This window comes from Desmodus rotundus, chromosome 5 (assembly GCF_022682495.2).
Source record: "Desmodus rotundus isolate HL8 chromosome 5, HLdesRot8A.1, whole genome shotgun sequence".
NCBI classification, from domain to species: domain Eukaryota; kingdom Metazoa; phylum Chordata; class Mammalia; order Chiroptera; family Phyllostomidae; genus Desmodus; species Desmodus rotundus.
The window spans coordinates 154,804,057-155,380,772 of NC_071391.1; the positions used below are offsets into that span (position 1 = coordinate 154,804,057).

The window sequence follows — 576,716 nt, forward strand, 5'->3', positions numbered from 1 at the left end:
AGATTTACAACCCATGGACATGAACCAAGGGTGGGGAATGCTGGTGGGAAAGGGGTACAGGCGGAGAGGGATAAAGGGGAGAAAAAAATAGGACAACTGTAATAGCATAATCAAGAAAACATACTTAAAAAAAAGAGGGAGGCACGACGATTAAATTCAGGAAAAGGAGACGGATGGTGAAGCGGAGGCTGGAGCAATGGGCTTTGAGGGTGGAGGCAGGGCCATGGGCCAAGGAGTGAGGGTAGCTTCTAGAAGATGCAAAAGGCAAGGGAACAGATTCTTCCCCAGAACTCCAGCAGGAACAGGGGCCTCTTGACACCTGTTTTGTAGCTCATTAGGCTCTTTAGACTTCCGACCGCCAGCGCGACAATGGGCTTGTGTTACCCTAAGCCACCTTTTACAGCAGCAGCAGCAGGGACTCCCTTCAGCTCCCACTGCGCACCAGCCGGGGCCGGGGGGCGGGACGTGAGGGCAGTCTGCACAAGCGGGCGTCTCAGAGCCTCTGCTCTGTGGGTCCCGGTCAGTTCTGCGCTTGTGCCACGGAGGGTTCACACCATAACTGAAAGAACTTTTCCCCCTATCCCTGCTCTTTGTGACCTTCTTACACACACGTCCCCAGGGTCCCCTTTTCTTGTGGTATGGCTCAAAAGAGAGAACAGAGTCTTTGGGGACGAGCCTGCTGTCACTCACTGGAGGCCGTCTCGTTACTGGGCTTGGGTCTGGGGAGGCTGGGGAGAGCTTGTCCCTTCCCGGCTTGGCCGCCCTGCAGCGGGAGCCGCGGGGTGTAGGAGGTGGGGGGCTGGGCGGCCAGCTCCTCACAGAGCAGGTCGTTCTTTGCGTTTTGACCCTCCTACCCAGGTCACCTGCTTCGTTTACTTTTCAGAGGCCTTAGGCAATTGCTTCGTGTCTTTGGTCCAGGACTTTTCGTTGTAATCAGCGGTAGAGACGGTCTACTCAGTCTTAACCAGAACCAGATGTTTATTTCTTCATTACTTTATATAAAAATGTCCTGGTCGCCCCCCTCTATTTGTCTGAAGGCATTATCTGTTTTTTATTAACTTTCGTGTTTTTTTTTCTAGTGTAGTGTACGTTTCCAAATGGATTTTCTCTAATTCTTTCCTGAATTATTTCACGTCCTTTGTGAGTTTTGAAAATTCTGGTTTATACTGTTCTTTCATTCTTCTATTTTGTGTCCTTTGGTAGGTTACGGTTTTCATGTATTTTGCAGACAAATCTTCTGGAAGGCTGTTATCGCCCATAGGGGTCAGCCTCTTTTTCAAGTTTTTCCTTTTACTATATTTGTTTGGGACTTCCCCTCAATCCTCCATTGCTCATTTTCTGTGACATTCCTTTTCTTGCTTTAGAAGGAAGCCTGAATTTCATGTCTCCAGGGCGCTCTCCTCTGTTGTTTTCGTGGAGCCTTTGAATGCATGGCTGCCTATGTCCTGAAATGTCCTGACTCTGCTCCCCTCGCCTGCTTCATTCTGGGTCTCTCTGCTGTCCCCGTGCTGTTCAGCTTAGATTCTGTCCCTACAAGTTTGGTCTTAGTGGGGGGCTGGGGTCCTGGAAGGGGGGTTTCGGCTGGTTTGTTTTGAGAATTCGCACGACAACTCGCACTTCCCCCAGAACCCCCCACACTCACCTGGGAGCTGGAGTCCTCAAGAACACTCAGCGTCAGGGGTTCTCCTCCACCGGGCCCCCGCCTGTCCCCCAGCTTCCCTGTGAGGACCTGCAGCATTCTCAGTGCCACCAGCTGCTGATGACACTCCTCTGCTTTCCTCCTCACACGTGTACCACACAGGGTCAGGTGTGTGCATGGCGTGCTCCTACCCACTTGGGACTTGGAGTTCTGGAGACGCTTCGTTATATGGACGTTATCTGTGAGTCTTTGACTTTTTCAGCCTGATTGCTCTGTTTTTAATGGGCAATTCAGGAAGGTTAAAAACACTGCCATCCTCCACCTCAGTTGCTTTGATGAAAGTTGTGTTCTTCCGCTAAGAGGGGGGGCTTCTGGGTAGGAAATTCGGGGGGAGACGTGAAGGTTTAGAACACTCACTGATGGGAGTGGAAAGGGTCCTCTCCAGGAACAGGAGAGAATAAGGTACCCAGGGGAGAGAGGGGACCCTGTATTAATAGTGGGGCCAGCCTTTGAGAATGTGGGGGTACCTTGCAGGTCCAGCCCCAAGGGAAGCCTCAGAGGAGGTTGATATCAAGGTTACAATTAGGATCGCAGGTTTGCCTTGTTGGCTGCATCGAAGGGCTGGTGTGCTACAGGTGGTTGAGACAGATTTCGGTAGAGGAATTCCATTTGTGGGTGTGAGTGTCAGTGAGATAAGAGTGGGGCTGGTAAACTGGCAGAGGCTGGAAAGGACCCGGGGGCTGAGTGTCCCTCCTGAAGGGAAAGAGCAAATACAGTGTGTGTATGTGTGTGGGGGTGGGGTGGCGGGGGGGGGTGGGGAGGTCATGTGAACGTCCTGGCCAGAGACTTGTCAGGCGTGGTTTCATGTTCCCTATACGTTATTAAATGCTTTGGGATTTCCAGCTTCTCAGCAAATAGTCCATCAGAGAACATTACTCTAAGATCGTGTGTTGTCATAGGGTCTTAAGAGCCCCAAGTAAAACCAAAGGCTTAGGACGCTTTGGGACGAGTTTTCATAAAAAACACACGATTAGCCCAAGTCTCGTGTTTGTAGCCAGCTGCACTCTCACTGCGGCAACAGAGCAAAATTAATTTCGATGTGAGATGGCATTATTTCTAAATATCGTATATGGTTACTTTCCTTAGAGCGTAGCGTTCCTCGAGAAAGTGTTGGAAATTAATTACAAAGTTCTATTTTAGCACTTCAATGAATGCAAAGTATTTTAACAAGACTTTGCAAACAGATGTTTTTTAAAAAAGAAGTGTGACAATCTACAAGTGACATCACACTTCATGGTTACTGAAATAGTGGTTATTCGTGGTAGGAAGTCTCGCACTCACATACTTAAAGGAAACAGTAGTTTACCGTAGTTTAATAAAGACATTTCTCTAATAAGATTGTTTACAATGGAGTTTGTAGCAAAGGAAGAAATAAATGCTTGTCACACTACAAAAAAAATTAGTTTCCCATCTTTGGAATGTTTCTTTATACTAATTTCCATATAGTTTGAATGTATATTTGTACCAAAACAAAACAGCAAAAGATCTTCTATTAAAAATCTTTTTTTCCCCTCCACACAGTCAAGATTTTATATCTGGAATCAATGAAGTTTTGTCTCACCATTAACACAAATATTAAATAGAATATTTTTACATTTTATTATGGTGTTTTCATTAAAATACTGGAATCAGTGTGAAAGTTTTTGAATTTTGAATATTGACGGGACAGTGACTGGTCTCTCTGCTCTTTGGGGGAGGTGACTTGTTCAGAAGGTTGTCATGTCATTCAAAATTTAAATAAAGTGCCAAATGCCCAAGGACCTTTCCAGACCGTGTCCGCTCACACCTTTGCAACGATCGCTGGGTGTGTGTGTTAACCCCAGCGTTTCCCAAATTTATTTAATCTTAAGGCCTTGTACACGAATGTTTATTGCAGCATTACTCCTAATAGTTACAATGTGGAAGTAACCCAATGCCTATGAACCGATGAGTGGATATTCACGGCGCATCCATTTTTATATGTATCCACTTTATACACCTGTTCGGTGAAATACTACTTGGCCAGAAAAGGAAGGAAGTGCTGATACATGCTACCACCTAGATGAATCTCGAGAGCAGCATGCTAAGGGAAAGAAGCCAGAGCCACAAGCCCACACACACCGGGTAATGCCATTTACACGAAATGTCTGTAACAGGCAAGTCCTCACAGACACGAAGTAGACCCAAGGTGGCCATGTGCTGGGGACGGGGGTGGAGGGTGCTGCTCATGCGCGCAGGTGGCTTTCGGAGATGGTGACAGTGCCCTGGAATTAGGGAGTGGTGGGTGATGGCCGCCCAACTCCGTGAACGTACGAAAACCCACCGAACTGCACACTTTAAAACCGTGAACTTTATCCTATGTGAATTATATGTCAATAAAGCTGTTATTAAAAAGAACCCTAAGCAAGAGGCAGTGGCGACAACCTGGGTAGGAAGTGAGTGACACGGGCTGAAATAAGGCAGCGAAAGGCAGAGAACAGAGGGGGTGAGCTGACCAGCCTCGAGCACAGGGTTTTACTAACGGGGATGCAAAGTCCAGGGCCAAGGCCCTCAGGAGGAAGGGCTGCGACAGCTTCCCGGGGGCACGGGTGTGCAGCGCGCGGTGGCCGGCTCCCCCAGGATGAAGGAAGTCTGTGCGCACAGTAAATTCTTTAGGCATCTATAGGCTGCAGGGTCGGCCAACGCAGTGAGCAAAGCTGGGCCTTGCCCTTCCCCTTGCCGTAGCCGAAAATACTCTACGCTGCCAGTAGAGTTTGGGCGATCCGTCCCCGCTTCTCAGGGTGAGCGGCTCTGGGGTCCCAGAGGGAAGATCCCGGCCCCGGCCAGCAGGCGGCGTAGTCTGCTCGCCCAGCACGCGCCACTCGCCGGCTGTGTCCTCACCTCTCAGGAGGAAAGACACCCGAGCGACCCGCCAAATGCTAGGGGGCTGCGGAGCACAAGGATTATACATTAGGGGAGGTTTGGGAACACAGGTTTTTGGATGATCTTATTTCTGGTATCTGTGGAAAAGTCAGCGTTCTTGGAGTTGGGTCCTTCTTTAAGTTTGTTCCTTGGCCTACAGTTTTGTTTTTTTTTTACAGAGAAGTCAATAACTTTTTCATATATTATTAATAAACAAAAACTGTAATGGAGCAAAAAGAGCCCGTTCACAATAGTAACTAACACTGTAAAACAACAGGAGTAAGCTTCAAAAAGAATATGTAACACTGATCTTAAAATAAACTTACTTAGAAGATGTTAATACCTCAAAATGACCTAGAGATTTTTAAAATTACATTTAAAAAATAATTACAGGATGAGACTTGCTGTAGGAAATGTCCAGATGTATCATATTAGTATAAAAAGAGAAAGAGAAGCGATAAGACCAACAGATCGATAGACCAAAAGCAGGTAGGTATCTTTGGAAATGATCGAAGATAAAATTGGCGTCTCAAATAAAAAAGATTCATTAGTAGGAACTCGGGCAATTGGTGTTCTGCGTGTGGGGAAGATGTTAGAGCTTTCTTTGAAATCTTACACAAAAACATTTCAGGATAGTGGATTTAAGAAGTAAACATGAAAAAAATGGTAGGATGAAAGTAAATATGTACAAGAGAATTTTTAACAATATCCTCAGGGTAGAGGAAGCCTTTCTGAAGTGTAAAAGCTCGATTTGACTACATAGTAATTTAAGATTCTCTACAATGAAGGACAAAATTTAAAAGACAAATGATAAATCGGGAGAAAATATTTACCATGTATGTAACTGAGAAGGGTTATTAAGAGTCATAAGATATAAAGAGATCCATTCCATAAATAAAACAACACATAATTAAATAATAATAGGAGATTTACAGATAGAAGTACAGGAGAACAAAAAATATTTTCCATCTGTGATATGAACAAAATTTAAAAGTGCCAATTTCGGTGTTGGGGTGGGTGTAGGGAAATGGATCCCCCCACCCCACTGATTATGGCAGGATGATAAATGCTTTTAGCAGCCATCCCTCACAGCTGGACACGCTCAGTATGCTGGGGAAACACTTTAACCTTCTATCTCCTTGGGGGCCAAGGTCATGATATTCTCTTTGGGGCTGAGAATGGCTCAGCCAGGGCCAGTGTGTTCTCCCCTTTACTCTCCTGGGCCAGGGACTGTGGTCAGCAAGAATGACAGGAACCCCTTAAGAGTTCATTGCACGGTGAAGGCTCCTAGGAGGAGTTTCGAAGGAGGTGGCAATGGTTGGCCTGACACTTTCGAGGACTCTCCTTCCCCCAAGTTTCCTGGGCAGAGCCAAACCTTCCGATGGAGGAGGCCAGTGTGCTGCTGAATCTCTTACCTGGCATTTCAAAAACGGCTTCTAAAGAGGCCTGTGTCTAGCACAGAGCTGACTGTCATATGGCAGAACTCTCCTCATGAGAGCTTTCTGAGGCAGGTCGGGGAGAAGAGCCTCGGTCTTGGAGTCCTAAGAGCTGCGTGGTGTGGGGAGGCTTGGCGAGGCCATGTGACAGTAGCGCAGGCCCCGGTCGTCTCACAGAGCGGGGTCTGAATACTGACGTGCCTTAGACCAGGTCCCCACTTCACCGGCCCCCAGCCCTGTGCAATGGGGCTCACCATCCTCTGCTGGGTTGTAAGAGGATAAATGCGATGATGTATGGGGGACGCTGAGGCACACATGCCCCCAGGATAGCTGTGACTGCAGCAGTCACTTACCTTTTCTGAGACTGTTTCTGTTAAAGGGTGAAGATGCTGCCCTACGCCCTGCGGGGCAATTGAGAAGACGGAAGCACACAGTGTGTGCGGCTGTGGTGTCTGACCGTATGCAGGGTTAATTAGAGAAGCCTGCACAAGGGTCTGGGCCGCTCATTCGGGTTTTGGCCCCCACACTGCGTCCTCATGTTGAACTAGAGTTTCCCTCCTTCCTTCTGTGCTTTTCATCTTGCTTGACCTTCCAAGAACACAGAGACGTGTTGATGTTCATTTTTTCCCCATAAAAATCTCCAGGCACTGAAAGATATAATCCATCCACTCCTAGCCTTTAGGTTAAAAAAAAGAACAATCTTGTTTATTACTGGCATTCCTTTTCTCTTTCTTTAGTAAGAGGGAAGAGAAACGGCCCACAACCCCATCGGTACAACTAATAGTTTATGGCTGTGCACCTGCCATTTTTACATCCATATGTTACACAGCTTCACACACAGATCTCATGGAACCACGGCCATGTGCAGACTGCGTCTTGTGTTCTTCCTCGTCTCACGTTTTCTGCACGGCTGCATGCCTCTAGTGCCCACCTTGCAGAATCGTGAGGATTCTGAGCTTCAGTGAGCAGCATGGTGTCTGACCACAGTGAGTGTCAAGAAATGGGAGCGAGCTGTTCTTCTCCGCCTTCCCCGGAGGTGGTTTTATTCCCTTAGGGACGCCCACAGTGCACTTCCTAGGTCAAGTGCTCCTCAGGCTTTCAACACACTGCACCTGCCACATCGCTTCCTGAAAGGGCCATCCCCGTTTGCAAAGCCCGAGGCACTACTCTAAAGAGTTTCACCTGTGCTCAGCAGGGCTTGAGGTCCCCTCCCAGCCTCTATTTGCAGCTTTGGTAAGCTGATTTAGTAGGTCAAGATGCCACCTCAGTATTTTACGTTTCATTGTTTAATGACCACCAGCGTTGAACTTTTTGTTCAGTGTTTGCTAGTGATGCTTTCTCTTTGCGGGATCTGTTTATGACCTATTTAATGGTTGGAATCACTTCACATTTTCTAATTGAATGACACGAGGTCTTTAGTAAAGATATTAATCCTTTGCCATAGGAAGTGCAAATGTTTTTCCTGACTTATCCTTATTTTGGCTATGAGTTTAGAACAAATTCCTCTTCTCGCCTCCCTCCCTCTCTCCCTCTCTCTCTCTCTCTCTCACACACACACATACACACACACACACACAGAATGAGCCACCCCCTGTTTGTGGTGGTTGCTTGTGAACTTTCTCCCCCTCTGCGCCAGGTCTGATGAGCGTACCTTCAGTCCCACTGGAGAGACTCCCCACGGTCCCAGGGGTCCTGACCCGGGGGGCACTCGTGTCCTTGATGGTGAGATGCAGCTTGTTCACCGCCCTGAGTTGAGTCTAAAGGACACATGCTCTTTCCGGACCCAGAGAGCGTGTCTCACTTGATTTAGGGAAATGAAGTAGCCAAGGAGGGAGCTGACAAAACTACTGCTTGGTATTGATGACAGGTTATAATTTCAACACTTCACAGTTGGAATCTTCTAGACGTCCTCCCTCCTTTCCTCTAGGGCTGACGTCTCTGAAGATATCATTGCAGATATGCTTGGGCAACTGCCTGGCTCCCTCATCACAAGGCCTCAGCCAGCTTCTCTGCACCCCGCTCTCACCGACCCCGCCCCACCCTTCTCAGACCTTTTTCTTGCAAAGAGACACTTGGTCTTGGTCAGATGGGGGGATTAAGAAATGCAGGTAAACCTACCTGTTCCTGCTAATCTAAACTTGTTTCCCTGTAAGAGGCTGTGAAGCCCTGTCTGGTAGCTTGCATTTTCACCTGGGAAGCCTCGCGTTGGGGGTCCTTAGCGAAGTCTGTCTAAGTGACATTTTAGAGAGCAGCCCTGGGAGTGACTGAGGGAGGCAGCGGGGCTGCCTCGTCTGAATCTGAGGGCGGGAGCCACACCCTGTTGTTCGTCCTGGAGGAAGCACGACGTGCTTCTCGGGCTGGGGAGCTGGATTTGCTCCTCAGCCTGACCAAAGGTCCCTGACGCAGGAGTTAGACCAGCGGGAAGCTGACTCGGAAGCCATCAGTCCCACAAGCCTAATAAGAAGAACACTTACACCTAAAGGGCGATTCTTGGGGCCAGTTCCAGACTGTTTGCAAGTCGCTTCAGTGTGGACCTTTACCTGCCCTTTATCCTTGGCTTCCTTTCAGCTCTATCCGTTCCCTTGCTAAGGAGTCTTGTCCTTCCTAATCATCAAATCTGCATGCGGGTCTGTGACGGAGCCCAGACAGCGGAGGTGCAAGGGAGAACAGGCCTGAGCGGGGCTGTCCTCCCTGGGGCGAGGGCGGAGGCCCACGAAGACAGTACGTTGACTTCCAAGTCTAGATCTATAAATATATTTATTATAATATAACAAGAACTTAACAATAAACATATACTATGTACAATACCGTTACAGAGAACCCTGTTTATATCATTCACAGAAATAGCCAGTTTTGCTCCAGTGTGATAGATGAGGAGAGACGCAGAGTCTCGGCGTCACCTGTGCTGAGTCCTGCTGACCGCTAACACCTCCTTTGGAGGCAGCCGCTCACCGACGCTAACGTAGCCCTGCCCCAGGCAGCTAGGAATTTGTGCTCCAGTCCTTGGGTTCACACTTGCACCCTGTTTGACATAAATACGTTAAATGACATACAATGTATGTAGTTTTGTGCTTATTACTTTTTAAAAGAATAAATAATATTAAAAACTGCATAACGAAGCTCGGTATCTCGTCCAAGTGGGAGCCACGCTTGTAAGTGCTAGAACTGGAATTTTTGTGTCATTGAATGCTGAGAGATGGAAGGCGTGTCCTGTCCTTTTCTCCTTGTGAATGTTTTTTTTTTAATCATCAAATGACAGCAAGTTGACTTCTAGATATAAAAATGGTAAATGCGTATTTGGTACCAACTTCCACGAAACAGCGCAGGAGCAGCGGCACCCTTCTTGCCCTGGGATGGAAACTGGTCACCGCGTGAGGTCTGAGGGTCAGAGGACCGGCAGGAAGGCCCCTCGTGCTCGAGCCCCGGTGTCACCTCTGTCCCGCTTCCCTGTCTCAGGACAACGTGCTAAAGAAGAGCGGTTCTGCGCGTGTCCCTCAGGCCTCGGCTGTCATGGCTCGTCTGCGAAGGCTGTCCCCATCCTGAGAGCTCTGGTGGCAGGTGCCTTAATATATAGCTATAAATATCAAAAATAGTCTCCTGTGCTTTGTAGACATTTATCCTCCCTCCCTCCCTCCTTCCCTTCCCGCCTGGCCTGGGTCCTCAGCTTTACCTCATGGAGGGAGCTGGACGGGTGTTTCCTTCTAGAACAGAACCATTTTTTTTGACAATACCCCCAGGAGGCACAGCTTTTATGGCGGCTGTCTGGGAGTTACTTTTTCTAAAAATAAAGCGGGGGCGTTCATTCCCCCCAGGAGAGATCCTTTATTCTGCATGTAGAAAAATCAGAGCAAATGCCCCACTCTGGCACTACCTACAAAGAGCTTTGGGAATTCCCGCATTCTCCCCCTCGTGGCCTCCTCCTCTCGGTACTCAAAAATAGCCTTTTGTTTATCAAGAAAATGCCTTGGAAATCTAAATAATTCATATTGGATAAGAGAAAGCTAGCACAATCATCTTGTCCTTCTCCAGCAAACACATGGTAGAAAAACCTGTGAAGGACAGACAGCTCCCCCAGCTGTCCGCCGGCTGCCCCCGCGGTACGGCCCCGGCCACACCTGGCTCTGCACAGGTGGCTGGACCTCTTCAGCCGCGGTGGGGCCTGGCCACCTCCTAGACCTCGTGCTGCACAGCACTGTCCCTTGTTTTCTCTCGGCCACTGGAAGTGTAGATTGGTTAAAAAGAAAAGTAGGAATCAAAGTGATAAGGACACTTTGATCTTGTTCCAAGAGAGCCTGATGCCTAATATTGTCACAGGAGAACTGACCTAGGGTGGCTTAGGGGTCACGCTTGCTCTGCAGGAAGGAAAAAACAGCTTCTCTCTCCCAGTTGAAAAATATGTGAGACTCTATTGCACCGGGCAGAGTGAGCGCCTCCATTCAGAGCAAGTTCTTGTGCCGGAGCCCCGAGGCCCCGCTTGCGGACGGTCATGGTCACGGTCTCGGAGCGCTACGCCCCGGTTTCCCCAAAGGCAAGGATGATTTTCTACATTCACTGTAGAGAGTATTCGAATGTTTAGCGCAGTGAGTTCCTTGATTGTGTTTGTCGGCCTCTTATTGGTGTTGCTGAAAATTGATCGTTGTGAGAAGCATTGGCCTCACCAGATGCGTCCACAGTCTCGTGTGGGTGACTAGCTGATGTCAGCCGCTTTGAATATATTTCTTTATCACGACGCAGCCGTGTCTGAACACAGGGCAGGGCATGTGGGGGAGGAGGGTCCATGTGTTGGTGGCGGGCTCATAGGCTTCCATATTGCCCAGGGCCGGGCCCTCACTGCTGACAATGCCCCCAGTCGCATAAATCTTGCCATCAAGCACCACGGCACTGTCAGGGAAAGAGGGAAGAGTATTAGATACTGAACTTCCCTCTTGGACCCGGAGATAGACCCTCAGTACCCTGTCTCGTGCGGGCTGCTCCTCCCCTTTTGCAAAAGTCGTATGGGATCTCACTGCTCTTCTCCGCCCTCTGACCCAAGCTGGTGTAAGAAGAAAAATCCCTCCTCCAGAGCCAATCAGAGCTCCAGGCTGTACTACCCTTGGAGCTGTGGGTGACACATTCATACTGGGTGCCCCAGGACCGGCCAGACTGACTAAAGATGGCTGGGAGATGGACAGGCTCTCAGCTGAGTTCACTGAGTCTCCTCTTTTCCTTGTGTCCGTACAGACCCTCCCTACCGCTCAGATCATGCTGGGAACGTGACTCACGGAAGGACAGCAGACGGGACAATAAGTCATCCTTGAGCACCGGCCACTGGGCTGGGGCTTCCCCCCTTGCTGAGGTGCTCAGAGTCAGAGCTTCCCCACTGTGGTTCCTGAACAGTGTGGCAGGTGCTGCTGCCCACCTGTGACTGCCAGGGTGCAGGGTGCTCTCTGCAGGGTTACCCCATGGTCCCTGCACCATACTCACGGGCTTGGTCCTACGTCTCAGTCAGTCCTGTGTGGTCTGCCTGCTGCCCCCGCCTGCATTTCCTCCCTTCCTGCCTTTCAGCCACCCTGCCCCACAGAGCCACGTGTCTAGTCCGGCTTGCTCACACATTTGAGTGAGTGGCCATTTCTTCTTGGCTAGCCCCTGAAACTGGCCAGACACCCTTTGAAAATCTCCACCCATTCCTGCTGTTCTGAGCCTCGAAGAGAACACATTGGTCTAGACTTCTTGGCACACACGGAAGGGCCCAGCCTTCTCGCTTAGTTGCTCCGTACCCCCCGGGCCCCGCACATTCCTTCGTTTGGGGCACATCTTTTCCCTACTTCTCTTGCTAGACCCAGCTTCAACCGCCCCTCAGGCACCAAGTCTTTCTGCACCCACTTTGAATCTCGGACAAGGTCTGGGAGTCCTCCTGACAAGCCCTGCTCCAGCGCCAGCTGTCCGTATGGGTGGAGAGTGTCCTCAGAGGCGCTCTGCACACTGTCACCAGTTACAGTGCATGACACGAGAGTAAGGCAGGAGAACTGGAGAATCCCCTGCTGCCAGGCACTTAGCAGTCGTCCCATCCAACTAACTGCCTGTTTCAGAGACAGAACCTCCTTGGAGAGGGAGAGCTCCTTGTCTAAGGTCACATGACTGGCTAGTAGTGGTGCACAGCTTTTGCAGCTACACTGTACAAACAGTGGGCACTCCAACAGCGCTTCGCACGGAAAAGCCACTTGTCCCATGTAGGGTATGGGCTGGTGCTGCCTCCTGTCTGTGATGGGGCAGGTGGTCCTGGGGGAGAGCTGACCTCACAGCAGCACCCTCACCACCTGCTGAGCGAAGGTGCGGCCTCCAAGGCCCTGGAGCCGGTGGGGGCAGGAAGCCCTTCGCTTTGCTGTGAGGTCCGTGGAAGCCACAGGGCTGGGCTTCTGGGCCAGGGGCTGCCCCTGGGTGCTTTATACTCTGGCACTAATATCCCCACCTGTGGTTGGCGGAGTCGCTGCTCTGGGCCTGGGACTTGCTTTGGCCCATGAGTGGCTGTCACTCTTTGTGCTCCAACTCCTCCGTCCCTCCCCTCCTCCTTTCCAACCTCGGCCGAATGGCTGCAGCTCGCTCACCTGCAGAACTGGCGAGAGTGATTCATGTTCGGGCCCGCCTTAATGTTCCCTTTCTCGGGGTCGTAGATGGTAGTGGCTCTGGCGTAGGCCCCACCCAGGATGAACACAAAGCCGTTGAGGGTGACTGCGGGAGCGTACTTGTTGTCTGTGGGAAGAATGGGCAGGCGGGCCGGCACATCACTTCTCAGCTTTCTCCCCTTTCCTTTCCCTGGGGCCCGCTGGGGGAAGGGAGCTGGAGAGCCCTCCAGTGTTACTGACTGGCCTCAGGACAAGGCCCGCAGCCGGGAGACACTGGGCACATGGTATGGCTTACCCTCTGTTCAGGCAGTGGGATCCGCAGCTGCACCCGGGCTGGGGTTCGCCCCGCCCCCCACCCCCAGACTTGAGTTCACAGAAGCGCTGGGCTGAGCCCACCTTTTGGGCTTGGGTTGGGCTATCGAGATCAAGTGGAACAAGGAGGTAGGGGGGCTGCGCCGGCCCTGGGCGGAGGAGACAGCTGGTCCTCACCAATCATCGGGGACTCGATGAAGCTCCACGTGTTGGTCTGTGGAACGTAAGACTGGAGGACGCCTGCGGCTCTGCCAGCCTCATTCACGCCACCGAACACGTAGATCTTGCCGCCGCACACGGTGGCTGCAGCAGAGTGCACTGCCTTGGGCAGAGGGGCCACCGCCTCCCACTGGTTGGTGATGGTGTCATACCTGCCACCAGAGGAGAAAAAGAGCCCAGGGTGAAAGCAGGGCCCCTCCCAAGGCAGCAGACATTGGGGAGCACCACTGTCTGCTTCCTGCCCTGGGCACTGCTGGCACGAGATCACACAGCTGGGGGCCCTTGGATGAGTCACTCAAGGCCACCTAGTGTCTGGCCCACATTAGCCCTCTTGGCCTTTCTCCTGAACCTGGAGAAGTGATGGACCGTGAGTTCCAGAGCAGACAGGGAAAAACATGAGAACAGGGAGCCGCTGACAGGGAGAAAGGAGTCGGGGTTAAGCAGAAGGGTCAAGGCACTGGGATCTTCGAGTTCTTTCTTCCTGGGGCAGCGAGGGGCTCAGTTCTCAGGGTCTGGGCTGAGTGCTTCTCATGTACCGACCTCACCAGCGCTCCCTCTGGACCTCCCAGCTCGGCCCACCCCCACCCTGTCGGCTGCCTTTCCCAGCGTCCTGAACCCATGGTGGGACCTCGAGTGGGCCGGCCGCACCACCATAGTGGGGTCTCCTGGCCCACCTGCCCCAGGAAGCACACGGGCCCACGTGTTCCCGTGAATAGCCACACCACGGGCACAGTTCATTGACCCAGGAGGACAGCGCTGGGAGGGGAGGAGGGGAGGAGGGGAGGAGGGGACAGCCTCAACTGACCCAGCTGAGCTCGTGCAGACTCAGGATTGGAGGAGAGGCCCAGGCACCTGAAACGGCAGCAGGGCTCGGCTGAATTGAGCCGCAGCTGAATGGCATATGCTGATGGGCGAGGCAGTCAGTGTCTTTTTGGACAGTGTCAGAAGTTCAGGTATCTGTTTTTTCTAAGCCAATAGGGCAGAGACCCAAAGAGCTCCTGCAGAAGGAGCTGGGAGGCAGTGGAAGAGTGTGCGGCTGTTAGTCTTCGGGCTTTGGGTACAATGGCACACACAAATTTCCCGAGAGCTCGGTATTCCAGGTGGCTGATTGCCAAGCCCCAGCCCTCCATAAACTCAATCTGCCAGCTTCCGGCTTGGGAGGGATATGCTAATGACGTGCAAATGACCCCGCAGAGTGAGGCGCACCACTATCATTTACCCAGTAACCACAGCTACTGCGATATATTGCTATGAAGTATTAGACCCAGTTATTTATATAATGACATGACACAGGTTTGTCTATTGCTCTGTTGTGTTAATCTCTAATTACATAATCTGGCTCTATTTCTGTAATACAGTAATGTAATATAATTATAATGCACCATACATCTCATTCATTGTCGAGATAAGAGCAATTTGTACCATTAGTGCTTCCTGGGGAACAAAGCACCCTGGTGTCTGTCCCCGTTACCCTAACCTTCCTGTCACCACGAATTCTCATCATTGCCACCATGTGGCACAGAACTTGACTTGCCCAAAGGGCTCAGCTACGGTCCTTGGGAACGCTGCACCGTCCACCTCACTTGCATGCCCACCTTCCAGGGATCTTCATGTCTGTGTCCAGTCCCTACAAGGACAGGGGACAGACCCCAGAGGGCTGACGAGGGGCTCAGGGCCCCTCACGGCACCCTGTTGTCCTGGGCTGCTCCCCCATCTCCTGGGTCCCAGGGTGGCCTTGTCACTACCATGGAAAGCTGGAACTGACTGCCCCTGGGCCTTGGAGAACTGTCCCAGGCCCAAGGGGAGTGGGACTCATCCCCCTCTTGGCGTACTGGATCCTCAAGCAAATCCCTGTATCTACCAACACGTGTAAGTTTGCAAAATGAGCAATCAGCATTTTAGGAGATTAAAAATAGCTGACAAAAGCAAGACAGGGTGACAGATCCAGCTCCGTTTACTCCCACCTAGAAGACGTCTCTCATTTCCTGTGTTTATTTTGGGGTGACAAACGAGGGGCAGGGGCGCTCCTGGGAGGCGTGGGTGAGCCGGCCACGCAGGGGGTCCTGCCGGAGGCTGTCGGCTCAGGCCTGCCCCAGGCTCAACGGCAGTGTTAGGGTTCTTACACTCACACGTGGATTCCCCATTATCTCCAAATCAGCCTGACAATCATACGTGATGGAGCCGTGTCTGGGCTCCACGTGGGGAGTGAAAAGCTCGTGGTGCACAGACCCAGCCTGTCTCTCTCTGAAGCCGTCTTTGCTGTCACATTTGTCAACTGCCCAATTAGCCACCAAGGGAAAAGTACAAATTGAGGGGTATGTGTGGCTCCATAGGCAACAAGCTGTCACATGGGGAGATGTGCTTTCTGTGGCAGCTGTGACGTGGGCGGGCAGGTGGGCCAGGGTGTGGGAAGGACGTGGGAAAGGGCTCCGGTGATCTGGGCTGGAACTCGGGGCCAACTCATCACCCTCTGGGGCACTGTTTTCCCAAAGGCAGGATGGCGCCAGAGCCTCCGCCCATTCTGCTGCCTCCTCGCCTGCCTACACCTGACTCCCCCGCGTGCTGCCTAATTTTAAATGGCCCAAGGAAGCCAGCCTGGGACCTCCAGCAGAGGGCGGGCTGATCCTCGAGGTTCTGGCCCCACTGGCTTACATCCCCTTCTGGAGAATTCTAGATGGTTGGCCAGATCTGTGTGCAGTGGTCCTCCCCCGTGTCACAGGCAGATTTCTGGGTATGTGCGGGATGAAGGAATTTCCTGGTGTGTAACTGCCCACCTGATGGGACACAACAGTCTAGCTGTCAGCATGGTGTACATTTGGGCCATTGGTGCAGCCTCGCCCTAAATCCCGGTGGGTCTCTGGGCCGCTGCTCGCAGCCCCAGTGCGTTTTGACTGCCAGGCCAGGCCAGCAAGCCCATCCTGTGCCTTCCCACCCCTGGGTCTCATGTCTCCGGCTTGTCTGACACCTGAATGGGCTGTGGGGACAAGAGTGTCCCATGGGCCCTGGCTGGTGTGACTCAATGGATTGAGCACGGGCTGTGAACCAAAGGGTCAGTGGTTGGATTCCCAGGTAGGGCACATGCCTGGGTTTCAGGCCAGGTCCCCAGTAAGGGGCACGTGAGAGGCAACCACACATTGATGTTTCTCTCCCTCTCTTTCTCCCTTCCTTCCCCTCTTAAAAATAAATAAATAAAATATTTTAAAAAAAGGAAAAGAAAAGAGTGTCCCACGGCAGTGACTGGGCAGCTGTCGCCCTCCTACCTCACTCTCCCAGCCCTCTCACTCGGTTGTGTGTGAAGAGCCGGGACTACCACCGTACAAACGTCCAGCCTCTAGGCGTCTCGGCTGGGGGGTGTTGGGAAGGAGGAACAGAGAGACGCTGGCTTTCAGTGAACGTCAGAAGCTGTCCCGGTTATGACTGTGGCCCCATTACCTCTCCACGTGGTCCACGTTGCCTGCCACGCCCAGTCCCCCGAGGGTGTAGATCTTCCCGTCGTAGACAAGGCTGTTGTGCCGGCAGCGGGGGACCGTCATTCTGGAGACGAGGTTCCAGTTATCGAGCAGGGACATGTAGCACCAGACGTCGGCCAGCGTCACCCCCGATTCCATCCCACCTGTAGCAGGATGGGAGGGCCAGAGCGCAGGCAGGTGAGGAAGCGCCCAGTGGCCAGGTGGCCCCGCCCCAGGGTCAGGAGGAGAAGTGTCACTTTCAACGCAGACACTCCTTCCTGGGCCTTGGCCTTTCTCGGCCTGGACATGTGTGGACAGGTCCCCTCGGGAAGCCCGTGCCCAGTCCCCAGCCAGCCCCGAGGGGCCTCACCTGAGAGGTAGATGTTGTCCCCAGCACTCACTACACTGAAGAACTCGCGGTCGTAGAAAGGCAGTGAGGCCAAGGGGTACCACTTGTTGTTCTGTGGGTTCCAGCAGGTGACGGCCACCAGGGAGCGCTGGGTCATCCCCACCATCTGACGGCCCCCGACCAGGACAATGACTTCAGCCACACCTGCAGGGCACAGATGGGCATCCTTGGCACACACCCCGGCACTTCAGCGTCTGTACCTGGTGCCTCTGGAGGACCACCCAGAGTTGGGCTGACCCCTTGACGCCTGCATTTGGGGGGTTCGGACAACATCCCTCAATACCTGCTGAGAGGCGAGGCCGGGTTCGGGGCGTCTGCATCTCCTGGCGGGCGTGGGGCAGCATGTGGTAGCGTTTGGCCTCGTTGACCAGGTCCCGGCATGCTTCTGACGACTTGATCAGCTCCTCGTTGTCCACCACGTTGAGCAGGTAGCTGGGGTGGATGAAGGGGAGGCGGACCACTGCCAGGAGCTCCGCTGCGTACTGTAGGGTCAAGGAGACAGGGAAGCTTCTGAGGTCATGCCGATGGAGCCCCGTCTTGTGGCTCGTATTGGGACTGCGTGACGTGGATAATTCAGTCTGTCTTTGGCTTTGGGAGTACAGCCCCTCCGCTCACCCAGCCTGGACAGAGATACACAGAGCTCCCAGCAGCTAGAGGCGAGGGGAGGGAGCAATGGAGAAATCTGGCCTGCTGCAACTGACCCTAGGGTGGACCACCATTTGTGGGGCTCCTCCTGCTGCGACTGAGCTCCCTGGAGCTCTGGGGTGCCCTCGTTCCTGCAGGGCCCTGATGCTGTCCACTGGACCCTGTGGCCTCCTGGTCAGCGTGGGTCCCCTGCAGGTGGAATGCCAGCCCTGGGGAGTTGTGCTGACTGAGTTCTCATCTCCCATCCCTCCCTTCACCTGTCTGCTGCCTAGGGGAGCAGTTCCTGCCTCCCCATACCCAGGCCTAGGGAAGACGGAGAAGGGGTGGGCCGGAAAGGAGGGGGTGGCCTTACCTGTGCGCGGGAGGCAGGGTCCTTCTTGATCCACTTGATAACGGTCTCGTACACCAGCTCCTCGGCCTTGGTGTTGAGGCTGTCGTTGGAGATGTAGGCGATGAAGTCCTCCTTGGAGATGCCGAGAATCTCCTCCTGGGCTGCCACCTCGGGGAAGATCTGCAGCGCGAAGGCCTTGGCCATGTGGTAGAGCTCGCCGCACTGCATGGCCTCGGCCATGGCCAGCACCCCCAGGCAGTTGCTGGCCGTCAGCTGCTTCTCTGGGGGCGAGAGCACGTGACCACTGACCAGAGGGCCCTGGGAGGGGCACGCCTGTTCCTGTTGCCTGTCACTCTGGAGCCCTCTCTGAGCCCCTGTCCTTGTGACCTGCCTGCAGCGTCCAGTGTCCCCAGAAGCCCATGGCCTGGATTTTTTCCTGCCCCATCTCATGCCTCAGAGCCTGTGTCTGCTCTTGCAAGTCCCAGCAGAAGGCTGTGAGGTGTGGAGCATCCTCACTGCCTGGGGGCCATGGGGTAGAAGGTAGGGGTCACATGCTAGAGGCTTATGGTGTCTTCCACAAGTGTGACGGGCACGTGTGGGGTCACAGACTCCTACTCTAGAGTCATGGGTGCCTAACACTCCACACATGCCCACCCCTATCTCCCAGGGGCCTCTCAGCTTCACGACCCACCCCCCTCCCCGCCGACCTCTGGATGGGGTCCATCTGGACAGCTCTACTGAGATCCCACTAATGGGTATTCTAGCCTAGAATTGCCTGGGTCCCAGGATACTTCGGGATCCTGACTCTGAAGCTGTGGTTCCTGACCCTTCTAGATTGCTCTGCTCCCCCAGGGTCACATCTCAGGCTCCTGGCCTAGGCTCGGCCCCTAGTTCTCTCTCTGCACTTCATGCCCAGGCCATGGATTGTTGGGACTTATCCATACCCCACCCTCTCCCTACTCTCCCCCCCACAGGGCAGCTCCAGACCGTAGGCTACGTGTGTGCCCTGGGCTGGGGGCCTGCTGGAAGCCCTGACACTCAGATTTCCGCCCCGGACTGCAGGTCTCAGTGTCCATGGGACCAGCCCCAGTCCACACATCCAGACCTGGGTGGTCATCTGGTGTGGCGCAGCTCTGACCCACATTCGAGGGAGGGAGTGTGCAGCTGCTTTGTCCAGTGTTGGGAGGACAGGGCTGTGAAGCCAGGCTCATGTCCCTGTGAATGGACCATTCACACAACCCTCGTGGTCCATCCATCCTCACAATACTGGCTGGTCATGGGGAAGCAACGCAGAGGACCCCTCTGCCCGTGCCGGCGAGTGAAGTCTTTGCACTCGGCATTCGGAATTACCATCTTCAAACTGTGTGGTGAACTCCAGTGTCACCTGCAGTGGGGGTGTGCACGCAGCCCTCCCCTCTAAATCCTTGCTGTCTTTGGATTTTCCCCACACCTGCCCTACGCCCCCAGGAGCCAGACGTGCTCCCCGGGCTCACCCAGAAAGGACACGCAGACTTTGCAGAAGGTGTGGAACTGGAACTTGCTGGCCGCCTCCAGCAGGGTCTTGGCGTTGGCCGAGTCGATGACCAGGGAGCCCGTGTACACGAACTCCAGCAGCAGCTCCAGGACGTCCGCCTGCAGGTTGGACAGGACCAGCTCCAGCTTCTCCCGGCCGCTCTGGCTGCCGTCTTGCACCGACCTAGGCACAGAGACCAGGGTGTCCTTGCCTGCCACCCTGGAGCCAGGGTGCCGCCTCCTCACAGGGCTACGTCTCCCTGCACACCTCGGTCACGCCCTTCCCTTTAGGACTCAAGGGACACGGCAATGACACACCTGAACCTAACAACCTGACATGGGATCTGAAAGAGAAGATTCTGACCAGAGACGCCCAAAAAGAACAGAAAACCCTGCTTTCCACTACTTGGCATGTCCATGCAAAAAAGGATGCAAATCAAAAAGCATGAGCTGTGGATGGGGACGAGGACCAGGACTGGCCTCAAAGGGAAACAATACGGTTCAGCCCCGCTACTGGCCCGGCGTCTCCGCCAAACGAGGCCAGCAGGTCCCGGGCCTAGGAGATTCTCCAGCGTGACTGAGGCTCCCAACCGGCTGTGCTCACAGCCAGTCCAGAGACTTCCTTGAATGCCCCAAAGACTGAGGGCCCCAAGCCGTCCCGGAATGCTGACTCCAACCCACCTCTTTCCAAAAACATATTGTTCCCTTTTAGGCATGGAAAGGAAGCCCTTCATGACATTGCTTTGAAACCGAGGACGAGACGAGACAGACGGACAGAATGGTTAGAGCTGGGAGGAGGGGGAGGGGGAACAACCAAGGACTTCCGCCACAGACAGCCAGCAGCCATGACCTGGGACCTGGCCCGGGGCGGGGCCCTCCTGCCACATGGAACACGGGGTCAGAGGTCAGAGTGGCCTGCGTGTAGAGTGTGCGTCGGGCTTGTGAATTGGGGGGAGCGGGGGAGGGACACAGATATATAAGTATGCTTATATCTGGTGTCTACAGAAATACAAAACCATCGCAAAGGCTCCTAAGGCCTGGCAGCCACACCCTAAAGCTGGACCTGGAAGGAAACAGATAAGATGAAGCAAAAACCACACCGAGACAGAAGTGACCAGGAGGAAAAATGCCCGGAGCATCAAGAGTCAGGAGGCAGGTGTCTCAGAGGCGATCGGCAGGCACCCCGTCTTGGCCGCTCTGACCGGCCCTGCTTCTCTCACCGAGCCTGGTTCTGCCCGGGTTGGGTCCAGCCATGGTCCTGGGAAATGACCTCTGCATCCCCCCCACTCCTGAGCGGGCCAGGGGCCAAGGCTCTGGTGCCTGGTCCCTGGGTGCCCCTGTGGCTGACAGTAGGGTGTGCAGGTGTCGGGCGAGTGAGCAGGCTAGCCGGAGATCGAGGCCACTTCTGTGGGAGCAGGGAGCTAGGGGACCTGGATGCCACAGCTGTGTCCCTGATAGGCGGGCAGCCTTGACCTCTCTGGCCCTCAGGCTCCTTTTCTGCAACACAAGACGACTGAACTGGGTGAGGTCTGAAGTCCCAAGGGGGGCTGACATGACAGAGGTTGGATAACGTCCTTTCCACAAGACTCCACTCTGCTCCACAGTACCTGAAATGCCACCACTAGGGCAACACAGATCTGACCTGGCCGGGGGCAGGTGCGGCTGCTACCCTGCTGCCTGGGCGAGGGCCCCTCAGACGGGCTCACTGACCAGGGGCCCGAAGGGCCATTCTGCCTCCCAGCCCTGGGCAGCCCTGGGCCGCAGAGAGGGGAAGGCACTGCTAAACAGAGCCTGGGCAGAGCCCCTTCTCAAACCCACAGATATGTGGTGTGACTTTTAAAGTGACAACACACTCAGCCTGCTGTCGGGGTGCATGTCCATGCTTGGATGACTTGGCTAAATATAAAGAGCTCATTCATTATATGATCACCTAAAATTACAGAAATCCTAAACACCCCAGGCCTCTGGGGCCATCTGGTCAACCTCTTGGTGTAAGTCTTTGTGGCCTCTGCCGTCGCTCCTACCTGCCCTTCTCTGGCCTGTCCTCATGCCCTTCATGCTCTGCAGAGGCCACACTGGGCCACAGCCAGGGCCAGGCAGACGAGGCTGCAGTGGGACTGCTTGCCTCCTCCCAGGGCCCCAGACGCTGCCGTCTGCACCTCTGGCCAGCCCTCCTGTCTCCCACGGGTCCTCAGGGGAGGAGCTCAGACTCGGTGAGCAGTCGAGGTGGGACTTCGGGATGCACCCCCACATTCGAACACACACACATGCTGAAATGCACGTGATCCTGAGAACCCAGAGTCACCAGTGAGGAGGGGAGTCAAGCACAGGGGAGGCCTGTGGAGCCCTTGGCCCCAAGTGAGTGATGAGCAGGACGGGACCAGTGTGGGGAGACTCTTGTCTTGCCCAGAGTCTGAGCCAGGGAGGGGGCTGGGGACAATGTGGTGCCCGTGAGGCTGGGGAGCACAGGGACTGCATGGGGAGGCAGCCAGGGCGTTGGCCGGTGCTGTCCGGTGTCAGACCAGACCACTGTCCCTATGACCTAGAGCTGTGGCTCTGCTCCTCCAGACACCCCAGTGGGGGCACCCATGGAGAGGAGGGGGCCACTGGGTAAAAGATCTGGGGAGAAGCTGGGGGCTGCTGGGACCAGGTGCCAGACGCTGGGAGCTGCGTGGGCACTCTGCTTGGCCGCAGAGGAATACCCGGGGACATGATGGACTCTGTCAGGTGCCTGAGTTCAAGACCTGCAGGAGGTGAGGCCCTGGACAGTGGGACCTCATGCGGCTTGCCTGCACATGTGTGCTTCCCCTCCACATAGATGACTAGGTGCAGCCCAGCCAGCTGTGGGGGCTGAGGGAGGCAGAGGTCGCCCTTTGTCCATGACCGTCAGACTGCCTTGGAACTGAACCTCAGAGCTCCTAGGGCTCCTCCCTCTGAGTGGGGAGACTCTGAGAGGCACTACCACGGATGGGTGGCCCTGGTCACCAGTGGGGGCTGTGTTCTCCATAGATCATCATCTGTCCCTGTCCTAAGCTGGATCTTGGGGTCCAGTGGCCTGTTCTACTCAGCCCCATGGAGCAGCTGAGCTGCTGCTGGGCAGTTGGGGCCATGGCACCACCTCAGTGGGAGGTGGAGCAGGGCAGGAAAGGGCAACGATGGACTTGCCGGGATGGGACTGTGACCCTCACCCTTGGCCATGGACCCATGGGAGTGAGCGGCAGCCCACACAGGGCCCCTGGGCTCCGTCAGAACACTATAACTTCCTGGGGTCACCTTCTCCCAAAAGGGGGTGTGGCCTGGGGAGAGACCAGGGGCTGGGACACAGCAAGCCTGGGTCTACGGTTGAGCCGGGAATGCCTCGTCCCAAGTAGCAGAATGTCTGACATTCTACCGTTAGCAGTTCTGTCACCCGGGATGAGAACTGCCTTCCCCAGCCTTCTGGACCGAGGCCTCCTCGTCTGCCCCTCACCCACCTCAGGGATCAGATGTTTTCAGTTTGCTAGTCAGGTCTGGAAAAATGCAAGGGAACTCTGGGGCAGTGGTGGGTGGGGCACACGCCAATCTCCCTGGGTCCCGAGGACTGTCGCAGCTCATGCAGGCTCTGGCCCACCCATGATGACTTGGCGGAGGCCTGGCTCACCTCATTCTGCCAGCATCTGGACGTGTGAGTCTCTCCTTCTGTTATCTGGTCTTCCAGACACACCTGTCTATTTCACTAGGAACGGGGCAGACTGCCACCCACAAATGCCCGACTTCGCCAGGAAGGAGGGGAGAGGCGTATGACTAGTGTGTTTAAGTCTAGCGGGCGTCCCTACATCCGGGATGTGTGCTCCTCGGGTCCTTTCTGCTTCCCCTGGAGAGGGGGGAGGATGAGAAGCCCAGAGCCCTACGGGGGGTTTGTGAAACCATCTTGGACAAGTCAGCGTGTCCATTCATTTCACTCTCTATGAATGGAGACTCTAGCTCAAATGCGTTGTTGGCTCCAGCCGGCTTTGTGATTTGGGAGGCAGAGGGCCAGGGCGCTGTCCTATTTGGTGTGACGAGGAGGTCTCTCTGGGCCTGCACATTTCCTTGCTCACCCGGACCTGGGAGCGTGTTCAGAAGTGCTGGCAGGGAGGGTGGTGCCTCTGTTGCCTCCAAAGACAAAGAGTCCCCTGTCCCCTCTGATGGGGCCTGCAGCCTGTCGGGCCACTGAGTGCAGCCAATGCCTGCTGTGTCCCCAAATGTCCTCGAGAGCTCCTCAGTACCTGGGAGTAGGCAAAGGGACTTCTCTCCCCCAGGGCCTGCTCACTGGAGTCCAGAGGTAGCTCTGGACTTGGGAGGCTGGACCCCAGGACCCCATTTGGTCTAGCCTGCTCGCGATGTCCTCCCTCCTTCCCAAAGCCTGAGGCTCTCCTCCGCTGAGTCCCACTGGGGTTTCTCTTGTGGCACAGGTGTTACGCAGCGCCAGGCTTCATGCCATCCAACGACAAAGCCACGGCTCCTTCCGCAGGGTTTTCACCCCTGATTGTCACAGGGACTCGACCGGGCTACAAAGGGATGGGGGGTCGGGCCAGCACCCTCAGTGCGGGCTCTGAGCTCCCTGACAGCCACGTGTGCTCTCCTCCAAGGCTTCCTCAGCCTCCAGGCCGGACTCTGGGGGACTTGGCCCCCCTGCAGGTGTGGGAATGAGTGCCTGTGACTTAGGTACCTGTCTCAGGTAGCTACCTGGGGCAGATCCTGTGGCCAGTTATAAGTGTTTCTAATGGATACACATGCACACACATGCGCGCACACACACACTCTCCACATCCCTTTTCCTTGCACGCCTGTCCACAGCGTCAGCCCTGAGAGCTCACTTTCCTTCCTCGCAGCCTTTGTACATGAATGAACACTATACTCTGCTCTCCTCTGGATTAGCCACGGATGGCGAGAGCATGGGCCACAGACTCAGGCTTCTGCACGAATCCCAGATCTGCTGGGCATGTCAACGTCTCTGGGCCTCCGTTTCCTCATCTGTAACTCAGGGATGCTCATGGTCCTGCCCCTCGGCTTAGTGGGCGGATTCCCAGGGTGTCATGAGACATCTCTACAAGCCTCCTGGGGTCTGGTCTTGCCCCCGTCAGAGGAAGATGAGTTGGGACTAAATGGGGGAAGGCTAAGGAGAAGAAGTGTCTGCAGCCTCAGCAAAGGCAAGAACGCATGTGAAGAGAGGACATGTGGACAACGTGGGGGTTGGCCTGGAGCCTGGCCATGGAGAACAGGGCCTCTAGGCAGCTGAGCTGAGGGGAATCTGGCCGCTGGTTGGGAGAGGATGCCCTGGGACCCACTCTCCGGCTCGCAGTCTGATTATTGTGTTCATGAAACATACATCTGACCATGGCACCCCCAAGCCTAAAACAGAGCCCATGATGCTGTGCCTGTCCCTGATGTGGGCCTGTCCCTGTGCAGGCCTCCTTCCCTCCGTGCTCAGCTTGAACTTGGCATTGCAGCAGCAGCGAGTCTGCGAGTCTGCGAGTCTGCTGCTGTCCTTGGCCTCACACTTGCTCCTCTCCCATCTGCCCCACTGTCTTCCTGGCCAGCCCTATTCTTGGTTCAAAACCCACAGCAGACACCACCTCTTCCTGGGGGCCCCCGGGGTGCCCCTCTCCCCCTAGAACTGGCACTTGGCCTGTGAGCCTCTGAATCTCCTTGTCTGCATCTTCCTGACCCTGCTTGTCAGTTTCTCCCCCACTAGACTGGGGACTCTCTGACGGCAGAGCCCCCGTCTTGCCTGGTATTTCATGGGGGACCTGGGACCCAGGAGAGGGCTGCTTGTGTGCTGGGTGAAGGGTAGCGAATGACGTGGTGTCCCTGTGTCTGACCTGTGGCTCCTGGTGAGGTACCCTCCCAGGGGATGGGTTGGTGACCATGTCACCCACCCCAGGCTGGGGGTGGCAAGGACTCTGTTCTGAGCCTCCAGGCCTGGGCGTCCCGGGGCAACCGGGGGTGGGTCACTTGTCCCCAACAGTGTTCACTAAGACCCTCAGGAAGGTAAGGACCAGGGCATTGGCTACCCACTCCCTCTGCCTCCATTCGTGCAGCTGCCTGGGGTTCAGTGGGCAGGGCCCCATCTCTCCCACTGGGCATTCTGGCTGCTACACTTTCAGTCTCCAGGGTCACAGGGTCGAGGAGATGGCAATGATGGCAACGACACCAGCTGCTCCCTGACCTCTCAGAATGTGGAATTCTCCAGGACTTTCTGCGGCCGGAAAGGAAATCCTCCTCAGAGAGTCTGCGCTCCTCCCAACACAGGGAGTTTGCAGCAGCTATCAGCACAGGTGGTGACGGGTGCCCGTGGTGAGGACGAGGGAAATGAAACTTAAAACGGCTACAATTTCACATCTTAATCTTCAAGCGCAGTCGCTCCTCTGGGCTCTGCTTCGGCCTCCTCTCCTTCCTGAGGGGCCCTCCTGTCTCCCCAGACCTCAGGCCTCTCTGGGCTCCATCCACTACACTGCATACCGGGCCTCTCTACTTGCTTGTGCTGCAGGCTGCTGACACGTGACCTGCTGAACACTCAGCTCATGTCTTCCCCCCGCTGCCTTGACCCTGGTCCGTGGATCTGCCCCCAGTGACCTCATCCCTCTCATGTCCTGGCGCCTGTACTTGGGAAGCCTCTCCAGGGTCGGTCCTCCCACCCCCTTACTGTCACCCTGGAAGGAAACCTGGACATCGTTGGGACCAGCCTCCTGTTTTACAAACGAGAAAACCCAAGGCCTGAGAGAGAGGATGTGACGTGACTGGGGTCATGGGGCAAGTGACAGAGTCAGGTGTAGAACCCAGGTCTCCTAGCTCCCAAGGGGGTGTCCTCTCTCCTCCAGTGACTGCCTCTTAGCCCCAGCGCCCATCCTATTCGGTTAGGGTCATGGAGGCACATCCCACATTCTCCCACCTTCAGGTGGGCACCCATTCCCCACAGTTCCTGATGGCCCCTATAAGCCCAGGGGGTCAGGACCTGTCTGCCCATCCCAGCCCAGGTCCCACCCATCTCTGGGAAGGCCATTGCTCCCTCCCCAATGCTCATGACTGTCTCTACCCTCAATTTTTCATTCCTTGCCTAGAACATTTAAGGACATTCCAGAACATTCCACGCAACCCATCCCTTGCCTGGAATGTTGTTTATCCTTCTTTTTGGCCTGTCCAAGAAGCCTGCACTGCTTTGGGTTTCCACCTAGCGCTGCCCTCTTTCTCTGTTGTGTGTGAGAGTTTGGCTTCACATGTAAGGTCTCTGAAGACAGTCAAGGGCTCCTGTGCTCCTCTCGCCCCCATCTTCCTAGCCCAGGGCTGGGCCGCTGCTCAGTACCAACCTGCCCCTGCAGCCTGCCCCCTCTGTGGAGTCCAGCTGGCCTGGAGCAGGGACCAAGGCCCTAGGGTGCCACATCTGCAATTCAGCAGCTAGGCGCCGTCACTGTCAGTTCCAGAATTTGCCAAGAGTGGAAGCAGGAAGACCTCCCTTGACCTGAAGAAGCCGCCAGGCACGTCCCTTCACCCCAGAGCTCAGGCCCCTGACCCCTGGGCTCGGACAGAGAGAACCTAAGCAGTGGGGGTGGGAGACCCAAGCTGTCCATGAGACTGGAAGTCACAAAGAGCCTGCCCCTTTCCGCACGGCCGGGGCCAGCGCGGCTGGGCAGGGCTCTGCACGCCGGGCAGCTCCGCTCTAATGAAAGGACACAACGGAGTGGAAAGGAGGTGCCAGCCAGTGTGCCGTCCTGAAACAAAACACAGTTGCTCTGGGATTAGTCGGCAAGTCCAAACACAGCATTGGGGAGCAAGCGGAGGTCCTGTCCTCCCACGCTGAGCACTGTCCCGGCTCAGCGTCCGCCCCGGAGAGGCTGCAAGGCAAAATGAGCAGCGGCATTAATCTGCGGATGGGTGAGAGAAATAGGAGTGTTGCCCTGGGCTGGCCCCTCGGCCGCTCTCCCTCACTAAGGAGCTGGAAGGTGGCGCCTGACTTCTTTGCGAGGGTATGAAGCAGACATTAAAAAAAATCAACGTAATGGAAAAAAAAAAAAGATGCTCATGCACCATTAAGACTCATTCCGGCAGAACTAGCCGGGGCAGAGGGCGGTGGGGCGGGAGCGGACGCCAAGAGAGACCGTGTTTAGGACACAGCTGGTCTGGGCTGGGACAGCGCCGGCTTGGCTTGGGACACACGTGTGGAGACATGCAGCGGGGATGAGGCTTCGGCTACACATCTCTCCCCGATGCGGGCTGCGAAAAAGCGGCCCCTTGGGCGCCTCGTGCCCCCTGGCAGGGGCTGGTGTGGTCGATGTGCTTTCCTGGCATTAAGTTCACTATCGACAGCAGGGACGATGGTGCCGGGCACCCTGTGCTGGCCCAGTGGTGGCAGTGTGCAGCAGTCCCTCAACATGGAGTCCACAGGCCTCCTAATCTCAGGCAGGGCTTGTGAGCCACTGAGGACGCAGGCTCCTCAGGGTCGGGCAGGAGGGGGTTGGTCTACTGCGGGCAGAGGCCCCTGGTGACCAGCAAGGGCTGCGTGGGGTGGGCGGGGGCAGTGGCTGCTCCACGGCTGCGTGTGAGAGGGTGCTGGGGGCGGGGGGTGGGGGGGCAGAGATGGCTACTGGCTCTGTGACAGGGAGTCACACTCCAGGAACCTGCAAGAGAGGGGAGGAGAAAAGCGACACAAAAGCGTCCTACAAAGGAACAGACCCGACCACAGCTGGAAGGAAGGCAAACCTTTGAATCAGGTCCTTGAAATACAAGCTGCAGGAAGCTAGAACATTTTGGTGGACTTCAAACTCTCTGCCTTCAACAACAATTTTCAGGTCTGTAAAGGCTTTCGCTCTGCGCTGCTGGTTCAACTCCTTCAACATTTCTGCAGAACAGAGAAGACAGACAGGGCCAGGTTCCCATTAAGAGGTTTTTTTTTAAAAATTAAAAAAATTTTTTTTTCAAGAAGTAGAGAAATAGGAAAATATTTGATACTTTCTTGGCAAGACTGGCTCAACACCGACAGTCAAAGGAAGTCACAAACAATGCGTCAACAAGCGGCAACTGGGAGGGGCCACAGAACCGAAGGAACCACAACTTTCAAAAGCAAAACAAAAACAAAAACAAAAACCAAACAAAGAAAACCAAACCCAAACAAAACAAACACAATAAAAATCCAACCCAGAAATTGAAAGGTCCGGGGAAAAGAGTCCCATAGTGACAATTGGAAACACAGAGAATACGTTATCACAGACGACTAAAAACTGCTATATCTCTACGGAACAAGTTCTTCAATGCCAATGAGTGCCGATGTGTTTGATACCAGGTAAAGCATGGCATAGTGATGCAAGATGGGCTGGATATGGTTCGAAGGAATAAAAACCACAGAACCTGCAAAAACAGCATCTCTTCTGTTAGACACTCACAGCCAGGCTGGGGAGAGCTGCTTGGGGAGGGGTCTTCAAAGGGAAGGGTGGAGTGGGGAGCACTTCCTTCCATTTCAGACTTGGGGGCTGCTGGGGGAAGTAAGCCAGGAACAGGGACCCGGCTGTAGTACCTCCTCCCTCATGCCAGCTCATTCAGGACTCCCACCCTCACCTGGGGCTTCAGCAGGGGGTGGAGAGGCTTACAGCCCCAGCAGGTCCCGGGCAGTGGCCTCTGGGCCTTCCCACCCTGCTGCACACCTACCTTTGCCTGTGTCGTGGCCACCTGGGGCTGGCACAGAGAACGCCCCAGGCCCACGGGCTCCGAACCTGAGGTTGTCAGAAGTTTCTCCCAGACCCATCTCCAGGCTCAGACGGGGGAAGGAGGAGAGCCTAACTACTACGCTGCTTAGTTTATATGAACTCTTTCATTTGCAAAAGTTAAGGCCTTTGGAGGACCCCGCTCCCTCAAGCCTCGCCTGCCTGCCTCTAGACAGAGGCCTGCCCTTAGCACTGCTGGTGGCTGGACATCAAAGGCCCAGATCTGGGGACCAGAATGACCCAGACTGTTGTGAGGTGGGTTATGTCATTTGGCAGGTGAATGGGAGAGGGTGGTCTGCAACACTGAGCCCTGCCCGCCAAGTCCCCCAGGGTCACCCCAGCCCTCCAGGTCTACGCTGCACCCTGGCTGGTGTTCTGAAACTGCCCTCCTGTGTGCCCTGCTCCAGCCTGACTACTCCCCTCTGTCCACATGGGCCAAGCAGGTGTCAGCTCCTGCCAAGAGGCCCCGCTGAGACCAGCACTGCTTCCGATACCTGGATGCCCCGGGAGAGGGCCCTGCACTCCCTGAGCCTCTGTTTGTACATCTGTGAAGTGGGCTCGCAGGTCCCTGCTCTGATTCCAGGGGTGGTGAACATCAGACGCTCAGGGACGGGAGGGGCCTGTGGACTCTGCAGCCAGGCAGGCCTGACTCTGCTGAGGACCATGGAAGACGGTGAGGGGGAGTCCTGGAGCACACCCCAGACAGGGGGACTGGGGTGAGTGGGCAATGGCAAATCACTGACCCCCACCATCCCTGCATGGGGCCAGCCTGAAGTGGCAGCGGGTCTGTGAGTTGGGGGACCACTGGCTGAGGTCCCAGGGGGCTGCCCACAGTTGTAGTCAGACCAGCAGCTGGGCATGCGGCCTGAATGGAGGGCGTGGAGGTGCCGGCGGGGCACGTGCAGGGGAGCAAAGGCCTGGGGCGGTGGGGCTGCGAGGGTTGGGCCAGCAGGGTCAGATCTCCAGAACCTTTTGAGGGGATTCACACGAACCTTCTGGGTACCGGGGAGCCGCCAAGGACTCTGCACAGGGAGTGACAACGTTAGATCTGGGTGTCAGACAAGTCCGTGTGACAGCCACGTGACAGGCAGGCTGGGAGTGATGTGTGGAGGCAGGACCCTGCGAGAGCCTGGGCTCTGCCTCCCAGCCGCCGCCTGAGTTTGGGAAGGTCAATCCGTGTCCCAGTTGGCCACGGCCCTGGCATGCAGGATGAGCCCAACGAGCACGTGGTAGGCTCACCGTTACTGCTGACCGTAGTGATGGCTCCGTAATCCAAGAGAGAATGGACAAAGGCCTGAACGCTGAGTCACAGAAGGACAGAGAAAGGTGAGCATGTAGGCAGTGGATGCACGCCACAGCCTTCAGTGCTGGAGGGGACATGGAGGGGGGAGGCGTGAGGGCCACTTCAGGTTTCTGGAGGGACATCGGGAAGGGAGGGGGTGATGAGTTTAGTTTTGGGGTCGGGGCTAGAGCCTGTGGGACACAGGGGTTGGAGGGAGACGTGCAGGGGGGTGCAGGAGGCAGCGGTGGGCACCTGCCGCAGGAGCACGAGGCCTGGGTGCGGAGAGGCTGGGCATGCAGGGAGAGCCTGCAGGGCCAGGCGGGGTTAAGGCTGAGCAGCTGTGCTCACACACCAGCTCTCCAAACAGCTACCAGCCGAATTTACTCCCGAACCATGAGCCAGGTGGGTGATGTCATCTTTTGAGTGAAGCAGTGTGGGGTGGGGAGAGAGGTCTGGGCTGGAATCCCAAAGACCTGGATGCTGGTTCTCATTCCAGTTTTGCCACTAATTGGCTATGTGACCCTGGGCACGTTGCTCCAGCTTTTGGGGCCTCAGTTCCCTCAAGTACCAAGGACATCTGCTCCGCTGCCCCCTGGTTGCCACATTGCCATGAGTGACAGAGGCGGCCCGCGTGCCTGCTGAGTTAACCATGCTCAGGGAGCCAGGAAAGCACAGAGGCACCCACAATGCCACTGCCGCTGGGTCCAGAGCATTCCAGGCGTTTGGGAACATTTCACTTCTGAACCAAGGCCCCAGCGAGGATGACACCCCAGCCCCAGCCCCAGCAGCAGTGCCTCCTTCCAGGGAGTCCGGGAGGATGGGGAGGGGCTCGGAGATCCAGGTCCCGGGAATTGCAGGCGCTGTCTGCTCCCACTCTGAGGAAGTCTGGGTTTAACAGCTGGGCAGGATTATTTGGTTTCAGAAGAATGTTTCAGTTTACGGAAGTGCTCACAGGGGATTCCCTTGCACAGCAGGGTCCCAAACGCATTCCCAATGTTGATCAGTCAGTATGTGCTTACTGCCTGCCCCCTGAGGGCCTGGCCCAAGAGGTGGTGTTTTGGCACTCATGACCCAGTATCCACGGGAGGGAGCCGACACCAGCTCAGGGAGGGCATCAGCTGCCCTCCTGCCCACCCCCTGCCTCGGCAAAGGGCAACCCTTAATGTCATAGGGCCTTGGTGGACTGTGGGCTCCGGGGGAAGCCTTCCCACCAGCCCCCAGTGGTCTGCAGGCCGGGAGCGGAGCCTGACCCGCACTGGGTCATCAGAGTGGACTCCAGCAGCGTCCAGCACCCTGGGGAATTTGGCTGCCTCAGGTTTGTGGAGGAAGGGGGTACCTGGAGACCTGCTGAGCCTCCTGGGCCTCCGCGGGGCTGGGCTCCACCACCCCCAGCCCCCTGCCCATGGGAGAGAAGCCTTGGCCACAGAAGCTGGCCCCTCTCTGTTGGCCGGCATTCTGGTCTTTGAGTGGTCTTTTCCAAGTGTGATGTCCCTCTTGTGTCTGCGAACCACGAGGACACCCTTGCTTGCCCACACAAGCGCTGCCCTCTGCCCTTGGGCTTACCCTCCATAGGGATCCCCCACCCCCTGCCCCATTGACATGTGGGCATAAAGCACAGGCTGAATATGTCCCTAGGCCGACTGCTTGGCTCCTCCCCTCCCCCTCCCACACCGAGTCCACTCTCTTCTGGCCCTGTTCCTGCTGGCACCCTGTCTGGTCCCGCCACCCTCTTTCACCTGAGTCACTGTGGCTGCCTCCAAGGATGTCCCTTTGTTTCTGGCCTGTCCCCCTCCAAGCCACCTCCACACAGCAACCTGGCCATCAGTCCCTACTTAAATAAACCCTTCTAAAAAAAAAAACCCTTCTAGGCTGAGCAGGGAAAGCAAGGCCCCCTCTTCCCTGCCACACTGCAGTTCTCCACTCCAGGGCTGGCCCTTCCTTCACCCTCCACAGAAGCCTCACCTGGGCAGGCTGGCTCCCAGCCTTCACTCATCTCTCCTCCCCTCTGCCCAGATCTTTGCCTCCCTTCTTCTTCTGGCTAATTACCATTTATTCTTCAACACCGGTTAAGGTGTTATTAAGCCTCCCCATCCTCTGCCTCTTCGGCAGCCTCCCCTAGCCCCCGGGCTTACCTTTGGAGCATAGTATGTGCTGTAACAATTAACCTGCCTGCTGCACTTCACGATGTTTTATTTATATTTTTACCTTCAATACTTAGCACAGGGCCTGGCATATATACAGTGTCTGTGGTAGATTGCAGCCCCTCCCACCAAGGGGTGGAGTTCATCCCCCCACCCTTTGAATTTTGACTGGCCCTGTGACTTGCTTTGGACCCTAGAATATGATCGAAAGGACAGCGTGTGAGTGGGAGTCACAGCCTCAGGAGGCTTGGCTGGCTTTTGCTCCTTCTCTTGGGACCCCTGCCACTACCACCACCCAAACAAGCCTGGACTAGTCTGCGGGAGGCTGAGACCTCGTGGAGCAGAGATGAGGCGTCCCAGGTGAGCACTTACCCCAGCCGGTCCCAGCCCCAGTATCCGCTGGGCCCGACCCTCACTGCAGACTGCAGCCACAGCCTAAACGCGTGGTTGTTTTGAGCCACCGCGTCGCAGAGCTGTTTGGCTGCGCAGCCAGAGCCGCTGGCACGGAAAGCATGAATAAAGGGCAGACTCCCGCGCTCAGGGAGCGTTCTGTGTCGGTTTCTCCTTCTCTCGTTCCGGTGGAAGCTAATCATCATTATTACTTTTAACTGTGGTCCATTTTGCCTTCTTAACCGTTTTCACGTGTTCAGTTCAGGAGTTAAGCACATTTCCACTGCTGTGCAATCAGTTTCCAGAAGTATTTTTATCGTGCAAAACCGAAACTCTGTACCCATGAAACCCAACCCCCACCGCCATCCCCCTCTCTCCGCCATTCTATTTTCTGTCTCTCTGAATCCAGCCGCTCCAGGCTCTGCATCACGTCTGCGGAGTCACGCGGTGCTTGTCTTATTGTAACTGGCTGACGTCGCGGAGCATGACATCCTCGCGCCTCGCCCGTGTCGTAGAGTCTGTCACAGTTTCCTCCCTCTTTAAGGCTGAATATTATTCCACTGTAGGCGCGTGACACATTTTCTTTATCCAGTCATCTGTTCGTGGACGCCTGGGGTGCTTCCACCTTTTGGCTAATCTCAACACCCCGTTACAGACATCTCTGGATCCCCCTGATCTCAAACCCCAATGTGAGGGGTTAGGGTAAACCAGCTTCATGAGCCCGGTAGCCAGTGGCCTTGTAGGACACAGGGACACGGGGACGTGGTGGGGGGTCGGCCTGGGCCTGGGTACTTCCTTTAGAGGTGAGTGAGGCTACAAACAGAACCGAGGAAGGAGATGAAGTTGCAGCCAAACTTCTGCATATTTTTCACCAAACGACACGCGTTATTTGTCAGAGACTAATGGGCTCTTTCCAGTCGGGCTGGAAGGGCTGTCGGAGGCAGTAACAAAGAGGAAGCGGTGTCAGGTACGAAAAGGCAGCGGGCTTCAGTGGCTTCTCCGCAGAGAAGTCCATTAAATCAGGGCCCTGAGAAAGGTTGTGTGGCCAAATAATTTTTTTCAGAGCTCAAGTAAGAACCCAGCGAGGTGACAAATGCTCCCAAGTCCCATTGATATTTATGACACGCATTTGATAAAGGACCTCCAAAAATTATAAACTCAGAGCAGTTGTGAAATACACTGAGAAAGCCCAGCAGAGACTGTGTCACACTTGCCCTGAGGAAAACTCATCTGGAAGCAGAGGAGCTTGACGTGTGCGCCCTGTGGGGACAGATGGCGGCTTCTCGGTGGGGACACCGCGGGGCAGGGAGCACGAGGAGCAGACCGGCCTGGAGCTGAATGGTTCCTCCTCCTCCCCCAATTGATGGGATCATACACATCCCCCCCTTCTCCTTTGCTGCACCAGGCTCAGAACCGACTTTGAGGGCCGGCAGGGCTCCAGCTCCCAGATAAGATGGACTCAAACAACCTGTGCACCGTGCAACCAGCCTGGGTCGGGAGGGAGGGTCCCCTACTGGGAAGTCACACCAGCCCCCAGAATTCAGGGTGGGTTGGGGACCAGAGGCAGACATGTTCTTGGTGGTAAGAATAACTTCCCCAAAAGATGGCCCAACAGAACCATCTGAAGTGTTACAGCTGTGTGCAGCTGGATGGAGAGAACACAACATTCAAGCCCCCTCTAACTTCTGGAGACACCAGTGTTAATAAAACAGGGGTGACCCTACAATTTGTATGTCAATCTGTGGCTCTAAAGCGCCATTAAATCCACTGTCTAGGCCCTCCCTGGGAAGGGATTTGCCTAGTCTGTGCAGTTCCAGGGGCTTTGAGGAGCCCTGAATGGTCCTGCTGGGAAAGACTGACTGCCTCCGCACCCCCTTGAGTGCGGGTGCGGCCTGAAGCCCCGGGGCAACCCTGCGGAATAGGAGCCTTCACATGCGGTGGACAGAGGGAGATTCACCCAAACACGCGGATAATTGGTCACCCTCATTGACAGCTCTTGCCGTGTGTCACGGCAGAGTAGGAGTCAGAGAGAATGGTCTTTTGTGTGGAAAGAATGGAGGAGAGCAGGGGACAGAATGTGAGAACTCCAGCACCAGCTCAAGAAAGCTGTCCACAGGGTGGTCACTGCAGAGGTGGGGGCAGACCCCGGGCTGATCGGGGGAGGCCACTGGGCAAACCCAGAGGCTGCAGTTGGAGGGAAGTGCTAGTGGGTTGACACTAGCAGCTGCTCGTCCTTCCTGCCCCCAGTAAAGAAGCTGCCACCTGGCCCCGCCCCCTGCTTAGAGGATGCAGGTCAAGGGGATGCAGGTGCCTCCACGAAGCTGGGTTCTGCCTGCAGCATATTAGAGATATTGTCTCTTTCCATTGGAGGGTGGGCCCTTGGAAGGTGGTGGGTGGTTCTTGGCTGGGGGAATGGAGTCAAGAAGCCAGGACAGAGTTGGGGCTGAGAGAGAGAGAGAGAGAGAGAGAGAGAGAGAGAGAGACAGACAGACACACACACTCATGCACACATGCACAGAGAAACAGAGAGAGAGAGAGAGACACAGGGAGGAGGGGAGGGAGGGGGAGAGAGAGAGAGACAGACAGACCCAAGTTTAGCACCTTGGAGAGCTCCATGTGCCCAGGCTGAAGCCAGGAGGGCTCCAGAGAGGTTAGGGGGCCCTGAATGAAGCTGAGGGGTGGACATCCCCTCTCAGAGGCAGACTCTGAGATCCAGAGTTCTGGAAACTACAGGCCGCTTGTGTCCGTTTGGCCCATTCGTTTGTCCATTAAACAGGAGTTCATCTCCCGTGTGCTGGGCACTGGTGGGGTGCCGGGGACACACGTGAATGATGTTCATGGTCTCGTGGGGGACACACTAACTGTGACGCCAAGTGAGATGAGTTTACTGGGCAGGCCCTGGGCAGAGGGGTGTGGGGGAGGGACGGCTGCCTTGCTCAGCAGAGCACAGGGAAGTCCACAGGGGGGTGGGCTACGGGAACATCGAAGATAAGCAGGAGCTTGCCAGGACGGCTGGGGGGTGAGGTGTGAATGACGGGGACGTGTGTGTGCGTGTTGGAGTGTGTGGCGTGTGTATAAGGGTATGAATGTATGCTGTGTCTGTGGGCACGTATGTAACCATGTGTACAAGCGCATGTGTGTGCTGATTGGGTGGTGTGTGCGTGTGAGCAGCAGGGAGAGGAGCCCCGAAGAAAGGCAGGCCCCTGTCAGACTGTGAAAGAAACGCACCCGCAGGTGGCTTTCTCCCACAGGAGCCTGGGGGACACTGGTGGGTTTTACCGGAGAGAGGGACAGTCAGCTTCGTCTCTTCCACTTTAAGGGGCCGCTCAGAACCAACCCCGTGTCTCTCGTACTTCTCCCCCAGCTCTTGCCCACCATCAGGCACCCCCGTTTCTCCACTGCCCTCTGCTAGTCCACCCCATTCTGGTGCCCCTTCCCCAAATCCCCCAGGCACACAATCAACCAGCCAACCTATGTGCCTGCCGGGTGTCTGCACAGGGTAAGGCACTGGGCTGAGAGCTGGGGAGGAGAGGGGGCTGCAGAGGACAGCACATGAATCAATAGTTCTAAAGGATTTGTAAGAATTAGTGAACCGGAGCTGGGAGTACAATCCGCTCAGTTACCCAGGTAAAGAGGGAAGCGAAACAGAACCCCAGATGCTGGGGCTAATGGCAGCTCGGAGCTCTGCGAAGCCCATCGCAGGTGAGCATTCCCCGACAAGAGGGCTGGGTGAGGGGGAGGAGGAGCGATCCTGGGAGCCCGAGTGTGGGGGGGTGGAAAGGGAGGATAGGGACCCCTCTCTGTCCCACCTGTGCCCCCTACAGCCTCTCAGGAGGAGTGTCTCTCCTTGGCTGTCAGCCGCTGGGTCTGTCTGTGTCCTCCTCTCCCGCCATTCCGGAAAGCCCAGGTGTCATTTTAGATTTTCCTACTGCAAATGGCCTTTAACCATCATGCAAGTAATTGCCACGACTATTCTAGGAAGGTTAGCAAGTCCTGATAGGCAAAAAGAAGAAGACAGAGGGGCTGTGCCCTCCAGGTGATCAGGAGCCACCTGTCAGGTCAGAGGGTTAGCCAGGAGCCCAGGCATCCCACCCAGGGAGCAACTACAGCTGCCAGGGAGGAGCCAGGCCCTGGGCCTGCCCAGGTGGGCCCACCGTCTCCAGGCCCTCACCTACCGCCACTGTGTCCTGCACACCCGCCTGCCCTCACACCAGCCTGTGGAAGGGGCACCCAGGCCCAGTCCCAGGGGGTCCCTGGAAGGGTCAACAGGTGGTCTGTCCTGACATCCTCCATTCCTGTCCCCTTCGACTCTGCCTCCTGCCTTCCAGCTCAGGCCTCTCCCCTGCCAGTCCCTCACTGCTCCATGTGTGATATTTGCTGGCTGAATTCTGTCTCAGGCGAGACTGAGCTCTGGTGGGGTAGAGATGCCACCATTCATTCTGTGTCCCCAGAGCCCAGGGCAGCCTCTGGTACCCACAGGAGGGCTCCCAGGGTGGCCCCCAGGTGCTGGGCTCTGAGCAGCGACAGATGCGTCTGAGGCCCTGATGTAGGAAGGGCAGGCCTGTCTGGGCACACTGGCCATGCTCTGTGACCTCCTGGGTTGATTTTCCGGAAATGGGACCTGCCGTCATTTCAGCGGAGCTGCCGGAGTTGATGATACCCCTCTCCGCCCGGTCACTTCCCTACACCTCCTTAGACTGACAGTCTATTTTTCTTGAGAAGCTGAACCTATTAGACTCCATAATAAAGCCAGAGTACAGTGTTTACAAACTCTCATTGGAAGTCATTACCCAAGCGGAGCCAGGCTGCATGGGTGGGTCCGGGCCTGTGTCTTGGCTGCAGCCCTGGGCTGTAGGGTCCCTCTGCTCCGGGTGGACGTTGTGGCCACCTGCCACTGTGTTCAGAGGCTGACAGAGGGGGGCACGTGAGGCGGGTCTACCGCTTGCATGGACACCAAAGCTGAGAGGCCAAGCCCCTGTCCCCGCCCCCAGGCTGTGTTCAGCACGATCACCCTACCCCCTTGGAGCACGGCTGTGTGCAGGGAGACCAAAGTGACCCAGCTCTTCCGCTTTGTGCCCTCTCGAGCTTTCTTGGCTTGGTGTGCGATTATATGCATAGCAGGGGAGGGTTACTACCCAGGAGAGGGAGGGTGTGGTATGAGCGCAGACGGCCAGTACCCAGGCTGCTCTCCGCACAGCTGTTCCCTTCGTGGGGAACAGTCTCCTCTTCCATGTTCAGGAAACTTCCCTCCTATTCTGTCAGGCTGGGTTCCAATGCCACCCTCTGGCCCCACCGCACTGGGCTCACCCCTTGGACAAGGAGATTTCTCATCCATCAGGCCCTGGGGCTGTGGGCTGCTCCAGGGCAGGGGCCCAGAGCTGAGTGCCCGAGGGGAGGAGGAGGGTGTCTGCTGACGGAGAGAACGGCTGTGACCAAAGGGACAAGAAAACAGAGTTCCCCCAGGACTCAGGGGCGTGGATACACTGTGCTCTGGCCAGGCGTGGGGTCCCTGGCCCTTGGGTCTGCAGTGCCCCTGATGAAACAGAATCTCAGAGAGTTGGAGAGTCGTCATTGGCTTCATCCACTGCCTCCAGCCTGGGGCGGAGAGCTGGGGGAGGCCACTCAGGAGCTGTGTCTGCCACCCTGGGCTGGGCACTCCTGCCCAGCTCTGCCTCGGGGGCAAGTATGGCATCCATTTGGTTGCACAGACCCTTTTAGGAAAGGAAGCCATCTCCAGACCCCCTGGAGCTTCTACAGACCTACTGTGGTGGCCCAGGATGACTCTTTCTTGGGGTGCAGGTTGCCTCTGGTGGGTGGGGGTGAGGAGGTCTCAGTGGGATGGGAGGGTCTGGCTGGGTGCCTACAGCCCTATGTCCAGGGGACTGCACCAAGGCCCTGGGGCAGGCTGGGGAGAAGGGTCCCCCGGTGTAGCTCACCGGGGGCTTGGGAGGGTCTGCAAACCAAGCCATGGGCTTCCACAAGATTCTAGGAATGACCCCATGTGTTCCAGCAAAGTTGGATCTACAAAGGAGTGGGCTGGGCCACCTGCTGCCACCAGAGACGGCCCCCTGAGCTCCCTTCTGCCTTCTGAAGGTCCTTAAACCAACACTTACCCCCTCTGTTAGCCCCTGTGGGCTGTGCCTGTGTCCGCTTAGCAAGACCTGTGTTACCCACCCTGAGCGGCATCTGTTAATATGACGCACCTGCACAATGGGAGTAGGTGGGAGCTTGCCATTCTCTGGTGGGGAGGGGCTGAGGAGGGGAAGCTCCGGGCTTTGGGCACTGCTCAGAAAAGCTCTCAAGAGCAAGCCTGGGTCTGTCTGTCTCCGTGCCCGAATGCCTGGTATAGCTTCTGGCCCCAAACAGGTTTCAGGTAATGCGCAAATGAGGGACAGAAGGAATGAATGAGTAGTTGTTGGATTGGGGAAGGTGTCAGGAATGGGAGGCAATGAGCTGGGTCTCGATGGATGGGATTTGAGCAGAAAGCCTTAGAGAAAGGGCACAGAGGCACAGCAGGAGGGCTGGGAAGGACCAGTGGCTGCAGGGCCTGGGGCAGCAGGTGGGAGGATGGGTGCAGCTGTGGCGGCCAGCAGGGAGAGTGGGACGCTGCAGGGGGGACCCTGGGAATGCTGGGAAACAACCAAACCCCAGGATGCTAGGCATGCCCAGGCCTCCTATGTCCTTCTGTCCCAGGCAGCACCACCCAGGAGGGACAGAGCCTGCAAGCCCTAGTGCTTGGCTCTCTCCCGGCCTGCAGAGAGGAATGCAGGGAGAGGGGCAGGGTGGGCAGGCTCATTCTGGAACACATGGTGTCCCCCTTGCAGGGACACACTTCCCAGGCCCCTGGGCAGTGATGGGGTCATCAGCTTGGAAGTCAGGTGGGAGGAGAAAGGATTGAACTCAGCCAGAACAGAACCTGGGCCCTGCCCTCCTCCAGCGCTCAGTGCTCCGAGGGGCTGATGACTGGAGGCCTCGGTGGATGGAGTTCAGGGTGATGCGGGTGGCGGGGCCAGAAGGAGCAGCAAGTCTGTCTGCACGGATGACACTATACAGCGATGGTGACGATGAAGGGGCGTGGTGACCTTTGACTGAGAGCCCCTTCTGTGCAGTGTGGCCCTGGCACTTCACATCCCTCACTGGCCTTAAGCTTTGAGTGTCTTGTACATACGGGGGAGGGAGGAGAGGTGCCTGGCCTGACGTGGATGCCAAGCTGCTTACCTGACAGGGGCCTGCCCTGTCTATGGCATCGATTCTCAGCCTCGGTCTATGCCTCAGACTCAGCTGGAGGCTTCAAAAATGAAACAAAACAGAACAAAACAACAAACCCTACACTGTGGGCCCAACCCTCAGAGTCTCCGATTCAATAGTATGGGGGTGACCAAGGCACCAGCATTTCTAAAAGCAACCCAGAAAATTTTATTAACGCATAACAAAGTTTGAGAACCTCTGGTCTCATGCCTCAGTGCTGTCATTTCATCTTTTTGTGCTTAGTTCCAAAGTGTCCAGATCTGGGCTCTGAGCTCAAAGAAATTTACTGAAAAAAAAAAAATTAAGGAACAACAGCTTGAGGTGCAAGCAATTTATGCAAATGAATGCAAATAAATACACACTTCCATACATATGTTTATGCAAATATTCTTGTAGTCCTTGCAAATCACTCACCCGCCTGCAAGCAGCTGCCTATGATTTCTTGGTGAGAACCCTGGGCAGGTTGCCCAGGTTAACGACAGGTGGTACCACGACCTCTCAGAACAGACGTCTCTATTAGCAAAGCGTCCCAGAAGTCCCCCAGGGAATGGCTCTCGGAGCCCAGGTCTGTGCCCCCAGACCTCTCCCCAGCTCGCTCAGGCCCCCGGAGCACTCTGCGCCCCAGGCCAGGGAGGGATCAGGATAGCTGCCGGGTGGGGTGGGTGCTCCAAGGCCAGGGATGCTGTGGACAGAGAGAGTGGGGGTCTGGTAACCTTAGGAGGGCAGGTCTGGTTGTCAAGCGCCGGCCTGCCTTTCGCTCTGTGCCTGTCTGGGTGGGCTGGCACGTGGCTGGGCACACGGCCCTATTCTGACAGGGTGCCCCACGTGCGCTGTCTGCTGGGTCAGATCCCACAGCCCATTTACATAAACCCAGTGGGAGACGCTGGATGGGAGAAGAAAACTTTCCCAGTCAAGACGAGCGACTACCTCCCCCACCGCGCACACTTCCTTGGGAACGCTGGTGTGCCTTCTGCACTGGTTTGTTGCCCTTTTCCCATGGCTTGTCCAACCGGCATGGCTGCTGGAACTCTAGGATACCCTTGCGGAGAGTTTCACGAGGGTGGAGTTCTGTTTGTTAGGCATGGCAGGCACTCACTACCTTTTCGTTGGCTGATGAAATAAGTGTTTTCCCCACAACAACCATGCCTCGCTGTCTTCCCCAGCTGTTCTTGGGACTTAGCGCGTCACTTGGGGCAGGGGAGGCATGGTTTTCCCCATAAGGGTGCTCACCTCTGTGAGGTCAGCCACAGACAGAGCCCCCTCCCACAGACTCAGGGCACAGCCCATGTCAGGACAAGCCAGAAGTCAGTTCAGGTATGACTCATGTCTCTGCAAACACCTGCGACAGCGACCTCTCCATCATGCACAAGAATCTGAGCCCCTGGTGACAAGCCACCCATCCAAGCCCGAGCATGCCCTGGATTCCAGTCCGGTGGAGAGAGTTCCACCCTGCCGTGTTGGGAGACAGAGCCTGGCCTTGCTGCCCTCAAAGGTCCCCTTTGTTGTGGCTGGCTCATCTTTTCAAGAGAAACTGAGCTCCCACACCCCAGGAAGTTCTTTGCCGGAGTCCCAGCTGGCTCCAGCTCTGCTACCAGCCTCCCCACAGTGCCACCCAGGCGGGGCAAAGCTCTGCCTCCCTGCTGCCGGTGTCACTCTTGCTGGCTTGAACCAAGCTTCTAAAGGGCAATTCTGTTCTTTAATTACTTCAGGCTGACCCTTCACCTTTTCAGCTTTTCTGGGCTGTTTCGGAGATTCCCTGTGGCTCCAGTCACTCAGCACTGGCTGTGCGATAAGGGACAAGGGAGATAAAGGCATCGCCTTTGGAGGGGAAGGGGAGTACCAGCCCCAGAGCCTCCTCCACGGCTGGTTGGCTGCCAGCCTAGCCAATCAGCCTGGGGATGAGCCTGGGGTCTGTGTCACAGCAGGTTGTCGTCTTGAGTGACCAGCTTGTGTCCGCATGCTGACACCCAGGCAGACCTGACACGGGCAGTTCCAGAGCTTCCCTCCCTCGCTAGAAACCAGCGGAAATGGAGAGAGGTGAAGAGAGGGCCCTTGGGGTTAACTTCTGTGGTCAGCTGGATCCACCAAGCTGAGCCTGTTGGGAAACTTCCATCCCCTTCTCCCTGCGCTGGGGATAGATCTATTGTGAGAACAACTCCCTCGGGACCCAGGATGGGTTACCCAGAATCTAGAGCTGAGAGTCCAGAGACGGGCCAGAGCCCAGAAATGACCTAGAGACCAGAAAAAGCTCAGGATTTAGATCTAGAGCCCAGAACTTGAAAGTTAGGATCTTAAAGCCCCAGCCTGGCCTCGACACAGAAGCTAGATTCCTTATTCAGAAACCTGGAGCTCAGACAACTGGACTGACTCCGGAAAACCCTCTCGGTTGAGTGTGACAAAAGTTCCTTTGCTGCCTGCAGCCCCTGACTGGCACCTGGCAGTGTGCAGAGTATTAATTACGGTCAGAGCTTTTCAACATGCAATAAAAAGCCTTTTAAACTGATCCGAGGGGAGGTGATTAATTCTATTAAGTGGCATTATGGATCTTTCTATCTGTTGCTTTCATAAACATAGTTGTAGGCAGAATGTTTTATTGTGGGCATAAAAATGTCCCACATTACAATGCATAAGCACATATTGATGTTATATTTCTTTACCACGCTGTGCGCCCCAGTCCCCAACCACTCCGAAAAGAAACTACATGTCTTAATAATTTATGCCGCAAGTTTTAACCAGGATTATCAATGGCAGCTTTTGAGCTTTCTCTTTTAGCAACACAATAGATCATAGTAAAAATGCACCGACAAGCGATGTGTCCGTTTGATTTTTTCCACCTGAATCAGCAGCCCAAACTCCAGACACAGCAGTTTAAGGCAAGCAGCACACTGAAGAATTTAAGTCTAAGCATTTAATCTGTTCTTTCCATAAATTTCTGCTGCTTGTGCTTTATAATGATTCTACCAGAGGAAGTTTATTTATATCGCAGATTTTCAGCATCAGCACATTGAGAACACAACAGCTATCGCTCAGTCAATAGCTCACAGCCATGTATAATATCATTCCGGAAATCAAAAGCCCATTTGAAGAAAAGAAGGCTCAGATTAAAGTCACTTTAAGACATCAATAACTTGGAACTGGCTGAAGAGAAGTTATAAATATCCAGCCTGCGCATATGCAAATAAGAGCTGGCAGACGCGCCCCCGCCGCTCTGCCCCCGGAACCTCCCGCGGCCCCTCCCTCCCCGCAGCACGTGTGTCACCAGAGGGGCGGGCCCTAACGTCACTGGGGGCGGGGTCTGCCCTTGGCTTTAAGACTGGCTGCTAGTGGGAACAGCCTGAAAGCTACCCAGATTGCTTACCACGTGCCAAGTGCTGGGCCAAGGGGCTCTTTAATGACCTCTGACGCCCTCGGCCTCCTTTCAGATGACATACCAGGCACATATGCCCAGTAGCCCCTCCCCCATGGCCCTTGGCTGGTGGTGAGGGTGTACTGGGGAGAGAAGGAAAGCACATTGAAAAGACCCCAAACCCACGCGTCCTGACATCCTCTCTGAGATCCACTGATGGCATTATCTCCTTTTGTCCTTAAGACAACCCCAAGGCGTAAGGTCCCCATTTCACAGATGTGGAAAACGAGGCTCAGAGAGAGTAAGGTTCCTGGCCGCAGGGTGGCAGAAACGAGATTTCGATCAAGCTCTGTTTAATTCAAAGCCTTGCTTTTATAATTTTAATTTGCCGAATCTCGTTGCTTCCTGCTTGCGTGAGCCGCCCTGCTCAGGGCAGCGCACCCAGGGGCGGAGGAGCACCATAAGCGGGCAGTGATGCAGACAGAGATGGGGGTGTCAGGGGCCTGGTCGATAAAGCCGGCTCTGGAGGCAAGCTGGGGCGCTGGCTGGGGAGGCCGGCTGGGTGGGATCCCCGGGAGAAGCCTGAGGCTGGGCAGATGGAGCCAGGCAAAACCCAAACATTGGTTTGGGAGCCAGCTGGGTGCCTGGGTTCTGGACTTAAGGTGAGTGAAGGGACTTTAGGTCTTCAGGAAGGAGGGAGCAGGGTGCACCCCTTGGGGTGGCGTGGGACCCAAGGTGGGGCTGGTGAACTCGGTGGCCACAGGCTGGAAGCTGCACTACCCAGGGCAGCCCTAGAACTTGCCAAGATTATATGGCCAAAGCCCCTGAGACCACAACCCCCTCAGTAGACAGACACGTGCTCACTGCCCAGGAGCATGATGTGGTCCCAAACGGGGCAAGGATTCATCAAAAAGCGAGGGACCCATGGCACGTGGGCGATAATAAGATAAAAAGGTTAAACTCTACAAGTGTCTGGACAAGAGAAGAGGTGACAAAGAGCAAGACAACTGAATTAAGTGACACAAAGTCATAGAAGCTGATGACTGAAAGAAGACAACTGTCTCCAGGATGACTTTAGTCTAAAGACGCCCTAACTCTGGGGCCGCCTCTGCGCCCTCCAGGCTGTCCCGTCTCTCTGGGTTCCCACCATCCCTACTCCGTACCCACAGCACCGTGGGGTTTGCACTTGATTGCTTTCGGCTGTAGTCATTCATTCGTATAGTCAGCACATATTTATTGAGCACCTACTATGTTCCAGGCATTGGAGATACAGTAACAAACAAAACAGATTCCAGAGGATGTCTGGTGACCTCTCTGTCTGCTCCCTCTCAAGGGCAGGCGAGGCCTAGCTGGCTCACAAGGGCTGGGTGGCCAGTCACACAGAGAGGCATCCTCTTCCTTGCATTTGGCTGCAATTGGTCCCAGAGCTCCCAGCAAATGGCTTTTTGGAGCTTCAAGTCTCATGACTCATCATCTCTCTGCCCTGCTCCCTAGCCCACAGAGGGGTGCTGATTTTTTTTTTTTTTTTTTGAGATCTTTCCCAGGACAAGGGTCAGTGGGATGGGAGGATCTTTGCTCCAAGTGGGTAAGACCACATGCTTTCAGACAAACAACTGAGCCCTGGGATGGGGTTTAGACATCTATGTTCCCCTGCCCTCTGCCCCAGTGCCAGGAGGGCTCTGCGACAAGCCCAGCTGAGCAGGGCAGAGCGCTGGCCCGCTGATGACTGCAGAGGGAGGCTGTGTGCCCGTGTGCAGGCAGCTGCGCCGGTGTGTGGGCTGGGATACAGTGGGAGCCTCCTCAGGTGGGCCTCGGGGATGTTTGGGATACTCAGACTGTGGGCTTCTCTTTTTTTCACTGACTGACCAGGGCGGAGGCTGGCTGGACGCCTCTGACGGACCCCAGCTCTCGCTCCAGGCCTTGACGCTACCTGTCCCCAGGGGAGGAGCTGGATTCCCAGGGGGCTGGAGCCTCATGGGTTGGGGTCTGGGGAAACAGTTACCTGAGTCCCTCTCCCCTTTCTGCCTGTGAGAACCAGTTCTTGTTGGGACAGAATGTCGCGCCTTCCTGGAAGTCTCTGTCCTTTCCATAACCCTCTGACAGGCACATACATGCTCTGTTCCCTGTAATTCCTCAGGAGGCCCTCTGGTTTCTGCTTGGCAGCTGCAGGGGACCTGGGCATCCTGGCTGGGGACCCTGATGGGTAAACACAGGAAAGCGACTTCATGTGCCTGAGCTGAGGCTTTCTCACCTGGGAAATGGAGGTTAACAGTACCCACCTCAGAGGCTGGCTGTGAGAGTGAAATGTGGTAATACAGGTAACAGCTTAGAGAATGCCTGAAGGCAACATGCTTAATGGGTTCCTTACAGGCCGCTCAAGCTGCACATTGCACAACTCCAGGGGGCGCCACTCAGCTCACAGTTACCACAGATTTCTTTAGTTATTGTGGCAATTTTCTGGTAGGTGGCAGACAAGGGTCTTGAGAAAAGGGTATATTTTAAAATTTCACATCAAGTTACTGAATTGGCCGCGGTGAGGGTGTTCTAAAGCCATTCACAACCAAGTGGGGGAAAAGTGAGGACAGACCATCAAGATTCTCAGACGGGGGAGTGACGTCCGTGCGTGGGCCAGGGGAGTGGAGGATCCCATCTTCCCACTCTGCTCTGTTTCTGGCTGAGGCTGGAGCCTCAGAGTTCTGGCCTGAGAGCCAGGGTCGGGGTGCGGGTGGGGGTGGAGGTGGGAGGGGCTCCAGAAACCCTGGCCTCACTGGCGGGTGGGTGGCCTGGGGCTGAGGCCAGCCTTGCTCCCAGGCCCCCACCTGGCCTGTCCAGACTCTGCTGCCCCGGGCAAGGCCACGAGGCTGCAGCACCAGCTCTGAGAGGCCTAAGTCCCTTTCCTCTGCCTCAGAATGTAACTGTTGGGATTTCCCTCCCCTCCACATTCAATTCTGCTGTGGGCAAGGCAGGCGAACACAAAATAAATAACCAGAAGACCTCTGCGCGCCAGGCTCCCCAGCTCCACTGTGATTCCTGACTAGCTCATAATTCACCTCCCACGTCCACAACGAGGCTGGTCCATAGTGCCCGGGGCAGCCCTCCTCCCCTACGTGTCCAGGGTTGCTCAGCCCAGGGGAAGCTGAGCCCCTAGCTGCTGTCAGTGAAGGGGACATGGTGCCCTGTGCTGGGTATAGGCAGGGGGCTTTCATGGGGAGCCCCAGAGTCACACTGGCCTCCCCAGCCTCTGCTGGTCCAGTCCAATCAGTAACTGGTGGAGGCCAGACCCTGACACCCCCAGACTCAGCAACCTGTGCAGACAGGGACAGCTTCCCCACTCTGGTGACCAGGGGCCGGGGGTGATTTCTGAAAGAGAGGGGCCTTCCTCACAGACCCTTGAAGCGCAGGCTGGGGTTAGGTTAGGCTCTGGTGCCACAGGCTGCAGGGGGCTGGCAGACAGACACCTCACCCCTGTGCTGGCCTTTGTGGGGAAGTGCCAGGCCTTCAGTGGGAGTGAGCAGGGTAGGGGAGGCGAGGTGGTAGGGGGGCAGAGAAAGGGAGACTGTCAGTTGGGTTCTGATGGTGACACACCTCTGCACACCTCCCCAGGGCTCCTTGTACGTCAGTCCAAGTTCTGAGGATCCCTGAGCGCTCCTGGCAGGATGCTGAGAGGCCAGGAGAATAATGCATCTTTAACCTCCCTGCTTCCCTGCCTCCCAGAGCCTTGGGAGCCTGGAAGGCTCCAGAGCCATGATACCCAGGTGCCCAAGCAGCTCAGTGAGGCTGATCCAGTCAGAGCGAGGGCCAACCACTCCTCTGGAGGCCAGCCCTCCGCACTCTGTGGGAGCCCCCGGCCCAGGGGAGATGTTAGCCTGGCCTCCAGCTGTCTGTTAGGCCTCCAGGAGTCCCAAGCTCCCTGCCAGAGAGGACCAGCGAATTTTTTCCTGCTCTGCTGAGCTCCTTCAAAGATATCAACACATGGTTAATCTTCCTTCTGTTCAGAAATGCAGAGTAATTTGCCCGAATGGGGATTTCTGCATATTTATACTAATGTCTGTGTTTAAAGCTTATGAGACAGGGAATTGCTAAGAGATGTCCATTAGCAATATATACAGACTGCAATTATTTCTTTATGGTGTGTGGTTTGACTACAGAATATTTTATTTCAATGGAAGTAGAGGGCTTTGCCTACTGTGTTTTCTCATGTGCCCAAAGAAATCAATAAGAACAGAAAAGAAATGAAAAGAGGCAAGAAAAAAAAGGACTGTGACCTTTTAGGATCTGGGAGCCTTGAATACGCTACATCAGGAACTGCCTTCATCCTTGGAATCTGAATGCGTGCACCCAAATGGGGGGAACTCAGCGCATTGAAGATTGTGGGGGAAAACCTGGGAACATTCCCCAGGATGGAGGCAAAGCCTCAATTCATTAACCTCAAGATGAGCCGGCAGGGGCACCAGGTCAGGGACAAGCAAGAAAGGAAACGGGCTGTCCTCAGGAGACCCCATATCTGACCTCCAGTTCCCCTCTCCACATTTCTACCCCAGGACAGAAGGTAAGAAGAAAAGCAGGTGTTGATCCAAAACAAGATAAGCCTCAAGCCTAGAGGTTCACAGACCAAGGCTTTCTGGAATCTGCATGGATTCTTCTTAAAAAGGAAGCTAGAACTTTTGGGGATGAGTATGCAATAAGAGTGTATGGGTATCGGACTATGATGCAGAACACCTGACATGTGGTGTTACTAATCAATGCTACCTTAATTAAAAAACAACAACAAAACCCCCTTTCCTGGGGAGGGGAGGGGAAGAACAGGTCCCCTTCAGAACCAATGAGCTGAAGCAGGCAGTGTGAAGACAACCCAGAAGAGGAGTTGGGAAGGAGTGGCCGCCAGTGGGTGCCCAGCCAAGGAAATTCCTCCCCCTGACAGTCCCACCTGGAGCTCATCTCAGCTCCACCTCCAGGCCCAACCAGCTTCTCCCTGCTCTCACGTGACTTGCATCTCGGGGCTGCAGCCCTTGTGGCAGCCGACTCCAGCAGGCTGCACACACAGATCAGAGAACCCTGTTGCTCTGGAAGAACGTCTCCATTATCCGCCACTGGGAGAAGCTCATTGAGCCTGCCGTGGTCCCCGGGATGCTGAACTGTCCTCAAGGGCTTTTCAGATAAGAAAGGCCGGATGAGTCGGGTGGAGGAATGCAAATGGGTACCTGCCTTTGTGCAACAGATATGTGCAATGTGGCGCTGGCATTTTCCACTCCTCCTGGGGACCCCAGTGCCTCCTGGCCCTTCCCCTTTGCCTGCTCTCACCTCTCTTGCTCCTGCCAGTAGGTCCTCTGCACAGCCGGAGCATCTGGGCAGCACCATTGGGCCACAGCGTGCCTCCTTCCCGCCAGCGCCCACCATCATGGCCACCAAAAAGCCACTTTCATCTATCTCCCCTGTGACTTCCCTTTAGCTGGAGGCAACGTTCTCTTCTGGCTTCAGAATAGTTCCCTGAAGTCAGTGCTGACTTCTCACTGCCTTCTTGCACAGAAATCTTTTCCAAGAGGCGCTGGGGTCCAGAAGAGGGACAGATGGTCCCTTTCTTTTTATAACATGGCCAGTCTTTGGAAGTGAAGAGCTATAAACACAAGTTTTGCCTTCAGCAGATGCACTGTGGGCACAACAAGCACCATTCTGTGCGCCTCAGCAACTGTGAGCGGGTTAACTGGGGAGGAGGCTGAAATTGGGCAGGGCATCGGTGAGCATTCAGGGGGCCCAGGGGCCATGGTGTGGCGGTCCCCATTCAGCCTGCAGCCAGACCTTGTGTTTCTGCTCAGCTGGTTCCAAGTCCACACTTCCTGGAAACTGTGTCTGCTCACCTTGCCCGAGCCTAGGGACCACCCAGCACCTGGCCCACCTGTGCAGCGGCCATTTCTGAAGGGCTGATGGTCTAGCTGTATTCCTGCACACCTCTCCTGACTCATCCTGAAGTCAGGTCTAAAGGCTGCAAGGTGGGGTGGATTCTCCTCAAGAGATCCATGGTTCAGTTTTACCACTTTCTCCCTTGAGCTATTCATCATGTGGGTGCCCTTGCAAAGGACAAGAATGGCTGGCCAGACATGATATCTGTTGAGCTGAAGGCTGAGTTAGATGTTGGTGGGAAGCTAGTTCCCAGAGCTCTGCCCTGGTGGCCCCTCGTCCATCGGTGACAGAGATGGGAGACATCGATGACTACTTCTAAATGGACATGCTGCTGTTTGGTAGATTTCAAGAATTTCATTCATTTACAAGGGCAGGAGTTCAATGAATAGACCTCATTAACTCCAAAGATGTATCATCTTGCACCGAATTGGCTCTTTCGTAGGATGACTGGCTCCATTGACTTTACTGCATCGGCAATACTTGGTGTAAGGCATGGGAAGTGTAGCTGCAAGACAGAATCTCCAGGGCCGCCCGACTCCCAGGATCCATGAGCTTGTGGTGACCAGTGCCCTCTGTGCAGCTTCCTTGAAGGGCCCCATGTCCCTCCTGGACTTACTTTGGGAATTAAGTCCACTCATCTACCCATCCATCACACAACCTTTTGGAGGAAAGAACCCAAGAATCGCCAATTTATACAGAGAGGTACCAGGCGTATGAGTCTGGGAGACATAGACAGCCGCCGTGGGGCCCGCCCATCGCTGGCCCACACTTAGCCTGTGGGCGGTACAGGTTGCAACCGGGAAGCTTCAAGGCTGGCACTCCCACTCTGCGGCTTCTATCTGGGCCAGCATCTTACCGAAGCCTTGCAGTTCTATCTATGAATCTGCCTCGCAGGGCTGCTGCAGGGATTACATAAGTGCGGAGTGAATATTTAATGAATGTAAAACGCCCACTCCATCCCCTTCCAGAAGGCAAGGCTGCATCTACTAGCATGGCCCACCAGCTTGCCTGGAATGGCGGTCCCGACCCACAGCCTGAGACCACCCCACAGGCCAGCCTCCTGGCGCTGCTGCATGGTGCCCTCACTGCAACAGCCCTGGGGGGGGGGGGGTGCATGCCCACTCCTCTGTTCTTTGTGATGAATGACACTAAATGGGGAATCTTGGTCTCACTGCCCACCCCCCCAAAAAACAACAACAACAACAACAACAACAAAAACCTTTGCCTCATAAAACTGTCATGTGGTCTAAGAAGGTAATGAATGTCTCCATAAAGAAGAGACTGAAAATATGGGAATTATTTTTGGATCCATCAGAATTTCTGAAACCTGCCTGTTCAAATGTCCAAACAGATTGGAAGCCTTCAGAACCAGCACGTGGCGGTTCCTTAACTGTTGTATTTGCAGTTTGGATGGAGAGAAGGCATCCCGGGCCTGCTAACGAGGCCACTGTTTGATTCTTAAAGGTGCTCCGGGTCCTGATGGACCAGCATGGCTGACCACTAAAGGTGTTCATGTTCCCAGGAATGACCTGGGCTCCTTAAATGGGCCTCAACTTACTGAAATAAGCACATTATAAGTGCAGTTTCTGAAAACCACAAATTAAAAACCCAAACAATAAAGAGTCCCCACTGTCCATAGACACCTGGAGGGCAGAGCTCTGCTGGGCAGGGCACACTAAGCAGGCGTCTTTAAGAGAGAGCCCCATCCAGGGGAGGGATGGAGTGAGGTCCCGGGGTATGAGTGAGTTTGTCCTGGTCATCTCTGCCTCTCTGGTCTGGACAAGGTCTCTGCCCGGTCACACCACACCCACAGGGTCAGCACACGCCCGCCCCCCCCCCCCCCCCCCGCCCCCCAGTGTATGCGTGCCTTGTCCCTACTCTTTCTCTGCGGGATGTGCTGCCCTGATCACTGCGCCCCAGGGCAAGGCCTGGAGAGGCCTGTGTTTAGGCTCGGTGCCGCGGGTAGGACACTAGGCCTGTCCAGTCTGCGGGCACAGAGGTGGCTTCCAGGATGAAGAACTCTCAGCAGCACACGAAGTAATCAGAGGGCACTGGGGGAGTGAAGGGTGGTTTCTCAGGGGGTTTTCCAGAGACAGTTTCTAGGGGGTACTGCGATATCTTGGTGATGCCTCTGAACCTCAGTTTCCCCACCTGTAAAATGAAGACGGGTCTCTAAATGACCATTAAGGTTAATATTCACTATAGTGACGTTCACTATAGTGGTGGGGGAGGGGGAGGGAGTGGTGGGAAGGATAGGGAGGGGTTGTTGTTTGGGGGTCAATTCTCACTAACAGAGGGGGAGGGGAGGAGTTGCTTAGGGGGTGGGGTAGGCTGGGCTGAGATGCACCTAACTCAGAGACTCAAAAAGAAATAATTTAAAAAATGCCATGGAAAGGTTGACTTGCAGCAAAGGCCAAACCTAAGGGGTAAAAAGGTGCAGAAGTAAAGGGGGCTCCATAAAAAGGGGTGAGCAATAACCTCGATCCTGATGAGCAAGAGGGGAGAAGACCCCCGAGGAACCCAGGTATGGACAGCAGGACTTCTGTGAGATTTCCTTTCCTTTCTCTTGATTCGAAAGTTGGAGTATGTGTGTGCTTGTGTGTTTTACACAAGTAAGTTGTGATCCTTACAGAAAAGTTAGAATGTCTGCAGTGTGGCACTCAGGACCAAGGAGGTGACAGTCCCCCCTCCCCTAGCCTGTCACCTGGGTGTCCCTTTCAGGGGCACTTTGACAGGCCGAATGAAGCATGACCAGGGAGGACCCCAGTAGGGTAAAGGATGAGCATGTGAGGCCACCGGAGATATTTAGTCTGTAGCAAAGGAAATTCTGCCACCATCATAAATCTGAGGGGCTGTCATGTAGAACAGGGGCCCGCTTCGCCCTGGGTGGCCCCAGAGAGCAGGACTATAGACGTTACAGGAAGGCAGCTCTTGACCTTGGGACAGGATAGACCATCCAGCAATCGATGGCTCCTGCTTAGTGCCCAGGGGTGGAGGGCAGATTCCTGCCTCCACCAGACGGTTTCTGAGCTCCCTCCCGGCATGAAGGTTCCGTGGAAGTAAAGAATTAACCCCGTATACCGATGACTCTGATAAGGGAAAATACAGTCGGTGCTCAGTTCACAGGGAGTGGCGTGAGCAGCGTGTAGGTGAGTGCGGTAAAAATGAGAAGAGCGCACTTACGAAAAGTGCACAAATAACTATAAACCACTGAAAGACCCACGGCCGAGTCACACCTCCTGCCGAGTTGCAACCACATAGGACCTGTGCTGTGGGAGGGGCTACACTTTCCATTTGCCAACTGGACCGAATGGTGTCTTCCTCGGTTTCATATGCTGAAGCCTTAACCCCCTCTAGTGATGGGGCCTTTAAGAGGTTTTTAAAGTTAAACGAGGCCATAAGGGTGGCATTCTGGTCCACTAGGACTGGTGTCCTTATAAGCAGAGGAGGAGACACCGGGAAGCCCTGTGGGGACACACTGAGAAGATGGCTATCTGCAAGCCAAGGAAACAGGCTGCACCAGAAACCAACCCTGATGGCCCCCTGGCCTTGGACTTCCAGCTTCCAGAACTGTGAGAAAATAAACATCTGCTGATAGCGCCCCCAGTCCGCAGTGCTCTGTTATGGCAGCCCTGGCACCCTAATGCGCAGCCCACGGCGTTGGCCCCACAGAAGAGGGTGAAAAACTAATACGCATTTGTCTGGGATGTGTGTGCCCCTGAGATTGAGACCCCAGGGAATGACAATGTTGAGAGACCACTGGGGAGAGGCCGCTGGGGAGAGGCCAGCGAGCTAAGCCAGACAGTCACGGTGCTGAGCTTGGCCACCCAGAGTGGTGCCAGGACAGCAGGAAGTCAGGAAGAGCGTGTTCTTGGTGACGCACTGAAAACCCTTGGACTTCCCTCCCAGGGATGTGTTTTCAAGGAAAAGAGAATTACGCTAAGAAAACAGGCAATGACAACTCTTTCAACAGATAACAACCTTTGGGCCACTTTTTCCTTCAGGCAATTTACACACTGTTTTGTGTTCGTAACCCTTATGCCGGTGTTATTGTCGCCTTTTATAAATCTAGAATAGTGAGTGTGCTCCTGAATGGAACGTAATTTCCACCAAATCGTTTCTCATGAAGCCAGGGCTGCGCCATGTTTTCTGGGGGTGCACTGGCTGGTCTGGGGTACTGCGGGCTCCTGTCCCCACAGGCACTGGCAGCCAGGGGCCTCACTGTTGCCCGGCTCGCCGCCTCTTGAAACTTGTTCCCAAATACTGTGTGATTTCACTTACATGTGGAGCCTAAAAAAGCCCAACACAAATGCACAAACAAACCACAATAAAAAGAGACTTACAGAAACAGAGAACAGACCGACGGTTGCCAGAGGGGAGGAGGGTGAGCGGACTGGGTGAGAAAGGTGAAGGGAGATAAGAGGCACAAACTTCTAGTTGTAACATAAATAAGCCACGGAGATGGGGTCCACGGCCCAGGGAATATAGTCCGTACTATTGTAATAACTCTGCACAGCGACAGTCACCAGACTCAGCGTGGTGATCACCCTGGAAGGCGTACGCCTGTCAGATCACCAGGGTGCACACCTGAAGCTAAGACGCTACTGTGTGTCAACTATACGTTAGTAAAAAAAAATTTTACCCTCCCCCCCAGCTTATTCCCAGACTCAAAACTGGAAAAACCCCCGGGGTCTGCCTGATGGGGCGTGCCTTCCGCAGCAAAGCCAACCCGTGCTGGATTGTTTAAATAGCAATCAGGCATCAGGAAACTCGCCCATCACCTCTGTCACACACGCAGGGAGAGAGGGTTACAAAGACTATCTGAACCCTGGGTGTGCACCCACTTCCCAGTCAGGGGTTAATGCGCCCCCACCCCGCGATTCTTAACCAGATCAGGGCCGCTGAAGTCCAAAGGGGTCTTCACCTTGCAGGACCAGAATGGCCTTGGGGACTGAGAAGATGGACTTTTGCCCAAGAGCATGGATTCCTGATGGCCATCCTGGCTGGGGAGACAAAGGAGGCGGCTGGTAGCCGGGGGCGGGGGGAGGCGGGCAGTCCTGGAAGGGACTGTGTGTGCCGAGGACTCAGAACGGAAGTCTTGGGCCCGGAAGTGTAAGTCAGGAGCTGAACCTCCCTCAAAGCAGGACAGGCCCTGAGAGCCATCTGAGCAGAGGCCCATGTGCGCGCAGCTCTGTGATAAATGAATCTACCGAGGAATTGTTACGCTGTGTCCCTGGCGCTCATCCCAAGCACTCTTCCTTCGGATCGGGCATTTGTAGACTATCTGCCTTCTGCCTGCCTCCTCTCCATCATTTTAACTGCTTTGAGAGGCCCAGTCCCCGCTGACCTCTCTTCTCCAGCCCCTGTAGCGCATGTGGCTGGTGCCCTCTGGCCTCCCCAAGTGGAGCGCAGGCTCCTCTGGGGAGAGCTCTGTCCCTCCCAGTGCCTGGCACGGTGTCTGGAACACTGTGCGCATCACCGCAAGGCCTACGTCCGGCAGGAGCCGAGACCTGTCTGGGGACACAGCCGGCACACCGCCCTGTAGCTTCCACCTGCGAGAAGCCAAGCATGGGTTCTGCACACAGTAGGTACCTAATACTACACACAGTAGTTGCACAAGGAAGGCCTGTAGTATCGCAGGGAGGGCAGTGACATGACTTAGGGCCCCTCAGTGGCCTCTGAGAGTCTGTGGTCTAGAACCTGGCAGTAATCCCTGCTGGCGTCTGCAGGGCCACCACTTCCTGGGACAGTTAGGGCCAGGGCAGCATTTCTGACCTTGAAGGTGCTCAGCAGAGATTTGGGGCCGAAAGCCCATATGCTCTCCTCACTCCATGTGCTCAGCTCAGTGGGGAGAAGGCTGGGGGTCCTGGCTCTGCCTCTGTTCTGCTGAGCAGTGGGGCCCTGAGGGGTGTGCCCAGGCTGGGGTGCGGGGTCACCTCCCGCTCCGAGGAGGACACCATCTCTGGGTGGTCTGGCTGCCTTTGCTGTGTCTCTCTGCTTGCCTGGTTCACTCATCATCAAATGATCTGTTAACAAAACCGTTAAGTCCAGACAACCCTCCAATTAACGATGAACAAACCCCTGGAGGACAGAGCATTGCGGAGGGGCGGAGGCGTTCTGCGGCAGGGCTGGGCAGGCCATCTGGGCGGGCGAGGAGGAAAGACCTCGTGTAGACAGAGGCTCGGACCCCAGAGGCTCTGACACACACACTCCCTCAGGGAGGAGGTGAGAGGGGGTCGGAGCCAGAAAGGGTAACGAGGGGGGGGGGGGCCTGGGGGTTTGGTGCCTGATCTGTGGTCAGGGTTTCTGCCAATCAGATCTGGGAGGTTATTCTGGACAACGTTGTTTTGGAAACAGTGTTTCTTCTCTAGGATTCTTCAGAAATGACTGTGGCGACAGTAATGTCAACAGCTAACACTACTGTGGGCTTTCTATGTGCTGGGCGCTGTGCTGAGACTTTGCACATGTTGTCCAATCCTCTGTGCGTGTCTGTGGGGAGGGCACTGTGGTGTGTCCGCATTACAGATGAGGAGACTGAGGCTTAGAGACACCAGCTTTCGAGCACAAGTTCACTGGGTGAGCAGGGAGTGGAACTTGAACTCCAGCCAAGCAGTTGGGTGCAGAACCTGGGCTCCTGGTTGCCTTCCATGCTGCTGGCCACATGCTCCTAACCATCGCTCTCTGCCTGCAGCCTTGCTTGGTTGGTTGATCTGTCCCGTCTACCGTCTACCGATGTGGCCCCTCCAGTGTCCTTGGCACCCTGCTCTCAAGCTGAGTGTCGCAGGATGCAGAGATCCCCTGCGGGTAGTTAGGAGGAGCCCTCCTGAGACAAGGAGTTCCTGTAATTAGGGGGAAGATCCCAGCAAAAGGCATGTCGTTAGGGCGACAGTGGAGGTCAAAGGTTACAATGGGAGCAGAAAGGCGTGTTTCTTCGGTTTCAGGGTGGGCCCCTGGGGACGAGGTGTTGCAAATATCACGATGTTAATGACGTGAATGCAATCTCCCAAGACTCTGGAAGGCAAACTGGTCTTTGGCTTTGCCACATTGGAGCCCCTAGAGGACCGCGGACACAGAAAGATGGCCCTGGTACCGGGAGTGGAAGTAGTAATAGCAGCCTCGTCCTAGTGGTTACTGTGTGCCAGGCACCATTCGCCAGCTTTATGTGAAATCACTCGCTTCATCATCACAAGTGGAAATGCAGGTTCTCTTATTGTCTCCCGTTGAAAGAGGCAGAAGCTGAGACCGAGTTTCAGATCCCATGCGCTCTGGCCCCAGTGTTTTGGTGGAGGTGTTTGAGTATAGGAGTAGACGGACTTGTGTTCCCAGAGGTGTGGGACAGGTATGGGGGCAGGGGGGGCGGGCTGCAGAATGAAATCCCACACGGAGCACCTGCCTACAAGCCTGGGGCCCCTGAGGACAACCAGCTCACGCAAAGGGAGAGGAGTCACAGAACGGCGCGGGTCACTCCCAGCTCAGTGTGTTGTGCTTTCGTCCATCACTTGCTGTTCAGCGTCCCTCAGAGCCAGGCGCTGGCTGGGAAGCTGGAGGTGGAGTGGGAATTGGACGGAGTTCTTGCAGGCGGGCCCCACCCCTGTGGCTCACAGTCCAGTCGGGAGAATGGCCCAGGAGTAGGTTCTCTGCCAAGGCACAGAGCACAGCTGGGTAGGAGGGAACCTGAGGCGTGCAGTGGCTACAGGGCAGCCTGGGGGCAGAAGGACAGGAGATGAAGGGGGGCAGCTGGCAGGAGTCAGATCCCGGAGCACCAGGTTAGGGGCTGAGCATCTGACCAGGAGTGACAGGACCGACCTGTGTTTTGCAAAGACCGCTCCGGCTGCGTCCTGGGCCTGGAGGTCACCACTGCAGGCCAGGGGAGAGGCCAGTGATCCAGAGGACGCAGGATCTGAGAAATTTTCAGACTCAGTGTCCGGGGGGAAAAGGGTTAGGGTTACAGACAACCGCAAGCTGTGACTTTGAACCCCTGGAAGGATGCGTGATGTCATTTCTGAGAAGGAGACACAGGATGAGCCAGTCTGTGGGAAGATGATTTCAGTCTGGACGTTTCGAGCCCTCTGGGCCAACCAGGTGTGGGCAAACGGCTTTATTGTGAATTCCCAGCTTCTTCCACGATATTTATTGCAAAGGGACCAGGGTGCCCTGGCAGGTCAGAGGGCAAGGGAGGGAGACATGAGGACTATGCTGGTTTCACGGCTGGGGATGGCAGTCCTGAAAGCCTCTGCCAGGGAGCTGACGTATCCCTCTCCCTTTCAGGGAAGGGGATGTGAGTTCCTGTTAAGTGGCTTGATCAGGGGCTGCCAGCTCTGTGAACAAGTTTGGGCTTCTTCCATCTCTTCTGCTCTGGGGACGGGGCCCTGGCTTTCCAACCCTTCACAAGCTTCTTTCCTTTGCTAAACTCTCCCAACCTGGGGCTACCGCCAACAGAACAGCAGTTTTCGGTGTCTATGGTCTCATGAAATCCTCCTCTATGCTGGATGTAGGTAGACGAGGGAAAGGAGGCTCAGCGAGGTTAGGAGACCTGCCCCAGTCCCACAGCGGTTCACTGTGCCTCAAAGTATCTTTGGCAGATCCTGTCGTTGCCAAGCAGGAGACGGCGTGAGGACAGATGGAGCTCTGTGGGGTGGAGGTCCAGGGGCAAGGAGGGGACATTGGGGGATGTGGAACCACAGGAAGGGGCTGTACACGCCCTGCTGCATGTGCCTCGCCCATGGCCCCTCACTCTGGGCCTACAAAACCTAAAGTCAGAACAGACCAGCCTCTCCACTGCAGGTCAACTTGCACTTTGCTTTTTGGTCCAGAATGAGCAGGAGCAGCCTGACCTCTCTCCCCCTGGACACGCAGGTGGAAATACAATAGCTTTCCCGCGGCTCACTACCAGGCCCAGGGCCTGGGGCTTTACAAGGTCTCTAGCTCTGCTCTTAGCTAAGAACAATCCTTTTTGAAAGCAAGGGGGTAGAAAGAATGACATCAGTAACTTGGACCTCAGCTGTCACACTCCGCTGGGCTCACGTGGTGCTGGGACAGTGACCTTAGACTCGAGGGTTTCAAGGGCTGAGATCGGCCACCACCTCTACCCACGGATGAGCTCAGGGGTTCCAATTCAGCGACAAGACGAATGGCTCAGGTGTTTTATAACAGGATACAAATGGAACTAATTCTTTTTTCCTCCCTTATCACTTTGCACGCAGGAAATCTATTTTAATTAGCTTTTAATACACAACCTTAAAAAAATAAGAAATCCCACAGATTTCTCCCGCCCCCACAGGATTCTTAGAAAAGAAAGATTTATCTTGTTTCTTAAGCAAATCTACATGTGCTCAAATGCATTTAAATAACACTCATTAAAGGGAACGGCACACAAGCTGCCTTCTCCAGCCACAGACGAGAGACCGTCGCTTGACCCGCTGCGAATCAAAACGCGTTTCCACACCACCTTTATTTTTCCATTGGTTAAGTTTGAAATCAAAGTCCCAACACCCTTTCTGGGAAGGCAGGCTAACACCCAGAGCCCCAACTGAAATTTTAGCTCATTTGATTGGAAGATAAGTACAGGAAACACAATGTGAAATTTTAAATCAGGGCACTAATGAAGTCTAAAAATACCAGGGGCCCATCTCTCTGGCTGGCAAGACCTGCTCTTCATGGATGGGATTTCTCCATAATTACTCAACCCCGTGAGAGCCCAGGTTGTCACGTCAAGCCGGAGTCGGGGAAGCCGAGGGACTTTAATGAGCTAGATCTCGTGGTGTGCCACGGTGGGTCTTATTATAATGCTGGGCAAGGTTTCGGTCAGTGGACAGGAGAAAAGGAAGGTTTTTTTTTTTTTTTTTTTAAGTGGAGTTCAGACTAGTGTTGATGCCACCATGCAGTGCCTCCTGGTCCCCACTCAGGGCTGGCTGTCTGTCATGTAGGAGTGTGAAATCCACTGGGCTCCGGAGATGTAAAATCCCGAAGGGCAGAATTAAAAGTGACCCAAATCCAAACCCACACGGTCTTGTCGGAAATATGATTCTCACACGGCAAGTTTCAAAGATTTGGTTTCAAAATTCGGTTTCTTATTTGAAAAAATATGCAGTTGTTTGACATTAGATCTGACAGACAAATTATAGCTTTAGCAATAAAGGCTTTTAGGATTAGAAAGGAAAGGAGAAATTACTTAAAAAAACAACCCCAACACACCCACCCAGGCCTGAGTTTGGAGGAGGCATTGGTGTATGCATGTTCCACTGTCTTCCTTCACCCCGAACACGGGGAGATAACTCCGCCCCCGAAGGCCGTGAACAGAGAAGCGAAGGACATGCAATGTCTGGGGCAACAGCCGCCTCTCGCAGACTCTGGAAGTCTGCGCGGGGGTCATCGCTGCCTGGAGCTGGCAGCGGCGGGGTCCTCCCTGGCTCACCAGAAGGGGGGCTGTGGACACCTTCTAGGGACACCCCATCCCTGGCCTCACCTAGTACTGAATGTACCCTTTGGGGCTGGAAGAGGGAGGCCCATCAGGGTCCCTCTTTCGTTTCCCCTACTGCCCATGGGCTTGGACCCACCCACGTCCTCTGGCCCCACAAAGAAGTTACAGTCTGTGTCTCTGCAATGACCGCCACCTTGGGCCAGCGGCCGCCTGTCTCTGCACTGTACCTTCCTGGTCGTAGGGAGTCAGGTGCCTGAATGTGAAGACATGGGCCCATGCCTGGCAGCTTTGGGGAGGCAGCCCCCGGTTCCCTGCTAAACCTCAAATGAGGGACTCCAGTCTGATCTGGGCCAGCTACCTTTTCATGCAGAACAAGTCCTCTTCCTAGCCACATGTCTGAAACCAGGCAGGTCAGCGAGACCTTCCATCAGCCCCAGGAGGCTGTCAGGGTAGGGGCTGTACTCCCTGTGGTGGGGAGGAGGGAGCCCACCCAGCGCCCCAGGCTTTGGCAAGGGCACAGGAGCAGCTGGGGCGCCCAGTGCCCATTGTGTCCGAGTTGGCAACATACAACTGGGAGTAAGTTTTTGTTGTTTTAAAGACAGAGAGAGCTTAACCAAAACAATTCAAACAAAAAATCAATTTAGTCAATTAAAAAAAAAATCTTAAACAAAGTGAGAGTTTACCAGAATTTAGATGTAATTTCCTATAATTTTGTCATTTAAAGCTAGTGCTGATTTCCAAAACAAAGACAGTGAGGGGGGCATTAGATGGGGAAGGAAACCCAGGGAAGATCTAGACCCAGCTTTGTTGTCGGGATGCGGGACGAGGCCTGGAAACCGCCCGAAAGGATGGAGAGAGAGACTGATGAGAGCAGGCGCAGACGGGAATGGCTAGTTTGGAGCAAAGCTCTTCTAGGACCCAGGGCCCCTGAGGCGCCATCTCTAGGGGCTGTAAGTAGGGAGGCTGAGAATCCTGCTCAGAAGCCCACACTTCCTAGGTCCATCTACTCTCCCGTTCAAAGGGGCCTGGACCCCCTGCAGCTGGACTGCCTGCCATGCACCCTCCTGCTGACCTGGCTCTGGGCCTGGCTGCCTTTGCGCCGCCCCCTCACCCCCAGCAGGAGCAGAGCCCCCCTGGCTGGAGCTCCACGGGACACATGTCTGGGGCAGGTGAGCCCCACCAGCCTCACATCAGTGGCCCCTGTTCTTCTTGTTCACTGGACCTCCGCCTCCCCTGGTCCTCCCACCCACTCCTGCATCCTGCTGGACAGACCCCTCAGACAGACGGCAGAGTGGGGCCCGTGGGCTGCGGTCTTGTGCCCTAACCCTCATGGCCAGAACCACTCCCAATGTGCTCTCTCCTCCAGACTCTGTTCTCAAGGGTCTGCCTTGAAAACCGCCCTGGACCCAGGCAGGTGGTGGTGGTAGGGGGAGTGGTTAATGAAGGTGGGGAGTGGAAGTGCTCTTCCAGAGCCTCAACGAGCCACCTGAGTCCTTGAAATAAAAAGCCCATCTGGCCCAGGATGATCTGGGAGAGCCTCCTGGGCCTCAGTGACCACCCTGAGGGGCACCCTCATCCGATATCCCACGGCACGGTGGACGGAGCTTTTCTGGGGAGGGACACGGGCAGTTCATATTCCCACCGTCCTCATGGTGGAAGATGGAGAAGGGCCGAAGGAACTGTTCCATGAGCCCTAAGGGGAACAGATGATTCCTGCTCCTTCTGCACTTGGCCTGGCCTTGGGGTTAAAGGTGAGAATGACCCAGGGCTTGGGCTGGAGGCAAAAGGACCCTGACCTTTGCAGACTCTCCCCTCCCCTCCTCTTCTGCCCACTCACATTGTCCTGCCTTTCCTGTCCTGTCTTCCGCCTACTCCTCCGCTTCCTCTGTCTGAGGCCCGGGGGAGGCCCTAGGGCAGCCTCCGGGTGGGAGTGGGGGCAGGGTGAGGCCAGTAGGGTGCTGCTGGAGAGCACAGGCCACCAGGAACCCCACTCCTGTCCGTGCTCTGTCATGGTGACCATGTGGGGAGGCACAGACGCAGGCACACAGGGAGCAGGTGGCAGCAGGACTTACCTTTGGGGTGCCCAGGGTCGGTGAACTCATACTTCCCCACACCAATGGTCCGCAGCATCTGCAGCCCGTGGGCTGAGTCGGTCGCGGGGGGCCCATTGGTGGCAGGGGCACCGCTGGGGAGAGTGGCAGATGGCTGGGCCGGCGGTGGTGGCGGCAGCAGGGGCCCTGCCATATGACCGTTGCCCACTGTGGTGGGTCCTGGGCGGGCCACCTGTCCCACTCCAGGCAGAGTGGAAACGGCCAGGGGCTGTGGGCTGGCATACAGGGCCTGGGCAGGCATGTTGACCACCACGCTGCTCAGTGGCTGAGAGGGCGGCTGTGGGAGCGAGTAGTGGCCCGGCATCAGTGGGAGCTGGGGCCCCACATGTGGAGGCAGTGAGGGGGTCACCCCAATGACCGGGGCCTGGACGTTCACAGCCGGGCTGAAGGTGGGAGGCTGGGCTACTCCATAGGAGTGTGCGATCAGGGCGGGCTGGCTCCCGGCGGCCACCGTGGTCACCCATGGCCCTGTGCCTGCAAGGGAGATGGAAGAGGTGTCATCTGCCGTTTTCACATTCACTCAACCAACTGCCCCAGGCCCTGGTCTGGGCGCTGGGTCACAGAGGTGGACCAGACGCCTGTGCCCAGGAACGCACAGCATGAGGACCTGTGATTGCGGCAGCATGTGAGCGGTGCCTCAGGAACACGTGCCACGTGGCTGGGAGGACTCAGAGGAGGGGACACAATCTGCCTGGGAGAGGTCGGGAGGCAAGAAAGCAGAGAGAAAAGGGGAGATCTTCGAAGAGATCTGGCTTCAAATCTGGGTTCGGCCACTTACTAGCTAAGAGCCTGGGGCAAGTTGCTTATCTCCTCTGAGCCTCATTCTTCCCAGCTGTTGCCTGGAACCAGCAACACCTACCGCACAGGTCTCCTGGGAAGCACCAATGAGAAAAATGTGTCTGGTATGTGTTAAATGTTCCATAAATGCTGGTATTGTTCCTTCTTTTCTGGCGAATGCAGTCTGAAAAAGGGTGTGCTTTTGGGGGGGGTGGGGCAAGAGTGGCAGAGCCTGGGGCTGGGAGGCAGAGCTGGGGGCTGGGCAGCGTGGGGAGGCCCGAGGGGCTGCTCCCTATGGCCTTGCTGGGGGGCCAGGCGACCTCTGTGTGGCCAGCCCTGGGGGGGACATGAGAAGAACATTTTGCCCCCAAAGGAAATTGTGGTTCAGCGAGGGAGTCCAAGGCTCCCTGAGCCGAGTTGACATTGAGGTGACTCAAGCAGGCTTGAGAGTGACACCGGAAGAAACTGACCATGAGGGCCAAGGCCAGTCTGGGTTGCCTCTGCCCAAGTGAGTGTGGATCTAGGTCTCTGTCACCTGAATGTCACCGTAGTTTTGCTGATGCCTCTGGAGTGGCAGTGTAGGAACTTAGGGTGAGGACCTGAGGAAGGAGAGTGGGGGGGGCCACTCAGGACCCCCAGCCCTAGAGACAGGAAATTGGGGCTGGGAACTTCCTCACTGGAATAAGATTTCAAGGCAGGGGGAAGAACCAAGATGGCAGGGCAACTATCCAACCACCAGAGGGCGCCATCCCTGAGGATTAGTCCAAAGGGCACAGTGGACAGCCAGGCTTGGAGTCAGACCACGCTTTAGCCCTCCTTCTGCCTCCCTAACTGAGTGACCCTAGGCACAAGCCCTCTCCCCAAGGCAGTTTCCTCATCTGCAGCGGGACAGCAATGCCACCAACTGGACAGGGCTGCTGTGAGCATTGAGATGACCCAGAGCAAGACACGGAATCCATGGCACCAAATAGTTCTGATTCTGATAACGAGGGAGGCTGGAGAAAACTAGAAGCTGGCAAATGTCGGGGAAGGAGTTCCAGCAGAAGTGGCTGCTTGGGGGGACTGTCCCCCAGCCTGAAGAAGAGGAGGTGGTATCACTGTGGGCCAGCCTGGTGTCTTAGAGACAGGCACGTCCTCCTAAGCTCAGGGTTCTCCAGGATTAGCCAGGGAGCCCGGAAAAATGCACCAGAGCTTCAGGTGCAGCGGGCGAGATGGGAGGGAACTCTGTGGTGAAGACACTGAGATGCCGTGCCACGGAGATGCCTGATTTATGAGCCGGGAATGGCCCTGAGGGCGCTGGAGACCTAGAGAGAGGTGTCTAATGATGTGAGGCACGCCCTGTTCACCACTGTCATCAATGATTTGGATGACGGATGGAAGACATTGTGACTAAGTCTGCAGGTGACATAATGTTGGGAGGGTCAGGCACAGGTCAGCAATAAAAGCAGGAATCTAAGAGATCCTAAGGGTCAGCAAAAGACATTGACAAGGTCTTGCCCTTGGGTCTCCACACCCAAGGGCCTCCCCAGGTTGAGAGGAGAGGGACAGGGGTCAGAGTAGCCACATGACAGTATTGGGACCTTCCTGCTGAGACAGCATGTGATGTGGCTGCCAGCAGAGCAGAAGGGACATGAGGCTGCGATGATCCCAGCAGAGGGGCTGAAAGAAGGAGGTGCGGGGCAGACCGCACATGGCTTCCTTGTGGTGGGTCACTGGGATTGTCGGTGAGCAGGGCCACTCCTTTGAAGGCGAAGGGACTAGGAACGATGGGCTCTGGGGCGCGGCTGGAGAACGTGGGTGTTTATGCCACAGAAGACTTGGAGCGGGGAGAGTGGGACCCCCAGATATCTGTAGGGCTGTGCTATGGAGGGCTGAGAGGACGGGTCTATGTGTATCCTGAAGGGAGGTCTGGCACCCATGGGGGATAACAGGGAAGGCTTTTGTTGAGGTCACAGCTGTCCAAAGAAGGCCTGGGGTGCTGCAGGAAGGGGTGAGTCAGGCCCCAACCCCATTCCCATGTAACCATTGGCAATGCAGAAGAGCTTCCCGGGAAGGTATGCTTTGAGAAATTCGTTATGAATCAGGGCACTGATGTTTGGTAATAACTAACTATTCAAAATAACCCTAAGCAGGTTCATAGTCACTCTCTCTCCCCTGCTTTCTCCCAAATATTTTCCTGAGTAGCAGAGACAATGCTCACAGCAACCCCCCACCCCCACCCCACTCAGCCCAGTCTGAGGTCTGGGCTGCTGCAGGCTGTGGGGCAGTGCCTGCTGAGGAGCTGGGGCCCAGGGAGGCTCTAACGCCCCTCCCAGCCCAAGCACAGGTCTCTGTCCGTGGGAGGAAGTACACACCTGGGTTGTCGCTCTCCCTCATCTGTTTGGAGGGCGGCTCATCAGTGTCCCAAGGTGTGGACTGATTGATGGGCGTCTGCCCCCACCGGATGCTGGTTGTGAGTCCCTGGGACTGACTGTCCGCTTTGGAGATGCCAGGAGCCTGGGGAGAAGCAGAGCAGGAAGGTGAGAACAGCCTGGCCAGGGTCCTGCCCTGGGATCCATCTGTCCATCCCCCCACCCCCAGCCACCACCTCAGCAGTTCTCCTGCTGCCTGGGCAACGGGGCCAGAGGCAGAGACCTGGCCCAAGTCCAGTCCCAGGGGAAATTGCAGAGCATTTTGGCACAGTAGTGACCTCTGCTAAACTCCAGCCTCCAGGAGCACCCAACGCAGTGCCTCCCTGGCCACCCTCTGTGGCCATTCCCTCCACTGAAGCTATCACAAAGGAAACAGCGTTCTGCCCTGAGATGTGAAGTCCCCCGGCCCCTGGGCCATTAATAAACTGCAACAACATCCGCGGGCGTGTGCTGAGCGCCAACTGTGTACTCAGCCTGTGGGCTCAGCACCACCATATGCCTGGCTCTTTGACATGTGAGTGAACAGCTCTCCAAAGCTCAACTACCAGCCTCGGAGGCCCAATAAGTCCTGCTTCAAAGGGGATGTGGGGAGGGTGGGGACCCAGGCCAGTGGCAGGACAGCTCCCATGCTGCCACCAGGGCGGGAAGGCGGGAAACACCTGCACCAGGCCCCTCGGTTCCTCATTCCTCCTGGAAGGAAGGAGGCGGGCTCCCAGCTCCAGGATCTGACTCTCTAACTTAGATACTTAGAGCAAAGAAAAAATGAACCTCAGGGTGAAACAACCCCTAGGACAGCTCTGGTCTCCCTGAGCCACAGCCTCACGACAGAATATTATGTAATCGTTAAAACTCAGGTTTACTAAGAGTTCTTAACGAGATGGCGAAATGCTCACACTGTAATGTTAACGAGGAAAGCAGGGCATGAAAAGACATAAAAAGAACCTCGCCATGCAAACAATATGCGTGGGAGGGAGAAAGTAAAACGTTAGCAGGGACGCTGTCCTTGGGTGATTACGGGGAACTTTTGTTCTCTGGTCTATACTTTTCTGTGTTTGCCAAATTCCCTTCTATGGTCATGACCATTATTATCACTATAATTACAGAGTGGGGCAAAAGGCGGTTTACAGTTGTTTGTATGGAAAATAATACAATTAATAAATAACAACACAAGAATAAATCCTGTTTCACATACTCATAACTGTAAACCTACTTCTGCCCACCCTGTATAATAATACTTTAAAAAAAATCCAAAAAACATGTTGGGGAGCCCCAGACTGGGATAACCAGGATGTGGCTCCCAGCAGTTCAGCCAGGGCTCAAGTTTGGGGGTGAAGAGCGAGGGGGTGGGGACAGTCACAAAAGGCCAAAGGAACCCCAAGGGGCAGCTGCAGACCTTTCTCGCGGGGGTGGCCTGGTCCTGGTGACCTTTGACAGAAGCTGACCCAGTAATCAGGCTGGTGGGGGGCAGGCAGCGCCCTCTCCTGGGCTTCTCAGACAAGGACACGAAGCAGCGGATGGGGGCGGTGGGCGGGGGGGTAGTTTGTCGGCGGTGGGTACCAGTGGAGGGGGGTTCACACAGATCTGACTGGGGCTTTGATGCCTAAAGCGAGGACAGCCAGCGCCTGCACTGGGGCCTGCTGGGAGCAGCGGAGCCTCGTCCCGTTAGGACCGTAGGCGGCACTGAGCTAATTGCATTAGGCAGCACTTTATCTCTGGCCTGCGTTTCAGATGCTTCGCGTCTGTGAACAGAGCGGGAAACAAAGGGAAAGAGTGGCTCTCCGGAGGAAAGAACAATTCAACAAACAGGATTCCTTATCAGAGGCTCCTGCCCCACTTTTGCGTGGGTGGCAGATGCGAGCCTCGGGTGGGCTGCAGGGGTGGGGATTTGGCCTCGCTCCCCTACAGCCTTCCGGAACTTATGGAGCAATGTTGCGGCTTCTAGAGCGCTCTCTAAATAGCTTTGCGGCGTGCCCCGTCTGCAGCCCCCCTGTATTCCCAGATTCTCGGGGTGCTGGTGTGTTCAGAGTGCTTCCCTGTAATCAGAGGCATCTGAGGGGGAAGAGCCTGTGTCTCATCCAGGGCCCTGATTGGGGTGAGGTCTGAAGGCAGCTCCCTCCTTCGCTGTAAGACCGGCCCCTCCTACCAGTAGGGGGCGCTGCAGCCCCTCTCGGCTACCCGGGATTTCTGGAGGGCCCCCCCGCCCCGGGCAGAGGCAGGTTTGGTTCTCAGGGACCTCCTACAGTCTCATCCCTGCCCTGCTGAATCAGCCTCCAGGGCCCTGCCTGGCACCTTCACAGGGTAGGGGAGGGCTCTGGAAAGTCGGAGGCCCTGGGCCGGGCTCTTACGGACCGACAGCACTGCCGCCAGCAGAGGCGGCTGGGGTCTCCCGCTCGCAGTAGGTCACCGGATTCCGAGCTCTACAACTTCAGGAGGTCCGTTTTTTGCCCTAACGTTGGTTCCAAAACACTCCTGCCAACTCAGTCGTGTGTGCCTTTGTTGGTTAGTTGTTTTTTTCAGTAAACAAGCACTGGGCCTCTGCTGGGAGCCCAGCCCAGCTCTGGGGTCACTTGTTCCAGCCGACTGGAACACCCAGCTACCTACGCAAACAGAAGGAAGCTGGGGTGCAGGAGGCTCTGGGGTGCTGGGGTGACTGGGAGTGGCCACAACTGGTTTGCTGTCTGGCTGTGTCTTTCATGAGTATTACAAGCGCATTCTTACAAGCAAGAAATTTGTTCTGCTGTGAGAAGGAAAACAGAATCTTTTTTTTTTCCTTAGGGAAGATAAATAAAGGCCACTTGTATTCTACCCGGCACAGCAACTTCTGAAGCTATGTGCAACTTGCAGTTCAGGAATTTTTATGTATTTTATTAAAATAACGACTTGAACATTCCGTCCTCTATTCCTTCCAGAAAAAACACAAACATGGGCTGTGTGCTTTGCCGAGGCGCCCGGGTGCCCGGGTGGCAGGGGAACATCCGGGGGTGAGTCAGCCCACCCGACCAGGGCCATCCTCCTGCAGAAGGCTCCAGGTCCACAGTAAACTTGTGCTCCCGGGTTCTGAAGGCTGCTGGGGCACCGTGTGTGGGTCTGCAGCTCCAGCTCCGAGCCCGGCTCCTGTTGAGCCTTTCCCCCACGGCCCAGAGTTCAAAGGCCCAAGACTCCACCAAAGGCTCTCCAGGCCACCCCTGGCCCAAACGCCAGGCCTCCTGGAGTTCTACCTCTCACCAGGGGGGCTGCCTGCCCACAAGAATGCCACAGAAACCAGGCAGAACAACAGCTTGGGCTGGGGGGAGGAAGGTAGGAGGACAAGAGCCTCCCCTTGCCCCCCTGCCCCTGCCACAGGCTGGGACATCAGTGAAGCCACCCAGATATCTGGCCTTTCCCCAGCGTTCCTGGCCATGCTTCTCCTGTGACATGATGGCATTTGGCAGAGAGAGGTAGACGAAGAGAGCCCTCCTCCTGCCTGGCACCTCAAAGTGGCCCTATCTGCCCATCATCCGGCTGAGCAGGCTTCTCTCTGCTTCCCTTTAATGAGATGCTAATGAGATGCATCATTAACGCAGCAGCTTTTAAGCATCGGCTCTTGTAAATTCTCAAAGGTCACATTTTTACAGTGGCTGACAGCATCCCGCTTCTTGCAGCGACTGAAGAACACTAAAGACCCTGGTCCTTAATGGATGAAAAAGTCTCCGAGGCAGCGGCACGGACTGAAGCGCCCGCTGGGCACCAGTCGGGGGCTGGGGAAGCTCCTCCCGCAGCAGGCCTCCGGGCCCCTGGGTTGTGCTCCACCAACCCCGGGCAGAGCCAGTTACATGTTGCCCACAGAGCTGCACCGGGGGCCGGCTGCACGTGTGGGGAGGTGTGCAGGGCGCAGGCCTTGACACTGCTGTCATTTGTACGGTGCTGACAGGGCTGGCAGGGACTGCCTTCCGCCAAGGGTCACTGAGGACAACCAGCCCCACCCTTCTTAGTGACTGAGCCCTTCCTCTCCACGGAGCCCAGAGTCACCCAGGCCTCACCTCCGTGAAATGGGCCAGACAGCGCCTCCCTGCTCACCCTTGGCCAGAAACACAGCTGGACACTGGGGCACTGTGATGGTCAAGGCTCGATTCCCGCCCTTGAGGAGTTTGCACAGGTGGGATGGGACACACCTGCACCGAGGACCCGCAAGGATGACCCAGGCTGGGAGAGCGACCACAGGACCGTGATGCTGTGACATGATGCCAGCTCTGGGCCCCGCCTTTTGAGAGGACTCGCAGCCTCTGCCTTGGTCTCTCAGACCCTCCAGACCAGACCAGTGACCAGAGGCATACCACTGAGTGATTCTAGTCAACACCACGGGTACTCAGGGGGTCCAGCCAAGCCCTCTTGGAGTGTCTGTGCGCAGATTCGTGCGCTATTATACAATGTTGTTTAAAGCCATGAAAAACAAAAGGATACAGAGTCTACGTGTCTATTGCAAAACAGCAAAAGATCAAAAGTCCTTTGTCTGGCGCTCTTGACATATAAACGCCACAGTTTTATATGCATCCCTTTGTGTCCCACCTCCAGGAGAGGGTCGGCGCTCAGGGAGGAGGCAGCATAACTGGAGCAGAGACCGTGATCACATAAATGCAAAACTGAAGTTACTGCGACCTCTCCCCAGGCACAGGCAGCTGGGAGGGGGTGGCAAGTGGCCTTGGATGAAAACAGAGAAGCCATGGTGACCTGGGGCAGACCGCACTCCGAGGTTGATCCACAGCCGGGTTTCTTCTCACGACTCCCTGTGATTTGGGAAAGACAAGCTTTGGTGTGATACCTCCCCCACACCCCCGGCTCCAGATTCTGGGGGCCCCTTCCGATGAAGGACTGCTGATGTGGCCTGAGCCCTGAAGTGGACCTTTGGCATCTTTTCTGGTGGGAGATGGATGCCAGAAAACATGCTCTGCCAGCTTCCCTTGCAGCTACAGCACAGGCGCAGGCACAGGCCTGATGCTCAAACACGCTTGGTGAGATTTCAGTCTGGGAGCTGGGCAACGTGAGGAAACCAGCACGGCTCTGAGCCCACGCTCTGCGGAGGCGGGTGGCAGAGGCAGGTGGATTTGGGAGCGAGCGCAAGGTGGAGGCTCTGGTGTCCCAGCTGAGCATTAGAGGTGAATGCTGTCATTCCCTTTTTCTTCTCATTCTGGAGGGTTCTCAGGTCTCCTCTGAGAACAGCAGGAGCAGGTTCCCACCCAGCTCCTAGCACAAGTGGATACGCTCAGGTGCCTCCAGGCCCTGGGGGATCACATCACAGCGGCTGCCGGCTCCAGGACTGAGTGCAGCTGGGTAGGCCATTCCCTCCATGCAGGGTGGACATGTCACTTCCTTTCCAGCATCCCTTCCACTGCCAGGAACTTACGGTCTTCAGGGTGTCCAGCCCTGCCATGTGGATGGACAGGAGCCCATTTTTAGTGATTCAGACTGGTATGTAGGGACTGAGAGCGGCAGCCTCTGGGTGGGGGGTGGCCCTTGCATGACAAAGGGGAAGCCCCAGGATGGCAATTCTTAAAGGGATGATATTGAGATGGAGGAAGTTCAGGCCTTAGGAGGAGTTGCTTTGGTGTCCAGGTGTTTTAGCTCACAGCTCATGGGTTTACACGCGTAGACTGTCGGCTCTCTAGGGCTGCGGGGCCGTGCCTGAGAGTGCTGCTTCCCAGATCACACAGGCGCAGCCTCGACCTCCTCTGTTGCCCTTAGGGGTTCTCCAATGTAGGGGTTCTCCAACGTGAGTGCTCTTAAGTATCTGGGGGAGGGGGCTGTGAAGAATGCAGGTTTCTGGATCCACCCCAGAGCTTCTGATTCAGAAGGTCTAGGATGGGGGACCCCTAAAGGTGGCTCCCGAACAAGCCTGCCAGGTGTCGCAGGTGGTCCTCATTCAGCAGCACAGTGATGGGCCTGACATCCAAGCTCCCGGGCCACCTGTGCCCTGACAGGGTAACCTCAGAGCTGAAGCTGCCGGGCAGGTCCTGGCTGGGACAGATTTTTGCGTCCTGCTCATGGGGCTCAGAGGCGCCAGCGCTTTGGTCACGCTGTTCCCATGGACTCCTGTTCCCCGGCCTAGGTTCCAAGGGGCCAGCAGGACGTGTTGACAAACACCAAAGCTATAAATCTGGGGCCTCCGGGAAGAACAAATGATATTTATGAGTCTCTCAATTCCCATTTCAGGATGGCTACCAATCTACAAACAAGAGAATAATTGCAGTTAAAGTCCCACCAGGGGTTGGGGGGTGCTCTCTGGAGCCCCCTCCTGCCCTCATTAATGAGGCTGCCCCCTTCGGTCCTCGGGCCCCAGGCCAGTGCCCTCGGTCCCCCTTCGGAGCAGCACCATAACGCACTCTGGGGCCCAATGAAATTTCTAATAATACTAACCAATGATGTGTTAAATTGAGACACTTCTGGCTCGTGTGCCGGAAACTGCATGATGGTTTAAAGGACCCGTGCTTACCTTTCTCTATAAATTTGCTGTTAAATTACTGCTTTCGGAGCGACTTACAGAAAAGTAATTCTTTATTTAAATTTTAATTTCAATCTTGTCATTTTAAATATATATTCAGATTCCAATCATATTACAGAATATGATGATGTCTCTGGAGGGCAAGTGTTCCTGCTGGGAGCTCGGGTGGGGGTGGCGGGAGAGGATGTGTCTTGGGGGTGGGTAAGGGAGCTGTGTAAGGAGGGAGGGACCCCAGGGGACAGGGTGATGAGGACCCCCACGTGCTGGGGTGGGAGAGAGAACTGCAGAGGCCAGCAGTCAGCCTCGAACCTGGGCCTGTGCTCCCAGCCTTTGTGTCTTGCCCTGAGGGTCACCTGCGAATACTTTAAGTCAAAACCACCAACCACTTCCTGTGCTGTCTCTCCCACTGGGTCAGCATAAGGACCCAGCCATAAAGAACTGCCGGGAACAGGTGAGACGGGGCTGCCGGCCTAACAGCTCACACTTACTGAGCGCCTCCTATCCACCCCAGGCACGGGCGCAACGTGGTTTCCTTCTGTGAGGAGTTCTGTGCTCTCGCCTTTGTTGTCCAGGTGATTGTCTTCAGCCTGGAGAAGGGCCGTCCTAGCCAGAGCGCGCCAGACCTGGGGCCCTCACCGCCCTACTTCATCCTGAGACTCTCCACGGTGCTCTGGGAGGGCCGGCGCGTGCCAGGCCCCTCTCTCCAGCCCACTCGGCTGCAGCTGACACTCGACACCCTGTAAACAGGTGTAACCACGTCGAGACAGTGCTCTCCTGTGTGGGTAGCACTCAGTGCCCCTCTCCTGGTGCCCACAAGGGTGCCTGCCACGGACTCCCCTTCCTCCACAGTGTCCCCCTCAACTGGGCATCCTGCTGTGATCCTACCAGCATGGTGGCGCTGAGGAGCCAGATCTCCCCGGGGTTCCATCATGTCCCCCAATCCTTCAGACCCCTAGGCCCCAGGCCGCTGATGTGTTCCGCCAACCCCTGCGGTGTGCTCTTGGCCCTTCCCAGGGGGCCAGTTCTCCAGCCTCAGGCCAGGGCGGCGCCCCTCTCCAGGGCTGGCACTGCACCGCAGGGTTCACCCATCCCCTCCAAGTTCCTCCTATGACCACTGCGGCTGCCGTCTCAGCACGCATCTGCCTTCTCCCCTTCTTCGGTTCCCCTCCACAGGGCTGGGACACCTGCTATTGGACTCCTGTTACCCTTCACCTGTCACCTTTGAACTCTTCCCACCCCAGCACTTCCACGAGAACATGAAATGACCCTTTAAATGACCAGTCCCCTCCTGATGCCAAATCAGTATTATTTCCCCAGCCCGTTTCTCAGATCCCTCACACTGACTTCCTCCCTCATCCCTCTTGAAGCGCCTTCCCTTCCACGTCTATAACAATGCTTTCCTAGCTCTCTCCCTCATCCGTGCCGTTCACTGGCTTTTCTCGCCAGGTCTCCCACGTGGACACTCCCCAGGCTCCTGCCAGGTCCCCCGCGCGCCTCTCTCAGCACCTTCAGGGCCGTATCTTCTCTCACAATAATCTTTCTGACATGAAACACCTGTGCGGCAGCCATTGTCTCTGATGAGACCCAGCTTCCTATAGTATTCTGCAAGTATATTTGCTTTCCGTTTCCCAACTTCAAAGCCTGCATCTTAGAGACATTTTTGCTCAAAGTTCAGCACCGAGGGCTCCCCTCGCACATGTAAAACAGCCGCGTCCGGGGCGGTTTCCGCACCGCGCTCTCTCGCGTGACCTGTCCAGGCCAAAACCTCTCCCAGCGGATGGGCCTCGTGCACAAAAGAAATGATAAATCTGGCAGAACCTTCAACTCAAAGCTTTCAACTTTCCTCTAACAACATTCAACAGAAAACTTCTTAGTCCCATTTCCAAGTAACTTTTCATCCATTACAAAACCCACACAATTTTCAAAGGGGCTTTGAAATAAGATCACCTAGAAAAAAAAAGCCCATCACAAACGGAAGTCTTTGAAAAGAAAGAGGCAGCTTCCCTTTCATTCTGCTGAAAGGTGCAGGGCAGGCCTGGCCCTCAGCAGCTGCCTGTGATGTGCGGGAGCGAGTGGCCCAGACGGACAGGCAAGGGGGAGGGCGGGGGGCACCTGCTTGCCGTGCTGGGGTGGGCCCTTCTTCGACCCCCTTCCATTGGCCCTCACGGCTCCCCCGACGGCCGTGTGCCTTGTAACCTGCTCGGCCTGCGCCCTGCTCACCCCGGCATTCGTGATGAGGCAGCTCCCTCTGGACCAGGGCGACCCACCTTCATTCTGGTTGCCGGAGTGGGCGGGAAGGTAGGCACGGTGAGAGCAGCCCTGTTCACGCCTTTGATGGGACAGCTCCCACATGCCGGCCCTGCAGGCAGGGCCTCTGGGACCACCCCTCAACCTCCCGGCCTCAGAGCCCACGACACACCTGTCCTCCCCAGGGTCAGCTCCAGACGCACAGACACACATCCGACAACAGCCAGTCCTGGGAGCCTTTCGTGCAGACTCATTCTTCACGCGTCTGGTAAGGAAAAGCCCTGTGTGCAGGGCTGCTGAGCTAAGGGGAGGGGGGGAGATATACGTGGGTCCCTCACCGAACACTGTGATGCTCCAGCTTGACCTACAGAGGCCGAGGCTCTGAGTGTCCAATATTAATTTTAAACCAGGCTGTGGAGGCCTTCCTGGAGGTGGCTGCTCGCCACCCCAGGGGAAGCAGTAGGCCCTTTGGAACAGCTCGGTCAGGGGCTGGCCTGGCCCCTCTGCCCCTTGGGGCTGTCCCAGACCCGCCCTCGAGGGCTTTCTAGGATGAACGAAGGCCTCCTTGGGTGCAGGACCCACCCAGAGCCAGAAGAACCCCAAGACTGAGTCCCCCTGACTGTCTGCACTCTCTCAGGGTCCCTTCTTCAGTGAACCCCTACCAGCCCTCCAACCCTCCACCCACCCTTTGAATCGTGGGCCAGAACAGAGCATTTCTGATTTTCATCCCAGACAGGGCCCGCCTGCGCGCGTGGGAACAGTTCTGAGTTCTGAAGCCTCTGCCGAGCGACTGGCGCAGCGACTCTCCGAGTGGGAAGTCGACTGAGCTCGACTCTCACGCCCAGCACGGAGGTGCTGACACAGACGTCTTCAGCGACCTCATTAGAGGCCTAACAAGAGGGAGGATTGTGTCAGGGTCACCCCGAGGTCAGGCAGGACAAAGAAACAAACAACGCAGCACAAGTGTCCCTGTGAGGAGCTCCTCAGACCGGGCGGCACTGCTGAAGGAGCTAAAAGAGTTTCGCTGCCGGGACTTCAAGTTCACCGCAGCGAGTCCAGGCCCGATCATGTGTCTCGGGACTGGAGCCTGGGTTCCAAGGCCCGACAGGCCCGGGAGCTCAGCGGGACTGACAGGCTCTGCCGGGGACTGCTCCAGAAGCACACAACCGGGGCCTCCATTTCCATCTGCCCTGCTCCCCGGCACCCTCTCTCTGCTCGGGCCACGGTGCAGCTCAGCTCCCTTCATTCAGAACTGCGGTGGTTCAAGGGATTCTCTCTAAAGGAAACGGCATCACTGAGCACCAGCTCATCTCTTTAGGCTCCTGAAAGCTTGCTGGGGCAGATGGATTCTATCTAAACTCACTGGAGGTCCAGGAGCAAGAGGGAAAGCAGTGAGATTCCTAGGAGGTGGTGGATGGGGGCGGGAGGCACAGGGGAGTAGCCCTCTTGGGTAGATGGACACACAGACTTTTCTTCCTTGGCAGTGACGCGGGAGGGGTGCGGTTCTGGGTGACCAGGGCTGTGAGGGTTCTGCCCCGCTCGGTGAAAGGGTGGGGCAGCCACTGCTCCAATTCCTGGGGGCATGGGGCTTGGAGCACCGTGGAGGGGGCTGCGGGACTTGCTGCCTGTGGCTGCTTGCTATGGATTCCTGGGCCTGGGGCTGGGGGGTGGGGAGCGTGGCAGACACACCCGCTTCTGCTGCCCCTTCCTTAGCAGAGGCCAGACTGCCTGGGCCAAGGCTTCCCTCCCTTCACCTCCAGGAAGCACCGCCAGCTACCACAGCCCCATCCATTCTGTGCCGGGGCCCGTCACCTTCAGGTGCATCATTCATTCACTCACCCACACTTACCGAGAAGCTAGCCCGTACCGGAGACACAACAATGAATAGCCTCTGGCCCAGGGGAGTGCACAGGCTGATGGAGGAATAGCAATCATAACGGTACCAGCTAATACCTACTGAACCCGCAGACGTGCCAGCTCATAGCCCTCAAGACCCAGGAGCTTTCCGAAGCCAAGGTCTGGGTATCCATCTCCATTCCCCACCGTATCAGTCACCTCGGCCGCTATAACAAAACACCGTACACCGGGTGACATAACAACAGAGATTTATTTCTCACAACCGTTCTGGAAACGAGAAGTCCAAGATCAGGGTTCTGGGTGGGTTCTCAAGAGAAATCTTCCTGGCTGCCTTCTTTTTGTGCCCTCGCATGGCAGAGAGAGAGGGGCGGGGTGGGGAATTCTAGTCTCTCCCTCTTTCATAGTCCTATCCTGGGGTCCCCATCCCCATGACCTCATCCAAACCAAATTGTCTCTCAAAGGACCCATCTCTGAATGCCATCCCGGTGGAGTCAGGGGTTCCACATATGAATTGGGGGACGCAGTGGGTGCTCAGCAAACACTCGCTGAGCTGTGCGGAGACCTATCTGTCTGTCATTTCTCCTCTCCACCTTGTCCCCCAGACCCCGGCGTGGGGTGTTTTAACAGAGGGACACCATAGGCCCGACCAGCATACAGCTGGCTCTCCTGCCAGCCTGCGCTCTAATTTTCTGGTGCTTTGCTGTTTCCCCTCTCACAACATAATCTCCATGATCTCCAGTCTCCCCTGAATGCTGTTGAAAGGCTTGTTGTATTTATCTCCGGGGAATCTGCCGTGGCCCTGTGCAATTTTCCATTGTCATGGTTCCTTTTAATTTCCTCTAAGGCTGTTGGCCACTCTCGTGTTCAGAAATAGCTTGTTCCACTTAATAAAAGCGCTTAAATATGCAGACACGAGAAGTTTCCTTGGCTCACTCCTAAACCTCACAGCAAGGGGAGTGAGTTAAATGCCCTGCCTTGTGTGGTTAGGCTGAGCACACGCCAGGGGGCTTGCGAGGGAGGAAAACTTGGAATGAAAGGCGTGGCAGAGTGGGACCCAAGCGAGAGCTTCTGGAGACCCAGCCGGCCTGGGTGGCCACACATCTGTCCTCCAGCTGACAGTGCATGGGTCTCCCAATGTGCCTCCTCTTCCATAATCATCAGAGCTCTGGCCTGGCAGTTGGAAGGTCTGGGTTCAAGTTCTGCTCCACCTCTAACTAGCCTTGTGACCTTGTACGGGTCATTTCACCTCTCAGCATCCTGCTTCTTTATCTGTAATACCAGTATGATAATTCTTCCAAAGGCTGATTTCAGTGAGGAGCGAAAATCCTCTGCTTCCAGGGCCCCGCACAGAAGCTGGGGCAGAACTGGGGCTCAGCAAATGGCAGTGATTGTTACTAGGAGGGGCCCCAAGAATGCCAGAAGGATGCCACGTTGAAAACAGTCTTGTATATCAGCTCTCTCTGGGTTGCTGGGACCAGAGAGTCCCCCGCTGACTGTTGTTACCAAGGGGGGACAGAAGAGAGGGTCGCAGGCTGGATCCTGCTCCCCACACCATGTCTACGGGGAGCCTCGCTGTTTGGCCATGTGACCAAAGCCAGGGTATCTCAAGCTCCGGTGGCAGCTGATCTGAATTGCAAGTCAAGGTCGTAGAGCCATGTTAAGCCTGTAGTCCTAGTTAGCAGGGGCAGAGTCACAGGGCACCCTTCCTTGGCCTAAATAACAACAGTTAGGAGCCAAGAGTCTAGGGTGACTGCTATTTGGGAGCAGGAAGAGGGAGGCACGAGGCACTGACTCAAAACTCCCAGTAGAACGGCCGCTGAAAGGTCTCCGTGTTGTTGGCTCAGAAAGCCAATTCCAGCCCTGTGGCACTTGGCAGGACACCGGTGCCTCCCGGCCTGAAGCTCAGCTCTGGGGTGGAGGTGGGGGCAGGGAGGGCGTTGAGAATTTCAGGTCCTAAGTGTCCCCAAGAGGGATGTCCCTGGCAGCCACGTGCGGCTCACCCTCAATGCCAAGGACCCCTTGCAAGCATGGCCCCTGGGGGCTCTGCATACCCCCAGGAAGCCTGGCCCCTCAAGCATCTTCCTCTAGGTCCCTGCTGGCGTCACCACCTACACTGCTCAGAGGGGGCGAATTTATAGTCATTTCCCGTCACAGACATAGGCCAAGACTAACTGCTCACTCCATATGCGCTCTATAACCTCTGGCAACACACACACTCACACAGCGCACGCGTGCACACACACGCACTCACCTGCTGACACACGGAGCCCACAGCCCTGCACACACACGCAGAACCCTGCCCCCACAGGGCAGGAGGTGCTGGCAGATGCCCCCGCCTGCCCCGCAGCATCTTCTCTCTTCCACGGCTCTGCAGCAGAGTCCCCCAAGGCCACTGCGAGCTCCCCTCCTAAACCCATTTCCCTGATCCCGCGTCCAGTCTGACCCGTTTCAGTTCTACAATGAGAAAACATCAACAAACACGACGGAGGGAAACAGATGGTAACAATTACAGGCGGCAGAAAGCAGAGCCGTTCCCTTCACAAGGGCAGGCAAACACATCGTCCCCAGGCGGCATGCTGTCCCCAGCCGCTACTGGGCTGTCTGGGGGCAGGGCTCGTGCGCCCATGCCTGCTGTGGGGGAGCAGGCCGGCTCTGGGGGGGCCATGAAGGGCTCCAAGCACCACAGGCAGGCCCACCAGGACCTGGAAGCTGCCGCCTGCTCTCCAGGGAGGGAGGGAGGGAAGGACAGCCATTCCAGCACATTCCAGGCTACCTCTCCACCTCTGACACCATCTGTGGCCCGAGATCCAGGGGAACGGCTGCTTCCCCAGCACCCTGGGCCTGCTGTGGCAGGCTGCCTGGGTCAAATGCCAGTCCTGACCCTTACAAGTGGGGTGCGCTGGGACAAGCTAGTGGACCTCTCGGTGCTGTCACTCCCTCACCCCTCCGACGGAGGTGACTCTGGAGCCTACGCCGGGGATCACACATTAGCATGTGCACAGGGGTGCCGCCTGCGGAAGCTGCCTCCGCACTTCCCAGGCAGAGAGCCGCTTCCTGTGTGGCAGGCACTCAGCCTGGTGAGGCCTGCCCAGCGGAGCATGAGGAGGCAAACCTCAAGCTGTGCCCTGAAGGACGGACGGGGCACTCCAGGCGGGGAAGACATGCACAGAAGTTAGGGCAAGTCCTGCCGTTGGTGTGGGGTGTCTGCAGGCCTGGCAGCAGACATGCAGGTCTAGGGTCCCGAGCCGAGGTGGGCTGTGGTCCATCCCCTGGGACCCCCCTTTGTCCATCCTTTGTGGCTGGAGCAGGACAAGGTCTCTGCCCTCTACTAGAGCAGGTTGGTGAAGGAAATGGGTATAACCTAGAGAGACCAAGTGCTGTGACAGAGGGCGGCACCTACTCCAGCCGAGTGGGTCCGGGAAAGCTTCCTGGAGTAGGAGGAGGCTGAGTCTGGAGTGACAGGAGGCGGGGTGTGGGGGTGCACAGGCAGCACCATGCCTCTGGGGGTCCGAGCAGGGGCTTGAGTCTTACTGGAGCTCCCCAGGCAAGGATTTAAGTCTCTGAGCCTTGCCTGCCTGGTGAGAGTTACCGTCGGCTCCTTCCCAGGCCTGCGAGCCGTGTGGGTCAGGTTTGTCTCAGACGTACCGGCTGGAGAGCCAGCACCCTGATGCGCTCGCCGCAGGGCTGCTGCGACCCTGCCGTTCGGAGGGGACTTTCTCCCACGTGTCCTGTTCTTAGATGCACTTACACACGCAAGCTGTCATGCGGTGTCAACGCTCTCCAGCACTCTGGTGGCCACAGCTGTCCTCATGCTGCGAGGCACTGAATGCCTCTGTCCCCCAGAATGCTTTTGGTTTCAGGAGGTGTGTCCTTGGGGAGGTGGTGAGGTCACGAGGGTGAAGCCCTCATGAAAGGGACCGTGCCCTTATAAGAGGACACGAGAGAGCTTGTGTCCCCTCTCTGCTCTCTGCCATGTGAGGACCCCAGGGGCAGTCGGCAGCCCGGAACAGGGCTCTCCCCAGAATCGGATCGTACCGGTGCCCCAATCAGCCTTCCAGCCCCCAGAACTCTGAGGAGCAAATGTCTGTGGTTGAAAAGCCACCCAGGCCGCGGCGCTGTGCTGAGGCAGCCTGGGCCAACACGCGCCCTCCCACGTGTCCACACACAAGGGTATGAAGAGACACCAGCTGGCACGCACTGTGTGCCCCAAACTCCCCCCTTAGCTCACACCCGGCTCCCTCTCCCGCTGCCTGGGCTCTGCCGACCCTCTAGCCTCCGGGTGTGTGCGGTGGCTGCCCCTATTCCAGGGCCCTGGGTAAGGAGGGCTGCCTTTGCCCATCACGGAGTGATAGATTCTGGACTCCTTCTGGGTGTCGGGAAGCAGCAGGCTGCGGGAGCGCCAGGATGGAGGGAAGGAGGGTGTATTTATTCCTCCTCATCCCCTCACCCTGTCTGTTACTCACAAATTCAGTTCAGGCAGCTCTCTGGCCAGCACCCCCGCAGGGCAGAGGGGCGACTTTCTGTTACATACAGTTTTGGCAGCCCCTATTTTAAATCATACTGATGTCCCTTCCTGTTCTCCTGGGGAGTAGGGGTCAGCATTTTCTGATTCCTGTCAGCCTGCCCACTCCTCTGCCTGAAGGAGTCTGTCCTGCTGGCACCAGGGGCCGGCACACTCTGCTATCTCTCCCTCCGCTGTCTGCCATGCCATCCCAAGCCCCCCCAGGGTCGGGGGCCGGGGGCAGCAGATGCGGAGTCAAGGCTGGGGGCTGTGTGACCTGGTCAAGACCCTTCTCCTCGCTGGCCCCTGCCCCCACCGTGGGTCTCATTTGAAAAACGGGCACTTGGAAGAGAGCGGCAGGTCTCAGCTGTCCCTGCAGTGGAAACATGCGCCTTAGCTGCCGGGCTGACACCATGTGCGACGTCCCAAGGGGGGGATCTGGCATCCCATGCAGGTCTGCCTGCCTGGGTGCTTCTCCTGCAGGGCAGGCAGACACTGGCCTTGATGGATCCCGCCGCCTCTGGGGGCTTGGCTCTCTCGTGGTAAGTGCTGGTGTTTCTTGGGATTCCATAATGTTCTTCTTGTGTCTGCCTCTTCCACACCCGGTGGGACCCTGCTCATGCGTCTAGACTTAATTATTGCTCGAATGCCAGATCTTTGTCCCCTTCAAATGCCTGCTGGACATCTCCACCTGGATGTCCTGCCCGAACCTCAAACTCAGCGTGTACACCCCTGGATTCCCACTCTCCACTCCCCAGGCCAAATCTGCTCCCTCTGCTGTGTGCTATGTCCCCAAGGTGGCTCCATGTGGCTGTTACCAAGGCAAGGAGGGACTCAGCTTTAACAGTCCTGCCCGCCCCCGCCCCCTGCCACCGGCAGCCTCGCTGATGCCACCTCAACACTTCTCTAGCAGCCCTGATCCCCGGACCCCCTTCCACCTGCGCTGCACCTGGCCTTCCTGGCACCTGTGGCATCCACCCTAATCTATTCTTTGTGTTGCAGCTGGTATTTTTCTAAGATGTACATATGACCAGTCACTCTTCCCTCTAAAACCCTCCAGGCCCACAGTCTAAGGGGTCAAGTCCAAACTCCCTCACATGGTTCCCAAAGCCCCGCTGGCTTCCAGGGCGCCATCCCTGGCCACTCAGCCTGGCACTTCATGCTCACTGGGCACCCCCTCGCAAGTTTGCTGCTTCCTATTTCTACACCTTGGCCCGAGTGTGGGCTCCCCTTCACTGAGACTCACTCCCTCTTGTCCTCGAAGACTTAGCATCTCCTCAGGGCAGCCTTCCCTGGACACTGGCCCCAGGTGACACCCGTGTGTGTACATGGGCTGTATTCCCATGGGCTCGTTTGTCTCCCACTAGACCAGGAAGTCCTGGAGGTCGAGACTGAGCCTTATCTCCAGGGTGGGGCTGCCAGCAAGTCCTTGACGCTGTCAGTAGGCTCTGCGACTTCAGGTGGAACGACGGATTGCACGAGGGTGGTGGGCAAAAGGAGTTTACAGTTGTGAGTGCACAGAACAGCTTATTCTGGTCTCATTATCTATTTAGGTGATTGACCACATGAGAGACTGCAAACCCACTTTTGCCCACCCTGTATAACGGAGCCCATCGGTAGCACAGGCCAATCGATAGAAACAAGAGTTAAGTCCCTGAGGAATCTCATCAACATTGTAACTAAAGGACGGTGGACAAAATGACATTGTTCCAGGACTGCTGTCGCTGTGCAGTGAAGGTCTGAGGAGCGGAGTAAGCCTACAGTAGGGAAGTCGCTGCTCAAGGCTCTGAGCAGGTGGAGTGGGGCAGCCCGGGCTTAATGCCGTCGCTGGCTTCCCCGAGACCCTAGAAGTCCCTCCGCCTCTCTCTTCCTGGTGTGTGTCCAGGGCAAAGCGAGTGTCGAGTCCTGTCTAATCAAGCTGTCAGTAGGGAGTCCTGACACCTGGCATTGATTTTTCACCGGAGGGGAGGCGGCTTCCCCTCTTCGCCTCGTGTCCTGGCAGTCAGCTCATATTTTTAGACCTCCCTCTTCCATCCTCACAGATCGTGGCCTTATTCCGGGCCACTGGGACCTGGGTTGTCAGCACTCCTGTCCCTGGGGTGCTCGGATTTCTAGGGGAGCCCCGGTCAAGGCCTGCACGAGCGGACCCGTTTTCCTGACCCATTTCTCCCCATCGCCCTGCCATTCGGAGGCCCCGGGCCCTCGGGGAGCACCTAGGGACTCAAAATATTCCACTGGCCAGGCCGGGACCACGTGCTTACTGACTCTGCAGGAGAAGCTGGCCCTCGCTCTCAGGTCACCTGGAGAAGCCTCCGTGTGTGACGTATCAGGTCCAGAGCCTTCCCTTCTGTGGGGACATCACAGACTATTTCGTTCACATTTTCCTTCCCCTTCTTGTAGCGGGTGAGCAGAGGGGAAGCCAGTGGGTCTGGGGACCGAGGAGCAGGGGCTGTGGCTGGAACCTGCCACGTGCCATCGCGAGGCTGCCCTCCCCTGGCCCGGGAGCTGCAGCTGCCATGGGCGTGTGTCACTGCTCGTTTCCCAGCAGCCACGGGGTGGGTCTAGGGACAGGGCGCAGTCAAGAGGCTGGAGAGCAGAGACCCCCAGATGCAGCGGGAGTGGCCCAGCTGCCGCATGTGCGTCCTTGTGCAGTGCCCTTCTCTGCTCTCCTGAGCCAGACACCTGGGCAAAGGGTCAGGCCCACCTGGAGGGGTAGCTGTGATGGCTAATTGTCTGTGTCAACTTGGCTGGGCCGTGGTGCCCAGATATGTGGTCATACATCATTCTGGATGTTTCAGTGAGTGTGTTTTGAGTGAAATTAACATTTAAATCGTTGAACTTTGAATAAGCAGACTGTCCTCCCTAATGGGGGCGGGCCTCATTCAATCAGTTGAAGGTCTAAAAAGAAAAAAAGATGAACCTGCCTTGAGCAAGAGGGAATTCTGCCAGTAGATGGCTTTGAGCTTGAACTGCAACATGGACGCTTCCCTGGGTGTCTGGCCTGATGACCTGCCCTGCAGATTTTGGATTTGCTATGCTCCATAATCACAAGAGCCAGTTCCTTAAAGTAAGTAGCATGTGTATACACACACACACACACACACACTTATATTGGTGTGTACAGCATCTCCAGTGGAAGCTTGGGCCGGTCCTGGCCTGAAGGCTCCACGTTATAGTGGATGGGCTGCTGTGATGTTCTCAGGAGGTAGAAACGTTTCCGTATCCCAGGCGGTGGCTTTCCAAGGTGCGGAGCCTAGCAGGCCTCCCAAGCTTTCAAAAAATGCAACCCCGGCCATGCCACACCTGTGTCAAGCTCCTCAGGGGCCCTCCACTGTCTCCAGGGCAGAGCTCAAGCCCTGCCATGCAGCCCACCTGTCCCCCGGGCCTGGGCCCAGTCTGGTCTGCAGCCTCCTGCCTCACCACTCTCCTCATACACTCCTGCACCTTCCCTCCCCACCCCCACCCATTCTTTTCTTGTCTGTCTGCTTCAGCATTCACAGTCCTCCCCAGAAGGCTCTGCTGCCACCTCCTTGCTTGTCTAACTGGAACTGAAGCTTCAGTACAGCTGTTACCTCCTCCAGGAAGCCTTCCCTGAATATTCTCTAATCCCAAGTCTGGGCTGTATCTTCCTTCTCTGGGCTGTAATGGGGCTCAAAGCTGATCTTGATCTTGGGTCTGCTTCCTCCTCTAGCTTGTGAGTTCCTCAAGGGCCTGGGCAGGGACGTAGTTGGCATAATAAGTGTTTGCTGAATGAGCGAATGCGAGTACAAATGAAATGCTCACTTCACATGGGGTTTCCCCACTAACACACCCCACTGGGTCACTCAGACTCATGTTCATGCCATTTTTTGTGGCCAGAATACTGTTGTTTGCCAAGACCCTAGAGAAAAAGTGCTGATGGTCTGAAGAGAAAGGATATCAAAATTTATTGTGCACTCAGCATAGAAAGTGCAGAGCTACACCCTTCATTATTTGACTGAATCTACTCCGTATAACAAGGTTCACAGGTGCATCTCAGAGAGGTCACTCAACTTGCTGAAAGATATAATAGCTAACGACGTAGAGTGGAGATATGAAGCTGCATCTGATTAGAAAACCTGTGTGCTTAACCACCGACTCCAGAGACTAGTGTTATTTTTACTCTTGGTCATAGTGCCTACCTAGGTGGGCTATGGGGTCTGGGCCAACTGAAGCCCCCACCCCGTGTGGACTGCATCGACAGACCCTCCATACCCCCGCTGACCGTGGGGTGTGGGTTGCTGGGGAAGACCTCGTCTCTGAGGCACGCACCTCAGCTCCTCTCAGTGGCCAGCCTGAGGTCTGGGCCTGCGGCCCTCCCTGCCCTGCCCACCAGCCCCAGAGCCCCATCACCTGGGTGGAAACAGGCTGGGCTGGAAAAAAGGAGTCAGGACCTCTCTGCTGCTGAGAGCCACCTGGAGGGAGAGGAGAGCTGCTAGAGCCTGTGAGGGGTTTTTCTGTTTTTTCACCAAAGCAGTCCCAAGGGTGTAGGAGGGACTCTTGCAAGGACCTGGGTCTCGATCCCATTAGAAGGGTGCCTGCAGCACTCAGATGATGCTGGGTTTTACTTCCAGGATCTCAGCAGGACCTCACGGCTGGGCCCTGGGCCTACTCCTGGGAGGCCGGGCCAGGCTGGGAGTGGGGGGCATGGAGCTAGGCCTGTGTACCAGGCCGGCTTGGCCTGGGTCCTGTGCTGTTCCAAGGTGCTTCCTGGGTGGGAGGAGCCAGGAGGTACCAGGTGGGAGAGGCCAGGGCTCCTTGCATTCCCTGTCCCTCCTGTTACCTTCTCCTTCTTCCCCCTCACAACACAGTTCTTAGCCTCTGATTTTCTCAGCAGAGAGGTGGGGCCAGAGAGCTTTCTGGAGCCACTGGCCTCATTTTGGACACTTTGGGGATTTGGGAACCCTTTTTTTCTCATAGAGGACACAGCCGATCTGGTCAGGTTATGAATTCAGGTAAGATTTTCTTAATATCATCTGTATTACTCAGGGTTCTCCAGAGAAACAGAGCCAATAGAATCTGTACACAGGGCCCAGCAGAAATGAGGCCTGCTTGAGTGTGGTTGGTAGGGTAATAACATGGGTGTAATAATTTATAGTTTTAATTTGAACCTTTCACCTAAAATGTCATATGGTGTGCTTCATTGTGATACTGTTACGTTATGGAGTTACATGCTTATGATTTTGTAATAAGAGATTTTGTAATAAAAAGGGGGTTTATTTGTGCTAGGCCCTGTGTATAAAGACTATATGATAAGGAATTGGGTTCCAGACGCTGAGAAGTCCCAAGACTAGCGCACCGTTGGCAAGCGGGAAACTGGGGGAAGTTCCAGTCTGAGAGCTGGAAGGCTGGAGGCCCAGGAAGAGCCGATGTTTCCATTTGAGTCCAAAGGCAGGAAAGAACCGACATCCCAGCTCAAACAGCCAGGCAGAAGGATTTCCCTTTTACTCATGGGGGCGTCAGTCAGCCTTTTTATTCTACTCAGGCTTTCCACCTGATGAGATGGTGCCCACCCACGTTGGAAAGCGCAACCTTCCTACTCATCCCACTGATTCCAATGTGAATCGCACGCAGAAACGCCCTCGCAGACACGCAGACTGATGTCTGGCAAAACCCCCAGCCATCCCCTGGCCCAGTCATGTTGACGCATAAAATTAACCAGCACACCAGCTGCTACAACGTCCACAATGCCATCACCTCTTGTAGACAAATCCTGCTGTGGGTAGGGAGAGTCCAGGCAGGACCGGGGTGGGGGTGGGGTGGGGTGGGGAGGGGTGGGGAAGCCGAAACAATAAGAATACTAAGCAGGGCTTGAGATTTCCTTCTATGATGACGGTACTTTTCTCTGGCTCTCCCTTCCAAAAAAGTATGGTCCACTCCCAGGACAGGCAGGGCCTGCCTCTTCTCCATCCCCCAGCAAATGAAAGAAATAATGCCACTTCCCAGCCACATCCACTCTTGTCTCAGCATATGCTCCACACAGCTTTCGTCCTAACTGCTCAACACCCTTGGGTGCCTCTCCTGGCCCAGCCTTCCCAAGCGGCTGCTTTCTGCATTACCCACACCATCAAAATGTTCCACTGGTGGATTCAAGATTCCTAAAAAATAGATTCAAAACACTCTGAATACTTTCATACTGTCTGAAGAAGCAATACATCAGAGAAAAAGCTGTAACCTTTAGTATTGCTGATATTATCCAGACCGAGGGCTGATTAGGAGGGCTGGTTCTCATTCTGCACAGCCGCTGCTGGGGGTGCGCGGCCGCATCCGCCTGCCGTACCGTCTCACAGAAGGGGGCCGCCGGTTTGCGAGCGTTTGCCTGGTGCCCAGTGATAGAGCCTGAAGGAAGAGTCACCGTGCTTGAAGGCAATATTTTCCAAGAAACAGCCTTCCCCGATTAACGTAGCAGCCCTGAAAATAACACTAATGGTTTCTACAGCAATAACAAGTCCTGCGTGGAATGCATTTCGTCTGCTTTTTCCAGTCACAGAGCCCTGAGCGCAGAGCCACGGCTGAGCCTGCGGAGCCAGCTGGGCAGAGGGAAAGCTCAGTGAATGGTTGTGGACGCAGGCTTCACAACGACCAAAAGCCAGCCAGGAGCCCCCGTCCTCCACAAACACAGGGGACCGGTGTGGGGTGGGCCTGAGGCCCATCCAGGCTTCCCTGCCAGGTGACTCCGTCAAGGGTTTGCTGCACCTGCAGCCGGGAAATCAGATGCTTGGACTTGCCAGGTTGTTTACTTGTTTCTTTCTGAAGGTCAATGTTATGGACAATCAAAGCAAGCTGAGGAGACGGGAGGCAGGAAAACGGGATACCCTTCAGACCAGGGAAAGGCTTCGTTTACCTTTGGAAAATGAGAGTATGTTTATAGTTTTACACGGATATTTCTATCTCACCAACTTGCGATTCAGACTGGGCTGGGCCAACCTGCTGTGACCTGGTCGCAGCCCTCACCAGAGAGAAGGCTCAGAAATGGGAACAGACACGAGATGGGAGAGACCCCCCCTGCGGTCCTCCCGCAGCTCTGGAAGTCAGAACAGCTTCAGGCTGTTGTTGGTGCTGTAGGAAGTGCCATTCGACCTTCTGGCTGCCTGCCTTGGTCCGGGCGGGGCTCTGCCGCAAGGGTCCCTGGGAGCAGCACCAGAGCCGTCCAGACCTGGGGAGCATCACGGAATCACCTCTCATGCGCTCTGTGCCCTTGGAGAGGTCACCAGACATCTCTGAACCTGTCTGCTGGTCTACAAAAAGTTCACGGGGTGAGCAAGGATGATGGAGGCCAGACCCCCAGCCCAGGGCCTGGCACGCATTCTGCTCCTCCACAATGATAGCTTGTATTATTCTCATTATTCCAGAAAATGTCTTTGTGAATTGTTTGCTTGGTGATTGAAACTTTGTTCCTTTTTAATAAAATCTTGATTGGAAAAAGGCCTGAAGGCACCTCTGTTTTCTTTATTCAGCGGAACAGGGAGCGTGGTGAGGACAGTATTTAGAGACTTGGCAAATCTCTCACGCTAACGTTCATCGCACGCTTCTCTTTCCTCCTTGCACCTTTCCCTCTCCCCCGGATTTAAGAAAGGTTAGTTTAGGTAAAATGAGAGTTTCGAGACTCCAAGAACCTCCAGAGCCTTCCTGTCCCAGAGCCGAAGAATCAGATGAACGCAGGCTGGGTGTGGATGTTTTGTAGGGCTCCGTAGAACAGAAGCCGGGTGAGAAAAGAAAGGGGCACTGCTCCCTGGGGAGAGGGGTAGTGGGAGAGCCTGGGGACATGCTGCCGCAAGGGGGCTGTGGTGGGAGCAGGCCGGGCTCAGTGGGGGGAGCAGAGAGGTCATTCTCATGGGCCTCAAGGGCACTGACCCTGGGCTCTCTCACAGGGAGGAATTGAGGCCACCAGATCTGGAAGACCAGAGGCCACAGTGAGTGATCCCAGTCCCCAAAAGAGGCGCAGAGGTGGGTCCTGTGGGCCCTGAGCAGGGCAGAAGGTTTGCTAGCTGGGGACAGAAATGAGCAGCGGCTTGTGCTGAACAAGGGGGCAGTGCCATTGCCCTGCTAAAGGCCGGTGCGGCCGAGCCAGTCTGATGGGGCCACTGCATTTTAATGTAAAACCCTCAGCACAGGCCACGTCCACGTGGTACCTCCAACAGGCGTGTGACCACCCAGCTGCGATGCGGAGAGTGCATGCAGGCACCCGGGGTGTGGAGCTGCAGGAATGGAATGAAGGGTTTTCTTCAAGGAGCCGGGGTGGGAGGCTCATGCAAGACGTCCTGTTCGTTCCCACCTTGTGCTGCCCAGGCTCTGGGCCCACCTGCCCACTGGTCAATGGAGCCCCCTGGTAGATGGAGCGGGTTCCACAGAGCCTGGGACCTCCCTGGCACAACACCCTTTTCCACAGGGTCGCTCTCAAGGAGAATGCAGCAGACGTGTGGCTTTGGGCCGTCAAAGTGGCTGCCTCTGAGGGCGTGCTGACTTCAGTGCGCTCTGAAAACTTCCAATGGCTCCAAAATCAAAGGCAGTGTGGGAGAGGGGTAGGTATCTTCCCCGCGCAGGATGCCGCAAATGTTAGCTGCAAACGTGAAGGGCGGAGAGGAGCACTTTGACTTTTCTGCTCACTTTACTCGGGCATTTCAAACCAGGTTCAACTTTGCATACACCCGCCCAGTGTTAGAAAATTTACGCGAAGCCCATGGATTTGGAAGCGCTGGGACTGAGGCTCTGGGGGCACCCGCACCCGGAGTGCTCTGGGGTGTGAGTAAAGGAGCGTGCCTTGGGGGTTGGAGGACCCGAGTGTGGCTCCTTCAGCTTCTCGGAGGGAACCCCAACCCATGTATGAGACTTGCTCTTCCCAACTATGAAATGGGATAACAACACCAGCCTCATTTCAATCATTTGTTCACCAAATATTTATTAAGCTCCTGCCCCAGGTCAGCGTTATGCCAGATACTTGGGAGGTAGACACAGAAAACAAACACACAAAACCCGACAAGGACCCTGTCCCCATCCTCAGGGGTCCGGCAGGATTGAGAAACGAAAACACTGCGAGACGATTTAACGAGCACGCGGTTGTCAGGCAGTGACGGGTGCCGAAGGTCAGGCTCAGGGATACCTGGGCGTGCCTCGGGGAAACTCCGAGGGTCCTGACTTGTCTTCTGGGCCCAGAGATAACCTACGGTGGGGGTGGTGGTGGCGGGGAAGAGTGGGGACCGCTGGAGGTGGCTGCTGTAGAAACTGGGCCACCAGCAGAGCCTGGCGTCAGTTGAAGCGGAAGGCAATGTGAGCCTCTGGAAGGAGACTGAGTTTTCCATCTGCCCAATGGAACAACGATGCCTGTCTTCAGGCTGGCGAGGATGCCACGGATGGCCTGGCGAGGCCTGGCATGCTGCGCCCACATGCGCGGAGTCTCAGCGTGGGTTCCTGTCTGGTTGTCCCGCTTGCAGTTTGCAGAGCGTCTTGAATCTGTCACTGGATGTCTTTTTAACAGTCTAGAGACATTGTTACCCGCCATCTCTTGAACTGCTGCTTGCCCCCCTTTCTCTCTCCGTGCTCTCTGGAATTCCCATTACACCTGCCTTAGCCTTTCACTGTAATCCAGTGTCTCCTACCTCCTGCTTTTGCTGTTTTTGTTCTCTTGTCCCTCCGTACTTAGTGTTGGGTATTTTTTTCTAAGCAGTTTTTTAGTTCACAGGCCTTCCTTTGGTTGCGCATGTTAAACTCATCATTGGGTTCTTCGTTTGGGGTATTGTTTACATTTGGTTCTTTTCAACAGCACAGTTTACGGTTCTCTGCTGAAAGCCCCGGTTTTGTGAACGGCTAGGTCATGATGGGCGTGGTTGAAGTTCGTGTCTGGTGGCTCCGATGTCCCTGGAGCTGCTCTGGGGCTTGGTTTCTATTTTTTGTTGTTTCTACTGATATTTGCTCATGTTCTCTCCTTGTGTTTGGTTATTTTTTTTTATCGTGTGCCAGATTCTGTCTTTGCACATTACTTTTTTTAAAATAATTGAGGCCTAGGTTATGTTCCTTCCAAGATCGCTGGTTGGGCACCTAGGTGCCCAAGCGATCTGAGATCAATTTAATTCAGTTTGAAGAACTGCGGTGATTTGAAGCTGAGAGGGCCCAGCGTGTGGTCCTTCAGAGCCCCAACCCAAAGCAAGTGCTGGGGTCACCGGTTTTTGCTGGCCCTGTGGGGGACTCAGGACTGCAGTCCTGGCCCTGTGGCCCTGCAGCAGCTCGGCTCCCAGCTGTCCCTTCAGAACTGGCAAACCGTCCGAGGGGAAAGCTGGCCCGAGGTGCCGGGCTCAGACCCGTGGGCCTCTGTCCTTCCCCACACCCCCCATCGGATAGTTCTTCATTATGTCGCTAACGTTCCAAGGGCCAGAAGGATTGCTCAGAATTTCCTAGTCTACCATTTGGAACATGGGACTCTCTAGCACTTCTTACCATCTAACATGTTATATATTTTCGTTGCTGATTTTCTTATCGTCTTCCCATTGGCTAGAAGGTAAGCTCCATGAGAGCAGCACGTTTTGTCTGTTTCGTTTACTGTTTTCTCCAGAGCACTTGAAACCGTGCTCGGCACATAGTAGGTGCTGAACACACAGTGGGGGAGTAAATGCACGAATCTACTATCTGACTTCACAGCCACAGGACTTACCCAACAAGCAGGGATGTGCATGTCTGTTTTTGTAAGACCATTTGAGATCCAGAAGTGAGGGGACTTGGGCCAAGTTTCCCTAGTGATTCGGGACAGAGTCGGGACCCAGGGCTTCTGAGTAGCATCTCAGGTACTCGTCCCCACTGCACAGAGCTACTCTCCTGTCCTAGGACCAAGGACGAGGCTGGAGTGGTGACAAGGAGCAATAGGCTCCTCAGGAAGTGGTGAAGCTGAGAATTTCAGGATCAGCCCCACCCAGGTCCCACAGGACAGACGTGGACCGAGGGCCCGAGGGAGGCGGGGCATAGAGGACATGGCTGTGGTTTTAAACTCGCTGTCCCATGCAGGTCGCCTGGTGTAACACCTCCAAAAGCACCAATTTATGAACCTCATTCTGGGAACAAAATGAAGAAAATGTCCATAAAACTGCTCAGAGAGTAGCGAATTGTCCCTAAACATTCCCTCAGATGGGACAAGACAGGGCTCTGTGCCATCAACTGTTCTCAATCGGGGTGCACCGGGTCCCGGGAGGGCAGCCGCAGTCCGGTTTGGAGCGTGGGCCAGGCCATGGCTTAGCAGGCCCAGTGAGGACAGAGGGAGGAGGCCCTCCGCTCCCACTGCCCTGCCCTGGGTATTTCTGAGGCTTGGGAGAAAGGGCTTTGCAGGCAGCAAGAAGGACCCCCTGGGGATGCAGGCTCCCCACTGAGCCCCAAGGGGCTGTCTGGTACATTTGCCACAACACTCATCTGCTCAGCCCACCCTCCTACCTGAGTGACAGACTTCCCATCACCAAGTCACTGGACGTAGTAGTTGGGACCTTGGGCTCTGCAATCAGGCAGGGATCTGGGTTCAAACCCAGGCAGGAGTTTGGTTTACATTGGCCGCTCAGACTAGTGGTGTGTCTTGGGCCCGTTAATTAACTTCTTTGGGTCTTAGTTTCTCACCCCTAAAATGGGGCTCGTGAACCCGACCTCACAGGCTTTGTTCAAAGATTATGCCCAATCCACATGCACAGGGCCCGCTGCTGGGCCTGGCCCGCAGCGTAAGCTCATGGAGTACACGTCCTCGTTATTATCACCTTCCTCCCATTTCTCTCTCCCCCACAGCTATTACCAACGTCCAGGACCCCATCATCACGAATTTCTGCATCCGTATCCACACTGGGGTCCCTGCTTCCTGTTTCATCGAGACACAACGCAGCCAGAGAGAACACTGTGAGGAGCACACCTGGTCACTATTCCGATAAAACCTTCAGTGGCTCCCCACAGCCCTCAGGATGTGGTACAAACCGGCCTCTCCCTCTTGGGTCTGATTGCCGCCCTTCGCACAAAAGGGATCGAGCTACTTTTAGTCTCCCAGAGTACTGAGCTCTTTTCTGTCACTGGGCCTCTTCTATCTGTGTCTCCAACTCATCCCTTAGGCCTCAGCTTGGACCAAACACCACACATAGCTTGCAGTACCTGCCACGGCCATTGCCGGCCACATCACACCCTGTGAAATAGACAAGCCCCTGTTTGCCACCACTCCCAGCCCTAGAGAGTGGGGACATTCCCATCACCACAGCGCCCCCCGCATCCAGCACACTGCCTGGCCTGTATGAGACTCTTACTACATACTTGTCAAATGAACAGGTGACTGATGGATATCGGGGAACAGGTTAACAGAATCACAGACCCACCTCAACTCCCAAAGAATCTTCTGGAACCAGCTCTCATGTGAACGTCCATGTAATTATTCTAGTTCAAGGCTCACTAAAAACCGGTATTTTGTTTCCTAATTGCTTCTCTGCACCTTAATCACATAGTAGTTTTATTGTTATTGTTATCATTATCGTTATTATTAATGGTGATAAATAAAGCAGAGCATAAAAGTATTTCCAGAAAAAAAAAAGGCATGATTTAGAATTTGTAATTACTGTGAGTTGGGGTTTGTCCCGGGCGCCGTGTGCGGGAGCAGAGCGTGGCAGCGCCTCCCCCGACGGGCCTGGTATCTAAACGCTCCACATTGTCATTCCCATCCTGCGGGGCCGCAGCACTTGGAAAACCATCAGTTCTCGAGTTATCTGCTTCCTATCAGCATTGCTTTCTCCAAATGAATGCATTTCAATTAAAGAAAGAATTTACCCGAGTCCACGAGAGGTATGTATTTTGTGAATTATAGTTCTAACTTTGAATAAACACAAAACAACAAACATTTTCTGAGCTCCTGGGATATCCCGGGCACTGAAGGTAAGACAAAGAGGAGAAAGCCGGGCCCTCCCTCCAAGGAGCCTTGCTGGGGAAGAAGAATGTGCAAAAATCCAAACAGCCCCCCGTGATTCGGGGCGCGGGGTGAGACACCGCACAGGCTGTGTGGGAGTCCCTGGCACAGACAACATGCTAGGGGCGTATTTGAGGGACAGCGAAGTGAAAGACTAAACTCCACCGGCAGACCCCACCGTTGCAGTGTTTACAGAGTTTCACTGCCTCTGTACGTGGTAACATCCTCCACGTTGTTTCTGGGCATTGCCTTTGGCTCCCTCATCATACGGGGAGCAGCGATGGATGTTACTGTCTTCGTGAGGACCCCAACGACTGGTAACCTCCAGGCTGCAGCCTCACCGCCCCTCCCTTCTTCCCATGCGGAGCCAGTTCAAGGGCCCTGAGAAAGGGAGGGTGTGTGGGAATCTAAACTGACCAAACAGGTAGGCTGGGGATCGGCACCAGGGCAGAGCCCTGCTCACAGAAGGGCCCTGAAAGAATGAGGTTCCAAGTGTATGTGTTGTATAATTGGATATGATTCGACTTCAGAGGTTCAGTTAAAAATAAGGGTTCCATTTGGTCCAAGACTAAAAACACCGTGGTGAGTCAGTCACGGGTGGTCTCCCCTGCCCACCCCTGCCTCCCTGTGTGCTCCGGGCCGCTGCCTGGCCAGCTCCGAGCCACCAACTGTCAGTAAGTAGAGTGGCACTGTGCTCACCTCTCCTTGGGCATCTGAGGTACAAGGGGACCCTAAACAAATGAGATTGCAGAGACCCCCGCACCACACGGCAGAGCCTGCTGGGGAACAGGCCTCCCGGCCTTCCTGAGCACCTACTGAGTGCAAGGCCCAGCTCTGCAGCGGAAGCATGGCCTCCACTCACGCCACTTCCTGAGTATCAGTAGAATATTCTGGAATCAACCAATCCGTCTCTCTCTTTCCCGTCTTACAAACACACACGCACATGCATGCACTCACACACACTCACGGGTTGACCCTAACCCTCACCCCCGTATACTCTACCCTGTCCTTCAAGAAAAGTTTCCAGTCCCTAAAGATCTGGTGGAATTTCACCAAGCTGAAGTACCCGAGAAGAAGAAGGGTTCAGGGCGACTTTTCTGCTTTTATTACAGTTCCTTTTCCTTCAGGCCCAGAAGCTAGGATACAAGTCAATTTACACGGGTGATTTGATCAGTAAGGATTTACATTTTCTGAGGATATGACTATGATTTACTTTAATCTCAACAAAACTGAGAGAAGATAAAGGGTAAGGGCTTCCTCCATGTGTCCCTCACAAGACAGCTGTCCTTTGGGAAGCAGGGACAACGTTCTACAGAGGGCCTGGTTGTACCCCTCCGGGCCTCCTCTAGGGCCACACTGTCCTCCACATGGTCAAGGACTCACTGCAGGGTCTTAGAGAGTAAGGAGTTCAGGTTGGGCTGGATCAGGCTCTCGCAGGCAGGGTGGGACCCTTAGCTGACAGTCCCGTAAGACCTTCCGGCTTCACCATCAGAGAGGCGTGTCCCTGGGTTCTGCAAATGGCCATGAGGACAACTGCTTCCCGGACTCGGCTGCAGCCCTGGGTGAGGGCAGGGATCCCAAGTCAGGACGGGGACCTCATACCAACAACCAGCCAGAGAACAGAGAGGAGGTGGCATGGGAGAGGAGGGACAGGAGACCGGTGTGAGGAAGTGGAGGGGCGGGGTAGCATTCGTGCATATTTTCAAATTCTCTTGTCTGGTCTCATGCCTGTTCTTGGTCTTCTATACACAGGGTCTGGCAGAAGTAATGCCTGCTTGAGTGTGGTTGGTAGGGTCATAACACGGGTGTTATAATTTACAGGTTTTTAAATAAAGATTTTATTTATTTAGTTTTAGAGAGAGGGGATGGGAAGGAGAAAGAGGGTGAGAAAAACATCAGTGTGTGGTTGCCTCTCACACGCCCCCTACTGGGAACCTGGCCCACAACCCAGGCATGTGCCCTGACTGGGAATCCAACCGGCTACCTTTTGGTTCACAGGCCGGCGCTCAATCTGCTGAGCTATACCAGCCAGGGCAATAATTTATAGTTTTAATTTGAACATTTCACTTAAAATGTCATATGGTGTGCTTGAGTATGATATTGTTATGTTACAGAATTACATGCTTATGATTTTGTAATAAAAGATTTTGTAATAAAAAGGGGCATAATTTGTGCCAGACCCTGTATATGATGAACTCAAATGACCCAAAGTGACTTGGTCTTTCCATGTTGCAAATGGGCACCCAGTGCTCCAGTGGCCTGAGTCCTCGGGGCAAGTTCATTGTCAAAATCAGAAGGAAAAGCCTGCAGAGTCCACCTCCGGGGCTCCAGCTGCTGCCTGGAAGGGACACTGTCTCCCAGGAAATCCGCCACTTTTTCATTATTGCCGATTCTCTGCTCTGCTGACACCCTCCTCCCAGTGGGACCACTTACCAGCTAGCCTTGGAACAAGGGCCTCAGTTAGCAGATGAGAAATGAGTGCCCAGCTGCCCAGCGGTCCAGGGTCGAGACGCCTCGTGCTGGGTGGCAACAGGGGCTCTGCTGGGGCTGCCCCAGCCCCTGGGCACTGAGTCCAGACCCACAGCAAGACTGTCCCCCAGGCACGCAGGACTGTGGTGCTGACTTCACCACGAGTCCAGGTACCTCCTCTGGGCACAGTTCCCCTGGAGGAGATGGGGACAATGTGGGGCGACCAGGGGTGGCCCCACATGACCTGTTCCTGCACTGAGCTCCATGCAGAACCAAGCACAGACTCCTTTCCCCTGCTGACCTCGAATGTAGCTGCAGCAGAGCCTCTGATAAGGAGTCCCTCAGGCTCCATGGGCGGGCAGCTGCTCCCCAAGGCCGGGCAAATGGGAGACAGGCCGGGGGCGAGGGCAGAGCGGGACATGGACTCAAATGTCTTTGATGGCTTTTCCCGACACTGGCCCCAGGGGGAGGGCTTGCTTCCCTGGCTGCACACCCCCTTCTCCCTCTTTCAGAAAGCCTACCAGGGGAGATTTTTTTTCCAAAGGTCTGCCCCTTAGAGCCCTCCTGTAAAAGGGTGGCTGGGAGGGAGACCTCGAGACTTCTGCAGGCATCCCTGATCTTTGGGCTGAGCCGCAGAGCTCAGGGCCAGCAGGAGGCTGCCTGAGGCTCCAACTGCCCAGGGCCAGGCTGACCTCTTGGGGGTACACACCCTGTCCCAACCCCTCAACCCCTCAATGACCAGCCCAGGAAGCTCCTTGATTGCTGGGTGGGGGCAGGAGGGGGCTTTCGTCTGAGGTCCACCTCTGGCTGCCTCTTCTGGCTTGAATGGCCCCAGGCATGCAGAGCAGAGCAGTAGGCACCAGAACCCCACAGGCTAGGCATCCTCCACTGCTCCAGGCCCAGAGGATTCTGCCCAACTTAACCTCTGACCTTGGACTTGCTTTCCTGAGCCCTTACTTGCCTTGGGGGGTGGGGGGTAAACTGCCCTGACCTTGATCTACCCTGAAGAGAGGCACTGTCCTGACTTGTGACCTCACCCCAGATTGTCACCATGAGGCAGGGCACAGGGGACCACTCTTGCCATATTCAGTGTCTCCCTTGCCAATAGGCAAGAGCTGTGACATCTTTTTCTGAGCAACCAGAGGGGTCTGGAATTTCTGGACATTCCGATGTGGCCCAGGCTGGGCAGCCCCCCTCTGCTTTCTGATCTCTTCAAGCTGGGCGGTGGGGGGTGGGCAGCCCCCTTGGGGTGCGGCCAGGCCTGGGTGGCCCCTGAGATTCAGCACCCCCCCCCCCCCGCCACCAAGGTCCTTCTCTCCGACCCCAGAATCAGACCCGTGGGAGAGCAGACAGAGTTCCAACAAGCATCACACTTAGAACAGTGGTCCTTTGGCTGGGAGGAACAGGTGCCAACTTATATGCCACAGCCACAGCTTTCCTGATTCCCCTTTGTGCCACTGACCTTACTCAGGGCCCTAGGCAGGGCGAGAAGAAGGCTCCCTGGGTGGGGCGGATGCGTGGGCTCAGGGTCAGCCTGTGGCTGACCAGGACAGAATGTCTCCAGGAGCCTCTGTGCAGCCGCCCAGCCAGGGCTGTTACTAAGAAAAGCCCAAGGAGAAAGGGCAACACAACACGCCTGCCTCGGACAGGGCCTGGGGTGGGGGCGGGGGGGGGGGGCAGATGACTCAGGAGATGCTCCAGAAGACACGGGGACGATGTCATATCTAATTGTCCAGCACGGCTGTCCCCTTGTTTGTTAGGTGAGGAGGCCCTGTGCTCTGGTCTTCTCCGAAGTCTGCAGAAACTAGGCTTGGCCTAGCAAGCCTCTGGGGCCCTAGAGGGCCAGGGGCATCCTCAGGGGCCCTTCTATTGCCCCCTGCGCCTGGGTGAGTGAGTCTCTCCAGGGCTGTAACTGCCATGGTCACTGGACCCTTCTCCCTCCGCCCTACCTCAGCCTGGTCCTTTGCCCTCCCCTGGGTCAGGGCCCAGGAGCTTTCTTCACTGGGTGACAGGGAAGCAGTAACTGTTCAGGGAGCCCCACGCATGCCCAGCACTGGGGAGGGCTTGGGTGTGCCTCTGGCATGACCTGGGAGAGGTCCGGGCATAAGCAGGTGATGCGCTCGGATAGGGGTGGAAGTGCGAGGCACAACACAGGCAAGTCACCAGGCTAGAACACTCAGCAGTGCGGCGGCTGACCTGAGAACCTAACAGCCAGAGACCCACTGTTTAGTGAGGAGGCGGGTATGGACTGAATGTTTGTGCCCTCCCCCAGTTCGTATGTTGAAATTCTAACTCCTATCGTGATGCTATTAGAAGGTGGGGCCTTTGGGAGGTGATTAGGTCAGGAGGGTGGAGTCCTTCTGAATGGGATTAGTGCCCTTGTGAGAAAGACCCCAGAGAGTCTTCTAGCACTTTCTGCCTTGTAAGGTTACAATAAGAAGTCAGCAGTCTGCAAGATGGGAAAGGGCCCTCATCAGGACCCCACCATGCGGGCACCCTGATCTCAGCTTTCCAGCCCCCAGAAATACGAGAAATAAAATCCTGTTGTTTATAAACCACCCCCAGTCTACATTATTTTTGTTCTGGCAGCCAGAACTAAGACAGAGGTGTCCTCACATTTCCGACAGGGCATCTCAGAGCGACGGGTGCATCCCCCCTACCCCCACTCCAGTGGTCTTGGCTCAAGGAACGTGTTCTTGTTCTAGAACAGAGAAGCTGGAAGGAAATCACAGCTCAGCCCCCAGAGACCCTGGCCTGGCCCTGAATTCTCTGGGGACCGAGGCGGTTCGGAAAGGGTCCGCTCTTATCTGAGGGCAGAGACCCTAGAGGGCCTCATTCACAGGCACAAGTGTGGTGTAATAGGACCCCCCCACCTGCCTGAGCTTTCCCTACGGCAGACCACGGATTGTGGTGGCGTGAATACATACGCCTGTTCCAGTGTGGAAATCGGCTCCCTCACAGCCACGCAAATGGCTTCATCTCATTTACCTGCCGTTAGCACATGATTAATATACATCCACATACCCAGAATGAAGTCCCTGAACTCAGACATTTTACTATCAAGGATGCTTTCCTTCCAACCGAAGCCCATTTAAAAAGTGTGTGAATTTTAGCAGTGGAGCAAATCTCACACCCTCACTGGCTGAGCCCTAGAAGGCATTCACCAGCTCGTCTCCCTTTTGACGAGCTTTCCCTTCAGTTCTCCAGCGTGTGATGTTCACGGGTGACTACAGCACAGAGCAGTGGCCGTGCCCCCGGACTTGGGCTCGCAGAGATCCAGACTGAAATTTCAAACATGCTGAACGTTGGCCAGCTGTAGATGAACTTCGTCCGGCCTTAGTTTTCTTTCTTTAATCTGGAAAACGGGGATAACAATATGGACACACTAGGCTTATTGTGAGGCTTAGCCGAGAAGATGAGAAGTTCTTGGAGCAGGGTCCACACCCTGCAGGCGCTCGAGAACAGACGGCTGCCGTTGTTGCAGCTGTTGCTACGTAGGAACTAAGTAAAGGCGCTCTGACGAGGGGACAAGAAATGATCACAGGTGAAGGGCAGACTCTGGCACGGAGGGTTGGGTGGGGTCAGGTCTTTTTTCACCTCCCGGCCTGATGGATCCCACTTCCTTCTTTCTGGCGGGATTCGCCCATCCAGAGAACATCCCCTTTAAGAAGGGTCGCGCCTGTCTCATGCACGAGTCAGTGGAGGCAATTTCATCCCAACGGCAGCACTGCACCGACAGCCGAGCTGCGGAGGAACAGAGGAGGAGGCCTTCACACGGAGGCCCGGGAGCCCTGCCAGATGGATGTGCATGTCAGCACAGGACCCCGCGGGCAGAGACACTCATTAGGCCAGAGAATGGAGCCGTGACGGCCCAGCGTCCAGGTTGGAAGACCAAGGCCTTTCCGCCTCAGCAGCAGAGGCTTTAAGCCTCTAAGCCTTTTCCTCTGGCTCCACTCCTGTTTTAACAATAATGTGACTTAACACGGGTCAGTCTGAATAACTTTATTCTCCCCTTAGATCTATGCCTATAAAAAGATGCTGTGTTGTCCAGGCTGCCCGTAATTCATTATGCCGGATTCCCTTCCATCTGGAGGCTTATAGAGTTGTTGAAAAGCTGTCACTATAACCTATTGTCATTGCAACCTTTTATGAACCAGCCTACATTTTTATGTCAAAAATTTATCTTAATGGCCTCCCAGCTCTTACCTCCAATTATTTTGGTGTCACCCGCCCACCTCTGGTGCAGGCTGTGTTCCAGCTAATAGGCGGGGACAAATTCCCTCTTCACTCCTAGTCTAGCCCCGCACTTCAAATATAAAGAAGCCTTCCAGCTAGCATGGCATATCTCCTCCAGGGGCACAGATATACGTCCACTGCAGAGTGTGAGCGGGGCCAGGACCTCTGGGGGACACCCTAGGGAAGGCTGTGGAATGAGGAGACCTGGGCAGCCGTGGCTAAATCCAGAGGAGTTTAATGCAAGCAACACGTGGGAGGGAGCCTAAGAGGGAGATGCAACACCTGGTGGCACCTTGCGGAGACACTGGGTCATGACTCCGCGTTTCAGTCACAGGAGGTAATGCACGCATTGCCTGGCCACAACAGAAAACGTTAGAGGACGAAACAAAACAGAACAACCGTGGGCACAATAAGGAGTCAGCACCAGGATCGTCGCTTAGACCTCCTCCTGTTCCCCCTTTCCAGAATCCATACGTGTATTTGTGTACATTTACATGTACACATGCGCGCATGTCAGTACACAAATATTTATATTTTCTCTATGAAGTGCATATGGTATAGGATGGTGGAACATCTATTTTAAACTATTTAAAGCTATTTCACCCCTTCTGCAGTGGACGGTAACTGAAAAGGTGGCCCAAGTCACCGGCATTTCCCACCAAACCTTTGTTCCAGATAGTTCTGGTGGGAAAAGCCCTGGTTTGCTCATTTGTGGGGCTCCCTGGAATTTTCTATGGCTGCCTGTGAGCTACTCAGGGCTGTTGTGTTTCTCCCACTTCACAGACGAGGAAGAGGGGACCCAGACATGCTGAGAGACTTCGGCAGCTGGAGCTCAGCCAGCGTCCTCGGCCCGGGTGGCAGACCATTCTGCACGCGCTCTTTTCCCCTCTTGTTCTCTGATCTCGACCAGCCTAGTGTTCTCTACTCCTCTTGCCCCTGCCTGCACCAGTGTAGCTGCTTAAGTAACGAACGCCTCTGATCTAGGAAAGAATGCCGGGATAGGAATCTGGGGGACCCTTCCCCAGGAAAGCTGGCCTGAGCAATGGCAGCTCCTGGGGGGCTCCATGCCAGGCCTGGCTCCCCCCCCCCCCCCCCCGCCCCGGTGCTTTCTGGGTCTGAAGAAGGCCGCCCCTGTGATCTGGCAGGCACAGGCATTGTGGCTCTTCGGCTGCAAGCCTAGCTTCATGCTGGTCCTTGTGAGCTGTCAGGCTCCCCATGCCAGTGCTGGAAGGAGCACAGCCCAGGGACCTGGCCCAGGGAACATTCTCGATCGTGAGCAAGATGCACTGTGGCCCAGGCCTCCATGGAGCCTTCCCCTGGGCCGCTGTGGGGCCGCTGTGGGTGCTCTGCAGCGTTCTGTTGCAGACCCTGCTGTGCTGTGAGTCTGTGGTCTGTCCTTGGAGAGGGGCCATCCGTTCTCTCTGTGACCGTGTAGTGATGCAGCCATCCATGGCTGTTGGGGTGCTGCACATCGGGGACTGTGGGCACTACCAGGACAGGCTTGTGTGTCTGTGCACAGCAGAGGAGTGAGAATGCCCACGTGCACGCAAGAAGGACAATGCAGGCCACCTGAATCTTCAGTCTGCTTGGGGCAAACACGAGGGTGTTCAACTCTTGCACAGTCTCGGAGTCGGACGAACCTGAGGTCCAAATCTGGGAAGATCACTTACTTTGCAAATGATCTTGGCAAATAACTTCCCTATATCACAGTTTTCTCTTAAAATGGGGTAATAGTACCTGCCCTACAGGATTTGATACAAAAATGTGTGCATGGCACTTACTGGAAGGGAGTAAGACTCATCATGTGTCAATCTTTACTGATGCTCTCGTGACCAACCTCATGTGACTCAGTCCAGTCGTTACTGTCCCTGTGACGTGCCCTGAAGAGCGCCCAGCTGACTTCCTGGTGCCTCTAAGTCCCGCACAGCCCGTTCCCCCAGACTGGGAAGGAGCCTCCGTCCTGGCACCAGGCCCACAGGTGGCCGGGGTCCAGAGGGGCGGCCATCCCAGCCTGAGGTCCTGGGGCTTCCCAGGCAGCGCTGGGGGGGGGGGGAACCTGGAAGGCGCACCTACATGCGAGCCTCCTGTGTCGTCTCTTTAGAGGAACCGACCAGGGCTCCCCGGGTCCGGTCCTGGACTGGCAGCATGTCAGGGCCAGAGCAGACCACACAGACACTCGTCTGAGAGACAGTGGAGGACACACAGTGAGTCTGCGTCAGAGTCTGGAGGAGGACCGGGGCCTTGGACCCCGATTTTGGGTCTGCTTCCCCACGTGAGCTCCCCAAGCCCAAAGTCTCACCCAGGCACTGGAACCCCTGCCTTCTTCTCTGACCCCCACGCAGCCTCATCCTCCCTGTTCTCTTCTGGGTACCATCTGCTCTCACCAGGCAGCTGCTTCTGAGCATCCTGCTTCACTCGGCCTGCCCTTCCCAGGCTCTGTCCACCCACACCCCTCCTCTCCAGCCCTCCCGTATGAGGCTGCCATGCCTGCTGTCGCCAGAAGCCTGGTTACAACTGGCTTCATCTGGTTCCCTGTCTTGATCCTCCCCTAGTTCGGCCCCAGCAGCCAGACTGAGGGTCCCTGAGGGCAGGCGCAGGGCTGAGCGCAGGAAACAACACTCCCATCAGAGGCTCAGACCCATGTGGACACTCAGCCCACAGCCCGGCGCTGAGCACACAGAACTGGCTTTCAGGTGTCAGAGTGGGAGGCACATCTCTCCCAGCTACGGCACCTCAGGCTGGCTCCTCAGTCGCCAGGCTTCCCTTTTTTCCTCCATGGAACAGGGCACGTGGTAAACAAATGCCTAATTGCACCTTTTAAAAGGAACCTGAAAATACCCTTTTAATGCACGGGTCTGCATTTCACCTCCCACAAGCGGGGCCCCCTGTATAAAGCAGCAGGAGATCTGGCTCTGAAAGCTATTCTATTTCCCTTTTCAGTGGGAAAAGACTTCACCATTAACTGCTTGGTTCTGAATGCAGCCCTGAGACCTGAGACACCCTGCCTCCCCAGGCACCTCTCCAGTTGGTACCAGCCTGATAGCACCACTTAAGTTAGTGTGATGGGCAAGAAGGAAGAAAATCTGAAAAATGGGTAAAGTATACACCAGGACGCTCTTAGTTATTAATGTCCTCCTGGGAGAGGCTGTGTCTGAGACGGAGAAAAGAATTTCATCATTCTAGGGGAGAGGTGTCTTTGCTCAGCATCAACACCATCCTGGCTCCCTCATTCAGCGGGGGATGCTCTCCGGAGAGAGATTAAAGGCACGCTAAAGAGGTACATCCCTGCTCTGGCCGGGGACGCCCCCTGGCTCACTGTGGTCCCATGAACATGATCTCACGTCCTGTTATGGGTTATGGAGAAGGACGACTCAGTGTGAGCTTTTTTCTGCCTAAATTTAAGCCATGAGGTGCGCATGGGGAGTGTGGCGGGGCCTCTGATAAATAGCAGCGAGCGCACGTCCAAGCCACTCTGAGCTGCGCTGACAGGAGCATGGATAGGAAACAGGCGCCTTCCTCTCCCCCAGGACACAGCCACCGGGACACGAAGACTTCTGCCTGGGGACCCAGTCTCCTAGGGACTGACTCGCAGCCAGAGCCTAGACGGGAACTCAGGCAACCCCTGCAGAATGAAGCTGGCCCCATTTAAATTTCATATGCTTTTAATCCCTGCTCCTAGCCCTAAGGGATGGGGATGCAGCTGGCTGGCTGGCTGGGTCCGAGCGGAGGGAAGGGGTGGCCGCCCAGGGGAGGCACCAGAGTGCGAAGCTGCTGCCCTGGCTGGTGGGCAAGGGCCTTCTATTACCATAGCACAGCTCAAACCACCACAGGGCCCAGCTTCTCCATGGCAACCCCAAACAGCCTGCTCATTCCAGAGGCGACGCTGGCAGCAAAGTGAACCTGGCCCCGTGGAGTGGTGTCCTCACGACAAAGGCAGGGGAGTGTGGAAATGCTGCCTGATTGACTCTCGCTGCCTTCTGGGAATGCTTCTGGGGGGCGAAGCCCACCCATCGAGGGCCCGGGAGGGCCTTGGAGAGGCAGGGGAGAGCGGAGTACAGACAAGGAAGCTCGGCTAGGGATGGGGACCCTCCCTGCACTGTGCAGGGATCTCATAATTTGCTGACCGCCAGCCTCCCTGAAAGAGATGAGGATCCAGGTGGAAGGGAGGTGAGAGGCACTGTAGAGGGGAGTTCCCCAAGATTCCGCTACTCCAGGGTAGTGGGAATAACTTTCCCGGCTGTGTGCAGGGGACCCTGCCTGTAGGCACCCCTGAGGGCCTCTGCCCTCCAGACAATCAGCATGCTGCTCTGTCTACCAGGGTTCATACAGTCACAGCCACGGCCTGGCCAGTGGCTGCTGCCCTCCACCCTTCCTGCCTTCTCTGTGTCTGCTCCCGTCCACGTGGGTCAAAGTCCCCACCAGCCTTCGCCCAGGCCTGGGTACAGACTTCGGGCTCTGAGGAACAAGGGCCCTGGAGTCAGACCTACTTTGATCTGAATCTGTCTTGGGCCAGTCAGTCACTGTGCAGGCACCTCAGCTTTCTTATCCGTAGAGGACAAACCAAAACACTGGCTTTGAAGGAGATTTGCAGGGAGCAAATGGGATAATATGTATAAAAGCCAGTGACACCTCATGACAGAAGGGGCTCGTTTCTCTCGTTGGCATTCTTCCTTTCCACACCCACGGCCCTCTTCCCTCCCGGCCGGCCAGTGGGGTCCCTCTTTACGGGCACACCTGTATGGGATGACCAAACCTGGGAAAAGCTGTCGCTGGAGGAGGCGCGGAGGAGGAAGTCTACCGGGATGTTCCGAGCACTCCGTCTCTGTTGTGGTAAGCAATGACTTTAATTTACAAAGCAGACGAATACTAAATCTTCATGAAATTAAAAACTATATTATTTATGTGAGCGGAAACGGAAAATGCTCCGGAGCTAGCAGCGATCCTGCTTTGTAGGAAGAACACTAAAATAATTAAAACCGTTCGTGCTTCAGTAATAAATAATGATAATAAATAAATGTCCTGACCTTAAGGGAAAATGTAAAATTAAAACCCATTTGGTATGTAAATTCATTCAGGGCACTCCCAGCCCAAGATGGTGTGGGCTGGAGGAAGCATGCGCTACATGAATTTTGAAAGGAAAATGAAAGAACAACAGACTTGAGTGTGTATCGACTCATTATTCTGCTTTAATTCCATCTAATGCTGTGTGGAGCCTTGAGGCTGGGACATTAATTTCCTGCTTTTTTCTGTTTGCACTAGTTCCTCATGGAGACTGGGAAAAAGAATTTAAGACCTGGAGGCTGAAGCCAGGGGAGGCCAGGAGACAGTAGGAGAGGTGGAGACCTGAAACTTGATTTTGAATGTGTTTACACAAAGATGATGAAAAGAAGCCGGCCACAATGGCCCTGGTCCTGGCCGGGGGTGGGCTCTCCAGGGCTTTCGACACAAATCATCCAGGGGAATGAAATCTCCTTGGTCCCGCATCCAGGTGGGAGCCATTCCAGGACCCACAGAAGCCGGGCAGGAAGTCTGCGGACGGCCCCTGACTTCAGGAAAAGGCCAATCGGTTCCAGATGGTGATGGCGCGCCCCTCCCCCAGCCTGGCCTCCGTGGTGCTGTGACGTGATGCAGGTTCCCCCAAGCCAGCAGCTGCTCAAGGAAGGCCAGGCAGAAACTCCGAAACTTTCAACCACTGCAGTAGGATAAACATATCAACACCTTTGTCGTCGTGCCCCTCCCCCGAGGTCTGCTTCTCATCTCGGTCTTCCATCCCCCTTGGGAGGTGGGCTGGGCAGAGGTGGTTGCTCCACTTGGATGGGGAGGGACACTGGGACACAAGAGCTCAGAGTGAATGAGTGGACAGGGTAGGGACAGGCTCGGAATCCCGCTCCCAGGCTGGTGCTCTGGTGTAACTGGGCATCTCTGAGTGGGGAGGGACGAGGCAGCCAGGAAAGCTTGAGGACAATGGGCACTTGATCAGCAGACCTGCCTCAAGTGCACCGCTGATTTCTCTCACTCCTTCTGTTTCTTAGGGTCCTCCCTTAGAATTCACTGCTTCCAAGCCGCTGCACCCCTCGGTATCAGCAGAGGGAGAATGGTAAGGGAGGCCTTCCCTAGGGGTCGACGCTGTGTGTCAGAGACTGGGTTTTAGGTGCCAAAGGATCAGCAGATGGGGACAGGCTCACTGGACCTCCCTGGTCCTGACCGCATGTTCCCTGAGGGGTCCGACATCCTCCCATTCCATCACCACTGCCCCACAGCCATGGTGGAGAGGCCACCCCATGGGAAAGAGGGACTCACATACTCTGCTCTCAAGGGGACCCGGAATGATCAGCACCCTGGGGGGACGGGCCCTTGGGGAGGGAGAAAGCCCGTGGCTCTGTTCCACCCAGAGTCCCGGTCCATCTTCTGATACAACGCGCCACTTTTCCAGCAAAAAAGGAGGGGAGACATCCAGCCCAAGTCCTTCAGCATCCAAACGGCTCCAGACCATCCAGATTTGTAAACAAAACACTAGGAAAAATGACCGATTTTCTCCACTTTTGAGTCTGAGACATTGGAAGTCACTGACGGGTCAACAAGCCACCAGACCAGGTACCTGATGACTGAGACGTTCTCTCTCCTGCCTGGGTGACTCTGGCTGCCCAGCACTCCAAAGCCCGGGGACCCCTGTCCCACTGGAGATCTGTGGGTGCTGCAGTTTGGTGAGGGCTCTCAGGACCCCCTTCCCTCACGCCTGCTAATCTCTGTGTGACTCCTTGATGGACACAAAGACAAAGAAAACTGCCGCCCCGGCACATCCGCTCTGGAAAGGAGGCTGCCTCTTCCTGCTAGAAAACCCATGGGGCCCCAAAGCAGGGCTGACCTGGGGCCAGACCCGGGCTGCAGCTGCCTGGCAGGGGTCTGAACAGGTCCCTGTGCTCCCCAAGGGCCAGGGGCCTTCTGCCACTTGGAACCTGGGCCCCTTTTTGGGGCGGCTCCCCCACTTGCCCTGCCCCCCCCCTTCAGAATGGGCCTGTGCAGCTGCGCTGGGATAACAGCGACAGCTCCAGGGAGCTAAGTTCAGAGAGGACTAGGCTCAGCTTCCAGGACACCCGGGTCCTCGGGTCAAAGGGACCTGGAGTTTTGGATGGGAAGCGCGTGGGGTCGACATGGGACTCAATCCTTGGGACTAAAGACCCCCACTGCTGCCCACCCCACTGAGCCTCCATCATGCAGCCTCATGCTCTGGGTCACTCACACCTGCCTGGGGCCCAGGCCAAGTGCATTCTGTGACACCCACTGCTGCCACAGGCTGGCCGGGGCCACGGGTGAGGAGGGGCCCCTCCCCAGGAGGCTTCTCGAACTTCTCTCTCCCCACAGCAGCGAGTGAGTGCAGGCTGGCTCAGTAGGTAGGTGCTCAAGAAACGCCCCCTCACTCACCAAACACATATGGACCCCTTCTTGGCCTCCGGCCCAGTGGGCCCCAGAACAGCTCCGAGGCTAAGGTGGACAGGCGCCGAAGGAAGGGGTTTGGGAGCAAGTCAAGAGTCGTTGTTTCTCCATTCGACATTTCTGTGGGACCTGTGTGTGTCGGAGTCGCAAGAGACAGAAAGGAGGGGAAGGCCATTCCAGCTTTCAGGGGTGGGGATGAGGGTGGGGTGGCAGGAAAGACTTCAGAGAGGAGGTGACAGGGTCCTGAGAGAAGAGAGAGAGGTGGTGGGGGCTCCTCAGGAAGAGGAAGGACGAGGGAAAAGGCCGACGTGAACCTGCATGGTGACCTGCACTGCACCCCAGGTGGCAGGTGGGGTGTCAGGGAGAGGAACAGCAGGGGGCAATGGAGTGAGATGGAGGAGCAGCTCCACCCTGCTGTGGAGAGGTCTCGGAGGTGGGAAGACTGGCTGGAGGGGCAGGGATGGGATGCGGGGATGTGGGGATGAGGGGAGACCCATTCGGAAGCTTTGCAGCAGTCCAGGGGAGTCTGGCTGAGGACGCCGGTTGGCACTGTGGCCACCGGGAGAGGAGGGGATAGATGGTGATGAGCCATTGGCTGTGGGGGGTAAGGGGGATGGAGCAGTCAAGGACGGACACCTGGGCTGGACGTGGAGGTCCGAGTCTAGAAATGCAGCAGGAGGCTGCAAGTGGAAGGGTTGCATGAGGTGGGTTGGAAGTGCCCAGGGGCACCCAAGGCTTTGCCCGGGAAGCAGCAGATTGTACAGACTGGGAGCCCGGGAAGAGGGCTGGCCTGAGACTGGAGGGGATGTGGGAGCCTTTGTACTGTGTTCCAGCTCTGCCCGTGCCCCCGCCAGTTCTCTCCCTCTGTGGCAGCCAGAGGGGTCCAGTGCCAGTGCCCCGGGGCGCCGGCCCCTTGCCTACCCTCGCACAGGCCAGGTGCGCTCCTCCCTCAGGCCTTTCCCCCTTCTTGTCCCTCTGCCTCAAATGCCCCTGCCCAGGATCCCCCTGACTTTCTCCAGGTCTTTGGTAAAATGTCATCTAAACAGGCCTTTAAAATCTCAGCAACCCCTACTGTCCACCCTGGCATCGCTGACTTCCTTCTCTGCTCCACTTCTCTGGAGCACTTTTCCCCATTTGACCTTCCTTGTTTCTTTTATCATCTGTCTCCATCCCTTGGCACGTAAGCACCCTCAAGCAGGGGAGTTTGTTTTGATTAGGCACACAGTAGGTGCTAAATAAACGTGTCTACTGAATGAAGAATGAATAGTTACTGTCGTCTGGCTGGGCCTACCCCCACCTCCACTGAATAAAGGACACCTTGGTTCGCTGCTGACTTGGGCTGGTACCCTCTCGGCGAAGCTCTGGATCTGGGAGTTGAAGGCTTCAGGTCCTAGCAAGGCTACTCGGGACCCTCGGTTCCAGTGGCCTGGCCTTCAGAGGCTGCCCCTCCCGTCTAGGGAATGAAGTGCAGCCTCCCCCTCTCTGTGGGTGGTGCTACCAGCACGTGCTCAGCCACCCTAGGGCCTCACAAGGTCTGGAGAGGAGGGCAGAGGCTAGGCACGGCGCCTGGAGTTTGGATGGAATTTATTGCTCTGAAGGCTCCCTGTGTTCTAAGGTCTTGAACAGCAACCCACATACTTGGGCAGCGGCAGATGCAAAAAATAAAACCCCAAACCGACAGGAAATAATCAGGGGAGAGCTGGAAGGGGAGCATGAAATGGACAAAACATATGGGCCAAAGCCTGAACAAACAGCAGGCAGAAGAGCCCGCCCAGCCTTGGGCCTTCCAGAAACACCACAACGTGGGCTGCTGCCTGGGAAGAGACAGAAAATTCCAGAATGTGGGCTTCCTTCAAGGCTGCCTCCCTCACTGGTACCAGGGCAGGTAAAATAGAAGAAGGATCAAATAGAAAAGGTAACAAGAGGCTGGAGGGGCCCAGGGGCCCGGAGGCCAGGCTATGCAGTTAGCTCTGCTGTAGATGCTGCGTGACCTTGGACATGTGCCTTCCCTCCCCAGGCCTCTGTTTTTATGTATACACGACTGGCTCTGCCAGCTGCTCCGGTTCTTGGTGTTTAGGCAGCCTCCTTCAGACAGGGAGCGGGGCTCTCCCGGGGACACCAACTGTGGTCCCTGTACATCGCCACAACACGGCGGGACCCAGAATGGGACCCACAGTTGTCTGGTGCATGGCGTGCGCAGCGGTGCATGGCGGCCTCATTGCCCTGCCCGTCCAACTCTAGCACCCCCTTTTAAGACCATGAGCCCCAATATTTGGCAAGGCTCCTCTGAGAGCTGCTCTGGGTAACAGGGGTTCTGGATTTCGCTTCTGGGCTGTGGTGCACCCAGGTGGCTGCTGGGTGGGCCCTGCTCTGCTCCACTCAAGCTTTCCTCTGAAGCTGAAAGGAAAAGCTCGCTCCCCTGCAGGTCCCAGGGGTGCCCTGTTTGCTGCCCCGGGCTGCGTCCAGCGGGAGTGTCAGGAGTGCTTCGCTGGAGTCCCGGGCCAAGGCTGCTCATCTCGGCCCCCACTTAAAAGGCAACCGGGGTTGACGATGCCCCATTTCCCATCTCTCTGCAGCAGTGTGAAGCGGAGCCGAGCTGAAGAGGGAGGGTGGGCGGGATTCCAGAGTAACCCCCCAAGGCCCAGAGCTCCAGGGCGGCCCCACGTGGCCACCTCTCCTCCCCTGGACACGCCCGGGCTGCCCTATTAATAGACCGGCAGTAGCAGCGCTGCTTCCTTCAGCTTCCATTTCCCTCGCACTGGATCTGGCCGTCCCAGTGGGGACAGCTGCCTTGCAAAACAAACACCAGAATCAATGTTTCCTTCCCCAGGGGAGGTGTAGGGTCTTCCCTTCACGGGCCAGGCCCTCCCTCCATTCCTGCTGGCTGGGTCCAAGGCAAGGGGCACGCGGGCCGCCAGGCCCTTTTCTGCCTCCATTCCGTGATTTGATTACATTAGATGGACAGACATTCATTGACCGCCATCAACATGTCAGCCCCCACTGGCTCCAGGGAGAGAAGGATGCGTAAGACGGGTCCCGAGCCCAGAAGGGCACGTGCGTTGCAGGAGACACATCTAAATGAATTACGGCACGGCATGTAAGTGGGGCAGGCAGCATGGGCCCAGGAGGACCTGGGTCTGAAATCATCCATCCTGGGCACAGCTGGTGCCTGACACAAAGGTGAACCGGACCTGGCACACCGCCTCGGTGCTCACCACCTGAGGGTGCGGGGAAACGGTCTCCCCGCTGTTGGTCGAGGCAGTGCCCCCAAAGCTCACCAGGCCCAGCGGGGGTGCTGGGGGTTGGGGGAGGCAGCTCCTCCTGGGCTGGAGGGTCTCCAGGTCGGGCCCAGCACAATGTCTCTCTGCCCGCCCCCCTGTCTCCTCCAGTCCACCTGCGGAGGCAGCCGGAAGGACGCTGGCCTCAACCCTCAGTGTGTGAAACGTCCTGGGGGAGCTTGCTGCAGACACGGATGTAAGCTGCAGCCCTAGAAATTCAGCATCGGTGGACTTGGGCTGGGGGAGAGGCAGCGTCTAGGAATCTACCTATGACACAGGCAGGGGACAGGCCTGGGCTCCTGGGCAAGGCCAGGGGCCCTCATGTCCCCTCAGCTCCTGCCACTTCACCCTCCACGCCCTGCAGCCTCCTCCCTCTTCCCCTGGCCAGGGAGGCAGCAGTGCGTGAATGCAGCGATGTCCATGGCTCTCTCAGGGCGAGGCAGTGTGGGTGGGGTGGGGGCAGAGGTGGGGACAGAGCTGACCTCAGGCTGCTGGCCCTTTAGGGCTCAAGTCCCCACAGCGCACACCTGCAGGCCCAGGCCTGGCCCTGGGGAGCCGTCCCTGACAGCCACCAGAGGGTCTGCCCCACTCCGGACTTAATAGCCTCAAAGTCAATGGCCCTTGAGTGTGAGGGCACGTTTATCAGGATCCTGGGTCCAAGAAGGATCCGAATTCCACGTTCCCCAAAGATGCAACTACAACCCAGACCAGTACCTGCCCCTCAGGTGCCGGGAGAGATCTGAGGGTGATGGCGGCGGTGGCTCCAGACGCATCAGCAGCCGCGTCCTCCCAAGAAGGCGCGCTCATTTCTGTGTGTTGTTTACCTTGCTGGCCGCCCTGAGCCCCACTGGGCTCCACTGTGGGAAGCGCCCGCCTCAGCCTCACCCCTGAGCCCGCCGGGGCTGGGCCCGGACCTGTATCAAGACGGCCCTCAGCATACACGGCTCACGTGCCTCCAGGCTGAGCTTGCCCCTGCGAGGCCACTGGGCTCACAAACTGCGCCGCCTGGCCCGAGGTGCAGGTATGCCCGAGGGTGGAGGGGTGGAGGGCAGGGGGGGGGCGGGGGGGGGGCTCTTTCAAAGGCAGCCAGTCAGGAGTTTGGGGCACAGAGTGTTTTTCCGTTTTGGGGGGATGGAGGCACTCTGCACACACAGTCTCATTTTCGATCACAGATTGGGAGACTATGTGACTGTTTAGCAAAGGAGAGAGTGGATTGCTCTGTCCCTCCTAAAAACAGCTCCATGATGACAGCCTCTGTCCCCAGAGAGCCTCCGCAGGACCGGTCACAAATATCACAGGGAGTGAGAAACCTGGAGGTGCCACTGTCACCGTGTGCAGGAAAAACCACACAGGAGGGAAAACAGACCCGAAGGCCCAGGAAGGCCTAGGTTGGCGGGGAGTAGCCCCTGGAGCTCTGGCCTGGCAGCTGGTGAGGGGTCCTGAAGCCCCAAGACTCTGCCTCTCGGCCTGCTCCCATGTGGATGGGCGCATCTTTCCACTGGGTGAAGGGAGAGGCCCGGGCACCCTGTGGCCTCTTCCCAACTCAGCTTCCCTCCTGCGGCCCACTCTGTATCTGAGTGGGAGGTGGTGGGAGGCCAGGAGGAAGGGCGGGCCTTGCCACTAGGTCCCCACAAAGGAGACAGGTCAAGTCCAAGTGCACAGTGGGAACTAGCACATTCAGAACTGTCAGGAGTGTCTGTGAAGGCTGACTGGAGTGGGTGGGCTGAAGGTGGGATCTGGGAGACTGGGGGTTGGGGGGGATGTCAGGGTGAGCGGAGGTCAGGAGAGGCCTTTTGGGAACACACTGGCCCAGAAGAGCAGGCTGGAAGCCACATGAGAAGAAGGTTCCGGTGGGGCCGGCATGCAGGCTGTTTCGTCTCCAGCCCCTACATTTTCGGTCAGGAGTTGGTGCCGGGCAGCCCTGAGAAAGGCCACCGGGCTCGAGAACCCTGGACACGGAGCAGCTTCGCCGGCGTGTTTTGGGCTAATGAAGGAGACTAGTGGAGAAGCAGCGCTTCCTTCCCCGGGAGCTGTGATTAAACTCAGAGTATGGGGGACACGTACGGATGGGGAGGACACAGCGCAGGGAGAGTTCTGCCAGCAAACATTCTAAAATATTCATGAAACACGGGACAAGGCCTGACTGTTAACACTGCAACTGGTTCGCTCCAATGGAGTGACAAATGGGCGCCAAGCACTGTCATCTGTCCCTTTGATCTTTCCAGGTCCCGCGGGAGAGCGGAGGGGGTGCGGGCGGCCCGGGGGGGCTGCGGTGGAGGGGCTGGAGCGAGCTCTCTGGGTGGCTCCCATTTCCATGGCAGAGGGCAAGAGAAGAGTGAATTTCTTCAGTACCATAAGGCAAAATAATTGATTCTCCAAGTCTTACTCCATCACAAGTGATTAGTGGGGGGCCTGGGGATTCCACCGCACGGCACTAGCCTCCTTTGTGAAAGGAGCATCGTTACATACACACATCTCAACGAACGGCACAGGCAAAAAGCAAACTGTTAAAAAAAAAAAAAAAAGTAAATTGGCTTTCGAAAGGAAATACAGAGGAGAAGAATAAAACGAAGTCCTGGCTTCCTTGGTTAAGAGTGTCCTCAGAGCCTGCAGACACGCTGGGAGGGAGCCCCAGTGCAAGACGGCGGCGGTAATTTAACGGGGCGTCTAATTAAAAGGAGCGACGCGAGGGGCATTTTCTTCCTACTCTGGGTTTTGCTTCTTTCCGTGCAGGGTTCAAAAGTGTGACAACTCAAGGACAGAGAGTTACGTCCCCCAAACAAGAAGCTGCAGCATCTCGGCTACTAAATTATAAGTTTCTGTATCCTTCCGCACAATCAGTGTTGCTGGGGCTCGCTGTGTGCCAGCTGCTAGGCTAGGAACTGAGGCTGTAAGGGAGAACACTCCTTGTGCCCAAGCAGGGCCCACCTCGGGTCACAGCAGAGCAGAGCACGGCACTGGCAGGGCCGCGGCGGACACCGGGAGAGTCCAGGCAGCTAAAGTACAGCGTGGTGTGCACCCAGGCAACGGAGCCTGCAGCCTCCCGCGGAGGGCAGATCACCAAGCACCAGGCCCTTCTCCCTCCCACCATGCCTGCCAGGTGGACATTCCATGAGTCCATTCTGTTGCCTTAAAAAAAAAGTAAGACTTTCAGGGAGCAGGGGATGGGGGGTGACTGCTGGACAAGACTGGGTCTTCCTTTGGGTAATAAAAATATTCTGGAACTGGAGAGTGGCGAGGGCTATAAAACCTTGTGAACATATGAAATGCCACTGAACTGTACAATTGAAAACGGTGAATTTTAGCCCTGGCTGGTGGGGCTCAGTGGATTGAGTGACGGCCTGTGAACCAAGGGGTTGCCAGTTCGATTCCCAGTGAGGGCACATGCCTGGGTTGTGGGCCAGGTCCCCCACTGGGGGCATGTGAGAGGTAACCACACAATGATGTTTCTCTCTCTCTCTTTCTCTCTCTTTTCCTCTCTCACTAAAAATAAATAAATAAAATCTTAAAAAAAAAGAAAATGGGGGATTTTAGGTTTCTATATATTTTACTCCAATTTTTAAAAAGTCATGTTTTCCAAGGTCTCATTTCATGTCAGCACTGGGTGTTGGGTTAGCTGACAACCTGCAGCAGGGTGGCAGCGTTGAGATAGTGAGGCCTTCCCAGAAGCTGGCCACTCGCTGGCTGCACAGTCCCGGCCCCGCCCTGGACTCAATGTCAGAGTTGGAAGGAGCCCAGCAGGCCACATCATGGCCACCCTCTGCAAGGCCACCACGAACGGCTCCCCACAGCCCATTCTTTGGAGCTGTGCCTGCTCTAACTTTAAACTCTCTCCTGGGGCAGAGCTACTCCATCTCTTGAGAGGAGGCTGCTGTGTCGAAGAAGTTCACTTCTGGGAACGTGGCCTTTGGGCTCCACCGTCCCTTTCCTCTCCCTCCTTAATGTCTCCTGACCCCGTCCTCCTGTTTAGGGGCATCACCATGCCAGAGATCTGGGGAGGCCGCAACGACTGGGGTACTGGGGGGAGAAGAAAGGGAAGAGGTAGGAATGGAGCTCCCTTCACCCTGGCAGAGACCCTGAGCCAGGTCCTTCCCTTGGATTCGAACTTAGCCACCCAGCGCTGAACTCATCGTCTGAATCTCCCTGCTTCCCGTGACTGTGCAAATATTTAGCTTCACCTTCGTCCAGCCGGCAGTCCATCTGTTAACATGCTGGCCAGACTGGGGCCTGATGGCACGGAACTGACCCAGAAGTAGGTATAATCCTCTCTTCTAAATGTGCTTAATACCATCGATAATCTTGTCACATAAATCTCCTGGTTAGCAGTGAGCTGCAGTGATCGCTGCCAGACTCCAAGAATCTTTCAGTAACGGATTCCACCTCCTGTAATCCATCTCCTTTCTTATACCGATTTCAGCTGCCATGTTGCTGAGTGCTTGGGAGAACCGCCCTGACCTTTAAAGGCATCGTTTTTCGGAGCAATCTCTTACAGACTAGGAAAACTGAGCCCATCCATTCTTTTGTTTGGGCTTCCTAAGGGACCCTTGGGGTCCCTCTCCACATCTGTACCCACCGACAGCAGTTTCTTCTGCAGGGCCTGGTGGGTAGCATGGTCATGCCTTCCACTCAATCACCTTGTTTGAGAGTAGCTTTCTACACCAAGGTCTCTCTGTCCCTCACCCCAGCCTCCTTGCCTGAGGACTCCGGTGCTGCAATGTCACCCCAGGCTCGGCGGGACGCGATCAGCCCTGATGGTTCATATGTTCCTCTAAAGAAATTAGACCCAAGTTGTTAAGTCACTTTCAAGACCCAAGTTAATGGTGTGAACACTACCGGGCCGCACCAATACTTCCCAAACGCAGACTCCCTACTCCCGGAGTTTCTGCCCTTCTAAGCCTCAGAAGGCAAATTGGGGAGGAGGGTGTCTTCTTCCAGGAGCATGGGACACGGTTCTGTTTCCAGTCCCCGGTGGCTAAAGAATAAATGTCCTCTGACCAGCACTGCTTCTTGCCCTGGTATGGGCTGTGGGCCGCCAGCAACAGCTGGGTAAACAATTGGGCTGCAGTCTAATTTCATACCCAGACTCAAGGGACAGCTGCAGAAAAGACACAGCCCAGACCCGTTAGACTGACTGGAGCCTGCCTGGGAATCACTCATGCTCTGAAATAGGCCATAAACCTCAGCTCCATTTGCGTACAGTGTCATCTAGGTGGGTGTGTGGATTTAGAGAGGCCTTGTGCCCAAGCAGGGCCCACCTCGGGTCACTGAGACCAGCGACTGCTGGAAATAACACGGTCAGAGTGTGACTTTTGAAGATGTGGAATGTCTAAGACCACAGCTCTGGCAAATTTTTCTCCTTTCAATTACCCTGAGATACAGAGGCGTAGAGAAGGCAGCAAAGAGAATCTTCTTCGGAATTAAAGTCAGTGAGAAGAGGGAGCAGTCAGTGCTTGGTGCTTTGACGTGGCCTGTGTGGTTTTTTGATTTAAAGAATTTCCTTGAAGGCTCTCTGAGTTTGATCAAGAGCCTTTTGCCGGAGGAGGAACCAGCAGAGCCTGTCCATTCCCATTTTCTCACTCCAGCTGAAGAAGAGACCTGATGGAGGCTCCCTCGGAATGGCGGCCCCAGCAAAAGCCTCACCCTGCACCCCCAACCCTGGCTCCCTCTGCAGACAGCAGCACAGGCAGATGGTGTACCGGGCGCCCTCCCATTCCGAGGGGATGCTGCCAGGTTGTGGGAGGGGCCGCAGGTTGTGGGATGCTGCAGTGTCTCGCTTTAATTGCTTGTTGAAAATTTTCCAAATTGGAGGCATGTGTTCCAGGACTCAGGCAGGTGGTCACCAGGAAGCTTGCGGCCACATTTTCTGGCCTCGAGGAGAAAGGTGCGATGGTGTTTCGTCTGAGCACAGCAGAGAGGTCGTGGGCCATCCGCGCTCCTGCACTAACCTCAGAGCATCAGGCCCAGCCCCACTAGGCGGGCCTCCTTTAAGGAGATGCTGGGAAGAGAGCCTTTCATGGAGTGCGGCCCCAACAAATTACCGCAAGCTGAGCGGCTTAAGCGATGGAAAGTTATTCTCTCTCAATTCTGGAGGCCAGAAGTTCAAATTCAAGGTGTCAGCCGGCCACGCTCTCTCTGAAGGCTGTAAGGGAGAACACTTTTTATCTCTTGCAGTTTCTGGTGGCTGCAGGCTTCCCTTGGTTTACGAGAGCATCATTCTGGTCTCTTCCTTCATCTTCACATGGCCATCTTCCCTTTGCCTGGGTGTCAGATTCTCTCTCCTTCCTCCTAAAAGGATACTCATCACTAGACTTAGGGCCCACCCTGATCCAGGACGATCCCATCTTGAGGACCTTACCTTAATCATACCTGAGAAGACCCCATTTCCAAACAAGGCCACATTCAGAGGTTCTGGGCAGACGTAAAACTTGGGGTACACCATTCAAATCACTAGACAGACAGTGCCCTGGGCATACTGTCCTGTCTACCTAACCCTGCTTTCTTAGTGATTCAAGTGTTGAAAGAAGAGATGAGCTGCTTTGGAGGGGCCCACCTGAAGTACAGCTCCAAGCCCTACCTGAGTGGCCGGGGAAGCTGAGGAATCATAGTGACCTCACAAGTAGCCACAGGACAGGGTTGGGCACGAAGCCTAGATCCCCAGTTGGGAGCTGTGTCCTCAGCCCGCGGAGCAGGTGCATGGCTGCATTCTGAGAAGTCCCCTGTGGGGCGGGGCAGTGTCGGGCAGCCGGGGAAGCCGATGCCAGCCCTACAGTACAACGCCTGACTTGTGGGCGCCTTTGGGCCTCCTACTCGCCACCCTCCATCACCACTCCCGGCTCAGTGTCGGCACCTAGAAATGTTAAATAACAATAATAATAATAACACATCTGAGTGTGACGCTTTAATAGCCACTCTGTCATCTCCCCACTTTATTTCCGAGGTTGTAAGAGCTGTGCCCTTCCTGCACAAAACATCAGGGTGCATTTATATTAAAAAATGAAACTAATTAAAATGTTGGAAAACTATAAACCACGCCACCATAAAACAGCAGCAGCCCTATTTTTTCCAGTCTGAGAAGATTTTCTTCCTTCGCTCTGTGGCCTGTCCTGCACTGCAGTCGGGGGGCGCTGGAGGTGGGAGCCTGGAGGCAGGGGTGCGACCTGTGAGCGAGGCCTCTGGTCCCCTGACTTGTGTGGAATCTGTGGAAAGCAAGGCTGGGGCAGCAGGCAGAGGGGCAGACTCGAATGGGGAGGGCTGGAGGGCAGGCTGCCCGTCAGGGCATCAGAACTCGACCCGCTTCTTTAAAGGCAAACGCCAGTGCTTAGACACACAGGGATGCTGTGGCTCCGCGGTGCCCAGCTAGGGATGCGTGCCTGCAGTGGGAGGCCTGCAGGTGGCCACTGTCTGTGACTGCGCAAATCCCCATCACAGACCGGGGTGCCCCTGAGGAGGAGGGCCCTGGGGTTATTCTCCAGTAGGGAAGCTGTCCTCGCGGAAATGCACGTCAAACCGGCTGGGCCAGAAGGGCCTTCTTAGTGAACCAAGTGCGCACAGTTGCTGCACGAATGAATGAATGAGAGGGACCCGTGATGTGCGGAACCCCGGGCAGGTGGGGGTGGGGGTGGGGGTGGGGGCTAGGAGGGGAGGCCGGCCACTCGCACTGAGAGGCCACAGCTTCACTCAAGCGACACCACAGGGCAAGAGCTGTGTGATGCACGCAGAGGAAATGGAAAAGACCAGCAAGATGTGGTTTAAATGCTCAGACTTTGTGCTTTCTCAGACGAGAGTCCATTTCTTTAAGAAAACAGCCCCCAGGGATTTGTCTTTAAGGGAAAACCCATATTTCACACACGTCACCACCGCCCACACTGAGCACTCACTGAGCACCGCCGTTTGCCCTGTGACGGGCTAGGTGTTTTAACTTACAATTTTCCTGATTCATACACAGCTCCTGAACCTTAAATATGCTGGTATCCCCGTTTTACAGACCAAGAGAGTGAGGCCACAGGATGGTTCAGTAACCTGCCAATGCCGTGAGCCCCAGGCTGCCTGTCTTTAAGGCCTGTGTTCTTTCTTGCGCTCTGCTGGGCACGGCGCCACGGGCCCACATGCACGCGCCAACCCGACGTCCCGACGTCAGAGTTGGAGTTTGCAGATGGCATTTGGTGGAAATGTGGGATACAAGGGGGTGGAAATCCACAGGGGAGAGACAAGACTTGGTGAGGTGAGCGGGGATACCTGAGGGCCTTAAGCCCCTTTGTCTTCAGGACAAGTGAGGAGTAACTGCATTTTTTTTTTTTTTTTAAAGCAGAGGTGTGACAAGATCAGATTTGTTTGCAGTGGTGGGAGAAGGCTTGGGGGGGGGCAGACTGGAGACAGGGATGTGGGCGGGGAAGCCCTCTCTGTTCCCCGGTGAGGTTCTGTGGCCTGGACCACGGCCGAGGCAGTGGCACTGGAGGGAAATGGGCAGGCTGGAGAAACATCTGAAGGTGGACCTGATAGCAGGGATGGGACAGTGAGCAGAGGGGACAGTCCTGGGCACTGACACAGCCGGGCAGGTGGAGGACCTGCCTCTGAGCTGGGTGTGCAGGGAGGAAGGAGCAGGTTTGAAGCTGAGGGTATGGAATTCAGTTCTGGGCATGTCACATTTGAGGCTCCTGGCAGCTCTCTAAGTGCAGGCCGCAGGAAGAAGGACTGGGGGTCAGAGCATGGGCTTCGAAGGGAGAAAGGCCTGGATTCAAACCCACTTCTACCACTTGTGAGATACCGCGCTGAGCCCCTTCCCCAGGCCCTGAAACTCAGATTCCTCACATGTAAAACGGGGACAACTGCTGACCCACCGCATGGGGTTGTTGTAAGAAGTGCGATAAAACACAAAAAGCGCTCGGCCTGTGCTTCTGTAAATGATAAGGGAACAAAACGAAACAATAAAAAGCACAACTCTCGCCACAGCCACCAGCACACAGAAGGTGGGCTGCAGCCCGGGCCTGCCCGGGCACGGGCTCCGGACTTGATGCCATCGGATACAGGAGATGATTCCTCGTGTCGTGGGAGCACAGCAGTCGCTCTGCACAACGCCTTGCTCGGGGACCCCTGGGATTAGTGAGGAGCTGCGTGCATTTCAAATTTGCACCTCGTGCACTTGTAGGCTGCTGACTGTTATCACGGAGATGTCCCCGAAGCACGAGGGGCGGTCACGGAGCTTCTCCGCGATGAGAACATACGACTATGGACAAGTGGAATATGATTTTCAACAGTGCACGGCTATTTTTTAAAAATTTTTTTTAGCAAAGCAAGTGCATTTCCATGACTACACCTTCTTCTACCCACAGTTCACTTTGATAGCTCAACACAGATTTCCCGAGCACGTCGCAGGCAGGTGTGAGATGCTGGCAATTCGAAACCGAAGGAGGCAGGGTCTTTTGGTGAAGGCTACTTCCTGAAGGCCATAGTAATAAAAACCGGTCATGCCTGAGGATGATGCACTAGACTCCAGCCACTGGTGTAGACATTTGCATTGTTAATTCACTTAATTCGCGCCCCGCCCTCCCACCTGCCCAGTGAAATAGATGGTATTATTATCCCATTTTACAGAAGAGAAAAGCAGGCTCTGAGAGGGTGAGTCCCTTGCTGAAGGTCACGCAGCTAGAAAGCAGAAGGGTCAGGATTTGAACTTGGGCAGTCTGCATTTGGAGTGTGGGTTTCCAATCCCATCACTCTGTTAGCAAAGGGGTGTATTGAGTACTTATATGCGTGGTGTGCAGCGGGGGTCCCGACCAGGACTGACTAAAGTGATTAGCTAACCCACCGATCATTTCACCATCCCCGTAAAAAAACCCCTGCAAAAACAAAAACCCTTTTATCCCTGATTGTCTCTTAAATGGCAGCCCTTTCTCCTCTCCCTAGTTGCCCCTGGGCATGCCAACCACAGACTTCAGATTTGAAATCCAGGAACAAAACCTCTAATGACAAGGGGGAGTCACTGATTTACCAAAGACCAGCTGCTTCAGATCTGGCCACAAAGTTGACAAGGGTCATAGGAGAATTTCTTCAGCCTCTAGAGCCCCTAGATGGGGCAGGGTCAGCTAGAGAGGGACTTCTGAACAGTCAGAGCCGGGACACAGGGTGAGTGTCCACCGGAGCTGTCCAGCTCTGCACGTGGGGAAAGCCTCAGAGCTCCTTCCCCTACTGTCTTTTCAGACTTTCCTTAGGGACAGCGTCTCCCCTGCTGCAAGCTGAGTTCTCGGCTTTGATAAGACAGGAGAGAAACTGGCCCCAGCCAGGAAGCCCCATTGATCTTTCACAGGCCAGGGGAGGGACCGGGGGTTCGAGCTAAGAGGTGGCCCAGCCAGGATGGCCGAGCAGGACAGAGAAGCCTACCAGAGATGGGTGTTGTGGGGCTAGAGCTTGTTCCGCCAGGGCCAAAGCTGCGGACACAGGACTGGCTGCCTAACCTCGGCTTCATTGGTGCTCAGATCCTTGCCTCCGAGGTGGGCCTGCGTGGCCGTGGGAGGCTGCTGCTGATGGGGAGGTGCGCCAGAGCCCACCTGGGCCCCAGCCACGAAGCCCGAATTCCAGAGACTGGAGGCGGGGGATATAAATATCTAGACTCAGGGAGATTATGCAAGAAAAACCCAGACTCTCGTGTTGGAGGCGGCAGTTACTAATTTCTGCTGGGAGGAAGAGTCTTTCTGGGAGCGTGGTGCTCATTTACAGCTTTGGACCTGCCAGGTGCAGACTGTCCCCATAGCCGTGGGAGCTGCCAGGCCAACAGGGGCCCTGTCAGCCTGGTGAGGGAACTGCTGGGACCTCGAAAATGGATAATCCCAAATTCGAGCACTCATTCCTTCCTCGACTATTTACAAGGAATACGATGTGGTGCAGTAGAATTCCAATTCATAATGCCTTTAGAACACAGTATTCCCAATATTCCCTTATGATCTTGGCAGATGACAAGTTGCCACAATTGCCTTCCCATGAACAGTAATTATGGGGGTCAGTGTATTTTGTCCAGTATCCTCTCATTGGCCCAACATTGTGGGGGAATAAAAATCAGACGGTCGGCCTATGCCTGACCCAGGAGGTGGCATTGTGGAGCATCTCTGCCCCTGGCTGGGCGGAGGCTGCCTTGCTGGACAGACGGTGGCCAAGGCCCTCGAGTGCAGCTGGGGTGAATAGTGGTGGCACGAGTCTCTCCCCTTCCCTGGCTCTTTCCTCAGGATCATGCTCACCTGCAGAGCACCAGGTGCCCCCACCCCACGCAGGCCCATGTCTCCGCATCGAAGCTTCATATAAGGAACAGACAGCCTGTGCCAGCCATGCAAGCCTGGGCCCCGCACAGCCTCGCTGTGGTGAGAGTGAGGTCGGCCATGGCACCTGCTTCGAACAATCCTTGTGGGATGTGGGGGGTTAACCCAGGAAACAGCACGGCGAGCCCTGGCTGGCCGGAGTAAGCACTCCATGAACATCAGCGATGGGTGTGATGATGATGGCGGGGGTGGCGGCAACCCCAAGGACACGCGTCATGGCCAGGGGGACGGGCAGCCCTGAGTTGCTTTCTAAGACAGCTTCTGTGCACATGGGGTTACAGTGCACACGGGGGCCGGAAAGGTCCCCCGCTAGCTGGGAGTACCCTAGCTGCTGGTGAGAGTTACAACCGCTGCTGACACAGCGCGCCTGAGGCTTCCCTCGCAGCCCCGGCTCGTGGGGGCTGGAGAAAATGACCACGGATAAGCTCATCCATGGCTTCAGCTTCCCCCCAAACCCTCCTTCTCAAAGGGTCTTCTCACTGTGCGGGAAGGCTGAGCTCCTACCCATGGAGGTCAGGCTGCTGGGAGTCACCACTGGGAGCCCTCAGTGACACCGACCCCACAATTACCCAGGCGGCCCTCCAGGGGGGCTGGCCTGCCCTCCCGCCCCAACCTCAGGAGCTCTTCCCCCATTCCCATCGATCGGGCCGTGCGGGTCTGCAGCAAGTGCCATCCTCTGGCTGGCCTCCACTGTGACCGCTGTGACTGGCACTCCATTCCTCTTAATAAAGGGAATTACTCGGTGTGTCAGCTCTCCCTGCATTTACAGATATGTTCTCTCCCTTTTGATGGCGGAGCATTTACTTATTTAAATTTCTTTTTGTATTGGGGTAAAATATAAATGACATAAAATTTGCTATTTTCACCATTTTTAAGTGCGCCATGCAGTGACGTTCGTTACAATCGCAGTGTCATGCAACCATCACCATTATCTATGAGCAAAACTTTTCCGGCACCAGTTTTGGTTTTGCAAACAGAGACTCTGCACCTGTTCATAACTCTCCTTCCCCAGCCCTGCACCCCAGCCCTCGGCAACCTCTGATCTCTAAGCCACTATTATACTTTCTGTCTCTGTGAATTAGGGCATTTATTTTTTTTTTAGTGTGCTTTTGCCTTGCTCTTCCACGCAGACTCATAACAACCCAGTGGAGGGGGCGCTGCTGTACACAGCTCACAGGTCAGGAAACTGAGTCTCAGAAAACTCAAGCGTCCTGACTTGAGGTCCTGGCCCAGCCAGTGAAGAGCGGAAATGGGCCTTGTGCCCCCGGTCCCGCCCTCAGCCTAGGGCTTTTCCCTCACCCCAGGCAGCCTCCTCAGATGTGGCTCCTCCCTCCATTCCTGGGGGACCCGCCCCTGATAGGGAGGGGGCTGGAGATGAAGCCCAAAGCCAACAGCAGCCTCTTCTTTTTCTCTATTCCCCCAGCAGTGCCAAGTTGACGGAGAAGGCAGCTGTTCCAACCCTGTGCAAGGCTGAGACTCTACGGCATCTCCACTCCCCAGCCCAGCGTGACTGAGGGACCTTCGACAAGAGGGAGCTGCCCCCTTGAGCTTGGGTACTGCTCCAAGCCCACCCTGAAACATGTGTGGGCTGTGGTGATGGCCTTGACCGCCCTTCCAGGGTGTTGACAGAAGCTGCTCAGGCAGACGCCACGTTCGGCGTCCTGGACCTAAATAAGAAACGCTGAGAAAGAGAGAGAGGCTCTGCCCTTGAGGCTTCACGATCCCCAAGATCCTGCGTCTGACCATAGTCTGCGCCGCCCAGTGGCTTGGCTGTTAGGGCAAAAAGGTCAGCCATTCTGGGAGAAAATGTGGGCTGGACCCTGCCTCCTACACGCGCTGTGCTCCCGACATCCACAGCTGGTCTGGACCGCTGACAGACAAAACTGCTTCTGGGGGCGCCCCCAGGCACCTGTCGAGGAGACGCCACCTGCCCTGGGGGGAGATGTTAGCAGAAAGGTAACTTAGCCAGATGCCTGTTCAACAAATTTTGCGGAGATGGTTCGGGCCCAGTCTGCACAGAGCTACAGGCCTTGAGCCAGGCCGACCAGCGCTGAGCCCCAGCCCTGCTGGGGGCCCCCCCGCGGACGAGTCAGGAGCCTGTCACATCTTGGAGGGGCGGCAGTCGGAGTCACCTCAGAGGGCTAATGCTGGGAAAGTGCTTAGATCAGCGCCTGGAACAAAGTAATCACTACATGAGTGCCTTAAATAAAATAAGCCAATGCAAAAGGCTGCTGAGAGTTACAGGCAAATGAAAGAAAAATCCCCGGGAACAACTAATATTGGAAAGAAAAGGTTCTGAATCCGAATGCTTTGGCGAGATAGGAGTGAGCGCAGGACCCAGGGCAAAGGCCAGGATCCCCCGCACCTGCCCTGCCTGGGTGTGGATGCATCGTGGGCGCCATCAGCAAGCCCCTGCAGGCACCTTCAACCCTGTCATCACGCCACCTGCTGAGGTGACTCATTTTTTGAATTCTGAAGGCTGATCCACCATGTAGGTAGAGATGATATCGAAGGCATCCATCCTAGCCACCCCATCAATAGGGGCCAAATAAATGAATAAATTTATTCCTATGCATCGACTCACTCATTCTGTCCTCACGTACTTACTGAGGACCTCTGTATGGTGGGCATCACATGGAGCTTATTCCCATGAGTTCACTGCCTAGGGACGACATAGGGACAAACAGAAGTTTTATGGGAACAAGAGAAATAATAGCATTTTTCCCACTACAGAGGTAGTAACATTTAGGCTGTTGGTTGCAAAATGAACAGGGACTCCTCTGGGCAGATGAGAGAGAGTGGCAAGCGCAAAGGCCCTGGGGCATAAGAACTCCTCTTATATTTGGGGGATGGTGGCTGAAGATGGTGGCAGGGGTAAGGCTCTCAAATGATCCTACTGTTCGGGGACCCAGTGTGTCGGTGGGTTTCCCTCAGACAGAAACGTGGCTCCGTAGAAACACAGGAGTGTGGCAGTAGTAAGCTGTGTTCTGGTGCGGGTGCTCAGGAAAGCAACAGATAGCAGAATCCCCAGAGGCGGTAGTGGGTGCTGAAGCAAGTGAGTAATAGAGAGGGGTACTCACAAAGGCCACTGAACCTGGTGAGGTCTGGGAGGTGGGAGAAGGCACTGTACTGGAGGGTTTTTTTATTTTTTATTTTTATTATTTTTTTTAAACACAATCAGGAAATGTATTCACTCATGTAACAAGAAGCCCCGAGGCAGGCCGGGATGCAGAGTTAGGGTTCTGGTTCCATATTTCTGGAATTCCCCTGTTATTTCTGTCTCTCCTGTTGGCTTCCTCCTCAGGCTTGTAGCAGGATGGGTATAGCAGCTCAAGGCATGTCCAGAGATGACAGAGTCCGAAGGAAGAAAGATGATTTTTTTCGTGTGAATCTTCTTCAGAATCAAGAAGACCTTTCTTCAAAGCCCCCCAGGCAGGATTACTTTCAGGTTCTATTGGCCAGAATTGGGTCACATGACCCTTCCTGACCAATGATGGATAAGCGGAATGGGGTTACCATGCCCAGTTTACAGTCATTATAATCCCAGTGGGGGCTGGGGGTGGCTTCATCACCAGCTCGGGAGATGGTGGCACCTGAACAGAGCTGAGGTTCTGGGAGGAAGGGGGAAGATGGACGTTGGGTAGACCACCAGCAACACCCACTGCAGACCTCAAAGGTCGCTTTGTCAGCCCTGCCTGGTTCTCTACCTTCTGTGCTGCCACAGCCAGGGCCTCTGACTCACCTGCAGGCTCGGCCATCCCACCTCCCTATTGTTAACCCCCAACCTGCCTGCTCTAGGGCCACTTCTGAGCTGACAAGGGGATTTGTTAGATAGTAGGTCAAAGATCTGGACCACGCTCAGTGCAGCCTGGCCTTGAGTGGGTTTCTTTCAACCTGGGAAGAAGCCGCCCTGGTCCCAGAGGGGCTTCCCCAGGCAACCTCAGGGCAGATGCTGTTATGGAATCACGAAGACGATCGCAGAGGGCTCAGAGCTGTGGCCCAGCACTAACCAGTGTGCCGGGGGAGGCAGGCAAATCCACTCTGGGGGAGGCGGGCCCTGGCCCACACTTTACGGACAACGGGAACAGAGCTGGCCTGGGATGCTCCCGATAGGCCTGGCCATCCATAAAGCTGGGCTTGTGGGTTTGTCCTTTCTGCCCCAGGCTACTCTCAGTCATTTAAATGTGTGTTTTTAAAATAAACAACCCAAATCTGAAAGGATGAGTGATTGGGATACTCTTAACTTTCCCCCTCTCGCCCCTACCCGAGCCTTCTTCACCAGGGGGAGTGTGGCGGGCTCTGATTCCCCACCTGCAGGTGTAAACCAAGTGGGGGAATGTGGCAAGAGAGTGAGACCCTCCACGACTAGCTGGCAGCCCAGCTGGGAGGCTCTTGTTGCCCTGTAGGGACAAAACAAGGCAGGAATTGGGGAGGTGGGGAGAGAGGACAGCCAGCTTAACCCTCAGGAGCAGGTCAAGGGGGGAAGGGCCCTGCGTGAGGACAGAAGTGTTTTCCTTAAGAGACTGTGGCAGCCAGCAGCCAAGGGTTTAAGTCAAGTTTAAGTCTGCGATTAGGGCTTGCCCCTAGCTCCCTCCCCAGGTCCAAGGACCCCTTTCATGGTGCCAGAGTATCCAACAGTTTTCGTCCATCTGTTAGGAAGCAGCAGAGCGGGGGCTGGGAGGGCAGGTCTCCTACCCTGGGAGGAAGTGGTGCAGCAGGAGGTTCTGGATGCACTCGGATACTCAGCAGAGTTCTCAGGGCTCTTGCTTTGCCAGAGGAAAAGGAGGTTCCTTGCCTAAAGAGGCAAATGCACACGCCAAGCCTGGCTGAGGCTACAGCTGGGTCGGTGCATGGAGTTCTCCCACGTCTTCATTCTAGGTCAGCGAATGGGGCGTGGAAGCGGATTGATGGTCCGCTGCCACATCAGCCGAGCTCTGCGGAGACTTCGCAGTGGCTCTTCTTGGTGGCACTATGCTTTGGGAGGACTCATGACAGTCTGGCTGCCTGCGTGACAAAGGCAAGTAAAACAGGGACAGGGGCAGGGCCAGTCTGGGTTTGGAGGAAATTCTCCTCCTTGAAACTAAACCAAATCTGTAAGGGCTGATGGTGAACACAGGACACTGAAGGGCATTAAGCTCTCCTTTTTGTGTTTATTTCCCTGAGTTATTTTTAGCATTACAGATAGTTCCCAGTTAACAAATGGGTTGGGTTCTTAAGGTTCATTTGTAATTGGGTTGTTTAGATTTTGGAACATACTTTCCCTATAAAAAACAATGTTATAAATGATGATGAGATTTGCAGGCGAGTCCTCCAAAGCCTATTAAACCCATAATGTAGCTAAAATACTGTCCTTTTGCAGTGAAAAAAAATTGTTTAATTGCAACATGAGTAATTAAATGAAACAAGGAAAACCATTAAAACTGAATAAGAAGTAGATTTATGTTCATCTTGAATGATGCTGTTTGCAGAAAACTTAATTTAACTTAAGAACAGACCTTTCCAAGGGCTTTGTGGGAACTGCATGGGATTCAGTCTCTTTGGGACAGAGAGCCACCGGGCAGCACCAGAGGGCACCACACCATCTCAGGTCCCTGGGCATCTGCATCACACACCCGGCCGCCTTTCCTGATTTCAGGCTCATCAGAAAGTCTTCTGGGCAGAATTCATTTTCCCAGGTGGATTCTCACCAAGAGAAATTCACTGTTCAACATCCATGGGGTGGTCTCCTTGGCCTGGGTGTTTCATTCTAAATCAGGAGGTTGACACCGGTCCTTGTGAATGTCCTGGGGACAGCAGTGTCCCAGTCCCATCAGCGGAGACAGGGTCAAGTGTTGCAGCCTTCAGGTCTGGGGGCCAATACCAGGCCAGGGGTGGGCTGTCAAGGGGAATGTACCCTTTGAGGTTCTCTAGGGGCTGGCTGCACCCCATCTCCTTGGCAACACAATCCTGGCTGGGTGCCTTCCTTTGGACCTCCCAGGCAGCTCCTGGTGTGGATGGGATGCGTCCAGGCCCAGGTGTGCGGGGTCAGGTGTGTCCCAGATTGCCTACACTGGGCCATGGAGAGGAGAGTAATGGACTTTGTCTCTCCTTTCTGCCTGAGCCATGGAAGCTGGAGGGTAAGGAACTGTGCTTGAGCAAGTGTGCTGGAACCCCGGGGGGCACGTTGCCAAAACGATCACAAACAACGCTTCCCATCCTTCTATGCCTGCCCCTTTGCAATGTGGGGTTGTAGCACTTCCTTCCTATCAGGAGGCAGGGTCTCTTTGGCCACTCTTTGAACCTGGCTTGGCCACGTGACTGCTTCAGCCAATGGGGTTCTAGCAAAAGTGCCTCAAGCAGAGGCCCGGAAAACACTTGTGCTCTGAGCCTTGCCCTCTTGCTGACCTAGGAAGCCTGAGACTACCGTGCGAATGAGCCTGAGCTAGCTGGATAGGAGATGACAGGCCACATGAAGGACAACTGAGATGCCCTGGCCGACAGCCTGCTAAGCACAGGTATGAGTGAGGCCATCCTAGATCAACCACTAGTCACTAGCCACATGCCAGCTGGCAGCTGACCACAGACCAATGAGAGAGCCCAGCGGAGATCAGCTGAGCCAGCCCAGACCAGAGCTGACAGCCAGCCCACAGGACTGAGATGTTTTAAGCCAGGAAGTTTGGAGATGCTTGTTATGCAGCAAAGCTAACATATACACACATCTGGCCCCAGTCAACGACCTCTTCTGATACCTTTCCTTTGAAATCAAGATGATGGCTCACCCATTACAAATACAGGAAAATACATAATGTTCACTCCTCTTTTTGCCCCCTGAATCAGAATTTTAAGTTCGAATCACTTAGGTCTACCCTCCCTAACCTGTAGGCTTTGAAATGGGTGCTTTGGAAGTCATGGCATTTTTGAGATGGGTTTTAAGTCAATGGAGATACAATCCAAGCTGTGGCTGCATCGTAATGTGCAGACAAAAGCCATTAGCCCAGGACGAACACGCACAAGTTGTCTCCCGCGCATTACCAGTGCTTGATAATTTATCACAAGGGAAATCACAGATTCTCATGCATGGAGCAAGAAACAGTCTTCTGGAGAAAGTCACGCACAGTCTGGAAATTCACCACAAATGGGGCTCCAGTGATTCTCCCAGCTGACCCCACTCAGCAGCCTTTGGTTTTCCATGTAAATACGAGAGGAAAGGGGGTCTGCTCCTCACTCTGTATGAAAGCTCCTGTATCCACTCATGGGACCCCAGAGCCACGTGGAGGAGGGGCCTCACACTCATTCCCATGACACCCTCCCACCCCCCAGAAATCCCAGGCCGTCTCCATCAAGAAGAACGCTTCTCCAGAGAATTTAGTGTGCACAGGGGGGACAACATCTCTAGGGTCATCTCTGAGGACAAATATCCACCCTGAAAGCCCGAAATTCCTCAGAAATTTCAAAACTCTGGGCGTTTAGTGCTCTGAGGATGGAGCCTGCAGATTTCACGGCCTCCTGCAGTTTCCTTGAGCCTCCAGCGCAGGCGAAGCTTCTCCGCCCAGCCGAGATTTATTTTCCAGGGCTTAGCGCCCAGGAACGATGGGAATGTTTCAGCATGAGCGCTCCTGACCACAAGGAAAAAAAGCCCCCAATCCATTTCACAGACATCCACCAGGATGCTGCAAAGTCCATTCTTTCAAGAACAGAATTGCATTTTATGAAGCCGTCCGTTTTCTGTTTCATCTGTCAGGCAGGTTTGCTGAGAATAATTTAAATTTCATGCAGCTGCCACTGCGGGGCAGCGCGGCTTCCTTCCCATTCCACAAACAGGGCTGGCCCGGGAGTTGCAGTTTTGCTTTTCAACACCAGCAGACCTCCCCCCTGAGGCCTTGACCCCTTGACCGCCTGGAGCGAGGGCCAGGGGCTGGTGCTGTCCTCGCTCTGAGCCTCGCCTCCAGCCACATTAGTCAGGAGAGGGGACAGTCCAGTGAGCCTCCCTATTGCCCACTAGCACCCACTGCCGGGGGACTCCTTTCTCCCCAAATGGATAGGTACTTGGTCCGACCAGGTCTCTGCTTTATTATTTTTTTAAAATTTTTATTTTTGCTGACTTAACTTTCTAAACTTAACTTTTATTCAGTGCTTAACAAGCAGCTCGTGCTGTTCCAAGCTCTTCCACGCATTAATTTAACCAATCCTCACAATACCTCCACAAGGAAGATACCACTGTCATTTCCTGTTTCACAGACAAACTGAGACTCAGAGATACATTCAGCTCCTAAGCGGCAACGGCAGAATTCTAGCCCCGTTCTGTCTGCCTCGAGAGCCTGAAGGTCTTGCCAGCTGTGCACGCAGGGGCCACATAACCTTTGGCTGGAATTTTCCCACCTCTAACATGAGAGGTAAATACAGCCAGTCCTCGCATGTGATCGGGGATAGATTCCTGGAGACTGCAACTTCAAGCAAATCGATGTGTGACGAAAGCAATGTTACCACAGGCTAATTGTATAAACAAGAGTTAAGTTCCTAAGGCATTTTCTGGTCATAAAAACATCACCAAACTTCTAAATACAGACCTAAAGCACTTCTCACATTGAAACACTGAAATAAATGGGAGCTATATGTACATTTAAGAAGATGAATAAAAACAAGCGAGAGAATTCTTTTCCAACCCACTTATTCCCCTTCAGGGACCCGGGTAACTGGAGCCTCTCCTGGCAGCTGAGGGCACAAGGCGGGACCCACTCTGGACAGGAGCTGCTCCAGCGCTGGTCCACGCGCACACACCCACACTCAAGACAATTTAGACACGCCAGTTCACCCACATGCACGTCTTTGGGGTGTGGGAGGAAACCGGAGTCCCCGGAGAAAACCCAGGCAAACACGGGGAGAACACGCAAACTCCACACAGACAGTGGGCCCAGCTGGGAATTGAGTTTTTCCTTATCAATGTCATAGCGAATTGACGTTGGACAAGTCACTCCAGGACGTGCCATGTGCCCCTTGCTTGTGGGAAGTTGCTGCTTGCTGTCAGCAGGTGCACGAGAGGAGGGAGAAGTCCCCTGACTGTGCTGCGACAGTGGTTTCCATGGTGAACGCAACAGTATGCCAGGCAGCCTGGGGTGGGGATGCAGCCATACCCGGCCCACTCCGTTTGTCACTCAGGAAGGGGCCCTGGCAAGTTCTCTGGGCCCCACTTTCTGACCTCAAAACAGAAGGGCTGGAGGGCATGTTTGCCCTGCCCTGCCCGGGCTCTGGGGACTTGTCTCCTGGAGGCTCACAAGCTGACCCAGGTCCTGAGGAAGCTGTTGGGTGGCCTGAACCCTGAGTGTGCATGAGAGTGGCCTGCGTGCGTGTGCGAGGGCACAGCCTCTGGCCAGACCCTCCCCTGCCTCAGTGGCCTAGGAGTCTGAGCTTGCTCAGTTGGCCTCATCGAAAACCTGCAAGAAATCCTCAGGCCACAGAAAAATGAAGAAACAGAAAAGACGACCTGGGCCCAAAGGTAGCAGTGACAGCAAGAATTGTCGTCACCTCACTAATCAGCTGTGGGGAGAAGACCCAGCCCTGCCCTCCCCTGAGGTCTGGGGCCATTCCCATGGCTTGGCAGAAGCTGCCCGGCACTGGGGATGAACTGGCCACCAGGCCCTCGGGACCACAGGGAGGACGCAGGAAGGGGCAGGCAGTCCGTCCAGTACAGTGGTGGTCTGGCATGCCTCCAACCCCCAGACCATGCCCAGCCCTGGGGCGATGCTGAGGCCTGACTGTGCTGACACTTGTCCCTGGGGAGGTGGGGAGCTTCTGGTCCACACATGGAACTAGACTTTCCACCAAGGACACCAGTACACTCAGACAGCCTTACCGCACTCTGGGGCCGCAGGAACGCCCAGAGAGGAACACACAGCTCTGCTCTTGGCTTCTGTGCAGCTCTCTCCCCAGCCCAGCCCTCCGCCCCCCACAGCAGGGTCTCAGTCCTCTGTACAGGGGGCTTTCCTTTTAGGAGGGGCCCATGGCTGGAAAAGGCTTTACAATCCCTCTACCCATCATCTGGCTTACCAGGCGAGCTGACGCAGTTTCAGCGGGGGGCCTGCGAGAAGCCCTTTTCCTTCTAAGCCCCTCTGCTGCCATGCTACCTTGGTCCCAACACCCCTCTGTGTCACAACGTCACCTTGAGCCCCAGCCACTCAGAAACATGACTTCTTCCCCTGCCTGCTTGGGGCCCAGCTTCTGTGTCTCATCTGAAGACTTTCCCCCTTGGTGAAGCTGGAAACAGTCACCTTTCCTTCCCAGGGTGTGGACCTGGCCCCACAGGTCTCACCTGGGTAAGAGTGACAAGGGTGACGGCAGTGACAACGACACCTACAAAGGACTTGCTATGTGCCTGGCGTGGCTCCGCTCTGAGCACTTCACCTGTGTTTTAACCCACACAACCTTCACAACAGCTCCGGCAGGCGGGTACTGCTGCCAGCTCCCAGTTCATGGAAGTGAGGCCCAGGGAGGTGAGGCAGCTTGTCCGGGGCCAGTCAGCGAGGAAGTGATGGAGTGCAGTTCAAATCCAGGCAGTCTGGCTCCAGCGTCTGTGTTTATCCACTCCACTAAGCTGCCTCTGCCAATAACCTCAACAGGAGAGACAGTCTCAGGTCATTTGGTCACACTGTCCAGGCCACAGATTCATTATATCCCAGCCCGTGAACTCCCTGAGGGCTGGAGCTCGCCCTTGGCTGCTCAGCAGACACTCTGCTTGTTGACCAGGGAAACCACAGATACCTCAGTTCGGCTGCCTGTCGATTGATGTGGTACTCACATGGAGTGAGACAGATACACTGGGGGACAGGCATCTGGGGGGCAGCAGCCAGGCCAGAATGGCAGAAAGGCGTCACAATGTGAACTGAATAACAGTCTCCGGGACAGAAGCCATGGCTGGCTGCTGTCCTGCCTCTAACCCTGCGTGTCCTGTTCTTCTGACCACCCGAAGACGCCAGGGAGAGGCAGGGCCCTTCTTTGCTTGATGGGACAAGCCCCTGCAGATATGAAGCTGGTCTGGAGCTGGTTACTGAGGAGAAGTGTGCCAAGGAGCTGGCTGTGCTCACAGGCATGAACTTTCGCCCCCGCTTCCCACCCTCTCCCCACACCCCCGTCGACCAGGCTGAGCCCGGCCCAGCTGTTGTTTTCTGTCCGAGGCTGGGTTCCTTTCCTTCCATGTGCTGTGGTTTGGGGCCCCGCCAGGCAGGGACGGTGGATATTGAGCTGCCTGGGAGCCAAATAGAAGCTGTGTGGGCAGGCAGCTCCCTGCTGAGGCTCCCACGGCCTGGTCCTCCTCCACTTCCCTAAAAAGACCCCCATCCCTGAGAGGGAAGAAACCACAAAGTGGGCTCCCAGGCCCAGCTGCCCTCTCCCCACCTGCAGCCCCCAGCAGTCAGCTCCAGAATCTGCCCTTCTCCAGATGGCCAGCAGCTGGCCTTGCCTGGTGGCTGCCAGATGTGGTCGGCGGGCAGGCGGTCGTCTGCACTGCGCAGAGGTCACCACGCTGGAGCAGCCCTGGGGGCCGGGGCACAGGGGAGGAGAGTGTTTGGCTAGTCTGGGGGCACTGTGCCCAAATAACCCTCCACCTCCGCTCCCCAACCCAGCACTCCTTCCCTCCCCGCCTCAGTGGGGCGGTGTTTTCATAACGGAAAATAAAATCAATGAGGCCCTGCAGCAAGATGCCAGTGCGCTCCGAGCAGGCCTCCGATAGCTCCATTGTCTCGGCCTCGCAGGGCTCTGTGCCGGCAGCACTCACAGCCATTAATGGGAAGCAGGGCTGAAAGGGAGTTTTGAAAACCACAGAGACAAAGGCGCAGCACCCCTGGGGCGCAGCTTTCCAACGCCACAGGCCCCTCACAATGGCTGCGGTGGGGGCACCTCGCCTTTAACTTCTCTGGCAACTTTTATAGACGCAGGAAAGAAAAGACTAGACATACTTGTGCACACAAACACACACGTGTGTGCACACATATGCACACGCAGGCCCCCCAAAAGGCTCCTGGGAGGCGGCTCTGAATGACTGGCAGAGCCACAGGTGGCTTGTGCAGCCCCTGCTTGGCCAGCCAAGGAGACGGCTGGTGATGAACGGGCTTCTTGCCACCAGCCATGGGCCCCGGGGCTCGGAGAAGCAGGACGGGACCGGCTAAGCCCAAGCCAGGCACGAGCCTTGGTGACATTTTCATTTCCAGTCTCGGTTAGCAACACAGCCTGGTAACTGGGGCCACTCTCGAGGCAGGAGCCACCTCCAGAAGAGACGGAGCGACCTGGAGCTAACACCCCCAAGCCCTACTGCTGGGGCCCAATGCCTGGGTCCCTGACCTTGACCGGCTCTCCCAGACTTGGGGTGTCTCAGTATCCTCAACTGTCGGGTGGGGATGACAAGAGAACTGGTCTCATGGGGTTGTCTGAGGCTTGGAGGGGACCATGGATGCGAGAATTCTCAGCATCCTAAGTAGTAGCTTTATGCCCGTTTATGATTTACTGCTGGTCTGCACCTCTTGCAATCCCAGGTTACTGGTGATCCAGGAGGACTTGCCTGCTCTAAATCCACCAAGTTAGGGATTCTGCATTGCCAACAAACTGTCGTCTACCCCGGCCCTGGGGGCCAACACCGCAGAGCACGCAGCGTCCGGTGTGCGGCTCGAGAGCACTGCAGAGCTAGCCGGCGCCTACTCAGAGAGGACATGAGGTCTTACCTTGGTGGTGACGGCGGAGGCAGAGCTGGCCACGAGGCTGGTGATGGCTTCGCTGCTGCCGGTGGTGCAGGGAGCAGGAGCCGTGGCGGGCGTGGGCAGCCGGGAGGGCACCACTGGCAGTGGCAGGAGGCCGGGCCGGGTGCTGAGGCTGCTGGCTGTGCTGCCACCAGCCCCGGCGGTGGCACTGCAGATGCTGGTGGTCCCATGTGTCCCATTGGCACTCCACTCGCGGCGGTCCCAGCCCACCCGGTAATCTCTTTCAAAGCGGCTGTGGTGCCGCGACATCTCGGTGGGCCGTGGTGGCTCCTCACGGGTAAACAGAGGCCGGACCTGTGGGCACAGAGCGGAGGGGAGGGTGGTTTAGACAAACATCAGCCCTGCTAGGATTCGAGGAGGCAGCAACGCCTGTCACTGCCCACTGAGCACCCTCTCCGTGTGTGACAACGGGCTTTCAAACGTTAGCTCCTTTCCCACGCACAGCAAGCCCACAAAGCACAGATCCTTAGCCCCACGTCACAGATGAGGAATAAAAGATTTGTCCAGGATCACATGGCCTAAGTGTGGTAGACAGGATTCGAACGCAGGCACAGTTTAAAGTGAAGCTTTTCGTTCTACCGCGTCACGCTGCCCTGAATGACACAGGTGTGCACACTGTGATTATGGTTGGGGTTTCATCCTGATGTCCCCACTGTGAAAGCGAGAGCCCGTGGACTCCTCAGGTGATGGCAGCCACATCTACAGTCTCACTCTACAGTGGACGAGGCCCTCCACGTAAATCTCATTGGTCTTTATCGTAGCTTGAGAGCTGGCAGGGGCGGCCTCATCCCCAACATATGGCCTAGGGAGCTCGTTAAGAAGAAGCGATTCCTTTGAGTTCAGAGAACTAGAAGGTGAGAATGTGGCCAGGATCCTGGCCTTCCTGCTGTAGCTCCACATAGGATTCAAGTCGGAAAAGGTGTTAAGCCTCTGGGAATTAAGAGTTCTCTTTCAAAACCCTGTGACGCAACCACTGCCACCAGAGACCCCATGTTCCCAGACCATCTCCCATGTGACTTCTCGGCATATCTGAACATAAGGCCCTCCGTGTTGTCATGGAGACCCAGACACACCAGGATCCTCCGAGGGCCTTCAGCATCATGAGGATTGTGTTTTGCTCAGCATTACAGGGACTGGCCTGGCTCCCTGCCCAGCTGGGCCCGATGTCACACTCAGTCAGGAAAGGTGTAAAGACACAGGAGAGGCTGTCTCAGCCAAAGGGGCCGCAGCAAGGCAGCGGGCAGAGGGTAAGGTGGTACCAGGGCATAGACAGGAGGGTTAGGGCGGCATCGGCCCTGCATGTCACATGCCCAGCCCTGGTCACGGCTCAGGCATGACTTGCTTTTCTTTGACTCTTTTTCACTCTCTGACCCCTGGGGTGAGTTCCTAGAGGCCAGGAATGGCCGCTGGCTCATTTTCCCATCCCGCCCGTCCAGCTCAGCCCTGGGGGTCAGAGCTCTGGGACCCGTGGCTAGAAAAGGGAAGGCCACAAGCACGATCCTACTCTGCTCTTTGCACACCCAGACCTAGCTGTCAACGTCCGGGTCCACAGAGCCAGGGCCTGGTCCAACCCTGGCAACCTGTTATCTGTGTCCCACCTGTGTGGGTGGCCAGGCCCTGGCAGTCACTGCCCCTTCCCTTGGTACTGTGCCCTCTGCCAGGCATATGCAGCAGACCTGAGCTAGGCCTGTTGGGCCACCTGAAGCAGAGCTGACCATGACATCTTCATTTGGACAGTGGGCTCACTCTTTAGTTCATCATTATGCTTCACGGCTTACACAATGCCACACAATTATGTTTTTATCTAATAATAAGAAACACAAATGAATCCCCCCTTAGGCCCTCATTACAGGCTTTTCTTCACAGAGTCATCTACGCTCAGCTCTGGTCCCTTTCCTGCCGGCTCACACTACAACCTACTCCAGAGAGGCTGTGGCCATGCCCCCAGAATCGTTCTCACCTGCATCCTGAAGGTGCAGCTGGTTCAATGCAATGGGATGCTCACGCCCTGGTCCTTCTTCACATCTCCAGCGCAGGGTGTGGTGGAGCCCCTCTCCCTCTAGAAACTTCTCGGTGGTTGCTGTGACCCTCCTCCCTCTCTGCTACTCCTCCTTTGTCTCCTCTGCAGGCTCCTCTTTCTCTGCTTAGCCTCGAGGGTCCATGTGCCTCCTTCTCTCACAATCCATGGTCTCCCTGGGTGACCTCACCAAACTGTCCCCGCTTCAGCGGTGACTCCCTCCCTCTCCTCAGCGCCATAGCCACCATCCTACTGCCTGCAGTGCACCTTTACCTGGCTGTGCCACAGGTACCTAGATGCGGTATGTCCCTAAATTAACTCACAGCTCTTCTGCCTGGCCACTCATTCTCAGGAATTCCTTCTCCCAGGGAAAGCCACCCCACTCCCCCATCTCCGTCCCCATATTTGACAGCAGGGTCTTTGGTCCTCCTGCCAGTTGTTTCCCAAGTCTGCCCCCCTTACCACCTGCACATCCATGACCCCAGTCATTGTCGCCCATGTGGATGACCTCAAGCAGTCTTCCTGACCCCCTCTGGCTCTTTGTACCCATTCCCCACCCAAGGGTCCTCACGGCGTTTTAAAGCCACAAATCTGATCACGATATTTACTCTCCTGCTCTGAGTCCCATCCTTCAGATTAAGGCCCAGGCTCCTCAGGGCGGCCCAGAAGACACGAGGCTCTGGGCTAGCTCCATTTTCTGGCACCGGGTTCACTTTTGTTACCCCAGAGGCGATGCCTGGCCATTCCAAATGCCTTCCAGTTTCTGAAGGTGTCCCTGTCAGCTTTGGGTGTAAGCCCACCTGCTCCTAGGCAGGAATGGCTTCCCACCATTCCCCTGGCTCCATCGTGCTTGGCTGTTATAACTCAGCTTAGGCACTGACACTTCTTGGAGTCTGCATGGCCCTGCCCCTCCCGGGCGGTGGAGACCTCCTCTAACCCCGTAGCACCTGGCGCCCACCTCCATCTCACCAACTATGGCTGTTGTATGTTTGCTTCCTTGAGAAAAAGGAATCATGTCCTTCCGGCTGGCAAGGGTGCAGATGAGGTGGGCAGGTTCTTCCTTGTGCCCATGGGTGGCAGAGGGTGCTTGGGGTCAGGTCAAAGGACATGACTCCTTCTACTCCTTAGCCCCAGTAAAACCTCTGATGCCCATGAAACCTGGCAGCTCGCTGCCTTGAGACCACCCGCTGGACCACATGGTGGCCCCATTGTACTCACAGTCCTAGCAGCCTGCACCTCCCGCCACCCTCACCCCGCCAGTCATCTCTTCAAGTCCCCATTTAAAATGCTAAAAAGAAGATGGAGACTCAGTCAGCTGGAGGCCACACAATCTGGTTTCAGGCTCATGAAGTGTATTCAAAGCAAAGGTCAACCATTTGCATGCCAGGTTTGGGTTGGACTTCGTGCCTCAATTTAATTCTGCCTTTCAGAGGCAATGAATGGGTTGTGTTGCACAGCCTGTCCTTGGTGAGAGAGGTGGCAGTGGAAGTTTCCCTGCTGGGCACGGAGCCACCATGTCCAAAAGGTCCCGAGTGCCCACACGAGTGCCTGGGCTGGTTGTGGGGGAGGCGGCAGGAAATGCTCGATGTGGGAGGTGTCTCAGACGAGACTGGTCAAGCAATTACAGACAAAACATGTAAAAATGCTTCCATGTCAAAGTGGGCACCTTTCCCTGGCAGGCTGCCTGTGAACTGGCAGAGCCTGGCCCCGGGGCCTTCCCCAGAGAGGAAGGGGCTCTGGGCAGCAGCCATTCCTCTGAGTACGTGTGGTTCTTTGAAGTAGCACAGAAATTTACCTAAGGGCCTATTCAAGGTCACCTGAGAAGTCCTTTCTGTAATCTGGACATGGAGATTCAAAGTGTAAAAATACCTTGCAGCCTCATTGCGGATCCAAACTCATTGCAACCTTTGGTAAGTACCGCTGGAGGGAGGGACGGACCATCTTCAATCTTACGGCGAAGCTCCTTCCCGTTGGCTTTTCCCTCGGGCTCACCAAGCGCTCACACGCCTGCAAGCCCAGACTTCAGCCTCCCTCTTTCCTATCTCATCTGTCTTAAGAGCTGAGTGAAGACAGACATGAAGGTTTTAAAGATACTCTATGAATCACTTTGATTAAATAAATCGTTGTTCATATTTTCTTTTGTTTCCCCAAACCTTCTATTAATCCAGTGAACAAATATTTATTAATATTTATTTAGTTGCCACTCACTGTGCTGGACACAGGGACCACTGTAGTCATGCCTGTCCCTTCACGGGAAGGATGGACAGTGACCGAGAATCAGGTGCCCCGTGGTCAGGGCTGTGAGGATGGCAAACGGGATGGGCTGCGTGAGGTGGGTAGGAATGGGTGGCTCAGGGAGGCCCCTCTAAGCAGGTGGCATTTGAACTGAAACCTGGAATGTGAGAACAAGTCAGATTTTTCATTCTTCTTTTCTCTCTTTTTTTTTGCATCTTACAGATTTTCATTTCTAATAAAGTAAATATCAACCTTTAATATCCCACATAAAAGAAGCTTTTAGGGGATCCTTTAATTTTTTTTCCAGAGTAAAATTGTCATGAGACCAAAAAGTGAGAAAGCCACTGTAGTTGATGCCCAGCCGTGATTGGCCCGTTTCTTGCTCTGATCTCATAAGACTCCAAAGTGATGAAAGTATAAATCACTCCCACGTATGCTCCCGGCTGGGCTGAGGTTTTTGGCTGTTAGAGCCCAGGAAGCTGATGTGTGGTGACCTACTGGATTTGGACAAGTTCATTTGTTTTCTCATTTCTCATTGTTATTGTTTTCATTTTCATTTTTTAAAATTTAAAAAAATTAAAAATTTTCTTATTTATATTTTTATTTTGTTTTTAATTTTGTTATTTTCAGTTTTTATTTTTTCTCAATTTTTCTTTTTATTTATTTTGTTATTTTTTATTTTTAATTCTCTTTTCCTCAATTTCTTTTTTTTTAAAGAATTTATTTATTTATTTTTAGAGAGGTGAAGGGAGGGAGATAGAGAGGGAGAGAAACATCAACATGTGGTTGCCTCTCACATGCCCCCAATCGGGATCCCCCACTGGCCTGCAACCCAAGCATGTGCTTTGACTGGGAATCGAACCGGCAACTCTTTGGTTTGCAGACTGGCACTCAATCCACTGAGCCACACCAGCCAGGGCCCTCAATTTCTTCTTTTTATTTTTTTTCCTCATTTTTCTTTTTAATTTAGTTTACTATTTTTATTTTGTTTTTTTAATTTTTTCTAAAAAATTTTTTTTGTTTTTATTTTGAAGTCACCATGTCTATTGACCTTGCAGCCATCTCTGCCAAGGAGGAGTGCTGTATTGGCAATTACATACTACTGAATACCATCGGCACGGGGTCCTTTGCTGAGGTGAGGATGGCCTGGCACATTTTGACCAGCACAGAGGTGGCTATGAAAACCACGAGCCAGTGGGGCTTCTCTGAAGTTTTTCAAGATGTTCATTGTCTTAAGAGCTTAAATCACCCCAAATAATCACCAAATTATTTGTAGTGATTGTCACCTGGGACCAATACTTTCTCTTCAGGGAACACGTGAGTGGAGGGCACTTAGTAGACTATCTCGAGAACCCCTGTCACAGGACCAAGGAGGAAGCCCGAGCCACGTTCCTGCAAATGGTATCAGTGGTACAGTCCTGCCACGGGAGGAGAATCGTGCACCGGGACCTGAAGCCAGAGAACATGCTTCTTGGCAGCGAGCTAAATATCACACTAGCAGACTCTGGCTTCCTTCAGTACAGAATTTTCAGAGCACGAACTGCACACCTTCTGTGGTGTGCTACCGTCTCCTCCATGGCCCCGGAGACCTTGCAGCTCCAACCCTGTGACGGCCCGAAGGTTGGTGTCCGGAGCCTGGGGGTCACTCTCTCCAGGATGGCGATGGGGAAAGTGTCATTTGTGGGGGGAGAACTTTGAGGCGCTGAGCCAGCGTACATGGAATGGGCAGTTCCATGTACCATATGTGATGACTCTAGAATGTCAAAAAGTGTTCAGAAAACTAATGACTATTGGCCCCAGCCAAAGAACAACCCTGGAGGATACAATGAAAGATCCACGGGTCAATACTGGCCAGGCAGGGGACCTGAAGCCATACAGCGAGCTGCCCTGGAGTGACACTGACTCCCAGGTGACAGAAATAATGAAGAACCTTGGGTTTAAGCTTCACAAGATGTAGGCGTCAGTAGCAGAAAGAAAATATAACAGTATTATGGACGCCTATCTGATACAAGACACCACAAAAAAATGAAAGGCCGAGCCGTCAGGGTAGGGCCCTGCCCCTCCCCTCCCTCCAGCAGCTGTCCTTCTGCAACCTAAGGGTTCAGGTGTCAGGGCAGAAAACCCACAAGTCTGCTGGTCCCAACCCAGCTTGAAAGCAAGGATGACCATTCCCGCAGCCAGCCTGGAAACAAGGGTGGCCATTCCCCCAGCCAGGATGGAAGCAAGGATGACTGTTCCCCGACCCAGGCCAAAGTCAAGGACCACCATTCCCCTACCTGGCCTGGAGTCCAGGATGGCTACCCCCAGCCCAGCTCTCCTGCGTGGCTCTGGGGGTAGCCATCCTGGCTACCCCTAGCACCCCTACAGCAGCAGCAGCACCAGGAGCCGTGGTACAGCCCCAGAGGGAACCACCAATGAAAACCACCTCCAAGCTGCACAGCCTGGTGATGGGGCCCAGGACCTCCCTCTGGCCACAGCCAGGGCCTGCAGGGCTTGTCTAGGAGGGTCTTCAGGTTTGTCTTAAAGTTCTTATGCTGTAGGCTGTCCACAAAGAAGGAGCATCTCAAAAGGACAAGAGTCAAGCCAACATAATTTTAAAAGTTATGGATGGCTAGGGCAGGGCCGTAGTTGAAGATGATGGGGAGATCAAGCCGCACTCCCTGCATTTTAAATGCTGAACCTGTGGTGCCGGCCACGTGGTTTAGGAGACGTGCCAGAGGCTGGTGCAAACGGCTTCGGTGAGAGTGTTGCCAGAAATGCAGGCTGTGTGTGAGGTGAGAGGACTTGGTCCACGGACGACGGAGGTGTGCTCTCTGGAAGTGTGCCGCAGCGCTCTCTGCACGGGTATCTGGCATCTCTGTGGCTTCAGAGGCATCTTATCCAAAATACCCGCTGACCTGGGAGGATGGCCTGGAGCCCCCTGGAGGTCAGGAAGAGCAGCTGCCCTCCTTGTGGGTCCACACCTGAGCCCCCACCTGACTGAAACTTCAGAGACTGGACTGCTTTTCCTGGGGCCCTATCTCCTCCCCTGTGCTCCCATGTTTGTGGGGGTTCTTATTAAACTATTTGATTCTCCCAAAACCCTGGGTGGCAGGTATTTAGAATACATGCACACATGAGAAGGAAGAGCTCTGGGGTCTAGAAAATCTGCTGTTCGTGGGTAGAGGCAGCCGTGCTGAGGGCCAGGGGAGAGATGCTTTGGTGCAGGTCTAGGGCTAAATCTGGAAGGTCTCCCAGAAGTGGGCGTTTTATGTGCGAAACTTGGCTCTGGCCTCTCCAGTCCTGCATGGCCAAGCTGTTTCTCCATCACACTTGCTGTCCTTTGCACCATCCTGGGGATGCTTGGATGACCGAGAAGAGGAAAGCGGGGCTGGGCCCTCCCCTGGGGAGGGCAGAACCCCATTTTGCTTGCCTGAAGTCTCAGGCTGGCATAGAACCTCCTAGTTCATAACTGGAGGTCTCACTAGGCAGCCACGCGGGCAGGCATCCGGGTCTCGACTTCTCAGAGCCAGACCCAGATTCAGAGAGATCGGAGCCTGGGCCCCGGACACCACCAAGGAAGCCGGCAGCCTGCTGGTTCCCAGGCCCCTTCTCTGTGCCCCCGCCTGTCCCTCAGGGAGCAGAGATGGGAGCAGAGGACCTCTTCACAGAATCAGAGCCGATGTGACCACGGGGATGAACGAGTCATTACCATGCCTGCCTGGCGGTGAGTGCTTCTGTGAGTGTTTGGCCATCGGTCCCGCTGCCCACCTCTACCCCCAGGCTTCCTCATTCTGAGCCACACATGCCTGCCCCTAAACACACACAGGCACACCCCCAAATCCAGGGATGGGCTCCCCTAGCATCCCAGAAACTCAGCAATGCTGCACTGATCAGCTCAGTCATAACCGTTAAGCCCAACCACCTCACGGCTGAGATGACCCTCAGAAGTGGTGTAGAGGCCACCCTGGGTATGCCCAGTAGCACCCCTGATCCCCATGAGAAAGACAGTTTTTTCCTTTTTCCCCAGGACCCCTCTCTGGGAGAGAGGGAGGGGTCTATTCCTGCAGTGTGCCCCATTCCTGAGAGATGAGGCACAGGGCCCCGTGATGCGCACTGCTCACCAGAAAGGCTGTCCCCCACCCAAGTGGGGCATGCCAGGGCCCCCACACACCTGCTGCACCTTTGGGCTCCCCTGCATCAGCAGTGACCAGAGGTCGGCTTTCCTGCCTGCTGAGCTAAGCCCTCACGCTGGCCAGCACCACCTGGCCCCGGGGCTGCAGGAATGGGGGAGCGACCACCTCTCCCCAGGCTCTTTTGGTTCCCCTTCAGGAGACGCTGGGTTGCTAACTAGCATAAAAACCAAATGACAAAACTGCCTTAGCCCCTGACTTCTTTCTAGCTCCTGTGCCAAACATCCGCCCACGACCTGTGCCTAGAACCTTCACTTCCCTGTCACTCTCCTTTCTCTTTGCTCCTGATATGCAGATAGGAAACATGCTCCAGCTCCGCTCTGCACCCCAGCCTCCCTTTCCTCGGCTTTGCCGCACCCTCTGGATGGGAGCACCCCCTGCTTGGAAGATCCCTACCACCGGGACAGGCCTACAATTCCAAGGCCAACAGCAATTGGGCAGGATCCAGGACGAAGACAAAGGAGACTGTCAATTCTGATGCTGTCGGGAGCCTGAAACACACAGCCATAGACTCCCTGAGACCCCCCTGTCCTAGGTGGGCTCTGTTGCCCAGGGCCACTAGGATAAGAGACTGGGCTGGGAGGAGGCCATCCTCAGCTGAACACCCATGGCTTGGGGATCTCCTGTCAGGAACCCCAGGGCCTGCCATAGATGGGCTTCTCCTGTAGCTCAGGGATGCCCTCATGGATGCAGGCCCAGGCTCACGGAAGGCTTGGGCCACCCAGGGCCTGATGATGGGGAGGGGAATCAGCTGACACCCAGGCTCAGCCCTGGTGCCCGGGCTGTGTCTCCCTCATTCCATCTCCTGGACACTTGCTGGATTACCAGACAGCTGCCCTGCTGCACAGATGTGCCTCCACATGAATAATTCATGAGTAAATAATTAAGAGTTTCATGTGTCACCGTCATTTGTATTGTCCGTGTGGGGCTGCGCCATGGCAGCGCTCTGGAGGCTGGTCACCCCCCGCAGCTGTGGACGTGTCTCGTGTGCGCATGCTGTACCCAGGCTCATGGGTGGCTAATGACCCTTCCCTCGTTCTCATCGTGAAGGCGTGCGGAGGAGTGGGTGCAGGCTGTGAGGGCCCCGAAGGCATCATTAATCCACAGGAAGGTAGGGAGCCTGCGACGCCTGTGGACGGGGAGCTGAGGAATGAGATGCAGCCTGTCCAGCCCCGAACGGAAAACGTATGATTGCCTCATTTGGGGGCGATGCGCCGTCACGCCGGTTGGAACAGCCCGTGCCCATCTTTCTTATTTTCATTTTCCTCTCTGCATCTTTTAGCCTTTCTTCTGGAGCAAAATAATAAACAGCAGCCAGAACACCATCTTGGCAAATGCAACGCAGGAATTCTCTGGGTGGTCCTGGAGATGCCGGCCAGGAGTTGGCCCACGTCATTAGCAGGAGCTGGAGGTTCCCCTCGGAAGTGCCCCTCTGCTTCCTGGGGCTGCTCCAGCTATCACGGACCTCCATTCCCACTGAGCCCTCACTAACCCAGAAGCCTTGCTTTTGGCTGAGGCTGGGGCAGGTGCCAGCCTCCTGCTATAAGAGGCCTTCTCTGACCAGCCCTCTCTGGTTGGAGCTCACACAGGCAGGCCTATGACCCAGCAATAGCATCTTCCACCCCCGCCTCCCTGTGTGAGTTCTGCTCTTGCAAGCATGCTCCCTAAAAACAGGACCTCCCATTTCCTCCATGTAGCTGACTGAGCACAGACTGGGTACCCAGGGCGGGGCTCAGGAAATGCTCCCATATTAAAGTGACAGACCCTTTCCAGCATGAGGCACATGGTAGGCTGGGGCAAGACAGGTGCCCAGTGTGAAAAATTCCAGAAGGCCTCCCTGGCAGGGTCCCCTCTGCGCTTCCAGCCCTGGAAGGGAACCCTCCTTATATTTTGCCTCAGCCATCTTGGCCCGGTCCTGGCCCTAAGGGTGAGGTGCTCCTCAGGGGGCTGCCGGTGTCCAGCACCTCCAGGTGGGCATGAAATGTGCAGGGGTGGGAGCCAGTATAGGTGCCAGCCTGGGCCCAAGGCCTCATTTCAAATCCTTCGGATCAGCTCAGGAGCCAAGGGAGCTCTGAAACAGTCATAGGCTGATGCCAGCCTCTCCCTGTCCCCTCTGTAGGAGGAGCGACCTAAGATGTAGTTTTACTGTTCGTTTCCTTCCTTAAAATACCAAGGCCCCATTGAACTGAACAGTCTGCTCTCAAAGGGCTCTTTCCTTCCACCTCTCCTTGCCCAGCCAAGAGCAACCACTGTCTTCCTGTGACACTCTCCTCCTTCGATGAGCTCCCCTTGTCCCCCCACCTGCCATCACTGGCCATTGCCCTATCAGGCCTCACTCAGAAGGGTCAGTGTGGGGACTGCCCAGTGCAGGCACTGCCCAGTGCAGGCACTGCCCAGTGCAGGCGCCAAGCTGGTGCAGTTCATCCCAGCCCTACTGCTTAGCTTCCAGCAGGTCCCACCAAGACATGCTGCAGCTCCAGGGTGCAATGCAATCAAGCATTCTCCACCAGGCCCTCCAGGCTGGGAGGAGAGGGGGCCAGGGATGTGGTAACTCAGTGACCTCTGACCTCTGCTTCCACTCTCCGAGCAGCATCGGCCTCTGTAACAGGGGCGTCAGCTTCATCTTTAAAAGAAGACAAGCACTGGGGTGGGTTCGAGTTCTTGTGGACAGAGGGAACTGGTCCTGGGGAGGTCCCGAGCCTCGGGCTGGGTGGGTGCTGCTGTGGTGGGCTTCCTCTGCCCAGTTCACCAGCTCATTGCTCTGGAACCACAGCCACGAGAAGGGGTCCCACCCCGTGCTCCACTCTTCTGTCCCAAGCCACCTCCCTGTCCACTTTCTGCCCCACCCCAGCCTAGGGCAGTGGAGCCAAATTCATGTGCCTTTTGGCATCCTATACCAGTGAGAGACTAGACCGAATCCTGTCTGAACCAAAGTGCCAGACAACCTTTGCGATGTCTCCGCAAGTGGGCAGTGTGACCTTCCCTCCCCCAAGGGGCCGGGGGTGGGTGGGAAGCATTAAAATTCACTGCACTGTGCAAAGAATTTAAAAAAAAGAAGAGGAAGACAGGGAACCTACTTTCTTCACTGCCAGCTAAACTACATTTATTTCTGGTCCTCGTCCGCCCAAAGCTTGGGGGAGACACAGAGCAGCAGACCTGAGACCCTACTCAGCAGCGGGCGGAGGCAGGGAGGGAGCCCTGCATTGCAGGTCCTGCAGTGGTCACGGCAACGACAGTGCGGCCTTCTAGGGCCCTGGGTTCCTGCTCCTCACCAGCGAGGTGAGTAAGGGAGCCCCGCACGGGTTGCTCTCCACGACATCCCTGTGCCGTGGGCAGGGATGCCCTGACACATTTCGTAAATGAGCAGCGCAAAGAGGAGAGGATAAAGCTGAGGGCTGGGAGAGGAGCCTCAGTCCCCCACCCACCCATGATGCCAGCTCTACACCACCTGGGTGCTTGTTACAAACGCTGAACCTCAGGCCCTGCCCCCACCGCACTGAGTCGGAGTTTGCATTTGTGACAAGATGCGGGTGGGGTGGAGTGCCTTGGTGGGGATGGGACTCCAGTGCAGGTTACAGTCTGAGATCCAGCCGATAGCAGGACCGGAGTCTGCCCCAGGACCCAGGCATCCCCACGCCCTGTCGGGGGTCCCTGCTGCACTGTGGTCCTCAGGGGACCCTGGGGAGGAGAGGCATTTTTGGGAAAAGCCACATTCCATAATTACAGGGCTTAACATGTGACCTAAAACACCAACGCTTCAAAAACGCTTTTTTGATAACAGGCTTCAGGGAAAAAAGGTATGATTCCTTTTCTGGACACAATCTCCTGCGCACAAAGCAGTCTGCCTGCTTCAGGAAGGGGGGACCCAGTGCCCGATCCAGACGGACAGTAGTAGAAGGGCGAGCCTCCTGTTTCCCTCCCTTCCCAGGCACACCTTTGCTTTGAAATTTCTGGCTGTGGGTTTTGATGGAGTGATATATATATATATTTTTCAAAGAGGCACACATGATTCAGAGACTTTTCTCGTGAGACTAATTGACTAGGCATTTGTGCCGTTGCTACTGGTATAAATCATTATAATGGTGATACTGAAAAATAAAAAAGATATTGGAAATGACAGTTGGCAACATAGTATCAGCACGAATGAGGGAAGAAGAGAGGTGTGTATAAATTAGGGGACGGAGGACACAGGATCGATGAGGCCCCTACGGCGGGCGGATCTGGTTCGATCGCTTCGAGGAGGATTAACCAGGGTTATCGTTATGAGTCGCCACCTTTGCCTCCCCACTCCTTGTTCTTGGTGGCTCCACAGAGAGCGGACACGTTACACTTTGGAGCCTGCCTTCTCACCGTTCTGCAAACACACGGTTGCAGTGTTAGAAGCTAACACAGTGCAGCTACTCCCTTCTCCACGCGGGCCCTCTGCCTCTCGCAGCCCACACCTGATTATTCTGAGTCTTGCAGAATTGACTAACTCAACGAGATCTCTCTGCCCAGTGAATGGTGTTCATCAGTGACCCAAGCTGATGGATGAACCCTACTGGGGGCCAGACCCAGAGCAAGAGTGGCAAAGAAGACAGACGGATGTTAACTCTCTATCTGGCTGCCACAAAAAGGCTCTTGTAATTTGCTTGCTTCTAGACAAGAGTCTATTCAAAAGTCTATTTGGAAACATTAGGGAACGGCCGTCACATGGCAGGCAGATCATACCGCCTATGACAGGATATTATCTTCCTCGGGAGAGACTGCACTGCTCTCTTATTTCCCCGGGTAAGCAACGTCTGGGCTGACGGGCTGCCGAATAGCTCCAAGGTCCGGGGCCATCACAATCCTCGTCCAGAGCGAATGCAGGGTTTGTGGAACGTTCATCAGCACTAGCGGGAGCACACTGCTTTTTGTCTCCACCTCTGGTGGGCTCTGGGAGGGGGGGGGTCCTGTGTATCTGAATCCATCCTCAGGAAACCAGAAGGTAGCTGACTCCCTCTTCCAGATCCACTTCCGGGAGTCAGGACTCTGTGCCCCCAACCCCCGATCCCAAAGCAAACCCCTAGGTGTTCTGCCCTTTCGTGTTTAAATCCGATCAATTTCACTGACTGCCCTGGGGCCCTGTGCAAGACCTTGAAAGCTGGCAAGGATGGCTCCAGCCTTTTCAGGAAGTGGGGCTGCTCAGGAGGGCAACGCACCGTCAGAACACAGAAGAGCAAGCTGGAGCTCAGGGGAGGGAGTGGCCAGTCAGGGCTGGAGCCAGCAGGGTAGGTCAGGGGGCCCTGGAGCCAGGGCAGACCAGCTTCCCGGGGCTCCACTCATTTCAGAGGCTAGACAGAGAGGGCGGCACGTAGGAGACAGAATAAGAGCAGCTCAGCTAAGGTTGGAAATGGGGCTTTGCCCACTAGGCATCTGGTCTGCTGAGCTGCCCACAGATGGGAGCTGCAACACACCTTTCCAACAGACGGGGGCACCACAAAGGCCTTTGCTTTGACACTGGGAGCCCAAGGCCATTCTGGATCAGCAGGGGAAGGGAGGCGTGTTTTGGGCCCCTTGGGAAAGACTTTTGTCCCCTGGTTCTGACCACTGACCCCTTGTTTTGGATGCACTCCTGCTGACCTCTCTACCGAGGCCCGGGCTTGTCTCATACCTTAGGGGCCCCTTGGCCTTTGTTTTGAGAGCTGTTGCCTTATCTTGATGTACTCCCTTCAGATTTTCACTCTCTTTATTGTTTGGCCGTGCTTTTAATTTAATTTAATTAAAAAAACCCACCCAGACCAGAGGGCAGCCTGTTGCGAGGTTGTGTTTTAGCGCCACCCAAGCATGCAAATGAGGCAGCCTCTGTTGACAAGTTCACATCTCCAGTGCAGAACTGGCTGTTTGAACAGCTTGTGCGCAGTAATTGAAACATAGATTTTTTTGTTGCCTATCTGTTTATTTTTAGATTTACCAAGCAGAGACGCTTGGCTCCCAGGCTGCCACTTCCTCCCCTGCTGGACAGCCTGGGACCACTGGCCCTGTGCCCACTGCCAGCACAGATCACCACGCACCCCCTGGGGTCCCGTCCTGGGTTTGTCCCGCACCTGACCTTGGGTTTGGTCTTCACTGTGGCTCCCAGGACCCAAGGCGGGGAAGCTGATGAATGCAGGAGGCCCCCCAGCTGTTTCCTGACTATCAGGTCCCTGATGACCACTCCGTCCACACTGCACGGGCTCTCATGGCGGCTCTGGGGTCAGCAACCTCCTTGGCAACAGTGGTGACCGAGCACAGGGTGTTAGGGCAGCGTTGGAACGGGGTTCCAGACCTGCCATTCCCGAGGCAAGGGGTCTCTGACAGAGGAAGGGCCACCTGGCTCAGAGGAGATTCTTTCAGAAGCAGTTTTCTAGTTGTGCCACTTAAAAAAAATATGGTTACATCAGCCTGGATAGGCGAGTTGAGCTACGAGGGTCATACAGCCCCGATCTCGGTGGCTTACACTACGGAGTGTGCTTTACACTCCTGCTCCCCGCTCCCTGCCAGTCAGCTGGGGCCTGCTCCAGCTGACCCTTCCCCAGGAGCCCTGCTGGGGGAGTGCCCCTCACCTGGCTCTGCACGCTTCCCCCGGAAGGGACACACATCCTTTCTGCTCTCACGTCATCGGTCGAACGAGCCCCACAGCCACGTCTAACTTTAAGCGGGTGGGGAAGTGTGACCTTCTCATGTGCCTAAAAGGAGAAATGACTCTGGGGAAAGGACAGGGAGGAGAGGGTGTGTGTGTATGTGTGTGTGTGTGCACTCGCGTGTGCAGAATGTCCTGGTGGGGCTGGGTTCTCATCCTTTGAACCCCGCAGCATCCCTGAAGCCCTCTGTCTTGGCATCAGTGACATTCACTTGACATTCTATGATTTTTGTCTTTCTGTCCCAGGGGGCTGGCAGCTCCCTGAAGCAGAACCTGCCTCCTCCTCCTCATCTCATTGTTCCCAGGGTCCACCGACGGCTGGGAACATGGCAGGGCCCCCCACCTGATGCTAACTGAATTGAACTGTCCCAACGGCGGGGGTGTGAGCAAGAAGGATGTGACATGCAGAAGCATCCTCAGACTACTTCCTTCTCCCAATGGGGTAATCTCCACCTCCGCCTCCCTCAAGGCCTTCCTCTGTGCCACTTCTTCCTGGAAGCCCTCCTAGGCCACCCAGATAGTAGGGCAAGCCATTTCAGACCTTTCCCAGCACCCAGGACTAACTGCTCTTTTCTCCTTATAGATCTTATGAAATGATAATCATGTAAAGGGATTATTAAATAGGCTGAACTCAGTGGAATAGCAGCAGCAAACAGACATCTTTTGCTCCCACCGCTGCCCTTCAAACTATTCTGTTGCACCCAAACAGCTTCTATCATCATTACCATCGTCATTGTCACTGCCGCTACTACTTCCTCCACCGACGGCCCATGCGGACTGAGCCTCTGCTGAGCCTGGCTCTATGCTAAGGGCTGTCGGCACATCAGCTCTTTTCATCTCAGAATAAACCTATGAAGTGGGCACTTTCATTAAAGCACAGAGAGACTTAAGTAATTTTTAGATTTAAGTGACCTATGTGGCCACACAGCCAGTAACTGGCAAGGTCAACTCTAAAAACAATCTCATCCTTGGCTTCTCATGGCCAAGTCCAATCTTTTATTGGAACTTTGATCTCACATCCAATCTGGAGCTCCCCCCGGGGCCCTGCTCCTGCTGACGCAGGCTCAGCCTCCTGCCATGGGCAGGGTGTGCGGCATTCTCCAGCTCCCACTGCCTCCTCTCCCGCTGCCTGCTGCTTCTGGCTTCCCCGGAGGGGCCAGGAGGGAGGCTGTGGACCGCAAGGCATGACAGAGCCCCAGTGCTGGCTCTGCTGCCTGTGGGTGCTGCCATGGGTTCTTGGTCAGAGTGGCTGGGATGGTCTGGCTGTGCTGAGGGGCTCCTGCAAGGCTCTGGCGACTCTTCCAGATGGCTCACGTCTGGCTCCCCTGTGCGGTGTCCACTCTGGAAGCATGAATGACCGTGGCACTACCTCGACCAGTCAATTCACTTGCAGACTCAGGTGTGGTATTGGTGCCCCCCATCTGCAGAGAACACAGTTGACGCCCTCCCAAGCGCTCCAGTCTCAGGGTAGCGCCAGGCCCCACAGAGGATTGGCCTGAGTTGATGGCAGGTGGGGCATCCCCGGGATGGGAGGGAAGAACCTCAGCTCTCCCTCCTAGGACGATGCTCTTCCCAGGAATGATGTTCCCTACAGTCATCACCAGAGCTCCTAGCTTATGGGCTAGGGAAGGCAGGGACCTGGTCCTGGGGCTACCTAGGCCCCCCTTTTAATCTGGGGAGACTGAGTGCCTTTCATACTCAGCCTTGGGATGTGTCTGAGACTCCAAGACATAGGAACAGTCTAACTGAACATCCTGCTATGGATGAGTCAATCATTCTCCAGCTCAGTTCTCACCTCCTCCAGGAAGCCTTCCTGATGACACCAGATTACTCTGTTGCCTTACCCTTTTGCCCTACTGCAGGGTCTCACATGCCTGATGACATACTGTGCTCTGAAAACACACAGCATTGGCCACTCCCCACTCGCTGCCTGTGTGGGAATCCTATGTACACCCACCAGCCATGTCCTTTGTCCACAGTCACATTTGTGCAGGTCCAGCTGCACAGAGCTCAGTCCCAGGGTCTACTGATGGCAAGGGAGCTGGCACCCGGAGGACAACTGGGGACGACGGGGTGCTGGGAGGCTGTCTGTGGGCCTGATCTCAGCTGCGGCAGCCTGGGGAGGAGGGGTGAAATGGCTGTCTGTCCGGGGCTCTGCCCAGCTCAGTCTGCACACACAAGCAATCCATTTACAGAGGACCAGCCCTCAGCAGGTGCCCAGAACAGGGCTGACACCCCACTGTCTGGGTTCAACAAAGGATGCTGCAGAGGTCGGGGCTTGGATGGGGAGGGAGGAAGGGAGTTCCTGCCTGAGTCAGGAGGACTCGGGTGTCAGATACCAGCCTGGCACCATCAGGATGGACTTCTGGGACCAGAATAAAAGCAGCTCAGTATTGCTCATGCCAGAAGAGAGGACCGGCCTGGCACCCATTCCCTGGCCACCCAGGAAATGACCCAGCCCCAGAAGCAGGGTGTGCTAAGCCCTCTAGGGACTCCCACCTATGGGGGGGACCGCCTGGTGAGTCTCCTCATGAAGTCAGAGACGTGGGCATGAGGTGGGGCCTGCATCACTCTCCACAACCGAGCCCTGCTGTGGGGGCCAGCCTCCTGACTGGGGGACCCCTCAGCTGTGTGGTGCGAGGCTTCCTCACCTGGCCGCAAAGAGACAAAGCGGAGGGGGGGCAAGGAACACCGACTGAGCTCCTGCAGCATGCCTGTCCCTCTGAAAGTCACTGCAACTGTGAGTCGGAGCGCTGCCTGCAGTGCATAGAGGGGGAAACTGAGCCTCAAAGATTAGGTGGCTTGCTCAAGGCCACAAAGGGAGGACGTGGCAGTGCCAGGGGGAAAGTTCTTGCATTTGGCTTTGAGGCCAGTGCTCCTTCCGCATCCCCTCCGGGTCTCATGTCTGGGCTCAAGCTCCCTGATGGCCCCGGCCCTGCAGATCTTTCTCCACAAACTTAACACACTTCTTACAGGTCCAACCCCCTTGACTGACAGCTGCGAGTCACTTCCTAACTCCAACCACTTCCCCCACCCCATCCTGGCCTCCCTGGTCTGAGCTGCTATCCTCTCTCACCTGGGTTTCTGCCCTAGCCTCCGAACTCATCTTCTTCCTTCTCCTCTGGCGCTCGTTCAGCATATTCCCCGCACAGCAGCCAGGGCGATCCTGGCAAAGCCCAAGTCAGGTCCTCTCACTCTTGTGTTCGAGTGTCTGCAATGGCTCCCACAGGGCCCCGAGCAAAAGCCAAACCCTTACAAGACCCACGCGACCCTGCGGCCCACTTTCCCCTCTCGCTTTGCCTCCCCTCCAACAACTGCTCTAGCACACTGGCCTTTGATCAGCTCTTCGAGCACCTTAGGCCCTCTCCTGCCTCAGGACCTTTGCACGTGCTGCGCCTGCTTGCCTGCCCCACTCATCCACAGAGGGCCAGTACTCTCATTTCCTTCAGCTCCCTTCTTAAATGTTACCTTCTCAGTGAGGCTTTCTCTGACCACCTTATTTTAGGATGCCAAGCTCTTTCTCTGCTTTATTTATTTATTTTTTATAGCTCTTATTGCCTTCTTTGAAACCACACAATTTACTTAGATTTCTCGGTCTCCCCCACACTGGAATGTAATTTCTTTCTCGGTCTCCCCCACACTGGAATGTAATTTCTATAAAGGCAGTGTTTAACAGATATGGATTCATTTAAAGCACGTGAGAATCAACCATTATTATGGCCATCTCCATTTTCCAGATGAGGAAACCAAGGGACTGAAAGGTCCAGCAACTTGCCCCGAGTTGCCCACCCAGCCAGCACGTGGCAGAGGCAGGATCCAAGCCCAGGCAGCGCAGCGCTCAGCCGCCACGTGGCCTGCCCCCAGCCCTGCTCACAGCTGTACCTTGGCTCAGACAGGGCCTGGCCTCTGGTGGGCACTCAGGAAGGAAGGAAGGAAGGAAAGAATGAAGGAAGGAAAGCAGGAAGGAAGGAAGGGACGCTGACGTCCCATGTAAGGAGGTTCCTGTGCTGTCTTCTCTCCCTACAGACAGACAGACAGATCCTGGACTGAGGACGCCTACTGCACCCTCCTACGCTGCCCCACCCACCTGGCCACCCTTATCTGATGGGGCAATGTCAGTCAAGGTCAGTTAAGGGAATGCATCTGCCCTGAGTCTTAAAGTGGCTCCTTCTGCCCATGGCCATGGGGAAGGGCCAGCTCAGGCTCATTGGATAACTCATCTCCTCAGAACTGGAGGAGACAGCCTTACGGCACAGCCAGGCTCCCACCCCTGTCTTCTGTCCAGTGTCCCCCACAGAGCCCTGGAGAGTCTGCTGGGTGGGTCTGGGGGTAATATCACAGCGCGGGGTGGGCAGACTTGATGGGCTCCGGCTGCCCCAAGCACCCTCTTCGTAATGCACCGGAGCGCGAGCACTCCCGGGGAGCAGACACATCCACGATGCAACTCCTCCAAGGAAAATTGCTCAGGCAGCCATTTATTAAACACAACTGCTCCCGAGGAGGCCTTTGGGCAGAGGAGACACCAAACAGCTCTGAAGCCCCAGCCATCCCTGAAACCGATGAAGCAGGCTCCTAGGCACTATCTGACTTTTAATCAGCCTGCTCCTTCCCCGTCTGGAAGGTCTAATGAAAAGTTACACTGCGAGGAAACAAGGAAATAAGCAGTTTCAGAGGGGGGGGACATACATTTAATTTCTTGCCTTGGTCTGCTATTTGCATAAGCCTCAAGGGAATGAATAACCAGTAAGAGAAAGAAAAGAAAAATAACAGTTTCTTTGTGTCTCCGGGGCCACGCACTGTGCTTGAAAAACGACAACGCTCTGCCTTTAACCCACACAGGCAGCCTGGGCAGGGCTGTGCTATTGTTGTCTGTGTGGCAAAGGCCACTGGTGCCTCCCATGTCATTGGTCCCCCTCTTTCTTGGGGGATCCAGTGGGAAAACACTCCCCAGGCCCACTTGATTCTAGCTGGAGCCATGTGACTAGGTCTCACCAGTGTGTGTAAGATGTGTGCAAGTGATGTGTGTGCCCCAGGCCTGCATGGGTCCGAGCAGGGCTGCCCTTGCCACCTTCCCTTGCTCCCTGTCCATGGCAGGGGTGGTCGAGGCCCCGACGTCAGAGACACACCGTGGAAGAAGCCTTGGTTCCTATCGGGGTCATAGAGTAGAGGTCCTTCTTGTCAGCCCACGCTGCACTGTGACCTGAGAAGGCTGTGAGCTTCTCTTGGAGGAAGCCACTACATGTGGTCAGCAGCTAGCCTGCTCTGACTAATGCAAACTTGACCTCACAGGTGGGGAAGTGGAGGCTCAGGGAGTTGAAAGTGACTTGCCCCAAGTCACCCAGAGCCTGGGTCCAGCCAAGCGGGACCATGGGAGTGTTCACTAGGCCTGGTTCCCACCCTGCCTCAGGTGTCCTGGAGAGAGGCCGGTGGGGGGGGCATTCTGAGCCCATCCTGCAGGCTCCGCTCCCCAGGGCTGAGCAACACGGAGGCTGATGCCTTGTGGATCCAGGCAGGAAACTGTCCCTCCCCTGCCTCTACCCTGAGGAGAAAAGGCAGGGAGGACAGAGGCACGATGCTGGCTAGCCCAGGACTGTCTTCTTCCAAATGCCCGATTAGCCCTGTGAACAGCGTGTACTGTGCAGAAAAGGTCAACTCCAGAGAGTAGGAACCTCAGCAAATCCCCAAGGAGCCAAACCCTGACAGTGGCCACCCCATCGGAGCGCCTGCGCCCCATGGACACAGAACAAGAGCGGGGCAGAGATGGGGAGGGCCTCCCCCGGCAGACCTGGTGACGGTCAGCAGGCCGATCCCTGTCCGGACGGCCCTCGTCTGCGGGGTGGCCTGAGTGTACAGCTCCCAGACACGCGGCTCTGCGGAGGCTGAAATAAGTCCTCCAGACGCCCCGGGAATTGTGGCTCCTTGATGGACAGGTGCGCAGAAGAAGATGCGATTAAAGAAAGGAAGGGAAGAGCTCTAACTTACTGGGGAAGAAATACAGTTGCCAAAGTCTGAGAGGTTATTTTAAACAAGAGATTAGAGAGATGGGAATGAAAACAGAAGAAAACAAAACCCCACCCCAACCGCAGCTGCCTGGCTGAGCCCTTTAGGCTGGCTGACACCGCTCAAGGCCACTGCCCGGTGGCGGGGAGGGCACTGACAACACTTGCCCACACCCTGGCCACTCCCAGGAGTGCTAATTAGTTCCTGGGATTAATTCTCTCATTCTCCAGACAGTCCCAGCTGCGGGGGTGCTGTGGCCGCTGCCAGAAACAAGAGTCTCTGCGGGGAAGACGCACCTACTGTTTCCCTGGAGCTAGACTTGGGGCCCAAACCCACACATCCTGCCCAAGAAAGAGGTGCCGGCTTAGCTGCCATTGCCAGGAGCACCAGTTCTGTGGATTTTTTGGCTTGGACTTTTTTTTAACGTGTGTTTTTTAATTGTGAGGTGCTTCAGTAAGAATGGTGAACGCAGTGTGTCTGGGACCAGGAATTCTGGGTGAGTTGCTGCTGCAGACGCTGGGACGAACCCTGCGTGGCTGGTCGGCTCCTGTCTTACTGTCCCTCTGAAACAGAAGAGGCACGGAGCTGGGCCAGACATACAGCTGCCAGCCGGCCTTGGCAGCACTCAGCGCTGCACCAGGGCTGCGAGGGGCGGCACAGAGGCACTGGGCAGAGGGCGGATCTCCAGGAGGCCCTGTCTGTCAGGGGTAGACCGGTCCTCAAGGGCATCTCGAACCATCAGACAGGAAGTGTTGCCTCTGGTGGGCATGAGTGTGAGCCCCCTGAGTTCTGGGGCCTGGTTCTCCCCTCTTGTCTTCCCCACAGAACCCCATAGTGTTACCTAGGCATATATGTACCCACCCTTCTGCCCATTCATTCATCCCTGCACTCATCCACCCTCCCACGGATTCAGTGCTCCACCCACTGGTGCATCAACTGTTTGCTGAGCATCTGTGCCGATACTCTGCCAGACATCAGGAAGATTACCCTCAAATGAAGGTGAGAATGCTTCCGAGCGGGATTCAGTATTGAAACCTGTGTTGTCTGTCTGATAGTCACTGCCCCCCTCCTTCGTCTGATAGTAGATTACTTCCCATGTGGAGCCTATTAAGTACGGCTTGCGTGCTTCCAACTCACTACTGGGGTAAGCACGTGACCGGGCCAGGCAAATCAGCGTACTCGATTCTACAGCCATAATTACTGATTCTGGGTTCATGCCCAAACAGACGCAAATGTGATACAGGAACTCAGAAACTAGGCTCTCGCTTCCCTGGGGATCATGACAGTACGGATGCTGAAGCTAGACGGGCCCCTCGCCTTCGTCCCTGGTCACGGGGAGGAAGCTTTCTGCAGAGCAGAGAAGGAAGCCAGCCACTGAGGTGGGAGAGGAGAGGCGGACAAGACTGCGAATATCCTGTGAACTCCTAGGTCTCCCTGTGGCAGAAGCGGTTGCTGAACCTTTCAGGGACAAAAACTAATACATTCCCTTTTTTTGTTGAAATTCGTTTGAGCTGGGTGCCTGTCTGCTGCACTCGAGAGTTCTAATAGACTCCGAAAAGAAACTAAGGAGCGCTGCTTAAGATGAGGTGTGGGTATAAGGAAACTTCCTTGTGTTTCTGTGGGAAACAGGGAGGATTTAGAGAGAAGGGGAGGGAAGGAAAGGTGCTCTAGATGAAGCAGTGGTGTGGACCAGCACTCTCCCACAGGACACCCTGCAATAACGCCAACACTCTATCATCTCTGCTACCCAGTAGGGTAGCCACTAGCCACACGGGGCTACTGAGCTCTCAAAAACTGGCTATTATAATGGAAGAATCAAATTTTAAAGGTTTATGTAATTTTAATTAATTTATTAAATATTGATAATACACCTGGCTGGAGGCTACCACATTGGACAATGCAGGTGTGGACAAAGGCCCTGGGGAGAGAGTGTGAGGCAGAGGAGGGAGCACCCCTGAGGATGGGGCAGACATGAGGCAGGTGGAATAGAGGTGGGGAAGTGGGAGTGGGGACCATTGGGACACCGATGCAAACAGTCCACGGAGGACTGACGAGGGTCTGATCTGCCTGCGGCAGAGAAGACAGGGAGGAGCCAGGAGGGAGACTTTCCAAAGGGGGAAGACACCGGAACTGACTCACAGGGTGGGGGAGGGGGTGACCAGGCACTGAGATGCAGCACGCCAGGCAAATGCCGGACTTTGACTGGGGATCTAGGGAATCACAGGTGGGAGGACATCAGGATGGAGGTCATTTAAAAGGAAGGCAGAGGCTGGAGACACAAGTTTTTGGAGGCATCGGAGTGTAGGGGGTCAGACTGGTCGGGCTGTAGAAAGGTAGAGGCAGGGCCAGGCTCAGATGGGCTGATGCTCCCGCTGAGAGGTTGGAGAAAGAGAGGGCAAGGAGAAGAGACGCATGAAGTAACCAGAAGGAGGCAGGATAGGAGAGGGCAGCATCACCCACATCCACGGGGATTATGAGTGGAAGGCTCATTTTTCCCATATGCGGACAATATTTTTGAGATAACTGAAAGTCCTTTAAATGTCTAACCTTAAACAAGAACAGAACATCTTCGCCATTTTAAAGACAGAATATTCTGAAATATCCTTCATACTCCCGATACACTGAACAGAACTCAACAGAGCAGAGACCCTGGGCTGTGGCCCATCATGCTCAGGCCCAACAGGGCCCCGTGTCCCCTCCCCACCGGGCCCCTGGCTGCAGCACCTCCCAAGCCTGCGCATCGGAATCTGGAGTTTTGTAGTTGCTCCTCCTCTGATTAGCTTCTAGCAAATATTTCCTGCTTCCGTTATCTTCCTGGCCCCTGTCACTCTTGCCAAATTGGGAGCTTGCAAAAATTGCTTTGAGTTTAGAATCCAGGTAATCAATCGTATAACCAATCTGGATTTGTTTAAAACCAAGACAATGATGAATTCAAGCCCGAGGGGTTGGCGATGCAGAAGGAACAAGATTTTGGGTGCGCACCAAGGGCGATCCCTGTTTGTCCTGTCACCTCTCAGAGCTACTTCCTGGCCTCTTCTCAGTCCAGGCTCTGAGAAGGAGAGGTTTCCAGATTAAGAGAGAACTGGTGGAAAGAGCAGAGGCCGGACAATCTTGCCAAGAGGATCTCTTATTCTGAAAGACATCAGCGGCACACGCTGTCACGTCCTCACAAACGGCGAGGACAGAAACGTTCCGCTAGAGTTAGGCAAGCTGCAGCACAGACAGCTCGCGGAGTGACATAGTGCACAAAGCGCCCCTCCCCACGACCAGAGGTCATTTCTCACACTCACCACGCAAAGCCACAGGCACCCCCCTCCCAGCGTCTGGAATGCATTTTCCCGGCACGGGTCCAGCTTCCTGCCTGCCAGTGACGGTGGGGATCCAGGCAGTAAAGAGCTGACAAAGGGTGACAGATAACAACCTTGTTGGGGGTCTAGGCCAACAGCTTTGAGACATCTCGGTAAAGGTGAAACAGAACAAGAATGGAGCCAAATGGATATGATGGAGAATCGGGATTCCAGCTTTGCACCCGAACCATCCGGCCTTCTGGCCAGTGAAGCTGTCTCCGAGCGCCTTTGTTTCTCAGGCTGCCATCCCAGGCCCAGCAGCACCAGCATCACCAGCATCACTGGAGAGCTTGTTAGAGATGCAGAATCCCAGGCCCCGTCCCAGGCTACAGAATCAAAATCTGCATTTGGACAGGTCCTCAGGTGAAGTGGGTTCACTTTGAGAAGTGCTGCCTTACCTAGTTCATAATCTGTTCGTCACCCAGTCCATTACGTTGGTCAAAGGACTCCTGTCCTGGGGGCCCAGAGAAACTGGGGCTCCAGGCCTAGTTCTGCCACTCATATGTGGTGTGAATTTGGCTGTCTTTTCCCCTTTCTGGCCTCCGTTTTCCCAAACGCTAACTGGGGTCCAGCCCAATGGGCTCAACGAAGCGCCCGTGAAATAACCATCAAAGCGAGGTCTGTAGGCGCACTCGGTGCCTTTACAGACCAGAGCCTCCTTTCCCCTCAGGGGACGTCATCGAGGGATTCCAGAAGTGCTTCTGCCTGTTGTGACAGCGACGGCAGGAATCCTGACATCCCCTGGACACATTCTAGAGCCTCCAGCAGCCTAAACACATCAAACCAAGGACTCAGGGAGCATCATTAGAGTCCCGCCTTCAATCCTCGATGGCTGCACAGAGGTGCTGGGGCACTGGCCGACACCTGCCTCTCCATCCCCCCTTCCCCCACAACACGTGGCTTCTTGGAGGTGGTTAAGCCCCAAATGCCAGAATCTCGGCGAAGAGCCATGGACCATTCCTTCCCAAAGACCCAGATGGGGCTTGCTGCTCCCTCTAGACCCTGAGGTTCTGGGCTCTAAATTCTGCCAACAGATGAACCTGGTATATTTTTATCATTCCATCTCTGCATTCCAAGCACTAATGCAGCTGACATACTATTGGTCACGAGTAGTTAAACAGCATGCCGCCTGTTGATCTGCGGGAGGCATCTGTGTGTGTGTGTGTGGAACTGAGTTACATGTAAAGTGTCACAGATTCATGTCCCTGCCCACTGCAGAGATCTACAGCTCAAACCCAACTGAGAAGTTATTCTTCCTTCCTACAGGCTCTCAATGCCCTTCCCTTCACAGTAGCAAGGTGGAGGAGGCAGAGGGTAGAAGCAGACCCTCCCACCCCGAGTTCAGGCTCCCATGGGGGGCAGACAGGCAGCCACCTGATGGCCATGGCTACAGAGGGCCCGCTCGGAACAGATGCCGGAGCAGAGACTGAAACCCAGATTGTAGGAAAGCGATGACCAAGGGTGGGCTGGTGTGGGGTGGGAGCAAAGCCCACCCCCCTGGGCTCCATACCACAAAGAGGATACCGAGTGGGGTTCAGAACAGTCCTTCGCACCACACGTGGGAAGGGTGTGTGTGATTGTGTGTGTGTGTTTTGTGCGTGGGATCTTGTTTTTCACTATTCATTAGGTGGGAGGGAAAAACAGAAGTTTGAGAACGTCGCTCTACGTGTTCACCTGCAGTGGCCGGAGGGTAAACGGTGTACAGTGTCTTCCCCTGCCTGGGTTCAGGCCTTTTCCACAGGTCCTCTCTTTGTTCCTCCCAAGGCCTAAATGCCTCATGGAGAGAGATCAGGGCTCCGCATCCCTGGTTCGTTAGGCAAACAAGAAGGTCGACGGCCCCTTGTGCAATGCTGCTGTGCCAGATGCCCCCCTCTAGGTGTGCCAAGTGTAGCCATGGATTTGAGGTGCTTATGGGGGCAGCATTACAACATTCCAGAGACAAATCCAATCTGGTCCCCGAGGCGGAGGTGGGCGAGAAGGCCTCCTTAAATCCTCCGCTATGTGCCTGTCCTGGGCTCGGCTCCCCGCCGTGACAAGTGCTAGGTGTCACTCTGAATTACTGGCCAAGAACCAACCCACCCTGACAGCCAGACCCCTTCTACAGACTGTGCTTTAATTCCTGCTGCTCGGGGCCCCAGGGGTTCTTGAGGACGGGGTCACCCCAGTTACAATGCTGGGAGTTTCTAGAGCGACAAAGGAAAATTCACCCCTTGGTTGTCAGGTTGAGGCCGCATGCTGCCTGAGCGACTCAAGGTCAAGTTAAATCAGTGGCGTGACTGTGTCTGTCTTGACAAGAGGACCCTGGCTTTCAGGATGGAAACCTGCCACTCTGAAAGGGCTGCACCTGACTGTGAGCAGGGGGTAGGCGGTCAGAGGCCGCCTGCGTTTTTACACTCTGTTTCCAGGGCCGGAGGTCAGATCCTCCGTCAGGCCGCACGTCTATCTGACACCTGAGACAGATGCTGGGATTCAGGGGCAGAAAGCAGGCTGATTAGGCTCTGGGTATGTTTTCTTTCTTTTCTTCAAATTTTTTTACTGTGGTAAAATGCATAGGACACAACACGTACCATTTTAACCATTTTAAGTGTATATTTCAATGGCATTAAGTACACTCACAGTGTTATGTAAATGTTACCAGTATCCATCTCTAGAACTCTTCATCTTCTCCGACGGAAACGAGTCTCATTAAACAATAACCATCCCTCCCTCCCTGCCAGCCTCTGGCCACCACCCTGCGACTTTCTGTCTCTGAGAAACTGTCTGGGTACCTCATGTAAGTGGTACCCTATGATATTTGTCCTTCTGTGTCTAGCTTATTTTATTTAGCATAATGTCTCCAAGGCTCCTCTATGTTGTAGTGCATACCCCCGAGTGTAGTAGTTTCTCCCTTTTGAAGGCCGAATAATACTCCGTTGTACGTCTGTACCACACTTTGTCCATTGGTGCATCGATGGACACTTGGGTTGCTTCTACCTCCCGGCTGCTGTGAACACTGCTGTGCAAATACCCACGGAGGGGGAATCTGGAGGGGGGGCTTGGGGTTTACACTGATGTTAACCCTCCTGCTTGGACTCCCGCTTGTGGCTGAGCAAGGCTGCGGAGCTGACAGTCAGCGCTGGGCAGCTCTTCCGAGGCAGGCGAGGGTGAGGTCCTGGGGGAGAGGGTGGGGAGGCACCTGTGTACCGAGACCGAGCTCAGGGTTGAGGGGATTACCATGCCAGGGCACAGAGGCTGCTCTGTCCCTCTCCTGCCAGAGCAATCCTGCGACATGCCGGCTTTAACCACACTTCCTGATGTCACCTCACCCACAGTGGAGGGAGAAGACAAAAACCAGAGTAGGCCCCTCTGACTGGCTGCAGTTTTTGAACTAACTAACTTTATGGAGGTATAATTTCCATAAAGTAACTACTCAGATCTTAAGTGTACAGTCCGACTAGTTTGGACAATTGTATGCATCCTCAAAATGAAGGCCATGTCCATCAGCCTAGAAATTACTTTCGTGCCAGGCTGTATTTTAGCAACTTCTTCGAGTCCAGCCCGTCCTGTGGCAGCATCAACAGGGTTAGGGGACATGTACAAAGCCGGTTGGGGGTGCGAGGCTGTGAAACCTGGAACACTCAGCTCTGTGCCACCACAAAAGGCACTTTTTTTCCCCTTTCTCATTTTGCAGTAGTTTGCCAAGGGAAGTTCTGAACCACTGGCGCCCCAAACAGACTCTGGGACCTCTGTTTCACTCAGCAATTCAAAACCTAGTCCCTCTACAAGCTTGTCTTGAGCGCCCACTCTGTGCCAGGCATGGGGCTGGGTGCTGCCTTGACAGGTAAAGAAGGGTCCCTACAGGCACAAAACTCAATGTGGCTGCGGAGACACTGAGCAGAACAGAGAGAAGAATGACATCTGGCCTGGAATACACGTTCGCATCTTGCGACGCCGCAAAAGCGTACATCCTTCTTTCTGGCTGAGGCCAACGAAGAAGGCTTTGTGGAGGCAGGGGATCCAGGCTAGCCCTTTAAAGGGTGCACAGGGTTTCAACAGAAGGCAAGAAGAAGAAAATTCCAGGCTGGGAAGACACCATGTGCCAACAAAGGAATGAGACCTAATAAGAACTACCATTTATTGAATGCCTATTGTGCAATAGGCATTGGGCTAGCTGTTCCCATTCAGGATCATGTTTAATAAAAATAAGATAATGATGATGACAAGGACCCTCACAAGCAAAGTCATATGAGGTGTGGTGTGGCTAAGTGACTTGCCAGGTTTACAAAGCAGAGCACCTAAGATTCAGCCCGGGTCTGGATGTTTCTGAAGCCCATGTTGTTCTACTGTTTTACTGTGCTGTGAAAATAAACGTGTGTGGGAAGAAATACACTAGAAGCAAAGCATCACCGGCCGCACAGAGAGGAAGTGGGAGAGGGCCTATGGCAGCCTTGAATGGGGACTTTCTAAAGACCGGGACTGACAGTGGTTCCTCACCTGGCTCAGATGTCAATGAAAAGGGCAGGAGCAATAACAGGCTCACAAAATCTCTGTAAACACTGCATTTTTTTGAATGTCATAGGGAAATCGTCATTTATTCAAAATTAATGGGGGCTAATTAGTAACATCATTTTTTTCCTAAAAGCAGTCATTTATACAAAATGGCCCAAGGCAGGCTCACAGAGGTTGGAAGCACAATTGGTCTGTAACTCGTACAACTGTCCAGAATGGATCTTCTAGAGAGTGTGCTAGCACCAGGAAATTCTGTTCTCTTCATTCCCGTGGATGTCCTCGATTCTTGCTTATACTGTTGGTCCCAAACGGCGGGGGGCACTCAGACTATTACAAATGTTATCTCCCTCTTCTCTTCCTCCCAAACACCCCACCCTATCCAGAGACCAGAGTTATCAGGAGAGGATTCCAGGAGCTCCCTGGCTTTTATCTGCTGGTCAAGGTCAAGGCTCCCAAGAGGCTACACGGAAACTGCACCCATGACCTGGAGTTCCTTGCCACGCATCAGCTGCTTAGTGAACGGGAGAGGCCGCCTATTCTCTGACACCAAATGCCACGAGTCTTGCCTGGCCCGTAGCTTTGAGTCTCCTCAGCATCCCAGCCCAGCCCACCCTAGCCTCTTCCCCCAAATGAGTAAATCACCAGCCTGGAAGGATGCTCTCAAAAAGACAGACATCCCCAGGGATCGGGAGTCCACATTAAACCCGCAGCTCCAAGAATGGCTAACAGGCAGCCACAATCTAAGGCACAGCTTACTTTTACACATACAAACCTGCGCACACATGTGTGTACACACATACCCTATACACACTCGTGTACACACACAGTTTCTCTGCTGCCTTTGGACGGCCTGGCCTGCTGTATGTGTACACCATTCCCCCAAACATCTCCAAACCCTTTTTGCCTGTGGAAGGACTGAGAGCTGCCTGTCAAACAGAGAAGCCACTGGTTGGTAGAAACCTTTTGAACTCCCTGATGACTTGGCCATGTAACCCCTTGTAGTTGTCTGCTTGGGGTCTGAGCTGCAGAGATATGGGGGGAGCTCTCCCCTGTGCCCCCGGATGTCTAGCTGCCAGCTGAGCTCCTCCTCTCTGTCCACGTGCACACACAGCTGGAGAGCTGCCTCCTTTCTTGACAAAAGTTCATCTCTCTCCAGTTGGTAGTCTGGAGCCCGGCCAATACTCTCCTCCCCCCCTCCCTCGACTGGGTTTGCATTTGCAGAGGTCTGCAGCAAGCAGTGAACAGGGAACAGCTCTGCTGCCCCCACCCTTCCCCCCCAGGGAAGGGACCGGAAAACTCTGGGAGCACATCTCCCGCTGCCCCAGGGGGCACATGCTGATCCACACACCACGGGCCTCTTGTGTGAATGAGCTTCCCGCCCCCCCAGGCCTCAGCAACATCTTGTGAGCTCATAACCCCCATGGTCTTAAAAGAAGTCGTTTAGCCTTGAAAGAAAGCCCGATTTAGATTTTAACATAGGGGCCAGGCATAGTCTAACCTTGGAGACCTGCATCCCGCGATGGCCTGCTTGCAGGGGCCTGCTCTTGACCTGGGTGGGAGCAGGAAGCAGAGGCTGTGTGGGCCCACCACCCACTCCGCCAGCTCCCAACCGCCTCCGGGCTGCTGCAAGGGAAGCGCGTTGCAAACGGGGTGCTCTTCCTCCTTGCCAGTGAGCCGTTGCCGGCTCTGTACTCCAGGAGGAGGCCATTACAGGGAGTTAATAGAGTTTTAAATTTGTTTTTAAATTTTATAATGCAATTCATCAAATTCAGTGTCTGAGCACAGCATTCATGTTCAGCTCGGGCAGCATATGTCACAGCGGCCCAGCCTTCCCCACCCTCAACCCCCAAATGAGGAAAGGTTCCCTCTCCAGTGTCACTGCCAGGCATGGCTCCAAAGGGGCGGGAGGAAGGGCAGCAGGGTAGGTTCTGGTCTCAGGATTGTTCTAGAATCAGCCTAATGGAAAGGCTGGTGCCTTATTTGGGGTGCTTTGGGTGCTTTTCATGGAAGGGCAATAGAGGCGGCCCTAGGCCTTAGTCGGCTTGCTGGGATGGCCACCTGGGAGTCCCTGTGACTCGCTTCTTTCAGGCGCGTGTCTGTCATGGTGCCGGACATCACCGGCAATGAGAAAATCTCCACGGCAGAGATGTGGGAAGCAAAAGGTGAGGTCTGCTGATCAGGGACCCGTGTGGGCACATTTCTGCAGTTTTTTACCCAGAAGGATTTCCTTTAAGGATGTGTTTGGCTGAATTTAGGATCATTATTGTAACTTGGGATCAGCTACTGCTGAATTGGAAAGAAGTGAGGTTTATCGGACCTCGGTTTTGCACACACATTCGGGTGGCGGAGCTTGCCGCAGATTGTCCCTGAGTGCAGCCAATCTTGCCTTTTATTAAGCTTTAATAAGTGACTTCAGTTCTAGGGAAAGTTCCGAAATAGACATTGTCGGCAAGTGAAATCCTATTGGTCCCAGAGCAGGTTACAATAAAACAGCTTCCTCCTGGTGACTCTGACAGCAGGGCCTTCAGCTCACCAAAGCCGCAGAGCCTCAAGGAGGAGGGGAGGGTCCCCTTGCCCAGCTCCACTTGCCAGTGGGTGGGTGGCGGGGGCAAACTCTCAGAGCACAGTCACCAGCTCTTGACCCTGCACAACATAGGCCTGACCTTGGCACTGGTCTGCTTTGGAAAAATGGCTGCTCGCAGCTTATGGCAGCCACAAGGTGGCTGCACCTGGCCCCAGCTGTCTGGGCACAAGTCAGGGATTGGCCATCAGGTGGTAATGGCTTTCAGTCACTACTGACTGGCTGCCTTATCTGTGCTGGTGCCAAGGAGAGAGGCTTCAGGCAGTTCGGCTGAGCCCAGAAGCAGCCCCCCTACCTCACTGAGTACCCAGGTGTCAGCCTGAACCTGTGCTGCCAGAGAGGAACAGATCGAAAGTAGAGAGGTAATGCTTCCTAAAACCCATGTGCCCAATTAAATGCCCTGCACTGCTTTTCAACTCTTGGGGGACTTCTGCCCAGCGTGTTGTGCCCTTCCAGAAGGAGCTCAGGGCTCTCATCCCGCATAGCTTCAAACCTCCTGCTTCTGATTTCCCACAAATGGAAACACTCAGGTAGGGTGGAGCAAGCCCCCTGTGTGGCCTTGGCGCTCCTGAGCAGGTTCAGAAACAGATGCTGAGAACTGGGCACAGGTGGGATGTGGGGGATGGGGTGGGGCTGGGATGGAGGGAAGAGCATCTTGAGGTGATGGAAGTCTTTTTTGCATTCAAGGGCTTGCTGGCTTCCAAATTGCTACTTATTGCATTGAAAAATATTCCACACGATGGAAGAACTATTTTCCAAAACAAAATGCTAGTATTCATCAGGAGGCACGGGCTGTGCAGTGCGAACAATTCACTTTCGTTAAGTACCATATGGCCGCTGGTAGGAAAACGCTAACATGTTTCAACAGTACAGCTGGGGTAGGGCTCCTTTATTCACCGTGCAGATGGCTCTAATTGACATGTCTCCTAAAACAGGTCTCCAGAATTTCTGCAGGATCATTAGAGTAATTAGTTATTAAATACCATCACCACTTTTAGAGAGGGGTGTCTGATCCTTAGTAACATTCCGCCACGTTGGAAGTGATGGGTCTCGGAGGGGCACAAGCCGAGAAAAAGGCGTGCTCATTTCGGGGGCAAAGCTGGGGAAGGACAAAGACTGTGCTAATTCCAGAACAGTCCCCTAGAGGGAACTCAGGCAACCTAAGGGCTCTGGACCAGGATTCTAGAGTGGGGTTCCTGTCGTCTTTAGCTGTGTGACCCCACCAGTGTCCCCATCACTCAGCGTCAGCGTGTTCGTCCCTGAAATGGGGGTAAAGAACGTCTGTCTTCCCTGCTGTGCAGAGAAAGGCAAAGAGCTGGAAGCTATAAAGGGATGCAGTCGAACTGGTCTTGTTGCTTATGTTTGAGACGGGATGCTTGTGCCAAGTGAGCCTTTGCTGGGTTGTGGCTGGAGAGCCATCTGCAATGCTGGCTATCCATGTTGTCTCTGGGAGAAGGGGTCTGTGGGAGCCCCCAGTGCGAGGCTGCCAGGCGGAGGCTGGCCCCAGCTAGACTGCATTTCTAGGCAAGAATTATATTCCACCCACAAACTGGCCCTTGAGAGTGATCAGGATATGTAGCAGGAGAGAGCCCCAACATCTGCCCTTCCTTCACTCACAAGTATGCTCACGGCCTCGCATCAGTCTGGGCTTGGGGAGGAGCAAGGGCAGTGGGGGGAGAGGAGGAGGAGGCTGGGAAGGACCATGGCCACAGTTCTTGCTTATGGGTGAAACACCTAAAGGGCTCAGCAAGCCCCACACTGAGGTGTGCGTGGTAGGGGTGAAACCCAGCCATCACATGAGATTTTAAAAAGGGGCTTTCCAGCTGGCATTATAAACTTGGGCCCCAGATCTAGTTAGGGGGGTGGCCTGGCATTGATGCCAAAGAGGAGTGCCTGGTCACAAGGAACAGCTGAGGGTGGGGATCGCACGTGAAGCAGAAGCACTGAGGCCACCCCCCTCACACACCCCAAGGGCCAAGGGGCTGCCCTGCCCCAGTCACCTTGCAGACTCGGCTCCCCTGACCTACCTTGACCTCTTAGAATGCATGCAGGTAGCACTGCGCTGTGTCTGCAGGGAAGAAAAGGGCCTGGGTGGAGGGGGGGGGTGCGTTCACTCCTAGGAATTCTCCCAAAAGGTAAATACTTTTATCCAAAGGGTAATACAAATATAGGAAATGGCCTTCACTTTGAACTCTTTCCCCACTGATCGGCATTATTGGTTTAATTTCACAGTCTCATCAGTTTCCTGCTTTATTGATCGAAAGACTTGGACCCCTTGTAATTTTGTGAGGCTGAAAAGTAAAACTCTTAGCTGAGGGAGTCAAGTTAGGTGGCTCTCAGAGCTCGTGGCCTTGTCCACACTGCTCACCACCTGGGGGCCACGCAACCCGCAGGTGAGCTGACGAGTCACTCTCCTTCCTGACTCATGGACCACGTGGAGGGCGCAGCATCCAGACCCCCCAGGGGCTACAAATTCGCATCAGAAAGGGAGCCAGCCTTGGAAAAAGCCCCTCTTCTGGATGGCACTCGAGCCCAAATCCACCTCGAGTGCCACGGGGCGCCCCAAACTAGCCGGGGGCCCCTTTGCTCAACGCCCCCCGTCAGCAGGGCTCCATCTGTGCGATGGAATTTTTTTTGTCACTTTTTCAAATCAGAATAGAAACAATTTTTAGTCTATAATTATCATTTCTTTTCTCAACAGACAAATGTTTCCTTTTAAATTGTAGGGCAGGAAAAAAAAGCAAAGAACAACATTTTAAACCAAAAAGAAAGACTAAAATTAATTTCCTCCTTACAGAAAAATAAAATACAACAGCTCTACGAAGCCAGGTTTTTCTTTTCCCCAAAGAGCAACAAATGCAACCGTGTATTCATCACCACTACTAATGCCCGTTTTTCAGAAAGCCAGTCCTGGAGGAAAGGTGGTCACAGGGTTTGCAGACCTATCTCTGGAGTCTCCTGGGTGGAGGCTGGGCTGTCCCTGATGTATGAGCTCACTTGGGATGAAGGATCTGAAGCCCTCAGTTCAGGGAGCCAGTGCAGGATGTGAGGTCCTAGGAGTCAGGGTTGAGGCCTGGGGTCTACCAGGTGGCCCTCAGTTTCCTCATCTCTAAAATGGGACTGCTACTCCTTTGACAAGGCTATTGGGTGGGGTCTATGGACCAAACCCTTTGTAACTCTCAAACACCGATCAAATCTTAGTGCTTTTGCTGCACAGTCAAGACTAGCCAGACTCACTGGTAAGGAAGAAAGCCTGGAAGAAAATTTTACCCTTCACGACAGCATGGATGGACCTGGAGGACATTATGCTAAGTGGAAGAAGCCAGTCAGAGAACGACAAATACCATATGATTTCACTCATATGTGGAATCTAATGAACAAACTGAACTAACAAGCAAAATGGGGACAGACTCATAGATGGAGAGCAGGATGACAGCTGGTGGGGAGGTTAGCGGGTAGAGGGATTGAGCAAAAGGGAAAAAGGACTCATGGACATGGACAACAGTGTGGTGATTGCTAGGGGTGGGTATAAGGGGACTAAGTGGTAGTGGGAAAAACACAATAAAAATTTATAAAAATAGAATGACAGAAAGCCCTGCTCAGGTGCTTTGTCTACCAGCAAGCTCCTCTGCCCACCCAGGAAAAAGCAGTCCCTCCCCATCCCAGGCTCTGCTAGCATGCACTGAGTCACCCAAGTGCCAGCCCAGCCCGGGGTGCCAGTACCCAAGATGGCAGGGGCTAAATGAGCCCTCACGAGGGGGTGAGCTGAGGACGACTCCGAGGGAGGGATGGCACATGCCAAGCGTGGAGGAGGAGAAGCAGATCGTGTTTAAGGAGCTGAAAGTAGTTCCACGTGGCTGCGGCAGAGCCTGCTTAGAAGAGGATGTGGAAAGGCTAGAAGGCACATTTCTTCCCGGGGAGGAGGGCCAAAGGTCTTGGAGTCCAAGCTAAGGAGTCTGGTTTCAGAATTGGCCAACAAATGGCTGAGCCTGCTCACCTCTCCTGCTGGACACTCTGTGCCCCTTCCACCCTCCAGCCTCCTCAGCAGGGCAGGGGCACAGCACGTGCCCAAAAGGCGCTCTGCCAGTTCAGTGTGTCGCTGCTGACCCCACTCTGATGCCTCAGCAGAAAGTCCTACAGGACCTCCTCGTCTCCTGCCGCCGCGCTGTCGAATGTCTGACGCCGGGCTCTGGTGGTGGATGGGGACAAAACACACACACAGACGGCACCAGCTGGACCCGGCTGTGTAGCGTTTGCCAGTCTCCATTGTATAAATGTTCCCACTTTGATTTCGAGCTACCAACACGACATCACTGAACATGGAGCTGGGAAGAGATTTCAACAATGGGAGCCACTGGGGAAGCCCCAGTTCGCTGCCTTTGAGGGACCTATGAAGGAGACGTGGAGGGCAGGGCCCAGAAGATGCTGCCCCAAGCTGCTGCTGCTGCTGCTGTGTGTGACCAGGAAGACCCTACACCACCCTGGCAGCGGGGAGCAGAGCTGGCCACCCCATGCCTTGCTCCTCTCTACCTCCCTGCTCTGACTCCAGTGGTTTTAACCCATCAGGTCACATCCAAACACCTCACACAGCACTCAAGGCTTTTCACACCTGACACCACCTCACACTCTTCCCAGTCTCTTCTCCTGCTGTCCCTGCAGAGTCCTGTGTGCCAGCCTCACTGCCTTCTCCAGGTTCCATCACACCTCAGGCCACTTCCAGGCAAGAGCAGCAGCTGATGAGGTTCCCTCTGCCTGGGTTCCTGACCCTCCTTCATTCCCTGACCAAACCCTGCCTGTCTTTCAGGGTTGAGCTCGCGCACTGCCTCCTCTATGCAGATTCCTCTGAACGCCCACAGCTCTATGCATATGTTGGTAATGAACTCCACGGTGCCCACTGGCACGCCCCTGCTTGATTGCACTCGCGGTGTGCCTTCCCGGTAGAACAAAGACTCCGGGACCTTCTGCTCAATGAGTCACCACTGCGTCACTGTGGGCTCCCAAGTCAGGACTCTTCCTGAACTGACTTCACTTTCTGACCTTTGAGAACTTTCTCTCACAGAAGCATTAGTGTCCAACATCTGTGCTTCCAAGGGGAAAGCGACTCACTTGCCAAAGCCAGGCCAGGCCAGAGAGATGGCTCTGGGTTATATCGAGGGAGCTTAGTGGCTGCTCCAGCACAGTGAAACTCTCATGGCAGAACAGGCAGGGCCTGTGGTAAAGACACAGGATCCCTATGATGACACCAAACAGGTGGAAAAAGGCAGCTGGCAGTCCTGTGCACCTGATAGCTTTCTAAAAATAGCTGGTGGGCCCTGGCTCTGCAGGCTACCCTCTGAGTAGGGGCAGGGTCTGGGGCTCCCGGCTGTTTGGCCACTAAGTTTCAGGGGAGTGAGGCAAGTCCTGCCAGCTCTGCGTCTTACCCTGCCTGGGCAGGGCTGAAGCTAAGCCACAGCCTGACGCCCACGTTCAGGGCTGGGGGCCTGGGCCTGGCCCATCACCTCCAGTTCAGCTGTGCCCACTGCCCGGGGGAAGGAACTGTTCCTGGTCTGTGGGTCATGTGAAGGAGGAAGAGAGACCGGGCAGGGGTAGAGGCCAGCAGGCTCCGGGCACCGTTTCTTCTTGGCCAAGGCACCTGGGTACACAGACATCCTCCTCAAACCAAGGCACTGACAGCAGCAGACGGAAATGACATGATCTGAAGCTGTGTGGCAGGAGGAAGCAAGAAAAGAAGAAAGGAATTCTCCAGGCTGAGCCCCAGAAGTCTCCCCTGACCAGTCGAGGGGCTGGGCTCAGGGGCAGGCAGCGGGCAGTGGGCAAAGGGAGAGAGAGTGTCTCTGCCAGGCGCAGGCTGGGCCCTCCCTAGTTCTCAGAGCCCCGGGCTCCTCCGGGGTTCTTCTCCCTCCTCCACGTCCAGACGGAATACTTCACCCCTGGCACCCTGAAGTCGTGCATTCGGCCTCCCTTCCCTGGGACCAGTGCTGCGGCTGTACCTGGGGCCTCTTCTGGCACAGGGAAATCGTTTAAAAACAAATTCTAGTCATTACAAATAACAGTATGTATTCTAACGGGCCAGCAAAATTCTGGAGATCACTAAGTCATCCAGCTGAGAACCAAAGTCTGAGAGGGTTTGAAGAACAAATTACAGGGAGCAAAATTACTTTCCAATACGATCCCTGGGAAATAAAGGTTGTCTCCCTCCTTCCCCCGCTTCCCCGGGAGAATGCCTTTCCAATGCCTTTGCTGAGAGGCAAGGGAAGTGGGAGGCTTTTGTTTTTCCAGAACGTTTTCACACCAAATGTGCCTTCTGTCACTGTGAGGTCCTTCAGAAAGTCTGACTTTTAAACGTGGTTTTCTTATGGCGTCTTGGGAAGGACACACAGCATCACTTACTCTGAAAAAAAGCCATCAGGGCAGCAAGGCCAGGGGACAGGAAGGACCAGAGAGGCCCCCGACAGTGCCCGGCAGGCCCTGGCCCCGGCGCAGGCCCCTGTCCAAAAGACCACAGATACCTGGCGGGCGCGCTTTCCCTCTCTCATGCTGTGCCGAGATCATGTTGCTGACATGCGATGCCTGGGCTGCCAGCCTGCCAGTGGCGAGGCCACCCTGGCACAAGTGCACACACGAGCTACCCACCCGTTAGCCGCGAACATCTATCACCGTGACTCGGCAGTGGCGGAAGCGGCCTGGCTTCTCCCCTGGGCACCTCTTGTGTGCCCCGGGTGGCACAGCATCTCCAGGTTCCCCTCAGAGCACCAGCTTCTGCACGGAGCCACTGGTCCCTGTGTCAGCCCGGGCCTCCTGCCCTCCCAGCTGCCGGCTCAGCGTTCAGTGTGGTGGAAAGAGATGCAGACGAAGAGCCCGGCCGTGGTTTGGGCGGGCTCTGCCACTCCCTCGCCCAGCCCCGGGCAGGTCATCTCCCGGTTCTGGCACCAGCTGCCTCCTCTGAGAACGGGGAATACTTGAGTCAACTTGAGGTGTTGTGGGGAGAAAAACAACCCCAGATGGGGAGGGAACTTGGAAGGGTGAAGCACGCTAGTAAAACAGTCCATTAACCACTACAGCGCAGGGCTGAAGGTGTCCAGGCAAGCCCCCGAAAGAGGCAGAAGCCTTCCTCCATGAATCGTCTCTTTATGAGATAAGTACTTACTTCAAGGTCTGGGTTCCCTCTTGCTAACAGGAGTTGTAGAATCCTTGCCAAGTCCACGCGGGACAAACAGCGAGGAACCACTTGGACGAGAAGCCTGTTGAAATGAGTCTTTGCTGGGGACAAGGTCGGCTGGCAGGCTTGGCCTATAAATCAGCGCTCCCGTCCCAGCTCATTGGCTCTTGCACGAGACGAACTCAGCTCGACTCTGACAGTTCATAGCTCCTGCTCTGGACCCCCCCACACAGTAGGGATTTAGACAATGTGTGTTGAATTGAATAATTACAGAGGCAGCTGGCGATGTGAGGGGGCCAAGCCCTGTCCACTCAAGTTGGAGATTCTCTCCATAGCGCCAAGGCAAGGGGACAAATCCGAATCAGACAGGACTTCAGGCTGTTGCGGGAGTGGCAGTTCATTCGGCTAGCCTTGGCTGAAAGGGATTTCAGGGGGCGGGGAGCAGAGGGAGGTTAGCATTAACATACTTACTGTATTATGTTGCAGTGGTGATAAGACTAAAATTTTAGGATTTTTCTTAATGAGACTCCTGCATTCACTAGTTTTCCTTATCAGCGCTGGCAAGAACCACAGTTTAGCATTTATGTCCTTCGCTTCAGAATGGAGGGAGGATCATAAGAGGGATTCAAAAGCTCTCTCTGGAGAGTACCTAGGCACCCTTTCTGCTCTCCTGTGAACTGTGGGCCCTCTGCCCCCGCCCGCCCCCCACACACTGTGCTCTCACCCACGGGCACCCAGCCTGCCAGCTTTCCCAGCTCCGCGTCTGCTGAACAAAATGCAAATTGAGGCTGGGAAAGGAACCAGTGGAAGTTGAGTGTCAGGCATTTCAGAAGGCCTCCCTCTGCCCTCCCTCTCCGGCCCCAGGCTCCAGAAAGTACCCCACACCCACCATCACCACCTTGAGGGGCAGTTGCAAAGTTCTAACACTCCAGCTCCCTGTGGGGTCAGCTCTTTGGGGACTGTGACCAGGGCAACCACAAAGTCAAGCCTGTACAACAAGTCCTCACACCTGCATGCCCTTGCAGCCGCTGTGGGGCGGGGTTTATGCTGTGGGGAGGGGTTTACGCTCTGGGCAAACTCACTGGAGTGCTGAGGGGATGGCCACAGGTCCCTGTGACCGATGTGCAGCTGGCCTCTAGAGATGGCAGATAACTTGGTGTCATTCAGGATAAAAGCTGACTGTAGGGTCCGGACTTAGGGCTGGGTTTGGGGGAGACCCACCTGCCCCCCAGGGCCTGGGCCTCAGGTTTCTCCCCTTGCAGGCTTGTCCTTTGGAGCAGCCAGCCCTCTCTGTGGGAAGGGCTGCCTCACCTTCCCACCCCACTTGGATGACTATCCAACCTTGCAAAAATGCTTTTTTCCCCCTGCTCAGATTTCCCAAAAGGTAAAAAGTCTCCAGTCTATCCAGAAATAAGGAGCCACCCTTCCCTTCCTCCCCCAAATTGCCACAGGTCAAGAAGCACTCAAACAGAGCCTTAGAACAGGCAAACTGATGGCATCGCAGTGCCAAAGTTCCCGGCTCAGGGGACCGCCCGGGCCTCCTTGTTTATGGCCTAGAAACACTTCCTTTGCACACAATTCTAACATGCAGGTCCACAGCAACAAAGGCAGGGGGCGCTGTTGCTTCAGGCAAGACAACGACCATAGCAAGTTTAATGGATGAGGATGACTGTGAAAAGCAAGAGCAGGCACAGCAACCTTTGGTCATTTAGTCCAGGGTCAAACATCCTAACTTCTCCCATGGGACAGCTGGGCATCAAGGCATCACCGCACAATAAATGATACTCTTAAGGTTGCAAACTGGTTAAGAGTGTGGGCTTTGGAATTCAACAGAGCCTTGTGTCTTGGCTCTGACATTTATCATCTGTGTGTCCTTGAGCAATTGGCTTGACTCATGGAGTTTCCATTTCCTCCTAGGAAATGGGAAGACAAATAGCTGCCACTTCCAGCTGTGGGAGGAGGCTGCCTGCAAAGTGCTCGTCAGACCACACCTGGGTCGTGCAGAGGATGATCCCGTATATCCAACTCGCCGTGGAAGAGGAGAGCGGGTGATTTTCTCAACATGGTTAACATCAAAAGGGCTTTATTGGGGATAGCAGTGATAGGGAGAAGACCCAGAGGAGGAGCTAGAGGAAGTGGGGGAAAGAATGAAGACAGGCACAAATCCCCCATCACCTACAGAACACCCATGGGTTCTAAGGTGCTTGACATATTTTATCTAACTCCATCCCCCTGACTTGGTCGCAGTTATTACAAAACTCCATGTTACAGATGAAGGATCTTACACAGGTGTGAAGACACTTTCCTAAGGTTACCCAGCTCATCAGTGGGATTCAAATATGGATCATCTGAGTCCAAAGCCAGTTTCTTAGCCCCTAGCCCACGCAGGAGGACATGAGGGAAGGCTCGGCAGAAAGTCTAAGGGAGGTCTCTGTAGATGCCAGGGAGGTGGTGGGAGGAGCAGCACCCAGACTGGGTGGGCGGAGGAGCTCCTGCTCACGGCCCCCCACTGGCCCCGATGCCAGCACATGGGCCAGGAGGGCAGGCTGCACCTGTAGCTTCAGTGGCCCAGAGAGAAGGCCCTGGATGCTGAAGCCCCCTTGCAAAGTCTGAGCATCCTGCTGGCGATCTGTGACATGGCTGAGGGGGAAGGAAGCCCACCAGAAAACTTCCAAGACATGATCCTCCCCACAGAGGGTGCCCTGCAGGAGCCCCATTACCTTCCTCTCGCAGGTAGGGCCCAGAGCCTTCTCCAGGGTAGGGAAAGGACTGCCAAAAGGAGGGTCCTCTGGGGGAGCCCCCTACACACCCTCCTTCCTCATGCTCCTCGGCCCAGACGGCTGGCAGGGGACATGGGAACACTCCATCACAAACCCTCCTAACGCTCATCATCTGGATTGTGCATCCAGCAGAGAAAAAGACCTACAGAGAAAACACCGAGGTGAGCGAGAGGGGTCTTTGTGAAATGTGGGCAGTAATCAGAATTTGTATCCAGAGGAAAATGATGATTGTTAAAACCTTATATGCAGCCTGAACTCTAGTTTATGATAATGTAACATTTCCAGCAATAATATTTGGGGAGGAAAAGAGATGAAAATGAACTGAACTTTATTCAGGGATCTCATTACTCAGTATGGTTCCTTTTGCTAAAATATAGAAATATCTATAATGAGAATTTGTATTGTCCTAAGGAAAAGAAATATATGAAAAAGTGACCTGAAAGCACGGGACACTTTCATATGCTGTAATAGAGAAGTTCCTTCCCCCTGAAGAGTTCAGTTGTGTAAACAGCCCATTGAAAGGAAAGACTTGGGCAATCGGTCCCCAGCACCTCCCCCCACCAGTGTGTTCTGCTATTCTCCTGGTCTGGGGACCCGGGAACAGGAGTCCACGTAGTATCCCAGCCTTGACCTCCAGCAAGGACTGGGACATCCCAGTGAGTCCACTCCTTGATTCCAACACAAGCAAACAAGGCGTGCTTTGTTCTCCCTCTCTCCACCGCCCAGCTCCAAGGCTTTGTTTTTGTTGTAAATGGTCAATGAGTCACAGAGGGTCAGACTGAAAGGCTTCTGCAAGCTCCTCACTGTCTAACCTTCCCATTGCACATGTTCGGAAACTGAGGTCCTGGGAGGTACCGGCACATGCCCTGGATCCCATGAGACTGGAGAGGCCAAGCCGAGAAAATTAACCCAGTGCATACCCCATCCTGTACCCTGTTTCAAGGGGGCTGGCCCTGCCTGGGCTGGAGTCTGTCTGATGGAGGCCTTCACCCTCCCCTGGAGGGGCCACGGGTCCCCTTCAAAGAGATGGGAGGCTTTTAGTCCTGTCCTGGTCTCCCTGCATCTCCCTTACCTGGCTTCTCTCCCAGACGGGAGGGCGATACTCAAAGGTGGTTTATGATGACACCCCCTCTGCTGACAGCCGTCAGCCAGGGTGACAGCATAGTCCTGGGCCAAAGCCCGATCCTGCCATGGAACTGGCTTGGGCTGGCTGGGGGCCGCAGCAGCTGTCCAGAAGCCGTGGCCCTGTTGGCCAGCAGGGAGTTCACAGATACTACAGAAGGCATATTCTGGGGCTGAGCGAGCAGGTGAGAATGCCCAGGAGGAGGTGGAGGAGGAGGAGGAGGAGGGGGTGGGGACAGGGGCCCTGGGGTCTCAAAGACTGAGGAGGCCGGAGCTGCAGCTGGCTGGAAGAGGAGTCCTGGACGGAGGAGGGCAGGAGAGTGGACGAGCCAGTTTTCCCAGGGAGGCCCATGCCTGCCTGGCGGCTGCAGCTTCTGCTGGAGCCTCTGGGCACAGGCTGCCATGGAGCCTCAGAACTGCCCAGGGCCTGGAAAGTGCATCTTAGGGCACTGTGTGGAGATGAGCTCCTTCCCCACCCGCTGCACGGCAACAGGGGTCTGCACCAGGCTCTCGGACTGCACACTTTCCCCATGCCCCAGCAGTCACTGGTCAGAAAGGTGAGCACTGCTCCGAGCCCTCAGAGGGGGTGGGACACTTGGATGCTTTGAGACTTGCTCTGGAGTTACAGCTCCCACACCATCCAGAGCCTCTCTTGGGGGACAGATTCATGACATTCATAGGGGTCGGAGAAGAAAGGGGAACAGATATGGGGTGGGTCAGAGCTGGGGGCGACTGAGGAGGGCAGGTGATAGCCCAGGGCCCAGGAACAGGACATGGGTTGGGTGGGTAGCTCTGGGCCAGGCCCAGCGGGGAGTGCAAGCTGAGCACAGACAGTGCCTAATGAGGTGCTAAGAGGTGTCCCAGGCACCTTACAGGCCTGGGTACAGGCCCGCTACTGCTAAGGTGTGGGCACAGCACCCCAGAAGGGGTTGTGCCAGGGACTGGGCCTGGGAGAGGCCACACCAGCATGGAGGAGACACCCACAGGCTCCCTGGAGAAGATGACGTTTGCTTGGGCCTTGGCAGGATTTCTGGGGTTGACTTTCCAGGCCGACAGAATGGCAGACACACAGCCCAAGTCAGGAAAGTGGGTTCCTCACACAGAGGGGCGGGGCGTGAGTGAGCATAGAGCACCTCCTGGAGAAAAGGGGTCAGCCTCCTTCTGCCTGTGGCTCGGAGGCTCGCCCCTCCCCAGGTGGACCCCAATTCTTCTATCTTTTAAGTGAGAAAACTACAGCACAGTGAAAACGCAGTGGACATTTAATATAAAACTTAAAGGGTCAGGGTGACACGAGAAAAGGTGTCCCAGGTCACCTTTCACGTCTCCTCCATTGTAGACCCCGCAGAGGGGCTGCGGGAAGGAGTTTCTGGCCCGCGCCTGGGGTCTGCTCTAGCTCACGGAGCATTGCGGGGAGGTAAGCCCCCAGCCCACTGAACCCGTCTGCTCCACCACAATAATAATAGTATTTACTCTAATTTCCACTTTGGACCTACCCTTTATTCCATATTTCTTATGAGCCACACATTTTCTTATTTACTCCTTGGTGCAACCCTCCGAGTGTGGTATTTGTGTTGTGCCCATTTCATAGATGAGAAAACTGAGGCACAGAGGTGAAAAATGACTCGTCCATGTAGTAGTTGGTCGAGTCAAGATGGGAACATCCCCAGTCTGCAGGAAACCCAAGCACCCACTTCCCCCCTCCACATCACTAACCTCACAAAGCTCAAGGAGAAGAAAGATAAGCACAACTCGGAGGTGTTGCATCCAGTGCTTGTCTAAGGGTGGGAGATGGTCCAGTGCTTGTCTAAGGGTGGGAGATGGCGAGCACACTCAGTCCTAGCTACAGGCCCCTCCCATGCCCATCCAGCCATGTGGCGTGGACTCTCGACACACGAGATGCAGAAGTGGAATCCCACTGGGAGAGAATCGGGAAACACGGGTGTCTGGTATCCACTCTGCGTGTTGAAAAGATGGGAGAAGAATTTGGAGAGGCTGATCATTTCAAATTTTATATTAATTGAGTTTAATATATTTTTTTTCTAAGAAATTGCTTGTGTTTCTAAGTTTAAAGAAAAAAGAAATCTGCAGATGGCAGGCCCCTGAGCTAGAAGAAAGCGACTAAGAAAGGGGACTCCTGGGCCTTGACCTTGGCACTCTGCTCTCTGCTCCCATCTTCCCTGTGAGCCTGTGGCCTCAGCTCTGAGAAGCAGCTGACAAAGGGGCCAGCCCTGAACTCTGTGTGACAGGCAGGGGCACACCAATCACCACGCTGCCCCAGCCCGCTGTGTCCCCTTCCCTAAAGCCCCACTGTCCACCTCAGAGCTATCAGCATAGACGCACATGGGTGGGGAGACTTGGTTCTGTGCCCAGGACAGCACCTCCCCAGCCCAGACCGGATCCCGAGAGCTTTGGAAGCAGGGACTCTGCGCACTAATTCTGCCTGGGCCTCCCCAGGGCCGGACTAGAGCAGCGTCCCTGGGGATTTGCTGATTGGCCAACTGGCCCAAAGGTCCACTTCCCAGGCCCTCTCTTGTGAGCAGCTCAAATTCCAAAAAGTCTGCCAGGAAGTGAGCTGTTTGTGAGTCGGGCTGTACTTCCCTGTGGAGAGAGCCATCATTGGTCATAGGGCTGCCTGGCAAGACCACAGAGGCCAATGTCACAGCCTCACTTGCTGAGCCGCGGCACAAAACCCCAGAGTGCACTGGGGCACTGCCCTGGAAGGCCTGCGGGGTGGGTGGGAGGAGAAAGAGAGGAACAGGTCTGCTTTGTTCCTTCACATTCGTGTGGGTGTGCACGCGGGTGTGAATTAAAGGGAGGCTTGTTGAAATCGACTGATCTGGAAACTGTGACACTTGGCCTTGACAAGTGCAGTTGCTGGGCTGTCTGATCATCTGCTCCCCGGGAGCCCAGGAGGCGGGTGCCATGGCCCCGGGGAACCTGGGTGGCCAGCTCTGTGTGCACTGGGCCTGGGCTCCGACAATCAGACCAGAACTCAAAGCTTGAGAATCGTGCCTGATCATTCACCTCTTCAGTGAAGCATGCCTGACCAGTGCCATCCTCGGCGAGGGGGAAATACCAGCTGACACGTGAGGCCAGGCTTCTGCCACGCTGGTTCCCTCGCTCGCAGACCCTCCTCGGAGGAAACTCTGCTCTGTACGTAGATGCTGCCGGGGCTGGAGCCGCTGAAGCCGAGTCGCTGCCGCGAGCGCTCAGGCCCTCGAAGGAGGCAGGATGGACCGGTGGTGGTGGGCTGTGCACACATGGAGAGGTGTGGTTTCCTCGGGGAGCCGTCTACGAACTTCCTCTAACACAGTTGTGTACAGCTCAGGGCTGGAATGAGCTGTGCCCTCCACGTGCTCTTTGGGCTTTCATGCAAGTTCAATGTAGACCCAGGTTGATGAAATATCTTCTATGGGACAGGTGTGCTGGGTGCTGGGGGCATTAAGACAGATAACACAGGGGATCCTGCCTTTAAGGGGAGGCATTCATAGTTTATCGCAACTGCGACAAGAGTTATCACAGAGCAAAACACAGGGCGCTGTGGGAGCAGAGACGGGGCCTCCAAGCCCAGAGGCACAGTTGGAAAGGGCTTCTGCGAGGAGATGGCGCCTGAGCCATCTTCAAAGGCAGGGAGCCAGGTGAAGAAGGGGTACAGGACATTTTAGGCAGAGAAAACCACCTTTGTAAGGAAAACAGAGGTAGGAAGCTGGAGGGTATATTCAGGAACTGAGAGGGGCTTGGGGTAAATGGAGCAAAACAGGCGAGGGGGGCTGGGGAGGTGAGGTGGCGGGGGGCAGAGACTGAGACATGGTCTCGAGCACCTGCTGGGTCCCAGAGCGTGGGGTCTGGCAGGGGCGTCCAGCTGAGAACAGCTAAGGGCCCCCTAGGGCAGTGATGGCAAGGATGGGGAAGAGGGCCAATGTGGAGAAAATCGTCAGGAAGTAACCTTGATAAGCTCTGGCAGTTGACTGGCTATTGAGTTCATTAATTTCGAGTGCCTCCTGTGTGCCGAGCTAGCAGTGGGGCGGAGGAAAAGAGGTGTCTAGGATGAATGCCTGTTTTTAGGCTTGAGAGACTGGGGGCGGGGGTGGCGGAATTCTACTGAGATCGAGAATATTGGAGGAGGGACAAATCCAGGGACACCTTTGATGGACACAGAAGAACGTGAAGGCTGGGTGAGTCCTTCCCAGGGGAAGTAGGTGGGGAGGACTCCTCCAGGTCGGGGGATCCACAGAAGCAAACACAGCGGGGACAGATGGAACGTGGCTTATTTAAATGGAAAAAAGAAAAGAGCTTGACCCTCTTCACTGAGTTCTAACATTGGAGTTCTGAGAATGGGAACTCACCCACCAAGCCCCCCATGACAACCCCTCTTCCTAACAGTTCCTCAAATAAACCAAGCAAAATCAGCGATTTGTTGACCAAAGATGACTGCGCACCTATGTGGCAGGACGCAGGTGCGGTGGCCAAGCAGCTTCTCTAATTTCACAGAGGCACCAGGAATGTTGCCTTTGGCCACCCTGGGAGCCCTGCGGCCTGCCCTCTTCAGCAAAGCTGAGTAGGCCCCTGTCAGGATGGGTCAGCCAGAGGGAAGAAACTGGCAGGGGTGTCTGCGGTGATCTCCAGGGAAAGCCACCTGCCCACCTTCCTTTGGGGTTGTGGCCGCCCACCTAACCCTTGCTGCACTCCCAGAGGCCACCGAAGGGCTCTCTGATCAGGGGCCCTGTGGCTCCATGCCCCCTCGTCCCCCTGGACTGTGTTCCTCTGCCCAGGTCTCTGGAGGAGTGTGGAGGGTTAGAAGAACCGGAAAAGTGGGAAGCCCAAGGTGCAGCTCCTCGGATGAGAAACAGGTAATTGCATTTCACGTTCCTTGGGGGCTCCCCAACGCTGCTCCCTGGCAGCACAATTACAGATGCCTCCCCCCTTACAAACCCTTCCTATGTGCTGCACAACCGAGTACACTTTCTGCCTGTCCAAATTACAAGAGACCAAAATGCACAAAAGCAATAAACACAGGTTTTAACAGCAATCAGATACCACTTATCGTAAACAATGGTTTTTGTGATTTATTGCGTGTGAAGCAGGTTCAGCATTACTTCTTAGAAGATTTGGTTAGTCTCGTTTTCGAGCAGTGTGGTAGGCAGCCAGCTGACGTCAGAAAAAAATTGTTCAAGCGCAGCAGATTTCAAAAACAGGGCCCATGTGGTGTTAAAATAACAATGATAATAGAAAAATTGGGGTGGCTGTAGGCTGAGATGGAAGTCTCAAGACAGAGCCGCTTGGGGTTTGCAAGTTCCCCGACAAAGCCCACACATCTTCAGTGCATCCCGCGTGTGCCTCACCCTCCCTTCCTGAGGTCCAGCGCTTCTGGCCCCTCCCACTGTCCTCCTGTCCCCCAAGTGATGTGGGAGGGAGGAGGAGACTAGGAACCAGAGTGGGCCAAGGGGCAGTCTGGATGAACAACACCTCAAGCTGCTCAGCTTCCCTGCTTGGGCCTCAGTCAGTGCTGGTCATCAGACACTGGATGAGTGTAGAAAAGTCAAGTTCACACAGCAGGTCTGTACCAAGAGGCAGTGATTATCCAAAAGAAAGCCGTCCCCATTCTGGCGAGAGTGGTCCCTCGTCTCCTGGGCCCTGCCCTGTCCCTTTGCAGGGAAGGCACTGGGGGCACTGCCAAGGACAGAGGCTGGCAGCGGGAGACAGGCTTAGGAAGCAAGGAGGAGGCCCAGACTGGAGCAGTTTTCCAGTATCCTAGGACTCCACGTGGGGCTGTCAGGGAGCTCTGTTTTTGTTAATCGTCTCCAGTGGGGTTCTCTAAGATTGCTTGCCAAAAAAAAAAAAAAAAAAAAAAAAAAAAAAGGATTAGAGAAGTAATCCCCAAATAGGAGTCAGGCAAGTTCTGTCTCTTTGGCCTTTTCCCCCTCTCCATAAATTCAGCATGTCACCATGATTTTAAAGGACAGGCACAGGGAGGAACTCACTCCCAGGCAGCGTGCCAGCGAGGACCTTTGGGAAGAGCCATGCTCCCACGGAGACAGGGGCCCTGTCCTCTTCTCTCATGGGACCATCACATGGGACCAAGGGTGAGTGACAATGGACTACACGAAGCCACCTTGGCTGTACCCCATGGCCAGAGCACAGGGACTGGTTCCAAGGGAAACTGAGGCAGAGTGAATAGTGTCTCACGGGAAGCAGAGCCCCCATTGCATGGGCAGAAAAGTTACTTGGGCAGGGGATTTGCTCCTGGAATCTCCTGGACCTGGAAGAAGCCCCCTCTAACCAACACGCAGCCCCCTCGGGCCTGAAGGAGTGTGGGTCACATGTGTGCGTGCACACACATGCAGCCTGTGGCCGCCCCATGCAGGAAGGCCGTGACCCTGCCGGCGCTGGCCGAGGCCTCACTTCCGCCTGGGAGACGGAGTTCTCTTGCCTTGGCTTGGAGCAGAGAGCAGAAAAATCACTGAGCTCTGCTGATCACAAGAAGGAAAATGGATTTGTTCGTGACTACCCAGTCCCTGGAGAACAGCCGGGATGTCTTGTTTGAAGTAAATCCTCAGAGTATCACCAAGGTGGAAAAACAAATACCGTATTTTGCCGTGTATAATGCACTCCCGTATATACTGTGCTCCCATGTTTTTGGTCCAAACTTCCAGGAAAAAAATCTCTTTTATTTTTTAATTCATTTTTTTATTTATTTATATTCAGAAACAAAACTGATTATTGTATTCTAGGGTATCATTTTTCACATGGATATCGCTATTGCTTTCCAGAGTTTCACTTTTAACATGTAAGCATAAGTAAAAGAATTAAAAACATTTATACAGATATGGAATTAGTACTACCCACATATAATGTGCATCCTTATTTTTCCCTCAAAATCTTGGGCAAAATAGGATGCATTATACACTGCAAAATATGGTATATTGCTTGCTAACATTTATTGCATACTTCTATTCCAGGCACCGTCCTAAATTCCTTTCGTAATTAACTTATTAATGCTCACCACAAAACTATGCCATAGGCATTATTATCCTCCCTAGCTTGCCTAAGAGGAAACCGAGGCACGAGGGAAGAGGGGAGCTTGCCAAGACCACTCAGCCGGGAGGCATGAACACTGCGGTCTCTGCCTGTCCCACGCACATTCCTTTCCAAGGACAGCCCTGACTCATTTCTTTCTGCGTGCTCCCCTGCCGAGTCTTCCTTGGCTGGGATCATTAGGAAGACAGGTGGGACTAATGTCACTTAAAACAATGACATCACAACTCACCTGCTGGCGTCAGAAGTTGCCAGCAGCGCCCAAACCCTACCTGTCTGTTGTTGTCGGCTGAATGTCCCCGCCAGCCACCCACTTCTGTCCTGAGAGATGAAGCCACCAGAGCCACACACCACGCAGAGTGTCCAAACTGTGGGGTCGGCAGCCCCGAGCTAAGCATCAACGTGTCAGGCCCCGACGTCGCATCCCAAGACAGCAAACAGGAATTCCAGAAAAACACAACACAACTTGCTTTCCAATAAAGACAAAACTGACACACTGCTCAGAGATAGTCTCAACACCGAGACAAGTTTTTCCACAATCCCCACGTCTTCCAGCACCCTGCCCTTACAGACGTCTCATCCCTGGCCTGCGATTGTTGTTGTGCGGAGGAAGACTCGAGAAACATCGCCCTCCGGGACTGCTTCCTTAACGCTCCTCACTTTGTGGGCACCCTGTACCTTGCAAGTCACCACGGCGCCCAGGTCTGCGCTGTGTGGTTGGTCACTTGACGATGCACAGCAGTGTTATTTTCTCCGTCTCGAGTAGGTCATTTCTTAGATTAAGGGGCTCCTGGAAGGTAGAGCTGTGTCAGCTGCACGGCCACCCCGGGCCACCCCCACCCTCCCCCTCACCTCCACCCACAGCAGCAGTTTAGAGGGGACCAGAATCACCTGGGGAGCTAATTTAGTTTATTTAAATGCCAAATCCAGAGCCGCACTCCTAGAGATTTTGATCCAGTAGATCTGGCATGTAGCTCAGAAATTCCCATTTTTATTCAAATGTCCTAAATGCTTCTGAGGCTGGCAGTCCGAGGTTCGTGTTTTGGGAAACATGGCTAGCTGGTCTCCAGGACGGCATCGGATGGTCTGAATTGTGTACAACCACCCAAAGTCACACGTTGCAGTTCTAATCCCCTACAACCCAGAATGGAAGCCTGTTTGGAGGAAGGGTCTTCACAGAGGTGATTAAATTAAAGTGAGGTCCGGAGGGTGGACCCGAATCCAATACACCTGGTGTCCTTCTAGGAGGAGGACATGTGTGCCCGGACAGACGCGGAGGGCACAGGTGGGAAGACAGCCATCTACGAACCATGGAGAGAGGCCTGGAACAGATTCTCACACCCTCAGGAGGAACCAGCCCTGTCAACACCTTGATCTTGGGCTTCTAGCCTCAGAATCATGAGAAAATCAAGTGCCCTCGTTTGAGCCCCTCAGTGGGGCTGCTCTGTTTCAGCAGCCCTCGCAAACTAACACAGCATCCATATCAGATATTTTGCAGATACTTTTTTTTTTTTTGGTGCAAACTCATCTTTGCCAAACCTTTGACTGCCCTGACTTCTTCACCGGCTACTCCTACCCCAGGGCAGGGACCTGTCGCCACCAGCAGCCTGTCAGGCCTGGCGGCAGCCTGGCGGCAGGACAGAAGATGGCTGGGAAAGGCATCTTTCACCAGCCCCGCACCTGCCACAGCACCCTCTCCAGGGAGCTCCGGCCTCTCATCACTTCCCCCGCCACTCACTAAGCTGTGCTCTCTGGGGCCAGGTGCCACCCAGCTCAGCCACCTCCTCTGAAATGGTGTGGCTGTCCTCCCCGCCTGCCAAGTAAGCGAGGCATTATTCCCTGGAAGGCCTGGCTGGTGACAAACAGGGGCCCTGTGGGCAGACAGACCCTCAGGAAGGTGCCCCCTTGGCTGGGCCCACCTCTGGTGAAGAGGTGGGCAGACTGGCAGTCCTGTTAGAGGCTCTGCTCACAGTGACAGCCCACTGTCACCCCCACCATGCCTACGGTGACCCCACACAACAGACCCCTTAAAGCTAAGGATGCTGGGATATCAAACCCAGAGACTACAGTAAACTGGAGTGTGCCAGATGAGGGAGTGGCCAGTCCCCAAACCTCAGCAGCCACAGTGGCCACCAGCCCTCTGCCTCCCAGACATCTTGTGTTTCGAGTCATCCCTGGCCACCACGACTACCAAGAAGCCTTTCAGCAGGCAAGGTTTCAACTGGTGGAGCCCTCCTGCCACGGGGCACGCGGCTTTGTGCCAGATAAAGGGCCATTAGGGTGCTCTCAGATCACCTCCTTCTCACTTCCTCCTCTCCTTGATCCTGTCTCCCTGGGGGGTGTGGGTGGCTGTGTGGCCCTTGTGATTAACTCTGCCGGGACTGTAATCTCGGGAAGGAAGGGGATGGAAATCACTTTTGGAATATAAATCAAATAGGATTTCAGTTGAAGTTATTTTACAAGAAATTAATTGACTTGTACCTGCCACAATACACTGATAAGAGTTCACCGCCAGGCCCATCAGGAGTAATGAAAAAACAGTTAATAAAATTGGGCTGTCAAACTCAGCCCACGCTACACCTCCCTGGGGACGTCCCATGGCCCCTGGGTCACGGCGGTGGGGTGGGGGGGGGGGCGGGGAGCACGCCCGTGTGCAGGGGCCAAGCTCCGGCTTTGTGTGTTTTTCTCTCTTGTGTGGGATTATTGGAGTTTTAACGCTGTAAGATTCTTAGGGCTGAGACTTTTTCCTGAGCTGCTCTGTATTTCTATATCGTACTGTGCACATATTAAAGCGCAACCGGAGGAAGGATTCAGGCTAGATAAGAACTTTTTTGCATTCAGTAGTGTGTATTTTTTCATTTGCACGGCCTTCTAAAGAGAGATTTCTCCTCCCTCGTATTGACTGTGAATGACCTTAAGGAGGAAGGAGTGGCAATATTTAATTAAAGCCACCTCCAGCTCTTCCTTTCACTCTCCCAAATCCATGGATGAGAAGAAGTTATAAACTTAAAAAAAAAAACAAACCACACCACATACATGGAAAGATGAGGGAACGTACCGTCTCTACACTGCAATCTAATTCAAGACCCTGGACTTAGCAGCCAGCCCCGCTGCCCGACTCAGCACTTCCCAGCCCGGTGGGTGCCATTGTCGTTTTCATCAGAGATGTGAGTCTTTGGGAGGCAGAGAAAGAAATGATTCCTGGGACTGCACAGTCCTCCTGGACACCCAAAGTGGCTGCTTCCTGTCTTCAGCTCTTCTCTTGATTTTTTCATTAGATTTTAATGGTTACCACAGGCCAAGCACCATTCCAGGCACCCCCAGTCCCCTGAATGGGAAATCGTTTGATCTGCATGAAAGCCCCACGAGGAGATGCCTTCCGTGCATTGAACTGGGCTGCCCCACCAAAGTCACAGGTTGAAGCCCTACCTGGGTGTGACGGTGTTTAGAGGTATGGCCTTTGGGAGGCGATTAGGTTTTGATGAGGTCAGGAGGTGAGGCCTCAGGGAATGGAAGATGGGGTTAGTGTCCTTATAAGAAGAGACGAGGGACAGCCACAGGAGGCTGCCACGTGAGGACACAACGAGGTGGCCATCTGCCTGCAAGCTATGAAGAGAGCTCTAGCCAGGAAATGACCACGCCACCACCTTGATCCCAGATGCCCAGCCTCCAGACCTGTGAGGAAATGAATGTGTCTCGTTTCAGCCGCCTAGTCTGTGGTGTTTTCGTATGGCAGCCTGGGCTGAGGGCTAACGCCACAGGCACCGTTTTTATCATCCCCATTTCATGGATGAGGGAACAGAGGCACAGAGAACTTAAGTGACTTGCCCAAGGTCACACAGTGAGCGGCGGAGCCAGCCCTGGCACCTGCAGCGTAGCCGAGCCTCTGCTTTTATTGCTGCAGGGAAGCTGCCTTTTTTTGTGCCAGGCTGTGCTTTGTGTTAAATGTTCCCACGAAAAGTCATTGTCTCTGGAAGCTGCTTTACTGACTTGCTCGTATTCAGTCCATGGGCCATGGGAATCGAGGGTGGGAGTCCCATATGTGGTCAGGTCCAAGGAAGGCGCTCAGAAGGGACTCACGAGGCACCGTGTCAGGGGTGTGGGTTTCTGCCTGCAAAACAGAGGGACCTACAGCAGGGAGGCTGTGGCAAACTGTCACTTCATGCTTTTCTAGATCCCTGTTCCTCTGCCATCAAACAGTGGGCTCTGATTTCCCTCTTCTTGAGCCCAGGCAGACTCGGGATTCTCTTGTAACTGCCAGAACGGAACAGGAGTGACAAGTTGTGTCTTCTGAGGCTGTCGTCAAAGGCAATGTGGCTTTCACCTGTTGGTTGGGACACCCCTTTCCCTGGCCCTGCGTGTCCATGTAAGAAGTCCATCCCCTCGAGGCCACCATACTGTGAGGAAGCCCAGGCTGAGAGGAGAGGACTGAGCAGGTGTCCCAGCGGATGGCCCCAGCAGGGGTCCACGTTGGTGGCAGCGTCCCTGCCAGACACGGGAGAGAAGCTGCCTCTGAGATGCAGGGTCTGCAGGGGAATCACCCAGCCGAGGTCCTAGATGTTGCAGTGACAAGCTCTCCCCGCTGTGCCCCTGTCTGAAGTCCTGACCCACAGACTCTGAGCAAAATGAAATGGTTATTACACCTCTAGCTTGGGGGTGGTTAATTATAGAGCGACAATGACTGGAACAGATGCCAGGTCAGATGGCCTTGCTGGTGGCTGCCATTCACCACTCCCCGCCCCTGCTTAGCATCAGGCCACAGGGGGCTTGGGCCAGACTCCAAGCTGGGGGGCTGAGAGGAGAAGCCCGACAGACGGGTGGACAGATGGACAACGGACCCACAGACAGCACCACAGGAGTGAATGTACTGCCCCGGATGCATTTCCAAAGGCCAGGCCTCAGTGGGCCTGGCCCCTCGGAACTGCGCACAGAAGTGCGCATCCTGGGTCTCCAGTCTGGGCTTCTTGAATCAAGAGATGGGTAGTCACACTCGTGAGCAGACACTAAAAACTGAGGCTTAAAACATGTCCCCTCTTCCCAGCGGCTCTACAACTTCAGGAAGCTGAGTCCCGGGGGACACCGGGTCCCAGCAAGCGAGCGGGTGCGACTGTCGTCACAGATGTGGAGCGTGAGAGGGAGGATGGGCGTTCCACTGTCACGCAGGCAGCGCAGGCTGGGGCTGGCGCTGCGCCCGTTGGCGCTGGCGATCGGGAATATGTAATCCTATTAGCCGGCGGGTCAGAGAAAACAAACAGCCTTCTGCAGTGGGCACTCCTCCCTCGGGGGGTGTTTCTCCCTCACCTGCGATGTTCCGTAAGTCTTCGCTCCTCTCTAACGTTACAGGACCCTGACTCACCCTGTGCAGAGATTCTCTCTTCAGTGCTGAGTGGGGGAGCCTGGCCCTCACTTTACTAGTGAAGGCAGAGCTGCCCGACAAAGGCACGCAGGGCGATGCCTCTACGTTACACGTGTGGCTGCAGGGTCGGGACGTGAGCCTTCCCATCTCTGCAACTGCACAGATGCAAGCAGCTCCATCTTCTAATGAATGACCTGTTTGCAAGGCCAGCCAGTGGCTCAGCCTGTTGGAAGGCGAACCCCCAGCGGCAGGAAGGGGACTCCATGTGGAATATATGTGGGCAGCTTCCCGCCCCTGTTTGCTCATCATTTTTCTTAAAGAAGAAAAAGAAAGAACTCCGGGGTTTGCCTGCACAATGTGCTGCGTCCCCACAATGGCTGTGAAGCCGGTCCTCACACCTGAGTGCGCACAGCCCCCATGGTCGGCTGGGTGGGGAGGGGAAGCTGACCTAATTAGCGGGGTGGCGAGCTGCCTGGTGTTGGTAGTGACAGACGGCTGGTCCTCTTCAGACACCTCCAGGGCCGGGAGGCTGTTTCTAAACTGGGTCAGGTGTCCTCTAAAGCCCACCCTCCAGGGAGGGGCTGGGAAGGAGCTTCTGATGCAGACACAGCCACACAAACCCACCTGTGTCCCCAGTCACTCCATCCTCTCTTCCAAACCACACACAGTGCTCTGCTCACAAGTGAGGGTGAATGTCTACCACCCTGGAAAATGCTCCTTCCGGCCACCCAAGCTGGCCCAGTGGGAGCGTCATCTGTTCTCTGGACCTGTCTATAGGTGGCTCTGAGGGGGTACGTAGGGGAACTCCCCTTCTGGATAATAGGGCTTCAGGAACAGACTGAGCTGGGGTCCTGAGAGCCTGTTCAGGATGCAGGGAGGAGGCAGGACCCCCAGGCAAGGCAGCACCAAAGCCAGGGTCACCCAGGCATCCCACCAATGTGTTCACTGTCAAGGACAAAAGGGGGAAACTGTGGATGAAGGACAGCCAGGAGAATGGGCTCTGAATGCAGGGGAGAAGCAGCTTAACCCCCGGCCTCAGGCTCCCTGGTGGGAGGCCTTGTCCCATGCATCTGAGAGAGCACTGGCCTCCCCTCCCCGACAGAGCGCACTGGGGAGGAGACAGCCCCACCTGATGCGAAGCAGTCCCTCGGGCAGGGAACACTCAGGCTAGATATCCTGAACAGGGCTCTCAACCTCAGCCTTCCCCTCAGTGCCTGGGCCTCAGTTTCCCCGCTTGCAAAGGCATCTGGCAGCAGAAAGTACGGGACAGTGGTGAACAGCTTACACTTCAAAGGGTGAACTATTTTCAAGTGTAGAGTGTAAAAGGCCAACAGGGCAGAAGACCAAGCATACTAGCTAAAGGGAGGAAAGAAATGAAAGATGTCCATTCTGTGGGACGATGATGGACATAGGACCTTCTGGAAATGACTGCCTCTTGATGGTAGGTTGGCAGATCACAGTGCCCAGGCTGCCCATAGTGGAGGTTGGAGTTGGCTGCCTGGTAGAAGATGAGGATACCGAGACCATCAATGGAGGCTGAGGGGCTTGGGAGGAGGGGCTGGGGGCACACCCATGCACCAGGGCTTCAGACCATAAGCTGGGAGCTGTGGGGAAACAGTGCCCGGCCATGGCTCCCAGGCTTGTGCCCAGAATGTGCTGGTTCGAGGGCAGGCCACCCCCAGGGATCACTAGAACTATGGCCTGATTGTGTGCCCACCCTGCACCAGAACCAGATGAAATCCATTACCCAGTCCCTTCTTCTGGCCCAGCCAGTGCCTCTCTTCTGCTAATTCCAGCTGCAGCAGGAGCTATGACCCCCTTTCCGGGAAGTCCCTGAGCCAGGCTCTACCTCCAGGCCCCCTAGACGGACACCCTTGGACTTGCCCTGGAGCTCCAGAGGGCATGGCTGGCCAGGCTCAGCTTTGCTGCTCCATGGAACACACAGGGCTGAGTCCCTGCCTATAGCCAGAGGACTCTCGCTTCGGGAGCTGGGACAGGGACTGGAGCAGGAGCGCCCAGGGTGCAGCAGGAGTGCCAGTGTAGACATGCCCAAGGCCACTATGTCACACCCCGGTAGCCCCTGTCCAGGCCTTACAGGCCCCTGCTCCAAAGTGCTCAGGCTGGTGGGCTGCCAAAGCACCGACTCTCTGACTGATTTTCTTCCAAATGAGTGAATTTCCCAGGGAACTGACATTTGTCACTTTCAGCACCAAATATTATTTTTTTAAAAAAGATTTGCTTTGGACACTTCTGAAATATACTATGAACTTGTCTGGACATAAACAGAGCATATGGAACATGACATTCTCTTCCCTCTGTGACGTGGAGTTGTCCTAGAGAAGACCTATTACTGTCCTGAGTTGTCACCTGGATAAGCTGTCAGGGTCTCTGGAGGCCCCTCTGGCCCCACGTGAGTGTCCTCGTCCTCGGGAGCCAGAAAGTCTGGGGCACACAAAGGGGGGACGTGGTGGGTGTGAGGGGAGCTGCTGGAAAGCCCGATCCCCTCTGAGACGAACCGCCTACCAGTGAGCCTCGGAGCCACATGGCAGCGTCTCAGGAACACACTGTTCTCTTAGTTAGGGCAGAAATATGTTCGATGCTGATCACGCAGGCCGATGAGCAGGCCTCTCTTCCTCCCTCCCTCTATTCTAGCGCCCTCTGCTCAGAGGGCACAATAGTGTGCAAGAGATCCTGAAATAAGCGCAGAAGGAATGTTGCTGCCCTCCACTGTTCTCGAGGCACTGCCAAGGTCAGAGATCCAGGTGTGCCATTGTGCAGCGGATGAGATTTCAGACAAGCTCCACAGCTGAGCCAGAGGGCTGGGCAACCTCTGAAGAATGTACCCCCGGGCCTGGCTACTACAGCGGCACCCAGGTGCTCAGGAGCCAGGGAGCTGCAGGTGATGTTTTAAATTAAAACATCAAATTCAAATGCATCTTAAAAAACGATCCATTGAGCGGCTGCTTCTGGAGCAGGGGAGTCGACCGGGAAAGGGCGCGAGGACCTTTCTGATGGAAATGTTCATTTTCTCGGTGGGGCGAGGATCACACGGACTGACGGCTGCGTTTGTCAGTCGGTGCATAACCGGTTGAACTGCAGCAGAAGTGACATTGAATTTTATTTAGACAGGACCTTCAGGGTGGGCGTGGTAAGGAATTCTGGGGAAACGAGTTTTGCAGATAAAAATGGTAACAGTTTAACAATCAGGAACATTTGTTTTAGTTTCACTATTTTGAAAGAAAACTAACAATACTGCAATATTCTAAAACTTAAAAAAAAACAAACCAAACAAAAAAATCCAAACTTTTAAAACTCCTTTGCTGACGTAGGCACTTCAACCTGAATACCAAGGACTGGGCTGGATGATGATGGAATTAAACATTTTGTCCTGAATTTACTCTCAGTGTCCACACTGCAGAGCTGTTCCCACTGCTGTCTGAGAGCGGCCTCGCTCTCCACCCTCAGTGAGACTGCCCGGGCTGGGCAGCTCGGTAGGTTGGAGCATCATCTGGATACACCAAGGTTGTGGGTTTGATCCCCGGTCAGGGCACACCCCAGAATCAACCAATGAATGCATAGATAGGTGGAACAACAAATCAATGCTTTTCTCTCTCTTCTCTCCTTCCTCCTCCTCTCTCAAATAAAAAAAATTAATAAAAATTAAAAGAAATTGCCTGCGCTTGTATCACCTCCTTCCCCGTAACCAGCAGTCATCATCACTACAGTGGGTCTCAGTGAGGTTCACTGCAACCCCCATCAGCCCATGCTCTTGCCCTGGAGAAGCTCACAGTCTAGCGAGGGATTGCTAGACCCCAGTCTGGACCAGAAGAGACGCTGGCTCATGTGTCCATACTCAGAAGAGCTGGGGATTTCTGGCTTGAGTCTGGACTGCCAGCCGCCTTGAGTAGCTGTCTCCTGCATCCTGGATCCCCGAGATGACCCAGTTCGTCACTGCGCTGACGGCCCCAAACTACCAGGAAGCAATTTCAGCTAATCAAGACGCTCATCAGCTCTGCAGACTGGGCCACAACTCTTCCAGACAGCACACGCGGGCCGGGAGACGCTCGCGCAGACAAGCAGATGCTATTGCCACTTTTGTTCTCATTAAACAGTAGCATAATCATGATTTATAAAAATATTCAGATCTTGAAAAGCATGTCAAAGTGCAACCTCATCAACTGAACTTGAAAAAGTTTCTTGCTCCGTGTGCATGATTTGAAATCGGATTAAAAATATAGCTTCAAGGAGACGTGGAGTTAGGGAAAGTAATCAGATTTTAAAACTCTTTTCTAGGAAATGGTTAATTATGTTTCCAAGCTCAAAATAGATTTTTTTTTCTAAACCTCGAAATCAACTCCCAAAAGCTTCAAACAGGTTTTTAAATCAGAGAAAATGTGTTAAAAAGTAGTCTCAGAGTCACAGTTGATTGACACATGAAAATCGTGTCGCTGCTGCCAGAATCTTGTCTGTGTCCCTGTCTTTCTGGCCTGGGTGGGATGGGGGTGGGGAGAGGCTGGTGGTGGTCAAAGGGCATCTCTCGGTAGAGAGGATAGAGTTTTTCCCTAACATGGGTCTTGATTTGCTAGAACCACAAACCAGGATCTAATAAAATGATACCAGGTGGCTTGCAAATTCGTAAGGTTTAAACATAGCAAGTATATACCCAAATAACTGGAAATTATAATAAAACTTTCTCCATGACTTCCCATCACTTACCTGCTTCTTTTTCCCATTCCACATCTTTGTTCTAACTATTGAACAGCCCCTGCACTCTTTCCAGACATCTGGAGCCTGCCACTCATTTCAAAACCCAGGTCAAGTTCCTCCTCTTCCAGGAAGCCCTCCTCCTGGACTTAGTGCTTTCTGCACACCAGTGTCTGGCATGCCCGTCCCACCCTGTGTCCTTCCTTGCTAACTCTGTCTAAATATCTTGCTCCTCCCTTCCAGGCCCTGCTAGGAAGAGTCTCTCCTTTAGGACAGAGATGATGTCATTCACTGTCCCCTGCTAGGGGACAGACAGCACAGGGCCCACCATACAGTAGATACCAATAAATGTTTGTGGGTTTATGAAGAGTTCCAAATCAATGAACTACTCCCTCAATGCTAAACCCAGAGCAAATACACTTAAATAAACTATTAAGCCTTGTACTCTAGGAAAAGAAGAAAAAAAAACCCTATTCATTCATTCCTACCCTTCTCAGCCAGAGGGCATGGGCTTTATTTCCAGAGAATGGGCCTCAGAGATTAAGGTTTTAGAGTCCTAAGCAGCCCACAGAGAAAAGATGTATCATAAGCACAAGGAGATTGCCAAGCTATTTCCCTCACCCCTCCACTGTCTCCTAAGAGACCACGCCAGGGTCTGGGAGATTCCGGGCTCTAAGTCCTGTTTCACGGTAAATTCATTCCAGGTTTGCCTCCTCAGGGGCGGGTGGGAATGGGGGCCAACCACATTCTCTAAGGGCTGAAGACCCGTTTCTCTTCTTTCCAGTGCTGACTCACATTTTTATTATCCCATCAGTTACCCCAGAGCCAGGACACTTCACCAAATCACCAAGAATCCAGCCATTGCTTGGGCCCGACAGCCCTGGAGCGAGAAAAGGCATATTCTAGACACTCCTAACTTCAGTGGAATGTGTATCAAATCGCCCCCATCTGCCCAATTCCTACAAGTGGTGGCAGCCAACCCCTCAATTCCCTCTCCAACCCTCCCCCAAAAGGGACAGATGGGGACAACTCTAAACTGTCTATGGAAAAGCTCCACTGCCTTGGGCAGGAGTGAAGCCCGAGCAGCCAGAAATCAAAGGGAAATGGGAACCCGGAAATGACTGCAGTGGGTACGCCAAAAAAAAAAAAAAAATCCAAAAAGTAATAAAGTCTTGCAAAACTGTTTCCTCAGACAGCCAGAGGGAGGAAACTGTGGAACAGCAGACAATGGCTTTGGGAGAATCTGCAGGATCCCCTCCTGTGCCTGCCACAGTCCTCCTCGCCACCAAAGGGGGTGTGCTCAGTCACCAGCACCTCGGTTAGGTTAGCGTGCCCCGGCTGAAGTTCAGGGTGACTTCTCCCTGAGAGCTCTTTAGGCTCTGCCACTTTAAGGTACAGAGGAGGACAAAATCAAAGGCCTCCCCGGGTCTTGAGAGGCCTGGAGCAGCCTCACGCAGGCCCTCCCTCAGGTCTCCTGGGGTCATGCTGCTAATACTGTGGCTACTAGTCAATGAGACCATTTCAGTTAAATTTAATTTAACTTGAATAGAATTAAAAATTCAGTTCCCTGGCCAGCCCCCTGAACCACATGCTAAATGCTTGACTGCAGCAGGCAGCAGAGTGCAGAGTGTCGCTGCCACCGTGGAGAGTTCTGGGGGCAGACAGGACCGGTCGAGGTGGTCCCTGCCCCGTGCCCAGAAAGCAGCGCCGTGGCTGGGTGCTGGCTGGAGCAGAACCAAGTTCCCCTTCTGGTCCACTCCCTCCCTCCCCTGCTTCCTGACCCCAGCCAGCGGGCCTCCCCATGCCCGAAGGTCTGGGGCTGCTGCTTTGCAGAGCACGGGGAGGCCCCAGGCAGCGGTCTCTTGCCTGGCTGGGCACCTGCTCTTATCTGCCACATCCACCTGATGTCAAGGCCCCTCGCTGGCAGTCCAGCCTCCAGCCTGCTTGGCACCGAGGCCGAGGGAGAGATGGAAGCACGGTGTCTACCTGGGACCGCAGAGAAGAAGCTGACTGCTGCCCACGCCCCAGGCCTCCTGACTGAGAGGGAGACCCTTGCCTGCTCTCCAGGTGATGACTTTTACATGAAAACAAACAGACAAACACACAGACAACTGTCATGCCCAGTGTTTGAGTTTGGGAGCCCACAGGCTCTTGGTTTCCCTGCCAGTATATGAGGTCTGTCTAGAAAGTATCCAGCCATATACTATGAAAAACAGACATTTATTGAAGAAGATACAAGATATAAGAAACATTGTACATAGGTCAATGATGCTTCAGTCCCCTTCAAAGGAGGCACCTTGGGACTTCACACAGTTCTCACAATCGCCATCAGCTGCCCCATCATATTTTCCTGAATCTCATGGATGGTGTGAAATCTCTTCCCTTTCAAAGGTAATTTTAGTTTTGGGAAAAGCTAGAAGTCACAGGGCACTGAATCTGGGCTGCAGGGGAGCTGAGTCATCTGGGTGATTTGATGTTTCACCAAAAAACTGGACAAGATGTGATGCATGAACAGGCACGTTGTTGTGATGAAGCTGTCAATCACCAGTTGCCCATAGCCACAGCCTTGTGAATCATCTGAACAGTTTCCATGAAGGAATGTTCAAGCTTAATGTAAAATGCAAATTTGTTGCTCTACTCTCTCAGTCATTTTGAATGTGATGGCCACACAGTACACACGCTCATTCAACGGCATCTACCGCCCCCACTGACTAGTACAGTGAAGTCGTCATTGTTCACACACGCGCACTCCAGTCCACTCTCCCTGGCTGCCACACTATATCGATGTTGTGCGTCCCACTGTCGTTATATTAACAATGGTTGGACTTTTCCAGACAGACCTCATGCAATAAGATCCTAGGATTCTGGCCTGCAATCCTGAGCCAACCATTCCTGCAGTCCTTAGACCAATCTTTGTCCCCCTGGACACTCTCTACCCAGTGCTCAGGTAACACACACTTCTCTTCCAGAATGGTTCCATATGGCTGCGTTCCCTGGGGCCCTGGCAGTCCCCAGTCCTGGCCACAGTCGTGCTGGTAGGGCTCCTGTCACGCGCACACATACACCAGCCTCCTCTCTACCCAGCTGTCATTTTCGCTCTGTGGACCCCCAGGCTGCAAGGTTTTGTAGGAGCCAGTAGAAGATGCTCAGGGGCCTAACAGGCCTTCCCTGACTCCTCCAGGCTTCGTTCCTCTGAGATCCCAGGGCACCTTTCAGCTGGGCTCTGTCTCTCTGGGCCTGGGTGACTTTGGGTGTATTTGCATCACCCTGGCTGAGTCACTGTTTTCTGTGCCCCCACAGGCCTGGGTGACTGGAATGTTTTCAGGGTGTGGGTAGGGTATGGGGGAGCATGCTCACACGTGCCCAGTGAGGTGCTCAGTGCCACTCCACCCCAGGAAACCGTCAACTCTCCTGTGTTTTCTGGGAATTCTGAACCAAGTGAAGGAAGGAGAAATGGAGAGAAAAGAGGGAGGAGAAAGAACCAAATGGACAGTGTGTGCTGGAGAGGCAAAATCACGGAGATCGCCAACAAGGAAAACAGAGTGACTTCCTTCGTGTTTTCAAGTACTGGGTTGGCCAAAAATCCGTTCGGTGTTTTCCATGAAGTGAAAGACACATTTTTCATTTTCCCCAATAACTTTATTGATTTGGATTTCAAGTATGACAGCTGTCTCCCGTGTGTTATAATGTTGATTGTTCTCAATGTCTTGATTTGATCACTATCAGCTTCACCTGGTCTACCCGATCGTGGAGGATCGCCCAGCAAGAAATCTCCAGCACGAAACTTCGCAAACCGCTTTTACAGGTTCGATCAGTCACAGCATCTTCTCCCTACACTGAGTTTCAGTTGTGTTTTTACCTTTCTTGAAATAACAAAGCATAATATGCCGAAAATGTTGTGTATTTTCTTCCATCTTCAATATTAAAATGGCTACCCAATTCACCAATTCTGATATGACCATCGTCACAGTATAATCTACCAAAATTGTTTCGAATGATGTTAACAACTAAGCGCAATTCCAGCCATCTGATGGAAAAAGCCAAATGGTCTTGTCGGCTAACCCAATACCTTGCAGTTGCCACGTGTGAAGACAAAAAAATCAGAAATTTTGTACCCAGAGAAACAGCCCAGTCGGGTAGAGGTGGCTAGGACAGGAGGTTGAGTCATTCCCAAAGGGGTCATAGTTTTGCTTCCCACCCTGGGAGAAACTCAAGGCTCTTATGTGGTGGCAGAAATAATAATACAACCATGACTTAACGTTTCCCAATACACAGAGCCGATTTCACCTGCTTTCGACAGGAATACGATATTTCTGACAATCACAATTCTTCTTGATGCCGGAGTGTTTGGAGGACAAATGTCCCCTGTGCCACACACCCTGACTTGTTTTTAAGGCCTTCCGGTTATGTGAGGCGTTCGCACAGAAATGCAGACTGATGGCATCTAAGGATGCGGAGCCTGAGCACCTGCGTCTTCATGCTGAACCAACTTCCTCCCAGCGCTGCCACGGGAGCCGTGGGGAGAAGGAGCCAAGCGAGAAAAACTCACCATGCAGAGAACTCCTGTCTCGTCAGCCTCCCTGGCCGTCACAGGCAGCTCTGGCCACTTCTGCCGGGCGGGAGGCCGCCGAGGCCTTGCTTCCCAGACAGGCCCCTCTCTGCAGAGTGGAGGTGCTGCTTTTGCCGACTGGAGGCTCCCTGGGAGAAGGTCCTTGTCTTCCAGATGACAGCGAGCTGGGGGCGGGGGACAGGTGTCAAGGCCAGTGCTCTACCTGCAGACCTCTTTTCAAGTTTAAGGGACATTGAAAAGAATTGAGCAAAAACAATAGGTAATTTCAACAGTCTGGCACTAGTCTCGTTCTTAAGTTCAGAGGTAGAATCGTGTGTGTTCATTTTATTGTCAAGTTATGCAACTTATCGAAATGTTGCATGTGTCATTTCAAATACATCTTGTTACCTCAGAAGTCATAGATGGTACCCAGGGACGCCTGATGTCTCAGGATGCAAAATCAAGTTTCTAAGATCGGTCTGGCTCCGGGAACTGTGCTGTCAAACTGTCTTTGCAGGCATGGTGAAGTTCTCTTTGGAATCAAGCATGGTTCTCACTAGCCCTCTGAGGGACACAGGCAGCCAGGTGACAGGTAACTCACTTGAGGTCATGCTGTGGGTGACCGGCTGCAGCCTGGGCTCAGGGAGTAGTGGGCCAGCTGATGAGGCAATAGCTCTAGGATTTGGTTTATAAGTAAAAACAAGCAGAACAGCTGGTGTTGAGTCTGGTGCTAGGATTAGTCTGCAACGCTAATCACAAGAAGTGGAAAAAATTAGGAGGTCCTGCCTGCCAAGCAGGTTTTCAAACGCACGCATGTGCTGCAGTCACGGCAGGATTAGATTCTCCCAGCGACAGTGAGGCCGGTGCCTGCAGCCACAAGCCAGAACCCGGTTCTGACACAGGTGAGAAGGGCTGGCATCCTGCTCGGGGTGCAGACACAGAGGTGATGGTGCGTGGCACAGGCCAGCCCTCCCAAGCTCCTCTGTGATGTCCTGGAGAGAAGCTGGGACCAGAGGGCGGTGGGAGAGAATGTCCCCGATCCCAGTGGGTGCAGCAGAGTTGAACCTCACACTTGTGGCCACCCGGGGTGGAAGGTAATGAGCATCCTCCAGGCTGAAGTGACATGATGTTCCAGACATACACAAAAACCAGGGGAAAGCCTCGACATCAGGAGACACAGCCCCCAAACACCTCTGCGGCAGCACAGTCACCTGCCCCTGGACCAGGTGGCACAACGATGCAGACCGACCTGCCACCTCCTCCACTGCCTGCAGGGCTTCCTACCACCTGCCAGAATGCCACTCCAGGCACAGGCATGCTTCCAGGAGCCCCTCGCCTCTTGATATATTCTCCTTTAAAATGGGTTTTCCTGCCAACAGAGGAGCTGAGGCAGCACTGAAGCCCCAGGTTGTTTGGGGCTGAGGGTGAATGGGGAAGGAGAGATTAGCCCAGAAAAATGAAAGGAGGCCTGGCTGATGTGACTCAGTGGGTTGAGTGCCGGCCTGTGAACCAAAGGGCTGCCAGGTTGAATCCCAGTCAGGGCACATGGCTGGGTTGCCAATCAGGTCCTCAGTGGAGGGTGTGTGAGAGGCACCCACATATTGATGTTTCTCTCCCTCTGTTTCTCTCTCTCTAAAAAAATAAATAAATAAATCTTTTAAAAAAATGAAAGGAGAACTCCAAACCTGCTGTGGACTGATTGTGTCCTGCCTGCCAAAACTCATGTTGAATCCCTAACCCTCAATGTAACTATACTAGTCGATAGAACGTTGATCAGTCTATTTAAGGTTAAATGAGGTCTTAAACCAGGTCCTAAGGGTGGGGCCCTGATCCAGCAGGATTAGTGTCCTGATAAGAAGAGACCCCAGAGAGCCCTCACCCCCTCACCCTCCCTCATTCCTCCTCCACTTGGAAAACAACAGCAAGAAGGCAGCTCTCGGGAAGCCAGGAGGAAAGGTCTCCCCAGAACGTGATTCCGTTGACCCTGGACTTGCAGCCTCCAGAACTGAGACACGAAACGGCTGTTGTTTAAGGGACCCAGTCTGGGGTGTATTGTTATGGCACCCGAGCTGACAAGACAAAAACTAACTTCATATAGAGTAAAGCAAGGTCTGCATGACATGTGGGACAGAAAGACACCCTGATGGCAATGGGGTGTGGCAAGAAGACAGGAGGACCACGAGTAGTGGGCAGAGGACCAAAAAGTGGAAGAGAGAAGTAGGTCACAGGTCACCAGAATCCATGCTGGACTAGATTGGCAGCTGAGTGATCCTCAGCTTCAGAGCCACGATGAGGGTCGCCCACGCCATTGCCAGGGTCTCAGGCCAAAACAAGCCCTATTCTCAGAAGCCTCTCTTCTGGGAGGACTCAGCAGCAGCCTGCACCAAAGTCCCTCCCATCCCACAGCTTGGAAGTGTGCCCCATGGGTATTCCTGACAGAGCGTGTGTCTTTACTGCAGCCCGGCTGGTTTTGTTTCAGCTCAGGCTCCGCGGAGGTGAAAAAAGGGGCTTGGGCTGTGGCCTGCCTGCTCCCAAGCAGCTTTTTCTAAGGTCCCAGGACAGCATTTTCGTGGAGGAGGTGCTGGTACAGATGTTCCCCAACGTCCTTCCCACCCCTCGCAGCATCCCTGAACCCTCGTTCCAGGGTTGCTGTTTGCTTCTCCAAAATGTGAAGCTTTTCAAAAAGACATTCAATTTCCTTTGTTGCTGTTCGGTTTCCATAGTCAATTAAAATCTATCAACGCCCTGAGTGAATGTGTGCGAGGTGAAGAAAGAGCCTCGGCGCAATCTCTCGACATGATCTCTATTACCTTATGTTACTTTAATAGCGAGAGCAATAGTTTGTTATTAATGGAATTAAGCAATTTAGTTCGAGCTTCCCAGAGGTCTTATGAGACAACTATTATAATTTGTATTCTCAGATTTTCTATTGAGTAGATGCCATGTGTTTTACATTACTTGCTAATATTTCGAGAGATAACAGTAGTATATTTAATATCTGGCTTTGTTTAATGATTCTAAGCCTCTTTCGACGTAGGTAAGTGCTGCTGGAATTCTGAGCAGTTGAAATGTCTACATTGCACAAATAATAGTCTCGACTATTATTCAGCCCAATTTCAATTTGCACTTTCCTGTCTCCATCCATCCATCCTCAAGATTTGATCCAAGTGCGTTTTCCACTTTTCTCAACAAAAACAGCCTCCTGTCCCTACGGAGAAGATCAGAAAACGATGTATGTTCTTCGGGTGACCACCCAGACACACACGTGTGTACAAACACACGCATGCACACACACATACACAGCGCCACTCACGACAATTCAGCAATCTGAATAGAGTCATATTTAATCAGAGATTTTAAAAAAGCTTTTTTTTTTGATGGTTGCAAACCCTGTTTTTAGAAGAAATAAATGTATGCACTGCATTATGAAACAGCTTGAGAAAACAAGATCTTACAATGTACACCATCTCTGTATTTAAATAGTTTCATTTCTATTCATGAGCTCCCTGATTAGATACATGGAAAATATCAGTAAAATATGAATAATTCTGACAAATTAATAGCCGATTTTTTTTTAAGAATGAAAATATGTGTAAGCATCTCATCTTCATTAGATAAAGCTGCTATCAGGGGTGCATGCAAATTGTGGCCTGCCTGGCCACAGCACAAATCCCTCTTAAACAGCAAGAAACAAAAGAAAAGGCCAAGGTGAGGGCCTGTCAGAAACCGTGCTGAGCCAACAAGGCCAGTGGGAAAGGGCAGCACTGTTTGCCAGGACAGGGTGGGGCAATTGCCCAGCTGGCTGAGCATGGAGTGTTTTCTACTTCTCATCATTCCTGGGAGGTAGGCAGGGCACAGATGACAGAGGCGTGTCCTTTCAGAGCAGACAAAGACCCCAGAAATCATCTCATCCACCTGCTCCTTACAACTTAGACTAAGCCTTTTGCTGCAGGTGAAGGAGAGAGTGAAGAGACTGGCCCAAGGTGACACACCCACAAAGGAGAGAGGTGGGACTTGAGCTCTGGCTTTGGGGCTTGGAGTCCAATGCCTTTTCTAAGGGCTGCATGGAAACTAAATTGTACCCATCAGACCCCTGAAGGCTGCAGGTGTGCCAGAGCCTGTGGTGGGCAGTGGGGGGGGGGGCGACGGTGAATGAATACAGTCCCTGTCTTTGAGGAGGTGAGACCCGATGGGTGACAAGGGACTGTGAACACAGCCAACGGGACGGGGTGTGACTGGAAGAGGCAAGGAAGGAGCCTTGGCTGTGAGTGAGGAAGACCGGCCCCCGCCCTAGCTCTATCACTTCCTTGGCCTGTGACCAGGAGCCTCAGCCGACTCATCTGTAGAAATGGCAATTTTGACAGCTGGTGAGGGTCTGCTGAACCAAATCAATGAGTCTGACTTGGCTGGATTACTGCAAAGCACTCAAAAGTAGTTGTTCTGATCAGGGTTCTTTGGCTTCCCTGCAGACAGCCCTTCCACACCAGCCCATGCTAATGGGACGGATAGTAGGAGTCCAGAGTTAGGTTTCAGGGGACACCACAGACGGGCAAAAACGAGACCAGCTTCAGGGAGCAGCCCCCCTGAGCTCTGTCTCTCGCCCAGGGCTCTCCTTCTCCAGGGACATCATCTCCCTTTTCCTTCTTTCCCAATCACCTGCCTTTGAGATTCCATCTTGTCATGCACAGAGCCCAGAATAAGCGCCCTTGTCTTGCGTATGTATTACTGTTTGGCCCCAAATGGAACTCGCTCTGGTTCCCTTAGTCCCCATTCCAGAGGAGGAAGATCCTGTTGGCCTCGCTAATTTCTTAAAGTCAGGACACATCCATCCTGTAAGCTGGGGCTGGAAGGGTCTGGTCACATGACCTGCTATCAGCTGCAGGGGTTACAGGCGTGTGCGGATGTTTCCAGAAGGTGGTGTGGGCAAGGTGGCCAGACCCAAGCATGTCTGATACAGAAAGCCCTTGAAGGTTCATTTCCTTTCCTGCACAAAAGGCATGAACTGCATGCCAAGGAGTACAAAGCGGGGAATGGCCAATTCTGCCCTGGGAGGAGGCCCAGGCGGCGGGTCCAGAGAGGACAGAGGGAATGGCTCCGGGTAGGGGGAGCAGCACAGAAAGGCCCGTGGTACAAAGTACCAGCATGTGGCCGTGCACGGCGCTTGTGGCGTGGGGGGATGCGCGTTTCATAGGGCAGGTTCTGGGCTTCACTGTAGACACACTGGAGGGCCTGGCAGTGTGGTCTGCACCCTAGAGAGATCACTCTGGAGGTGTGGGGCTGGAGAGTGACAGGGGACAGGGCTGAGGCCCTCCCAGATTACTGACTCGGGGACTGGGTAGATGGTGTGGCCATTCGTGGAGGTGGGGAGCTCAGGAAGAGGAGTGGGCTGGAGGAAAGATGACCAGTGCTGTGCGGTCACGTGGCAACTAAAGGGCACTCTGGGGAGGGGTTGGGGGACATGCTGGACAGACCCTAGGAGCTGCGAGTTCATGGCTGAGGGACAGGAGGTCAGGACTGGAGGGCTGGAAGACGGAGAAAAGCTTTCAAACCACTACAACAGGGATGAAAGAGGCAGCACCAGGGAGCTATCTGCACGGTGGTGGCAGTGAGGTGACTGACACTTCCCACCTGCCCTTCCTAAGAAGAGCTGGAGGCCACGTAGGACCCTGCCACCACTTTCTCGCAGGACCCAGGCCTCACCTCCACCGTTTCACAAGCAAGCAGGCATAGAGTCCCAGGAAAAACTCGTGCTGAACCCCCAGCCCACGAGTCCCCGCACTAAAGGTCTGTCCTGCTGGGCCTGGGGCTGTCGGAACAGCAGAGCTGGGGGCTGAACTGGCTCATGCACCCACCAGCCCGGAGGTGGGCAGAGCTTGTTAGGGGTAGAGGGAGGGTAAGACACTTCCTGGGCCATCAGGGGCGTCCTCGGGCCCACTAGGGGCAGTGGGCTTCCACAGAGCACAGGGGAAAGCAGCTGGTCTCCCCAGGGGCTAGAGCCCCTGCAGCCTCTTGATAAAAAGGGCAGCCATTTTCATATTAGGGTCTAATAATGTGAGGGAAGGAGGGGTAGGGTGCCACCTGTCTTCCTAGACTGGCACCACTGGCAACTGGCCCAGGCCTGGGACTGCCCTCCCCACCCACCGGGGGCTCCCATGACCCCGCTGCTGGCATGGGGGGCCCCATCCATTTAACTAGCCTTGAGGGGCGTGGGCACATAAGCCAGCATTAATATTGAATGACTGCCACTCTGTTTACTTTTACAAGCCCCAACTTCCCATAAATCCACGTCAGAATCAATCATCTTTTATGGAACATATTAATGGCAATTCCATTATTTAAATTCAATCAATGCTTTTTTTTTTTTTTTTTTTTTTTGTTCCTTTGTGTTGAAGCCAAGTAGTTTGGAGGGGGCTACTGGCCAAACAATGGAAACAAACACTCAAATGACGTGGCTCACATCTCGGGACTTCAGTGAGATAACTGCTTAGGAAAAAGGGATTCAGTTTCTCTCCATTTTTCCTACAGAGCAGGAAGGTTTTGATTCCACTGGCCTTGGTAAAAATAAAGATTCTCCCCCTGCCTTCAGTGCGCCCGGCCTGGGCGCTGCCAGGCGCACTCGGCGTCACTGATTTTTAAACCCAGAGCTTAGCTGTGGTCTACTGTTTTCCAATCAAATTAAAAAAAAAAATTCCCCCCATGAACCCAACTCTTCCAGGAACTGGCTTTGACGGCCTGCAAAATAGCTAATGTTCAGCAGGAGCAATGGGAGTTCTTCTTCCCAGAAGTGACAAGGCACAAAAACAAGACAGAAACCGACGGGTCCAGGAGATCAGGAGGCCGACAGACCCCACCCCCCGAGTGTCTGGGTGGATGAATGCGCGAGGGCTTGAAACCCCCTCCTACCATCAGCTGAGTTGGGCTGGGAAAAGTCCGCTTAAGCTCTGGGATAAAGGGGAATATGAGGAAAAGAACTAGTTTTTCAAACCCAAACGTGGGACCTGGAGTGGGTGAGAATCCTGCTGGTATCTGTCTGAAGGGTCCTCTCTTTCGCCTCCCCACAGAGGTACCTGACACCCCACTCCGCCCTTCAGGAAATAATGTGAGTGTCACCTCCCACAGGAAGCTCCTCAGCATCCTGGCCATCGTCCCTCCTGGCACATCCCTGTGTGGTGCTGATCCAGCCACGTGCCCCTCTCCCTGCTGCGTCCCCCCCGTTCACCCCAGGGGCCACCTCAGTGTCGCACCCAACAGAGGGGCTCTGACCCCACCAACCCCCCCCCCCCTTCTTGGAGCCTGTCTCCTGGGTGGACAGGAAAGCTGTTCTTTGGAGGCTTTAACAGGTGGGGCTTCAACAGGGCAGGTTTCTGAGAAGGCTTCAGCTCAGCAGGAGGGACGAAGGACTTCTGACTCACCCTGCTGTCAGAGGCAGCTGGGGACTAGCTGCTCTCCCTTCCACTCAAAAACAAAACAAGGGAAAATGGGCTTAAATTGCAGCAAGGGAGATTTAGGTCAGATAGCAGAAAAGCCTGCAGGAGCCACCCGGAACGGGGACTCGGGGCTGATGGAATTTCCCTCCCTGGAGGCCTCTGGGACAGCTTTCAAAGCGGGGCTGACAGCGTCCCCAGGGCAGACTGCAGGTCTCCCTGTCAAACATCACTTAGTAGCCCTGTGGCTCCCCTCGCTGGGAGCAGGACGGGAAATCATGGGGGGCTGTCGGAGGTTGTGCCTTCTGTCTGTGACAGCCTGCGGAGAGCCCCTGCTCTCTGCCTCAGGACAAAGGCCCGCTTCTCTCTGTCCTGAAGTCTCCCCCTCGCTAGATGACAGTTTCGTTTGCTGTCAGTCCACCCACAACCTGGCCAGCAGGGCAGTCATGTCCCAGTGGCTTCCTCACATCCGTGCAGAGGCACCGGGGACCTCAGGGAGCAGCAGCCAGAGAGATAGAAAGTAGGGGCCCGTGAAACAAAGCCCTGAACTCCAGGGGTCGTGCCCCCCTGCCCAACTTTTGGGAGTAAACAAGAGGTAGAACTTCTCACATGAGTCAGCAGAAGCCCCAGGCAATTCCAACAGGAGGCGAAGGTCACAGGCACGGCCACACCTGGAGGCCAATCTGAGACCCACCTGTGGCTAATAGAGGGGACTTTCTACCTATGGCTTCATGGAGGCAGCCGCCCCTGCGCCATTTCCTGCCCCTCTCTCCTGCTTTGCGTTTGTGTTGTCTTACGTGAGTCCTTTAGAGTCACAGCTTTCCTTTCTGGAAATCAGTGAGCAGAAAACAAACAGAAGAGAGTCTTCCCACCTTTCCCAGGCTGGGCCCTGGGCACAGCTCCTGCCCCTGTGGGGCCTCACAGGGGACAGGGTTGGAGACCTGGCCCCCATCCACAGCGTGGGGGTAGGGGTGTCTCTGTTCTGGGAACCCTGTAATGGGGGATTGCAGCCAGTTCTGCCAGGAGCTCTGCAAGGCCCAGGAAAGAGGCTCAGTCAGTTCACAGCATCGGTGTGCCGACACGGGACTGGGGTAAAGGAGGGCCCGACAGGGGTGGCATCCCTCTGCCCAGGACAGTGGTGATGCCATCCCTGTCTGCCATCCCTGTCTGCCTTCCCGGTCTGGGAGACCCGGCCCCACACCGAGCAACACGCTGAGGTCATCACGCAAGGGCAGGAGCTGCCCTGGGGTGGAATCTTTCCCCATTTCTGGAAGTAAAGGGGTTCAGGGAGGGGTCTGGGGATGCGTGTCCATCTATGTGGCAGCCTGATCAGCAAGCAGGGCAGGAGCAGTGCCTCCTGGGAGGCACTTCTGTTCCAAGGACGGGAGGAGGTTCCCGCTGTTTCAACCTGTTCGGGGATGCAGCAAGGTGAACCCTGCCCTTGGCCTCTGTGTCTGCCACTCCTGACCTGGGGACCACAGTAGGAGAGGTCAGAGGGAAAAAGGGGCCGCTCCTCAAGCTGGTGCCCGCAGTTATTAAGAAACGAGCATTTCTGGAAACCACTGTGGCTTCCTCCACCACGTGGTCTGGCCGCGGAGGTTTGTGCAACATTCCAGATGTGGGATGATTACAGGGCCCAGCATCCAGCCACTCCGCGTGTTCCTTGCAGCTCCCGAAGGATGGCGCCAGTTGCTGAGAAGTGTGACCAAGGCCCTTTGAGACTCCAGGCCTCGACGAGGCTCGTTGTATGGGTGCTGATGATGTGACCCTACTTTGGAGAATCCAAGAGTGGAGACTCTCAGCAGTGACAGATACCCCGCAGGGGCCCTTCCTGACTGGGAGCCTCTGGGCAGGTCTTTAAAATGGTCCTACGGACAAAGGGTGTGTTGCTGGCCTTGCTGGGGGTGGGAGGCAGTATGGGTGGGAGAGGAGTCTCTCCTGGCAGAGCTAAGCGAAAGGCCAACACGTTCCTCCCAAGTCCATGCCATCTGGGCCAAAGCTCTCTCCCCGAGTTGGAGCTCTTCATAGAGCATGACCAGAACACTGCCCTGGGCCCCCTGGCTAGGAGACGGGCACCAGGCTGTGGGAAGATGGCATGTTCAGGTACAGTGTCCCGAAGACACCCTCTCCTCCCCCCTCCCCTGTGCCCTTGGTGTGGCCTCCCTAACAAGCCTACCCACCCCGCCAACTGGCTGAGCAGCCCCGTGAAGCTGGGGTCCGAGGCCTCTATGAAACCCCATCTGGGCCCCTCCCTTAGTGAGGGGGGCTGGAGGGAAAACTTAGGCCTCTGGGGCCCCCAGTGTAGGTTGGTGGGCACAGGTCACAGGAAACACGGCCAGACAAGCGGCTGAGAGGTTAAAGCTCATAGTGGGAGGAGGTGGGGCATACCGGTTTAGAGTGACAGCTTTCAGGGCTCATGAAACTGAATCCCAGCCCCAAGGCTGGCTGACCTTGGGTCAGACCTTGACCTCTCTGCACCTCACTATACTTCTCTGCAAAGGGGGACAATAACAGTCCCCGCCTCCATAGGCTTGGTCAGCACTCAATACCCATTGTTCTCATTCCAGAGACTAAATCCCATCTGATCCCGGGGAGGGGTGACGGCTCTGGTCATGGGGTTGGGGGGGCAGGGAGGGCTTCTGAGAGGCCAGCCCCAGCCGGCCCTTAAGTATGGGCTGGCACCACAGGTGGGGAGGAGCCACATCATCCCACTGCCCACGGCCGGCCAAGCCTCATGCTAAATGGATTATTGTTTATTGGCGGCTTATCCCATCTCTTGGGTTATGAATTATTTACCAGATAATGACTTCATAATTGTTAATGACAGATGCCCCAAGGACATGCTGACATACCTTCTGAAGCCACAGTGCTAATTGTGGCAAAGTCTCAGAAGCCCCCACGTGGCCACGGCCGGAGAGTCCTTCCTAGGAACACAGCCTGAATGGCCCTTGGGCCTCAATCATGAATCTAAACCCCTCGCGATAGAGATTAACACAGAAAATCCTGAGACGGAAAGAGGGATGAGGACACGTTTCCAGGTCCCAAAGCCAGCCAGCGTCTCTGATGGTCATTCGTCCACTGTCTGGGTTTCGGTTGCTAAAGGAGAAGTCCCCTGCTGACTGAGTGGACTCAGCAGGCAGAGGCCACAGCACCACTGACTGGCATGGTGGGGAGCAGTGGGTGGGCACACCAACCCCCTCTTTGAAGGTGCACACAGCCCTGAAAAGAGTATAAATTAAAGTCCATGGCTCGGCTGGGGTCCTAGCCCCTCACAATAAGTAACAGCAAACCCTTGTCTAGAACTCAGTTTCAAACACGATTCCAGGCACTGAATTCATTGAACTCACTTAATCCTTAAGACCCCCACAGGAGGCAGGTCTTATTATGATCCCTATTTTGCAGAAGAAGAAACCGAGGCATGCGGAGGCTCCATAACAATCTGGAAGTTGCGCAGCTGGTACGGGCAGGGATGGGAGCAGGGCCCAGGCAGGCTGGTTTCACCTGCTGTGCTCTTGGTCACTCTGCTACGCCGCTCACTCCTAACTGGGTCCCGAATGAGTGAGGACAGGAATGCTGTGAGGCCCCTGCGACTGCGGGACACGCATTTCTAAGTGCGGCTTCAACGTGAGATTGAGCACACGGAGACTGTGCATTGGCCAGCAGGGCCCAGGGTGGCCTGTCCTTCTCGTGGACCGTGAACTGTGCCTAGAACAGCAGAAAGGAGAGCCCTGGCCTGGGTGTGTGGTGCCCCCATGGGACAGTGGCCTTGGAAGGACAGAGTCGGTGCGTTGCCCTCCCTGCCTGACAGTTGGTGGCTGTGAGCCATTCTGACAGGTATGGCTGATCCTTGGGCAAACAGGTGAGACAGGTATTAAATGAGATGCTTCCCAGTAAAGCACAGGTGCCAACACTCGTCCCATAAACATTCGAGAGCCTTCTTTGTGCCAAGCTTTGTGGGGGGGTGTGACTGAGACATAGCCCCTGCCCTCAGGGGACTCCCAGCTGTCCCCTAAAGCAGACTAGAGAATTGCCAGGTGCCAGATAAGAGGGCTTTGTGACAGAAGGGAAGTGGAGGGGCTGAGAGACCAGGAGCAGAGCTAGAGGCCATGCAAGCTGACTTTTTCTGTTACCAGTTCCTGTTTGGGGTCGAGCACAAGCTCAGTTCTGCAGAGAGCTCTCCCGCCACCCCACCCCCCCTCCAGGGCTCCCAGTGGCCGGCGATGTGCCTCAAGCACACTGGACAGTGAAAGGACCGCTTGTGACACAAGAAGACCCAAATGGGTGCTGGGGAGAGTAACGGTGACAGGAGCTCCAGGGAGAGAGAATCCCCATGGGTGGGTGGCCTGGGGATGCTTTGCCAGGACGTGGGTGGGGACGGGAGAGTCAGGCTTCGCAGGGCAGGTGCCCAGAGGTGCCTGCACACAAGCAGGGTCAGTCAGGAGCAGGGGGATCTATCTGGGCAGGAACGAGGCTGTGTGTATGCACATGTGTGCGCACGCTGGAGGTGGGGGTCACGGGAGGCACGCTTGGCTAGCTGGCAGGGGCTGGGATTTACTTTATTCCGTGTATAAAGTCGGCGGTGCAGCTCGGTGCGCGCCCATGCAGGACAGCAAAGCACTGGGAGTGCATTTCAGAAAGCCTTGGACTGGTGCTAAATAAATAATTGCACTACTTATTCTGGGATGCAGAGGGAGCAGGCCTCCCCTCCGCGCTAGTGGGAGGGCGAGGCTCTCTGGCTGGCGGGCGGGGACTGCCCTGTGCGCATCCGTTAGCACGAGTCTGGGAGGGGACCCTGGACAGACGCTCTCTGTGTCCTGACTCTCGTTTCCCACTTTCAGCACCTGTCTCTGTACCTGGAGAAGAGGAGCCGGGTTAATTGTTACCTCCCGTTGCTGTTAGTAGGTTGCTTTGTAAAAGCAGAAATATGCTTTTAATGATTTTTTTTGTTGTTGTCGGTGCTACCTTACGAACCAGATGCTTTTATCTAAATGAGTTGCTACAAATCAAAAGGAGAGCAGGGAGGGTTGCTAAGCTGCGAGTGTCTCACGCAGGCCAGCTCCAGTGCGGGGAAGGAGGCTCTGGTCTCCCCCACTCTCCCAGCATCCCCCTCGCTCACAAGTGAGAGTGAAACACGCAGTGGCAGCTGTAATTCCTGAGCCTCTGAGTGCCCCGGATGAGAGGGCTCAGCGAGAGGACTCTGCCTGCCCTGGGGAATTCTGTCCCTGCTCAGCTTGGTACAGGCCGGTGATGGCCCGCGTCTGGCTGCCTCATGGTCTTCAGGCCTCCTGGGTCATGGCGGGTAGAAGGTCAACCCAGTTGTGACTCTTTCAATTTTCTTCCTGGGTGGGGTTGGGATGACACTGAGGCCCAGAGGAATGTCACTTGGTCCCGGGCTTGACCCACTGTAGGTGCTCAATGATGTTCGTGGAAGACAGGCACATGACTGACACTTGCTCAGGGTCTGCAGGCTTCCGTTCAAGGTCTCGCAGTTGACATGCAGGCAGGAGGTGCCTCCGGAGAGGGAAACAGGTGACAAGGACTCTAGTTCCCACCCTGGTTTGAGTGGCCGTGTGACCTTGGGCCAGACAGGGACCTTCTCTGGGCCTCAGGTTGCTGCTTGATCCTTCTGGGCCTCCCTTCTGGACCAAGTACAGAGAATTATGTGGAAACACTTGGCAAACTAAACGCACTAGGTCACAGCAGGAGGTAAAGTAAGTCCCGTGACCTTGCCTTGGCCATTCTGACACATCAGGGTGGGGCAGTGACTGCCAGGGGTGTCCAACCTTCTGGTGTCTCTGGGCCACCCTGGAAGACAAAGAGTTGTCTTGGCCACACATTAAATACATCGCAACGTGTGATCACACGCACACACACACATACACACACAATCTCATAATGTTTTAGGTAAATTTACGATTTTGTGTCGGGCCACATTCACTGCCATCCTGGGCTGTGTGCGGCCCGAGGGCGCAGGCTGGACACCCCTGGCTAGATCATGAGGCTGCCAAAGATTCTCTGAGCTCTGCTGTCTTTTTACGTCTCCAGCCTTTGCACAAGCTGTTCCTATTGCCTGGAACCTTCCTTGCACACACATACACACACCTAGACTCCAATTTCCAGCTTCGAGTCATCTCTTCTTGGAAGCCTGTGGTTTTGACCAGGCTCAGATGTGAGCACCTCATCCCCTCAATGGGAGCTCTGAGTCAGGGACCTTCATTTCCTGGGGTCACTGCTGGGTCCCTAGTGCCTAGAATGATGACTGGCATAGGGTAGCCGCTCCAGAAATATTTGTTGAGTGGATAAGTCGTTCTCCATAGCACTTTGTATAAATTCTTTTTGTTGTGTTTATCACATCTCATAAGAATACACTTACTTGCTGATGTCCCCACTGGTCCGCTAGCTCCTTGGGGATAGGGCTTTTTGTCTGACCTTTTTGGACCCCAAAACTAGAATATACAGTGTGGCTGAAGAAATGAAGGAATGAATGGTGGTAGGTATTCCTCCTGCATACAGCCCAATTACCCCTGGCGCTATCTGTCATGTTATGAGAGAGAGAGAAAATTTAAGCTTACAAGTTCTTTGGGGCAACCTGTGACTATATGAGAGCATTGAAAAGGGACAGATGTCCACAGACTTAAGCACCTCTCAACACCGGACAGATGTCTGCATGGCGCTTTCCCTGAGCAGGACTCTGGCAGGGCCACTGCTAGCTCCTTTGGCATTTTTGCGCAAACTAGAAAGAGGCATCCCTCACTCTGAGCACTCCCAGTGCCCGGCAAAGCTTGCAGAGCGCAGACTGGGTGTCACCCCATGCCCCCCGGCCAGGTGCCCTCCTGAAGGCACAGACTCACAACTGTTCCTGCAGCCCTGGCTGCTGGGGCAGGTGCAATGTAAAGAAGGAGATGGGTCACTTGGAAAATCAAACTTGGCCACAAAAATAAACTCTGAGGTTTGCAGATAAGCTATTTCTAGCACGGGTGCCAAATGAGGTTTTGCAGCTCCAGGGAGATGCCGTGTGAGCTCCACCCCAGTGAAGGGGAGCTGCCCTGTGTGTGTGCTGTTCCCGAACCTCTTTGCTTCCAGAAATGGGGAAAGATTCCACCCCAGGGCAGCTCCTGCCCTTGCGTGATGACCTCATCATGTTGCTCGTTGTGGGGCCGAGTCTCCCAGACTGAGGAAGGCAGACAGGGATGGCATCACCACTGTCCTGGGCAGAGGGACGCCACCCCTGTCAGGCCTCCCTTTACCACAGTCCCGTGTCGGCACACTGATGCTGTGAACTGACTGAGCCTCTTTCCTGGGCCTTGCAGAGCTCCTGGCAGAACTGGCTGCAATCCCCCGCTACAGGGTTCCCAGGACAGGCAGGCACCCCCACCCACTGTGGTTGGAGACTGGGTCTCCAACCCTGTCCCCTGTGAGGCCCCACAGGGGCAGGAGCTGTGCCCAGGGCCCAGCCTGGGAAAGGTGGGAAGACTCTCTTCTGTTTGTTTTCTGCTCACTGATTTCCAGAAAGGAAAGCTGTGACTCTAAAGGACTCACGTAAGACAACACAAATGCAAAGCAGGAGAGAGGGGCAGGAAATGGCGCAGGGGCGGCTGCCTCCATGAAGCCATATGTAGAAGGTCCCCTCTATTAGCCACAGGTGGGTCTCAGATTGGCCTCCAGGTGTGGCCGTGCCTCTGACCTTGGCCTTCTGTGGGAACTGTGTGGGCAGCTTGACCAAATTGCCAATGTCTGGGTCCTGTCTCGAGACTGATGTGCTGTGAGGCCTGGATCTCAGGACTTTTAAAATGCACCTCGGTGACTGAAACATGCAGCCAGGGTGGAGAGACACTGCTCGGAGTTGGAAGAGGCAAGCCGGAATCGGAACTGTCACAACAGGAACCAACAGGCCACTGTGATGGTGGCTCCGGAGAAGACCGCGTCTGTGCTTAAATCAGAGTCCCTTCCCCCAAAGGTCCCAGAGAAGGGGTCACCGCCATGACAAACATTAACTGCTGCAGAGCCCTAAATGTGGGCACATCGATGTGATCTATGGGGAAACCAGACCCTCCAACAGCCTGTCAGGCCCAGGTCCCAGCATTTCAGGGAGGGGTGAGGTGAACAGGGGTGGCAGTGTGATATAGCCAAATACCCAGCTTTTGAATGGCTTGATCCAGAGGGAGATTTCAGAATATCCGAAAGAGCAAATAGCTATACGTTATCCAGAATTTTGTTTTGCAAAATCTCCTTAACTTCCATCCCAATTCCTCACAGCTTAGAGTCCAGGGGTTTGCTAACAGCCCTGAGTTGAGAGTGGAAGTTTTTGGGGTACACGGATGCCCACCCTCACAAGGACAATTGAATTAGAAGATTGGGGAGGGGCGGGGGGGGGACAGGCACCTGTATTTTCAAAGCTCTCCAGGTGACTCCAGGCCGAGCACTGCCGGCCCAGGGAGCACCGTCCTCCCACAGAGACTGCCAGTGTCGTCCTGGGAACAGGACTGCTTCCAAGGTCCCACCTGCTGCACTGCCTGAGACATCACTCCCTCCGTCCCGTGAGCTGTGAACTGAACATCACCGGATCTCAGGCCAAGGACATAAAAGAATCGCCCCATCCTCAAGCTAATGGTCCTGGAAAAAAGGTGAGGATCTAAAGCAAAAGAGATACCAATTCACAGCCAAGGGAGGGTGTGGGTTAGAGTGTCCTGACGACTGCATCGGAGGGAGCAAGGGGGAGGGTTTGGCTTTGGCCAGGCTGAGTGTGAGATGAGACTCAGGGTGGGTAGCTGATCCTCAGGACTCAGCTGAAGAAGTGGTTGGAGCCTCAGGACCATGGTGCCCTCTCAGGGCCAGCCCCTGGGGTAGCCGAGAGACAGTGCTGAGAGGTAGCAGAGGCAAACCTGGGGGCGAAGCCACCTACATTTACAGATGGAGTGGCCAGAAGGATGGAGTGATGCAGCACACCTGAGCCAAGGTAGAGAGGGGCTCAGTTTCTCCATGAAGCCAACCAGATGGTCCATTTGCTGGTCCTGAGGTGGACGGGGCAGGCCAGAGGTCTGAGGACAATGGGAAAGGTGGGGAACAGCTGCAGGGACTGGGCAGAGGATGGACCAGCAATGCCCAAAGGATACCTGGGCAGGGCTGAGGGTTTGGCTGAGGCTCCTGAGCCAGCTGGTGTGGTTGGGAGAGGCAACAAGGACAAAGAACAAGAGGATGACAGAGTGTATGTGCTGGCAGTAGCTGCACGGAAATGTCTGCCCACAGGTCTGTCCTTGGGTGGGAGCCACAGAGGCCAAAGCAGGATGGATGCAAGAGAAAAGGGGGGAGGAGAGACTGGGAGCCAATGAAGCAACACTGTCTGAAGCGACGGAGGAGGAAGGAAAGGACAGGGAGTGTGGCCACGAGGGCACCCCAGGACAGCTTTTGTGGGGTGAGGCTGCCGTGAGTGCGGAAGTCCCAGGCACAGCATGCGGTGTTCTCCAGAGGGACAATTCCAGGTCTCATTAGCTCTGCAGACATTTGCAAAGTGGTCCCAGGACGCACGACTCAGGGGGACAAAAGGCCTGGTGGGGGGACAGTGCTGAGACAGTCACAAGGATGGAGTCTGGGGATAACAACAGGGTGCTCCTCAGCACGGATGGGGACCGGCGTTGTCCCTTCTTCACCTCCAACGCCTAGCTTAATGCCATTCCTGGCTCAGCCTCTGCTTCTGCGCAAACCAGGTCCTCAGCTGCACCTCTTCTCAGCCCCAGCCCAGCCAGGGTCACCCACTCAATGCAGGTGTCAGATGTCACTCCTGTTAGCTGGTTCTGGCACCACGTCCTTGGGGACAAGGGTGATTTTCATCAAATCACTGACGTGTGGAGAACGGCCCTCTGGCCCTCCCTGTCTGCATTTTGGAACAAGACACTCATGGAACCCAGTGATCTGGCCCAGTTTCCACAGGAAAGTGATAGCTGGGGTCACAGTGGCTCGTGGGGCCTTCCTATCTTCTTGGGAATCAATGGGAGTCCTGCACGAGGGGAAAAAATGCAACCCAGCACCAGGCCACGTGCTGTGGTCCTCCCAGGAACGGTGGCGGCTGGGTGCACAGTGATGCATTTACTGAAAGCCCGGGGAGTGGAGGAGGGGAGAATACAGAGATAGTTCAGACGGGATTCCACCCTCCAGGCATTGGCCACGTGGTCAGGAAGACCAACAGGAGTTCAGGTGGGGACACCAGTCGAGAGGCTGCAGAGAAGTGAAGCCATATGAGATGTTTCCTGCCAGGTATGCCCTGTCCCTCCACCACCCAAAAATACATGCATCTCGAAGGCTGGGACGAACAAGAGCCACGCGCCACCCACATCAGCGGCAGAGGGCAGAAGGCTCAAAGAAAGAGCGATCAAACCTATCACTCGCTCGTGTTTTCTCTGTCCCCTTCACCCCCTGCCAGGCTCACAGTGCCCGCCAACTCAAAGGTCTGTCCTAGGAAAGCTGACTTCTGTGCAGATGCTAACTCCGCCCCTGCCCCCTCTCAGAGCTGGGAACGCCACCCCACCAAATCCAGGCTCTGCCGTCCAGTTTTCCAGCTCTCCTCCAACCCGACAGTCACAGAAGCAACCAGAAGAGCTGTCCAGCTGGCCCATAGTGCCATTAGGTGTGTGCCAACAGCCCACAGCTCCCAAGGTCTGAAAGCCATCCGCCCCTGCTGGCCGCCCCCTCTGGGCTCCTGGGTGGCGGCAGCAGGCTGCATTGCACAGGGGACATTTCTTCCATCTCGACAGCCGATCCAGGCTCAGCTGGGTGCCTCCTCCTGCTTCCTGCTGACAAACCACAGCTACCCACACCCCACAGCTGTGTCTTCTGGTCTCTGTGCAAGGGCTCTGGGAGTGGAGGGCCAGCCCAACCCCACTGTCTCTGAGACCAAAGAAAGCTCTCTGGCCAGCCCAGAGTTTGGACATGGCAGGAGCCTTGTTGGTCTGCTGCTCTGGCCTGCTGCAGGAGGAAGCTGGAGAAAAGGCCGTCATCTGGCCCCAGGCGGAGGCCATGAGGCTCCTGGTCAGAGGGCACCAGGGTGTGTGGTGCTAAGAACGCAGCAGACCCGGAGCCCCCGTGGCCTGTGCTTGCCCAGCACCAGGCCTCCTGTGTTACGCAGAGGTGGCTTTGGCCCATGGATTTCAAATAGTTAAAGTGCCCCCAAGCCATGCTGGCCTGGGCCAGCTTAGGCCCAACTGTCGGAATCCCAGTGTCGAGACCCCTACCCGCCCACTCTCATTCTAGGCCCAGCCCCCTGATCTCAGGCAAAGGGAAAGGGGTGAGTGTTGGCAACTCCAGCGCCAGGCTCCCCGGCTTCTGTCGGCACATTCCTGGCCTGCGGGCTGCATGTGAGAGTGGCCTGCAGCTTCTTTCCCATTAGATGTCCCTACGAGGTAGGCCCCGCCCCCAACTCTCCCAGCTGCCTGGTCTTCACAGTCTAGGTTGGAGAATCCTGAATCAACACTTCAGGCCAGATTTCTATAAACTTAATCCAAGAAAATAATCGAATGACTATGCAAAGCTATATGCACAAAAATGTTTGTTATGGTGTTATAATAAAGGAGTAAAAAACTGAAAACAAACTAAATGGCCCTCTTTAGGGCGCTAGTTAAGTAAATCATGTAGATTATTGTACATACATATATATGAAGCCTTGAAAAATGCTATCGATTTGTATTTACTGCCATGAAGAGGTACCTGTGACATACCAGATGTGAAAATAACATGTCACCCAGCAGTACATGTAGTGCGATTCCATCTGTGTGTGTGCATGTATGTACGTGCACGGGGAAAAAGCCCAGGAAGAGACACCAAAATACTTATTTTTTAGGAGTGTAATAATTCATATAATGTTAAGTACTGTCTTTAAAATATTTTTATCGTGAACAAATTATTTTAATGATATTTAATAATGCTATTTTCATCACAAGGAAAGTTAAATTACCAAAAATAGAATTACAGTTTTCAGGAGCTTAAAGGTCACCTAGCTACTACTGGCCACCCCCAGATCCAACCTCCCAGGGACCCCGAGACCCAGGAAAGTGAAGATAAGCTATAACGAGGCTGGCAGCCTGGTCCAGGAGGATCAGGGCCCAGCTGGCTTGGCCAGGCCCTGAGCACCAGTCAGCCCCACATCTGTGGTGCAAATGTCATCCACCAGAAGGGCCAGGGAACAGGCTACATCTGCCTCACTGCCCCTGTGAAATCAGCATTAGAGAACATCACTGGCCGCGCCCGGGTCTGATGCCTTTCGTGTTTCTCAGCCCAGGTGAGCTGAGCAGAGCCCTACCTTGCGCCGTGTGTCCCTGACGGTCTCGGGATTCGTCCCCAGGATGCAAGACCCTCGATGGCCACCAACACTTAGCGCAGCATGGGCATCACCAGGAGGCCAGGCAGTCTGGAAACAGAAGGGAAAAAGGCGGGGAAAAGGTATATCCTCTTTTGCAAAAAGTCCTCTTTGGAATTCCAGTATCTTGGATGGTTGCTACCCTAAGTGGAAGCTTGTCCCAGTCTTGGATTTCTGAGGGTGGATGATCTCACACAGGGCGGGCCCAAGATGGGGGGGGCAAGTGGGCAGCACAGCATCCCCAGGGGCAGGCACTGCTATCCCTCCCCCTCCCCCCAAACACACAGAGCCCTAATCCCCAAGGTAGAGCCATTAACATTGAATAAGGGAGGGAACAATGGCACTGCCTTCCACCTAAACCAAACCAAGAAACTCCAGAGATGGAAATAATAAGGCATTGAAGTCTTTCATCTCAGGCTGAAAAGAGAACAGGACACAAACTCTAGAATTACAAACACAAATCATTAGTTTTTTAGACAATGGGCAAGGAGACCTTGAAAAGGCAAGAGATGGGTTCCCTGGGGAGAATGTTTTTTAAAAAGATATAGATTTAATACCTAGATGGAAGAGGCTATCTATCGTGGGGAAGCAGGGCTACTGCTGCTCCCGCTTTATCACGCGGCCTACGTGAAAGCCATCCCCGCGACAGGAAGCGGCATCCTGCCCCACGAAAACGCACGGCTGTCATTACCTGGGAATCAATGTCTTTTTCTAAACGGAATATATCATTATCAATTGATTTTCCTTTTTCCTCTTAGCACCCCAGAGTCCCAGACAGCAGGGGAAAGCTTTAATGCGATACACGAAGGATCTGGACAGGTAAATAAGTTACCGCAAACTCATGCGCCCTTATGACAGGCTCCTCGCTGGTGACGCGGCTGGCCTTCCTCAGAGCCTCTCACCCTGAGCTTTTTCAGCCACCACTGACAGAGACACACGCCGGCCATATCAAATAGCCATTTTAATAGCTGAAGGTGGCAAAAATATTTTTTTTCCCAAGGATAGCGTGTTCCCTTTACATGAAGAAATAACCTCTGTGGGGGAAGCAAAGGAAGCCAAGGTCACCATTTAGTCTCGACACAGAGCCAAAGTCGTGAGTACATTTCCTCTACCAGGCACATGTGAGATGCATGGATAACGCTATGCTTTTGGCCGCAAAGTATTGACAGTATTGATGATAATCAGAATAAGATGATCGATGTATTTCTGGGAAAGACCTTTGGCAGATACAAGGTGGGGAAGAGAGAGGTCTGGGAGACAGTGGTCAGGCCATTTTTAGATCCTTGAGAAGCTCATTCATTCATTTAACCATCCATTCATTCCACAGGTAATTACTGAGTGCCTGCTATGTGTCACACTGCAGTCGGGGCCCTGGGAATACACGAGTGAACATAACAGGAAAAAAAAAATCCCAGCCTCATGGAGCTCATCTTCCTGAAGGGGTTAGAAATACAGAATAGACACCGAACTTCAGAAGTGAGGGCAAACTGTGGATCATATTAGAAGGCGGTCTGTGCTACTTAGTAGAGGAGAAATGGAGCAGAGAACGAGTGTCGGGGGATCATGGTGAAATTTAGGGGGGTGGTCCGGGTAAGCCGCACGAGAATGTGACATGTGCGCACACACAAAGGCGATCAGGGAGTGGGGCGTGCAGGTACCTGGGGGACAGCATTCTGGGCACAGGGTAGGGTCAGTGCAAATATCCTGGTGGCAGTGTGACTGTGGCCACACAAGGGAGATGCCAGCAGGAGACCAGACTAGAGAGGTGGGTGTCCAGATCATACAGGGCCTCACAGGCCACTGTGAAGGCTATTAGCTAATTAAGAGCTGCAAGATCCTGGCCGCCAAGATTTAGAGGGAGCTCTCATTCTCTTGAGACAGACCTCTCTGAGGCCAATGTCAAGTTCATGTGCTTCCTTTCTCTTTAAGCCAGGTGGCTCAACTCTCCAGGCTGTGTGGGATGAACTTGGCACAGGCCAGACAGCAGCTTCGAGGGAGGCAGGCCACCAGGCTGTCTAACTTGCTCTGATGACAAAGGCCTCCTCCTTCCTCCTTTGCAGTCCCCAGAGGCCACTTCCAGAGGAGATAACTAAAATGAGATTTTGAATAAAAATAAACCTCACGCAAAGCCAAGTTTAGTGGGACTTTTCCCTAACGTGCTTCTGAAAAGATCCTAATAAGAGCTGACACGCTAGATAACAGGCCGTGCTGGATAGCTTCTGTCTCCCCTCCAGGTGTGCTTTCCTCCCTTCTGGGCCTTGCGAGGCTCACCTGACTTGCGTGAAGGGCCTCCCTTGCGATCTGGGTAGGCTCTGGGTTCGGCTCATGCAGGCCCTGGCAGGACATTGGGGATGGGGTCCGGGGCTTTCCCTTCCTGCCTGCGGTGCCTTCCTGGGCTGGCTTTGTCCCTCCACTGAAGGTCGTGGCTGTCTCTGGCTGCCATGGGAGGGCTCCACATAGCTCCCGCTCTGGAATCCAGGAGCAGCTCCCTCCCCTGGCCCTGTAGGCTTAGATCCCTTAATGCCCCCCACGCCCATATGAGCCCTGGGGTGTCACACTGCCTACACCCTTGTGAAGAGTCCTTTCATTGAACTCTCTTCAAATCATACATTAGAATGGGTCTTTTCCTGTCAAGACCCAACACCGGATACGTTCTCAGAGATGGTTGAAAAGCAGGACTTTGGAAACAGAGGTGAATTAGAATTCCAGTGCTTCACCTTACTCTTCTGACATGGCAAAGTTATTTAATTCCTATGAACCTGCCTTTCCCATTCTTAAAACTAGAGAAACGGGTGCATAATCCTCCCCTCGTGCTCAGCACCAACGTCTTAGTACTGGTTCCACTACTCTGGGCCCCAGGGCAAGGTGCAGCCCCCTCATGCTGTCTTTGCCCACCCCAGCCAGAAGCTCCTCCTTTGAGGGGTTTCTAAGTGTCCTCAGCTCACACTGGTGTTAGTTCATAGCTCAATGATTCTGTTTATTTCCTCTTCTTGCACTTCTTCCTTCTACCCAACCTCTACTCCTGGCTGTCAAATCCTGGGCATCCTGAGAACAGACATTATTATCTTAACGTTTAATCTCTGCTCCACTGTGCCCCCTTACATGGTGCTATATAATAGACACTACACTCATTACTCTTTCTTCTTAGGAGGCCTAGAAGCTACATCCAGGTACCTAAACCCCTTCGACTTTCATGAGATGCATGGTATTTCAAGTGATTTTAAATTAAATGACTAGAAACCGGTATCTAGTAATAACTTTGTTCCCAAGTTAACCCTGTAAAAGCTTACGTTTCAAAGATCACGGGCTGGGAAAATGAGTCTCAGGAACAAACCCAGGAGGTCACAGGGAGACAGGTAAGGTTTCCATTTCTGGGTGAGGGGAAGGCACGACTTCAGGACTTGACTTTTGACATCTCTGGTCAAACGGACCCTCTCTGTTCTCAAGCAACCTGAGCGATGCTAACTGAGTTTGACAGAGCATAAAGGCCAATGTGAAAGCAAGACCCTCCAACGAGCTGTTGGGGCTAAGTAGCTGCCTCAACGCTAGGAGTTCTTAAACGTTAAACTCGAAGAGATTTTTGAAAGCCATGCAAAGTCTCAGTCTATAAATAAAAATGGTGCCTGACATGAACCAAATTGATAGCCAAGAGAATTATAAACAAGGGCCCCAGGATTTTTTCACTTCCTTATAAAAGAGACCAATCTGGGGGGGGAGAGAAGCTGCCCTAAGATAGGAGAACCCAATTAGGGACTCTCCTGTTTGACTAGGATCACAGAGCGGCCCTGCCTGGGTCCTGACCACACTACCCAATTACGGCCCCAGCACTGAGTCGCTCACCACCCCTCCACCTGCTGGGAAATGAGGATTCTTTCTTCTTTAGAAGGAAAAAAGCAAATAACCTGCAGGCTGAAAACTGCAGTGAGGGAACCAGCTCCCACCCCGCCCTCTGCAGCAGCCCTGGCACACGGTGCAAGGGTCCGTTCTGAATGTATCCTGCAGGGGCAGCTCTCATTCACACTCTTTCAAGGAGAGAGAGAAACAGGCCATCCGTTAATACTATCAACCATGGGTTCACCAAAGCCTGTGGGCACCTTGCCAAGCCCAAAATAAACTCTCAGGAGGTTTATCCATCAGCTTCATGACAGATCATGGGCCAAGGGGTCTGGAAAGCAGTGCTTTTAACAGGGGAGAAGGAAGACGCAACGACGGAGTAGCTCACGAGAGCCCACCCAGCAATGCAGAAATTTCCTCTTTCCATTAAGGAGCCCGAATTGGCCACTGATGAGATCCATTACTTATTCTCAATGTTAGGAATGCAGTGCTTGGCAAGCTTTGTGTGGGCATGCACTCTGCAAAAAAAATAAATAAATAAAAAATAAAACCAACAAAAAAACTTCAGAGGCCACGACTCCTGGTTGAGATGTAACAGCATTTTCATCCCGTTCCAAGTTCACTAAGCCTAAGTCTTTCAGGTTTTCTCGTTTACCTCTCCTACCCAGTTGGTGAGGTGATTACTGTTATTTCCATTTTACAGATGAAGAAAAGGAAGCTTGTGGGAAATAACAACTGCCCCAAGTTACAGGGCAAATAATGAGGGAAGGAGGTAGAACTGGAAATCCGGATTCGTGTCTCCCATCCCATGCCTTGCTCCAAATTACTGCCCCCCTTGTTCCTGGGCCCCCAGCGACGAGGAGATTGGAGTTGTCTGTGTTCACTCTGGATCACCACCCCCAGTCTGGGATGAATAGAAGTAGAGGTGTCAGCAGAGGTCCTCATTCCAATCAGCTCTGGGTGAGCCCAAACCAACCCTGTGACCCATGGGCTGCTTCTCCCCAACCTCCGCTGCCTGCTCCTCGAAGCCCTCCCCATGTTGGCCTGTGGGGTGGTGATCAGGTTCCCAGGTGTCCCCTCACTGGCGCTGACCTTCCCACAACAGACCGCCCCCCCGCATCTACCCACAAAACCTGTGGGCAGCAAGGCAGCTCGTGGCTTCTCCATTACTATCAACCTTTTTTCATTATCAGCCACCCCCAGGACAACATTTTAATTTAATTTAATTTTTTTCTAATGAAAGGAATCCAGTGCTAAGGAGTACGATTTTGTGGGGTAGGGAGGAGTGTTGGAGGGCCATGAACCGTTTTGTAACCTCTAAGGGCTTTGGCACCCTTCCCCACTCAGGAATCAGTATGCACTTCCCACAATGCGTTAATTGATTGACTTTCCCCAAATCCGCTACTTCTGGACCGTATCTAAGGGCACAGCAGTATCACCTCCCTGTCCTTAACCCTCCAATTCCTCCTCCTCCCTCCAGCCCCCACCACACACAGCACCGTTCAGACCAGTGAGCATCGTGACCTGTCCTCTCCAATCTCCACTAATGCTGTCTGGACCCCGGCCTCCCCACCCCTCCCCTGGACCACAGCAGCAGCCCCCCAAGTGGCCCCTCTGCAGCCAGAGGGGTTGTGGTCATTCCCAGTACGGGTCACCGCACTTCCTGCCCCAAATCCCTCCATGACATGGGCCCCAGAGAATTCAGGCGACCGGACTCTTTCTGGTGTCCTGCACTGTCCTGGCCTCCTGTCCCTCAGACATGCCCAGCTCTCCTCTGTTTCAGTGGCCATGAGCCACCCACACCCCCTCAGCACCCCGTCCCTCCTGCCTCCTCCCCTTTTCCCCCTGATAACTCCTCCCCAGAAGTTCTTCCCTACTCCCTGAGTACAGACACTCGAGAGGCCAATTGCTGGAGAATGTCAAGATAAGGACATGCGTGCCACCCACAGAGGCTTCTTGGTGGCCGTCTCCGGGCTGCTCTCACCTCCTTTGGACAAGGAGACCGGGCCAATGAAGAAAACGCAGGCTGACTGGAACCTGAGTTATGCCAAGACTCTGCCAGAAACCCAGACCGAAACATGCCAGAAAACCCCTGCAACTCAGCACCCCTCTCCAAAAAAAGCCATTTGGTTGTCACACAGCAGAGTCCTCCTCAGCAGTCAAATGAACCAGGACTCGCCCGGTTCAGCCCCCCATGTAGGGTCGTTACAGGCACCCCGCACCCCGGGTACCACAGACTGGCTTCACAGCAGAGCCGGAGCTGGCATGGCCCTTGCATGTTTGGAAGGAAGACTGTAAGGGGCACGGTGGCCCCAACAGCCTGCCAGGCCCATGGGGACACTGAAGTGTCGATAGAGTGTGCAGCAGCTGGCACGTAGTAGATGCTCAGCAAAGCTCTGTTGCAGGAAGGAAAATGCCTGCAAGATGACTCCTTTTTGACAATGTTGCTTCGAACATCTGGAAGTCCACACCACAGTTTCATGAGCGGAATATAAATCACTTAAAAAAAATATCAGACATTGCTTCCAGATTTTGCTCGTACAAGCAGGCCTGTATCCTCCCTTTAAATTGCAATAATTCCTTCCCAGATGTTGCTTCTCCTTCAGACCCATAAATTGAAGGTTTTCATGATGACACTCCCCATTTGCTGGTGCTGTGGGCTCTCTGGAGTGTTTCTGCATTTCCTTTAGAGTGCCATGCGGACCCCGGGAGAGGCAGGGCAGGTGCTGATGTCCCGAATTATGGCCAGCTGCCCATGCTACCGGGCTGGAGAGTGGTGGGTGTCGGTTTCCTTCTCCTTCCTCCTCCCCAGAGCCTTCCAGGTCTCAGTGTGGGGTGGGCATCTGTGGATGCCCCATGTTGGCCAGAGTGACATTGCCCACCTCACCGTCTGACTCAGCTGGGAACAAGGCTCCTGCCTTGGCTCTCCCTGGCACTGCAGGGGCCAGGCCAGAATATTTCAACAGGATTCGTCTAGAGTCTTGGGGACTCAAACGCAACCGGAGGCCCAGAGGTGGGTGAGAACTGTGGAAAGAGGGAGTGGTCTGGGGCCAGGCAGGATGGCTCCCGGCTGTTCTGCAGGGGGCCCATCCCATTAGCTCAGTGGTGTGGCCCCATTTTAGCATCCAGCACAGAGGAAATCAGGCCCAGGCAAAAGAGGACAGTTTCAGCCTTGACCATTCTTCCTCTTCCTCCCTCCTCCCCAACAACTGGCAAACCAAACTCGAGCCTGAGCGAAGATATTGTATGGCTTCCACGCCCTCTTCCCACTCTCCTCTGAACCAAGCCTACAAGGCTTGAAAAAACCCCTTCCTGCCCCACCCAGTAAAAAGCTGTTTTATTTGAATGGATCTGAGCCTGTTCCATATTCTCAGAGAAAAAAAAATTGTGAAAGAAAAGCCTTTGGAGATTACAGTACTTTTTTACCCAGATATGATGAGTTATCCATTTAAAAATAAAGCCCAGACAAGCATGTTTCCCCATACCCAGGCAGAAAGCAGTCATTCCCAGGAATTTCTGTGAGTTCTCTGTTTTTCTTGGCCAATATAGAAACAGCCTAGGAACTGAAAATAGAGTTAGAAGCTAATTCAGTTTTCCTGATCTCTACCAGCATGTGCAGGCAAGCGCCTTGATTGTACCATGGCATCTGGGAAAAAGGACGGAGCCACGGCTACCAACTTCATCGCCTTGCTGCAAACTGACCCAGTAGCCCGAGTCGGGCCAGAGCCCCGGGGAAGTCGATATGAATGCACCAAATCTCTGAGCTTCAGGCTGGCACGGCTCAGTTCCCCGATACAGGCAGGAAACCAAAGGGAAAGGAAGGTGAGTGACAAGCTCAAGGTCATAGAGCTGAGGAGCAGGAGAGCGAGGAAGACAGCACTGGCTTCCTGACCCCTGGCTGCTGTTCTGTCTTTCACCCTATCATCTCCCTGCAACTGAAGATTCCAGGAAAGTCCCTGGGAAGGTTAAACAAGTTATCACAGCCCAGCCTTCCTTCCTGTAGAAAGTCCCCATTTTTTTCTCTCCTCTCCAGCGAGCAGTAAATCAAATATTTCTTGCCGCATTACTTCTCAAGCTCAATGTTTCGAAATCCAAAGACATCTATAAATAATACATACTCATTTATATGTATGTTTAAGAGATAAAAAAAAAAAGCCGTAACAAAAATACCTGTAGATTCTTCTGAATACTAATAACCTCCTCAAAACCCAGTGGAAGCACATGGACAACGGACACAGGTAACCGACCACACAACCGAATTTCCCCCCACCGGTCTGGCCCCCGCCCAGGAAGGGGAGCCTTCTCCCGAACCCACTGCATTCACTGCTTCCCTCCCACGGTCACACTTAGCGGTCTGCTGCTTCTTTTACACGTGGGACTGTGTGTTTCTTTCCTCTTCCATTTTATATGGAACATTTAGCAATGAAGTAACAAATAAAAATACTACATATTATCTAGAATTCATATAAAATTATAGTTGGCATGAACGCAGCTAAAGGTTGATAAAAAGAAACACATAGATTCTTCTTAAAGGCTTATTTATGGTTTATTACACATCACACGCATCTCACTCCATTGAGACAATTTAGAAGTTGATGTGGTTCTCTCTGTCACAAGCCAGCATGGCAAAGGTTCTGTGTCGCGAGAACGCTTTCCTCAGGAAGGTGAGGCACCCACCTTGTCATCACCCCAGGTGACGGAAATGGCACAGAGTCCATCTGCACTCACCTTAATCTTTGAAAGAAGGGGGTTTCTGTACTTTTCCTTTCCCCAAAGGGTGCACTCTCGGCTTTTTCTAGCTACCCCATCCTCCACCCTGCTGGGCGTCTCTGGTCTGCACTCTGACTTAGGAGGAGGCTGGAATGAATGCCATCGGGTCTCAGATGGATGTTCAGGCTGGCTAGGAGCTGGCAGAGTTGGCGCCCGTCCCATCCCACACTCGCAGGCACAAATACAGTGTATAGACAAGAGCGGAGCAGACTTTCTGGGCACATTCGACACCCCAAAATGGAGTCACCATCAGCCATGAACAGTTATGTCAAGAGCTTTGTTAAGACTGAGGTCTTAACAGCGTATAACAGGAACGCCCGTAAGAGGGGCCTGGAATGCCCCAAACCACAAGTGTGGACACTTGGATAAGGACTCCGTCTGGACACTGGTATGAGTGGGACCTCCACCCTGTAAGAACCCAGAGCTCCGACCACCCGGCACTCAAGCTCGGCTGCACCTCGTGTCACACTCGGAGGCCGGCTGGACTTCTACTCCACCAGATGGATGTGTGCTGCCACCTGGCTTGAGACCGATGCCGGCCTCTCCATCTGCGGATGTGCCAGTGACCAGGACTGGGAGCCAGACTCTCACTCTGCTCACTTCTATGGCATAAGCTCTCTCTCTCTCTCTCTCTCTCTGTGCATCCTGCGTGTGACTCTACTGGCTCATTGGGGAGGTCTCCCCTAATGAACCTGGTGTTATAGGAAGACACAGACATGTGCGGCTCCTTTCGGGGACACGTCCTTGCTCACGCACGACTCACAGGATGGCACCTGGCTGCAGATCCGTGAGCGCTGAGTTCACTATGCTAGCAGGACCTGATGGTGGCCAGAGGAGGGGAGCTCCCGGCTGCAGGGGGCTCCATGTCAGGGCTTCATCTAGTTCTGGGAGATGCCAGCGTCTGAAAGGACACATTCAGAGTGTCCAGCGTCCTAGTCTGGCTTTGCCTCCAAAGCGGACCTAAAACATGGACTTGGATGCAAGGATTTTTACTTAGGGGTGGTGAATGGTTGATCCAAGGAAGCAGTGAAAGAACAGGGATTTGGGATAGGACAGGAGACAAGCCAATCAAGGGTGCATTCTTGAGTAGGATGCCGCTGTGGGCAACGGGGGCTTAATCCTGCAGTGGCCCTGCAGGTGAGGAAGGAAGCTGGGGTGTTTATTCATCACTCCTCCCTCTCCTTAGTTGATGGGTGCTTTGGGATACCGATCCCCTGTACCTCCAGCCTGCCGCCTTGGTGGGCTGGGCATCCTCACGTAGAGAGGGGCAGGACGTGGCAGGGGCTGGACACCGGGAGCCTCTGTGACGGCAGGTGGGTGGGGCTCCCCTCAGCACCTGGCCTCTGCCGGGGACTGCAGCCTCGGCACCTGTTTGGGTGCCTTGGTTCCTGGGACCCCGCCTTTGGAGTGAGCCAGAGACACACAGCGCCTGCCACAGTGGCAGACCTTGAGTTTGCTCGCCCCCACAGTACATGCCGTGTCAAATGTGTTCGTAATGGGATCATCTGCTACCTGTCGGCCGCGCAGCAACCATGTATGAAAAATAACACTGAGGAGCAAATTAAGCGATCTGTCTGCCAGCAGCCTGTTGAGATGAGGAAGGGCTGCTGTTGACAAATCTATTAAAATTATATATAAATTATCTAAGAGCACATAGATACATGTTCAGAATGAGGACATTTTTCATGGGCATATTAAATACAGCCCAGATTAAATCATCTTGTCTCCCTTGAATGGGGTAATAATAATTAAGAGAAGAGGTGGGAGAAATAAATCATACCCATTACCTTCCTGATTAAAAAAAAAGTTCAGGATTTTCATTTTTCAGAATGATGATGCCTGAAAACACCGAGACTTCTGAGTGCTGCACCAAAATGAGTCACAGGATGGCGGGGTCCACAGAGGCCCCGGTGCCAGCAGGACGGGAAGGAGGGTGTTGGGAGGCCAGGTGTGTGTCTCTTTGAAGCAGAACCTAGACAAGGGTTTCATGCAAGTAGCTTATTTGGTGCATGATCCCAGAAAGCTCCAGCAGGAGAGTGAAGAAGTGAGGCAGGGAAGCAAAGGAAGCCCACACAGACTTCCCTAAAGGAACAGGTCGCCACTGAGGACACCAGGGACAGTCCCACTGGGGCCTCTGGACCGAGAGGGGCATGTCTCAGAGTCGTCCCACCTGAGGTGTGCGGAAGCCGGCGTACTTGGCATTCCCCCATTCTCATCTGCTGAGAGCTGCTGCCAGGCCATAAACTCCCTGGCACGTCAGGCCCACCCCCACCGGTCAGCAAAGGCTCCAGGGACCCTGGGCTGGGAGGACTCCGGGGAAGCGAGCCTCCAACATGGACAAACACATTGGGCTGGAAACTCATAACATCTGATTACTTGGATGGAATTCAATTTGCCATTTTCAAACGTCTAACCGAAACAGACTACCCCCTACCCCCATGTAATCGCTGAATAATATTATAATCATTTCGCATGGAAATTGCATTATTTCCCTGATGGAAGCATAAGCTTGAAACCTCTCAGGGCTTTACCCGCTACATTACTTTTCAGAGTATAAAGTAGCAGGTTCCAATTATCTGGAAAAAAAAATTTAAAACAGTAACAACACAGTATACAGTGTGATCCAAACGGAGAGAACACACAGTTTCCAGGACAGGCACCTTGATTAGTGACTGCAACTGTTAAACACATTTCAGGTAATACACTGATAATGGACATTAATAGTAGCAATAGTGCTGAACTGCTGGGATATAATCATTTCTGATTATGTTACTACTTCCCTTTGTGAAGCATAGTGCATATTTCCGAACGGCTCTGTGCTCATTAAACTACACAATAGCCCAGCGGCAGGTTGTGGCAGAAAAGTGGCCAAAAGGGGCTCGGAACTCCTGGTGTCTGGCAAGTGGGGAAAGGTGATGGCCAGAGCTATTGAGGGGCCCGGAAGACCCAGCACATCCTCTGGGGTCTGATCCCCGTGGAGACCTGTGCCTATTACATTCACGGCCACTGGCCCCCGACAGGCAGTAAAGCAACGCTCATCTGCACAAGGTAAGAAGCTGTTGGGTTTGAAAGAATTTGGTAAGTTAAACATTTGTATCTATGCCCAAATACATGGCATCTTTCCCCCTCACTTCCCATCATTCCTAAGAAAAAAAAGGGTGTTGCCTTATTTTCAGTCTGTCCAATATATCAATTGATAACTCTACATCAGTAAAAAGACTCGTTTTATAGTGTATTCTCCTACCTAATTCTGTTAACACAGATGTAGTAATTATTCTTGGGGTTATGGCGTCATAATTTCAGAAGTTTTTGTGAGTAACACCTTTCAAGGTCATTTGAAAAAGAAATCCAACGTTGGTTAATTGTTGCAAGAGATTGTGATTATTCGCCTATCTGGAAAACGAAAACAAAAACAAAAACAAAAACTGCCTCAACTTATGAGAGTTGAGGCCCGTGGCTTGGGATGAAATTTTAAAGGAAGGTGTAATCCCCAGACTCAAAAGGTGCCATCTCTTGAAAACTTGGATGGAAATGAGGATCATCTGCTCTGGAAAACTTGTCAAAAGCCACTCTAGTAATAAAAGAATACACTGGGAGTGAAACGCACACAAGAATCAAAACTGCACATGACAGGTATAATGACCTGTAAAATATATACGTGAAAAAAGGAGTTTTTTAAAGTTCATATTTTAATGAAATATTTTAAGTTAACAGTTTCCTCTATAGTCTAAAAAATTTTGTATATTTAGGTTGGCTAAAAAATTCTTTTGGAGACCTTTTCTTTGGGAACACGGGGACCTGCCTTATATTTGGACATGAAGTTAGGTTTTTTTAGCATGGCAGGTGGGCAGTCACCATCCTGGCAAAAGGCCAGCTCCACCCACAAGCCAAAGACACTAGGGACACTACAGGTCTTCGGTCCAAAGATCCCTCTGTTGCGAAGATGCAAAACTGAAGCTCAGAGAACTGTCTGTCCTACCGCGGAACCCTTAAAGGAAGAAGCGAAACCTAGAATAAAGCAGAGGCATAGGAACGTGGCCTCGCCCATGCACACCCCACACGACTGGGGGTGGGGCTGGGGCTGGGGCCGCTCATCTGTCAGCTGGGGATAGTCTGGGGCTGTGCACTCACAGACCATACCCCAACCTCAAGGAGCACACCTGAGCGGGGTAATCCAGCCACCACCTGTGGTGGGTTATGCTGGGGCACTGTGATACTTGCCTGCCCTTTAGGAGGGTTTTCCCACGGGGTCACAGACAAGTTTGCCTTCCCTAAACTCTGCCGGAACCCTGCCACTGCCCCAAACAGGGAGACACATATCTTTAAAAGCGTACATAAAAGTGAAAATGCGTGTCCGATCTTCTTCGCACGAGGGATGAGCACTGCTGAAATGTGCCGGGTGGGATTCATCCCCTGGTCTCCCCTCAGCCTACCACCCTCGGCCTCCCTGAGCTTCAACAATCTCTTCCCGCTCTGGCCTGGAGCAGTCTCTCCCAGTGGCAGGCCCTGGGCTCCTGTCTGTCCTGGGCCAGAGGCCGGCACACCGGCCCACCTTCCTAGTGGGAGGAGGCGTCCCTGTAATGAAATGCTGGGAAGAAGGGTCTGCGTTGGCTAATGATGTGGCTTTGGGCCCTGAGGCCTGCTTGCTAAATTTTACTGGGAAGGCTGCAGGCCTTCGGAGCAGCTGCGGGAACCACGGGAACTCGGGAATGTAAGCTGAGACCCCGTAGAGGCTCGAGTCTCCCTCCAGAGCCCAGATGCAAAGGGGGAGACGGAAAGAACCACCAGGTGGTCTCACGCTTGTTTAGAAGCCCTGTTTCCAGTTGGTCCTGGCTCCCCCACTTACAAGTCATGTGACCCTGAAGCCTCGTGACTTCTCTGCCTCAGTCTCCTCAGCTGTAAGATGGGGTAACAAGAGCCCTTCCTCCTTAGGGTCACTGGGAGGTTAAATGAGGCAATTCAATAAAGTGCCTGACACGTGGTAGATTCTCAATAACGTTAGCTATTACTCTTTGATGTCCTCTGCCACCACAACAATCGCCTAAGACAAGTGTTGGTTTCTTCTCATTTGGGGTCCTTTAAAGGTTTCCCATTGAACAGATGCAAACCCAAATACTTGGTGTGATGTCTACGGTCCCAGCCCTACTCAAGGGACTTCTACCCTTACTGGCCATGCTGCCCCCACTCTGAACTTCTGGAAGCTTCTGAACATGCACCCTGCTCCCTCGTACCTCCACACCTTTCCACAGGTGTTGCTTCCCCCTGTCCTGCCTGGCCCTCGTCTCTGCTTGGCCAGCTCCACTGCACTCGCCCAGGCGCCCTGCCGCTGAGCTCCTGCAGTTACCGTAGGCCTATGCATTTATCGAGGCACTTCTCGTCCTGTTCCCATCTTGGACTGGATCATTCTTTGTTGCGGGGCCAGCCCTGTGCACTGTGAGATGTTTGGCAGCATTCCTGGCCTCCACCCACTAAATGCCAGGAGCATCCCTTCTCTCTCCCACCCCCACAACCAAGAATCTCTCCAGCCATTGCCCAGCATCCCCTAGGAAAGGGAAAAAAGGATGAAATTAGCCCTGGTTGGTAACCACTGCACTAAACTGCTGTAACTTACTCATTTCTGGATCACCGGGACAGGGTCCAGTGCTTGGCAAATAGTAGGTGCTCAGTAAGTGCCTATTGAAAAGTAAAGGAGAAACTAAAATGCACTTAGTGCTCAGAACAGAGTAACTCCCTCTCCCAAGGACGAGATAAGCATGTTGGATCATATAAAAATAAATGAATGAGACACAGAAAGAGTCTAAGTGACTAAAACCGCAGGCATGTTGAACAAATAAGTCTCTCTCATTATTTCAACACCTTAAAGAAAAATTTCAGTGCCTTCCAGCTTCCCCTCTGCCTGCCCGGCTCATCTGTGCTGCATCCCAATCTTCAGAAATTGCCCCCCGCCTCCCCACCTGCACCATCTACTTCCTCAGCTCACTCCTCAGCCCACTGCTCCGTCTCAAGTTCTCCTGCTAGGGTCACCGACCAGCCCCATGCTGTGAAATCCAAGGGCATGTCTCTGCTCTTCCTCTGGCCTGCTCGCCCAGAAGCCTCCAACACTGATGAGCATCCTTTGAAAACGGGGACAATGACCGTGATACTTAACAGCTGGTAGGGCACGGGCACTGAGCAACCACCGTGGACGCACTGACTAGCCCGGGTGGCCACTGGGCATCAGTGGTCAGTCCCGCTGTGCTGTGTGTGCAGGCTCAACTCAAGCCTTGCTGGAAACGCGTTCCTCCCTTAGCTTCTATGACACAGTAACTCCTCTATTTTATTCCCCTGGTTGTTATTTCTCCATCCATGTTGCAGGATGACCCCCCTCTGTCTGGCCATTAAATAGAAGAGCTAGCTCCTTGAGGATTTGCTCCTAGGCCCTCTTCTCTTTCTTTCTCTCTTCTTACTCACTTCTCTTCCCCAGATGATGTAATTCATGCTCAGGGCTTCAATTACCCTCCATGTGCGGCTGACGCCCCCCCCCCATTATCTCCAGCCCCTCCCTCCCTTTCCTCTCAGCCCCAGCGCTGTACATTTCACCTGCTTATCTGACACCTCTAATTTGATGTCTCGAAGGCAACTCACCCTGTCATGCCCCTTCCTCTGACCCAAATACAACAACACAGAGAAACAAGGGCTTCTCCAGTGCTCCCGGCCTCGGTGGACAGCACCACTGACCATCTAATTATACAAACCTGACACCGGTTAAAGCTGATTCAGGGCCCGAGTCAAGCATCAAGGCTCGGGGAAAGCTGTCCTTGACCTGAGACTGGAACACACCCCTGCTTATAGAGCTATGAGAGCAAATCTTCCCTTCGAGTGCCCCTGTTCATAGTTACAATTTGTTTGTGATTACACGGTGAACTTCTGTTGTCCTTGCCTACAGCATAAGCTCCATGTAGACAGAGACCACGTCCACTTGTCTTTACCTCTGTGTTTTTAGTCCAGGGGTCAGCCAACTACGGCCTATGGGCCAAATCTAGCCCCATGCCTGTGTTTGCCACTCAAGTTTTATTGGCAGAGCTACATGCACATGTTTATGTGTTGTCCACAGCTGCTCCTGCCCTGCAAGAGTGGGGGAGTGGCAACAGAGGCAACATGGACCTCAAAGCCTGAAATAGTTTTTCTACAGAAAATGCCTGCCCACCCCTGCTCTCGTCCGGAGCACCAGTGCCAAGAAGGAAGCAGACACGCAATTTGAACTTGCTACATGAATGTGTACATGGGCAAGCTGAATAAACGAGCTTCTGGTGGATGTCTGGGTGTCTGCTGAGTGAGCGCCTCAAGTCCTTTCCAGGGCAACGCCGGCCCCTGCAGACCTGCACGGGAGCCCGTGGGGCAGGCATTCACGAGCTGACCCTCACTCTCTTCCCCAGAAGTGGGAATCCTTGAGTTCTGGGCAAGGAGGGGCTTTCTTCTGCCTGCAGGCCTCTTGCTTCTGGTGCATTGGAACTTGGAAACTCACTGGTCGTCCCACCCCAGCTGGACCCCGGCACAATGCTGTGACGGCCCTAAGGAGGAATAGGGGATTCCAGCGACACCCCCACCTCGGGGACCCTGCGGGCACTGCATGGGTCCAAAGAAGTCTCAACCACACTGTGGGGGTCCTGGATGGGGCAGGCGCTCAGAAACACACCAAAACCCCTGGAGTGACAGCACCACAGGAGAGAAATTCAGGCAGTGAAGGAGACAACCAGTGACCCCGGGCTGCCCCTCCTCCCAGCCAAAGCCTTCAGGACCCTGCAGTTCAAAGCTCAATGCTCCCACCACCCAAAGGAAAAGACAGCCATAGCCACTCCGGCCCCCAGAGGCCTGGCCATTTTCTTGTTCAGAGCCCACTCTGAGGTCACTCATTAGTCACACATCACCCAATACTTGTCCTGTGTTTGTATGAGGGTCACTTTCTTTGTGCTCTGCACTGTCTCAGAGTGGGACCTGCTCCGCCCTCCTCCTGCCTCTGTCACCGCTGTTCCAACTCCATCCCCTGGGGCAGGAAGGCACAGAGCAAGGCACGCAGGAGGGGCTCAGCGAACACCTGGGGAAGGCGAACAGACCCTGGAATGCACTTGATCCAAGCTGCACTGCACCTGACACCGGAGCTGCCCCGGCAGCTTCCTCAGCGGGGAGCAGACCTGGAGTGACCCCGCCTCCCTCCTCCCTCTGCCCAGTGCTGTCTCAGCTGGGCCCCGTCAGCACATTTCACACCAGCCTGGGTGCGTCCACCGTCCAGCCCTGCAGGTTCCTGGACTTCAGGCAGGGTTATTCTAAACCTGCCATCCTGGGAAAATTTCAAAGTCAAGTAGGAGCCACCCTCTTATTATTATTATTATTTTTTTGGTGGGGGAAGCCTCCAGAGTCTTAATATTCATAAATAAGTTGTACAAAATTCCCAAAGCAGTGATAAAGTTGCACGCAGGCTGAAGCGTTAAATACTGCAGGAAGAGAAAACGCCATGTGAGCATTTACACCGGAGCACAAATAGCCAGAATCCTGCAGCGCTGGCGTGGGAGAACACTTCTGGCTCTTCACTTGTGGGTGCTAGACGCACGCGTCACGTGGCTTTACTAGAGAAAGAGTTTCAGGTTTAGTTCTCAGACATTTTGTTCAGGTTCATGGACAAGAGCATGAACACTCCTGAACAAAACCCAGTCACTCCTCCCAGGATTCCAGAACACCCACTTCTACCTGCATTGTCCCAGGTCCCTGGCATAGCTGTATAGACAATCGGCCACTAAAGGGACTGTGCCGGGGGTCCCACGGAGGCGGCTCCCTCTGAACCCTGCCCCTGCCTGGGGGCCTCTCTGTCTCGGCCTCTGCTTTTACAAAAATGGAGAGGATGCTGACTTCTGTCACCATCTGGGAATCTGCTCGGAAGAGGAATCCTTGGGAACGGGCATGGTGGTGGCTCCGTCAGTCTGCCATGGCGGCCATAACAAACTACAACAGGCCGAGTGGCCTAAACAAGCGAGATTTATTGTCTCACAGTTCTGAGGGCTGGAAGTGCGAGACCAAGGTATCAGCAGTTTCGGTTTCTCCCGGGGCCTCTCGCCTTGGCTTGCAGATGGCCTCCTTCTTACCGTGTTCTCGCCTGGTCTTCCCTCCGTGTGTGTGTGCACACGTCCCTGGGTCTCTGAGAGTCTAAATCTTCTCTTTCTATAAGGACCCCAGGCAGACTGGATGAGGGTCCACCTGCCAGACCTCACTTAACCTTAATCACTTCTTTAAAGGTCCTGTTTCCAAACACTGCCGCAAATACTGCTAGGGCTTCGACACACACGTTTTGAGAGGACAAATTCAGTACGTAACAGTGACTAACAAATGAGCCAAAGAGCATGTGTCGCCTTTGCCCTGGTTGAGAGTGTGCTTAACCAGAATGTTCTGGTTTAGGAAACCAGGGGACCACCCCTCTGTGCATGTGTCACCCAATGGCAGACTTGTCTGTCCTCATGGGACGTCGCTGAACAGAAAAGTGAATAAAATACATAACCAGAATATCTTCCATTAACTGGGTTGTCATTCATTTCTTTCTTCCTTCCTTCCTTTTTTTTTTTTTTAATAAAGGGCTTCACTAAAAATAGATTGACAAGTCAACAATGGGAATGATCGTCATGGCAGACCACACCGATAACCAGCCATACCAAGCAAGGCTGTCAACACTTGTAGGTTAGAGCAGGTTCAAGTTGAGAAGCATTGTTTCAGACCTGAGATGGAGCTCTGGACCACAATACATACCGTGTGTGGGCAATTATATATTTATAACATATATAACTTTTTTACAGAGGGTCTCAAGAGGCCATGGGCTATAGAAGTGGTTCCAAGTTTATGGGTAAACGGAAACATTGTTTCTGATTATTTAACAGACTAAAGACAAGTCTACCCAAAGGAACCAGACCCAAGAAGAGAGATTCTTCTGGAGGCATCAAAGGGTAGTATCGTTTCATTCACAGTAAGTTTGTTTCCAGACATTGCAAAGTGATTGAACCCAGGGTGGGGACGTGAGAAAAGAAATAAACGTGCCACCCCCACCCCCATTTCTACAAGTTGTCAAACTTAGGGTGAAACCCCTGGCTTCTATAAGCTAAAGGTTCCGAGAACGGGATGTTGAGCACCGAGGGACAGGCAGCCTGGCTGTTCACCCCAAACTCTACACCTGGCCCTTACCTGGCATGGAGTCTGGTGAGCATTAGGCACCAAGAAACATTTGTTGTATGGAATTTAAGAAAACATTCACTGTGACAGAGATCTGGGAACGGGGAAGACTAGCAAAATGCAGGAAGAGGAAGTTAGCAAACATCACACCCTACAAATTGTGAGAGATTGTGCCGATAAGTAAATCATTATTCCGTTTTTTGATTTGGTTATAAAAAGAAACAGAAAAAGCGGAATACATAGCAGTTTTAAAATGTATAAGCTACATCTTTTCAAAAATAAACCCAGAATTTTGTAAAGAATATACATTAAGTATATGTATATATCAAGGTTTATGTAAAACATCAAGATGATACATTCCATAGACCAATTTAAAACCCGAGGGTTTAAATAAAATCCATCCCACTAAGCATACAAATAAAGCTATTTTCAAAACAATTGCTATATGAAATAAAGAATAAATATACTATAATGCAGTGAATCTCCACCACTCTGTGAAGGGGATGGGAAGGGTAGGGCAGGGGGAGAGGTTGACGCAGGTGGCCAGAGAGAAAGGCTGCCAGCAGAGCAGAGAGGGCCTGGGTGTGGGGTTAAGGATTTTGTACTCTCTCCTCTGGGAAGAGGGAGCCAGGAGCGGTTTCAAAGGAAGAACTGACTCTTCAAATTTGTATTTTCAAAAGATGACTCCCTGGTTATAAGCCCTGAGAGAAGACAGTAGCCATCAGCTGAGATAAACCCAGAAGAGCCGGCACCGAACAGGACTGTGAAGGTGGCCACGTCCTGCTGTGCCAACCTCAGGGCCAGCCAGCGGGCCACGGGCCCCATGCTCCGGGCTCCCTGTCCAGGGTCCAAATGGACCAAATCCCCAACATACAACTTCTCCCCCGGCACCATGCGAAAACATCTTCCTCTTTGAGGAGTAAATGCAGGTCAGGTAGGAAGTGCCGGAGTGTGCCCATTGTTAAGAGTGCGCCTGGGTTTTCTTTGTCAAAGAAAAAAAATGAAGCAAAATACCAAGTCTCTCTTATTTTATGATCTTGCTTTTTCTAAATATTCATATAAGCTGACCTTTTCAAGGCATCGCCTGGAACTGAAAACATGCTGGTAATAAATTGTGTTTCTCTGGCTTAATTGAAGCCGTGTCTTCGCCGTGAGTCAGGGGAGCTGGTTTCCATTTCTCAGGGTGCCCAGAGAAGCAGAACTCAGCGAGGCATCCATCACGGGCTGCCAGGACCTGCAGGGGCACTCTCCCTGCGGTGAGGGTGTGTGTGTGTGTGTGTGTGTGTGTGTGACACCTGCCTCTGCATTTCCTATCCTGGAACCCCCTCAAGGGCTTTCCTGGGAACTGTTAATAACCTAAGGGCATCAGGGACCACAGACACCTTGGCAACCTGGGAAAGCCTGTGGACCCCTTTTCAGAATAATGCTTCTCCATGCAAACAATAAAGCACGCAGGATGATAACAGAAACCAATTGCATGTAAACACAGCAATCAAAATATTCAAAAACAAAATGCCAATATAGTGAGTGTACTTTATTAATGCATTCGGTAACAAAGTCTAGAGTTGTGGTTAAGCTACCATAATTTCAAAAGAGAGGTGCGTGTAAATGATAGTGAAAATGTCTGTGATTCCCACTGGTGACACAGTCACAGGCACTGCTGATGGAACTGTGGTGTTATGCATGCCCCTAAATAGAAGGGAATGATGACTTCTACTTGAAAAATAAAAATATATTTTCCCCATTCATAGTCACAGACCTCCTGTGCCAGACCAAGCATGGAAAGCAATGGGTGCCCCGCCCCCCAAATGTGGATGACACCACTGCAAGGTGGGGGCGCTGTTTCCAACCCTATGTAATCCCCGAGCCTCTCTCCTGACCTTTCTGGGGGTGCTACTGCTCGAACTCTGTGGGACTGCCGTGAAGACATCGTGAGAAGTTCCTTCCTTTTTCTGAAAGGTTAAGACAGAAGTGATAAGTGCAAGAGATTTGGAGCCAGTGAACCCAAGGCCTTGACCTACACCCCTGGTGCCTTGGGCCCAGGGGGCAAGCTCCTTACCTCACAAAGAGGCTTAGGAGACTGATGAGAAAATGCAGCTGCGTGCTTTGCCCACCAGGAAGCGCCATTCCAACCAGGACGGCACTTTGAGGATGACGCTGTCATTCTGTGTTTTAGGTGTGGCTGGTGTGGGCTCGCTCCTGCCTCCACCGTCTGAGCTGTGGGACTTTGAGGCTGTGTTTCTTTTCTGTGCCCCAGTTTCCTTACTGGCCTGGGAGCCTCTCTCCTTCACAGGGCTTTTGTAAGGATGAGATGCGACAGTAACACAGGAGGGCTCAGGACAGGGCCCGGCACACGGCAAGCATTCAGTAAACATTAGCCATCTCCATCATGCGTGGTGGCCCCGGGTCAGGCCGTGATGGTGCCTCACTACACAAATGCTTCTTCCTTCATCCCCAAGTGTCTGAAAGAAGCAAAGGCTTAGCGTAAAGGGCGGGGCCTTTTCCCAGAAACCCCATATGGCAGGGGAGAAAATGCAGTACTTTTTAATAGTGTTTCCAAAATGTCTCAATATGATAAGCCAACAAGATCCTGAAACTTCAGAGAAATCCTGCCTCTCCGTCCTATGCGGGCCACAGCTGCATTTTCCTGTCACCTTATACAGCACGGGTGGCCCTGGGGGCAAAAGACACACAGCTGGATGGGCATGAGGACTAAGTCACGGTCAGGTTCAGTGGGGTGGGGAGTGTCGGCCAGACAAGACACTGGACCCTCATGTCAATAAGAGCATATGGTGGGCATAGATGAGAAACATTTAAAGATTTTACTTTTAGTTAGTTTTTATCAAACGCACCGTCTTGTACAAGGAGACAACATGGTTCTCGTTCTTCAGAAGTTTACAGCCTCTCAGGGGAGACGAGCCCAGACATGGAAAAGACATAAAAACACACAAACAAACTGCGGTCCCAGCATAAACTCGGCAATTACACTGAAAGGCAGCTCTAGTGCTCGGGGGGCGGGGCGTCTGGGGGAGGAGGGGCACCATTTCCCTTGATTGTATCTTGTGACCTTTCTCAATATGTTTGCACCACTTTTACAGTTAATAATATCAATATATGACATCATGTCATATATTATTAGCAGATGCCACATCAGCTACTAAGAGCAAAGGAAGAGTGACTCCTTTCACCAACGAGGGCTGTGATGACCCTTACCCTCTCCCCAGTTGACAATAAAAACATGGAGGCTTCCCATGGGTGGGCGATAGTGTGGGCAGACTGGGTGGATGTCCGCCAGGCAGTCACCCTCGTGGTCGTGGCCCTCCAGGTGGCATTCCCAGAACTATTATATTTTGAACCTGAACCCAAAAGAAGGGCCGCAAGTCTGCCTGGAGAGAAGGGGTGGGGAATGGGAGGCTCTAACCTTGGGGGAGACTTGGCGAGGCACACACAGGGTGCAGCCCCCGTGGGAAGAGCTGTGCAGGGGGCAGTAAGTGTTGGCTTTGGGGACACAAACAGAGAGGCAGCCCCCACCCCAAACAGAGCCTGGAAGGCCTTCAGGGAAGGGCAGGACGAGAAAGAAGGTGAGAACCCCCACTTACTGAGCCCTGTGTCCCAGGCAGGCACAGCTCCAAGCCTTTACCTGTGTTAACTGGTGAACTCTATGGGAGCGAGCAAAGGAACGCTCCTTTTGTCAAGATGGGCAAACTGAGGCACAAAGAGGTTAAGCCCTTTGCCTAAAGCTACACAGCTGGTGGGCTGTGGAGCCAGGATTCAAAGCCAGTCCTCTGCCTTCAAAGACTGAAGTTTAAAATATGTACCTAGTTTCTGCTAAGTGAAAGAATGCATTCACTACAGGCCACATGTTATATGATTCCATTCATTTGATCCATCCAGAACTAGAATGTCTGCAGGGAAAAGATTGTGGTTGCCAGGGGTTCGAGGGAGGTGGGAATGGTGAGTGGCTGCTAAGGGGTATGGGTTTCTTTTTGAGATGCTGAAAATGTTCTAATATTTACAATGGTGATGGTTGCGCATATTTGCGAACATATTAAAAACCACTGAATTGTACATCTTAAGTGGGTGAATTATATCTCATTAAAGCTGTTAATTTATTATTATTATTTTTTTACTTAGTTAAAACTAATCTCTTAAGAAGGAAACCAGAGAATCTTCAACTCTGCTTTGACTGGGGGCCTGTGGCAAGGCAACTCAACTTTGCTTCAAAGGGAAATGGATCCAAATGGAAAAAAAAAAACAAGGGAAAAAAATGCCCTTTTCTTTAGGGCCTCCCAAAATCAGAGCTGCTAATTGAACCCTCACCTGGGGGCGGCCCCTCCTGTTCTGCAGAGATGGGCAACGAGGGATCCAGGCCACACAGGAAACCTTGGCCTTCGCTCTGTCCCTGCAGCACGGCCACTGGACAGCTCTGTCAGGTTATTAAATATGAATTAAGAAAATGTAAGATCTGCCTGCCGAAATCTAAGCTACGGAAAAACAACCCTGACCCTTCACATGATCCTGTGGAGGGGGGTGAACCGTTTCTGCCCAGTGGCACGTCTTGCCCGGGCAGCATGGCCGCGCCACCTGAGAAATCTTGGGAGAGTCGTGCTCTGTCTCAGCGAGACGCCAGATGAAAGCCGGATACAAGGCCGGCGCCTGATGCATGATTAACTCGCTTCATGTTCTTCCCGCCTGTGCAGTGAATCGCAGAGTTGTTTTCCCTGGTATTTGCCACATCGAGGACGGGAGCGTTTTAATTGGCGAGTGAGCAGACGTGCCGCCGGAGATGTCAAAAGACTGTCTTTGTGAAGAAGTGGCTGCGTTTAGGCAGAGGCCCTGCAAGTTAATGGCTGCGTCTCTGAATCAGCCACGGAGCCGGGCTTGAGCACAGAACTGAACCAGCCGAAGGAAAAGATGATTTAGTTCATGCAGAGCCTTCCTGGACAACCCCCCGGGGGCTGGATTCTGCATTAGATTTGACCCTGTGGGCCCTAGAGACTTGGCCCTGCATGCCTTGCAGCCAAGCAGTGCCTTCTGAGGCACACAGGTGGCTGGGCATGTCTGGGGGGCTGATATCGTGCCTAGGTCCCTCAGCGAGGTAGAATGCTTATAGTGATGGCCCCGCCTAATGGCCTTTCTGTATCCATGCCCTTTGCCTTGACTTGGTAGTGCCCTTTGTACTGTGACTTTAAGCATGGGCATGTGACTTGATTTGGAAGAGTACATGCATATTTCCACATTCTCTCCCACTTCTTGGAGACTGCTGTAAGGACAGGCTGGCGAAGCTTACTGGAGGATGAGAGACCAGCCTACCCAGCCAGAGACCTGTGAGCCAGACCCAAGTCCAAGGGAGTCCAGCCAAGATAACAGAGCCACCTAAGGGACTGCAGTTGACCACGCAGGTACAAATGAACCCAACCGAGACTAGAAGGACCAGCCAACCTACAGATTACATATGCAATACCAGATGTTTATTTTGAGTTTTGCGGGGAGGGGGGGTGGCTAGTTGTGCAGCCCTGTGGGGTCAATAGCTACATAATACGTGGTAGATGGAGATCATCACCTCAGCCCCAGAGGGATTCAGAGTCTAGCTCTAGAGGCCCCCTTGTCCTATACAGACACATGGACCTGCTGTAGACCTCCCGAAGGAAGAGTGGAGAAAACATGCTGTGGGGCCAGCGAGCCCTGGCGTGAGCTCATGGGGCAGGAGAGGCAGTTGAACTCACAGAGCTTAGACTCTGGAGCCAGACAGCCTGGCTTCAAATCTGGTTCGACCACTTCCTGTGCCATCTTGGGGAAGTTGCCATGGACTGGCCCCATCAACATCCATTCAACTGATGTGCCTTCCAGCATTTCAAAGTTGAGAACGCTAAAGTGGCGTCCACCCTTGCACCGCCAGGGGTCTAGATGTCTTTTAGGTTCTACCGAGCAGGTGTGCTTGTATGAGACCCAAGAGGGCAAGGAAGGGAAGTGGGTGCCACATGGCAGTCAATTCTGCCATCCTCCTGCCAAGCAGAAGCAAGGAGACTGGTCCCTGGCTTTGTGGGTGTACTGAAAAGCGGAGCACCCTATAGCAGATGCAACTCTGAAGTCCCCAGGGGCGGTGACCCCTTCTGGTTCCTAGACGGTGGCTCAGGTGGGTGTTTCCGAGGTCCATAGTTCCCACAGCGGGGTCCCAATTCCCAGCTTTCCTGACTTTGGACGCAGCAACCTTGGCAGTCTGGTCCCCTGGGGTCACGTTGGGAATCATTCCTGGAGGCTGAGCCTAATCCTGAGCCTCTAATGACTTTAGAAACTCCCAGTCCCTTCTGTTAGGCTCTGTTCGAACAGCCAGAGAGGTTTGTTTTTTGGCGTCTGAACCCTAATGGATACACGTAGCCTCTCTGGGCCTCAGTTTCCTCGTCTGCAAAGAATAATGATATTTCATGCCTCAAAGGGTTGTCACAGGATTTGACTTGATAGTCCATATGAGGTGATTAGAACAGTGCCTGACATAAGGGAAACACTTAAAATCTTCTCATCATTAGATTTCCAGAAACCCGCTAGTGTCAGGGCACCCAGAGTTGACGGATCCTGGGGACTGCCAGACACCCAGTCGCATTTTGCTTTGGGGACCTTGTTCTAGGCTTCATGCATGTCTTGTGGACTTCCCAGGGACCAGGAAGTCCTTGGTATGCTGATTGCGTTTGGATATTTTCAAAGTCGTGGGATCACATACACTCACTCCTTGGGGCATGGGTTAATTCAATGCGCGAGTTATCTTGTCCGTCGCGTGGAGTGAAATTACAGGCCTCTCAAGCCTCTGGTTTTATCCAGGTCCACAATCCCTTATTCCCAGCCTCTTGGACCAGACCTGTTTTTGGAATTCAACATACAAATGCCGTGGATCGCGACACTCCCAGGAACAACACTCCCTAATCATACACACTGCTATTTCTGTAGCCAAGAGGTATGAATGTTCACACTTCATGAGATAAATAAGGACTATAAATGGCCTCATGTCAACTTAGGTCAGGCTCTGCTGTCAAATGACTTCCTGTTTCCAGGGCTTTCCTATTTCAGATGTTTGGAGAGGGGACAGGAGCCTTTGCATAAGGAAGAATGACATGGGAAGTGTGCAGGTGCTGAGACTGAGGGGAACGTGGTCAGGGAGGTCTGAGTTCAGATGATCATCAGTGTTTGCGAGACACTGCAGGCTGATTTGTGGAGAGCAACATTTTGTAGTTTTAAGGATGCTCAACCAAATGTGGCAAGGGCAGGCACCTCCCAAGCAATGACTTCAGCAGAGCTGTTTCCTCTCTTTCAACAGTGAAAAGAACAGGAGGACAAGAAACCAAAGGAAGATGCATCTAGAAGTGGAGAGGGCAGGTGCATCACTACTGTTGGAGGAAAATGATGGAAACCGAGCCCGGGAGGCAGTTGAAGGCCTTGAACCAGTGGTCTCCAGCATCCGGGAACCAGATGATGGTGACCGGAGTCTAATTCAGAGGCTTATTTTATACCTGCAGCTCTGGGCCTCCCTCCGGAGCAGCCTGGTTCCCTCACTCACTGTGTCCCCTGCAGAGCCTGAGCTGTGAGTGCTGGTGCCCAGGCCATCAATCTCGGCACCCCGGCAGGGCAGGGTCCCTGTGCTACCTGACCACACAGGACACTCGGGTCTAGCCTTGGGATTCTGTACACATTCCTGCGATAAAGGTGCAGATGAATATATGAAGCAAGAAAGCAAGGTCAGTTTAGTCACCTTAGGTCCAAGCAGGGCCCAGGGCTGAGGAGGCTGCAGCAAAGAGGCTGTAAAGGGAATGAGGCTGTAAAGGGAATGAGGCCGCCAAGGCTCCCAAGAGACAGTGTGGTCTGTGCACAGGTGTAAAGGGCTGCTGGACCAAAGGAGAAGCACCAGGAGGTGAGAACACAGGGACCGAACAGCGCTGAAGGCCAGCAGAAAGGTCTGCCCCTGCACCACGGGGCAAGGCAGTGTTCCCCCCAGCCTAGGCCACGAAGGCAAAGGTGAGCCAGGGTGCAGACTTGTTCGACCAAGGTGAGCATGGGTGCCTCAAGCTGACTTTGGTTAATGGAACACTTGTCTGAACCTGGACTGGCTTTAAAAATGCTTTTGCCTTTATTCCTCTCTGATCTAAAATGATAAAGTTTAAAGGATGGAAGCTGCTTGACCTGGAAGCAAATGTGTTTTTCTATATTAGGTAAAGCTGTCAAAGGGAAGTGCCTTTGAAAAGTGCAGTAAATGTAGCCTGAAATCAAGTACCGCACACTGTTTACACGTGTCAGCAGTGCGAAGCCATTGGCCTCCTGTGTCCCTTCCCGCCTTCCCTTCTCCTTTGAAAATAGACACCCCTACTCTAAAACAGTTTGCAAAGATGCATTAAAATAGAAAAAAAAGACAAGTAAATAATGTCAGGAAATAAGGATAGACATAGGAAAAGTAAGATAAAACCAGGAGTGAGAGCGTGGTAGCGTGAGTGCTCAACATCGTCCTTGTGTCTCCCGGGGTTTTTCTCAGCACACTCCTCAGCACAGCACATGACCTGTCACTGAAGTGTTCACCGAGAGCCATTCCACAGGGACCCGAAGGGGTACAGATTGGTACCTGATGTCCAACAGTCCAGCATGACCCCGTTAAAGCTTTTAGAGCATCTTCCCCAAGGACTAGAGGGACTGGCTGTCCCCAAGCCCCTCTGTAAGTACTGATGAAGCTGTTGTATGATTTGGGTTGCATGCGGTCTGCTCTGATGTCACTGCAGCCCCATGATATGGACCATAGCTGCTCTGCACTGAAGTCAAGTACTCAGTCATGCACTGTCCCCCGTGGGGCTGGGCTGACTCTAAACTGTGGAAGGACGTGACAAAAACATACTGCCTCTCCACCAAGAGGTGGGTTAAGGTGATCTTCACAAGTCTCAGGGAGTGACAGATGAGTAAACAGAATAGAAACCGGGCGGGTAGACCAAAGTATGGGTGGAAATTTGGATGCCTCTGTGATGAAGAGGCATCCAAAACTTTGGGGGAAAGAGGCAGGGCCTCTTGGAAAACTAGAAAATTGAACCCATATCTCACACTCTTCACTAGAATAAACTCCGAGTGAAATTAAGCATGTACTGTAAGAACATATGGATGAATTCCTCGATAACCTGGGAGAGGAAAGCCTGTCTAATTATGACAAAATCCAGAGGAAATACGAGATTGATAAATTTGTCTACACAGAAATAAAGTAAGACAAATGCATGTTAAAATACATATCAGTAAAGTCAAAAGACAGATGCCCAAACTAAGAAAGAAAAATATTTGCAACTTATATCAGAGGTAGAAGTCTAATCTCTCTTATAGAAAAATCTCAAAATTGAGAAAAAGGCCAAAAGTGACAGAAAAATGGACAAAAAAAAATCTATAGAGTTCATAGAGGAACAAAGGGAAATGGCCCTTAGACCTATGAAACAGTGCTCAACCTTTATCACAATAAGACAAGTGTAAATGAAAACTAAACTGAAATACCATCTCTTACTCATCATATTGGCAAAATCCAAAAGTTCGACAAGTATTTTGTGGTCAAGGCTGTGGAGACCTGGGCATTTGCACATATCGCTGGGAAAATGCAGACCAGCACCATACCCAGAGAGGAGAAGTCAGCAGTAGCTGACAGAATTACATATGCTTTTATCACTTGACCATATGCTAATCCCACTTGAAGACATACATTCGTAGGTTTGAAAAACGCGCTAGCGATGGCACATCACGGCACTGTTGGCGAAAGAAAAGATGGGAGACAACCCAATAGTTCAGCCAGGGACTGGCTGAATCCCCTCTGCTGCGGCCCCACCGTGGGGCAGAGTCACATGCAAGGGAGAGGAGAGCAGCCTTGACAGGCTGATGGTGGGGGTGGGGGGGCACTGCAAGGCTTTGCTGGAAAGTGGGCAAAAAACGTGAGGAGGATATACACGTACACTATGCTGCTCTTGTCTAAGGACGAAGGGGGTAATAGAATAAATTTAAAATCTACTCATTTTCACAAAAAGATGCACTGGAAAGATAAATCAAAAGCTAACAAAATGTTTACCTACGTAGGGGAATGGGGTGAAAAAGACATGTATGGAATCGAGATTTCTAGGAGATTATTTTATTATAAGATTTTGACTTTGAAACCATGAGAATGTTTTACATTTTCTCAAAAACAAAATTAACTTAAAAAGAAAGAGGAGAAACCTTACAATCCAAAACAATGTCAACAAATTAACCTGTTTATCAAATTAATAACATAATCACACAGAGAATGACCTTAGAACACCGTACTCCGTACTTTCCTAATCGAGTATGTTCTAGGGTCAAAAGAAATGCAAAGCAGAACTTCACTGAGTAGTTTTATTGTTAGGAATAAGACTGGGCTGTAAGTTTGAAACTATTTATGTGTATTATGTACAAATAGGTAAACATGTTACTATGTGGGATTCAAAATTTCAGTTTGAGAAGACAGCTGCAAATATTTTTTAAAAACCAAGTTCAGAAAAAAAAAACTTTGAGTATTAAGTTTGAATTGGAAGTATGAATCTAAACACATAATTTATTAAATAAATACATTTCCTGTCTGTACCCGCTAAGAGGCCCTAGGATGAGCTTTCTAGTGCCTAGATCTTGTTTTCAAATTCCACACTAAAGAGGCCCACCGTACTACAGGATTTCTGCAATTTCAATCTGATGTATCAAGAATCCAAGCTCAATCTCACGGCATTAAATGAGGTTCTGAGATAAACTGCTGCTCCCAGATGAACTACATTAGGATGATGGTTGATTTCACCCAAGTCTGTTGTTTTAAGTAACCGATTCAGACGCTAATTTGCATATAGACTTGGCCTACTTACTGCACCTTTACTGCACCTTCTGCTGAACCAGGGCTTTCAATCAAGCCAGCGGCCCCGCTAGCCCGTAGCACGGGGGATTGATTTTCAGACAGTCTTGATATTGGCAATGAGCTTTTGATACACTGGGTGGAAACCAGTTACTTTCTTGTCCGTGGGAATTTGTGTTTGCAGTTTCATTTCTTTGGGAAAATATGCTTAAAATCATTCATCCTCCACTCCCTTCCTTTTGGTGTACAATGCCCCTAGCAATTGCAAGGAATAAACAGACCCAGCTTCTAGTCAGAGAAACGGCACCCAAGTCTGAGGCACATTTGTAATTTATAGCTCCGGGCATGAAAACGTTGACCTAGCAAGACATGGACTTAAACGGTGCCCCAATGGCAAATAGTAAAAATCATTCTCATTTTCTCCATGGCTGCTGAAGCCTGGCTGCATCACCAAAGCATTTTCCAAGTCTACACGTAACCAACTTGACCCCGAGACCCTCAAAATTGTCAAGGCTCCTCTCCCTGCTTCGCATGGCTGCGTGCACACCTGTGGCTTTGTACTGCTAACGACGAGCGCGGTCCAGCAGATCCACACCTGTGACTCATCTCTTCTCTGTGCTGCACTTGGTGCCTAAATCGACAGACTGTGAGGAAAGACTCAGCAACTCTGCTCCTGACACGCAGGCTTCCACAGTGCCGCAGGCATTCACCAAACAGTTGATACCACGTTTAAGGGAGACGACACTGGCTCTCCAAGACGGCTTTGTAACAAACGCTTTCGAGGGACTAAAGGTAAACTCCTTTGATAATGGGAAAAACAAACAGAAGGCTATTTACATCTCTCAAATCCATAGGCATTTACTGAGCATGGACAATGAGCTCAGTGCAGTGCTAGGCACTGTGGGTAATACCAAAGGGATCCAAATACATCCCCCCTGTACGCAGAGCTCAGTCATCTGCAGGAAAGCTGCGCCCGTGGAAGGGACTGAAAGGGACTGCCAGTTAATGAGGGAAACAGCCGTTACAATGGTCATACACTTCATTTTAAGAAGAACTGTAGATATGAAAAGCTCGGGGCAAAAGATCAGAAATAGCAGGAGAACGAGGGTCCTAAAAGCTCGAGAAATGAGCGCTGGCAGCAAACAAGGGAAGAACAGGGAAAAGCAATTGCTTTTCTCAAAAATGTTGTTTTTTTTCTTTTTGAGAGAAGATCCAGAACTAGCTAAGTACAATAGCCTGGGGCTACTCAGTGCCGGGGCCAAGGGTCCCTCGCACTCCACAGGCCTTGAGGCAGGGGTCAACCAGGACAGTCACAGCTATCCATAGCAACAGTCCCACCGCACTATGGTTCCACTACGTTCTGCTTCCTGTGCTTAAAAAGGCAGAGGGTGGTGTTCAATGGCCACTATTTAGAGAGCTTTCTACCCTATAAGAGTCCATTTAAGTTTGGGCACTTAAGTGAATAAACTGAGTGGAATAGAAAATTGGTTTATTTGTAACAGCAGCTCATTTCCCAAACTTGGGAGTTGAGGTTCACGTCTCCTTCACCTTGTCACCCAGAGACGGATTCCCTAGTCCAGTTGATTCCTCCTCACACCCACGAGGATGGTCCCGTTCGGTATTATCAGAGCCACCTGGACACTTGGACTCCCAGTGACCTCCAGCTTCTTCCCAGTCCCTCCAGCTGTAGCCCTCACTTAGCAGACAGCTGTCTAATGTGATGACATCACTCACATGCTCAGACCCCTCCAAATGATACAAAGAGTCCTGGCCAGACCTGGCCAGACCCAGGCGGGGGCAGCATCGCATTGCCCTGGCAACCAAGCTAGCATGGCACTGGATGAAGTCATTGTGCTGAGCACGAGTGAGGGTGATTGACAAAGGAAGAAAGACCTCCTAGCCCCTAGGAGGCTGGAGGACGCAGCCATACTTGTAACATAAAGGTAAGATGACGGCAGGGGGCGGTGCTGTCCTGTCAGTCTAGCCTGGGAAAAGGATAGGATTGGCTGCAGGGGTGGAGTGGGGCGGGGCAGACCCTTCTGGTGTGTGTAGAAGTTAGGCCAGGAGACTTAAACCAAGTGAGCGAGAATTACGTTCTCTTCTCCTGGGACCTACCAGTGTTGATGTGTGGGTTGAAGTGTTTGCGGGTTTGGCTAGGTCGTTGAAGCCTTGTGGCGATGCAGTGCCGGCCCTACATGCAGACCCTGGGAAGGAGCCTGAAGCCTGAGAGCCATCCGCTTAGCAGTCTCGGGCTCCAAACAGCAGGTAAGGATGGAGCAGGATTTCTGGGCATTGTTTTGCCTTTTAGTCTTTTTGGGAACAGATGGGCTTAGTATTTTGCGGAAGGGATAAGCCTGGAGCTGAGGAGTCCCCAGTCCTCCCAAAGTGTGTAACCTTTTAATAAAGACCTCTTTCCTTCCCCACCAGCATTTGTCTTCGGGATTTGCCTGTGGGTGGCAGCAGGCAGCCAAACGCCACTTTTTTCAGTAACACAATCACACAGCTCTAAGGAGCTATATAAACCTCAGATGGCCTCCAAGATCATTCAAAATCCGACCCAGTCTACTTCTCCGGTGTCGTCTCCCAACACCCCTTTGTCTCCCAACACTCCACTGTGTGGCTTCGATGCTCACCGTACATTTTCATGTGTCCACACCATGGGTCACATGGTTCCCTACCCAGGAGGCACCTTGCCTCTCTGCCATGCCCCGTTCTGAAGTCCGCACTCCAACAGCACACGTTTAGGGTGCTTTCACCAATGAATTCGTCCTGCCCTCCTCATCCCTTCATCACTCCTACTTTCTGCCTCACATGAGCCCAGTGCACGGAGGTATGAGCTGATATTTCTATGAGCTGTGTGAGGCTAGGGGGTGGGTCTTGCTTATGGCAACACCATTGGTCTCCTCAACTAGCTCCAGCCCAGATGTACTCCCTGCTTTCCAGACCCTCCCTCAGGCAGGAGGTAAGAGCTCGTTTCCATGGCCGCTCACTACCCTGCACTCCAGGCCCTGACAAGCACAGCCTGCCCACACCACATCATGACAGGACCTTTGCGCTCAGCTCACAGCCAGACCAACAGCCAATGGGCCCAGAGGAGAAGGAGGAGGAAGAGGAGGAGGAGGGTGCAGTCACGTAATCACTCAGCGTAGCCTGTCTCACCCTGGTATGGACAACGATTTACAGCATGTCAAAACACAGCCCCCTACAAAGCCACTTGATCTGACCCAAATATTTGTCCTTTTGTAAAAATGTGTATAAAACTCTAGTAACTGGTTCACCAGAAATAGCTCAGGGAAAGGAACCTCAATCTCTCCTCCTTCCTGTCTAAAGGGCCCTAGCATGAAATCGGGAGGGCTTCAGCCCCCTCTGGGACTACAGTGTATTGACTACCTAGAGTTTTATTAGGGTTGCATTCTTAACTGGTTGCATTCTTCAGCTAAGGGGAGGGCTTGGACAGGCCTTTCTTTCCCACTTAGAGAAAAAAAACAAACCGTGGCTCTGGGCTTTGTCAAAGCATAGAATTCCTGGCTTTGGACCATGAGCCATGGACTTGGCTTTTTAACTTTTATTTTTCATTTTTTTCTTTAAATAATTTTTAATTTTTCAGTTGTAGTTGACATACAATATTATACTGGGTTTTAAAAAGACTCTATACCCTTAAGGAGGGAGGAAACTGAATTCACATTAACGGCTGCATATTCTATCTTTCTACAGGACACTACCATTGTCTAGTAAAACCTGGTGGCATCTGCTCACCTCTGGCCTGTGCCTCCTGTCAGCGCCCTTCTCTTCCCAGCTACTGCAGGGGTGCAGCTCATGCCCACTCCCATATCCCACAGGTGCTTGGGCACCTGGGCAGCACTGCAGGGTGAAGTGTGGGTCTGTGGCCTCTCTGGCCCCTGCCCTGCCCCCACCCAACCCCACACTCCCTCACTGGGGACCGTAGTGCAGCAAAATCCTAAAACAACAGGATCCAGGCAACATCCAAATAGGTCTCTAGCTGCCATAACTCAGGGGTCCTGGTGCCTAAGTAATGAGATTTCCATGTATGCTTTGTAGACTTGCCTTGTCACAGAGCCAACCCTTCTGCTGGTAGAGACCCAGGGCCATCCACCTTCCCGGGGCCGAAGAGACCTTGCAGAGGAGGCAATCCCTGGCAGATCCCAGGGTGCCCTGCACCCTGCTGAAAGGGCAGGAGGTACCCCTGCCATCATCTGGACCCCTCAGGGCTCACAGTAATCAGCAAGGAGGAAGCACCAGGCTTACTCCATTGATTCCTCTCTCTCCCTGCTCCTCACCCAAGGCTCCGTCACCATGTCCTGTGGGTTCCAACTGCAACATAAATCTCAAATCCTTTCCTGTCTCTTCATCCCCCCGCCATGGCCATGTCACATTGTCCCCAAAAGGAAATCTACAAACTGGCTGCAGTCTGTGGGGTCCCAAGTGCTCCGGCCCCACCAACCTCTCCAGGCTCTTCATTGACCAGTTCACCCCAATTCCTCTTCTCTGCCTCCTGCCCATTCTTCAGCCACACCCCCTTCTGCCTCAGGCCCTGTTCTTGCTCAGTCCTGGCTTCCCAGCCCTGGAAGCTTCCTCTGCCTCCCCATCTCCTCCTCCCTCAATCTCTACAACACTTCCCTGTGGATTTTGTACAGCACTTCTCACAATCTGCAGGGATTTAAAACATTTACTTGTTTCTTATTGATGACCCATGTCCCTTCTCTGGAAGTGCAAAGACAGGGACCTCGTTGTCCTGTGTGCCCTATTGTAGCCTCACCCTGTGGCACATAGCAGGAGCTGGGTAAACATCTGACTGAGGGAATAATAAATAAGCTTCGCCATTTAAAAAACACCCAGCGGACTCACTGGAGGTACCTGGGCAGTGCAGAAGGATGTATGTATTGCTCAGAGGGCAAAGTTTGAAAAGAACTGAAATAGTCAACAAAAGAGGTTTATGTAAATCCGTGCTTTGGCACTATTAATTAGTGAGTGCTATTTAACAAAGGTAAGTTCGATCCTCAAGCATTGACATGGGAAGGTTCCCAGGAAACTCTAAGTGTGAACACAGTATGCATACGCATGGTTTCATTTATGGTAAAAAAAACAAAACAAACAAAAACCCCCCACAGCCCCTAAATCAATAAGTAACATATTTATATGCACATAAAAACCTTAAATGAAGGAAAAAGAGGAAAGGATGATCTGGAATTGATACCCATAGTTTCATGCTGTGGTTATCTTTAAGGTGGGTGGTATTATAGGTATTTTCATTCATTTATTTCTTGTTCCTATTTTCTGATTTTAAATAACCAACATGTATGGCTTTTGTAATAAGAAAAAACTAAGGGTACATTTGAAATGTAGAATTGTCTTCCGCCACTCACATTCACAGTCTCACAACTACAGGTGGATGATGGGCTACAGGAGCAGGGCAGCCAAGAGCCTGCCGTGACGGCCTCCGGAGAGGAGGGGGCAGAGGCGGGCCAGGTGGGGCCACAGGGAATAATTATTCTCTCCCCGTTCTGAGTCTGCTTCAGAGAAAACACGCTTGTTAGACAATAAACAGAAGCCTCCAGGCATATTTCCTTCCCACAAAGAAAGACCAGCTGTGGCTTCCTTCCACATTCCTCACCCCCACCCTGAGCTCTGTGCATAGATCACAATATTAGGTCAAGGACATGCCTGCAAACTCTGTGTCCTGAACATGTGTTTTGTGATATAGTCCTTCCTAGAAGCCAGCCTTCCATTCCCACTCGGGTGTCTGATTTGGGCTGTAAGAGCCAAAAGCACCAAGCCTCCTGGACGACCACCAGTCCCACAGGTGGCACCAGCACCGAGAAATAACAGGAGGTCAACACAGGTGACTGTGCTATTTACTCAGCTTTTATTGATGCAGATTCAATCCAAATCCACAGTAACCTAATAACACTAATACTAACCTAATAACAATAATCACTCAGAAACAATCAGTAATAACATCACACAAGAGAATTGGGGAATAACGAACCTGAGTCCCAAGAGTTCAGATCAGGTCCCGTCTGGGAGGCAGCCGGGCTGGGTGGTCAGCATCTTGCAAGACAGAGTCAGAGGGACGCAAGTGCAGCGTAGGTCTTCCTCTTCCCAGGCAGCACATACAGGGCATCTCAAAGTGACTCGCCCTCCGGCTGCGTCAGCCATGGTCTGAAGTCTTCTGCTTTTATGCTTCTCTGGTTGCAAAGTCATGTTGATTGTGCACAATTTCTTATAAACACGTTTTTCTTATTTTGGATACGCACATGTTGCTTTCCTCAGTCCCGATAAGCGCGTGTGGTTTATGCTGCTCCACTGCGCATGCTCTGAGAGGGTGGCGTAACCCTTCAGAGAAGCCCGAGTCGCCTGCCAGGCAGTCTTGTGCGTGCTGAGGGGTAGTATCTTCCCCCGGAGTCACTGCTCTACCACGCATGCTCCAAACATGGCTTCCCGGCCTGCTCTCCACACTCTGGGCACCCGTGAACTCAGCTCGAGGCCCTGGAGAGTCAGAAGGACCCCAAGTGCCTTGGCTCGGGTGACTTCCTTGTAAATGTTTGAAACAGAACCCACACGGGTGCTACAGCGCCTTCGGGCCAGACTTGGCAGTGGCCCCGGCCTGGGGCGGGAGGGAGGAAAGGCTGCCCTACCAGGTCTATTTCAAGTCTGTGTGCTCTCAGTGTGGAGGCGTCTGGGACGTTACTTAAGTAGTAAATGTAAGTCAACTGTAAGGTCAAAAAGCAAATCTATAGTTGTCATGAGTTAATTCAAAATGCAGTTTATAGGGACAGGGCTCTGTGTGGCCTGAGATGATTCTCTTCACCGCTGGGCCTCCACTTCATCATCTACAAAATGACGAGGCTGCGCTACATGTCCTCCAAAGACCTCGCAGGGCCAATGGTCTGTGGCTCTGAGATCTGAGGATCACTCTAGAAGAGCAAAATTCATTCCCAGGTTCTAAACTAGGCCATCAACCACCATAGCACCCATGTTACTGTGCTCAGCAAGGAAGAACTCCCTATGAACAAGTGCAGGCAGGGTGGGCTTCCTGGCGGAGGTGGCAACTGGCTTGTGCTTTGAAGAATGGGTCAGATTTAGCTAACTGGAAGTGGCATTGGGCACTGATGTAATGAGCCAAGGTGTTGTCACTTTAGGATCAGCTGGAGGGTCAGAGAGCCCTCCTTAGGAGGGATTTGACTGTGGGTGATGTTCCTGGTCCTGAGCTGAAGGCAAGTTTTGTGAATCCCAGAGCATCAAGCAGGCAATAGATGTCTTTTAAAGCACACACACCATAGCATGTAGCCACTGAAAGTGATGTTTGGAAGCCACACAGCAGCACAGGGTAATGCTTTCGGAAGGAGCAGGGAAATCAGGACCTAGAACTCGGCTCACACACGGAAGCAGTCAGAGCAGCACCGTGGTTCCAAAGGAGTGGTTCCCCAGGCCAGCAGCCCCTGGGCACGAGTAAGAAATGCAGAGTCTTAGGCCCACACCTACTGAACCATAAGCTCTGGAGGTGGGCCCAGCGATCTGTGTTCTAACCAGACTTCCAGGTGATTTTCATACAGGTGACGTTTTAGAGCCACTGTGCCAGTGGAAGGAGGAGAGGTTCTGAGATCTCAGGACAAGGGTTCAAGTCCCAGCCCTAGCAGCTGAGTGTCCTCAGTGACCCACTCACATGAGTTGGTTTTCTCTTCTGTAAAGTGGGGCCCATTGACTCCTATCCAGAAGGATTCTTGCAAACAGTCAAGTAGTTTATACATGTAGATTGCCCAGTACAGTGCCGAGCATGAAAAAAGCATTGTAAAACGCACATTTGAAAAACCATGAAATGCAAACTTACAAACGACAGTGGTAGCTGTCGGGGAAGTGTTCTTATGACTGATTTCCCTTCCCCTTATCTCTGTGTTCTGAACTTTTGGCCAGGCAGTTAGGTTACTTATAATGCAAAAGAGAAGCATTTATATGGTACAGCGAGAGCCCACGACTGGGGCACTGCTCTGTCCTTCAGGCAGGTGTGGCGAGGCTCAGGGTGCAGATGTAGGTGCCCAGGCCCCAACACCAGCAACCGCAGCACCCTGGGCTGCACAGACGGGACTCACGTGGAGGGGATGAACCTTGAGCTCATCAGTGAACAATCAGAACCCAGCTGAGCACATGTGTACACGTGTGTATGTGTGTGTGCCAATGCAAGTGCAGGCTTGTGTTGGTGAGAGGCAAATGTTCACAATCACAACTCAAAGAACTGGTCATTTGTTCCATGTTCCCTTGTTGTGCCCATGGGGAAACTGAGGCCCACAGAGGAGCAGACATGTGCCCAGGCAAGGTTACGCTTCAAATTAGCAGCAGAGTCGGGAAGACAGCCCAGAGCCCAGCCTCGCTCAAGCCTGGGCTGAGAAAGGGAGAATTATGGATCCCTGGAGAGGTGCCTTAAGGGAGAGAGTGGGGCATTCAGAAAGCAAATGGCAAGGAAGCACTTGGAGGCCCTGCTGGTTCTGCTGGGGGAGCCAAAGCTCTCAGATTATTCCTTGCATCTTGTGAAATATTCAGGGTGTGCTGAGCTCCAGTTAGGCACAAGAGAAGGGCCCTTCCTCCCTCCCGATTCAGGCTTGAGTTCCTGTTTGACACATTTCAGCCACTTGTCCTGAGTGTCCATCACAGCTCAGCCCAGGTACCATAACAATGAGAGAGGGGCATCGGGGGCGGGGGGGCAACAGGGCATCCTCCACGACCCCAAGATAAGTATAACCCACACGCACATTGGCAATGGTGGTTGCACACAGGCAGTCGTGCGGTCATTGTCAGCATGGACAGATAATAGGACACATCCCTCGTAACACGAGACAGGTTAATGTGGTTACAGAATGCCAGGAAGAAGGGATAGAAGTTGGGTAAAACTGGTAAAGTCCTAGGCCCATGTCAGATGCTAAAAGCCTCTGAAACACTTCTGGGGGAACATGGGCCTCAAGCTTCCAAACCCAACAGGCAGGGAACAGAGAAAGACCCAGCAACCTGTTCCAGAGTGACTGCGTCCCCCCACTTGTGCCCCAGCAGACGCCTACAAGCTGCCCTGCGTGGCACCCTAAGGACTCCTGCAGATACAGCCCAGACCCCTGTTCCCTCTGGATGGGCTGCTGTCACGGGTGAGGCCGTGCGGCAGGTGCTGCTATGAATCCGTCAGCGGCGACAGCCTGCCACGCTCCGTCGGGGTGTGACATATTTCAACACTAATCAAGAAGCGAGCTGTGAGCACGCTGATGGCTAATCAAGGCTCCAGCCGGGCACACGCTGGCGTGCTGGTTAATGGCACTCTCTATTAAAATGGAGCCACCCAGGGATAAAGCAGCTACTCCGCCAGGAACCTCTGCGAGCTCGGAGGACGGGCAGACAGACAGCTGGCGGGCTCCCGACAAGGTCTTCCTTAACTACAACATGCCACACGGCTCCTTCGGAGCAGCTTCGCATGTTTAGAAACATGTCACCGGGCTGACATCGAGGACCTCGCGCAGGAGCCGACCAACAGGATTTTATATTTTTATTTTTAAACCTTTCTCAGGAGGTGAATTACTCAGATTAGCCCACAGTAGAACCCCCAGGGACTGCGTTTAGCCAGCCGAGTGTGACACCAGGCGCCATCGGTCCCTCAGAGCCATCTTAATGTCCCCGTCCACAGGTGCTGGGAGGCTGCAGTTTCACTCTGATGACCGGACGGGCGGCGGCGGCAGGTTACAAAGGAATAAACACGCTTACGGACACGCAGCACATGCCTCACGCAGAACGCGGCTACTGTAACACCTAGGACTCTCCCAAAGGCCGTTTCGGCAATACCCGTTTTTCATCAGGACGCCTCCTCACACAGGGCACGGCTGCCCACTGAGACAGACTTTCCCGGCAACTCGGGTGGAAGAGGTCATTCAGTGAAGGGTGACTCCAGACAGACCCATTCGTTTCCCGTGACAACACCCCCCTGTGGGGTTCACCTCCATTTTGGTATCAATACAGAGCACTAAAAAGAGTGGGCCTTGAATGGGCAACGGGATGCAAGCCGCCCTTCTTAGAGGGGCCGAGGCACGACGACGCTGCTGTGTAACTGGCTGGCGCCTCCTCGTGACAGTGCAGGGGACTCTGAGCTCCAGGTAGGACCTCGGGTTTGGGAACCAGAGTAGGGACATGCAGAGGGGCCTCTGGCAGTCCCCAGGCCTGTGAAACCCCTGAGCACAAGGCCTGGGGATCACTACGTAAATCCTTTACTGTCTCAAGTCCCTATTGCTCTGTCAAAGACGGACATCACTTTTCTGGTTAGTAAAGAAAAAGGCCTTGGAAAGAAAGGTTCTTTCTGAGCGACACGCGGGGTCCTTTGCGATGTCTGATTCTACCACCCTTCGTGCCCACCTCATCTCTGCGCCAAGCAACACCGCCCCCACCAGAACCCAGAAGCTCTGAGGACAGCCGTCAGCTGTAACTAGGTCCAGCTGTGCGTCGGGATTTGGCACCGACAGCTGGCAGCCCTGGTCGTGGCCGAGCTGGCCATCGCTCCCAGTGCTGCCTCTGGTTCTCGGGCCACACTTGCAGTGGGATGTGGACAAACTGAAGCTCATCGAGAGACACGTGACCGAGATGCTAGAAGGATGTGAAAAGTGTGTGTGAAGAGCAGGGGGAGGAGGTGTTACTGCTTCGTTGACAGTTCATTTGCAGCAACAGGGAGGGTCTCGTCACTGCACACATGGGAGGGCCCATCTTGCAGACAAGCAGGCCAGGTGTGCTCAGGGCAACCCCAGGGGGCAGAAAGAACTGGAGCTGGAGGGGAAAAGCTGGTGGGGGGGCTTCCCCTCAGTCAGGGGGGCCCTGAAGGAATGAATGGACAGTTGTGCGGGCGGTACGTTCCTGCCCCTGGAGGTGACCGGCAGTTGCTGGGAAGTCACTCGGCAGGGGAGCCCAGGGGAGCTTGTGAGTCAGTGATTCTATAAATAATTGTACCTGGGATTGATACATTTGAGGATGGGCTGTGGCAGGTCAACCAGCTGGAATAGATACAAATAAATGTTCCCGCAGGAGGGGTCAGAAAGGGCCTATGGAGCCCCGACTACAGGAGCACGGTTTCTGCTGTTGCTTAACTTGACCCTCTACCCTCAACATATCCCTTCCTTCCAGTCTCTGCTGTCACCCCTTCCCCCCAAGAGCCTTTCCCCATGACCCCGAGACCATCTCCCAGGGCATGGGGAAGGTGCAGTCATCCTCTGGCATTAGTACCTCTTAAATGGCACGTCGTCTTGAACTAGACCACTCTCGAAGATTCCCTGGAGGAATGCACACATGGGGCCCTCTTGGGCTACCACGAGCCTGCACACAAGCCTCTCCCTCCGTTGGGCCTGACTGGTCCCCTATACACAAAGAGACCAGCTCGGAAGGCCAGTGCCCTGAAGCCCTGCCAGCTCTCCCAAGTGGTGCGCAGAATGAAATCCTGCCTGGCTGCTGGCCTCCTCCCAAGTCATGTGACAGCCAGTTCTTGGAAATGACGTCACCTGCACCCTGTCCACCCCATCTAATCTAAGGCAGGCCGGCAAAGCAGCTTAGCTGGGGATTAGCCTCGGAATGCACCTTGTGGAGCTGATGTTTGGGGAGGCTCATGCTTACTGGTGGCTATAGGAACAGGTCCGGGGTCTGCAGCCCGCCTGGGGTTGCCGCCTCTGAGGGATGCACTTTCACTGGGATGCACGTTGAGGAAAGAACACTAACCAGTGCCCTCGCCTCTGTCTAGCTTTTGGCATCTGCCGTGGGGACAGGCTCTGGTGGGTAAGAGGGGCATTTACCGGGACCCAAGAAGACACGGCAGGCTCCGTGCTGCCTGTGGTTGGTCCCTTCCTATCCTCACCTGCAGCTCCCCTCTCCTCCCCCCCCCCCCCCCGAGAAGTCCCCTACTGGGGCCAGTGTCTCTAGATCAGCATTTCCAATCCCATGTTTGACTAATGAACTCCACTCACAGTGATCTGTAATTTCACGAACCCTCGACAATTATAAAAAATCATTTTATCATTTTTGCATGGCTTACGGCAAAAAAAGATTTTTAGTTAAATATTTTATATGACTATATAATTCAAGGATTATATTAAATAAGCATTAAAAGGCAATTTTTAATAATGTTCATTTTCTACATAAGGACACATTTCAATGTCGTTCCACTTAGCAAGTGATAAGCAACACTTCATTTCCTTGAAATTAATTGTGCAAGGAATTGTTGATTTGTTGACAAATAAAAAAAGGACATTTTGGTCTTGGGGCCAATATATGTTTAAAACCTAATTAAAATTTAATTATGTGTATCAGCTTCAAAAATAGATGAAACTGTTTTTGTGACCTGATCTTTAGAATTTTTGTATTTTGAGCTTAAGAAAAATCAGCTTGTATTATTTTGGGGATGTTCACATGCTATCTATAATAAATGGTAAGATGAAGTGGGATTCAGAGAAATTTATAAGTTCTTCGAAATAATGCATTGCCGGCAATACTTTTTTCCCAGTCAATAGGGGAAAAGCTGGTTAAATTATCTCGGTATTCTTGGCCTCCCCCCCACCCTGTTTCATGCACTAAAACATTTAGATAATGTCTACGTAAGAGCTCGGATGGGACGGTCACAATTCGTGGATCTAACAACAATGACTCTGAGGCATGTTTCCAGAAGTATCGTTCTCAGGCTCCTTGCTAGCTCGGGTGGTTCAACATACATGCTCTTTACGTTTCCTGTCTTTGTCACTTGCTTAGAGCCAAAGCAGTCCACTTTGGCTCTGAATGAAGCCATGTGACAAACGATGAAACGATTCAAAAGCAGACAGAGGTCAGAGTGAACCAAGGTGATAAGCCAGTCGGTGACTGACAAGCATGATTGTCTGATCGACACCAGCCACGTATTCTCACATGACACATGCACACATGTGTGGGCATGCATGCACACACATGTGCACACTCAGAGGTCCCGAAGTTCCACGTTAGGAAAAACTATGTAAATAGGAACTGTAAAAATATGTAATTTAAAGCAGATGCATTTATCATCTTTGACGACAGTGGGCCCCAAGCACTTGATCTAGAGGATCGGCTCTTGGAGGAGGACGGGTGGGGAGTGGGAGTGACAAGGACTGTCCTGCAGGGAGCTGTGCCCGGAGGGGACAGCAAGTCAGGCCTCTGGTGGGGGAAGGATGGAGGCTTCCCAGGAGGTGCCTGAGGAGAGAGCGAAGGACAGGGTGTGTGGGGGGCAGCATGGGCAGATCCCCAGGCAAGGACACCCCCAGGAGGTAAGAGGGTGTGGGGACGCACCTTGGGGATGTGCTATGTGGCTCCCACTGCGGCCCTTTCGAGGGAGCCTGCAGCAAAGCTCCACATTATTCTCCAGGGAGAAAGATGTACTTCACAGGCATTACGGCTGGAGACTGGGTCGTGGGGGATGCGGCTGTGCCCTAGCCACTTGGCCGGGACACTCCAGGATGCAGGAGCTCAGAGGGAGCCCCTGCACACAAGCCAAAACCCAGGAGGGTGAGAAGCTTGCTCGTGATAAGCTGGAGATCATTCCAATGAGCTCCCCCTCCCCTCACTGAGGCTGGCCTTGCCTCTCAGGCCCGCCAAGCCAAGCCGTAGGAGAATCAAATGCTCCAGAAGTCACGGAGGCCATGTCCCCTTGAGGGAAACACGAGTCTGGATTTCTTTCAGTTGTGTGGGAATTTGAGAGAGCAAAAAGCATCAATTCTGCAGCTGCGTCAGAAGTTCTCAAAGAGGACTTGAAGGCAGGGCCGACAGAGCAGTGGGGAGCCCCTAGCAGGGCAGAGGAGCCCCTTCCATGAAGACAAGTGACCTGGGACAGGAGGAGCTGGCCCACAGGAGGCCCCTCTGTGAGGTGACCAGGCAGGGGTGTCTCCTTGCTCAGTAAATGCCTTGCTCAGCCAGCCCCAGAAGAGGCTCACTCCCCCAGCCCCAGCCCCAGCCCCAGCCCCAGTGTGGCAGCTTAGGAGCATCCCACAGGCTTTTACAATCTTACATTCCCAGAGAGACGAGAAACAGTAAGTGGCCAAAACCACTTGCCAGCACACAGGCAACTTCTCTGAGGACACCTGTGGAATCCAGCCAGCGCCCCCGCCTCAGCTGGGGCCTGTGGCTCCAGGTGGCGGCACTGACAGAACCCAGCCCTGCCTAGCACTGTGCACACTCCACCCACACCCGGGAGGCCCCTGCTTGCATGACAGTGCTAGAGGAGCGTCGGGATCACCCCCAGAAGGGCCCCTCACCATGACTCACCCACACATATTCTCAGTAGCCACAGGCTCCAGCATGGGGTCCTGAGCCTACACACCTTCTGATTCGGCAGAACTAACACATCCCAGGGGTGGGGTGGGGTGGGGTGGGGGGCCCTCTCTCATCCTCCCCTGGCCCTCACCCACCTCTCGACACAGCCAGGCACCGGGAAAAGTGACATGCACCCCAAGGTCCAGGCTCACTTCCAGGCGACCCAGCAGGTGGGCTCCGTGCAGCAGAACCGCTGCTCACCCCCAGGTGCCGACCTGCTTTCTGGTGGAGCCTTTGCTGCTCGGAGGCCACCCCCACGGTCCCGAAAGGCAAATCTGAAAGACCCATTCACAGGCTGCTTTTTTGAATGACTCGAGTCTTTCATTTTTCTAAGAAACAGGGACATAAATGGCTTGCTGGCATTTTACTGACAGAGGTGTGGGCGAGTGACTGGATCCCTCCCAGGCTAGGCACCGAACGGGAAATTAGAGGCCTCCTCGGGGAGCAGCACAGCGTCATCTGTCAGGAATGCAAGGCAGCGGCCCTGCCTGCTGACTGCCCACCTGTGCACGCACTCACACCCCCAGACCCCACACTCACACAGACACATGGCACACACAGCCATACATCGCACGCACGCTCATACAGGCACACAGAGACAGACACAGACACACCCAGACCCACACAACAGCAAGTCAGACAGACAGACACAGAAACACCCACAGAGACGCAGACACACAGTCCAGCAGGCACACTCTGCAGATGCCTTGGCACAAAGAACTCTGTCCGATGGGGCAGTGCCAATTAGCTAAGCCCGCCAGACTTTCTTCCTTTGGAATTCATACCAAAAATACACACATCCATCAGCAGAAAGAGAAAGCAGACAGACGGGAAAGCAAAGGCAGGGCCGAGAGAGGGGAGGTTACTGGGTGAGCAGTGCCCTGAGACAGAGACGCATGAACACCCTGCTGGCAGGAAGGAGCCCAATAGGAGTATCTGGTCCTTGCAGCCAGTCAGTCTTCAGTTCCCATGGGGTCCTGCCTCCCTTAAGTGTCCCTCTGACCCTTGTAGCCAGAAGGACAAGAGGCAGCAGTAACACCATCAGTGTGGGGGCGGGGACACAGGCAGCTAAGGGACAACCAAGGCGTTGGGTGCATTCCAACTGTGGACACCTTTGAGTGGCTAAGGAGTTGGCTTATCTGACGGCAGGTGGGGACGTCCACGAGGGTCAACAGGCAGGAGGGGACACAGTCAGGGCTGGTGGGGCTTCAAGGTCATCCGGCCCAGAGGCGGGCTGAGGCAATGGCCGCCATGTGCTGCCCCATAACCCCTCAGTCTCTGGGGCAGCCAGAGCGCCCAGGCCGGTCACCATGGGCAGCACGAATTACCTTCAGGGCAAAAATAGTTTGGTCCATGAAGTGAAGAAGTGGGGGTGCTGACCTGGCCTCTGTGGGTTGTGAGAAGCCACCCCGCCTGCCAAGAGTCGGCCGGGACCAGAACCCCAGTCCCACAATAATAGACTGGCCCCACGTCCCTGTGTCTCCACAAACCACCATGGCCACTAACAGAGCACCCTGGGGTGAGAGAAGTAGGCCAACGCGCAGAAACTGGCCGCCCCCTGAACTGCAGCCTGATGGGGAACCACGGCAGCTCTGCTGCAGTGCGCGCCTGGGGCCCTGAATGGAAAGCTGGACTCCCCATTAAGGCCGCGGGTCTCCTGAAGACTCATTTTGCTCGACACTTTTTCAGGGAAAGGGCAATTAAAAATCTATTTGGAATGGAATGAAGACATATTTTTAGAATGAAATTGAGAAGACGTCCTGAAAATAACACAAACCATCCGAGTCCAGTGCGATTAAAAGGAGATAAATCAGCTGTCGTGCTCTGAGTCCCAGCGATGGGCCAGTCCCTGGAGTCGCAGGAAGAATGGCCCCTGGGGGCCTGCTGGGGACAGTGCCAGCCTCCCGCTCGCATATCCAGAGCTGGTTTCTCTGCCTCCGCCCAGCACAGGGCACAGGGCAGGGAGTCCCACTGCCTCGCAGGCACACAAATATCCAGCCCCAGGCCCATGCTGAGCTCCCCAGAAAAGTGTGGGTAAGCAGACCACCCATCAGGTCCTGCTGTGGCCATCCCCACTGGACCAGGGCCCATCTGGCCATGGAGAACACCTGAGAGGACAGGGGCCCACCACTGACTGCAGACATGGCAAAAATGATGGAAGAGAGCACGAGAAAGTTAGAAGAAAGGGAAGAGCGAGGTTGTTTGGAGGCAGCTCGGGGCCCGTATCTGCAAAGGTCACAATTTCAAGTGACAAATTTGACTCCCTGGAGTCTCTTCTTTTTGGGTGCATTGCACTGGCCCGAGGAATCTAGAAGCCTAGTTGGCGGCTCCGCCCACTTCAATTTAGTCAGTCCACAGCTCCATCCTTGAAACAAGTCTAGTCTGATGGGGAATGCAGCAGGGCAGGGGGCAAGAGCAGTAGTGCCTTTCAATCTTACTAGAAGAAAAGAAAGCCCATTCATTAAATATCTATTCTTTTTACACTTAAAAGTGTCATCGGGCACCTTCAGGAACAAATGTTCCAACAAGCCAGACTTCACCTGAATACTTGGGGACAATAAAAAGGGGATAAATATTTATTAAGTGCATGCCATGAGTCAAGCAGAATATTTCATCTTCTTTCTCTTTCGATCCTCACACTAACCTTCCAGGGGAAGGTACGGTTATCTCCGCTTCAGAGCTGAGACTCAGAGGGGCGAAGCTGCTAACGAAGTGAGTGAGAGACTGCGGGAGTACGCAGCTCCACGGGACTCGGCCGCTGCAGTCCACCTTTTCCCCACCACCCCGCACTGGTTACTGTGGAGCCCAGGCTGAAATCTAATCAACCCAGAAAGTTCCTTTGTCAGCAACCGTCCGTGGAGGAGAAAGTGAACATTAACAAATGCCTGATTACTGTAAACTAGCTCAGAAATGCCAGGGCTCTAAATCATGTTGAAGTCTAGCATTTCCAAACCAAAGCACTCACTGTGCTGCCCTCCACCCCCCACCTTCCTGTGCCATTCCCCCACAGGTCACAGGGGCAGGGAGGAGAAGGGATCTGTCCCCAGACCCAACCGGGGCTTGCTGGCCTCCTCCGAGATGTGGCCTCCCAAGGGGTGCCGCACGAGACCCAGGCCCACCGCACCTCCTGCAGGACGGTTGGCCACCAAGACCAAGGAGGGAGCGACCTGGCGGTGGGGCTGGGAAGAGGGGTGAGGGTCCATTTCAGAAGGGTTGAAATGGAGGTGCCTGTGGGGCGCCCCAGGGGGAGGGTCCTCGGTGGGCGGATCTTACAGCTGTGGGGGTCTGTGCTCAGATACAGATTTGGGAACTGTCATTTCTGGGAGTGTAGCACATCGCTCGAGGGGAATGCGTAGAGTGAGAAGAACAGAGATGCAGCCCTTGGAGGGGGAAGGAACATGAACTTGGTCACGGGGGTCACTGTCTGTATTACTGGCAATGTTGTGACCCACCTGTGGCTCCTGATAGGCCACAGTGGACAAAAAGCAGCTCCTCCAGGAAGAATTTCAACAAAGGCATGGACAACTGATCTATGAGGCATTACTGACCGAGTAGGGGACAACCCAAGGACAGGGTGACATAAACCTCATAGGCAGAAGAAAACTGTGGTCTTTCTGGGCCAGGACTGTAACTCTAGGCAGCATGTTACATTTGCATGAACTGAACCTGGCCTTGAGTCTGGCTTCTGCCCCAACTCACTTGCCAGGAGAACTTCATCAGTTATTTGCTTTTCGCCAAATGAGGAGACTGAGGCACACACTTAGAGAGGACAAGACAACCTGTCCTCTCTATCCCAATGAGGGCTAAAGAAGGAGAGAGAGAGACAGAGTGACATGGGGAAAATACCCAGCAAACCACAGCCCCAAGACACCAAATGCCCCTGCAGGGTGGGGTTTGGGGTGCTCTGGGTGTGTTTCTAGTAGTAGGGGGCTCTGGGGCCCAGGGTTTCTGAACCTGGGCTCCACCAGTGTTTGGGAACACAGCAGCTTCTTCCTTCCAGACTACAGGTGTTAGCAGAGAAGAAAGAAATGAGGCCACCCAGGGGTTAAGAATGTCCCCAGGTACCTGGTACTGTGACGGTGCACCTCCAGCAGGCACCGGCACCGATTCTCAGGCGTCCTAGACTATTTTGAATCTGCCCCTGGAAAGCTATTCTTGTCCATTTTGATTCCTCAGTGCGACAGTATTTATTATCAATTCCTTATTGACCACTGACTTTCACTTTATCCATGTTTCCTTATTCACTGCTCACAACAAACAACCCTGAGACATAAGGATTATCATCTTTATTATACATATAAGAAAATGGGGACTTAGAAATCTTATGTCACTCCTTGATTGCTAATAAGCAGCCCTGGGACTTCAACCCAGGCAATCCGACTTGGGCAAACACACTTACCTCCTGTGCTCCACCAATCAGACTCCGGCAAACACATTTCCCTCCCATGCTCTACCAATCAGAATTGGGCAAACACACTTCCCTCCCATGCTCCACCAATCAGACTCCGGCAAGCACACTTACCTCCTGTGCTCCACCAGTCAGACTCTGGCAAACATACTTACCTCCTGTGCTCCACCAATCAGACTTGGGCAAACACACTCCCCTCCCTTGCTTCTACAATCAGACTCTAAAACCCACATATTTGAATGGAAGCCAGTGACTCAAAGAAGTGAAGCTGGGGCAGCAGGAGCCCAGCAGGAGCCCAGCAGGAGCCCAGCTGCAGCCCTGTTGTTTGGAGCTGTTGGTGGTGGGACAAGCCCAAGGTCTGACCCTGCAGGGCAGCAGTGGGGTCCTTGCTGGGTCAGATCTGGGCACTGGTGGCTGTCATTCCTGGCTGTGTGGCCTCTGAACCTGGTTCTCCACCCTCTTAGAGATTCTGGGCTGCTTAATATCCTTTTAATAAATTCCTTTTCTGCTTCAATTAGCCAGAATTGGTTTCTGCTGCTTGCTACTTAGAATCTTGACTGATAGGATAGCACTTTAAATGAAAAGAATTTATTTCTATTAAAAAAAATTCACTACACAGTGTCTATAATTTTCTCCTTTCACTGCAGGCCAGTCTGTGATGGGCAGGGGGGGGACCTGTGGACTGGAGTTGGGGACAGCTATTCTGCTTCCCCACCCTCAAGGACCAGGAGCCCCATAATGGGTCACTCCCCTGTGGAAGCATCACTGGTGGGTCCCCATGGCCCAAGGGTAAAGGTTAGAACCAACCTCTCCAGCCCCACTGCCCTGCTGCTCTCCCTCCGGGAACTCTGTGCTGTAGTCTACAGGATGTGGTCATCATACTCCCTCTTCCCCCCTTGATTCTCACTGCCATCCATGCCTCACCCTTTGTTTCTGCTTTAAAAAAAGTATTTTATTAATGTATTTTTAGAGAGGGTAAGGGAGAGAGAAAGAGAAGGAAATGTAGATATGAGAGAGAACCATCGATCAGTTGCCTCGTGCATGTGCCCTGACTGGGGACCGAACCCATAACCCAGGCACGTGCTCTGAGTGGGAATCAAACGGGTGACCCTTCTCTTTGTGGTCCCGATGACCAACCAACTGAGCCACACCAGTCACAGCCCTTGTTTTCTGCCTTTCTAAGTTCTGCGTGTCCTTTCAGCCCTCCTGCAACCCACTTCCCCAGCCCTTGGAGGTCTCTCCTGCTCCCACGATCTTGCAGTCTTAATGTCTCTGTTAATTCCTTGCTTTTTAAGGTTTTCTTTCAAAGAGGGGGCTGAGCTTCCTCTTTCTCCCACAGCACTCTCGGCACCAGCACATCTGCCCGCATGCCCTGTCTGGCCGCCTAGTGAGGGGCTAACTGGAAACTTGCTTCTTTGAGACCCTCTTGGTCTTTTCTCTGCCGGTGAGCAGAACAGCTCAGCTCTGTGCTCCACAGGAGCATCCTCCAAAGACAATTCAGCCTCTTTCTTTTGGAATGAAATTATCCCTAATCCTTTATCCTGTCTTTAAGAGTCCTTTTGTCCAGTGCCTACTGGCATGGACTCCGTCCGGGGACCACCATACCTGGGAGGGCTGAGGGGCTCAGGTGTGAGGTTTGCAGCAGTCTCTCCTCAGATCATCTGCCAAGAAATTACCTGGCTGTTTACCAAAGACGGCCTCTGTTTTTGCCTGATGCCATTTACCCTGTGGGAAGGCACCCAGTCCTCCCCTCAGGCCCCTGAGGAAGGGAGGGAAACCACTGGCAGGAAGGGAGGCTGGCCAGGGACAAACCACAGGCTTTGAAGGCCAAGTGTGGAGCACTAAGTTTGGGTGGAGAGTGATGGGCTGTTTAAATAGGGTGCTAACAGGAAAGGGGACCAACATTTAAGAAGGAGCAGGACAAGAATCTGTGGTTTTTCGCTTCCAGGTTTCCTTCCGGCTGCGGACCAGGTCATTCTTGCTCCTGTCTCCTTCAGGGGTGTTAGCTCAGTGTCTGCACTGGGGAAGGGGTGGTTCGGTGGGTGGGCGAAGGGGAGTCGGAGGTGAATCTTAGAGAGTGGATAAGTACATGAAATCCTAACTCACCTGTCCGCAGTAATGCAGTGGAAAGAACAATGTCGTGACAACCAGGCCCGTGGGTCTGGAGTGACCCTTTGCCACAGAGAAAAAGGATCACACAGCACGTGGGCATTGTTAGGGCAGCTACCTCCCAAGTGCACCCCCCCACCATAGGCTGGCCCCATGGTTGGCTTCTACACAGAGATGGCCTCAAAGAACCAGCTCAATGCCAATGTGGTTCTGAAGATGACTTATCATTACTTACAAAGGATCCCTAACACGGAGTTGAGGAGATGCCTTGATCCTTTAGGAGCAAAGGCTTATAGCTCAGCCATGTCTCACAAGGTCACCAGGCCCAGCACCCCCTGGTTCAGCGAGTGCATTGCATACATCGCAGGCCTCACCTTTCCCCAAATGAAATAGAGAACTGCAGGCATTTTCTTGAAGGCAAAGAAGAAAATTACCCAAAGAACCAAGTAATCTTCAAATGTCAAAAACATCCAGTGCGTGAATCACACTTAAGTAAGAGCACGGGAATTTGGCAAAGTGACAAGCAGTGGTTTACAACATTAAAGATGACTTGGAAACAGTCAAACAGTCAGAAGCAGAGGGAGAAGGATGCCTGAACCAGCCTGAACCGGCCACCCCCCTCGACAGGCCCCAGACCTGCCATTTTCCCATTTGTGCAAGGGCACTTGAGCTGCGAGCTCCTTGGGAAGGAGATAAGTAATCTCCGGAGTATCACGCAGACCCTGGGCAGCCTCGTCGGACCTGGCAGAGGAGTTCTGTAGCCTCGTCTCTGACCCCTGAGCAGAAGACACCTGGGCCGTTGCTCACACGGTGGTCCAAGCTGGGTGCCCACCACCTTCTCCCTCTACCAACCACAGGATGATTATCTCCTGAAAGAACCTCTGAAACTCTTTTTTTGTCCAGGGCCAGGTGCTCAGGAGACCTTCCAAGATGCTTCTGGTCCATTCTCTCTGATTGTACAGCACTGTCCCCAGACCTAGGGGGTCCCAGTCCCCCTCTCCCTAAAGACAGTGATGGTCATGTCCCAGAGCCTCTTCCCAGCCTTGCAGGGAGACTCAGTCTAGGGGGCACTATTTATGTCTACCACTCCAGCTCAAGCACTGCCTTCCACGGGTGGGCAAAGCGACCCCACCTGCCTTATCCCCACTCTGCTTCCTCTGCCCCCAGTGCTACCAACTAACAGGGCTGAGTGTTCAATAAAGAGCTGATGAGGGCCTGGTCCAGGAATCGTAAACACAGCTTGGGACCTGAATTCAGAGCCACAGCACGGATTGGCTTATGCTCCTTCTCTGAAATCCCTCAACTACTAACAAGCGCTGGGCAGACACAGGTGCAAGCTGGCTGCTCCACAGCTCTGTAGCACCCCAGCCTTCGAATCTGTCCAGGGGGCTGGAGGAAACCCAGCCCCAGCTGCCTCAGGTCAGGGCCTGATGACACTTCCTAAGTAAGACACGCCTAAAGGGAACTAAAGGCCATTCCAATGCGAACATGAGCTGGAAAACATCACGACTAATTTTGGTGCTTCCAGGAGGTAATTAGTTATTAGACCGGGCCTGTGCATGGGGCCTAGGTGACTCAGATAAGAAATTTAACTCTCTCAGTTCCGCCCCAAGGACTCTCAGAACAAATCGCTCAACGCTGCTGATGCTGGGAGCTGCCATTTCCACATCTGGGAAGTGGAGGAGGCAGCAGGATCTGTTAAGATTTCAGTCCAGGCTTTCATTTCCCGATGCAAGAAGAATAAGGGTATTTTTGTCTCGTCTCATCTCCTGACAGCAGGAATGGAAGAGGCTGAGAAAAGTCTTCTGGCACAAACGACAAAGGCAAGCCCGGCTGACCTCACAACGGTCTTCTCGAGGTCCTGTGTCGTCTGCATGCTGCCCACCTCGGCAGCTTAGACATCATGCCCCATCGCGCTGTGTCTACCCCTCTCACCCACACCCATGCGCCCCAGTCTCTCTCTCTCTCTCTCTCTCACACCCACTCACCCCTTCCCAACGCACACACAATGTCCCCCAATCATGGAAACCACCTCACATTTCACAAATAACTCCTCTTGCCCCTCCGTTTCCCCTGCCCCACATACCCTCACTGCCCCGCCCCTGCCCTCTGCTACGTCACATATTCCCCTCAGCCTAGTCCTTCCCCGACTCTGCTCAGTGGGACCCTCCCTAGCCTGGCCTCAAAGGAGGTTTTGGACAGCGTTCTGTCTCAGCATTTGTCACAATTTCCTTCAGAAACGAGGGACCAGGAGGAAGGGAAAGCTTTGGACAGAGGAGGGAGGGGGCAGGAGAGGCCCTGGTTCCATCTTGTTACTCAGAGCCTCACCCTGCAGGGTGGGACCTAGGAGCCTTGGGGGGGGCAGCAAAAGTTTATTAGAGGGGACCGTTGAGAAGTGTGGTTTCCCTGTGTTTGTGCCCCTTTTATTACCTGTGTGTTGACTCCGCCGGCACATGGTGGAGGGTCCCCAGGAAATCTCCATACCCGGGAAAGAAAGCACCGCCTCGGGAAGCTGGGGCATCAGAGCAGAAAGATGCAGCCAGAGAGCCCAGGAGGGCCATGGCCGCTGGCTGGCCTCACAGCCTGTCCCTTACTGCGAAGACTCTTCTTCCTGAGTCTCATGTGGATGAACCCTCAAAACGTGCACGTCTGGCCCTGATCCCTCCTCTGGGCGAGAGCCACAGCCTCCCCTCTAACTGCCTGCCTGACACCACTGCCACGTCTCAGGAGCCCTCACACCTGGTCCTAAACAAGACCCAATCTTCTCCAACACACCTGGCCCCCCCAGTGTTCCCAGCGCCACCACGGATACCACCTTGGACACGTGGTTCCTCGCACCAGACGTCCCTCTCCTGCACTTCCCACGTACAGCCCACCACCGAGGCCTGCCAATCCCCCCTCTGTGTGTCTCAGACTTTCTCACTTCTCTCCATCTGCGCTGCCACCTCTCGGCCGCCCACACCCCAGCAACCCTCACCCACCGAAGCCCACGTTCTTCCTCAATATTCTTCAGTAGGGCCTCCCATGGCAGCCGGCACCATCTTTTCACGAACACTATTTCCCTGCTTAACCATCAAAATCAGTCAGTGCTCTTGAAATAAAGACAGAGGCTCCATCTGTGGCCAGCAAGATGCGTGGCCTCTGTCCGCCTAGCTCTCCAGTCTCCTCCTGGACCACACTCCGCCTTGCTTTCCGGGCTCCAGCCTCCCTGACCGTCTTCGCTTTCCTTGAACATGCCCTGCTCGTCCCTCTCAGGGCTACAGTACACTTGTCTCCTCTGCCTGCGAGGCACGATCCCCTCCCTTTACACCCTGGGGTCAGCCATTCCTTTATAGCTGGATCATCATCCCTTCGCCTGGAACCCAAGCTGAGGCCAGGCTCCCTGTAACAGCACAGTGTGCCTTCTGTCTGAACGCTGATGCACATCTCATCTGTCTCCTCCACTAGACTCTAAGCTCACTGAGGGAAAGGACCAGCATGGCTTTGCTCCCATGAAGATCTCTGCCGAGCACACTGCCGGGCCTGCAGAAGGGACTGAGGAATCACAGGTTTGGGTTTCATGGAGGGACGGTGCCTCGCCTTACTGTCTGGCTTCACAGGACTTGCTGATGGCAACATATTCTCTCTGAGGAAGATTTTCAAGTGGGAGAAAAACTACTTTCCCAAACTGGCATAAAAACCAAGGGGTAAAAGTGGAATTGTCTAACAGAGGGAACGCGCACCATCGGTGCGTTCACAAGCCTTCCGAGTGGGGACGAGGGGAGACTCCACGCCCGCCCCCGGCCATATGTTAGGCGGAATCAGGGTAGGAGAAATCCTTCCCTTCCCCCAAACTGAGACAAGGCCCTAATTTGGAGAAGCCGGCAGTGCAATAATGTACGCTCGGGATAGCTGCTGGGAACACAGTGCCTGGGTATTACGGTTGTCTTTCTGGCCAGCCCATCTCTTCTTTTTGGGGTGGTCTGTGTGCGGTGAATGGACATACTGAGTGTCCTTCAGGGCTCCACAATGGGGCAGGTGGCTTCTGACCAGTTCTTCACATTCAAGTTTGTCTGGCTGGGAGCGCACATCTGGGGGAAATGAAACCCAACAGCAGGAACAGCAGGCTCTCTCCAAACAGGCTGGGACATATGTCCAGCGCCAGCTCCTAAATTCTTCTTTATGACTAGTCTCTCCCACCCTCCCCATAAGGCCAGGCTGTGAACCTCAAACTCCTGTTTCAGAGCTGCACCTGTTGACGCATCAGAGCCACCATGGCTATCAGCATCGCTTTGGGCGAGGCCGACAGGCAAGTACTTCTCCCTGAGACTGCCCGCCCCAAATGCGTTGTGCTGCCAGGACGCAGGCTGAGCGGGGAAATGCCACTGAAATGGTATGGAAGATACCAGGAGACGCTATTTTCCTCCAAGTTAAAGAAGATTCTTAAACATGGTAATACAGGCTTTCCCAGATGCTACTGGCTGGGCACACGCCCTTTTGGTAAAATGATGACCATGTTTTAAAAGCCTTAAGATAATTCTGTGCGTAAGTAAGTTCCATAACCTGGCAAGGTACAAATACATGACATCGAAAATTATCAGCTTTCTTATTGGTCGGTAATAACTCATTAGAAAATACAATTAGGCAGAGAGATCTCTATCTATATGTAGCATTGAGGAATGAAGTTTCTAAGAATAGTGCAGAGCTCATATGAAAAAAACCACAAAGATTTACAGAGAGATAATGCAAGTAAACTTAAATAAACAAAGAGAGAGAGAGAGAGAGAGGAATAGCGTGCTTTTGAATGAGAAGTCTCAATATTATGGTCAGGATGTCAATTCTTTATACTCTGATTTATAAGTACAATTTGCTTCATATGAGTATCATGTAAAAAAAGTCAACAAAAGATTCTTTTGTTTGCTGGGCCAAAGATTCCAAAGATCCTCTGGGCTATGAGCTAAGTCAGAGATAGTAGCTAAAGACATTTTGGAAACTAATAAAAGTGAAGGTGATGTGTAGTCCCAGCTTTTAGAACATAATACAATTATACTCAGGCAGTGTAGCACTAGGTCAGAGGGGAAAACGCCTTAGCTTATACGACAACTTCGTGTATGGGGGAGTCAGGGGGAAAGAAAGATCATTCCATAAACAGAACTGGAAGAACTACTTAACTATTAAGAAAAAAGTTAAATTCCAATCTTACTTCTTATAACGAAGAGAGGTAACTTAGAACTGGGTAAGAAGTTGAATCTATAAAATGAAATCATCAAGCAAGTAGAAGAAAATGTAAAGGACAGTGAAAGCCAGGATAGGAGGGGTTTTCTAAGCATAAACAATAGGAAACATCAGAGTGAAAAAGGCTGATAAATAGCAAATTAAAGGCTTCTGTACAACCAAGAAACCATAAACGAATGTAAAAGACAAATGACAAACTGGGGGAAATATTTCTAACATTACACCAAAAGGTTAATATCCTCTTATGCATAAAGAGCTCGCACAAATCAATAAGAAAAAGATGAATATAAATAGAAGAACAGGCAAAGGACAGGAATGTCAATAAACAGAAAAGAATGCTCCAGCCCACTGGTAATCAAGGGAGGGCAAACTGAGACCGCGAGGTGCCATCACTCATGTACCCAACAGACTACGGTATTTTAAAAACGTATAATAGGTAAGAGTGGGGTAATATGGGTGTTCGTGCGCTATTTATGGGAGAGCAAATAGCACAGGCTTTCTGGGGGCGATGTGTCGATACAGATCAATGTTTTCAGTGTGTTCCTACCTCCGATTTGGTAATGCCAGGTCTAGGAATAATCCAGAATGCCTGCAGATATTTATGCTCCACAATATCTGATTGTGATGTTATTTATAACAGCAAGTCACTGAATTACCTAAGTATCCAATGATAGGAAGTTAGTTAAATTAAATATGGCACATTAATATAACGGAATATAATGAAATACAGCTTTTTAAGATGATGTTTCTAAATGCATAATGACAATGGAAAATCAACACAAACTTAAGAGGGAAAAAAAGCAGGAGATAAATGATATATACATATGACAGAGAGAGAGAGAGAGAGAGAGAGAGAGAGAGAGGGAGGGAGGGAGGGAGAGGGAGATAGTACAACCCCAATTCTGCTAAAAGTGACAAATAATAGATTCTAAAATGTTCATTGTTTTTATCTTTTAGTGATAAAATTAGGTATGATTTTCCTTTTTGTTAAAAATTTCCACAAAGAACATTACTCTTATAACTGGAAAGTTATATAATTTTTAAAGTATCAAACCTTGGTAATTCTATTTCTAGAACTCTACCCAAAACATCCTCTCAGGTAACCCTCACAACCACTTCTCTGGTTGGTGCTGCGATGTCCATGTGCCAGGTCAGAGGTGAGGCCCGAGGGGTAGCGCAGGGGGCCTGGTGCCCCCCCCAGAGCTGGGTTTCGTCAGATCCATCGGACACCAAAATTATGACCCAGAACAGTACAGGAGAATACCCACCAGCGTGGGAGAGCTGGACAAAACGGCACCTACGGGGGGGCTGAGAAAGCAGAGTGCAGGCGTGATGGGCTGCGGGCGTTAAGAAGTGACGTTTAGGAGTTATTTTCAGTGACATGGGAAAGTGGTCTAAAGTTAAAAAACAGAGATGCAAAAGGTCACATGCAACACGGCCCCAGCTATTACAAAAATTCAACACAAAAGGAACACTCGAAGATGATAAAATGTTAACAATATCCACCTCTAGACAATAGGTTTTTAGAGATTATTACATTGTTATGCCTGAAAACATTACATAATAGATGGGTATAGCTTTTATTAGCAAAAAAAGCCCCACATTAATTTAAAAAATTGATCATGTTGCCCCTTATAATCCTTGCCCCTCTTCTTTATACCTATTTATCCTTGAAGGCCAAGTTGAAGGCACACCTCCTCCATGAAGCCCTCCTTGAATTGCCCAGCCCATACTGCTCTGACCTTTCAAAACATGTCTTCAAAGTGGAGGTTTGAATCCTGGCTTTGGAAAATGTCACATGGGTCTCTAAGGCCACCATAGCTCTTAGGTGAACTCCCCTGCAAGCATCCTAGAACCCCCAGGGAGGGTAGTACGCTGCTCTCTGCTCTTGTGTCTTGTACACCAGGCTGTGAGCTGGGCAGGTTTGTGGAACTGGTGCCTTGGTCCTCATGGTTGGGGAAAGTGTGGACGAGCCCACGGTGAAGTTCTCAAAGTTCATGGAAAATGAGAAAACTCGAACAGTATGCAGGAATTTCCCCAAGTATTACATTTATTCAACTGTCCAATATTCTGTGATTACATCCTTCCTATTCTTTGGGGTTGAAATATTTGGTGTTCTTTTGAAATGATGGGTGAAGAGTAGGTGGTAATTTTTAAATGTTATTTAACAAACCAATAAAAGGCGACTCCACGTTGCTGCCCCCATTTTCATTGTGTTTCATAGCCCATAAGATCATAAACATTGCAACTAACATTTTCAAGAAAAGAACAGAGGCTTAAGGACTTATTACATTTGTAACCTAAATAGATTCGTGCTGATTAAATAAAGCTAGCCTATTTGTTATTCACACAAGTATTCCTAACTGCCCAATCCAAGAGTCACCGCCTCCCTTTGCCCACATAGCCTGTATGTAATAATCATTGAGATCACACTCCAGTAATTATTTGTTGCCTTTTTTTACATTAAGTTTCTCCACGGGGAGTGTAGGTTCCATGAGGGTAGCGACTTAGCCTGGCTTGAGGTCGACACAGCATTGCAGGTGCCAAATAAATCTTTGTTAAATAAATAAAGGAAGGAACTCAGAGCTGGGGAAGGTGCAGGGCTCTTTGTCCTGGAGGATTGGGGCCAGACTCTTAAAATGTTAGCAGATCAAGTTTCGTACGGAAGTCACTGCTGGGTAATATCAGTCCTAGGCATGAATTCTAGCTGCATACACTACATACCAGCACATGGTATCTTGTGTCTGGAACAACAACAACAAAACAACAACAAAACCCTCTCGTAAAGGTTTCCTTCGGTGCCCAGACACTCTGGGAAGAAGACATTAAAAACAGCGAAGGCAGCGCGCACGCTTCCCGGCACCAGCCCTGGCTGGCGCACCCGCAGGACGTGAAGGGAAACGTACACACAACTCAATCGCAAGCAGCTCTCCGTCCCCTGCTCCGATTAACACTCTCCTTCCCCCAGGCCTCACCGCTTCTCTGCAGAAAACAAATCGTTTCTACAGTAGTTGATGAGAAAATGCCCTCTTGTGGGCGTGACAGTGGACCACCTCGGCAGTGTCAGCGGTTTCCAAAAATGTGGTTATTCAAGAGCATTCCTTCGTTAGGTTTAAAGATTTTTTTAAAAAAAAATTTAGAACATCAACCCTTTGTTCAAGTGCAAGTACATTTTCTCAAAGGCCATTAAACAGTATTCAATTCGCTTCTGCGTGTCTCACTTAGCAATGCAAGTTCTGATTATCTTAAACAGCACAACACAAGGATAATTACTCTCCTTCCTAAACTTCTGTATGATTTGCTAATGACTGGGTGACTTTTTTTTTTTTTTATCATTCCCAGAATCTGCCTCCTCTCTGCTCCCAAGAAACCATCACCTGAGATTGACAGGCAGCAATTGAAAACAATAAAATTATGTAAGATGAGCTTGTAATCACCAGCATTTCACAAGAAGCAAAATGCATTTCGCTGTGGCAGAGGAACAGAAAGTTTCTTCCTCCATTTAAATCTGTACCAGAGGTAAAGCCTTCTATTAAAACACAATTCTCTCTGCACTTATAGCCTCTGGCAGACTACCAAGGAGGCGCCCATAGAACCACTGCGGCAGAGAAACAGGCCGGCAAAGGCACGGGCGGGCGCCCCTGAGAAAGAGAAGCGAAGTCCCCAGAATCTTGGGAGAGCTCTGCTCACAGCCGTCCACACCCCTTCTGGCTGGCCCCTTTGCCCCTGGAAACACACACACACACACACACACACACACACACACATGCACAGATGCATGCGCTGGGCAATTTGGGTTTCTTTCTTTCCTTCCTGTCTCACTCCTTTGTGTCTGGTGTGGTCTTCCTCATTGTTGAACTGGAACTGATTCTGGGTGATGATAAAAAAAGTCACCATGCGTTCCAGGACCTGGTTAATTGCAACCTTTCTGCTGGGTTGGCCAAAAAGTTCGTTTGTTTCTTTCTTTCCTTAAGGTGTCTGTAGTAGTGCTTAGTTGTCTCTAACTTTGAAACAATTTTGTGAGGTTGTATTGTGACAGCTGTCATATCAGCGTGCATTAAAAAAAAAAAACTTACCGAAATTGGTGAGTTTTTGTATAGCCATTTTAATATTGAAGATGGGAGAAAATATGCCACATTTTCGGCATATTATGCTTTATGATTGCAAGAAAGGAAAAAATGCAACTGAAACCCCCCCAAATCTGTTCATGTGTGGAGAAGGTGCTGTGACTGATTGAACATGTCAAAAAGTGGTTTGCAAAGTTTCGTGCTGGAGATTTCTTGCCGGATGATGCTCCACAGTTAGGTAGACAAGTTGAAGTTGATAACGATCAAATCGAGACATTGAGAATAATCAACATTATACCATGCAGGATACAGCTGACATACTCAAAATATCTAAATCAATAAAGTTACTGGTAAAAATGAAAAGTGTGTCATTTATTTTACAGAAAAAACTAAAGGGACTTTTTGGCCAATCCAATATTATAATTTACAGGTCCAAGCGACCACTTGGGGGCACAGTTATTTGAGAAGCTGCCACTACATTCACCAAGGCTGCCTTTCAAGGCTGCTTTAGCTTAGCTACCTTTAAGAAGAGAGCTCCCCAGCCCCCCAATCTTGGATCCTGCAGGATCCCCAGGATGAAAGAGACCCTGAGAGAATTGTTCCTTTAAGGTGAGTCTGAGAGTCACAGTGGGGGATATTTGATACAGAATTATATGAAACTATTTTGTTCTTTTCTCCCTTTTAAAAACTGGTTGTTTGAAAATGTCTTCCACATTATGGTCTGTCCTTTTTATGTTTTCATCAGATTTTTGTGGGCACAAAATATACACTTATTGCAGGTGGCAAAAATTAATCTTATTCTAGTTAAATTTCTTCACCTTATTAAACAAGTTTTTATTTTTCCCATTATGAAAAATTGGCTGATTATTTTTTAAAATCTGCAGAATTTAAAAGCAGAAAGATGACTACTGATAACATCATGACACATTTTCAGTTTTTTATTTTTTTGTTTACATATACTTGACATTATAGTAAATATATCCCTAATTTCTTTTAATTCACTAAGTTTCCTTCTTAAAAACCATCCTCTCAAATAAGCAAACTCATGATAAAGTAAGTCACTTTAGAAATTTTGCTCTCAGTCTCTGAAGACGTGTTTGGTATATTTTTCTTGCGGTTTTCTGATCAGGAGAAAAGCCAGGAAAGGTGTTCCTGCCACCTTCCTTGCCAACCCCCCGGGCACTGTCACACTGGTGCCCCAAGGACAGGCTTTCCCCAGATGAGCCAGCATGCACAGTGCACTACTCCGCGGAGGGGAAACAGGAACCTGAAGGTGGGGGTGAGGGAAAGAAAGAGGATGGGGGTGGTGGACATAGGGAAAACCTGGGAGCCTAATACTGGCTGGGCTCTCACGGAAGACCCCCGGGGCCAAGGACTTCAGGTGAGCACAGGTTACTCTCCTGGAAAGATCTGTGTGTGGTATGCAGGAAAATGGAGCAGAGACCCATTTTTATGTGGCTCAGATTTGGATGCACAGTTTCTTCACATCCTGGTGAAGGGGTCTCCCATCTAGTCACACATTTTAGGAAATCATCCCTGCTTCCACTTGACAACAAGCAGCACACAGAGAGAAAACTCCACAGGGTTCTCACTTCTCCACCCAGAACAGCTTGAAACAGCACCCAGGATCACACGAGTGGATCCTTCGCCCGCAGCCCTAGCTCCTGCCCCTCCTCGCATGGCTCGTGATGCTCTTCCCATGTTCTAGGATTTGCGGTTCCAGGCCCAGCTCTGCCTCTGCCTGGCAAGCCTGAGGTGGCATTCCCCTTTTCCAGGCCTTGCTTGTTCACACTGGGACATGGGCCCGGCACTGGCCCAGCCCTTAGAGGAAAGTCGTTAAAGGAATACAAACCAAAGGTGAGGAGGTTCATTCCCCCAGGAGCATGTGGTCAGGGATCCTATGAAGCAGTCACGTGGAGAACCTGAATCCAGTAATCCCCACAGGTGGGGCTCTTCCTGGAGGAAGCTGTGAAGGACAGGCAGGATCTGAACTGGACAGAGAGATGTGTGAGCCTTCTGGAGAAGAAAAGGGGGAGGGGAATGAAGGGTGGCCTCAGCCTGGCCAGAGTGTGGCTCCTTGGAGCCAGCTGACAGTCCCTCTGTCAACAACGCGCTCTTCCTACTCTCTGGTCATGTCAGGGACGTGGCTCCCCATGCCCACCATGGGCAGGCAAGTCTCATCAGAGGGAGTCCACACTCCATTCCATTCCTCCTTCCCACGAGCCATGGTCATGAGGCTCATGCATGCCCCTGAGCTGTGCCACAGATGTCTCTTAGAGGTGAATTCAGAGTAACACATCTTTTAGAAATCACTGTGCAAACCCAAGCTAGGCCTTCCAATGACCTCTCACAGGGGAGAGCAGATTGTTAGCTGTATTGAACTTGTGAGCTGATGGACTTGGGAAGGGGGCCAGGGGTACAGAGTGATGCTGCTGAATAGACGGAGGGAGACCACCACACATCCACGCGCCCTTGGGGGTCCTCCAAATTCTCCTCGATCCATGGGGCTTCCCAATGCCACCACCCACCTTGGTCAGGCTCCACTGCTCCCCGAGGGCAGTGATGTTCTGGGGTGTCATATACGTAGTCTCCACTTCTGTTATCTATGTCATATGAAGAGGCACTACCCAGCAATGTGGAAATAGGGGGAGCAACTGAATTCAGCTTTCAGACTGACGGATTTTGTCCGAGTTCCTGGAAGACAGGTATTATTACCCTTCTACTCCCGACCCCGAACAGGCCTGTTCCAGGCAGTACATGGGACAGGAAAGCTATCATTAGTGTCCTGTCGCTAGGTTCCAAGAGGTGAAGTGACTTGCTTAACGTCTTGCCATTTCCAGGTGGCCCTGCTAGGGTATGGAGCCCAGATCTAACTGGCTGTGAAGGTCATGGCTCTCAACGTGAGGCCTGTTTCATGACATGAGACGCTGCCCAGGAACATGAAATGGGGGCACTGATCTCAGAATCAGACTACACTGGAGGACGGGTCACAACAGCGCGCGAAGTAACCGTAAAGAAAGACTAGCGCTCACGCTTCTGTCTCAGGCCAAAGGCACCAACATGGCTACAAAAACAACATGTCAACCAGCCCTGAGGCTCCAAACCAGAGGACACGGGACGGACCTGGGGACTGGCCACCCTAGCCCTGCCCCGGGGGAGGGTGCTCTGCCCCTACCCCCTACCCCACAGGCATACGGTCAGTTCTGCAGGTGACCACCTGGGCAGGGGACAGTGCAGACACAGCTCAAAGACGTTGACTTGAAGGCCATCCAGCAACCTCCTGTCCTCAGCGCAGAGCCACCGAGGAGCAGCCTCCTGATAGAGACCACCTCCCATGGGACGAGCCTTCAGGGGAGAAATCTGTTCGGCAGCGGCACATGTGTCTGGCCCACCGGATGTCATATTTTTAGTGTAAATCACCACAATGCCATTATCTGGGGACTGTTCAACTCTGGGCGTATAGCCAGCCAAGCAGGACAACGCCCAGCACTGAGAACTTCCACGACATCCCCACCCTGCGGGGACACTCCCAGTTGGCCAGCTAACATCCTTACTGCTGGCTGTCTCCAAACACCCGGTGCCACCCGGCGCCCACCCACAGGAGAAGGGACGCACCAAGTGTGGAACATGCTGTGGAGTATCACTCAGCACTAAAGAACAAACAACTGTGACACGTGTCAACACGGATGCATGGTAGACGCAGCGTGCTGAGCGAACCCGTCTGGGCACAGAAGAGCGCACACATGCGTTTCGGTGTAGACCAAAGTCAAGAGCAGGCAAAGCTAACCTATCAGAAAGGGGCCGGGGGTTGCTAGGAGAGGGTCACAGGACACTTTCCGGGGTGATGGAAATGTGTTATATTTTGTTTTGGAGGGTGGCTACACAGGTATACACAATGGTCAAAACTCAGCAAACTGAACATTTAAGATCTGTGGGTTTTATTGTATTGTCTCAATGATTATACGCTAATAAAATAAACAAACAAACAACGTCCAGAACAAGGCTAGGTACACCGTCCATGCTCAGTAAGAGTTGCTGATGCCTTTTCTTTCCCCTAAGAAAATTGTTTAAAAAATTAGAACTGGTTTGGAATATGTTTAGAAGTCTTTCTTTTCTTTTTTCCCCTTTTCTTTCTTTTCTTCACTTTCTTTTTTCCTTTCCTTCTTTCCTTCTTTCTTTCTGTGACAAAAATATAACCTAAAACATATCATTTAACCATTTAAGTGTGCAGTTCAGCAGTAGATATGTTTGCCTTACTGTGCAACCATCAGCACCGCCCATCTCCAGAACCTTCCCTCCCATCGTCCCCAACCGAACCTCCATACCTCCGGAACAGCAGCTCCCCACGCCTCGCCCCAGCCCTGGCAACCATCATCCTGCTGCGCCTTTATGAATTGGATGACTCTGGGGACCTCCTGTATGTGGAATCCTATGATATTTCTCCTTCTTTGTGACTGGCTTATTCCCCTTAGCATAATGTCATTAATGTTCATCCATGTTGTGGCATGTTTCAGAATCCCCTTTCTCTTTTAGGCTGAATAGCCCTCATTGTGTGTATATGGCACGTTTCATTTACCCGCTCACCTACTGATGAACACTTGGGTCACTTCCACATTTTGGCTGTTGTGAGTACTGCTGCTATCAACATGGGTGCATAAACATCTATTGAAGTCCCTGCTATCCCTTCTTTCGGGTACACACCCAGAAGGAGCTTTGTTGACTTATGCGGTAATTGTATATTTAATTTTTCGGAGGAACTGCCGTACCACTTTCTATAGGGGTTACACCATTTGACATTCCCACAGCAGCATAAGGGCTCCCAATTCTCCACATGCACACCAACAGTTGTTACTCTGTTTGTTTTTACAATGCTCATCCTAACGGGGCAAAGAGGTGTCTCGCTGTGGTTTTCACTTGCACTTCCTGAATGATTAGTGTGGCGTTGAGCATCTTCTCCTGTGCTCATTGGTTATCGGCATATCTTCTTCGGAGAAAGGTCCATTCAAGTCCTTTGCCCATTTTTAAATCAGGCCGTTTGTCTGTTGGTGGGTTGTACACAAATATGTTTTAATTGTAACTGTGTGCAGGACTGAGAACCAGGTCTTGCACCCCGCACTGTCCCATGCTCAGTCCCTAAATGTCTATCTCACATACCCTGCACCGGTCCCCACGCCAGTGGCTCACTGGTCACGTGGAGCACAGGAGCACAGAGTCAGGCCTCCCTCTTTGCCTAAGGCCAAGGGAACTCTATCTGGCCCAGGTGTCTCTCCCAGATACCAAAAAGTGTTTCTGAAGAGCAGACATCCTGGGAGACACCCCTGGAATAAAAGCAGCTGATGGTGACAGCTCTCGAATTGTGACTTCACAGTTCAGTGAGTGCCCACCCTCCTCTCCAGCCTCCCCGTAGAATCCTCACCAACCAAGATGGCTTTCTGTAGTTTCTGCAGACTCTAGGAGACACGTTTTATATTTCTAGGTGGGCACCTGAGCAGGGAGGTAGCTCTGGAATGCTCTTCTCACTAGGGATGTGAGGGACAGAGCATGGGGACAAGGCAGGCGTTGTCATCCAGAAACCAGGGCTGAGCGCCTGTCACAGGAAGACAGGTTGGGTGTCTTTATCCTAGGAGGGCAGTAGCCCAAGTAACTTCCCCTTAGTCTCTCTAGGGCTGCGCAGGACGTTTCCCTCATGTCCCAGTCACCAGTGCCTTCAGGTCACACAATCCATATCCCCTCCCTCCAGGGAACTCCATGGGCCAGCACTGCCAGACTTCTCCTGCAGGGGTGCAGAGCGGACCCTGTCAGATACCTGGGGCCAGTGGGGAGAGGTCCCTTTAATTCACAAGAGAGGTGGTGACTTCCATGAAGCATGGCTTCTGTGAAAATCATTTTTCTCCTCTGGGGTAGAAAGGAGGAAATTTAAAATTGTAGTGCCATTTGATTGTGGAGAAAGGCAGCTTCCCCACCTCACATGAAGCGATCCAGGTGTTCCTTTTTTTTTTTTTCTTCCCAACATGTTGTCATAGATTGGTAAATTGAGAAGCTTTGGCACTTCCACTTGGCACACCTAGGCTTCAGCAAGAAATATGTTCCTTTCACAGTTTGAATAATATTCAAGTTGTGATGATTAAAGCTGGTTGGAACAGCATGAACCGAATAGATTACAGCGCTCTTCTTAGAGCAGGCTCTCTGTGAGCCAGATCGGCCGCGCACACGCAGACACACACACAACGCAGGCCGCCTCCGGGTCTTACCGACCTGGCTTCCAAATGCGGTGCTTTCACTCCCCAAATGCAGTGGCTCCTGCTTTTGGTCCAGAAAGCCAGGACCAGGGCATGGTTGTCTTACAGTTCTTCACATCGACCAAACAGGCTAATTCAGGGGCAGAATAACCCACCCATATCTCAGGAGGTCAAAAACAGTGCAGAATTGCAGTAAAATGGCTACAAGATCCACGTGGATATGGGGTTCCTGAACTCAGACCCTGCGGCTCTCACTCAGTATCGGGGAGATCACAGGGGATACACAGGAAGGCAGGGCAGGCACCCCCCTTCACAGCCCACTGAGAACAGCAATCCTGTTGTGGGCCAGACAGACCACACAGCAGCCACAGCCACAAGACCAAGACAGAGAGTCCTCTAGTGTGCTCTTTGCCCACCCCCCGCCCAATCTGCCCTGCTTCTGAGAGTTTGTGTGCATGCATTAAGGAAAGCTTGCCCTTGCCAGTGTGGCTCAGTTGGTTGGAGCATTGTCCTGGACACCACAGGGTTGGGGGTTCGATTCCCGGTCAGGGCACATATCTGGGTTGCAGGTTTGATCCCCGGTTGGGGTGTGTATGGGAGGCAATCAATGTTTCTCTCTCACATTGATGATTTTTCTCTCTCCCTTCCTCTCTCTCTAAAATGAATGCACATATTTAAAACAATTTTAAAAACATAGTAAAATAGCTTTACATTAAAAAAAAAGGAAAAAGGAAGCCTCACACCTGATTTTACCTTCATAGGCAGAAACAACCTGGGAAGAGGGCAGGGGGAGGTGGTGGACCCAGGCAGGCAAGCACATAGGAACGGCCCTTGCCAGCCGGGGGACAGCTACCCCTCTGCAGTGTAACCCTCGCCCAGCATGCCCTGGGCCGTCACTTAGTGACAGGTTTGACCCCAGGCACTGTGACCATGCCTTTCTTCCAGAGGGTTCCAGGCTGAAGAAGTCACTACTTGGCTGGATCAGGGCTGGAAGAGTTGAAACAGGGAGCAAACACCTCTTTGTGAGGTCTGCCCCAGCCTTTATTCACACTCTCTACTCTTCTCCAAAACAAAAACAAACAAACAAGAAAACCCCTAAAGAATAAATACAAAACTGAAGTTGGCAAATACAGTGTTTCTTGCCCTTCCATGGTGATCCATATAATTTCTGGGGTGTCATTTTATTTAAAACAATGCTTTTGTAAATACCAAAAATTTAAAAATCTGAGCCAGGACAGCACCTTGCAAGCAAGCATGACACGAAGGACGGACTTTGGTCCACTCTCAAGTGTCAAATAGATTCAAGTTATCACAGGGATGAAGAAGCTCCAAGAAAATTAGTCTTCAAAGTATCAAGTCATAAATCCTAGAAGATTCCATTTAGATTAGTTAGAATTCATCAACAAGCATTTTTAACAGATATGTATGGCCAAATACAGCATCTAAAATTCCACACAATGGAAAACCACGAACAGATAAGTACATAGCCGTGGAGGGGGGGGGGGACATCCAACACATAGCCTTTGATGTCTATTCCCCGACACTGTCTCTGGACATTAACCTATCCAGGCAAACATTTTTACTAAAGAGGTTTGTGCCGGGCACTGGGGATTCAGGAGTGAACAAGCCCAGATCAGTCTTCAGTCATCCCTGGATATAACCTTAATCCTTTCTACATTGCTTCTACTCTTTAATTTGCTACTTATTTATTACACTGGCTCAGGATGGAAACAGAAGCGATTCCAAGCATCTGAAAGTTTTTCTCATCAGCCTTCTAGGAACCAAAGTACATGGAAGCAGGCGGGCAAATCCAAAGGCATGATGCATGTTGGTCAGACCTGGTAAATGTTCTTATTTCGGCTTACCTTCCCCCTAAGAGAATTATTTAAAACATTCACTGGCACGGACACAGCAGTATCTGGCACATAACGGGCAACGTGAAGTGGTGCCAATGCACTGAGACCCGCTCTGGAGTAGCAGAAACACACACACACACATACACACAGGACAAGGCAGTCAGACTAGTAGCCGACGGACCCCGGTTCAAACCCGGCTGTACGACGTGGCTAGACTGTGTGGCCTTGGGCCAGTTGGTTACCTTTCTGAGGCTCATCTTCATGTGTAAAATGTGGATTACCTATCCCTGCCTCGCAGTGTTGACGTGAGGATTAGAGATAATATATGTAAAGTACTACAATAGAGTGGGCAGCCATAACTGGATGCTATTATTATTATTATATTATTGGGGCTTATTATTATTATTATTATATTATTGATACAGGTTTGGTGAGTGAATAATAGGTGGATTAGCTGACCTCTAAAATCCACATCAACTCTAAAATTATGATACTGAAAATGGAATTAAAAGTTCATACATCAAATCCACTCAAGGATATTTTTAACTATTGCAATTGTGATGCAAATCTCTTATGTGTCTCAGAATAATTACTGATAACCAGACTCCAAGAATTCAATACACACACTCTGGCACACCATGAAAACGCTTATGATCAAATTTAGCGGGATGGGTGCCTCCGGTTTCTGAGGCCTCCAGGGCTGCTGCGGCCTCTTCTGTTACTACGACTTCACCCGAAGCTCTCCTTTCTGGAGCACTTCCTAAAGCCTCTCTCCAGCTCAGACACTGTGATGCAGCTTTCACCAGGGTTATCTCACCACGATTATTCCCTCCATTTTCGTAAGACAAAAACAAAAACAAACACAGAAGCTTCCTGAGATCAACCATCTTTCCAAGGTCACACAGCTAGCAGGCAGGCACCTGAGATTGGACTTCAACTCTGACACTAAGCCCCACGTCTTTACCCACTCAGCAGGGTCACAGCGGCCCCAGCAAGCCCTTTTAAAAGCACAGCGTAAGCGATGGGAAAGACTTACGAGGAAATGTACACACAGAAAGGGAAGAACAAATGTCAGTCACATCGACTGCATCCTTTATCTGTGTTCCGTTAGCTGCATTTTCACCAAGGCTCTTTCTTAAACAGAGGATCAGTGTAATATGCGAGCGTGGAAAGTGGTAGAATAAAGCCATCCCTCTTCCAGGTACCTATTTAAAAGAATTGAAAGCAGGGCCTGGAAGAGATATTTACACACCCATGTTCACAGCAATATACCGTAAGATTCCACTCACACGAGGCATCTAAAGTAGTCAAATTCTAAAAACAGAAAGTAGGAAGGTGGTTGTCAGGGGCTTGGAGGAGGGGAAATGGGCAGCTGATGGTTAATGGGCAGAGAGTTTCAGTTTGCATGACGAAAAATGCTGGGTATCTATCGCGTACAATGTGAATATTAATACTACTGAACTGTGTACTTAAAAATGGTAAAGATGGTAAGTTTTCTGTTTATATGGGTTTTTCAACTGTAATTTAAACAAAGAAATAAAAGTGACGGAATATATGTTTGCACATATGTGTATATATATCCTTAGAAGAACCAATGATTTAAAAATTTCAACTCTGTATAATAGTTACTAAAAAGTGACGTTTGTAGGGCCAATGACAACCTTTAAATGTTTGGGGAGTGGACATCTTGGCCCAAAGCCGGCCCCCTAGGGTAGCAGCCCTGGACCATTTCTGCTGCTGCAGAGGAAGAGTCTCTGAACCATGTGAATTTCATGCAGATATCCTCTGATGGAAAAGGAGAGATCTTCCCCTTCTCACCCTAACGGTGGAGATGCCCCAAGACAATCAAGTTCATTTCATGAATAGCAGTGCTGCCCCTTCCAACTTGCCTCCTCTTAATTCGCAGCTTCAATCGCCCTGTTCAAGTGATTTTCTTGAAGAAAGTTCAGACCTTTCTGACCTCGGACTTGGAAAGTCAGCATGTAGCTGTCACAGGCAGAACCACAGACTTTGCTTTTCCAAGTCGTCCTGATCTCAGTATTTCCCATCCAACGAGCAGATAAAATATTCTGACACATGCCCTGACTGGTGTGGCTCAGTGGGCTGGGTCGCTGGTTAGGTTCCTGGTCAGGGCATGTGCCTGGGTTGCGGGTTTGGTCCCCAGTTGGGATGTGTACGGGAGGCCGCTGATAAATGTTTCTCTCACGCATTGATGCTTCTCTCCCGCTCTTTCTCCCTCCCTTCCCTTCTCTGTAAAGATACATTTTTGAAAAATCTTAAAAGAAAAAAGAATTTGGACACACTTTTGCCTCTTAACCAGAATTATGAGGACCATTTCCCTGGTAAGATTTCTTCAAATGCAAGGTTTCAAAGATGGTTACTGAAAATTTTTTTTTCATATTAGATGACCCCTGATTTCCTGAGGAAGAACAAATGACATCTCCTGCACAAACTACAAAATTCCTCCATGTTCTAAACACTTGGGTCTCTGGGGCTTTTTCTGTCTGTGAAGAGAGTGTGTGTTCTCCAGTCATCCTACATAAATTCTGCCTTGGTTTATCCTCAGCCGCCACAACCGTTGCCTGGATTTTCTCATTCACAGTGTGTCCTCCTCCCCTCACACCCGAGAAGACACTTAGTTGACTGATTATAGAATCACAAGGTTGGTAATAATTCCATTTCTCCATCTGACTTTGAACTTAAGTGTTCCAATTACTTCGCTTGATCCTAATAAGTCAGCAGCGTCCTAATGCCTGCCTTGCTATTTCTGAAGTATACAGGGTGTGATTAGCATGGGCCTACATCATTAGAACGCAGAGTTGAAAGCCGGTGAGCAAAATCGTCACTCGCTTTATGCAAAACCGCCTGTTCAGTGAACTTCCAAGGTTACTATGATCCTAGGGACACTCTCTGCTGTGACTAAATGTATACTGCACTTGAGAAATCCTCTGATGCTCCAGAACCTTCTGCTTTTAGCTACTACTGGAAGAGAAGAGATCATAGAAGACAGGCCCATTCCAATACACAAAGTCCTAAAATCTGTCTGAGCCCGATGTAACTGAGAACACACATGAAAAAATCCTTCAGTCATATGGGGTAGGAAAAAAAAAGGGGGAGGGAAGGAGGAAAGAAGGAAGGAAGGCAGGAAGGAAAACCTTTAGTCAAGTCTGCTGGATTGGATTGACGTCTCCGGGCCATAAAGCAAGACAGCTTTACTGTAAGCCTGCAGGAAGAAAAACAAAAATACCCATGCACACACACATATCAAATGAGATGCTAAAAAACTACACTAGCATCAGAGGTGCTATTTGGGTCTATTAAAAAATTTAACCCCTTTATAACGGTGTGTAATGAGGAATAGTGTAAACTTTTGGGAACTAGAAGGGGAAAAAAGGAAATGCTTTAAACGAGAATGATTTGCAGCCAAATCAATTGATAAATGAAAGAAAAAAAGATGGCACAACTGAAATTGATGCCAAAGATTTATAAGGTTGACTAAGTAAACAAAGATGGAATGGATCACCATGGAAATGCATGAATATTGAAATAGGCGAGATCTGAATAGACTAATGATATGCCTCACTGAGACTGACAGGTGTGGATAACAACCGCAACACCCATCCACCCCAACATCCACACTTCTCCCATGTTTATTCCTAGAAAACAGACACTGGATTTAAAAGGTTCATTTACTAAGAGCTTAAAAGCAAAATGCATTTTTTTTTCATCTTAAAGGAACTGACTCGATGCTCATCTCCTTGAAACATAAGAAAGGTTTCATCCATTTGCTTCCTGGTTATGAGGAGCCGCAGTTAGCACAAGTCATTCTCTGGGGCTCTCCTAGTAGTCTTTGTTCCAGTACACCTCTCACGGAGCTGAATTCTCAGTCTTGCTTATCTTCCACACTGAGTACTTGAAGTATGACCACCACTCATTAGAAAAACATAATTAAAAAGACACAACACTAGATTCCTTCCCTCATCACATACAGATGAAAACCAATAACCCTTAATCTATTTGTTACCATGGCTACCATAGGATATTTTATTTCAGTACAACTCCAGGTATTTCGTTTGGATTGTTGCTCGCAAATGAAAGTTGGAGACCTATAAATCTCTGTTAACTGTGCTAGAGATGGAGAGACGGCATAGAAGAAAATGTTTTTCTTAATCATGGACAAATATGGTTTATTAGATGCTTGTGCAGAAAAGTTATTAGAATTGGTTAAATGCAGCAGCAGCCCCATAAACCAATTTAAATGCCATTAAATTCACAGAGAGTTTAAGGGTGCAAGTGCTAGTAATTCCCTGATTTACAGCAGGATGATAAATCAAGGACACTCAGACTAATGGGTGGGTCAGCGTCTATATTCATCAGCGGCACACAACTCCGTACCTTTATAAGCACCTAGAATACATGACTGACTCAAATGCATCCACGCCAGCCAGGTGAATACCGCGAAGTATTCACTGGTGAGTTATCAGGCATTTCTTACCAGTCTCGAGATGAGCAATCTGTATAACCATTCACCACCAACCCCTCGAAGAGTGAAAAAGTTAGCTCTACGTGCCCCCAATATAATTTTCGGCCCTTATAGTTTATAAGGTTAAACATCAGGAATGACGTGTGCTAATGAAGTCTGCTGTCATTTGTCCTAAACCAAAATAATTCTTTAACTCTGCCCTCCCAGGGCTGAGTAAGAGATCAGCCCACGGGGCAAGGGAAGGACTCTGTCGTGACGAGACAGACGACTCTGAAGAGACTGAAATTAGGGTAAAGACAGCTGTAAACAGGACAGACCTGTCACTGCAAGAGGAGTCCAAATCCCAGCGTAACTCAGCTGACAAGAGGCTGGAGCCTGCAGCGCTGGAGCCTGAAAGTCCCTGAGCTGACGAAGTGGAAGTTTCTCAGGCAGCCGCAGCTCCACATCCTCCGCGGTGCGGTCCCTCCAGCGCCGAGGTCTCGCCTAATGCTACATAAATACCTGCGTCCACGATTCGCCCCGGGGCGCGCTGTGGCGCAAGCACGGTGGGGAGGGAGGAGAGCGTTTGCAGAGCGGCAGTGATGGCAGAGGCGGCGGCTCCTCACCCATCCACATCCCTGGGGACCCGCGGGAGGACCCGCCAACTGACCACGTCTACCGTTGGGTTCCAGAGCCCAGGAATGACGACTGGCTTCTCAGGGGGCGAACCCGGGCATCAAAGACTCGTGCTTTGCCCCCTTCCCCTCCTGCGTGACAGCGGCAGCAGGCTGGCAGCGAGTCACCGCCTTCCCCAGCCAGTGCAGACCCAAGCTGCCTCGGATCTATCACGGCTCTCGGTTCTGCTCTCCGGGCACCAGGCGAGTGCGCCCCTCCCTTGGGGCCCGGAGTCGGGGATGACCCAAGCCCTCACCTGCGCTACGACCCACTGCAGACAACCTTCGCCCAGCCCCAGGCCCGGGAGACCCGGACGTGAGCCCTCGGCCACCCCGCACCCCCCGCGGCAGTCGGGGTGCGCATCCACACTCCCACATTGCACATCTCCGCGTCCACGCTATCCCGCACATAAACAACCCCTCCCCACCTGACACCACATCCTCACCATCCGCGTACGCTCTCCTTTGCCCCCGACACGGTGGCACCCACAAGGTGTTAAGGGAAGGAGGGTCGCCACAAGGTCTGTGCGGGGTCCCCTCCCGATGGTTTTCAAGCTCCTCTACCTCGAAAGTTACTTGAGATTGAGTAAAGAGACCCGGTTCCCAACTGCGGGGTCTGCGGACGGAAAGGGGCAGAAACCCCAACCTGCTTCTCACCGCACAGAGGTGCGCATCTTCCCGAAAGGGAGGGTGCGCGGCCGCCCCCAGGGTCCAGCCCTCGGGTGCCTCCTCCTGGCCCCTAGCCCGGCCCGGGCCCTGGGCCTCTCGGGGGAGGTGGCCTGGAGAGCGACGCGCGCTGCTGGGCCCAGCCAAGGGGCTGCCTCTGGGCCGGGGGTCACTCGCTTCCAGCATCCGCGACCACCGCGACATTGGCCCGGGGCAGCCCCAGTGCACACACACCCGGGAACAGGAAGTTTTTTTCCCCCTGTTTTTTCCCCCCACTGGAGCAGCGCAGGCGCAAGGGCTCCTGCAGCCTGGCGAGTCCAGACTCCGGGGCTCCTGCGCCGTCGCCGCCGCGGAAGCCGAGCCCAGCGTTCCGGGTTCTCGGGCCCCGCTCCCAAGCCCTGCGCGGCCCCGCACAGCGGCCAGGACCCCGGGTGCCCGGCGCCGCATCCGTGGCGCTCTAGCTTAGCTCTTACCTCCCGCCGCGCGGCTCCGGCCCCGGCCCAACGCGTCGAGAACCGGGGATCGCGGGTGGGCGCAGGAGGGCTGGTGGATAGCAGACGGCGCCGGCGGGGAACGGGAGCTGGGGCCGCTGGGGTCCTGGCCGGGAGAGACGGATCCAGGTCCACCTCCTCGCGTTCCTGCACTTTCCTTCTCCCTCTCCTCCTCCTCCTCCTCCGCCGCCGCCGCCGCCGCCTCCCGGCAGCCCGGGGAGGATGCCCGGCGAGGGAAGTCAGTCCTTCCGCCTGTCAGCCTGCGCGGCTACGCGCGGCGCGGCGCGGCTCTCACCGAGGCGGCGGCGGCTCCGGCAGCATCGCCCCCGCCCTCTCCCCGCAGCCGCGGCGGCCGCGGGGCTGGGCTAGCTCCGGGCGCTGGGCTCGGGCTCCGGGCGGGGGCTGCGTTCAGGCTCGGCGGCCGCCGGGGCTGCTGGCGGGGGCTGCGGGGCCGGGGCCGGGGCCGGAGCTGCAGCTGGGTCCGCGGCGGCGGGGACAGCGGCGGCGGCGCGGAGGCTGGCGCGGCCGCGGCGCGGGGACCATGCTCCCTTCTGGCTCGCTCCGCTTCGGGGACCGTCTGCTTTAGCTGAGAGGGAGGCGGGCTTCGGCTCGCAGCCAGGGGCGGGCGGAGCCAATCACCGGCGCCCGAGTGGGCGGGGGTGGCGGGTAGGGGAGGCGGGGCGCCCCCGGCCGGGCACAGGGCGCTGCTACCCGGGCCCCAGGGATCCCCGGCCGCCGCGCGCCCGGCCGGGGCTGAGCGCCGGCGGGTGTGTCCGCGTCGGTCCGCCGCCCCCGCCCCCCTGCTGTGGCTCCTGGCTCGCCGGCCCGGGGGCCGCGCCCGCAGAGGCAGGGCGCGTGCCTGGGCGCCTGGGCCCCGGCCACCCGCCCCGCCGGTCCAGGCTGGGGGACTGGACTTAGGCGAGCTCTCCGTCTGCTCCCAACACCTGAGGAAACTGGCAGAAAAGTTTGAGAACGAAAAGTCTAATCGTCGTTCAGTTTCCGCCCTCCCTCTGACACTGCAGCCACGGGAAGGAGCAGGAATTGTCCAAGTCTCTGAAGACCCACGGCTAGTCCTGCCCATCCTGGCCACTGACCCTCTTTAGGCTGCGGCGACCCCACGCTCCTCGGTGGACTCCATGTTCACACTGACCCTCCTGAATGCGCGCGGCCTCTCCCCGTTAGCCAGCCCCCGCTCTGGCCACACCAGCCTTGCGTGTCTGCACTGACCAACCCTCCACCCCCAAGCCTTTCGCGCAGTCTGCACTGACTTCCTAGTCCTACCGCTTCTGTGTCTCCACGTGCTGTCTACACAGACCCTGACTTCAACCCTAGTGGGAGGGCTGGAGGCCCGCGACGGCCCCCACGGAAGGCTCCTCCTTTACGCCAGAACTTTCATTTCAGCACCAGTTTCTAGATCTGCTAACTCTCTAAATCTGGTGTTTAATTCCCTGACTTCTTCCTCCTCCCTTCCCCTCCCCCATCTGCTTTTGAGTTTCATTGGAAATATCTATTGCCCCCCTACTTCTCCCCCCCATATCTAAATGTAAAGGCTGGTGGGCTTCAACCCCGCTTCCACCGCACCTCCCTCCACTCCCTTTGGCAGTGTCGCTGAGGCCTGAGCTTGGGTGTAAATTGTGTGCGAGGTTGGGGCGGGGGTGGGGGGTGGGTTAGGTAGGGTGCCCCTGGCTCTGGGACTCTAAGTGGGAGGAGCCGGCCTGGGGCGGGCTCTGCAGGCCCCGCCCCCATCTTCCAGAGCAGCCCGAGGACTTGGTGGGTAAATCCTTTTCTCTCAACTCCTGTGATGTCTGAATCCAGGGCTCTGCTCTCCTTGGCTGTGAACTCAGTGCAGGGATTGTGTCTTCTTTAATATCTTGTAGGAAGCAGAGGACAGTGTGGCGGCTGATAAATAATAAATAAAAATAATCTACTGAAGGTAGCAGGAGGACAATCAGAGAAAGGGAATGAGGACACCAGGGAAACGGCCCATTGGTGTGAGAGTAACTGCATTTCCTGCAAAAAAGAAAAAAAATTGAATGAAGTTTTGGTGTGTGAAGCCTGGGGACAGGGGAGGGGACAGAGCCCAGCACTGCAGAGAGGAATCCACCCTTGATGATAGGGTCATCCAGGAAAAGTGGTGCGTCATGAAGAGGGGGTGACAGAGGGTGCCTTGAAAGGGGAGCAGGTGGCAGTGGGGGGAGGAAAGGTTGTCAAGGATCCCCCAACACCTGAAGGGGAACAATAGATGTGATTCGAATGCTAAGTCCTGAAAATGACTGAAGAGTAATGTAGGCAGGAAAAGGGAGGAAAGAGGGATTACCTGGGATTTTCCAAAGATACACAGGCACGATCTCAAGCAACTCAAGGCAGAGAGAAGGCAAAAAAAAAAAAAAAAAAAAGTCACAGGTGAGTCAGTATGCATTCTTGTCCCCTGAAATGAGCTGCATGGATGCACCAGCTGGGAGCATGTGGGAACACATCCGCTACGTTCCCAAGCACCACGTAAGACAGCGGTACACAACGTGAAAGTGTGTCTAAGGCCTGCAGGGTCTGGGAGAGGCTACGATCTGGAGATTTGAATCAGTCATGATGTTTTGCAGACCATCGTGAATGATCCTCAAGTGAAAGAAGGAACTGTGCATCCAAGAATCTTTCCCCAGCCACGTCTCTGGTGCAGGTGTAAGGATCCTCCCCGTTTCCCTGCTGGTATTATCAGAGCAGAGGGTAGGTGCTGAGCCCGCCTCCACACCGAGGAGGATGTCCTTTGGCCCCAGTGATGCTAAGGGTGCTGGTCCTGGAGTGTTGCAATGCCTCTGGGGCTGAAGCTTGGTAACAGCTCACCTGGGGTGCCAGCTCGTAAGGAGAACCAGAAAATCTGTGTGAATTAAAATAGCAGTAGGCTTGTCTACCCTCTCCTCACCCCACCCTTCTTTCATCCCAGAGCCTGAACGCAAATAAGGATTTCCAGAGTTTGAAGCCAAGATCTTCCTCTGCAGCGGCCCCGCCTAGCTGGGAGCTGTTGGGTTGGGACACAGCTGCTGAGGAAGGGTTGCTCTGACGTGGCTCTGGAAGGGTGCTCTGGCGTGAGCACCATTTCACCTGGAGCGCTGCGGTTCAAGTCGTCCTCCCCGATGGCCCCTCCCCGGGTGTCTTGGCGACCTGTACTGGGTCTACATGGGTTAGGATCTCCTCTCTTGCTGGGATCTGGGGTGTGTCCTGGGTTATTCACTGCCCTACTCTGTGGTATATGGGGTATGGTCCATGCTTGGCATTATCACACTGTCCACGGGATTTGTTGAGTATGGCACATGGGAACTTTGTCAGCCCTGGTCAAAGACTTCCCCACAAAATACAGGATCAGCATGGTGGACAGTGACTCAAAAGCACTGCCGCCCCCTGCCCCAACCTGTGTCCCCACAAGAATGCCCCAAGCTGGGCTTTGGATCAGAACTAATGTATACAGTCCAAGCAGATGGGTTGTGAAGGAGTGGACTTGCAATGCAAGGGAAGCAGATTGAAATGCTGCAGAAGATCCAGTCCTGGCTCAGGCTACAGACCTTTATTTGCTCAGTCAGACTAGGGCTTTGTGCTGGAAAGACTACTGCTGTCAGCTGGAGAGGCACCAAAGGAGGCCCCATCAGGCCTGCCTGGGAGAGCTGCACACGCCCACTGTGGCCGAGATGGACTGGGCTCCTTATTTGCGTTTGTAATAATAATCACAAGAAAGTGATCATTTATTCAGTAGCTACTACATGCCAAGCATTGTACCAGGTATTCTACACATGGTGTCTTATTAATCATCACAGCGACCTGTGGAATTAGTATCATCAGTCCCAAAAGCTGAGTCATAGAGAGGGTGGGTGATCTTCTACAATCACACGGCCACTAAGTGGCTGAGCTGGAATTTGAGCCTGGTTGGTTCCAAAGTCTCTGGTCTTTTCAACACACTCGATGCACGAAAGCAATTTCTTTTGTCATTAGCCCAGTGCTTTTCCCTTTGAGTAGACGCCGTGGATGCTGATTTTGCCTTTTGTCAGCAGCCAGGACTGAACCCAGAACTGGAAATCAGTCTTAGGATACAGAGGATTGACATGGAAGAGGGAAAAGCATTGCTTTGATTACTGACCGCACAGGTCACTTGGAAGGGTGGACATCTCATCAGAAACCCTCAGGCCGGAGCGGACATCTGTTTCCAGGAGCACAGTGGGTGGAAACAGAGCAGGAGCCAGCCTCTCTGCTGGTTGGGGTTTTGTGTTTGCTGTTTTGTCTTTCTAACACTATGCTTCGCTGAAACCACCCCCATTTGGCCTCAAAAGCATTAATAAATCCTACAGAAGTCATTGTCCCTCCAGTGGTTAGTCAATCCATAAAAATCTATTTAGCACCTACTGTGTGCCCAGCCTTTCAACCCCACGGTGTTGATTAAAGCAGGAAGTAAGAAGTCACAGTTGCTGAATTTTCACTGTAGTCACCCTGCTCTGTGATGTGTCACAAAGGCACATACTAATCAATCAGCCATTTGCTGAGAACCTCCTGAGTGCTCAGCTCTGTGCTGAGCACTCTCAGGAACACAGGGATGGTATCAGGTGGTTTCCAGTCCGCTCGTTTTTACCCTACCTCTTCTTCAAGAGGGATCGAGGTAGCTGAAAGCAGCACTTGGCTGTCGTTCTTGGTAGAGGTTAAGGTAACAAAAGTTGTTATCAAGAAACATAATGTTGTGCTCAGTCGTGGGGATACAAGGGATGATTGGTAAGACCCGGGCTGCTCAGGATGTCTTCCTGGAGGAGGCAGGTCTCAGACGGGACCGCAGGAACCTGGACAGGCCAAGGGGGAGAGAGGGGCCTCCTAGGAGGGTGGCATGGTGGGTCCCTGGGTAGGGGAGACTCATCATGGTATCATTCTTTCTGACACAACTCATTAACAGTCACTACCTTAGGGTGAAAATAAAGGTGTATTTACCTCCTTTGCCCACATCAGTGAGCTGTTAGGTTCTAGGATTCAGAATGAAACCAGTTGTGTCTTTTTTTGGCATTCTCAACGGCAGGAATTCAGCACCTTTTTTTCCTTACCGCTTGTTTGCAGGTGGCAGGAGTGTTAATGAGACGGAGCCAGTAACAATTTCCCTGGGTGGTTCTGACTCCCAAACTGACAGGAAACACGGCCAGGGTGTTTTCAGAGAGCAGCGCCTACTCTTCCCATTGATAAAGTGATCCTTCATCCGCAGGGGTTGAAGGCATGGGCTTAATGGTCGCTCAATACATATTTATCGAGTGTTGAATTGTTCACTTTCGTTTTCAGTGCTTCAGAAAAAGCCAGTGTTTTTCTGGGAGGAAGTGTAAAAAGAAGACCCAAATATCTGAATGATAGGTTGTAAGAAAGACTGTGTTTGGGTGTCAGGGGGTTCTTTCACTCGCTGAAGCAGGTTCACGAAAAGGAAAATTCAGGAGACTTTTTAATGCTTATCATCCTTTGCATAAACATGGTTTTTAAGCTGTTTTTAAGGATAGGAGGTAAGGGGCTGGTCTGTTTCCTGTTTCACCCCAGAATCCATTGGTGCCACTGCCTTTCAGCAGCGGGACCATGCCATGAGTGTGGCCATTCTGAAGGCCTGAACTGGGCTGGAGGCAGGGCAATGTGCATCCTCCCGGGGCAGGTGACCGCCCCGGGAGACAGGCTCTTGGGCTCTCTGCCCTCTGCCAGGACTCAGGCTGCCCCGAGGGAGGGTCCCAGTCTGCACGGGCCGTCGGGGCCCACAGTGCAGAGCCTTTGGCAGCCCGTCTCATTTTCATCAGCTATTTAATGCTCGCTGCCGGGTCCAGGCATCATTGCAGGAATTATTGTTTATTTCCGTGTCTCCAAAGCTGAGGCTGCCTGTCATGTTCACAAGCAAAAGGCAGCACCCCACCAGGGAACACCTTCACTATTCTTCCCCAAGAAGGAGTTGTTGGGAATCCAGCTTCAGGCACTCTCGGGGGTTGAGATAAATCTGCAGCAGGAAGTATCTAATGCATTCAGCTATTTTGGGTCCTAGAGAAATTGTGACCCTATATTTCATCTTCAAATGCATCCTGTTAGAGTTTGTGAAGTTGCATACACTTTCTGTGCAGCAGGCCCCAGGCCCTGCCCAGTGGGGACTTGGTTGTCAGCACACTGGCCCCTGAAGCACCATCCCCAGGGGACCAGAGGAACCAGGAAGTGCAAGGCCATCGGGCCTGAGCTCAAGATACCCTACTGAATACTTACTAAGGGTCTTAAATAAAGCCGGAGCCTATGATAAAAGTCACCATCTGGTCCAAGTGCATCTTGCTGTAAGAAAATGTAATATATGAAAATCTCAAATGATAAAACAGAAGGATTTGCTAGTTTGCATTACAAAAGGATGCATGGGCTTCCCATAAGTGAAGCTTTCCCCTTTGATATTTAATCTGTGGCTGATTTATTAGAAATTCCGTTCATAGGCAACTAGTCAGAAACACACTGATTTATTTTTATTTATTTAAGACATGTCACCTACCGACTTTCAAGAGGTCTGGAGCAACTAACAGGTTAAAATGTGGGGCCAAAGCAGCTGTTAGGAGTGAAATAGAACACACTCCACCCAAAGGAGGGAGGTGGGGTGGGAGGCAGCAAGCACTCAACATGAAAAGGTTCTAAGGAGAAAAAAAGGGCACATGAGCCACAGTACCTGATTGTATAAAGGAAGGCACATTTGTATCAGGTAATAAAAGATGTTTTGAATAGAAATTGCTTAAAAAATCAGAGGCTGTTATAAACGGAAGAATGTAGTATTGTCGAGATAAAAGGTTTCTCTTTCGACTTTTGGAGACAAATGCTAAATGTGGAAAAGTGTAACGTTACGGGCCTGTTAACATTTTTCATTCCTTCTAAATCTTTGAAAAATATTTAGCAGGTGACTTCATTAAAAAAATGTCTATCTTTTATAGATCTACTTATTGCCAATTCAGGGAAAGGGTTGCAGATCAGACACATTTTCTTGAGGAGGCTGTGAATTTTCTTAGAAAACGTCAGGGATCTTCTAGCTAAAGTCTAAACTCTTGATAATGTCAATGTAGCTTCAGGTCAATTTCAAAATTGGCCAGAGAGTTTTGGTTAACGAAAAATTTTCCTAGAAGCAACCCGAACTTCCACGTTAAAATAGGTGGGCTTAGCAAAACCTAGGAGGGCTTGGGAAGATACAGAACAATATTTGGAATCGGAGATATTTATATGTCAATCTGCAGAGAAATCCTATTAAACCAAATTTAAGATTTCAAAAGGGCTGCAGATACGACCTCATCATTATCATCAAGGCTGTTTTCCTGGAATCAAGATGAACATGTAGCAGTAGATGTGTGTGTGTGTGTTGTTCGAAAGCAACAGGGTTGTTAGTTGGGGCGACAGAATATAAAATAATGATGTCCTGCTGATGAAAATATCAACAAGAGCTGACAGCAGTATAGCACTTACTATGTGCTAGACACGATTCTAAGGCTTTAACTTAAATTTTTAAAAAATTATATTCCTTACAACAATTGACGAATCCTAAGTCTGACAAGACCCATCGACTAGATGGGGGATATGGTTGGCTCATTCTAGACACACAACTCAAAACCAGAATAGAAGCTGATGTCTTATTGTGCCTTTTCACTACCGAAGCAAATACCAGGTGCCTTGCACTGGTAAGCTCTGGGAGTCCCCAGCGGATGGTTGTTCCTCTGGTGCCACTGAAGTCTGACCTAAAGCAGACTTGAAGGTAAGATTAGAATGAGAGAGAGAAGCCCAATTGTATTAGTTATCTTTGGCTGCATAACAAATTTTCCCCAAACTCAGCAGCTCGAACAGTATTTATTACTTCCCCCAATGTCCAAAGGTCAGCTGGGTGGTTCTCAGGAGGTTGAAGTCACACATCAACTGAGGCTATAGGCATCTCAAGGCTCCAGTGGGGCTGGAGGATTTATTTCCAAGCTCATTCATATGGCTGTTAGCTGGAGGCCTCAGTTCCTTGCTATATACATCTCTTTACAGGTCTGGCTCAGGACATGGCTGCTGGTATCTCCTTGAGCAGCAATGAGGAGAGAGGGAGGTAAGGAGAAAGAGGGGGAGGGGGAGGGGGGAGAGGAGGAGGGGGAGAGGAGACCAAGGCAAGAGCTGCAAAGTTTTCTATAACTTAATCTCGCACAAACAACATACCAACAGAGGTTTAACGTGGGACAACAAGGCTGTGAATGCCAGCCAGTGCGATCACTGGAAGCCACCTTGGAGGCTCACTACCTCAACAACCAGGTTGGATGCCATGATTTCCAGAGGGGGAAGATGCACTTACCGGATTTCATGGATTTAGGCTTCTGAAGGTTCTCATCCAATCTGGGGATATGACAGGAGACCTCAAAAGGGAAGGTGGCTCAAGAACTGTCCTTAACAGAATTCTTAAAGTGTACTTGCCAATACTCTTGAAGGAAAATAGTAAGGTGGGGATGGATGTCAATGAAGCTAGAGTGGAACTGCTGAAAAGTTCACCTTTGAATGCAGCTGGTGAAAGGAGAGAAGGGGCATAAATGCAGTCAAGTCACACAAACCTCAGTTGATGTCTTGGTCTAATTAATTAAGACAGTAAAATTATAAGGACAACCAAAAACATTTTTTTTATTTGACACAAGCAGGAAATCAAGAAAGGACCTGATTGGTGATTGTGGTGAGCCGTCTAATACTGAGGGTTTCTGTGGAACAAATTCTTACTGAGTGCCACTAGGTACCAGGCAAAATGCCAGGTGCCGAGCATACAAAGATAATTAGAAGAGGTCTCTGCCCTCCAGGATCTCCTAGTCTAATGGGAAGACACACATATAAACAAACGCCATTCAGCGTGATCAATACCATAATGAGATTCAGTACAGGGACTGTCCGTGCTACTTGGGGGGAGGCAGGTGGGTCAGGGAAGGCTGTACAGGAGAGATTACACCTGAGTCCTGAAGGATGAGCAGGGATTCACCAAATGAACAGTAGAAACAAGAATTGCCGAGCACACGGGTGGGCGAGCAGGGCAGGCTGGGGAAGCTGCTACAGCTTCATGTGATTAGAGCAGGGTGGAGAGTGCAGACAGGGTTCGAGAGGAAGGAGGAGGCTGCTTTGCAAAGGGCCTCTGAGGCTCTGCCCTGGGGGTGCTCCAGGTAGTATTGCTCAGATTGGGGCCCGACATCAGGATCACCTGGGAGGCTTGTGAAAATGCAGGCTCCTAAGTTTAACCCTCTGTCCACATCTATGGATTTTTCACCATAATCATTTCCTCTTTTTCCTGGGCTGGACTGTACCTCCCAGCCTCCTTTACACTGAGGTGCACTCGTGTCAATGGAATGTGAGTGGAAGTAATATGTGCCATTTCCAGGCCCATTAACGTCTGCCCCGCATGCTCTCCATGTTCTTTTCCTTTCTTCGCTCAGATGCAGGCAAGCACAGGGCCCTTGGAAGGTGCACGTTCAAGATGGCAGAGCGACAGAATTGAGGAAGCCCTGGGTCTCTGAATTACTGTTTGGAGAGAACCACCCACTAATCTGGAACACTCATTTTGGGGCTTTAAGAGAATGAGAAATTAAATTCTATTGTGTTGGAGCTGTTGTATGCTTTGGGGTTTGTTTGTTTTCATAGCTAGTGTTACCTTAACTAATACAACAATTGACTTGGCCTGTGAGAGGGAATTCTCTGGAGAATTTGTGCTTGTAGCAAGTACCCAGAGGAGTTTGAGAATCACTGCTGGAGGAGAAGGGGAACCAGCCAGTCAAGGGTTGGGCCAGACCAAGTACCATGGTGCTATATGCATTTTAGAATGGCAGCAAGAAAGAACTTTACCTCCTTCTTTGCCAAGGAGAACGATCTACTGACTAAAAAGAAAGAGAAAACTGTGGCAAGAGAAAATTGAAGCTCAAGATAAGGAAAGCGATCGTAACAAGCACCAACCTGCTGCAAATGAGCTCAGGTCTTTTGGCCAGGACAAATGATACTCCAGGGAGTAGGGGGAACTCAACCACCAGAGCTGTAGGAGAGCCTCTGCTGATAATCTTTAAGGAAAATGCAACAGCAGACATGGGAAAATATTGCTTTTATTAATAAAGAGGGGAGAAGACTCTTCAGACTACAAAAGTAGGGATATCGCATCACCTTCATTAAGCTGTGACAAAAGTTTGCTGCCACCAAGCCACTGCCAATAGGAGCCCACAGTCGGTTTGTGGTAAAAGGAGAAACTTTATTCAAATGAATAGTTGCAAACTGGAGAGATGCAGCGTCAGGAGGAAACCAAAAGTGCTCTCCTGAGACAAAAAGAAAGCCTGTGTTTATAGTGAAAGTTCCTGCCATGGTTCCTGATTGGCTCATTTCTATGCAAATGAAAAATTCAAATTTGCATAGTATGATTGGTCCAAATAGCACTGTCCTGACTGGTTGGAATCTTGCATCCTGATTGGTCCAAATAGCACTGTCTTGATTGGTTAGAATCTTCCATCCATTATGGAGCCACCTAATTGGTCAGTAGAGATGCAAATGAGGCTATAGCCGTGTAACTCAGACTGGATAGGCAGGTCTCAGCGTATTGCTTGAAAGACGATTCCAGGAACTCCCTTATAGGGGTTAGCTGAGCTGGCAGGAGCCCAGTGCAGGAGGCTGGCAGTTCATTCTGCCAGGTCTTTCCTGGTTGTGTGTGTGTGTGTCTCCTGTCAACAACAATGGCTGTTAGGCTCTCATTATAAATTTGAGCCCAATTAACCACAAGGAGTCCTTCTTGTCAGGTATGTTCCTTTTCAGGGTCAACAGTTGATTATTTAAGGCTGATGTGAGCACATGAAATATGGAGAAGTCTCTAGAAGCCCGTGTGGGTTCTTTAAGAGCAAGCCACAGTAAGGTAAACATATTCCCCATTTTGTGGCAGGCTTGCTGCATTATTATGTCAGGGACTTGTGTGAGCTCTGGTTGAGGCAGAGCATACCTCAGCTTGGTATTTGTCAAGGACTCTCATGATAAATTTGTGCACAGGACGAAATATCCAACTGCAGGCCAGTGTGCATAGTGGGAGATTTTGAATTGTTTTATGGCCGTAACCTGGAGATGCGATCGATGTCAATGAGAAAGTGAATTTCTAGGGAAAGGCCACAGTTGTAGTTCCATCTGATATTTTTATTCATGATGCAGATATAGATATGTTAGTCAGTACTTCCATTTTGAGATGACTTTTTGGAGGACACATTGGTTGGCATAACAAGGCTCAAATAATAAGGTCCAGTACTAAGCTAAATGTAATGGTATGTGACGACACTGACAAAAGTGTGGATTGAGCCCTTGGGACCGAAGAGTCCCCTGCACGAGGCCAGGGCTGCGAGGCAGTAGCTGCAGTCTGAGAGAACAATGCAGGAGTGTGGCACCAGGCAGCAGCGGTGCTCAGCTGCTCGGAGCCCCGCACAGACTCAGAGGTTAGGCTGAGACTTCTATGCGGTCATCTGAAGGGGTGTGAGGGGCAGAGAGGCCCAGGCTGATTTTAAAGGACCTGAGAGGCAGATTTCAGGTCCACGTGAGGAAGAACGCTACCACCCACTCACAGCTGTCCGAGATGAATGGGCTGTGAGGGAAACAGAAGCACCTGGCATTGGACCATGACCAGGTGGGGAGAGAACAAGCTTGTGTTCGTGGCTACCATTTTTTGAGACTACAGCTGTGCCAGGCACAGCGTTAAAGTGGGCTCAGAAGCCCTGCATTAATTTCCTTTTGCTGCTGTAACAAATAACTACAAATACAAAAGTAGTGCCTTAAAATAATACAAATTTATTGTCTTCCAGTTCTGGAAGTGGGAATCCAGCGTCAGGTGCCTGCGGGGCCGCGCTCCTTTCAGAGGCTCTTGCCCTCACCTTTCCCAGCTGCAAGAGGCCGCCTTCATTCCTTGGCTCTTTGCCTCTTCCTCCAGCTACAAGGTAAGCTGTGTAGCATCTTAAAATCTCCGTCTGCTTGTCTGTCTGTCTGTCTGTGTTTCTCTCTGCTTCTGTTATCATATTTCCTCTAACCCTGGTCCTTCGATCTGCTTAGAAGAACCGCTGTGATTATGTTGGGTTCACCCAGATAATCTGAATTCATCTCCTCATGTCAAGGTGCTGAGCTTAATCATATCTGTTAAGGTTCCTTTTTACCAGGTACGGCACCATATTTACAGGTTTTGGGGAACAGGGTGACATCTTTAGGGGGGTTGTTATTCTGTCTACCATAAGCCCTTTATATATTGTCTCATTTAATTTAATCCCTCACTATCTTGAAGAGTTGGGCATTATTGCCATGTAACAAATGGAGAATCAGCCGCCGAAAGGTTGAGGAGCACACTGGATCATCATGAAGCAGCAGAGCAGGGATTTGAACCGGCTTCTGACTCTAAAAGCTGGGACTAGAACTACTCGGACACTCTACTGCCCATGTTAATACTATTCTTACAGCCCATACTTCTAAGCACTAATCCATTTTCTTTAACAGTGTTACCTTAGTGGTGACATTATTGCAACTTGTTTTTCTAAAACATCACACAGGTCACACACTTCTGGCAACTATGAAATTTCCCGGGCCTCCCCTGCTATCTCCTCAGCATCCTCAGCTCACAGCTTTCCCCCCTCCTAGATTTTGTCACCTTGGGCCTGCTCAGCGACACGAGTTTGGAACAGTGTTATTTCCTAAATTCAGAGCTGACAGTCTTTGTAGAGCAAAGGTTACACAGCTGCAAAAGTTTGTTTTTAACTCAGAGTAACAGAGTGATCAGAGAGGGTGTAAGAAGAGTGTCAGAAATGCAGGTTAAACCGAGTGATTCAGCAAGGCTGCGGGAGCGGTGTCAAGCCATGGCACCTAGGCTCCAGGCAGACACGAAAGTGGCTGTGTCTTATTGAAGCCCGTTCCCCCTAAACTAAGGCTCAGGCCCTGCTGAGATGGGCAGTGGAGAGGTCCCCTGCTCAAGCCCTCTGTACTGGGACATTTCTTCCAGCAACTGAACCTCCACAGCCTTGTCTACCCCCCTGCAAAGCTGAGGGAGAGGCAAGCCATTGCCCCATTTTACAGAAGGAGACCTTGAGGCTCAGAGCTGTGCTCGAGGTCACATGATCAAGTTGTGGTAGAGACGAGGCCCCAAGTTGAGGCAAAGGCTCAGGGGTCTAGTCCTGGCTGCTGCTCTTGGACGATGAGCATGACAATGAGCATGTTGTGTCTTTGCTCATTTTCCCAGGGAGCTCCACCTTGACCATGGGAATCCCAGTATGTCAGCATTGTCTGCGTGTTCCCCGGTGGCCCAATTCTCTGACTGTGGTCCCCCCGGCTGGGTCCTGGGTCAGAGTTGAGCTGCACATGAGCTGGGCATAGCCTGTCTGGAGAGGGGCCTCGGAACATGAGGAGGGGGTCCCTGTTAGCACCAGGAAGTATTTGTCAGCGAGAGAGAGAGCACAGCCCAGGAGGGGCCCGGCTGGGGGTGGAGGCTGACTGTGCTGAGCAGTGGCTGGATAGCCAGGATGAGGGGAAGGGGCTCGAACCCACTGGGACTCAGCTGACTTGCCGGGCAGGTGGTTGCTAGCTGGGCCACACAGCTGTGCCATTGAAACGTTCCTCAAGCCTCTGCTATAAGGGTGGTGTTAACTGAGCACCTTAGAGTGCAGAAGGGAAGGGAACTAACGTTTACGCCAGGCATTGGGCTAGACAGGACAGAAACTGTACTAAGCACCTATTTTGTGCCAGGCACTGGCTAAGGGTTTTCACTGACCCCGATTACAAGGAGGAATATAACACAATTGCTGCCTTCAGAGAGGTCCATGTCCACATGTCTGTGGATACTAACCTTTAGTAGACAACAAAAGAACTAAACAAGGTGACATTAATGACGAAAAAAAGAAGCAGCAGGAGTAGCAAGTGAGGAACCACTGAGTGTGGAAATGAGCAGGGCCTGGTTTCTGCCAGAACTCCGCTGTTAGTGCACGAGTGATGCTGCTTTTAGACATCTTCCAATACGGAGCTTTCTTTCTCAGAAAATACATTCTGCTGCTGATGTGTTCATTGTTCAGCTTGTGGTCCATTAGGACTCTTGGATCTTCTTTTCCTGGGCTTGTATCTAGCTTTTGTGTAGTTGCCATTTTTTCCCTGGAATGCTCCCTCTCAACACTCATCATTCCTGTGAACATTTTTTAAATGTTCGGTTGACTTCCCCCCCTTTTTTCCGACACAACATCATTGAGTTATACTTTACAGGCCATAAAATTTACCCATTTTAAGTGTGCAACTAAATTAATTTAAGTAATTTTACAGAGATGTGCAACCATTGCCACAACCAATTTTAGAACATTTCCATCACCAGAGGGAATAATTTAAGGGCACAATACAAGAAATATGGGTTTATTCAACCTAGTTGAACACGCATTTCTGAAATTATTCTACTTAAAATCCGTCAGCAAATTTCAAGTTACTTCACGGTATACTTTTGCAAAAAAAGCAAAATGAAGTAGAAGGGAGAGCCCCGTGCCTGAAATCTTAAGAAAACATTATCCATTTTGCAGGTCACTTCATTAATAAGCAGATTATTATAAAAGTAATTATTTTAGAGATGGCAAGTACCATTAGCTAGTGCTATGTTGTTGTCTCTTGAGACTTATAAAAAAAAATCTTTTTAATTTGCTCTTCAAAAATCACTTACACTCACAAAACCACTTCAGTCAACAAAATTAATCTAGGTATGGGCAAACCTTAGTTACCATGGCATGAACAGCTTTACCTTCTTGCCTTTTTAATTTGTTTTCAGTCAGATATTCTCTCCTCTCCAGAACTCACTGTTTTGTGAAAGGACTTGTTGGATGAATCCTGGCCCTTTGCAAACGTGGCCACCCTTCTGTCATGAAAGCCATCATTCAGTCACTTCACCCTTTAAGGGTGAAGAGTAAGTACGCTGTGTAGTGGATGCTCCAATGGTTTCCATTGAAAACTCGGGAGTCAGAAAGTTCAGAGTCTGTCGCTGTCTGGAGTTAGGGATGCCATTGCTCACCTGGGCTGGCCCCTCTGATAGGACCTCTTGGTTGGGGTCAAATCTTATTCCTTCTAATCTCCCATTCTTTTCTCCTTCTGCTGTAGAAGAATCTCCCGTCTGATATAGAGAGTTGTTTACTCCTAAGCAGGAGGACCATTCTCCTAATAAAAGTGTAGGAGAAGCACGACCCCAGGTTGGTAGCTCTTCAAATGCACTCACGTTCTATTTGTGAGAGTATAACGGGTTTAGATCTTGTACTGCTGTCTATTATTTAGGAGAACGAGACAGAGGTTCTGAAACAAACTTTGCACCAGAGACTTATTTAGTACTTCTTTGTAAGTTAAAAAAAGAAGTCATCATACATTTGGAGATGTGCAGGAGCTCTAGGATACATCCTGATACATTTGTACGTAGTGAACATACTCCGATCAAGGTGGAGACCCTTTCCCACATTCTCCAGGCCTCCCATATGCCCCTCCCAGGCATTACCTCCACAAAGTAACCAACATCTGTCTTCTATCGAAGTAGATTGGTGTTGCCATGGAAATGGACTACACATTTATATCTGACTTTTCCACTCAGGATTCGTGTGTGTGAAACTCTGTCACGGTAGGACTATGCCATGATCTGGTTGGCCTTTCTGCTATTGGTGGATATTTGGGTGGCTTCCAGTTCTTAACTTCTAGGAATAGCAGTCTTACGGACATTCTTACACATCTTTCCGCACGCCTTGGTAGGCATTTCTACTGGAGTAGCACTGCTGGATCATGGGAATGCAGTGTTCAGCTTTAGGAGGTCGGATAATGAAGTCTTCTAATGCTTTTTGTGTCAGTATTTCCAGGTTGTGATTTTTTAAAAAAGGATTTGTCCACTTCATCTTAAATAGTCAGATTTATTGGCACAAGGTTATTCATTACATTTCCTCATTGCTCCTTTGATATTTGTGTGAATTACTGCTATTAGTAATTTGTCCCTTCCTTTTTTCTTGATCAGTCTTTCTAGGGATTTGTAAATTTTATTAGTCTTGACAAAGAACCAATTTTATGGTTTAGTTGATTCTTTTATTCTATACTTTTTCTATTTAACTTTTTCCTGCTTATATCTTTACTATTTCCTTCTAATTTATTTGCTTACACTTGATGTTATTCTCTAACTTTTTGAGATAGTGATTAAATTGCAGATTTTCTGTCATTTCCTCCCTAAAATATATATATTTATGGGTATAAATTGTGTCCTTAAGTCTAGCTTAAGCTCCATGCTGCAAGTTTTTAACATGTTGGTACTTCATTATTTTTCAGTTCAGAATGTTTTCTAATTTCCATGGAAACTTCTAATTTTTGATTTGTTTTTTGAATCATAGGTATTTAGAAGTGTTATTTAGTGATTTCTAGACATTTGAAGATTTAAAAAGTGTTTCATATTGATTTCTGGGACTTTTCCATTCTAATATGAGGGCATACTCTTTAAATTTACAATTTATTGAAATCTGCCTTATGACTCAGGATATGGCGTATTTTACTTAAAGTCCCATGCACACACAAAACATGTAATCCTGCTGTTATTGGGTTCAGTTCCATCTATGCCGGCAAGGTCAAGTTTGTTTATCGTGCTGTTCAAGCCTTTATATTTACTGACTTATTGTCTATTATTCTATCAGTGGCTGGAAGATGTATTTGAAATCTATGATAATGAATCCATTGTTTTTCCTTTTAGTTTAGTTTTTGTTCTGCATGTTTTGGGTTTTATTTTAAGGTGCATACACACTTCAGATTATTAAATCTTACTGTAGAATTGACATTTGGCCGTTATGAAATACTCCTCTTTATCTCTGGAAATACTTCTTGCCTTAAAGTCTTGGTTTGTCTGATATCAGTACAGCAAAGCCAGCTTTCTTTTGGTTAGTGTTTTCTCGACCAATTGTTTTATTCCCTTTTACTTTCAACCTTGATGTGTGTGTCTGTTGTAAGCAACATATAGTTGGGTCTTGTTGTATTGGTTTTCCAGTCTGACAATCGTTTAATTTGAATTGGATTATAGAGTCTACTTACATTTAACAAATTCCTGATTTTCTTGGTGTTAATTCTATCATATTTGTTTTATATTTGCTCTATTTGATTTATGTTCTATTTTTCCTCTTTGCCACCTTGTTTAATAAAGTGTTTTTTTATTATTCTAATTCCTTCATTTATTAGCTTCTTAGTTATAAATTCTTTCATTGTTTGTTTATTGTTACCCTTGGGCAGGGGTTGCATACTTCTGTGAAGGGACAGAGTAAATATTTTAGGTATTGAGAGCCATAATCAGTCTCTGATTCCTCCTTTTCTGTCTTCTCCAGCTGTTCTTTAAAAATGCAAAACCCGCCGTGGCTGGTGTGGCTCAGTGGATCGAGCACCAGCCTGCAAAGCAAAGGGTCGCTGGTTCGATCCCAGTTTAGGGCATGTGCCTGGGTTGCAGGCCAGGTCCCCAGTAGGGGGCGTGTGAGAGGCAACCACACATTGATGTTTCTGTCCCTCTCTTTCTCCCTCCCTTTCCCTCTCCCTAAAAATAAATAAACAAATAAAATCTTTAAAAAAAATAAATAAAAATGCAAAACCACTCTTATCTCCCAAGCCTACAAAATAGGCTGTGGGCTGGATTTGGGCATGAGTGATAGCTTGCCAAACTCTGCTGGAGATTTACCATATGCCTTAACAGAATCTACCCTCAATTGATAATTCTACTACTTCTTGGACAATACATGGGCCTTACAGCATTTTATTCCCATTTGCCCAAATCTGTTCTTCCTTTTATGTTATTTTGGTCATATATTGTGCTTCTCTATGTATTTGAAGTCTTACACGACATTAGTATTTTCACTGTTTTAATTGTTAATACTTATTCTGATTTAGTCTTAACATTTACCACTTCTGGTGCTCTCTATTGCTTTTTTGTATTACTATTCTTCCAACTGGGATCATTTTGTCTGAATAACTTCCTTTAATATTTCTTTTAATGTGAATTTGTTGGCAATACATTTTCTTAATTTCTATTTGCTTGAAATTTTTGTTTGTCTTCATTTTAAAGGATATTTCCTCCACTGGATATAGAATTCTAGACTAGCAGTTATTATCCACCCCCCAACCCCACCATCCCTCCTAGCATTTTAGCTTTGCCATTCTATTGTCTTCTGGCTTCCATTGTTTGTGTCAAGTAGGTCTTACTATTGCTTCTAATGTATCTTTTTCCCTCCTCTGGCTATTTTAAGATTTTTCTTTTTGTCATGTTTTTGAAACTGTAATATGATGTGCTTTTGTGTAGTTTTTAAAAAATATTTGAGTTTTGTTAGAGCTCATGAATCTGTACATTAATATCATTTTTGGTCTTTGTCTCTTCAAATACTGATTCTGCCCTATTTTTTATCTTCTCTTCTTCTGGCATTCAAATTCCACATATGTTGGTTCTTTTCATAGTCTCTTATGTTTCTCTGTCTTTCTCCCTCTCCCCACTACCCCTCTGTATGTGTTTAGTCTTTTTCTTCTACTTTAGTTTGGTTATTTTTCTCCTGACCTATTTTCCAATGTACAAAACCTCTCTTTTGCTGTGTCTAATCTGCTGTTAAACTGATCTATAACCTATCTATTGAAGCCTTAATTTTAGTTCTTGTATTTCTCAGTTCTAGAATTTCTATTTGTTTTTTTAAATTATATTCCAGTTTTCTCTTTTTCATGTATTTTTTGAACATACTATTTATAGGCTTATAAAGTCTTTGTTTAGCAACTGCAGTAGCTGGGCCACCTATATGTCTCTTTCTAAAGTCTCTGGTTTTTTAAACTTGGTTTTATTTCATGTCTCCTGGCATGCTGAATAATTTTTGATTAAATAGTAGATATTGCTAATGAAAAGTTATTGACTCTCTGGATGGTGCTGCCTTCCTTTAGAGAAGTTTTTTTTCCCCTAGCAAATCACCTTGTTCTGGTGAGGAATTGGGATAGTTTGAGGCTGGGTTTTAGGTTTTGTGAGGGCTGATCTTTGTCTGGCTTGTCTTTTTTCTAAGTGTATAATCCTTTAGTTATCTCAATGAAAATCTAGGTTGTTTATTTTTTTTAGATTTTATTTATTTACTTTTAGAGAGAGGGGAAGGGAGGGAGAAAGAAAGGGAGAGAAACATCAATGTGTGGTTGCCTCTCATGCGCTCCCTACTGGGGACCTGGCCTGCATCCCAGGCATGCACCCTGACTGGGAATTGAACTGGCGATTCTTTGGTTCGCAGCCCGCGCTCAATCCACTGAGCTACAGCAGCCAGGGCAAAAGTCTAGGTTATTTACTAAAACCTCTTCTTCTTGGTGGACCCTGAAATTCAATAATATTTCTCCCCGGCTCTTTGAGACTGCTCAAACTCTGCTTGGTTTTTCAGCCTTTCAGAAGCTGTTTCTTTGCCTGTTTCTCATCCCATGGAAAGCTTAGGAAGGAGAAAATTCTTTGAGGGGAAATCATATGGAGAATGCCTGGCTTATTTCTATATGGGCCCTTTCTTGATAAGAGTTCCCTATGTTTTGGAAACCATGGTCCCTTTGAACTTCAATTTTTGCCTTCTCAGACCAGCAAGGCAGCTGCAGTTCTAGATCAATGTTTTTCTCTGACTCAATAACAAACTGGTAAAATGCCCCAAAAGGAAAATGTGAGGGTTTTTAGAGTTTACTCGTGGCATTTTCTTTTTCTCCAGAATCTCATGGCATTTTCTTTTTCTCCAGCATCCTGGCTGCTTTTGTTACTCCTTATCTCCATATCAGATGAAGGCCGTGGAGGGGGTGCTGGTTGGAGAGGTCAAAGGGGGGAAAAAGGGATATCTGTACTAGTGTCAACAACAACAAGACCAACACTTCCAGTAGCTCCCAGAAGTGGGAGGAGAGGTGTGTGTGTTTCTGTGTGTGTAAATCTGCATGTGCCATAAATAATTTAAAGTTGAGGTAGGACATTTCAAATCATTAAAGATTCAAAGTTAAGCTATTCTGGGTATGGTTTTAGTAAGTGTTGTAATTGTGTTGGAATTTGGATTCCACTTAAGCCAGAGGTACACGTGTTGGCCATAGTCAGAGTTCAAAGGGCCCGGGTTCACCACTTGTTCCATGTTCTCATTCTCAGGGCGGCATGCGGCAAGTCTCACGGTGTAGTCCCCGCTGCTCTGCACCTGTTTTCCTGCAGCACCGCCCGCCCCCCGCCCCTGTTGACTACTACAACTAGGGGCATCCTGGTGGCTCTTTCAGCTCTTTAGATTCAGATTTGAATGCATCATTTACTTCCCTTTTATTCACAATTTTAAATCATTTTACAAATGATAGTCTAATAACATTAAATAATTGCAAAATCTAATAAAACAAAAACTAGTCTTAACCTCACTGGAATCTCATTAAGAACAGAGCTGCTAAATTGTTGAAGATTGTTGTGTCTGGTTTTGTTTTGTCTGCATCACCCAGGAGAACAGGAGGATAGATGGAATCATTGGATTTGGGTTTACACATTCAAAATTGTTTTTTATCTACTTTCCTGAATTTACAAGATGAAGAAACAACTGAAGTCTGAATAAGGGAGGGGACTTCTCCAAAGTCACACATGTAATTTGTGGCCATTAAGAACCAGAACTCAAAACTGCTGCCCGTGAGTCTGGCATTTACCCCACCTGATCTGGGCTTTGGGTTCAAGCACTGATTTCTGGATTTTGACGAGCATATCTTCAATGGAACAATCACTAGCTGACCAGCTGAGCACCCCTTCACCCACGTCTGGAGCCTCTGGATGGATACCAGCAGGTCTGAGAGACAGAAGAAACAGGTCCCCCCTTCTGGAAAATGAGCAAGCCTGCAGGGGTGAGGGCCACATACAAAGGATGAGCTGCAGTGTCCTTATGTGGCTGTCTGTGGACATACAGCTCATGCAGTCTTTTCTGTGTCAGTACAAGGGTGGCATCTCTTCTGGTTCCATTCAGTTCCACAGGCCTGGACTGACACAGGCCTCCCATGGCCAGGCACTGGGCAGGCGTGAACTGTCACCCACTGTAATGGACCACAGCTCCACGAGAAGGACGCGTTTGGTAGGGCTGAGAAGTTCGCAGGCCAGAGAGAGTGAAGAAAAGAAGGCTCAGGCAGGAAACCTTTTTATGATTTATTAATGCACAAATGCTGGCATCTCTCTCTTGAAAAGAGAAAGAAAACCACCGCGAATATTAATAATTATGCCAGCTTTTGTATAGCACTTTGCAGTTTACGACGTGCTTTTGAATCCATTATCTCATCTCAGCGTGTCTGTGGGAGCGTGCGGAAGTGGGGGAGCGCTGAGAGCTGGCATCTTTGGGGAATTAGCAGCCTTTGTTTTCCTAGGATTCCAGCCTGGTAAGGTGGGTGGGCACTATCGCAGTGGGTGGGTGGATGCTGAGGTTATTCTTTTTCTGAATGTCCAGATCAGGACCATCCCCTGAGTTGCTGTTTTCTCATGGAAACTTGAGCAAGTCTCTCCAGAGCATAAGCTGGTTGTCTGTCCTAGTTTTCCTGCCTGCAGCCTCATTTCTCCTTGAGCTGAGTGCTTGGCTGGTGCTGGACATCCTTCCTGGCTCTTGCAGGCTACTTTGCAAAGGGCTGGGCCCTGTCTTTGTGCCCATGGCCACTGGTAGAGTGGGACTAAGTTGCTGCCACTGACTGGACTTTGTTAAGTGGCACAATCCCGAGATTCCTGCAGACATGTGCGCCCATTTGTCACAGGCCCTTCAGACATTGTAGGTGGTGGAGGGGCTGAAATGCAATTGGCAGGTATTAGTATATGCAGAAAAGTGTGCTTCAAAAATTTTTCCAGCCCTGGCTGGTATGACTCAGTGGACTGAGTGCCAGCCTACAAACCAAAGGGTCGCTGGTTCTATTCCCAGTCTAGGGCACATGACTGGGTTGTGGGCCAGGTCCCCAGTAGGGGGCGTGTGAGAGGCAGCCACACATTAATGTTTCTCTCCCTCTCTTTCTCCCTCCCTTCCCCTCTCTAAAAATAAATAAATAAAATCTAAACAAAGTCTTTCTCCCCCAAAACCAGTCTCCTCTTGCTTTCTTGCTGATGGCTGGAAAGCGATGATATCAAAATCACAAATGCCACCACCAACATCACTACCAAAAGCAGTCTTTAACCTTGACCATTGAAAGTAACGTTATTGCCTTTACTTTAAAGAGTGCCTCTCCCCATGCCCCAGGAGATAAATTAATTAAAGTGCATACCCTCCTTCAGGTCTGTGACTCCCCCTCAAGTGGGCTCTTGCCCCCTTTCTCCTCCTGCCCGCTTTCCTGGGAGGGTGCCCGTGCTCAGGACATCTTCATGAACATGGCTTTGTCTCCCAGCTTTGAGGGGCTTGTTGGGTCCATGCACTATCCTGCTGACGTGCTTGCCCAGGCAGCCTCTGGCCTCACCAGCTGCACTGCTGAAGGGCCCACTGCTAGGGGGACTGGAATCTGCTTGCTTGGCACAGTCAGAGCATGGCATTGACCCCGGGGGTTTGGTGGGAGGGAGCTTCTCCTTGCTTATTCGACACTCCCAGGACAGCAGGAGATGAGGAGGAGTGCCATCTTGGGCCCCCTAATCAGCTCGCTAAGCCACCTCTCATTTACCACCCTGTACATGTGGGTGGCTTGCCTCAGAGATGTTTTTTTCTGAGGGACACTCTGTTTTTCCTGAGATATACCCCAGGAAGTCAGGAGTGAAATGCCTTGTGTGGGTGTTTCCCTGCAAACCTGGCTGGCTGGCCTCACCCATTTCTCTTCTACCCCTAGGTTTGAACCCTCAGAGACAGCCAGAAATTCATATCTGACCTCTTCATCTTACTTACTGTCTCTTGTCTGGCCCCTCCCCTAGCAATGGGTTATGTTCTGCTTCCTTGTTCAGGTATTTGGGAGCATATTTATGTCATACCCTGTGTCCCTGCTGCATGACCTTAGCAGTCTTCCTCTGCCTTCACTGGACAACAAGCTTTCTCGTCTAGCCTGGCAGAAGGGATGCAGGGAGAAGAAAAAACCTGGATTCCGAAATTACACAGGAGTCATCTCCACAATATGGCGATTCACAACATTAGTGTCAGCATGGATTGACAGGCACCTTGGACGCAGTAACTCACCTGCTCTAGGTCTGGTCTTACAGCCCCCACCCTGCCGGGCCTGCTTTTTCTCTCTGTGTGGCCACAGCATACCCTGTCACCAAGCCATGTGAGTGACCCGCAGGCTTGGGACACTTTCCCAGCCCGAGCTTTCCTTATGCTAAGCATGAAGCTTTTTTAACTTGAAGCCCTCTTAAAACAGAAGTACTTGCCCCCAAAAGGGGCCAGTGAGTACTCTGAATAGAATTTTGGCAAGTGGAGAAGCTTTCACATTCACTATCTTAATTTCTGTATCTTTCTTTACACGTTAATTCACAGTCCAACCTTTCACTGAACAGACAGAGCCAGAGGCAGCCTGCATCCTGAGGTGTACCTTTATGATCTTTTGAAATAAGGATGAGTAGTGGGCTGTAAATGCCATGCTTTATGAGAATCAGTTATTCTGGGGAATTGGAGTGGGCATGAGGGGGCCTGTGCTTTTTTGGGGGATAGAACTACACAATTTGCTAACCTGATCTCTCTCCCCCAAATATTTAGGTGGTTCAAAGGTTAGCAGATGAAGGTGAGGTATGAGTTCTAATAAACTGTGTTACAGTTTTAAGCCAGCTTGTCCATGAATTTGCAGAATAAATGTGGAGTCAGACAGAGTTCGGTGAGGCTTAGTTAGGGGCTCCTGGTGGCGTCGCAGGTGGAAAGATGTACATATATGACTGCAGGTCAGATCAGAACCCACCTGATGGTAGAAGCCTCACTCCTTTCAGTCCCCCCGTTGGTGCTCACTCTGCCTGCTGCTCCCCACCCCTCCTTTCCTTGTTCATCTTACCTATACTGGTCTCCTGCTACACTCTCCAATACCCTTTACAGCTTGGAGTTTTGCTCGGGCTGTTTCAGGCTGGTGGTGCACCCTCTGTCCTCTCTCTGAGTCCCCCAGGATCCTCTCAGCTCAAGGTCATATCCCTCTGTGGCTTGCTCTCCTGGCCTCTGCACAGGCTGTCTCCCCATGAGCTCCAGCAACATTGAATTCAGAATTATGTGGCCTTTCGAGCACACGGCTGGCTTTGCAGCTAACCTCGTACGTGCCGTCATCTCAGCCTACTTTGCTCTTTGGTTTCCCTGGGTGGGAGTAGGACTGGGTATCCTTCTCCTTGATTCTTACATTGTCCACATTGGCCTTTGCTCTTCACCAAGATTAAATGTCAACTAGGTGACTGATGACATCTTTTTTCCATAAACTAGACCAACTGACACTAGTTCATTTATATCTGAATCACCCTCGTCATTCGGAAATGATCGGGCAACACCACATGTGGACAAAACCTTAATTCCTCCTTCCCTAACTTAGCCTGTGTCTGCCACCCACATGCTCCCTCAAGGTAGCGACCCTGTGGCTGAGAGAAGAGGCTGTGTCATCCATTTGTAATCAGGAAAAGTTGGATTTGCCTTTGCCTCTCGGGTGCCATTCTTGAGAAGTCTTTATTTTCACATAGGTTTTCTGATGAAGTCATGAAAAAAACGTGATTGTGTCAGAACTACAGAAATATATTCATTCAGTTGAATGAATATATCATTCAATTTATTCAACAAATCCAGAGCAAATTTTTTCTTAGTGTCATTTGTTTTTCAGAAAAATAAAACTTCTGTAGATTTTTACTGGGCACAAGAAGTCTCTTCTATTAGGAGGAGGAGGAGGAGGAGGAGGATGATGATGATGATATGTGTGTGCGGATATATGGATGGTCAAACTGGCTGAGTTTCTTCCTTCCCTTTTGTAGCTGAGTGTGCAGACACATGGAGCATCCCTCTCTTGTTTTCTTAAGGATCTGAGGGTGGCATCCCAGTCTGCGTCCTAATAGCTCATAGTTGTGTTGCAACAACATTTCTGCTGCAGTGGGGGAGTCTATGACATTCAATCTAACTGCTTGAAAGGAACGCGTTTTTCCGTGTTGGAAGCGAGCCCATTTGCTGCCCCGGGGCTCCTCTGCTCTCACCTGGTCAGGGGAGCATGAGAGGTCTGCTCCTGTGTCTGTGTACACACACAGGGAAACAAAGCCGTGATTGGCTGGAGGGAAAGTGGCTCAGTCACACTGTTTTATTTTCCTGGGACCAAATGGCCAGAATCCTGTGAAAATTTCCCCCCTCTAAAATAGCAGAATTAGCTATTGTTTTGGTACCTGGGAGGCACAGGTATAGAAAATGCTCCAAAAACTCTGAAGATCTCCCCAGGTGACCTCATCCATACTCATGTCTTTCAGGGCCACTCTATCCAACAGTCCCTAATTTGTATCACCAGGAAGGACATCTCCCACACTCAGCTGCCTGTTGTCTCCAGGTGGGTGCTACACAAGCGTCTTCAACCAGCTGTGTCTCTCACAGAGCTCTTGGGGTCTCCCCAGACCCAGTCATTCTCCACTCTCTTCTGCCTCAGTAGATGACACTGTCATTTACTGAGTTCCATTAACCAAAATCTAGGAGCCATGTGATTCTCCTCTCTTCTTTCTGCCTTTCTCCTGCCCCAGACACAATTCATCGAGTCCACTTGATTCTACTTCTAGGATATATGTCGGCTCTCCTCCTTTCTCTCCAGTGTGACTCCCATGGCCTTGTCCCCAACAGGCGTCCATCCATCTGCTCCTGGACCCACAGAGCCTCCCACAGGGTTCCCGGCTGCTTCTCTTGCTCTCCAGTTTATTTCCCACACAGCAATCTTTGCAGAACTTGAATTAGATCCCATCACTCTCCAGAACTTTTCCTGGAGTTCTGCTGTGCTGAGAGTAAGATCTGAGCTCCTTCTCTTGGTTTGTAAGGCCCTTCTGATCCGCCCCTGGTGGTCTCTGCTGCCCTGTCTGCAATGTCTTCCCTGACGCCTGTGTCGTGGCCTCAGCGGCTTTCCCTGTTCCTGGGCTGCACCAGGCTCTTTCCCACCCCCACCTCTTCCTCATGCCATTCCCTCTGCGGTCAATACAATCTTCCTTCTGACCACATGGCTGGCTCCTTCTTAGTGTCACAACTGAGAAGCCACCTGTCCTCCAGGGGAGCATATTCTCTGTCCACTTTGATGTTTTCCATCACAGCCCCTCCATTTAATTCCCAGCATTTCACATTTTGGAATTATGTAGTTATCTGCTTGTTTATGGTCTGATTCCTTCCCTGGGCCATGAATTCTGGGAGGGCAATGCCATACCTATCTTGTTCACCGTGTGTCTCCAGGCCTCGTATAGTGCTGGACCCAGGGTATTCAACTTGAGACAAACACTCATTGAAGAAACACTGAAGCCCTACTGATGGGGCTGGTGATATCCACTTAGTTTCTTTACCCCACTGGGTTAAAAGAGATTGTGGGTGAGAAAGGGCTGTATAAACCAGAGAAGAGTATCAGCCATGTCAGTGGGGAGAAACAAATATGGCCGTAGAAAGGCTCCACGCTTGACTGACAGCCAAAAGCAACTCTGCCCTCCTGATGGTAGGAAGAGAGCGAATGAGAGAGAGCTGTTTCCAACCCAGAGTGATAACGGGGGACAGCTTTGTAATGTATGTTTCCTCGGGTTTCCTCTTTTTGCCTTGGCTGCTGAGAGGCTTAAAGCCAAGCTTGGGACTCCATGGTCATGCAAAAATTTGCTCAAACTTTTCTGTTTAAAACGGATAGTGTTTTGTGAAAGTGCCTAACCCTCTGCCTGATACACAGAGGAAGCTCCAAGTTAAACAGTAATGCCCATGGGAATAGTCTGAGATTTAATGATATCTTTGACATTTTTATGGTAAAGTCCCCCATAGCCTCTGGAAGCAAGGAAAGCATCAGTTTTGTTTTTCATGACTATAAAAAGAAAATTATTCATAACAGCCCAAAGTGGAAACGACCCAAATGCCCATCAACTGATAAATGGATAAATAGGATGTATAAATTCATACAATGGAATGTTAGTAGGCAATAAAAAGAAATGAAGTACTGATATATCCTACAACGCAGATGAACCCTGAAACATTTTAAGTGAAGGAAGCCAGTCACTAAAGTCTGCATATTGTATGATTCCATTTACGTGAAATGTCCAGAATGGGCCCGTCCGTGGAGACAGAGAGAAGATCAGAGGTTGCTGAGAGCTGGGCCTTTGGGGGGACTGGGGAGTGATTGCTGATGGGTGCGGAGTTCCTGTTTGGGGTGACGAAAATGTTCCAAAGCTGATGGTGGTGATGGATGTACCACTGTTTGAATATAGTAAAGACCATTGAATTGCACTTTAAATGGGTGAATTGTATGGTATGTGAATTATATCTCCATAAAACTGTTGAAACTGATTAATTGAATTAGAGTAAGAGCACCCCTGGCTCTTTGACGACAGCATGACTGAACAGGCCAATCAGAGTGGGTTTCTATCAAGTGCCAGCGGTGGTTGGACCTGGATAACAGACCTGCCCTCTCTCCCTCCCTCTTGACTCCGTCCCTCCCTCCTTTGATTAAATATTTTCCCAGCATTCTCCTGGAGACCCTGACCCAGAGATGAGTTGGACGTGGCCTTTGTCTTCATGGAGCTGGGTTTCGTGGGGTGGGGGTGGGGCAGAGCAGGGGGCAAAGGAGATGTGTAAAGGAGGAGCACAGTCAAGACAGGCTGTGACCCACTGGGCACAGGTGGAGTGTTGGTGGGATTCTGGCAAAAAAAGATGGTCTCTGTGTGGAGGAGTACCTTTTGTCACAGCAAAATACTGTTTCATTTCTTCATTCTTATAGGAATTCAACAGATAGTGACTGTGCAGGGTGCTGGGGACAGAGATGTGTTCCCAAGGGGTGGGTGGCACACAGAAGCAACTCTGGGAGCCCAGCAGGGTAGGGACCAGAGACCCAGGACGGCCTGGAGGGGCTGCTCAGCTTCCTGTGCCCCTAGTGCTGGGAAGATGAGACTGCCCAGCTTGGCAAAGCAGCTCAGAGCCTGGGGCTTTGCAGAGAGCTCCATCTCAGGCAGGCCACACAGCTCTGCTGGCCTGCTACTGGGCACACAGGATGGCCAGGCGATCCCGCAGTGCACTGGCAGGGAGTGGATTTGAGGCTGGAGGGGCTCCCTCCCCACAGCACATGTGAGGGATCCCTGCTTCCCAAAGCTGAGCAGGTCACCACTTCCACTCCAGAGAGGAGGACTGGCTGCCCGGTCCTGGCGGGGAGTCTGCACTGCAGGGAGGCCGGCCTGGGAGACGCCGGGCTCCGTGCCTGATGTTTGCCACTAGAGGGAGTGCCATGTCGTCCTCCATCACCCTCACTGGGCTCCCAGGGCTGCAAGACGGTTTGGGTGGCAGCCAGGGCTTGGGGGTTCCTGGGAAACTCACTCCTTTGCTCTTTTCCATTTAAAGCTTTCTCAGAAGCAGCTGGACTCCAGAATCCTTAGCACTGTTTATCAGGGATTCGCAGAGCCCTTGAACTCAGGATGCAGTCTCAGGCCTATGGCAAACCCTGGGTGGCCGTGGTAGGGATTCTGGTAGCCCTGGGGAGCTGTCCTTTTGCCCAGCACTCGAGGACCTGAGGAAAATGGCGGTCCTCAGTTTTGTTCCCCCGTGGGGAGTGTGGTCTGACCCTAAGCGCTGCCAAGGGCAGGCCCCTGGGTTCTGGGCAGTGCCTCAGCTCTGTGCCAGCTGGAAAGTAGTTTAGTGCCTAAAGGGAGGGGGAAGGGGAGACCAGGGCTCAGGAAAGAGGTAAGGCCAGGCTGGCAGGACGGGCGGCCTAGTCGGAGACCTGGACACAGGGAGAGCTGGCTTGCGATGCCTCGAACATGCGCACGGTGGCACGGGTCAGAGCGGAAGCACTCTAATGTGGCAAGCAGGGCTCTGCTGTGCCTGTCTTGGCCTGGCCCTTAGGCAAAGGGCAGTGGAAGATTACTTGTGGACCCCCCTAATTCCTGGCATGAGAAGGTCACACAGGCTCAGGTTGGGCTGGCTTCCAGTGGTGATGGGCTGATGGCTGCCACCTTTAGAGGCAGGACCAGAACTGGAGAGGGTATCCAGAGACTAAGCCCTGGTCCATGGCCACCACTGACATGGCCACTGAGATCTTGGGCCACGTCGTAGATCCTTTCTGATGCAGGCCATGCTAAGGGTGCAGGAGGCTCGGGCCCATTTTCTCCCCCCAGTATCGACTCCTGGGTCTGGTAGATAGACTATTCTTTGTGGTCCCTGGGCACCGGCAGCCGGGCTGCAGGGACACAAACTGGGGCCCGCGTGCTGCAGGAAGCCTGTGCACCATCTGCAGCTGGAGCGGGTCAGAGCCGGCCTGCTGAGGCTCCTGTCACTGCAGTGGTTCATGGTGGTGATTGCCATGGTTACCCGAGGCTGGAAGCTCTGACAATGAGAGGCAGAGCAGGAGAAGGATGTCCTCCCTCTGCTCGGAGCCACGCGGCTGCCTCTGCCTCCCCTGGCAGGCTTCTTCTGGGAAATACAAGAGCCTGGGCCAGGTTCAGCGGATCCATACGTCACCAGCAGCCAAGTGTCGCGAGGCCTTTGCTTAGCACATTCAGTGTGAAGCAGACAGAGGGGTTACCTGGGCTCTGCCCTCGGTTTACCCAGTGTTGGGAGGACAGGTCCTTAGGGAGCTCAGAGTGCGGAGAGGGAAGCAGTTAGTGGAAAATTCAGTGTAGGCTCGTAAGGATTGGGGATTAATTTCTGGGCCTGTGCTTCACTGCTGGCTTGGGCTGTGGTTGTGCCCTCTCCAAAGAGGGCACTGGACAGCCTGGGAGTCAGGACACCTGTTGTGTTTGCCAGTGGGCAGGAGTTGCAGCTCTCTCTGGGTCCTGGTGTCCCCATCTGCAAAATGGGGTTAGTGATTACTAATCCCCCACCTACTTCCCGTCTGTGGAGAGGATTTTGTAAATGAATGATTTTGTGCATTGAAATGAGCCAACAAGTTTCAAGTCTTTGGAGAAAAAGCCTTATTTATTATTATCAACTCACTGAGCAGAAATTCCATTTATCTCCTTTGTTGCCTGTCTATTGCTGCATGAACTGAGTCACATTCCCGGGACGAGATGAGGGGATTCTGCACAGCCAGCCAGATCTTAGCTCTGGGGACTCCTGGGGGCCTGGGGAGGCCAGGTGGGGCTTCACCTGAGCTTGGAAGGGCACCCAGACCAAGAGCAGAGAAGGATCTTCAGGTCCAAATGCTACAGCAGAAGTCTAAATGTTCTTGAACAAACTGTCCGGCGTGGGGTGTGGGAGCTGGGGAAAGTGGGCAGAGCAGGTGGTGGAGGGGGCCTGCTTTAGAACCTGTCATTCCCTTTGGTTCGTTATCACTACATGTTCACTTTAAAAACAAGGAAATATAGATAGGCAAAAAAGGGAGAGAATGAAGAAAGGAAATTAAATCACTTATATATTAAATTAATTGGATTCTGATACTTGGTTCTGATCAAGTATCTAACATAGAAGTTCCTCATAAGTATCTAAGAAAAAGAATGAAGTCAGAGGACTGTAAACTGTCTGATAAATAGCTTCCAGGCATTTTTTAAAAAATAAAGATTTCTTTTTCTTTTAGGGAAGTTTTAGGTTCGCAGCAAGATTGAGAGGAAAGTATAAAGATTTTCCCACATACCCCTGCTCCCACACATGCACAGCCTCCCTCCCCCATTACCACCCCCCCCCCACCAGTGGTACATTTATTACAACTGAGGACCCTACGTTAACACATCCTTATCTCCCGAAGTCCAAGGTTTCCATTACACTTTGCTCTTGCTATTGTACATTGCATGGCTTTGGACAAATGTTTGATGACATGTATCTGTCATTACGGTACCACGCAGTGTATTTTCACTGCCCTGAAAACCCTCTTTGCTATTTAGGGAGATGAATTGTGTGTTCCTGCAAATCATGGCTCTTGAAAGCTCTGCTTTTAAAAATTCTTTTGTGAGATTTTTTTACTTTTTTAAGGACTTTATTTATTTATTTTTAGAGAGGGGAAGGGAGGGAGAAAGAGAGGGACAGAAACATCAATGTGTGGTTGCCTCTCATGTGCCCCCTACTGGGGACCTGGCCTGCAACCCAGGCATGTGCCCTGACTGGGAATTGAACCAGCGACCCTTTGCTTTGTAGGCCGGTGCTCAATCCATTGAGCCACACCAGCCAGGGCCAATTTTTGTATTTTTTTCCTATCTCAGGTGATGTGCCTGAGGGCTCTGCTGTTTATTCCTTTTAGTCACATTTCCTTCTGGCCTGGATACAGCCACGGAGCAAATGCTGCCCCTGTGTTGGTGGCAGGGAGCTGGGAGAGGAAGCTGGCTTATTGGCCAACAGGCTGGATCAAGGGGCCTGAGTGAAGAAGAGAAACTCATTCGGGACAAACATAAAGTTCTCCAGTCAGGCCTTCCCTCCACAAAGGACTGCTGGGATACGTGCCCATGGAATGATGGGGATGCTGCTCAAGATCCCAGTTGCATGAGGCCCTCTCCTGGCTTCCTACTGCACTCTCCTTCCCTGGCCACCCCCTCTATCCTCTCCTCATGCCCCCTTCCCGGCTCACCATGCTCCTGCCACCCAGGCCTGCCTTCACATCTGGGACCCTTCTAGCCACATGGCTGACTCCCACCCAGCCAGCTTCCTCTGTGTTCCTGCCCACGTCGCTTCAGATCTCCACCTCTTTGGAGGGGCTTTCCTTGGCCACCTTATTTGAAATAGCTTTCCCCTTTTCTTCCTCATATTATCTACTCTCTTCCCCCCCCCCCCCCAAGGAGATGCTTACTCTATTGCATATATTGAGGAATCAGGGTTTAGTTAACAGTTGTGAAGCCAGAGAAGGATTATATCTGCTAAGGACTCCTCGTGGTTAGCTGGGCCCCAAATCCAGTGCAGAGTGTAGCAGACATTGTTCACAGAGGCCTGTCATGTACACAGCATTTCAGGGAAAGCCATAGATGAGCTGCCGCCTCCTCCTGCACTGGGTTCCTGTTGGCCGAACTGATCCTGATAAAGGAGCTCCTGGTATCATCTTTCCACCAATGAGCTAAGACCTGATCCATCCAATTGGAACTGCATAGCTATAACCTCATTTGCATCTATTATGACCAATCAGAGAAGCTGCATAATGACTAATCAGAAGGTGTGCAATCAATTAACAAAGACGGTGCTATTTGGACCAATCAAACTTTGCAAAGTTGGGTTTCTCCCTTGTATAAAAATGGGCCAATCGAACCAAGGCAGGAACTTGCTCCATGAATGGCGGCCTCTCTTTTGTCTCCCTGGCACGCACTTCTGGTTCCCATCAGAGGCTGCATTTCTCCGTTAGCAAATTGTTCACTTAAAAAAGTTTCTCTTTTCACTGTGCTCCAGACTGGGGGCTCCTGTTGGCAGTGGAGTGGTGGCAGAGAACTTTCGATGACACAGATTTTTCTCCCCCTCCCCACCCCTGGCTCTGTTCCATGGCCTCTTCCTGGAGTTTGTAACTCGTACATTTACAAGCCAATTAACCACATTTACAAAATTCCATCCTATCCTGGACAAGCCACTTCTAAGGCTCTGGGACTTGTTTGTCCCCTGCCTGTTGGGGGAGGACCTCACCGGAAGGACTGTGAGGTTGGATATCTGAGGCTACAGCAGCAGGAAGAGAAGCCACTGCAGGCAGGGCCCTCGGGATCGCAGGGAAGTGGCTGAATGCTCCTGCAGCCCCCAGAGGCTGCAGACCCCCAGCCAGGATGTTCTCTGTGATGTCAGGTGAGCAGCTTTTTGAGCACCTGTACCTCAACCTACCCAGCACAGATATGTGGAAAAGTGGCTTTCAGAATGCCTTTGACTCTTATCTCCATTATACCACCCTCTGAAGTGAAATCTCAAACGCTGAAGCAGAGTTCGATGCAGAGAACAGTAAGCAGGTAGAGGTTCAGGCAGAAACAGAACTGAAGGAGTCAAAAGCCCTGGAGGAAAGCATGAATGGGCTTGGAGAGGACAAATAAAATAGCAGAGACATTTATACGGGTCTCCCCTACCTCTCAGAACAAAACAATTAAGAGATAAGAGAGGCAAGGATGGGAGGGAATTCTTTCATTTTTCACATTGCAAGCTAGAGCCCTCCAATAGTCTGTTTATGAAGAACAATAAAGAAGATACATGAACTCAGTAAAGAGGTTGTTACAAATATATCGGGTGGTTTTGAAAGTCTGGGATTTTCTCCCCACTTTTGGATAAAGCTGTCAGCTAAGTATTAAAATATATTTTTTTACTTTTAAATATATATGTGTGTATATATATATATTTTTTCCAAAAAGCAATAACTGGTACCAGCAGTTTGTTACAATTGGCAGACAGAGTTATCACTTTTATTTAGGATTTGGAAATGCAATCAAAGAGGGGCAGATTGGAGCTTGAATTACATGAAGCTTAAACAAGCAAAAGGAAAAGTCTCGGCTGGTCTTTTAAACAAACAAACACAAAAATTACAGTTCCTTGTTGTTAATTTGAAGCTATTAAAAAAATTTGACACTCACATGTGATAAAATGATGCCAAGCAGGATGGTTGCTACTTTTTGTATCAAGTGCTGAATGTTTTGATCATTTGAGCTATTGTTTTTGGAAATGCAGGTGGGGTATGAGTGGCTGATTGCATGGGAAGTCCCAGTGAAGACTGGTCTGTTGACTTTGGAGGAAATTCTTTTCTCTTAGGATATTTACACAGATGAAAAAAACTGGGAGAATCAGTTCTGTTGAGCTACCCGTTTTCACATTTGTTGTGTTTTGTAATTCTTGTAGACCCATCTTCCTTCCCCCGCTCCCCGCCCCGCTCCGCCCGGGGGAAGTTGTGAAAACATCCCTCCCTACCCTGAGTTGTCCTCACATTATTGTTTTAATTTTATTGGATTCATCCTGAGACAGAAAGTCTTCATGCTATCTGGTAAGTTCCCTTATCCAGATCACAGGTCTAAGAATCAGAATAGAAGCAAGTTTCCCCCGAGAAGATAAAAGATGTCCCCAAGTGTTTGCTCTACATCTCAGGCAATTTAGCTGCACATCTGTGGTCTCATTCAAGATTCTGAAATCCCAGGAAGTGTTTACAAACCCAGAGTGAGTTAGAAGTGAAGAGAGGTCCTTCTGTCGACAGGGCAGCACCACCAGAAGTGATGGCAGATAGTCCGGTGGTGAGAGACAGAAAAGCTACAGAACATACACAAACTCAGAGAACTTAGCAGTTTAATTTAGTAAAGGGATGAATAATTTCCAACTGTGATGGTTAATTTTATGTCACTGTGATGGGTCACAGGGTGTCCAAATATTTGGTCAAACATTATTCTGGTTGTATTCTGGGTATGTGAGTGTGTTTTGGGGTGAGATTAACATTTGACTCAGTAGACTGAATGAAGCAGATTGCCCTCCCTAGTGTGGGTGGGTCTTATCCGATCAGTTGAAGGCCAGAGTAGAACAAAAAAACTGACCCTTCAATGAATACACAGGAACTCTTTTCTTTTTGTTTATTTTTTTAACATAATTTAAAAAAAGATTTTATTTATTTTCAGACAGAGGGGAAGGGAGGGAGAAAGAGAGGGAGAGAAACATGAATGTGTGGTTGCCTCTCATAAGCCCCCTCTCGGGGACCTGGCCCACAACTCAGGCATGTGCCTTGACTGGGAATCGAACCTGTGACCCTTTGGTTGGCAGGCCCACACTCGGTCTACTGAGCTGTACCGACCAGGGCAGGGCTGACTGTCTTTTTACTGGGACAATGCTCTTATTCTGCCTTTGGACTTGTACTCAGATTGGAGCTTATACCATTAGCTCTTCTGGTTCCTGGGCCTTTAGACGTGGAGTGGAACTATAGCATCAGCTCTCCAGCTTATCGACACACCGAATTTAGGACTTCCTAGCCTCTACAACTTCAATAGCCAATTCCTTCCTAGGTCTCCGTATCTGTGCATCTATCTGTCATCTCTCTACCTATAATCATCCTGTTGGTACTGTTTCTCTGGAGATCCCAAACTTACGTACGAAGCCTTAGCCTGGTCTTGGGGCTCCATGTGGTTGAATTGACAACGCTTACCCTGTATCATGAAGGGAAAGTACCTGGCTTCTTGTCCCTGTCACTCAGGTTCTCAGATCAGCTGACCCCTTCTCTGGACTCTGCCCAGCACTAGGCCTGGTGTCTGTCCGCCTGCTCAGGGCTGTGCCTACATAGCTGTTGCAGATTTTGAGCATCACTTCAGCTTGTCGAATATAAGCTCTGAGGAACCCCGAGCAACCTGTTCTTTGCTGTCTGCCTGTGTCTACACACAGTGAGTTATCTCCTATAAACACTTACTGAATGAATAAATGTTCTCTATACCTTTCACAATGGTATTGAATATAAATAGCTTGAGCCTTCTTTAATAGCTAAATTTTTCTAAAACGTGTTAATGTTAGAAAACTCTCGTGGTTTGTAAGCACCCCTATCTTATCCCTTAGCACACCCACTTCACCCCACCCCTAGCCCACCCATTACCCTGACGTGTGAATTGGGGCACACGGGCGCATTCACTGACAGCAAAAGATGTGATACAGGGAAACAATGTAAATGGAATCTTATTTCCTCAATGAAACTTGCTACCATAAGGAGCATTCTTCATTCAGAACTTTTTATAGAAACATGACATTTAAATCTTGAAATATATGTTGGCCTAGAATCAGAACTATAGTTGACACCTGTTTCGCCAGCTAATAGCTCTGTAACCTTGGGCAAGTCCCTTCACCTTTGTGGGTCTCAGTTTCCTCATCTACGAAACAGGGAAAGGAGCTGCCTTGCAGGGTGGCTGTGAGGATTAAACTCAGTAATGTCTGTGAGGTACCTCATGCATTACCTGGCACACAGTAAGTGCTCGATACATTTTAATTCCCTTTCTCCCTTCTCCTTTCTCCAGTTCAATCAAGGATTCTGATGTATGTGTTTCCAGTGCACTGTAAAACTTTTTAAAGTGCATATAAATCAATTAAGTAGGGCAATGCAGTAATTGATCACATAACATTTATTTAAGAGATCCTGGGGAGAGGGGAGAAGATGAGGGGCTTGTGGAAACCCCTAGAGAGGTTCCAGGAGGGGGGTGTTCAGATGGGAGCCCTGTGATATGCCGTGTGCACCCCCTGCTGTAACCTCTGTGAGGAAGGACAGGGTGTGACCAAATTGGGAATTTGTAAGTCGGAGGAGGGACCCTGCGTGGTCCTGGTTGCTGCTTTCCCCCAGGAGAGGCAGGGTGATTGGAAGAGTCGCTGAAGTGGCTGTCTGGCCTGTCTTCTCAGTGCAAGGTGTGTGAGTTACTAATGTCCTCAGTGGGCACAGCAGATGAGCCTGATGCCCCAGATCTCGATTTCTCACCACCTGCCTGCAGGGAATAGGGGGGCCCCTGAGCAAGCACTCTTTTCCCTCTGGCTGCTTCAGAACCCTGGAAATCAGTGTCCTTGAGGCCCTATTGGGATAACGTTGGGGAATGCCATTGTTGTGGGTGGGAGTGGGGTGTGCCACAGACAGAGTGCAGAGATTGGGGTCTGCAAGGAGTACTCATTCAGCAGCTAGAGAATGGCCTGGAATGTGATTCAGATTCTAGGCCATCCTAAAAGCACCCTAGAGCACCTTTTCCCCTGGGGAGGGCAGGGGGCATTCTGTTTGCTCAGGCACCTGTTCCTGGCTGCTCTGTGCCCTGCTTGACCCATGTTTTAGAGTGGAACTTAGAGGACACATTCCTTGGAATTAGCCACACCAGAATGTGAGGTAGTCTCTGCCATCTTTCAATATTGAGCTCAAGGTCTTTCCCCTCAGGAAGCATCCCCACCTGCCCCGCCCTGCGCTCTCCCCAGAGGGGAGGTAGGACTCTCTGCCTATGGTTTGTGAGTGTTGCGAGACAATTCTCCACGGGTCTCTTGCATTTCTGCTCCTCTGGTGAGCAGCGGCACGGACGACCTTTGCTTTGGAGTCTGTCTTCTGGGATATTTGTTTAGCAAACAGCCTTGGAAGACGCAGTGTCTCCCTCTGGGGTAAAGAGCAGATAGCAGGTATTTGTACTGTGCGGTAATGTCTCCCAGCAGGACAAGAGTCAGGCAGGCTCACATCCCTTTTATGGGGTTGGTGCTTCCTAAGCTTGGAGTCCCTTGCTCCAAGTGTGAAGCAAACCCATGGTGTGTGCAGCATCCACCTGGGCCCCTCCAGTCATCCCCATGGGACTTGGGTGACCAAGAGGAGCCAATGCAAATACCTTGCTCATGCTGCTCGCTGGGCCCTGAGAAACACGAGCTTTGTTTCTGACCCGGGAGGCTCCTGTCTTCTACCCGTATCTGTAAAACTGTGAGCTTGCAAGTAGGACACATTTTGGACTCCCCAGATCTTGAGAGTGAACTCACAAAAGGAAACTGGTGACTATTTGGAGCTGGGGCAAGGCTGTGTCCACTAGGAGGCCACTGTCATGCGCAAGGACACCTGGGCAGCAACTTTCAGTGACTGCTTGCCCTCTCTGTCTCTCTGTGTCTGTGTGTCCGTCTCTCTCCCGTCTTCCCCTGGGCTTCCCTGGGCCTCCCCCTGTTAGGGCTTTCTGCATCTATGGGCCTTGAGAGATTCCTGGGGTTTTTGTCTCTCACCCCTTCCCCCAGGGATGGGTCTGTGGGCTCCGATAAGCTCTGATGTCATCTCTATAAATAGTAGCTTGTGTCAGGGTGTCTGTGCCTAACTCCTCCCACACTGTTGTTTTCCTCTCCTTTCTTCTGCAGGCGTGGCCTGGTACCTTTTCTCTTCCTTCTCATCTTGTCCTTGATGGTCTGCTTGCCCACATGCTTGGCTACACATTTTGTTTGGTAATTTTCCTAACCTCCAGGAGAGAAGACTATTACAGAGATGCCAGCACTGAGGGCAGACTTACTAGAGAAGCTGGTCAAGTGTGAGGCGTGCTCACAGCCCTCCCTGGTCTTTTCCCGGCAGGCCTCAGGGCACAGTAACAAGAGCACCTGCCTTTCGCATCCACCCGACTAAGATGCATTGCCAGCCAGGGCCTGGGCCTGCTTATTCTGTGCACCCCACCCCCTGACTTGGCCCTCCCCTTTCACCACTTCCCACCTCTGTGCCTGACACCCAGTGTGGATGCAGAGTGGCTCAGGTGAACAAATGGAATGGGACCACATCCAAAGCCGCTCTCGTAGTAGGCAGCTGGCACTATGCCTCACCGGTATCGTCTCTATTTCCACCCTGCGTTTTTATTCTTCTATGTCATGCTATAGCACCTTTCTTAATTTGCCCTTCCTGTTGAAAAAATGCTATTCCTGTAATCACAATGAAGTAATAAACCAGTTAGCCTTCACTGAGCATGCTCAGCCACAGACCTGGCTATGGTCATGCTGGATAGAGTGTGGCGCTCACCTCCTGGGGTGGGGTACCACTGTGAGGCAGGCCCCGTGCTGACACAGTGAGGCGTGAGCAGAGCACGGGACAGAAGAGGCCAGCAGGCCGAGGCAGCCAGAAGCAGCTTTCTGGGAGAGGGAGGCTCACACTGGGCCCAGGAGCCCTTAACATTTGTTAGTAGCCAACCCGAAATTCTGGAATGTTACTCCATAGTTGCTTCTTTGGGGTGGTAAGACTTTGAGGTGGTCTTGCATGGAAATGCTTGTATCCCTGTTAGTGTCTGAAAGATATTTTTGGGTTGTCTTCTACCCCAGGCCCTTCCTCAGTCATCTTAAAGGACAGACAATTGTAGTTGCTCAGGTTTTTCTACAAAGAAGCTTGCAGTTCACCTGTTTTAGGTGATAAAAGGTTCTTCCTCTTTAATGGATGAGTGGAATGGGTAGTGAACACACAATACAATATACAGATGATGCATTATAGAATTGTACACCTGAAACCTATATCATTTTATTAACCAATGTCACCCCCATAAATTTAATAGAAATTAAAAAAAAAGAAATGTGAAGAATTCTGAAGGCTTACAGCCTAGATTAGTATTCATTCATTCATTTATTCATTCATTCATTCACCTCAGTGAGTATCACTTCATGAATTCCTTCTCTGTCTGGACTCTGTGCCAGGCCTTGTCGGGCACTGGTAAACAGTGACAAACAGAACAGGCACGTCCCTGCTCTTGGGGAGCTTGCAAGCTAATGAGGGAGACAAATGAGCAATAAATGCAAACTCTTATCATACTCTGCAGGAAAAATTCAGGGCACTCTGAGAGCGAATACTACAAGGGCCTATCCTCAGTTGGGTGGCCTGGGGTAGCCTGGCCATGGGAGTGACATTCCTGCAGAGCTCTAGTGGGAGAGCGGAGTGAGATGGGTGATGAGGTTAAACACCTTCAGGGTGCCGTCATGCCACGCAGGTGTGCTGTCGGAGGGGCGTGGTAAGCGGAGGAGGACACATAACAACAAAAATGTCAGACCAGCTAACCAAACAAAGAGTGCCTTCATCCTTGGTGGGCCCGAGGCTCGGGCTGGTCTGGGCTTTCATGTTGGACGGGCACACTGGCTCCATGCGGTGGCTCTTGGGGGTGAGAGCAGGAGGGTGCCATGGCTGTGGGACGATGGGAAGTCACAGGTGTGTTTCCAGGCCCCCAATGACTGGAGTGCTCAGCCCGCCACTTTTACCCTATAATGGTCATTTTTGTAAGTGCTTGGCCAAACTGGACTTGCTGGACTCAGCTATCCCGGTCTGAGTCTTCTACTAAGAAAGGGCCTGCTAGCCCTGGCTGGTGTGGCTCAGTGGACTGAGTGCCAGCCTGCAAACCAAAGGGTTGTTGGTTCAATTCCCAGTCAGGGCACATGCATGGGTTGTAGGCCAGGTTCCTGGTTGGTGGCATGTGGAAGGCAACTGATTCATGTATTCCTTGCATACCCTTCCCATCTCTCTAAAAATAAATAAAATCTTTAAAAACCCCTACAAAGTCAGAGGCCATGGCATGTGGTATGTAGCAGCTTTTCATATATGACTGGGAGAAGCTCGCTTAATATTGTCTCTGTTGAATGAGGGGTCTGTGGGTGCCACGCGGATACTCCTCTCTCAGTTTGGACAATATAACAGTGCACATTCTTTATGATAAAATAGTCTGTACAAAAGACCATGCTCTAATGGCGGCTCCAGTGAAGCCTTAAGCTTCTGCCAGGCCCCCTCCCCTGGGAGGTGATGGATGAAGTACTTTCCTGTTGTGCTTTATTAAACCAGAGCACATCACACACACCAGCAGCCTTTGCAGCCCAGTGACGTCACTCAGGCCCTGTCCCAAGGCCTCCTCCCTGGCTGGGGTGGTCCACTGATGACACATTCTGACTCAGGGGGCCCTTTTCAGGATGGTAGAGTCCAGAACAAGGGGTGGCTCTTGGTTCGGCACAGAACACGGGCAACCGATGGTCTCTGATTGCAGCTTGACTATAACCACCTCCTGTGCCTGGAGCCGGTAGGAGCAGAGAGGACACGGACAGGGGAACCTGGGCACCTGAGTCCACCTTCTGCTCCCTTCATCAAGACCACAGCTGCAGGAGCTGCCGTTCCTGAGGGCCTACTGTGTGCCAGCCCTGCACTGAGTACTTAACACAAACAATCCCCTGTGGTTTTCCCACCAGTCCTAAGCAGATGGTGCCACTGACCTCAGAGGAAACTGAGGTTCTCCCAGGACTCGGAGGGGAATGAGTCGCTCTTGCGCAAATGTCAGGCTAGGGCTCAGGGAGGTCTGAGCCTGTGAACTGTGGGCTGGACGCTGGCGTCTCTCATGGTCTCAAGTTGGAAGCAAGAGGAGCTGGTGAGGGTGGCTTCCAGGGGGAGGGAGGTGCACTGCAGGCTTCCATATGGTTCTTGCACAGTTTCTGAAAGGCTGATGAAGGCTCTTGCTTTAAAATGTCACCACCTCTTCCCCAAATCCCTGCGTGTGTTTCAAAGGGAGGGAGTGGGACAGAGGAGCTCTGGGTTCTGTTCTTGTGTGAGAAGACCAGCTCAGGCGAGCTGCCTCAGCCATGTAACTGCAAAGAACACAGAGCAGCACACAGTAGGTGCTCAGTTATTTGTGGACTTAATCTGAGTCACTACCTAGGGAGGAGGCACACCTGCTCCCAAGTGTATGTCCCTGAGGGCAGGGCAGTGCTCCAATGGCCTCAGTCATGGTGTGGCTGTCCCCTGTCTCAGAATATCCTTTTTAATGGGTGTGTGCTCTGGGGTCAGCAGGGGCAGATGAGTGGGTTCTGTCTATGTTCTGGGTTGATTTACTCAAAGCCAGCTGTGACCATGGATCTGGGGGCCCTGGGCCCTGGGTGCTGGGGACAGGCCAGGAGTTGGAGGCTGGGTTATACTGGCTAAAGATTCGCTGGAGTTCGGAGTGTCTATCTGCAGTTCTGGGCCTCCAGGGAGCCAGGCCTGCAGTATCTTCTTAACGTTTTGAGCAAAAGATGGGAAAGGGGGTTCCTTTGCCGGTTGTGGAGAAAACCCAGTCTTCATTTCTCCCCTTCTCAAGGAGCTCGCTTATCTGAAAGGGAGGGGAGCCAGGCTGGCTTCCCTCAGAGGCCAGCTCTGCCTTCGCCCTGCGTTTGTCCCCCGCTGCACAGCGTGGCCTGATTGGAACTGACTTTCCCCCAGGCGCTCAGCGCAGGCCTATTAGCCTGACAGTCTGTAGTGTGTTGGGAGAGGCCCCATTTAGCACTGCTCCCAGGCAGGCCTCTCTCAGCCCTGTGGGCCAAATTACAGATGCTCCCTGACGCCTGCGTATGCTGGGGCCTGAGCCACGTTGAGTGGGGGCTGCCTGGAAGCCAGGATGGAGGCAGAGGACTGGCCTGGATGACCTCGGAGCCCAGAGAGGAAGCCTGCCTGGCCACAGCTGATAGATTCCAAGCAGGGGCCTCTCTGATGGAAGTCCTCCCACATAGCACGGGGTGGTTGAGCTCTTCCAGCTCTGCCCCTACTGGCCGCAGGCTGGACTAGAGAGGGTTTGACCTTGGGCATCAGACCAGGCGTTCCCAGATTCCTTAGGCTCACTCTGCTCAAGCTGTCCGTGGGCCTTCATTAATCACCACGGCCTGTGTTCCACTAGACCCCAGGAGGAGGTGGAGATGTGCAAGGGGTCAGAGGACCTGCTCTGTTTCTGCTCCTTCTGTCAGACAGCTGTTTGGTCTTGAGAACAAGACTTTCTGGGCCTCAACATCCTCACCTTCTAGGTTTCTAAGAGTTCTTCTGTCTTTGACATTTTAGTTCGTACTCATCTCTCAGTCCCTCTCCTGCCCCTGTTCCCAGAACCCAGCGTGGGGTTGATCACACAGTTGGTGCTTAATAAGTGCTCTCCATGATGACTCAGATGCCCAGGTTCCCATGATCACCAAGGGCCAGCATGATGCACCACAGCCCAGATGTCTGAGCACAGATGGTGCCTTGCCTTCTGCCTTCCAGGTTTCTGGGATGGCAAGAACGACCCCCCCCCCCCCCCACCTGCTGGAGAGCTGACCATGCTGGTTTATGGAGCCCTCCGTCCCTCACTCTCAAGGGGTGCCCATTGTGGACATGGCTCTGGGAGGGTCGGGTGTAGATGCAGAGGTGAAAGAGGCATCATCCCCCTGTCCTGCCATCCCTGGGCAGCCTGGGAAAAAGGCCAAGCTCTCGGTAACGTGGGCACTCTTGTCACAGAGGCATCAGTAGCGTTACACTCAGTGCAGGACACGTTCATATCTGGGCTTCCGGCCGACAGGCCTCCATCTTGAAGAGCCTCCATTCAAGGTCTTTGCTAGGGCTTCCGTCAGAAGTAGACAATTGCACAGATTCTTTTTGGTCCAAGTGGGCATCAACACCCCCTGATGTCAGGAAGAATGCAGGAGCTCTGCCGCCATCCCAGGCCTACTGAATCAGAATTTGCATTTTAACAAGACCCCAGGTGATTTGGATTCACAAGAAAGTTTGGCGAGCGCTGGCAGAGGCCATCCTCTCTGGGTGTTAGGCTCGGGCTCCCACAGCCCCTCCGTAGCCCGCAGCCACAATGAGCCTTTCAGATAGTACACTCGCTCTTGTGGGTGAGAGGCCTGTGGGTGAGGGACCCTCGGCTCCAGGTTTTCTGAGAGCACTGGGCCTGAGTGTGACTCCTGCTGTATCCATCTTGGCCGAGACTGGCTCACATGGAACCCCCCCGCCCCCGAACCCTCACGCTCACTTATTTTCAGAAAGGCTTCCGAGATTTCACATTGAGCAAATTAAAAAAATCCCTTAGACTATGTTGAAAGAAGTGCAGCTCAAGCTTTTCCTTATAAACACATACACGTGGGGTGGGGGGAGAAACAAGTGGAAAAGCCTTTAAAAAAGAGATGGTCTGTGTCCTGGGTTCTTAACCAGGGTCTGTCTGGGGCTTTTAGTGGACCTGCCCCCCAACCCCCATTAATAGATGAAATGTGTGTTTACGTGCATTTTCCCCGTGAGAGTGAGGGTCTGTGCTTTTGCAGATTCTCGAAAGAGCCCGTGACCTAAAAACGTCAAAGAACCCTTCCTTGGTCTCTGCCCAAGTCTGTGTCTTGGGATTTATTGGACACCTTGCTGTTGGAGGCCCGTCAGGGACTAACTGAAGGGCTCTTTAGGAAAACGACTCTGCGGTGCCATTTAGGCACGGCTTTTTTCCCTTCCTCTCTCTGTTCCTCTAAATTTCTCTTTGTTCTTCCTATTATCTCTATCAAGGGCTATTTTCAGGGCTGATTGGGAGTGGAGAGCGGGCCAGCGGCGAGGGGCGGGAGCGCAGGTTTGCGGGAGAAACCATGGGCTCCAGTAGAGAGCAGAGGCAATTAGGCCTCAGAATTGGCCCGTATTCCTTCCTTTCCCTCTTTTTAACAAGTAAACCAGTGAAGCCATTTCTAGAAAATGGCAAAGAGCAGATTTAGGCCTGCGATTTCCCTGTCTGTGCCAGATGGATGTTCTGGGACAGGCGCCATGTCACTGTGCTCTGGATTGGACCGGGCATTCGGGTCTCGGTGTGATTCTCTATTCATCCTCCAAGGGCTGTGCTGTGCCATGGGTGGGGGCACCTCTGGGGTATCTGAGCCCACCACTCTCAACACTGTTTCCCCCCAACCCCCTGTGCTTCTAACCCACGTGGCTGCAGGAAGGACCCTCGTGACATTGCCACTGCAGCCAGAAGCACATCTAAGGACTCTCAGCCTGGCTCTCGCTCCCCAGTTTCTGACCCTGTGGGTACCTGACCTCTTGTTTCTGTATGAAGATGGCTGACTCCTTGCTCTTGAAGGCAGAAACTAAGTTTTCTATTTTTGTACCTCAACTCCCCTTAGAATGTGGCACTTGCTTCTCCTTAGCCTCTCCACCACTCTAAATATTCCTTGCCACTTCTAATAATCAGTCCCCTTAACCCTACCCAGCACCTTGCTAGGCCTTGCCCGTGGCAAGGGGAGATTTGGCCGATACCAAGTCTTTGCTTCAGCCAACCAGCTTTACTTACTATCCCAGACACACCTATGATCCCTACCTCTGTATCTTGGTCAACATATTTGTCAGCTTCCTGGCTTTTCTACTTAATCAAATTCTAGCCTTCCCAATCTACTTCCCTAATATTTCCCATATGGCAATGTATTTGTCCAACCTTCTTCCAGGCCTGCATTCTTCTTAAATTGCCAGGGGAAACTCTAAACCTCTCTCTGGGCAGGGGCTCATGTGCTCGACAAAGCCTACTGCATCACTGGGAACCTGGGCTCTTACCAATATATTCTGTATGTTGAGCTGAGATCTGCCTCTGAGTCTTCTCTCAGACTCGTGCCCTCCAGGAGTGCCCGGCGGGTAGAAACACAGGCCTTGGAATCAATAGAGTGGAGTGTAAGCTTTCAACTGTCTCATTTACTGGCTGTGTGACCTCAGGAGAATCACTTAACCTCTCTAAGCATGAATTTCTCCCAATGAAAGAGGGCTAATAATAATACCTATTTCAGTAGGTTGTTGTGAAGATGAAAGATCTTTGAAGCACAGAGTGGGCGTGTGTTCTGGGAATAGTAGCTCTTGTTATAATTTTACTTTCTGCCTCCCTTAAGTGTCTCATTTGGCCTTAAATTGCTCTTATTTTGTCTCATTTTTAATGTGTGTGTCTGTTCCACTCAACTAGACTGAGTTCTTGGAGAGTAGGCTGATACCTTCATCTCCATCCCCACCCCACTGTTCTTGGGAGGGACGGGTACACTCCTTACCCATACACACTCGTCAGTGGGTGGTTGAATGATTCAAACCAATAAAAGCACATTTGCTCCATGAATATTTGAAATACAGAAAACTTGCAAATAGTTTAGGTTCAAGGTTAATTAACCAGCTCTAGTGGTTTTTACCAAATAGGACAGTACCATTCCCAACCCACCTTCTCTTTCCCCTGCCTTGAAAAGGCACAAAGGTAGGGCTCAATCTGGTGAAGATGGCGAGGACCCGCCCAGTGCTTTTCTGAAAAGCTGTGGTGTCCTTCCTTGAGCCAGCCTGGCTGTGGGTGATGGCACTGCCAGTCTGAGGGATGGGGGCAGGCTTTGGGGTGCAGCCAGCCCCTCTCTGGAATGGGGATGGGAGGTCTGGGAGACATGTGGAGGTGAGGCTGGAGCAGAGGTGGTGTAGAGCCTTGCTCACGGCAGCATCACCAGACCACATGACTCTTGTAGGAAGCATGTGCAGCGAGCACCTGCCCCCCCGCCACCCCTATGGCCTGATTAGTTCCAGTGGAGAGAGGGCGCCTGCTTCTGGCTCCATGCTCACTGTACAGCCTCTTGAAGGTGTCCTCCTGAGCTGCCAAGAGAGACATTCAGAAACCCAGACTCCAGCGGGAGGCTGCCTGGACCACTGCTCCTTGGCTTTTAGGTTTCCTCCAGGCTGCGGGCCGGCTCTAAAGACTGCGATGCCTGTGTGATCCTGCAATGCTGAGGTTTATTAGTATCTGAACCTCTGGGAGTGAGCTCCCTGAGGGAGAGGAGGCTGTGGTTTTACTTCCCCGCCATCGAGGCAGGCTGTGGGGAAGAAGACAGTGTGGAGTTTATGGACTGGAGGCTAACGAAGAGAATGGACCTTTCCCAGTTTCTGTGCCGCTGAGGGCTCTTGCCGAGAGCGGGTTTGTATTCCACTAAAACATTTAGTTTAATTTATTTATTTAATGCAAAGGCACTTGGGTCAGGGGAACATTAAAGGTGGGGGAGCGAGACGCAGAAAGCAGAACTCACAGCAAGGCGCAGCTTTGAGCAACCACTGCTCACAAACCAAGAAGAGAAGCAACTCATTAGAATGTGGCTCCCCCTGGGTTCCTGGGTGTCAAGTCTCTGCTCTTTTCACAGGCCCACCTGAAGGGAAAAGGGAAACAAACTCAAACTGGGCAATGGTCCTGGCGAACCAGCCACGTTCATCAGCCCCGCCTGGTATGTGCCTTCCCCAGGAAGGGGCCACTCACCTGGCCTTGGTGGTGGGAGGCTGGGAGGCCCTTCTGCCCACTGAGTAAAGGGTATCAGCCAGGAGGACTGGAACCCCAGCCAAAGGGGCAAGCTGGGCCCTAGCCAGTTTCTCTCCTTGCAGTGTGGGGTAGTGTTTCAATCCCAGGAGCTCATCCCGTGTCCAGGAAAGCTTACTATGATGGAGCCTGTAGAGAAGCCATCCTCAGAGTGTGCCTGATGCAATGGGGGATCATTGTGAAGGACTCCAGGGAGGCTGGAAAGTGCAGGAGCTCATGTGGCACAGGCCAGGTGGGGAACACCTGGAAGAAAGAGTCCCTGGAGTCTTCGTTCCAAGAGGAGAGGACAACAGGGATGGCAAGGCGTGGTGGGGGGAGGGGATTATCGGTTCTCTTTCCTCACCCACAGCAGAGTGGAGACCACTTCAAGGAGCTGGCAGGGAGTAGGAGAGGCTGCAAGAAGGAAGGGCATCGGGACTCTGAGCTGCCACCTGAGGAGAGGGACCAGACAGAGCAGCGCGCTGCTGCGGCAGGCTCAGTGAGCAGTGGGTGCCTGTTGTCACGTTGAGCCACTGGGGCTTGGGGTTGTTTGTGGCACTAGTTAGGGCACCCTGCCTAAACAGCGCTTCACTCTGCTGCGACTTCACGGGTGTTAGTCCCGCCTGTGGATGTGACTCATTCATTCAGCAGAGACTTTCTGAGCGCCAGTTATATGCTAAGCAGGCAGTGGGGGTGGCCTGATGCCCTAAGCAAACAGTGCCGGAAAGAACTTCAGAGTAAAACGTGAGGGCCACAAGGACAGGAGGGAAGTCCCACCAAGCAGGGCAAATATGCACAGGGCCCAGGTTCCAGGAGAAGATGTTGGCTTTGCTTTGTTCAGCTCCAGGTCTGTACCTGTCGGCTGTGGGTGGTAAGGGATGGGCAGTGTGATCAGCCTAGCCATCAGACTTCAGATTTTAATATGGTGTCCTTGGAAGGTGTCACATCTCATGCACCTGGTGCATGAGAAGGTGTCACCCTTGCACCTGGGTCCCAATCACCCTGAGAGGCCACCTGAGAGAGGTAAGTATATCTTTCCCCGCCTTTTTTGAATGATAAATACACTCCTTTCACCTCCTGGCTTTGACACGGGCAAAGAGAAATGTGCATTAAGGAATGAAATGACATTATCCCCTCAGTGTGCGTGGTGGGAAACAACGAGGACAGGCAAGAGGCGTGCTTACGGCAGTCGACCAGATGCCAGGCTCAGAGGTAGCACTGGCAGCGGGCCTGGGAGGCGCCAGCGCCTCTCCCACGCGGCCCACTGGCTTCTCCCAGGGTCACCCTGGGGGTTGCAGCGTGTGCATCTTCAATTTTTTTCAGTTAACAACAATATAGAACAAATGGAGTGGCGTTTTAATTATTTATCATTCCTTTAGGAATAAAGTCTGTAAACTAAAGGAAGGGAAGGGCCATCTTATCTGTTCATAGAAAAAAGGAGAGCCGTGAGCAAGGAGAGGAAATCTACTTATTGAGATGATTTTTCCAAAGCTTTGCCTTTGGTCCATGCAGTTAGAGACAGGGGGGTTTGCTTAACTTTTTACTGACTCCCCATAATCTCCAGAGTTGAGCGCATGCATTAGCGTGGGGCAGACCGGGTCTCCTGTACAGCAGCTCTGTCCCCTCCTGCCTGTCACTGCTACGGTCACCAACCAGGCTGGGCTCTCCAGGTACAACCCTCTGGTTCTTGTGCTGTCACTCGCTCTGTTCCTCTGCCTGGAGAGCCCTCTCCCTCACCTCTGTCTTCCGGAAGATCTCGTCCATTCTTGAAGGCTCTCACCAAATGCCCTTTGTGAGGAGTTTCCTTTTCCTTCCTCCCTGCACTTAAAGTCCTTTGTGAATTTGATGCTGGTAAACGCTTGCTCAGTTGAACTGATCTGAGTTTGGCTTAAGAGGTATAAAGTGTGTAGGTAGGGGGTAGCATGAGATAAGATTGGATTAGGAAATTGAGACAGTTTATCAGGATTCTTGGTTGTATGTGACAGAACCCCAGGTCCTTGCTCAAGTAAAAGAGGATATAATGAATGAAGTCACTGAGGGGGCCAGTGCTGAGCCAGCCTCAGAACTCCCTACTCTTTGTCCCCTCTCTGCCTTTTCTGCTTCTTTCTGGGTGAGAGCTTCATTCTCTAAGGCCAGCTGTTCCCAGGAGGGGGAACCAAGGAGACAGGTAGCTCCAGGCTTAGATCCTCACGGGCACAGAGGTGGGTCTTCTCCTCCAGACCCACTTAGAGAAGCTGACAGAGAAGGCCTCCGACGGGTCCAGCTGGGGGCGTGTGCCCGTGTGCGAGTCCACTGTGTGTCTGGGATGTGGGAAGCTGTTATTGCTGCTCCAGTTTGGGTCATCTGATCACCCCTGCGATGAAAGGGAGGAGGTGGCTTTTTCAGAAGAGTCCCTTATTGCCCAGATCACACACACACACATACACACACAGTCATAAACATGTGGCATGAAGCCTGAAACAATCCCGATGCGTGATTCCAGAGAGAGCCTGGAACCCGCAGCAGGCAGCAGACACGATGACAAGCAGGGTGCAGGCCGAGGGACAGACAAAGGTAGTCGCTGGGAGCCGGATATGGAATGGGGTTTCCCAGTTGTCCCTGTGTAGTCAGCTCACTCCAAAGCTGGGGAAGGGGGGCTGAGTTCCCCACATCCTAAAGGTGGAGTTTTTTATGGTGGGGATCGGACATCTCTGTGCACCCTCATCTCCACGCTCAGCACTCTCCCCTCCCCTCTGCCTCCCGCTTCCATTTCTATGAAAGAAGACAGTGCAGTAGGGGCCCTTGTTCAAACTGACAGCCATGCAAGCTTTGTGGCCTGACAGCTTTCCTTGTCCTCCCCCAAAGCCGTGTGAGAAAGGTCTCCACAGGGTGGCTTGTCCCCAGTGCTCAGGATGGCTGAGGGAGTAAGATCTTGGGAGAACTTGACCCACGACCCTTGGAGTTGCAGAGTCTACCTGACCATCAGGGTTGGTGCCCCCTTGTCCCCTGGAGATTTCTGAAGTCAGGGTTAAAGGAGGGGCCTGGGGAAATGCTGTGAAGAAAGTGAATTCGAATGGGGGGAGGCCTGGGGGCTGCTGCTGGGGCTTGGTGATGCCCTCTGAGGGGGAGTGGGCTGGGGGCTGCTGCTGGGGATGCAGGGAGCTGCCCTTGGTGATAGGGTGAGGTGTGGGGACACTGGCCACAGCCCCCCCCAAGAAACCCGCGCGCACCATCATGTGTCACAGCAACACCAATGGTTAAGGAACCAGATGGAGCCAGAGCAACGTCAGGGACACCTCTCCACTGCCACAGGTGACTGGCCAGTCATGAGACGGGTCACCACGCCCCTCTCCCATCCCCCCTCCCTGACTTCCATTTCTAGAAGAGAGATGAGAGGAGGCCCAAGGGGGAGGCTGGTGCTGCACCCTCTTGCAGGGCAGGCAACCTGTCTGCATAGGGTTTAAGGGCTCCATTTCCAATATATTGCATAGAGTGACTGGAGGCTGGATGAGCTCTGCTTGGGATGTCCCTGGGTGGCAGGGTTTGGGCACAGCTTGTTGAAGGCAGCAATGGGAAAAATAAGGCACTTTCATGATTATACGCCCCGAATTGAGAGGGCTCAATAAACAGCGTACAGGCCAGCCGCGTGCCTCGGTGTCGCCACAGTGCTCGTTCCTGGTGGGCATCTGTTCTCGTGGGTTCAGTGTTCTGAATGTCACCCCCACAGTCGGGTCTAATCGCAATGGCAGGAAACATTCACCAAGATAGTACAGTCAGAAGCGACCGCAGGTGTCATCAGTCATCATTCCAGGGACGGACATAGCTGTGGACATGAGAAGTCATGGGAGGGACCAGAGACCTGGCCAGTCCTGGACAGTGCTAGCCCTGAGGTGCAGGCTGGGACCCAGACATGCAAAGCTGAGAGGCACAAGTGGGGCGCACAGACGGGGCTCACACATAGGTCCCACTCACAGTCACGTGGAACAGCACAAACAAAGCCTCAGACGCGGACACACACAGGCACCGAGACAGCCTCAGGTGTAGAAACCAAACTGCCCTAGAGCTTCCCTCCCTGACGCTCTCGGGCATTTCAGAGGGATGGGTCTTTTTTATATGCTGGGGAATAACGAAGGACCAAGTGATTTAAGGTCTGCCGCCTGACCCTGGCTCCCTGGCTCCGCCTGCTCCCTGGGAGGCCCCCCTGTTTACCCTGACAGGTATGGCATGGAGATTTCAGAGGCCCGTGGTCATGGGCAGTGGGCACTCGATGCAAGGGCGGGGGCCCAAGGTGAGACATGGGCGGGACTGGTGTCTGTGGCTATCATTGCCATCGGGGCTGCTCACGCATGTGTGAGCGGGCTCCTGGTGAGTGGGTGGCGAAGAGCTCTCAGGCAGAAAGCCACCGTGCTCAAGTGGCTTTGCCTGGTTTGGGAACGGTGTCCTGAAGTGATGTCAGGGCTCACCCGAGCCACACGTTTGTCAACAGCAGTGTGTGGGGGACTACTCTCGGTGAAGACAGCAGTAGAGATTAGGTGAGGAGAAATGGTTACCAGACAGGGAGGATAAGCATCTTTACTACAACAAACAGTACCATGCTGGCTTCTGTCACTAATTTCTAATTCCTCTTAATCTCTGCTCTGGTCCAGTTAAGATTTTCGTTTCTCCTGGGGGTCTTGTGCCGTTCTCAGCCAATCAGCTCTGAGTTTGAGAGTTTTAACTGGGAGAAAATGTTCTGGTCCTGCTTCTGCACTTGCTCAGAGGTCCTTTACGGGCTGCATCTTTGTCGTCATGTTGCTGAGGAGCTGTACCTCGTTGAGTCCCCTCTGCACGTGGCTGCAGTTGCCTTCTTTGTACTAGATAATGGCTTCTCTGTTGGCTCGGCATTGCAACACATCACACCCAATGCCCTGTGTTTACTGCGTGAATATCTCTGCTCGAGTAAGCTATTGATTAAAGTTCAAGCTCACAATATATTCCTCCGTTGGCAGACACGGTCGTTGTAGCAATTCTTGTGTCCACCACTAAGTATCTTCATTAGCATGAAATGTTCAAATGTTTCTGGTTCAACCGCTTCACTTCCACTACCACCTGGACTGCCCACCCACTGGGGTGACCCAGGCATCTGTGGTCCCTGTTCTTAGAAGCTCCATTGTGCCCCTGAGGTCATGGCCATGGCTTGCAGTAAAATCCTGGGAGACCTGTGGATGGAGGCTTCTGGCTTTCTGGGACATTGGCTGGCTTCCTGATTTACTGGGGATTCCCACAGGACACCTTTCTCCCTGCTGACTGGCTCTGTAAATCCCAATTATGCGTTTTGAACCCAGAGTTATTCTAGGGAACCAGAGCAGCACTATCCAGGACAGATGTTTCTGTGTGATTCTGAGTGTTGGTGAGCCCGTGAATGCCGTTGGGGTGGAGGCTGCTGCTGAAGGTGTGCCGGAGCTCCGTGAGGTTTTCTCAGGCATTGAAGGCTCTGCATAGACAGGGGAAAGCCCTTGTGCACAGCGGGGCTCAGCAAAGCCTCAGCACTCTTCCCCGTGACCCAGGCCTGTGTGCGGCATGGCTCGGAGGTGTGCCCGGGGTAAAAAAAAAAAACTGGAACTGCACACCCTGGAGCACCAAGTCCATCTTTGGCACGCACGCCTCCCCTTCTCCCACCCTGTTGGCACAGAGCAAAGTAATGTAGGCGAGGTGGAAACGCAGTCATGCTTGAAGGTCTTGCTTTCTCTCTGAGTCTCCTGTTGTGAACTCAATCCCTTTCTCCTCTTGGTTTCCAAGATGCCCCTTGAGAGGTGCTCCAGACTATGCAACATTATTTATTATATTGATTGCCCACAACATCCCCCAAAGGCTCGATGTAGAGGGAAGTGACTGGTCCTAATGGCCCAATTAGGTTTATTATCTTCTGGCTCCTGATGTAATGTTTCTGCCGCAGACTTTGCAACAAAGGAGCCCGGCATGGGGAAGGAGCCAGGGTGGGAATCCAGAGACCAGCGTTGTGACTCTGGCTCTGCCACCAGCTCCCAGCTCACCATGGGGCCTCGGGAGAGATTTGCCTCCATTTTGGTCTTGGTCCTTATTCTAAAAACAATGAAAAACATTTATTGAATCACGGGGCAGGGGGATAATTGCATTATGTGAATGTGAATTATCTCCCTGACATCTCTCCAAGAAGCCTATGACGGAGGTACTGTTATTATACCAGGGTGAGGAAACGGAGGCTCAGGGAGATTAAGCAACTTAGCCTGGTTCTTACTGCTGGGAAAACACAGACTGGTTTGAACCTCAGATGTGTGAGCTCTGAGTTACCTCTCTGAAGGCCTCCATTCTCCTACTTCTTCATCCTCTCTTGGGGAGCCTGGCTAACCTGGCCAGAGGGACAGTGCTTGCTGCCAGTCTTGGTGCCCTTTCAGCAGCTCCTGCTCTCTGCAACTGGTCTACAAACACTTCAAAGGTCCATCCCAGCCCACCTGTAGTTAAAGGACTCCAGCTAGCCCTTACAAGGTGCTGCTGGAATTCAGAATCCACTTACATTTATATTATGTTTGTCTTTATAGTCCCTTAATACATGTAATGTTTATATGTAGGAACATATTTTATTATTTGATAGGACTGATGCCCCCTCATCCTGCCTTGTGTCCTAGCCTGTCCAGAGAGGGAGGCCCCCGTTAGCAGCCCCCAGCGCCCTCGCTGGTGCTGGAAACTGATCCTGTGGGCAGTGTGGCCGCTTGACACTGAGGTGGGTGTCCCTGGAAGCTCCCTCTGGAGGCAGTGGGGGAGGTGGTTGGCGTAGAGAGAGTGAGAAGGGGGAGAAGGCGAGGTCGGTTTGAGATTCATTTTTGGAGGTAGGACCTCAATGGCATTAGCCAGAGACTTATTGCCTGTCATGTGGTTGACCCCGCTCATTGGAGACTTCGCTTTACTTTGGATTTGGGGAACCTATCATTTCTGTCCCGGCCTCCTCTTTCCCTCTTCCCCACCCCATTTTGTGGCTTAAACATCAAAAGTCCAATCCAGGTGTGTGAGGCCTGGGACCATGTTTGCGCTGAGACTTCTGGCAAGCTGTTTGCCCTTTAACTTTATCCCTCCATAGTATCAGTGCCTCTTGAATTCAGTGTATACATTTATCCAATCAGGGTGGACTCTCAAGCTGAAAGAGAATCCCATGAGCCCCTGGTGACTAGGTAACCAATGTGACGACCGAGGGCCCTTCGGGGAGAGGACAGGTGCTTTGTCCCAGCCCCCCTGATCCTGGGGGGCAGGACCGAGGCTGCCAGGTGCACACTAATGATTGTTTTCGCTGAAGAATTTTGGACTCCGTGCTATACAATTTTCATCCTTTTTGCAAAATGAATGATAATTTGGGTCTGTCTTGACTGCTGGTTTTGCATTGCTAATATTGGTGGGAGGAGGGTTTTGCCCAAGTTCTCTTAAATTATGAGAATTTCAGTCCAAAATATGTGAATTTTTAATTGCAATCCTGGCAGCCCTGGGTGGGTTGTGTGTGCAGCATCTGTTTCTTTTTCCATGCTCCTCCTGCAGTCTTTGCCTCGCATCCCTTTGCCTTTCGGGCCTTTTCCTGGGCTGGAGCTGACCCCTGATTGTCCGCCCTGGGCTGTGCAGAGCTCTGCCGGCAGCCTCCCACCCTGCCTCCTGCCACGGGTCTGGCTCAGCAGCCGCGCCTTGCCACTGTTTCCACTTCAGTGCCATTTCCCAGGGGCTCTTACCCAAGTCGTGCATTTTTGTTTGGGCTCAGAACCTGGCATCCCGGGCGAGGGCTCAGCCCTTGCCCAGCCCTGTGGTTCCATGTGAAATCTCATTACTGCCCGTTTGATCACTTTCCTGGTGGAGAAGCGAGGCGATCGACACACTCAGAGGCTGTGTATCTGTCATGTTTGCATGGCAGGGGCAGCGACTGTTAAAGAAACCTCCCGTCTCCTCTGATCCCTCCTGCCCCCACGGGGATTGCACACGGAAGGCGCTGGTGTTGTCAGGAAGCCTGAAAAAATACGTTTTTCCAGAGCCCCTTAGCTTTACACAGCAACGTGGGCTGACATTTAAAACTAATCTACGTGGTGAAGTTATTAACGTTTGAGTGTTAGCGCCGGAGTATCCACAGTGACCTCTCCTCCCGTGCTTGTGTGTGTTTGATGAGGATTCCCAGGCTGTGTCAGAGCCCAGAGCAGCACAGTCATGCTTGCTCTGTACTCATTCTGATTCAAGGCCTTGCCTTGGGAGATCTCCAAGCGCTCAGGAGGACCACGCTGATTTCTCCAGGAGATAGCGCAGGAGCCAGGAGCCAGCTACCGAAAATGCCCAAATTGGCTTTTTCTACCTAGAGAGACAATGAAGAGCCAGAGAGAAGCCAACAGGATTGTTCCTACCTGCCGGGGGACCATTGTTCTGGGGCTGCAGGGAGCACAGATTTCCGTGGTGGTGAGCATGAGTTCATGCCCACGCATTTCTGTGTGCCCGGGTGGGTATGCTATTGTACCCTGTTGCTGTTGACCATCAGGTGGCCAATATCTATCCAAGAAGACGGATGGAAAGGCTGGGCCATCTGGCGATGCCCGTCCACAGCATGGTTTAATGTGAGCGCATGTCGGCTTCTGGGTGACTTACAATTGATGGCATCGTAAGGTAGACTTAGGGAGCGTGATTGCGGCCTTCTCTAGTGCACGGCAGTGAAGGCAGCAAAGGCATTCCAGAAGGTGGAGCAGCATGAATAGAAGAGTGGTGAGAAGGAGGTAGGGGAATGGCGATTTAACTAGAGCTGGATATCTCTGTGGGAGCAATTATGGGGTGAGGGTGGAGAGTTTTGCAAGACCCAGTTCATGTTCTTAATGCCTGGGTAAGATGGTGCAGAGGCTTTCGAGGGATTGTGAGTGAGCAGACGTCATGGGCACAGCAGTTCCTTCTGAGGGTTTATGGGACATTAGATTGGAGGATGGATGGGAGGCTGACCCTGGGACTGGCCTTGTCCAGGTGAGAGCCTGGCCTTGAGCGTCCCCTTCCTGTGTTCCTACTGTGTGCACTCTTCCTGGCAACCTCACCCCCTCTCTCAGCCAGCACGACCGTCTCTGTGCCGCTGCCAACACGCAGCTCCCCATCTCCCGCCCAGACGCCGCTCAGAGTGCCAGTTCTCGGTGCACAGCTGGGCCTCCACCCTGCCTGCCCCGGGCATCCTTGCAGACAGGCTGCAGCTCCCGCCCCTCTAGGCGAACTGCCCTGGAGGGCTCAGTACTTAATTTTATGACAGCCTTACTCTGGTTTTTAGAAGGTACCTCATCTTTGCTCCTCCCATGTTATACCCAGCATGCTTGAGGTTCCCCTTTTTTTTGGATCCTGAATCTTGCTGACATCTCTTGCATTTCTACCACGTTCCCGCTGTTCATGTTCTTCCTCGCCTCCTTACATGCCACCATCCTTCCCCTGTATCTCGTCCTGTAGATGTCCTTCCTGGCCCCAAACGGGTGCAAATGCCAGCTCCTTTAAGAAGCGGCTCCTCCTTGTAATCTTCATGGCCACTCACTTGCTTTGTTTCAGCTGTGGGGTATGTGCCTGAAAATGAACTCTGCCTCCCTGCCCCTCTCATTTCTGCAGGGTGGCTGTTGGTTAAGGCTTTATGACAGTGTGGCCTTTCAGGGAACCAGGTCACACTCTGAATGTACGGTGGGGAGGTCAGGCCTCCTGCCCAATATGATTGTATGAGGCGAGACCCTCAAAGTGAGTGAGACCCTTAGGTGGCTCACATAGTGACAGTGCTATAGCCTTGAGGTTGAGAAGCAAGACGGTTCTTGACAGGAGAGGGCAGGTCAGGAACTGGGAAGTGAGGGGCTGAGGCAAGGCCTGTGGTTCAGGTGTGTGGGCCTGAGGGTGGAGGGCTGGTGTGGCTTGGAGTTTCTGCACCCCGGGGTGGGAGGAGATCAAGGTGGGTCCAGTTCCTGGGGGGTGTGAACGTCAAGGTGTTAGACTTCCTGTTCCTTCCCTTTGTATTAACCCCTCTTTGTTCTGTCAGCATAGATGGAGACTTTGTGAACTCCATCTATTTCAGCAGGGCTCACAGAAGCCAAGGAGAGCGTTTGGTGCCCTGGGTCCCCAGGAGCTTCTGGGGCTCCATTGTGTGTGTCTGGAGTGAGGGGTCCTGGAGGAAGGCCGAGTGGGGGGTCCAGGCCTCTCACACCAGCCCCTTCCCAAGACCCTTTCTCGGAGCAGAACTTGCAAAGAGCGAGATGTTGTTTCACTAGGAAGGCAATTTCCCCACAGCAGAAGTGCTGTGGGCTTCTTGAGGACCAGGGGCTGCGTCTTTGCCATCTTGTCTGAGCTAGAGCCCGAGCATGGGCTGCCCTCAGGGCAGGCTCAAAAGACACTTTTATTTTCTGCCCATCTTCTCCCCACAGTCTTCACAGACACACACTTATTGTGGAACAAATAAAATTTACCAGCTTGAAAATGAGGGTTCAGGCAGAAATGGGAGTCTATACAATTTTGCAGTGTGACTGTATGCGTGTGTACGTGTGTGTGTTAGTACCTGCGTGTGTGTTAGTGCATGTGTACTGGTGGGTGCAGGTCTGTGTTTGTGCGTCCATGTGTGTTGTGGGTGTACTTGTGCAGGTGTGCGTGTTGGTGTGTGTGTTGGTGTGTGAGAAGGAGGGAGAGTAAAAAGGTGCCTTGTGGAGAGTTTAATGGCCAGGTTGGGATGGACAAAGCCCGGCCTGGACAACAGCCATCTTCACCCTCCCATTTGTCTCCGTCCTTCAGACATGGTCCAGCCCTTGGCCAGGGTCTGCTTCTTTGGCCTGTGATCCTCACGCAGCTGCGGGGCTGCTGTTGTGAAGAAGGGCGATTTGGGAGGGAGCAGGTGCTTCCTCTCCCCGTCTCTGCCAAGTCTTTCTTCACTTGCAAACACATTTTGCTCTGTTCAGTGACAGGCTCTAGGCAGGTGACCAGCTCATGCGTGGCCCTGCCCTCTTCTTTGTGTCCTTCATAAAGACACTGGACCTGACCTCACGTGTTGCCTGGCAGGGACTGGCTGCGTTTCCGGGTGAGGCGAAGTGATTTCCTTGACCCTCCCCCTTCCCTCAGTATTGAACTATGTCAATGACAACGTCCTCCCCTTTAAAAAAGAGCATTCTAATATGAGGAAACATTCCTATCCATTTTCATGCTGCTCTGGAAAATGTTCAGTGAAAATAGCTTTAAGGCTTTACTACTTAAGGCTTCAAGGTTTCTCTTATAGTGCTGTGACTAGAGAGGAAAAAATCCCATTATGCATGACGATAAAATTATTCAAGTTATTATATAAAATATATAACATGCAAGATATCTATTTACTTATGTACCAACACAGAAACTCACAAAAAGGCAGCGAGATCCAGGATCCGCATTCCGTCAGCTTGTCAGGGTCTCAGCGAGGTCCAGAGGAACGTGACTGGGAGAAAGCCTTGATTTTCATTTCAGGCCCCGTCACCCATCCGGCAACCGGTTCAATTTTGAAGTTTCCTTTCAGAATGTGAGCTAGTCTCATGTGGTGCTTACTTATTTATTTATTTGGTTTTGGAGCCCCAGAGAATAAGGGGGTGCCTGGTGTGGAGATGTGTTAATTAGTTATTTAATGTGGTTCCAGTTATTTCCCGAGGAAAAAAAAATCCACAAACACGACAAGTAATTGCTATTAATCTTAATTATTGTAATAACCTTCCTATAAACAATAAATGTCTGGCTACCCTATCACGTGCTTATTTCATTACTGACAAGGGAGATCTTTAAAATCTCATGATAAATTAATGCTTTTACCATTAGCTTCAGTGTGTTGGCCATGGGGAAGAGAAAAATGATTGCTCAGTTTATAAAACCGTCAGAAAAAACCTCTTTCGCTCTAGCTCTAATATTCTAGATTTCTCATCCTAATATAACTCTTAATTTTTTACTTCCTTTCCCCCAAACCTCTTCCCAATTTTGGCTCTTTCTCTGTTTAAATGGCTTTTGTTTCCTGATTGCCCTGAGTAAATGCATGCTTCTGTTCTGTAATGATGTAATGAATCCTCAAAGGGTTTAGTCGTTGGTCTCAATGATACAAATGTCTGTGTTGCTGACAGGTTATTATTATTATTTGCTTCAGGCCACAGATCATTTTAGCTTTGTCTGAATTAACTAGGGGAATGCGTTTAGGTAGCACCTCCAGATGTATTGTGAGTGAGCGGAGAGGTTAGGACCTCTGCCCTGAGATACCCGGTGGATTGGTTCTAGAAACAGGACCAGCATGTCCACAAGTAGGGGTTGCCCGATGCTGCATCCCAGAACATCACCACAACACCTCGTGGACAAGCGCAGCTGAGTCTGTTGCTGGTCGGTCGTGATGAGAGCTCCCGCTGGACAGAGTCTGGCTGCATCTCACGGGCAGAAGAGCAAAGCTGGAATATTTGCTGAGGCTTTCGAATCTATTTTAGATAGATCTTTCAATGGAGAAGTTAGGTAAGAATCATGACTTGGTAGTTTTGGGCTGGTTAACATCCCAAGGCCAGGAGTTTGAGAAGAGGAGGTGAGAGGTCTTGGAGCATAAACTCTTGTGGTGCTTTCTTTCTTAGAGTTGATGAGTCTTTCAGCAAGTTCCTAGTTTAAGCGAATGTTACCTTCCTGAGCAAGAGTCTCCTGGAAAAGTAATGTCACGTTTATGTGGACAGTGTGTTGTGTGGTTTGATTCTTAATATGTGTGCATTTAGTTATTTATGCATCTGGTGTTTGTTGATTTTATACTTGTACCACCATAGGCTACTTACTGTCTCTTTCATTAGCTGTCAGCATAGGAGTGACTTTCCTCTCCACCACCCCAGAGACACCAAACACATTGAAACAGGAATGGAAATTTCAGCCCCTCTTGACCTTGGGCCATAACGTCAAAGTTGACCTTCACAGAAACGCTTCCATGTACAATTGAAAGCTGGAGTCACTCTAACTGAAGTCCATGGAAACTATATATCCCTGAACTTGGAAAAACTTATGGGGAATGCTTGGGTTAAAGGATTTTGTGCTTCAATGTTTTTGGCCTTTGAATGAGTGTTTTCCAGTCGGTGAGCCTCGGTGTACTAGAGAGGAAATTGGGAACACTTACAAGTAAGCAGCCAGAATATTGAGCAATGTATAAAACGAACTTTCGTAACAACCCACTCTGGTGGGGCCAGGAACGGAACGTTGAGCTGAGTGGGTCACGTGACAGTGTAGAGAGAGAGAGTAGAGTATGTTGAGAGAATGACAGCAACATGACATACCTGTGCCATAGGGCGATTAATCACATGTTCACTGTAAAATGCAAGCACTTTGCCTCTTTAAGATGTAAAAGAGCAGCTAAATTGATCCACTGAGGCACAGACACATGCTGAACTGAGTGGTGTGACAGTTTGCGTGGAATGTCTCCCTTCAAGGGCACTGGCAAGAGTTCTAACATTTGAAAGTTTCCTGGTTTCCAGATGGCTCAGTAAAAGGCGTCAGGTTATCCCTGCAGAGCTTCAGTTTTGTCATGTACCTGTACATTGGAACCAGCGTTCACCAGCCAAGTCTTCCTAAGACTGGGAGCGAGAACTTTTATTTTTGGTAATATAATTAATGGTTAATGGAGTACATCCTTGTTTATTTTCCCAAGTGAGTACACTGTGTCTGCCTGCACAAGCACTCCCAAGTGGAAATGGGGCTATTTGGGCATTATTTGGTGAACCTGAGTCTTTCTGGTAAAGGATTTTTAGAAGGGCATTTTTAGCCAGTAAGCGTATAAAAAGACTCTCGCCGTCACTAATCATCAGGGAAACGCAAATCAAAACCACAGCGAGATAACGTGTTGAACACATTAGGATGGCTATTACAAAAAGAAGTTAAACAGCAAGCGTTGGTGAGGACGGGGAAAAGTTGAAATCCTTGTGCACTGCCGGTAGGAACGTAGATTGGTATAGTCACTAAGGAAAGTAGTATGGAAGTTCCTCAAAAAATTAAGCAGCTGGTCCAGAGTTCTGTTTCTGCGTATGTACTCAGAAGAATTGAAAACAGGGACTCGGGCAGATATTTGCACCATCACGTCCACAGTGGTATTATTCACAGCAGCTGAAGGTGGAAGTGACCATAGTGTCTGGTGAAGATGAACGGATAAACAGAATATGGCACATGCCTACAATGGAATATTGTTCAGCCTTAAAAAAAGAGGGGTATTGCCCTGGCTGGCATGGCTCAGTAGACTGAGTGCTGGCCTGCAAACCAAAGGGTCACCGGTTTGATTCCCAGCCAGGGCACAAGCCTGGGTTGAGGGCCAGCATGAGAGGCAACCACACATTGATGTTTCTGTCCCTCTCTTTCTCCTTCCCTTCCCCTGTCTCTAAATATAAATAAATAAAATCTTTAAAAAATGAGGCATATTATGATGTATGGAATAAGCTTGAAGACATTATGACATTATGCTAAGTGAACTAGACCAGTCACAAAAGGAAAATTACTGTGTGGCTCTAGTACTGTGAGGTACCTAGAGTCATCAGATTCATAGAGATAGAAGAATGGTGGTTGTCGGGAGCTGGGGGCGGGGAATGGAGAGTTGGCGTTTCATGGGGACAGGGTTTCAGTTTGGCAAGATGAAACATCCTGGAGATGGATGGTGATGATTTCACAACCACGTGAATGTACTTTATGCCATTGAACTGTATACTGAAAACGATTAAAATAGTAAATTTTATGTTCTATATACTTTACTACGATTGGAAAATATATTTGCCCTCCCCCACCCCCTCCCTTTTTTCTTTTTACCATCTAAACAGCTATGGAGCCAGAGAGAGGTGGGTTCTGGGCCAGGATGACCTGAGGCAGGCCCCTGCAGCAGCAGTCCAGTTTTGGTTGGCCCCTCCTCTCAAGCTCCCTCTCTGTGAACAGAGCTCCCTCTCAGTCTTTTTCTGCCTCCACCAGCAGGTGTCAGGGACCCATCCTTGGAACCACAGACGTGGGACTGAGGGAAGGTGCCAGTGCAGTACAGTGGACGACAGGAGCTGGAGCCATCCGCTCACGCCGCTTATTTGTGTCCTGTGGCTCTGTTTGTGCCCTACCCCAGATGTACCACTTTGACCCTAGTAGGGACTGCTGCTGCCCCACCCCCAACCTTATGACTTGGTGGGTGTGACAGAGCCCAGTTACTGTCCCCCGGATGCCCCAGGAGCAGACTCTCTGTCTCTGCCAGGGCCCAGTGTCACGCCAGGAACCACATTTTGAGTGGTGTGTTATTGTCTGCTGCCTAGGGTGTGGCTTTGCCCCAGAACTTCAGGGACTGTGCTGGGATTCTTCTCCTAGCGTTTGTGGTAAGCATCACCTGGTGTCTTTTCCTCCACTCTAGCAGAGTGGTAGGTAAATCGAGATACAGGGGGGTGCAGCTCAGAAGAAACAGGTGAAAAAGCATTATCATCCATTTTTCCCTGTGATCTAGACGTTCATTTATTCATGCCTTCATGCCAACTTTTATTCACTTGTTCAGTCACTCAATAAGTATTTCTGGAGCTGCTTCCTCCTCTGGGGCAGAAATTAAGCTGTTGTGGAGGATGGAGAGGTGAAGGGTCATGGTCCCTTGCCTTCATATAGTTAGAGGCTTAACGGGAGGGCAGACAACTGGGGCTGATCAGGGTTGTGACAGATTTGAGCCCACAGAAGGGAACAACCAGCTGGGGGCAGTTTTCTCTCAGTGGCTTCTGGAAGAGTTCCACCCCCACCAGCCAGTGTTCATCCAGGCCAATTTAAATACCAAAATCCTATTGTTCGAGGGTCTAGGTGCCTTCCCGGGTTGGTTTCTTGTGTATTTGCATGGGTAGAGCTGAGCTGGGGGTGACCCTGGGGCACCGTTCAGACCTGTCCCCAGATCCAGATGGTTGCCATCTCTTGCTCTTGTCTGAGCCAGGTATGGGGAAAGGCCCAGGTAGGAGAGAGAGCAGGGAATGAGGCAAGAGGAGGGAGTGCGCTGAGAGGGAGAACGAGAGGATGAGAGATGTAACTGGACGGAGGCTGCCATTGAGGACGGCAGGGGAGTAAAGCTGGGACTCCTCTTTCTGCATTGTCTTTAAGTACCGCTGAAGTGGCTTCTTCATTTTTATTTTCCGTCTTGGTGGAAATTTGTTATTTTTACACTGTACAGAACAAATGGAACTTAGAGATCGCAATGTATGTGGCTGTTTGGGTCTACTTTTGACAGTTCTATCACATTTCTGGCAGGCACGATTTTTCTCTCCCTGGGATTTGGGAGTGGGGAGAGGGGCACCCAGAGGCACAGCTTATGCTCCGGCCGCATCCCTGCATGAAGCCTTGCTGGGTCACGGGAAGCCTCTGAGAAGCTGTCGCCAGACCTTGGGCAACCTCAGAAGTGAGGGCTGGGCTCCTGTGAGGGGCGAGAGGGGAGTGAGTGCGGCAGAACTGGGCTCTCAGGGGCCACGGGGGGTTCAGCATCAGCCTCTCAGCAGAAGTTCAAGTCTGACTCTGCAAAGTTACACTAGTCACAGAAGGACACAGAATTTGTGAGCTGAGCAGGGGGTGGCGGTGGAAGGCTCTGCTGGAGGTAGGAGATGAGACCAACATGACAGTGAGCAGTAAGGACACATTGAGGCTGCAACCTCCGCTGTCTACACAGAGGTGCTCTGCACCCTTGGGCCTTGTTTCCCTTGTTTTCTGTGAAATGAGCAAATGTGAGGCCTGGGACAGGTGGGCGTAGGGGCAGGGGCAGGGGCAGGCTTTGGGCAGAAAAGCCCCCTGGTGCCCTGGAAATGCCCCCGACAAGTGGCCACATCGAAGCAGCTTTCCCTGATCACCCTGCACCAACTCAGTCGACCACTTTCTCCTCTGAATCCCCCCGAGACCCGCCGATACTTCTGTGGTGTGCTACTGCAGGTCGTAATAATGGTTGACAGCGCTGGGGTGTATGTCATACGCCAGTCTCTTCCTGCACTGTCTCATGTGACTCTCACAGCAGTGGGGCGGCTGCAGCTTTCCAAGGCTTAGGGAGATTAAATTCACTGATTTTGAGACCTAGTCCTCTACACCACTGGGGGCCCATCATGGGCATGAACGGTCTCTTTCCTCTTTATGTAGTGGGCATGAGCCCCTTGCTAATTGAATGAATGAGTGCATGAGTGAATGGACTGAAGTCAGGTACCAGCCCTTCTCTGGAGAAAAGATTGTCCAATTTAATCTCCACTGGTTTCGTATCACATTCTGTGTTCTGAATCCTTGCAGCAGCCTCCTGACCTGTGCGTTGGTCCCTGAGGCCTGGAGATATCTGTCTAAATGCCAGGAAGAAATAGGTTTTCCAAGGCCCCTGGAAGGAGAGTCCATCATCAACTGTTGACAGAAGTGTTCAGTCCAGAGGCTGGGCCCATCCGTTCTGAGGCCTTTAGGAGGAGGGATGAGATGGGGTGGGTGAGAAATGGCTTCTGGGCCTAAAGAATCATTTCTGATGTCCATGATATAAAGCCATCTTTGGTCATCTTTCCTTATGGTCCAGATCTAACAGAGTGGCCATGCTGTGCTCGTGGAAATCATGTGACCACCGGAAACCACTTTCTGTTATTCAACATTAGACATGCGTACTGGGCCCCCGTCAAGTACTGAGCACTGTGCTTAGGCTGCTGCTGGGGTTGCAAGAAGTCAGTGCATGGCCAGGGCTAACACACACACTCTCCTACATACGAGGTGGTGCAGGGTAGTGCGCCGGGGTCTTGACTCGCGGGCCTGACTGCTTGGCTTCAAGTCCTGGCTCTGACTTGTGCTGGCCGTGACCTTGGGAAAGTCTTCTGTGCCTTGCTTTCTTCAATGCAGAGTCATTTTCCTACCACATGGGGTTTTACTTTTTCAAACTTTTAATTGATATATGACAAAGACGCAGAAAAGTACACCAATGTAAGTATACGGCACACTGAATTTCCAGAGTGAACACGTCATAAAACCAGCACCAAGAATGTCACTAGCGCCTTAGGAAGCTCCCTCGGGCCCTCTCAGAGCAGGGCAGGGAACCCTGCTCTCCACTCCCAGGACAGCCACTGACCTCGCTTCTGACTCCACAGGCTGATCCGTTGTGTCTATTTGTGGATCATACCATAGGAGGTCTTTTGCGTTTAGTTCCTTTTCCCAGCATCGTGTTTGTGAGATTCCTCCACATCGCTGTGTGTAATTCTATTTGCTCATTCCCATTTAATTAGAAAGGGTCCCAGCATGCGGTGCTGCTGTGGCTCACGTCTTTGGGTGCACATGTGTGTGCATTTCTGTTGGGCATGAACCCGGCGGTGGAATGGCTGGGTCATCCAGCATGTGCATGCCCGGCTTTAGTACGATTACCTGGAGGGACCATTTGCACACGATGGGGCTGTTTGGAGAATGAACTAGGCTGATGAATTAAAGGCACACAGTGCCTGCACAGAGGAAGCATGCGCCATCATTAGCCTAAGCTCATTGGGTGTCTTCAGAGGGGACGGATGTCCCCGGGTGCCACCTCCCTCAAGAAGTCACAGTACACTTTTCATGACTCCCCTCTTCCAGCACAAACTGCGATGTCTGGGGTCTGAGACCGTCAGTGATTGCAGCTGCAATTCTTGGAATTGTGTGATTACAGAGTTCAGGATCCCTAGTGACTGAACGACAAGGCAGACACTTTGCTTTCTAGAGTCTTTTAATGACTGGTTCTCCCAGGAGGGATTTTTTCCCCTGACTACCCACTCAGCTGCATCTGAGAACTGGGCAGGGAAATGCTAAAGTAGGTGGTAAGTTATGATTTATGATTTTTTTTCACCAGGATTCTCCAAGCTTGAGTCGGTATGAAGCCTGGAGGTTGAGGTTTAGTTCATTAGCACCCTGTACCCCAAAGGTGTGTGCTGCTGCACAGAGATTGGGAGTTGGGGAAGGACAGGGTAAGGTCACCCCTGGGAACTGAAGTGGTGGTCTGTTTCCCTGGAGTCTTTCTTCCTTATATTTCAATGACATCCTCACTCCATCCCTTTCTTTATCCCTGTGTTTAACCATCAGCCAAGGCTGATACCTCTCTAGTACCTTCTGATTCCTGTCCATTCATTCATCCTCACAGCCTCTGCCTTGCATCAGACCAAGATGGCCTTGTACCTGGACTCTTGGGCGGCCTCCAACTGCCTCCAGAGAGCTCTTTCCAAGAGAACCTGACTGTGTTAGTTTGCCATGGCAGAGGACCACAGACCAGGTGGCTTCAACAACAGAAATTTATTTTTTTCACAGTTCAGGAGCTGGATATCCAAGCTCAAGGGGTGGACAGGTTCCTTCGGAGGCCTCTTGCCTTGGCTGTCTTCTCTCTGTGTCCTCACATGGTCTCCCCTCTTTGTCTGTCTGTGTCCCTTTTTTTTCTTATAAAGACACCAGTCATATCAGATTACAGCCCACTCCTATAACTTTTTTACCTTAATCAACTCTTTAAAGATCTTATCTCCAAGTACAGTCACATTGTGAGGTACTGGTGGTTAGGGCTTCAACATGAATTTGGAGGGGAGGACACACAATTCAGCTTGTAACATACATTTTTATCTGTATGTGACATACCCAGGTGACACATCTCCCCAAATGCGATTTTTATGTTGCTTTCTTGCCTTTGCTCACGCTGTTCTCTTGGCTTGAGGTTCTCCCCTTAATCTCTGTCTCCAAAGCCATGCAGCTCAGTCCCCACCTCCACCAGGAAGCCTCCTGTCCTCTCAGACCCCACTCCTTACACTCCTGTCCTGCCTTCCATCCATTCCACTCACTGAGCCCTCAGTCCCTGTCTCTTCTGTTCTCTGTTACTGTACAGACTGTGTGTGTCTATTCCACTTGCTTATGTACTCCTCGAGGACAAAACTCGTGTTTTTCATTCCCTTTTGCATCTATTTCATGTCAGGCATGCGCTGGTGATAAATAATATTGTCGACTGATTAAAAAGTGTGTTCCGTGTGCTCTGTGAGGAGCTCCTTACACACTAAACAGAATACTTCCGTGGTTGGTTGGGGGTTGCTGTCATCTCTGAGTGGCTTCAGAAGCCCGTGGCAAAGGCATTTTCACTTTAAGAGGCAATGAATTCAGGGACCTGGGAAAGGTTTAAGCACAAGTCTTAAATTATTTGCTCAGCTTTGATTTTTATTTTACAAGAGTTCGGGGCAGTGCTGGAAGCTATTTGCAGAAGGGGCGCGTAAAGGAGATGAAGAGAGACTAGGAGTGGATTTATCTAGGTGCTGCCTCCTGGAAAAATTCACGTGCACTGGTCAGGGTCTTCCCTGATTCCAAGGCACGGAGAATCCAGGCTCTTCTCCCGAGCTCACTGGAGGGAGATTAGGTTCCTGCTCCTGCATTTTTGTCCCTCTGCCTGGCATACATGGAGCTGAGCCACTCTTAAGAATGGGCCCCTCTGAGGAAGCAGAGGAAGATCAGCTATATATAGGCTGAAATCAGCCACGACCCACCTTTTCAGCCTGTAATTTACAGTGTATGATGAGAAAATGAACTTCTATTGCCACAGAAATGTGAAAGGACAGGAGACCGATTTTTTCAGCAGTTTGGGGTTTGGCTATGTGCTTATGAAGTGTCTGTGAAAGTGGCCACTTTGCTTTGCCAGAGGACTGCTTTCCCCAGTCCACAGTTAATAATGCAAAGGGTGACCAGGTCCCATGTCTTTCAGGGACTGCGAGCATGTGCACAGCTGTGTGGGCGGGTGCCAGAGGGAGGGAATTCTGTGCCAGGGAAGGGCACACCAAAGGACAGGAAGGAATAGGCAGGACTGTAGAAGATTGAAGGCAGTGGTCTGATATTATGAAGCAGGACGAACACTGTCTAAGAAGTGGCCTCACTGCGGGGTTCGTTTAGGTTGAGCTTTTGGCCATCCTCTTGGCTCTTGTTTGAGCTACGGCTCCTAGCCCAACTCAGAGCCCTTTGAGGTAGTTGAGATTGATGATAACGTTCTACCCATCAATATTCGGAGCTATTCAGGGAACATGCAAAACTCAGTGTGTGCTCAATTAAGTAACGCACTTTTATCAAGTATCTTATAGGTTAGGCACTGAGTTAGGTATAAACGTATACAAGAAACACATGGTCCCTACTCTGAATTTAGGGGGAGACTGTCAGCTTTCCAGGCCTTCGTCCCCCCGAGGCCTGGCATTCACCAGGGTGCTCACTGAGGGCCACACCTGCATCTGTGCTGGCTCTTGAAGTAAACCCTTGACTCCTTAAGTTCAGTTTCTGACAAAATAAGATTGTTGGGAGGTTATATGGAATAGAATGAAAGGAGATGAGGTCACAACCTTGGGGAAATGGGCAGATGAAAGAAATGGGGAGTGTGCAGAAAGAGTAAACAGGAATCCAGGGTCATGGAAGTCTAGTTATCAGAGACTAACCAGTAGTTTGAAAAGAAGCAGAAGAAGAATTTGGTGATTGGGAGGTCGCATGTCACTCTTGGGTCCGTGTTTCAGAGGAGTGGAGGCAGTCGATTGAAGAGGGAATGGGAGGTGAAGGAGCGTAGACAGAGAATGTGGCTACAGAGTTCTCTCTGTAGGTGTTTGTTAGCTCAGGCCCTCAGTTCTGATTTTCAGTATGCAAATCTTCCATATCTGCATTAATTTGTTCTCCTTAAAGTATTAATTATTAGAGAGGTGCTGGAATTTCCCATTGTGATTGCCGATTTGTCAGTTTCACACGGTGAGTTGGTCAGTCTTGGCTTCATATATTCAGCGATTGTATTCTGAGGTGTGAGCAACGTTAGACTGTGGTATTTTTCTGGGAAATAGTCCTTCTTATTTGTAGTGAATATCTTTGTCTCTAGTAATGCTTTTCCTCTGAAATTCCATTTTTCCAGGCTTGGTTGATATATATTTGGTACATCATTTTTTCATCTTTTAACATAAAATAGCTGTCTTTTTGTTTTGGGCATTTTTTTGTAAATGTCATATAACCAGATTTAGTTTTTCTGTTCAATATGACAATCTGAGTTTTAATGGCCAAGTTTAATTTGTTTAATTTCTTATGAGTACTGATATATTTGAATTTATTTTCCTTTTTTCCATTGCTTTCATTTTTCTTCTTCTTTCTTGCCTTCTTTGGAGAGACAGCATTTTCTGTATTCTTCATTATCCCTTTTAGTTATTTGGAAGTTACATATATTTTTCTCATTTTTAATGGTTACTTTACAAATAATTTCATGCATATTTTACCTAACAGTTAAAAATCTATAGCTCTATCCTCCTCCTGAATGATACAGAGAATTTAGAAAGTTTCAATAGTAAGTATCACAACCTTTCGTCCTACAGGTTTATTTTATCTAATATTTGTAGTTCCATCTTGATTTTTATGAATCCAAATTAATCATGGTTTTCATTATTTACATTGTTATTATTTAGGTTTATGCATATGCTTTCTCTTTTCGTGCTCACCATTTCTTTTTCATTTTATTCCTTTGACTTGAGTTCCCCTTTTCCTGATTTTCATCCTTTGTATTTGGAGGAAAACAATTCTGCTTTCAGCAAAATTCTGTTCGTGGTAAATTCTTTGAGTCTTTACTCTTATTCTTTCATGATAACTTTGCAGGGTATAGAATTCTGAGTGTATAGTTACTTTTTTTCTCAGTTCTTTGAAAAAAATATGCTATTGTCTTCTGTCTTCTATTAGGGCTGTTGAGACACTTGCTGATATTCTTTGCATGTAATGTGTCTTTTCCATCAGGTACTTCCCGGGGACAGTAAAAAATGGCCCCTAAATGCTATTTTTGTTAACCTTTCAAGAACAACACCCTAAAGTGTATATGGTTGAATTTTTTTGGACTCCACTTATTGAACTATGGCTACTGGATTAGTAAAACATAATTTCACTTGTATCTTTTTAGATAAAATAAATAAAAACTAAGATTCTAATTTTATTTTCATTCCCTAATTGATCACCTTGTGAATACCATATGGTTTTAAAAGTGGGGCATGCAAAAAACATTCATTTTAGGAGACTTGGTATTATTTTAAGAAGCTTTCCTGAAAAGAAAAGGGTTGAGAGCGAGTTTATATAGATTCGATTTTTTAAAATATAAGAAATAGACATGACAATTTGTGATAATGAAGAAAGCACCAGATAAGAGGGGAAATCTGAACATTTAAAAAGAGAAGGGAAAACTGGTGAACAGAGCATTAGACAAGAAAACAGAACTTTTTTCTCTGAGATGGGGATTCTGTATTTTTTGCCTTTGATTCTTAAGCCTCCAGATCTTTCTTCCGAAGGCAAAGTTCACTGCAGTCACTCTTAATCCTCCACTGTGACCCTGACCCTGACCATGCTCTTCAATAACTTCTTATTGCTCAATGAAAAAAAAGTCTTTGTGTCCAAAATGGTAGTTGAGGTCTTCTGCGATTTAGATTTTGCTTAAATTGGACCATTTCTTAAATGGTCAACTTTCCCATTTGTCCTTTTTACACACTCTGGCTAGTGAACTTATTTGACTTACTGTTACGTTTGTGAACATGCTGTATGGTTTCCGCCTTCCCATGTGTAATCCTGGGTCCCCTCACCCTGGCAAGCCAGGTCCTTCCTAATTTCTCTTACGTCTGCATCTATCTCTGTCAAGGTCCAACACAAATACTCCCTTTCATGGCTCCTCTTCTTTGATTCCTCCAACTAGGAGGAATCTCATTCTACACTACGTGGAGCCCTGGGCCCTTCCTAGGCAAGGTTGTCACAGCTTACGTGTATTCTCTTATCGAGTACAAGGTTCTTCTACCAAACTAAGAACTTCTGAGGGCAGAAAGCATGTCTAATTCACCTCTGTAAACTTCAGTGTCCCTCCATCCTTAGGTGCCCCCAAATGGTCAAGAATGAATGCGAAAGGAATTTTTATTTACATCAGGATGAAAACTGTTGACAAGAATTATGAGAATGTCTCTACAGGCTGGGTGGCTTGCAGGCCTCCTGTGGATGGGGCAGTTTCTGCAGAGGCCTGTGACTCAGAGGGTGGCAGTGGGCCTCCTACTGTGTCCCCACTCAGCTCTCCTCAATGGAGGGGTCCCAGAAGTCACTGTTGGGTGGTAGAGAAAGAGTGAGAGACTTATTGGGGAAACACCTCTGTAGCTTCGTTGCAAGAGAGAGAGAAGCTCCTGACTTTGGTTACTAAGAAGACTTGGCCTGGGAGTAAGAAAATTTGACAGAGTCTAGGTTCACGCCCACCTCGAGATCTTTGGGAGGATGAGCCACTGCCGTTGTCTGGGGCTCTACAGACATGGAGACAGAAGGGGTGGACTAGAGGGTCCGGAAGGGATGTTCCACAGTCTCCGGAGCAAGAAAGGGCCCCTTTGTCTGTTATCTCTCTTTCTTCCCCTTTCTCGGTCTTTGGAAGCACTTGCTACCTCTTGTGGTATTCAAAGAGGATCAGCCGATTAATCTGTTCACCGGTCCTAATTATGATTGACCAAGAGGCTGGACAGTCAGGAGCGCACACTCGGTTCCTAGAGTTTTCAGAATGTTTGCAGAGGAGCGGCACACAGCAGTGAGCGGCAGCCTGCGGCTGTCCCAGGATCTGATGAGTCTCAGGAGGTACCTTTGTGATGAAGGCCAGGAAAAGCTGGTACTGTCTGGGGCTGCGTGACAACTGAGGATGCCTTGCCAACTACCTGTAATCAGAGGCTGACAGCTGGGCAGGAGCTTCTGTGAGATCTGATACAGAGTAAGAACTGCAGGAAGGTGTCGCCGACCCACATTTTGCCCCATTACGAGACAGTGAAGTAGCTTCTGCATTTTTCTCTCCAGTGTTCAGTGTGGCCCAGCTATTCAAGGGACATGACATCATCAGCTGCCAAAGACACTTCAGCCTCTTGAGAGCCCCATGACACAGGGGAATTTCTCGAGAAAAATTTGTGCCTTATTTGGCTGGAGACACCAAACCTGCCCATGTCCTCATCATGAACTCTCAGGGAGGCGGGGAGTGCATTTACCTGTACGTGCCACCACATTCCAGAACCTGTGCTAGGGAGGTTCACGTTCACTGCCCTCCCTGAGGGGTTCACGATGAGAATGACAGCGTGAAATACACCAAGCTTCTTGCCACACAAATTAAAGGCTTTGTTCTAAGAGTGGCAAAGGCTGTTGCCTGCAAGAGCAGCTCCCAACAGCTTCTCTGTGCTGGGAGCCTGCGTGCAGAGCAGGCTGCCCACGGGGGGCAGGGGCATTGGCTGGGGAAATTTCGTATGATTAGTGGGGTGGAGTCAGACCCTCAGCGGCTCAGCGCCCTGCCAGGCCTGCTGAGCAACCCACCCTTGGCTCAGAGCAAAGCTACCCACAGCAGTTGTTTTCTTCCTTTTTCCTGAATTGCAGAATGTGGCTGAATGATGGATGGGATTGGAGGGCAGTGCTGGACCCGCATTTCTCTGATGCTTCCGCATGTTGTGGGTTCTGGAGGGCAGGGATGGCCAGCCTGGCAGGTTCTGGGACGCTGCCTGTGCGCTCAGCAGGCCCTGTGCTGTTTGCTGTCACTGTACCGAGATGGTGCCATCCCTCAAGGATGCCCAGAGTCTAGTGGGGGAGCCAGAGGGACGCAAGGCACTGAGGCAGAATGTGAGCAGTGTGGTGCAGTGTGTCTCTGTCTTTTAAACATATGTCTCCTGTGGAGAAACATAAATCTTGAAAATTCCTTTAAAGTTTGTGTTTCAAAAGCAATAGAGTGGGATTCCTTTTGGTTTCCAAATATGAAATTATAATATTGAATATATTTTAAAAACTACACATGTCCTCCTGAGATTTTTTTTTTAATTTGTTGAGGTGTCACATGCACACGGAGTATAGTATATGCATTCTTACATACATACACGCTGGTATGAATACCAGCAGATATACGTGGAACAGTTCCGGCAGCCGAGAAGCTCCCTCGGGTCCCTCCAAGTCAGGCCCCCGCCCCACTCACCCGGAAGTGGCCATGATTCTAATTTCTATTGATGTAGATTCGTTTGCTGGGTCTTGAACTTCATGTAAAAGGACTCATACATTTATGATTTGTGTCTGGCTTCTTTGCTCATATTACATGCTGTTGGGTGAAGCAGTAGTTTATTCTTTTTACTGCTGGGTGTATTTTGTTACATGACCCCGCGCGATTTATGTATCCATTCTTCTCATTTGAGAACCCCTGGTGTGGCAGAAAAAGAGCTGCCTTTGGAGCCAGACAGACTAAGAATGTCCCAACTTCTTTTCCTTAGTAACATGTGACCCAGAGTGGGTCGCTTCACCTGAAGCTTTGGTTTCCTCACTTGCAGAATGGGGGTCTTGTACTTACAGCGACAGGAGCCGAGGTGGGTGAGGCCCCTGGCGTGGAGTGAGTGATAAATGACAGCGGAGATTACAAAGGGATGTAAGGGGCCACGTGCTCATTGCTGTGGGTGCACAGCGGCAGGAGTGCTCCCTGTAGATGCAGCATGCCAGGGGAGGCTTCAGCCGGGCTGCAGGGTGGGCTGCACTGGAGTAAGAGTGGCCTGGGGAGGGCTTCATGCAGGCAAAGGCACAGAGGACTGAAGACAGAGAGCAAGTCGGAGGGACAAGTGTGAGTAGGAGACACAGGTGAAGCTGTGGCATCGTCACCCCCGAGGGGGTTCCATGGGAGCTAAGAAGAGCACACGTCAAGGGACGGCACAAGCCCGAGCCCAGGGACAAATGAAAACCTGCGGGCCAGGCTGCTGGAGCTCTGAGGTGCAGGGGCTCTGGGCTGGAGAATTCTGGAAAGCCGTTTGGGAGAACATGGGCTGCAGCTGGTCCTTAAGGGATGGTGGAGTAGAGAGGAGGCACCTGCGTGGTGTGGACACAACACCTTGGAATGTGACTGCACTTGGAGAGAGTCTTTAAAGAGGCAGTTGTGTTAACATGAGTCATCAGGGTGGGCCCTAACCCAATGTGACTGAGGTTCTTTTAAGAGGAGGAGGTGGGGACACAGACGTGTATGGAGGGAAGACCACTGTGACCACACAGTGGGAAGGTGACCATCGTCCAGCCGAGTAGCAAGGCCTCCTAAGAAACCACACCTGCTGAATCCTTGATCTCAGACGTTCAGACTCCACAACTGTGACAAAATGAATTTCTGTTGTGTAAGCCACTCAGTCTGTGGGACTTTGTTAGGGCAGCCCTGGCCAACCAATGCGGGGTGTCACTGCAAGTCATCGGAAGCTCAGAGAGGAAAACTTAGGGTTTCAATAACAACCACAACCACCACCGCCTCGTTCACCATCATTGCCAGTGCACCTTGCGTATGCACAGATGGAAAAGCTGCTCTGTAGGTGAAGTAGCTTGAACGACATGTTTCTTATCACTAGAGCTGCATGTTTGAAAATCTCCAATGTGCCAGAGTTCCAGGGAGTTTTTAACTGTGAATGCCGTCCGGTGATACTAGTTCACCTAAGGATCAGATAAACACAAAGTAATTAACCTGCGCATTTTCTGAGAATGCTTTGTGCCCCTTGTCCTCAGCTGTTGGGAGCAGGGAGGTAGGGAGCCAGAAGGAAGACCTGTAACAGACCTCAGGTTCCTTCGTTCAAAAATCCTCCGGAATGAGATGTGTAGACTCCAGGGGCAGCCAGGGAGCTCACAGAGGAATATATCACGGAAATATATATCCTGGGACAGTCATAAATGTCTCAGCTTGCGATGCATTTGGGTGAGTTACAGAACCAATAGTTTTGATCAAGTGCCCAGCTTTCCTCGATTAGCAGGATAATGAGAATTGAACAGCAAAGAGGGCTCCGGGAAGAAAGAAGGGGCAGGCCTGGGGACAGTGTGGTGGGGTTGCTGATGGCTTCGGCTTTATTAGAGGCCATTCTCTCATCATCTTGGGTCAGGCTGACCTTGGCGGGGTCGAGGTGTCCTCAAGATGGCTTTAAACAGGGGCAACCCCTCTCTTTGGTGAGGCATTTTCCACCCTAGTTCCTCCCAACAACTCAATGGGCAGAGAGGCAGGAAAGTGAAAGCTCATTTTCCAGATGATTCACCGGGAGCCGGAAGTTGGGAAGGGCGTGGGAAAGGAAGCCCCAGAGGTGGGTGGAAGACAGAAGAGGGTAAGAAGAGTCAGTCAAGGCCCTGCTCTGATCCCCGGAGGGGCGCTCTGGCTGTGTGTGCGGGGGTGGGGGTGGGGTGGGGGGTGGCCGGCCAGCTTTGGCACATTATTTTTTTTCTTTCTCTTTTCCCTTTTTGACTCCCTGTCTTTTTCTCTCTGTATTTTCTTTTTCTCTTTCATGACTTTTTTTTTTAAAGCAATGGTTCCAGCCTTTAATCTGCCATTGATCATGCGGTTAATTGACAGGAGCAAAATATTCACCTGGGTATTTTTATTAATTAATTAATTCATTCATTTGTTTATTTTCATTTAAAATTTTTAAAAATTGTATTTAAATGGGGTGACAGTGGTTCCTCTTGTTTCCTCTTCCTTTATTTTCCTCTCCAGTCTCTTTCTTATAGAACTTCTTCCTTTTCCTCTTTCTTCTCTCCCTTTTTTCTTTTCCCTTTCATTCTTTTGATTTTTCTCAATGGCATTAATAATTAATTCCTTCTTGAAATGAACCCTTATTGGGCTTTAACTTTCAACACAGCAGTCATTGCTGGGCACCAGGCAAAACACTGAGGAAGAGAGAGAGAGGTCCAGTCTTCACGAAGCTGAGAGACCTGAGAAGAACGCTGATGAGTAGATAAGGAATTATTTTAAGATGAAATTGGGGTTTTAGAAGGTCCAATGAACAACTGTCCTCTTTTTCACCCAAGATCTGACCCAACTGTGAAATAAGAGGAAAGAGTAAGGCAGATGGGAAATGCACAAGGAAGCTGCTATTGGGGAACACTGCTTATACCTTCAGGCACATGAACTGCCTGACGCTGACCCTCAGAGTTTGTCCAGCTGGTCTACCAGTTGGAGGCAACCCGGGCGAGGCCAGGCTCCCACCCGCAGCAAGAGAGCCTGCATCCTGGGAAAACCCACAGCGAGAGCAGCAGCTGGCCTGGGATGTGCTTTCTGCAAGGAATGTTCTTCCAAGATGGAAGAAGAGTAAGAGGAGGACTAAGTTACCCAGGCCCAGGTTCCCCTTCTCCTTCCTCTTTATATAAATTAGTTTCAACTTAGCATCAGTGAATCGGGGGGCAGAGAGACAGAGGCTAGGAATATGCTTCAAGTGGAAACTCACCTCATGTGGAGGAAAATACCAGGAGTGGGGGAGAAATACCTCTACTACCCCCAACCCCAGACCCACGCACCACTCACAGAGGTGTGTGTGTGTGAGAGTGTATGTGTGTGTATGAGAGTGTGTGTGTGTTTGAGTGCGCGAGTGTGTGAGTGAATGAGTGTGTGTGTGTGTGTGTGTGTGTGTGATAGTGCACACAACAGGAACCTAACCTTACCTAACATGAGAGGTGACATTTCATCTGAGATTTAAAGGATTGCTACGAACTTCGTGATAAAGTGCCAGACACAATCTAGAACAAATTAAGCAAGTTCACTTTTCCCCTTCCCTCTCTAACCTTCCTCTTTATAAAATAAAACTCTATGGAAGTGTTTTATTCAGTTATTCTGTCAATAAATATATATTTGCCTATAAAATGCAAGCCACTTTACCAGGCAGGAGAAATAGAAAGATTAATAGGATGCGGCTCCTACCCTCCAGGAGGATTTGGGTTGTCTGTGTGGGGTTAAGGCATCCTCATGGAGAGCAGATGGGCAAAGTGGGGCTTGGAGTGCTTGTCGCTTGTTGAAAGACAGTAAGAGCTCTAAGGAGCTATCTTAGGGTTTTATGGGTTCGTATGGGGAAGGAGAAACTTCTTGTTCAAGAGAGGAGGTGGTATTTGAGCCAAGACTTGAATAGTGAGTAGGATACAGATGGGATAGTGTATCCTACTCACTAGAATGAATAGCATCAGCAAAGGCACGGGGGCAGGACATCAAAGGACAGCTCTTTGCAGGGATCAGTGAGTAATCCAGTGTGTCTTTTATACTGCATTAGAGGGAAGTGCTGAAAAAAATCAACTTTGAAGAAGAGATGGGAACCAGACCCTTGAAAGTCAGTGTCAGGGTTTGCCCACATTTCATCCTGCAAGGGTGCCAATAGAAGTTACTGGGCGGAAGCAGACGTGATGAGATGGGTGTTTGAGAACACTCAGTTGCTGTGCTCTCAGGTGGATGGGAACAGAGCTGAGGAAAGGAGGACCGTTGGATAGCTTTGGAATTCCAGCCCTGATTGTTAGTAGTGGAACTGAGGGCAGAGATCCAAGGGGCTGCCCCATCCTGCAGCTTCCCCTACAGTGCTCCAAGATCTGTGAACACCCAAGGGGTAGAAGCCAGGCAGCTACATCCTGATGGCTGGGACTGGTCAAGGCGGATGCACAGGTAGGTCATGGACTGTGAGGGTAGGGGCCCCACAAGTGAGCTCTGTGGGGTTGCAGCAGGACAGGGTCTCATGTCACATGCCCTGGGATCAGGGAGTGGAAGGGGGTTGGTAGGACAAGATACCCTGGAACACTGGCAGGCGGGCCACGGCTGGGTGGAATCTGTGGTGCTCTGTGGGGGCACAAACAGTTGGAAGTCTTCTCTGCAGGGGCTTGTCTCACCATGTAAGAATTGGGTACCAAAGGCAGAGACAATAAGTAAAACCAGGCCCAGAGCAATAGGCTTGCAGACAAACCCATGGTCTTGAAGAGGCCATATCAGAGCAGTGTTTTGAGCCCCTGTGCGCATGTCTCAGCCGTAGTTGTCATTTCCTTCCCGAGGTGACAGCACCACTCCACCGTGGTGTGGACTTCATGATTTTCTTGTTCTCCGAAGGAGAAAGGAGCTTATTAAGTGAAGTGGCTGCCAAGTGTATTTTAAGATGAACAAAGCCTAGATCATTTTTTTCCCCTCACCACATACCACACATAATTGTGTGAAGGGCAGGGTTTATTTGGTTTGCATTATGATTTTTTCCCCCAAGCTTAATTACAGTGTTAACACAGCAGCTACAGCTTGAAAGAAACAAGTTCCACGGTCATGGGAACCAGCATGACCATTCTGGATTTGAAACACAGTTTCTTTGTGATGGGAATTAATTGTATATGAAACTTTGGGGCTTATGTAAAACATATTTTTATGAAAATAAATGTGAATAGTCATTAAAATGAATAGTTGTTTTAAAAGGAGACTCCAACTTCATGGTGGAGCCAAGGAATTTTAGATGCCTCCCTTTTTGGCTTTGTTTTGGGTTGAACTCTGCACTTCCTAAGACAGCATCAGGGCCCCAGAGGTATGCCTTAGCTCATATTTGGGAATCAGATGTATAATTTCAACCATACATTATTAGGGGAGGTAAGTAAGTGAGAAGCTTAAATAGTATTTAGGTCTAAATAACTTCATGAATAAGTCATTCTGTGCTGGAGAATCCAACATGTAGCAGGAAGTGTTGCCTGATGGTTTGGCCTCAGACCAAGGGGCCGATGAATGGAACTCAGCCTTCCAGCTTTGGGAAGCTCCCTGGGCAACCTATAAATATGAAATGTGGGAGATAGTCCCCACTTCCCCATTTGCCAGCATTGACATGGGACATCTGTGGGTTAGAGATCTGTGTAGTTGGGGGGGTCAGTTCAGAACTGAAACTTGAGATTAAACAACACACTTCTCTGAGGTTCATCAGAGGTGAGAAAAGTGGCCTTGGACTTGGGGGAGGGGGCCACATAGCTGTGTTCAGAAAGGTGGGGGAGGTCAGACTCCTTTGTGCTTGGTATTCCGCACCTCTCCCTGCTCAACACTGCTCAGCAGTATGGACTCCACTGCTATTCCAGGACAGATGGGAAAGTGGCATCTTTCTTAATTGGCGAGAACTTGAACTCACTGCTTTTCACACCCTCTACACGTGGTCCCTACCCCACCCAATCATTAGCATTTCTCTTCTCCTTAAGGGCTTGCTTTCCTTCCTGCACTGAGATTCTTGTTACTTAGTCAAACACCTGCTTAAGTGGAAAGAAGGCAAGCTCTCAGAGTTGTGTGTAGGGATATAGGAGAAGAGTGCCCTCATCTGGCTTTGTATCAAGGTACACCGTTTAGCTGATGGCCTGCTGGCCTCAAGTCCAGGATAAGTAACGACACCATTTTGTATTTCCCATTGGGTTGTTGTGAATTCTCAGCAATGCAGTGCCTCAGCCTACAGAGCTATCTCCTTCGCTACCTGATCACCTGACTTTCTGTTTCTGGGTCTTACCTGGTTTGAGTGGAGAGACCCAGTGGCAGTCAGACGCCTCCAGGATGGTGACAACTTGTGTAGTGAAGTGAGAGGACACCCAGGTGGTCAATGACAGGAAGCAGAAAGGTCCCGGCTGGTGTTCCCTGCAACCTCCAGGGCCCAGTCTGAGCTACTGTAAGGTCTGGCTTTGCAGGGACTGCTGGATGCGCTATTGCTGTGCTGACCTTTGGGCATATTCCTCCACCAATCTGTCTCCGTCTCCTGTGGTGGTAGAGCTGTGTACAGACTCTGGTGTGATTGTATCAGACACACCGGTCTCATGGCAACTATGCCTGGGCCCCTTGGAAAAGCAAAGAGCTGCTTGGGGGGTTGTGCGGGACCTTTAGGTGCGAGGCTGAGCCTTACATCTGACGGTCTGAGAGCGAGGACCAGGCCTGCTTCACATGTGCTCTGGGGGGAGGGCCCCAGGGCATGGCAGGGAACACTATAAATGATTTGGGAAGACTCTTCAATGATTTATTTTTCCTGGTGTGCAAACACATTTGAATTTGGAAGTTCTCCAGTGCGTTTGGGTCTGGCCCCCCAATGCATGACTGGGAACGCAGAAGCCTGACATTTCCCTTCCCTTTCAGGGCATGGCTCAGTGAATCAATTCAAGCCCATTAAGATTTTCAGAATGACAGGAGGAGAAAAATCCTTCCAGAGAATGTTCATAAGATACTGTGACCGAACACCATTTCCTTGGACCTAGACTGTTTTCTTGTTTCAAGAATCCCATCAGTCGCCATCCCGTCCTCGAGGCTGAGCATCTGGTTTTCACTTCCTTGTGTCTTGACACAAAAGCCCATAGCAAAGGCTTGTAGATGCATGAATTACATACTTGTTAGTAACACCACGTTGCCTCATGTTTAAGAGGTAATGTGGAAAGCGTTTTCAATTTTTATGGGTTTTTAAATATAAAGAAATAATTGTCCTTCAAGCGTGGGGGTGGGGTAGCCATCAGGCTTGGGAATCTTGGCATGCAGACATGGGCTTTGCGCCTAACTAGCCTTCTGATCCTTGTTTGTAGAATTCTCAAGGAAAATGGTGTGTGTGGGTATGTGTGTGTGTGTATGCGCAATGTCTCGAGCAAACTGTTTTTCTGCAGAAGCACAATTGAGTTTAAAAAAAAGTCTAAATTGTCGCATCTACCCCAGGAGCACATCTGTGGTACAGAGTGAGGCCCATTCTATCAATGCAGTTGCCTGTGGAACAATGAAGTTGTCCCCACCTAATGCCTGAGAACAGAGACGAGGATAACAGGCCAGTATTAAATATTAAAGTTCTTCACATTTTGCTGTTCTCTTCCAGAGAATGCAAAGAACACTGACATATTTTCCGGAGCCCAGGTGGATAGCTACTGGACTGGAGAAGCTTTCAACTCAACTGGGGCGATACATAAAGAGAAAACTTAATTACATTTAGGATTCAGTGGGTTAATCAGATAAACAAGTTGCCTCCGTGTTTCGTAGCATCTAAGAAGCTATTGATTTTAAGATGCACCATTATTTTATGTACCTCTGAGGAAAAAGTACTGCCAATTAAACTATGACCACAATGCTTCATAATTTAGAATTGTAATTTTACACACATTGAAAGAACTCTTTAAGTCTTATGCAAACAGTTGTGCATGCATTAAAATGAAAATATAAGCAAAAAATATTTGTTGCAAAATTCCTAAACTGTCTTCACAAGATGTGATCTGAACGATTCCTTGACTTAGAGTCTCTGGTGGTGTCTGTGGTTCTCTGCGCAGCCTCTCCCTCTGTGATGTTAGGGGCAGTGTTGGTGAGCCTTTCTTCCCAGAGCACTACACTATCGATCTGCGTAGTCTTCCCTGCCCTGGACACCCACTTACAAGTTCTAGAGCTGATGCTTTCTTAATCTTTCCAGAAGGTAAGAACCCAGGAGATAAGACATATATCTATATATATGTTTTTCCCCCCTCAACCTGTTGTTAAATGGTCTGTTGACTGAAAGACCAAGGTTAACAATAGTGTAACCTTGACACCAGAACGGCACCCAAGTAAGCTCAGGTGTGGGCAATGGTGATGCTGTAGCCTCCGCCTTGCTTGCCAGCAGGTGAGATGCCACCGCAACTCTGTGAGGGGCTGGCCTGGTGAGCTGATTCCTGCTCGCTTTCTCCCTGATCTCAGGTAGCCATGATCTGTCTGTAGAGCAGTCTCAGGAGGAAGCCATCCAATTCAGTGCTTGAATGAGGGTGGCTGATATCCCCAGCGGCCAAGCCTGGTAGGTTTATTCTATGCAAATGAGAAGCAGAAGAGAAAGGGTGACTTTGAGGACTAGTAACTGCACCCACTAATCATATGCAGTTCAAGGAACCGTTGAGCTTCAGAAGCTTCTGCTTCAGGAAGTCTTACCCCAAACCTTGCTGTGCTTTCATAGTACCTTGTGTTGAGCTCTGTCACAGCATGCTCCCGGCTGTGTGGCATGCCTCTGTTTGCATGGCTGCTGTGACCTCTTTGAGAGCAGCAGCCACTCCCATTCATCTTTGTGACCCAGGGTGTAATGCAAAGCCCAGGCCTTTGCAGACTTTGGGTGAATGTTTGTCAAAAGACTGAGGATGAAGAGAAGAGGGCAGGAAATGCTCAGGGCCAGGGAAATGTCAGCCAGGCTTAGAAGGAGGGTGGAGCTGTTTGGCTGAGTGGAGGCTGCGTGAAAGGAAGCAGTACATTCAGAGCATGAGGGGAGGCTGGTGCCAGTTCATGGAAGACCTCGAGGACTGTCAGGAGGGAGGTTACTTGACTGCCCTGACCCTGACGAAGACAATTTCAGAGCACCCATGTGGAATGCAACAGGTATGTTGAACCACAGACAACAATTAATGGGGCAAAACAAACTGGTCAGTATTGACCATATACCAGATGAGGTTATCGAGGCAGAGAACCTGAAACATGTGAAACTTCAGTAAAGTAGGTTATTTTTTAAAAGTGACATTTATCCATTGGAAGACTCTAACAAGGTTAATAGGGTGACTATGGACCAGGCATTGAGGACATGGAGATGAAGATGCATCATTTGAACCTTGAGGATCCCAGTCTAGTGGGAGACACAGATCTGTGCAGGTCCAAGTATGTAACTTCAGGTGTGTGAACACATAGGGCATATGTAAAATGGAAGAGTATTTGGAATTCAGTGTGTTACATTCGTAGTACTGTGGGTGCACAAAGAAGGGGTCATCTTCACATGGGGGAGTGTCAGTGAAAATTCTAAAGGGCCAAGAGGATTCTTAAAATATTTGCAACCAAGATAATTAATTGTCCTTCTTAGAAGTATTTCTCACAGAACCTGGTATCCTCTGACAAAAGGGTTCTGTAGTCAATTAAGTTTAGAAAACAGAATGTACTCCACTCCCATCTTAGAATTCACAGTGTGCGTTATCATATTGAAGCACCCCAGGCTCAGCAATAAAAGCAAACAAATGAGTAAGCAAACAACGAACAAAATGCCAGCTTATCTGGTTTGGTTTAGACTACCACTTTTCTAAACTCGGTTGACCCCCTAACCTTTCTGTGGCAGAGCACCTGTCGCTGCCTCACACCTGTTACTATCTCCACGTCACAGTTTAGGGAACAGAGCTGGTGCCTGATTCGGGTGGGGGATCGTCCGAAGGCAACAGGCATGGCTCTCCATTACCGTGCATTTCTGCCTTTAGAGTTCTCATAAAGACTTGATATTTATTACAGTAAGTGAATGCACGTGTTCATAAGCATGGTTGTGCCTTTCAGTATCCAGAAGTCTCCTAACCAAGATCAAAACAAATATAATATCTGTCTCAAAAGGCATAGAACTTTGTGTGGGAATGACTACTGTATTGCTGTCAACTGTTATTATGCAGTAATGTTTACTAATATTCATTAAATAATTTAGAGACTGGAAAAATGCATATATGTACTTTAGACACTGTCTTTAGTGAGTTCTTCTACTAAGTAGAGTAAGAGCTCCTATGATATTCTGGCTAATTGCAATGCTTTCTTAGACGTTAGTTTTATAAGTAATCTTGGTACCAATGCAGAAGTCATTTATCAAATTACCTGGAGGTTTCTTTTTCTTTTTTTTCCATCTCAGTGGCTGTATACTGTAAAGCTCAAAGCAAAAAAGAACCCCTATGGTTATAATGAAAAAGTTCAGCCACTTTTGAGGACTGAGGATTTGCTTTAACTGAGCAAATAAAATAAATGCTCACCGATTCACTTACTCTGAAGATTCTGTTGTGTCCAGAAGGTTTGAAATGACTTTGGCTTTTTGATCACCACTATTCTGGATTGGAGCATCCTGTCAAACCTGTCTGCAAAGCACAATCTCATGTAGCAAACCCCTATTTCCAGTTCAACCAGAAGTAGATTCTGACTTATAGACCCATAGGCAATATTCAATTTATATTTATGGCTTGATTGGCTGAGAACACTGAAATGTGGATGTGGTCATCTCTAGTCTTCCAGATGGTCAGGCCCCTTCTTTTATTCCAGCTAGAGACTGCAGCAGAACTTAGCAAAGCATTGCAGCCCATGACCAGACAAACATTGCAGGTGGTGGCTTTGTGACTGTGTGATTGTTTGAGATGTGGCTTCAGGGCTGACACTATTTCTCTTGTGTGCATTTGGGTCAAGAGAAGGTTTTCAAGAAGTATTTGTTAAATGAATGGACAAGTGAATGAATGAACACGTGCCATGACACCTTAAACCACATTCAGACTTGAGCTTTTTATACATCAGAGGGCAGATCTATGGATTTCAGAGGCAGATAGCGATTTGCCCTTGACTTACACACTCATCGTGAATGTGATGAGGAACAGTGAGTCCTCAGAAGAGCTAGACCTAGAAACATTCCCTTTCATCTTCCTTCCAAAGTTGGGTTCCCCTCGACAGCCCTCCAGCCAAGCCCCCTCTCTCTGGGAAAGGTGCCAGGAGGGAGGAGTGGGTGAATAAGCCTTGAAAGGCAGCTAAGGGTAATGAGAAAAGCACATCTCGCTGCACACACAGCCTCTTCTGCCTTGGCTTTGGCTGAGTGAGCTTGTGGGAGAGGCTGAAAAGCACATTCTTTAAAATCCTGGCCCTTGGAAAGGAATGCTTCTCAGGCAGAAATGTCAGCTTGGCTCTGCCCGGACCACAGGACAGTTCTTTTACTGCTGACTTTTTGAGAGGATGAAACCCACCCCCCTTCTCCTGCATGCTAAGGATGGTTCACAGAACTGATGCAATTTCAAGCCCTCATTCAGCCCAACTGTATTGGATTTTTATCACAACTCAAAGATTTCACAAATTGCATTTCTACCCTTCCTCTTTGGCCTCTTCCCCTGTCACCCCCATCTCAAAATCATGTCTTATCCAGAATCAGCTGCTTTAGATGGCCAAGTAAACCTTTGCTCTTGACCCTGGGGTCAGCTGAGTCACATCCATTTCCCTCCACTTTGTAAAAAGCCATTCAGAGCCTCCACCTCTCCTGTTGCTGCAGGTTGGGTCAGATTGTGGGTGGCTGGAGGATGAGCTCATCACTTGTCCCACTGCCCAGCACACAGCTCATCTTGTTGAACTGTCACTTGCCGAGTTAAATCTGAGTTTTCCTCAAACATCATTCTTCAACTATTTTCGCCTTGGGAGATTTTAAGCATTGCTCCTTTGAATGCATTCCATCTTTGTTTGGAAATCTGGCTTTGCTGATTTCTGACCTTACAATAGACCCTAATGCTACTTTAGAATTGGCCAGACATCACTTATCTCTTTGCATTTGGAAAGACAAACTGTGACTTCTCCAGACAAGGGGCTTCTGGCTGGCTTTGCTCCCCCCAGTCCTGGATTTTCATAAGCAGACTATGTGCCTCTGAGACAAAGGCCATAGTGATCAATCTGAGGCTTCCTGGAAGGAAGGGCTGATCGAACATTTCCATAGACAAACAATCATTGGATACATATTTTATGAAAGACACTCAAGGGTGGTCTGATAAGACCACTGCATATAAAGTGGAGCCTCAGTGTAGACAAAAGCTTTGTTCTTTCAGTCATTTGCTTGGGTATTGTATGTCCTAGCACTGCAGTAGGCAGTGAGTGAGTAATAGGAACCCATAGTTTATCTTTTGACTTAAGATGAGATAAGTGTACAAACCCAAACAAAGGGATATCTTATCAGGACTAAGATATCACAAGCCCTGTCTCTGGGTCCACAGGAAGGAGAAGGAGGTGTGGCTGGGAGTGAAGCAAACGTGGTAGCTGAGTGTCCTGAGCCTGGAACAAAGCTTCTGTAGGGCTTGAGGTGGGCAGAGAGAGGAATCTTTTCCATCCCCAGCCCTCAGGATCTTATGATCAATTGGAAGAGAAGAAGTACATGCAGTCCTCTGTGAATACCTGTGCAGGGAGAGGTGCATTCTTGGGGGTGTGAGCTGTGGCTGGCTGTCACTGTCCAATCAGCCCCAGCCATTTGTCCCTCCCACAGCATGGTGAGCAGGTGGCCCCTGGAAGTTATGCTGGGTCTAGAAAGCCTTGCCTCTCTATTTTCAACTACACCTGGCCAGGATGACCAGGAAAACTGGCGACCACCTTAGCTCTGGTGGCCACTTTGTACCCTTGCATCTTTCTCTAAACCAGATTCCAACCATCTCCATTGTCTGGTTTCCTAAGTGACTTTGATTTTTAGTGTAATTACAAGTATCTTGGGCCTTTAAATTTAATGAATTGGCTTTTAAATAAATGCAGAGACATTGGAGGAAAGGACATGGCAGATTTTTACCTTAGTCTCCAGCCATTAACCACTGGTCCATGCTTACCTGACCACTGGAGTACGGGGGAGTGGGAGGTACAGTCTGCAGGACTTTAGCGATCTGTGTGTTGAGTGTTAAATTCCTTTGGTTTTTAAGTACGGGTGGCTTTGTTCCTCTGTGCACAGAAGCGTGCTGTCATATTCGCATTTCTTCCCATGAATGATGGCTCTCAGTAGGTGGGAAATTGCCAGCTGGAGGGATGTTTGTGCTATGTCCCTATAAATGTCCTTTGAAGGTCCTCCAGGCTTCTCCTTTTATCATGTGTGCACACACATAGGCACACACAGACACATGTGGGATCCTCGAGAGGTATCAGCATGAGGAATGTGATGCCTGTTTTGTAATACCAGGTTTGCAAAGACAATACAGTGTTTTAACAAAGTACTGGCCTGGGGATTGGAAGGTTTCAGTTCTGGTTCTGGTTTTTATCCCAGTGTGGCTCTGGGCCCGTTATTTTCCATTTCCCCTCTTATATTCCTCAGTTATACTGTAAGGTGTTTGACAACACAATCTTTAAGGGCTTCCCATGGTTCTAAGGATCTTCTTCCCTCGTTGGCTTCTCGACATGAGGCAGGGATTAGGTGTCAACACAGACCAGGCCTTAGTTCCAATGGACCTGGGGTGGGACAGAACGCTGAAGTGCCAATGTAGCAAGTGGTATCTTTATCAGGGGTTTTGAGGCCAAAGCTGACAATTGAGTCTAAGTGTGTTGTTTTGTTAATTAACTCCAAGGAAACTGTAGGAGCCAGAGGCAAAAACTGTGGGGCTGGGGCATAAAAGGAAGGGATGAAGGAACCAGAGCCATTACAATGCCCATGCTGCAGGAGGCTTCAATTATTTTTAAGCTCAGGTTGCACTGGTGAGCTGAAGTAGGTAAGGGGACCAGGATGGAATGAGTTCTGAACTTGTATATTCCATGTTAGAAATGAGGAAAATCAACATTTTCCTTTAATTAGCAGTGTGTTTTCCTTCCTCAGTGATCTTTAAAGAGTTCCAGAATGAATGATTTAAGACACACAACAGATGCAGAAGATTTTCAAGCAGAGGTGGGAACCCAATAGTTTCTCCATAGGATGTAGCTGGGGACCGGGGCTGCTCAAGGGCAATTGAGTCTTACATTATAGTGCATGACTCCCAGAAGAGTTGGACTCACCAATAACCCTGAAGACCTGGCTGGCATAGCTCAGTGGATTGAGTGTAGGCTGCAAACCAAAGGTTGCAGGTTCGAATCCCAGTCAGGGCACATGCCTGGGTTGTGGGCCAGGTCCCCAGGGGGGGCCATGTGAGAGGCAACCACACATTGATATTTCTCTCTCTCTCTTTCTCCCTCCCTTTCCCCCTCTAAAAGTAAATAAATAAAGTCTTTTAAAAAAAGAAAATATGGTTAATATAACTTTAAAAATATAGCCCTGAAGAGATGCAAATAAGTCTTCCTCTCTCAAGTTCAAGAGTCAAGAATGATTACCTGAACCAACCACCTAATTACAATCACTGGAGAGACTCTGGGGGCAACGTTGTGAGCGCCAGAGGGAAATAAGTCTCAGTCAGCCCATGATACATGTGACTCTTGGTAAATAATTTGGAGCTTGTGAAGGTTGGAAAATGTTCCAGTGCTACTTTTTTGTCCTCGTTATGAGTTTTTAATCTGTCTGTCTGTCCATCCATCCATCCATCAATCCTTCCATCCAAATAACACACATTCCCTGAGCATTTGTTCTGTGCCAGGTATTAATCCAGGTGGAGGGGGTAAGATGGTATAGTGAGAAGCTGTTGGTTTCTTCCTCAGGATTATTCCCCTTAAGGGACCGTGGACAGTCATCTGATAACAATCAGGGAGAGCCTGTCAAGGATACAGCGAATGCCAAGGAACTTTAGCTGAGAATTTGAGTTAGAACTGAGCTTCTGGCCATATCCCTTGAGCCTGTGAATCAAGCTTTGCTGAAGGCCACACCTAATTCAGTTATGGGGGCCAATAAGTTCCTTTTAATGTTCAAGCCAGTTTGAGATGAGTTCTGTTACTTACAACTGAGAGCACTCTCCCGGATGTTGAGGCATCACTCATGCCGAGGTGAAGGCCTTGGATGCCAGGATAAAAAAGAGCTTGGACCAGCCTGCTTGCTTCTGAATCTCAGTGTCGCCATCCACGAGCCTGCATGGCCTCTTGTGCCTCATTTTCTTCATCAGTTAAATGGGAAGATTATTTCTGCATCATAGGGCTGTTATAAAGATTAAGTTAGACTGCGAAAGCACTTAAAATGGTGTTTGGAATGTAGTAAATCGCACATAATACAAACACAAAACGAGTGAATGCAGTAGTGAGAAACACTTGGTGCTCATCCTGCAGGAGCTTAGTTTCCCTTCCGGCTGCGACCTCCACGGAGAAGTGCGACCAGATAACGCACACACCGACCAGCACAGGGACTGCTGAGCTGACTAAAGAGTTTCCAGCACTTATTCTAAGAACTGCTAAAGCCAGATGCAAAGCTTCTGTATTGCTGAAAGCACCAATTAGGTTTATATTAATATCACTTTGATTAAGAATGGGAGCTCTCAAGCTCACTTGTAACAATGGCATGGTAAATTTGTCACACCACTTGTGTGTGTTGTCCTTACTGAGTATTGTTTGTCTGACAAATGACAGCTTGCTTCTCTATCTCATGTTGGCCCTTTGTGTCTGCATGTCATGAAGATGTGATAAATATATGGCCTGGTCATGCCATGGTAGCTGTCCACAAAGGCAAAGCAAAAGGGGTCGTATCGCTTGATGGCGTGCCTGACATAATAATTGGTACACTCATGTGCCATCATGATAGATGGTACTTGTCTGTCACTATGACATGAAGTTCCTCTCTGTCAAGGTGTCACTTTAGTGTTTTTTCCATCATGATGACATGGAATGTCTGTTATGGTGACCTGGTGTATGTACCATATACGTAGGCTCATCTGATCTGTCTCCCTTCTTGCTCCACGGAATCAATGAGTCACTGAGTCTTTGGCATCACTTCCTAAGTATGCCCTCCTCTCCATCCTCATTGCTCATGTTAGAACTGTGGCTCTGGGCTCCCTGTCTCCTGAAATGTTCTTAGTTAATCCATTCTCAGCTCTACACTCAGACAGATCACTGTAACACAGATTGATGTCGGCCCCCTTTCTCAGACTTGCAAATTGGAAAAGGCACTTTGTGTTTTCCAAATACCATAAAGTCTCCTCATTCTAGTACTTGGGGAACTTTTGCATCTCTATTCATTCGTCATCAGGGATATGGGCCTGTAGTCTTCTTGTAATATCCTTATCTGGCTTTGTTGGTTTTGTTATCCGGGTAATACTAACCTTGTAAAATGAATTTGGGAGTGTTCTCTTCAATTTTTTTAAAGACTTTGAGAAGAATCAGCTTCAGTTTTAAAAAAAAGATTTCATAAAATTCACCAGTGAAACCATCTGGTCTTAGACTTTTCTTTCTTGGGAGACTTTTGATTACTGATTCAATCTCCTTCCACATTATTAATCTGTTCAGATTTTGTACTTCATGATTCAGTCTCGGTAAGTTTTATATTTCAAGAAATTTGTCCATTTTTTTCTAGGTTGTCCAATTTTTTGGTGTATAATTGTTCATAGTATTCTTTATGATCCTTTGTATTTCTGTGGTATCAGTTGTAATGTTTCATCTTTCACTTATAATTTCATTTGTTTGAGTCCTCTCTTTGTTAGTGCAGCTAAAGTTTGCCTCGTTTGTTTATTTTTCAAAAAAATCAACTCTTAGTTTTGTTTCTCTTTTCTGTTCTCTATTTGACTTATTTCTTTTCTCATTTTTATTATTTGTTTCTGGTAACTTTGGTTTAGCTTGTTTTTCTAGTCCCTTGAGGTGTAATGTTAGGTCGTTTATTTGAGGTAATTCTTCTTTTCTTAATGTAGGCATTTATAGCTATATACTTTCCTCTTAGAACTGCTATCGCTGCATCCCATATGTTTTAGTATGTTATGTTTCCATTTTTGTTTGTCGCAGAATATTTTTTGATTTCCCTTTTGAGATCATCTTTTATGCATTAGTTTTTCAGAGCATGCTGTTTATTATCTATGTATTTATGAATTTTCCAATTTTCCTCCTGTTACTGATTTCTAGTTTTATGTCATTGTGATTAGAAACAATATTCGACATAATTTATATCTTCTTCAATTGGTTGATCCTTTTCATGGCCCAAAAACACATGATCCACCCTGGATAATGTTCTATGTACACTTGAGAAGAATGTGTATTCTGCTGACATTGAATAGAATGTTCTGTTTGTGCCTGTTAAGGTTATACAGTCTGCAGTGTCATGGATAGAAGATGTTTTCTCACCATAGACCTTAGAAACCTTGGCATGTTATTTTTTCCTCTTCAGTTGGGAACTTTCACCTTTTGACTTAAAGGAAGCAGTCAACAGCTTTTTTTTTTGGCATATCTGAATTGCCAGCATTACTACTCTTGTGCTTTTGGGTCATTATTGAGTAAAGTAAGGGTTACTTGAACACAAGCACTGTGATACCATGACAGTGAATCTGATACCTGAGATGGCAACTAAGTGACTAGTGGGCCAGTAGCATACACAGCGTGGATACGCTGGGCAAAGGGAGGACTCATGTCCACAGTGGGATGGGGTGGGAGTGATGAGTTCACATCATGCTACTCAAAACAGTGCACAACTGAAAACTTAAGCATTTTTTAGTTCTGAAATTTTCCATTTATTATTTTTGAACCACAGTTGACAACAGGTGGTGAAACCATGGATAAGGGGGGGATTGCTGTATCTTACAGTTGTAATATTGTATTTTTAAGCTGATAACAACTTAAATTTGACAGCATGCAGAAACTATACTGTTTTTTCTCCCCTCCTTGGATTTTAGGTTATTAATGTTACAATTTACGTCTTTTTTTATATTGGGTATTCAATAACTAGTTACAGTTATTTTTAATACATTTGTTATTTAACTTGTAAACTATAGTTGAAAGTGATTTAAACACCATTACAATATTAGAGAATGTGTCTTAGGTTACATAGTTATCTTTACTGATGAGTTTTTCACATTCATATGCTTTTATGTTGTTAATTAGCATCCTTTCATTTCAGCTTGAAGAGATTTTATTACCTATGTTTTCTTCTAGGATTTTTATGGTTTCAAGTCTTACCTTTAAGTCTTTAATCCATTTTGAGTTTTTTTCTTGTGCGTGGTGTAAGTAGGTGGTCTAGTTTTATTTTTTTTTTACATGTATCTGTTCAGTTTTTCTCAACACCATTTATTGAATAGACTATCTTTACTCTATTCTATGTTTTTGCTTCCTTTTTCAAATACTAATTGATCCTAAAGATGTGGGTTTATTTCTGGACTTTCTGTTCTGTTCCATTGATCTGTATGTCTGGTTTTATGCCTGTACCATGATGTTTTGATTACAAGGCCTTGTAGTCTAGTTTGATATCAGGTAGTATGATTCCTCCAATTTTGTTCTTCTTTCTCAAGATGCTGTGGCTATTTGGGGTCTTTTTTGTTTCCAAATAAATTTTTGTAATATTTGTTCTAGTTCTGTGAAATGTGAAATATGCCACTGGTACCTTGATAGGAATTGCATTGAATCTGTAGATTGCTTTGGAGAGTATGGACATTTTAATGATGTTAATTCTTCCTCTCCACAAACATGGTATATGTTTTGTTGGAAACTGCCCTGCCTGGTTTCAGAAGCTGTAAACCCCCCAGGCTAAGGCTGAGTAAGAGACCTTGGGACCCTAAGCCATTATGGAGACAAAGCTTATCTCTCTGGCAGGGGCACCGCCTCTGCCCCCTTTACTTGGCCCCAAGAGGATGATTGGTTAGCCAATGACGGGTAAGATTCCTCAGAGGGATGACCTAAGACAGGCATGGCCATGAAGGGACCCTCAGGGAAGGACTTGGGGGACTATAGAAAAAGGGGGTGATAGACCCTCGCCCCTTGGCTTTGACATAGCCTAAATCCTCATTCTGTCTGCAAGAAGTCTCCTAATCTCTTGGCTGCCTTACTTCCCCTGCCTGACTTAAGCCCAAAACAATGCTGGAGGTGGGTGCAGCCCTGTGCTGGAAAGGGCGGGTCCTGGGGTGATCAGGCTTAAGAAAGAATGTATAAAAATCCTGTGAAACCTGCTTTGCTAATACCCTCAATTTAAGTGATAAGGGCCCAAGCATGAAATGAGTTTGTTTCCCCAAAGTTTTATGGCCCTTTAGCTATCTGACCCTGGCTCAGAATAAACCCTCATAGTTCTTTGAATGTTATCTATTGTTTGATTCTTACTGCCTGACAATGATTGATGAGCTTTATGTATATGCCCTGTATTCCTATGCAAATAAACCAAATAAAAGCCCATTGAGGAACAGGTTCCTGGCCCTTCTCCTTTGAGCTATCAGCCACCTTTCCTTCCCAAGCAGATCATGTCTTGGTAGACTTATTCTCATCTGTGGCAGCAGGGAGGGCCCTGCAGGCGGAGCCTCTCCACATCTCTTCCACTTGTTTGTATCTTCTTCCATTTCTTTCTTCTCTATCTTATAATTTTCTGAGTACAGGGATTTTACATCCTTGGTTAAATTTATTCCTAGGAATTTTATTTTTTTTTTTTGATGCAATTGTAAATGGAATTGTGTTCTTAGCTTCCCTTTCTGATAGTTCATTCTTGCTGTATCAAAATGAAACTGATTTCTGGATATTTATTTTGTATCCTGCTCCTTTACTGAATTTATTTATCAGGTCCAGTAGTTTTTTGGTGGACTCTTTAGTGTTCTCTGTATACAGTACCATATCATCTGCAAATAGTGACGGTTTAAATTCATCCTTTCCAATTTGGATGCCTTTTATTTCTTCTTCTTGTCTGGTTGCTATGGCTAGGACTTCTAGTACCATGTTGAATAAGAGTGATGAAAGCAGACATTTCTGTCTTGTTTTTGATCTTAATGGAAACACTTGGAGATTTTGCCTGTTGAGTATGATGTTGGCTGTGGGTTTGTCATATATGGCCTTTCTTGTAAGGAAGGTCCAGTGGTGATGAAATTCTTCAAATTGTATTTGTTTGGAAAAATGTATCTCTCCTTAATTTCTCAAGGTCAGTTCTGCATGGTATAGTTTTCTTGTTTGATAGCTTTAAAACAATTTCTAATATAGTATCCTCACTCTCCTCTGGCTTGCAAGGTTTCTACTGAGAAATCTACCCATAATCTTCATGGCATTTTCTTATATGTGATAAATCTCTTTTCTCTTGCTGATTTAAAATTTCTACCTTTGTCTTTGACTTTTGTTAGGTCCACTAGGAGTAATGAAATATTTTAATAGCACAGGCTCTGTCCTGTCAGAATAAATGCTGGCTGTAACAGCCAAGTTGGTGGTGTTAATATGCACAGTTGAACCAGGCCTCTGCAGGCCATCTGTACCATCAAGAAAGTGCTGGGACACTCGCTTAAACAAGAGAAAGTTTACTATCTCAGAGGAGAAGTCTGAAAACACATGGTATTTAAGTTGGTTATATCAGTAATTCAGCTGTATAAGGGGAAACTCCGGTTCTTTCCTTCTTTTTGCTTTTCTGTCTTTAAGAACTTGCATTGTCTTTAAGGTGTTTCCCTTACTCTAGCTGATGGGCTGTTAACAATTCTTAGACAGAATAAGATACAGGATATTTCTTTTTATCAGAAAGAAAAACTCTACCCAGAAGCCCCAGGAGATATCCTCTTACATATCATTGGCCATAGTTTGGTCACACGCTTGTGCTTAAACCAATTCCTGGCAAGGGGGACACCACCTACTTCCTTGGCTTTGACCAATCAGAATTTACCCGAGACAGAGGAGGAGGAGGAGTGGCCACTGGAACAAAATCCACTCTCTCCTGGTAGATAAGAAGAGGATGGGCCTCTGGGGAGGTAACCAAAGATATCTGCCATATTACCCTTTATAAAAAAGAGAATTTGCCAGATTATCTTAAAAGAACTCTACTTATTCAAATGTACATTAAAAAATCACAAAACAAATCACATGTAAATAAAACTGAAGATGATCCATGTACAGGCGAGCCTTTGGGCAGAAATCTCTGCATTTATCATAATGCTTGTCCCTCTCAGCACTTACCAGATCCTGAGAAATATTCAGTCACTTGAGTCTTCAGGGTAATCGCCTAGATTTGAGACAAACAAGATAAATGTACATTTCCTCAAATAAAACCCATCTCTACTGGCTATAAAAGGCATCTGAACAAAATTCTCAATGCTTGTGTATCTTATTTCTAATTAGTAATAGGTCAGGGTTTTTTTGTGGTTTCCGTTGCCTAATGGAGAAAAACTGCAACTTGAACTTCAGCAAGACCCCCAAGGACCTCTGTGATCAGGCCCACTCCAAGTCTTCAGTCCTACACCTATTGTGCCCTTACGTGTCTCTGACTTTGTAGCCACATGGATATACTTGCAGTGTCTTAGAGACATTGTGTTCCACTTTGAAATTATTTTTTCTTTTTTGGCTTTTCACTTTTTGTCTATCTGGCAACCTCTACTCATCCTTCAAGGCTTAACTTAACTGTCACCTCTTTAATCATATCACTATTGTTTTTAGGCTTTGCCAGGCCACTCATGTGCATCTGTCTGTGTGGAGCCCCAGCGTTAAAGCTGCCCTCTGTTAGAGCCGTTATCACATTGTCCCAGGTACCTGCTCTGCTGAGACCTGGGCCCTTAACCCAGAGGGCTCACTCATGCTCACTGCCCTCTGCCGCCTGCTCCTGGCACAGACTCGGAATGTAATGGGGATACAGGTGGTAAATAAGTGGTTTCACATGTAAGCTTATAGTTTTCTTAATAAATTAGAGATAACTTAGTGGATGCATTATTTATTACCCTCTTTCACATCCAAATTGAAGTCATAATTTGATAATTTATAAATAGATTAGCTACTTGGAAATGGGCATGTTTTTGCATATTTACCCCAATATATATGTACTAATGGCAGCAAGAACCATTAGTGAATTCATTGTTTTTGAATCCAAGTTGCAGTTCTACTGCTAAGGTTAATTATTGATTTGTTTTATTCTGTGATTAAAGCCATTAGCCACTATTAGCAAATGATGATGTTTATGCATGTTTGCGTATCAGTTGGGTTGCATTTCATTGCAGGAGCCCAAGCTAAATTAGTATTCTCTGGAACTGACATCTTGAATGGTGATACATAGACTTATGGAAGGTAACCAGTGATTTTTCCTCGCTATAGAAGGATAAACAGAACCTGATTGCCACTGCAATGATTCATCCTGAATGCAGACAATGGCTGGAACTTTGTTTAAGTTGAATTTGGTCTTTGTCCTTTTGATTTTGAATGATCAGAGAGGTCCGAGCAGGACTTTGAGAGAGGCTAAGAAGTGCCCTGGTTCTAATGCCTGCAGACCCTGGGTTTTAACTTTCCTTTTTCTGGAAGGTGGAATGGGCACATACGCTCCTAGAAATAGTTGGGGAATGGAATTTGTGGGTCAGAGCTTGGCTTTGCCTAGACATAGTTTCCTCCGGTGAGAGGAAGGCACTACTTCTTGAAGCCCACTTTGAGTGAGTCACACCCTTTCTAACTGTGCCCTTGGTAGGGAGGGTGGCGGTGGCCTGAATATACAGGCACCAGTGAAACCAAGTAAAAAGAACTCAGTTATATACTCAACTGCAAAGGAGAGTGGAAATGTAGCCCAGCAGCTCTCTCTGACAAAGGAAGAGCAACAGTTTGGAAAAACGCTAGCTGTACTAGTATCTGCTGCAGTTTTCTTTGGTTCTTTCTAGCAGGTGAAGCTGACTCATGTTGGAGGGTTTTCACACCTGGGCCACTTTCTCAGCCCATCATCTCTTTCTTTGGCTTCTCAAAGTTGACTTCCAAGTCCATCCTTCCCTGAAGTTTTCTCCAGGCAAAGGCAATGCCTTGAGGGCAAGACAGCCACACACTTGAAATCCTGGAGGCCCTGTCATGGTGTGGGTAAAGATGGTAAAGATGTGTTGAATGATGACTGGCTGACTGAGTGATTTTAGGTGAACCTAAGGTTCTTGTCATCTGACTTTGACATATATTCATTTTAGGAGACTCATCTCTACCCTTTGCAAAGCCTTCCTGATTGTTATCTACAGTTCATCTTTCCCAGGGAGACGGTTCAATTAAGACAACTCAAAATGAGTCCATGATTCGAAGGTACAGCTCACTGCACTCTGATTAACTTCCTATTCATCAGTCACAGAGATATATGATGAGAATTACTGGGGCAGGCAGAAGAGAGAGCTGGCGGGCTAGGGGAAATGGGAGGTAGTGGCTGGAAAATCAGGGTTTGGGGTATAAAACAGAGGAGAAAAGTGCCAGGAGGAGGTGGGGGTCCCAGAGAGGAAGAGCATCCTGGAAAATACTATACGATAGCACACAGTCTTCTCAGAATTGTGATTTTGGTGTCTTAGCATTAGAGTGCCTAACCCTAAAGTCAAATAGAACTTTCTTATGATGTGAAAAGTAAAATAAATGTTAGAAGGTAGAAAAGTCGGGTGATTCAGAAGTGCAATGGAGTGGATTGTTGAGGCCTAGCATGCAATCCAGTCTCAGATCTCCCCTCAACGACACAGCCCTGGTACCTGCTGGAAAGCACAAGTGAGGATGCCTCTTATCCAGAGAGGCTGCTGTGCACCTGTTGGGGGTTAAAATTGTTGGGAGGACCTCACACCCCATCATGGCTTCATTACCTAGCATATGCTAGAAACACTCAACCCCACACTCAAGCTCAGAATCCTGGCCTGGGGCCAGGCCCCTCCATTCCATGTCTACCAGACATCATGCCTGGATGTCTAGTGGACACTTACAGCAGAACATGGGAAAAACTGAGCTCTTCTTCTCCCCTCCTGTGTGCTTCTCTCCCTGTGGTCCTGAGCTCAGAGAATGACATCATTATCCACACAGTGCCCCCAAATGTAGGCATCGTGACCCCCTCCTCTCTCTCCCCTGTTACATTGAATTGTCCACCAGATCCTACAATGTCACCCTCTTAACACCTTTTCAGTCCACTGTCACTTTCCTAATGGAGGCTACCGGGATGCTTGACTTGGATATTGTACCAGTTTCCTAACTGGGCTGTCTGCCTCCTGTCTTGCCCAGCTGCAACCCAGCTTCTGCCCATATGACAAAGTGACCTTTCCATAGTGAAATTGCTTAAGTCTCTGGCTTCCCATGGTCTTCAGAGTGAAGACTAATCTCATTTATGGCATCTGATCACTGCAATTTCTTTATCCTCATCTCTGACCAGCCTTGCATTTCACTCCTCATTCCAGATTACGGTTGGGTATGTGATGCCAGGTGTAGAAATAGTCCAGGTGAGAGAAGTCTCTGGAGTCTGGACTAGTGTGCTAGTGAACCATATATGTGTGTCAGGTGGCAGGTGCTGAGGCGGCTGCGTCTTAGTCTTCTTAAACATCTTCCTAATCCTTCCGTATCCCTTCCCTTCAGCTTCTATGACCTTACTCCAGGGCCACGATGCTACCCTGAACCATTTCAATAGGTCCTTGTTTGTCTTTGCATTCCAGGGGCCTAGTAGAGGGTTTGCACAGACCAGGACCTCAGTAAGTACACACTGAATAAATGAAGGAATTAAATAAATGAGGAGAGAGTCTTAAAAATAGCATGCTGTCAGCTCTGCAGGTCAGAGTGCTTTGTTAAAGTGCCTGCCAGGTGTACCCTTGATAAATATTTCCAGAATATTTTAAAAACGGTTTTTGCACCTGGCTTATGCAGGAGGTGGACAGACCCTGGGCTGATCCGTGTGGGCAGCGGCCCGCTGCCTCATGCTTCACCTTTGCAGTGCGCAGCTGCAGGCAGCAGAGGCGCAGCTGGGGAACCACGGAGCCTTCGATGGTGGAGTGCTGTTTCTGAGGCCTTTGAGTGACCGAGGGGCAGAGTTCATTACCAGAAAGAAAGAACTATTAGGTCTTTGGTGATCATTGCAGGCCACGTCTAGATAGTGACGGCTCTGCAGAAGGAGGCAGCAGTGAGCGTCAGTAGCGTACATGTGAAAGAGAGTGTGTGTTGAGAGAATGGTGTTTGATTTTGCTTTTACTCTCTTGCCTCAGTTTACCAGTGAAACATTTTGTCTGTGGGCCTCCAGGAGGTTTGCTGTAGTGCATGAAAAATTGCTTCTGAAGGAGCTGTGCAAGGTTGCTTATGTTCTGGCTGGTTTACTGTCTGCTCATCTGGGTTCACTGATCCTCTGTGCAGATTAAAAGGTTCATTGAGAACCTGGTTTGCCTTCAAAGACCCATCACCCAACCTAGGTTTCCATCTGAGCAGGTGCAGAATTCAGGCACACCCATCTCTGCATTGGGGTATAGTCGCTAGTGCTTCTGCGGCTTTTCCTAATGGGCAACCATCAGGAAATTCATAGCTCTGATGCCCATAACAGCACACACTACTTGCAGACGCCTAATGCGGACCAACTGCTGAGAAGTACATCTACTGGCCTTTATGTTGACATTGGCCTGTTTTAGTGGAGTGGGCATATGTTTCTCTGGTTCATGCAGTTCAGAACAAGGCAAACTATGTATGTCAAGTATTGTTTTGACAGGTGTCATTGCCCCAGAGGGCAGGCATGGCCAGTGTACAGAAGGCCTTTCAGTGGTGTGTGGGTCCATGGGCATGGACGACACGGTGAGAGAAGGGAGATCTGCTTCCTGCTGATTGCAGCAGCTGTAAACCAACCAGCAATAAGGCGTCTGCTTTTCCCCCCACCCACTTCCTGTATTAACAGGAGGTAGAATTCACCTGCTTTGGAAGCTTTTGGAAGTTCTTTCCAAGGTCTTTATGGGATCCACCACGCTGCGGTCGTACTTCCTGCAGGCTGTTCCTAGCCAATGCCGAAGCACAGCACACCGAGGCACTAAGGCGGGGCCATGCCGGCAGATGTGGGGCTGCTCCATGTGATGTTTGGCTCGAGGACTTCCCACAGCCTTGTTGAATATATATGTTTTAATCATCATTTGAGGATATGTTTATTGATTTTAGAGAGAGGGAGACAAACATCGATCTGTTGCCTCTCGTACAAGCCCTGACCAGGGGTCGAACCTGTAACTTAGGTATGTGCTTGACTAGGAATGGAACCCGCCACCTTTTCATGTACAGAATGATGCTCCAACCAACTGAGCCCCCCGGGCCAGGGCAGAGGTTGTTTTTTTTTTTTATTTTATTTTTTAAATAAACAGGGTCAGTGGTACAGATTAGAAAATCTCAAAATAAATCCATACAAATAAACTTAGTTTTTGACAATGATGACAGTGTGATGTAATGGGAAGGGAAATATTTTAATAAACAGTGTTGGGACAGCGAGATACCCAGATTTTAAGAGGCCCCATTAACCTAAACCCTAATTCATACTGTACATAGAAACCTACTCAAGATGTGTACATACCTAAATATACGAGGTGAAACTAGAAGTCTTCTAAAAGAAAACCTAGGAGAATATCTTCTTGACCACAGAAAGCAAAATTTGCTTAAAGGATATTGAAAAGCACTACCTAGGAGGGAGGAAAAAAATCATAAATTGGACTTCATTAAAGTGAAAAACATCTCTTCTTCAAAAGACACTCTCAGAAAGTTCAAAGCCAAGTGACAAGCTGGGTGAAAATATTTGCAAAACAATTTTGAACAGACCCTTTCCAAAGGAAAATACATAAAATGTCAACAAACACATGGGGAAGAAAGCTCAGCATCACCCGTTACTGGATAAACATACATTAAAGCTACAAAGGGATCTACCTTACGTCCACTCGGATGGTTACAATTTAAAAACGGAACGATGTTGAGGACATTGAGCATCTGGCACTCTGTGGTAAAATGATATGACCACTTTGAACTGTTAGGCTATTTATTATACAGGTAAATATATAAGAACGGGTATAGTAGCTTTATTTATAACAGGCAAAAGCTGGAAACAACTCACGTATCTATCCGCAGGTGTGTGTGTAAACACGTTGTGGTGTATCCATGGCATATCACTTAACAATAAAAATAAACTACTGATACGTGCAGCCACATGAGCGAGTCTTACAGACCAAACATGGAGGACTCCATTAACATGAAGTTCTCAAACAGGCGGTGGAAAGCAAACAGCAGCTGCCTCTAGGGCACAGGTGGCAAACACAAGGCCCATGGGCCGAATCTGGCTCTCCACCTTGTTTCTACCCGGTGGCAGTGCTGAGCTCCTTGCCCCTGGTTAAGGAGTAGTTACGCTTATACAGTCCTAAAATTACATTCTGCCCTTTGAAGGCACCCCTGAGGCTGATGTGGTCCCCGGTGAAAATGAGTTAGACACCCCTGCTGTAGGGTCTGCAGAGTAGACCAACAGAGGTATGAGCGGGCTTTCTGGGGTGGATGGAAATGTTACGTACTTTTTGACTGGAGTAGTAATTATACAGGTTTGTACATTTGTCAAAGTCGGTCAAGCTGTATACTTAAAATTTATAAATTTTATTACATGTAAATGACACCTCAATTAAAAACGAAGTATGGGAGAAAAAATGAAATTGCTTCTCCCAAATCCTTGGACTGTCTTTACCTTTAGAAATAACCACCATTAACCACATACCTATATTATTTATTTCCTTTATAGCACTTCTCCAATTTGTAAGAACAGATATATGTCTTTATATATATAATTGCTGGACTTCCATATAGATATACGGGTCCAGGGCTCAGTATAGGTCCTTTAACCAAACCGTTTTTCACTCCTTTGTGAATGGCTAGGTTTGTCATCCAAGGTGTTTTTTTTTTTTCTTTTTTTTTAACTAAGGGACTAATGGGTGCCAAACTTCCTGAGTTCCTGAAAGCCTGTGAATGCTCGTCTGTCACCTTTACACACGAACAACACCTTGTTGGGCCTACGGTTTTCAGATCACACTTTTTTTCTGTAAGAAACTAACATACACCATGCTCTTTTTATCTGCATTTAAATTTGCTACAAAGAAACACTAGGCTAGCCTTAGTTATTAGCCTTTTAAGTAACATTTTTGTTTTGTTTTTCCTTTTCAAATGCCCAAAAAATTCTCTGATTTTTTTTTTTGTAATGTTTAGCAATTTACCAGGATTTGTCTTGGTAGTGCTCATTCCATCTCAGATTTCCTCCTTGGAATATTCTTTCAATTACGTGGAGTCAGTTCTTCCTTCCTCTAAGGAAAGATTTTTCTCATTATTCCTTTCATTTATTTTGTACTCCTCGTTGTGTCTCTACTTCAGGGATACCAGTTATCCTTTGTTCTGTTGTCATCACTGGAAGATATTTATTATCTGCCATTGTTTTAATGTATTTATTCTAATTGCATGGGCGCCTGCTCTCTGCTGCTCTCTTGTATGACGAGCTCCAGGGCCTCAGAAAGGAGGCCTTGTACACCACCCAGAATGCTAAGATTTGGCCAGGCATCGCCCTGTCTGCAGAGCAACCACCAACTCCCGCCTCGAGAACCAGTGCAGCTCTCAGGCCAGCTTTCCAGCAGCAATAGCCTCACTGTGGGTTTGGCCATGATTTCCTGGGTCCTCTAGCCCTTTATTTCAGCTCCCTTTTCCTATATGTTCTGTCTTCATGCCAAACTCAGATCTCAGGAAAGGGTCTGAGCTTGGTCTTCAAGCCCTTTCCCCAGTTGAGCTTCTAGCTCCAGAAGCCCAAACCCTTCCCTGTGTTTGCAGACCTTAGTCCAAGATATGGGGAGTTGAGGAGTTTTCCTGGACCCACCAACTGCATTCACACTCTGCACCCATGTCCCTTGTGGCCTCTTAGTCTCACATCTCTAGGCTCAATGCTTTGATATGGCCTTGATTTCTGTGAAGGCCTGTCCTCGTCATTCAAGAGGGGGTGCCTTTAGGAGTGCTGCTGCTTCCTATCTGTCTATCCACCTTGGCACGTCCTTTGAAGGGCACCAGCTCCTCACTCGTCGGGGTTTTTCCTCTTAGGTAGCTGCTCTTGCCTTATGGAAGATTCCTCTCACTCTCAAATGAGCCGTACGTTTCTAGTTTGTTAGAAATATCTAATATTTGTTCGGAGCTTGATGAAGTGTTAAGTTGGGGGAGGAAACATCCATAGACAAACTGAGAGCTTTTCTGTTAAGGTGTAATTGCTTTTATCACGTTTATGGAAAAAGTGGTTGTCAGACTAGCTACTTGAAACGCACTTTTCCCCTTTCAATTTATTTTAAGCATCATTGAGATTTAAAAATATCCCACACAATAGTTATTTCCAGCATTGGTTTTATGCACCCAAAGGTAGTAAGAGAGGTGAGCTTGCATGGCTGTTTCCTTCTCTCATCAGGTGCAAATGCCATCTTTTGCAAAGAACCTTCTCCCATATCCTGGTCCCAGTCACAGGTTTCTCAGGCTTACGGTGGACTTCCTTCTTTCTGATTACACCTAACCCCATCGGCCTCATCAAGAAGTGAGCTGTTTATGTGTCAGTCACTTCATCCACTTCGCTGATGATGGGTGGATGCGAGTGCTCAATTTCACATTCTTACCAGCACCCGGAATCATGCAAGGCACAGGGGAGGCCCCGGTGTTTGCTGAATGCTCAGTAGCGTTCTAATCACTAGGGGGGGAAAGACCTCTTGAAATGCCTGGGCTGCCACGGACTGGTTATTGCAACCCAATTTCTGATTTTCTCCTTTCAGAAATAATGCTTTGTTTCTGAACAGTGGTTTCAAAACATAAACATCTCAGCCAGTGTAGTCAGTCAGTCGATCTGACCTTCAGACTGAATATTTCCTCATTTATATGGTTGACTTGTTTGAAACACCGTCCAAGAGGGAACAGAATGATGATTTTGAAGTAAGGTTCTGCTGATCCTAAACCTTTCAGACCCTTGAGTGATGGGTCCTGGACATTGAGTGTCAGTCACAGGTAACTTGCAAAGCAGATAGGTGACTATTGCTAGGTAAACCATAACTTTTCACTCCAAAGCTGTGCCACTTTTAAATTATCAACCCCAGTGTCGTTGTGGTGCATTGCATTGAATAATAATTGCATTTCTCACAGGACATGGCCAATTTTTTTGTCTGACCTTTAAGAGGAACACCTTTTTAATTTTAATACAAGTATTTCCTTTTGAACTTTAAGGAAAGGCTGCTGATTTACTCTGCTTTAGACCTTGACAAAGAGACATACCTACTTGAGCCCAAGATTGCTCACTGTTTACTAGAATGGACCTCATCTTGGGTATTAATGAAGTGGAGACTAATGGGAACAAATTGATCTTTTTATAATTTGTCAAGTGAAGTGTAGCTAGCTGGAAATGTCATTATCAGTACTGTTTTAGTGGAACTATGAAAGAACTAAGCAAAAGTCAGTTTTATGAAGTTTCCTTTCAGGGTTAGGAGGATTTTTGGTTGTCTTTCATTGAAGAATCTGCGGTAGTTTCTATGATGCTGTAGCAAATAAGAAGTGATTTGTGAAGTTACTCTTAACTCCCTTGGAAATGAGGGAGTGCCTCATTCCATTTTCTGAAACTGAAATATGATTTAAGGAGTAGCATTAAGAATTGCTTCTCCAGCCATTAAAACCATGATGTAGTGGCACATTATTGACATGGAGAAATATTCATGTTACATTAGTGTAAAAAATGGGTTACAAAATAGGATATAAAGTATAATCCTATTTTTGCTTGAGAAAGTATACGTATTTGCATGGGGAAAGTCTGGAAAAAACATACTTGCATAATCACAATAAGAAATAAAAAAGAAAGTGGATAAACACAGCAACAAAAATGAGCAAAGCATACAGACATGTAATTCATAAAAAAGAAATGCAAATACACAGAAATAAGGGGCTATTTTGTACTTCATTTGTAATCACAGTGACATAACTTGGAATGACAATGAAATAACTTTATTTTGGCAAGAATGCTTAAAGTAAAGAAATACCCAGTATTAGCTAGAGAGAGGACAAAAGGCAGGTTTGTTGTGGTTTAATTTAGTACAAATTAAAAAAATTTTTTTTCACAAGTTTATATTGTGTTGTAATTGACACAGAAAAACTGTACTCAGGACATAGTGCATGGAATCCACAGGTGTAAACTGTTTACAGTGTGCAATGTGAGAACATTTGACATATATATATACACACACTCATGAAGCCATCGCAACAGTCAAAATACCGAGCATATGCAGCAGCCCCCAATGTTTTCTCCTACCCTTTGCAGCTCTTTCCTCCTGCTCCTCCATGTCTCATCCCTATCCCAGACACCCACTGATCGCTACCAGTCTTTACAGATTGCGTCTTCTAGAGTTTTATGCGCAGGGAACCAAACTGTACGTACACTCCTTTTTGGGGGGCGGGGTATGGCTTCTTTCAATAAGCATAAATATATTGAGATTTATCCATATTATTGCATGTACCTATAATTCATTCCTTTTTATAGCTAAGTAGTATTCCATCGTGTTAGTATTATCACATTTTCCCCCTATTCTCTGTGTTAGGTACTATTTTTATCTCTATTTTTAAGAGCAGGAAAATAAGTTTTCTAGAGGTAAATTCATCGAAGGCAACCCAGGTGATAAATGACAGAGGGAGACTTTCAACCCGGACTCTCTAACCCCAGGATCCATATTCCCAGTCACGACTTTTGAAATATTATTTATTTAATTTGGAGATATCTGAAAATCTCAAAGATAGGGGACTGAGTTAGTTATTGACATTTATATAGTAAAATTGATGCAAACATTTAAAAATGATCTGGTAGAAGAATATTTGAAAAACACTTTAAGGACATATGATAAAATAACACCAGATATTCTGAGCGGTAAAATCATGGGCCATCATGCTTTTCTTTTTCCTTCTGTTCTTTACAGTTTTCAGATATCTCAATGTTGCTCATAAAGAAAAGGTAAACACGTAAGAAGGATTGCCGCCCTCAGTGTTTCCATGTACGTTAGCCATGCATGCATTCTAAAAGCCGGGCCCGCTGGCCTACAGTTCTGATTTTTGTAGGTTTTCTTTTCTTTCCCATCCCCATCTCTTCCATCTTTTCATGTTTTATTCCATCCTCTGTGGTCCAGCTCATGTTGAAACTCTTCTGGGGTGTCTTCTCTGGTTACATCTTCCACCACAATTCTGCAGCACATAGTGGCTGGTTAGGACCATGTATCCCATCTACCCGTCATCTCTGGGTGATGGTCCTCTCTTCCAAATTTGATTATGAGCCCTTGAGGGCAGGGCCAGACTCCACCCAATCATATCCCCCCTGCTCTGGCCCCTGGCTATGGGCTTGTTCAACCCTTTAGCAGACTCTGCATTGGTGGTGGTTGGAGGGGAGGTCTCGTCATCTCTGTTTTACAGGGAACTTCACTGAAGCTTAGACTGGGTAAGCCACATCCTCGAATGCCACAAGGAGTGGAGCCAGGATTAAACTTTAGGTGTCCTGAGGGCCAGCCATGGTTCTTTCTATTTTGTCAAAGGCTTGGAGCATAGTCACGAGCATGGCCCTGACCCCAAGCTTGAGTTCTTCCATCCCGCCCTTCATGGTGTCTGATTTTAGACTCTGGCTCCAGCTTCTTTTGGCTGCTCTCTCTCTGCCTTGTTGGTGAACACATGCCTGGAGGCCATGGGTGCTTCCTTGTGGATTACCTGCCCCGTGGGTGGGAAGATACCTTGTGTGTCCCTGCTCAAAAAAATGAGCTCGCCCTTCCTTGTTGGCTCACCCTTTCTGAAAGTGAATTCATGCTTTCCCTCTGCTATTGCTTGGGCACTAACATGCATGCCCTGGGCCTGTTCAGTAGGTTTCCAAGCCTGCAGGGATGTACCGCTCAGGCCTGTGCTTCCTGGTGCAGGGGGAGGTGCCCTTTCCTCTCCTGAATGAATAAAGAGCTTTTCTATTGGAAGCTCCTTCCTGACCTCTCTGTTCTTCACCCCGCATACGACCCTGGGGTTTACAGACTTTAGCACTCTTAAGTGGACTCCTTTCTGGATCCCTGGAGAAACTGGCCCCTGGTTTGTAAAGTGCTACATGCTCCTGACACTTACCCTGGTAGTTTGGACAGGCTGGCACCAGACAAAACAAGATGCTGGGGCCTCAGCCAAGGAGGTGGCTTTAACCAGAGACAATAGTTTTGACTCCAGGCCTAGTTTTATTGGCTTCTCGCCCACTTCCATTTTTTTTTTTTTTTCAATTCAGCCAGGAGGAGAGCCCACATTCGTTTACCTCTTTCTTCAGAGAACTCCAAAAGCCTCGTTGCTTTCTCCTCCCTGCTCTTCGTAACCACCAAGACCCATACGCAGAAGCACCTGTGTCCTTAATTGGACGTATCCTGCTTTTTACCATTTCTTACCAACCTCAACATGGAGTCAGCTTTCCTTTGTCTCTGTGTAACCCATGGTTCTTCTGGCTCTCAAGACTTCATTCCATGATTCTTTCTGCTTCACGGATACAAGTTCTGCTCATTCTTGGTGGCTTAGCTCCAAGTCCTACTTCTTCCAGGAAGCCTTCCCGATGACTCCTGCCCCATCAGTCTTTCCCCTCCAGATAACCCATTTGGGGATATTACTATATTCAGTTGTCACTTTATCATTACACTGTGTCCTTCTCTCATTTCTTCATGGTTAGGCACCTTGCCTCTCAGTGGGCTGGGAGCTACTTGGGGTCAGGAGTGTTCCTGTTAAGCCCAGCACGGAGCACCTGCTAATTAACTGCTCAACGGCCTGAATTTTTAAGATGTTGTGGAATTCCCTTCCTTTAATTATTATATCTCCTGATACAACAGTAGTTCAAATGAGAGGACTATCGTCATGGGCTAGAGAATAAGGTATTTGGGGGTTAAATTAGCATAGATATCGCTGAGAGTTTGAGGCTATTGGGAATAGAGGAGAGAAGAATGTAGAATTATCCAGGTTTTGGCTTGAGCAACGTAGGAGGAGAGTGAGGCCATTCATTCATATAGAGAATACAGGAATAAAAGTGTGTGTGTGTGTGTGTGTGTGTGTGTTGCATAAGTATGTGCGTGCTCTGCATGTGTAGGTGTGTAGGGGGGATTGTGGAGATGATGTATTCCATTCTCATTATGTCCCATTGGAGGTTATGTGCAGCCCAAACCCTCCTGTGGGCCAGTCCAGGCATGGTTCGGGCTCCAGCCAAGGGAGTTGCGGACAGAAAGCTGTTCCTCAGAGATTCCAGCTCCTGTGAGTTAGCCAGGAGGAGGAAGAGCCAGAGCAGTGAGCCCAAGCCAAAGTCTTCAGTAATGCAGAAAGTCAAGTCAGAAAGACCGGCGCGGTGAGAGCTCCTGGCGTCCCTCCGGATCCCCATGAAGGTCACCTTTGACAGGCTGGTCATAGGCTGCCGTCCTCTGACCTATACAAGACTGGCTTTTTCCTTGAGACAATCAACCGCACTAGTTTTGATCTTATTAAAAGGTAATACTTGGGGAAATTTGAATCTTACAGTGTTGTAAGAACACGCACCATTAAAATGTGCCCAGAACCTTTATTCTGACATGCTCTATCTTGGACGAAATGTAGTAATTTTAATGAAGAGTTAGTTGAGTTACCGTTTCTTCTTTGAGTGTAATGATCAAAATTCAAACAACTCAGCAATTATTCCTCTCACCTCAATCTAATTTCATATTGCAGAAGGCAGTGTTATCCGGAGGGAAGGCAAAATACATAATTCAAGTTTAAATTTAATAGGGAATGGAGATTTGAAGATGGGAGAGACATCGCCATAGTTTGGGTCTAGAGCAACTCACGCTCTCTTAGAGGCTAGGGTCAGGCATGTCTGAGGGAGGCAGGAGGGAGGAGACACAGCAGTTCAGCCAGGTGACAGGCCGGGTGGGGTGTGGGCACCGTGCCTTGGTACTGTAGGCTCTGCCTGGAGCTCACTGGCCTTCCTGTGTCAGAGTTTGAGTCCTTAACCTAAAGATAAAAACTCTCTGCTCTCACTCTGGAATTCCTCTGAAATGGTAAATCACCATTCTGGGATGTTTCAGCCCTGTGGGTAAAAAGACCCTGGGACATGGGAATGTTATCTTCAGCCATCCTCAAAATCCCTCACACACAAAGCCAAAGGCACAAGGTCGTCTATGCCAATCTTGTGTAGAAGAGCACAAACCTATGACTAAGCAAGATCATCAGCTCCAGGGAACAGTAACCATGTCCTGGCTACGGTGTTCCACAGACTGTCACCAGTTACATGGAGAGAAGGCCAGACCCTCAATGGCTGCCATCTTGCCCTTGGCCAGGGCCTTATGATGTTACACAGCTTGATGTGGTCACTGCTGTTCAGTCCCGTGTGCCCAGGAACCCGATGGTGTCTTCATGTACAGAGGTGGCAAGGTCCATCCTTCAGGGAGAAAGACACGAAACACACCCAAGGGAGCCTGGTGTGTATGTGGGGATCAGACCGTGCATTTACAGTGGCAAACTCTAGCGTGTGATGTCACTGCCCTGACCCAGGAGAGGCCCCGCCCTGCTGGTCAAACCTCCGTGTCTCCTACACTGGGTGTCTCTCTTAGGCCCTGCTGGACACACCCCCAGTCTCAGAGCTTCATTTTCCAACCCTGGCTCTCCAAGGCTGCACTCAGTCACGCTGGCGGTGTCCAGCCTCTCAGCCCCCGCTCCGACAGACAGAATCTTGGCTTGCTGCGGTGGCTGGCTCAGCTCTTCCCTGGCACGCTGGCTTACTAGATTTTTACCCAGAAATTCTCTTTATTTACAAATTTCAAGATGATCTGAATCCTCCCCCCTGAAATTATGATTATAAAAATAAAGACCATTATGACATGAAACCTGTAGAAACTTGGAAAAAATACAAGGTGGATAATAATACCATGACTAAAAAGGATACACAATTTTATGTAGACTTACCAGGGATTACGGAGAAATGTAAACTTGATAGGATTAGATAGTGGAATTTTACATGTCATAATTTTCCCTGGCATTATTAGTATGTTTTCATTATGAAAAACAAACACAAAAGTACCTTGATCTGCAGATCCATGGGCTCCACCCAGCCCTGAGGGAGCGATAGTCCACCTGGGTTGGAAGTGGCTGGACTTGGCTCCCGGCCAGAGCAAAGCTCCCCTTGGATTCCAGGCTCTGTGATCAGAATCTCCACTTTCTGCCTGAACACGGACCCCTGTCTTGCCCAGCCCCCCCCAGAATGTGGCTGGGTTCTTGGGAGCACAGATTGTAAACTGTAGCCCTGGGAACAGCGATGTGCCATGGAGAGGTCAGGTGGTTTCTTTTTCAGACAAAGTCTAGGGCTCGAGCTCCTCCAAAGGGAGATAACGATGGGTAAGTGATGGGAGGCATTTAAGCTCCTTGGCTCCAAAAGGAAAAATATGTTTTCATTGAGCTCCGCCCATACTTTGAAGCAATCAATCTCTCTGTCTCTCTCTTTTCTAGTGGACCCTTCTGTCATTCAGCTTTTTCTATTTCTCACTAACCCTAAATAAAGAAACATTTTGTTTATGTACTTGATCAAGTGAGCTGATGTCCGTGAAAGAGTTCAGTACAATGTAGAGCGTTACTCGTGGTTGTTTTTGCCAGCACCTATTTTGAAGGCTCTCACAAAGACAGCTAACATAAATAATAAAACAGTTAACACCATAGAATTCCAACGTATGTCTGCTCATCAAGAGAGGTGGGAAATTAGTTGGGCAAAGCAGATAACACACTCCATGTTGAAAAGTCACTCAGGCACATTAGAGCTTCAAGCACATATTGATCACGGGGGCGATTGGCACTGGAGTGGGGTGGGAGACCTCCTGGTGGAGTGTCGAGGGCAGGGCCGACGCAGAACGTGCTCACTCAGTGGGACTCTTGGTACATGTTTCCAATGTTCATGCCTTAGTGTCCTCATTTGTGAACAAAGGGAGTTGACTGAGGCGATGTCCAAAGGCACTTCTAGGTGTGATGTTTTGATGCACAAAAACTTAATTGAGGTCCTTGGTGCTCCTGGTCTGATTTTTCAGCACAGGGAGTCACAGCTGCTTTTGTGTAACAGCCACAAGTTAGAGTTGAAAACCAAGGGGAAGTGCTGTGTGGGGAGGGATTTGAGATGTGTGGTTTCGTCTTTATTGGAAGGTCTGGTTTGTAAAGAAAGTTAAAGGTGCACTCTGGGACGGGTGTGCACAACACACTGAGAACCTCATATTCCCTGGCTGGTCAGCAGGCGGAACGCTAACACGGTGTAAAGATAAAGAGGTCAAAGTCGATTACAGAATACGAATTCTAGTACTTTCCATGGGTCTGAGCATATCCGTCTCCTCGCAGAAAGAGATGCCCTAGAGGAGAAAAACCAGTGTGAGATACTTTCTGTTTATGCATTGTGGGTCCTCGGCTGAAAACACCGAAGAATTTATGGGGTTGCTTAAACTTAAATTGTGGTTAGGAATTACCCACAGATGAGAACACTAACCGATGATTCAGAATCCCTTGTGTCCTGCTGTGGGAGCTGACTGGGGCTCTGACGGATGTGGCTGCTGTGATATACTTCATTGAATGTCATTCTAAGGCCGTGCCTGTGCCTTATATTTACTGTTATGCAAAATAAAATTACATGTAAGCTGTTTCCATGTGTCCATAAAGTGTTAGGTAGTATTAGTTGGTGTGTATATATATGTATACACAAATATATATGCTAAGTATAAATATAATGCAATTGGGGAAAAATACTTTAAGAACAAGGTCAAAATTTTTATTTATGCTGTATAGCAGGTTTACAAAATTCAGTGTACCCCTCTTAACAGCCATTCTTGATCACTGGAGGGTGGGGCACTGGCTGAAAGGACACACTCCTTTCAGCCCAAGGCTCATGTTTGCATGTGGCACTGTGGAAGGGCCAAGGGTGGCTGGACCTGAGAGGGCATGGGAGAGGGTCATTTTTCAGAGAGTACCCTTGACACCGATGCAATGTCTAGACCCCAAACTGCAGCACTGTCACTATCTCTTGGCAGCACTAAAAAAAAAAAAGAAAGAAAGATTAAGTTCCATTCAAAGATTATTAGTTGAGAACTAGCTATGGCGGTGCTTATAGAGGATTTTGAACAAATGCAAACTGTTGTTCTTGCCGTAAGGGATTTATTGTTTGTGAGTTCTAGAGGCTCCTGATGATTTTTTAAAAAGCATATTACATAGTGTTTAGTAAACAGACTAAGTAGAGGGATAATTTCAGCTAATGGGTCATTGGAGGGGGAATGGGAGAGAAAGATTGGGGACCAGATGACCAGGAAGCCCAGATCTGCTGCTGGGGTGGCAGGGACGGGGAGAATAGGGATGCCCATCATGATTTTGAGAATTTTCCTAAAGTGGAATATGGAAAATCTAAGGTGGGAAAAGACACAAAAATGATGCAGGAGTACGAATATATTTCTAGTGAAATAGTTTCAAAACATTTGCAGTTCAGTCCATTTCTACACTTTAATCTGATTGTCCTCTGGGACAGAGATGGACCGCAGTGATGGGGAGCCATGGCCTGGAGCTAGCGCGGGATCGGTGCCTCCGCCACACACCCTCAGACTGACAACACCCAAGGCCTCTGAGTCCTCTGAGTGGCTTTTGGAAAGCGTCCACATTAGGAGATTTTATCATACATAGGGATCTTTTTATTTTGTTCTTATTTCTAAATAGCCTTGGAAACACAAGAGTAAAAAGCACAAGTGTGTACAGAATGCCAGGGAAAAATAAAGAGAAATGTAAAACTTAAACATTTACTAAGCAGCTACCATGCCAGGTACCATGTGTGATCTGATTCAATCCTTATAATTATGTATGTGGCAGGTAGGAGGTATGTGTATTTATCCCCGTTTTATAGATTAGTCATTAATTAGGACAGCAGCCAAAATAGCATGCACGGTTGAACAGGTTGAGAACGGAGCTGTCAAACACGATGCCCTGGTTAATTGGCGAGTTGTTGATGGGTATTATCTGGCTGGCGGGTCTTCACTAAGCTTCACGTTGACTTTGGCTTGGGGAAAAAAAAAAGTCTTTGGTAAAAACAAATTTATCTGAAATAAACATCTCAATATTATGTTTTGAATCTCATGTATAAAAATTGAAATGTAGAGTACACATATAATTTTCCCCTTTCTTTTAGGTCTCTTTGATTTTAAAACTGCTGTAACAATCATAGTCATTTTTAAAGTGTTGATGATAAGAATACCGTCCTGAATTTTTATAGAGACTTTTTCTTGCAAGGACCTTGAAGTGCTAAAAATGTTGTCATCCATATAGGCAAACCTCGGGAATATGTAATTTAGCAAATGTCAGTGATAAATTCTTCTGGTGCCATTTTCCATGTCTTTGAATATATTAGAATGCCCTGGAAATAAGAATGTTTATTCTACAGCAATTGACTGCTGGTAATATGGTTAGTTGGTGTAATTCCACTTGTATTTACTGTTTATCCTTTAAATAGCTGCTGGGATTAAAAAAATCCTTTATGTTTTCTTTCTATTTTGAAAGTGGTAGGTATTACCCACTTTTTAGTGCTTTCTCTGGGTGAGCTAATGTATCTCTGTCTTTGGCTGACTTCATCCCTGGTACTGCTGTGCGCCTTTCACAAACACAACTAGTATTAGAATAAAAATTGGAATTTTAAAGGCCAAAACAAACAGGTGATTCCTGTGCAAACAGAAAGCAGTGGAAATTGTGAAGTCATGTAAATGAGCAAAGGATGCTGGGAGCAGATAGGCTGGGCCTCCCTGGGCTCTGCAGAGCCCACTCAACCATTAATTGACAAGCCTAACCAGAAACTCCTGGGAGGAGAATGAGGGAGGTGGGGTCCCATGCTTATTTTGCATGTGTGTGTGTTTAATATTTTATTTAGTTTCTTTCAGAGAGAGGGGAAGGGAAGGAGAAAGGGAAACATCAATCTGTGGTTGCCTCTTGCACGCCCCCTACTGGGGACCTGGCCCACAACCCAGGCATGTGCCCTGACTGGGAATCCAACTGGCGACCCTTTGTTTTGCAGGGGCACTCAGTCCACTGAGACACACCAGCCAGGGCATGTATGTGTTTTTTAAATAGATGACAAAGTCATTCTGCTTCACTGAATGATTGTGAGCAGTTTAATGTTTGCTCTTTATTTCCATTTTCAATGACTTAATTAGCAACAACTAAACTTTGTCCACAACAACAGCATTATGTTTAAGAGTCAATTACATGCCAGACAGTGTCGTTAAATGGAATAGCTAAGACAGCAGGATCTGTGGGAGTTGGTGAGTGAGCATGAAGTGGCTTGGGCTCCTCAGGGATGTTGCCAGGGCTGGGCCTCAGATCCCTGGCCTGGTGCCCCCTCCTGCCCAGTCTCCGGGCAGTTCCTCACCCTTTCCCGCGTCTGTGCCGTCTCCCCGCAACGTCCCTCTCACAGATCTAAAGCCTCCCTCTTCCTCAAGTTCCAACTTAGATCACTTCATGCACAAAACCATCTCTTCTTTCTGGCTCATTGCCCGGTGATGCCAAGACCCCTTGTTATACTTTGGTTGTTTCTATATCTGTCTGAGGGTGGGCCCATGAGGTCTCAGCCCAGGCAGGATGTAATGGTAGAGACATGTCTGGATTTCATCTGAGGATGGGGGTTAATTGCAAAGGTACTTGGGAGCATAAGGAGAGAGGGGGAGGGGACTCATTGCTAGGAAGGGCCCTGCTGGGGAATTCTGAGGGCTCACAATGACAAAATGTGCTAAGCATGGGCCATTGGTTGAACAGCAACCTAGAGCTGAGTGATGTTGCATGCCCACACTATTTTCCAGTTGTCCCTATATTCATAATTCCTAAAGGGAGGGAGGGCCCTCTGCGCTGTGCAGAGGCTCCTGTTCTGAAGTTCTTTTGCCAGCTGGAGCTCAGACTCATGAGAAATGCTGTGGCTGAAAGGCAAAGAAGGATCGAGATTGGGTCCTCTAATATTCCATAGTTAATTTAGTATTCCAGTGGAGACACTTGGATGTTAAAGATTATGCTGGAACTGTAGGTATAAACCTGGACCATCCTGGGAAGGTTAGGTAGATATTCCTCCAACCCAGAAGCCACCTCTCATGATGATGGTTCATAGCATCCAGGCCTCTCTCTGGCTCCTGTGTACTACGTCACTCAGGGGTCCCATGTCCCAGTCTATAGATGAGAAAGGGACTTACGATAAGGCCCTGGGGCGGTTGATGGATGCAGATGTGCCTGTGAGCTCACATCTCACTTTGCTGGTGACAGCCCTCAGCTCCGTGGCAGAGGCGCCTGAGTCCTGCAAGCAGCCGTGCAGCGTTGCCTGCTCCGGGCGCTCAGAACAAAGACCTGCTTCTGGACAAACAGCTCGGAGCTCCTCGGAGCCCTGCTGACTTGTGGGTCATAAATACCTAAACTCATCCGTGCAACCGAGGGTCTCTTCTGCTGTCTGCTCGCTTGACCCACAAAATTGTTTTTGGGTCTAAAAGCAGCAAACTGTCTCTTTTCCCTGGAAGGGGCCTCCCCCAGGGGGCTGTTGCCCTGTTTCCCCCTGAATTCCAACAACGTGTAGGGCATTCACGTCACTGGAGTCATTTTCCAAATGAACAAATTGTGTTTTCTTCTTCGTTGAACCTGGTATTTGAGCCAATCTGTGCAGGCAATTTCCTCCTCTTTGTGTTGCTGACCCTGAGCACTCTCTCAGCCCCACCGTAATTACTGGGCCTCTCCGGCTGCGGGGTGAGCGGCTCCTGTTCAACAGCGGTAACATTGTGCTGAACATGAAGAGAAAAAGGCTGGTTCCCTGGCTTGGCCTCCCTTCTCGGGGTTGGTTATTGACAAAGTTTTCCTTTCAGGGCTGAGTTAGAATTTCCGGACATCACGTGGGAAGCCGTGGCCTGGGCTCTGTGTTCCTCTCTCTGCCCCCAGAGAGCCAGACTGCTCCCCCCAGAGGCCTGTGTGAGGACAGCACCCCCTCTTTTCTGTGTTACATCCCTCCTTCTTGCTCTCCACGTGATTGTCAGAGTCGCGTTTCTCTTCCCGGGCTGTGGCAGGAACAAAGAAAATCATCCTTCAAATGTGCCTTCCAGGCGAAAGGAAAGGATGTGGCAGAGCAGACAGGGCCAGGACTGGGAAAGACTCTTTCAACCCACTCATACTTCCTTTCATTCTGGCCCATTTGTTCAGCAGTCATCCTACTTTTCTATCCACCCGTCTGTCTGTCTGCCTGTCACTTCTCCATTTCACCAAGCCCACAACACTTGTTAAGCACTTAGACTATTGGTATTCGTTGAGGGCTGAACTGTGTCTCCCACAAAATGTGTATATTGATGTCCTAGCCCCGGGAGCTCAGGATGTGACTATTTTTGAATATGGGGCCTTTACAGAGGTAATTTAGGTGGAAGGAGGTTGTATGGGTGGGCCCTTATCCCATCTGTCCCAGGTCCTTGTTAGAAAAGGAGACACACCCGCGGAGGGAAATCACATGAACACACAGCAAGAAAACGGCTCTCTACAAACTGAGGGGGGAGGCCTCTGAAAGAAATCGAACCTGCAGACACCTGGTCTTGGGCCTCCAGACCTGTGAGAAAACACGTTTCTGTTGCTTAAGCCCTGTGGTCTGTGGCACTGTGTTACGGCAGCCTGATCTGAGTGCCACAGCAGTCTCTTCCAGGAAGCGGGGACTCAGTGACGAGTCAAGACTCCTCCAGTTGCTGAAGCCGAGCTGTGGGAGATAGAGGAGGAAGAAACTAGGGCCCGTCCTTGGCTCAAAAAGACCTGGTCCTGCCCTTGGGGATACTCCATTATAAGAGGGGTTCTCGTCCATGATGGGACAGGAGGCGTGTTCTGGACAATGTGTAAGTGCCAGCGCGAGTGGTTCAGACCCTGACCACTCAAGGAGGTCAGAGCCAAGGAAGATCAATGTGGACTAGAGCAGTTCATTTAAGTAGCAATTAGTTATAATTAATCAATTATGTAATTGAGTAGCACTTAATTATTTACTGCCTTGTTCGGTTTTCCAACTGCTTACAAGTGTCAGCTTTGTTTCCCAGCCAGAGCTGAAGCTCTCCCAGAACAGGGGCGGCTCATGCACTGGTGTCAGACGAGGTCAGGGTCAGATTCTTACATCTAAAGACAGTGATCTGAGGAAACAGAAACCATGGGACAATCGCTTTGAGGTCAAAACTGCATGATTCTGCCAAGAACTGACTTGTCAAGTGAGTCGGTCTTCAAAATAAATACAGAACGCTGAGGAACAAATGCAGCTTAGATGGGAGCATGATTTTTCGACTGAGCTTGGCCTGCAGGAGTGGTACGGGAGGGGCACACCCCCGTGGGAGTGAATGAGGACAAGTAACCCTCGTGGCGTGTGTGCACGGTGTCTGAGGGATGTGTCCTCCTAGCTTCCCTGGCATGCAAATGTGGGTCCCGTTGATGAGGGATCCTAGGCCGACTCTGAGCTGACACCCAGCATGTCCATCTCATTAGCACCAAGGGCTGGAGAATGTCATACTAAACTCAGTGGACTTGAACTGATTCCACTGCAGGGTCCTTTAGTGCCCTCATGGTGGTATTCTGGGATCAAGAGCTGCCTTGTGGAAGCCAGGTAGAAAATCAAGGGTAATGCAATAAATGGCTTCTTGAAAATAAGTGTAGGGTGTCCCTGGATCCCAGGCTTTAATGGGAGACACTGCTAAGTTCCAGCCACATGGCAGCTAAATGGGTCTGAAGCTCCTGAAAGGACAGATTCCCACAGTTAGTGTAATGGCATCCTGAGCTTTGCGGGGGAGTCCATGCAGCGTGACACCCTAAATTACAGGTTTTCCTGGATGGCACAGGCCTGGCTCACTTGCAGAGAACGATGGTGCCTCCTCTCCCTCTACAAGGTCAGTGGCACTATTACCTGTATTCACAAATGGGGCAGAACACCCCGAGACTTGCAGACTGATTGCTTTCATTAACTTTAATTGGATTCTTTTGCACTTGGAAAGAGAAGTGTAACTGGGTTTTAATTGGAAGAGTATCTCAGACCCAGGGTGACACAGGATTGTAAACATTCAAAGTGCCACAGCGACATTGGTGGGAGTGTGGAAGTCACGTTGTGTGTAAGACTAGCTCTCAGACGTGGGGATGTTAGGGAGAGGCTCTGGCCATGTCAACTTTGTGGATTATTTTTGTGCCTGTTTAGAAAGAAGTGATGTGAAATCAGATGTTTGCAAATGAATTATGGAAGAGACCAAACACATTCCCTCTGTGCCCTGCGCCAAAAGGCACCTAAAGAAGACAAGAGACCCTGGGTGTAGGTCCCTTTCCTGAGCCTGGGGTAGCACGTGAAGTCTTCAAAGTTGGGTTCCACTCTGTTAACCCTCCTCTTGACTCTGATGCTTTACAACTACTGCATCTCTTGCCTGGGCTGTTCTCTCTCACTTTTTTTCCACGTGGCAAACTCCCACCTCACCTTTAAGACCCGGCTTTATGTCGCTGCTCTGACAGCTTGGCCAACAGCTTCATAGACGTTAGTTCCTCTGTGTGCTGGGCTCGCACGGCTCTTTGTTCATCCATCAAGTGCTCCGCAACCCAGGGGGTAAAGAATGGGGAGGGGACAAAGGAGGGGTCACAGACTCAGGATTCCAAATACCAGTCATTGGGAATTGGGGGGGAGAGTAAGAAGCTGATTGGGACCTTGGTGTGAATTTGCACCTGTTCAACACCTGAATAGTGGGTTGATTGATAGCCCTAGGAGTCGTTCACCTCTCCACTGGGGCTTTGTCGTTGAGCACCGACCGCTGGCCTTCTGACGTGGGTGCTGGAGAAGTCAGGCTGATGTTGACTATGGGCTTGTTTGGAGAGAGCCCAAAGGCTCCCAAAGAGTGGATTGGTGCCTGATCTTGCAGCCCAGCCCTGAGTGCTGTGCCAGAGGGCACCAGCCAAGTGTACCCACCATGCCCTGTCTGCCCTTCTGTCTTCTTGCCTGGACTTTCCTCTTCCAGGGCCTGTGCTTACATTCTTTCTTCACTCCGGAGTGACGATGACTGTCTCCTAGGGTTCCTGTCTTAAATTTCAGGCAGAAGTGGTAAGAGTGGCACTGCTGAGTGCTGGGAAAAGTCATAGGGGCCACTGAGTCACTTGATGTGATATCTAGTCACTGCCTCCAGGAGGTTCTGACTTCCTGCAGAGTCTGGATTAGATGTCTGCAGGAATGTCTCAAGAACGTTTCCCACCCCGCCCTCCAGGAGCTGCTCTCAACGCCTTGCTGTCTGGGGTCCCCCCCCTCACCAGCTCTGACCTGGCTGCAGGAGGGCTCCACCCTCACCTTCCCGGACATGATGAGCTCTCCTTCGGGGTGCAGAGCACACACAGCCACTGGTGAGGAAGCCGCTTCCCCTAAAGATTGTTCTTTGGTTTTAGAAATAGGTTTTTCTAATCCACACAAAGAAAAATAGGTTTTTCTAATCCACATCAGAAAAGTTTTAAAAGGATTTAACCCTTCCATCAGTACTCAGGAGGGCAGTTTATGGGGCAGATCCTAGATGAGAAGAGAGGTCTGGCTCACAGGGCTGAGGGGACAGTTGTCACTGGCTGCCAGCACAGAGGCCCAGCTTTCCCTGGGCCATTTGGGACACACAGGTGAGGCCCCCTGCAAACGCCACAGTGAATCTGAATGTGGGCATCCAGGCTCGGTTCCTGGCCCTAGTCCAGGACACCAGTTGGTGCTTCTATTTCGTCCGTGTCTGATTATGGCTTAGACTGGTGAATGGGTGCTCCCTCAGGGCTGTGGGGCATGACATGGGAGGGGTATATGGGCAAAAAATGCCCAGGGGAAGCAATGAAAACTTCACCGGTGACCACTGGTGTGGGGTCGCTGCCCTCACATCTTAGAATACCTGGGCTCCCGGACTCCAGTCCCTGTGCAGTCCACGGTCCAGGGAGGCAAATCCCTTCATCTGACTTTTCTTTCTATGTTGTGTTCAATGACCCCTATTAGAATGCCTTTTACCCATACAAAGAGGGCAAGGGCTCAGAGTCTACCATGGCCAACACCCTTGTTTAGAGTGAGCTGAAAGAATACAGACTGCAGAGAGCTGGTGACAGGGTGTTCTCTGGAGCCCAGAAGGCCTTCTCTGGAGACATTTCCCAGAACCCCTCCCCATCTTTTCAGAGAAAGCACATCCCAAGGTGTGTTCCGTGCACAGTGCCTGGCGTGTGCCAGACCCTCAGTGCATTTTTATCGATTGAATGAATGAATAAGTGAAGAATGGTTTTGAGCCATACAGTATCCCTTTCAACTACACATTGGGGCAACCAAACCTTTTAACACTAGGCTACATCTCTTGAAATGAGAATAGATACTAAATATTTATTTATTAGATTTTTAGAGCAGCATTCTTCATTCTAAAACCTCAGGGTGCACGCAAATAAAATTACAAATAATTAAAATCTTTTGAAAAGCCATAAAAGCCTTAAAAGCAAAAGCGTTGTTTTATGGTTAATAAAGCTAGAATATAAGCATGATCATAATGCTATATAATCATGTATGTAATTATTACATAAATAATGTATAATCATCTTAAATCAAGCAATTTCAGCCACTCCTTTCCCTGAAGCTTCTCTATTTACGAGCCTGATAGGGTGGGCAGGGGTGAAAAGATAGATTTAGGGGAGGTTTGAGGACTAAGCACAATCTGTAACTCGGAAGGGTCTGTGCAGTTTATTAGTTTAAGAGAATCCGTATCTGCATGGAATGAGGATAACCAGCTCTGGGCTGAGAGGGGACCTTAAGGGAATGACCCGAACCCAGTGTGGGTGCTCATCCTCCTCCCCCTGCCATCCACACCCAGGGTTGCTCTTCCTCATCTCTGCCTTCTCACATCCAACAAATGCCCTTGGGGGCCCACTGGTCTCCTCCCCAGCCCGCCACCCCCTGTCGCAGAGCCAGGCTCAGCAAGGCAAAACCAGCACATATTCAGGGGCTCTCTGATCACTTGCTGATTCTCTAGGGAGGCTGTTCTTGCTTCCATCTACCTTGAGCTTCCTCCAGGGCTGGGGCAGGGGTTGGGCCCTCCTCTTCTCTGTATCCCACTTGTCCTTCTTCTGTCTCAGGGCCTGGTGGGCTGAGCCAGGCAGTCACAGTCACCTTGGGCTGGAGACACACTGAGTTCAGACAAGTCACAAGTTCCTTTGAGCAGTGGTCTTGCACTCAAACATGCATTAAAATCACCTACAGGGCTGGTGAGACATCGAGTTCTCCACCTTCCTCCTCTCCCTGCACCAGGGTTTCTCACTCACTGGGTCTGGGGTCTTGACAATCTGCATTAAGAAGTTCCTAGGTGATGCTGGTGAAGGGACCACGCTTAGAACTACTGGGTAAAGGAAAAATCCTGTGGGCCTGTCATACCTTCAGGCCGGTGATGGCTTCCAAGGTGAAAATGGTAGTTATCTCCCAGGGCTATGCTTCACTGTTTACAGGATGCGCTCTCGTATCTTCTTCCACTACCTTTCCAGTCAACAGACAAGCTAGGTGTTGGTTCTCGTCTAATTGTAGAGAGGGTGGGTAATGTGCTGAAGGTCCCCAGCTGCTAAGCAGGTGCACTGGGGTCCGAGCCCAGGCCCCTTTCCCACATACTCCAGTGCCTCCCAGCACTTTGTCTTTGGATGGGAGTTGTGCTGCTGTTTAAATTTTCAGGGAGCTCTTCATCCAATGATTCAGGCGATGGAACAAAACGTTCACTAGCTTCCAGGAGGCTTGATTGCTCCACGAAGTCCTGCAGAATCCATCATCCCGGGCTCTTTCCTTTGATCGATAAAGCACACTCTTCTCCCACTGGAAAGAAATCCAGGCAATAATTTGCAAAATGAAGCATCCTGAAGTTTGGGCCCCTCTCCAGGGCTGCGAGCAGCAGCTGTGTTGTCAGGAGAGATAAGGCATCCTGAGTTTTGCTGTTGCTTCCTGTCCCTCATCAGATGGTCTGTCTGTCCAGTGACATCCCTCTGACCTTACGTGCTGGAAGGCCAAGGGCTGCCGCCCAAATCGCTCACATGAATGAAGCAGCAGAAGGTTTGTCTTTTAAATCTATACAGGCTGGGGCCATATCTAGGAAGTAGAAATTACCCCTATGTCCAAGGGCCTTAAGTAATGGGCGGGTCCCCAGGAACAGACACATTACCAACCTCGTCATCCATTTCAATCTGAATGTCACCTTCTGTCCTCAGATAAAACCTCCTTCTTTCTAACTGCTTTTCATAAAATCTGTATCCATTTTGGTAGTGAGATAATCACTTTATGACAGATTTCTCTGTACTTTTAGAAATGCCACATCTTGGCAGATTATTTGCCTAGTAATCTCTATTTCTAGCTTGCTCCACTGTACCCTCCCCCACTGTTGCATGGAACATTCTGAGGTGCCCGCGTGGTCTCCAGGTCACGGTCAGTTGCTTCAGTCTTCAGCTCCTGGAGTGACGTTCAGAAAGAAGAGAACAGCTGAGATCTGTGATTTTTTTTCATGGTTCTTATCTTGTCTTGTTTGGAAAGTACTAGTAGGAAAGAGAAGAATGTCTCAGACACATCTGTATTTTCAACAATACTACAGAAAAAAAAATCTAACCAGCAGCTTCTGTGCGGAGGAAGCTTGGATTGAAAATAATTTGAAATGCACGAGCCCCGATGGGACCTTGGTTTAGAGGGGGCTTGTGCTTTGTTTCCTGGGCATTGATCATATCAAGGACTCAGTGGCTCTAGCTATCACTGTCACACTGTCCCATCTTGCCTCTCACCGTGAAGTAGATGCTGAGCTGTCCTGGTTTTGAGGATGTCTTTTTTAGGACTGGTTTATCCTTCGGGCTCTGCAGGGAGCTGATGATCCTTTCATGGGATGCACACGCCTCCAGAACCGGACGCAGAGGATGGGCAATCAATGACCTTGTGGCTGCTGGTGTCCTGCAGTGGGCGAGACCAAGGTTAGTCACAGCTTAGTAATTGGCCCCAATATTGAGATCTTCATCTGAGCAAATGTAGGCATCGGGGGCATTATAGATCAATGCAGGGGCTTTGAATGCACAGGCCCTGGAAAAAAATGCCAAAATCAAAAATGGATTTGCGTTTAGCGTGCATTGTATATCCTGGTCTGGTTATGAATAATTTAGCCTTCCCTAGGCTGAATAGACTATATTTAGCAAGCCTATTTTGCTTATAATATGTCCTATCTTTTTATGAAGAAGCATAAAGCATATGAGAGCTGCTTAGAGTTAGGTGACTCCATTTGGTGGGAGCAGGGGTGTGGAAGTGTCCTCACCTGTAGTCCCACGCTTATCACGTACACCTGGAGTAGCCAAGGCCCGGGCTCTGGCGCATGCAGCTGAAAGGCCTCTGGACTGTGTCTCCCTTACTGGGTGTGGTGTGGGGCTACTCTGCCTGTGGTGCTGGGGGCTCCCAGCTGAGTCATTTGTCCAAGGGGGTGGGTGGCAAGGTGTGAGGGGTGCAAGATGTTTCATTTCCCTCCTATATTGTTATAGTCTTAGCAGAAACAGGATGCACACTCAAATTAGTCAATTTGAGGGAACCTCACTAGGACCTGTGCAAAGGTATTGGCAGGAGGAAGGGAGCCCACAGGGGTAGTGCAGAGCCCCAGGGCAAGAATATCAGGGCTCCTTACCTTTTGTAGGCCTAAGAAAGCAAGGTAAGGTGTCGTTCCTGGGGCCCAGGAAAGAGGGAGCTGTGCAGACTGGCTACAGTGGAAGCTCAGGTTTGGGTTGGGTTCAGCCTGTGTTGACTCCACCGGGCCAGAACCAACATGATAAATACCCAGACTGCATTCTCCTCCCCCTTTTTTTTCATGCCTGGTGGGTGTTGTCCCATCGACCAAACCCAACAGAAAGCTAGAAGCAAGGGAACCCCTCATGTGATCCATATAAGTCAGCTTCCCAGGTGGAGAGGAAGGGAGCGCAGATTTGGAGGTGAGACGGAAGACCCCAATGCACCCATACAACACCTCTTGTGATGACTGCCCTGCTGTGGGTTGCCCTGCACTGTTTCTAGATGGTGCCCATGAACTTACAAACATCTAACCTTGGGAAAGCGACAGACTAGCCATTAGTCAGAGGTCTGGGGTGTCCATCAAATTGGTTGGCCGTGTAGTATCAGGACAAGTACATTTTATGGGTCAAGTGGAAATAGTGGTAATGGTGTAGGTTTGCTGGTTCGCCAAGCTCTCCACTGGGAGCCTTTGTGTGGTTGTGGTGGACGGAGTGGTGGTGGGTCGGGGGTGGGGGGAGGGGTTGCTGTGCATATGGAAGACAGGAGTCCCTGGCCTGGTTCTGGGGCCTTCTGAACCTTAGGTCCTTGGGAGGCAAATACTTAACCCTACTGCTGACTGCCAGGGGTGTCCTAGGAATTCATCCCTAAGACAGGTTTTTAGAATGTAGGATGTATTTTCCTGTAAATAGCAATGCTATGAAAACTGATTAAGATTCTCAACTGCTCCTAAGAAGTCTATTTAAATGCTGGGTGGTAAGTGCAGGACCGTTTGTTAAATTATTTTCTGTTACTTTCAGTATGTGTAAAATATTTCATATGTAAAAATAAAATACATTTAAAATTTAATTTAATACATCATATTTTGACCTCTTTGTGCCCTAGGAGGAGGGTCATTAGAGATTGGGGAGGAAAAGTGAAATAAGGAAGAGACTCATCTTTTCCTTATTTTGTGGGGGAGGGGACTTTAAAATAAGGTGGGTATGTCCTTGGCTTCCTCCCAAGTTTTCTTGTGCATCCTCACCCAGCTCCCGTGTCATCCAACGTGACAATTCCAGCCCCCTAGTCAGCCCTCTGAACACAGTGCTTTCGTGTTAAAACTGCAGTGTTGGCTAGTCTTGGGAGGTGTTTAGAAAGTGCTTCATTAACTATTGCTGCTCAGTAATTAATCTTAAAACTTACTGGCTTAAAACAACAGTCATTTTATGTGCTCACACTTCTGTGGGCTAGGAATTTGGACAGGGCCCGTGGGGACCGTTGACAGTTGCATGCGCTCCAGGATGTCTGGTGTTGACTGGAGAAGCTTGCATGGCCAGGGGGTAGCTGGGGCAGCTCAGCCGGGCCATTTGTTTGGGGATCTGCTTCTGGCTGCCAGCTGGGTTCTCTGGTTTTCCTCCAGGAGAGAAGGACCTCCTCACAGGGCTCCTTCATGGGCTAGCTTAGGCTTCCTCACCACATGGCGGCCTCAGAATGTTTCGTCTCCATACATTGTGTCCGACTGTCCTCAGAGGAAGCAGAAGCTATGGGTCCTTTGAAAGGCTGGGCCAAGTACTGCAGAGTCACTGCACCACATGCTGTATCAGTAAGGCCAGCCAGATTCAAGGGGAGGGGAAAGAGACGCCGCCTTTGGTGAGTGATGCAGCACGTGTATCACACGGTGGGGAAGGCAATCGGTGGTGGCCGTCTTTGGAGACCGGCTCCCCCACAAAGGAGTCAGGTTGACTCAGATTTACCCTGTGGTGAATGACAAGCATCCTTGCATGGCATTTAAAAAATGGCTCTACATTCTTCAACACATCCGAGAAGGGTGGGCTTCCCTTCTTGAATCTGGGTACACATGTGACAGTTTAACTACAGCATGTGGCAAAAATAGGTTTACCATGATAAGTACATGAAACACAGCTTATTCTTATACTGTTGTTTCTTCATTATTGTATTATTTTCCATACAAGCAACTGTGAACCTACCTTTGGCCCACCTGCTATAAGAATGTGGTGGAAGGGACTCCAGGTGACTTCTGAGGTAGGTCAAAAGAGCCATGCAAGTTCTGCCTGGTTCTCTTGGGACACTCGCTCGGGAGAAAGCCAGGTATGCATATAAGTCCAGAGGCCACCACGTTGGGGATACCACATGTAGGAGCTCCAGTCTGCACCCCAGCCGAGCTTCTAGCCGACAGTGGCATTGACTGCCCCACGTGAGTAAGCCACCTTGGGCTTCCTGTCCAGTTGAGACCTCAGATGACGTGGCCAGAGCTGACATCTCTCTACACCCTCAAACTCGAACACACCGAGGGACCCTAAGCGAGAACCCTTCAGACAAGCCCCTGCCAAATTTCTGACCCACAAAATGGTGGGTGAAATAAAATGGTTATTTTAAGCCTTTAAGCGTTGAGGGGATTTGTTATGTAGCTATATTACTGGAACACCTCATAAACCTTCTGGAGGTATTTCCATTTAAGCTATTTCCATTGGAGGAATTGAAACTCAGCAGTGAAATAAAAATGTGGGTGAGGGGGGGAAAGTATTTGAGCTGGGTGGGGGTGTAAAGTAGCCAGATTCGCTCCGACTGAGAGTCTGGTTTCCCTAAGCCGCTCCTGCTTTTCACCAACACTTTCCCTGCTCCAGTTTGAACCCACAGACTACCACAACCTCCAGGCAATTTGGAAGCCACTTTTCTCTCTGAACTTCAGTGGCCTCATCTGAAAACGACGATATAAATATCAACACTTCCTTGAGTTCCTGGGGGCCGGGATGAGGGAATGGAACATTCAGGGACTCATCCAGCACGTTGCCTGCCATGCAAGTGCACCGCACGTTACTGAGTGTGAGCCCGAGAACACGCTCATTCAACAACGTACTGAGCAACTGGTTTGCGAAACCTTGTGTTAGATGCCAGGATCCTGGGGGTTCTTGGGACCAGAGACTGACTGTATCTCTTGATTATTTTTTATCCAGTTTTTGTATGTACAAGGGATCCTCTGACTTGGGGCTAAGAAAAGGGCAAGCAGTCATCTACTTGGTGGAAGGAATGACCTTCCTTATTTGTAGCTTTTTCTGGTCTCCGACTGTCAGGTGTGTAAGGAGCACAGGGCATAGAAGGGCCCACGAGCTCCATACCAGGAAAGGTTTAATGTTCAACATGATGATTAGGAAGATGGGGATGTGGGGTCAGATTGCTGGAGCTCAAATCCCAGATTTTCTAGTTAGTAGCTTATGAAATCGTGATAATCATAGTAACTAACTCGTGATTCTTGTGAGTCTCCAAGCTGAGGGTCAGACACATTCTACAATAGTATTTAGTTTAGACCAGCCCAGCTCTGATGATAATGATGATATTGTTATATTATCACTGTCATTACACTTAACCTTGAAAACTAAGCATAGATATACGCAGGTAAGTTCTGGGGCCAGGCTTTTGAGGGCTTGAATGAGGAGCGTACGTAGGCTTATCATCCTATAGATGAATGGGCATTCCTAGCTGGGGAATGACAGGATCCAGCTCCTTCTGCCTCCGTCTCTCCTGCTCCTTCTGCCCTTGCTTTCTCATTTCCTCTTCTCTCTCCTCCTTTAAAATGATGACAGTAGGTTCAAGTTGTGCAAATCAAAAGAATAGATTAGAAACAAGAGAATGAATGTGCTCAGCAGACCCAGGAAATCTCCAGGGGATTGGAATTGATCACCTGGCATGCAGCATCCAAAAATGATCATTTTTCTGCATGTGGTGAACAATGGGAAGGAAGTAACTCCCCACCCCAGTCTCACTAATCCGATGAGGTTTTCTCTGTGATGTGGCGGAGTCTGAGGGGAGAGAAGGCACAAGCTGAGCCACTCCTTGTGACCTTTTTTTCTGGAAGGATTTGGGCAGAGGAAGAATTGAACCCTGTCCAGTGTGCCCTTACTCACCTTGTTTGACTTGGAAAGGAGACCATGCCCATCCCGGGAGATGCTGGGACCTTGGGAAGTTATGTGGATGAAAGGGTTGATGGATATTTTGGAAGTTACTGAGGCTTAAAATATATCCTGTTGCCTTTCCCTGTGGGAGGAAGAATCTCTTTACATGCACTCGGCCTGCGTGGCCTGATTGTCACCTGAGGTGGTTTCCTGGTGTTGGACTTAGCTGGATTCAACAGGGTCAAACCTCACTTCAATATTTGGCAACCCTGTTTGTAGATTGGGTGCAGGTTGAAGAACATCACGCAGGCCATGGGCTTCAGAGCTTTGTAATTCGTTCTAGTTTCACTGGGGATTGGCCATGAGCACTTGGCTCTGGTGAGTTTGAGTCACTGTGGGGAATGAAAGCACCATTTTTGGTTAAGCTGCTCATCCATCTACCTGGAAAGGTCAGATTCTGATTTCTACCTGCTCCTCATCTTCTTTCACCCTGAAGGTTGAGATTTATGTGAATAAAGGGTTGAGGGTAACATGAGCTACTAGCTTATATGATGTCTTTGCACATACTTTATAAAAAGCACACTTTTGGGCCATATGCAGCACGTTAAACTCATGACTCAGGAGCAAACATGACCTATACTTTAGGCCCCTAATCATCCCCTGATCAGGGAGAATTTGTGCAGCGCCACACTTACAGACCCAGGCGTGGTAGCCCTGCACAAAGGGAAAACACATAGTACCAGGCTGACCCAGTGCTTCGGAGGAGCGCACAAGCCTGGGCATCCTTCCTGATTTAGTAGTTCAGAGTTCCTGATTTAGTGTAGCAGGTCTGCGGTAGGACCCAAGAATGTGGATCTCTAACAAGTTCCCAAGTGATGCTGATGCCCTTGGTCTGGGGGCTGCACTGTGAGAACCACTTCTCCAGAGCCTAGTTCCCTGACCCAGAATTTCCCACTTCCAGGCACTAGTTGCCTGGTTTGCCCATCAAAACCAAAGGTGCTTTCTTATTTAGTGGTGTAGTTTGGTTCCAAATACATATGGCTTCCCTGGAGCTTTCTGGAAGAGGTTCCTCCTAGCTCTTTTCTCATCATTGCTTGTACTCTAGGAGCCCACTGATAAATTTAGAGGAAGTCTGCACTACTTCAGCCAGCACCGCCGTCAGCATCAGAGTATAAGTGAACTGGTGTCTCTTTTCCAAGGCCCTCACATCCTTCACGATTCTCTCCTAGAGTATTGTTTCTTGGACTCAGATATCTCCTGCTTGACTTTAGCCTAGAGCCTAGAATCTCTTTACTTATAATCTGTATAAAAATGCTCTGCTATTGTTTTTGTTATCTAAGTATGGAAAACACAACAAAATTGAGCGTATTAGGAAATTATGCAGAGACAGTTTAGTGCTTAGACAACTTAAAACACGTGTGCATATACACACACATGCGTGCATGATGCTGCAGCCTTCTTTAGAGACATCCCCGGGTTGGGATGAATGAATAATTGGCTGTCTGGGCACTAGTCTACGCTGAACCAGTGAAGCCGAGACTTGCTGGAGTTTGGTTGTTGGTGTTACAATGCTCCCTCTGGGCCATCAAGGAGTGAAATTGGGACACTCATTTTGGAGCCATTGGAGTTTCAAGCACCTTTGTGGTCTTGGCAGTGGACTTGGCACGCTTTCAGGTGGAGATGGCTTTCACACTGACACCTCGAAATCCCACAGGACGTTTTTTAAAAGGTTGAACACCAAGTCACCACATCTCGTTAGTGTCAGCAGTTGCTTTATCGGTGAAAATAACTGTCCTTCTTAGCTTCTCAATTTGTCACCTGTGCAGTGATTTATTACCTTCCAAAGCTGCAGTAATTGTATAATGATGCAAAAATAATGACAAGCCATTCTGGTAAACTTTATTACCTGTAGCATCTTGTATTCAAACTGCATTCCAGCAAGCTCTATAGGATTAAAGAGCACACCCAGGTGGGCGACAGCCAGCAGGGAGGGCAGCTTCTCAGTCCTGAGAGGAAAAGGAGAAAGAAATGGGACTCCTGCACAGAGGCTAAGAAGAACGGGGCTGGGGTGAGTTGGTTCCATTTGGGGCTTACCTGTCAAGTGTGGTTACTCTCATTTTTATCCCAAGAATGCTATATTCACTTGACTGTTTTAAACTGGGAATACAGAATTGGCTCTTAAAAAAAATCTTTAATGAAATATGTATTTACAAGAATGTATATAAATAGTGTGCAGTTGAATTTCCATTTTATCCTTCACTCTCACCACTAGAGTGTCTCCTTTTTATCAAATGACTAAGCTTGCGGCTTTTGCACAGGCTCAGATATACCTTCACTTGAGCTGGGTTGTAAAACACTGCATGATGTTCTAGTGCTAAGGATATAAAGGACTCAAGAAGGCTGTGTTATGAAGTAACTTTAAGATTTGGTTTTCTTTTTGAAAAAAAATATCCGAGATTTAAAAACCCTTCATGTGGAACTGAGAACTGAGGTAAAAAGTAGTTATCAAGTATGGCAATAAGAGGGTTCTTCTGTTAGCTAGAGATTACCTGCTTTGGGTCCATGATTGGGGGGTGGGGACAGTAGGTCTCCCATTATTTTCCTAAACCAAAGAGTAAGGAGGGTCCTTGTGCAGTTGACTGTGGAGGCAAAGACAATGGATAGGAAGTCCTGTGCCATCTTCCATCTCCTTCTTGACAACTTGACAGTGACTTAGGTGACGTCTGACTCTTTCATAATGGATTCTCTTGGGATTATACCAGTGGGTTTGTGTCCTGAGTGCAAGGCCTTGGTGGTGAGGACTAGAAAGGACTATAACATAGTGCAGATGTTGCTAGTGCTGACCAACGTCCTCTTTTCTCATGTTCACAGGCCTTGTAGTTGGACTACATTTCTTTCCTTGCAGTTAGATGGGACCATGTGACTTGTTCTGGCCAATGGAACAAAGACATTTCCAGGATGGGCCATAAAATCTCCTATGAGTTACCTACCCTACCTCCTTTCCACCATCTGCCACAGGACAAGGCCAATGCAAGCAGACAGAATAATCAGAGGCAGAAGTGGCCTTGGAGGTTGAGTCACTGGTGGAGGAGAGACTCCTGATTCCACTGAACTATAATGTGAATGAGAAACAAATCTTTCCTGTGGCGAGGCACTGAGGTCCCAGAGTTAATTTGTTAGCATAGTGAAATCTATCATATTCTGATGTCTTGGCTCTGAGGCTCTAGAAAGAGATTAGTCCAATGCCCACAGCTATGCTTTGGCTTCCAGGAATCTGGCCAGGGTCTTTCTGATTAACCAGGGTTTTGTTTTCCTCTTCTGAGTCCTTAAAATTGGGAAGCGCCTCAGTGTGAAAGTCCAAATGATGATTCTAGCTCTGGAGAGGCCCAGATGCACAGATGCTTCAAAGAGAGGTCAGGTTTTCTCAATGATGGCACTGTCGACTGTTGGGCTGGATAGTTCTTTGTTGTGGGGGCTGGCCTGCATATTGTAGGATGCTTAGCAGCAGATTTGGCCTCTCCCTACTTGATAGCAGTACTACATTTTCAGTTGTGACAATCACAGTCTCAAGACCTTGCTAAATGTTGCTGGGGGGCAAAATCACCATAGGGCTAGAGAAAGGCAAACACTCAGCTTCAGACACTGGGAGCATGGGTTTTCTTCTACCTTGTGGTCAAAGGAGTGATTTCCGGTTTCTTCTCTGCTTCATGTCATGTGCTGAAACATTCATTGCCTCTTTATAGTACATTAAGACCAAAGCTGGCTTTTTTGGTATTCAAGGCTCCCCACGAGTAGGAATGTGTTGCTTTCATTGTCTTCCTTCCTTCTCTCATATGAGTTACCTATGGTTGCAAAACAAGTCACCCCAAAACTTAGTGGCTTAAAACAACAATAATTTATTGTCTTATAGTTCCCATGGGCCAGGAATTCAGCAGTGGCTTTATTGGGTGGTTCTGAGGGTCTCTCTTGTGCTTGCAGTCAGGATGTTGGCAGGGGCACTGTTGTCCGAAAGCGTGAATGGGGTTGGGGGACCTGTTTCCAAGATGGCCTCTGCTCATGGTGGTTGGCAGGCGGCCTCAGTTCCTCACCATGTGGACATATCCAAAGGCTGCGGAGTGTCCTCACAACATGCAGCAAACTTCCTGAGAGCAAGGGATTCAAGAAAGGGCCTCAGTATCTTTCTGACCTAGTCTCTGAGGTCACACACCCTCACTTCTGCTTTACTTTATTCATTAGGAACCAGTCACTAAGTTCAGCCCAACCTCAAGGGCAGGACAATTGGCCTTCGCCTCTTGAAGGAGGAACACCAAGGAATTCGTGGACATGTTCAATAACCATCGTATCATCACGCACTAAGCTTTCTTTTCTTAGATACACTGGGCTGCTTGCCAAACCCTGTCCCCATGCAGCCTACCCTTAGATTTTGAACTTCCCCCACCTCCCCTACCCAGAGGACTTTTACTCCATCTTCCAGAATCCAGTTCCCACAGGATTATAAACTCACTCAGGGGTCCCCTGTAGGAAAGTGTCTGATAAACTGATGCAGGCAAGTTGTAAAACAAGGAAAGTTTGGAGTTGGGCTCTTCCCAGAGGTAGCTGCCAGTTTGTAGGGACTCCTAAGTGTCATTGCGCCCATGAAAGAGATGGTCCTTACATTGATGGTGGGATTCCAGACCCTGCAGCAGGTGTGTGGAGGAGGTACTTGAGAAATGACTGCCACCTCCCTCCCCATCTCAGCCCCGCACAGATTCCCAGCTCCACCTGAGCCCAGCAGCTCTGGAACGCAGGTCAGGTAGCACAACAATAAAGAAGACTGACTCTGGAGCCAGGCTGCTTGGGTTTGAGTCCCAGCTCTAACACCACAACAGAGGTGGCTTGCTGACCATCTGAGCTTTGTGTTTCTCCGTCGTAGTGTAGAATGGTGACTAAAAGTCTATTTTCACTTGCATCCAGGCAGATCTATATGACTAAGCCTGGGTCCCCGGAAGTGATGTGGGTGGAAGTGATATATGCCCTTTCTGGGAGTGGCCCATGTGACTCTCTGTGTCTCTCCTGCCCCCCTGCTGGCCAGAGGTAAGTGTCCAGAGCAATACTGGATGTCACATCGTGAGGATGGGAGGCTGCACCTCTCCCTGTAGGGTCCTGCATGACTGTGTGGGACTGAGTGTCCACTCTGCCCAACCAGACTTTCTGTGAGTGAGATACAAGTTTCCGTCATGTCAAACCTGCAAGATTTCAGGGTTTGTTTATCATAGCAGCTAGCATTACTTAATGAACATAATCACTTTTTAACTGTATCATGTTGGGAAAATTACTTAACTTTTCTTGCCTCAGTTTCTTCATGTATAAACTGGGGATCATAGAAGCCATTGTCTCGTAGTTTTATAAAAATAGGTAAATGAGGTCTATCCACATAAAAGCATCCAGAACAGTGTGTGGCCCATGGAACATGCTCACTAAGCGTATCTATTCTTACTGTTAATTAGGATAAATAATTGCCACTTGCTTGAGCTCTGTTATGTGGGAAAGACTTTCTGCTTCAAAACCACTTTCCCTTCTGATTTACAGAGACTTGCTGGGATCCAGCTGGTACCCAACTACAAGGCATAGCTCTGGTGCAGCTGGCCTATGGAAAATCCAGGGGAGCCATGGGGTTGGGGCTGTGCAACTGTCCTCTGTGGTCCCAGCCATACCCAGGCTTGAGAGTTGCTTTTGGCAGTAGACATGGGAGGTGTCCTGACTATGCAAACCTCTGATGGTCAGGCCACACCCAGCCAAGGCCCTGGGTGGATCGTAGGCCTCAGTGAGGCAGGAGCCGGTTCTGTGCTGGGATGTGTCCATGAAAGCCGGCAGTGGCCTTCCTCTGGCTTCTTTCCCTTCCAATTCGTAGGCAGCAAGCTTTTGGTCCTTGCTAAGTTCACTCCTAAAACCAGGAGTAAAGCATTCTCTGTGTCCCCTTAAATAACCCTCATTCTGGCTTAGCTCAGCCCATTTCCCCTTTTGTAAGACTGTCTCAGTGGTAGATTGGGGGTGGGCACATGTCACAGTGGGAGGAATTCACTTAGACTTTGCATCACAACCCTTTTTACTCACTCCTATTCTTCTGTTTGGATGTGTCAGGCACTCCGGGGGTATGTGTAGGGGTCCCAACCATGTTATGGAGCTGGGAGATACATTCGCTGCCTCAACATTTTGGCTCCAGCTATACAGGCCGGGGATTTACTGAGCTCAGCAATGGTTGCATGATCAATAAAGCATTTCAGATAAAACTCCATTTGCCTTCTGCAAATTCCCACCATTACTTTGCCTTGTAAACAACATCTTAAGGAATGCTGATTGTAAATCATCCCTGATGCACCTTCACACCCCTCATGCCATGCATTCTTCCTAATAGTGTTATACAGGAAGCAATGGAGATGCTGAAGCCCAGAGGATTCAGGCCTCAGGTCTCAGGGAGTTCAGTGGGAGCAGAGCAGATGGAATCCGTCTTTCAGGTTCTGGCCCAGGGCATTTGCCCAGCCTCTCACTTCACTCAGGGCTTGGAAGTTTCCTGACCTGGCTCTGGGCCCCCTGTACAGCTGATAGGCGCTAAGCAGGGGGTGGACTGTAGGCAGCCATGAGTTTGTGACCTTGTCTGAGCTGAAAGCTCACCGTATCCTCTGTCTGGACAGGCTGGCAGGCTGGCACATTTTTCCCATAAAGTTTTTGCACTTCCCTTGATGCAGCCCACAGGCAGATGGTCCGATGCAGTATGGCCTCATGCTGACTGGGTGGGTCTGGAATATCGCTCCACAGGTTTCTCGTCAGCTCAGAGAGAAGCACGTCCCAACCTGTAGTTAGAGTGCTACGTGTCAGTGCACCTGTGGAGGTGGGGATGGGTGAGGGGTGGCTGGAGAGCAGTCCCCCATTCCTGAACAAAATGGTGTGTGAAAGGGAACTAAAGCTCATGTTACATCCTCAGACTTGGCCAGAAGGATGTAGAACTCGGGCTGGAGGTCCCTAGGGGGTCCTGTTATCCATCCCTACTGATTTTTCATCTCTGGAGAGCCAGCACTTTCCCATTGGATCAAAGATTTCTCTGAGGCTCCGAGTGTGGGCTGAGACCCTGTTTTGTACCTGAAATGGTTCTATTCCCTACCCCAAGCTACCATGTCACCTTGTGGGAGCAGATGAGAGGAGCTGGTGAGCAGCAGGCCCAGGTGCCAGAGCAGGTGAAGATGGAGCAGAGGAGAGGTGTGGCTGTGAACCAGCTGTGGACAGAGAGCGCAGGCGTGGAAGGTGGGCAGTGGGGAGCATCTCGGTGAACCAGGGTTAAGGGTCTGCTCTAATGTCACCTTGAGTTCAGTGTGGTGCAGCCAGCTTCTAGGCTCATAAGAGCCAATTGTTAAATTTCATGAATTTGGTGAACTAATGGATGTCTTCCTGATCATCCCCAATTTGATGGGAATACTTATACCATGAAAGCTGGACTGCTCCCACCCCGCTGTTAACCGTTTTCTAGTACATCACTGCTTAGGGTTCCCAAAGGTGGATTTTTTTAGCCTCATGCTAGACGTGCCCGGATTTTGCTACGACTTACATACTTTCCACCAGTGACCTCCAGGAGACCTCTGTCCTGATGTGGTATGCCCGGAGGTCTCTTTCTCCCTCTGCTCTGGCAGGTGTGCTGCAGGCTGCCATGGCCTGCCCTGCAGGGTAGGAATTCTGTGTCCCCTCGGGCAGGGGAGAAGCTGGTCAACCTTCAGGTGATGGCTGTGACTCCTCCTGGCACTGTTGTCAGACACACATGCTGAGCTGCTCTGCCCTCCGGCTTCTCTTGTTTCTTCTTCCATCCGGGCCCCGTTGCTGACCGTCACCATCTGCTCGTTCCTCCTCCTTGCTCTTGGGGCAGACCCTCTGCTGGGCCAGCGTGTGCTGCAGAGGAGCCCACTGGGCTGTGTTGGTAAACGGCATTTGCTGCATTTTGGAGCTTTTTTTTCCCCCTCACTTTAAGGGCTCAGCTGAATCAATGAGTGACCCCAGACGTCATCCTCTTGAGCCAGCATAGTACTAGTTCCCATTTCTAGGTGCTCTCTATGTGCCAGGGACTGTGATGTGCCCCTATTGTCTCAGGTGCTCTTCACAATGACCCGGGGAAGCAAGTATTGCTGCTAGTTCCATGTCCTCCACAAGGAACAGTGGCCACCTGTGCTCAAGTCGCGCAGCTCATAAGTGGCAAGAGAGGGATCCAAACACAGGTCTGTTTGGTTTCAGAGCCCACACTCAGAAGCACTCTTTTGTGCTGGCTCTCTGTCACTGGGACAGGCAAGGAGATGCGATGATGGTCAGGAGTGAGGTGTCACATTTGACCTGGGTGGCACGAGCAGGTTTGGGAAGCTGTCTGTGGCCAGTGGAGCTATGCTGTGGGTCCAGAGCTGTCAGAGGTGGGTCACTGTGTTTGGGATGAACATAGGAAAACTGTTTTTTAGATATATTGCTTGTTTTGTCTCATTAGACTGTTAGGGCTGCTGTGACAAAGTGCTACAAAGTGGGTGGCGGTTAAAACAACAGAAATTTATTGTTTCACGCTTCTGAGGTCTGTGAGGGAGGATCTGGTCCAGGCTTCCTGCTGGACTTCTGGTGGAGGCAACTTTGGCATTCTTTGGTTTATATAACCATCACCCAGGCCTCTGCCTTCATCCTCACATGGCGTTCTCCCTGTGTCCATGTGTGTATGTCCAATCTTCTCCTTTTCGTAAGGACACTGGTCATGTTGGCTTAGAGTCCACCCTAATGACCTCATCTTATCCAGTTATGTCTTCAGTGATCTTATTTCCAAATAAGGTCTCACTCTGCTATAGTGTGGTACCAGGGGTTAGGACTTCAACATACAAAGTCTGGGGGGTAGGGGGTCACAATTCAACCTATAACAAGTTTGTTCATATTAGCTCTCAGCCTGAGAAAAGCTGTTTAAGGAAACTCTCTGTTCTTTCCAGTTCTTGTTAGGAGACACTCTATGTGCTAAAATGAAGTAGGCATGGGCTCTTTCTTCTGAGCTGATGCCCATCTCCCAACCGTCACTGAAAGCCACTCCACTGCCCAGGTCATCTGCGTATGACCCCCAAGAAGGGCTTCTCTAGGCCCCTGCCCCTAGGATGTGGTGAAACCACACACACGGGTGGAGCTTTTCCTGCCCCATCTATGTGAGCTGTTTCCCCCTGGACCCCAGAGTGTTCTTCTGTACTAGGCTCTGTTTTGATCTCAATGTTCTGAATATTCTGTTCCCTGCAGGTAGGATGCCAAGCATGGATGAAACTAGTTGTGGCCAAAGTAATGGCTGCTGCTGACTGGGCTGTTGGAAGTGCTGTGGCCCTACTGATGGGATAAATGCTCTTTCCCAGACTGAGGTGGGGCGTGGCTAGTGAGAGAAAGGAAGAAAAGCCTTGTCTGAGTAGTGATTCTGTGAATTCCTAACACTGAAGGGCTAAAGGAGATGGGTGAGCCTGGGGAAGGGTTGGGGAAGCTGCTTACCCCTCTGGTTCTGCTTCTATTGAGCATGTCATCAGAGTTCCTCTCAGGGGTACACCCTTTAGGTTCTTGGGGGCCTTCTGTTCCTCACTAGTCACCAGCAGATGCTGCTCTTTCAGTCATGCCAAGTCTTAGGGCCACATGGTGACTCCCTAACCTCCATCTGAGACCCAACTATTTCTCTTGGGCTCCCAGACTGAACATTTCCACTTGATCATTTAGTTACCCATTTCATCATTCAACCAAGGTCAAGACTGGCTGGTAAAGGGGTAAGTAGGGGAAGGGGGAGTATTCTGGGAATAGAGCCAAAGAGTAGAGAATGCCACATGTCCCTAAGTGAAGAGGTGGATCTGGCTGGAGGGGGGAATGAAGGAGAGTGAAGGCAAGAGATGGCACTCACATCAAGAAAGTCCACTCTAAGAAGGCTGGATTTTTCCTGAGGGTGCTGAATGGCCTTACGTATGAGAGTGACATGGGAGATCACTCTGGAAGCATGTGGAGCATGATTTGAATGGATGTAAGATTAGAACCAAAGACAGTTTAAGGTGCTATTGTCGTAATGCAAATGTTCACTCACTCCCCAGTTCCTGGGTCTCCTTTCTGGGTTAATGGAGAGTATATGGACCTGGGAGAGGGGTACAGAGCCTTGTAACTTCTGCTTGTAGCTGGTGAAGGCTGCTCTCTCTTCCCTGCCCTGGGATGAAGCAGCTCCTGGGCTGGCGTGCTCTAGGCTGAGCCCTATGCATTTTTTTCTCCCTCTGAAAATAATACTGGAGAGCAGGAGGCTGTCAGTTGTGTTTCCCACTTCACGAGGAGAGCTTTGTTTGAAGAAATTCCAGAGTGCACAAGTCAGAGTGAATACAATGGAGACACAAAATGAAATTGCTCTTTACAAGAAATACAGGTGCAATAAAATGGAGATACACTTGTTTGAACGCTGCAAATGTCCTGAGGATTTCTAAAGGCTACTGAGTAAGTTAAGCAAGAATGGGAGTTAGGGAAGGAAAGGAGTAAGGCAGGTTAGAATTTTTGGTGGGTGTGCATGTACATGTATGTACACTCACATGTATCCACATGGGTGACTGGGATGCATGGATTGGATAGGCCTGTTGGAAGTGCTTTCAGTTAAAAACCCAACCTGGGACAGAGTCTGTGCTAGAGTGAGAGCCACAGCCTTTCCCCTGTCCACACCCTGTCCTCTCCTCTGGGCCCCTTTGCTCATGATTGCCTCCAAGCACAAAGTGTGAGCCTCTCCTCAATGACCAGTGGGTTCACGGTTACCCTACATGGGGCCATGGGAGAGAGGTTTGAGGAACAGAAGGCTCTACATACTACATCTTTAAAATGAGAGACTCGCTCCCTGAAACAAGACTCTTTAAGACTAAATGAGGCCACTTTCTATGACTTAGTACTTAGTACTTTATACCAAGAGTCAGTTATCAGCCAGAGGCTATTTATTAAATGCCTACTATATACATTGCTATAGGGGCTAAGCTTGTTAGTCAGGTCTAAGGCTGTAAACAGGAAGTTTGCAGATCTAAAGTGTTGTGTTTGACATGACTGGGATCTATCTATCTATCATCTCTCCATCCATCCACCCATCCATCCATCTATTACCTGTCACTGTCTAGATGCCTTTAGATGGAGCAAGCACTTGCCAGTTAATCAGAGTTGTCTTACACGCAGCTGATGCTATGCTTGCAATTCACGTGAAGAGAAGAGACCCCCACACATGAAAGAATTGCATCCCTTCAATTCAAGGTGTGAATCAAGGTTCTGGTGAAGAGAGTCTGAGGCGGCAGGTACCTAAGAGTCCACAGGGAGTCACTGGGAGGCTTTGAGGCAGCACATTTGCTCTCTGAAGTCAAAATGGTGAAAGTGCTATTGAACTTTTCTTGTGCTTAACACAGCTTCTATTTGCGAGAACGTTAGACTTTGGTCCCCAGACAAGTTGGAGTTTAGAGGAAACAAGTGCTTGGAATGACTATAAAGAGAATGCTTTCAAATGGATTTTCAGCATTGGGTCCAAATTGAGTCGAGGCAGGGGTGGGGACCAATTACTCAGCCTGGGGACTCTCCTAAGCTGATGTCATGCTGCCTGTGATTCATCGTCAACATCAGTCTGCACCGAAGATAGACTGGAGCCAGTGTTTGGGGAAATTAACTGGACCTTACACTTCCTGCTCATGAGTCATCCTATCCTTTTGTCCACTTAGTCATTCATGCAGTAATTGTTTTGAGCACCTACTATGTGCCAGGCACTGTTCTAGACATTGGGTATACTGCAGTGACCAACACAGACACAAATCCTTGCCTTCACAGAGCTTATATTCTACTGTGTATGGGGGGCAGGGGAGCAGACAATAATATCAATCAGTATATTACGTGGCATGTTGGAAGGAGAAAAATGCCATGGGGAGTGGGATAGGATAGCCAGTGAGGCAGACGGACAGATGACATAGTGTTAAATAGGGTGGTCAGGGGAGAACACTGAGAATGGGGTATCTGATGCAGGGCCTGAAAGGAGTGAGGGATTAAGCAGTAAGAATGTCGGGGTGAAGAGCATTTCGGGCAGAAGGACTGTTCAGTGCAAAGGCCCTGAGGCAGGCCCAGGCCTGCTGAGTCTGAGGAACAGGGAGTAGGCTGGTGGGATGGAGACAAGACAGGAGACCAACTGAGGGCAGAGCTTGTGGGGCCTTGTGGGCAACAGTGGGGACTTTGGTACCTACTCTGATGCAGACAGGATCCATTACTGGGTTCTGAGCATGATCACTGTCTGCTCACTTTTTACTGAGATTATTCTGATAGGCTGTAAGGAGCAAGGGTGGCAGGAGAGGGTCAGTCGGATGGCGGTTGCAGTGGACAGGGTAAGAGATGATAATGGCGTGGGCTGGAGAGGTACACGGCCATGGGGAGGAGTGGCTGGGCTATGGGTGGATTTGGAGGCAGAGGGGCCATTCCTCTCCTGGTCACTGTGATCTCTCTGGGGGATGGGGTAGACTGGCATTTATGCTGCCCACTCTGTGCCCACCACTGTCCTATGTGCTCCACATAGTGTCATCTCACGTAACCTTCTGGCATCTTGCCGAGGTAAGTAGGATTTCCCCCATTTTACCAAAGAAATCCAAGCCTGAAGAGATGAATAATTGGCCCACACCACTAATGAAGGGCAGAAGTGGGCACCCCATTGCCAATGACCTCCCCATCCTCACCCGAATTGAAGGAGGCTTGGTGGTTTCTGGTTCCAGGGAAGGACACCGATGCTTTGCCGGAATGAGATTGGCTCTGTTGCAGTGGGGCTTGTCTGAGAGGTGGAACCTGCAGGGGCCCTAGCAGTCTCTCGGGGGCCCACATGTCAGGTGTTTCCACAGATGAGGGGTGGGGCTCCCCGATGCTCCAATCTGTGCCCTGAGCAGGATCCTCTTGCCTTGTTTTAGTTTTAGCTGGCCCTCAAACTTCACTCTTTAACCAGAGCCTGGAGCAAGTAAAACCAGACTCCACCCTTTTTTAAAATGTCAAGTAAATCCAACAGAAACAGAAGGCCAGCTGGGACCCATTTCTAAATAGGGAATAGAATGGATGTCCTGTTGACCCAGGGCTGAAACCAAGGACCGAGAGATGCTAAGTGCCATGCATGCTAGAGAGAGCTGCCAACATTTGGGGCCACACGGTCCTGCTGCCATAGGCTCTGTCGCAGCCTCTCAGCTTCTGTATGGGGAGGGATGAGAGGGAGAAAACCTGTGAGCTGCAGCCATTATCACACATGGTTCCTCATGAGACTGACTCCCTCACTTGGACCCCCTGCAAGCCAAGTGAGGGGATCCAGAGAATTGGGGTGCTCACAACGAGAACATGAAGTATGTGTTCTAACTCCAGATCGACTGTCTGCTCTGATCATTGGCTTTCTGGTCTGGCCCTGTTCCTGGAAGAGCAGGAGAGAAGAAAAATATGGTGAGAGGGCAGCATAAACACGGAGATGAACAGGCAAGAGCCTGTATGTCCCTGCTCTGGGGTTAAGGGAGGTGTGAGTTTTTTGAGGGTCCAGCGGCCAATGTGGAGATGGCTGGGCTTACAACATCCTGCCTGTTATGCCTGTTGCCTGGTGGGGGGTGGACCCTAGCAGCAGTAGGCCAGAAAGTGTGGCAGCATAGTATCTTAGTCTGTTAAGTACTGTTATAACGAAATTACTGTAGACTGGGTGGCTTAAACAAGAAACATTTATTTCTTACAGTTTTGGAGGCTTAGAAGTCCAAGATCAAGTCGCTGGCAGATTAGGCACATGTTGAGGATCTGCTTCTTGTTTCATAGATAGCTGACTTCTTGCTGTGTCCTCACATGGTGGGAGGGGTGAAGGAGCTCTCTGGGGTCCCTTTTAAAAGGACACTAATCCCACTTATGAGGACTCCACTGTTATGGCCTAATCAACCCCCAAAGACCTTATTTCCTAATAGCTTCACATTAGGGCTTAGGGTTTCAACTTGAATTTGCAGGGTGGGAGGGGTCGGGGGAGAGGGTGCAAATGCTGAGTCCATAACACACAATGAGGGGTAAGATCTGGTGGACCTCCCTTCCCAGGGAAGTGTGCCGGGGAGGAGGCATGGCCCCAAACAAGTCCACCAGTGCTCTTTACAGAAAGCCGAGACCACCAACAGAGAGTAACTTAGTGATGCTTGCATTCTTGTTCCACTTTCTCCCTAGCCCAGCACCAGAAAAACCAGGGGCAAAAGGGTTGGGAGGCCTAGGGGACCAGAGTCCCTGTTACAAGCACTCAGGTCCTATCAGCCTTGCTTGGAGATTGGGGAGCAGACAAGAGTTAAATTAAGTTTGAGATGGAAGTTTTAAACTTACCTGTCTTTTAATGACCAAAAGTGATCAGAAAGTCATGAAATTTGAGGAAGGTGTTAAGGGATGGGAATGGGAGATTAGATGAGGCTCGATCGCAAGCAGTGGAATGGAGACAACTCATGTTTATATCCCATCATGTTGAGATTGCTCAATAAACTTGTAGCACACATTTTATAACATTAGTGAAGCAGAACTGACTTCAGGAAAACATCAGTTACTCAAACAACTCCTGCCCTGTCCTTGATTGTCAATGAATATTTGGTGGCACTGCCTGGACCCCCACATCCCAGTGGGCTGAGCTCTTGGAGTTCCTCTGCCAAAAGTGCAGAATTGAATACCACCCAAATCACAGATATGGGCAGAGAAACTTTTAGAAAACATTAAGCGAGCACAAGTTTGATTAGATTAATAATTGCAGTGTACAAAACAAGGCGGAAACCAAAGGAAAACTTCCCTGGACACCCTACAATTGGGAAAATCAAAAGCAGCAGCAAGCCATCACCTGACAGGGGCCACCTAAACTTACTCCTTGGAGTCCCTGAGCATCCCCACTACCTGGGCAGTGGCTGGCGAAGGGCGTCTTTGTGTCTTAACCTTAGACAGGCACTGAGGATTTTTTTCCTAAGATGGGAAGCACATTCTCAATTCCCAAGTTCCCTTCTTTTCTAACAGGATAGCTGGCTTCTTCTTGGCATAGTTTGTGTGTTGGCCAAGCATATATATTTTTCCATAGTTAAAGTCATTGTAAAGGTACAACATTGGTCTCCCCTTTAACTGAAGCATAGAATTCCAATTACTCCTCTTCACAGCTGAATTTTTAAGGAGGAAAAGGAGTTAGATTGGAGAAGATTATCTTGTGCTTAAAGAAAGAAAAGATTTATTCGGAAAAGATTAAATTATAAGAGTCATTATGGTCAGGGACAAAATGTGGTTCCCAGGTACTCTGTGAGAATTATCAGCTAGAGGGAGTCAAATTTTGGTGAGACAGTAGAGAATGTGGTAGGAGCCACTTCTGAACTGAGGGAGGTGTGTAGGTGAAGGGGGACGCTGGATCTAATTGCCCACTGATAGCTGGGCCTGGGCCTCTGAGGTGATCAGTAGTGAGTTAGACAGGCTGCCAGAGCATTCAGAGAAGGTGTGATAATGTCTCTTTGTTTTCTTCAATAAACACTCATTTCTTTTTTCATTGATTATAAGGTTTATGCTGTATTTTCTTGACTCTAAGACACTAAGTCTTAGAATCAAGACTTGAAGCCCTATTCCCCAGTGTGACAATACTGGGAGAGAGTACCTTTAACGAGTCAGTGAAGGTCATAAGGGGGGCCCTAATCCCAAATGACTGGTGCCCTTACAGGAAGAGGAGGAGATACAAAGGATATGGGGGTGCACAGAGAAGAGGTCATTTGAGGACAGAGTGAGAAGGTGGCCATCTGCAAGCCACAGAGACAGGTTTCAGAAGAAGCCAGTCTCACCCACACCCTGACCTTGGACTTCCAGCCACTAGACCTGTGAGAACATGAATTTAAGCCCCTCCATGTGTTGCATTTGTTTGCAGCCTGAGTATGCTAATACAATTGATTTAAAGCACACCATCAATATAACGGTACTTTGGTGAGGACTTAGAAAAAGAAATACTACATTTCATCCATGCATATGTTAATTTCAAGGTTGCATACAAATTTCAAAAATGTTAAAATGTGAGAAACCGCATGATTCCCAGATTAGGAATTAGTGGAGCAGAGGATGTGAACATTTTTATGGTACATATTGCCAAAAATTTTAGGTAATGCTATTATTCCCTTTCCTAACCTGGGCACTCAATTTCAGAGGTGATATGACCAGCAGATGTAAAAATAGAAAAAAGAAAAAAAGAAAAACAAACAAACTATGCTTTTTTCCTTCTGGATTTAATGGACAAGTTAATACAAGGTCTGTCTGGAAGATGTCCAGCCATCTTTAACATAAGGAGAGTGGTTTGTGTGACATCGATATAACTTGCCAGCCAAGGAGAGTGGCCTGGAACGTGCATGCAGGAACAATGATGACTGCACGGTATTCGTCAGCGGGAGTGGTACATGCTGTTGAGTGAGCATGTGTACCGTGTGGCTGTCGCATTCAAAATGACTGAGTGAGTAGAGCAACTAATATGCATCAAATTTTGTATTAAGCTTGAACATTCCTCCACAGAAGCTCTTTGGATGATTCAGAAGGCTGCAGCTATGGGCAACTGGTGATTGGCAGCTTCATCACGACAACATGTCCACTCATGTATCACATCTCGTGCAGAGTTTTTTGGTGAAACATCAAATCACCTAGGTGATTCAGCCCCTCTACAGCCCAGATTTGATGCCTTGTGACTTCTGGCTTTTCCCCAAACTAAAGTCACCTTTGAAGGGGAAGGGATTTCAGACTGTTGATGAGATTCAGGAAAATACAACAGGGCAGCTGATGGCAACTGGGGTCCCAAGGTGCCTACTTAGAAGGGGACTGAGGTATCATTGTCCCATGTACGATGTTTCTTGTATCTTTTATCTTCTTCAGTAAATGTCTCTTTTTCATAGTACATGGCTGGATACCTTCTGGACAGACCTCGTTCAGTTGTAAACAAAGGAGCATTTTTTGGTTTGGTTTTAAGCTAGAAAGTAAGGGCCACCTTCCAGAAACGGCACTGAGTAATGTGTAAGACACAAGTACATTGCCCTGGAATTTGCGATGGTGTCACAGTGGGGCTCCAGGTGAGCTGTGGGCTTGGCTTGCATCATCCAGGCCAGACACGGGAGCCCTACCATCACTGCCAGGTCAGGACCCTGTGGCCCCAGCGGGTATCTCACCTCCAGCCCTCACTGGGGCTGGCATGATGGAGGACTGCAGTGTTTCTGACCATGACCCTAACCGCAGCGTGAGCATCCCAGCCACACCTGTCTCATTCAGCCCGTGAACTCAGGAAGAGAGTGTGTAGAAGCCTCACCTAGGAGAGGCCCTTCCTCACTGTGCGTGGGGGCCCTGCCTTTGTTTCTCCTCCTGGATCCTGCCCTTCAAGGGCCCTTCATTTTTAAGTTTCACTCCCCCACCCAGGACAATATAATGTTTTTAACAGAATTAGTGTGTGCTGAATTTCTGGATTCCTCGCGGTTTTAAGACAACCAGCAGATAGGTGGAACTTTGTGTTTTATTTGGACTGCACTTTATTTTAACCTTGTTCTTGGTGCAGTATCTTTAATATAGATCTATATGTCACAGACCCAGCTGTTACATTGTTTTCATATAACCATATTTGACACCTCATTTGACAATGCCAACATTCACAGTGGTTCCTAATGCGTTTGACAGTATCAGTCCTTAAAATGTGTTCACAATACTTACATGGAAGCACATTTGACAGGATCAGCAGCCGAAACGTTTCACAGAACTCTGTATTCACAGTTTGGAGTGCTCGCAGCTCCTCTGTTCGCAGTCTCTCCGCACAGTGAGTGCTCACTCCTGCAGGCGTGCTATTTATTTATTTATTTAGAGATCTTAGGGAATACCAGGCTCTGACAGCCTTTTTTTTTGACATTGGGTACAAAGATCATTAAAATTTAACTGACACTTTCATAAAACTTTTAGTTCATCTAAAATCAAGTAACAAATAATGAGCATTTATTAAGTGCTCAGGGTGCATCTCATGCACTGATCCAAGTGGTTTCCATGCAGCCACTCATCCCGTTCCTCCAGCCGCTTTAATGAAACAAGGAGGCAATCCCGTTTTACAGGTGAGGACGCTGAGGTGCTGAATGGATAAGCAGTTTGCCTGAGACCAAACAGCGAGAGAGAGGCAGAACTGGGATTTGAATCCAAGCAGTTTTCCCCTAGTGTTCTCATGCCTTTTCTCCTCACTACATTGTTACACTCTAATTATGGCAACAGTGTGTGAGCAAGTAGTGTGAGCAAAGAGCTTGGAGAGCAAGATAATGGAGTCATCAACTTCCTGGTGGTGATGAAAGAAGCTTCAGGAGAGGGAAATAGTCAAAGGAACTTCACAGGTTTCATAAGAGTTGGGTCAAGTGGAGAAGCTAAGGAAATGCAAGAGTATGAGTCAATTCCAGGACGCACTTAAGAGGTAACACGGGCTAGGGAACCATGTTAAGTTTGGTGGAGGGGAGGGCTGGAGGTTGTGCGATATGGAGGCAAGATTGGGACGGACTTTCAAAGTGTTGGGGAGGAAATATTTTTCCCCTACACTTTTAGGTTCAGCCCCTGGGGTGTGCATATCAAAATAACAACAGAGAGCCCTGGGTGGTGTTGCTCAGTGGGTTGAGTACCGGCTTGCAAACCAAAGGGTCCCCGGTTGGATTCCCAGTCAGGGAACATAGCTGCATCTCGGGCTATGTCCCCAGCAGGGGGTGCACAAGAGGCAACCACACATTGATGTGTCTCTCCCTGTCTCCCTCCCTTCCCCTCTCTCTAAAAGTAGTAAATAAAATCTTTACAAAAATAACGAAAGATTAATCGAAGAAACGGCATATAATTTTTCACATCTCCATGCACAGGAGTCCACAGAAAGGTACTACTGAATCTCAAAGAAGTGGTTAGATGGGGTACTGATATGCCACTTCAACAAGGGCAAGAGGGTCTGGGCTCCGAGGAACAATAGAATGTAGGGAAGTAACTAGGACTAATGGAAGATAAGGGTTATTCTAGTGAGGTCTGTCTGTGCAAATTCATCTCAGTGGTGACCGTCCATCTCCAGTGATAAGAATTGCTCCTTCCGTCCTGGTGCTGGGAGGTAGGAGGAAAACACCTTCATTGAAGGAAATTCATGCCTGATTTTGGTCAGGTAAAGGAAGGACATAGAACTCTTTCTACATCTGACGCTTCTCGATAGTCTTAAAGTTAAAATAATCCTTATGTCAAAGAGGTATGTGTCCTCGGGTGGTGCATTCTGATCTCCTTCAAATGCCACGGTAGGGAATTTGGGCTTTATTTTACAGAAGGAGCGATTTTAAGCCTCAAGTGAAATGGTAAGATTTGTGTCCTTGAAAATGCCTCTGGCTGCAGTATGGAAAAGATTTAGAAGGGTAGATGCTGGAAGCAGGGGGGCTTGTCCCAGTCCGGGCCCCACCCCTGCGGAGGAGATCCGGAGGGAGAGCCCTGCATCCGGGATTTCCCCGTTTTCTTCATCTTCCCTGGAGGCTGCTGTACTGTGCAAGGCTTATGCTGCGCCTTCCAAGACACAGAACCCCGGAGAGCCTCTTGAGTTCACAAAGCCCACCTGGGAGCAAGTGTGCATCAATCCCCCCAAAGCTCTTGAAGGATCTCAGCAGAGGCTGCGCAGAAAACCCTTGGAGCCTTTGTCTTGCTTCCCACTGCTGCGAAGGTCCTTCATCCCTGCTTTGCAAACATTTACCTTCATGGATCAGCTGCTCCTGGGTGACATGCAATGGGGGCTTCACCTTCATTGATCATTTTAGAGCTTGGGGAGCGGTCACAGACACATGAACAGGGACAGGAGGAAGGAGGGGTCCTCTTGCCTCCCTCTCTCTCGGCACAGACAGGCAGAGAGCATCCCCCGCTTCCCTGCCATGCAGCCCCCGGAAGCCAGCCCTTCCTCACCCACTCTTGCTCAGTGCCTTTCCTTCTCCTTCGCCCCAGGTCCCTGGGAGGCCAACAGCTCTGTTCTGCTCTCCCAGAGACAATTTGTCTTCAGAGCTGGTGTCAGAGCTTAATGATGGCCCTCCAATAAGGGGAGGGTAATTGATTGTTAAGTGAAAATATAAATTGTAATTGAATCCGTCACATTCTGGTTTTTCATTATCTTGTGACAAGTCTCTCAGTGCATTTGCAAGGGGTGCAGGGATGGGGGAGGGATGGACAGAGTGGAGATGACAGTTGTCCTCTGTTCCCACATCCAATGTGCCGGTGCGCCTCGTGGGGACTCCAGCATATGAGAGTGCATGGGGATGTGCACACTCTCATTTATGCGCAGGGGCGAATGCAGCCGCTTTAATGAAATGAGGTTAAATACTTACAGGCCACACTATGCAGGTCCTGTTTGAACTTCGGATTTGTATTTCTGGCTTCCTATTGGACGTTCCTATTCTTTAATAAGCTCCCCCTGTCACAGGCCTCATGCCAGGCGTGCTCACTGATTTGATCTCATTTAATATTAAGGAGGGAGGCTGACATGGTGGTTAAGAAGTGAGCTTGCGAACCAGGCTGCTTGCGTAGTCTTGTCATTCTGCCACTTGCTAACTGTGTAGCCTCGGGTGAGTTACTAACCTATCTGTGTCTCTGTTTTCTCACTTGTAAAATGAGGATAATAATAAATATTTACTGCTTAGAGCTATTGTGAAGATTAGATAGGATTAACTTAGGAAAAGCACTTAGAAAAATACACATGGTTAAACACTCAATAATTATTAAAAATTACTAGTATCATTATTATTCTTGGAAGCTGCTTTATGTTAGCATGAGCCTGCGTACCTAGGAATCAGAGCCCCAGGCCAGCCTCCTGTGCTCCTGGTTTATTGCAAGGGCGGAGGGTTAATTCTCAGGTAGCGAGAGAGGGGGGAGAAGGGAGGCGGGGTGGGGGAGGAAGCAGAGCAAATGCCAGTGGTGCTGTCGAGGGGTTCCCAGTTTGCCCCGGCTAATGAAAACACAGCCTGCGTCTCCAGCACAAGAGGTTTCTCCAGAGGGGCCACAGGGAGAGACTGTCCCTGAGAATGGTCTGGTGGGGGTGTGAGGTGTGGGCAGGAGGAAGGGAAAGAAATTGATCCACAGGCTCTTTTCTGCTCCTGTCTCTGATCTGTCAGACTTCACTCCATGGGGCGCCGAGTGTTGGCAATTGCTGGATTCTGTTATCCAGTCCCTCTTGGAGGCCGCAGGGGAAGTCGGTCCCTGTGCATGTGGTCAGGCCAGACCTGGTGCCGGCAGGTTAGAGGCTCCTACCCTGGGAAACGAATGGGAAGCCTTCCCGAAGCCATCCTTTGTCTGCTGTGTTCAGGACACAGGACGTGGTAGCCAAGGTTGGCCGCTGACCACATAGCTGAGGCCTGGGGGATGTGTGGGGCAGAGTACATCTGCAGAGACCCATAAACTAGGCCCCGTACCCTTTGCCATTTGTCATTCAGATCAGCTCATACCCTCATGTGCCTTTGTTTTATTTATTTTTTAAAATCTCACATGAGAAAACAATATCCTAATTGTTTACTCCTTAGCTCTGTAAAGGCAATATGTATACTGCAAGCCTATTTTTCTTTTTTTTACCCTCACCTGAGGACATTTTTTTATTGCTTTTGGGGAAAGAGAAAGGGAGAGAGAACCATTGATATGCATGAGAGAGCATCATCGATCGGTTGCCTCCCATACATGACCGGACAAGGGATCCTATGCACCGGGACCGGGGATGGAACCTGCATCCTAGGTATGTGCCCTAACAAGGAGTTGAGCCTATAACCTTTCAGTTACAGAACAAATCTCCAACCAACTGAGCCACACCGGTCAGAGACCATGAGCTTATTTTTATTCCCATCTAGTAGTAAAGTTATCTATAACCTACAGATGTTTGAAAAATGTGTTGAATAATAGCTTTCCATATTTTCATCCATTTCTATTTTATTGATATTTGATTTATAAGAAGTAAAATGCACAGATTTTAAGGGTTCAATTTGATGAATTCTGATAGATGTATACACTTGTGTAATTGCCACTGAAATATTTTTTAAAATGTTTCCATCATTCCATAAACTTCCCTCATGAAAAATAATTTCTATTGTCCTGCTTTCAAGTTCATGAATCCCAGTGTTCAGGGGACTGCTCCTGGGCCCTGGATATAAGTCCAGGGAGTCTCAGGGAGATTTTTCTCAGCTCTCTCGCTGTGCCCCACCTTGCAGTGGGTCACTGTCTTGCACTTAGGAGGGTCCCATATGCTTTGGGAGAGGGAATCCCTTTCAGGTCCCTGCTCTGTCCCCAGCCTTTTTAACACACCACTCTCATACCCTTGGTAAAGGCTGATGGGAAAGAAATGGAACGTGTGTACTGAGTTGTTGTATGGAAGGGATACATGGGCTTCCTGTATTACCACCTCATATGTGGCCATGAAGGATTTATAACCTGTTTGGCTAGTTTCTCCTTACCTTTGCCTATATTGAATTCCTCCTTCTCCTACCACCCACCAAAGATGGGGCCTCTACTCTCCAAGGAAGGGCTCATTGCTTTCTGGAATCTAATTCATTTAGGTTTTGATGTCCTCAGCTACAGCTTATCTGTCTTCTTCCAATGTTGGCCCAGGAGTGACCCTCCCTTGGGACTTTCTTCATTCTAAACTGAATGTCTGCATTTTATGGCTTTGCTCTCTAGAAGCCTTCACTGGGGCCAGCGCGAATTTCCTATTTGGACAGTGTGAGGTTATTAAATGCCAGTCAACGGTTGTTATGATCTGATACCCAGAGATCCATACGTAGAGTTGCAGACGTCTATTTTCTCAAAGAAGCTTTTCACTGTACGAGGTCATTGGAAAATATCATTGGGATGCAATGTTAATCTGAATAAGTTGATTTTGGTTGGCAAGGGTGTTTAATAAAGCAAATCTTTTTTGTCTGACTTGGAGCAGTGGTTCTAACCAAGTCTGCAGCGCGGAAGAGGGCAGAGTGCTTCCCTACCCTCTGCTGGAGGCAGACCCGCTGTCTGGGGGAGGAGGAGGGGCTTTACCCAATGCAGGAGCTGTCCAGGTCCTCTTCTCTTTTTACTTTTTCTGCAATCAGGGATGACAGGTCCAAATGGTCTCCATCGTTCACTACCCATGTGACATGAGAACACCTCACGTGAGAACCCAGAACACCTACTCTGTCTGGGTCCAATTTCTTCTGGAGGCCCCATCTGCCTTTGTTTGGGTCTAAGGTTCTAGTCCCACAATGTCGTCACATCCCATAATGTCCTTTGTGAGGAGCACTGAGAAATTAACAGACACCGACAGGTACCTTGGAGGACAAAAGGGCTCAGCAAATTAGGAGGAGGTGGTGAGTGTGCACTTGGACAAAAGTCGCGGCCACTGTGAAAATGCTGCAGGTACTGTAAATCCCTGAGCTCTCCAAGAAACACAGTGGGCACAGTCACAGGGCCAGAGCCAATGAGCCACTTCTCATGGTGTAGTGATGATAATGTGATTAATGAAGATCAGTGTGGGCTGTTCATGCTTACAGGTGACCATGGACCTCACTGCACTCAGGAGGGGCTGTAGGCTGGAGGGAGGCAGGCTGGAGAAGCCACCCCCCGACACTTTCCTGGTCCATGACTCTTGGTGTCAAGATGACTCTGCGTGACAATGACGTAGGGAGAGCTAACTCCAAGTCCAATTTCTAGTGAAGGGTAGAAACACTGCTTTTAGTAAGATGTCTAAACAGATCTATAAAAGCTTTAATGAGGCACATTTCCCATGGCTTTTATGGAATCATAAAAATAATTGTTCTGGAACTGTTACTGCAACATGATTGAGACGCTGGTGATGTAGAGCGTGAAACCCGCTCCTAGGTCAATTTTGCCATGAGATGTGGTGATTGTCAATGCTTTTACAAGTAGCCTTGCAGCTGTCTCATCTACTCCCACTGACTTCTCGGGCAGACTTGAGCAAAGCATCAAGCAGGTTTCTGCGTTCGCGGAGGCAGTCTGCGGAGCTGGGTGTGGTGCTGCCACTGGACTTCTAAGGCCCGAGTCAGACTTCGTGGGTTTTGTACAGAACTCTTCATTCTTCCCTGCACCACCTCATTTTCAGTCCTCCCCATCCACCTGTTTTAAAGCCACAAATCTAAGCACCACCTTTCGTGTTCTTTTCTCTTTTATTCTCTATATCCAAACCATTTTCAAATTCTGTTGCCTGTACCTCACATACCCCAGTTTATCCACAGCATGAATGTATATGTGTGCATGCTATGCACATGCCTGCCTGCATGTACATATGGGGTGCCGGTATTTATGTATGCATGTGTGTGTGTATATATGTGTGGATATATATGTCATGCCTCTCTTCCTAGACTCCCAACTGTGAACTGCACGAGAGCACGTACCTTGACAACCAGCTCTGTCCTTCCAGTGCTTAGGACACACTGGTACCTAAATGAATCCTGAGAGACAACATCTGGAGTTGCAATTGGGAACTAAATGTCTTTGACACAGGGGCACTGAGCTCTAGAGAGGAAGAATTATTTACCCAATTTCACTGGAGAAACAAGTTCTTGGTCCAAACAGACACTGGGAAGGTGTGAGGTAATGATGAAGATCACGGATTTACTGGTTTTTTGGACCAAGTTTGCCCAGTGACGGTTGGAGGTCCAGGTGTGGCCTGCACAGTACTTTCACATATTTGAATTATTGGACAACATTAAAATAGATTTTCTAGTCTCTTGACAGTCTGGGTTGTCTGGCAACACAGAACTTGCACTTCTGTCTGGCACACACTGGTGTTAGAACTGAGAAGTGGCCTCTGTTGAGCTGGGACCTGTGCTGTCCAGTTGGCCACAGAAAGTTCTTTCTCAGCCCATTTCACTCACTTGCATGACCTGCCTTGTCTCTGTAGGCCTCTGGGTTTGAGACCCTGCCCAGTCTGTATTTCCTCAGACCATCCTTCCTCGCTGGCGTGTGGTGAGGACCCTTCCCTGCACCCTGCATTCACCACCAGCCTGGGACCACCAGTTCTCCACGGGCACGTGGAGGTTGGCGGGCACTGGCTAACCTCCACGTGCCCTGCTTGGGCCTGCTCATAGCACTCCACAGCCCAGGAGCATCCTGATCTCTCACTGCTCCCCAGACATTTTCACAAAAGTACGGTGATGTGAGAATAAACACTAGTGTCAACCACAGCCTCCACTCTGGAGCAAGTAGCTCCAAGTTTAAGGCCCACAGTTTTGATCTTCAGGCCCATCTGCCTAGGGCTGTACTGACTGGAGGAAGGAATGGCCCAAGCACTGTGGCTTCTTTGTCCCCCACAACCAGAGCAGTTTCCTCTGCACTTCCCTTGACCAACACGATGTAGATGCCAGTGTTTGAGAGGACACTGAAGTCCAGTCCTTTATCCCCCTCACACTTTCGTGTTTTGGAAGCTGGGGGCCTTCCCACAAAAGATAAAGCCTGGCTGGGTCGGAACTGGGGTGTTACTCACCCCGTGTTCTTGTTCTCCCATATATGTGGCCGATGTCCTGGAGATTTGTATATTCACAAAGGTTGCAGGAGGTCACACTCTGAGAAGCCACTCCCAAAGATGAAGTTGTGAGTCAGGATTTCCCCTAACGCTTACACAGTCATACAGCATAGCTGTGGAATCCAGGAGACATCTGGATTAGAAATGCCTATTCATTTTGTTATGCTGGTGAGTTATTTTTAAGTCACAGAAGGAATGTCAACACACAGCCAAACCAGCCCATGCACGGCATAGCACGAGGCCTCACGCAACCTCTGCATTCCCCACCGTGGTCACATCCCGGCCGTCTTCTCATCTATCCAACTGTTGTTTCAGAACATTCCGATGATCAATATGTTTAACTCCTGTGCGGGAGGCTCTGGCAATCAACCAAAGGCCTGGGCTGCACAGGATGCCACTTTCTGGATGACAAGCAATTTGCTAGTTTTCTCAGAAGAAGAGCTTAAGAGGGTTTCATGAAATGTCTGCTTTCAGAATCATTAACCATTGATCAAACTCTTCATTTTACTTTGGGCAAATTCTGTTAAAAGCAAATAACAGGGTGACTGGCAGTGCTGACCACTGGCGGGGCGACTGCGGGGCAGCACAGCCGGAGTCCGCCAATGATGTGTCAGTTTCAGGCTCCAGGAAAGGCAGCGTGGACTGGGAACGCTTTGCCTGTCCTGGGTATCTGGTTTGTGTGACAGCTGTGTGTTCCGCTATCCAGGCTCATCCTTTATGTTGATTTCTATTAGTGAATTTATAAATACAGCCCGAGGAACACGACCTGTCCCTTAGCTCTTGAACCATCATTACTATCCAGAATTGTAAATTCTTTGTAGGAATCACCTTGGTTCAGGTGGGAAAAAAAATGACTGATGTGCTTTGAAAAGGTAGAGAGAGTTCTTTTTATTATTTTTTTTTAATATAGCTGAATAGGATTTTAAGAAAGCAGAATTATAATGTGGAGTGAAAAGAAAAGCGAGAGGTTGGGTCAGAAAGTGGGTTATCAGTACAATACAGGAAGGGAAAATAAATGCTAATAGACTGCACACATGCCCTTCCCGCTAGATTAGGGGCCAGGAGGGCGCCTGCTGAATGGGGCCCATTGTGTGGCCAGACAGAACACAGGGTCTGGGCTATTATTCCCTCCACACCCCCTTGTGCCACAGATGGTGGTTCTTGCTTCTCTTATCGGGGTTGTGCATTCAGTCCCTGTAGCTTGATCTCTTCCTCACTCTTCTGCTCACACAAAATGGATTGATCTGCTGAAAGAGAGGGGCTAGGAGAGGGGTCATCTCAGGAGGGAAGGGGGGCGTGTGGAGGCAAGTAGCCTGGGAGGCCAGGCGCCAGAACAGGCAGGGAGGGGAGTGAGCCGTTGGCAGCCTGGCTCTCCCTGGGCCCTGGACCATGCTGCCTGGGAAAGGGCCTCGTGTCTGTGTGTTCTGGAGCCGATGCTCTGAGGTGTTGAACAAGCAGCCTGACTCCCTTTCTTGGGGATGCTGAGCCAGCAGGGCTGCCTCTGCTGCTCCTTTGCTGGGAGACCTAGACCTCAGCCCGTGAGTGGGCTGATCAGAGCTGTAAATTCAGGAGAGGTGAGCGGGGCAAGGACAGAGGGCCTGTGGGGGTGATTCCTCTCTGGAGAGCCATGTGGAAGGGTGTGGAAGGGTGGATGTGCCATTCTCAGGGCTAGTCCTGAGCTCGGGGTGGGCCTCGTTCTCCTCCTGATCCACACGAAGCCCAGAGACTGAGGTCACATTCCAGGCTCTCCCATCTGCCCACCAGGGCACCTTGGGGCTGTAGTTTTCTCATCTACAAAAGGGTGCCTAGTTCAGTGTTACTGTGGAGATTGAAGGCGTTAATTCATAGGAAGAGCTGAGGTTGATGAATGGCTTAGAACAGGATCTTAGAAAGTAAGCTGTAATTGTTATCATTGTCATTATTGACCATCTATATTATCATTATCATCATCTATATCAGCATTACCTATGGTCATTATTATAACATAAATGTGTTATAATATCCATGTTTATATATACTCATGCATACATATGGCATCATGGTATAATTGAAAGAACATGGGCCTTGGGGCTGGCAATTTGAGACCTCAGTCTGACACTTAGCATTGATGTGAGTTTTGACAAATGACTTAATTTCCCCCAGCCTCATTTTCTTATCTGTGAAGTGGGGCTAGTGAGTGGGATTGTTGCGAGGAGAATGGATATAAATTATCCAGTACAGAGGGGGGCACCTGGAAGAAGCGTAATACATGGGTGTTGTGTTGTTTGAACCCGCCCATACAAACATGTGCGTGTCTTCCCGTATTCCTGCGTGCTGTGCCTGGGTGATATGTTACTGTCTACGTGTGTTTTATGTGCATTTGTAGGTCAGCACGTGTGTCTGTTGGCAGGGACTTGTGAGCTAGAAGCCTGAGGCTTAATTGTTTGGGTCCTGTTCATGGTTCCAGCTTATATCTCTCCGAGAAATGAGTTACCTGGGATATCTGGAAACCCCAAAATGCAGTTTTCAGGGGTGAGCTTTGGTCACAGAGCAAAGAAACTCAAGTTAATCCTGGCTCCCCCACAGCAGAACGCGGGGATGCGGCGAGGCTCTTTCCCTCCACGTGCCTTAGTGTCACCATCTGTAAACCAGGCGCCCGGACCAGACCCCTCCCAGCATTGCCACTCATTCGTTCCACGGTTTCAAAGTTCTTACACAGCACCTGTCTCTTCTTTCTACACTCACTGCCAGGTCCCTGAAGGATCCCATTCTTCCACTCCTCTAGGAGAGAGAGATACACTTGCAGGAAGGAAGAAGGAATGAATGGTGGGGAAGGCTCCTATCCAGATGCAGCGTCTGTCCTCAGAGCATCTGTTCGCTCTCCCTTTGCAATGGTAGCCGTGAACATCGGGGGGAACCCAGAGGCAAGTGTGTGAAACAGAGGACTGGGCTGGGGAGGAGAAGAGGTTGGCAAGCACCACTGTCAGCAGAAACAGAGACAAGGGCCTCAGGATTCCAGGTCCTGGCTCGTTGTCCTAATACCCCTTCCTCCTTCGTCGGGGCAAGGTGCCCTATCTGAGTGAGGACAAAGGGAGAGGTTGAGCTTCCACCGAGGACCCTTAATTAATATTGCAGCCATGCATTACCCCTGACTGCCGCAGAGAGAAAGGGGTCCACTCCTGGTTGTGCAATGTGTCTGTTTGACCGTGCCGAGCACCGTTCACATTCCTAGTCATCTTACGTTTATGTCACCATTATGACAATATTCCAGCAGATGGCCATAAAGTGTCTTGAGAAAACAAGGTCCATTTCTTCTTTTACAATTTGCAAAGGGTCACCATGGTTGCTAGCAAGGGGCCTGTGATTCTGGATCTCTTTGGCTGCTTTTTCTCAGGCCAGACCTCCTGCCTCCCTGTGGCCCCCTCCAGGTCGCCTGCCTCAGCATCCTTGTTGCTTCCTCACCCCCTGCACTCTCAGTTTACCTGTGAGATTTATTTCCCTTAGCAATTGAGGGTGTCAGGGGAAGTTACCAGCCCCAGGGAAAGGCACACGGCTAGAAGAAGCTATGAAGTATGTGCATCTCAGTTTCCCAAGGTAGGTGGGCTGCGACAGGGCTATCCCTTCCTGTACAGTTTTCAGCCCTGACCTCCTCTTCCCAGCTGCTTATGTTGGCACACCTCCGTCCCCATCCAGTCTTATTGGTCAAATATTCCTGGGGTTGGAGGACCTTAGTCCCCTCTCCCCACGCCCTCTTTGTGCAGTCCGTGACTCTGCCCCCGGCCGCAGAAGAGGGAGGGAGGCCCACTTCATGTGTGATCTGTAGCGCGGGACCTATGAACACAGACGTATTGGGTGAGGTTTGCTGATGGCAAGAGGAGGCACCAGCTTCTGCCTCCTGAGGACCTTGCTAATCCCTCCAGGGTATGACCGCAGGGAATCCTCAGAGACGAAGCCGTGCTAAACACAGGTAGTGCGGAATTTAGAACAGGCGTCCTAAGCGGTGAGGGCAGGAGGCTCCTGGGCCCAGTGCGCTCTGATCCGTGGTCCCTTCAGCCTTGGTGAAGAAGGTCTTTTGGAAGCAGACTTGGGTTAGGAGGTGGAGGGCTGGAGTTTGAGGCCACCCCCTGTGGCAGTGGGATCAATTTTGAACCTCAACTTTCCTATCTGTGAAATGGAGTAACAGTAGCCACCTCGCCTGTGGAACTGGATTGTTTGATACCACATTGTGATAAGCTGTGGAAATGTTAGGTGAAACATACCCAAACCTCTGGCAGGGATTCTTAACCTGTTCCCTTCCTCTTCTCTCTCAGGCCGTATCACGGTTTTGAGGCCCAGCATGGCTGGACCAACTGTTTCCACCAAGGGGAAGTAACTGTTTGTTATGTTTGGTGATTTGCTTTAATGCCTTTGTTTCTCCAACTTTGGTACAAAGGCCCCACTGAAACCTTCAAGCTTGTGGTGAAGAAATGCGGTCAGGTCACAAAGGGGCTGCGTATGGGGGTCCCTATCCATCCTGTCAGGACTAACTGGACCAACACTTGAGCAGTGAAACGATAAATATAGTCTAAGCTGTAACAACTGCCTTTTATGTTGCACTGGTGCACCAGGTAGCCATGCCTCTCGAGTCTCCCCTGCCCCGTGCTAGCTGGCTCTCCCATGCCGGGGCTCTGACTGCGGCTGAGCTCTGTGCACTGCAGCCTTTGGCTGTGCTTCTAACAGCGCTCCACTCCAGTTAGGTTCCCCAGACATGCGTCTACAGATGGTCTCTGTTCCCAGGCCCAGAGCCCAGCCCTGAGGAAGCTGGGCACCTCCCGCTGTGATGCTGCACCTCTGCTCCTAGGAGGAGGAGGCGGAGGCAGCAGGCAGGCTCTGAAGGGAGGAGCCCTGCCTCTTCCCTGTTGAAAGGAGCCTGGAGCCCCGTCCTTCCAACCTGGGCCTTACTTGGGAGCAGTTTGGGGGTTGGCCTGGACCACTTCTTTCTTTGAGTTTCCACAGGCCAAGACAAAAATGACTCTCAGAAAAGCAATTCCTCAGCATTCTGAATACATTGATACATAGGGGAAACAAACCAGGCTGAATTTTCCCTATACCGGCAAGGCTTTGTTTCTGAATAATGATTTAAAAAAAAAGTCCCTGAAACAAACACTATTTTGAGACTAATTTCTGCAGGCTCCTAGCAGGCAAATCATTCTTTTTCTTGCTGTGATATTCCTTTTGGTCTTGAAAAGAAAAGGCTTAAGGGAAAATGATGGCTTTTATTTTTCAAACATAGAGCAGGTGTCTTAAGGAGAAACCCAGGAAGCTTTGGTGGCCGCAGGGGGCGGCACCAGGGGAGACAGGCAGAGGGGCCAGTTGGAGATTTGGGCTGGAAATTAGAATTTTGCAATTCAGTGGTCGCCTTGCCGAGGAACCACTGGGAGAAATTTGAAAAAGATCAATCCCCTCACCCCTCCCTAGGTCATTTTGATTGAGCTTGTGGGGTATAGGGCTTGTCCGGGAGTCATGTTTTTTTAAAGATCTGTTCTATGCCTAGGGAACAAGAATTACCACAGGAGACATGGGGGGAAATCTATTTTTAAAAACTGCCCACAGTGGTTCTGATGCAGGCCGGTCCCAGTGCCTAGCCAGGCATTTTCCAGAAATGACTGGCCATTTCAAGTTGCTTTGTGAAGTGTCTTCCCTCTGGAGATAGAACACCTGTCATTCACCAGGGGGCGCCTAGCAGGTGCGCACAGGTGGCACAGGGAGCTTCCCGCTCCAGGGTGGCGTGAGGCTGACGGGATGATATCAGAGACTTCCTCTCACTTTGCATCAGCAGCTGCAGACATCACTCTTGTCCCCCAAAGTTGTCTGCTGATGTAAAGCCATGCTCAGGTTCACGTCCAAGGTGAGTGGCACACTCGTAACTGGAAAGAAAGAGGCTGTGGTGGTGGAGGTGAGGGAGTGGTGGACCCTCTGTAATTCTTCTTTAATTTATGAGAGCGCCATCTGTGACAGTCTCTATACAACTTGGGAGTAAACTGTGGGCTTTCCTGCATGGGCAATTGTGTTTCACAAGATCTCCCTGCAGTAAGCATTTTGTACATTCCTCTCTGTGTGTCCACTTAACCATCCACAGACTTGGCTTACAGTCCGCCTTCCAGAAAGCCTCTTTGGCAACCTTGTCAGGGCAGAGTGGAGTGGCAGGGGAATCAGGAGAAAAGCAGCAACTACCTCTGCGTGTCTGAGCCCAGGGCAGGTGGTGTCCGGGCCTCTGGCAGCCCCCACACCCGGCGTGGCCAGCAGCCACTGGAGCCTGCTCCAAACAGTGAAGGTGTGAAGGCGGGCATTCTGTGGGAGGGGAGCACTGAAGCTCTGCCCACAGTAGGAGGAGGTGGGTTTCATTTATCCTCAGCAGATATATATTGTGAACCAATAAAACAAAGCAAACCTTACATTCAACATCCCAGGTTCGGGTCACAGTTTCGTTCATTTTTAGTTAGACGCCAGGGATCGTAGAGAAGTTAATGTGTTCAATCGTTGCATTTCTCATCTGTGATATTGGGGTAATAATGCATAATTGGGTTGTCAAAAGGATTAAATGAGATTATGTTCGGTGCTGTGTAAATTATAAATGTTATAGAAATGTGAACAGCTGTTATTGTTACTTAAAACGCTAGCCTTGTGAGAATTACAGGCAGCTTGAATCTAGGTCAAAAGGATTTCATACCATTTTTGACTTGGGGTGGTGGACACAGAATACAGATGATGTATTATAGAATTGTATGTTTGACCCTATGTAATTTTATTAACCATTGCCACTCCAATAAATTAAACAAAAATTAAAACAGCAACAAAAATTTCTTTAGACCTTTAATTTTCAGAAAAAAACCCCATATGTTTCCTTCCTTCCCTCCATGCAAGCCATATTTATTGGACAGTTAGTAGGGGCTTGGCACTGGGCAAACCAGGAAGAACAAGATCGGGTTCATGCCTTTGTGCAGCTCACAGCCTAATCTAACGAGGGAGAGAGGTTAATGCAGAAGCCAGTTATTCTGACTCGTGCTGCCTACTGTGACGGAGAGGAATGCCCTGGGTTCAGAGGCTGGGCAGAGGAGCAAATTGGCATTTGCTCTGGGTCTTGAAGGAATTCTCTGGGAAGCTATGGAGGAGTGAAGTGTCTAGTCATTTCGGGTTGTATCCAGAACATTCTGAATGATATGGTATAGACACTCTGGAACATTCTGTCTGTATGATTGCAGGCAGGGGCACAATTGTCTGCTCAGTCCTTTCAAGTCTCCGCTGGGCATCTTCATGTCTGTCTCGCCCATGTGTTGTGCAGGGGACAGCCAGAGATTTGGCCAGAATCTGCACGCGACGTAAAGGACTCCCCCTCCTCGCTTGTTCTCTTTTGGGTCACTCTCCCCTTTTCTGCAGCTCTGGGAGCCTGGGTGCTGTCCTCTGGTTATATAAGCTGGTAAGATTATGAGATTTCTACCAAGTTTTAGCTGCCCCACCTGAAGTTGACTGAAATCTGTGTTTGGGTTAAAAAAAATGTAAAAATGGGGAATTAACCCTGTGCCATTCCTTCTTCCAACTGTGGTCTTCCTTTAAGTTTCTTTTTGGTTTTGATAACTTCATGTAGCTATTTTAAGAATGTTTTTCACAGTTTATTGTTGTTATCTGCAGGAGGGCTGGTCTAATAGGAGAAACCTGGTCATCAACTGCTAAAGAGCAAACTGTTCAATTAGGGGGATGGGGAGCCAGAGAGTGACTCAGCAACACGGTATGGACCCGTGCATCATTTGTTCACATATTTATTTATCCAAAACCTCCCAAATTTTGAAAATCTGCTGGGGGTAGGGCTCTTCTCACAACACAAGACAGCATAATATTGGCTGTAGATACACATTCTGAAGCCGTTCAGGCTGGAGATCACTTGAATTGTGTTGATTTGAGAAGAGATGTGTAACGAGAGAACAGGATTAGGCTTCTCCATGGGGAGGTAAAAGTGGTCCACGGTTTTGCTTTCCTGTATGGCTTCCACCAGCCACATATGGCTATTGATCAGGTGAAATGTGATTAGCCTGAAATGAGATGTGCTGTGAGTATAAAATACACATCAGATTTTATAGACTCAGAGTGAGGAAAGAATGAACAATATCTTATTAACACTTTTTTATAATGTACTACTTTAGATGTATTTGATTAAGTAGATATATTATTACAATTAATTTCACCTGCTTCTTTTTACCTTTTTTTAATGTGTATGGTTCTGATACCATTGTTTCCCTATAGCATCAAACAATTCTCTGACACCAGGTTGGCGTGTCACAAATTAACTCAATCCTGACACTATGTAGAGATAACATAAGACCCCACGGGTCAAGGGCTCAGTCCCACAAGAGGGCCCCCACTTCAGATGCCAATCACAAGTCCTGGTCCTTTATGACCGATGAGCCACCAATAAGAGGTTTCCATGACCCCCTCCTTGGGTTTGCTTAATTTTCTGGAGAGGCTCACAGAACTCAGGGAAACATTTTACTTACTAGATTATCCATCTACTAGGATATAATTCAGGAACAGCCAGATGAAAGAGATGCATAGGGCAAGGGATGTGGGAAGGGCCGAGGAGCTTCCATGCTCTCTGAGTGCACCCCTTCTCCCCAAATTTCCAGGTGTTCACCAACCTGGGAGCTCTCCAAACCCCATCAGAATCTCTGAACCCCATCCTATTACGTAGGCGGAATTGATTAAATCATTGGCTGTAGGTGATCAATTTAGTCTCCAGCCCTTCTCCCTCTCTGTGGAGGCTTGGGGTGGGGGATGGTGGGACAGAAAGTTCCAACCCTCCAATGACATGCTTGTTCCCCTGGTAGTCAGCCTCCATCCTTAAATGCTTTCCAGAAGTCACCGTGTTAACACAAATCCAGGAGTGGTTGACAGGGTCTTGTTATGTAAGAATATCCAGTCACCTTTATCCCTCTTATACTCTTGTCACTTAGGAAATTCCAAGGGTTTGAGCATTATGCTAAGTGAAATAGGCAAGCAGTGAAAGACAAATACCATATGATCTCACCCGTGAGTGGAACCTAATCAACAAAACAAACAAGCAAGTAAAATAGAACCAGAGACATTGAAATAAGGAACAAACTGACGGGAACCAAAGGGGAGGAGAGAGGGGATAATGGGGGGTGGGGGAAAGGAGGAAGGGTCATTAAGGAACATATATAAAGGTCACATGGACAAAGCCAAAGGGTGGGCGGTGGGGATGGCTGGGGAGTGGGGAGGGGTAGGGGAAAAATGGAGACAACTGTACTTGAACAACAATAAAGAAAAAGAGGGGAAAAAAAAGAAGCTTTGTGCCAGAAATGACATGAAGACCAAATACATATTTCTTACTATAAATCACAATATTACAATGTACCTACTAGAAATACAGAATCACATATGTGGCTCACATTATCTTTTTGTTGGATAGCAGTGGTCTAGGCCGAGGGTTAGCAAAATTTTTCTTTAAAGGGTCAGTTCGTGAATAGAATTTTCAGGCCACATGATCTCTGTTACATCTATTCAATACTCAACTCAGCTCTTGTAATGCAAAAGCGGCTTAGGCAATACATAGATGAATGAGTGAGGCTATGTTGGAATAAAGCGTTACTCACGGACACTGATATTTGAATGTCATATAATTTTAATGTGTCCCAAAACATCATTATTCTTTTGATTGTTTCCCTCCCTTCACTTATAAATATATAAAAACTATTCTTAGTTTGCAGGACATATAAAAACAGGGGGCAGGGTATATTTGGCCTGTGTGCCATTGTTTGCCATGCTCTCTAGGCCATCATTTTGAGGGACCTGAGAAACAATTTGTTTTGCAAAGCATTGTGTTAAGTAAAACCCGTAATAGACCAAATCATTGTTTGCAGTCCTTCCTGATCTCCCGCATTAGATTTCCATATCCACGTCCTTTCCCTGGGGCAAATATTTCTTTGCAGCTTTTGAGCAGAAGTATGTTTTCTTCAATATTCCCAGCTAACATGACATGGATGGCCTTCTCAATGACTGGTATTAGGGACCATGCTTAGGACCAGCTGCGTTTTCCCAAGCCCAGTCACCTCTCCTTTCTGGGGGCTGAATCTACTGGAGTGGGGGAGTCAAAATGTAGATCTGTAGGGTTGTGTCTCCTCATGCTCCAGGACCTGGCTCTTTAAACTTAGTGAGGTCTGAGCGAGTTAGTGAAGCAGGTGGAGTGGATTTTCCCATTCCATGGAGATAGGGCTTGGCCACGGCACTTATGTTGGCTAATGGAATGTAGGTAGGAGTGGCCTGGTGCTGGTTCCAGGCTGAGGCTTCAGAGGAATTGTGTGTCTACCTACCTCCTTGGAATTTCTGTCATTATCATGAAACAAGCTTCCTCTGGCTAGTAGCTCTTGTCCTTTCAGCCTGGCTCCCAGCACAAGCACACATGGAACGGACCAGAACACATACTTCAGCTGAGATATCCCAATCCCAGCCTGAATCGCAACTCAAAGCAGCAAATTCACCAGTGACCCCCAAATGCGAGAGCGGTAAATGTTTATTGTTGTGTTACTAAGGTTCTGCGATTGTCCATTACACAGCACTTGCTGACCACTACAAATTCTTCATTTCCCTTCATTGAATCTCACTTTCTGTCCGCCTGCTTTGTCCTACTCAGCAAAATCTGGGCACTTCTCTGCCCCTCAAAAGAGGCGGTGCGGCTGCCGCATTAGTATCGCTCTTGCTTCTAGGGTTTCTAAGTTTAAGATATTGTTTATTTCATGCTGACCATGGGAGAAAGACAGCCTGTTAATCTAGACACAATTGAATTTAGAAAGGACTCCAATCTAATTGTACTCACTTCTTCATTCCCAAGTTACCCTTTCTGCTTCCTTTGGTTGTGTGTGTTTCAAATCAGTTCCCACTGTTTATTTTTAATTTCGACTTTATTTTAATTATTTAATAGGTGGCATCTGTGCAGCGCCTGTCATTCATCGAGCAGTTTGCTTTCTGCTTATGGAATCACAAAAGTATTTAATCTGCTGCTTCCATGGTGTGGACACCACTCAGACTCTAGACCACAGGCTTCTCCCTCCTGTATTTAGAGGAAAGAAATTCCCAGAGGTGAGCAAGGTCCTCTGAAAAGCCAGCACCCAAACTGCGGCTGAGCCCAGTGAATTTTTCTCTGCAGCTTTTGAGAAAAAGTACATTTCCTTCAATGTCCCTGGCTAACATGATGCAGATGACCTTCTCAATGACTGGTGTTAGGGACCATGCTTAGGACCAGCTGCATTTTTCCCAAGGCCAGTCACCTCTCCTTTAGGGGGCTGGGTCTACTGGAGGGGGATAGTCAAAATGTGGATTCATAGGGTTGTGTCTTCTCATGCTCCGGATGTGACTCCACAAGCCTAGTGAGCTCTGGACCATAGGATGTAGTTTACACAGAGAGGCGGGGGTTGAAGGAGGTGGTGAAAGGTGCCCCACTAGAGCATAATTAACAAAATGATGACAATAATAAAAGTTATCGGCATCATTCTATCCATTATGAGAATGTTTTATAACTTTTAGAATTTAGGATGAACCAATTCTGTGGGTTTTCTGCTGATGCCTTACAATTTTGAGACTTCCCATCCCCTCATCTCTAAAATGGGTTGGCTCAATGAAACAGACTTTTAGGGCATTGCCATCCCAGGTACTGGATGAATTCCATGTTCATGATCAGATTTGGAATAATTTTAAATTTGAAATATGTAGCCTCATTTTTTTTTCTTGTATTTTTTGTGAAGGGCCCCATATCCTGCTCATACCTTGTGCCAAGTCTGTTGTGGTTCTGAAATGACATTGCTAGAGATCCGTTCTTTTGGAATAGGCACTGAAGAAATGCCCCTTGGACAGGTGATATAACAGTCTTAACTCTGGCCATTTGCACCTTAGTGAGAACCTGTATGGGAGGTTAGTTAGCTAGTCCCCTAGTGTCTTCTGAATAGGCCATGACCATGGATGTGGGCAGACTGAGCATTTGGAGAAGGGGATGGTGCCCAGGAAACAGTGATGTATGGGTGTATTCGATTGGATTTCAAAGGAAAAGAAAACATGGTGAGGGGAAAGTAAGGAGCTTTTTGGGCTCTAGTGGGTTTCCTGGAGCCAAGAAGTGAGGTTTCCAGACATCAGAACAGTCTGCCCTGGAACAGATTGTAACTGAGCTGGGAGGATGATACACAGGAAACAGCAGAAACAAGCACGAGAGACTCCTGCCTGGGCTCTCAGCCTCCACCCTGGGCACCGAACAGTCTGTTCTGTTCTCCCCAGAGCAGCTAGTGTGAGCATTGTGAGACTAACATCAGACTACGACTTTCCTCCAAACCCCTCCACGGCTTTCTCTCACACATAGAGTAGAGTCAACATGCTTACCATCCTTGATCAAACCCTGTCCCATTCCCAGCCTCAGTTACTCCCCGCCTCTTTCTTGCTCACCATTTTCCAGCTGTGCAGGCCTGGGATTTGCTCACCTGATACATCTCCTCCCTTAGCCTTGGTACTGGCCGGTTCCTCCCACTGGAAGCTTCTTCTTTCAGATATTACCATAGCCCATTTCTTCACCTTATTCAGTGTCTGCTCAAATAGACTTTCTTCCACCTTCTGAGGTAACATCCTCAGTCACTGCTATCCCTTGATGCTTCTCTATTTCCTTTCATAGTACTTACAACTACATTATCTTATGTATACAGTTATAATTTCTGGTTAGTCTGTCTCTCTCATTAGAACACAGACTTTTTGAAAGGGTAGGAACTTTGCCTGTGTTGTTCTCTGCTCTATACCCAGTTTCAAGGACAATGCCTGGTATATTATAGATATTCCCAGATAGAGAATTGAGTAAATGAAAGAATGAATGAATTAATGAACAAATAGTTTCAATGTCTGGTTGTCAGGCTATAGACTGCATGTGCTTGGGAATGCTTGGCATGTTGAAATTTCATCTAATTGCTTGAACATTTGAACTACCTAGGTGCTGGGTAGATAGATTGAGAGATATAAATAGATGATAGATAAAGTCAGGGTATTGGTCCTCAGTGTACTGATATTGGAAGAGATCAATAGTGTTAAAGAAAGAATTAAGGAGCTCATCTTAACATCTCTCCATTATCACACAAGGAAATAGATCACAAGCCAACCTAAGGAATTGATCTCAACTTTTACAGAGATTTCAAAAATGAGTCAGGGAGAGGAACTCCATTCTCTGCCTCTACAGGGATTTGAGTAACTGGTATGGAGGGCTGGTTAGAGTGTGTTAGAATTTTTTTAGAAGAACTTATTCATAAAACACTGTCAACGCCAGATGAACTCTGAGGCCCTCCATTATTCTCAGCCATCTCCTGTAGTATAGTTTGAACTCATCTTGGTCTTTGGTCTCTTTTCTTTCCAGTTGTATTTTATCTACTCTATCTCACATTATTTGTGTCTGGAAAAGTCTTCAAACAGTTAAATCAGATGTTAGCATTATCAATAAGGCTGAAAACATGGTAGATACTTCTTGGTGTGATTGGACTTTATTCTTGAAAGGGTAATTGCTTTTAGCAGGTGCATTCAAGGAAGGCTTCTTGGAGGAAGAAGGGCTTGAACTGGGCATTGACAGATGGATTAACTTGGAAAGGAAAAAGAAAAGCAGGAAATTTAAGTACAACAGTGCCAGCAAAAGGCTCTAAACCCTGGAAGTATCAACAGCCCCCTCCTAGCTCTCATGCTATGAAAGACAGCCCTCTGTCTAGGACTTCATTATGTGTAATGAAGAGGGAAATAGGATGGAAGGTCCTCCCTACTAAGCATGGAGCTTCGCGCAAACTGTTGTCACAGATACAGTGGCTTAGACTCTAGCACTGCACACACTGCACATCCGGAAACACGCTACTAGTGAGTACACACTCCTTCTGCCCAGAGTCCAGTCTCCTGAGCCCCCCAATCCCTGTCTCTACCTACTTCACCCTCTTCTCCTCGAGCCCTGAGGAGTAGGAAGGGAGAGAAGTACACAAAATGGACAAATTAGTATACATTTGAACCACAATTGAGTTTATTTAGATATGCAACCAAAATTGACTAATAAAATGGGCTCTTAAAAATGTAACTGGGATAAATGTAGAGAAAATTACTGAAACAAATGGTAAAAATAGAACATGTAAAAAGAAAGTTTATAATAACCACAAATTTGAATTTCTGTTTTCTTAACTGTATTTTGGGCTAAAGATGTGTACTTACTCCACATCTTCCTTAGGGCAGAAAGTGATCAAGAGTTTTGGTGGGAAGGAGATGGTATTAATGGAAGAGCTTATGACCCAATGTGAAGGGGACACATTTCCTGGTATGAATGGGTAGCTGTAGCCCCTACATGACCAAGGTCATCTTAGTCTAACACCTTGTGAAAAGCTTGGCTTTCGAAGAGTGTAGTCCCCCTTATCAACAGGGGTTAGATTCCAAGACTCCCAGTGGATGCCTGAAACTGCGGAGAGTACCAAATCCTGTACATTATGTGTTTTGCTTCTATACATACGTACCTGTGACAAAGTTTAATTTATCAGGCCCTGGAAGAGATTAACAACAATTAATAATAAATAGAACAAATATACCAATATTCTGTAATAAAAGTTATGTGAATGTGGTCTTTCTGTGTCTGATAACCGAGACAGCTACTAAGGGGCCAGCAGGTGGGTAGTGCATACCGCGTGGACTCCCCGGACAAAGGGATGATTCGTGTCCTGGGCGGGACAGAGTGGGACAGCCCAAGAGTTCATCATGCTACTCAGAAAACTGTACAATTTAAAACTTATGAATTATTTATTTCTGGAATATTCCATTTAATATTTTTGGGCCATGGTTTCAGGTCACTGAAACCACAAAAAGCAAAATCATTGATAAAGCGGTGCTACCATATACGGGGGTGGGCAAACGTTGGTTTATGGTTGTGAGTACACAAAACAGAGTTTATTCTTGTGTTATTATTTGTGAATTATTATATTATGTTCCATATGAACAACTGTACACCTACTTTGGCCCAACTCTGTATATAGTTGAAATTTAGTTATTTAATCCCAAGACCTACAGAAAATAAAGAATGAATATTGGTCTTTTGTCCTTAAAAGGCATAGAGAAGAAGCTTATGTTACAAAATTATCTCAGAAAAAAAATATTCTTTATAACATCTTTGCCTTTTAAAGGTAAACTGTGTAATCAGCTCACTTGTCAAGCTGTTTAAGGTAAAGAATATTAAAACAATTGTCTTGGCTTCTGCACTTTCTCAGTGCTATAAAAATCACAGAATAGAGCCTGCCAATCATTTATTTGGCTGCTTGGATGAAGGAGTTTGATGGAGGCAACAGTCTGTAACTAAACAAGACACCTGCAAAATTTGGGCTCTCTTGTTTCTTGATGGCACTTCCCAGAGTGGGTCTGAGAACTGAATCGGGCAGCATTTCCCACAGGGCCTGTGGGTGGATTAATTAAGATGCTGGTATCCTTTGGAGGATCATCACTATCCTCTTCCTTTGCATGGCCATCGAGGGATGAAACCCTACCCCATGGCTGCCAGTGTCATGAGGTCCATGCCAAGAGTTTCTTTGTGTTTTTGCTCCTATAATGTTGTCAGCAGTTGGGGTCCATGAGGAAGCTCCCTGTGAGTAGGACTCCTCTTGTCTCCCCTGGATCTGAAGAAGTTAGGAGCTAAAGAGTAAGAATGGGTTTCAACTATTGGGTTGCCCAAAAAGTTTGTTTGTTATTTTCTATAAGATGGCTCTAGTAGTACTTAGTTGTCTTGAACTTCATTTGAAACAATTTTGTTAGATTGTATTGTGACAGCTGTCATATCAGCATGCATTTTTAGAAAGAATATTAAAATCGGTAAATTTTTGTGTAGCCATTTTAATATTGAAGATCAAAGAAAAATAAGCATTTTTTTGCATATTACACTTTATTATTTCAGGAAAGGTAAAAATACAACTGAAATGCAAAAAAAATAAAGATTTGAGCAGTGTATAGAGAAGCTGTGACTGATTGAATGTGTCAAAAGTGGTTCATGAAGTTTTGTGCTAGAGATTTCTTGCTGGACGATGCTCCACAGTCGGGTAGACCAGTTGAAGTTGATAGCGATCAAATCAACACATTAATTGAGAACAATCAACATTATGCCACATGGGAGACAGCCGACATACTCAAAATATCCAAATCAATAAAGTTATTGGTGAAAATGAAAAATGTGTCTTTCATTTTATGGAAAAAACTAAACGGACTTTTTGGCTGGCCCAATCCATCACTGATAACTGCTAGGTTGTGTGTAGTTCTGTGAGCCCAGTGGGCTTGTTAATTCCAAGCTCCAGAATCAGGCAGGCTCATCCACCAACCCAGGCAGCACTGAACAGGACAGGGCTTTTCACAGGGAGAGGGCTGCCTGGGCAACAGTTTTAGGAGAACTCCTGTTCTTCATGGACTGGCTGGTTCCCAAAGATAATAAAGTTAGAGTTCAGGTGAGCATCCTGAGTTATTTTTTTCAAATTCACCAGTGAAATGAGTAACATTTGGAGAGATGAGGAGACACCAAAGTTTGTTAATAATAAGATTCCCTCCACTTGGAAGGAAACTTCAGGGTTGAAGAAAAGCTTCCCCTGCCTTTGAAAGAAGGCTGCCCTTCCTAGCTGGCCAAGTTCTGAGCCTTGTCTGCTCAAGGGTACTCCATCTTCTCTCAATTCTGCAGACTCCCCAATTCTTAATGCAGACATATGTTCCAACTTCAACCTACTGTGTTAAAGATTAGTGCCACCCTCCATGCACCAAACACAAATAGAGGGATATGGAAGGGTAAGGTGGCTCTTAGATCTACTCTCTGCTGTGTTACCCAAGGCTTCTGCCATGCTGTGGACTGATATTATCTCCCACTTATGAGAAGGCATCAGTCTTGTCAGGGACCTCCTGGAACTCTCTTTCCCACACTGTAATTCACACTGCATGCTATCACTAGACTGCATTTCTGCAAACACTACTCTTACTGAGTCACTCAAACTCTCAGAGTTTACTTTTCGTCATTGCTAAAATGGATATGTTTATGTTTTTCCCTCCTTGCCTTCCTTGTGTTGTTGTTGAAAAGCTCAGATAAGACCATGGATGGAAAAGAGTCTTGTAAATTGAAAAGTGTTGTGTATGTGAGGGTGTACCAACCTGCCTTAGGAACCTCATTTCTTCCTATTGTCTATCAGATCAAGTTTGCACTGCTAGCCTTGGTGTTCAGGGTCTTCCCAATCAGTTCTGTTCCAGACTGCCCATCCACTTGTCAACCTGCAATTCTGGTTCTTTCTTCCTTTTCTACTTATCCTGTTTTGAGAAGCCTTTCTAATCACTCCTACCCTAAGGAAGCTTCTTCTCATGTGAGCTCTTTTAGGTTGTGTAGTCAGAATAAAGGGGTCTCAGCCATGGCTTCACATTAGAAATACCCAGAAAGCTTTTCAATGACCTTGCTGCCTGCATTTCGCCCCAGAACAATTGAATTCAAATCTCTTGGGGTGGGGCCAGGATAGCCATGTTTTCTAAAACCTCTCTAATGATTCTAATGTGCAGATAGGGTAAAGAACCCTAGCCAATACTTTATACTTGGCTTTGAATTATTTTCGTCTCATGATCTCCCCCAATCGCTCTGTGAATTTCCCACAGGACAGAAGCCCTACCCCATCTCCTCCTGCTGCTTCTTCCTGTTGTACTTTTGTCTCTCCAGGACACACCTGCTTTCTGTGGGTCATACTTATCAAATTTGCTCCAGGACACATTCATCTGCCTCAACAAGCATTGCTGAGTACCATGTGATGGGCCATAGATTGAGTGTAATCTGTGCTCAACAACAGTAGTCAAATTTACATGTATGGGTGGTGGACAGGTGAGGGGCATCAACCGGAGGTCTCTTTGTATAGGGACCCATCAACCTCTCGGTAGAACATTCATTTTTTTACTTCATGAGAGTCAGGAATCAACAGAAGTCAACGTTTAGAACTAATCATTCAGAACCATCAGTAGGAGGTAATAGTGAGGCAGTTGTGTGCAAAAAAAAAAAAAATTCTCTGGTAGACACATGTGTTTAAGGCCTGATGCTCAAGACAAATGTGTTCTTGTGATGACACTGTAGTTCACACTTCATTAAATAGTACACACTTGCCTTCCCTCCTGCCCTGGGCTCACTATTCCCCTCTTGGCTATGTGGAGGTTTGTCAAATCTGCATGGGGATTTGATGGTTCTCATTGTTGAAGAGAGTTGGGAACACCTTGAGCTCAAGAATGGAATTCCTATTTTTCAACAGACATGTTTGCTATTACATTCATTTCTCAGGCACCTAGAGAGACACTGCACATGTGTGATTGTACCCCCACTGAAGTGTTCCCCTTCCTGCACAGGGGTTGCCCTCCTTGTGGTAATTCTTTCAGGTTGACCAACTCTGGGCAACTTCAGGTCGGTTGCAGTTTTAATGGACTGTTCCCAGGTAATTTCTGTTGTTGTTTTTTACGGCGTTGGAATTTGATACACGTGCAAACATTGCACCCCATGGTTTCTGTTTTCTGAGGGTCCTCTTCAGTGTCCGCTGTGCTTGGTTTCTCTTCAGGGCACACCTGGTCCCCATGGGCTGTACTTAGCAATTCTTCAGGACACAGCCGTCCTTTGGTGCCTGTGTCCTGAGATGCCTTGCTCTGATTTGTGAAAAACACCGAGTTTGATTGTGTTGTTCTGTGGCTTCTGAACACTGAGTATTTCCCACAGATACAAAACGTCAGATTGTTCATTGCACTTCATTTCCAGCTTTACCTACCACTCTTTAGATCTCACTCCTAATCAGTCATTTGGCACAAACTCACTAGTGGTGTTGACTTGACAGACTCATTGTTACAGAGGCTAAGATGCCTTATAATGTCAGTAGTGCCTGTTACAAATGTCTTACCTGGGCTCACAACTTGGATGATTCTGTATCTACTGAATGCCTGAATTTTTAGGTCTGTGGGTCAGTATCCAATGATGAATATTGCACTATGGTGTATGGTATATGGTGTATGGTGAGATGACAGTTGAGTCCAGTCTGTGTTCACTACTGGAATCCAAACATATTTTGTGTGTTTGGTAGACTGGTGTATGGGTCAAACACAAGTACTTCTGGGTTGACTGCCTGGCTATCCACTGGCTAACTGGCTTAAGACGTTCTTGGCTTCCCTTTTCCCTAGATTTCTTAATCTCTTTCTCTTGTTTCTGAAACAAGGAAGTCATGACCCTCCCTTGGGGCCTCTGAGCACTTAAGAGTTCCAAGAACATTTTTCTTCATAGCCAGAAAAGAAAGTTTTAGTGAGCTCAGAGGTGGAAAGAATACCTGTGTTTCTTGCGCTTTGTTCTGATTGTCGATTGTGCCATGAGGTGCCCCTGATTGGAAGTTCCATACCAAGCAGGCCATGGATTTATACCTAACAGTTCCAGAGTCAGTCCCTTAGTCTCTTTGTGACTCAGAGATTGGGGGCTGATGTGGCCATTGCATCAGTGGCCTTCATTTGCCCTGGCATCACACACACGTGTGTGTCTGTGGTCTGTAGGAATTACGGTATGTGCCACCTGCTACAGCCCAGAGCATGCTGGGTAGCATGGGAATATTTTTGCATTTGTGGGATGCTTCTCTAAATTGGCATTTATTTCAATAATTCCTCCTCCCTCCCTCGGTGTCAGGTGGCACATCTGTGGAGACTGCACCCCTTGCTCCCTGGCACTGGAGGAGATTGATGAGGACACCTGCTTTCTTCCTGTTCGGCACAGAGAGAGAGGCACAAGGGTTGTGGGCTCAGCAGCAAGCATCTGAATCTCATGGAGACATTTCAGCAAGTATGCTGGGAGGACATATGCTTGGAGTTATTTTTCCAGAGTTGGGAATAGAGCCAGAAGTACTTTATTTCATTCACTCCTTTGTTCAACATGGTTTAGGTTGCTAATGTGTGTCATTCCTTGTTTTGAGAGCTATGGGTGGGTAGAGGTTTTATAAGACATCTCTGCACTCAAGTCTGGGGAGACAACACACACACACTCACACACATCAGAGTAAAGTAGTGACATGAGTGAGGAGAAAGCATCCCCACATGCTTGCTAGGCTGGGTGAGGGGGGCTGTCAGCCTGAAGAGCTGACCCCCTGTCATCAGACACTGCCATGATTGAGTCTTCAGCCTTACAGTCATTCGCAGGCCTAAGTGGTCTAGCTGCACGTGGAAATCAGCACAAAGAAGAAAAAGGAATATCCACGTTCATGTTGAATACCAGGAGGAAGGAATGGAAAAAGCAGGGGTCTATCTGTTTTGCATCAGTGTTACAAGGCTCTGTTGTGTCTTTGTTGAATGATTTTTGAATGTATCCCAGAAGTTCCAGGGCTCTGGCCCAGAAAAAGATGCATTTGCTGCAAGTAAACATTCCTTTCTGAAAAAGGAAAGCCATAGATCTGTTTACTCAAGTGCCCAGTGATTTCAGCCCTTAGTGGGATCTGGAAGAAGCCCCATCTCCACCTCAAACTGCCTAAGCAGGGCTACTAACAGGTGAGGATGGAGAAATTTACTCAGAGGACCGACTAGACCTATTATTGATTCATGGAGACATTTCTGTCTGGTGTGGGCAACAGGGGTCTCTGGTCAACCTCAGCTGAGGTTGAGCTCCCAGGGGATTAGGCAGGAATGATCTGGCCCCCATGCTCCCCTGGAGGGTAGGAAGATACTTGGGAAATAGGAAGGAAGAGAAGCCAGTTGCCTGGGCTGTTTTGATGGAGTCAAGTGTTTTAGAAAAGAAAGATGAGTCTCCCCCTTCCCCAGCTGGGATGTACATCTCCAAGGGCTATCCAGTCTGTGATCTTTTATTCATGTGCATAATCTGTCCGGCTGTATCTTTGGGAAATTACTTCTATTTTGTGCACTTAATTGCTTAAATTGCTGTGGGTTTGCTGCATTTTCAAAAAATTCAATAAAAGACGTGGAAAAGATTGACAGTAAAATGTTTATCAGGTGAAAATGATCTTTACAGATTCGTGGACCTAGGTTCATCTTATAAATACTGAATTTGGAGGCCCTGGAAATCGCCAAGAGGCTGTTGAATTTCACTGGTTCATGATCAGAAAATAATAGAAATAATAACATCATAGTTTTGAGTTTTTGAACACCTACCATATGTTAAGCACTTGGGATTTTACATCAGATTCAACAGACATAGATGAAAGAACCTATGATTAAGCTTCTGGTGACCCTGTGACTTCAAGGCTTTGACCTCTGTGACCACTCAAGGTGCTCAGAGAGGCTTATTCAGCCAAACTTGAGAGTTATAAAGTCCTCTCTCCAACCCTTTTCCTGCTTTGAAAAGCATCCTGCAATGCCTTTTAGTTTTTATTCATGGCTACTCTTGAAGAAGAAGCTGAAAAAGATAGTCCTGGGGACCTTTTTCCAGCAAGCCTGCAGAACTGGCCCTGGACCTCAGACCCAAGAATGCTGGAGCTGCCTCATAGCAGAGCAGTGGCCACAGCAGCTGCCACAAGGACGCCTTTGAAACTTGGCTCTGCTCCCCACTGTGACACTTCACCATTTTTAACTGTGCATCTAAGGGCATGTTCCCTTTTTTATTTACACTTGCCATTACTTGATCTTGCTGACCTATTTCCAGACAACATCTGTATTGTTTGTTACAACAAATCAGAGAAGTGACCTGTTCATTCATTCAGAGTTGTACCAATTGCCCGTGGTGGATGCCTCATTGCAGAAGGGCTTGAGGCACACGCTCTGAGCTGAAATGGCCAACCTTCTTTAGCACTGGTGTCTGCTGGGACAGGAGTGAATGCTGTCTGGGTCCACAGATCTGTGGACCACGTGCTCATGGTTGTGTTCCGATCTACTTGGTTGGTTATGGAGCCCCCTTGGCTTTGGAAGTTCTGCTTCTCAAGGGGTACTTGGAAATGTGTGAGGGGCCTTTGGTTGACCCAATGACGTGGGCAGGAGAGGTAGGGATGGGTCCTGTTTGTGAGAAATTGTTCCACATCCTGTGTGAATCTCAAATGTCCCAATGGATGTTGCTGTAGGTGAAAAGCGTTTTGATAGTGATGAGCCTAGATCTTGTGTTCCAAACAGTGTTTTGTGCACAACTCTGACCTGCACTGACTTTCCCGGGAACCACATTTAATGTGTAAATTGAGGGAGATTGCATTCCTGTGTTCAGAAATTTACCAGGAGTTGCTCACAGCATTCTCATCATGGGAAGTCATTATCACCAATGGCAGCACAGCTCGTGGTGTTGGAGCTGCCCTACAACCTACCTGTAGCATCTGTGTGTGGACCTGCCTCATTCCTGGTGGGTCTGTGTAAAGACACAAGCATCTGGCCACTTCGTTATGTCTTCCAGTCGGTCCTCCCCCTGAGCACTCACAGACTGAACAATGCTGTCTCATGCATTCTTTTTCCAGTATTTCTCCACCACGTTATAGTGAGTGAATTTTATTGGCGGTTGTCTTTTATTTTTTAAATCATTTTTAAAAACTGTTGTTCTGTTACAGTTGTCCCCACTCCTCCCCCTTTGCCCTCCTTTTAAATTGATGGCGTCTTTTATTCCTAAGAATGCAGTTCTGTTGTGCAATGAAGTCAGATTGTACTTTACTCTGCTCAGAACTTTACCGAGGTTTGTTCACTGTTCTGAAAGATGAGCTCCCGATGGAAACAGTGCTCAGACCGCCTCACAAGCATGGGGCACATGAAGCAGCCTGCGTTTTTAGGTGTCGCGTTCACGATGACTCTTTCAGAGATAGCTGTGCCTTTGTGCCTTCTAGTGTCATCATGGTCACGGACATACTGAGCTACATTTTTATGCAAATCAGGTCCTTTAATCTCTCCATTTACTCGTAGTTAAGACGGTATGTTTCTATTTTTAAAAATTGTGTGGGTAAGGCATGTTACCCGTGACCTTCATTTCAGGACAGCGAAGGGGCTTTGACTAGAAGCTTGCTGTGAGAAGGGAGTGTTGGCTATGGCTGGGCTGTGAGACAAAGCCCTGAGGAAGAGTCTGCTGGAGGCAGCCCCCCCTCTCCGCCCCCTGCATGAAGGCAGTGGTCCACGTGCCTCAGTCCCTAGACGGGTCAGCACGGGCACCTACTGATAGCTTTCTGTATCAGGTCCTTCTCTATTTAGTCACGGAACTTAGCTCAAGGTCAGTTTGCTGAAGAGCAATTGGCAACTTATCCATTGATCAGGTGATCCAAAATTCAACTTCCTTTGAAGTGTTTTCTTTTTTATGCAGGTTTGCATTTTTTGCCCTAAAATACACTACTACATTTGCCTTACTATTCTCTCTCTCCCCCCATCTCTATCTCTCTATACATATATGTACACATACACATTTCCTTCTGTTTTTTATATATTTGAGGTTAAGTGCCCAGTGACACTGCATTGGGTCTAAGTATTTTAGCACGTCTGTCCTAAACTCAAGGACCCTCTCCTCTAAAGCCACACTGTAGCTCTCGAAAGCAGGAAATCTCCGTGGATGTCGTACTCCCACCACATAAATGTGACCATGGGTCCCATTCACAGTCCCTGCTTGTCCCAGCAGTATTCTTTACAGGTGTGGGAGCTGCTGCAGGAGCCAGTTCAGGGCCACCCACTCCAGTCAGTTGTCATGTCTTTCTAGTTTCCTTCAACCTGCAGCATTTCCTCAGTTTTCCTTATATTGCATGACCTTGACTTTCTTTCTTTCTTTTTTAGAACAGGCCAGTTACTTGGTAGACTGTTCTGCAATTTGACGTTGTCTGATGTGTCCTCATCTGCAGATTCTGCTTATGCGTTTTTGGCAGGAATGCCACAGAAGTCATGCTGTGTTCTTCTCAGTGCACAATTTCAGAAGGGCTGTGCTGTTGGTGTTCCCATCTCTGATCTAGATAAAACAATGAACTCTTATCAGTTGAGATGGCGACTGTCACTTCTCTGCGGTAAAGCTAATTGGTAGGTATTTTTAAGAGGAGATTCTCTGAAACTATTTACATAAGATGCTCCTTATCAAAACTCTGCCCTAGAGTGGAAGCATCTGTTGGTGAATCTTGCCTGAATCCTTTGTCAAAAGGCAATTTCCTAACCCATCACGCCTTCTGCACTTAGGAGCTGGCCTGCTACAGTAAGGTGGAACTCCCACACAGATCTGTATGTATCTCCTGCTGGGGTCTTGCTTTATTCCATTTACTTCTAAATCTTATCACTGATTTCATTTTCATATCATTTTCTTGTTTCATTTTTGCCTCTCACCGAGATTTTTTGCTCATTTAAAGGACGCTGTTCTTTTGTTAATCCAACCGAACATATTCATTTCCACACTTCGATAGGAGTACATGGAGAGCTTTTGTGAGTCAGTTGCTCCTTTTGTTAACTTTCTATCTCAGTGTTGTATTTCTTTACCTGGCTTGGAATTTTGGATTATGGCTTCGTTTTGAGGGGAGATCTTTCTTATTTATTTATTTATTTACGATTCTCTTTTCTCCTGGAAACGCTCACTCAGTCGGTGTGGTTCTGCGGTTGCCCTTACATAATCCTAATCCCCGATCCTGAACAGATCCTGTCACGGTGGCGTTTGTTTTTGGCCACAGTTGTATAATCAGGGAAATTATTACCCCTGTTCCTGAGCCAGTGGGTGCCTGGCTTGGTTCCTGATCTTGGCACTGGACTCATATTGTTATGCCTCGGGGCGCCCTTGGGAGCCGGTTTTTCCCTGCCTCTTTTCAAGTGCTCTGTGTGTGCGTAGCAGACTATACCCAGGGAATTGACCCCTGGCTTTCAGCAATTGCCTGCCACAGCCTCGGCTGTCATGGAGGAATTGAATTCCAGGTTACCTCTGCCTTGGTCTGGGTCTGTGATTTTAGAGCTGTTTATGTTTTGGAATTGCTGTTTTATTTCTGTTTCATTAAGACATTTACTTGTTCCTGAGCTGGCAGTATTTTTGTGTTGTTTTAAATATAGACCATTGCTTACATGTTTGGAGCCAGGGTGATAATGTCAAAGTGTGAACTTACTGAGCTATTTTGATTGAAAGTTTTTTTTACTTCCATTAAGCAGAAGCAACATTCCAGTAGGATGCTTTCTAACATCTAGAAGCTGCTGGCACATATTCTCAGGTCACAGCTTTGAGAGAGTTTATGTCCATCTCTCCCTGAATAGCAGAATCCCTGTACGCACCACTAAGTCAGACCTGGCCTACCTCTCAGGGCAGGAAATTTTCAGTGGCGAGGTGGTGCCTTCCAGTGTGGCTCACACGTGTGAAAACCTTCTCCAGCCTGTTTCACTCTCTTGCTGGAGCACAAAGGGCACACTCGACATGGGTTGTCTTTTTTTTTATCCTTTTTAAAATTGTTTTTCTATTACAGTTGTCCCAATTTCCCCCCATGGCTCTCCCCCGCCCCACCCCTATTGCTTCCACGGTCAGTCCCCACCCTATTGTCCATGTCCATGGGTCCTTTATACATGTTCCTTGACTTGACCCTTCTCCTTCTTTCCCCTCTTATGCCCCGCCCCGGTTGCTGTCAGTCTGTTCCTTGTTTCCATGCCTCCGGCTCTGTCTTGCTTGTTTGTGTATCTTGTTCATTAAGTTCTTCCTATAGGTGAGATCATATGGTATTTGTGTTTCTTTTGGAAGTAAACTCAGAGGTGTGTAAATCCAGCATGCTGCCTCACACGGGCATACACATTAGTGATTCTTGGAAAGGCAATTGAATTTTTCAAAATCCACGTGATCATTGCCCAAGGCAATCTTTATAGATCCTTAAGAGCAACATGGCCTTTGCTCTCATCTGTGCAGAGTTAAAAAGTTTTCCTACTATCAAGTTCAAATCGATCTCCTTGTAACTGCCACCGCAATGACACAAATGATGCTCCTGATGTGAGAGTTGTTCTGATGTGAGGAGACATTTAGTTTTTCACTCTGAGCTTTCTCTTCCTTGGGCTAATTCTTCCTATTTCCTTTAGCATTGCTGCCTATAACACAGGTCTCTCATTATTCTGTTGGCACCTCTTGATATGTGTTGTGTGTTTTCCTGGCCACTGTGTGTTTCTTGGGCTCGTGCGCTAATGTGAAAGAACAGGCAATTCTATGATTTCCAGAGGACGGGGCGGTTCACTTTGGTTTCTTGTTCCCAGCTCTCCTCAGCTGTGAAACGGATTCCACTGGCTTCGCGGCTTGCTTTTTATTGGATCATATTGGATGGTGCAGTTACATTTGCTTATGGCATGGGCTGTGCAGCTCAGGCATTCCCCAGGCAGGTGTCCAGGATCCTTAGTTTTTACGTTGGGCTGAAAAGCAATTCAAGGCTGTTCTCCAGGCCTGTCTCTGTCCCTGTTGTGGCCTGGAAATGGTTACTTGCAAACCACTTCTGTGGTCAGGGTAATGGTGTATTGATTGGTAACAGGTGGTAGGGGTGCAGTTTGATTTTTAGCGATAATTTTATTTTCTGCCTTTTGGCATGTTGCTGGAAGGTGTTTCATTCTGTAATCTTATTGTGGAATAATTTTGATTTCAATAGTTTTGACTTTCATTATGCTTCTGTTTTTTTTCTTTTTCTTTCTTTTTTTTTTTTAAAGCACAGACAGACATGGTGCATTGGGGCTATGTGAGGATTAAGCCAAGAAACATTGGTGTGCTTTGCTAAACTGACACTCTGGAAAGAACAGATTTTTATTTGGTAAACTTAAGTCTACTTGTACGATGAATGTTTTAGGGAACTTTTCCCAATGAGAGCTTCATAGAATGCTGTGACCTAGTGTGATATTCTGTGATTAAAGGAATCCATGATAATAGGATTTAGAAATGATGTGTCCAGGGGTGTCCAGCCTTTTGGCATCTCTGGGCCAAAATGGAAGAAGAAGAGTTGTCTTGGGCCACACATTAAATACACAAACACCAATGAAAAAAATTTCATAATGTTTTAATTAAATTTACAGTTTTGTGTTGGGCTGCATTCGTAGCCATCCTGGACTGATGTGGCTCGTGGGCCATGGGTTGGACACCCTTGATGGTATGCCTCCCTCTTGGAGAGAACTTTTCATCTGATCTTACAAAAGATCAGAAGGCAGTGAGACTTTGAGCGGTTAAGTGATCATTTTATCCTTTTTAAAAATCTAGCATTGACCATGCTAATTTGGTCATGAAACTCCTTGAAAACAGGCCTATGACACCCAATAACACTCGAAAGTCTGCATTCCATTTGACATGCTGGGGGGCATGCGTTGTTAAGCTATGTGGCATTCCTGTGGATGTTTGCGGCCCATGGATTCACTCACAGACATGCCCAATGCCCATCAGGGGCCTCTGCTGTGCAGGAGACAATTCTTGCCTCTCCTTGTGAATACAATTGGGAATCCATCCCACAGGAAGTATCACCAACCCCATAGCAGTGTTGTCCCTGAGTGAGATGGCATCGAGCATTTTGTGTCAGGAAATGGGAAGGGTTGAGAGAGGAAAGATGCCATCAAAATGAGGTTCAGGGTAGAGCTAATAATAATAATGATGCTATCTGGCAAAGCCTTTAGGTGAAAATTGATAAAAATGGCTGATGTGGGCAGCTAGGGAAGAGCGTATTAGCTGGAGGCAGCCCATTCAGCAAAGGCAAAGAAGAAGAAATGAATAAATGGAAGGTGGGTGGGGAGCAAGTATGTTCCACATCTTGGCTGATGCATGAGAAAGGTATGTTGACAAAGAAGAAGATGCTGCTGTAGGGGAAGAAATTTAAAAGACCGTTAATGAAGGACATTCACTGCCAGGTTTGAAATAGACATGAATAGTGTCAGGGACCTCCTTAAAAATCTCTGGGAGGCCATGATGGGATGCGAACGATTTTCATGGACTGCAGCCCCTCTGTCTGCTGTGAGATATGTTTGATGTGGCTCCAGGCTTGAGCAGAGGCTGCAGGAGTGGAGCGTGGGGACAATTAGGGAGAATAACCTGGAGATGACAAAGATGTAGAGAGAAGAATCCAGCTCAACACAACTGCTGGGCTCACGGAGACTGGGATCCAGGTGTACAGGAAGGGTACACTTCTCCTTGGGTCTCATAAAAATTGGCTTTCCTGCTTCCTTGGGGCAACACTGGAGTTGTCAATGAAGTTCTTAGCTGGAGGCTACCCAATCACCCGCCACTCATTAGGAGATAAAAACCATCGATCACTATTTGTCTGCTCGTTGGAACAGCAGGCCTCTGCTAATATCTTTATCCACTTCTAAGGCTGTCAGCCTATTGACTTCTCTTTTTTAAAGTCCATTTATTGGAGTGTGAGGTGCAGCAGAGATTACTTTTAACCAAATGATGGGAAATTTGATCATGAGACATTTGTGGAACAGTATGGAAAACCTGTGATGACTATTTTCTGGTCTAGGAAGGGGTAGGCAGAGGGAGGTCTCTCCTTTTTGTTTGTCTTACAATCTCCTCCCTTGAGAAAAACCGAACATGCAAGAACAGAAGAATGAAGAAGCAAGGGGCAGCGAGTGACCCAGAACTGTCCCCCGTGTTCTCCCTGGCCTTGGTTTACTCATCTGGGCAAGGAGCTCGTGGGTACCAGATGTTGCCCTCTGTTCTGAGGCTGTCATAATGACAGGGCAGGGCACGGTGTCTCCACCACTGCTGCTGGACCCCTGGGGTATGTCTGGTCTTCTGCTGTGAGCTTGGCACTGTAGCCAGCTGCAGGGAGTCTAGTATGAGCACGCACCCAGGACCTTTCCTGAGGCATGCTCTGATTGGAAACATAGCAGTCCCCAGAAGACGCAAAAGCCAAAGGCACAAAAGATGCCCTCTCTCTTAACATTAATGGCATGTCATCACAGAGTGAAGGGTAGCCTCATGAAGGAGATCTCTCAGTGGGAAAGTCATCAACAAAACAATCAACGGGTATTAATTGAGGCTTCTTGGGCCTGGAACTATGCAGATAGAGGAAGGATCTTGATGACAGGGTTCCTGGTCTCAAGGAGCTCAGCTTCTGTTTGATTAATGAAGATGCTTCCATATAGAACAGTTGTAGCGCGCATGTGCACTGAGAGTCAGGGATGAGAATGGTCGTGAAAGGTTCCCTGCAGGAGGTCGGACTTGTTCTGGTCTTTGAAGGACAGATAGATTTGGAAGAGGCAGGGGGAAGGAAGAGGATGTTCCAGGGGGCTGGGGCAGTGCGTACAGGTCTGCTAGGGCAACAGGGGTCACTGTTGGGGATAATGGTTGATGTCCCTTGATAGTTGCTGGGTTCACTGTGTGTGTGTGTGTGTGTGTGTGTGTGTTTTAACAGCTTTTGAGGAGTATAACTGACATGCAATAAGCTTCGTATATTTAAAGTATCTAATTTGGTAAGGCTTGACTTATGTATGCACCCATAAATCTATCCCCATGATCAAGATAACGAGCTATTATTGATCATCCACCAAGGTTCCTTGGAGCCCTTTGGTAATTTTTGCTCCCACCACTCTCTGCTCCCTGCATCCTCTGGTGCCTCATGATTGGCTGCCACCGTAAGTCGGCATTTATGAGTATTTTATAAAAATGGAATTTTATTATATTTGTATTTAGCCTCCTTTCCACTTACCTCTCTTTGTGAATGAGACTAAAGCCAGGACCATGAACCAACCCCCTACCTCCCTTCACATTTATCAAATAAATAAGTCTACACCAAAGACCAAGAGCATGGGAAAGAATCAAGGGCATCACATGCTGAAAGAATCACATGGTCTGAGACCCTGGAGAAGACCTCCCCCCCTGCCCCCCCCCCTTTAGGACAGTAAAATATTATCTTCTTCATTTGACCTATTCTGACAATTCTGAATGTTTTTTTTAATCATTCACTTTTTTATTGTATTTTTTGTATTACCATTTGTCCCAACCCCCTCTTCCACCTCCACCCACCCCCTCACTCCTGCATTTACCACATTGTTGTCCATGTCCATGAGTTCTCTTGCTCAATCCCTCCACCCCCATCCCCCACTCCCAGAGCTGCTGAGGGACTTATCCAGGGGTTTGGTGAAGAGTAACATTATCCGGTAGAATAGACAGCGCTTTTGCAGTGATTCTGCCTGCGGTGTTCCTGTCTTCCTCTTTTTCCTGTCTCTGGGGTGGTTTCTGCTCCTCCACCCCCACCTCTGCCCATCTCCTGACTGGCTGGTGGCAGGCCTCCCGAAGCTTTCAGAGTGTCCTGCCTCTCTGTGTGAGGGCAAACCACACATCCCTCTGCAAGTTTTCCTGGGAAAGCGTAAAAGCTATACAATTAACAGTTTCCCTGTTCATCATCCGTCCCCTTGTGGCCCTGGCCTCTGACGATGGATGGATGGCTGTATCATAACACTCCTTCCACATCATTTGTCACATCCTGGCACTGTGACAATGGCTTCGCTGTTTCTAGAAGGCCAGGAACCAGAATGTCAGGCAGGGAAACTAAATAACTTTTCACCCTGAGGACACAGTTCCTCCTTCAGAGACCTGCAGGCCACCGAAAGCCGGTGTGAGGCCATTGAGCTCTGGAAGCATGGAGCGTTTCTCCCAGCCTGGATGTGACTGCAAAGGCTTTGTTCTGACTGTGATATTCCTAGAGATTGATTTAGAAAAATGACCTGGGAGCTTTGCAGACAGTGGGGATCTGTCCTCTTCCCTAAAAAATTGAGCTACAGTGCTCTGTCACCATTCCCTATTAGCAGATAGAGGTGCTGTCTGCTAATAGGGAATTATGCATAGCCAAGAGCAACTGTAATTAACAGGGCAAAGAGTCCGCTATGGAGAATAATAATAACAATATTAACAAGAGTGTCTGCTAATGCCCAAAGTCTGAGAAAAATGTATACCAAGGACCCTCACATTTTAAAGTGATAGGCTAGCCCATCTGTAAAGTACTTTACTTAAAAGGAGGTGACCCCAGCTTTTCTATCAACATGAACTCATCATCTACTCCCAGGGTATAAGGGAAAAGAAGTGGGAGGTAGGATCCCCTTGGGGAAAGTTGTCAACACATGGTGATTTGTTTCCCCCCCGCATCCCATGTAGGAAGGAGAGGTGGAACCTTCCTCCTGTAATCAAGGGGGCTGCTCAGGAAGCTGTGCCTGTGTCCTCTGGCCTTTGGGGAACATGATGATGGACCCTGTTGGTCAGTTTGGGCACAGACAGCAGAGAAAAGAATCAGAATGGCCCTGGGAACGGCATGTCCTCCTGGGGTGTAAGCAGGCCTGGGCTGTGTGTCTCTCATAGAGCAGAGGAAGTTCTGAGGAAGAGGTCTGTGCAGGGCACTGCTATCCAGGAGGAGCCCTGGGGAGATGAGGGAGCCAAGAGGGGAGTGGACTGCAAGATGCCAGTGTCTGCAGGAGTTCTGCGGGCCACTGGAAGCATAGTTTTTGCAAGAGATTGCAAGATTGGGGTCCCCATAAAAGCACCCCACAAAAAAAAGAAGGAGCTTTGGATGACATTCCCTGTATTCCAAGAGTACCAAGCTGGTTATATCTACACCTTTCTGGGAGGATCTTTCCTGCCCCTTTCTCTGCCCCCCCCCCTTTTAATCACTCCTGTGGGACCACTGATCAGTGCTTTTTGGGGACGGGGAAGGAGCAAAAAGAGAGCATGATGGAGGTGACTTCTCCCCTCCGGCCCCCAAGGCAGTGGCAGGCCTGCAGGCCTGACCAGTGAAACTGTAAACTGCAGGAGATTTTGGAACTTTAACATTACATAGAACTGGACTTTTTAGTGTGCTCCCCAAAAGAAGTTGTTTTGCTTTTTATTTTTGAGTTCACAGAAAGTATTATGAGGCTTGTTGAGAATTCACACAGGAGCAGGAAAGAATGGCCTGTAGAACAGGTTGAAAGGTGCAGCTGTGACAAAGAGTTTGGTTCTTATTGCTTGCATCCTACTGAGTCTGGTTTGTTCAGTTAATCAGTTGCATGTCTATAATGTCTCATTCTCCAAAATATATCCATTCACATTTATGCACCTGATACCTCCCTGTCCAGCACCCAGTTGGGTGCATGGGACCCATGCATAACCCATTTGTACTCAGATGTCCTTTGTGTGTTATTTCCCCTGCCAGACCTCTAATGTGATCCCTGCCATGTGGGAACTAGCTCCTCAGAGCCTCTTGTGCTTCCTCCTGCTGTGCTCATATCTGGAGACTCCAGTCCTTGAACAGAGAGATCCAGGAGATGCCCAGGAAGGTGTCTCAGCCCTCTGGAAGCTCACTTTACATCTAGAAATGGGACAGTATAATAAACCCGGACAGTCAGAACTGGTCAGGGCAGAGGAATGCTTTTGTACTTATAGGACTCTCTCTAACCCTTTCTTGTCACTGTCCCCCAGTCATGTGTGACCCTACTCTCTCTGCAGCAAAGCCAGCCTCTCCATGGTTCTCCCAATATATTCTGCATCCACCTGCTTTTGAGGCTTTGCTCACACTGATCTCTATGCTTTAAATGCTCCTTTCCTACCTCCATTGTACAAGTCTTGACTTTCTCCAAAGTCACATCAAATTCCTGTCCCCACTCTCTCCCCCCCAGCCTTTCCTGATGCCTCATGTGACAGTTAACTTTGTCCTTCATCCCACCATAAACTGTTAGTGTCTCTGTGTGATCACCCTGGTCATAGTTGCAGGGATCATGCCTCTTGTGGTGGTCTTGTCTTGCTGGTCAATGAGCTCTTAGGATACAGAGATACAGCTTCGCTCATTTCTGCATCATCCCAAGCAGCCTGTGGATGCTTATTGAATATTTGTCCAGTGGAAGTGAATGGCAAATTATTACTTGGGGGTGAATTGTGAAGGATGTGTGATCTAGCATGTCAAAAATACATATTTAAAAAAGATGGGGCCTGAGACCTTGCAAATGTTAAACTCTACTGGAGTGTTTTATGACCTGTGTAGATCCAAAGACATTTCAGGTGTTTCAAATCTTTTGATTCATAGCTGAGCCCCATGAATCCTGTACAGACCTGGAGGGGGAGATATGCACATCCTGACTGAGAAAAGAATGGGGAAGTTGGTGATCTGGCTAATATCCTCTACAACCACTCTTTTGCCAGGTAAAGGAAAATCAAACTAATTGAGGAAATAGAGGCCAGGTTGGGGGGGTCAGATGTTATAATTCAGGGTCAGTGGGAGCCCTCAGTATCAGAGAAGAGAGTCATATGTTCCATCTGGTAATAATGGGACTCCATCAGTCTAGGTGGGAGTTTTAATTCAAACACAAAAGTATGGCAGCTTATTCATGAGTCAGGGAATGGTTTTGAGCTAAGTAGTGTTTAGCATGACCTAAATGTCAAGGATGAGAGAGTAGGGTGTGGGGATGCTAAGTGGACCTTTCATTCACTACAGAAGGGGTGATAGGCATAAAGACAACAACATCCATTGTTACTTCTGTACCCAACTGTGCTTGGCTTTCTGTTTGGTGGCTGGCAAGGCACTGAAGGCGGAGTGGCTGGCCGTCAGCCAGGGTCCAGGGCTTCAGCTTTCACAGGGTCAGGCTCTGCTATTTTGCTTGTTTGCTGCTCCTGATCATTTTTCTCTTCTGCCTTTTATTTTTCCTTCAGACCTTTTGGTACCCAATGATTTTTGATTAATTTATTTACCATCGTTGGGTGATTGATGCTGTTTGGTCCGGGTACTTTGTAACTTTCCAATTCTTCTAGTTGTCAACGTGACAGCCCCTTGATGATTAATTAGATCCTGTCCCTTGCTCTTTTCATTCTCCCTGTGCACCAAGGCTCTCGGTTTCCAGCAAATATAAATATTTCTAAATGCAGATTTAATGATTGAGAACACCCAACAAAATCCAGAAAGATCTATGATACTTTCATTCTCTTTTACTTTCTCACTGAAATTTAATACTTTGTGGTTTTTTTCCCTCTTCATGTCTACTTCAAACTTTAGGAATCCTCTTGTCTTTTTGGACTTTCCCAAGCTATTTTTGGTCTTCTGGTCTCCCTGACTATGTGTGGTTCTGTCTCACATTTTCATCTTTGGTCCATTTCCTTGGTTTAAGTGGGCTTATTTTCCTCTGCATAAGGCGGAAGTTTGGGATGGTGGTGAGAAAAGGGGCCTGATACCTTTAAGTCCCTATTATTTTCCTCTATGAGAGAGAGTTACTTTTCTACCAAGTTCATAAAATATTTATCAAACACTTATATGCCAGAAAACCCCCTAGAACTTTCGTACAATATATTCATCTTTATCTCTATTTTATAGACAAGGAAGTTGAGGCTCTGGTAGAATAATCAATATACTTTATGTCATACAGATAGGAAATAGCAGAGCAGGGATTTAAACCCAATCTTTCTAACTTTATCAACTTGTATTATTTTCCATGATGCTACTCTGACAGTGATCAAGATGGATGAACAAATGCCCAGAGCCTCAGGTTTTGCAAGAGACGTAACTTTCTCTGTGCAGGTGGTTCTCAAACATACGTCATTAGACCCTTGCTTAACGAGCTACATAAAAATCACTTAGGATGTTATTAAAATACAAATATCTGGACCTTTCCAAAATTGTTAAGTCTGCATTGACCCAGAACTGTGTAGCTTTTAAACACTATGTTATTCTGACTCTTAGCCCGGCTAATGAACTGGTGCTATCAGCCAACTGTGACCTAGTGTAGATCTCTTCTTGACATCTTCACTGAGAGAGGACCATTTAGCCTCTGGGATAGGAAGCACTACCCACGTGGTAGCTTTCACAAGTGAGCAGTCCTTAATACTCTGGGAAAATTCTTCCTCACATTGATCTGTGTTATCAGATCCTCTGTCACCAGAGTCTTTTCCTTGTGATATAAATGATAGGCACTACATATTAAGTGTTCAGTGTTTGCCAGGGACATCTAAATGTTTTAGATCTATTATGCCATTCAAGTGCCACAACAACTCAGTGAGGTTGGAATGATTACTATTTTTCCCACATTGCAGAGGCGATAACGTCATTCTGGGGATACAAATAATACGTGTATTCTACCCAGTGTCATCTCTCCAGATATTTGCAGGTAACATTCTTCCCAGTCCCTCTACATTTTATAATTTAGTATGACAAAAACATTCACTGAGTACTGACTTTTTCCAAGGCAAGGCGCTAAATAAAGAAGGTCCTTCTCCTTAAGGCTCTACAATCTAGTGGGGGAAGATCCATGGGAACTTGAACTCTGATGTAGTTTTGTGTATGAGCCTTGCCTCTTTAAGTGGACTAAGAGTCCTTGGGGGCAGAGCTTATATATCCTCCCCTTCTCTTCCCTACAGTCAGAGGGTTGGCCTTGTGATAGGGAATCAGTAAAGACACATTGTCATGGGTTCATTGAGACTCTTTGTTTGCTCTCCGTGTTTCCTAGGTGAGTCAAGTGATTGAACAGAGAGGAGGGTATGAGGCTCTCTTGGATTCCTGAAGCATATGCCTTTGAGATGGCTCATGAATTTCTTTGGAGTCCATACATCTGTGATGTGGGAAATGTTTCCCTGGGAGCTAATAGCTATGATGGTTAATTTTTCAACTTGATTGGGCTAAGGGATGCCCAGAGAGCTAGTAAAACATTATTTCAAGGTGTGTTTGATTCCAGAACAGATTAACATTCGTGTCAGTAGGCTGAGTGAAGAAGATCCTCCCTCACCCATGTGGGTGGGGATTCCAACCTGTTGAAGGGTCTAAATAGAATGAAAGGTGGAACATCATCTTATCTCCTGCCTTTGGACTCTGGGAGTTACACCAGTGGCTCCCTCTTCCCTTCCCTTGTCCCTCACCTTTCTCAGGCCATTGGACTTGAACTGAATTATACCACTGGATTTCTTGGTTCTCCAGCTTTCAGAGGGCGTATTGTGTCCTATCTCAGATTCCATAGTCACGTGAACCAATGCTCATTTAGAAAATCTCCTCCTACATATCCACATATACCCTACTGGTTCTGTTTCTCAGAAGAACTCTAATCCAATAGATGAACACAGTGTCCTAACCCAGGAGATAAAACAGCAGGATTTATAACCAAAAACATGTGGGCATCCCATCTGCATCATTGACTTTCTCCATGATCTTGGATCTGTCCTAACTCCATGTCTTGACTTCTTCCATCTGCCAAATGGAAATACTGATTCCTTCATAGTTCTATGGGATATGTAGAAGGAAAGTATTGTTATTAACATACTTCAAACTTGGTGACACTAGCTGCATAAATATAGATCTTTCTTGTTTTAAACGAGTGATGCTAAACAAAACCAAGGAATATTAAATTATGAATTACAGAAGAGATAAATTATGGAGGTAGTTATTATTTAAATTGCAGAAATATTTCTCATTTTCAGCCCAGGGTTTCTTTACAAAGCAATCTGTCTTGTGCTTTTAAAAAGTAATTCAATTTACAAAAATTTGATTTGCATGCAACTTTTTAGCAACATTTATCATGTAAAGTGAGACATCATCTGACTAAATTAGAGAATTTACCAATATGTTTTGGCTTAGGATAAATATCACTTCCTCCAAGGATGTGAATATTGGCAAATTGAATCTCACTTCTCCTCTACTCCAACTGAGAGTCTCCAAATCCATTTTTGAAGCATCTGGTCTGCGAATTAGTAGTTATGGTGGAAATACTTGAATCCACGCTCTAGGTCCATCAATAAAGTGCTCATAATCTCAGGGAAGTCCACCTCACAAGGCCCCCCTTCTCTTATCTAGAAATGATATTGTTGGAGTTGATAGTCCTTTCCAGCTTCCGGGTTCACCGACAGTGCTGAAATTCACTGACTAGAAATTACAAAGGACAAGAGTTGACATGCTGGCAATGTGTGATAAATGTTTAATCGATGGATGAACAATGTCTTGATTTTCATTGCCTTCCAAAATGATTCTGAAAATCCCAAAGTTTATGACAAAAACAAAATCAGTTCAGGAACCCAATCTCCTTAGTCTTCGCTGACATGATCTCTCCTTAGCCTTTTTTTTTTTTTTTTGCATCCTTAGGTCTGGTGAGAAAAAGACATTAGCTCTGTGTATGAATCAGGAGTTGCATTTCAAGTTGTGAAATTTCAGATGCTAGTTCCAAGTACCAGAGAGATACAGAGACATGGTGACTCACCTTCTGTTTTCTTGTACTTTCCCTGCACAGCTGGGCACCTGCCTTTGCATTTGCTGCCTGTGACCCACCACGGGCCAGCCTTCCACCCTCCCATGGACCTGGGAGGTCTGCGCCTCCCTCCCAAGCCATGAATCATCTGCGGAGCTGAGGCTTCTCCAGCTTTGCATTACTGGCAGAGGTGTTGTTTCTTCCTACAAGTGGAGGGGAGAGAGTTGTTGCTAAGGAAAACCATTAGCATGCTGACAGCTCCACAATCTCCAAGAGTTTGGGCCTCTGCCGTTTGACTCTAATCAGGAAATCATTTTTAGAAGGATTTGTCAGTGTGAGAAAACAAGCTCCTGAACTAAATTAGGATCTGGACTTTTTCCCCCCTCTTCCAATCTGCAGCGTAAGGCAGATTGGTGAGCCCTCGGGGTTTTGTGTGTGGTGAATTTGTTTCTGTGGCACATTTTAATTCGGAGCTCCCGACCGAAGGTGTCTGTGTTCCTAAGAACTGCAATTTTGGATCAGCACCCTAGAAGGTATGGGGTTCATCTCTTCCTCCTTCAAACTGGTTGGCTCCCTTGGTAAGGCGGCCCAGGCTTCAGGGCTCTTTAATCTGATTGTCTTTTTTTGTTTCCCTTTTTTCTTCCCAGTAATGAATTCACTGCTGTGTCTCTGGGAAATTAAGGTAATCCATTATCCTGTTGTCTCCCTATCTTTGCAGCAGGGATAATAGTATTTAACCCACTTTTGCAGTATACTGAGTAGCCTGTCAGGGTCTCTTCTGTAGAAGGACAACTGGAAAACATTTTAATAAATGCCCCTGAACTGGATACTTTAAAAATACACGGGGCCACATGGCAAACGGCTCAGTAATAACTAGTCCAGAGAACATGAGTAGCTATTTGACATTGTCTCTGCTACTTCTTTCTCCTCTTCCTCTCTCCAGGTTCTTCTCTGTCTCCAGGGACATGTTGTCTTATTTGGGGTGAGAATCTTTGGGGGAAACTAGAGCTTTAGTAGTTACAGGTCAGTGCCTGCTACCCCTGCAAATCCCACCATTTCTTAAGCTGGGAGAATGGTTGTGTTCCATATCCTGCAGGTCTTCCAATAGACTTTGCTTAAGGACTCAGAGGCATGTGCCCAAATCAGTGTGTTCCATAAGGACCAGGTGGGACTGGTCTCAGGTCCTCCAGTATATGCCTGTGGTTTCATTTCCAATGTTATTAGGGACCAGGACACACTGTTATGTCATGTCATGTGCGTGTCAGGCTGATTTACTCATAATCTCTCTAATGGAAATGTTTGTTTGAGGCCTGGAGGTCATTCCTGGAGAGCAGGGCAAAAGTGCTTCCTAACTGTATCTTCTTGTCTTCTTCTTTGCACAGATAAAGGTGGCCACAGACATTCCATGACTTGGGGAGAGCCCGTCAGAGTGCAGAGAGAGCCCATCCTAGGGATCAAAGGCAGAGTCAAGGGCTGAACCCTGGCATGTTTGCAAGGCTGGCTTCTTGAGGGGTCATGGCGGCCAGTTGTGTCCAGAGGCTGTAGATGTCCCTTCCAGGTACAATCAGAGTCCTCAATATTCAAATGTGAAGGTTCCATTGCTTGGGGCTGTTGTGTTGATAAATTCCCCTTAACCCTTTGGAGACACATCAAAATTCTAACGATGGGTAGGGGTTAAACTCAAAGAACCAGAAGGGTGCTGTGGCCTTGGGCTCCTGTCATTGATGGGGAGAAGGACGCTGGCTCTCCCCTCAGTTTTTCCTGTTTACTTCTGGGCCCTGGCTGCTGTTTACATGATGTGACTGGAGTTGGGATGGCCCCCAGGAAAGGGCTCTCCTGTGATAATGCAGGAAGGAATGTGGCATCGATCTATCCACAATTATAAACTCAATGTGTTTCCCTTGAATTTTTAGAAAAACCAAAGGTACTTTGCGAGTGCAATAGAGCTTCCAATTAGGCATTTAAGTTCCCCATTTCTATTTCCCTAATGACTTGACTTGCTCTCTTGCTTTATGAAATGAAAATAGCTTTATTTGGGCACGAGCTTGCAGCTGGCTGCATGCTTAATATGCTTCTGCAACAAGATCCTGCCTGTTCTTATCATGTGCAATGGTCAGAAGAATACATCCTCATGCTCTTTCTCCTATGTATTCGTGGCCATTTGCTCCAGTCCCACATCTTTGCTGAGGGCTGTGCATGTGCGTGCTAGGTCAAAGTGTCCAGAAAGCTGGTATTTGAGCCTTCTGAAGGAAAGGTATCCTTGAAGGGAGAGTGTTGGCCCCAAGGCCCCACTCCCTGTTTGTAGGGGAGGGTATGGAGTTCTGGGCTTATCAAGTGCTGAGTGGTAGGAATCAGGGATGGGGCTGGTGCAAATTATGCAAGAGTTGAAACAGAGCAATGGAGGACAAAGAAAAGGCAGCAGAGGGACCTCAGGTGAGTTTCAAGAAAGAAATGGCAGGATGAAGAATGAAGCTCTGTGACGGCACAGGATTAGGGGTTAAGTAGTACTTTCTTCACTGGGGAAAGACTTAAAAATGAAAGATGTGCCCATTTCCGAGTTTGTCTGGCTGAATGCTGCACACAGCCAGACTGGCAGCTTCCAGAAAGCCATTGGCCATCCCCTCTCTGGCTTTTTGGTTTACAGAACATGTCAGATCCATGTGTTCACGTTGTTGAGTGTGTTCGCAGAGCTGTGTGCATGCCTGGGCTGCACTTTTGGAAACATCTTTAGCAGATCTCAGGTGATCCCCTGTCTGCCCATATCTTATCCTTCCCTGGGACTCTACGTAGCCCACAGCCGCCTGAGGACATCCCAGCCGGTGCTGTGTCCCTGTCCGAGCTCTCAGTCTGTGCTATGGCTTTTCACGCTGTCTCCCATGTCATGCATAAGATCTCGTGTTTTTCTTCCCAGGTGCCCATAGTGAACAACTGGGCACATGTAGTGTTCCCAGAAGGCGTGTCATGTGACTCACAGGAAGTAGAACTGTAGTGTTGGGAGAGCTGGATCTAGCCCTTCTGGCCCTCTTGGAGTGTGGTGGCAGGTTGGAAATGTCCTTGGGTTTCCTGCTACCCCTGCTTGGGTGGGTCAGCACGTTTTTCCCAGGGCTGGTTAAATGCACAAGCCTCCTTGGAGTAGACCGGTGGCTCTGTCGCCTGGGGTGCTTTGCAGAGTAGAGAGTAATCACTCTCTGTGTGGCCTGTGGCTGCTCTTGGCTTTCTTGATCAGAACTGAGATTATAAAGAACCTTGGACATTGCTGTGAGGCAGCTGCGGCTAAAAAATATTTTGAAAAAGGAAAGATCTCACGTGGGTCAGCTCCTCCTTATTTCCGAGAATACCCTGGGCCTTCCTTACAGCGCGTGCCCTGCTTGGCAGTGTGGGCTGACTTGCTCCTGGGAAGGCCTGCTTTCCAAATCTGAAGGAGACCCTGAGGTCACTGTGTCCATTCCAGAGCCTTCAGGCGGGATTAGAGATAAACTGCCCTGCCCGAGGATAATCTCTTCTACTTGTAAAAGCTTCCAGAGCAGACCGGATCTCTCTCTAGACCATTCACTGCAACTTCTAACAACCTTCACCATCAGGAAATTCTGCCCCTTAGCTATCCTAAATCCCTTATGCTGGGGATTAAGCTCTTTTCCTTATTCGATCCTCCCTAGTTGCTGCCAAGACTTAGCCTGCAGTGCCTAAGAACTCTTCTGATACCTGAAGATTGTATTAAATCCTGCCTGCCTGTCTTCCCCCCAGAAGATTCCCAGCTTCATTTTCTCCCAGGCTCTGCTGCCTGGCCAGCTGCTCATCTCCTTTGGGGCTGCCTTCTGATCTTTTTCTATGTGCCCGTCTTCCTGGTGGGGAGCCCACAACCAGACACAGGAGTCTAGTAAGTTTCTGACCCATCTTGGGTCTAAGTGGGAGTTTTTCTGTTGACATACCCAGGTGGGGCTTGTGTATTGGTGACAGTCTCAACCACAGGGTTATTGTCAACTTTCAACCTATTAGCATATGAGATATTTTTTTTTATCCCTTGGATAGCAAGGGCAAAATATAGCATCTCCACCAATATTACTGTATCCTTTATGTGCATGAACACTGACCACTCCATCGCTGGAAACAAGGAGAAGGGAGAATGGAGACAATTCTGTGTGCCTGTGGCCCTGTTCACAGGTTTTGACAAAAGCAAGTAGACTGTGCAGAGTTGGCCAGTTGGTTGGATGTGACCAACTCTATTGTCTGTTGCTTCTCCTTTTGTTGTATGTCCTCCTTGACCTCCCTGTCACTGTCTGCTTTGTGTGGTGCCAGCACCCTCATGCTGTGCTCCTGTCGCCTGCTCTCTACCCCTACCTTCCTCTCCGCCCTGCATGTTTCACCCCACAACTCCCATGCCTGTCAGGCTAGCCCCCATTTCCTGCTTGCGGTAGCTCTTCATTCCAAACCACCAAGTAGGTCCCCAGGGAACTGCTCCCTCTGCACGAAGACAAAGATGGGTGGGATAGCCGCGTTCCTCAAGGAGAATGAGGGTGAGACAGGGACTGGAGACACAGGTGTGGAGAATTATAAACAGCAGATAGGATTTGGTTTATGTCCACAACAGCAGAGGATGTCAAAGGGCAGCCCTCTGACAAGGCATTTGCAGCAGAGAACCTTGGGCTGGTGGCCAGAGGGGGCTTCCTGGAGAATGTGGGGTTGGGTGTGAGCTGGGACTGGGACACAGGTGTTGTATAGGCCTTGAATAGAAGTTGATAGGAGACACTTGATTAGCTCATAGCTTGTTTTGCTTCTCCCACCCCAATCCTTCCAATTCTTTCCCCATCTAGTGTTCCAGAAGAGATAACCCTTTCTTTTTATTTCATTCGTAAATGAAAAAAAGAATATTTAATGAGCACTTTCTATGTTCTGAAACTATTCCAGGCCAGAGCTTTCCAGTAATGTGCTGGGCACACTGGTGGCCCGATGACCGGATTCATGTGTGTGGGGTCAGAATCTCTCAGTTTCCGGGATGGAAGTACAGGGCCTGGGCTGGTCTGGGCTCTGGGGCCCTGGTTACTTCCCATTGCTGAGCAGTCCCGGTGCTTTCCCACGTTGTGCCATGAAACACTCTCACTTTCTGCATGTGCCATGTGTGGTTTCAGGCCCTGTTCTGGGCCTTTGGGTGCAGAGATCACAAGGTAGGCAAAGCTCTACTCCTCGTAGGGTGTGGTAGGCAGAATTCCAAGGTGGTTCCCAAGATTCCTGCCCCTGGGTACATGCCCTGGGAAGTCCTCTGCCCTTGAGTGTGGAAGTGGATGCTGAATACGATGGGATGTTGACTGTCATGACCAAGTTATGTTTATGGCACAGTTGACTTTCAAAGTAGTGATCCTGGTGCAGCTGACACTAATGAGGTAGTCCCTTCAAGGGGACTGGGCTTTTCCTGGTGGGAGCGATTCAAAGTGTGGGAAGGTCCCCATGTCAGGAAGATTCTCCACTTCTGGCTTTGAAGTGGGAGGGGCCACATGGCAAGGAGTGTGGGGGGCCTCTGGGAGCTAAGGGCAGTGGCTGGCTGACAGCCAGCAAGGAAGCAGGAACCCCAGTCCTAACACTGCCAAGAACTGAATGCTGCTAGCCCTGCACGGACCTGGGAGCTGAGAATGCAGCCAGGAAGACACCACTTCTAACCCTGGGAAACCCCTATGCAGAGAGCTCAGCTCCTCAGGCCCAGACTTTAGACCTACAGAGCTGTGAGCTAGAATGGGAGTGCTTTAGGCTGTGAAGTTTGTGGTAATTTGTTATACAGCAACTGAAAACTGACCCATGGGGGAATGTAGAAAAAAGTGGGCACGAAAGACTCAAACAGTGGTAAGGGCTGTGCAGAAGACTAAGACCCAGGAATATAATGAAGAGTGGGCACCATGGTTCCTCCCAGGCTAGCCAAGGGAACCTCACCTTGCGGAAGCGATTCATTCACCCCTATGCTTACTCCCTAAATAGTTACTGGGTGACCACTCTGTGTCCAGCCATGTTCTAGGGGCCGTGGATACAACATCAGGCAGACACTGTACCATTTCTTTAAGAAACGTATTCTTAAATAGGGAGATGGATTTTTTCTTTTTAAAACGTAAAAACAGTGAAGCATAAATAAATAAATAAATAAATAAATACAAACCCGATACAAATGGAGGTAAGTGCTATGAAGGAAATAAACAAGTGCTTGGGCCTGGAGACTCCCAGAAGGACTAACTCCAAGTTCTGAAGGTATAATTTAATGAACGAACAAATGCACGAATCAATAATTTCCCTGCCCCTGGATTTGCTGTGTTCTGCTCAATTTCTCATCTCTGAGTCTCTTCCTCCTGGGAGGAGGGTTGTGGGGCAGGGGAGCAGATATTCAAGACAGGGCTTGAGGAGAGGGTAGGAAACTCCAGGGTGCATATGAGAGCTGTGAGAATTTTGGCTTTAGATGTGTTTTTTTCAAGGCCCTTGTCCATTGGGAGGTTGTTACACCTGTGACGTGCTCAGGCCTAAGAGCAGGATCAGTGATGCAGGTGCAGACACAGGAAGGAGCCAGAAGAGTGCTGGGACCTGACTTAGAGGAACTAAACTTACAGATGGGGGAGAGAGAGGAGCTGGCAAAGGAAAAATTTAAATATTCAAGAGAGGGCTTAATTAAGGGAAAAGTGGCTTGCCTTAGGGGATGAGGGAGGAGGGGTGGGTCTGGAGCACAGGTGATGCTGGTGGGGGGGTAGCCCAGGGTCTTCATTGGAGGGGCTCAGCTAGGTGTGTAGATATGCAGGGGGGCAGGGTGGGGGGAAGGTGAGGGTGCCATCTGATGCTTTCTATTTTCACTGTAGGTAGGAGGTGAGGTAAGCTGTCGCTTATGACTCTTCCAGTTTTTTTTTTTAAGAAGTGAAACTCCAGCACAGTAAGGCACTCCCAGGAAGGAGCCTGTGGAGCTTGAGGGGTGGAAGGAGAGAGAAGGGGAAGCAGTGGAAACGGGGTGCATGAGGAGGAGGGCCGCCTCTTCTAACTTTTTAAGGGGAAGGGGTGGGCCGAGATGCAGGTGTGTGTGTGTCTGTGTGTTGTGCGTGCTTTATGTGTTGTGTTTCTCATGTTGTCTATGTTGTATTGTGTGTGTGTTGTGTGTGTGTCAGTGAGAGGTGTAGGAGGTCACATTTGTTGTGTTCTGCATGTTCTGTGAAGTGGGAGGCAAGCTCCTTTGATGATGATGAAGGTGGTGGGAAACAGGTGGGTGAGTGGGGGGTGCTTGAGGGGCCCCTGAGGGGAAGGAAGAGGTGAGCTGGCCAAGAGCCTTTGAGGGGTCATGGCACTAAGGCCACAGGGCCACAGTAATCATTCCAGACCTTATTTAGTGGCCAAGGAGGGAAAGACTTGAAGTCTTTCCAAACCTGGAACTGAGCAGCCTGAGAAGGTCAGAGCGCCTGCGTCCCCTGGGCCTCCCAGAGAGCAGGAAGGCAAGGCAGCAGCGGCAGTGGAGCGCAGCTTCAGCGACTGCTTTCTCAGTGAGGAGTGGGAAGGAGACCGCGCCGTGAGTCCTTAAGATTAGCTTGTGCGACTCTTTCTGTCTCCATTTTTGTATGGCTTGTCTCACCACCTGCCCCTTCCCCTTCCCCAAATCTGTTCCATAAATAATTAATGACTATGACAGCAGGTTCTGTTTCTATAACTGAAGACACCTTTTGGCAGCTTTAAACTCTTGAGTCTTTCTTGGCTTCATAAGTTAAGCTCCTCACCTTGTGTTTAAAACTGTGTCTCCAGACAGTTTACTTCGGAGTGTCTTCGCATTACAATGGGCGAGTGATCGTGGCTGCCATTAACAGCAAGGCTGTGGGGCCTGGGCAGTCTGCAGAGGTGGAGCCCATGTCCCTGAGCCCGGGGGAACAGAAATGCATGGAAGAGGGCAGGAAGTGCAAGGGTCGTACGGGGCCAGATTCGATACAAGGCACTATGTTGTGGAAGTGAGTTCTCTTAGGTCAGGTTCCCTAGAAGCAGAGCTGGAGGTGGGGATTCTTGAGAAAAGTGGTTTATTGAGGGGGTGCTCTCAGGAGCAAGGGGGCGAGGGAAGCAGGATAAGGCAGGAGAAGGAGGCTGAGGGAGGATGTGGCCTTGCTCGCACACCAGATTTTTCTGGTCCCACAGTGACCTCTGGAGTGTGAACTTCAATGCAGTGTTCTGGTCCAGCCTTTCCTGAGGAAGTATGGGGGGCACCCACTGTGATTGCCCCTGATATCCCCACTGAGACCAAGGTAAGTCTGAGAGAATGCCAGGAGTTTCCATTACTATGTCCATTTACTTGGTTTCATTTACTGAAGTCATTCACTCATTCATTCACTCATTCATTCATTCACTCATTCAAAAGATACATACTGTGACTGGCTTTGCCCTTTACCCTTGTATTTCTGGCTTTTGCAGGATGCATTTTCTGTAAATTCTGTACTAGTCACTGAGAGAAAGCCAAAGGATTTTGTGCTCTCAGAAGTGCCAAGGTACCTCTCTTTTGTCTTGGATTGTCTGTTGGTTGTACTTCATCAGTGTGTTTCTTGGTATTTGCACCTTTTCTAGATAAGTGTATGTGTCTCAGTGAATGGCAAGTGGAGAACAGGAGGACACTGCTGCCTCAGAAAGGGGGAGGAGGAAGGATGGGGTGAAGGAGGGACAGGCCAAAGGCTGTGGGCTGCCTGCTCACTCCCTCCAGATATCACATGTGGAGCATACTTGGGATGAGAGAAGATGAAGAAGAGATGAGCTTTGTGGATGGACCCCACCTATCTGGCATGGAGGATGGAAAATTCAGGGACTGGTCCAAGGCCACCCTGGGAGCTTGTTGTTATGGGAACTTCTACTTAACACAGGGAGGCTGAGACTTTATGAACCCATCACTGCACTTTATATGATGCCAAAGAGAGGCCATCACATTGTCTCTCACTTCTCCATTGTGGCCCCAGAGTCTCCTTTTATAAAATCAAAGTGTCTGGTCACTTGATCACTACGTTCCTTTCTAGGGTTGAGAGCCTCTATCTCAATGATTCCTGCCTCAAATGGTTGAGAAAAATTAATCTAGGCCCAAGAGGACATATCTTTTGGCAGGTCAGCAGGCTCTGAATGTTCCATATTTTATTAGCAATGATGGTCTGCTGTTTGGGTTTGGGGGGATTTAAAGGAGGGTGAGGGAACCCACATTGTGTGGGAATCAAGACTTGCTAAATTTGAATGGCTGGATAAATAAACCAAACCCTGAAAGATAAAATACTGCTATATTAGTTAAAAATTCATGTTTCCCAAATAGAGATGAGATAAACCTGCCTTATGAGCAGTTCAAGTGAACAGACTTAGGAGTTTTTGTTCAGGATATATTTACTTATAAGTTCAGTAAATATTAATTGGGTGCCAGGCACTGATCCAGCAGCTGGGGACACAGCAGTGAATAAAATGACATCATCCCCACACAGTTTACATCCTAGCATTATAATATAACATAATACAGATTACACACTGTGCAGTGCAAATAAGTACGCTGTATGGTATGAGCTGGTAGTGGGTTGTGAGAGGAAAGGAGAGAGCAAGACATTGGGAAATGGAATGATGGGGTTCTATTTGAAGGGGGGGAACACTTCTTTGAGGAAGTAACATTTGGCCCATTAGTTGTTTGACATGGCTGCTAAAAAGCTACTGAAATCCTGGGTTTCATGACTAATTAGACCCAGTAATGAGAGGGACCTACTTGGACTCTTCCATGTACCTAAGTTCACCTGACTGCCTCCAGCTGCAAGCTTGGCCCTGCAGGCCAGTCTGGGCCTTTCAGGCAATGACCAGACAAGCCTGTGTGACCTGGGCCTCACTTTAGTAAACCTGTATCTCCTTGGTCTTGTGAACCATCGCCCAGTGCAGGACACCCTGTCACTGACCACTTCGACACTGCCACCCGCTATTTGTGATAACAATCCATCCAGATTGTTGAGATCGGCTGGATTTCCCCCGGCCCCATGTGGGGCCACCCGCAGTGCCCACATGACCCAGCAACCCCGACTCACCTGACTTGAGCTGTCCCGCCTCTTCCCCTGTTTCAACAAGCTCTGTTGGCACCAGCTCTAGAATGAGATTCAAAGGGAACATTTTCTGTTTTATGGATGTTCATCTTCCTAAGTTTGCACTTGTGTGGCATAAATGCTAATTTTCTAGGTGGGAAAAAGTTTTCTTCCAAACTTCTTGTGGTTTTATTAATAATGTAGCAAATGAGACAACATATTCTGAGGGCTTAGTTAATCCCAGAGAGGCAGCCTGGGCCTGGGCGCCTGTGTTCTGCTTCCTGCCAACTTGCTCTCTCTCTTCCCCGGGTGGGTTGCTCAGGCACTGAAGAGCAGAGGGCAGGGGGAATTATGCATGAGCAGAGGCAGGAGATGCTGACCTTCTGTGTTTAAAGGTTAAAATGATTTCTTGGGAAATGGAACAAACTCACTAATCAGAAAGTGTTCTGAATTTTTCTGCAAAAATTAGACACTGTGACTCTCTTCACAAGTTCTGTTTGTGAGATTATATACACATACATATATACACATACACATACATATATTTAACGACTAAGTCGAGTTTATTTTGGAACACCTACTATGTTCCCAGTCCAGGAAGTTACGCCAAAAGAGGTACAAAGTAGCGAATCAATCCCTTGGTCACCTGTAACTCAAAGAACTTCTTTCAGCTTCCCACTACTTAAAAGGAATAAGACAGTTAATCTTATTCTGGGAACTTAGTAAAGAGCAAACAAGATCGGGGGACATCACAGAGTCTGCCCCCACTTCCACAACCATGGTGCTGGAGGTGAAGCAATGCTCAGGGTGAAGGTCACGGGCACCATGAGAACTTAGCCAGTAGGCCAAATTGAAGAGAAACAGGATGGCTTTTGACACAAAAGTCAAACATGTATTGAGTACATTCTCTGTGTTCAGCACTGTGGTGGGGATTTAAAGATAAATGTAAATTAGATGCAGTTTCTGCCTTCTAACATATAAGCCCAGTAAAGACAGAGGCCTTTTCTGCCTTGTTTTCTGCCATAGCCCCAACCTAGAACTGTGTCTGGCAGTTAGTAGAAACACAAGATGTTTGATGAATGAATGAATGAGTTCCTAGCAGAGAGGGAGGCAAACATGAATATAAATCCATACATGTCTTGAATTTCCCTGTGCGTATATGTGTGTGTAAGGGGATGGTGAGGGCACAAAAGAGAGGTTGACTTCTCCTGTCAGTTGGGAATGAAATGTGAGAAAAGACTACACAGGTATATCAGGAGAAGTTCTTCATTCTAGACAAGAGAAATTAACTCTGCTAGATTATGCAGAAAATGAATTCATCAAAGAACAGGGAACTCACAGAATTTCTTGGGGTGTAGAGATATGAGGCTTGGCCCAGTGGACTTGGAGCCACACTCAAAGTTGCATACCAGAGCTGTGCAGTGTAGCAGACACATCTTTGCCACTTTGCTGGGCACAGTCATGGGGGCTGTCACAAATGACCCCACAGTGCTAGGCACTGCCACTAGAGCCTGGGCATCACTGTCCCCTCCCTCATCAGAATGAATTCTATGCTATTCATCCTTCTTCATGCTACTGGCCTCAGATTCAGAATCTGCCTTGAGTTAATCTGAGTGGGGAAGCTGACATTGCCTCAGGCTACCTACACCCTAGCTGCAAGGGAAGCTGGACAAATGAACATCTGGGTGGGATTCTTTCATCATTTCACATGAAGTAAGGGACTTGTGAAACATGGAAGGGCATCCAAAGATGTAAGGTGGTCAAGAAGAAAGATAAATGAATTGTTAGAATAAATGGTCCTAGTCTGCCAGGGATGAAGTTGGAGATATGGTGGGGGCAGATTGTGTAGAGCTTTGTACATCTTGTTTAAAAGTGTAGATTCTTACCCATAAACAGCCCGAAACCACTACTGGGCTTGGGCAGGGGAGTGATATTATCAGATTTGCATTTCAGAATGATGACCCTGAGGGCTGAGTAGGGAGGATAGATAGGAAGGGGGTGCAGAAGCAGGATGCCTAGTTGTGGGGGAGAAGGGAGTACGGAGAGATGGTTCCAGTAAGAGCTGTTGAGGGCCTAAAACAAGTAGTCGATGGAAATGGAGAGGGTGGGGCAGTAGGAGGATGTCATGGAGCAGGTGTCAATGGGGCTTGTGAAGAAGAAGAAATTGTCAAGGATGATGCCTGGGCGGGGTGGGAGGGTGATGATGGCCTCACTTGAGAGTGGTACATGAGGACAGGGGTCCAGTTAGGCATGAGAGATTGAAACTGTGGGAGAGAGACAGAGACAGAGACAGAGACACTAGGAAGAAGAGCTTTTAGAGGAGAGAAAATCTTGAGCAGAGAGGAGGGTGCGGTCTTGAATGGGGGTTGGTTGCCTTTTCCTCAGAAGCCAGAGGGAAGAAGGCAAAGCTGGGTGTATGTGTAGATGCATTTTAGACATGAGTTTATGGGTTCAGGAAGTAGAGGGAGTTCACACCCAAGGGACTCACATTTTCCCAGTTCCTTGAACCCCAGGCCAGACCTCCTACAACCTCTGTATCGATTGTCCCCCTTCCCTCTTTGTCTATCTCAGGGGTCAGCAAACATTTTCTGAAAGGGCCAGATAGTAAATATTTTTGGCTTTGTGGGCCATAAGGTCTCTCTGCTGAGACTCTAGGGTTGTGGAGCAAAAGCAGCCATAGATAATCCATAAATGACAAGGGGAGACCTTGTACCAATAAATGTTATTTGCTAAAACTAGCTGAGCCATAGTTGGCTGACCCTGGATCTGATTCCTTCTCATGCTGATCCTCCTAGTAAACTCTCATTGCACTTTGTACTTTTCCTTTAGTGCTCATCTCAGGTCTAATTAGTTACTTGTCCAATTATGTGCTTAGCATTACTCCTGTGTGAGCATTGAGGTAGTGGCTCTGTCTGTCTTGTCCTCACGGATCCCAGAGCTAGCAGCACATGTAAAGAACCAGCCCGTATCTCATGCTCATGCTGTGCCAGGCGCTGTTCTAAGTGCTTTACACTCTTAAGTTCAGTCGACACCCAGGAATTCCATTTTACAGATAAGAATCTGAGACATAGAGGCTAAATGCTTGAAATCATGTAACTGGAAAGTAGAGGGGCCAAGATTTGGACTTAGTCTGGCTCTACAGTGATCTTAAACCAAAATCAATGCCATTCTGCCTCTTGATAAGGTGCTGGTGAAAAGTGAATTAGAAGTCGAGTCCCTCATCTGGCAGAAGAGGGGTAAGGGTGAGATAGGGCTCACCTGAAGAGGGTCATGGGAACCCAGCATTGTCACTGTAGGGAAAGGAATTGCAGGACGACTGTGGACAGGCAGTGGCTTTGTCTTGTGGTCCAGGTGAGGCTGGAGGAGCTTTCTGGGCACCAGTCTGCAAACTGTGGGCTTTCCCTTTGCACATGCAGCAGCCTGAGGCAGGGGAGGAGCAGGCTGGGGTCTGGGTTGCTGCAGGTCGGGGGTTTCCAGTGGATTATCTGGGGTCAGAGCAGCAGCTGGTGGAGTCTGATTCAGGTTGACCTTGGATCTGGTTCTATTTTGGTTCTTACTAACCTTGTGACCTGGACATATCACCTAACTTATCTGGGCCTTAATTTTCGTATATACAAAGGGAAGTTAAGAAGGCCTATGCCCCAGTGTTTGGGTGACAATAAGAGCAAATTCATTGGAAGGTGTTGGTCTGTAACAGGAGCTCAACGAACTCACCCTGCTCTCCCTTCTGAGAACGTTTACTCCAGGAAGCTCCCTGAGAATAATATCTGGTCCAGGATATTCAAGCTGTGAAGAGCTGCACTCCTGCCATGCTGTGTGCATGTGTCCTCCTCTTCCTGGCCCCCAGGAATGTTCTCAGCTCCTACTGGGAAGCACTGAGTACAGACTACTTCCTGCCTACTGTGTGCTTTAGGCCCATTTTCATGTGCAGAGGTGTGTGTGTGTGGGTGTGTGTACCTCCTGTGCCTCTGCCTTGCAGGGGAAAATGGGCCCTTTCCCATGTGTGACATGCATAGATATGCATTTGTATATACGTACATGTCACTCAGATTACACCCTTAAGTTCCTTGTGGTTGAGGCAAGGTTCTTTCACGATGTTATTAATAACCAAAAGTAGGGCTGTGTTGATCAAGTCCTTGGAAAGAAGGGATCATGATGTATAACAAACCAAGTGACCGAAGAGGTTGTAAAGAATTGAAAAGGCAAGTTATACCTGACGAAATGAATTTCAGCAGGGGTAAAAGCAAAGCAAAGCAATTAAAAAAAGATTCCTGTAAGGAACTTTTCAAATCTATGGCAAAAGGAGAAAAGGCTGAATAGTTGTTCTGGTAAAGAAACTCTAGAGATTTGGTTGCCTGCAAGCTCATTATGGGTGAAAGACTGCAGGGTCGGCCTGGTCTTTTGCCCCCTCCACGCAGGCCAATACAGTGATGCTAATGAAGGTGATAGAATTCCTGGCATGGTGCTTTCCCTCCTAGGTCATCTTCCCTTGACAAAGAAACTGTGAGTTCATTGACCTGAAGTAATGTAGCCCCAGTGAAAGATTTTTAGACTTTTTGGAAGTTGTGTAGTCTCCAACTAAACAATGTGACCTTTGGCTGCATGTGTAAAGGTATGTGTTCAGACCTCAGAAGGGTGACTATACTATTGCGGTCTGTTCTGGTTAAGCCGCATCTGTGACCTCAAATCACTGTATGCACAGCATTCACCTTGGCCCATATCTACATGGCCCTTTTTGAGACTTGCAGAGCAAGGGGAACTGATGCAAACAGGAAGCTCATGCTTCCTGCTGAGGCATGGGGAAGCAAGTCTTCAGTCTCTGACCTGAGAGACTTGTGTCTTGGGCCAGCATCTATGAAACTGTGGCAAGCTAGCTTGTTAGCTTGCAAGCAGGGTGCAACCTTAGACTCTTCATAATTTTCGACAATGAGATAATTCAGAATATTACATGAGGAAGGATGGATGGAAATGAAGTGTAGCCAAGGAGAAAGAAGTGCCACAGAGTAGTCAAAAGTTGTTTTCACATATCCAAATAGATCATGTGAAGAAGAGCTTAGACTTCTGTGTATTCTCAAGAACACACTAGGTGAGGGGACAGCCATTTCATGGTGAATGATTTGGTTGCGTTCAAGGGAATACTTCCAAATAGGTGGAGTTGCACAGCAATTTTGAGATGTTTTGTTGGTAACGAGCGCTCATCAGCACATGTTGAAGATGATTTAAAAGGGAATTTTTTTACCTTCTGAGTCATAGGGTGGAATAAACAGCCCCTGAAACCCTTGTTGTGATGTATTTTTGAAAGTCAATGATACTCCTCATGTTTAGAAATTCATCAGCTGAGAGACATTATTTTGGATCTTTGGCCTTAGAGTGCTAACACTTTAAGTGAAAATGCTCCTGGAAGCTAGGTGTCTTGTCACGAATTCCGTATTTTAACATCGGACTACTGACTTGGACCAAAGGAAAGCACAGAGAAGCAGTGAAGAGGCAGAGAGTACTGGTCACTGTTCTATGACCATGGCCCCAGGTCTTTACCTTCTCCAGTCTTGATAAAGTTAATTTCTCCCTTCCCTCCAGCTCTCATTCACATTGGTTTGCCTTCCTATTTTATTATCAGCAAATAGTAACTGAGTATGTAATGTGTGATATTTGCAGAAGGAATTAATGAAATACAAAATGTAATCTTTGACTTTTATATAATTTAATTCTTTCACTCATTCCATAAACTGTTATTGAGAACCTACACTATACTAAAATACATAAGTGAATAAAACATAGTTCTTGCCTTAAAGAATCTAAAATTTATTTGGGAAGACAGGATTAATACACAGGGAAAGCATCTCAAAAAAAAAGGATATACGATTAGATGGTGGCTACACATTCGTGGGGTCTCCAAAGAGAATCACATGATTCCCCCAGAGGGAAAAGCCTGGTTGTTATCCCAATCGCACCTCTGCAGTAAAGAAAGAAGGAGAAGAGCCTCATGGGCTGAGGGAGGAAGAGCAGCTTTCTGGATGGGGTTGAAGAGCATGCTGCTGGAGTCGCTTTGGAATGGGAAGGAAATTGATGAAAGAGGGTTTTAATAAATATTGTTATAAACTATGCTTTTGGAGACCTTTTCATGCCCTTTGAGAGATGTGAGTAGAGAATGAAATTCCTTTTTAATTACTTTGGGTGGTTGAAATTTTACTTCTTTCTCTGAGATCAGATCTTCTGTTGCCGATGATGTAGATGATGCTGGACACGTGCTGTCTTTGTGGACCTCATGGTAGTGATGAACAGGAGCTTGATTTCTGAGGAAGGGTGGGAGAAGCCAGGCAGACAGAAGGGCAGAGAGAGGCTGTTACCTGGAGGAGGGCTAGTGGATGGTATATGGAAAACAGTAGTGGAAGTACTGAGGGCATCTCGGGAGGCCACTGGAGAGACCCAGGGAAAGGAGAGTGTTAGGCTCTGGCTGGTGTGGCTCAGTGGACTGAGTGCTGGCTTTCGAACGGAAAGGTCACTGATTTGATTCTTGGTCAGGGCACATGCCTGGGTTGCAGGCCAGGTCCCCAGTTGGGGGCGTGCAAGAGCCAACTGATCCAACTGATAGATGTTTCTCTTGCACACTGATATCCCTCTCCCTACCTTCCCCCCTCCCTAAAAATAAATAAATAAATAAAAAGGAGAATGTTAGGAGGCTGGACCAGTCCATGTACTTCTCTGAGAGCTCACCTCATCATGGCAGTCTCCTGTCTCCTACAGACTCCAGCGGATCAGGTTCAGCCCAGGGCCTGTGGTGGTGGCCTGCCCTTTCCTAGCTCCCTGGCAGTGTTATGTCTTCTGGCTCAGGTCCTATTGCTCTCTCTTGTGAGTGTCTCCAGCTGTGGACCTGGCTGTAAGAATCCCCGTTTTCATTTCCGGTAGACTTCCAGTCTCACATCTAGGGCTATTTCCTAAATGACAAAGACAGAATTGCAGACTCACATAGGCGAATAAAATATTTATGATGAACCTGAGACATTAGTTTAATCACCTACACACCTTTCCTCTGGTGTATTAATTAATCCTGATAAATCCCCCTACTTCTTTTCCCCCTGCTACATCTAAATGGCTCAGAAAAGGCATGTTTGTGACAGGCAAGCTCAGGGGGTGTTTCGGGATCATCTTAAAAGAAAAATTTCTAAATATTTGAGATGGAGTCATGAGTGTCGCAGATCCATCATTAGGGAGTGCAGTCCCGTTGACTTCGTGGGAAACATCCTCTTTTATGGACTTGAAAACAGCCCTCAACTCGCTCTGATTGGTCTCTGAGACCTTCTCTCTCATCACATTAGTCCAGCGGGATGAGTCAGATGAAACCCTAAGCTCTAGAACAGCTCCTAGGGAGTCAGAAACAATTTGTCTGGATTTTTATGCTAAAGGATGCAAAGAGAATGGGGAGAAGTGTCAGGAGTTATGACCCCCTTTCATGGCTCTGGCAGCTGCAGTAAGTCTTTTCTGCAGACAATTAGACAATGACTGTAACCCTGAAGATGAAGGCCATGAACACCAGCATCGCAATCTGGCCACCACTGAGATGCGCTGCTTCTGAGGAGTTGGAAAGAACATAGCTCTGTATTATCTTTTCATTTAGACTCATCAAATGTCTTACAATTTCCAGAGAAGCTTTTGGTCTGGTTTCCTTCTTTGTGTGATTTACCTCTTGCTCAAAAGAAATGTAATTTCTGACATCCCATTTCCAAGAAAAAAAAAATCATCTGATTCAGGAGGTAATGTCTGAGTCTATTGGGGCCACTGTAACAAAATACCACAGACAGGGTGGCTTGTAAACACCGAGATTTATTTCTCGCAGTTCTGGAGGCTGCAGAGTCCAACAGCGAGGTGCCAGGGTGCTTGCATTTGGTGAGGGCCCTGTTCCTGGTTTATAGCTGATGCCTTCTCGCGGTGCCCTCACATGACAGGGGGCTAGGAAGCTCTCTTTTGTAAGAGTGCTAATCCTGGCATGAGTGCTTTGCCTTCATGACTTAACACACCTCTCAAAGACCCCGTCTCCTAATACCATCATCTTTGAGGGTTAGGATTTCAACGTATGAATGATGAGATGGGTGGGGGAGCATTCAGACCACTGAAGACAAATAGTAGTGGCAGGAAAACCTTGGAGGAGATAGCCACATCATTCCTAACTTGAGGTTTCTTCTCCAAGTATGGTGAAGAAAACATGGAAGTGTGGGAAAGCATGGTGTGCCTGGGAAAGGACTATTCCAGCACAGCTGGAGAGGTGCAGGCGCGTGCGGGGTGGGAGAGGCAGGGGCCAGAGCACAGAGGATGTTGCTCAAGTAGGGATCCAGTAGTGCTTGAGCCAGGCTGCTCAGGAACATCTTTGGGGAGATTTAAAAATGTACCATTGCCAAGTCCTACTCCATACCGATGTATTTTTGATAATTTATGCCAGCAGTTTTCAACCAGTATCCTGCAAGGGTTTTTAAAACATGCAATGCCTGACTATTTAGTCAGGGGCACTGACCTCTTTTCCCTTAGATTGTCAAATAAAAGAATGATAACAGCCAACACAATAATAACTGTCTGGTGTGAATGAATCAAAATTACACCTATTTTTTTTTGGTAAATAGGCTCAAATATATTTTTGGTGTGTCACAGAATTTTAGTAATTAGTTTATGTGTACTTTGAGATGAAAAAGCTTGAAAATCACTGATTTATGCCTTAGAGTAAATTAATTCAATTAGATGGTTTTCCTTCTTAACTCTAGTTGAGACCACTGAATAAATAGAAGTTTTGTTTGGAGGAGTTAAGTAATCTTGGAGCATGGGTTAATCAATTAGTTAATTAAGCAATAATGTGTATGCTGGGACGAAGAGATAGGGAAGTCCTTGCGCCACACTTTGAAGAGTTCACTCACCAGTGGAGGATATATGTAAATCAACAGATATTTTGCAATATTGCTCAGGTATAGAAAAAATAGTTCTGTAGTCAGAACTCTAGTGCCTCCCAGAAAATTGTCTTTTACATTCACACCTTTGTTCACACCTTTCTTTGGCTCTTGAGTGACCCTTGGGCACTAACCATCACATTTGGTTTGAAGGGCTATGTTCTGGTAAGGCTTGGATGCAGTGAGGGGATGGAGGGTCCTTCCGAATGTGGAGATCATAGGCAGATATAGGAAATTGTGTTCGGAAGGGGCGATAATGCCAATCCAGAAAGTTTGATAGAGTGACTGTCAATTGGCATCAAAATTCATGGAAGAGTGTTGAGAAATAAAGAGCTAGTGGAGGGGGCCTGGGCAGATTTTGAAAGGATTTTTTTGTGAGGATATTTTTTGACTTATCAGATACATTTAAAGGGCTGAAATAGAAGGGGTCCTCATTGCCACATGTTTTACATTGTTTATCTGGGAAAATACATTCTGTTTGGGAAAGGTAGTAAGGTGGAAACCAAAGACATTTAGATTCATAGAAAAATGGTGACATTATTGATGCTTTTCTTTTGCTTCATCAAGTAAATGAAATGACAAGGTAGCAACGTGATATGATTACTTGACTTTCCTGCTTCCAGGCAAGGAAAGGAGAACTCATTATTTCGATTACTATTGGAAATATTTCAAGAATATGTTAATCCACTTTTCTTCCTTGGTAATGGAGTGTAGTGGCTATAATGGAATATTTGTTACACTGAACCTCAACAGCCTCACATTTTGATGTTTCAATCGTATGTCTCCTTGTGTTATTTAATAATTATATCACCTATAAATCTTGCCTCCCTGCTATGTCTGAATGTTTATGTCCTCAATTTATATGTTGAATTCTTAACCCTTAAGGTGATGAGATTATGCAGGGACTTTTTGAGGTGATTTGGTCATGGGGCCAGAATCCTCATGATCAGGATTAGTGCCTTTATAAAGGAGATGCCTGAGAGCTCACTGTCCCTTCTACCATGTGCAGTTATAGTTAGAAGGCATCGGCTATAACCAGGAGGCATGCACTTACCAAAGCCCTCTTCAGACACCAAATCTCCTGGAGCCATAACCTTGGACTTCCCAGTCTCCACAATTGTGAGAAATCAATGTTTGTTGTTTACCACCCACCCAATTTATGGCATTTTTGTTATAGAAGCTGAATGGACCAAAACACTCTCCAAAGAGTCTATGAATTCTTTGGGAAGCAGAAGACATTTTTTGCATCTTGATCTTCCCTACAAAACTAGCCCATTGGCTTGGGCATCAGCAATGAGCCATGAAGAACTGTGAATGAGACTGGAATGACCAAGGAACACGAATCCTTTGCCTGTTGCTATGGTACAAATGCTTGTGTCCCCCGCACCCCTAAGTAATGTTGAAATCCTAACCCTGAAGGTGATGCTATTAGTAGGTGTGGCCTTTGGGAGGTGGTTATGCCATAAGGGTAGAACCCTCATGAGTGAGAGTATTGCCCTTATGAAAGACATCCCACAGTGCTCCCTAGTCCTTTCTACCATGTGGGATACAATGAGAAGTCTGGGGCCTGGAAGAGGCCCCTCATCTGACCATGCTGGCACTGTGATCCTGGACTTCCAGCCTCTAGAACTGTGAGAAAGAAATTTCTGCTCTTTATAAACCACCTGGTCTGTGGCACTTTGTCACAGAAGCTTGAACAGTCTATGACAGCTGTTTTAGTTTCTGGACCTGAGGTGCCACCGATACTTGCCTAGTAAGGGATGGTGATCAGTGAAAGGGGGTGGAGCTAATGCATTAAGAATGCAAATCACAAAACATTAAAATTAGAATTGCCTTATCAAGGCATGAGGAGACCCTCTTCAAAGTAAGTTTTGGAGCTGAATAAATGTGTTTATTCCTTCCATTTGAATCCTAGTCTCTGAACTCTGAAGAAAAGGGAGCATCTGAAACTTCCCTTATTTGATGGGTACATATAGGTAATCTTTGAAAACCTGTCATCCTGAGGTTATGCCCCATCTGGTGGCTCCCTTCCCATATGGGCCCAGGCTCAGCTCCCTCACTGCCCTGATGAGCTGTGATTCTGAGAAAGGCTGGATTTTGCTGCCAGGTCTAGTCTTGGGAATCTGCAGGGAGGAAGATGTCTTGAGGAGGATACATTGTTTAACATAAACTCAGTATTTTGGCTAAGCATTTATTTTTTCTGCTTAAGGGAAATGGGATTAGTACAGCCAATATCTACAAGTGTAATGATTTCATAACTCATCCATAGCACAGGCCATATTGTGCAGGGCTCGTAAAGTGCAAACCACGTGTGGACTCATATATATACACACACACAAACACACACACCCCATATGCACATTTTCTTCCAGAGTGAGCATGACTGAGTTATCTTTGGGGCTTAGGCAAGAATCACATGTGGTCTGGCCTTCACTAATCCATTTGTCTTTCCTTGAAAGGAAGCTTCAGCTGTGCAACTTAGCTTTGTTTACTTGAAATGTTGTGTTTGAACTTCGGTGCGTGCCTAGAGGCTAGAAGGCCATGGAAAATGAGTGCATCTTAACAAAATCCAAAAGCACAATCACTTCAGCTCAGATACAGACAACTAGGGACCATCTTCTATCCCAAGAAGCAAATTCAGGCTGAAAAGAAAGCTCTTTCCACTCTCTAAAAGATGAAAAATGAAAAAAAAAAGTGTTTAGGAATGAAAATTCATAAAACAAAATGTTGTATCCAAAAATGTAACAAGATTTCGAGCATGATACTATGAGCAAATTTACTTTTGCATTAGTTCTATTTCAAATTATTGTGTTTCTTATAGAGTTGACTGCTAGTTTTATTTTTTGTTATATCAAGTGAGATCAATTGAAACTTTCAATTCTATTGAATGAAATTTATTGTGGTAAGAGGGAGAGGGGGCATTAGGAGAATCTGTTTGTTAGGAACATTTAAAAGGGCTAGCTCTTCTCTTACAATAGGAGTTCTTAATGAACAGCCTTCCGGATTAGTTAAAATAAACAGTTAGCTCCCTCCTAAAATATTTCAAATGGTTTATAGTTTACTAGAGGACAGGTTACTCTGCAAAGAGATAACCTAATGATAAGAGGTCACAGAAGGAAAAGCTGAAATACAAAGAGAAACAGGTTTGGGGTTTCCATAATGTAGAAAATATGGGAAAGATTAAATCCAGGTTTTGAGAGGTCAAGCAAATCACCATAATTAGCATACAAAAACAACCAAATAGAAAATATCTTATGTTTGATGGATTTGGTGCCCAGCAAACCAAATGTTCTCAAAACATTTTAAATGGTATCAATGGTATTCCCTGGCTGCTGTTGTAGAGTTAATGCTATCACTTTGGGAGGTCTTTTAACGCTTTAAGTATGGCTATGTTCCTGAGTGAAGAGGAGAAGGGTTCTTTGGACTATCTGGTGTGATGGAAATGATGCCTCTTCCCATAATAAACAGATGTATGGCCTCTCATTGGGATAATCAATTCTAATATTATTAAGCTTAAGCCCAATAAATCTGCCCTTGTATTTTTCTGATACAAATACAATATACCTACCACTGTTCAATATCTTTCATATGTGAAGTAATAAAACTGATTCAATATGAAATCTTGTACTTTACATGTAAATTGGATTGCTATGGGCCATTAGACTCTTTACATAAACAATATATTTTGTTTAAAAGAAAACTGTGCTCAGTTTAACATTCTGAAAGTTCATAATGTGCAAAATCACATTAACAGAGTCAATGGTGTCTGGAAGGAATCTGGCACGGCCAACAGAGGCATAGCGAGAAAGGAGCCTTAACTTCCAGTAAAACAACTTTTCTCCCATGGGTGGTTTCCCCAAGATGGCTGCCAACAGGCGAAGGCTCACTAACATCAGGAGTAATTAAAAGCCTTCATTCCAGAATCATGCACGCAAGCACGCACAGTGTACCACACCCAATGGCTGAGGTAGAGAAGCCTAAACAAGGCGACAGACTACTTGCCTTTCCACGAAAAGACAGCCATCGCAGCGCAGAAAGGCAATGACGTATTGAGGCCACGTCTGCCAATGTAAGATGGTCTCACAGTATCCATTTTTGAAATTAGATAATAGCCTTTATTCTGGTAGGTCAGTCTCTCATCCTTGGCTTACTTATCCCCATTATGTACAAAATCTGCAAACCAGAACTGTAGACAAACCTTACCCAAATGTACGGCAATATTTGCATCTCAGCCTCCTTTGCAGCATTGATGCTTGTGCTCTGCCACAGCTGTCAGAGTAATGGCCTTTCCCCCCCCTTTTTATCTGGGCTGGCTTTATTCCCAGATTCCAAATGAAAGAGACAGCATTTTACTTGACCACCCCATTCCAACCGTTAAATACTGTGCCTTCAGGCTCCGATGCTCTAATGGTCGATTAAAGTTGATAACAGTCTGTCCAATTTCCATTTTTTAACATTCAGCCTGCTGAAATTGTAATATTGTGAAACTCTGAAGTCTACAGAACTTGCCTGAGAATCTGTCTAGATGTCAACACAAAATAATAAACAAGGGGAAAAAAGTAATGCCAGGAGGCCTCGGCATTTGCAGAGAGCGTGGGTTATCTGTGTAGTCCAGCCAAGTTTGTATAGAGTACAAGTAGACAATAGATCAACTGGTCTATCAAACAGGATATAGAGTGGAGGCACTCATGGGCTAGTTTATGGCTGCAGAGAGCAAACACCCTCAAAAACTCTTTAAACCACTGAACAGCTTATGCATTCCCTTCCCTACCTGCCTGACCAAGTACTTAGTACTTCTTGGTCTTATTAAAAGCCATTCTTAACTTGTTTGGCAGACATATAACTCATAGCTCCCATACTTTGTTGTTAGGAATGAAGGGTCACAAAGGTCTAAATCTAATTGAAATATTTTCAGAAATCTGATTTCTCAGGGGATCAGAACAAAATAGATTGAAGTAATCTCTTGTTCAAGCCCATAGTGGTCTTTCCTGAGCCTTAGAAAAACAGAATGAAAATCAGGGATTTGAGATGGATTTGCAGACCAGTAGAATTCTGAGATAAGCAGTTTGATCTCAGATAGAAAAAACAAATTCACCACGGACCATACACCCTGTGTTTATAATATGCAGACTCTACTTGGTTCCGTCCATTGTCCTAGTCAGCTTGCCTTTCTTAGCCATGCTTGGATTCTTTCTCTGAACGTGAATGATCTCCTGGAGTTCTCATTTTTGGTAGACTGGTCTCATTTTTTTTTCCAATCAATTGCTCAGCTCTAGGATGCTTTTTTCATGTTGGGTAAGCAATTGCTTATTTTCTGAGTGTTTGCTGCTAAAGTAAGTGCAGATGAGTCCTTCAGACTCAGAAATTTATCACTGTCGGTAAATATGACATTTCTGGGAAGGTGGCTTCAATCTCCATTTTCCTAGGCAGGCTAAAACCAAGACCAGGAAACTTGAAGGGCTAGATGCTTAGTTCTCCATGTTATTACCACATCACAGAGCCTGTGCTTACTTTCTTAGACAAATAACCTTTTCATCTAAAAACATGAATATTACTGACTAAAAAGAAAGTTCCATCTAACCCCACTCAACAAGTTGAAGTCTTAACTCTTGTCCACTTCCTCTGCCACGAGGGCTCATCTGCTCAAGGGAAGGGAATGTTCATATTTTCTCACAGGCAGTGAGATAAGGGAAGAGCATGTAGAAATTCAACATAAAAATTGATGTGACTCCAGAATTTTTTCTCCTCTTTTGAGCTGTGATGGCGTAACGTCTGCCCCATAGCCCATAAGCACTGATGATATTTATCTTTATTGTTCTTTTTCTTCATATTGCGGAAGATGTTGGTGTTTAATGTTTATGGTTGAAGTGCTTTTGAACCCAGGGAAACCCACCAGACAATGTGTATGAATTAAAGGGGAGAGGAATACTCCATCTTCTGGGACTGTCTTCATTTCCCAGAATCAGCTATTGATATTTGCCTGGTAGAAGTGTTAGGTCACAAACTTCCTGCCTCAAAAATCCATTTCTATTTACATGTTTGCCCTAGCCTCATCAATTTTTTCTTTTACTTTTTTAGAAATCCCTAAAAAGGCCTGACGTGCTACGTATTGATGACGAAGTTGATAGTGATGATGATAACATAACAATAGAAGCAACTGACCCTCACATGGCATATTATCATGTGCCAGGTAGTTTTCCAAGCACTTTACAAGGATTAACTTATTTAATCTTTAAGACAGCTTTGCGAGATAGGCACCATCATCCTCCCTATTAAGCAGAGAAAAAAATTGAGGCATAAATGAGGTATATAATTCATCCAAGGTCATATAGCTGGTAAGTAGTCAGGTGAGATTTGAACCCAGGAAGTCTGACTTGAAAATCAAGTGCGTAATTTACCCTATTGGTGAATGTATTAGTTTGCTTGAGTTGTAGAACAAAATGCCACAGACTTAAACAACAGAAATTTATTTTTCGGGCTAGCATTCCAAGGTCAAGGTATTGGCAGGTTCGGTTTCTTCTGAGGCTTCTCTCCTTGGCTGCCTTCTCACTCTGTCCTCACCTGGTCTTTTCTCTGGCTGTGTGCATCCCTGGTGTCTCACTATGTGTCCAAATTTCCTCTTCTTATAAGAGTGGATTAGGGGACACCCTAACGGATTCCCCATTTTAACTTAATCACCTCTTTAAAGGCCCTGTATCTAATTTAGGACATAACAGTGAACTTCCAAGCCCCCCTCACCTTTCAGTCTTCTGTCTTGCTTCGTCGCTGAGCATCTCTTTTTCCAACCTCTCTGCCAGGCATTCTACTCTGCCTGCTTGCCCAGAGTCCCTGCCTGGAGGCCCATACCCTGCAGACTCAGTTCCATGTGAAAATCGGGTTAAGCCTCCATTAAGAGCCTATTTCCATTAGCAGCTGCGATGTCTGGACTGAGGTGCTGCCCGGAGCCTGCTGTTGGAATTACTGAGAGATGCTGGGTCTTCTGTGTGCCTCCAAGTCACAGCATTTTCCCGGTTTCTGTTGGGTATGCTCAGCTGTGAAGTTCTAATCCTCAGTTTTCTGATTATTCCTCTACATTTCTTGTAGGATGTGAGCTCTGGCTTCAGTATAAACTTTGAGTTCTGCTACTTCAAACAAGTTCCAACCGCCTGGGTCTAGTTCCATCTCTGAAATGCCTTCCATACTTCTTCAAGGTGATGCTTGATAATGCAGAGTGAGTGGGAAAGAGAGAAATTATAAAAGGAGGTTGGAAGACAGCAGAAAATAATTAAAACAATCATTAGAAGAATGCAAAAATGTCTGTTATACAGTGTGTCTGCTGCATTGGATAATTTACAGAAAAAGTGCTTGAAAAGCCTTCAGTGCTCTCCAGTGGGAGGTGGCATTATTGTTACAATTGTTGCATTTGTTTCATTATTCTCAACTCCAGATTCTGGCTTCTGTCAATGTTGAACTAGAAACAAATCAGTGGGTAGGTCGGAGGCCTGGAAGGCCAGGGTCCTGTTGAACACCAGTGGATGGCGAAGCTGTCTTCTTGGGTCTCTCAAGGGAATTTCCAGTCCAGCTTTCTGAAGAAGCAAATGAAAGCTGAATGAAGAGACCTGTCCATGCTGTAAACAGGCAAGGGAAAGAACCAATTCCCACATCAAGGCCATGCAAGTTTAGTTCGAACTGCAGGGAAAAGGTACAGCCGCTGAAACACAGAACGGTTCCAACTGGGCTAAAGGGTTAGGGAGAATCACAAACACTCTTGCAAATACAGCAGAGAGAGAGAGAGAGGTGAGGCTAGGGAAAAAATAGGCCAAGCAATAAGTGTGAAAGGGACTGAAGCTAGTAATGACTCGAAACAGCTGAGCTGCCAAACCTTTTAAAAAATCCTCTTAAAAACAGAAGCAGAGAAGAAAAGGAACATGGACAGCAGTGGCACGGGGATGACCTTGAAGAATAATTAAGCCAAACCAAGTGAGGGGCTATTTTGCAGCTCAGAACATAGAGAAATCAGTGTGGGTTGGCAGGATTCTGAAGCATTAAGGGAGCTTGTGCTCTCTAAGCTAATTAGTTCACACACTTACAGTTATTTTGGGGAAAAGTAATAGGGATCTGAGGTTGCTAAGAAGAGAAGGGAATATAAAAGGTGGTTTCAATCTTAAACCAAGACAGAAGACTATGGAAATGCAGCTCAATACAGCCGATGTCAACAGGCCATGGGGGGTGTGCCGGGGGCACCCCGCCATCCAGAGAGTAATGGGATCATTGGCAAGAACCATGATTGATTTTTTTTCAAGAACAAAGCAGGCCCAACAATTGATTTTTTTCTTGTGCGCAGGAATTGGCCGGATTTTAAAAGGTAGCATAAATCTTTGAACTTTACTCACGCGTTTTGCACCAAGGGTCACACCATTTATTTCAGAGTTGGGGTAGCTTGGCTCCACAGACCCTTGCCACATGAACTGAGAGTCACCAGAAGACCAAGTCAAGGAGGAGGCAGAGGGCAGTTTATCCAGCTCATGCCTGGGCAGGGAGTAAATCATTCAGGTTCATGAAGCTTTCAGATGATTCTCAATTGGGGGATTGTGATGATTCCCGCAGAACGTGAAGTCCTACACAATGAGATTAGGGAATTGTAAAATGATGTTTGTCTTAGGGCAAAACTGGATGCCATCTTAGTAGTGTAACCGGGCCTGAAAAGATTCTTGGACGATGACCAGACTATGTGAATTTTCTTCTTTCTTACATATTTGATATTATATACTTCTAGGAATGATGGTTATCATAATTTTTGAACAGGGGGAGGAAGCTGGCAGGAAGGCCAACCGAAGGTTAGGATGGAATCCCAGGAAGAGGAGTTATCCCAGGGTAGTAAGGATCACAGATGCTTCAATGCTCTCCCTTTGTCATCCATGCTCTGCCTCATTCTAAGATTAAATATGCGGTTTCTATTGCCTAGCCATCTCTGAGCCTTGTGCTTTTAATCCCGTAACCTATTAGCTCATCTGGTTCCTGAGTACACCCATCCAGTTATTTCTACCTCGAGCCTGAGTCTATTTTAGCTGGAGTCTGTACTGGGAAATGCAGAGCAGGCAGAATGTGAAGGATGTAGAGGCCAAAAGAAATATGCAATCTAGTACTCTTATGGCTCAATTCAAAAACTCTGGACAAAGATACGTAAGTGTGTAAGATTCTGAAAAAGTAATTAGCTTTGATAAAATAAAGGGCAGGCTAGTAGACCACACAGAAGGTCCTGGCTCAGGTCGCCCGGACAGCCCTCTCCCTGTATGATTTCACTGCCCTGGATGCCTCTGGGCCAGGGTCTTTTCCACTTTACAGACGAGAATATTCAAGCACAAGTAAAGGGACTTGCAGATTTACATCCTATATGTAAAGAGCTTAGAAGTCATCGGTCCCATGCTTACAACAAGAAAAAAGCTTAACAAACCAAAAGTCAATGACCTTCCTCAGACTATCAGAGAATGATGTTGAAGAGCAAACCATCACTTTGAAATCTGGAGAGACAGGTGAATACAGAAAAGCCACACCGAAATACACTTACCTGTAACAAAGATAAAATAAATTTCTTAATATTTCTTATTCTTAATGGATCTGAAAGATAACTACTGAAGGGCTGTATTTTGCTGTGTATAATATGCACATTTTTGCGGGAAAAATAAGGATGTGCCTTATACATGGGTAGCACTAATTTCATTTCTATATAAATGTTTTTAATTCCTTTATTTATGCTTATACATTAAAAATGGAACTCTAGGAAGCAATAATGATATCTGTATGAAAAATAATACCCTGGAATATGTTATTTGGTTTTGTTTCTAAATCTAAATAAATGAAAAATTGAAGTAAAAATTAAAATGAAAGATTTTTTTTTTCCTGAAAGTTTGGGCCAAAAACATGGGTGTGCATTATACAGGGCAAAATGTGGTAATAATAGTAAAAAAGAATTTGTGTGATTATGAGAGATTATATGATTTAGCTTATGTATAAGTGAAATAAAAAACAGCAATACCATAAGGGCCAGGGAGGGGGGATTGGGAATACTCTGTCATAATGTACTTTCACTAAAGGTGAAGCAGTAGTCTGTTATTTGAAGGTGAGCCGAGATTAATTAAAAATGTATATTTCAAACTCCAGTACAAGCACTCTTTTCTTTTTAAAAAAAGAATAATTGATATAGTAAGAGAAGAGAGTAAATGGCTTCATGTAAAATGCTCAAATAAAACCAGAAAAAGCACCGGAAGGTGGGGAAAAGAAACAAAGAACAAGTGCAATGAATAGAAACACCTACAAATATAAGAGCTATTAATCCAACCATATCAATAATCACTTTAAGGTAAATGGTCTAAATACATTGATTAACACACAGAAATTGTCCAAGTGAATAAAAAAATAAGACTCAACTATATTTTATCTGCAAGAAAACCACTTTAAATGGAATGACTCAGGCATGTTAAAAATAAAGGGATGGAGAAAGATTACCATGCTAACATTGATCAAAAAGAAGGCTAAAGAAATTATATGAATTTTAGACAAGACTTTAAAACAAGGAAAATTATTAGGAATAAAGAGGTACGTTATAAAATGATACAGGGGTCAATTCTTCCAGTAGACATAGCAATCCTTAACGTACCTGTAACTAACAAAAGATTGCCAAAATACATGAGGCAAAACTGACAGAATTGGAAGGAGAAATGGAAAACTACATCACCATTGCTGGAGGCTTTAATACCCCTTTCAGTAACTGATAGATAAAATGGGCTAAAAATCAGTAAAGATATAATCGATCCGAACAGCACTATCAATCATCTTGATTTCATCCCCTAACAACAGAATACACATCTTTTTCAAGCTTACATGGAACATTTACCAAAATAGACTACTCTGGGCCATAAAACATATCGTAATAAATTTAACATAATAGAAATCATGGTAACTATATTCTCAGACCATAATGAAATTAAACTGATAATTAATAACAGAATGATAACAAATATTTGGAAATTAAACAAAATACTTCTAAATAACACAGATGAAAAAAGTCTCAAGATAAATTATGAATTATTTCAAACTAAATGAAAATAAAACATCAAAATTTGTGGGATGCAGTGAAAGCAGTACTCAAAGGGAAATGTATAGCATCAGTGCATATATTACAAAGAAATAAAGATTATAAATCCATAATCTAAGCTCCCACCTTAGGAAACTCGAGAAAGAAGTGTGCTTTAAGCCTAAAACAAGCACAAAAAAGAAACAATGAAAATTGGAGCAAATTTCAGTAAAATTGAAAGCAGGAAAAATAGAGAAAACCAACAAAACCAAAACCTGATTCTTTGAATATATCAATAAAATTGATGAATATCTAGTTAGGTTAACATAGAGAAAAAGGGAGAAAACATAAAATTTCGAAAATCAGAAATAAAAGAGGGATCATCACAACTGAGTCCATGGACATTACAGGATAATAAAGGAGCACCATGTATAGATCTATGCTCACAAAATGATAACTTAGATTAAGTAGGTCACTTCCTTGAAAGACACAAACTGCCAAACTCACACAAGTAGGTTATGCAAATCGCCTTATATGTATTAAAGAAATTAAAACAATAATTAATAACCTTCCAAAAAAAAAGAGAAAACACCAGTTCCAGATAGTTTCCACTGGTAGATTATGCCATGCATTTAAAGCAAAAATGATGCTATTTTTCAACAGTGTCTTCCAGAAAAATAGAAGCAGGAAGAACACTTCTTGACTTATTCCATGAAGCTAGCATTAACCTAATGGCAAAAGCAGATAAACACATTACAAGAAAGGAAAACTAGACCAACGTAAAAGCAAAAGTCCTCAACAAAATATTAGTTATTGGAGTCCAACATTGTATTATAACCATAACCAAATAGGATTTATTGCAGGGATGCCAGGCTAGTTCAACATTAGAAAATCAATCAGTGCCATCTACCACATTAACAGGTGAAAAGGAAAAAAACATTATAAGTTAGTACAGAAAAAGCGTTTGACAGAATCCAACACCTATTCACAATAAAACTCTCAGCAATCTAGGATTAGAGAGGAATTTACCCAATCTGATAAAAATATCTATAAACTGCCCCCTGCAGTTGATATTATGCCTAATGATGAGAAACTTTTCCCCTAAGATCAGGAACACGTCATGGATGACCTTTTCACCACTCCTAGTCAATGTAATACTGGAGCCACAGATCGTGCCAAAAAGAAAAGAAAGGAGGAGAGAAGAGAGGAGAAAAGAAAAGAAAAAGAGAAAAGAAAAGAAAAAGAAAGTTATACAGATTGGCAGAGAGAACATAAAACTGTCTTTGTTTACAGATGATGTGATTGTCTATGTAGAAAGTACCAAAGAACTGAAAAACCACCCAACCACCCAACCAACCAACCCACCAAACAACAGACTCTCCAGGAAATAGTGAGTATGGCCAGGTTATAGGGCACAAGTTAATATACAAAATTCAAATGCTTTCATATATGTCAGTAATAAACAATTGAAATTTGAGATTAAAAAATACCTTTTACAATAACACCAAAAATGTAATATAAACCCATGTTCAAGATCTATATGTAAAAGAAATTAAAGTCAGTAAAGGGGAAGATCATGTGTGTTCATGGATTGGAAATACATGTCATGAGGCATATTAAGGAGAAGGCTCAGACCAAGGCCTCTGTTTTCAGATCCTCAAAGCTGAAAAGAACTGTAATTTAAGGAACTAGATTTTGATGCTGTCTTAACAAAAACAACTTTTAACAGTAAGCCAATTAATTGTCTAATTTGTTTATCTTAGCTTGTAGAAGGCAATACACACTCAAATGAAAAATTCAAACAGTATGAAATGTTATGAAAGCAATTACTGTCACCCATTTCTGGTATGATTTTCCAGAAATGCTTTAATCACACAATCTTTCAGAAAGGGAATCAGAGCTTGTAGCTCAAGATGTTAAGGAGAATGCTGAGTGTTCCATCAACCTTCATAAACCATGCATATGAGGAAGCTTTTGATTTCTAGTTTGTTTTAATTTTTTTATAATGAATACCTATGAATTTCATAGTTAATTAATTCATAGTTAACTAATAGATATTAATTTTTATAGTTAACATAAAATTTGTTTTTTACTACCCTCTATTTCTTATAGGTAAGTAATTTAAGAATAGGGTCGGAATTGATGAGATTTTTTTTCCTGTTCTTTTTGCGTGTGCATTGAGTGTTGAGTAGGTACAAGGAGTTTGGAAAGGATAAGATACTTAGAAAAGATAGAAACCAGGAGAGAAGAAAGACTTTCCTCTTATTGTGAGCCTCTAGGCCATTCAGGACCATGTAGGAGTGTGTGAAGTGGGGTTCCCAGGTCACAGTATTTTTCTCGTGGGCATCACTCTTCTGGCAACACATTAGAAGCTGTAGAGCCTTAATTTTCAGCAGACCTTTAAAACCTAGGGCTATGACTTAGTGGCATCACGCTGATTTTCTGGGCTCTGATTATGGATAAGGAAGCTCTGCATTTTAAAAAAAGATCTCTCTGTCTCCCCGTTTGGAGTCCCTTAATGTTCTTCCTTCAGCAAAGTCAGTGTGTAGAGAGAAGGGATGTATGTTGATGCGTTCGATCTTGTCATCATCAATACCTGGTCCTGATTCAGACCAATTCTGTCTTGCTATCTTCCATGTTTTGAATTTCTTGCAAATCATCACAGGCATGCCACACTCTGAAACGGAAATAACATACCATTTTAAATGAACTTAAAAAATTGGTTCATTGTGTAAATGTACCATAATTTTTTGATCCACTCATTTGCTGATGGGCACTTAGGTTGCTTCCAGTACTTGGCTATTGTAAATTGTGGATGGAACTGGAGAGCATTATGCTAAGCGAAATAAGCCAGGTGGTGAGGGACAAATACCATATGATCTCACCTTTAACTGGAACATAATCAACAAAAGAAAAAAGCAAACAAAATATAACCAGAGACATTGAAATTAAGAACATTGTAACAATAGCCACAGGGGAGTGGGGAGGGGATAGTGGGGAGAGGGGTCTATAGGAGCTACTATAAAGGACACAAGGACAAAATCAAGGGGGAGGGTAGAGGTGGTGGAGGGAGGTGGGACTGGCTGGGGTGGGGTGGAGGGAAGGGGAGAAAATGCAGACAACTGTAACTGAATAAAAATAAATAAATTAATTAAAATCAAAAAAGAACTAAAAAAAAAGATGCACACAATGAAAAAAAAAATTGGTTCAAACAGCAGGAGTTTTATATCAGTGCCTGACAGTGGTCTTGACCAATGTCAACTGAGAAGACTTTCTCCTGGGAGTCCCATGTGCTCTGAGGTTGAAGCACATAGTAATCTGTTCTTCCCATTGTACCATGTCAGTGTGGGCCCTTGGGCACAGTATCCTGTGCTGAGTGAGGTTAGGGCTGAAATGAGGTGTGGGGCAGGGGTTTGGAGAAGAAGAGGATGACTTGAGAAATTGGACAGCGGCTTCCTAGCTGCCCTTGAAGAACTTAAAATTCAGGGAGAACATTTGAACAATATTAAAAGCATTATTTCAGCAAAAGTCAAATAAAGTGTCAACACCAGGGAGTGAAGGCGCAGGAGCCTGTGAGGGTGTAGAGAGAAGCAATAGGAATGTGGTTGGAAGATGTCACGCTTACATTGGGGTGTCCAAGAGAATCTTTCAACTGTGACAGCCAGGCTGTCCTCAGTTTACTATCTGGAGTCTCCATGTAGCAAGGTTATGTTCCCAAATGCTCTGCTTTTGGAGTTCATCCAAATGCACCACTATCTCTGCTCAGAATTTACAGGATGCTCTGTCTGCGATCCTTTGGCTTAGTGACATTTCCCCGTAATGTGACACTCCAAATCTATACAGTCACGTGCAGCTCACTGACATAAACTCCTGAGGGAACCTGGTGGTTCAGGCACTTACCCCTGTCGGCTTGAAAAACAGCATGTCTCTCTTCCTGGACAGTACTGGTTTGCGTCTTTCCAATGCTCTTATCTTGGTAAAGATAATATAATTGTTATTTTTGGTTCTCATCATTTCTCAGTGGAGCAATTGCTGTGCTTTGGATGTGCCATGAAGAACACTTTGGATTGCTCCGAAAAGGCATTATCTGCACCAGTTGTCCATCAAGTCTGCGGATGTGTGCAAGGGCAGGCAGGGTGAGTCAGAGGCCTCGCATCACCGAATGAATCACCTGGAAACCTTATTAGAAACTTTCCAGTGACAGGCTCCAATATATTTAGTTGACATTCCTGGGTTCTTTTGACTTGACTTTGCTCATCTCAGAAAGTGGGAGGGTCATGCTGGGTGATGCCAGCTATCTTTGTCTGCTCTGGGAGCTCATAGCCATGGACGTGTTAATTTGTTACTGATGTGTATGTAAAGTTCAGAGTGGGTAAGGAGTTTGATGGCATCTAACCCATACAGAAGCCACTTCTTTTTTCCCCTAAAATATTAGATGAGGAGCTATTATTTATTCCTGTGCCTGCTCTGTGTTAGGAACAATGCTTTACCAAGCTTTAGATCAACCCTCTAATTCTTTGGTTTAACTCTCACATCAAATGAGGCCCTATCTAATAGGTAAGGAAACTGAAATTATGCCTAAGAAGTGCTTATTTAGTTATCTCACCCAGTGTCCCACCTCTAGACTGTGTCAGAACAATGGAAACGCCCTGTTGACCTCACTTTGTTACATTCTGGAAGCCATTATGCAAGGTAGATTCATCTCAAAGGGCTCAGTTCAGGCTCATCAACCTCACATGTGATTGCTTGGTGTGGGGTGCAGATTTGCTACTCAATTTTATCTCCTTCCTTGAAAAGAACACACAGATTTCACTAAATTTACCCACCAACCCCCCAGAAACATTTGTCATATCCAAGTTCCATTTTTTTCTGCTGTCCTAACTCATCTTTAAGCCCAAATACACCTATTGTTTCTGTCTTTTTTAAGTTGTACACTTATCTGCCTCCAAACTGGTTATCTTATATCGGTTTTCTGTTTCTGCATGTTATAAGGTTATGCTGGGAATTTCATCTTTCCCACTCCATGACATCAATGAAGATAAACTATATTCAGAACCCCAAACAAGAAAGAGAGAGCTATGTTATTCCTTCACTAAGGCCTTCTCCCTTGCAATTGTCCAGTTTGGGTAAATCAAGTTCAGCCCCCATGCTAGCCTTGATCATGTATATTTCTGGGCCTTGGTTTTGATCTTTATAAAATAGTGAGACTTATGAATCACATGTATCTAACCACACCAAAGCTGTTGTGAGGACAAAATAAATTAATCATGTACTCCCAAAGAATTTGTAAAATATATAAAAATGGAAGGTCTTATGAACAGTAGTGACATTGACCATTCTCTTGTGGACCCCCCATCTTCTGCCCTCACCAAAAATAATATCTCCTACTCATACTTTACTTTCAGATGTGTTGTCATGTCTCTGAAGAGGTGCACTGCCATGCCCCGTGTCTGCTAGGGCAGCCATAACAACGGGCCACAGGCTGAGTGGCTTGAACAACAGAAATATATGTCTCTGTAGTTTTGGAGGCTAGGAGTCCAAGATCAAGGTGTTGTCAGGGTTGGTCTCCTCAAAGGCCTCATTCTTTGGTTGTAGATGGCCCTCTCCTCCCATGTCCTTGCATGGTTTATCCTTTGTGTGTCCTGATTTTCTCCATAAGGACATCAGTTACATTGGGTTAGGGCCTGCCGTAATGACCTCATTTAACCTTAATTATCACTTTAAATACTTTATCTCCTACTGCAGTCACAGTTGGAGGTTCCGGGGGTTAGAACGTCAACATATGAATCTTAGAGTGACAAGATTCAGCCCATAAAACCTCAACAGAATTTTTCTATCCTTCCAAGATGCCCTTCCTGTGTGTTTTCACAGCATCCTTTATTTTTGCCATCATAGCATTTATTACTGCTCTAGTTTCTTATTTACTTGTTTATATTCCACACTAGACTTGAATAAATCTGCGTAGATCTCTGCTTTGTTCTCCCTGTATACCCAGTTCCTGGAGCAAATAGAGCTCTAATTAATCCTTGAATATTTGTTGAATGATTTAATTTTTGTTATCACCACTATGTGAAATTAAACCAAATATATATTCCATGTTTATGTTGCTTCACTCTTATCTTATTTCATGTAAAAATTACAAGAGACCCTTGGGTAGATAGTACCTTTAACATCTCTGTTTTATAGTTGAAGAATTTGAGGCACTAAAAGGTCAAGTAATTTACCTAAGGTCAAAGAGCAAGTAATACTAGTGAAGAAGGAATTTGAGGCTAGAAAGTATGACTTCAGAGCCCTCAAGCTTGAATACAATGTTGAGATGTTTCTTGGTAGAACAATAGTTGTGGTTTACAGTCACTCCAGCTGCAGCCCAAGCCTCCCCTGATCCATGTTATAAACCAAGAGTTTTTTTTAATTGTTTACTTAGAGTGGAACATGGAGGATGGAGATAGATCTAGAGGAGGATAGAGATCGGCAGGTTTGGACCACAGCACAAGGGTTGTGTTTGGAGCCATGTGAAGGGGAAGAGAGACTGTGAAGAAGCTCATGGGGTGTACAGTTAGGTGAGAGGATTCACAATTTTCATCATCCCATCTTACCTCAGAGATGACCAGCTCACATGTCTCTGAAGTCTTCAAAGCACTCTCACATGATTTTCAAAATGGTCAACTAAGTAAACTGAGAAGTTACTATCTGTTTATTTTTATTGACAGGAAAACAGATGGAGAGTGATTAAGTATATTGCCTGAGCTAGTCATTGGAGTTCCCTGAGTTTAAATTCCAAGTCTTCTGCTTTTCTGTCCCTGGGTTGAGTTTAAAATGGGAAAGGAGGAAAGTGAGAGAATTTCAGAGGAACACCTTCAACCAGGAAGGAATAGGAGGAAGAGTGGCCTGACAAAAAGATTGAAGTGGATGCTAGGAAATGTTGAAGAACAACTAAGAAGGTGCTGGTGACAGAAGTCAAGGGATCAGGGACTCTCAGAGTTGAAGTCCTCAAGTGAGGTGACATTTGAGTGCTTCATACATGTAAATGCTCAGCAGGCGACAATTGGGAGGCCACTGAGCATGTTCCAGGACACGTTCTCAGCAGTGCAGCATGGTCAAGTCTTAGTCTATGTGCAGGTGAACTCACCTCTGAATGAAACTTGTATTTTTTTCCTAGAATTTCCATTAGTTCAATAATACTAAATTGCTAGATATTGTTTTTCTGTGTATTTGTTTTAGTTCTGTCTGCTTGAAGGCATACTGCTACTCTTTGGTCTTTCTTCAAGATGGGTCCTCCAAAACAGATTTGTTTGTAACACCAAAGTACATGTTTGTTCCTGTCTCCCTGTTTACATAACCAAGGTCACCTTGTTGTAATGCAAACAAGACTATTATTTTAAAACTACTATTTCTGAGATGTGCCCTCTTAACTTTTATCTTGACTTTCTTTTCTTTAGTCTTCCATGAGTTAGAATTAAAAATTAGGTATGTTTTAGAAATATGTCTAAAATTAGGAATGAGATGTTTTTTTCTCTTGTGCTATGAGAGTCCCTCAGCTTTCTCCCCCTAATTTATTTTCTGACTGTAAATTCTTGTGCTGTGGTGGGCTCCCCTAACTTGTAATGAAGTTTATGATATACCTAGCTGGAATGGCCAATTGGCAATGAGGTCACTGAATAAAATGTTATTTGTCTACTTCTAAGAATTCTGTGGAGTCTCTCTTCTTCCTGCCAGGATTAACCCTCACCATCAGGTTTTTTACTTACCAGGGTGAGAACACACTAACTTGAGGAATAAGTGCTATCCTGATTAGCTTCATAGGTCACTTTTTGGAAGAGTTGTAGGGTGAAGGAATGCTTGGTCTGTATTGTTCTCTGTGCCTTAGCAACATAACCTACTGTGACCAGCATGCTACAAATTTAATTATGATAATGGAAGTCATTCAATTTTTGACAAAATGGTTCAGCACAGTATTGATGCACAGATTCCTGAGCATTCTATTGTGCCTCAGCTTCCCCCACACCCCCTTTGATGTGGAGATCTTTGGGACTGTAAACCTTGTGCCTTGGGTCGTGAATTTGGCTTTGGATAGGCAATGCTACCTTCTCTAAAACATAATCAACCCATTCCTGCCTCTGAGTGTTTGCTAATTTCTCTGTCCTCAAATGCTCAGTCCCTTGTATTTCTGTTTGTGCAAGTCCTACTTGCTCTTTACATTTGTTTCAGGTGCTTCTTTCTCTCAGAAGCCTTCCCTGAGATGAAAGTTAACAGTCCCCCTCTGTACGCTGTTTGCAATTGTCCCTAACTATGATCTAGTATATATTGTCAATTTGTTTTCTTCATGCTTAATCTTGCCAGTAGATTGTAAGCTCTTCAAGGCCAATGGCTCTGTCTTTTTCAAGCTTCATGTGATCAGCATCTTTCTAGCACAGAGATTTGTTTATGGTAGGTATGAAATAAATGTGATATTGGTTGATTTATGAGCATGCTCTCTAATATAAGACATATGGAGTTCATCGGCTTTGTGCTTGAGTGTCACCCCCACCCCCATTCCTTTTTCCAAGTTATCCTCTTGGCCTGGCCCAGCTGGAGCTGTGGAAAGTAGATAAATCACCCAGCTCCTAGGTCAGACAGCTCAGAGACAAATGAACACAGCAGGTTGTTGCCACTATAATGATGCAGTGGCTGTGCTGTTTGCCAGTTTCTGGACAACAATAGATTGCCTTCCTTCTCTTAACTTTAATGCCATTTCTCATAAGCCTGAAATTGCACTTACTATTTTCTGACTTCTTTTCCCCCCATCCTGCCCTCGTTCATGTCAGTGTTTCCTTAACTAACATTTTTATGGCTTTGAAATCAATTCTGTGCCACATATAAAGACATTCTCTGTCTTTAGCCTTTGTTCTCAGGACCAGCCCCAGCATCCTCCATTAGCCCTGCACATGGCTTCAGAACCACTTAAGGGTTTCTAGTCTCTGACTCCTCTTTATCTGAAGTCTGTTTAGATCTGGGTTGACATCTACGAAATAGACATTCTCCTGCTCCTTTTTTATTGGTTTATTCCCAGATAATGGAATCTTTGGAATTATGGAATTGACAATATTTTGGCTTGAACAATCCTTGTTACTTGGAAGCCTCACTTATTTCACCCTGTTCAACTTGAACATTTTGAAAAAGAGAAGAGATTTGTAGGTTAAGACAGATGGCATGGAAAAGACTTTACTGATTCTCAATGGCCAGACTCAGAATAGTATTCAAGATCCTTTACAATCCAGATTTGGATTACTTTGTTTTTTCTTCTTTATGTCAGCAATGCTGGTCTTTAAATTCAGCACCATGGACAGAAGAAGCTAGAGAGAAACTCGGCCTGGGGAAGTTGAAGACACAGTAGGTAGGATCGCTGTCATTCTTGAGGATGGTGTCTTTTAAAGGCGCACGCATGTGGAGTTGAGAAAGTCTAAAAAACGATACCTTTGCTCCTCTAAAAGGTCACCTAAACTGAATGAAAGGTGCAGTAAAAAACATGCACTTTGGAATCAAAATATCAAAACTTGAATTGTCTTTTATATTTACTAAGTGTATGCCTGAGCCTGGCCTCACTGAAACGTAGTCTCTTTATGTGTAGATTTGGGAACTTACTATCCCTAGAAGACATAGAGTGTACTTCTGAGGACTGGATTTGAATCCTGGCTCTACTCTCCTAGTTTGGGCAAGTTACTTAAATTCTCTATGGCTGTTTTCTCATCTTTTAAATGAGGATAAAATGGTACTTTTTTCACATGGGGAAAGGAGCGCTAAGTGAAATAATGTGTGTAAAATTCTTGGAAGTATACCTGGAATATAACACACTATTATTATTATAATACCCATTTGATAAGATTATTATGCAAATTAATGAGATAATATATGTAGACTATTGGACAGAGACTACACATGCAATACGTTATGTGATTTGCTATGTGAGGCTCTGAAATTTGGTTCAGAGTGGAAAGGACTCAAATAATCCGAATACAAATCCAGGAGCCTGACCCAATGGTCTTTGGAAATTCTGCTTATAAACAGGGGCCATTTAGCTTAATTAATTAACTAACTAATTCATGCATTCATGCATTGATACATTCATTATTTTATTCAACAACCATTTATTAATCATTTATGGTGTCTAATGCTAAGGATTATAGCAGAGAAAGATCATTTAGACTGAAGCCTGCCATCAGAGATTAGAGGAAATAAAAGACATATGAAAATCATTAATTAAATGCGTCAATGAATATTAAGTACTGAATGTTGTGACTGGCAAATAGTAGGGATTTAATATTTATCAGCTGGTTTACTGTAAGCTATTACTACTGTTATTACTCATACTATAGAGTTGAGTGAGTGGCTGTCCACATATGTTCAGAGGAAGAGTGAGAGATTGCTACTTTGGGGAGTTACAGGCCATATTGTCAGAAAGGAGGTAGCATCTGAGATGAGTCTTGAGGCATGGGTATAGTCTGGCCATGAACAAGTGGAGAAGAAGTATGTCTCCAGCCAAAAGGTATGATGTGAACCAAAAAGTGGTAGGGGCTCACAGGGGAGTAATTATGAGGGGAGTAAGTATGTCGAAGAGGCAAAACCATTTTGTATGATTACTGAGAATTGTGACTGGGAAGGTGGAGAATGATCTTGGTAGCTTTGAATGTCAGACTGTGGACTTTGGACTTTGTCATGTGAGAGATGTGGCACTAAAGTTTTTTTTGTTTTTTTTTCTCCTCCAGGGGAATGGCCAGATACTGATCTATTTCTATGGCGGTCTTTTAAAAAATAATTAATTGATAATAGTCAACAATGGCATCATAGTTCCTATTTTATTTAATTAAATTCTTTGTGAGAATTTCAGGTATACAAACTGACCATATCTAGTCAACCCAATTTTGGATAATATCTTTTTTAATATTAAAAAATTCTTTTGACTACAGTTGACATACAATATTATATTAGTCAAATATACAACATAGTAATTAGGCATTTATGTATAATGTATGTAGTGATCACTCTGATAAGTCTCTTGATTTGTGATTTTCTATTAGCAGATGCAGCCATTTCTTGCTAGGACTCAGCATCCAAACCTGGACCAAAGGTCTTAGATCCTCAGCTATTAGGGGTGCAGCTGGTGGTGGTATCTGTGCTGACTTTGTGCTAAAAGCTTCCTATTCTTGTAGGAGAAGTAATATTTCACTTGTTTTATTCTCTTCTCTTCTCTGGGAGCTGAATACATAAAGAAATTGAGCTTGTTTCTGTCTGATTTCAGTCTTCACGATCTCATGCTGATGAAACAGGTATCTATGCAGGTGAAGGGGCTGAAGGGCAATAATGTCAAGAGAAGCAAATGTGGGAGATGAGGGTGTCCTTTATTCCATTTCCTGTTCTCTCTTCTTTTTCTTTCTTTCCTCTGTCCCTCTCTCTGTCTGCTTTCCTCTCAACACACACGCACAATGTACACAGAACATGGAGCCTCAGACAGCTTAACAGAGGCAAGTTTACATGAAAGTCAACTTCAGCTTACATTGGGTGTTTCATTTAGTCTCCAGAACCTGACCCAATAACCGACACAAGAGCCTCTCATATCCTTTTCGTATAAATTCAAAGTAGTTTTCATGTTGGCTTTGGTTACATGATGCCAGCGATTGTGAAGCAGACTTAAAAGAGATCATAACAGCTCAGCTCTCATGGACCTGAGCATATTTGGAGAGTGTATAGAAATAATTGGGATGAGTAGGTGTGAAGCGCCAACAGAGAATGGTTGAATTTGGGGAGGTGCTTTGGCAAGGAATTGAGACAATTGTAAGTACTCCCAAGCAGCTGACCCTTTTGAAGAGAATTGTGATATCTATGTGGAATGTAACTCCAGGAATCATCTCTTTTTGCAAAGAAACAGTATTGTTTATTCAATCACTTGATATTTGAGCACTGTCTCTGTGTCAGGACAATGCTAAGCCTTAAAGAGACAGCAGTAAACATGATAGAAATTCCTGTGCTTACAAAGATCACATTATGGAGCAGATGGAGGAGTCATCTCAGCAGCATGCGTCTCCAGAGACCACTCCCTGTTTCTCATTCTCCTTTGGTTTTAGTGTTTTAGTGAAATACTTCGGCCTAGCAATGGGAGATGGACTGGCTCTTGTTCCTGTAAGGAGTTTAAAGTTCCAAATTCCAGCCTATTGTTCGGATTCAAGCAAAAGGACACAGATGAACGTTTCTACTCTAGGATAAATGTCTGGGGGAATCTGCTGTTGATTTTTGCCCATATTGAGTGTCAGGGAGTGCAATGAAAGACACAAAGACAGAGAAGCCCAACTACCTAAAGAATTCAAGGCTTCTTAAGGGTTAGTGAATCAGTGCATTTTTAAAGAATACACCTTTTCTTAAGTATTGGATCATAGACTAGGTCAACATTGGATTGACTAAAACCTGAGTTGACTTTTGAGATAACACACAGATGCCTAAGAAAAGCACCTGGAGAGATAAGAATTCAGCCAAATTTGCCTGAGCTTTGAGAGTCTGTAGCCTGTGCCATTCTCTAGTACTTATTTCTTCCTTTCCACTCCTGCTTTGGCATTGCGGCTGGCAGAGACCTTGCTACCTTACTGTCATCCACTCACTGGCTTGTCTGCTACCAAGTGCTGCCAGTTCCCAGTATAACCCAATACCCATACCTGGCACTCACCTGATACAGTGCAGTCCTATCACACAGATGCAACATAGACATTTCTGTCTCCATTAGACACCATGCAGCAAGCAGCCTGTGGCAGAGGCTTCTGTGGGCAAGCTACACAGAGCTAGGCCTGCCGGCTCCTTTGTTTGCATACACCAAATTTGCACTAGGCTATCATTAACCAAATGGAGAACAGCTGTGCTTACTGAGAAAGTGTGCTTCCTCGGATTTGTGGACATGTTAGAAACTCTTTAGCCACAATATCTGGGTCGAGAGCCCTGAGGAACCTGTGAAACAGCCTTAGTTAATGTTTGAGAAAATCTTCTCTTTGACTAATATCTCCTGAGCTGACCTATTGATCAATCTGTAGGTTCCTCAGTCAGAGAATTATATCTTTGGGATGAATTGGGTTTTCCCTGTTAAGGCAAACCCCATTAGCAAGTTCCCAGCCAGTGATACTCTCTTTAGTGTGAATTGCAGGCTGGTAAGTTCCTCTGGAAATCAAAGACAGAGCTGAAAGAGGACCAGATGAGGGGGAGAAAGACCCCAATAGAAGTTCCCTTCAAGGAGGCCACCAGAGATGAGAAGTTCACAGATGAAAGGCAGAGCTGTCAAAGACCAAGTTTGCATACCTCCAAATGTGTCCAATGTTACCCTGGGCCAAAACCAGAAAAACTTTTATTTGTCCTTGCAATATGATCAAAGTTATGGTTAGGTAGACCTCTTGCCCACCTTTTCTCATTTTTCTCTCTTTCCTTCCTTCTCTTCTTCCTCCATTACCTTTATTTATTTTTTTACCTCTGCCCCCACCTTTTTTATTTTGTCTCTAATCTCACTGGTCCAAGATCTAAGTTGCCACCAGTAGCCCACTGCATAGTTTCCCCACACACTTCTAGGAACCCAAGAATGACTTATAGAGGGGTGATTTCTGGAATGGTGGTGTGAGGAGCTCCATGAGCTCCCCCCTGCAAAAATAAATAAATAAAGCCCCCAAAACATAAGTGTTGAAAATTATATATGTTAAAAAAATATTCTAAATCTCTGGAAATTGTCTTCAGGGCATACAGCGGATGAATCAATATTTATTCAAGAAAGTTTACCGGCTCTAAGTAAGAGCAGTAGGAGTCTGTGGCATTTGCATTATAATTGCTCCTCCCTTTCCACTCTCCCAGCTCACGGTGATAGACACATGCAGCCAAGAACACAAGGCTCCATCTCCTCCCTGTTTCCAGTTCAGAGCTATGGTACTTCCCACGAAGGACCATGCCCCCAGCCCTTCTCATCTCACTGCCCACTCCCATACCTGTGTTTCAGAGGCTCTTTTTCAGGCCAGGGTGACTGAGAAGTTTGGGGCTCTCTTCGTCTACCTAACCCCGACATGTAGGGCAGAAAATCTACCCCAGACATGGAAGGCCATGGATAGAAGATCTGAATCACCTAATTTGGTTGTAGGGCAAAGCCTTCATGCCAGAAGATGCAAGTCACAAAGTCTGTAGGCTGCTGTCCTAGCCCAAAGTGAGACTAGTAAAGCTCAGGGAGCAGGAATGTGATTCTGAGAGCAGCAGACCACCATTCCTGACTTCAGCCATGGAGCAGTCATGCAGATTCATTGCTCAAGAGGAGAGGGAGGCCTTAAGAACAGAGAGCTCTGAAGCTCTTCCCAGGAGACTCACTTTATTGGTACTGTAGTGCAAGGACATTTAAGCCTAGGAGTGCTTTTAGAAACAATGAAGATTTTAGTGATAAGCAATTAAAAGGAGACTGGTAGCTCCATGAGAGCAATACGCTAAACCTTAGATCATTCAGAAGTCTACTAGAGAGAAATGTGGAAAGAGACAGCTAAGAAGAACCCTCCTGGGGTTGACACGGAACTCCAAGACTGGCCTCAAAGATTATCCCTTCAATGGGATCCAAATTTAATTGCAACAGACTGTAGAACAATTTGTGCCCCGGGGCATTGTCAAAAATAATAGAATAATCAGCTATCAATTAGTGGAGGCTAGTAGCTGGGCATGATATCAATGGAGGCAGTCAACTTAACAGAGAGATCAGGGAGAGAGACGAAGCACTAATGAAATCACTGCCATCCCAGGGTGACAGCTTGCAGGCCCAAGGCTGTGCTCTCTGAGTAGAAACATCAGAGGCTACATTCTTAGGCTGAAATAGACCACTAAAATAATCCCAATTTACCAAAGAAAAAAAATAGGCAAGCCACAACAGCAAGCCTCGGAGCAGGGTATCAGTATACAGAGTTGCTACAATAGATTACCTGATAAGTCTAGTTTTCAATAAAAATTATGAGACATGCAAAAAAAATAAAGAAGGTGACTCATAGAGGGAGAAAGCAGGCCATAGAAACTGCCTGTGATGGGCTCAGATGTCAGACTTGGCAGACAAACATTTCAAAGCAACCATTAATAAATCATTCAAAGAACTGTAGGAAACTATGCTTAGAAAAGTAAAGGAAGAAAGGGAGATATAGTGATAATGTCACATAAAATAAAGAATATAAAAAAGAGATAGAAATGATAAAGAAGAACCAAGTAGTTACTGTGAAGGTAAAAAGTACCATAACTAAAATTAAAATTTTACTAGCGTGGCTTAGCAGTAGTTTTGAGCTGAGAGAAGAAAGAATCAATGAACTTACATATAGATTGATAGATATTATGCAATCTGACTGAAAGAAAAGAATGGAGAAAACGGAGCAGCCTCAGAAAAATATGGAACACACATGTGTAATGAAAGTAACAAATGAGAAAAGTAAAAGGAGCAGAAAAAATATTTGAAGCAATCACAGCTGCACACTTTTGAAATTTGATGAAACCTATTAATCTATATACAACAAAGAAGCTCAACAAATTCCAAATAATAGTAACCACAAAGAAATCCACACCAGACATGTCATAGTAAAAATACTAAAAATAAAAGGAATCTTGAAAGCAGTATGAGAAAGTGACTTGTCACATGCAAGGAGACCTCAATAATATTGTCAATTAACTTCTCGCCAGAAACAACAGAGGCCAGAAGGCAGTGAGCTGACACATTCGAACTTCTGGAGAAACAACCACCAAAACAACAACACCCAAACTGGTCAACAAAGAATCCCGTAGCCTGTACAGCAGTCTTTAGAAAATGAAGGTAACATAAAAATATTATTGTAATGACTTACTACAATAAAACCCATAAACAAAATGTGAGAGACTTTTTAGGAGTAAATCTACAAGAAATACTAAAGGAATTTCTTCAGGATAAAAACAAATGATTCCAGACAGTAATTTGAATGTACATGAAAAAAAGCAATCAGTAAAGATAATCATGCAATTATAAAAGACAGTATAAAAGCATGTTTTTTCTCTTAAGTGATTTAGAAAGCAATCGTATTAAAGAATATGTATACAATTGCATTATTGGGCCTTTAGCACAGAGAAATGTAATGTTAGATGGTACATGTGCAAGGAGCTAGGTGAAAACTGGATTGCAATAGGAAATGACACTAGTTGGTAACCCGAATGCACAGGAAAAAAGAACCTGAAATGGGAAATTAGAAGATGAATATAACAAACTTTAGAAATAAATATTTATTCTCTGTTGTTTGCTCAACTTCTTTAAAAGACATACAATTATATAAAGTAAATTTATACACACTTACGAAGTATATTTTTGGGTTTGTGGCATATCTAGATGTAATATGTATACCAATAATAGAACAACAGTCTCCCTGTAATTGGTATAAACCTGAAATAGATTCGGATAAATTAATAAGTGTATGAGATGCCCTAGAGCAGCCACTAAGAAAATAACTTCAAAAATGGTGAAAAAAATAATTAAAGAAATTAAATTTGTTACATTAGAAAATGTTTGCTTGATGCAAAAGAAAGCAGTAAAAAAAGAATAGAAGGACAAAAAAGACAAGTGGCACGTAGAAAAGATAAGAAAAATGGTAACCATAAATTCAACTCTAACAACAATAGTATTAAATATAAATAGACTAAACAATCCCATCAAAAGGCAGAGATTGTAAGATTGTATTTAAAAAATCATATGCTGTCTGTAGAAGATGCATTTTAAATTCAAGATATAAATAGGATGAGACAGAAGGATGGGAAAAATGTATCATGCATGCAAACAGGAATGGCTGTTACTAATATCAGCCAAAATAAACATGGCATAAAAAGTTAATGGAGATAGAGGGACATTTTATAATCATAAAAGTGTCAATCTATCATAATGATGTAACAGTTAACACACTTGTATATATATACCAACAAAGAGCCCCAAAATACTTGAAACACACACACTGTTAGAACTGTAGGGAGAAATAGCCAATGCAGAAATAATAGTTGGAGCCTTAAATACTCTACTGTCAGTAATGAATAGAACAATCAGGCAGAAGATTAACAAGGAAATAGAATCCTTGAACAACACTATAGCCCAAGTAGACCTAGCAGACATCTGAAGAAACAACAAGAACCGAATACATAATACATCACTCTCAAGTGCACACGGACCATTCTCCAGTATAGACCATATGGGGGGCCATGAAGAAAGCCTCGGTACATTGAAAATAATTAGAATCACACAACATATACAGAGCGTACTCTCTGATTACAATAGTATGGAATTACAAATCAATAACAAAAAAATACACACATATGTGGAAATTAAACTTACTGCTAAATGACCAATGGATCAAATAATAAATTGAAGGAAAATTAGAAAGTACTTTGGGATGAAGGAAAACAAAAACACACATACCAAAACATACAGCGGTGCTTAGAGGGAACTTTATAGTCTAAATGCCTGTATTAAAACAGAAGGAGGATCTCAATCCTTTACCTTAAGACATTAAAATCTGCACACTAAGCTACTGCAAACAGAGGAAGGAAACATAGATTTAAGCAGAAATTAATGAAACGGAGGATAGAAAAACAATGGAACATATAAACAAAAGCAGAAGTTATTTCTTTAAAAATATCAACAAAATTGACAAGTCTTTAGTGAAACTGACTAAGACCGAAAAAGAAAAGAGTGATTCACTAAGATCACCACAGCTCGCAGAATTATGGGGGTTCTGGTTGATGCAGTAACACGTACACACAAAGACACACACATACACACTCGTCACAGCTGACAAAAGGGAACATACAAGACTGCTACCACCTCCTTATAAAAACCATCAGAATCAACAGACTACCAGAACCAACATACGAGTTACTACACAAGGTAGCAGTTACTACACAAACAAGGTGACAGAAACAGATAGTGTCTTCTATCAGAAGTAATAAACTTGATGACATAAAAGAATGTAAAATACCACCTGTGATATCAACAAAACCCCATTGAGATATATAAGAATTACTCCAAAGAATACAGAAAACACAAATGGAAACAAATTCTATTGAAGGGTATATAAGAAAACTTTTTTTAAAAAGGGAAAAGCTATACTGCATTTACCCATGAACATAGCTCTCTGCAAATTGGTCTATGCATACATTATGCGGGGTTCTCCCCTGCCGCCTAGGCGGTGGGCTGCAGGAAGGGCTGGCGTTGCAGGCCTGGCTGCGTTCCTGGAAGCACCATCCACACCACGTCGTCGGGGAGAGACAGTGAAAGGGGACAAGTGGGAAAGAGGCCAAGGCAGCTCCTTCACTGACCTCTCAGTTTCTAGAGGGCCCAGAGGATTGTCCCGGGCACGAGGAACCAGTGGAAGTCAGTGAGAGAGTGATCACCAGCAGGCAGAGGTGGAGGCAACCCCAGGATTTGGGGCCACCTTTGTCTGTGACTCATGTCTGAGCCCAGGTGGCTTACTGGATGGTGCTGAAAGATGCAGAATCACCCTGTACATGGTGAGGGTCCTAATCTCCACTGCATCCTCTTCACAGGTGGTCGGGAGGATCCAATAACATAAGGGGGATATTTCTTGAAAAACGTAAGAGAGTCATGAGGCATTGAGGTGACGTTCCAGCTGTCTTGCTGAGACAGACGAAATGACACTTGGGTCCTGAACATCGGAAGCATCTAGGTTTCTCATCTCCTATGTCACACGTCAATGCTGCGGTGGAGGGCCTAGATGGGGCAGGGGTTAACTTGGAGTCAGTGCCCAAATTAATAATAACTTCAGTAACTCAGGGAGCTGCACTTAATCTCTGATTTAGCAATACACCTACAAAGCACTGCTTCTGATTCTCCTCTCTGAGTACAGTAGGCATGGCTGCTGGCAGCCTGTTCTCCATTAAGCCCAGTTCATTAGGAGGGGAAAACATGCAGCAAACTTGCCTTTGCAGCTGGCGAGGTGCTTAGTTGGAAGAAAGTGCACATGAACACTAGGAACTTGGTCCTGATTTTAAGGAGGGCCTGCACACGGCCTTTCAGGGCAGAGGCCTGAGAATGGGGGAGTCCTTTCTGGGGTATCCTCAGAACACACTTCAGGCAGTTTTCAGAAGCAAGTAGGACCTCTCTTGGAATTAGATAAAGTCACCAGGATAAATGAACTTTATAATAACCACACCTTACAACTAGAGGTCGGGACCATTAGAGAAGAGGGGAAGCAGAGAAGGTGGATCTGGTTGCCTTATTTTCATTTGTTAATCAAAACTAAATATTTATTAAATGCCTACTATTTTTAAAAACTTCATAACAGTTTCATTTTTGGAGTCTTTCACCACATCTTTAAAAAATTAGGGAAAAAAATCCAACCTCCCTGAGGATAAGTTCTCACTGAGAGAGGAAACATAATCGTGTCTAAATTTATGTCTCCACACACTCATTGGCTTTCTTGCGGTAATGGCAGCCTCGCCTTGTCTAGGAAGAATAGGAAGCATTCCTACTCTATGGCCTGCATGTCCCTGTCCCCACGGACTGGAATGCCTCCAAATTGTCTGGAAGCACTGAATGGCGGCCTGCTGCCAAAGAGGGTGGTTCGGTACACAGGGAGGGAGTTGTGGGGACACTCAGTGTGGATACTAGCACTTAGCTGGGGAAAAGGGGCTTGCCTTCTCTGGTGGGGACAAAGGTCTTTCCTCTAGCTCCAGGGTTGTGGAAACATATTGCCAGATTCTCAAGAGCGTACGCCCACTTCCTAGGCAGCAACCCAGAGTTACTGGAAGGCTAATTACCTCTTCTAGGCTTGTGTCCTAAAGATGTTGCAGTTAGTGAGAATCCAAGACAAAGGCTGATGCTGACTTAGAGTGGGCTGAATCCTGGGGATAGGTCCCCCAAAGGGATAGACGCAACAGGACAGTGATTGCTCAGCTGTGTTTTTCTTGCTTATCTGAACCTGTCATTGCGCCAGGCGGATGTGGAATGTAGTATAAAAGATGTGATTGGAAGAAATATCGGAGAGCTTTTTCCTGCCCAGAAAATCAGGGTGTGTGCTTGTCCCATCCAATAGCATTACTGAACATAATTTTCCCAGGTGCTGCTTGTGGATAGGAAGCTTACCTTTCCCACATGAAGTGTAAAAAGGCAAGGACACCCCATGTTTCCAACAATTGTATCTTATCCGATTCCAGTTCTGTTTTCTGTCCTGGCTTCTCTAGCTGACAGTTCAATCAATTAACCGGGTAGTAGGCAACATGCAAGGGGAAGAAGGAGGAGAGGTTTACCAAGGTGTACGAGTACTTTGTCACTGGAGGGCACAGCCTTCCGTCTTTATTCTCTGTTCTGGAAATGCTCCTCCTCTACCTGTGTTTGGCCCTGGGTTTGAAGCACATGGGACACTGGGCTGGTGATGTTTCCCCATTGCATTCTTCTTCTGAGAGTACTTCCTCTTGTACACTGAGACAAGGAGACAGAGGGCTAAGAGGTGAGGTCTGTTTTCACTGCAGCTTCTCGGAGCTGTGCCCAGCTCCTGGTGCCCCTTGTGGCATCAAGTGGGTGACTTCAGGGGTTGTTGATGCTGATCCTGAGTATAAGGGGTAAAAACCATAGTCAGGATCTCCCAAGGCAATGTGATTTGTATACATATGCAAATATTCATTTCTCAGACTCAAATCCCAACTAATGAGCACATGAACCAATTTTAGAAGTGTTATCTTTGTCAGAATGAGGTGATATAGTTCGAAGATGGCATTCTTATGGCTGAGAAATGCCAGGGTGAAAACAAGAAGGTATCATGACTGTGTAGATGTGGTGTAGGGATTGGATGGGCTCCAGCAGTCAGCTCAGTGTGGACAGAGAGAAACACTGAGTGAAGTGGCGAGGTCTTGGCTGTTATTTGGTTGAACTGGGTTTGCTGCACCAGCATTTCTGAGAAGCCTCTTTTCTCTAAGCAGGAGGCCTATCATTTGGTACATTGTGGGCTGGAAAGTGGAAATACTTGACATGGTCCCAGGGTCCAAACAGTAGTTGATGCATGGGTGTGGTTCCACAGAGAAGATTCTCATGTTTTCCCAGTCAATGAGAACGTTTCCCATCGGGGATAGAGTCACCAGCCTGATTGTAATCACTCTGTCTCTCCTTTCCTGCTTTTGCCTGAGCACAGAGGTGCAGGACAACCAGGTGAAAAGGAAGGAGGGAAAATGGTAGGGTCGTGGCATTAGCCACCTTGGCTTACCAGGAAAACCACCTGCTTGTGTCTGAGAAGGAAGGGGCCGTGGGCGGGCTGCCAAGAGGCTTTTGTCAACCTAGCTGGCCATACGGGAGTTGTCCTGGAGGGACTGTTTCTGAAACACAGATTTAGACTAAATTGAAGGGAAGTTCTCTGATGAACCCTGGAAGTAAAAGCCAGGGTAAGCAATGACTAAGGAACAGTCTGAGTTAGTGAGAGAGGTACCACGTGCGTCTTGGAATTTTACCTATTTAAAAATGTGCCCTTTTAGGACTATTTACTTCAGCTTCTCAAGCATGCTATTTAAAAATCATGCTATTTTTATCGGAGAGTTGTGAGCACACGCGAAGGCAGACACACTTGTTCAGGGAGCCCCCTATATACGTATGACCCAGTCTTCCTGGTGACTTGCCCGAGCCCAACCTATTCACTCACACCCAGGACACACTCCCCAGTCTCATATTATTTTGAAGCAAATCTCATAAATCACATCATTTCCTCTATAAATATTTCAGCGTGTTTCTCTATAAGAGAACATACTGCATCTTTAATAAACAAGATAAACCTTTTGCTCATCCATCCAGGCCTGGGGGAAGAAGAACCATGTGACAGGTGAGGTCATGCTTAGGTGATCTTGGCTCCCCTTGAGGGATCCAGAGCCCACCAACCTCTTGAGCTGCTGACCTACAAACCTGAACTAGGCATGGAACAGAAAATGATGCAACATGTAATCGTCTGTGGGCGGCGAGGGCCAGCCTCAGTGAACTCGGGGGAGCTTCACAGCCGGCCATGTTCCCAGCCGGGCTGTATTAACTGGGTCATTTAGCTCCAAGCAGACTGAAGTTACTAACTGCAGAGGAGGGAAAGAGAAATTAGGAGGTTTAGTATGGTCCAGGGACAAGAGATGGATTTTCATTAAAGACACACTTTCATTGTGTGAATAGGGCAGGATGGGCACAATCTGAAGTGGAACACATTGCCGCCAGCACCAACAGCCAGGACGTGCTCTCCTGTTTCAGGAACCATGCACAGGTGACAGAGCCTGGCTGGAAGTTTGCGCTGAGGCTGGAGGGCATCCTGAGTGTGATGATTCGTTTATGTGTCGACGTGACTGGCCTAAAGGATGCCCAGAGAGCTGGTAAAACATTATTTCTGGATGTATGTGTGAGTGTGTGTGTGACTGTTTCTGAAAGATATTAGCATTTGGCTCAGTAGATCAAGTAAAGGGATCTGTTCTTACCAATGGGGGTGTGTGTCATGCTATCTGTTAGGGGCCTGGATAGAACAAAAAGTGTGGAGAAAGGGTAAATTCTCTGTTTTTGAGCTGGGATGTCCATCTTCTCCTGCCCTTGGACAGTGGAGGCCCTGATTCTATGGCCTTTAGACTCAGGCTCAATTATAACACCAAGTTTTCCTGGTTCTCCTGCTTGCAGATGGCAGCTTGTGGGACTTCTTGGCCTCTATAAATGCAGGAGCCACTTCCTATGTTAAATCTCCTCTTTTGTATTTTTCTCTATTTATCCTATTGGTTCTGTTTCTCTAGAGAACCCTGACCAACACACTGAGTCCTGGATCCTGGGCTTCCCTCTCACTCAGTTCCTGGGGTTCAAGGTCAGCAATAAGGAGGGAAGAGGCAGGGTGTGTCAATCTCCAGGCTTGTCTTCCTAAGATAGAGTGGTCTGCATTAACAGGTGCTTGTTCATGCTGTCTTCTTCCAGCATATACTTACAACAGGCCTGTGTGTTGACTGCTTTCATTCTCCATTTCACAGAGACTGTGCTGGTGCAGCCACAGGCAGGGGAGCACACGAGTTGCAGATGCAATCTAGTGATAAGCCATGGAAGCTGCTCTGTGCAGTTTTAATCATTGTAGATGTGTGTTCCCTCTCTGATTCTTGAGTTCCAGCTATGAACCATTTTCCGATGGGGCCATAAGGCAGCCCTGCTCCAGACTCAACCTCTCTCTGGCCTCTAAGTGGGGCCAACTCCATTAGGAATCCCTGCCTGGAAAAAATGGGTGTGTCAGGCTGCTAATGTTGGAAATCAAGTCCTGACTAGATAGTGGGGAACCAAGAGGCCCCATAGCTCTGGAACCTCTATCATTGCAGCTGTCATTCGGGAATAAGAACTGCCACCATTTCCCAGGCCTACAGGGAATCGGTCATTAGAAACTTCCCCAAGCCACACAGAGAAGGAGACAGGGATGGAAGCCTGAAGACATGCATTGGAGTCCCACATCTACCGCTGAGGGGCCCTCCTTCTCTCACCTGTAGAAAGGGCCCATAGTAGTACTACTTGCAAGGTTGTCCTGCAAGTCAAATTATAGCATATAATTTTTAAGATTATTTGCATTTATTATTATTGTCATTGTTATTTAAAAAGTCATTGGATTTATATGTCAGCTATGACAGTGGTCTGCCTCTCTCAGTAGCATAAAGATACTACATCTTACATCTAAGAAAAGAAATAGCCTACTGTTCATTGGTTGGGGTAATTTTCATAAAAGCTACTGCTCCTTCCTTCTTCTCTCAGTCTGTTAAAAAATATACAAAGAATCTTTATGATAATTAGTTTTAACAATGCCACTGCTAAATTAATTCTTATTTTGATTTCCTGGCCCCAACCCAACTCTTCCTGAGTGGGCTGCCTGCAGTTTTTCTTTCCCTGGTTTTCTTTTCCCCAAGGACACAGAATATTCACAAGGCACAACATTTTCCTTTAAAGAGATTTCCCCTAAAATCCAAGTGTTATTAATGGATCTTCAGTCCCCCCTGGAAGACACTGACCCAAATAGCAGACACAATTGAAAAACTACAGTCATGCAATGGCCTTCGAGTTTGTACCTGCTTCTCCCCTCTGCTCTTTCCGGTGTCCTTGGGTTTGTCAAATGTATTTAGAAAGTCACATAAGAATGTTTAGCAGTATTTGACACTGTATTGTTTTATATTTCTTGACAACTTAATGATGGATGAGAAGGGATTGATACTTGTTTATGAAATCCTCAACTATTTCATTGTAAATAAAATTTCTTAAACATAGGGTTTATTTATTCATTTGTTCAGCAATAATTTGCTGAGTGTGCACAATGCACTCAGCCTTTTGCTAGGCATTATAGAGAGTACAGAGGTAAGGAATTCAGGGTCTTGACCTCAAGGAGCTTACATCTGGGAGGCAGGTAGAAAAACAACTAGAGAGATAAAAAATGCAAGAAGTTGAAGGAGAAGGGCATTTTGCGAGGAAGGATGGAGACAGCTTCCCAGCTTGGCTCATGTGTTACAGCTCCATGTCCTGTATGGCCACCATCTTCATGCCCTTGCCCCTGACAGCTCCTATGGACCTTCAGAGTTTGTTGCCTAGATACACCTTATCTGAAGTGGGCATGGCCACTTCTCATCTTTTGATGTCATACCTCTCACTTGCACATTCCCTAGCACAGGCATTGTGTCTGACATGCTTTGGGTGTCAGCTCTGAGAGATTTGAATGTATTTCCAGGGATGTCTCTGGAAGACAAGGCAGAGGGTTACAGAATCCAACCCAGCTCTCCTAGTTCCTCCCCCTTCTCTTTTCTCTCCAGCTGGCAAGGTTGCTTGAGCCAGGGGCCATTATACCCAAGTCCTCACTAAACACCTAAGATAATAAGAGGTTATCTCTGTGGTTGGCCAAGCTGAATGACCCTGAAGGTACAGCAAGAGTGGGAGAGTGGAGGACCCCTAGGCTGATAGTGTTCCTGGGAGATCAGAAATTACCAGAGCAAAATGTTATGTGCTCAGCCCTACCTTGGGCCTTGCTGAAATCTGTGGGTGGGGTGGGGAGTGGTTGCAGCCTTTCAGGAGCCCTAGCTGTACAGGTTTAATGTATAGGGTGCATGGTAGAGCAGGACAAGTTAACAGTCCCTAGGCCAGGTGTGCTCATAACCTAAAGAAAGTCAGAGATTGATGGGGCTAAGGTGCTCGGAGAAGCAGAGGGTCTCTAGTTTTCTGTGGTCAGGAAGATTCTGGAAAGAGGGTAGGGCAGACAGGTGGAATTGGGGCTCAAGTTTTCTGAGGGATTTTGGTGAGACTGAGAGGAGATGCATGATGCACTTTTGCATACCTCAATTCCTAAAGATTTAGAGGTGGTGCTTTGTAATATGAATCAATTGATTCATTAGTTTGGGGTTGAGTCTAAGACTGGTGTGAATTCTTAAAAGATCCTCTTTCCTTCCACTACTTTACTTTCTCATTGTATCTCTTCCTTTGCCCTAAATAGAGACCTTAGACTCTCCCCATATTTAATGAGATTTTTAAAAAGTTCTATAGATAATTATTCTTAATGACTCTCCATAACAAAAGGTTTATTTAGCCAAGTGTTGGGCATAGTATATTCTGAACAAATGCCTGAAACTACCTCCCTTGTAAGAATGATTCTCCATCTAGAGCTCAGCCTATATCTTTTGCTGATCTCCAGACCTGTGTTATGTATTCGATTGTTATTTGGGTTTGTACCTGGATATCTGATAGATACCTCAGTGTAAACATTTCCAAAGCCTTTTGTCATATCTGTTACCCACTACCTCTCAATCTAGTCTTTCCTCAAAACCACTGTAGCCAAATCATGAAGGTCAGTTCTGACTCTTCCCTCTGTCTTCCCTACCCTTTACCCAGAGTTGGTGTCTAAGTTCCACAATTGTAGCTACCAAGTCACTCTTGATCCCACCCCTTTTCCTCACCACTCGCTGCAACTTTAGCCAAGACTCCTCTGTATTTCTTAGATTATTCAGTAGAACATGAATTGGTGTGCTTGCCCTGAAATAAAATTTGAAGAATCGGTCCCTTAACACCCATGTGTGAATGTGTCTGCAGGGTGGAAACCAAACTTCTTTGTGTGGTTTACCTTCCAGCTCCCATCTTCCCTTCCGGGCTCAATTTCTCATTCTGCTCCCTGCCCCCCACCCTGAAATCTTCATGATCTTGAACTTGCCCTCACATGTGTCTTTGAATGTGCCTAAAAACATGCTTGTTGTGTTATCCCGTCCTCATTTCCACATCTGGAAAAACCAGCATCCACGTCTGCACATTATCTCTTTACTGAAGCCCCCTCTATTCCAGCAAGGGTCGCCCTCACGCGGGTTTCTGTGCCACCTTAGGTGATCACATTTTATTCCAATTATATTTAAATTTGTATTATGGTGATCTGTCAGAGTGAGAAGGAAGGAATTACTGTTTTATTGGTCATGGACAAGTTGAATTATTTATTTATTTATTTATTAATTATTTGTTCAATTACTGTTTACATTTGATATTGCTTTGTATTAGCTTCAGGTGCACAGCATAGTGGTTAGACTATATACTTTACAAAGTGGTCCCCCTGATGTATCCAGGACCGGTGTGGCACCATACATAGTCATTACAGTATTATTGACTATCTTTCCTAATCTGTATTCACATCTCCATGACTCTTCTGTAACTACCTATCTGTACTGCTCAATCCCTTCACCCTTTTCACCCAGAAAGGATCTCAGATCTTAAACAGTCTTTCCTAGCTTAATTCCTCTTAAATTCATTGATTAATTCATTGACTCCTTGTTCAAACATTTACTGAGGACCTACTATGTGGGAACTCCCTCTGCCTCTCTCTAGGCAACAAAGCCTTGATTAAACAGACATAAAAGAGAAGCAGCTGCAAATTCTTCCTCTAGGAAGCTGTGCTCCGCAGGCCTTCATTTAAGAATCCTGGAGCTTCGGTTTTCTTTTGTCAGCTTTTTCTTTAATGGCCAAACTCTTGGTGGCAATGACAATGGATTCTGCATTAGTATTAAAAATGTATTTAATAAATAATGGATTAGAACCTCTGCTTAATAATCATCAATGCACTGCAATTTCAGTTGCCCAAATCTCAAGATGTTCTAAACATAACTAATTGAAAACACAATTAACAGCAACTTGTCGAAATAAATATGAAAGGCAAAACACCCTTGAAAGCCTCAGACTACAAGAGGAAATTTTCAGAAGCAGTCCCCTCCCCACACTGCCTTAAGATGCAGTTCATGCTGGGCTCCAGCAGAGACTCTGGGCATCTGGCAGGGTTCGGGACATGAAAGTTGGTTTAATGACAGCTTCTCTGCAGCTACTGAAACTTTAGGTGACCACTTCATTATGCCCAGAGGCAGAGGGGGCATTTGCCTGACCATCATGCTTCACTCAGACACTTATGTCAGATGGGCCCTTAGAGAGAGGCTGACTCAGCGACCTCATTATGCACAAACTCAGCAAAGCGAAGGCCCATCCTTGGGGCCTGGCAGTGCACAGGGAGGTGTTGCCTGTAGTCGAGTGGCGGGATGAGTGGCAGACCTGTGGCTGGGAAGCCTGGCAGCAAACGCTATGCTCACGCACTAGTCCTGGCACTTCCTGTGTTCTTTTGGGGGCTGGTTCTGCTTACTCTGACTCAGAAAAAAAAAAATCCTGCCTCCTGCCTCTGTACCTTTGAATCAAGGACCCAATCAAAGATGCCTTTGACTTTCTTGCTTCAACAACCATCAGCAAAGAAAGGAAATGCATTGAGGCATTTAAAAGCTCGGCCCTGGATTGGTTGTTCGATGCCAGGACCCTAGAGGGCACTGAAGGAAGACACTGACCTCTGGGCCAACATGGATTTCGCCCCCACTTTTTATCTGTTTATACCTGTTCCTACTCCAACCTCTATGCCAGAAAGTTTCTCTCCTTCAGATTCATCTTGGACTTAGATATGTGGGCTTCCTTGCTTTGATTAGTTCTTCATAGCATTTTTTTTGTGTTTGTGGGGCTAGGTATTCAATGAGATATCATAGGGAAATTAATCAACAACAGGGTTGGCCAGTGGTAAGGACTCTGAACGTAGTAATTTCCCATCCACTCCCAGCCTCATTCACTGATCCTGCATGGGTAGTCCATGCCCAGGGTTCTGAACATCGCTGTGGGCACCCTTTCAACAGAATAATACGGTTATTTCTGGAAAACAGAAGATAGCTAAAGAGAAGTCTGTTGCATTCTGGGAGTCAGTCTGAGGAGCAGCTTGGCTGAGCTCGAGGTGTAGATAAGAGGACGGTAAACCATGTGCACCAGATCACCTGGAAGGCAAGTCGAAACTCACTGCTGGACCCTACCTCCAGGGGTTCTGATTCACTAGTTCTGGGGTGGAGCCTGAGAATTTGCATTGCCATTAAGTTTCTAGGTGATGTTGATGCTGCTGGTTCAGGGACTCTGCTTTGAAAACACTTGTGTAGAGGATGACCTAGAGGTGGGTAGACCTATAGGCAGAACCTACATACACAGTAACCCAGCTGTACCGTGATGACACCTGATTTAAAACTGAGGCCCTGGAAAGAAGGGGAGATGCCACAGAAGAAGTGTTGGCCCAATAGGATGAGTGGGAAATATAGGAGAATCTTTCAAGAGGTTTTTCTAACTGGGAACCTGAGTGAATGGTGGTGGTTCTCATGGGGTGGAGCATGGCACAGAAGCTTTCTGGGAAGGAAGGACGAGGGACAGTGTTTGGCTGATGGTTCCAAATGATTCCAGGTGCAGGAACAGGAAGAAACCCGAGGGCTGGCAATTGCTTCCAACCTGGGACCTTCATTGTGACAATGGCTGCAGGAGCAATATTTCTAGGCAGAGACCTCAGGGCTAGGGTAGAGTGGGTTAAGCAAGGTACCCAGCACACAAAACTTAAGAAGGTGCCACTCAGATTGTGCAAAATTTGCCCAAGCATCAATGCAAGTGCCTCATTGAATTTTGTGTCCTGGGTGCCTCGCTCAGCTTACCCTGGCTCCAAGGGAGAGAGGGGGAGCTGTTGCTTTTGCTGCACACCTGGCAGGGGCCTGGTGAGGTCAGCAGGCTGAGAGAAGGGCTGTAGACTTCAGCCACTGAATCCCATCATTGTCCATATTGGAACCAAGTCATATACCGTCATCCTTTTGCCAGAAGCACCTGTACATGCACACCTGTATGTGACTTGTATGGATCCAACTTTTGTGTCCACAGGAGACAGAGATGGCTGGAAAGCTTTACCGATCTCTAGCTTTCTGTGGATGATGCGATCCTGAGGTATTAGCTTTGCCTGGTATTCCTGCAAAGCCAGTGAACGGAGCCAGCTGCTCTGCAGAAGGGTAAAGATAGAGTCGTGGAACATCCTTCTTGAGCAGACTTTTAAATATACTTTGTTAATGTTGTTTGTTTATTTTTGTTTCAAGGACTTAGTCTACGGTGCTCCATCATGCAGCCGAGGCAATCTGAGTTTAATCTCTAAGCATTCATCTCCCAAGTTGAGGTGTCTCTCCCGTCTTCTCAGCTGGTGCATTCCTCAACTCCTGAATTTCTAAAAATACCCAGCGTGGTTCCCTCTACAGAACACCAGCACCCCGCCAGCTGTTAAATAAATAAACTCGAAACCAAAATGCTGTAGTTGTGAAATAAGATATATTTAATTAAATAAAAAAGGAAAAGCAAGTGCTATTACAAGAACATAAAACTGTAAGGCATAAGATAAAAACTAAATTACTACAAGGCAACTCGATCCAATCTAATCCTTAAAGATAAAGACGAGACCAGAAAATTGCATGTATTGAGAAATCAACATAAGCCCTGAGCAAATATTAACTAGAGATCTATAAACTGGTTGATAATAAACAGTACTATGAACATTAGGATTAGAGAAGGAAATGGAAACGGAACCACTTCACAGTGTGGGGGACTCGAGTTCATCTCTCTATCCTGCTTGGAGCAAGACTGTGGAATGATCTTGTCGGAGTACCTTTTCCATTAGCTGATTTCAGTAAATCTGAGAGGGAAAAGTCGAATGGCATAGGGGGACCTGGGCAAATTTCTTTCTATCATTTTTTTTGAAAGACACAGAGATTGATGGGATCTCATCTTACCAGGCTATAAAATGGAACTTGCCGATAAAATGTTTGCCTTTTACCGTGGGTTTCTAACGTAGCTATTGACATGATTTGAACAGTGTCTTTAAGCATGAAGAATGATTCAATTACAGGTTAAGCAGCCTTTTTTTTATCGTTCTAGTAAAGGTTCATTTAGACATTTACACAGACAACTCAGTGCCTTGGAAGGACATTTTTTTTTTCAGGTTGTCTGCTGAAAGAGGACATTTTCTGGACAGAAAAAAAGAAGCCCGCTATTAGCTGGAGGATGCTGCTCAGCTTTCATAGGCGCCATTGGTAGAGAGGCCGGGTCTTCAGATGGAGAAGTCAGTGGCGGAGGCCGCGGGAACAATCAAGCTAATGCACAGGTGAAGATGCCCTCTTTGTCACCGTTGCAGGCTCTGGGATAAAGAGGCTCCTTTGAGAGCATTCATGCATTTCACACCCCACACAGGGAGCTTCAGAATGCAGTCTGAATGGGAGACTGGCTGGGAGAGTGGGAGGGAGGGACGACTGTGACTGGCAGGGAGCACAGCTCGCCATCAGATCAAGGTCCAGGGACAGCCCGGTCCTCTGAGGGAACTGGATGGCCCTTTGGGGATGGAGTTAGTGTTCTTAAGCCCCTGGGGATGTAGGTGACCCGGGGCCTCTTAAAAACACGCCTTCTAAAATGCCTTTAGTGAGACTGCAACTAAAGTGTTCCTGGCAAAAAAAAAAAAAAAAGAAAAGAAAAGATATTTATGTGCCTCTAGCTCTGGGAAAAGTTCTCCACAACTTCCCAGACTTAGGGTCTAGGTTTGAGCCTTGCTATTAACTCACTGGGAACCTTACTGGGGTCTCAAACTCTGGCTGATATCTCCTTGAAGAGAGGAGCTTGTGTTAGTTTGCTGCGGCCACCATAACAAAGTACCACAGACCAGGTGGGTGAAACAACAGAAATGTATTACCTTACAGTTTGGGGGCTGGAAGTTCAAGATCCAGGTTTTGTCAGGGTCGGTTTCTTCTGAGGCTTCTCTCCTTGGCTTGTCCATGGACTTCTTCTCCCTGTGGCTTCACACGGTCTTCCCTTTGTGTGTGTCTGTGTCCAAATTTCCTCTCTCTTCTTATAAGGGCCCCGGTCATATTAGATTAGGACCCACTGTACTTACTTCATTTTAACTTAACTCCCTTTTTAGAGATCCTATCCTGAAATACAGTCACATTCTGAAGTACTTGGAATAAGGTCTTCAACATGAACTTTGGAAGGACGCAATTTAGCCTATATGCCAGGGAGCACAAATGCATCTACTTTCTACCCTGCCTCCAAAGGATTAGTCAGTATAGGGTGGGGGTGGTGGAAAAAAACCTTATCTACTCCTCCATTCTATTAATGGAGAGCAGGAAGGAAACTGCCCTGTGAGGAATTTCTGTTGCAAGGTAAGGATAACTTGACTTTCAAAGCTTGTGCAAGAGGGATTCTCAGCTATGCCTGAGCCTACTCTCCAGAGCTTCTCATCTAATTGATCTGGATGAGGTTCAGACATGGATAATTTTTCGAAGCTCCCCAAGTGATTCTACTATGTAGCCAGGGTTGATAAATCACTGCTCTCAGGGCCTCTGGGTACATAAATGTGTCCCTCAAGGGATCATGGTTTTGTTCAGCAAGTCATTTCTGATGCATTGGAGGAGCCCCTGGACATGGTCTGGAAGCAGAAGACAAGACCTGTCACTGTTCTGCATGATAATGTGCAGGGATATTCATGGTGGTCAGAAAAAATAGTCATAGATCATGTAGCTTTTAGGAAAATGTTTCTCTTCTTAGCATGGATTTAGACTGTGTTGTCTCCTGTATCTAAGAATTATTATATGTTCTTGGAGAGGGGGTGGGGAGAGAGAGAGAGACAGAGAGAGAGACAGAGAGAGATACTGAGAATATCTCAAGAACCATGCATGCCAAAGCTTCTTCTTGGTCCAGATGAAGTGACCGTGGACAGCCACCACCCTGGAGTGGCATTATCCCAGACTGAGCAAGTCAGATCATGGAAAGAATAGTGTCTCAAGGATTGCCTTGTTGAACAGAAGGTTTGGATGAAAGGCTGAGAGCAACCTCCAAGGGTAAAGTATGTGGAGTGTCAAAAACTGAAGGATCGAGGAGGGGCTCTCTTTCAAAAGATGGCCTTGGTGGACCCTGACCCTGGGAAGCAAGGTTAGGCCTGGGGGCAGTGGAGGGGGGTGGTGTTTGTGCTCATCAGAGTATCTCCTGGGAAGAGTGTATTGTTTCTCTTGAATTTTAGGAAAATCATATTGTATCTCATTTAAATTGCACACCGTACATTATCTTTCCTCATAGTTGCTCACACACCTTTGGTAATGCCTGTTCATACTCTCAGCCTTTCTAGAACAAAAGGAAGGGCCATGAAAGGAAGCGTGTGTGTCTCTCCTGAGCCTCCCCTGCCCTGACCAGCAGGCCTTCACTGGCTGCATGTTGGAAATAAGTGGGGCTTTTCAAAACTACTAATACCTGGGCCCCAGTCTGGTTAATAACAGCTGAGGTGAAGCCAACTGAGCTGGAGTGGAGAACCAGTGACAAAGAGATGGATGGTGGCCAAGGAGCCCCAGGGAGCCAAGAGCCAAGCCTCAGGACAGCTCTCAGAGGAGCATGATGGAGAAAGAGCAGGTGAGACAGGTCTGTGTCTCCAAGAAGGTGAGCTATGATGTGTTGGTGGGAATTATATCTGGGCCATTATTTTGTCCCTAGAGCTTGGCAGAGAGCCTACTATACAGGCAAACATAGTTTCTACTGTACTTACCTGTGTACTTGTGCTATGTACTTCTCAGGAATATTGGAACATCTGCCAAAATGCTGAACAAGTATGACGAAGCAAAAGTATACAAGTAGGAAGGTGTTAGACTTGTTTTGATGTCTTGCCCACATGATTCCAACTTCAATTTCCCCTACTCAGCTACCAATCAATAGAGATTCCTTGGCCATGGCCCTCACATATGTAAATGTTTGTTGAATATTAACCACCTGCTCATCACATAGACAGCCAGGAAACTTATAATTGAGTTGTGAGGGTAAAGTATGTCTGCATGAAAGTATAAATTTCTACACAAATCTAAATGCTTTGGGAATAGTTTGTTGCATACCTGAGCAGGCTCTTGGAGGAAGGGTTGCTCCCTGTGGGCTGGAAAGAGGCTGGATCCATGAGAAAGTAGAGACTTGGGCTGGGCCTTACACTATGGATGTGTTGAAATGGCCGGCAGAAGGGAAAAGGGCCTTCTTGGTAGAGGTAATTACATGGGGGGCAGACATGGTGTATGTTATGGAGAGAAGGGAGAGAGCAGTCACACGCAGGATCTGCCTGCAGGGTTTGCAGTGGGGAAGGTGGCAAAGACACTAAACAGAGTAGGGCACTTTGGGCAGAAACGTGGGTGAGTGGATATTACCTGGTTTCCTGTTATGCTCCCCTGCATACTCTTCCCACTTCTCTGGTGCTATGGCAGTTAAGACAGGGAGCCACTGACAAGCTATCAAAGACATACCTCTCTGAGTTATGAACACTAAGTAGGCAAAGGTAGGGATGGGGGGCTCTTGAGTAGAAATCCAGGGGAAGGAGGCTGATGAGGAAGAAGCAATTGCTTTACATTAATACTAAAAAAGTGAAAAGGTAGATAGGGTGATTTCATGCTGGACTCAAAGTATTCTTTAAAAATACTTTTCTTTAAAAGTATTCTTTTCTTCAATTGCCTCTTGTTAAAACTATATGGCCACATTTCTAACCTACTTTAAGGAGTCCTATTTTCCAAGTCATTAATTGTTTTCTTGCATTCTTAGAGATTTTCAAGTTTCTCCTAATCCCTCCCAAATCCTGTGCATTTCAGAGGTAACCTGGAGAGGCTCAGCGTGCCCTAGAGACGCTGATAAATCTCCACATACTTCATCTGGTGGAGGAGCTTTTTCATCATCCGCCCCTGCATTTAATTCATTTAACTCGTGTGTGGTGTTATCCCGTGGGCGGGAGGCAGGAACTGACTGAACATGGAGCACATGGACACCAGCCCTCCCTTCCTGGAAGAGGCATGGGCTATACAGGGGCTTCTCTTAAGTAAATTAAAAATCACATATGTATTAATGGGGGAAAAATGTATCTCTCTGGTTTAAGAGGATGTAGTCATACCTAACTGACAAGCTTTAAAAAAATCACCCCTTCATGGGAAAAATAACAGTGACACAAAATCTCATCAGTAAGGCTATCATATCCATAGTAAGTCACAAAATTGAAACAAAAATTCTAAAATTGAATGTCTAGGTCAAAATCAGGATGAGGCAGGGGCTTTTGTAAAAATCATCCAGCCCAATTGTGTTCTGAGTGATAACTTTGAGTCCACAGGGATTTCCCATTGTCTGGACTCACTAGGCTCCTCCTGTGTCAGCCCAGCGCCCAGAGGAGCACACAGAAGGTGGTAGAGGAACCTGGGACCAAGGGGATGCAGTCCCTGGGGTGAGGCCCTAGTGCAGAGGGGAGAGTCTGCTGATAAGGACTTGTGGGCCTCCGAACTTGTGCCCTTGCGAGCTGTCTCCTCGGGTCCTGACTGCTCCTTTGTCTAGTTAGCTGTTGGAACTGTCAGGACATCATGGGGTGTCTGTATCGGTTTGTGAAAAAGAGGAACCAGAACACAGTGACACGGAGGGAGACTTGGGAACACCCACACATCTTCCAAGTTTGGGTGTACAGATAAGGCAAAGTTTTGAATAAAAGTAACAGTGGATTTCTGCAAACTGAACAGGAGGCAGTGAAAGTTTTCAGGGGAAGGGAAGGGAGCCTCTAAGGAACTAAGGGACAAGGGTCACCTAGCATCCAGATGGAGGCTCTTTCTCCAGGGTCATGGCCAATCCTAGCAGCTAGGAGCAGTTATCACCTTGATGAGGCTGGTGAGGGCACCTGGAGGAGGCATTAGGGCTGTGGGAGAGAAGAGTGGGAGCCAGTCCAGGAGCTGGCTGGGCTTGCCCTGGAGGCTGGTGACCCCAGCAACAGGGAGGGTGCTGATGCTGGGTGGAGGCTCCAGGTAATGGGCGGTGTCCTCTTGGCCTTCCTGCCTTCTGCTTGATGTGCTGAGGTTGGCCCAGGCCCTTTGATTTGCCTCGTGCTTGGGGAGAGTGAGTGAGTGTGGGGGTAGGTAGGACCTGGAATGATCATGAGGCTGGTGCCCCCAGAAATGACCACTTACCCATATTTGGTACAGGGGAGAAGGTTAGACAGACTGGACACTTTGGTTTCATCACTTTTCTTCTGGCTCTGCCCTGGGCTGGAGCCTAGGGGCCGGCCTGTTGCATAGACATACCCTATGAGAACAGAAAGGTTGCAGGGAGTATAATGGGTATGTTTGTTTGCTAGGGCTGCCCTAACAAAGTACCACAACCTGGCAGTTGAAACAATAGAAATCCAAGTCTCCCAGTTCTGGAGGCCAGAAGTCCAAGATCAAGGTGTCTGTGGGTTGGTTCCTTCAGAGGACAATGAGGGAGGATCTGCTGTTCCTTGCCTCTTCCATGATTCCTGGGGGTGTGCTGGCAATCTTTGGTGTTCCTTGGCTCGTAGATGCATCACCCCGGTCTGTGACTTCATCTTCACATGGCATTCTCCCTGTGTGCGTGCCTGTCTTCTGTCCACATTTCTGCTTTTTAAAGGACGTGGCATATTGAGTTAGGGTCTGTCCTACTGACCTCATCTTAACTTGATCAAAGACCATAGTTCCTAATTAGGTCATGTTCATAGGGACTGGAAGTTAGAACTGCATCGTATTTTGGAGAGGGGACAGAATTCAACCTATAACAGGTGCAAGGGTGCTGCCACTGGCTGTAAGGTAAATGAGGAAGACTGTGAGTTTTAGCAACCATTGTGTTGCAGCCCCCACAGCATAAGATCTGGGTGGGTCATTCAATACTTGTGTTTTTAGCTGTCAAGTCAGGGTTCCCCTGAGTGCTGCTTCACAGAGCAGGTGTGAAGGTCATAATGTATCTAAAGGCCCCTCAGTTTCTGAAGAGGATGCACCTATCAGTTGTTATGGCAACAACGTGCCACCTATATGCTCTTTCACTGAAGAGAGCCATTATAGTCCTAGTCCCCTTGTTTCCTGAACTCTGAAATGGGTTGAATAAATGGAGCGTTAACTGGGCATGTAATCCTACAGTGTAGTGTGGTGGCTATAAAAAAGGGTAGCAATGTATGTGTTGGCAGCAGGCCATGTCTAAGAATGGGGGGCTGGGAGTTAAGATCAAAAAGGAACAGAAGACCCAGGGGATTTGGATAGACCATGAGGGAAGGGAGGTGTTGCTGAGTGGAGGCAGGGTGGAGAGCAGCAGGTGTTATATGGTGTAGCTCCAAGACAGGAGATTTTCTGAAGCTTTGCCTTCTGTTGTGTTCCAAATGGTGCTAAGATTCTGATTCCAAGCAATTCCAATGTGTTTTTCCCCCCACCCACACCAAGCAAATCTCTGACACCAGCTGGGTGACACTGTCCAGCTGGAGAAAGCATTATGTCTCACAGTTTAGGGCTCCGTCCTACAAGGCTCACCTCCACCCCCAGTTCAGACACCACTTGCAAGTCTGGGTTGTCACCTGTGCTTCTGACTGATGGGCTGTGAACTGGAGTGCCCTTGACCCCTCCTTGGGTTTAATTAGTTTTCTAGAGTAGCTCACAGAAGTCAGAGAAACACTTTAGTTATTAGACCATCAATTTATTATAAAAGGATATAGCTCGGAACAGCCAGATGGGAGAGATGCAGAGGGCAAGGCACGTGGGGAGGGCACAGAGCTTCCATGTCCTCTTCAGGTCTGTGCTCTCCTTGCATCTGCATGTCCTCATGACCCAAGGTCTTTGAACCCTGAACTTTTGGAGGCTTCCTCACATAGGCATGATTAATCATTCACTACATTTTCATCCCTGCCTCCTTCTCAAGTGAATGGAGGATGGGCTGAAAATTGAGAGTTTCTAACCATGGCTGGTCTTTCTGGTGACCAACCCTCCTCTAGGATTCATCCAGGAGCCCACCCAGAGTCGCCTCATGAGGACAAAAGACACTCCTATCACCCAGGAAATTACAAGGGTTTCAGGAGCCCTGTGTCAGGGATAAGGTCAAAAACCAAATACTGGAACAAAAGATGTTTCTGGTGCTCTTCTCACTGAGGAATTATGAGGGTTTCAGGAGCTCCGTGGAAGGAATGGGGTCAGAGACCAATACATATTTTCTATTATCTCACAGGTGCTATTTTATAGACACTTCTTAGCCATGGTGTTTGTCAGTCATGTGCTTGGGTCACATTGACTGTGACCTCTGAGCTTCCTCCCAGAATGGGGTTCTGTTACTTGTTTCTGGAAAGTCCCAGGACTTCAGCTGCTCAGCAGTGAAGTTGTTTTTTGGGTTTTTTTTTTTTCTTGTATTAGCCTGTTAACCGATGTGTTGGATTTCTCTCTTTGGTAGCTCTATTATTTATAAATATATACTCACGTTTAGTCTTCTAGACTAAATAAAGGGAGTCATTCCTTGCAGGTGATGGAGGGTAACCAGCTCCTTCACCATGACCTTGATTGTTGAATCCTTGCAGATATTTCGTTCAACGGTTCAGTGGTCAAGGCCCCTCTGTGCCTCACTCAGTCTCCCCGTGCACCTTGCTTGTGACCCCAGAGTTCATTTGTGCGCAGATATGTTAATTTTGGTATTTTATCCTCAGGGATCTCTCCCCTGACCCCAGTCCTGTTCTTGCTTGTCCCATCCTCTTCATTGTTCCTGAGACAGACTTCTTATTACTCAAAGGCTGTGAGCCCACACCTTTCACCATGGCCTGAAAGGGGAGGCAGCCGGTTAACAAAGAAAGCTATGGCTGGTGATTTTTCTTTTTTTTCTTGCTCAGTTGTGAAGCTGAAAAAAAAATCCTGGCATACTTCAAACTTGAGCAGTGGCTGTGAATGTATTCACTCTTGAATTCATCTGTGAGGTTATTATACGCAGCTTTGATGTTACAGCAAGACTACCTGGGTCGTTTTGTTCCAATTACTCAGTGCAGAGGAGGAGGACTTCATGCCGCACGAAGGTGCCCAGCTTTGATGTCTTGACGAGGCGGTCTCTCTCGGGGCTGAGGCACCAGGAGCGAGTCTGGGCAGCTGAGGCACATCCAAGTGGCGGCCCTAACCCGGGGCAGGGGAGCCGGGTGCTCTCCGCACCGCGCTCTTCTGTCTCAGCCCTGAGGAGCTGTCGGGAAGAAGCCATAAGTGCAGGCCTATTGAGCGCACTTTCCATTGCATCACAGAGGATTTGGAAATAACCTCATTTTCCTCAATTAGGAAGATGGAGACTGTAATGGCTGTACTTTGCTCTTCTCAGACGTCTTTCATCTCTGCATCGCAAAGTGCTCTGAAAGCAGGACGAGTGAGCCTTCCTGACTCGCCAGCTGGGCAGGCGCCCTGCTGCCTGCCTCCGTCAAGGCTTGGTGGTTGAGGCCAACTCTTCAGGTGAGCTCGGGGTAACAGGAGATCCTGCTGACCCCAACCCAGGGCAAGGGCTGGAAACCCCACAGGATGGGGGCAAGGGGGGAGCCAGAGATAGCCCAGGGCATGGGGAGATTCCTGGGCTGGGAGGCAGGGGTCTCAGAGGCAGCCATGGGTGTCCCACTGGCCTGTTGTCAGAGGGCAGGCCTGTTACCATCACTGCCACCCACCCCTATCTGGGATCTCAGAGTCAGCAAGTAAAACAGGGAGTGGAATGTGAAGATGTCTCAGGTCCCTCCGGCTCTGCCATTCCGATGTGGTGTGGTGTGTATTGGACAGCCATGGGCTCCTCTGGCCAGCCTGGAGCTTTGCCTCGAAGCCATTCCTACTCAGAACCTGGGGTGCTCCTCGGTCACCTCAAGGGCCGTGTCTTCCATTGCTACCCCCATTCACATGCACAGGTTCCACACTCAGACTCCACACACACTGCTTGGTCTGATCACCTCCTGCTTGGATTGCCCAGGGCCAGCTTGGCCTGCCTGCCATCCGTGCGTTACCTTCAAGGCACGTCCTCCCACCCTTGCCTCTGTTCTTGCCTTTCCTCCAAATGCAAATGCTGGCTCCTGCCTTACTTTTACCAGACTGGATTACTCTCCTCTGTCCATTCAGGTGGGACCCCTCCTCCAAGACCGTCCAGCTCTTGCAAAGCCTTGGGTATTTTGCTCGGGCAGTGACCGCTCAGCCGACTAGGCTTTCATAGCTTTTGTCACCTGCTTTTAGATCTTCTGCTGCTCACCTCTCACTGGGGCCATTGTCCCTCCCTGCCTGTTGTGGTCATTCCTGTACCCTTCCAGTGAGCTGCCCTTCTGTGCTACGGGCTAAGATAAAACTCACTGAGCTATGGTGGTAGATGCAACAAGAGGGCTGGGAGGCTTCTGTTTCTCAGTATGGGCACTGGTGCCTCGAACCTGTGTGCTCAGCTGCCTTTTTTAGGGCCTTCCTTTTCTCAGCTGTGGTCCAGATGGTGGAAGCTGTAGGATAGAGGGACATCAGTTAATTGCAGAAGCAGGTGGAGGCTCCAGTGGAGGGCAGTCCATTCCCCTCTACTTGCAGAGGAATTTAAAAAAAGAGGAATTGTGAGGCTACACAAAAAGTTTTCCCCTGGCACTTTGGATCTCCCAAAAGTTTCCCAGGTGAGGAAGTTGACCAGGTCAGATCCCACCTTGGAAGATGACTTATTAATGGGAAGATTCCTATTCTGCCCCAGAGTGCACCCTGCTGGCTCACTCTCCCATGACAGGACCAGGCCTGGCACAGGAGATCACCCTCTGCTCTCAGAGCTCAGGGTGGTGCTGTCACATGGGAAGCCCCCCCCCTCTGCCCTGCCCCCCACCATGGGCTGCTCTGACAAGCTCTGAAAGCCATTTGGGGGAAAAACTGCATTTTGTTGTAGAGGTTTTCAAGTGTAAGGAGCCCAGGAAAATGCAACCCTGTCCCCTTTCTGGAACAAACAAAAAGGAAACTGCTGAAGTGGAAAATTCAGAATGGGACATAGAGGGCGGCCATTAGGTTGGACTTTTGATAATGAGCAGGAATTCCCACGAGAGTTCCACACGCTTGCACAGGATGGGTGCCACCTGTCTGGTGGGCTGTGGACTTTCGGGCTGTTTTGACTGAGTGAGATGCCTCATGTGGACCATTTGAGTGATTCTCTTGTTTGGCCTCAGAATCAGTCCTCACTCCATTTCAGCACCCCCATCCCCGCCCAAGCCCAAACTGCTTGCAGGCAGGTTCACTGGTGTTGCCACCCACAGCTCAGTCCTGGGGGACCCCTCCAAGTCTACTAGAGCTGCAGGGCCCTTCCTGTGGCTCCCCAGGACCTAGTGGCCCCATCACCCTGCTATGCTCTCCAGTGTCTGTGCTACAGGGCCTCCTTGGCTGCCACCAAACCTAAGTGTCTCCAGGAGCAGCTCTTGAGGTGCCATCTGAGGACCTTGCCTGAGTCCTGACTCCCAAGTTTTGTTTTCGCCATCTGCCTCCTTCTCCAGCGTTATTAGGCTCAGTGGTTGCTTTGCCCACCCCTTTGACCAGTGGTGAGAATACTTGTGGGTGTCACTCACCACCACTGGACACACACAGGCTACAGAGAAGGACAGGTAAGGCACCAAGGGTCCTGACTGGTGAGGCTCAGTGGGCTGGACATTGTCCTGCAAACCGAAAGTTCGCTGGTTCAATTCCAGTCAGAACATGTGCCTGGATGGCAGGCCAGGTCCCCAGTTGGGGTTGTGTGAATGGCAACTAATTGATGTCCCTCTCACACATCGAGGTTTCTCTCCCTCTCTTTCTCCCTCCCTACTCCTCTCTCAAAATATAAATAAATAAAATCTTTTTTCAAAAAGGCACCAAGTATGGGGAGTGGGTGATCCCTCATGAGGATGTATCATGGGAGGGGTTTGAAGGGCAGCCCTGTCTGCCTGTCTGGGGCACCATGCACAAATGGGGTGGGACATGGGAGGGGGACTAAATACCCAGCCCAGGGATGGCTGTAGGCCTACATCTGGACAGGATTGTGAGGGGATCTTTTTTGGCTGCTACATTAACAGAAGTAGTGAATTTTCTTTGTCATCTTTTTTTGATATTTGTTTCATCCTTTTAATTTGCACTGTATAGCACATAGCAGGCAGTGGTCCATCATTTCTCAGGGACCTTGGATGTTCACCTATGGCCTGCTAGCATCACATCATTGGCAGAAAGGGTCAGCTAACCACCAAGGGTGTGGTTTTCCCACCAGAGCCTAGAACTGTTGTGGGGAGTGGCTGTCCCTTGGGGGTGGTGTCCTGTGACAAGCTGTTGCCAGCAGGAATGAGAGCAGAATCGATGAGTGTCTTGTCTGAGTCAAGGCCTTTAAAAGGTCTTTTCCCACTGTTAGCTGAATGGAGATGGTTTTGAGGATTTAGAGTGGGCAGAGCCACAATAGAAGCCAAGATAGAAGGAGTCTGGGTCTCTGAGTGATCACATGACAGGTGCCTGATGAGAGCACCTGAATTGGACTGAGATGTGAATAGGAAATAAAATCTCATTGCCTTAAGCTGCTGAAAACTCATGGGCATTTAGGGCTCAACTAGTACAATAGTTAGTATTACTATAACTAATGCACATTAGTTTAGACAATCCAAAGACTTTTTGGTCCTAATCAAGCATTGTTTTAGTCTGTCTTTCGTCTCCCTGGTTTCTGCTTTCATTGAGAAGCTCAGGAGCTGCTATTTTTAAAACATTTTGTATGTCAATTATAGTTGATATTCAGTAGTGTGTTATATTAGTTTCAGGTGTACAGAATAGTGGTTAGACATTTATATAACTTATGAGTGATCCTACCGATAATTCTAGTATCCACCTGGCACCGTACAGTATTACAACATTATTGACCATATCCGTATGCTGCTCTTTACACCCCCATCACTATTTTGGGACTACCAACCTGTACTTAATCCCACCACCTTTTTCATCTAGCTCCCCAACCGCTTCCCATCTGGCAACCGTCAATCTGTTCTCTGCATCTATAAGTCTGTTTCTGTTTTGTTTGTTTGTTTATTAGATTCCACATATAAGTGAAATCATATTCTTTCTCACTTGGATTTATTTCACTCAATGCAATACCCTCTAAGTCCATCCATGCTGTTGCAAAGGGTCAGATTTCATTCTTTTTATGGCCAAGTAATATTCCACTGTCTCTATGTACCACAATTTCTTTATCCACTTGTCTGTTGATGGGCATTTGGGTTGCTTCCGTATCTTGGTTATTGTAAATGACACTTCAATGAACATAGGTGAGTATATATTATTGTAAATTAGTATTTTGGGTTTCTTCAGATATAGGAGCTGCTCTTGTTCAATGAAAATTTTGAAGAAAGTATGGTATAAGGGGACAAACAGGAGAGGAGGTAGATTAGGGTAGTTACTGAAAAAACTTATTCTCTCAGTCCTGAGGATTTCTTCCTCCCTCCCTCCCTTCCTTCCTTCTTTCCTCCCTTCCTCCCTCCCTCCCTCCCTCCCTCCCTCCCTCCCTCCCTCCCTTCCTTCCTTCCTTTCTTCCTTCCTTCCTTCCTTCCTTCCTTCCCTTCTCTCTCTTGCTAGTGATTTCAGGATCTCTGGAATTATGAAAGTAATGGAGTCATGACTATAATTACCTCTATTCTGTAATCACCCAGCAAATATCATATGAATACATAGGGGGTTTGACTCAGCAGATCTGGCAGCTGCAGAGTTTGATTATAATGATTTAGCTGTTGGGAAATGCCAGGGATTAATTTCAGTCATCAGTGTAGGAACAACAAGGAGAAATGGCCCCAAATGAGGAAAGGACACATGCAGGCTGTGTGGTGTGAGCACTTTGTGACTGGGAGGCCAATTAGACAAGGAGCACACCCCCGGCCCCGGAGCCCGCCCTGCGGGACCTTGGGGAACTGTATATTCAGATTCGTCAGCACGCTGATCATTGGTCTTCTAGAATCTCACACGTGAGATCTGAAGGGAACAGAGGTGCATGTTTGAGCTCTGGCTGCAGTAACCCTGGGGGGTGGAGTCACACAGCCGGCCCCAGGTTACAGATACCAGTGCCAGTCCACAAGAAGCCAGTCTCTCAATGTGGCGCTGGGAGTGGCATTTTCTAGGTTATGACCCAGGTCCCTGTGCCCTTTCTCTTACCTCATAGTAGCTTTGGTGAGGAACAAAACTCCCCGTATGTTTTTCCGGTGGAAATAGGTGATTTTTTTAATGACTGTTTTTCATGGGGCTCCCAGGAAAGCTTTATGGGGGGAAAATGTGGGTACTTGCTGTGCACGTAAGATCCTGGTGTTCCAGGAAGGAGGTGGAGCAGACCCTCTGCAAGCTCGAGGTCTCCTGAAAGAGGCCAGGTCCCTGTGACCCAATGTGTTGGGGAGCTGAGCTGCACTGTCCTTTCTTAATTTGGGGGCATTTTTCCTACTGTTCCTACACCGATGACTGAAATGAATCCCTAGCATTTCCCAACAGCTAAGTTATCACAATCAAACTCTGCAGTTTGAGTCTAATTACGAGGTTCTGGTGTCTTGTCTGGATGATGCCCACCAGAACCTTTGGAGTGGAGAGGGCTGTGGTGTTGGGTGCTATCCTGAGCCTTTCCCATTGCTCTGAACTGCTCTTTGCTTCTTTGCAGTGGGACTCAGTACTCACCACTTCCTGTCCTGAAAATTCCCTAGAGGCTCACATTTTCATCTTTAAGTCCAGCTGCTTGGGAAGAGGGCCTCGAATGAGGAATAATCAGGGCTGTTTGGGGCTGGGGCTGTAGCATAGGGGAGGTGGCATTGTGGGCACAGAGAAGCAATCTCATAGACAGATTCCATCCAGGCCCAGACCTATTCCCTGCCCTGGGTTTGAAGTCATTAGAGTGATTTCATGTTTTTATCAATGAAACAACAATCCTGTCTCTATGACTACAGCCTGATAGGCTAGTTTAGCCACAGTTTGGGCATCCCCTCCCTTTTTCTGAGGGACATAGGGTTTCTATCCAGGGTGGAAGGGCTGGCTCAGTAGGGACTCCCAGATGGGGAAAGGTCACACACCTGGAGTGCCCCTTGTGTGTGGTCACAAGCAGCACCAGGGATCCAGGGGTGAAGCTGTCTGGGCCATAGTGTGTCTACCAGATGCCTTCTAGTTTGGGGAATCATCTATACCAGATGCAACCTCAGACTCTCACCTACACCTTGCCAACCTACACAAACCCATCTCTCATCGCTGCTCCAAACACAGGCGCACCACAAATACTTGCCCCAGGTTTTGTCAGTAACCCAAGGAATAATATTCTCTAAGATCTAAATTCAAATCTAAATGGTACTTTTAACTGAACCTCCAAACTATTTTCCTGATGCTCACTGGACTCTGACAATAGCTCTAATCTCTTAGTGTTTTAACCAAACCAGATCTCAACAACTTCTAACACCTAACGTAACACTAACGTCTAGGTCAGGGGCCACTGGGGGCCACATCAGCCTCACGGTTGCCTTCAAAGGGCCAAATGTAATTTTAGGACTGTATAAGTGTAACTACTCCTTAACCAGGGGCAAGGAGCTCAGCACTGCCGCTGGGTAGAAACAAGGTGTAGGGTTGGATTTGGCCCACGGGCCTTGTGTTTACCACCTGTGGTCTAGGTAGAAGCCCAGCCCCAACTGAAACATGGACACCAAGCTTCACTCGAAACCAGGTTCTCACCCTAGCCTGTAGCCCAGTCCTGACCTTTACCTTACTGTGACCCGGGCGTTAACTATAACCGAATCTTGCCACTGTAGATTCAAACTCTAAGTTTAACCCAGCCTGAAACCTAACCCAAGCAGGGAATGTTTTTAAGGTCTGGCTCTTCTGAGCTGGAATGGTACCCTCATTTATCATCTGTACGGGAGGACATTTTTCTTCAATTATCCTCTTATATTCTCTGGCTGGGCCTGTAGGAAAACAACAAAACTGACAACAGGCAGATTAGCAGGAAAAAAGACATACAAATTTATTTGATGTTAAAAGTTTTATGTGGCTCAGGAGGGCTTCTTTGAAAGAAGAGAAAACCCCCAAAGAAACAGCTAGGCTTGAAGGCTTTCATACCACCTGAAAAAAAAAAAAGGGATGAATTTAAAAAGAAGTGACAAGACAAAAGAAAGGGACTTTGAGATTCTAGGGCAGCAAATTGTAGGAAGGCATGTGTATGGGGAAACTATTGTTAGAGAAAGACTAGTTAGTAAGGTTTGTTTGTGTCGCTTCTCAGTGCCATCTTATCCCTGTGATAAGGATGACATTTTCTTCCTGGTGTAGGAAGTGGGTGGGAGGGGGTGCCTTCACAAGGGGAGTTTATGATCTCCTTCCAGGCAGGTGAGACTGCAGAGAACTCACTCTGTGTTTGCTTTTTCTCAGTTGATTTCAGCTCAAAACAGTCCTTATACCGGAGTGGTCTATTTGGGGTGCAAATTCTGATCTACACATCCTTCCCCCACACCCCTCCACTTCTGTGTCCTGTGTCCATTGCTCTGGGCTCTCAATTGTGATGGCCCTTGTCCCTCAGGCAGAGTTTTGAGTCTTGAACTTTGAACTTGATATCATGGCTTTTTGATTCCAAAAGTGGAAAACGAACTGATTCGATGAAGATGAATCCTGGACAGTGTATTGGTTGAGGTGAATACAAATTCCTTGGAGAACCAATTTGTATTAAGAATCTCTGTTAGCAAATCCTAGGCCTTTGGGGTGGGTGGAGAAAAAATTTAAATAGGTATATATGTGCCCTGGCTGGTGTGCCTCAGTGGATTGAGCACTGGCCTGTGAACCAGAGGGTTGCCAGTTCCATTCCCAGTCAGGGCACATGCCTGAGTTGAGGGCCAGGTCCCTGGCAGGTGGTGCATAAGAGGCAGCTACACATTGATGTCTCTCTCCCTCCCTTCTCCTCTCTAAAAATAAGTAAATTAATAGGTATATGTGATGTTGGAGGAGGGAAGCTTTCCAGTTGGATTTACCATCTCTTTATGCCTCACTTTCCTAAACCAAGTAGGATATAGTGAGCTATACCTGAGCTAAAGATTAAGTGAGCTAATATATAAAAAGTTTGTGGAGCACTCAATAAATGTTCTTTTTCTCCTTCTTCTTCTTCTTCTTCTTCTTCTTCTTCTTCTTCTTCATCATCATCATCATCATCATCATCATCATCCCATTCTTCTGTTTCTTAGTTCCTGAATGGATCTGAAAACACTTAAATTTTCACAAAAATAACTTGAAAATGTGAACCCAATTTTTTACTTTTTTTTTCCCCAGCAAAAGCTACCATTGGAAATGCAAACATTTTTGGTAAAGGTGAGCTTTCTGAAGGCTAACTTTATAAAATTATATAGGTAACTTTTCTGTTGAGCAGAGGGGTCAGTGGAAGATGGTTAAAGAAGGTTCATGTGTGTGAAGTAGAAATCATCTCTTAATCATCTTATCTCTTCATGTGTCCTTCAGTGTGGCACAGGGTATGAACGAAACTTTTGGAATTAGATGGGCTCATGATACCCATTGCTCCATTGCCTACCAGTTATGGGCCAGTCATTCGCTCATTCATTGATCGTGTCCTTCTGTGTCTCAGTCACGCCAACAGAATAGGCGTCATTCCAGCCCTCCTGGAGCTTTTAATCTAGTGACATAGATACTAAACACACGCACACACACATATGCCATTGTAATTTAAAATGAAATTTGATATGTGAAAATCAGGGGTCCTTGGTTTGGGGGTTTTTAGGGGAGGGTGTTCTGGGGATGACAGGGAAGGGTTATTCAGTGGAACAATGAGTGAGAGAGTTTGATTTCGACAACAGGGCTCCTAACTGGAGGAAAATTTAACCTTATTTTGAGTCTTTGTCTCTAGTGGATATGGTAGCTGCTTCCATATCATGTTGAAATTATGGTGGTTACTAGTCTCATTGCTGAATCCTGTTAGTTAATACCTTGATAAAAAAGCACATGTATTATCACCATAACACAAGTACATATTTAAATATACTTTTAAAGAGAAGCTTTATGTTCATAGCAAAGTTGAGCAGAAGCTACAGAGACTTCCCATATACCTCTTGCCCACCCCCATTCAGACAGCTTCCCCCACTGTCAAAATCCCTCAATGCAGAGGTAAGTCACGATTGTATTTTAAAATGATATTTTGATAATGTGTATTTTGATATAATTGGTTCCCTTTGTAATCCTATGCATTCATTTTATACATTAAAACAACATCCCAACCCTGGCTTGTGTAGCTCGGTGGATTGAGTGCGAGCCTGCAAACCAAAGGGGTGCCGGTTCAATTCCTAGTCAGGGAACATGCCTGGGTTGCAGGCCAGGTCCCTAGCAGGGGACGTATGAGAGGCAACCACACATTAATTTCTCTTTCTCCCTCCCTTTCCCTCTCTAAAAGCAAGTAAATAAAATATTAAAAAAAACAATCCCAAGCAAGGCTCCATAGACTTCACCAGACTTTCAAAGCAGAGAAAGGTCAGGGCACACAAAGGGTCAAGGTAGCAGACTGTAGAGGAGCATCCTCTGCAGCCCTGAGACAGGGAGGGCAGGGAGGCAGCCCCAGCCTAGTGGGAGTAGAGTCAGCCAGGAGGAGACTGGCAAACTGAGGCTGGAGAGGCCCAAGGGCCCAGATACTGAGGAGCCCTGAGGGCCACTTTGAGGAATTTGATTTTCTCTTATGGACAATGGAATCAACTGGAGGGCTTTAAGCAGAGATTAACTTCATGACTTGATTTTCATCAAAACAGCACTAAAAGGACACCACCACCACCACTAGCCTCTTCATTGTTACCTGTAAGAGGAGGAATATAAGGTTGGTTGAGATAAAACAGGGAGACTTGCAACTTGGAATTGGGTGATGGGAACTGAAATGCAGAAAAGGGAATGAAGTGAAGATATATCTTGGGGGTGAAACTGGAAACCCGTGGTAATAGATTCAATGTGGGAGGTGAGGGAAAGAGAAGTATAAGGATGATTCCCCGGTTCTTTACTTCAGTCACGAAGGGATGAAGGTGTCATGGTCTGTGATGAAGAAGACTGAGAAGGGGCAAGTGGAAGGGGAGTTTTCGCTTTCAGACATGTCAATTGAGATGCTGGTGAGACATCCAAATGGATGTGTCAAGGAGGCGATTGGATAAATGATTCTGGAGCTTAAATGAGATCTGGGTCGGAGATAGGAATTTGAAGATGCCAACGTATAGATGACATTGAAAGTCATGGAGATGAATGAGGCTGCTCTCGGCTAGAGTGAGATGAAGAAAGGGTCTGGAAGGGCTCTGTGGGACTTCAAAATTTAAAGACAGTGTAATAACGGAGTGTCATAGTGGTAATACAAAGAGCTAGCATTTGTTGACATCTTACTGTGTGCTAGGCATTGTTCTGAATGTGCTGCATGCATTTATGCCTTTGTCTTATCACATCAACCCTATGCAGTAACCTGAGGCACAAGACACTCAATATTTTGCTTAAGACCATAGTTAGTAGGTAGAGGAGCTCAGGGGGTGGACCCAGCAATCCGGCCCCAGAACTCATTCCCTTAATCCCTGTAGAGCTTGGGACAGGGGAGCCAGAGGAAGCAGGAGAGATGAGGAAATCAGGTGTGATGTTCAGAAAGCTAAGAGTGGAATGCTTTGAGGTGGAGGTGTGGCCACCTTGGTCAGAGGCTGCTCAGGTCCAGGAAGTTGAGCTCCAAAGAGTAGCCACTGGATCTGGGAACGTGGAGGTTGCAGACAACACCAGAAAATGCAGTTTTGGTGGAGTGGTAGGAGGGTAGGTGTGAGAACTGGTTGATGTGACTCGGAGAGAGCGTGGGCCTGACGTGCAGATGGCTTGTCCTTCACTGTCCCCTGAAGTAGAACACTTGCTCTGCAGGGTAGTTAGAATGTTTGGAGAAAGTGAACGTTAGGAACCGTACTTAGCACACAGTAGGTATGCAATAGATGTTAACAATTTTCACACACGTCTGCATACATCCTGAGGTCATCGAGACCTGTGGTATTGGTGACACAGGACCAAGAATATAAATGCACAACACTGGTCAGCCATGGATGAATTGACATGCTGGTAGTAGATAAAAGGCATACCTGTAAGAAGGTAGTGAGATTGGCTATGACATACCACACCCTGTGAGTTTGCCAAGGGACTCTGGCAGGGGCAGTGGCCCTACCTTGAGCCAGGGTAGGTTTCAGGCAAAGCTCTCAGTCACAAACACTCTTCCTTATGTGGCAATAACACTTCCCATTTAGAAGCACCTCTCTCCATGGGGCTAAAAGCAATTTGTAAACAGAACAGAATGCATCTCATTACTGCTCCCCACCCAGCCTCCCATCCCGCTGTGACTGATGGCTGGGGGTGGGGGGAGGGTGAAGGACCTGGTGTGACTGAAGCTGCAGTAGAAGTAACTTGGAGCTTAGAGTCACAAAGCTGGGTTTAGACATGGGTTGTTCCCAGAGCTCCTCAAAGCTGCTCCCCAAATCCCTCCCTAGAAGGGCAAGCAGTGAAAGTGAACCTTACCACCCTCGACCGTTTAACTGCTTCTGCTTCCTAAAGAAGGGTGGGTCTGGCCCACTACCAGGTCCCGGCTTCTGCCTTCCCAGAGGCCTGTGGCATTCTCTTTACCCTGGAGGTGGTGTGGTGGGTGACTGAGAAAACCTGGGCTTCTTCACGTTCTCATAGAGGATAGCCCCCTCTAGACCCCTGCAGTTTGCTGGGACCCCTGACTTTGCCCTTGACAGGAATCCTGGGTGTGTGGGCTGGGTGACAGAGCTGTGGGTGCCTCCAGAAACTGGGGACAGGCCCCGTGGCACACAGGCATCCAGATCTCCCGATGACAAGCCCAGCACTAATTTGGGGTACTGTATGTCTTTCTGAGTCATTTGGAACTTGCCCTAGTTTTTCCGATATTATCACATTGCTCTTCACTAAGTATCCTTTTCTACACGATTTATATAAAAGCATCTGCAAATATGTGGAGTGCCCTTGGTGATTCCTGCAGAAACTTAGGTGCTGGTGGAGTCTTCGGAGGGGGTTAAGCGAGGGGAGCCTGGGGCAGAATATGCAGAAACCTGCAGGATGGTAGACCTGCCTATTGTGTGGAATTCAAGGGGAATTATTCTCTCTGTCTCTGTCTCTCTCTCTTTTTTTTTTTTGCTCACTATTGCATCTTCTCTTAGCATGCTTAATCCCAGCCATCATTCAAGGCCCCAATTAAGTTCTACATCTTCTAGAAAGACTTCCTTGATAATTTTTTGTTTTTGTAGTTGTCCTTTATTTTATGTATTCTCATTGAGGCATAATTTACATAATGTAAAATCAGCCATTTTAAAGTGAAAAATAGATTAAGTGAAATAAGCCAGGCGGCAAAAGATGAATATCATATGATCTCACTTATAAGTGGAACCTGATGAACAAAGCAAACAAATGAACATAACAGAAGAAACAGAGGCATGGACACAAGGAACAGACTGACAGGGACCAGAGGGGAGGGGGGAAGGGGATAAGGGAGGGAAGAAGGGGAAGGGACTAGTTAAAGAACAAGTGTAAATGACCCACGGACACGGACAACAGGGTGGGATTGACTGGGGGGTTGGGCGAGGCAGAGGAGAGCAATGAGGGGGGAAGTTGGGACAACTCTAATAGAACAACAATTAAAAAAAGAAAAATAAATAATTATACCAATGATAATAATAACAAAAAAAGAAAAGAAAAATTTAGTGGCACTTAGTGCATTCACTGTGTTTGCAATTACCCCCTCTATTTAGTTCCAAAACATGTTCATCTCCCCCAATGAAGCCTTGTACCATTAAGCAGCTATTCTCCCCTGTCTCCCTTCCCCTACCCAACCCTGGCAACCACAAATCTGATTTCTGTCTCTCTGGATTTATATATAGCCATATTTGGTATACATAGAATCATACGGTATAGGACATTTTGCGTTTAGCTTCTTTCAGTTAACATATTTTCTAGGCTTATCCAATTTATTCCTTTTTGTGGTTGAATAATATTCCATTATATGTACAGGAAGTCCTCAAATAATATCATTTCATTATAATGTTGATGAAATGCTATAGGAACTTAGCTCTTGCTTCTATCAATTCACTTATGGTAAAATTGGTTTTGTTATACATTGTTTCGCTTAAAGTCTCAGAACCTAGCAAGGACGTTAAGTGAGGGTTTATTGTATACATCGCAATTTATTTATCCATTAATCTGTTGATGGACATTTGGGTTATCTCCACTGTTTACTGTTATTAATAGTGCTGCTTTCACTCTGTATAGGTATTTGTTTCAGTACTTTTTTCCCCATTTCTTACGGGTATTTACTTAGGAGTGGAAACACTGAGCCATGTGGTAATTCTGTGTTTAGCTTTTTGAAGAACAACCAAATATTTTCCACATTTTGCACCCCCACCAGCAAACCTTGATCGTTTTACTTCCTAGTAACTGTTCTACAAAGGAAATTATTACATTATTTTTACCTGTGTGAGATGCCTTCTTGTGTTATCTGTCTTATTTCTATACCATCTTTTAGGTTAATTCTAAACTCCACAACCTCAAGGACCAATCTCCACTATTCGTTTATTTATCAGTTCATGGATTCAATCAGCAGTTAGCAGTACAGTTTAGGAGCCAAGAGTCTTGGCTCTGGAATCAAACTACCTGGGTTCAAGTCCTGGGCCTGCCATTTGCTAATACTGTATAATTTAGGCAATTATTTCAGTTCACTTCATCTTCGTTTTCTTTTAATCAGTAAAATGGGAATGATGGTAGGTGTCACATCGCTTCTGTAACACTGACCACACACTTGGGGGCTTAAAACAACACAATTATGACCTCACATTTCTGAACTGGGTCTCACAAGGTGCCGGGACAGCACTCCCTCTGGAGGCCCTAGGGGAGGGTCTGTTTCCTGACCTTCTCCAGCTTCTAGAGGCTGCCTGCACTCCTCTGCTCGCGGCCCTTTTCCTCTTCAGGCCAACAGTCCTATCCCTCTGACTTCTGCCTCCATCCTCACATCTCCTCTGTCTCTCCTCCTTTGACCCTCTGCCTCCCTCTTAGATGAAAACCCCTGTGATTACACTGGACATAACCCAGAATAACCTCTCCACCTCCAGATCTCTAACTGAATCATATCTGAAAAGTCCTTTTTGCTGGGTAAGTAACAGAGTTTAACTTGTACACACCTTTGGGGAGACCATTATTCTGCCTGCCACAGTTGTGTTGCCTCATAAGAACATTTTGAAGATAAAATGAGATATTTCACACAAAACCCAGGGACTCAGTGATGTTAAACATAACAGCTGCTGCTACCAAGGGTGGCTGTGCCCACGGCTGCTTCCGGTCAAATACTGTCAGATTTAGTGCCTAGAACACAGTGCATGCTCTGTAGGCATCTGGAGACTGCACGGGTCTGACTTGTAAGGTCTCAGGGATGCTTCCTAAGAATGGGCTGCCTCTTCTCCATAAGGACAAGTCACTCATCAAACCCCCGTGTAAGCATTCTCTCTGGGGTTCCTCTTGATTCAGGCCCCTTTCTTTGGGGATAACAAATTTGAGCTGTAAAGCTCTGGTCTGTATCAAAGGTCTTACATGTTTCTGTTGTCTTTGAATTATGAAATCAAAAGTTCTGGGTTGCAAAAGACACGTGATAAAGGACTGTTATCCAAAATATACAAAGAACTCTTAAAACTCAACAATAAGGAAATAAACAACCTGATTAAAAATGGGCCAGAGAGACTTCACCAGGATGTACAGATGGCACATAAGCATATGAAAAGATGCTCCACATCATATATCATCAGGGAGATGCAAATTAAAACAGTAATGAGATATCACTATGCATTTATTAGACTGGCCAAAATCCAAAACACTGACACCACCAAACTCTGGCAAGGATGTGGAGCAACAGAAACTCTCAGTAATTCCTGGTGGGAATGTAAAAAGTTGGAAGACAGTTTGGCAGGTTTTTAATAAAACTAAACATACTCTTATGGTCCAGAAATCTCATCTCTTGGTATTTACCCCAAAGAGTTGAAAACTTAGGTCTGCACTCTGTGCAAAAGCCTGCACAAGGGTGTTTGTAGCAGCTTTATTCATAATTGCCCAACCTGGAAGCTACCAAGATGTCCTTCTGTAGGGGAGTGGAATAAATAAATCATGGCACATCCAGAAAATGGAATATTATGCAGCCCTAAAATAAATAAGCTATTAAGCCATGACAAGAAATGGAGGAAATTTAACTTTTACTAAGAAGCCAATTTGAAAAGGTGTACATTCCATCTCTCTCCAACTGTATAACTTTCTGGAAAAGGCAAAACTGTGGAGGCAATCACAAAATCCGTGGTGGTGGGGATTACAGGGGAAGGAGGAATGCACAGGACACAGGACTTTTAGGGCCATGAAATTAGTCTGTATGATACCATAACGATGGAGATGAGTCATTATACACTTACCTAAACCCGTAGAATGTCCCACACCAAGTGTGAACCCCAGTGTGGACCATGGGCTTAGTGATGACAGTGTGTCAGTGTGGGCTCATCCTCATATCACTCCCGTGGGGCCGTTGCTGATGTGGGAGTCCATGCACGTGTGGGGCAGATCTCTCCACTTTTCTCTCAATCTTGCCATGAACATACAACTGCTCTAAAAAAGATACAGTCAAAGTTTCTGGGTGCCTGGGAAGGTGTGGTGATTGATGCTCAAGAACCCAAGGCTGGGAGTAGCTACATGCCAGGGAAGCAAGTCTGGAACTTGTGCTGAACTATGAACGCTCCTGAATTGCCTTCCCCGATGGACCTGTAGTCCTAAAGCTGATTCTACTTGTCAGAGAGGTTTCACTAGGCAATGGCAGAGGGAGGCTCCCTAAAAGCTATCACTGTGTCTTGCTCCAGGACATGGGCCAGAGGATGAAGAAAGAATGGGGACAAGGACCTTCTGACAACATGGTGCTGCTGTACAGCCACTTAGTCACCTTGGAGAGGAATGTTTTGCCGTTGCTGTTGTTGGGCAGCTTTGCTAATTGCATTGCTGTAGTAGCTCCAGCTGGGAGAGGTGCAGCTGCTCTCAGACTGCAGGGCAGGAACAGAGATTCCTTCCCTGTGTGTAATGTAGGGCCCGTGCCTGGGGGCCGGGTCCCTGCTGGAGGAAGCTGGGGGTGGGGCTGGGGAATGGGAGGGTTGGCCCTGGTGAAGAAACCCAAGTCTCTTTATTTCCCCCTTGTGGCCCTGGTCACCCCGTCTGGAGAAGGTAGATGGATCAAAGATCTTGTGCAACTCCTAGCCCCTGGGATTCTATAATTGTATAAAGAGTTATGCCAAGGAATTTTTAAATAAATACTTCTCAGATGACTTATGTGACGATCAAATGAACAAAATGTAACTCCTGGATTTTGACTCAGTGCAGGGAATCATCTGGGTCATGCCCTGCCCACTTATGTTTACTTCCTTGCAACACTTAGAGAGCCCTTGGATCTTCTGAGTTCCGCCTTGTATCCACACCCTAGTTTTGCCTTGGCCAACTGACCCCACAGGGCTTCAAGAGGCTCCAGAATTCCTAGGGTGGAGGAGAGAGGTGCATATACTGATGGTCATCGACTGTGTCCCAAGAAACAGAATTAGAGGGGCTCTTTTGGCCATTGTGGTTATGGGGGAAAAGGCCCAGAGGCTGAAGCAGGATTTCATCAATAGCCTCTCCCACAGGTGTGCCCCCTTGGGCCACAAAAGACTAGGATTGCAAACCAGAGTTCCCTGAGGTAATCCTGGGGCTTACGACCTGCAGGGATGAGTCACCCCTTCGGACACTTTCTGGGGTCCCTGAATGTGGAAGGGAAGCTGAAGAGTTTTAGAATGAAATAGATCTTTCTAACAGTTGGAATGATATGATACTGCAAGAAGAAAAACGTCAAGCCACATGGGTAAGAAAGGAAGTGGCCCCACCAGGGCCCAGTGGGGGAGAAGGGAGAAGTCAGAAGGATAGAGGAATGCCAGGAAGGGCTGAATGAGCAGAGGTTCAGCGGCAAGAACAGACTCCGTGTGTTTGGGAAGCTCTAAGCAGCCGAGTGTCTCTGGAATGTGAAGTGAAAGATAGGGAGTCATGAGTTATGGCTGGAGAGGTAGGCAGGGGGTGCTGAGGAGGGCCTTGTAGACCAGGTCAGGTGTTTGAACTTGACCTTGTGAGGGTCTGGGTGTGGGATCCTTGAAGGGTATGAGACAGGGACACACACCAGGTTTTGATGAGAGTCCAGTAGCCCTTGTTCCTTGTCATTAGGTGCGTGTTCTCTCTGTTTCCTTATTTTCACGGCAGCCTCGGGCCCCTCACTCAAGGAATTGTCACTTCAAGCCGAGAACTAGCAGGACAACAAATTCGCAAGAAAAATCTGTGCTTTTCCCAAAGTGTTGTTTGCAGAGTGGGAGGAAAGAGACTTGACACCAGCTATTTGGGACTTTGGGGACAAACAGTGTGTTTCGCACATTGCTCTGGGGCAGTAGGATGTTTTGATGCTTAATTACATCCTGTGTGTTTTCCTGGAAAATGCTGAGGTCACAGCATGTCTGTAGCCGGCAGAGCTCCAGCAGTCTGAAGATGCCATTCCCGGTCCCTAAATATTAACCCTCAGAAGTAACATGGATGCTGTTGTGAACTAAAACAAGGGCCTCAGAAAGAGCAAATATGGAGCCCAGCACAAACAGTGCCCCTTTTTATTACAGAACCTTTTATTACAAAATCCTAAGCAGTAACTCTGTCACATAACCATATCACACTCAAGCACACCATATGACATTTTAGATGAAATGTTCAAATTAAAACTATAAACTATTACACCTGTATTATTACTCTACCAACCACACTGAAGCAGGTGTTACTTCTGCCAGACCTGGTAGAATGAAAGGGATGAAAGCAAAATCCTCTTTCTTAGTCTTGCTGGACACGGGAGATGTGGCTGTGACCCCATGTGTGGAGGTGGCTGGAGTTCCACGTGTGAGAACACGTCCTGGTCGGGGGGTTTTGAGGGAAAGACCACCGTGTTATGGTGAGGTGTCTTCTGTCTCAGTCCACTGACTAGCTGTGACCTTGGGCATCCCATCCCCTTTCTTGGCCTTCTCGGTGTTTCCGCTTGAAAAGTGAGATATTGACCTAAATGTTCTCTTCTTGCTCCAGCGTGCTGCCTGTACTCACTGGACGGGTCCTTCCACCCATTTCATCTGAAACACTTCCCGACGGTGTTTATTATTTATAACCAGCTATTTCCAAAGAGGATTTGAGTCAGCTTAACAAGTAGCTGTGGTCACAATGGGATCCTTAAAGGCATTTAATGACCAAATGCTATTTGATAGGCAGTGGTGATGGAGTAAAAACATATACCAGAAACTTAGGATGAAAAGAGCTTTTTCAAGTCAGTACTCAGGGAAGGCTCTGGGCTTGCTAGCTGCCGAGAGAGGGGAAGCCCCCGTTCCATGCTCAGAAGGAGCTCTTGGTACTCAGAGAGCGGGGTGTTTGCCGGCTCCTACGTAAGAGGTGCAGCGAGCACTTGGGTATGCAGATCATCCACAGCACTTCGAGCAAAATGCCAAACACTCGAGATACACAGGTGGCTTTGTTTATTTTCCCTCTCTTAGAGATTCCCATTTCCTTTGGCAGAAATGAACATGTGTCTCTGAAACTGATGAAGGTTGACAGATTTAAGGTTTGCATTGAGCACTTTCTAGAAAGTGGGAGAAATAAGCAGGGCCTGCTCTTTGTAGGGGTGGGTGTGAAGCCGGAGCCTCCCTTCCTGAGGGGCTTCTCCTACCTGACGCTGAGCACCCCGAAGGCAGTCCTCTCCCCTCCTCTGAGCAGCCACCTCCACAGCCTCTCTAGGGGCCCAGTGCCAGGCTTCTGAACAACTCCTTTCTCCTGCTGACCTAGAAAAACCTTTTGAGGGGCCCTGGGAGTCTGCTTTTCCTATTCTGAAGCAAGCTGAGGAGATGGCATGTACTGAGTGGATATTCTGCACAGCAACCTGTTGAAAGCAGAGAAAATCAGAAAGCTTGAAAAGAAGCAGGTTTTATGTTCTGCAGCTGTCGCATCTGAAACACACATCCACTGCCTGAATGGTGGCAGAGACAGAAGACTGTCCTTCAAGCGACTATGGTTCTGACTCTGCATAAATTCAGGAGCTGCTCTGGGAACTGGGAGCTCTGAGACCTCCTCTTTCTCCACCGCATGTGCCAGTAGCTCCCATTAAGGATAATATGAGATCCGTGGGCACTAAGATACTAGCAGAATTTAGCTCAGAGCGTGGTGGAAGCATTATGTGTGTGGATGTGTTTAACTTAGGGCTGGGGAAAAATGCTAAATTAAGAGCTCAGAGCTTTGGCTCTACAGCCATCCTTGATGCCACGTGACTTGTAAAGCTGAAAGAGTCCCTTCAATTTAAGCAGGCTGCACATAGGATGGAGACTCTGCTGAGAGGCTCAGAGGATGCCACACGCAGCATAAAGATCGGTGGGGCTGAATCTTTACTAAGAACTTGGATCTTATGAATACCTTCCTTGGTATTCCTCCTGATTTCCTTCTGTCTGCTGAAGTCATCTCCTGGCCCCACCATTAATTTCTTTTCTGTCCATGCTAACCCTGACTTACATTCTCATCTTGTTTTTTCCTTTGAGATTTCCCTTGACTACTCAAACCAGCAGTAACTATAGGACTATAAACTCAGGGAGACTCAAGGCTGGAGGGGCCTTAGAAAACCCTTCACCTTCCCTGTCCTTCACTGGAAGGGATTCCTTACCAAGTATCTCTCACTGGTATTCCTCCAACTTCTGCTTGAATACTGCTAGCGATGGGAAGCTCACTGCCTCTTATGTAGTGTACTACTTGGGAACTTGTGTCCTGGAACCTGAGTTAGGTTTAAAATCAGCTCAGCCACTTACTGATTAGTTGTTCTTTGCCAGTTTTTGCACCCTCTCTGTGTCTAAGTGTCTTTATCTTTAAAATAGAGTTGACAGTAATATCTAATTGTCAGGGTTGTTGGCCTGCCCTAGATTTTTAACCAAGATTGTGTCTTTGGGAGACTACCATTTAAAAAAAATATTTTTAGGGAAATTTTGTCTTTTTATATTTTAAGGAAACAAGGTTTATAGATACCTGAGCCAGCAAATCTACAGAGACATTCACACAGACACACGTTCCTCTCCAGAGAATTGATAACAGTGTGTCAGTTTTCTGAGGCTGCCGTGTCAATGTACCACAAGCTGGGAGGCTTCACCAACAGCAGTGTGCTGTCCTGGCCAGGCTGGGTTCTCCCAAGGGCTGTGTCTTTCTCCTTGGCTTGCAGATGGTCATCTTCTCCCTGCCTCTTCAATAGTCTTCCTTCTACCTGTGTCTGATTTTCTCTCTTTATAAGGACATTAGTCATATGGCATTAGGGTCCACCCCAATAATGTCATTTTAACATTAACATTTGTAATCTCCAAATAAGGTCATATTCTGAGTTACTAGACGTTAGGACTCCAATATATGTTCTTTTGGGGTGGGGGCACAATTTTCCCCATAGCATTGAGTCATGGCCAAGGTACAAGTTTGAGCATCCAGGGACTTTGGATTGGGTCTCCATTCTATCAGTGACTAGTTGCATGAATCTGGCTGAGTCTCGGCACCTACGTTTTCCCCATTGTGATGTGGGTGGGTTGACCTGATCTTCTAACCCTAGGGATCTAGGGTTTCAGTGCCCCATTTATTTTGGCAATAAGCTGATAGAGATTCAAAGGGAAGATCCTAGGTGTGGGGCTCAGAGAGTGGGGGGAACAGGTGTTTCTGAATGGGGAGTCTGATGCTCTTCAGTTGCCCTCAGAAGTACCATCTGGATCTCAAGAAATGGACAGCATGGTTTTAAAAGCATCCTTTCTTCCTCCAACATTTTGTTTATAATCCTGTTGCTTGGGGAATGGCCCTATTTTAGCTACAGTGCAATATTTTGAAGGTCTTAAAAGCTCCATAAAGTAATGATTTGGGGTGAGGTAGCTGAGGAATTCAATGGCTTTAAGAGCATATTTGTAGTATTTCATAAAAATAAATCAACTTTTACCTTTTATGGGAATAAACATTTTCAACTGGGAGAGTTGGTTTTTTCCCCCTCTCTACTCTAATTCTTCAAACAGTCTTGCCAAAATGGTACCCAGTAGAGTCCTTTGCACATTTCTGCCTCTTGACATACAGTTGAAGTTATTGTAGGATGGTTTTATTCTGTTAAGTGATAGTGTTAAAATGTTGGTCCATTTCAGGAGAACACTGAAACCATCACTGTATACTTTCATTACCATTAATTCTCATTTCAATAGGAAAGAAAGTTTATAATCACTTGCTATTTAACCACAACCGCAACCTTTGCAGAGAAGAAGAGGACATGTTGACATACCTGCACATGCCGTAAGATGAGCCATTGTGACATCTTGCCATTCGGTCACATAGCAAAGAGAAGGGCAAACCCCTCCATCATGTGGCCTGGCCCCGGGCACACGCCAAGAGTTTTATAAAAGGAAGGGAGACAGATGCTATTTGCTGGGTGCCTGTTCAGGGAAAAAGTGTAGAGTTGTTGATGTTTGTCAAACATACCAGGAGATCCTGACTCAAAACAGATATGCCCTGTGTCTACTCTCATTTTGATGCCCTTGCTGATGCAGCGTTGTGTTTGCCAAAGTTTCCTCTCAGAGAAAGTGACTACCCCTTGGGGTTTGGAGTAGGGCGTCTTCCAATGGAGGGAAGCTTCTTCACAGATTCCTATAGTGACTGAGGAAGGAAGGAGGACCACAGTTCAAGGCCTCCAAGTTACTCTTACCTTGGCCAGAAACCACCGTTTTGTCACATTCTGCAACAACATGGCTAGCTGTCCCCTCTGCCAACTGAAGAGGAGGCATGAGTTCGGTGGGAAGCCAAGCAGAGCAGGAGCTTACAGGAAAGAATACCTTTCATCACCCAGAATCTCACAGCCTGGCCTGGTTCTTGAGGTGGTGAGAAATTTAGATTGCATGTGGGCATTTCGCTTCATTCCTTTGTGAAGCAGTTGCCAGGGGTGTGGTCTTGAGTCTGATTAAGGTGATCCTCTCAAGAGCGGTGAGGACCAAGGCCTCAGCTGGTGGTGCACCTGGCGAGCCTGGGTCCGCGTCCTGAACTCCGGGCTGAGTTATGGCAGACTCATTCTGCCTCTTTTCAGCTTGCAGAGTCACTGATGTGTCATGTAAACTTCTGGGAAATATTTTGATCAGGGAAGTTGATTTGGTATGTACTATGTGACAATGTTTAGTAAATGAAGCATTACAGTCATAGTTGTGAGAACTCTTAAAAGGGACAGGACTTCCTGTGTGTGTGTATGTGTGTGTGTGTGTGTGTGTCCACAATCGGAGAAGTACCAGGAATGGAATTTAGTTAAAAAAAATTCTTCTGTTGGCCCTGGCTGGTGTGGCTCAGTGGATTGATTGCTGGCTTGCGAACCCAAGGGTCACAGGTTTGATTCCCAGGCAGGGCACCTGCCTGGGTTATGGGCCAGGTCCCTAGTAGGGGGCACATGTGAGGCAACCACACATTGATGTTTCTCTCCCCCTCTTTCTCCCTCCCTTTCTCTCTCTCCAGAAATCAACAAATAGAGAAAAATTGCTTCTGTATGTGGAAGGGAGCAGGCTGGCATGTGACAGACTGTATGTGACCAGGCTCCTTCGGGAGCACGTGTGAATCAGGTTTCGGAAGCCTTCCCTAGATTTGGGTTGAGATAACCCTGTCATCTCTTTAGAGAGCAGGAATTGATTATTCTCCCATTGTTCTGCCATCCATGTCTTTTCCTTCTGAGAGCGAATAGAGCCCAAGACACCACCTCCGCCTCCCTCCTGTCTTCCAACAAAGCTCCCAATTCATCAAGGTCTTTTGTGGTCCTTACCTGTTCACTGAATAAATGTCTGTTCCTCCCTGAAAGCAGCTAGTCATCTTTAGCCATAGGTCACTCCTCTGCTCACCCCTCATCATCACCACTGTCCCATTAGGTCATCCAGCAGGCGTTCCCGGTGGGGTCACTGTGTCCCAGGTCTTGGGCAGCATGGCTATGGACCTGCTGTGTTTCCATTTCTGGGAATTCAGGCTCTTGAAAAGACAAGATGCCCACAGGGAAAGCTGTCTTATCTAAAATCTGGGATTGTTCTTGGCCACAATTACTTCGCAGCAAGGAATCCGTAGTTGTTTTGATGAATAATTAAATAAATGAAGTGCCACATGGCTACTAGAAGGAATGTCCAGGAGGGAAATGCTCTGAGGTTTGGGGAAGCCAATGAAAAGTTTTGGAAATGGCCCTGGTAGCCCAAAGGACCTGCAGGGAGAGCCTTTCCAGAAAGATTGGCCCCAGGGCTGGGAGGAGCAGAGTGGAAGAGAAATGGAGCTGGGGATACATACCTATCTTAAATTTTTAAACTTTTCTTTTCCTCATTTTACTCTTTCCAACCCATTTTTGCTATTGTCCCCACTCCCACCCTGCAGTCTCTTATTTCTTCCTTATATTCCTTTCTATTTTATTATTTTTTTTAAAGCAGGCTGGGGAAGTGCTGCATTTTAAAGCCTCTCTCGCCTGCCAAGTTGTGCTCCCAAGTCCTCTAAACTCCACATGCAGCCAGAATAACTTTAGGATGAAGCTCATTAATAATGTGCATGGTAAATCACAGCCTCTGTAGGAGGCCTGGAGAGGGGGGCTTTGCTCCTGTCATCGAGCTTTCAGAAATGGCAGCTCACAAATAGAACGCCCCGTCCCCGTCCCCACAGCCTGAAAGGCTGAAGCTGTCCCCACAGGAGCTCCACGGGAAGTTTCTTTGGTGAGATTTCTCCATCCATGTAGGGGCTTCAAGGGCAGGAGCTTGGTCTCCTTAAACAGAGTTGCTTGCGTGCCAGCATCTTTGTTGTATCTTCGTGGATCGTCTCCGGTGGGGGAAGGGAATTCCAGTGGCACGCCACTTAGCATGAGTATGCCCATTAGTTATAATTAAACAGGCTGCTGCAATGATTACAAATAAATTTAGCACCAAAAAGATTCTGCAGATGGGCAGGCCCATATTAGTGGTCTTCAGATGACAAATGAACCAGACTTTCCAGCAGGCTCTAAAGGGGCTCAGGGGAGAGGTTGTGTCCCTGGGCGGATGACCACACAGTGTTAACTGGCGATGCTTCTGGGAGCAGAGTCTCTTCCTAGAAGCATCCTCCAGCCCTGGGACGCTGGGAGCATCTTCTTACTTTTGCTCACATTTGTGAACCATTTCTTCCTCTGCTTCATTCTGAATGTGCTTGTATCTTCCACCTCTGGCTCCTTCTAGGCGGTGAAGGTGCCTGTTCACTGCAGGCTTCCCCTGTGACCGGCCACCATCAGCACCTGGGTTCCTGCAGTATCTGGAGGAAGCCCAGGGCCCAGGTCAGCCCCTCAGTCCGTCAGCCAGAAGCCTTTTAGTTGTCTCCCTGAGACTATGTCATTGGGTGAAGCCAGTCCCAACCTACGCTTGTGGTTAATCTGTCATGGCTACCAGCCTTGCTACTTTCTGTGTTTCTAGAGGCTGTGCTATTGTGTCTTTGGTGTCCCCTCAACCTCACGTAAGCAGCGTCTTACTAGGTTTCTTGACATAGGGACATGGTTTCTAGGGGGAAAGAAGGAGTATCCAAACTAAAACACCAACTAAATTGGGAGAGGGATGAGGAATGACAGGTGGCTCAACACAGGGAGTCAAGAGGGAAGACTCTGACTTATCAAAGAGTTGACTCAGGGCAATTGTGTGCCAGTTATTGTGGGTTCTTTGCATGAGGCCAGCGTGGGGTGATGGCCGAGAGCATGACCTCAGTGCTGGGTTGCTTGGCTTTGAATCTTCGCTTTGCTTTTTACTAGCTGGGTGACCTTAGGCAAGCAGCTGAACTTCTCCGTGCCTGAGATGCCACATTTGTACCTACCTCAGAGAACTGTTGAGACAACTGAGGTAATTTATGTGAAGTGTGTGAAATAGGCTCATGTCTCATGAAGGTTAGTTCTATCACCTCAGTATTTTTTTCATCTTCAGTTATTGTTATTTTCCCGATTTTGTGATAATCACGCACCCATGTATTTATTTAATATATAAAGACTTTGTAAAACTTCTTCAAAATTATGACTATAACATACTGAAAATGCACAAAGCACAAAAATATAAATTAGTACGTCATCATGAAATGTCAAGAAATGGAACAGGGCCAGGACTTCGGAAGCCTTTGTCTGGGTCCCCTACGGCTTCTGCAGAGTTCACCCTATTCCGATCCTCACGTTCTCTTGTCTGGTTGGCCTGTGTTTACTCGGTGTACGCATGGGCTCCTACAGTTCGTGTGTTTGTGTGTCTCTGACTTCCATAACTCATGTTATGTTTGAGAGAATACCTCTGTTGTTGCCTAGCGCTGGAATCGTTCATTTTCATGGCTGTGTGGTATTCCATTGCAAGAATACAGCAACGTTATTTACTTATTTATTATGCTGTTTATAGACATTTGTGTTGTTTCCAGTTTTTTGGTCTTATTGGTAAGGTAGTATGAGCATTTTTGTACATATTTATTACAGTGTGTTTATGCTGATTACATATTTCGGAGTGAAATCAATGGTTTACGAGATGTGGGTATGGCCAACTTCAGCAGGTAGTGGCTTTCCAGTGATTGTACCAACTATAGTCCCAACTCTGAAAGTTTCCTTCCACTCCTTCCCATCCTTGCCCACTCTTAGTGTTATCACGGCTTTCAGCTAGCCATCCTGGGGATTATGCAGTGATACCTTATTGTGGTCTTAATTTGCATTTCCCTGATTATTAATGACATTAGACACTTTTTTCATGTCATTCTATTTAATTGGTGAATGTCCTCTCAAGTTTTTTTAAATCTATTTTTTAATCTTTTTATTGATTTGTAGAAATTTTTTTTCCCTCAAAGATTCTATTTATTTATTATTAGAGAGAGGGGAAGGGAGGGGAAAGAGAGAGACAGAAACATCGATGTGAGAGAGAAGGTTGCCTCTCACACACGCCCCAACCAGGGACTGGGCTCACAACTAAGGCATGAGCCCGGAATGGGAATCAAACCAGTGACATTCTGCTTTGCAGGACGATGCCCAACCAACTGAGCAACACAGGTCAGGGCTGTAGAAATTCTTTATATATTTTGGATATAAGCCCTTTATTGATAGCATGTGTTATAAATACCTTTCTCACTCTGTATTAGCTTAGTTTAAACTGTAGATTTATCTTAAGTGGTAATATTTGTTAAGTTAAATTTGGTGTTAAGTTATTGTATTCTAAAATATATATATGAAAGGTTTTCCCTTGTTCTGACTAAAATTATTTGTCATACTACTGATGCTATGGCTTATCATCCTTTAGAAAACATTTCATTATCTAATTTAATCCTCCCAAAGAACCAATTTGGTAGGTACCATTGTTACCTCCGTTTCCTAGTTTGACATTGGAGGCATGGATTAGTTTCATAACTTCCCCAAAGACATGCAGCTGAGATGAGGCCCAGAGGTCAGAGCTCAGACTGTATCCATCACATCACTGGTCAAAAGGCTGTCTGATCATCAGCTGTCCACTCCAAATCCTTGAGAGAACCTCTGCATCCCCATACAGCCATGGATGTGGTAAATGAAGCTCACAGCGGCCCTTTGGGGGATGGAGGGATGGATGTCATGTGTCTAACAAAGCCTCTCTGCCCAGGGAGGAGCCCATTCACAGGCCAGGTCCTGCATGTCCGAAGCCTTGACCATGACCCCACCGCAGCCCTGCTGTGGCTTTTCTTTCCTCAGTGGCCTTCGTGCAGAGAGAGATACGAGTGGGTGAGGAAATGACAGTCCCAGCCTTGACTTTGCTGGGAGAGGTGTGATCCATCCATTAGTGCAGTGGTTGTTTTAGGGACCCTTGCTTGCAGAGTAAATGAAGGCTAGAGGTCTGCTTCCTCAGAGGAATTGTTGAACCAGCTCTGTCTGAGGATCAGGACCAGGCGGGGATGTGGGCTTGCCTTTGGGGTGGCTTTCACACCCCCGAATGGGAGGCCGTTCCCTGCTCCTTCCCTGGGCAGAGAATGGGCAGATTCAAGGATTAACTCCCATGTTCGTGAGACTCACTATGTTTTTTTTTTAATTGGAATTATTGGGGCGACATTGGTTAATAAAGCCATACAGGTCTCAAGTGTACAGCTATAGAACCC

General features: G+C 49.7%; 1 protein-coding gene and 1 long non-coding RNA gene across 5 annotated transcripts; one reads left to right on the top strand and one right to left on the bottom strand.

The window, feature by feature from the left end:
- Positions 1-8,753: 8,753 nt before the first annotated feature.
- Positions 8,754-293,367, bottom strand: KLHL29 (kelch like family member 29). 4 transcript variants are annotated; one of them, XM_053925109.1, is made up of 15 exons: positions 292,786-293,367; positions 218,583-218,690; positions 184,939-185,050; positions 134,646-134,975; positions 65,178-65,319; positions 62,008-62,520; positions 28,213-28,351; positions 19,476-19,678; positions 18,004-18,263; positions 17,290-17,488; positions 16,968-17,150; positions 16,581-16,761; positions 13,107-13,300; positions 12,600-12,744; positions 8,754-10,896 (listed from the first exon to the last, which is right to left on the bottom strand). In XM_053925109.1, the coding sequence occupies exons 4-15, from the start codon at positions 134,928-134,930 to the stop codon at positions 10,713-10,715; spliced, it is 2,628 nt and encodes an 875-aa protein (XP_053781084.1). In that variant the 5' UTR covers positions 134,931-134,975; positions 184,939-185,050; positions 218,583-218,690; positions 292,786-293,367; the 3' UTR covers positions 8,754-10,712. The 4 variants fall into 4 exon arrangements, with proteins under 4 accessions (XP_053781084.1, XP_045045117.2, XP_024408268.2 ...); XM_045189182.2 differs by lacking the exon at positions 184,939-185,050 and adding an exon at positions 198,870-199,054; XM_024552500.3 differs by lacking the exon at positions 184,939-185,050.
- Positions 293,368-541,221: 247,854 nt separating this feature from the next.
- On the top strand, positions 541,222-565,769 carry LOC123478978 (uncharacterized). Its single transcript, XR_006654413.2, has 4 exons — positions 541,222-541,858; positions 543,860-544,155; positions 549,853-549,980; positions 565,400-565,769. It is a non-coding gene; the product is annotated as an uncharacterized lncRNA (long non-coding RNA).
- Positions 565,770-576,716: the final 10,947 nt, after the last annotated feature.

Excerpts from the sequence above, each read along its gene's own strand:
- KLHL29 (XM_045189182.2), bottom strand. Across the intron at positions 18,264-19,475 it reads AGTCTGCGTGTCCTTTCTGG|AGAAGCAGCTGACGGCCAGC; the intron begins GTGAGCCCGGGG and ends TCTCGCCCCCAG. Across the intron at positions 12,745-13,106 it reads CATCGAGTCCCCGATGATTG|ACAACAAGTACGCTCCCGCA; the intron begins GTGAGGACCAGC and ends TTCTTCCCACAG.